This window comes from Heterocephalus glaber, unplaced genomic scaffold (genome assembly GCF_053883595.1).
Source record: "Heterocephalus glaber isolate CG9 unplaced genomic scaffold, H.glaber_assembly_v1.0 deba00001465, whole genome shotgun sequence".
In the NCBI taxonomy this organism is placed as follows: Eukaryota; Metazoa; Chordata; class Mammalia; order Rodentia; family Bathyergidae; genus Heterocephalus; species Heterocephalus glaber.
Genome location: NW_028258312.1, coordinates 39,778 through 589,687, shown reverse-complemented (window position 1 = coordinate 589,687; position 549,910 = coordinate 39,778). Strand labels below are relative to the sequence as shown.

At 41.5% G+C, this 549,910-nt stretch overlaps 21 protein-coding genes, 1 long non-coding RNA gene and 5 pseudogenes across 52 annotated transcripts; 14 read left to right on the top strand and 13 right to left on the bottom strand.

Annotated features, from left to right (window-relative positions):
* Positions 1 to 58,343: 58,343 nt before the first annotated feature.
* On the top strand, positions 58,344 to 106,407 carry Cystm1 (cysteine rich transmembrane module containing 1). Of its 2 annotated transcripts, XM_021255921.2 has the most exons (4): positions 58,344 to 60,559; positions 61,262 to 61,455; positions 94,411 to 94,475; positions 105,833 to 106,407. In XM_021255921.2, exons 1-4 carry the CDS (start codon positions 60,444 to 60,446, stop codon positions 105,842 to 105,844), a joined length of 387 nt encoding a protein of 128 aa, XP_021111580.1. In that variant the 5' UTR covers positions 58,344 to 60,443; the 3' UTR covers positions 105,845 to 106,407. The 2 variants fall into 2 exon arrangements, with proteins under 2 accessions (XP_021111580.1, XP_004842007.1); XM_004841950.3 differs by lacking the exon at positions 94,411 to 94,475 and having other exon boundaries at positions 60,429 to 60,559.
* Positions 106,408 to 107,861: 1,454 nt separating this feature from the next.
* On the bottom strand, positions 107,862 to 178,411 carry Pfdn1 (prefoldin subunit 1). Its single transcript, XM_004841859.4, has 4 exons — positions 178,235 to 178,411; positions 175,243 to 175,409; positions 144,551 to 144,635; positions 107,862 to 108,280 (listed from the first exon to the last, which is right to left on the bottom strand). The coding sequence occupies exons 1-4, from the start codon at positions 178,265 to 178,267 to the stop codon at positions 108,197 to 108,199; spliced, it is 369 nt and encodes a 122-aa protein (XP_004841916.1). The 5' UTR covers positions 178,268 to 178,411; the 3' UTR covers positions 107,862 to 108,196.
* Positions 108,287 to 128,909, bottom strand: LOC147826535 (large ribosomal subunit protein eL28 pseudogene; annotated as a pseudogene). Its single transcript, XR_015438918.1, has one exon. The product of XR_015438918.1 is annotated as a large ribosomal subunit protein eL28 pseudogene (transcript).
* LOC101698567 (small ribosomal subunit protein uS8 pseudogene) lies at positions 168,601 to 169,048 on the top strand (annotated as a pseudogene).
* A 29,253-nt stretch (positions 178,412 to 207,664) lies between the features above and the next one.
* On the bottom strand, positions 207,665 to 218,627 carry Hbegf (heparin binding EGF like growth factor). Of its 2 annotated transcripts, XM_004841860.3 has the most exons (6): positions 218,259 to 218,627; positions 217,877 to 218,068; positions 215,423 to 215,600; positions 209,921 to 210,076; positions 208,311 to 208,401; positions 207,665 to 207,978 (listed from the first exon to the last, which is right to left on the bottom strand). In XM_004841860.3, exons 1-5 carry the CDS (start codon positions 218,302 to 218,304, stop codon positions 208,329 to 208,331), a joined length of 645 nt encoding a protein of 214 aa, XP_004841917.1. In that variant the 5' UTR covers positions 218,305 to 218,627; the 3' UTR covers positions 207,665 to 207,978; positions 208,311 to 208,328. The 2 variants fall into 2 exon arrangements, with proteins under 2 accessions (XP_004841917.1, XP_087036913.1); XM_087180787.1 differs by lacking the exon at positions 208,311 to 208,401 and having other exon boundaries at positions 207,716 to 207,978; positions 218,259 to 218,532.
* A 13,421-nt stretch (positions 218,628 to 232,048) lies between these two features.
* Slc4a9 (solute carrier family 4 member 9) lies at positions 232,049 to 247,308 on the top strand. 9 transcript variants are annotated; one of them, XR_002393861.2, is made up of 22 exons: positions 232,049 to 232,324; positions 232,660 to 232,820; positions 233,105 to 233,218; positions 233,948 to 234,003; positions 234,114 to 234,265; positions 234,522 to 234,609; positions 235,053 to 235,207; positions 235,531 to 235,647; positions 235,855 to 236,029; positions 236,168 to 236,301; positions 236,451 to 236,713; positions 237,717 to 237,775; positions 238,017 to 238,205; positions 238,335 to 238,448; positions 240,555 to 240,716; positions 240,872 to 241,050; positions 241,910 to 241,982; positions 243,808 to 243,876; positions 244,105 to 244,225; positions 244,801 to 244,956; positions 245,578 to 245,678; positions 246,705 to 247,308. XR_002393861.2 is itself a non-coding variant. In XM_021255923.2 (22 exons), exons 1-21 carry the CDS (start codon positions 232,101 to 232,103, stop codon positions 245,629 to 245,631), a joined length of 2,868 nt encoding a protein of 955 aa, XP_021111582.2. In that variant the 5' UTR covers positions 232,050 to 232,100; the 3' UTR covers positions 245,632 to 245,678; positions 246,712 to 247,308. The 9 variants fall into 9 exon arrangements, 7 of the variants coding, with proteins under 7 accessions (XP_021111582.2, XP_021111581.2, XP_012926598.2 ...); XM_021255923.2 differs by having other exon boundaries at positions 232,050 to 232,324; positions 244,105 to 244,278; positions 246,712 to 247,308; XM_021255922.2 differs by having other exon boundaries at positions 232,050 to 232,324; positions 244,105 to 244,278.
* LOC106009163 (uncharacterized) lies at positions 246,725 to 262,078 on the top strand. Its single transcript, XM_087180785.1, has 4 exons — positions 246,725 to 246,863; positions 260,160 to 260,348; positions 261,003 to 261,093; positions 261,928 to 262,078. The coding sequence occupies exons 1-4, from the start codon at positions 246,850 to 246,852 to the stop codon at positions 261,937 to 261,939; spliced, it is 306 nt and encodes a 101-aa protein (XP_087036911.1). The 5' UTR covers positions 246,725 to 246,849; the 3' UTR covers positions 261,940 to 262,078.
* LOC110348532 (uncharacterized) lies at positions 260,123 to 265,268 on the bottom strand. The gene is made up of 3 exons (XR_002393865.2): positions 264,627 to 265,268; positions 263,728 to 264,354; positions 260,123 to 260,301 (listed from the first exon to the last, which is right to left on the bottom strand). It is a non-coding gene; the product is annotated as an uncharacterized LOC110348532 (long non-coding RNA).
* A 74-nt stretch (positions 265,269 to 265,342) lies between these two features.
* Positions 265,343 to 400,654, top strand: Ankhd1 (ankyrin repeat and KH domain containing 1). Of its 3 annotated transcripts, none has more exons than XM_004841880.4 (34): positions 265,343 to 265,792; positions 292,521 to 292,674; positions 299,752 to 299,908; positions 301,106 to 301,253; positions 302,267 to 302,414; positions 307,044 to 307,277; positions 309,459 to 309,553; positions 317,596 to 317,833; positions 319,402 to 319,593; positions 324,121 to 324,230; positions 349,755 to 349,842; positions 353,722 to 353,849; positions 354,017 to 354,157; positions 355,459 to 355,561; positions 364,354 to 365,109; positions 371,441 to 371,586; positions 371,914 to 372,025; positions 372,565 to 372,710; positions 373,441 to 373,583; positions 373,991 to 374,204; positions 379,442 to 379,617; positions 379,841 to 380,003; positions 382,527 to 382,622; positions 383,907 to 384,023; positions 386,808 to 386,982; positions 387,730 to 388,186; positions 388,954 to 389,100; positions 389,963 to 390,112; positions 390,259 to 391,868; positions 396,196 to 396,372; positions 397,769 to 397,972; positions 398,617 to 398,792; positions 399,721 to 399,885; positions 400,152 to 400,654. In XM_004841880.4, the coding sequence occupies exons 1-34, from the start codon at positions 265,478 to 265,480 to the stop codon at positions 400,209 to 400,211; spliced, it is 7,641 nt and encodes a 2,546-aa protein (XP_004841937.2). In that variant the 5' UTR covers positions 265,343 to 265,477; the 3' UTR covers positions 400,212 to 400,654. The 3 variants fall into 3 exon arrangements, with proteins under 3 accessions (XP_004841937.2, XP_087036907.1, XP_004841935.2); XM_087180781.1 differs by having other exon boundaries at positions 397,718 to 397,972; positions 398,620 to 398,792; XM_004841878.4 differs by having other exon boundaries at positions 397,718 to 397,972.
* On the bottom strand, positions 321,178 to 321,703 carry LOC110348530 (large ribosomal subunit protein uL15 pseudogene; annotated as a pseudogene).
* Positions 400,655 to 403,251: 2,597 nt separating the features above from the next.
* On the top strand, positions 403,252 to 408,199 carry Eif4ebp3 (eukaryotic translation initiation factor 4E binding protein 3). The gene is made up of 3 exons (XM_087180786.1): positions 403,252 to 406,503; positions 407,533 to 407,703; positions 407,858 to 408,199. The coding sequence occupies exons 1-3, from the start codon at positions 406,401 to 406,403 to the stop codon at positions 407,884 to 407,886; spliced, it is 303 nt and encodes a 100-aa protein (XP_087036912.1). The 5' UTR covers positions 403,252 to 406,400; the 3' UTR covers positions 407,887 to 408,199.
* A 978-nt stretch (positions 408,200 to 409,177) lies between these two features.
* On the bottom strand, positions 409,178 to 416,591 carry Sra1 (steroid receptor RNA activator 1). The gene is given in 6 exon segments (XM_013071153.3): positions 409,178 to 409,564; positions 409,566 to 409,744; positions 409,898 to 410,006; positions 410,790 to 410,992; positions 415,800 to 415,925; positions 416,034 to 416,591. Coding segments are annotated over 6 exon segments (732 nt in total). The 5' UTR covers positions 416,059 to 416,591; the 3' UTR covers positions 409,178 to 409,474.
* Positions 416,592 to 416,794: 203 nt separating this feature from the next.
* On the bottom strand, positions 416,795 to 422,862 carry Apbb3 (amyloid beta precursor protein binding family B member 3). 2 transcript variants are annotated; one of them, XM_087180782.1, is made up of 13 exons: positions 422,642 to 422,862; positions 422,199 to 422,362; positions 422,040 to 422,116; positions 421,260 to 421,320; positions 420,918 to 421,064; positions 420,662 to 420,789; positions 420,397 to 420,402; positions 420,038 to 420,173; positions 419,833 to 419,917; positions 419,501 to 419,584; positions 419,113 to 419,228; positions 418,788 to 418,979; positions 416,795 to 417,327 (listed from the first exon to the last, which is right to left on the bottom strand). In XM_087180782.1, exons 1-13 carry the CDS (start codon positions 422,688 to 422,690, stop codon positions 417,091 to 417,093), a joined length of 1,482 nt encoding a protein of 493 aa, XP_087036908.1. In that variant the 5' UTR covers positions 422,691 to 422,862; the 3' UTR covers positions 416,795 to 417,090. The 2 variants fall into 2 exon arrangements, with proteins under 2 accessions (XP_087036908.1, XP_004841946.1); XM_004841889.4 differs by lacking the exon at positions 420,397 to 420,402 and having other exon boundaries at positions 420,038 to 420,152.
* A 38-nt stretch (positions 422,863 to 422,900) lies between these two features.
* Positions 422,901 to 427,460, top strand: LOC110348531 (SLC35A4 upstream open reading frame protein). Its single transcript, XM_021255929.2, has 3 exons — positions 422,901 to 423,266; positions 424,213 to 424,311; positions 425,020 to 427,460. Exons 1-3 carry the CDS (start codon positions 423,252 to 423,254, stop codon positions 425,215 to 425,217), a joined length of 312 nt encoding a protein of 103 aa, XP_021111588.1. The 5' UTR covers positions 422,901 to 423,251; the 3' UTR covers positions 425,218 to 427,460.
* Positions 425,625 to 427,460, top strand: Slc35a4 (solute carrier family 35 member A4). Its single transcript, XM_004841890.4, has one exon. The coding sequence runs from the start codon at positions 425,625 to 425,627 to the stop codon at positions 426,597 to 426,599; it is 975 nt and encodes a 324-aa protein (XP_004841947.1). The 3' UTR covers positions 426,600 to 427,460.
* A 2,258-nt stretch (positions 427,461 to 429,718) lies between these two features.
* On the bottom strand, positions 429,719 to 435,139 carry LOC101715318 (uncharacterized). Of its 2 annotated transcripts, XM_087180784.1 has the most exons (5): positions 433,137 to 435,139; positions 431,716 to 431,924; positions 431,560 to 431,643; positions 430,947 to 431,031; positions 429,719 to 430,345 (listed from the first exon to the last, which is right to left on the bottom strand). In XM_087180784.1, the coding sequence occupies exons 1-4, from the start codon at positions 433,297 to 433,299 to the stop codon at positions 430,990 to 430,992; spliced, it is 498 nt and encodes a 165-aa protein (XP_087036910.1). In that variant the 5' UTR covers positions 433,300 to 435,139; the 3' UTR covers positions 429,719 to 430,345; positions 430,947 to 430,989. The 2 variants fall into 2 exon arrangements, with proteins under 2 accessions (XP_087036910.1, XP_087036909.1); XM_087180783.1 differs by having other exon boundaries at positions 430,319 to 431,031.
* A 5,542-nt stretch (positions 435,140 to 440,681) lies between these two features.
* LOC101708496 (protein tyrosine phosphatase type IVA 1 pseudogene) lies at positions 440,682 to 466,406 on the bottom strand (annotated as a pseudogene). Its single transcript, XR_015438917.1, has 4 exons — positions 461,941 to 466,406; positions 443,469 to 443,648; positions 441,549 to 441,745; positions 440,682 to 441,401 (listed from the first exon to the last, which is right to left on the bottom strand). The product of XR_015438917.1 is annotated as a protein tyrosine phosphatase type IVA 1 pseudogene (transcript).
* Positions 451,220 to 454,743, top strand: LOC101715663 (polycomb group RING finger protein 6 pseudogene; annotated as a pseudogene).
* A 195-nt stretch (positions 466,407 to 466,601) lies between the features above and the next one.
* Cd14 (CD14 molecule) lies at positions 466,602 to 468,204 on the bottom strand. Its single transcript, XM_004841891.4, has 2 exons — positions 467,963 to 468,204; positions 466,602 to 467,873 (listed from the first exon to the last, which is right to left on the bottom strand). Exons 1-2 carry the CDS (start codon positions 467,963 to 467,965, stop codon positions 466,725 to 466,727), a joined length of 1,152 nt encoding a protein of 383 aa, XP_004841948.1. The 5' UTR covers positions 467,966 to 468,204; the 3' UTR covers positions 466,602 to 466,724.
* A 9,099-nt stretch (positions 468,205 to 477,303) lies between these two features.
* Tmco6 (transmembrane and coiled-coil domains 6) lies at positions 477,304 to 487,069 on the top strand. Of its 5 annotated transcripts, none has more exons than XM_004841895.4 (12): positions 477,304 to 477,537; positions 477,666 to 477,775; positions 481,781 to 481,896; positions 482,002 to 482,185; positions 482,399 to 482,503; positions 482,670 to 482,755; positions 482,970 to 483,086; positions 483,289 to 483,400; positions 483,511 to 483,697; positions 485,001 to 485,095; positions 485,398 to 485,565; positions 486,801 to 487,069. In XM_004841895.4, the coding sequence occupies exons 1-12, from the start codon at positions 477,453 to 477,455 to the stop codon at positions 486,993 to 486,995; spliced, it is 1,560 nt and encodes a 519-aa protein (XP_004841952.2). In that variant the 5' UTR covers positions 477,304 to 477,452; the 3' UTR covers positions 486,996 to 487,069. The 5 variants fall into 5 exon arrangements, with proteins under 5 accessions (XP_004841952.2, XP_004841951.2, XP_004841954.1 ...); XM_004841894.4 differs by having other exon boundaries at positions 485,374 to 485,565; XM_004841897.3 differs by lacking the exon at positions 486,801 to 487,069 and adding an exon at positions 485,827 to 486,219.
* Ndufa2 (NADH:ubiquinone oxidoreductase subunit A2) lies at positions 486,290 to 488,611 on the bottom strand. Its single transcript, XM_004841893.3, has 3 exons — positions 488,403 to 488,611; positions 488,177 to 488,283; positions 486,290 to 486,484 (listed from the first exon to the last, which is right to left on the bottom strand). Exons 1-3 carry the CDS (start codon positions 488,507 to 488,509, stop codon positions 486,393 to 486,395), a joined length of 306 nt encoding a protein of 101 aa, XP_004841950.1. The 5' UTR covers positions 488,510 to 488,611; the 3' UTR covers positions 486,290 to 486,392.
* Positions 488,612 to 488,623: 12 nt separating this feature from the next.
* Ik (IK cytokine) lies at positions 488,624 to 502,259 on the top strand. 2 transcript variants are annotated; one of them, XM_004841899.3, is made up of 20 exons: positions 488,624 to 488,816; positions 489,577 to 489,643; positions 491,282 to 491,374; positions 491,860 to 491,919; positions 493,065 to 493,232; positions 493,403 to 493,517; positions 493,956 to 494,026; positions 494,280 to 494,326; positions 496,285 to 496,448; positions 497,644 to 497,752; positions 498,104 to 498,143; positions 498,295 to 498,514; positions 498,752 to 498,770; positions 499,198 to 499,276; positions 499,560 to 499,640; positions 499,864 to 499,921; positions 501,401 to 501,489; positions 501,676 to 501,784; positions 501,957 to 501,991; positions 502,077 to 502,259. In XM_004841899.3, exons 1-20 carry the CDS (start codon positions 488,801 to 488,803, stop codon positions 502,102 to 502,104), a joined length of 1,668 nt encoding a protein of 555 aa, XP_004841956.1. In that variant the 5' UTR covers positions 488,624 to 488,800; the 3' UTR covers positions 502,105 to 502,259. The 2 variants fall into 2 exon arrangements, with proteins under 2 accessions (XP_004841956.1, XP_012926610.1); XM_013071156.2 differs by having other exon boundaries at positions 501,935 to 501,991.
* Positions 502,260 to 504,480: 2,221 nt separating this feature from the next.
* Positions 504,481 to 511,188, top strand: Wdr55 (WD repeat domain 55). Its single transcript, XM_004841900.4, has 7 exons — positions 504,481 to 504,776; positions 508,342 to 508,442; positions 508,534 to 508,621; positions 508,729 to 508,908; positions 508,999 to 509,098; positions 509,189 to 509,358; positions 509,483 to 511,188. Exons 1-7 carry the CDS (start codon positions 504,586 to 504,588, stop codon positions 509,799 to 509,801), a joined length of 1,149 nt encoding a protein of 382 aa, XP_004841957.1. The 5' UTR covers positions 504,481 to 504,585; the 3' UTR covers positions 509,802 to 511,188.
* On the bottom strand, positions 510,072 to 512,799 carry Dnd1 (DND microRNA-mediated repression inhibitor 1). Of its 2 annotated transcripts, XM_004841902.3 has the most exons (4): positions 512,598 to 512,799; positions 512,354 to 512,471; positions 511,604 to 512,065; positions 510,072 to 510,993 (listed from the first exon to the last, which is right to left on the bottom strand). In XM_004841902.3, exons 1-4 carry the CDS (start codon positions 512,619 to 512,621, stop codon positions 510,536 to 510,538), a joined length of 1,062 nt encoding a protein of 353 aa, XP_004841959.1. In that variant the 5' UTR covers positions 512,622 to 512,799; the 3' UTR covers positions 510,072 to 510,535. The 2 variants fall into 2 exon arrangements, with proteins under 2 accessions (XP_004841959.1, XP_004841958.1); XM_004841901.3 differs by having other exon boundaries at positions 511,604 to 512,471.
* Positions 512,800 to 512,966: 167 nt separating this feature from the next.
* Hars1 (histidyl-tRNA synthetase 1) lies at positions 512,967 to 523,808 on the bottom strand. Of its 2 annotated transcripts, XM_004841903.2 has the most exons (13): positions 523,611 to 523,808; positions 523,241 to 523,330; positions 520,200 to 520,319; positions 518,603 to 518,698; positions 517,764 to 517,889; positions 517,003 to 517,110; positions 516,799 to 516,897; positions 516,019 to 516,112; positions 515,623 to 515,750; positions 515,287 to 515,529; positions 514,048 to 514,164; positions 513,716 to 513,862; positions 512,967 to 513,374 (listed from the first exon to the last, which is right to left on the bottom strand). In XM_004841903.2, the coding sequence occupies exons 1-13, from the start codon at positions 523,698 to 523,700 to the stop codon at positions 513,303 to 513,305; spliced, it is 1,530 nt and encodes a 509-aa protein (XP_004841960.1). In that variant the 5' UTR covers positions 523,701 to 523,808; the 3' UTR covers positions 512,967 to 513,302. The 2 variants fall into 2 exon arrangements, with proteins under 2 accessions (XP_004841960.1, XP_004841964.1); XM_004841907.2 differs by lacking the exons at positions 517,764 to 517,889; positions 518,603 to 518,698.
* Positions 523,809 to 523,835: 27 nt separating this feature from the next.
* On the top strand, positions 523,836 to 531,055 carry Hars2 (histidyl-tRNA synthetase 2, mitochondrial). 8 transcript variants are annotated; one of them, XM_004841908.3, is made up of 13 exons: positions 523,836 to 524,104; positions 525,566 to 525,637; positions 526,218 to 526,337; positions 526,458 to 526,553; positions 527,231 to 527,356; positions 527,447 to 527,554; positions 527,781 to 527,879; positions 528,175 to 528,268; positions 528,558 to 528,685; positions 528,781 to 529,023; positions 529,176 to 529,292; positions 529,609 to 529,755; positions 530,262 to 531,055. In XM_004841908.3, the coding sequence occupies exons 1-13, from the start codon at positions 524,000 to 524,002 to the stop codon at positions 530,319 to 530,321; spliced, it is 1,515 nt and encodes a 504-aa protein (XP_004841965.1). In that variant the 5' UTR covers positions 523,836 to 523,999; the 3' UTR covers positions 530,322 to 531,055. The 8 variants fall into 8 exon arrangements, with proteins under 8 accessions (XP_004841965.1, XP_004841966.1, XP_087036903.1 ...); XM_004841909.3 differs by lacking the exon at positions 525,566 to 525,637; XM_087180777.1 differs by lacking the exon at positions 526,458 to 526,553 and having other exon boundaries at positions 527,222 to 527,356.
* Positions 531,056 to 532,475: 1,420 nt separating this feature from the next.
* On the top strand, positions 532,476 to 539,492 carry Zmat2 (zinc finger matrin-type 2). The gene is made up of 6 exons (XM_004841913.4): positions 532,476 to 532,634; positions 532,990 to 533,083; positions 534,553 to 534,676; positions 536,404 to 536,477; positions 537,443 to 537,588; positions 538,450 to 539,492. The coding sequence occupies exons 1-6, from the start codon at positions 532,479 to 532,481 to the stop codon at positions 538,591 to 538,593; spliced, it is 738 nt and encodes a 245-aa protein (XP_004841970.1). The 5' UTR covers positions 532,476 to 532,478; the 3' UTR covers positions 538,594 to 539,492.
* Positions 539,493 to 549,910: the final 10,418 nt, after the last annotated feature.

Below are 549,910 nucleotides of genomic sequence, written 5' to 3'. Positions count from 1 at the left end.
TGTCCAGTGCTCTTCCTACTGTTCATCGTTGCCCAAATTATCTTGCTCATTTTTTTCTATTAATGGTCTAATTCTGTGGGTAGGATTCACTATGGTATCTCCAGTGCCCAGTCAAATCTAGGTATAGCAGACAATAAACATCTGATGACTAAATGACTGGACTGTAGTGAGTCTGGGCCACTTCTAAGAGTCAACTCTGCCTCTGGGGCTGACTTCCTCCTCCTCTTTGAATGAGGGCTCTGTTCTGTTTTATCTCACCTCTAGCCTAAAGGTGACATATAACAGAGACCCTGAATATGAGTCAATTTTCTGTGCCAACCTCTTTAACTTCTTACACCTTTTACCTCTGTATAGACCTCAACATCTTCTCGCTTGAGCTATTTCATCTCCTGATGAGGTTCTGAGGTAAGGACAAGTAGCCTTGGACTCAGAACATAGGTTAATATCCACCAAGCCTCCAGATGTCCCCCAAAGCACCATTTGTTGTAGTTCTAGCCATCTAGCATGTACTTGGGGACCCCTTGGTCACTGGGTACATGGTAGATAGCATTCTCCTAGGCCTTTCTTTTGGTGAGCTAGGTATTTATCTCCATGGAATGCAGTTGAGTAAAGGAAGGAGGCTAGCTATTTAAAGAGAAATATGCTCTATTCTCAAATGTTAAGGGTAGGAAATGCCAGGGGAAGCTTGGCCTCAACAGAGTACCAGCACCACTGGTGACACTACCAAATTCTAGCTCCTCTAATAGTCTCTATTCCTCATCCCCCTCCTCAAATCTTTAAAATGGGAATGATGACAACTAACTCCCCCAAACAACTTTTTAGGGATGAAGTAGAAAAGAGTCTTGCTCCTGATTCTCAACCTAAAGTAGAAATGAGGTTCCTTGGCTCAGTTGAGTTTAAGTAATTTTAGGCTCCTGAATAAAATTGGAGCTATGGAGTATAAACCCAAAAAGCAAAGTCATATAAGAGGTACAATGCAAAGATTCCCCAAAGTGAGTCTCTTTTAAGAACCAAGCTACTAGCCAGGCATGGTGGTGGCACACCTGTAATCCCAGCACTCAGGAGGCTGAGGTAGGAGGATTGCCATGAATTCAGTGCCAGCCTGGGCTTCATAGATCAAGGCCAGCCTGAACTACACAGTGAGACCCTGTCTCAAGAAACAAAAAAAAACAAACACAAACACAACTAAACAAAAAATAACCAGGCTACTCAGTGGGCAGGGCATGAGGAGGCAGAGACTTACTCTGGAGCATTTTCAAGAGCTTTGTTTAAGTCTTGGTGTTTGGGGAATAAGCAGTGAAAGTGGAGGTTAAAAGAATTAGGTCTGAGTAAGGCACAATGGTGCATGCCAATAATCTCAGCTGCTCAGGAGGCCTAGGCAGGAGGATCATAAGTTTAAGGCCAGCCTGGGAATATAGAAAGACCCTATAAAAAAATAAAAATATTAGTTTTGAAATCAGGCCTCATTGCAAATCCAGACTCTACCACTCACTAGCTTTATTTTTTTTTTATTTTTAATTCTTTTATTGGTACATTTTAGGTATACAATATGTTTACATTTATCATTGGGTACTTGTACCTGTACATGATGAATCTTGGTTCTTATTTTTTTCCCCATTACCTGTGCGCCCTTCACCCCCTCCACCTTTCCCTATTTACATAGATTTTGTTTCCATTTTTTTTTCTTTTCTCGTAATTTTTCCTTTCCCTTCTTCCCTTTCCCCTTCCCCTCCCACCACCCCTACACCTTTGGACCTTTTCCTATTTCAAATTATCAATTCATTTTAATCATTTTAATCCTTATTTACACTTTCAGTTTCTCACACTAGAGAAACTATTCGGTACTTACACATGTGTGTCCTATTTATTTCACTTAAGAGTATGGCCTCAATGTGCATCCATTTAGCTATAAATGTCTCTAGTTTCTCATTCTTTATGGTTGAGTAGTACTCCATTTTATTAAAAAACCACATCTTCTTTATTCAATTTCCAGTTGATGGGCACTTGGGCTGTTTCTAAGCTTTAGCTATTACAAACTATGCTGCTATAAACATAGGTGCACATATATCGCTGTGGTATGATTCTTTTAATTCTTTGGTTAAGATATGCAGCAGAGGAATAGCTGGGTCAAATGGGACCTCTAGTCTCTTGAGGTATCTCCATAAGGATTTCCATGGTGGTTGCACCAGTCTGCACTCCCACCAGCAATGGAGAAGGGTTCCTTTCTCTCCACACCCCCACCAGCATTTGTTATTGGTTGATTTCTTTTTTTTTTTTTTTTGGCACTGGAGATCAAACTCAGGACTTTGCGCCTATGAGGCAGGCAGCGGCACTACTGAGCTAAATCCCTGGCCCAGGTTGATTTCTTGATAGCAGCCATTCTTTCTGGGGTGAGGTGGAATCTCAGTGTTGTTTTCATCTGCATCTCTCGAATGACCAGTGTTGTTGAACATTTTTTCATATGTTTATTTGCTGCTTTTACTTCTTTGTCTGAGAAGTGTCTGTTCATTTCAGATGCCCATTTTTGAATTGGGTCTTTAAATTTGGGGGGTCTGATTTTCTTCAGTTCTTCATATATTCTAGATAGTAGTCCTTTGTCTGAGGTACAGTTGCTAAAAATTTTTTCCCACATTGTAGGTTGTCTCTTAGCTCTGTTGGTGGTTTCTCTTGCAGTGCAGAAGCTTTTTGATACAATGAGATCCCAGTTGTTGATTCTTTGTGCTAGCTCTCGTGCTACTGACGATTTGTTCATAAAGTCTTTTTCTGTGCCAGTGTCATCAAGAGTTCTAACTTATCTTCCAGCAAGTTTAGTGTTTCTGTCTTAATATTTCAATCTTTAATCCACTTCAATCTTAGTTTAGTGCATGGTGATAGGTATGAGTCTACTTTTAATCTTTGGCAGGTTGAAATCCAGTTTTTCCAACACCATTTATTAAATAGGCTATCTTTCCTCCAGTGAGGGTGTTTGGCTCCTTTGTCAAAGATAAGATACCTGAGTATGTCTGGAGTTGTTTCTGCATTTTCTAATCTATTCCACTGATCTTCAGGTCTTTTTCTTTGCCAGTACCATGCTGTTTTTATCACAGTAGCTTTGTAGTATAGTCAAGTTGGGGATTGTGATACCCCCAGCCATGTCTCTGTTGCCCAGAATTGCTTTTGCTATTCTAGGTTTCTTCTGCTTCCAAATGAATTTTTGGATTGTTTTCTCTAGTTCTATGAAGTATATTGTTGGAATTTCAATCAGCATTGCATTAAATCTATATAGTAGTTTTGGAAGTATGGCCATTTTCACTGTATTGGTTCTTCCTACCCAGGAACAAGGGATAGCTTTCCATTTTCTTATATCCTCCTCAATCTCCTTTTTCAGAGTGCTGTAGTTTTCAGTGTAGAAGTCTTTTGCTTCCTTTGATAGGTTGATTCCTAGATATTTCATTTTTTTAAATGCTATTGTAAAAGGAATTATTTCCCAAATTTCTCTCTCAATGATTCTGCTATTTGTGTATAAGAAGGCTATTGTTTTTTGAACCACTCACTAGCTTTGTGGTCTTAAACAACTCTACTTAACTTCTGGTCTCAATTTTTTGACCTGTAAACAGAATAACAGGAGTGCCTACCTCATTTGATTGTTGGGGAAATTAAGTGAAATAACATGTCTAGAGATTATAGCACAGTGCTTGGTTGGCACAAGATGTTGTTTAATAAATGCTGTTATCATCATTAGCCTCATGTTTTTATTGATTAAAAGGGAGACCTGGAAGCTGAGTAGTCAGTAAAGCCTTAGTCTCCAGCAGCTTTGGCATTCCAGGTAGAGGGACAATCCAAGAGAGCAACTGTTTCTCTAGAATGATTAGCTTGGCTTTATCTGAATCCTTCCGACTGCAGCCTTTGAACCTGTCCTCATGCTTTTCTCCTGCTAGCCCAAAGAAAACCTAGTGTAGTGGTGGTGAACCTGTGGACACATGCTGCAGTGGGCTCTTTGTATCATTGAAACCAATTAAAAGGTTGGCCATCACTGTTAAGACTCCATCTTCACTGATCTGGTTGTATACTGGGCCAGATTTACTTTTGGCTTGTCACTTTGTGTCTGTGTTCCAGACCTGGGATGTCTGAGGTTTTCTGATGGGGGTAGAGGAGAGTGTGACAAACAAAATGTGGTCTTGGTCTACAACAGTGAGGGCAAACCTTTTAGAGCCTTCAATTATATAAACAGCCCACTGTGGCACACATGCCATAGGCTCACCACCACTAGCCTAGGAGCCCTGCTTCTTTCTGGCTACAGGCAACATCTCTGCCATCTGCCAAGGTGTGGAATGACTAGAGGTCAATGCTGAATATTAATTCACCTGTTGGACATCTAAGCAATTAATCGGCCCCAGGAAACAGCTTTGAAGTAAGAAGAGTGATTTTCCATTGGCAGTAATGCTTAAGCTGGGACTTTCGGGAGTCTGTAAAACTCCTGAAATTTTATACAAAATCATATCTGCATATGCATTGTATGTTTTTTCTGAGAAGAGGACCCATAGTTTACATCAGAACTCTCAAGAGAAACCACAGTCCACATAAATGTTCAGAATCACTGGTCCTCATTTGAAAGTAGAGAGAACTCTCCTCCACAGTCTCTGTGAGGCTGGCTGATTGCCAGGACTATTAGTGAAACAGGCCTGGAAGCAGAGTTGCTTGGGCATCAAGGGAAGAACATTACTCTCCTATTTGGACCTGTATTATCCACTTGGAAAGTTGGAGGTTTTCAGATCACTATCCATCCCCTTTTCTCCTGAAATTTGGTGCCAATATTAGAAGGCACTCTAAACTGCCATATTCCATAACAAATGAGTGGGCTGTTCTGGTGTCATCTCAGAGGTGGGAGGTGGGTGACTTTGCTAGGTGTGTGTTGGTATAGTAATGGTGGTGAGCGCAGAGGTCTCTTCATATTGTCCTTACCTGAATGCTTGGTACATAGGTGGTACTCAGCCACTGTTTGGATATTGATGTAAAACAGTTAATGGCTTTCCTTCTGCAGATACTGAATCTAAGCTCCTCAGTCCATTTTTTGTCAAGTGCTTTTTTTTTTTCTTTTTTTTTTTTGGTACCGAGGATTGAACTCGGGACCTTGCACTTGTGAGACAGGCAGTGGAACCACTGAGCTAAATCCCTGGCCCCTCAGTCCATTTGTTAATTTCCTAGGGCTGGTGGTTTCTCCTTACCCCTGACCTCTGACCCCATGAGGGTCAGATGCCTTAGCCTTACGTCCAACTACTTACTCTTCACCCTTACTTTTCATCCCTGAGAGATTGTCTGATGCTTCTTGGAATATGATTACATCATTGAGGCTGTTCTCCAATTCTGTCCAGCCCTGGTACCCTCTCTGCCTTTCTTGGTACACTTCATTCTTTATCATATCCCCTTCTTCCTGTTAGAAAATAGCACCTACCTCCCTTGCTGAGAATTTTACCCTCCTCTCAAATTCTAGATCCACATGCTCAACCCAGTTCATCAATTGGTATCAAATACCACAAGATTTTCTAACACTTGAATGTAGCTGTCATCCTACCTGAATGAGGCAAACACCCTCTGAGCTAAGTCAGGTCACAAGTGGGAAGTGTGGGCTGAGAGTAGCTGAGCACAGTAGTTCCCAGGCTCCCTAGTTGCAGACCCTGATCCCCATAGAGTGAGGCTGATGATGCCTCCACATAACAAAACAAGTTTCTCTTTGCTTTGGGGGCCTCCTGTCAGAGTGTTCTTTAGACATGAAGCAGAGTAAAGTCTCCAAGGCATAGACTTCTTCCCCCTCCACCCTTTGTTTTGTTGTTTTGTTTTGTTTTTTGAGACAGGGTCTTGTTGTGTAGTTCAGGCTGTGCTTGAACTCACTAGCTTAGGCTTGCCTCAAACTCATGGTGATCCACCTGCCTCAGCCTCCCAAGTGCTGGAATTACAGGAATGAGCCACCACGCCTGGCTCCCCCTCCCTCTTACTATGTCTTTTCCTCTCCTGCACCCTGGTCCACTGAACCATGTATTTTGAACTGGCTTTTGATAACTATGACCTAAGTTAGATCTTCACTGTAGGACTCTGGGGCTGATGGACAATGGGGAATAGCTACCCTCTGGTAGTACTTGCCTCCTTCTGAACCCTAATTTCTGACAGGCCTCCAAATTGCATAGTTTGCTTCCTGGAAGGATGAGCCACCTCTCAATCTAGGTTGACTGGATTCTTTTCTAACCTTAAATAATGGTACCTTAGATTGTAGGAAGCTTTTATTTTGAGATCATCAAAATATATTCATTTTGTTTTATGTTTTATATTTTATGGTTTTTAAAAAAGACTTCCTTATCTACTACTAATAAACATATTCTCCTATATTTTCTTGTGCTCCCTTTATATTTCTATGTTAGTTCTTCAGTCCACCTGGAATTTTTCATAAATTATGTGAATTAGGAATCTACCTTTTTTTCCTCTTAGGATCACATGCTGCCCAGCATTGTTTATTCTATAAGTCATCTTCTTCCCCAGTATCTTCAAATACTACTCTTCTCTTATTCAAAACTCCCATAAATACCTGTGGGTGTTTTTTTTTTTTTTAATTTGCTTTTGCTGTGAACTTCTTTTTTTCCGGCTGTGAATTTTTTACATTCTTGTAGCCATATTACATCATTTAATGTAGCTTTTGTGTATGATTTGATAGTGTATTTTTGTCCTTTGCCCCCCAAATCATTTAGCTATTCTTACATATTTTTTATTCAGATGTACTTTCTAATCATCTTGTTTCTTTTCTTCCTCCTCCTCTCTCTCTTCCTCCCTCCTCCTCATCTTGCTCCTCCTCTTTTCTCTTCTTTTCCCTTTCCCCCTCCTTCTCTTTCTGATCCTTTTTTGAGACAGGGTCTCATTATCATGTAGCCCAGGCTGACTTTGAACTCATGATCCTCCTGCCTCAGCCTCCAGAGCACTGGGATTACAGATGTGTGCCATCGTGCCTAGCTCTTGAGTCTGTTTTAACAAGCCCTATTAGGATTCTTGTTGGGATTTTATTGATTAAGTTGGGGAGAAAGTTTATATCTTTACAATATTGAGACTTCTCATCCAGGAACAGAATATCTCAGTTGTGTTCCTTAAGGCCCCCAGGGGAGACATTCTCTTGTCACCTGACTCCTGGAGTCCCTCAGCTTTTTTGAGCTGGTGCCCTGAGCCCCACATCCTGGTATTGCTGGGTTCTGTGATCCCAGTTTACTCATTCCCTCATTCCACCCAGAGATGGATTAAACAGTTGAGCATTTGGTTTTTGCTCAGGAATTCTGAGCTTTGTGTTTTCAAGACCCCAAAGAACTCCTATGGGAGTGTCTCATCTCTTTTCTCCCCTGATTATATCTCATTCTCAGAATCTCCCTTCTTATCTTGTTCCTAAAGGAATTTCAGTATTTCTAATCTCGAGTATGTCAGCCTAGTGTTTACTTTAGTCTAGACTGAGAATCTGGTTGAGCTGAAATGCAACCCCTCATTCAGACCTTCTCTTTCTTCACATTGTTCCATGTCATTCCTGAGGTTTGTCCAAATGAGAAAGTATCTTGGAAGAAGAGAAAAGCTCACAAGGTACTGGGGAGAAAAGCAGTATTATTGGTGATCCTAGACCAACTGCCACTTTAAAAGCAAATGCTTATGATCCCATATTTGCCAACAGCACTATCCTATATCACTGCTCACCAGCCTGAACTCTGTAGAGTATCTAGGAATTCATAGAGGTTTTTTTTTTCCAGTGCTAGGGGCTCAAATCCAGGACCTCCTACATGTAAGGCAAGTGTTCTATCACTGAGCTACAACCCCAGCCGCACTTATGTATGTACATATGTCAGTATGTATGTATGTATGTTTCAGCAGTATTGAGGATTGAACCCAGGGCCTTCTCCCTGAGCTACCCCCAACCCTTTTTCTGTTTCTGAGACAGGGTCTCACTAAGTTGTTCAGGCTGGGCTTGAATTTAGGATCCTCATGCCTCAGCTTCCCAAAATGCTAGGATTACAGACGTGCACCACCACACCCAGCTTCAGCTCTTTTATTTTTTTATTTTGCAACAAGTTCTTGCTAAATTTCCAGGGCTGGCCTCAAACTTGTGATCTTCCTGCCTCAGCCTCATGAGTAGCTGGAATTATAGGAATGTATCACCATGTCTCTAGGCATTTTTGATCCCTGATTCTGCCGTGTGCATCAGCCTAAGAAGCAGACTGCTATGTCAGGCTGCCTGCCAAAGGCCCATGGATGAAGCAAGAAGCCTAGGCCATCTTATCAAATCCCTTTCAGGGACAGGGTATCCCTTGTTTAATTGCCAGTATGAAAGCTGAAAGAGCTAGAACTAAAGTTGGGCGGTTTCTCAGACCAGATGTGGCAGCCAAGTAGTGAGAAACAGGAGCCCAACACAGGGTCGGGGTTTTGCAGAAGAGCTAAATGTGCTTTAAGGCCAGGTACAGTAGCAATGCAAAGACATGGGGTGTTTACCCAAAGCAGTTTGTATGTATACCTCAGTACCTAGAAGAGCCATGGAGTCCAGACACCTAAACACCCTTTGCCCAGCTATATGCCACTTCCTTTTCTTCATTGACTTGGCTCTCCTTGCACCACCTCCTCCTACTCCCAGGCTCCTCTGGACCAGATCAGCACACATTACCAATAAAATACCCCCATCTGACCTTGATGAACTTCCATTGCTGCTCATCTAAGGGATAGGATTTCAAGGTAAGGACTGGAGTTTATGACAGTAATTGGAAAGTTACTTTAATGTAAAACTATTATAGACATTATTCCTAGACATTTGTGTTTCAAAGGACAGAATGAGCCACTCTCCCAAGAGTAAACTAATTTCAGAGACGGGAAATCTGACACAGTGGCTGAAAAGTTCTGCTAACAGGGCTACAGCATGATTCCTCAAGATCTCCCTTCAAAGGTCAGATGCTACAAAGATCTTTCCACAGTTGAGTCCCCCTGCCCCCCATGTCATTAGGACCCAGCCAGCCACCCAGTTTTCCATGTCTAAATCTGAAATCAAAGTCTTAGGCAGAGAGAGGGATTGTCACAAATAATTGCAACATCCCACAAGAATTTGGGAGTTAAAAGGAGCCAAACCTGGGCCTTATCCAAAGCTTGCAAGTCTGAGCTTTTTGAAAACCACATTTGATCCTTCCAGTGTGTTGAATGTAAATGTTTGTCTTGTGCCTATTTGGCAGCTCTAGGGGACTCTGCAGGGCTCCTACTGGCCCACTGTGGTGACAGGTGTATCTTTCCCCGGGAGAGGACAGAGTGGTAGACTGCCTGCCATGAGCCACTGACCCCAGAGTTGGCTTTACCCGGAGTCATGTTCTGAACACTGCCTAGGGGAAGAGAAGAGAAGGAGGCTGTCAGAGGGAACTGGTCCCTTATGGCTCTGAGAGGGATGTGGTTGGGAGGAGAAGGGGCACAGGCATCCTGCTTCACCCATATGTCCTTTCTCAGCAGTTCATGAACTCTGCCATTGCCTTCACCCTTAAGCTTAGCGCATTTTATTTTTACAAGTTGCTATCATAGACATTAAGATAATGTTTTGGGCCAGAGATTTAGCTCAGTGTTTCCCTGCCTGCCTCGAAGGCGCAAGGTCCCGAGTTCGATCCCCAGTACCAAAAAAAAAAAGGATTACAAGATGATGTTCTTCTGTTTTTACATACGGACAAAAGCCACCTTTTAAAAAAACAAGATAGCCCATAATTAGTGGGACTTGGTTGTTATTAGCTACATATCCTCCTCCTTCTCATCATCATCATTATCATCATCTAATAGCAGTCACTCTCTTTGTGCAAGGCAATGGGAAGCATTTTACATTCTTTGCGAATCCTCTCAGCTTCCTTGTGAGGCCAATATTGCTGTGTCCTTATCTCATAGAGAAGGGACCAGGCCTAGCAAAGTTAAGTGGCCTGCTCCATGTCTCCTAGTTGGTCAGATGGTCTGAGACATTGCTATGGCTCAGTTTCTTCCTGAAGGAGCAGAATGGAGGCAGAGCCCAACAAAGCACACACCAGCCCCAATAGTCCAAATTTGCCAGGCATGATCAGAAGGGATATTCACACCTATCTTTCCTGTGAGTCTCTGGCCTCCCCCACTGGACCCAGGACCACAGGGACATGATGCCTCAGGGATGGGAATGGAGTGGGAATGGGGTAGGGAAGGCCAGCAATTCTGTGTTGGTTCCTCAGAAAACCTCTCTGTGACCACAGGCATGCAGGATCCGAGGGGCATCTGAACCCTGCCTCCCTCCTCCAAGTTCTTCAGGGCTTTAGGAGTAAGGCTTTCTCTGAGAAGTGGGATTATTCCTCATTGACATCACTCTAGTCATAGCTTCAAAAGACTAAGAAAGAGCAGGCCAAAATAGACTTTTGTTTGGAGCCCAAAAGACTATCTGACAGCCTAATTTCAGCACAGCCTAGAGTCTGACCCCTCTGCTGATTTACATGGCAGGTTTAACTATCCAGAGGTGAGTCAAAGTGTAGCTTGTCCTCAGAGCCAATTAATATTTACTGGTCACCACATGGTGAGTGATGCCAAGGTTGATCTGTGTTCTCTGTATCAGCTTAGGGGACAGACTTCAACCCCTTGTGCCTGTCTGGGACGGAAACCCTGAGGTTTGGAGCTCCTTGCGCCCCCTGCTGGTCCCTCAGACAGACGCCTACTTTTTGGCTTCCTTCCCGAAAGGCTTCCTGATCTTTCCTTTTCCCTCCAAGTCAGCTTCACTCTTTTTAATCTTTTCACCGTTGGATCTAACCTGGAGCTGCTCCCTCTCCCCTACGGTGATTCAACTTCCTTCTTCCTGGCAAAAACCTGAGTCTTTCCCAACTTCTTTTGGGGGTTTGTTGTTGCTGTATGTTTTGGTTTGTTTTGAAGGTTTTTTGTTGTTTCTTTCTTTCCTCTTTTTTTTTTTTTTTTAATGATGCAAGGTCTCACAATGTAGTTCAGACTGGCCTTGAACTCACTGTCTAGCCCAGGCTGGCCTCGAACATGCAGCAGTCCTCCCACCTCAGTCTCCCTAGTGCTGGGATTACAAGAGTGCACCACCACACCCACCATTTCCCAACCTCTTGTTAGAGCTCAGGATCCCTGCTTCCCCACCCTGCTCAGGACTGTGCAAGTGGCAGCCTCCCTTCCTGGCACTCAGAGCTGCCTACGGCAGAGGCCTCCCCAGGGCTTCCAGCCTCCAGCTCTTCCTCTTCCTGCAGAAGCAAGTCTTTACAGGGCCCCTAGGGCTGGCTGCCTTGCTCTCCACACCACCCTCACTCCACTTCAGATGGGGCCAGGAACACTCTTGCCTTCTGTCCAAATGCTGACCACTCAGCAAGTTCTGAGTGCTCCAGTGTTCCCAGTCCAGCCCATCCCACCATGGCCTCCCCTGAGGCTCCTGGTGCCAGGTCACTTGCTGTGCCTGTTGTCAGCTAGAGTTCGTGAACCTCAGGGCAGTCCTTCAATTTGCCACTCTCTAACATATCTGAATATGTTATCCTATTTAAATACCACCCCCAAAAATGTGCTGCCCAGGGTGAACCCCACTACCACCAGCTACACCACTGTGTTGTCTTCTGAACCTGTTTGTCTTCTGAGATTGGAAGCATCCAGATGTCAACATCTTTTACCTCCTATAAGGCTGGGCACTCAAGGGACATTTTTGAATGCTGTTCTCCTCCTAATGAGACCTCCTCCCAGTGTCTCGAGCTCTCCCGGGTATGGTAGGCCCCGAGTGAGGCTGGGCAGGCCAAGGCTGCCACAGTCAGTCACTGTAGAAGGCGCCAGTGCCCAGAACGGGTGAGAAAGGTAGACAAATGTTTATTTCCAGGGAGATTGGGTGAGGGGAGGAGGGCCACTCAGGAGTGGACCTAGAGGATGTACATCCAGGGGAAACCCCACATCTTATAGTGCTTTGTTCCATCGTCTCCCCACCATTCCTCCCAAAGACCACCTTTCTCTCCTGTCCCTAGCCTCCAGCCTGATTGTTGCGTGACCTCGGGTGGTGCCCAGTGCTGCTATGGACAGCTGATTCCGCCCAGCTGGCGGCACCCGGAGTGTGCAGGCGCCGCCAGGGGGCGAATGGCGTGCCCGCCGCCTCAGACGCCGGGCATGGGCACTGCTCTCCGGAGGGGCCGGCAGGGAAGACGCTTCCCTACACCACGCAGCCCAGCCAGGCCGCGACTTCCAACCCCTCCCTCAGGCCGGCTCGGTGGCATGGTGCCCTCAGACCCGGGATGAGGATGCAGCCACCGCGTCCGGGCACAGGTGACCGGGCCCCAGCGAGCTCGGCTCAGCGCGCAGAGGCCACTTGCCCAGCGGACCCCGCCCTCCTTTCCCGCCGTGCTGTCCCTGCTCTGGTGGCCCTGCTCTGGTAGCCGCCCAACTTCAAGCTGGTGGTTGAGTAGGCCGAATCCAGGGCGCAGCGACCAGAGGACGCTGGAATTTAAGGAGGGCGGAGGGAAGACGCAGCTCTGTTCCCGCTCCTTCCACTCGCTCTGGGCTGCGCGCGCGTTCCCCACCTGTAAGAGCGGGTCTCTGCCTGCAGCAACCTGAGCCCGACCTCCCCGTTATAGCCCATTTGGAGGTTAGACCCCTTCTAAAGCAGCCACATCTGACATTAGGTTGGGGGGGGGGTTATACAGCAGTTGCTTGAGTGGGCTCCTTCCTGGGTGAGCTCATGGAAAGTACCGTTTCCCTAAATCTCACAGGCTGCTACCTAACACAGACCAGTGACCTGCTCCCAAGCCCTGACACCTCTGGGGATCATCCGACTCAGTAAGATGCTGTTTCCACAGAGAAATATTGTTCCTAGGATCCCAAAACAACTTTTATGAAAACTGTCAGGGTTGGTGATAAATTTATCTTTTTGTATTTTGAAGAAAAGGCCTCTCTGTGTCCACACACTAACTTGCATCCATTCTAGGTATTTCTGCCATTGAAGAAATACTTCCTTACCAAAAGAAAGTCAAGTTTATATTTCGTTTGAAAGGAAGTCCTTGAAACAGCAGCTTTCTGCTTACCTGCTAGTAGTGACTTACCCTCACTTTGGTTTGGTTTAGATTGGGGAAGTTTTGCAGCCCCCAGAGTTAAAGGTCAAATTAATTCTCAAGCTGCACGTGGCTATGGCTTCAAATCCTAAAACATTTAGCACAGGTTTGCAAGCCAGAAGTTCCAGGGCTGACCTCTGTGTCCATCCTTGTTCTGATTCACACCTGGTCAGATAGACACTCAAAACTCTAGGCCTCAAATATGTTTAGAACCTGGACCTGGACCCCAGGGCATCTCCTCTCCCATTTATCTACACCTAGCAATTGATCTCCTGGTCAGAGACGCCAGGGACACCACCCCTGAGTAGAGCCTCACCTCCCAGGTTACAGCTATGTGACTACCACAGTGCAGGGCATCTCTAAGCCCAGCCCAAGACTTTGCCCCTGCTCCTACTGTCCTCAGCTCCCTGATGTGTCTGAGACTTCCCAGCTGTCCAAAGACAAGGGAAACCTGAAGTTCAGAACCCATGTGACCTCAAGACCTCCCAGGTCCAAAGAGTGGTACTTGTAGGGATCCTGGCCCAGTCCCTGTGTTCAGGAGACTCTGGTGCTATGTGTGGATAACAGCCTATGTAACCATGGCCTCTGCCCCTGCTCTGGAGTCCTTCTCTGCTGCCATCCTCGGTCTTCCTCATTTTCTCTGACGTGAGTTCTCACTAGGTCTGGCTCCCCCAAAGCCCCCACATTCACCCCAACACAGCAGCCTGCCTGGACATGTCTGGAGCCAGTCCAGCAAGAGCTTCTTCTGGTCGGCCCTGCCTTCTGCCTTCTCAGTTCCCAGGAGAGCTAGAGGAGGCCAGGCCGTTTCCTCACTATCTCAAGGGCAAGAAGGGATAGACAGGTCTCAGTCACCATCTGCAGGGGCTTCTCTGGGCTCACCTTGAACCTCAGTCTTCTGTCCCACATAATTTAGTGGGTACCCACTTCATGCCAGGCACTGGGCCAGGTGTTAGGGATATAAAAGTAAACCAGAAGCAGTCTGTTGTTCCAGAGTGTCTGGTAAAGGAATTTATTCTTTAATTCACCTATTCATGAAACGTGTACTGAGAAGCTGCTGTGTGCCCAGCCCTGGGGCATGCCAACTGCTAGACAGACCAAGACAAAACAAGCATAGCCCCTGCCATCGTAATAGTACCACCCAGTAGACTCACTGTCCATAGGGGACACAGACATCAAGCAAAGCACCCAGCAAGTGGAGAATTACAAACTGTGATAGTCACAGGAGCTTTGAGCACATGTAAAGAGGGTGGGGAGGGGACAGTCCGGGTGGGAGGGGTGTTGGGAGCAGACAGGACCTGGACACATACCTGGAAGAACCTGGTTGGATGATTTTTTTTCCTCCTGAAACAGACCCTGTAGAAAGAAGGCTGCTGCCTGCACCTGCCCCTCACCCCCACACCCAGGAAACCTGCCAGCTCCTCCTCATGGGCCCCTCCTTCTCTGAGGATGCCAGGTGCCCTTCCTTGCCACCTGTTGATTGGTGGCAGGAGGTTGCAGTGCTTCTCATGGTCACTGACTGAAGTTTCTCGGCCAGCTAAGGGGTGGGATTTCAGGCTGTGGTGCCCCAGCCTTCTGTGCTTACTCCGTCAGCCATCAGAGGAGGAGCAGGGAATGAACACTTAATAAAAGAACTCCTAGGAGAGGAGTGATGGGGTCTGGCACATTGACATTTACACACTTCCCCCTCCCTCGGCCCCGTTTTCAAGGCCTGGCTAGGCTATGTCCCAACCCCCATTCCTCAGAAGAATGGCAGGGCCTGAGCAGCAGAGTTCCGGGTCTGGGACCCATCCAACAAAACAGCCATTCCAGATGCCTGGTCCTGCCTGGCTTTGGCGTCTCTTCTACTCCACAATCTGGTGGGGATCTGGGTGGGACAGGCTGCTCTGCATCCAGGTAAGAACATCACTGCCCAGCAGCCAGAGGCCCTCCTCAGGAAACACCAGTACCCGGGAAGAGGCAGCCTCTCCATGGCCCAGCCCTCCACAGACTGGCTCAGGGAAGGCTGAGGATCCCTCAGCAGGGCCAGCTCCTTACCAAGGTGTCAAAACCAGTATGGCTTGTGGCTATGAGAGAGGATGCTGTACCATGCTACAGCTTGATCCAGACCTCAGCTTTAAGGAGCAACAATGTGGCCACAGCCACCAGCTGGCCTAAGTTCTTGGGAATAGCTTCAGGGTGGCATGTTTGACCTGTCTGGGACTGCCAGGGTCCCTCAGCAGGCACACAAGCAGGTGTCATTAGTATCAGATAAGACTGGTATGAGGGGGCAGTTTAACCCTTGAGTTGTTCCATATGGTGAGGCATAGGACTTGGGGAAGTGCTTTCTAAACCTAATTTCCTCCTGTATCTAGGCCTGTAGGGATATGGGTCTCTCAGTCTCCCCCTCTCCCTTTACCAGCCACTCTATATTTAGCGTGGCTACAGAGCTGCATTTGGCTGCCCCTGAGACCCTGGCATAGAGGTAAGGACCCCTTCTACCACTGGTGTCCTTGCCCATGATTTGTCTCTATGGAGAGAAAAGTTTGAGAACTTTCTTTGGAAACCAGAGGATGGCACCAAGCAAAGATGGGATCCTTGTTGGCAGTTTTCTGTCCAGGCATCCATCTCACTTCCACTGTTTAGCCCCTTGGAGCATGCTGGCCAGCAGACTGTCCTTGAGTGGCAAGGCTTCCTATGTGCCCAAGTGTCCCACTCAGAAAAGAAGCAGCAAGATGTCTGCAAGCTATAGCCATGGGAGGAGTAAGGACAGTCCAAGGACTGCCCAGGAACATTGGGTGTTGCAGTAGGAGGAGAGATGCAGAGGGGGATGGCACCCCCTGCCTTGGAACCTGGGGGCTGCCTTTCTCCCCTCATCTGAGTACAGTGAGCTCCTCTTTGAGGCATTGTAAATGGGTTTTTTTGTTTTTGTTTTTGTTTTTTTGAGGCATTGTAAATGTTAAGCAGATTCACTCTGTTAGGCTGGACAGCATTCAAGTGTCCTGGGTAGATACTGGGAACACAAGCAAGGGATGGATAATAATAGTAATACAACCATTTGTTGTTCATTTAATATGTACACTCTGAGCAAAATGAATGAATTTTATTATTTAAATATTTTAAATTAATTACTTATTTAATCCCATTTAATCCTTATAACTCTCTAAGAGATATGTGCTGTTATCCCTATTTAATAGTTTAGGAAATAAGGCTGGGAGAAATGAAGTCACTTTCCCAAGGTCATGCACAGCTGGTCGGCTTCCAGGGTCCATACTTTCATCTCTCCTACATCCAACCCCCAGGCTCCTGAGCTTATCAAGGGAGGCACATTGGAGAAACAGGGTGCCATGCTGACCTCTGTCCTCCCCCATGTTCCTCCTGCCTCCACACAGATCATCTTCCTGGCCTTGGGTGAAGGGCAGCCTGAAAGTGTCCAGTGAGGCTTCCAGATGTCAAGGCAGGGAGGTGGCAGCTTACCTACTTTCAGATTCCATGTTTCTGGGGGCTGAACTCTCCAGCCCTCTAGGCTGTCTGCCTGTACTCCCCATGTTCGGTTTAGGTAGTGACCCCCACACACACCCTGGACAATCAGTATAGGACCAAGGGGGGGCCTCACAGAGACAGAGGTGCCCTCTGAGGCCAAGCTAAACACAACCACATGGGCAAAGAACCTGCCACGGAAGCCCCTCGTTTCTCCCAGGAGCTTCCCCTGCCTGCCATAGCCACATGTCCCAGAGCACCCCAGAGAGCCTAACGAGTACCCATAGGGAGGAAGTGGGAGGGAAAGAAGGGTACAGAACTGCCAAAAACAGCTCGCCAAGTCAGACCCCAGCACTGCCCCCCACCCTGGATCACAGCCCTGCAGGGTGGAGGTTGAATGGGCCTGTTTCCCATCATTCAGTGTGAACTGTATGGAGAAGGAGCTCCCTGTGGGGATGACTACTTTCAATCCTGATAGCCACACTAAGAAGGTGCTGTTATCAGTTTTACACAAAAGGAAACGGGTCAAAGTCCCTTGACAATGGCCCCATGATTAGTTCCTCTTCTGTACCATCTCCCAGCTTTTATCAACTTCAGACAAGGGGGATGGAGTTGAGGGTAGGGAAAGGAGGCCTAAAATCCAGGGTTTAGAGAGGAGGGACACCCTCAGGAAAGTGCTGTGGAAAGTGTTTCATTTTTTTGTTTGTTTTGTTTGAGACAGGATCTTACTATGTAGTCCAGGCTGGCCTTGAACTCACAGCAGTCCTCCTGCCTCAGCCGCCAGAATACTGGAATTACAGGTGTGCGCCATCATGCCCAGCTGTGCGCCACCATGCCCAGCTGTGAAAAGCATTTGAGGGCCGAAGTCTCCCCTGATCCCCTACCACCCACTGTGGACTCTTTTTTTTTTTTTTTTGAGACAGGGTCTAGATAATTCACTAAATTGTCCAGATCAGATTTGAATTTGTGATCCTCCTGCCTTAGCCTCCCAGAATTCTGGGATTATAGGCTGCAACACCACACCCAGCTAATTGTGGACTCTTAAAGTGGCCAGATGTGATCACTACTCATAAGTCTGTTCTGTATAGGCACCTACAGCAAACGTTCAGGTTCCTGGACCCAGAGATGACACTCGCTGTCCTCCAGCAGTTGCAGTGGTAAGGGACTGATTCTTTGCAAGGCAATTACTCTGGAGACAGCATAATGAATGCCACATGGAGAAAGCTCTGGGGACTGGAGAAGACAGGGGAGGGGCAGCTGGCCCAGTGGGTGTAAGGGAGCAAGGCTGTCTGGAGAGAGGCTTAGAAAAAGAGTAGAGATTAGCGAGACAAACAGGGCGCTGGTAAGGATAGCTTTCAGCAGAGAGGAACAGGTGAGCCTTGGTGGGTTGCTGAGAAATGGTGGATGAAACAGACAAGGGCAAGAGGAGAGGTCTGTCTGTGGGCAGGGCGGAATGACGGGGCCTCGAGGCAGGACCTGTGACTTTCTGGAACCTGGGACAACCGGACCTTCTCACCATCTCTCCTGATCTGGGAACCTACCCGCTGTAAACCAGACCGGGAACTTTCCAGCATAATTTCAGCTCAGATCTGTAGCTCGGAGGCTCAGGCGACCAGGCCTGCACATAGAGAGCTTGCTCAGGGCCTGGCCAGCCTGCTGGAGCGGGAGCTACAGGTCCTGGGATTCCCCAGACCCTCCAGAGGCTGGAGGCCAGGGCTTTTCCCTCTCCAGATTCTGAGCCAAGTGAGTAGGACTGGAGGGGATGGGGGATGGAGCGAGAGGCCCCACCTGTGGGAGGAACGAAAAGATCCTGTCTCAGGAACAGGACTTTGGAGTGTTCCTGATTCTCAAGGGTGGCGTACTCAGGCCACTATTTCTGGTAAGGGTTGAAGGGCAGGATTTCAGCTCCACTCAGACCCAAGCCTGCACAGCACCCTCTACCAGGAGGGGAGGACAAAGAACATAGATATGGATATGGGAGCAACAGCCCCCTAGCCCTGGAAGGAAGGGTCAGAAGGCCAAGCTGGATGGAGGACTCTGTTGTCCTTTAAAATGTTTAATTTATCTTTTAAAGCTTCCATTCTTTTATTATGCTCTTGAGGGTAGCTCTTTTCCTAAGGGGGTGGCAGGAGGTAGGGACAGATGCCTTAAATACAGTACCTAATGTCATTCATTTCCACCTGAGATGGAAAAGACAGAGAGGCTGACCCCTTTCCTCTCACTACATCCTCCCTCACCCTTTACCCTGTCCCGTCTCCCTCTCTCCCCTTGGCCCAGGGGAGCAGGTCTCTAGCGCCCGACAAAGATAAAAGTTAAAAGCATCCCAGCTGCTTGGTTGAGTTGTTTGAGACTAGCCAAGGCAATGTAGGGAGACTTGTTTTGTAATCCCAGCACTTGAGGCTGAGGCAGGAGGATTGCCACAAGTTCGAGGCCAGCTTAGGCTAGGTAGTGAGTTCAAGGCTAGCCTGAACTACATAGCAAGATCCTGTCTCAGAAAAGAAGTTAAAGGCAGAGAAGCAATGGGTGGAGTAGAGAAATAAAACTAGGGAGACAGTGCCTCTCCCTTCCAAGACCTCTGAGCTTCCTGTCTCAGGCCCAAGGACCTGGTATCGGCAGCAGGACTAGGCTGGGAGGAAAGTCCCCAGGTGACCTCCTGTCCTTTCCCTGGAGGCATCCTAGCCTGTCTCAGAGCCTCTTTAGCAACTGCAGCCCAAGCCCCAGCCACTGAGATCATTTACCTGTGCTGTCCAGTTTTTCATTCTTTTTGTTTTTTAGTACCAGAGATCGAACTCAGGACCTTGCACTTTCGAGGAGCTGGAACCACTGAACTAAATCCCTGGGCCCAGTTTTTCATTCTTAATCCCCACAAACCTCATGAGAGTTTAATCCCATTTAACAGATAGGATAACTGAGGCTTGGGGAAGTGAAGTGACTTCTCAAGGTCACACAGTTTAAAAGTGGCAGAGGCAGGAGTCTACCTTACTTAAGCCTGCTGAGGGTAGCAAAGCTTGGCCAACATCACTGCTTCCCGCACTGTGCCAGCTCATCCCAAGCTCAGAGTACCCAGTAGCATCTCCTGCACTCTTCAGTGCCTCTGACCAGCTCTTCCTGAGCAGCCCGTGTCTGCCAACCTCCTGCTGCCCTTCCACAGCTGCAGAGGGAGGAGGCTGGGCTCAGGAAGGTCCTGCAATCCGGTACCCTCACACCTCCCACACCCTAGGGCTGTTTGATTCTAGTACCTCTAAAATGAGGGCCACTTGGGTTTTTGTGGGGAAGTGCACAGGCAACAGGCCAGTGTGTCCTGGCACATGGGAAGAGACTGAGCTCAGCTTGGCACACTGACTGGGGGACAGCCTGGCCAACCTCAGCATCACACATCAGAGTAACCATGGTGGCTTTTGTTAGTTGGGATTACAACATTCAGGAGGGAGGAGGAGAGAAGGAGGGATCCTAGAGGAGGTGAGGAAGGGATGGGCACCACTGACTCCTAGGGGTTCGGATGGAGATTTGTAGCTCAGGCTTCCAGAGAAGGCATGCCAGGTCTCTGTGGGTGAACTCAGCTGCAGGCCCCTGGGACTGAGTGCTCACCTGCCCCAGTGGGAGTCTTTCTCTTCCCCACTCCTGCTGGCTCTGACCGAATCATGCCTGGAGCACCTGGGAGCAGCAGGAGACCCACCTGACTCCTGCATTTTGGAAAAAGGACATGCACTCCACCCTTACCCAGAAAGACCTACACCCATCTGTTGAATACATGAAAACATGGTTTAACAGGCAGCCACTGATCTGTTCCCTCCCTCCCTTCCAGAAGCACAGGTTTAGAGCCAAAGAAACTTGGGTTTGAATCCCATTTCCTCTACTTTTAACTGCGAGTGGGACCCTAGGCAAGTTACTCAGTCTTTCTGGGTCTCAAGTTCCTCATTTGCAAAGTCGAAGAGTGTTGTGATACAGGACCTAATGAAAGAATATATAATAGCAACAGTAATGCTTATCAAGTGCCCACTGTTTTCCAGGGTGATTTGTGTATGACCTTATTAAATCCTCAAAACTACTCAAAGATTGGTGCTACTATATTGCTCCCATTGTATAGGCAAGAAAATTGAAGCTCAGGTAAGTAAGTTGCCAAAGCTGGCAAACTGCAGAGCTGGGCTCCTTCCCTCAACAGTCTGACTCCCTTTCCACCATGCTCTCAGATACCCCCATGCTCTGGGGGCAGGTGGGGATGGGCACCCACAACCACAGGCTGCCTCCCTACCCCATTTTGCAATAGCACCCAGAAACACTACCCTCAGGGCTGGCTCACTGCCCAGGCCCCAAGACCTTCTTGGTCCTGTGGCCGACTTCTGATCACCTCCCAGGGTTAGGGCTGGGTCGGACATCATATGGGTGTGTGCAGGTGACACAAATGAGGGTAGCAGATTCCAGGAGGAGGCTGTGTCCTCTGGGTTCATTTGCTTTCAATCTCCCATCTGACCACTTTTCCAGCATAGGAAGAACCTGCATTCCACTGAGTCATCGAAACATTCCCCAGGAGTGGGTGCTTTAAGGGGAAGGTTTACTGAGTTAGGTCTTCCTCATCCTCCAACTCCCAGCCCACAAGTGACTTCCTCCAGTAATATCCTCCACCAGGCCTTATCTCTTGTCCCAGTTAAAATGAATGCACTTCTTTTTTTTTTTGTTGCTGTGATTGTCACCCCCCGACACACACACAAACTGTTTGCTGCTTGCCAGCAGATTTGAGGTGGCACTGCTCACCACTGTCCCCAGGGCCTGACACAGCACCTGACACTTGCATATTCAATGAGTGGATGAACTGGGGGATTTGTCAGGGTCCCATGTCCCAGGGAGGCCAAAAGGCAGCAGTGACTGCAACAGAAATGGATGGTCATGACCTCTAACCAGGGGGTAAGGTCTGCCGCCCAGAGAGAGGAACTGGCTCCACCAGCCTCAGCTTCCTGGACCAGTTCACAGAAGAAACTGGACCAGGAGGACTACCAATAGCCGAATGGTCCCTCAGCCCCAGCCATGTCACCTCAGTTGACACCTTCCTTGAACACTTAGGTGTTGGAGACAGATGGCAGTTTTATTTCCATTTTACAGATGACACTAGAGCTCAGGAAGGTACGTGTGTGCAAAGTGGCCCAGCATGTGATGAGTGGAGGTAAAACTTTGAAGCCAGATGGTCAGAGCCCAGACCAGATGTCTTAATCCCAGAGCTTTCTTCCTCCTGGACATGCCTCTGTAATCAGATGGTGGGCCCAGCCTCCTAAATGTGCCCCTACCCTTGCTGTGTTCACACATGCTGAATACCTCCACTCCCATCATGCAAAGGGCATCATTGACTATTACCGTGACATATACTTACTGAACACACACTGCCTTGTACTAGGCACATTAGTGAACTGAAAAAGACCGGAGCTTGCTTTCACCGAGTGTCTGTTCTAGTGGGAGATAACCAAATTGATACGTCCAATTAAGAACTGTGATACGTGTGAAGACAACCATCTCTGAGGGAGTACAAGTGATAAGACATACTATAGACCGAGGGGTCCGAGATGATAGTTACACACACACAAGCCACCATTCTTCCACTGGCTTAGTCCTCACCAGAGAGACAGTCAGGGCTCCTGCCTGCTGGGACTTGGGGGATAAAGGGGTTTCTCAATTTGCTCACCACCAAGGAAAGGTGCTGCTGTCCACGGCCATTTTGCTGTATACAGAAGCAAAAGGTTCTGAAATTCCAGATTCCTGTGACCTCACAGTTAAAAGGGAAAGGAAGGCAAATTTGACTTTGTGTTTTGTCGCTCTGGGGTAAAACAGGAAGGATAGGGTCCCCTGAGCCAGGATCGGTGACAGCTGCGGATCTTGCCTCTCTCCGCGCTCAGAAATGCAGTGCTCTGTCGCCACCTGGTGGGAGGAGCAGATAATACGAGGGGTGGCCCCTTCGGGTAGGCTCCGGAATGCGGCTGCCTTCGGGCGGAGGCTCCCAAGGAGGCCGGCTTGGGTGACTTCCCGGCAGGGGGCGGGGTGAGGAGTAGGAGCGAGGGTGGAAAGGGAACTGCTGCTTGAAAGTCAACTGACTGGAGACCGACAAAGGCCCCATTGTGTCCAGGGCCTTGACCTTGATTTCTTGCCACTCTCATCCCCAGAGTGGCATCACCCGGGTCTGATTGGGCGGGAGTCCGCTCGGCGACAGTGGGCAGGCCGCGGGGCTGGCCTCCCGAAGGCCGAGACGCTGGGCTGGCCCGGTCCCCGCTCCTGCCACCCTCGGAAACGCAGGAGTGGGTATGGAAAGGGACCGACCCTATCATTTCCTCGCTGCTGTCCGCCAGCAGGAGGCAGGCATTGCGGCTCCCCCAAGGGCTGCGCAGCCTGCCGCTGAAGACCTGGGAACCACAGGCTATGAGATCCGCCTCCGAATTAATTCTGGGGTCCTTAGACACAGGCTTTAGCACCACCCATGTTTACACATTCCCTTGTAAAAAGTATTATGCAAGACAGTAAAGCTAAAGCTTTATCACAGTCAAACCTCCTGGGACAACTATTGTTCAGTTTATGTGTGTCCTTCCGGACCTCATTCAATCTCTCATAGGCCAATTGGTACATATGAGAATGCAGGGTTTGGTGTTCTTGCTCTCTGGGCCTCAGTTTCCTAATTTGAAGATGGGGATGATAATAATAGGAAATTGCAGAGTTACCAAGGTTATCTGAGGTAATTCATGTGGAAAGCTTAACACAGTACCTGACAGTGTAGATTATTCTTGTTGTCATTATTGCAGCCTTTATTGTCATTGTCATTGGGATCCAGACCCAGTTCTGAGATCTCTATTGGTTGCCCTTTCCTCCCTCCACAGCCTGTTCTTCCCTTCTTGCTTCCCCCTCCTAATGAAACAGGCTGTGATAAAAATCTGTGTTCTGTAATGCCTGTGTTCTGTTTTGTTTTGGGGTTTTTTAGGCTAGAAAGAGCATCTGGAGTTTTCTGCATCTTCTCCCCTTCCCTCCCCTCTCTCCCATATTTGACCTAGATGCGACCACTCGCCCTACCACAGAGAGAATGTTCCCATTCCAACCCAGAGGAAGAGGCATCAATGGCCTGCATGGTGTTGTGGAACCCACAGTGACTCTCCATACAGACTGTCCCTGAGGTACAGAAGGATGAGGGCCCTGGGAGAGGCCACAGAGGGGGACAGGTAACTTTGGGGTCTGCTGTCAGAGCACTGGGAAAGTTTGCAAACAGATGCAGAGAAAGGCAAGTTGCATCACCTCTGAGTCTTGGCCTCTACCTGTACAGTGAGGTATGACAGTAGCTACCACGTACAAGTGTTGTGTGGATAACCTGGTCCCTGCAGAAGGACCTGGGCTGAGAAAGCCCCTAATATCTAGTAGTTCTTATTATGTTGTAAACAACATGTCCTATTTATTTAGCATTTCAAGTTTCAAAGGAAATTAACGTCTTTCTTCTCTTTAAAACAAGCTAGTCTTGGCTGTATGAAAGAAGTTTGATTTTGATTTATAAGTCTCTGGAGAAAGGTAATTGACTTTACCTGTTTCTGTTGAAGCATCTGAACGTCACCTCCTGGAACTGTTGTTGGTCCCCTAAGACCGCCCTCAAAGCTCCCTCCACCCAGAGACTACTAGGATATCAAAGAACTTCTCTGTTCCAAAAGATCCCACCAAAAGGAGAGAGACAGAACCAAATCACCTATTCAGCAAGCATCCACTAGATGCCTGCCCTGGGCTGAGCCTGCACCCCACAGTGCTTCACAGCCAGAGGGTCCCTGGAACGCCACAATTTTATTTCAGAAAAACACTCATTGCAAATACTGGCTAATATTTTCTCAGTGCTTATTAGGTATCAACTGGGTTTTTTTGTTTGTTTGTTTTTTGTACCGGGGATTGAACTTGGGACCTTGCACTTTCGAGGCAGGCAGCAGAACCACTGAGCTAAATCCCTGGCCCAGGTACCAACTGTTTTATAAGACATCAAACAAGTCTAAGATAGGCAAGAGTCTTGCTCTTAAGTAATTTATTCTCTTTTTTTTTCCCATTAAGTTTATTGGTACATTTTAGGTATAAAATATAGTTTCATTCATCATTGGGATCTTGTACCATTACATGAGTATCTTGATTCTTATTTTTTTCCCCTTCCCCTGCCCTCCCTTCAACCCCTCCACCCTTCCCTATTTGCAGAGATTTTGTTTCCATTTTTTTCCTTATCTCATATTTTTTCTTTTCCATTCTTCCCTTTCCCTTACCCCTCCCACTTCCCCTGCTCCTTTAGACCTTTTCTTCCTATTATACAATAACAATTATACATTTTTAAAATTACAATAGGAGACATTAGCACAGATTTTACAGAATTTAAAAGGATATAGAAAGCATATTACAAAAATCTTTTTTGAAATAAATTTGATAACTTCTAAGAAGTACCTTGGAACACAAATTAATGAAACTGACTCTAGAAAAAATATAAAATTTGAATAGCACCTATTAAAGAAAGTATATTCCTAGCTTGAAAACCTACCGATATGACAACAACAGGCTCATATACATTTTCACTGATGAATTATATCAAACATTTAAAGCAGAAAAAAGAAGGAACACTTCTCCCCCCATTTTAGGAAATCAACATTGTGTTAATACTAAAACTGGATAAAGATAATAGAAGAAAAAAGTATGAACATAGATAGAAATTTGTTTAACCAAACAAGCTATTAGAAGTCAGATCTGGCAGTATGTAGAAAGTGGTTTTATTATAGGGTTGGCAGTGTTGGTTCAGCATTGGAAGATCCACCCCCAAAAGTCATCATTTTAACAGAGGAAAGGAAAAAGCCATATAATCCTGTCAGTAGTTGGAGAAAAAGTATTGGACTAAATTCTACAGCTGTTCATGGTAAAAGCTATCAGGAGACTAGAAGTAGAACAGAACCTTCTCAACAGATCAAAGACATGTACTCCATACTTCCAGCAAAAATGCCTTATATGAATGCAGAAGATACGATGCTTTCTCCCTAAGGTGGGGAACAAGGGCAGATATACCTACTCTTCATCTGTCCATTAAACTTTGAAACATAGGCCCAAACCAAAATAGTCTGGCAATAAAATGACACAATTAGGATAGGATTGGCAAGGTAGAAATAAAATCTTTATATGTAGATGAAATGATCATCTACAGAGAAAATACTAAGAAATCTTCAGGAGCCCCTAGAACTTGTATTTGAATTTAGCAGGGTTAGAAAACTCAAGGTATGTATAAAAATTCAGGTCTAGGTATACTTGCTATAAATGAAGAATTGGATATTGAAATTTAAAAGTTATGTAGGAGTACAAAGGACCTAGAAAAGTAAAAAGAAAAAGAAAAAAACAAACAGTATTGGAAGATATTTAGTACCTAATTTTAAGACTTCCTCTAAAGCTACAGTAATCAAGGCAGTGTTGGTGTAAGGAAAGACATATAGATCATTGGAATAAGACAGAGAATCTAGAAATAGAACCACACGTATATGGTCCACTGAGTTTTGAAAGATTATTTAACATTAATATTTTATAGAACATAAGCTCAATTCAAGAGCAGAGGAAAAGATTGTGTTTTCAGCAAATGGCACTAGAACACCTGGTATCCGTATGTAAAAAATTAACCTCAACCCTTTATTTCCATACATAAAAATAACTTGAAAGGATCTATGAACCTAAATATCAAAGACTAAAACTATAAAACTTTAAGAAGAAATTATAAGGAAAAATGTTTATGAATTTAGAGTAGGCAAGAATTTCCTAGGATATAAAAAGCATGATGTATAAAAGAAAAAAATTGATAAATGAGATTCCATCAAAATTTAGAACTTTAAATGACCTTGTTAAAATGAAAAGTAGTCCTTAAACAGGCCATATTTATAATACATATAACCTATGACCAAAATATATAAAAAAACTCTTACAGCTCATTAATAGACAACCCAATTAAAAAATAGACACAAGAAGATGATAAATAGCCAGTACAGCACAAGGAAAGATGTGCAACACTAAAATCAGAAAAATACTAATCAGTACAATAACAAGGTTGAATTATACACTCATTAGGGAGATGAAGTTAAAAGTTTTAAAAGAACAGATGTCAGCTTAGATGTGAACCAGTTAGAACTTTCTAATACTGCTAATGTGAATGTAAAATGATAAAACCATTTTAGAAAACAATATGGAAATTTCTTGTATTACTGTTAAGAACCAACAGTCCTGTTCTTAAGTTTTTACTTGAGAGGAATGAAAACACATGTTCACAATAGATTTGTACATACAAGTTGAGTATCCCTTATCTGAAATTCTTGGGACCAGAGTGTTTCAGATTTTCTTTTGAAATCCACTTGATGTGCAAAGAGGATAGCTACTCTTGCTTTTTTTTTTTTTTTCGGGTTCCTGTCATATGGAGTATTGTTTTCCACTCTAACTTTCAGACTATGAGTTTCTTTTTGAATTAAATGTGTTTCTTCTATGCAGCATATTGTTGGATCTTGCTTCTTTTTTTTTTTTTTTGTGCCGGGGATCGAACTTGGGACCTTGCGCTTGCGAGGCAGGCGCAGGAACCACTGAGCTAAATCCCTGGGCCTGGATCTTGCTTCTTGACCCATTCTGCCAGTCTATTTCTTTTGATTGGTGAATTGAGACCATTAACCTTGATGGTTATAACTCAGACATATTGACTTATCATTGTCAAGACGTTTTCTGTTTGTTGGATTCTCCCCTTTTGCATTTAATTTCTTTTCATACCTGACAGATTCATTCTGATGGGCTTCCTGGGGTTGTGATCCTCATTGTGTTTTCCTAGGATATTGTCTAAAAGTTTTTGGAGTGCTGGTTTGGTATTCATGAAGTTTCATGCTTTTTGTCATGAAAGTATCTTTTTTGTTGTTTTTTTGTTTTTTGTTTTTTGGTACCAGGGATCGCGAACTCGGGTCCTTGCAGACAGAGAAACCACTGAGCTAAATCCCCAGCCCTTGAAAGTATCTTGTTTGTCCATCAGTTTTGAAAGATAATTTTGCAGGGTACATCAATCTGGGTTGGAGGCTGTTTTCCTTTAGGGCTTGAAATACATCACTCCAAGCTCTTCTTGCTTTGAGGGTTTGCATTGAGAAGTCTGCTGTGATTCTGATGGGCTTTCCTTTGTATGTGATTGGTTTCTTTTCTCTAACTGCTTGTAGAACTTTGTTCTTCTGTTGGGTTTCTGTAATCTTACCTATTATATGCCTATGTGTAGATTATTTTTTATCAAGGCTAGTTGGAGTCCTATATGCCTCACTTATCTGTATGTCAAGTTCTTTACCCCTGTTTGGGAAGTTTTCTGCCATCACTTCTGTGAAGTTTTTTTTTTATGTCATCTGCACTCTCTCCTGTTTCTTCACTGACTCCAATCAGTCTTACGTTATTCTTATTTCCATTGTCTGGCAGCTGCTAGATTGATTTCTCATGGTCCCTTACAATTTTAAATAAATTTTTCTTTTCCTGGTCACTAATTGCAATCTTATCTTCTATATCTGAACTTCTGTCCTCACATATGGCTCATTCTGCTGCGTAGACTTTCAGTGGAGTTCTTCATCTCCTGGAAATCTGTTTACATCTGTATAATGGATTCCATTTGTTTCCTATGTTGGGATTCCATCATGTTCCTGAGCTCCTCTCTAGATTTATTAATCATGTCTTGCACTATGAGCACAATCTCTGCTGTTATCTGAGAAATTATTTCTGATTTCATTTTTTCCAGATCCACTTTTGTTGTCAGCTCGGGGAGTCCAGGTGGTTGAGTATCAGAGTGTTCCATCTTGTTTCCCTTTGGGGTTGCTGTAGGTGATCTGGAAGTCTGGTTTTGAGACTTGCTTACATGTCTTCTCATTTCAATGGCGGGGGGGGGGGTAGTTTTTGCTGCTGGCGCCCAGGCAACTCACCTCCTCTGTGCTGGCAGGGGTGTTACAATGGCCTGGAAACCTCCTCTTGTGCACTGGGAGTGGCTCACCTCCTCTGTGCTGGCAGGGGTGGTATGGCAGCCCGGAAGCCTCCTCTTGTGCCAAGTAATTTATTTTCTAATGGTTTTTTTGCACATGGTACTTTCTCTGGTTTTTTAAAGTATAGTTTATACACATTAAAATTCACTTTTCTTAGTATCCAGTTCTATGAATTTTACCTGCCTTCATTTGTATGTAGGTGTGTGTATAGTTCTACGTACTGTGTGTGTGTGTGTGTGTGTGTGTGTGTGTGTGTGTATGTGTGATACTTGGCAGCTGAATCCAGCATTGGTTTACTACTGAGTTATATTCCTGGCCCTTTTAAATTTTATTTTAATTTTTTTTTGGTACCAGGGATTAAACTCAGGACCTTGGGCTTTCCAGGCAGGTGGGGCACCACTGAGCTACATTCCTGGCCCCTTTTTTATTTTATTTTGAGACAGAGTCTTGATAAGTTGCCCAGGCTGGCCTTAAACTTGTGACCCTCTTTCCTCAGCCTCCCAAGTAACTAGGATATCAAGTGTGCACCACCACACCTGAGGAGTTCTATGCACTTTTATTCCACATACAGATTTGTATAATCCCATCAGGATAGATAGCTACAATATCACAGAAGAACTCTTTAGTGCTACCACTTTGCATTCACATCTACACCCATTTCATGCTTCCTGGTCTACCCCATCATCCCCACCCCTACCCCTACCCCTACCCCCACTCACACCCCACCCCCACAACTACTCACTCATCTGTTCCTCATCTCTCCTCCACTCCTCACTTCTCTCCAGCCACAATGGCTTCCTTTCTTCTTTTTCCTTTTTGGGTACCAGGGATCAAACTCGGGTCCTTGTCCTTGCGAAGCAGGTGGCAAAACCACTGAGCTAAATCCCCGGCCTGACTTCCTTTCTTGTTTCTCTCACTTGCTAAGCTTTTCCTCCCTCAAGGCTTTTCACTCCTAATTTCCTCCACCTGGAATGTTCTTGCCTGGTACACCCATAGCTCATGAGGTTCCTCCCCTTGTTTGATCTCCACCTATTGTCAGCTCCTTGGAGGTCTTCCATGGAGCCAGATGGAGCCCCCAAACCTGCTCTCACCCTCACAGCTCCCTATTAATCTTGGTCCTTTGTGTGTGTGTGTGTGTGTGTGTGTGTGTGTGTGTGTGTGTGTGTGGTACCAGGGATCAAACTGAGGACCTTGAGCTTTTGAGGCCCTGGCCCTAATCTTGGCCCTATTTAATCTTGGTAGCTCTTATCTCTGCTTGCAATGATACTGCAGCAATAGTTGACTGCTTCCTGTCTTTCGCCCCTAAGGGGACGGCTTGGTGTTTTGATGACCATCTCCAATGCTTCCTACAGTAGATGGCACACGCCAAGCACCAAGAAGTAGTTTTGGAATGAATGTGTCTGGGAAACCTCCTTGTGACCCTCCTTATCCTTTTGTCCTCCTTTTACCCAGCTGTTATTGTGCCAGTCAGGGTAGAGCAAGAGGAAGCTCCTTGGCTCATCTGCTCCCCCAACTCTTACCTCTTTCTGGGGGCTTCCCTCTGGTCTCCAGTACTGCAGCCTGAAAGTGTGAGTAAGTCAACCTCCAAGGCAACTTCCGACCACAGCAGCTAGAGCTGTTGCAGACACGCTCCTTTCTGACCCTTGGTGGACAATTCTGAGGGCCACTCCACACAGTTCCTCAGCATGTCCCAGCTGGACCCAGCCCTAGTGGTCCCACAGTGGTGACCAGTTCCACAAACACTGTTGTACTGGCTTTCCTGGCTCCTGCTCCTGGGATAATGTCTTGAATTAACTTACAAGTAAGCCCTTTCTTTACTTTTTCTCTACCTGCAGGTAAGTGGCAGGGATGGAGAAGATTAAACTAGAACAAATACATGGAACTTACAGATTAAGGGAAAGACCAATAATAATTAAGGAAAAATAAAATTTAAATAACTACAGTACAAGTAGAGGCATAGAGTTGTAACCAATGGAGTTGACATAATTGAATATCTGTATAGAAAACAGTGCAGCTCATGGTGGGGATTTAGCTCAGTGGTTCTGCTGCCTGCCTCAGAAGCACAAGGTCCCAAGATCGATCCCCAGTACCAAAAAAAAGAAAAAAAAAGAAAAAGAAAAAGAAAACAGTGCGCCTCAATCCTAACTCCATGCCATGTTCAAAATGGATCAAAGAACTAAATTATTTTTTAAAATTGTAAACTAGAAACTGTCCAGAGGAAAGAATGAGAGAAAACTTTATGGCCTTGGAGTAGGCAGCAATTACAAAAACAACTAATCATAAAAAGAAAAAAAAAGACAGTATTAAAAAAATGAAAAGGTAAGTTACACACTAGAAGTTTTGCAATCCATATTTTGTTGTTGTTTTTTGTTTTTTGAGACAGTGTCTCACTGTGTAGTTCAGGCTGGCCTTGAACTCACTGTATAGCACAGGCTGGCCTAGAACTCATGTGGATCCTCCTGCCTCAGCCTCCTGAGTGCTAGAATTACAGGTGTGCACCACTATGCCCAGCTCTACAATTCATATATTTGACAAAGGACTTGTAGGTAGAACATATTGAGAAATCTCATAACTCAATAATAAGACAAACAACCAAATTAAAATATAGACAAAAGATTCTAACAAATACCTCAAGAGAATATGCAAATATCCAATAAGCACATGAAACATTTCTCAGCATCACTGGCCATTAGGGAAATGTACATTAAAACCACAATGAGGGGCAGGGGAATTTAGCTCAGTGGTTCCGCTGCCTGCTGCGCAAGCACAAGGACCAGAGTTCAATCCCTGGTACCAAAAAAAACACAAACAAAAAATTAAAACCACAATGACAAAACATCACACACCCACTAGAATGGGTTAACTCACTAGAATGGTTAAAACTGATAATAACAAGTGTTGGTGAAGGTAGGCAACAATCAGAACTATAGCACGTTGCTGGCAAAGATGTGAACCAGACACTGTGGGAAAAAGTTTAGTGGTTCTTGTAAAGTTAAGCACATATGTACCATATGTCCAGCAATCTTCATTATAGGTATGACAATGAAATGAAATGAAGATATATGTCCACACAAAGATTTTTATGTGAGTTGCCAGAGCAGCTTTGATCCTAATAGTCCAGGCCTTTCTCTGTAGCCCAAGTGTCCACATATAGCTGAATAGATCAACTGTATATTCCTACAATGGCTTATCTTATGGCTTATACCTAAATGTTTCCCCAAAGCTGCATGCATCCATAGGTGGGGTTTTGGGTGAGGTGACTGAATTATGGGTGTGCAATGCTGATGGATTTATAGCTGGGTGTGATGCTGAGGGGTGAAGCCTGGTGGGAGGAGGTGGGTCGCTGTGGGTGTGGCCTGGATAGATATATATGTCCCTCCTGACTTGTGTGTCATGAACTATTTCTCCTTGTGATGCCCCTATGCCAGGCCACCTTGCCAGCCAACTGGAGTGAAACGTCTACAAACTGTGAGCTAAAATAAACCTCTACTCCTTTAACTTGTGGGTGTCAAGTATTTTGTCCCAGTATTATAGACAGCTAAGTTAGGTAGAAATATTATAGGCAGTCAGACAGGGTTAGGCCCTCAAGAGAATCAATGCAAAAGATGAGAACACATTACAACTGTGACTGGAGGTACATCTGTTGGAGGCCAGGCCTCAAGATACAGATGAAATGACCAAGCCTACATACTTCACAAAAGGATAAGATAAATGGTAACACCTGGCCCAATAAAATCTAGATAGACATTACCATAAATGGTAACATCTGGTGTGTGACCAAGACCTCCGAACCCATCCCCTCTTAAAAAAGTTCTTTGTTCTTTTCCATTTACACTTACTACATGACTTGCTTTCCCACTGGATCAATATTACCTAAGTGGCTATACTTGTAATCTTACTGGTTGATAATTTTGTCCCATATTATCCCCACCTTGTGATTTTGCTCTGTAAAACTTCCCCTGCGAAGTGGGGTCCAAGGCAATCCACTCGGGCCCAATCCTGCCTCTCAGGAGCTAAAATCTCTTCTTCTCAATAAATATTTCCTACTCTTAACCTCTGTTGTTCCTTACAATTCACTCTTTGATTTTGGGAAACACAAACTCAGTGTATCTGATATCTAGCAGGATGGTAGTTATATTATTTCCCCTATGTCATTTGGAGGTCTTATATCACCAGCAACAAGAAAGTAACTGAAACAGATGTTGATACTGGGAGTAGGGCCATGGCTGTGACACTACCTCACTGTGTGGGTCTGGAGCCTTTGGAAGTGGCTTATGGAAAGCTTAGAAAGGTTTGGAGATGCCAGCTGAAGAAGCAGCCCTGGAGTACTGTAAGCTGAGCTTGATGGAAGATTCTGGTCAGAGCTCAGAAGACCAGAATGCTGATAGAAATGCTGCTGGTAAAGACCAGGTTCAAGAGGTTTCAGTTGGGAACAAGGACTGTATTGGCACTTGTACTGCAGGCCATATATGTTATGCTCTGGTAGAAAACTTGTGGGCATTTTGCCTGTGTCCAGAGACATTACAGGAGACTCAAATTAAGGCCAGTGGACTATTAATCTGGCAGAAGAAATTTCAAGGCAGTCTAATGCCAAGGCAGTGGCATGGGTACTATAGTGAACATTTTGCCAGCTCTACTGTTATTGGGTAGCCTGCTCCTGAAAGTGGCTTGCCAACTAAACATTACCAGGTTCTGGGTTGCTCAACTCTCCCTCTGGAGTTAGATTCCAGGTTCTTCTCATCTTGAACAAAGAACTGGACAAAATGAACAAAAAACAGTGACAAAGTTTATTCAAGAAAGTAAAAGTGAAGAGTATGGGAGAAACCGACTCTGCAGAGTGAGCTTGGACCCAGTAAAGAGAAAAAGAGGGCTGGGGATTTAGATCAGTGGTACCGTGCCTGCCTCACAAGCACAAGGTCCTGAGTTTGATCCCTGGTACCGCAAAAAAAAAAAAGAGAAAAAATAAAATAAAAGTACACGCTGCATCTGGAAAATGCAGCATGGGCTATTGTTGCAACAGCAAGCTTTTCATGGCTGCCTTTCCTTTTATGCTATCAAAATCTCAAGGAAACCCTCGAGAACTTCTATATGTGGGTCCTGAGAGGTGGTACTGGGATCTCATGTCTCAGGCTGACATCAGGTCTAGGCTATGCTCTTGAAAACCTGCTCAGGTTCTCAAAAGAAGTCCACATGCATGGGCCAGGTGTGGTGGTACACTCAGCACTTGGGAGGCTCAGGCAGGAAGATCACCAGGAGTTTAAGGCCAGCCTAGACTACATAGTGAGTTCAAGGCCAGCTTGAACTACATAATGAGACCCTGTCTCAAAACAACAACAACAACTACAACAACCAAGTCCTCATTCAGGGCTTTGGGCCCTGTTCTGTCAAGGATCTTGTAATTAACAGGTCTTGCCTACTACCCTAGCCAGCTTTGCCCAACCCTAATTTCCTATCTCACTATTTTAAGAATCAAGAGCAAACAGCCCAGCAGAATCATTTAAAAAGTTTTGAGTTTGGCCAGAAAGGAAGCTCTGGTAAAGTTGCAGACTACAAAGATAGAGCGGAGAACTTGCTGAAAAAATTAACACTAAAAAGCCAAATACTTTGGAACAAGACAATAGAAAAGATGACCTGAGGGCATCACAAGAACCAGCAGGACTCCACCCTTTCCAGCCTCAAAATTGCAAAAGTGAAAGACTTTGCTTTGAGAAGACAGCCCCAGTGCACCATGTTCCAGAATGGCAGTGGCCAAGGGAATTAGTTCCTTGGGATCGGCCTCAGCCATCCAAGAACTTGGCCCCTGTGGCCAAGAGAGAAGGAAGCCTAGCTACTGCTCCAATTGGCAGCAGATCTTGGCATCACTCACGTAGTGCTGGTTTGATTGTAGACACCTAAGCTAGTTAGAAAATATTGTAAGGCAGTTAGGCAAGGCAGGGCCTTCAGCACAAAAGACAATTGTAGCCTGAAGCTCATTTGCTTAAGGCCAGGCTTCAAGAAAAAGAAGAACTACACCCACAAAAGTTCCCTAAGGATGTACAGCAGTGATTGATATTCTAAATAGGTATCAATCACCATGAGTGGCGACCAAAACCTTCCTAGCCTATTACTTTCAGGAAATCCTTGTTCCATCTTTGTTCCATCCCTGTATGCTTGCTGCATGACTAGCTTCCCCATTTGATCCCCATTTAATCAATATTACCTAAGTGACTATACTTGTAATCTTATTGGCTGACCAGAGTTTTGTCCCATCCCGTGATTTCCCATTGAATCAATATTACCTAAGCAATGATACTTGTAATCTTATTAGTTGACTGTAGTTTTGTCCCACCATGAACCCCCCTCACCTCATGGAAACCTTTGAGAAATGGAGTGGGTGGGCAACACACTTTTGGTCCCCCCTTCTGTCTCTCTTGGACAGAAGCTATCTTTCAATAAATTCTTCCTACTCTTAACCTTTGTTGTTCCTAGACTTCATTCTTCGATTTTAGAGAACACAAACTTGGTGATTCAGATATCTAGCAGGTTGGGAGTTATAAAATTCTCCTTACATTATTTGGATTATTTGGAGATGCTATATCATATGCCTTATATCAGTTTTAGGCACATACACAATGCAAGAGTTGTGGTATCAGAAAGGCTTCCACCCAGATTTCAGAAGAAGGCCTGGGAGACAAGGCAGTGTCCCACCAAGGGGGCAGTGTGTGAAGCTGAGTGTGATGCCAAAGGTGCACTGGAGACCCCAGAATGTTGGAGAAGCCAGGTACATGGATCATCATGAGGAGAGCTACAAGGAGAGAGCAAAGCCACCCCAAGAGAGAAGCCATGGGAGCTACAACCACTGGCAGTGCCATAGGGGTGGGGCCACATAAACCCTTTGGAGTTCACATATTGCCACAGATTGCTCCAGACGCTGGACATGAACTATAGGATTTAATGTTTTCCCTGCTGGATTTTAGCCTTGCTTTGGTCCCATTCACCCCACCCCATTCCTTTTTATCCCCCTATTTCTACCTTTTAGAATGGGTGAAGGAATCCGACCACTGTCATGCTGGTCTGAGCAGAGAACACTTTAAATCCCTTCCCCCTGCTATGCTTTCATAACCCTACAGATGTATCCTCATTGGTTAGTTAGGCCCAGTAAGCACAGGTGCACCCTGTAATTCCCAATCATTGTTCAGGCCTGCTCTTGACAAACACAAAAATCCTTGTACATTCTCAAGACCTGTCCTGGATGGATAGTCACAACTCCTTTGTACTGAACTCTCTGCCTCAAAAGTCCCATTGTGACTCTTTCCTTCCGCGGCCTCCCCTTTTTATGCTCATGACCCTATAAAAGGCCTTACAGCCTGTCTGAGAGTCAGCCGGTCTGGTCTCTAATGCCAGAGCAGTTCCTCTCAGGTTTGTTCTGAAATAAACCTGTCCTGTTGAGCTCTTACCTCTGTTTCTTTTCCTTTTTTCCTAATAATAGGAATGTTTATCTTGTACCATTATATGTTGGAAGTGTTGAGCTTTCTTTCATTTTTACAGGGGTTCGCAGCTACGAGTGTGGCTTAAATCTCAGAGGAGAATTTGGTCTTGGACTTTTCAGCAATGCTAAAACTGTTAGGACTTTGGCAACTCATAGGGATAGACTAAACACATTTTGCATAAAGGAATGTACAAGAGTCTTTTGGGGGATGGGTTGGAATGTTATGGCTTATATCTAGATATCCCCCCAAAACCACATGCGCTCATAAGTGGGGCTTTGGGGAGGTGACTGTATCATGTGACTGTATCATTGACTGGATTAGTCAATGGATGGGTTTATAGCTGGGTATGATGCTGGGAGGAGAAGCCTGCTGGGAGGTGGTGGGTCACTGTCGGTGTGACCTGGACATACAGAGTCCACCAAAAAATATATACACACATCAGCACTTTGCTGTGCTAATAAATGTCTGGAAGCTATTGGCCACCATTTTGATCAACTCTTATAATTGTAGAGGCCAAAGGTAACTTGTATTAATCTCATGATGTCTCAATAAACTTAGCATTAAAATATTTATACCAATTTTCCTTTTCCTGATGTATACATTTTGCTTCCTGCATGCCATGCCACGAACTGTTTCTCCTCTGTGATGCTCTTCTGCTGTACCACCCTGCCTTGGAACCAGCCAACTAAGTATTGAAACCTCAACAAACTGTGAGCTAAATAAACCTTTCCTCCTTTAACTTGTGGGTGTCAGGCATTTTGTCCCAGCAACAAGAAAGTAACTAAGACAACTTACTACTCAGTAATAAAAAGGAACAAAATACTAATAAAGGGTACAACATGAATGAACCTCAAAAACATTATGCTGACTAAAGGAAGCCAGACAGAAGGGTAGATGGTGTATGATTACATTTAAATCAAGTTCTTGAACAAGCAAAACTAAGCTGAGGTGGGGGAGAGAAAACAGAGAAGTAACTGATGAGGCTGACCTGTGCAGGCAGGGACCACCCCAGGCCCTGGGGTGAGGTAATGGGGAAGGCCTGAACCAGGGCAGGGGCAAGGCAGGGAGAAGCACCTGGATCTGCCAATAGGTGATTGGGCTGCCCCAGTCTCGGAAAAGATCTGAAGAGTTTGAGGTACCAAGGACCATAAATATAATTTTCATGTGCGTCTGCTCCCTGGGAGGGCTTGATACATCTGAAGATCCACAGGCCTCGGTCCCTGGGATTGAGAAGCAGAGGATGGAGGATGGAGGCCAGTAATCTGCATGCATAGAAATATGCCACTGCCTACTCTGACACAGAAAGACTCCATACTTTGCAGGCTGCCACTTCAGCCTCTCTAAGGGGTTGGAATAGGGGACAGAATGGGCATACTTTCATCTGAATTATGACTGAAGCAGCCAAGAGATCCACATGAAGATGGCATCTAATATAAGGCTCTGGATGTGATGGCAGCTTTCATGTCCACTGCTGCAGCTGAAGAACTGCAATAGAGTGGCACTGGCCATCCTTTGTCACAATGACTCCTGATCATCTTTTCAAGGAGCACATAAGTAGTGGGAACACAGATCTGCCTTTTCCCTTTTAGGTTGTGGATAGAGATGGCCAGGGGGTAACTAGAGACAGTGAACTGGTGATGCAGTGAACTGGAGAACTAATTCTGTGCAACAGCAGCAGCTCAACTCTCGCAACTGCTCTCTATGGCTGGTCCTATTGCTATTCGCATTTTGTAGATGAGAAAATTGAGTGTTAAAAGGGTTCAGTAAATTGTGCCAGGTCCCAAGGTGAGAACATAGGAGAACCAGGGCTAGAACAGGTCTGCGTGCTGATAACCATAACATTGTCCTACCTCTCCCTGAGTGGGAGAAGTTACTGCATAATCCTAAATGATCTTCTAAATAAGAGAAGGGGTGGGTACAAACTTTCTTTACCTCATCCCTTCCAAAAGGCATCTACAAGTCTTTCTTATGTGTCTTCTACAGAGGAGATTCCCAGGACCCAGAGGAGCTAGAAATTAGAGCCTCATAGTGTAAGTTGACTTGCAGGGACATAGCCAGCAGTACTTGCCTGGATCTTCTAAGAATCTCACAACAGTGCCACATCCCTCGACTTTATCCAAGCAACAGAAGGTGGTGGTGGAGGCGGCGGTGGTAGCAGCAGCAACAGCAAATCTGTCCCTGCTGCACTAGAGTGCTGTTTTGCTCTAATGAAACACACATGGCATATGGTTGCAAAGTTACTATCTTGAGAGCAGATAGAAATGGGATTTTTTCCTGTGCCAGATTTCACTTCCTTTTCTGAAACAATTCTTGTAGTAAACAGAGGTTTTCTGATCTTGTTAAGATCCGAGGATGGGAATTCCTTTACACTTTTTAAGTAAGAATATTGTCTTGGAGAGTTTCAGTCTGTTGATGATGCAAATGTTTTTTAAATATGGAAGCCATTCTGTGCTCTTTCCCTCTCCCTCCAAAGGCCAGGACAGGAAGAGGAGCTGCCACTGCCTGGTCACCAACTCCATTCCAGTTATAGACCACCCTGGTGATGAGACCTCCATATGTGGTCCTGTGGCTGCCATCCCTTGGCAAACCGGTTGGGGAAAAGGAAAGTTTTTTTGAGTGTGGGAGGCCACTGGGTGGAGGCAGTGAGGAAGGACCAGGAAGCGAGTAGAACGTGACTTTCAGGAGGAGAATTATTTTGAACCAAGTCTTGTGTACTGACAGCATAATGATCATTATTAGGGCCTTGGGTATAACATGAAGCCCACCCTGAAGTTAAATTTTCCCTTTCAGATAGGCGTGGCCTGTCAGCCCAGTGTAAGATGGTTCTGTGCCAGCTTCCTTCACAATGGGGAGCTGCAATGCTCCAGCTGCTCCCTCCCTGGTACCTTTCATTAAGGCCTTAGATTTTTTTAGTAAATAAGGGCCCTATTTTTCTACTTCAGTCTTTTAAAATCAACCTGAGAAACACTTTGTATAAGAAGTACAGATGTGTTTGTAGCTCTCTACCCACATTTAGTTTCAGGGTTGTGGTCTGGAATCCTACCTCCCCAGGGACCTTCCTGGGGACAGTGAGACCCATAACAGAGGGAGATATCTGTGTGCCCTGAATTATGCCCAGGCAGATTTGTTTAGCGTTCATGGTGTTTTGTGAATTGGTTTTCATATCAAAATCCCATTTTCTGGCTTCTCTTCACTTGCTCTTAGCCAAAAGGCCAAGAAGCAATTCTCTGGCTTCTCAAAAACCAAAACAAAACAGAAAACCTGGCCACACTGAGCTGTGCATGTTCCTTAAGACAAGTGCTTGGTGCTGAGTAATAGCTGCTGTCTTTGCAACTATTTTCTGGTTAATTACAGTTCCTACCATTCCCCATGATTTCCCATATACACACTAAATAAATTAAAAGGCAGATATGGGTTTAGGGGTTCCAGCCTTGGCCCACCACTTACTTCCTGTGGCCCCATGAACATGTGTTCGCCTCTTTCTGAGGTCTGTTTTTAATGCTTAGAAAAATGTAACGAGATGATATGTGTGGAGACCTGGCAGAGCCCAGCATAGAAGAAGCACTTGCTAAGGATTTGCCACATATGCCTATTATGCTTCTTGCCAATACACAGAGGAGATTTGAAGATAGTATACAAATGGACTTATGTACTAGAATCTAGACTTTATATAAACACAACTTTAAATATTTTACTTATTCCTACATCCCTGGACCTTAGTACAGTCCTTGGCACATGGTACTCAGCAAATATTTGAATGACTATATATGGATTTAATGTTCCTCTGACTTTTTCTTATGTCATATGCCAAATTATTATTGGCCCATTCTATAAATATAAATCCAAATGGACTTACAAGCTTATAATTCTAATTTATTTCTTTTATTATTTCTAATTTATATGTGCTGATTGTCTTTCTGATTTTTCAGAACTTTAAAAAGCAGGGAGATGCTTCAGAGTTGATGAAAATTTCATTGCTATAACCTGGGAGAAAATGTCTTTTCCTCTAGGGCTGGCTTTCTCAGAACACTATCAGGACACCAGGCCACTTCAGGAATCAGTGCTTCAAAAAGTCACAATTAGGATCGCATCCATTTGTGTGGTACCTCTTGAGCCCTCCGGGTGCTGTACAAACACATTTGGAGCACTAAGTGCTCCTTGAAGCATCTTTCTCCGAAGTGATACTGTCCAAGGAGAGTGCACTTAGGTAAAACATACGGCAGGTCCTACTCCATCTCTCCATGGGCTCACCCTCTGTGTGCCAGAGTCTGCTCCCATTTGGACTCTCCTTTCTTGAAAAAAACAAGAGATGGTAAGTTGGATCCCAAGAGAATTTGAGCACATTGGAATACTATATTGAGCCTGCAGGAACTTTCACTGGGCTTGTGATTTCAGTACTGGCTCCCTGCAGGAGTCAACTGAGTTTCTTGTTTGCTCAGCATCCATTTCTCCTTCTTCTGGGAACTAAACTTCAACCTTTCCCCACTTTTATCTGTGAGAGTTTGAGGATACTGAGTTCACTTCTGGCTCCAGGGAAGAATATGAAATCAGCTGAAGTGTCACACCCCCTGGCCACAGCCACAGGTTCAGAGGAAAGCAAGTCCCCCAAGCCAATCCAAACACTGAAACTCCATTCTGGAGCTTTTCTGAATACTTTCGTAGGAAAGAGAAAGCCTTTGTCTGGTGAAACATTTTACTGTGAGGATGAAATTCTGGCATTCTCTGAGGGACTACCTGAGAATGATGTCATGTAGCAAACAGCACCAGACAGAGATTCCTATTAATGGTATTTGATTGTCTGGATCCTGCTATTCTTATTCTTGAAGCTCAGATTCACTCCTTGATTGGATTTTTGGTTTCCTGAACCAATATACTATCTCTCCCTCTTAAACTTGTTTGAATAGTACTTCAGCACTTACAATGAAGATATTCCTGACTAGCATGTTGGAATTTTAAAAATGTAGATTGGGCTGGATGTGGTAGTACATCCCTATAATCCTGGCACTTGGGAAGCTGAGGCAGGAGAATCACTGCAAGTTTGAGGGCACCCTTGGCTACATAGTGAGTTCAAGACCAGCCTAAACTACATAGTGAGACCCTGTCTCACAAAAACCATTAAATGAATGAATGAATGAATAAATAAATAAATAAGAAAAGGTATAAAACTGTGAGACCCATTGCTCAGCTGAAAACCAAAATCTTGGACAATGGCCAGAACCAAACTGATGATGATGATGAGGTTTCTCTCCACATGTGCCTCAAATTTCATTACAACAATAGACTAGAAAGCAGTAGGGAAATATAATTCTTTTTCTCATTTTCTTAATACTTCTGCAGGAAAGAAGGTATCCATTCTTCCCCCTCTTTGTGCACGTGTGCTGGCCACATTCACTGTCTTTCTTTTCAGATCTGCTCTTTTGTCTGCTTCCCCTGGGGTATGGAGAGACATTGAAAGAAGCCAGAGGCCAGATCTTGGCAAACTTCCCCAATGCTTTAAAACTCTCTGTACTTGACTGAGAGGAATTCTGGTAGTGTTTGGTATTGAGGCTGCGAGCACCAAAAAGATGCTCAATTTGTGTAGCATCTTGAGACCTTCATTTAATAGGATTACTGATCATATCTGCATTCAGGCTACAACTCACACACATGGACAGGATTTCTCTTTCTCAGGCAGGGTGACTTCTAATCCTTGATCAACCCTTCTTCACCCTTTAGTGCTGCACTTTGCTGTGGTTCTACTTTCCCTCATGACCAAGCCTGAATACTGCTGCCAAATGATTCTTTACCAAGCACCTCATGCCATTCCCATTTCTCTTTTGAGGGACTTTAGTGGTTCCCTATAGTTTTTATATGGAATCTGTCTTCTTCTGCTCAGCCCTTGATGAAACTAATACTACGAATAAAAGCTAGTATTTTGCAGCACTTATTATGTGTCAGGACTTGTAGGTTTCTCACTTGATCCTGAAAATGACACTATGATACAGATAGTAATAACACAGAGAGAGGTTAAGTAACTTGTACTAGGTCATGTGGCTGGTAAATGATAGAATCTGAATGCAACTCTGTTATGGCTTGTGTCTGGATGTCCCCCAAAAGCCTCATGATCATAGGTGGGGCTTTTCAGAGGTGGCTGGATCTAGGCTATATAATGCTGGATCAAGGATGTGATGGTGGGATTGATTCACTGGTGCTAGGATTAAGGGTGTGAGTACTACCCACAATAAGGGGGGATGCCCTGGATAATATATAAGGGACAGAAAGAGCTGCTGTGTTGTCCCTTGTTGCTTGTTGCTTATTGCTGCTGCTGCTGCTTGTCTTCTGCTCTGCCATGCCACCCTGGCTTGGAGCCAGCCGATTATGGACTGAAACCTCTACAAACTGTGAGCTAAAATAAACTTTTCTTCTTTTAACTTTGGGAGTCGGGTATTTTGTCTCAGCAAGAAGAAAAGTTACTAAGACAAATGATCATTCGAGCTCGAGATTCCAGACTCTCACTGTAATCTGCTGTCTCTAAGCTCCTCCACAATCTGCTCTGTCTCTTTTATTCCTCTCCACTGAGTTCCACTTCAGTTGGTCTTGTGGCTATGCCCAGCATTCTATATTTGTTGTTTTGGCTTATTTGTTCAGTCATTTAATCATTCATTCATTCAACAAAATATCCATCAGGCTGATCTTATGCCCAAGTAATATCGTGGTTATCTTTCATTCATTCATTTATCCATCCAACAAATATTTACCAAGACCCAGCTGAAGAAGCTCAGGTTGTCCCTCTGACCTGCAATGCTCTCTTTCCCCACCAAATCCTGACTATCTTTCAAGACTGTGCTTCAAGCCCTTCCTTTCATATATCCTACCTTGGCCAATCAGCTGGCACAGCCCCCCTTCCATGAATGCTGAAGGCACAGAAGGGCATGACATAGTTTAGCATTCAATTTCACTGCATCCTGGCAAGGTCATATTCTGTCTCATCTTCCCATCAGGAGTCAGATGTCTGGATGACTGAGCCAGGGTGCACATTCCTTTCCTATCCACCACAGTGTTGAGTGCACAAGGCATCCAAGAAATACTACTTCACTTTTTGGGGGGGCTATCAAACCCCTGAACTATACCTCTAGCCTACCAAGAAATACTTCTGTCAGTTTAGTGAGCAAATAGGATGCAATAAAAATATAATGGCTTTTAAAATAGCCTTTAAAAAGATGTTACTAGGGCACTGGGATTGTAGTTCAATGGGGGAGCACTTGCCTAACATGCTCAGGGCCCTGGATTTAATTCCCAGGACTGAAAAAAATTATGAGCCTAGCTTCTCTCTTTGCCCAGAAATTTACTTAAAGTTTATGATAGTCTTATAAAATAGGTATTATTATCCCCATTTTACAGATAAGACTGAGACTTGCCCATGTTCATAAATGGATAAACCTCAGCATTGACTCCCAACCCCCGCACCACACCGCCTCCACAATCCTTGGATGGTTCTCCTGAGTGAGCACATGTTGAAAAGCCTTGGCAACGTCTGTGGCTACATAGACTTTCACATAAAATATGCTTTTTCTGTTCCCAGACATCTGTCATATTTCCAGCATGGAAACCCACTGCTGTTGCGAAGAAACCTGATGAAACTCCCACAACTTGCCCTGGCCTACTGCTTAGTCCTGGGCAAAATCTTAGAAGAAAGCCATGTGAGATGCACTCCTTGGATGTTGCCAGTGACATTCCTGAGTCTTCAACCACCCACATGAAGTGATGGAAGTGGGGGTGGCGGCTGGGAATGTTGTTTTTCCTTTGATGGTTACACCCTCACCCCACCAACTCGGGAAAAGGGGAGTGGCTAGAGACCATACTGAAAATGTGCTGAGCATCTTTTCTCCCTCAGCATGGCTCCCATATGTCCCAGCTTCATATCCAGCTGCCATGAGCCATTTCCTCAACTCCAAGGCAATTACCCGTCCTTTACACTCCATCTCCACCTTGCTCAACCCAGATTAGAGGCATGGAAGTATGTACCCTGGGCCTGGAAACCTCTCCAGCCACAAAGCCTCGCTGTAGTAATGCATATTGCCAGTGTAATTATCATTGTGCCCGCTTATGCTTTTCCCACTGCGTTTGACAAACGTGGCTCTTACCCTACCCTGATTTTGGGGTGCACAGGGATACCGTTTATTCCTCACAGGCAAATAAGATGATGTTGCTCTTCTCTGGCAGCCTACTTCCTGGTCCTACAGGCTGCCAGCTGCCTCAGGATTTCCCCACCTGCTGCTGCTTCCTTTCTTTCAGTCCTCATGTCTGCAGCCTCTCAGCCTCCCTCCCCTTAATGCTGTCAGCCCTCCTCCGTATGTCTCTCTTTACTTTGCCCTCCCTTTCCAAACCACTGCCTGCTTCTTCTCTGAAATCCCTTCTCCGTTTCCCTAGAGGATCCCTCAAACCTCATTCTAGCTCAACTTCTTGGCCTCCCCACCCCGCCCCAGTTCTCCTCAGATCTGCTAGATACCCGAGACCTCTGGCTCTGTCAGGTTCCCAACATCTTGTGGCCCACTCTTCTCGGCTCCTTAGGACCCAGACTCATACTTTTAATCTCTTCTCTCCTTTTAAATTCTTTCTGTCTGGAGCCATGATTCTTCCCCCCACACACACACACACAACTGTCTTTTTTCACATTTATATTCTATTTTATTTTTTTGTTTTTTTGAGACAGGGTCTTGCTATGTAGTTCAGGCTCACCTTGAACTCACTATGTAGCCCACATTGGCCTTGAACTCGTAGTGATCCTCCTGCCTCAGCCTCCCAAGTGCTGCAATTACAGGTGAGCACTACCACATCCTTCACATACATTTATTTATTTATTTATCTTTTTTTGGTACCGGGGATCGAACTCGGGACCTTGGGCTTTTGAGGCAGGCACCGGAACCACTGAGCTAAATCCTTGGCCCTATACATTTATTTTAAAAAGAAATTAGAGCCAGGTGTGGTGGTACACACCTGTAATCTCAGCACTGTGGAGGCTGAGGCAGGAGGCTCACCATGAGTTCAAGGCCAGCCTGGACTACATAGTAAGTTCAAGAGCAGCCCGAACTGCATAGCAAGACCCTGTCTCAAAAATAAATAAATGTATAAAAATAAAAAGGTGCCACTAAAATAAAGCAAGTAGATAATACATAGTACAAGCCATACCTGGATATGAGAAACAACCAGTATAGGTTGAGGTAAGCAGTGGCCCTCAAACTGAGCCCTCCATGGGATGTTTCATTTTCATTTCATTTGTTTATATTTTTATGGTCTATTTAGGGAGACAGGAGAGTCACAAAGGTGAAGCATACTATTATAGCAAAAAAGAGAGGGAATTTGGACTGAAAAGAACCCCCACCCTGTACTTCGGATGGAACTCGTTCACTCCATCTCAGAGGACCATGTCTCAATCAGCCTGACATCATAGGTGCTTAGAAGTTAATTGTAAAATAAATAACTTCTTGGTCTAAGATACCATATTCTGAGAGAAAAGGACAACATATATGAAACATAGCTGTGCAGATAGTAGAATAAAATTGAAAGTCAGCAAAAGTGAAAGGATGAAATAAGTAGTGGGTCTCAAACTGAGACCTCCACGGGGTATTTCATCTTCATCTGTAGAGATTTTTTTTTTTTTTCTAAGTACCGGGGATCCAACTCGGGACCTTGAGCTTTCGAGGCAGGCGGCAGCACCACTGAGCTAAATCCCCGGGCTCATCTTCATTTGATTTGTTTACATTTTCACAGTCTATTGGGGGACTATTGGAGAGTCACAAAAATACAGGCGTATTATAGCAAGAAAGAAGAGGAGTTTGGGCAGAAAATCTATTTCTTTTTTTTTCTTGTTATTTGCAGTGCTGAGAATCAGAACCAGGACTTCACACTTGCCAAGGTAGTGATCTACCACTGAAATACAGCCCAGTCCAGAAAATCAATTTCTAAAATGAAAAATTTAAAAAACATCACAAGTAGGACTTGCAAGCTTGCCTAGGCTTTGATCCAGGAGCTTTTCAGTGATTTCCTTTCCTGTGAGACTAGGAGACATTCAGGACCGGCAGCCCTGGCCCGGACACCAGCCCTTCTTCCCCTCCGGCCGCGAATGAAGTCTTAATTACATCCTCCTGCACTGGCCACACTACTGCAGCGAGGTTTATGAAGAAAGTTGCTCCAGAGCAATGCAGTTATCAGCCTCAGTCCCAGTCCTCTGCGGTGCTGGAGGTTAAACCCTGAGTCCAGCTGGATCGACACAGAGACGACGCGAGGAGGCAGCAGCCCACACCAACCGGACCCTGGCTCTACTCCCAAGCGCCTGCACTTGTGGCGAGGGATATCGGGCTGGAGTCCCGAAGAAGCGATCCAACCCGAGGGGGGCGCCAGCCAGAGGCTCGGGTGTCAGTCACAGCGCCGCGGGTGCAGGGATCCAGAGGCCAGCTAGCGGCTGAGCGGCGCCGACGGCCCTTGAGACACTTGGTAGGTGCCTGGGAGGCAGCGACCGGCCGCAGTTAGCTCTGCGGCTCCGCGCACAGCCCGCCCCGCCCCTCGCGTTGCCAGGGAAATCAGGTGACCCGCGGCTCTAGGGGCTCTGGGACCTGTGACGTAAGGAGCGCGGCGGCTCTTCACTAACTCGCGGCAGGTGCTGTGCTTTCAGTGCTAGCTCGTCCAGTTTCCATCGGTCCCGACCCGACCAGTACCCAGCCGGTTCGTGGAGAGGGGCGGAGAGGTGAGGCGAGGCAGAGCCGGGCTGGACCCAGCGGAGACCCGGGAGGGGCGAGGCCCCCGTCCCTACGCTCCTCTGAGGTGCCAGCGAAGCCCGGGAGCCGGGGGCGCTCCGGAAGCGGCTGCCGCCAGACCCTTGCCCACCGAATGCCCGCGGCTGCCCTGCGGTTCTCCCGCCTGCCCAGCTTCCGGGCGGTGGACTGAGGGGCTCCTTATTTCTGCGGTCGCGCGCCTCCGAGTCTCGGGCTGGGAGCGGGGCTTGCCCCACCCCATCTCGGGGGACGTCTGCCTCTGGCTGCGAGGTTTGAGGCGCTGCTGTATGTACTCAGAGCCGAGCCGCGGGCCGCGGGAGGCCCCGGCGGGTGGGACCCGAGGCGGGGTGGACAACAAGGAAGGGACGCCGAGCTGGGCGTTCAGAGACGCTGTTGCGGATCGGGGGACCTGACCGCTCCTGGGTGCACAGACTTGGGATCTGAGAAAACCTGTTGGAGACCTGAGGTCTGACGGTTGGAAGTGTAGGTGGAGGGAAAGAGGGACCTTCGGAGATGGAGACCTTGAGCCTTGCTCTGGAAATAGAAGAAACACAATTTGGTGATTGGACTGCGTGCTGGGTGTATTTGGGGAAAATAAGAGTTTGGAGAATTCTGTTAGAGTGGATTAGAAACTTGGAGTGCCCAGATGAGCCCTGAGGTTTTATTGTGCTGTGGAGAGCCTTTGATTTCTCCACCACCAGCCCCATACTAGGCATTGAGCCCAGGACCTCCTACAATACTAGGCAGATACTACACTGAGCCACATCCCCAGTCAGCCCTTTTAAATTTTATTTTGATAATAGGATATCCCTCCCTCAATTCCTCAGGCTGGCTTCGAATTTGAGATTCTCCTGCTCTGGCCTCCAGAGTAGTTGGAATTACAGGCATGTGCCATCACATCCAGTCTGAACCATTGAAATATTGGCTGGATTGGGGTGGGGGAACATTATGATGCCAAGTCACTGAGATTGGTGTGACAGTCCAGAAAAGAAGTGACAACACCCAAACTCTTGTCTGGTGGGATTCCTGGAACCCTGCTTGTGAAGTATTTACTCCAGACACGCGGTGGGGTGCGGGCAGCCAGGTGCCCCCTAACATCCCAGCCATTGTCAGCAGATATTTTAAAAAATTCTTAAGTGAGAGAGAACACACCTGGCAGCTCATTTTTCTTGTATCTCATTGACTAGATTAAATAACTGGCTGACAGCTGTGCTCGCTTCTATATGCATGGAGATTGTAATGTCCATAGCACTTTCCCCTTCAGAGGTTTCAGTGTTTGACATCCCTAGGGTGAAATCCAAACATCAAGTGAGTGGTAGGAGATGTAATGGTGAAGTTATTAAATGAGAATCAGAGGGCTGGGGAAGTAGATCATTGGGGCGGGGAGATGAAATAGAAACACCCAAAATAAGAATGTGGGACATTTGGTAAACTAATTGCAAAACAAAAATTTCTAGCTCAGTCATTTCCTATCAGGTTCTCTTAGTTTTTGGTCTTCTCTGTAAGTTGCTTAAATGTTTCTTGTGTTTTTCTTTTGGTTTTGGTTTTTTGAGACAGGGTCTTGCAATGTACTAGTTCAGGTTGGCCTTGAACTCCCTGTATAGCCCAGGCTGGCCCTGAATTTGCAGCCATCTTTCCTCCTCAACCACCTGAGTCCTGGGATTACAGGGACAGGCCTCCATGTCTGGCAAGATTGCTTAAATTTCCTGAGAAACAGGAAAAGACGTTTTTTGTTACGTAAGAAGGAATGATTTGGTGATTTATAGTTGTTCCTGGCCCTGAAATATATTGCTGCTGTGACCAAAGATGTACCCAGCTATCCATTTTATATTCATGCCTTAAAAGTTTTGTTTTCTGGGAGAAAGTGAAATGGCCGAACCTTGCACCAATTTATACTGTATTTTTTGACTCTAGAAAACAGATTTGGGACTCCAGGGATCCAGCACAGTAAAAGGCAGTTTAGGGAATTGCTAAGAACTTAGGAGGGTGGCCACAGCTGGTTTGTGCATAAATGTAGAAACCAGTACAGCACTCCAGGGAGAGCAAGTCCAGAATGGAGAGTCCTGGGGAAAGGGAACTTCTAGTCACTTCAATGAAGTCATTCTCTATACAAAAAGCCCCAAGATAGGTGATTTTAAAAAGTTCCAAAGTGTGTAAAGGGCCACAGTGGCTTATAAGGGGCGTTGCAGGAGCTTCCTAAGATTCCCTGGAAATTAAATGTCTTGGCCCCATATAAAAAAAAATTGTTTGTAGTCCCAGTTACTTAGGAAGCTGAGGTGAGAGGATCACTTAAGCGCACTAGTTTGAAAATAGGATGGGCCACATAGAAAGGCCCTATCTTAAAAAGAAAATACCTAATTAACTACAAAAAAACCCCTGTAAAATAATTTTTGTTAACCATTTTCTAAATCTCTTTGATCATGTTTGAATTGGACAACTAATTATACTTCTTTGGAAACATTCCACCCTTTCCTCCCCCAGACACAGTAACTATGTGCTGTCGGGGCAGTTAAGTAGGCCAAGAGTTTTCGGAAATTTTCCGCTTTCATTCACCCCCACAAGTTTTCTCACTGGTACAGAAGTTAAGGCTTCATTGTCAGAAAAAAAAAAATGTTAGCGTGTTTCCCTAAACACAAACTATACTAAACAACAGGGCTGGCCTGCAAGGAAATGGTCTCCCTTGGGTGGAATTGAAACCGAGTGAGAGGCAGGGGTGGCTGTGGGCTGGAACATTTAGAGCCTTCACCTTTGTCACTCAAGTCCCTGGGCAGGGCACACTTTTCTTGGCACAGAAACATACCTTGATCTTGAACCACATAATGATCAGAAATCTTCATGGAGGTAATAAGGAGAATTAATGAGAGACTATGAAGTTTGAGCTCCTCCAAAGCAGACCTTCGACCTTTTTCTTTTCTTTTTTTTTTTTTAAATTCTTTTATTGGTACATTTTAGGTATACAATATGTTTACATTTATCATTGGGTGCTTGTACCTGTACATGATGAATCTTAGTTCTTACTTTTTTTTCTTGGTTTTTTTGAGACAGGGTCTCACCAGTGTAGTCCAGACTGGCCTCAAACTCACAGTGATCCTCCTGCCTCAGCCTCCTAAGTGCTGAGATTACAGGCATGCACCACCACACCTGGCCTTAGACCATTTTGATTTCTGGGTGAATGGTATATGTTGAGGTAGAAGTTATAAACTATTATAAAAAGTCTCATTCAAATTCTAAGTCCTTTTTGCATTCCCCCCCCCCCATAGAGTTAACCTATAATCAAGATCCAGAGGCCTGAGGTTAAGTGAATGTTTGTATTTCATGTGTAAATAAGCTCAGATTTTTTTTTTTTTGTTATGGGATCCAACTCGGGACCTTGAGCTTTTGAGGCAGGCGGCAGAACCACTGAGCTAAATCCCCAGCCCCTTCACTACCTTTTTTAGTCTAACTCAGGTCTTGGCTTGCCTACAGGGAACTAGTGACACCATAGGCTGTGAGGTTGGCAGCTTTCCATCCAGCATCCTTTCAGCAATAATGTTATCAGAAATTGTCTCAGCCCTGAAAAGTGTTAGTCATTAAGTTTGTCAGAGACAAAAGTAGATAATAATGTTCACTAAATTGGGTGAAGAAATAGCCACCAGTCCTGCTACAAAGTTTAGTAGAGTCTCAAGTGTTTGTTGAGTACCTAGGGACTCTATGGAGCTTTGACATCCAGCTCTTAGACTTCTGACATTTGCTGGCCAGGTGTAGCACTCTCACCTGAAAAAAATTCAGGTGAAGAAATTTGCTGCTTTCCTCAAGCTGAGCTGAGTACTGTATTCCAGGCCTCCAAGCTCCCCACACTTGAGCAAGGCTACTAATTGGCTTGGCTATAAAATAGGAGTCAGCAATTAAAAGTAGTAGTATAGAAGCAAGGGAATTGATGTGAGTTGACCCTCCAGTCTCACAACCAGAAAGGTTGACACCACTTTGAGCACTATATACAAAGGCCTCTTCAAAAGGAAGCGAGCTTGGATTGATATCTTTGTAGTTTTTCGGAGACATTTGTGGACTGTTAATACAGGTCATCTCTGATTTACTATGGTTTGACTTAGGATTTTTCTACTTTATGATGATGCAAAGTGTACTCATATAATCATTCTGGTTTTTACTTACAGTATTTAAGAAATTGTAAGAAATAAGATATTTAACAATTTATTATAAAATAGGCTTTCAGTTAGATAAATGTTCTGAGGACATTTAAGGTAAGTGAGGCTAAGCTATGGGGTTCAGTTGTTTAGGTTAACTACATTTTTTATTACAATATTTCCAAGTTGTGATGGGTTTATCAGGATGTAAGTCAAAGAACCTCTGTTATTGATTCAGGCCTCAAAGCCAGATATAGGAAGCTGGATGGGTCCTCACATCAAGAGAGAGAGAGGGAGAAGAGAGAGAATAAAGCAAGGGAGACAAATGGCATATGGTGTGAATCCAGTCTCTATGGGCAGCAAGCCCATGGTATGACTTTGCCACAAACAAGGACTGATGTATATTTTCTTGCACTCTCATTAGCAGGTTTAGGGAGTGTTGGTAATCATCGTTTGAGGCTGGTTACTCTATCTGAATTTACTTATTAGGGAGTGATGCCTTACTCAGAGGTGCCTATCAATAGTTCCCTGATGATTTATGCTAAAGAATTGTTAGTCCCAAGAGCATTCCAGAAAAAATACGGTCATAACTGAAAACTATCTAGATGCACTTGGTATTCAAGGAAAGGCAAGGGGATTGGTTGAACAGCAAAGGTATTTGGGGAAAGGAAGACCTGGAAAATGTGCTTGACTTCTGCCATATTTAATTCTTTCTAATTCTTGAGCATGGTACTTTATCAGTCAGTTTTCAGTATCAGGGCCTTAGGGGGATCAGTTGGGGAGATTATGTGTGAAGAGGGCAACATCTGTAGGAGCATACTTATCTCTTGAGTCCTTGTCATTAAGCCTAGTGCATGATGCTTTCTTGCTGCCACTAGCCTCCTGAACACTCCAGACTCTGCCCCCCCACCCCCTCTGTCTTTCCTCCCCAACACTGTCCTCTAAGGGTGATCTAACCTTCCATCACAATTTCTTCATCTTTTGGCCCTGCTAACTTTGTGGGGGGGTTTGTTTGTTTTTAGTTTTGTTGTGGAGTGGGGGGGCTGTACTAGGATTGAACCAAGGGGCTTCACACTGAGCTACATTCCCAGCCATTTTTTATTTTTGATTTTGAGACAATCTTGCTAACTCACTCATTTATCTAGGCTGGGCTTGAATTTGCATTCCTCCTGCCTCAACTTCTCAGAGTGCTGGGGTTACAAGACTGCACTGCCAGGCCCAGCTCTGGCTCTGCTAACTTTGTTGAACTATTCTTGGTGATCTTTAATATTTGGTGGTGGCTATATGAGAAACTCCAGTGAGAAGTAGTTGTGTTTAAGGTAAAGAAGAATTCTAAATGTCTCTCACGCTTCATTTATATTCCACTTACATGATTTTTGTCTTATCTTTATACCATTTTTACTACTATTAAAGTAATACTCTCCCTTAAATTGAACCATTTTTTAAAAATTCTAAACTTTATTTAAAAAGGAAACTGCATCCTTGTCTTAAATTGAAAATTATTATATCACCTGTCACAAATAGAAGGTAAATATAAACAGTTAAAATGAAATTGTTTGTTTGTTCATGCTTCCCAAATCATGCCACATATCCCACCTATGGAAATACTGCCTTTGCCCACAGGTATGACTCACTAATATTGAGCAGGCAGCAGTACATAGGTGGTAGGGATGATTAGGGTAGGGAGGCCTTTGGATGGGACCCCTTGAATCCTGTCCTAGAACTCATGTGGCTAATACTAGGAAGGCCAAAGAATCTAGGAGCTAAAAAGTAATGAATGAGATGCAAAATCACTAGTACTGTATTTTGATACAAAGTTTGCCCAAAGGAGGCCTAAGTGATGGTGAGGCTGTAGTGTATACTACATTAAAGTCAGGGGCCTGGCTTCATTGATGCTGTAATACATTGTTCTTTCTTTGCAGATGTGCTCTTGGAAAACTTTTTTTTTTTTTTTTTTGGAGGCTGGTGGGTTGCCATTTTTAAAAAACTAATCAGTTCCCCCAACTACTTTGAGCCCTTTGTCTTTCACATATAGAGGACTGTCTTTGTGGATGTTATTAATGACAGGAATCTGAAATTGTCTCTAGCATTTCTTTTTTTCCAGCTATTGTTGTCTGTAAAGCCTATGCCTTTAAAAATCCTATGAAAATAGAAGAAAAAGGGAGGGAGAGCTGCCTGAGGGTTGTACGATCTCTTAGGGTGCCGCCCTGAGTAAGCAGGAGTGGTACTTGCTGCTACTGTTGTCCATTATAAGTTGCCTGCAGTGTTAACTGGGCTGTGGCTCCCAGCAAGGGTCAGGAGAGTGCTTTCATGGTGGAGCAAGGCTTGGTAATCATGGGGAACCAGGAGTGCTTAGTTAAATTGCTCGTACATTAAGTCATAGGGGCCTTTTTCTAAGCCAACAAGATTTTAACTTTCCCACAAAGCCTAATCTAATGCTCTGGGAGGAGGCAGGCAGAACCTGCCTTTCTGGGGCTGTGCTGGTGGGGGACTGGGCCTGGGAAGTGGCCTAGTTGGGCTTGTTGGGAGGGATGGCCTGTCCCTTTCTAGTGTGTCCTCTCAACTTGGCAGGGGGCAGAGTTCTTCCCTTCTCTCTCGTGGCCCTGACCTTTCCTTTTATTTCCCCAACTCACTTTCTGTGTTAACAACCTTCTTCCCTTTTCCATTCCCTTCTGTTCACTGCTGCCCTCTCTTTTGATCTTTTCTCTTGCTGAGCCTCATTTTCTCTCCATTCTCACTTTGAGGGTGGACTGTTTGAAGTTCCAGACTTACAGTGCTGTCATGTATGTCCCAGTGACTAGATGTAATTCAGAGGCCCCAGCCTGTTTTCTGAGGAGGAACCAACCTTTGCTTCTCCACTGACTTTTAGGTAGCACCATTGGTGGGGTGCTGACCAGAGCCCCAGAGTAGGTGGGTAAGGCTAGGCATGCCCCTCCCCGGGGGCCCAGCAGCATGCGTTTGGATTTACTGCTAGGAGCTGTCAGACAAGGGCCTACATGCAGTCTACCCTTGGAGACTCCTTCCTGAAGCTGAAGGCGGAAGAGGGTCTGCATTCAGGCTGTCCTCTGGGTTTTGGAGAAGACCTCAGTTTCAGTAACATTATATAACTCCTTGCACCCTCTAGACCCATAAAGTGAGTTTTGTCTAGTCTTCAAAGCCAAACTACCCTACACATACCTGTGAAATCTGAGGAACTTCCAGCTTTTTCTGATGCATAACAGATTAATGAGAAATATTTTTGTTTGTTTTTTGGTACCGGGGATCGAACTCGAGACCTTGCACTTGACCACTGAGCTAAATCCCCGGCCCAGTGAGAAATATTTTTATTTTCCATAAAGCCTTATCTAATGTTAAAGTCCTTTTTTTTTTTGTACCAGGGATCGAACTCAGGTCCTTGTGCTTGTGAAGCAGGCCGCAAAACCACTGAGCTAAATCCCTGGCCCGAAAATACAGTATGTTGAGTTTTGTTTTGTTTTTGGTACCGGGGATCAAACTCGGGTCCTTGCACTTGCAGGACAGGCGGCAGAACCACTGAGCTAAATCTTGGGTCTTAAAGTTCATTCTTAACATGTAGGGGTTTTTTTTTTTTTTTTGGTCTGGGGATCGAACTTGGGTCCTTGAGCTTGTGCAGTAGGTGGCGAAACCACTGAGCTAAATTCCCGGCCCAACCTGTAGTTATTTCAAAAATATTGTTGAATGAATGGTTGCTTACCACTGTTATCTGACATATATATAAATATGTCCTTTCAAAAGAAGTAATAAGTGTAGAAAAGAAAGGAGCAATGATCCTGAAAATCCACTCTTAGCAGGCTGTGCTGTCTTCACCCTCATCCATGCCATACTATTCCATTCTTCAAATGCTCTGCACTTTTGCACATTGCTGCCTGTGACAGAAGCATGAAGATTGAAGTAATCTGAATTTTAACATAGCTCTTATCATTTTCTCCTGGAAGCTGCCTCTACCTTCTCTAAGTCAGTTGTTTACTTTTTGAGCTCACAGTACTGTGCTTCTGTCTCAGCTTGGTTTTGTGATTGCTGATGTTATTGTCTCTCAATAATCTGAAGAGGAACTATCTCTTGCTAACCCTTGACTTAGTAGTGCCTGGAACCACTAATGCTGACTTATAGTTGTTATTCCTGGAAATTTCATGAAATGAGTACATGACTGTGTGAATGGCATAAATTAATATGTCAACGCTAAAATTTAAAGAAAACTATAAACAAGAGATGGATGTTATGGTTACACAAAGCCAGTAATTCAAAAGTGCTTTTTTAACCTAAAAACCACATTGAAAATTGTAAGTCTGAGATTCAAGAAAAATTGAGGGGCCTGGAATATATAAAACAATCTATTTATAAAGGTTCTATTTAAAGGCCAGTGAAAAGAGGCCATTTTAGGTCTCTGGGTTTTTAACACATTCATCACAGGGCCATAATTCCTATGTCTCGCTGCCAGGAGGCTTGAACCTCTAATTTTATTAGTAAACAGACCAATAAACATGATTAGATCCATTTGTATTACCAGTGGTACAAGCCACCCAGTGAGACAGTCATGCATGAACTACCAGTGGTTCAGACCAGCTGGAATGTGTTAAAATTTAAAAAAAAAATTTTTATTAGTTCATGTTTGCAGTACATGTGTAGATAACATATTTTAACTCTTTACTTTCCCTTCTGCTCTCCTCTCCTCATCTTTTGGTCCCCTTCCCATTTGCAAAAGATAGCCTACAGTGGTCCCATAAGACTACATCATCTAGTGACTTGGTACCATCTTAGTTTGTGTAAATATATTCTGTAATGTTTGTACACAGTGAAATCCTCTAATGATACATTTCTCAGAACATATCCCTGTAATTAAGTGAGGAATGACTGTATACCTAAAAGTAGAGTTCCTGGGTCATAAGGTAAATCCAACCAAAGTCATGAATATATGACATGCATTTTTTTAAAAGCTTGATTGTTTTAGCTTTTAATTATAGTCTGTGATACATTGTGAATTATTTTTTGTGTATAAGGGTACGGATCAAGGCTAAACCCTCTCCACAAGGATATCCAGTTAATCCAGACATTTTTTTTCTTGGTACCAGGAATTGAACTCAGGGCCTCGAGTTTGCAGGGCCTTACGCTTGCAAGGCTTGCAAGGCCCTTGTAGGGAAACTGAGCTACATCCCTGGCCCTCCAGACTATTTTTTTTTTTAAACACTACCTTTTATTTTCTGAACTGCAGTTGTGCCTTTATGTTAAATTAGGTGATTGTACTGTGTGGGTTTGCTTTTGGACTCGTCTTTCTGTACATTAATCTATTTATCAGTGTTTGTTTTAAAGAACATTGGGATCAGGCTAACTATATAGCTATAAAAGTTGTTTTGTGATACCAAGGATTAAACCTTGGGCCTCATCCTGAGCTATATCCCTAGCCCTTTTTATTTGTTATGATTTTTGTTTTGTTTTGTTTTGAGATAGGGTCTTGCTAAATTGCTCAGGCTGGCCTTAAATTTGCAGTCCTCCTGCCTCGCCTCCCTAGTAGTTGGAATTACTAGTGTGTGGTGCTGAACCTGGCTGCTTTAAAAGTTTTCTTACATAATATTACATTGTACTTAAAAGCATGCATATATATATATATATATATATATTTTTTTTTTTTTTTGGTTCTGGGGATTGAACTCAGGACTTTGCACTTGTGAGGCAGGCATGGTGCCACTGAGCTAAACCCCTGGCCCCTCAAAGCATAAATTTAAAACAAAGGCTGGGGTAAAGCTTAGTGGTAGAGCACTTGCTTATCTACAGGCGTTGAGGTCTTGGGTTTTATCCCTAGCAACACACACACATATACACACACATGAGTGCAAAGAAAACAATATAATTATTACACCATAATTTAACTTTAAAAATTTTTTTTGACATGCAAGGTCCTAAGTTCGATCCTCAGTACCAAAAAAGATTGTTTTTCGGACATGTAGGGTTTTTTTTTCCTGTTTTATTTATTTATTTTTTTTGTTAGAGGCTTCCCTCCAGTGTCTGATCTTTATTCATTCATTTATGTATGAAGCAATAAAAAGTCAATTGGAAACTCTGCACACATGGGCTTTACTTTGAATGATTGGATGAGTCATTCTTTGGTAGCTTCCCAAGTATTAATATATGTAATTTTCTTCCTTGAAACTGTGTAGTTTTTCCACAGGAAAATTCTCCACTTTACTGCCATCAGAATCAATGCCAGTCTGTCTATCAGGTAGATTGTAATTTAACACTATTTTTTTTTTAAATTTCTTGGATCTCTGCTTCGATGAGGTCTTTTATAGTATCTTATCTCCATGAACCACTTTCACAAAGAATAGATTCTACAGGCCTGGGGATTTAGCTCAGTGGTTCCACCGCCTGCCTCACAAGCACAAGGACCCGAGTTCAATCCCTGGTACAAAACAAAAAAGATTCTGCTTCTCATTGTATGGTTGAATGACTGCTAATCCTGTGACTTTGAGCATGTCTTGAATGGGATCGTGGGATAGCGGTGTTCAATAGTCTATTAATGGCTCTTGGCTGCTGTGCTATTTGAGCTGTCCCTTTCAAACCTCTGACTTGTCTTTAATGCTACATTTTTCACTATTCACATTTGATCCACTGTAGGATTTGGTTTTTACTTGACCTAATTTATAAGCTAGAATGCTCATGTTACAAAGTTCAGTATCATACCTTAAATTTAAAACTCATTTGTATTTTTGTTTTGTTATGTAGTTTGCACTAGACCACATCAGTGTTAAGTAATCTTTTTAAATTTGGTTTGCCTCTTTACCAGCTTGAGAATAATTGATTCACACTGGGTGAAGTCTTGCTTTTCAAATACCAGCCCTAAGATCTTTGATCCAGCTCAGATGCTCTTTCTGTGACTTGCTGTTCTTTTACTGGGACGTTTTCCTGCTTAGAAGAAACTGAAAATAGAAACAGGTCTTCATTTGTCTAAGATGACAGTCTTGGGAATTCAGGGAAGGAGTATATGTGAGAGGGGGTCATGGTGGTTGGAGCACCTTTGGGGTTTATGCTTTTATTAGTGCTGCTGTGAACAGTGGATGAGATCTTTCCCCTAGATGTTACTCAATTCCTCAGACAGGAAGAAAAGCACCTATTAAACATAAGAGGGATGGTCTGGGTATTTAGCTCAGTGGTTCCGCCACCACCTGCCTCTCAAGTGCAAGGTCCCAAGTTCGATCCCTGGTACCAAAAATAAGAGGGAGGCATGATTGAAGGAAAGGACGTGTACCCTTGAAAGAGAGTTTCGAGGGCCCTAAGAAGAGAACTGCATATAATAATGAGGAATAGATACAAACATGTGGATCAAGAAAAGTCAGGAAGCTCGGTGTGTGACACATACCTGTAATCCAAGCAATCAGGAAGATGAGGCAGGAAGATCAGGAGTTCAAGCCCAGGCTGGGCTACATAGTGAGTCCCCATCTCAAGACAAGAAAAAAGAAAATGTTTGAAAGATGGAGGCCTGAAGTCCTAGTTTTAAACCCTTCATTCTTTTCTGTACTCACAGCTTGCTGTTCTTAGCACATTGTCTTTAGAGAAATGTAGGTCCAGATTTGTGCAGAATGAGACTGATCATTACTACAAACTCGTTAGACTGAACAGGTTAAGCTACATTTTTAATGAAATTAGGTCATATACATGATTTCCAGGGCAGAGTTCTACTTCTGTGATTTAAAAGTAAATAATGGAATGGTTGTATGGGGGGTTAATGAGACTGACTGATACTGTGTTAATCAGGGCTCACTAGAAGAAATAAAATGCGAATGCAGATATGGCCAGCATTTGCCTGTGTCCAGATTCAGGTGAGGGTGGTAGTTTTAATCACCATGAACCTTTTTTTTTTGGTACCGGGGATCGAACTCAGTTCCTTGTGCTTGTGCAGCAGGCGGTGAAACCACTGAGCTACATCCCCAGCCCATCACCATGAACCTTTGATTAGGGCAAGGGGAAAGGCTTCCTTGAACAGGGTGTGGTGCCATGTTGGCATAGACTAGAGATGAGAGAAGGAAAAGGACTCTAGTTCTTTTTTTAGTCCCTGTTTTGTTTTGTTTTAATTTTCCATTAAGCTTATTGGTACATTTTAGGTATTTAGTCCCTGTTAATGATAAGAGGCTCTAAAATGGGGGCCAGAATGCATCTGTGGCGAAAATAGAGACTCTCAAACTATCCTAATTCCATAATATAAACTTTCAATTTTTAATCTCTTCCTTCAAGCGATTCTCTCTACCCCCACTGCCTCCTGCTGGATTGAAGCCCCTATCCCAGCAATCTGTTTCACCTTTTCTAAAAATCATTGTCCCTTTGTATATCTTCTCAACCACTTGCCCAAGGGAAGGATTTGAGCCATATAGATACCTATTCCCTACTATTTAGCCCAGTGTCAGGGCACTAAGTCAGTACTGCATAAGTGCATGTTTGCTTAAATGTTACTCATAAGGGTTCATTAGCTTACTTTGTCATTGGTTCCCAGAACTGAAAACTGTAGAAGTAGTTTGGGTTAGGCTGGACTTCAGTCTTTGATTTATGAGCAGTTAAAAAACGATCTGGAATCCCATTTCTTTCCTTCTTTCTGCTGTGCCTTTGTGAAGTACCCATTTGTTGTTTTGGGGGTTTTTTGTACCGGGGCTCGAACTCAGGACCTTGTGCTTACAAGGCAGGCGCTGGAACTACTGAGCTAAATCCCTGGCCCCCCATTTCATTTTAAGGTGACAGAGTTGTAGATTGGTTGTCAGGAATTCTGTGGGCCACGTCTTTTCTGGACTTTGTGTGCACCTCTTTTAAGAGGAAAGAAAGATGGGTGGGAGTGTTAGGAGAGCTTTTTACTGATTGAACCATTTCAGAACCAATCCTAGTCGTCAGAGGATGCCACTTGTGATTGGCTTAGTCCTGGATTCCTTGAATTAATCATAATGAAAAAGGAGAGGTAGTGATCTAGATTGGTTTATACAGACAGGGCTCGCCCTGGAGCTGGGGTGTAATGAGCTACAGGAAGAATAAATGCATACCTAACTGGAAATGTGACTACTGTTAGGAAGGGAAAATATGGATGTTTTGTGGGCAACCAACAAATTCCACCATTAATTTTCATGTCGATTTTCTAGAGAACCTTATGACTATTCTTTCATATAAAGTCACTTAGGAATTTTTTGATTGTATACTATGAAAAAGAAGAGTGAAATTATGTGAGTGTAAGACTTTTACTATGTAGTTGAGGATAGAAGACACTAAAATAGGTAAAAAGTTAAATATCAATGGAGGAGATAGGCAGCAGTATGACAAACATCATGTTGAGTGAGTCATATGTAGAGAGTATACTTTGTATTCCCCAGGAATGATTTATTTGCTTTTAATTTGGAAATCACTGTGCTGGGCACTGTGGGGATGAGAAGTGGTGGAAATAAGATGTTGGCCCTCAAAGCTTCGAGTCTAGTCTAGAGAATCGTTAACAGGCTTGGGCACTGGGAAGCATAGCCTTCCTCATGGAAGCAAACTGCTGAGGACTGGACCCTATAAATATAAGTGAAGGTTTCTACTGAGCTCTGCAGAGTCCTAGAAGCCTGGATGGTTGGAGGAGATGCTCAGCATTCTCCAGTGGCAGGTCTGCCCAGCTACTCAGAGAAATGGGTCCAGGGAGAGCAACCAGATCACCCTGGTTCCCAAAGCAGTGCTTACAGACTGGATTGGTCACAGGTATGTGTCTTTGAATATGTAGGTGTGCATGTGTGTAGTCCCATGTCACGGCTAGCAATGCTCCTGGTCAGAAGTCCCTACTGTGACCCATCCCAGTATATTGGAAGGTTTCTAGTGCTGGATCAATTTTGACCAATTGGATTCATAGTACTATTAGACTGTCATCTTAAAACTCTCTGGTCACATTTATGGAATATCAGGGAACTTAAAAAAAACAAAATATCTTGTTATTCATTCAACATATCTATTAGGGGCCTGCCTTGTGCAGGCACAATGCAAGGCCCTAGGGACATAGAAGTGATCAAAACTGTCTAATAGAGGAGACAAGCAATAGGCAAATAAGCAGATACATGAGATAATTGCCAATTGTGGCAATGATGAGAAAAAAAACCAAAATGGGCAGATCTAGAGATTACAGGAGTCCTAAGACACATTTAAGGCATTTTGTAAATGAACTCGTGAATTGGAAATTTTTGCCCTGATGATTTCAATAAGTTAACACGTTCCCACCAGCTTGAACTACTGGTGATACGTGTGTGACTGTTCCATCAGGTGCTATGGGACAGTCCCATCAGGTGGTACAGGCCTTCCAGTGGGACAGTCATGCATGTATGGCCCCATCATGAATGAGTTAAATGCAAATAATTTTCTTTTTTGCAAATAATTTTCATTCTTTTTATCTCTTATGTGTGCCCTTCGCAGGTCCATGATGAATCCACAGAACCCTCCACCATATCCGGGCCCAGGCCCAGGCCCAACAGCCCCATACCCACCTTATCCACAACCAGCAAGTGGGCCAATGGGGGGCCCCTACCCACCTCCTCAGGGGTACCCCTACCAAGGATACCCACAGTACGGCTGGCAAGGTGGACCTCAGGAGCCTCCTAAGACCACAGGTGGGTGTCTGTGAATGTGTAGATGAGTGTGTGCGTGGAGTTCCACGTCACCAGAGAAAATGTTTGCATGGTTTCTTTGGCAGAGAAGAACTGTTTAGCTTGTGGTTAATATTACTCGTGATGGCTGAGAGTGGCTTCCCACTCAAGAGACCCAAGTCAGTTCTCCAACTTCTTTCATCCTATCCCCTCTGGGACTGATGACTTCCTGGTTGACAGGTTCTCAGAGGGCCACCCCCTACAGCATTGGGCAGGGGTGGGAATACTAATTATGTTCCTTAGTTGGCAGCCAATTTTGCATTTCAGGTTTCACCTGTTGGGGTTATTTTATCTGTCAACTTGTTGACCCTCAAGTCATCCTTTTGGCCTGTTATGGGGAGTGGTTTTCTTTACTAAATATTTTCATAATTTAACCTGCTAATTGAGTTTTTGGTCATCTTCTGAGTCTTTCTTATGTGCTAGAACAGTGCTACTCAGAGTTCAGTCTTGAGAAAAATACCAGTCCACGAACAGTGCAGGGTTACTGGATGATGAAAAGTATAGAAAGTGAAAGTGAACATTTAGAAACTTTGAGCAGTTTGAAATTCCTCTGACATTCAACCAAGTAATCTTGCCTTTTACAAAAGGTGAAAGATTAAAAATAAAATATCTTGAGAAGCACTGTGCTAGATGTCTTTGTGACTATTTTATAACCCTTAGGTTTGTATAATAACTGCTCTCTTACAGTTCTTTCAGCTTTTTTTTTTTGGTACCAGTGATTGAACTTGGGACCTTGCACTTGCAAGGCAGGCAGTGGAACCACTGATCTAAATCCCCCACCCGCTCTTTCAGCTTTTTAAAACAGCTAATTCTGGTCTGGGGATTTAGCTCAGTGGTTCCAGCGCCTGCCTCCCAAGCGAAAGGTTTTGAGTTCAATCCCAGGTACCAAAAAAAAAAAAAACAACAAACAAAAAACACAGCTAATTCTTATCGAGTGCCTATTATTTGCTAATGCTCTCCTAAGAACCTTATGTACATATACATTTAATCCTTGTAACAATCCTATGAGCTTATTCCCATTTGAGGAAGAGGCTAAGAAAAAGATATAGTATTCAGTCGCTGAAACTCACTAAATTTGGTACTTGATGCATTTTGATAATGAAAATTTGTCCTGTTATTCCTTATTTATTTGGTACCTGATGCACAAGCTAGAACTTGTCAGTGTCAAGAGCCTGTGACTTGCTACCTTTTCCACCCAGAACAGTTTGCTTGGTACTCATTGCTGTCGATACTCATCATACCTCCCAAAATCAATTAATGAGGCATCACTATAGGCACCAAGGCATCACTGTACCTTAGGGCACATTCCCATAACCCATTTCCTTCAAACAGGCACCACCTCTTAATAGCCCAATCAACTATGCTCATCCATGGGTTAATCCGTTGCTAAGCTTAGTACTCTCATACTCCAGTCATTCCCCCAAAGCATATGAGTAACCAGACCTTCAACAAAATGATTGATTTCACAAAGGCAGTTGAAAGCTGTTCAACATTCTTTCCTACAGATAGACCTAGGAATTTCTCTCTCATTAGTTTGTGAGTTATAACTGCTTTATCCCATTCTGCACTTAAACATAGCAATTTCAGATGGTCAAATTTTCCTCTCATCTGGAGTCCAGGTTTTGTGAATGGGTCCTTTGCAGGGTGAAGCTCACTAAGAAATGACCCTTTTGGGTGAACCATTTTCTTTCTTGCTCTTGGGATTATTTGGGGATCTCCTATCAGAATCATGTATTCTCCTGCAGTGTATTTGAGCTCTGTTTGGAAATTTAAGTTTTTTGGGGTGTTTTTTTTTCTCCCAGTGCCAGGGATCGAACTCAGGACCTTGTGCTTGCCAGGCAGGCACAGCACCACTGAGCTATATCACCAACCCAGAAATTTAAATTTTTTCTCTTCAGGTGCTTCAGGTTCTTTAAGTTCTTTAGGTTCATCAGGTTCATCTACTGTTGCAGATTCTCCCTGCTAAAGTTCAAATTTGCAGTTGTTGCTGTTAATGGCTACACAGGTGAAAATGATTTATTTTTAAAAGAAGGGAGGATCTCTTTCAGCCTTTTAAAATGATGTCTGATAATTAGTAAGGGCTTAACAAACTGCATCAGTGGGTAGGTAGAGAAGATGGCTAATCTAAGGAGAACCTTCTTTAGTCATCTTTTTATTTTTTTATTTTTTTTATTTTTTTTATTTTTTGGTGCCGGGGATCCAACTCGGGTCCTTGCGCTTGCGCAGCAGGCAGCGAAATGACAGAGCTAAATCCCTGGCCCCCTAGTCATCTTTTTATGATGCAGAGTTCATTTTTCAGATATTGTAGCCACAAAAACAAAACAGAACCTTCCAATGGTCTTGGGTAACCATGTGATTGGAAGCAACAGATGCTCATGAGAGTAAGGCTTCCCAGAGGGCACACCTGTAGGTTATGTCAAGGATATCCTGGACAGTTTTTTTTGGTACCGGTGCTCAAACTCAGGACCTTGTACTTGCAAGGCAGGCTTCGGAACCACTGAGCTAAATCCCCAGTGAAACAATTTTGGATACATAGGTTTATAGCTCTCTAATTTTTTTTTTTTTTTTTGGTACCGGGGATTGAACTCGAGTACTTGCGCTTGCGCAGCAGGCAGCGAAACCACTGAGCTAAATCCCCGGCCCTCCTGGACAGTTTTTAATACTAATCACTATAACAACTAGTGTTCTGGACAATGTTTGGAATTAGCTTTATGCAATCCTCATAATAGCCCCATGATACAGAGTTAGAAGCTGGGGCCGGGGATTTAGCTGAGTGGTTCTGGCGCCTGCCTTGCAAGCGCAAGGTCCTGAGTTTGATCCCCGTACCAAAAAAACAAAAAACAGAGTTAGAAGCTAAGGGCTCAGCAAGATTGTGTTTCAGTTATCTTTTATATAACATATAACTCCAAAACTCAGGGGCTTAAAACAACAATGATTTATTTCTCATGATTCTCTGAGTTAGCAGGGAGGTTCTTCTGCTTCGCGTGATCTCTCCTGGGGCCAGTTGGGTGCCACGTTCAGCCCTTAATATTACAGCTCTGAGCTTTGAGTGCCTGTACCTCTTCAGCTCTTTGTTACAGCTCCTGGTGGCTCCCAGACACCCTTATCAGCTCCTCCAAACTCTGGGCTTGTGGTCCCTTTGGTAGCTTACTGGAGCTCCAGCAGCTTCCAGTGCCTCTCTGAGGCTCTCTGTACGTCACTTCAAGTCTCTACATATCACTACTGGTCTCCACCAGTCTGCACTGCACTTAGCTATTTCCTGTTCCACCACTCTCTGGAGCTCTTCAGGGATAATAGCCTTTAATGTTACAGCTCTTTCTTAGAGCAACCCACTTAGCTTGCTATAGTAGGCAGTAGAACCACTGGAATGAGGCTTTTACTGGGGCCTGTGTCCCACAGTGGGGAAGTGCATAGGAGGGAGCCCTCTTAGGCTTATCCCAGGACTATGTGGGAATCCTGCATATGAGAGAAGAGTGGACTATGCCTGTGCAGCTCCTTGTATTTTCCAGACCTATTTGGGGACTTGAAGTAATAGCTGAAGGGGCTGGGGTCATTTGAAGATACTGCCTGGCAGTCATCCAGAGTTGTTGCAGGGCAGAGTCATCTAGGGTAGGTCCATGTTTCAGGCTTGCTGTGGCCAAGGCACGTATCTCCCAGAGCATGGGGTATCCTGGACAGCCTCAGTTGTGATGGTAACAGCTTTGTCAAACTGTGGGAGAAGCAGTGGCTCTACTGAGTTTCTGTGAAAATGACAGGAGCTGAAATTGCATCTTCTGCTGCTTTTGAGGAGTCTCCAGGAGGGGTTGGAGTGTTGATCATAGGTCACTAGGATTTGAGGCCCCCAGTCCCTCACTGATCTTTGCCTTGTCAAGTGCAGTTCTCCACATCTCAGAGAGACGGCAGCAGTGGCCTAGAGGTGGGGGGAGGCAGGTTGTGTGTCAAAGTTGTCAGCCACGCTGGAGCTCCTGTCAGGGCTTCAGAAGCAACCTTGGAGGCAACCGCCCCAGGCCACCCTGGGGAGTTGAGGGGAAGGGACGCCATGGCTGTCAGTCAGATGATGCTCCCTCTGGCTATCAGAGGGAAAAAGGAAGAATTGAGCTTCATTTTTTATCTTGCTCTCAACAATTCACATCCCTCCCATGTGCAAAATATGCCCACTCCCAAGACTATCAGATATATCACCCAACTACATTGGCTTAAAATCCATCATTTAAGTCGTTTATCTGTAGATCAGATCTCTGACCTGCCATGCAGGTCTGTGCACCCTACCTTTGCTCTTCTCCTCCTTCACTCCCCACCCGTCATCCCCACTCTGGGTCACACATTTCTGGAGGTCAGAATAAAATAGCGTCTCCATGAAGCTTGTCCTTACCTGTGGCATACTCTTTTAGAATTTGCCCCTCCCATGTCCCTCACCTGTACCCAACACAGACTTCTTTCAAGGCACCACTTCTCTCTCCAGGTTCAGTTAGTTTCCATTTTATATTTGGTGTAGCTTCTTAATGTCTGTATTCAATCAGTCTTGTTCCTACTGTTGTGGTTTAGGCTTTCACCATTTTAAGGCTACAAGTGACAGAACCTCAGCCTTAAATATTTATTTTTATCTGAAAAAGCTTTATTCCTACTGTTGCTTAATATTGTACCTTTAAAAATATTAGGGCCAGGGATTTAGCTCAGTGGCACAGCGCCTGCCTGGGAAGTGCAAGGTCCTGAGTTCGATCCCTGGTACCAAAAAATATATATAAAATATATATATATAAAATATATATATTATATGATCTCTTAAGATTTGATACATGCATATAACATAGTTGTATCTGGCCTCTTTATTGCCCTCCTTTACATCCTTGTTCACTTCCTCTTGCCTAATAGTATCCCTTCTACTTTCCTATTATCTTTCTTATTTTTTTAGATTCCACATATTAGGTGAAACGTGGTACTTGCCTTTCTAAATCTTGCTTAATATGATGTCCTCCAGTTCAATCCATTTCCCTGCAAATATCAGAATTTTATTCTTTTTTATGGTTAATAGTCCATTGTATATTTTACTTTTAATTTTTAAAAACTTAGTACATACTTGTCATACATAATGATCACATTCGTCGTAGGGAATTTGTACCTGTACATAATATATCTTAATCCTTTTTTTCCCATTCCCCACCCCTTCCCTCAGCCCTTTTTCCCCTTCCTCCCCTTCCTCCACCCCCTCCTTTGTTCCTTTTCCCATTTGAACATGTTCTTCCCCATATCTATCCTGGAGCCTGGGATTTAGCTCAGTGGCACTGCACCTGCCTCGCAAGCGCAAGGTCCTGAGTTCAGTCCCCATACCAAAAAAAAAAAAAGGTATTGAGGATCCCAATATCTATCCTCCATTATGCTCCTTATTACTCTTTGGGGTTTTTTTGTTGTTGTTGTTATTTGGTGCCAGGGACCAAACTCAGGACCTTGTACTTTTGAGGCAGGCGGTGGCAACACTGAGCTAAATCCCTGGCACCCTTTGGGTTCCTTATACCAGAGAAACAATACTATATTTAAACTTGTGTGTCTTATTTATTTCACTTACGATTATGGTCTCATGGTGCATCCATTTACCTAAAAACAACTCAAGTTTATCCTTTATGGCAGAGCAGTACTCCATTGTATATAAATACCACATTTTCTTTATCCATCTATTGATGAGCACATGGACTATTTCTAAGATTTAGCTATTACAATTGTGTTGCTATAAACATGGGTCTACATGTATCATTGTGGTATGATGCTTTTAACTCTTTTGAGAATATACCTAGAAAGCAAACAGCTGAGTCAAATGGAACCTCTACTTTTTATTTTTTGAGGAATCTCCATATTGCTTTCTATAATGGTTGTACCAATTTACTTTCCCACCTGCAATGGAGCAGTGTTCCTTTTTCCCCACAGCCTCGCCAGCGTTTGTTATTGGTTGATTTCTTGATGATAACCATTCTTTCTGGAGATGGAATCTCAGTGTTGTTTTCATTTGCATTTCTCAAATGGCCAGCAATGTTGAGTGTTTTTCATATATGTATTTGCTATTTGTACTTCTTCATCCTCAGCCTTAGAAAGCCTCTAAGATGAAAGATCGTGGTTCAAACAGATTAAGGGAACTCTCAAGACCCATTTGGTACCCAGATCTCACCAAACCAGAATTTTAAGACTTTTTGCCACTAGTGGAAGTTTTGATGTATGTTTTGGTTGGTACGTCACAAACCACCCCAGATCTTAGAGATTGGAAGTTCTGTACTTGGGATAGGGCTTGGCAGGAAAGACTGATAAATCTCTTCTCCTTGTGACATCTACTGGGGCCGGGACATAGATGATACCAACCAGTGTACTAGCTTCAGTATGTGCCTTTTCTACCCTGCAGTAAGAGTCATAAACTTTCCTGCTGGCTTATATCACATCCAAAGGGCTGCTGTTGGGTTGACTTATACCTGCAGTGCAGAGAGAAAAGCCATTTGGGTTGGCAGCCTCTTCAGAAGGGAGAGGGATTGGGAACCTGAGGGCAGGCTGCCTGCTGGGAGCCCTCGATGATACCTTGCCGAACTGCGGTTATTCCAATGTGTGTTCCTACCAGGCTTGGGCTTCTCCACTCCTGATGGCTTCGTTTGACCTTCTTACTCCTCATGAAAGTTTGGTTCAATTCAACCATATTCTGTCAGCTCTTTCCATTTCAGTGGAATCTTATATGTCTGATTCATTTTAACAAGAAATTATCTCAACTCCATAAAAAAAAAAAATCTAGTCTCTTAACATCTCAACTAAGATGGGTGTACCCGGTGGCTGGATGTCTTCTCCTTGTGCCTCTCTTTACCCCTCTACCTTCCTGCCACCATGGGACCATTCAGTGCATTTCTGTGGGGCATCCTCAGGATAACTGGGCCCCTTTTGTGTTAAAGTACAGAGTGGAAGGGGCCACACCTTCCTTTAAAAATAAAAAATGATTTAACTTTTACTGTTGAGACAATTTCAGACTTACTAAAACATTACCAAAATAGTGCAAATGACTCTGTATACTCTTTACCCAGATCTCCCCAACCCTTACCATAATCCAATGACTTGTTAGGCTTTTTTTTTTACCCCATAGGGTCAGAAGTCTCAGAATGTCACTTCTACTCCACTCTTTTGGTCAAAGCAGCCACAACTTTATCTAGACCAGGTTCTAGGGGAGGGGAAATCAGCTTCACCTCTGGATGGGGGTTTGTTGAGGTAAAATGGCACTTGTAATGGGAGATCTTTGGAAACAGTACTTCAAGTCCAAGAGGTGACACAGGTGATGTTCTGTTCAGTGAGCAATCTAAGTAACAGCTATTTCTAGATTCTTATGAATATGCCATATTAACAGACCTGGTAAAAGTCAAAGATTAAACACAATCTCAAGTCTTATCTCAGAATATAGTCTATCTGTCCTTAAGGAACATTCTGTGAATTGGTTAAAGGTTCATAAAAGAAGGAAGGTTGTAATTCTATCACCAAATTAAAGTGACTTCCACTTAGATACCTTAATTGTTAGAAATGAAGTTCTCTTCAGGTGACCAGCAGGTTAGTCACCCTTTGAACTTCATAGCAGACATCACTAGTCAATGTCTGTTTTTGTGCTGAGCATGAATGTGACTTCAGAACCCTCCTTATCCAAGCATTCTAGGCAGCCACTGTGAATAGGTTTGAATTGTTAGAGAAGATAAACCCACATGAAGGGTAAGATTCCTTACTAAGCTAGCCTAGAGACTTTTAGTGACTTGGTTAATGAGTTTTGACTAGGATAGAAGGATCCTGATCCCAAGCTAAGTGTGACTCCAAAATTCTGCAGAAATTCTCAAATACCGCCAGGGATTTAGCTCAGTGGTGCTACACCTGCCTCACAAGTGCAAGGTCCTGCCAGGGATTTAGCTCAGTGGTGCTGCTGCCTGCCTCGCAAGCACGAGGTCCTGAGTTCAATCGCTGGTACTAAAAAAAAAAAATCCTGTCCTCTGAACAAGTGCAAGGTCCTGAGTTCAATCTCCAGGAAGTCGGGGGAGGGAGGGAGAAAGAAATTCTCAAATACCCATCAAAGGAAAATAGCCTTTTTGTTTGTTTTTGTATCTGGAACTCTTCCCCATACACAAAACTAAGCTACCTAGTAGTTACAGCAGGACTGTTTTGAGGAAGACAGAAGTAGAGTATGATAAAGCTAGATTCAAATCCCTTTATTCACACTAGGACCTGGAAAAGTTGCTTCTCCTCCTGGGTCTTTGAGTGTTCCCTGCCTCCCTTTGAAAGTCTCATAAAAGCAGGACTTCCTCTGTTCTTCATGTCTCTTTCCATAGCTCCTGGAACAGTGCTGAACACATGGTATATAGTATATGCTCAATAAATGTGTGTTAGATGAATGGAAATATTACCATTTCAGAGCGTGGTTGTGAGTTCACATTAAGCATCTGGTTCCCTTACCACTATCCCTTTGAGATCTTTCCCTTGCTGTGTAACTCTTATGAGTCAGAGATTGGGGTTTTATACATGTCTTTCTGGATCAGGACTGTCTGGCAGTAATATATTGACTTAAAATAAAGTTAGTTGTGCTAAAGCTCAGTTAGCCTTTGAACCAGGTTTTTAAGTTGGAAACTACCCAGAGATCCTGCACAGCTCTTTGTAATTGGAAAAAATGGAAAGAGAGTGCATATTCAGGGGGTCCTTTCTGGGCCATCAGGTCCTCAGCCAATGAGCAAGATGTTGAGAGAAGCCTCTTTTATCCCACAAATCAGAGATTATGGGGAGGTGATAGAATACTTTATTTCTCCTACATGCTGTTCTTGGTGTCTCATGCTGCTTTCATTAATCTTCGTGAGGATGGATGGGAAGGAAATGTAATGAATGGTTTGGCATCTCTTTCTAATTGGCCTGAGGTATAGAATTACAGCCTGGCTCCTTTGAAGCTTTTATGCCTTCTTTCATCAGAAACTCTCGATTAGGCATTTACATTGCCCTGGGAAGCCTTTCCAGCATTTGACAAGTCCACTGCCTCCTTTCTTTGCCAGGTGTCAGGTGACAGAATGCCCCAGCAAGGACACTGCATCAAGGCACCAAAAGCCACATTAGCTTGGGAATCTAGGTAGACTTTCTTCAGTTCTCTGGAATTTTGCTTCATTTTCTGTAAAATTGGAATTACAGGATCATAGTAAAGAATAAATAAAGGAATATACCTTATATAACTATGACACCTCAATAGACAATGAGGAAAAGTTAGTGCTCTCACAGATTGCCACATTTTTGCTGTGAGGATGGGTGCAGGTGGGGAATAATAGGAAGCCCCCAGGAAAGAGGGGAGGCCAGTTGCTGACGGTCACTCTGATCTACCCTGAGAGTCCCTACTAGCCTGAGGAAAAGGGGCAGCTCCAAAGTCATCTCTCACCAGTAATCATATCCGTGTACCTGGAATCCCTCATTCTCGTTATGTCCCCTGCTGTGTATTGTCTACCTAGGTCCCACAGTAGTCCCTCATCTCACTTCAGTAAAAGCTTGAGTCTTTGCAGTGACCAGCAAAGCCCTGTGTGAGCAGGCTACTGCTGCCTTTCTCACTACTTCCACAGGGCCACTTGCTCACTCTGCTGCACCTTTTCAGACTGTCTGGTGCACTCACTGGGAACACTCCAGGCCCTCTGGAGTGGACTTCTGCCTCACTGCTGTTTGCTCAGGTAACGTCTGTGAATCTTTTGCATCTCACTTATGTGCCCCTTTGGTGACACGTGTGGTGCTCCCCACCTCCCATTCTGGTCAGGTCTCTATCCTTCATGGTGCTATCTTGATTTATAACTTCATAGTATTGATTCTCATTGTAGAATTTAATGTTTCCTGCCAACTGAAAGATCCACCATAGGAGACCTTGGTCTCATTTGACTGACCATTGCATCCCCCATTGGCTTTCTGGTGATTTGAGATGAAGAACACTTTAGAGATGTGCAGAAGACAGGACAGAGTGAGAGTGAAATAAACTTTTTCTAGTTGTTAAACCCTGGGCTTTGTAGAAAACACTGCACTATTTTCCCTCCCTCGCCTTACTTTTATTGTTCTGAGACTGGAACAGTGTTCATTGTGTAACATGGGGCTGGAGTATGTCACAGTACTGGGTGTCATAGACATCTGAGTAATCAGAACTGAGTAGTGTAATTTGGGGCCATTCTTGCCTCCACTGAATTCTAACCCTCTTTCTCTGGTCCATAAACATAGTAATAACATTCAAAGAATTTTTAAAAATTCCACTCAAAATCCAGGTACCCCATCATCTGAAATCGTGTAATTTCCTAGTCATTTCTTTCTGACATGGACATGTCATGGTATGTGGCACACTGTTGTGTAGATACCATTGTATATTCTGTTGTGTCATCCCCACACACCTGCACACATATACTTTATTATAAGCAACTTTCCTGTAGGGCAGGGTTTCATAGTCTCAGCACAGCTGACCCCTGGGCCAGAATTTTTTTTGTTGTGGGAGTTTGTCCTGTGTATTGTAGGATGTTTAGCAGGATCCCCAGCCTCTAGCCACTAAATTCTCGTGCTGTTTCCACAGTTTTGACAACCAAAAATGTCTCCAGGCATTACTAAATGTCCCATAAGGGCAGATATCACCCTGTTTTGAGAACAACTGCCATAGAGTGTCAATAATTAAAAGTTTAAGTAGATCATTGCTTTTGAGCCTTGTGAAGGAAAAGACAGAGGCCTTCCTAATCAGCTTAATCAGCAACTGAAAAAACTATGGCTTTCTTTGGTGTCCTGCTGAGGGAAATTCAAGAATTTAGAACTATAAAGAACTCCTTCCTTTGTTTCTGGGTTTGTTTGGGTTTTTTTGGTACCAGGGATCGAACTCCGAACTCCGGTCCTTGCGTTTACGCAGCAGGCGGCGAAACCACTGAGCTAAATCCCTGGCTCCCCTTCCTTTGTTTCTGAGTCTCTCTGCAGTCTGAGACTAGAGTCTGGCTGTTTGCTACCAATTCCTATATAAAACCATCAGAACATAAAACATGTGATGCTCGTGGTTCAAGTCTTTTAATATTAAATATTAGATAATTATTTTATTAAATAATAAATACTATCTAAATAATAGCTAATATTTGCATAGTTGATATTGTATGTTGGGCATGTTTATATATTAACTCATTTAGTCCTCAGAACAACCCTCTGAGGTAGGTCTTGCTATCTGTGTTATATGGGTAAAGAAAGGAAGCATAGAAAGGCTGCCTTGTTCATGAACACATAGCCAGGGATTGGTAGAGCTGAGATTCAGAGTCAGCAGCCTGACTTCAGAGCCTGTGCTGTCAGCAGTGACCCTTTACTGGGCACCTACTGTGGTCCCTATTACTGGGCTGATGACTTTGTAGCTTCCAAATTTTATAATAGTCCTTCAGGGTAAGTGATATTATCCCAGATTTTACAGATGTGGAACCAGTTTAGAGAAGCTATAGTGTCTTGCCTGTGGTCCCCCATCTCTGTGGCCCAGAGCCTCATATACTTCTATGTCTCATGTGGTCTCCTATGTGTGAGTACACATTTTTTATAACCTTGTCTTCATTTTTCCCTTGGAACCACCACTCACTCATTCAACAGATACCAGTTAAATGCCTTCTGTAATTTAGTGCCAATCACTAAACAAATGTTACCATTTCTAAACAGACCTTATTCCGGTGCTTTGAATACAGTATCTTATTTAATCCAGTCAGGAGCCTGGTGGTATCTCATTTTAGAGATTCAGAGACTGAGATTCAGAGATGAGATAACTTCTCTAAGGTCTATTGAAGTAGTAATTAGCTGAGCCTTGACTTGAACCCAGGTCTAGTTCCAAATTGTATTCTTAACTATTACGCTCTTTTGCATTCTATGAGGGAATTTTTTAAAGTACTTCAAAATTAGCAGTAGCATTGTTAGCAGTGGTAGAGAAGGAGGACTCCGGATAAGATGTGTTCTCACTAGTGGCTTTCAGTTGCAACTCTCTTCACAAAAGCCAGTGTACTTTAGCGAGTATACTGGAGACTTAGTGCCAACTTTGGCAGTCTTTTCAGTTCAGGAGAAAGTGGGACTTCAGGCCTTAACTTGCATGCTTTACTCAGTACTCTGATGATGGGCTTCCTGATGACTACACTAAGTCTTATGGACCTGTGAGTCACTTGAAGACAGTCTGGTCATGAGGATACTAGGGGACTATAGACTCCTAAAGATTGCCTCAGCAACTTGCATCTTCTTGAGAATAGAGATAAAAATCTGCTTTGGCCAAATACTTTATTCCAGTCATGGTGAACCTTTTAGAGCTTTCAATGATAACAAACAGCCCACTGTGGCATGCATGCCATAAGCTCACATCACTGCTTTATATAGAACATTCTGTCTTGCCTTTTCAAACACCTTGGCTTGGCTAGCACTCAGGGGTACTGGAGTATGAAGAGACTGCTGCTCTTTGCAGATCCTGTTTCCTTAGCTGGCTGTTGGGTGCCCAGTGCCTGCTGGCTGGAGCAGCCTAGGTTTGCCGGACCTTGCTGGCCTGGGGAGATAGAAGGTGTTTTTGAAATCTTGTGCTGCTTCCAGACCAGTTTGCTCATGGTTCTTTTTTTAAATTCCCCTTCTTTATGCTCTAATTCTACTTTTCCCAGTCTTGAAAACATGGCACAACCATTCCCTTCCCCTCTTGCATAGTTTTCTTTAGTTAGGCTGATATAAACAGTGAGGGCATAAATTTGGTGGGCAAGAAAAAAAAAGACTGCTTTGGGTAAAAGGCAGCTAAAGGAATTGGAAAGTACAGGTGGGATAGAGTAGGTCAGGGTCAAATAGACATGGCTGGAACCTCACTGGGCCAGCTCTGCTCTGCAGAGCAACCCAGTGCTACAGGGTTTTGGTGTTGGGGACACACAGGGAGGCGAGGATATGGCCCTGTGAATAGTAGGGCAGCATTAGCTGTACCCAAGAGGCCCAGGTCCAGGGCTTGTGCACAGGGTGACATGGCTGTCACCACCCCAGCTGCCTGTGTGCCACAGTGCCCACAGGTACCTCGGGCCATCCTCCCAGTGGTCATTGTGGTTAGCCACATGGGAAACCTGAGAGGAACCTCTTGACAACTGACAGCCTTTTCATTTTCAGAAGTCTCCCTTGGGTTTTCATGGTAGTCACTCTCAGGAGAACTGGCTACACTGGTACAAGTTGGTACCTTTTTAAAATAGTCTTCATTCTACTTATATCATGGCTCCCCAGAGTTGAGATGCTCTAAAAATTAGGATATGACATAGGATGATTATAATTAGACTGTTGACAAGACAGTAAGGCTTGGTGTTTGTACTGCTGGATAAGGACAACAGACAATGACAGTGTGAGAATCAAGTCCAGAATGATCCATGAGCAGAATTACTGGTTTCTTCTCAACCCCTGCTTAGTTCAGCTCTGCTAGCACACAAGAACTTCTGCTCCCCGCTACACTCAGGTTCCCACTCAGAGAAATCTGGCCACTTCCTAAAAATTACTTTATGTGGTACTGGGGATCAGACCCAGGGCCTTGTACATGCTAGGCAAATGCACTTCCACTGAGCCATATCCTTAACCCTTTAAAATATTTTTTTACTTTGAGACAAGGTCTCCCTAAATTGAGCAGGCTAGTCTTGAACTTCCAATCTTCCTGCCTCAGCCTCCCAAGTTGCTAGAATTATAGAGTGAGGCATTGTGCCTCACTAAAAATGACTTTTTAAATTACAGAAATGTATCTTCCTATAGGAAGACTGGGTGTAGCTCAGTGGTAGAGCATTTGCCTAGCAAGTACAAGGCCTTAGGTTGATCTCTATCTACCACCACAGAAAGAAAGAAAGATAGGCAGGGGAGAGAAAGAAAGACACACAAAGAAAAGATTTCTTCCTTCTAAAAAGTAAGTAATACCCATAAGTTTACCCAGAGATAGCAGTATTTTGGCATATATATTTTATGATGCAATCCTTTTTGAAATTCATCTAGTGCATTAGTCTTTGTCTGGGGAATGTATTCACAGCGAGTATACTGATACATAAAAGTATTGTTGGGTGTTGTGTTTTTGTTTTTATTTTAAATTTGTTTGGTCTGTCCTCTGCTGCATCTTGGCCCCCTGAGAATAGGAGTCTTCCAAGTGAATATCAGTTTTCACTGAGGCCTCCATTTCAGATGTCAGTCTCACACTGCTAACTTCATGCTGTTTTTAACCCCCAGTCTTTTATTTTTTTTAATTTCAGTGCAGTGTAAAGCTCTACAATATAGATAGCTTTTCTTTTAGACCTTTATTAATTTAGTTTATAGAATAATAGCAATAGTAGCCACAGTTTATTGTCTATTTCTGTGCCAGGCACTGTGCTAACTGCTTTTGAGGAGTAGCTCTTACTATCTTTATAATAATCCTGAGAGCTTGGTGCTTTTGTCTCCTTTTTTCAGCTGAGAGAACTGAGTCACACAGAAGTTGAGACTTGAGTTTTACTTAAATGGACTATGCCAGGTAAATTAAGGAAAACCTCTGAACCTAGTGAGCCTGCATCTGTAAGAGCTGGACCTTAGGGATACAAGAATGAAGAGGACCCAGCTCCAACCTAGTGAGCTAAGTGAGGCTGTCCCACTGGCAGGAGCCAGGGTTCCATGGAGACAGATCCAGGCAGTATTTGAGTTGCTTACCTGGTCTTCTGCTGTTGCAATCCTGCCTTGGCTCCTTGGGCAGGTGGGTCTCTTTTCCAGAATATATTTACTTTCTTACCAACCCTTCTGGAAAGTCTTATCAACTTTCACTAGCAAGCTTGCTCCTGTGTGCTGTCAGGACTGCAGCCCTTTGTTTTTAAGAAACCAGTACTGCTCTCCTCCTTTTCCTTTCCTGCTGTGTTCAGTAGACTTTTCCTCATTTGATCAAAGTGATATGCGTATTCAGGCTGGGATACTGATTGGAAAAGGCAGCATATTCCTACAGTTGTCCTGACCCTTTGTCTACCTTGGGCTATAGAGGTTTCTTAATGCCAGAGCCCTTTCCCACCACACACACACACACACACACACACACACACACACACACACACTCTCATTCTTGTTCTGGGGATTATATCTGAGCTTTCTCATGGGGTTCTAGGCACCAGACCTTTTTCCAGGGCACACTGCTTAAAGGTCTTGGGGATAGCCTAAAAAGATTTTTATGTCTTTCAGTTGCACTTTCCTTAGGGGCTAAAAATCTCCTTTAGGGTTCTGGTTTTTCTGAACTGTAGGAATCAATCCTGGGGCCTTTTGCATTTTAAGCAATCACTCTACAATTGAACTGCACCTCCAGATCACAAACACTTGCCTAGCTTGGAGGATTTTAGACAGATAGTATAAAAAATATTGTGAATTGTCTTCAGTGAGTTTAGTAATGAAATTTTGCTTGTAACAATATATGTATCAGGGATCATTTATGAACAATTAGTGTTCCTCTTTCTCCTGAGCCTCCAAAAAAACCAGGGATAACCATGAGCTGGCCAGGGACATGGGAAGAATGTCCTGGGATGCAATCTGAAGGAAGCATTCCAAAGAAGCTCCTGTGGGAAGGCATATTCTGTGGCCACAGTGCCCACTCTCCCTGCCCTACTAGGTTCAGGACTCTGAGCTCCCTTTGCTTGCTTGAACCCTCTCCCAGTATGATCTCCTAGGCAGATTATTCCCCAATGGTATAATGATGACCTTGATGCCAAGAACTGCACTAAGCACCTTTCTGGAAAGTTCAGGGTATCCCAGTCTCATTTGAAGGGTTTGAACTGACAGAAGCAGAGTGACTCCCTGTCTTAAGAACTTGAGGCTGATGCTTTCTCTTATAATGGTTTGCAGTTGTTTCTGAAAGTAGCCATCTAAGCCCATATCTGCAGGTTCCTTACAAGACAGGCTCTCAAATTACCTTTTCCAAGAGAGGAGGTAATGCATGCAAAGCAAATCGTTCATTTGTTTCTTAGTTTGGTTTCTCCTTTGTGCCAGGCCAACTAAATATCCTGTGCTAAGCAGTGGATATAGAGTAGTAAATAGTATTGGAGCCCTTTGCATTTTTATCCAGCTAGAATTAGGAGCTAAGAGTTACTAAGGTTCTTCTTGCAGGTCAAAAGGCATTTCTGAATAAGACCTCTCCCCTCTTGAGGCATGGGAGAGTGGTGAGAGTGGGGGTTGGTAGAAGGGTTCTTGATAACCGCCAGCCTCAGCCTTCTCATGTGATGGGCATAAGTCAGAAGGATGGCCATGTGGTTGTGAATATCACTGGGAGGCAGCACTCCTGGCCTTTCTGGGTTGTCACCCACAGCCTGGCATCCCTGAGGAGTTGAAGCTAAGCAATATCTTAAGGAAGTAAATACCTCTTATTTCCTTTGTTCCTAAAACTTATCTCAGGTCATTATGTAAAATAGAATTATTAACAAGATGGTCCAGCTATGTGTAATGGTCATTCATTATGTAAAGTGGAATTGTTTATAGGATCTACCAGCGATGTGTGATCCTCATGCTGCTTCCAGGTGTCCTAGCCATTGGGAACCGTTGCCTTCCGTCCTTCAGGTTTCTGCTTTAGAAGTAATAAAAACAGCTAACTTATACTGAATATTTGCTGTATTTTAGACAGTGGCCTGTGTAGATTAACTCAGTCTTTGAAGAATAAAGTGAGGGAATAGGTACATTTTACCAGAGAGGAAACTAAAGGTGGAAGAGATGGTCACAACCTCAAGGTGTCATTAAGCTTGGGTCTTTTGGTGCTCAACTCTAGTGCTGCTTCTCCTATTTCTGCACTGTATTCCTTGGTGGGCTGCCTAGTCAAGAGATTAGGTCTGCTTGTACTGTGATCTGGACAGATAATGACAGCAGCATTGCAGACAGACTGCCCGAGAGTGCACCCTAATTTGAATGTGTGGTATACTGGACTTTCAGAGTTTGCTGAGAGTGCTTCTGCTCTGTCTCTGGTTTCTCTAAACTAAACTGGTAGTACTATAAATAAACCCACTACTTTGGGCAGCTGAGCTCTGCTAAATGGATGGAGAGAAATCAAATGCCTTCTAACCTTCCTGGCATTTTGGAGGCTCCCTACAAATCTGCTCCATCTATGGGGTCAGGCCCACTTAGTTCTCCACCTTCAGGTTTTTAAGACAAGTATTGGCTTGTTTGGGTGGATTGGCTTGTTTGGGTGGAAAGATGGTCATGATATTGGAGACTTTTTTGCGGTACTGGGGATCAAACTCAGGACCTTGTGCATATTGGAGACTTTTTTTGAAGTGCCTTCAGTGACAAGCTGGTGAGAACTGAAAGAGCTGACCATGGAAGGAAGTTGTTTCCCTAAATTCTGGCGTCATCTCCCAAGCTAGCAGAATTCTAATCAAGCCAGGCACCCCTTTTCTCTCTCTTCTCCACTGAGGAGGTCTCTGACCTCACGTTTTGGCAAGAAAAATATATCTCAGGGGTACAGTGGTGGTTTCCAAGACCCTTTGCAATTGATTTTTGGTGGATGTTGGCTTGTAGCAGTGTTGCAAAACAGCAGCAGTTGGCATGAATGATTTGGCAGAACCCAGGCACCCCACACAGTCTTTGCAGTCTACATGAATAGCTTTTCTTTCTCTGAGATGGTGAGCATATGCTCAGGAAGAGGAGGGGAAGCGTGGGGGACAGTCCTTACAATGAAGTCTGCCTTGGACAACCTTCTCATCAAGTTCATAGGGAATGTCATCCTGTCCCATTCCTGGCCTCAGAGCTCACTGTGTACTGGGCTCTAAACTACATTGCATTCAGGAGAAAACACAGCTATTTTTGCTGCCATAAAATTAAGCCTGATGGTAGAGGGAGAAAACAGCCTACAGTGTTTTACATAAATATATCTGCTGAAGCTGTTAATCAGTAACAAAGGAATCTGGTACGGGTAGAAGCCAGTTGTGGTCTGTATACCTAAGATAAAACACGCCTTGTGCTCAGTAAGAATGATAGGGCAGTATTTGCCTTCTTAGAAAATGCAGTAAGTACTATTTGAATGAGACTCCTGGGGCCTGCACTCAATATGAGTCAGGCTGACATTGCCGATAACAGAGCAGCCTGTGCCCTTCTGTGCCTGGATACTAATTGGAAAAACCCGGCAGCTTCCTCCTTGGTGATCTCTGCTCAACTGGGCAAGTTCCAAAGGGCTAGCTCCCCTTAAAGTAACCATTCTGGTTTTTTCCCTTGTAACCCAGTGCTTGATAACCAAGAAAATAATAATTTTCCTGATTTCTAGTCAGCCTTCTGAAGTCAGAGCAGTACTTGTCTTATATTCAGGGCCATTGACATTTGGATTTGTGGTCTCTGGGTCACTTTCTATTTGTGTCCCATTCTTCTTTTCTTTCCTTGTTTTGTTTCCATGATTCCCTGGTTCCAAGCATCTTCCCCGCTCCTAGACAGGGTATAATAACAAGTCGTGCATTAACCACCCTTACTACCCTTACTACTGTTCCATTTCTGGGGGAAAGGGGCCATCAGGCCATGATGGCTCTCTTGGTCAGAAGAAGCCAGGTTTTAAGGGCTGGCTGTGGCAGCCAGGGACAGTCTAAGGAAATACATATTTCTTGGTGAGCCCCTCATTAGCCATTATTTACTAAATTTTGTTGTAGTTGCATAGGGGAAGAAAAAGGAGGATGGAGCAGTGGTAAGACTGACACTCCTCCCACCCTAACTCATTGAAAAGATCTGTCCCGATCCTGAATTCCTTTTGTGTTTATTGGTCCTGCTAAATTTGATGTGCCTGTGCACTTCCTTAGATAGATCTTTGCCTCTTCTTTCTGAGCAGTCTAAGCTCTTGAGTCAGGGACAATGTCTTTTATCTCTGGACTCCCCTGCAGGATTGGTTGCATCAGGAAACAAGAAGAGGAGTCTGAGGTGGGAGGGAGAGTGAGCCAAATGTCCACAGCTGCAGCTTCTTTCTCCAGCAGGAATGCTGAATGGGAGAGATCATTGGCGCAGCCTGGAAGTCAGCAAGCAGGCAGAGTAGACTTCATTTTTTGGTGACCATGACGTGTACCTGGTTGCCTGGAGTCCAAGCTAGCAGGATTGATCCGTGCTACCAAACTGAAGAGAACTGAGGCCGTGGCTGGAACAGAATGTCCCTGAGTAACCAGTGGGATTTTGCCTGCTGGGAAGCTCAGCTCTGGTGTCTTTCCTCCCCAGGGTGTTGAGGTTCCCTGGAATCCTCGTGACTAAGCAGAAGATTAAAGAATATGTTTTTTGTTTTTGTGTTGAGGATTGAACCCAGGGCCTTTGCACTGAGCTATATCCCCAGACCTTTTTTATTTTGAGGCAAGATCTTGCTAAGTTGCCCATGCTGGGCTTGAACTTGTGATCCTCCTGCCTCAACCTCCCAGACTCTTGGGTTTACAGGTGTGTGGCACCATGCCAACTATGAATGTAGCTTTTTATGTGTATAGTAAAATATTTATAACATAAAATTTGATATTTTAATCATTTTTAAGTGTATGGTTCTTTGGCATTAAGTACATTTACATTGTTGTTCAACCATCACCACCGTTGATTCCCAAACTTTTTTTTTGTCTTCCAAACTGAAATTCTGTACTAATTAAACAACAGCTCCCCATGCTCGCCTCCCTCCAGTCCCTGGCCATCACCATTCTACTTTCTGTCTCTATAATTTGACTCTTTTAGGTACTTCATATAAGTGGAACCATATAGTATGTGCCCTTCTCTGACTGGTAGATAATGGCTTTAAGAGTCATCCATGCTGTAGAACATCAGGATTTTCTTTTTTAAGGCTGGATAGTGTTCCATTGTATGTATACCACATTTCATTTACCTAATCACCTCTTGATGGATAAGTGGGTTCTTTTGCCTTTTGGCTGTTGTATATAATGTTGTAGTGACATGGATGCACAAACATCTGTTCAAGTCCCAGCTTTCAGTTTTTTGTAGGTAAGGGTCTCAAAGCATAATGAGCAAGTTGTTTTGTTTTGCTGGTGGTACTTGGGTTGGAAGAACTCAGGAGCACTCTACCACTGAGCTACATGCCCATCCCTTTTTATTTTTTAATTTTGGGACAGGGTCTCTCTGAGTTGCCCAGGCTGGCCTTGAACTTGTAATCCTCCTGTCTCTCGAGTAGCTGGAATTACAGGTGTGTATCACTGCACCTGGGTGCAAGATAAGAGATTAGTTGCTGATGATTCACTTTCTTTGCTGAGGGCTAGACTTTCTGACCAAAAGCAAGCTTTACTCACCTTCTAATTTTAGACTCCAGCATAACCACACTGGTCACTCACATCACACTGCATTTGGATATTTGATAGGCTTTCGCAACATGTTATGCTTTCAGTTTTATATATCATCTTTCATTGCTTCAGTTGGCCCCTTCCTTACCATTGTGAAAGCACCCTTATTGGGCTAGGCAGGGCCCTGTTGGCCTTGACCTTCTTTTTTCCTGACCTGAGTAGGACTGGTCTTTTGACCTTGGCTCCCTTTTGGGACCTGAAGCTGAAGCTGCTGAAGACCAAGGCCACTTGTCTTCCACTCACAAACTGCTTCATGCAGACATAGTAGTATTCTCCCCTGTTTGGTGGCTCTGATAATCTGCTTTTGTTTCATCCAGTTCTTGCACAATGTATGGAGTTATTGGAATTATGTGTAAAGTTTTTCCTGGGGAAATTATTTCTTTTCTTTCTTTTTTTTTTTTCTGGTACCCAGGATTGAAGTCAGGACTTTGTACTTGCAAGGCAGGCATGGTACCACTGAGCTACATCCCCGGCCCATTAAACTTAATTTCTGAAATACCTTGGCATTTGGAATAGTTACTGGACTGGTTTGTCCTGCAACAGCTAAGGGCACACCTGGGAGAGAATAGGCTCTTGATGGCTGGGTCTCTACCTCTAGGTGAGGCTTCCTTAAGTCAGTGTCCCTCTGTATTTGATGGACAATAAGGAAATGGAGAGGGCTGGTTATGAAACTCTTGGCTGAATGGGCATGTGGTTATTTGCTGTGTTAATTTCTTAGAAATTCCTTAGACCTGCAAATGGACCTATTCGAACTTCTGCATAGCTATGGACACTAAGAACAGTCATAGTATCCTGGTAGACTTGACCCATGAAATAGTGAGGACCTAGACTGTGGGCCATGCTGCCTGTGTGTGTGGTGTAGGGGCCCTCCATCATCCACCGTAGCTGCCTATTTTTGGCTAGAAGGCTTTGGCACTGTTTTTGTAGAATCACACTGTGCCTGCTCACAGTTCCCATCCATCCCATGGTGCCTTTTCTTTGACTTAAGCACTATGGGAGCAGCACTGGAGAAAGTTTGCAGCCTACACTAGAGGGGCTTAGAGTCTAATAGTGGGTAGAGAGACATTTCTGAGAAAGTCCTGTTTGCTTTGTTATACTCTGATAACAAGAGTGAAAAGGAAAACATTACTGATATTTGAAGTGAGACTATTTCTTAACCCTATCTCTGTTCTTCTGGATGCTGTACAGCATGGACTGGCCACTAATCTTCCTTTTTCCTCTAGATCAATGATGCCAAACCTTTTAGAATTTTCAATGCTACAGATAGCCCACTGTGTCTCTAGATACTTACTTGGGCCCCTCTCTGCCTCAGTGCTTCTGTTTATACGACTTACATTTGAATGATTGCAATCAGAATGTGCAGGCAAGAATGATGAGTCAGAAAGAGCACTGGCGGGCTGGGCAAGGTCAGAAGACCCCTTGGAAGAGGTACCTGGAGCCCCAGGCAGTGGGCAGGATCCAACAAGGTGAAGCAAAGGAGGAAGGAGGAAAAAGAATCTCTCCTGCTAATTCTGTGTTCTGGTCTCTAAGGGCTGCTACTTGTTGACTTTCCCAGCTATTCTGGCAGAGTAACAAGGGGGAAGGATCAGGTGATATTTTGTTACCAATACATTTTCAGCCTCAGGCCCTCATTACAGGCACCACTATCAATCCCACTTTTTACAGGCGAAGACACAGATTTTGAGAGGTGACAAGGATGGACCACATCAGGACAGAGCTGAACTAGAGCTGAACAAGGAGTGTCAGGCAGGTCTGAGTTGGATGAGCCGAGAAAAGGACCAGTATAGTACCTGCTTATATAACAGCCACTTGTTATTCCCTGATGACTGCTTTACTTGTTTGTTCTGGATGTGGGAGGATAGAGGGAGAGGCCTGCTGTCAGAGGACCAGGAAATGGGGAGTAGAGGAGCCTTTCCCAAGGTAACCCAGCTTGGAGCTGGCCTCAATCAGGTAGCTGTTTTGGAGCTGACATGGAAGAGAGAGGGGTGTTTTTCTGCCCTGGGGCAGATAAGCCATTCCTCTGGCACAGAAAGAAGAGTGGAGAGTTGCTGAAAGGGTATACAGCCAGACCAGTTTCTAGAGGTGGGCTGGCATCTCTGCTCACAAAATGTCACTTCCCATTCAAGATCATGGAAGATTGCCAGGAGGTCTAGAAGGGGCAGTGAAACCCACGATGGGGTTTCCTGCTGGGGTATCCACAGTTCCAGGGGTGTCCAGGCCTTCAGTGGGTGGGACGGGTTCTGACCAGCATGGATCAGGATATGGATGTGTCTTTGGCCCCTTAGCTGCAGCCCCTAGCTGCCCTCCTGATTGTGCCCATGTTGCAGCCTCAGTATAGGAGCTCCCTGTCCCCTGACCTTGGAAATCTGCTCTGCCCTGGGCCCTGAGCTTCCCAGAGTCGTATTTTCCAAAGATAAATGACCTGGCTTCTGATGTCATGTGGTTGGTTGAGGCCAAAGCAAAAGTGGTTTGCCTCTCAACCTCTTTGTTTCTTTTTCTTTCTTTTTTTTTGGTACTGGGGTTTGAACTCGGGTCCTTGCCACTTGCGCAGCAGGTGGCGAAACCGCTGAGCTAAATCCCCGGCCCTCAACCTCTTTGTTTCTGAAGCTTCTCCCCAGAGTCCAGGTGAGCCTCCTTCCTTCTCTCTGTTCAGATCTGTCTATAAGAGGCCTGCTCTTCACTGGGTCAGGGGAGGGGCCTGCCTGAAAGATCATAGTCACGTGAATAATAGTAATAACATCAGTGAACATTTTTTTTTGATACCGGAGATCGAACTCGGGACCTTGTGCTTTCGAGGCAGGTGGCAGAACCACTGAGCTAAATCCCCAGCCCCAGTGAACATTTATTAAATGTTTTGCAGTGTTCTAAGCACTGTGCCAGGCATTTTATATTCATAATCTCTTAATAGCAAATAGAGGTTATCACCTGGCCAAGATTACATGGCCAGTAAGTAGATGATCCTATATTTAAATCTCATTTGACATATCTTTTTAAAATCCTTATTTTGAAATTGTGCTTCCCACTAAATTGGGACAAGATGTCTTTGGAAATTGTGACCTGTACTGGGGACATCCACTGTGTCAGGGGAAAAACAAATTGCCTTCTTTTCTTCTGCTACCTCACCACAATCAACTCAAAAGAGTTCTGTAATTTCAAAAGCTGTGGGAATTTCTTCCCACCAGTGAGCAAGCAATCAGTTGTGCAGCAGCAGACTCCAACCTGGGAGTCCTCTAATCCAATTCAGTTATGACACTGTCTGCATGCCACAGGGTCCCCAAGTCTGCCCTCTTTTAGCTGCCAATCTCAAGCCCCCAGTTGTTTTATGTGTACAGTACTTCTGACTGCCCCACTGTTAATCAGTTTCCACAACCCCTTCCATGCATTCAGTTAATTTGCAAGTGGCTTGCAGAACTCAGGCAAACACTTCTGTTTACCAGTTTATTATAAAGGATATAGATAAAGAGATCATAGCAGGAGGTATGGAGATAAGATTGTGCCTCCTTCCATTTCTTCTCCAAGCATACCACCTTGTGAGAACCCACATGCTTGGCTACCTGGAAGCTCTCCAAACCCTATCCTTTCGGGTTTTATGAAGACTTTATGTCATAAGTATAACTGACACATAAACAACTGAGTAGAAATATGATTGGAAAAGAGGGTCTGATCTGGTGCTAACAGGCAGAGTGGAGAACCCCAGGGCAGCCTGTCTCTGCAGCATTCCCCCAGGTTATGGGGCAGGACCACTGGAATGAGGAGAGGCTTATGACTATTGTTGGTCAAGATAAGTCAAAGAGTTTCTTTATGGCCAGTTGCAAAACAGGCAGGGGAAGATTAGAGTTTCTATGATCTGCTTTGAGGAAGAGAAATTCTAGTTTCTATGGCCTGCCTTGAGGAGGGAGAAATTAGGAACCAGAAACCATGGTTAAAACCCAAAATACATGCTGCCTGCCTTGCAAGCACAAGGTCCTGAGTTCAGTCCCCAGTACCAAAAAAAATACAAGGCCAGTGTGCAGCTCACACCTGTAATCCCAGCACTCATAAGGCTGAGGCAGGAGGATCACCATGAGTTTGAGGCAAGCCTGGGCTACATAGTGAGTTCAAGGCCAGCCTGAAGTACATAGCAAGGCTCTGTCTCAAAAAACCAAAACAAACAAAAAATCCAAAATATGTAGTGTCACATCCTCCTGCCTACACACAGTACCAAGGAAGGAGAGTTCCTTCCCTGTTTTTTTTTTTTTTTTTCTGAACTTATCACCAGAACTACATGAGAACCTCTTGCCTCTTCCACCCACATTCCATCCACTGCTTCCTGCTGAGCCTCAAGTTCCTAGGAGGACATTCTCAAACATATCTGTAGTGAGAAGGACTGGGGAAATAGCAGAGGTTGTCTAAGAACAGAGCATGGTTGTCTTTTTGTGGGTTGCAGGGTGGGATAGAGGGTTAGATTGTCTCAGACAACCTTGATCTCCCACATGCATGGAGCTGGTCTCTGCTAGAAGTCTGTGCCCACTGGAGGGAGGTGCTGGTGCATACTGTTACCACCGCAACTGTAAGCAGTGTAGGATGGTCAGGGCAGCTCTGCCTCTGCTCTCTGAGTCCAGCTCCACGTGAGCTCCTGCCTCCTCGAGGCAAAGTTGCCCTCACCCAGCTCTCACAGACACCAGAATTCTGGAGCCACCAAGACCCACTTTGGCACTTGAAGGAGAAAGCAATTTTATCACATAGAATTAATACTTCTGTTTGGATTATTAGCCAAGCACTTGCCTTCACACTGAGCCTGTGCCTAGAATTGGGTTCCCTGATTCATGAAGAAGACACTGCCCCTGTCTTCCACAGACCCCCAGGTCTCCTAAAGGAACTGTTCTCTGAGCCCAGCCACATTAGGTCTGTGCTGTGCTGAGGAACTTGCCTTGCGGGGCAGGTAGGCCTAATCCATGTCTTATATATGCAAGTTATCTGAGTTATCTGAGGCCTTGGTAGGCTGCATATGAGGTTGTTGAATATGGCTAGAGAGACACCCATGGCCTCTGTGGAATGTGACTTTGAAATCTAGGTAGTCGAGGAGAAAGTACTGTAGGAAGAGCCTGGGTGTTTTTGAGCAAAGGAGTGTGGAACAGTGGGTGTGTGCTGTGGCGGAGCCAGGAGACTGATGTATGAATGCTCCCTTTTAGGTGATTTTGGACAGACCGTGTCACCCTTTCTGAAGCAGTTTCCCCTTCCTTAAAATGGGACCATAGTGTATTTTCTGCCTGTACGTGTGGAGGGCTCTACAGATGTCAGTCCGATAGTGACAAAGGGAAAAATGACGAAGGATGAGTCTGGGAGCAGCAGGCAGCTGCTGTGGCTGGGAACATTAGTCCTTTATACTAGGATTCTAGGTGGTACTGGAGGGCTCCAGGGGAACAGGCAGAGGAGACATCTGCAGAGAATAAGCCCATTTGGGTTGCCAGTGTGGTGCAGCACATCTTTCGGCGGGGGGGGGGGGGGGGGGGGCGGCAGCGCAGATGAATACACCGAGGACCTTGATGAGGGATAGGTACTGCTGAGGCAGTGAATGGGCCTGTGAGGTGGAGAGCACCAGTATGGAGAGTCAAGGGATTCTGCTAAGGACCCAAGGAAGGAAAGAACATAGGGGTCACGCTTATTGGGGTGGCAGAGAGGGTGAGGGAGCCAAGGACCTAGAATTGGGCCCTGGAGAATCTTGAAATCCTGGTTGCGTGGGCTCCTGACTCCCTGGCCAAACCAAAGAGGCTGGGCGGGTTTGGTTCTGAAGTGCTGCGGGCTAATGCTGGAGAGGAGGCAAGTGCAGAAGGAATTTTGGGAAGGAGCTGTTTGGGACATGGCATAGGTGGAGGGGTTCCTCATAAGGACTCAGCCTTAGGAATGGCACCAGTGTCGGAGTGCTCTCTGGATCACTTGCAGGAAGTAGTGATTTGATAGGATCTGCCTGTTGGGTTTGCCCAACAGGAATCCCAGGTGGGGGGGGGGGGGGCAACACAGGCAGCAAGACCCGAGGGCAGTTAAAACTGGATTTAAGGCATATCTGCAGGGTGCAGTAAGTTGGGTAGAGTGGGGCCTAGTGGGGTGTCTGGGTAACAGTGACTTGGGAGGCAGTCCAGGATGGCCATGGTCAATTGGGGCCAGGAGCTCCAAGTCCCACTGAGTTAGTGCCAGCTGCCCCCATAAGCCCTGGAGCCAGCGCTTACCAGAGGCCAGAAGAGGCCAAAGCATGCTAAAACTGGCCAGCAGGACCCAGCAGGTACTGCAGAGAGCAACTCTGAGTGTGGTTTCAAAATCAGACAAGTCAGGATCTGAGACAAATGAAAAATACTAAGTGAAAACTTCCACCACCTCTCCTACACTCTGACCTTTATGTTTCTTGTATTCTTTCAGAAACATGTATGTGTATGTAACCTTTTTATACAAATAAAATAGAAGCACTTCTTTATTCCTTGCTCCCATACATGCTTGAATTATGGTCCCCTACAAGACCTACCTAGACCTTTCTAATAGCTGTTTGGTATTCTGTTGAACCAGTGGTGGTGAACCTATTGTATGTGTGCTGCAGTGGGCTGTATCATTGAAAGCTCTAAAAGGTTTGCCATCACTGTGCCTGCCTTAATTTGGCTAATTGGACTCTAGTTGATAGATACTGGGGTTGTTGCTAGTTTGGGATTATTTTGATGTAGCACCAATCATACTATAGATATCTGAACACTGGGACAATAATTTCTGTAGGATCAATTCTAAATTCAGATTTTCCTTCCCCCTAAATTCTCTTTCAAAGAGTACTGCAGTTTCCATTCCTAACGGCATGTGGGACTTACACTGTGCTAATAGTGATACAGAGCTGTTGTGAGGATTAAAGGAACACATACAAAAATTCCTTCCACACCCAGCTGCTGGGGTGGGGCTTAGGATAAGGGTTGCTTTGCAAATTGGATCACTCTGGTCAGCATCAAGGAGGTTGCTGGGTTGGATTTCATAGCTTGAGGAAGGAGAGGTGGCAGGAAACAGTGGTCTGACAACTAGAGTACCTGCTTTGTGCCCTACACTGAAGCAGAGATAGGCCAGGGACGTGGACTTGCCTTGCCATTGTGGGGCTAATAGTCTCGAGTGAACAGTCTCCACACAGCATGTTAAGTGCTGCCAGAACACTGCCACTCCAAGTCCCTTCTGACTGGGTCTCTCTCTCTGCCCTGTCTGGCTCTCCCTGTCCCCCAGCGTACATAGTGGAACGGGAAAGGAAGACGGAGCAGGACAGCGGGTGTCAGGCAGTCCTGGCTGCGTGCTGGGCCTTGCTGTGCTGCTGTCTCCTGGACAGCCTGGACTGAGCAGCCAAGACCCAGGTGTTCCCTGCAGCACTGCTGCCTCCGGTTACTGCAATAAACCACTAGAGTGGCACAAGTTCAGTTTTTGTTCTTTCTTTGAAAAATAATCTGGAGACTAAAATCTTAGCAACTTATGATGAATGTAAAATATCTCAATTTTAATTTGCCTTTCTGTATCACTAGTGACCTTGAATATAAGTATATAAATTTTGGAGTACTCAAGAAGCTGAGGCAAGAGGATCATGAGTTCAAGGCCAGCCTGGGTGACATAGAGAGTTTGAAGCTAATCTGAGCTACATACCAAGGGACCTATCTTTCATTCATTCAGAAATAAATTTGTACCTATATTGTGAATTGTTTGTACATATTCTCTGCTCATTTATTGGTTTTTCTTTTGGTATATAAGGAATCATATATTCTGTACACTAATATTTGTCATTTTATAGATTTGTAGGTATCTTATCAGACTCAACTTTTTTCATTGTTTTTTAAATTAATTTAATGGTACATTTTAGGTACACAATATAGTGACATTAAATTTCTTTCTCTCTTTTATTTATGTATTCCTTTTTTTCTTTGGTGGAACTGGGAATCAAACTCAGCACCTTGCACTTGCCAGGCAGGCACTGGCGCCACTGAGCTAAACCTCCAGCCCTTTTTTCATTTTTTTTTTTTTGGTACCAGGAATCGAACTCAGGTCCTTGCATTTGCGCAGCAGGGGGTGAAACCACTGAGCTAAATTCCCGGCCCGCCCTTCTTTTTAATATGTTGTGTCATTTGGGGTTTTATGTGGTGCTAAGGAACAGCCTGTAGTCTTTACCACTGAGTTATGTCTGCAGTCTCTCCTATGAAAAATTTTAAATGTCATGTTTATCAGTCTTTCCCTAATGCTTTGTGTGTTTTAGTCTTTGAAAAATAATTATCTAAGATGATAAAAATAAGTCTGTATTTTCTTCTAAAAATGTTTCACATAAATCTTTAGTCTGCCTGAATTTATTTTAGATCATGGTATAGGATAGGGTTCTTGCTTTCCTTTATCATTTTTAATAGTTCCAGCCACTTATTGATTAAATCACTGAGTAGAAAAAACAGACTCCAATTCAGTTTCTCCTACTACTGTCGTTGGTTTCTCTTGAGGGAAACCGGAGACCCCGGAAAGCACCGACTTTTAAAGAAAGAAAAAGAGACAGCCTGGGGGACGAACAGCAGTTTAATTCCTCTGGCACTATTCGACAATCACAAAGGGAAGAAGCAAGGCTTTTATACATGTAGGAAAGCAGCTTAGTTATTCTGGCTATTGTCTTTCTGATTTTCACCTCTGATGATAACCAGTGACTTTAAGTGACTCACAAAAGCTACAGGAGAATTCACAAGTCCCCTGTTTCCATTCACCAATCCCGTACATCAAAGAGCACACCGAAGCCCTCTTCTTATCAGATAGTATCAAGACAGCAGGATGACTTTAGCCAAAAATCAAGCCCACCGGCCCACCATAAACATCACAGATATGCATAGTGAGTCGTATCTCTCTTACCACCCGTAGAGTCATTGGGTCGTGGTCCTCTGATCCCAGAAAATGGTAAACAAGAAAACTAGGAAAACCTGTTTTTCTCCTGTGAGACTTTTACAAGGTCTCAAAGTTTTCTGGCATTCTTTTAACAAACAGACTTGTGGAATTTCCCAGAAATGACTTAATTCTCTTAGTTAACAAACTTCTTGTGAACTAGATAGCTGAATTCTACCATTTCCCACACTACTACAATGTCACAATGCAGATCACTTCTGACACCAGGTATGTAGAGGTTTGCTGTGTGCTCCAAGCAAGCAGTCAGCTCTGCAGCAGTGCAGACACTGGCCCGACAGCATCTAGTTCAGTTCAGTTCTGATGCTGCCTACTGGGAGATGGCATCAAATCCTGCAGGTTGGGAGCTCAGTGCCACAAATGATAGGCACAAACCTTACATTGTTTTACTTGTGCTTCTGACCCACTGGCAGTAAATTGGGATTCCATACACCCTCCTTGGGTTCCACTAATTGTCTTGAGTGGCTCACAGTACTAAAAGAAACATGTTTACTGGTTTATTTTAAAGGATATTACAAAGGATACAGATGAAGAGAGGCAGAAAGTGACATATAGGGGAAGGAGTGCAGAGCTTGTGTGTCCTATCTGGGCATTGACCTGGAAGCTCTCCAAACGCTATCCTTTCGATGTTTTATGGAGATATATACGCATAACTGAAGCATGGGCAACTGTGTAGAAATGTAACTGAACAAAAAGGATGTGATCTAACGCTAATAGACCGAGTGAGGAAAGCTAGCAAGCCCTGTCCAGCATTCTTCATGGTCTCACTGTGCAGCATTCCTTTCTTTCTTAAGATCTATCACACAAAGTAGATGAGAGAATTTCTTTATAGCCAGCTCTAAGACAGAAAGGCAGGGAATTTTACTTTGTGGCGCACCTTGGGGAGGAGAAATTCTAGTTTCTGTGGGCTGCTTTGGGATGTCAGCTGTCCTTTCCCTATTAATTTGAAATGAGGCTTGTCACTCACCCACTTCCATAAGATGAGTAGCCTAGAATCATGAATCTGGTGTGGTAAGTACCTCCCTACCTCCATCACACATATAAACACATACCCTTTATTCTTCATAATTGTTTTCCACAATTCTTTGCCATTTGCTCTGGATTTTAGAATGTGTGTTAGCTTCTACAGAAAACTATGTCTGACCTTGATTGGAATAACTTGTATTTACAGAGTAACTGGGAGAAGAGTTGACATATTTACAATACTGTCTTCCTATCACAAACAAGTTGTCTCCTATTTTATTTTTATATCTTTAAATTTAGTCTTATAATTTCTTCATATATCTATCCTTGTTATTTTTAGAATTAGATTTCTCCCGGGCATTGTGACACACACCTGTAATCCCAGCACTCCAGAGGCTAAGGCAGGAGGATTGCTTCGAGTTCAAGGCCAGCCTGGGCTACATAGTGAGTTCAAGGCTGGCTTGAGCTACATAGCAAGACTCTGTCTAAAAAAAAAAAAAAAAAAGATTTCTTCCTGGGTACATTATAATTTTAATGTTATTGTGAACTGAATCCCTTTTTTAACTTAAAATTTATTATACATTGCCATTAAGCCCCCTCAAACTCCTTGCTTCAGACACACTTATTTCGTTGTTCTTGCCACTTTTTTTTTTGGTACCGGGGATCGAACTCGGGACCTTGAGTTTGCGAGGCAGGTGCTGGAACCACTGAGCTAAATCCCCAGCCCCAATATGCATGTAGTTATTTTTGTTTCGTTTTTTGTTTTTTTTGGTACTGGGGATTGAACTCGGGACCTTATGCTTGTGGAAGCAGGTGGTGGAAGCACTGAGCTAAATCCCCAGCCATGTTCTTTTTTTTTTTTTTTGCACTGGGGATTGAACTCGGGTCCTTGCGCTTGTGCAGCAGGCGGCAAAACCACTGAGCTAAATCCCCGGCCATGTTCTTGCCACTTTCTGCAACAGTTCTGCAAGTCTTTTTTTTGGTACTGGGAATTGAAATTGGCCTTGCACTTGCCAGGCAGGCATTGTACCGCTGAGCTACATCCCCAGGCCTGGAAGTCTTCTTTTGTATCTTTAGTTGCATTGTTGTGGTTGCCTTGATGTCCTCAATCAGTTCTAAATGTTTACCTTGCATGGTGGTTTTGATTCCTTTTTTTTGAAGCAAAATATTTATTGGTACATTTTAGATATACATAATGATAACATTCACCATAGGGAATTTGTACCTGTACATGATATATCTTGCTGCTTCTTTGATTCCCTTTAAAAACACTACCTTTTGAGCCAGGGATTTAGCTCAGTGGCACAGCACCTGCCTCACAAGCACAAGGTCCTAAATTCGATCCCTGGTACCGCCAAAAAAACCAAACCAAACCAAAACAAAACAAAAACACACTACCTTTTTTACTTGGTGGAAATAACTGCCTTCTTCTCTGAGGTAATAGATGAGGAAATTTAAGCCCCATCTTTTATCACAGCAGTGTTTTGGAGCACATAGCTATGGAGCAGCAATTCTTCAAGCCACCTGAACATGCTACAGGGAAGCCACCATGGACACTGAATAGCTCCAGTGTGTTAGATGACAGACCACACAGAACAGACTGCCATTCTTGCCCTCTTGGGCCTTACAGTCTAGGAAGGGAACCAGACGTTGATTAATCCTATGGGTGATGACCAACATTGTATGGGTCCAACTGGAAATGACTATAGCTATATTGATCATAACTGCTATTTCTACCCACCAGGTGACTTGGCAGAGTTAAGATAGCCTAGCATTTTGTACCAGCCACTGACACCTGGGCTATTTCTTAACCAACAGTTGTCATACTTTTCGGTAGTTGTTTTTGTATAGTATTTTTTGTTTTTGAGAAAGCCAGATATACTCCAGTTGACTGCAGGCCACCCTTGTCTAGCTGAATACATAAACTCCTTCTTTAGGGAGTGGGGATCCTCTTGTTTTGCTGCCACCCAAAACAAACTTCCCTCCAAAAGTCCCTACCAAATTATACTTTGTGCAGTCCTGGATTTGTTCCCCTTTCTTCAGTCTCTCAGCACCTTCTGCCTTTGTGGCTGGTTCTCACACACCAGCTTTTTCCATAAGAGACACTTTCCTGTGAAGAGACATAATGCCATTGAGAACACGTATAGTGGGGGACAATCTGGCACAGTCTGGGATGGCTTCCCAATGGAGCTGCATGTATGAGCTAAGACCTGAAAAATGAATGGGCGTAATAAGCAAAAAGGTTGTAGGAGCATTGGGTGCAAAGGCTGGATAGCAGGAGAGAACATGACTCATTTGAGAAACTAGAGGTGGAAATTGCTGTGGCAGAGAGCAATACTGTGTTGGGAACAGATGAGAAACAGTACTTATAAGCAAAGTTTTAGGGGTTTTGGTCTTTATGCTATGAGCAATAGGACGCTATTGACAGATTTTAGGCAAATAGATTATATTAAACTACAGTTTAAAAAAGATCCCTTTGGCTTCTGTATGGAAAATGGTTTGGAGGTGGGTACAGGTACACCTGATGACAAGAAATGGAATAATCTGATGTATTTAGAAGGAAAATCAACAGGACCAGGTGATGGATTGAGGAAGGAAGTCTGGAATTACTCTGGGCTTGAACTAAATGCCTGGTAGTGCTGTTTATAGAGGCTGGGAATATGGGGAAAGTTGGTTGGAAGGAAAGAAATCATGTTGGGCTCTGAACATGCTGGGTTAAGATGTAGAGGTGTCTATTAAGTCATGTGAACAAAGATTTAGATGTTGTGTATACTTGCAGCATGGAAGAGAAGTTGGCTGAAGATAGAAATATGGAAAGACAGCATGGTGGTGGTAACTGAAACTGTGAGTGAATAATCATATCAGGTTGGATAGAAACAAGGATGGGAAAGGAAAAATAGTGGCATGGATCTGTATAGCAAGCAAAAGAGTCAGTGGTGGAAAGGCAGGACAGTGAGGTTCCAGAAAGCTGAGGAAGATGTACTGAGAGGAGAAATCAGTAGCATCAGATGTTGCTGAGAGGTTAGGTAAGGTGAGCACTCAAATGTTCATTGGCTGGGAGTGCTAGCACACACCTGTAATCCCAGCACTCACTCTTGGAGGCTGGGGCAGGAGGATGGTAAATTCAAACCCTGCCTGGGCAACTTAGGGAGACTGTCTCAAAAAATAATAGGGTTAGAGATATAGTACAGTGGGAAGGCCCTGCTGGGTCTAATCCCCAACACACATGCACGCACGCACACAGAGTATATTGGCATTAGCCACACTCATTTAGAGTGGACTTCTCTCAGTGAAGGACCCAACAGAGGGAAAGACTGCTGAGACTAGAAGACCAGGCCCCTAGACATTTATATAGGCAAAAACACTGAGCTCAGGGGCATGAATGCCAGATTTTTTGGAAGAATGTGTACCATAAAACACTGAGTTCCAGAAAGGTCAGACCAAGCATGGGAGTCAGGCCAATGTCACTAAGCTGAGCTTGGAGAAACTGTTCAAGCAGATTATGTCCTTTAGGGTAACTGCTAGAGGATAACCATCCATGGGGGCGGGGGGGGGGGAGCTTCTGAAGAGCAGTGTCCTTCATGAACACCATTGTAGATTTTTATAAGTTTTTTCAAAAGAAACTTTACATACATCTTCAGTCTAAAGATATGGGATTGCTGTGTTTGAGGGAAGAGACTACCTTCCACATTTTATGGAAGCCCTGGGAATTGAAGAATATATATGAAAGCCTTTGGTCTCTTGGAATTTTCCACTACAGGTGGCCAAGGGAGATTTGGGGTGAAGAGTTTTCAGCCTGGAATGTCATTCTGGGATCCTCCCTTGCAAGCAAAGCCAACAGTGTGTAACTGCTGATGTGTTCGGTGAGGATCATAGGTGCTTTATTGCTGGGCAGTATTCCATCGTACAGAAGTCCGCAGTTTATTCATTCATCTGTTGTAGGACCATTTGGATTGTTTCCACCTTTTGGTGATTATGAATATAGCTGCTATAAACATTTATATGTAAGTTTTCATTCTCTAAGGTGAATACCTAGGAGTGGAGTTTCTGGATCATATATGTTTAAGAAACTGCTAGTTTTTCAGAGTGGCTATAGGTAGCATCTTGCATTCTAGTCAGCAATGAGTAAGAGCTCCAGTTGCTCTGAGACCTTGCCAGTACTTGAAGTTATCAGTATTTTTTTATTTTAGCTATTCTGATGGACATGTAGTGGTATTCATGGTGACTCATTTTTCTTAATTACTAATGATGATGTCATGTGCTCATTTTCTGTCATGTCCTTTTTAGTGGCATGTCTCAAGTCTTTAGGCTTTTTTTTTTTTTTTTTTTGATGGTGCTTCTGGGGATTGAACCCAAGGCCTTGGCATTGAGCTGTCTTCCCAGACCTTCACCTCCTTTTCTGAGACAGGCCCTTGCTAAATTGGCCAGGCTGGGCTTGAACTTCTCAAATTTTTTTTTTTTTTTTGGTACCAGGAATCCAACTGAGGTCCTTACGCTTGCGCAACCGGCAGCAAAATCACTGAGCTAAATCCCCAGCCCTGGGCTTGAACTTCTAATCCCCCTGCCTCAGCTTCCTATAGTGCTGAGGTTACAGGCATATACCATGATGCCCGACTTGCTCAGGCACCCACTTTTCAATTATTTACTGTGGAGCTTTGAACCCCTTCATATGTTCTAATACAAATGTGATTTGCAATATTTACTCCCAGTTTATAGCCTATCTTTTTCATCCCCTTAACTGTATCTCTCACACAGCAAAAGTTTTTAATTCTTATTAAGTCCAGTTTGTCTTTTGACAGTACTGGGGCTTGAACCCAGGGCCTCACACATGCTAGGCGTGTGCTTTACCACCGAGGTACATCCCCAGCCCTTTTAAACTTTGAGTCTTGCTACATTGCTCAGGGTGGTCTTAAACTTGTGACCCTCCTGCCTCAGCCTCCTGAGTAGCTAGGATTATAAGCATGCACCGCCACTCCTAGCTCAATTTTTTTTTTTTATGGATCATATTAAATTAACCCCTGGTCCTGAAGAGTCTTGTTTTCTTCTGAAACATTTACCATTTTATGTGTTACATTTAGAACTATGGTTTTGGGTTTTTGTATAAAAATATAAGATGTTAAATGGTTTTTTTGGTTTTTTGCATATGTACTTTTTGCATAGACTATTCTCCATGAATAGCTTTTAAGTATTTGTCAAACCAGTTATCTGTGTTTGTGTGGGCCTACTGCAGTCTTCTCTATTCAGTTCCTTTGATATATATGTTGCTAATACCATTAACTCTCTTGACTACTATACTTGATATTAAATTTTGTTTTAGTTGCTTTAGTTCTTTTGCCTTTCCATGAATTTCATCTCTGTCTATAAAAAATTTCTGTCGAGATTTTAATTGCAGTTGCATTAATTGTGTAGACCATCATGGGGTCTGATGGGCATTTAAGTGGAGTTCCATGCTCACTAGGCACTGTGCTTCTTCATTTGCTGTGTTGTAATTATTCCACAGTTAAAGCCCCCAGGAAATGATCACATTGATCTTTTGAAACTTGGCAGTAAATGAGGCCTAGTCTTCATCAAATTGAGTAGGAACAGCCCATATATGATGGTCAGGGTGTTGGGAGCTTGTGAACTAGATTATACTCCGGGTCAGTCAGCCTGCACCACTCACAGCCTTGTCTCCTGTGTCTCTCTCCTGAGCTGGTTGTGAGCAAGATCAGGCACTGTTTACCAACCCCTGGAGAATTCTCTCTGCCTCAGGGTCTTTATCCCCTTGTCACAAGGTCACAGAATTGTGTACTAGACACAAGTTTTTTCTCTGTATTTTCCTTGATTTTTTTCTGCCTAGACTAACAGCTCTATTTATCATTTTTCCAAAAGCTGCATTACAGATATATTTATAATAAATTGCTTCCCTACCTTCTGCTATAGTAATGTTACTCATGACATTGGGTCTTCTATACCAGAAAAACATTATCCATTTCCCAAGTGCATTTGGGGGCATCTCATACTTGTCGACCCCCTTTCTGTCATTACATCTTTACAGTGACATCTTCCTCAGCTCACACCTCTGGTCTGTTTATCTGAGGCATTGGTGCAAAAGGACTTCTAGTGGAGTAGTGGGGTGCACTGTTCCGTGTTCTTTCCCATTATTGCCCTTCATTCTTCTACTAAGTCTCCTGGCTGATAAAAGGAAGTGCTTTCTGCTCCAAAGTAAATATGAAGTTTAGTTTCTAAGGTGTCTCTTACCCTTGGGGCATAGCAAATCGCTAAGGTTTTGTGCAGGGGGAATGGACTGTCAGCCTGGTGAATTGTTTGAGGTTCCATTTGTAGACTTATTTCCTTCCTTTGCTAAGAAATCCTTAAGTTACTGACTCAGATTTACAAAAGTAAAATGAATTGTCTTAAATAAAAGTACATGCACATCTTTCATCTTATGAATTCATCTGGACAGAGTCCCCACTCCACATCCAGCTGCTGAGGTGCTTGTGTGGAAGTGCCTGTCCCCGCACTCTGGTGGGTGCCCGCTGTGGCAGGTCTGGAAAGAACAAGTGAACAGGATGTGCGTGCTGCACTAGAACAGGCCTCTCGGGTTCTCCAGTGATGGTGTCAACACCAACAGTGGGATAGCTATGAAATTATGAAGGACAATTTGTTAAGTATATTATGTTATCTTACTATTTAAGAAAGCCAATGATGAACTTTCCTGTTTGTAAACTGAGAACTTGCATTTTTGACCTGTCTTAATGATACTACCCTTTGTTATCCCAAGCAGCAGCTTCTACAACTCTGTCCTCTCAACCTATAGTGGAGGAAGCAGAGGCTTTTCAAAAAGGACACCCAGCTTACCTGGGGCATTCAGATATGGAAGAGCAGGGCTGGGATGCCAGCCCAGGTCTGCCCAGCTCCCTTTGGTATCAGGGACACAGGGAACGTGGACCCTATTATTACTCATGGTTTAAAAAAAAAAAAAAGCTCTTATTTTCTTTGAGAGGAAATGATACCTGCTTATCAAATAGCATGGTCTTTACTAGAAAATACCAAGCACTTCTGAAGCCCCCAGCCACTTGTAGCACTATGGTTTGGGTCCATGTGAGAACTGGCAGGCACTCCTGTGCTCTCATACCTGCCCTGCTCGGGTTCCTAGCAGCCCCATCTGGGAGGTGGGGATTGCCAGGCTTGACTTTAGCATTCTGGACTATGGACAGAAAATGCTGTCAGCACCCTCATCACATTTCTGCCATTTCCCTTACTGGAAAAACAGACTGTTGGCAGCCACCTCTAAAGGTGTTCATTCATCCCCAGAGAATTCCGTCACTTTTCTGAGATTCAGTAAACAGAGCCACAAGTCTTGACAGAATTTTTGATATTCAGTTATGTGCTAATCACATTTGGCTTTTTGTTTTGGTCTAAGGAGCAAATATTTTCTCTTTATAGTCTTTTAAATGTCTTCTTACCACTGTCAACTTACCATCCTGTGATTTCATATTATGATCCTCTATGGACTTTGGTGACTGTTGTCTTAATGTTAGTGGCAGAGTCATCACAGCTGGGAAAAGGTTTGCAAGTGTATGAGGTTCTCCTTTCTGCCTTTACTAAAGCTAAGGAGACAGATGTGCATAAATATTTCACCTTCTCAGGCTCTGAAGGGTGCTAAACAGCTAAAGCTATGAGTAACCCACACACACAGGTCACCTGTTGCCACCTCAGGGGCCATGCTTTTCCTTTTCCTTCTCTGGAACCAGCAGTGCCTCCATTTCTTCCACCTTTATCATCTTGTTATGATTCAGAGCCTCATATCCAAATACTAGTCTATGGATTGGCTGGAGGAGCCCCTCCCCTCATACAGGCCCAGAATAAGAGAACCTAGACTTTTCATGATTTCTTCTGTAGGGTGACCACATTGGTAGCTCATATTCAGGCCTCCTTTCATCCTTATCAGGTGTTGCCAAGCACTTTATCTTCTCAGGTTTTTGTCACAACAGCCCTCTTGAGTATTACACTTTCCCCCATTTTGCAGGTGAGCAGAATGGAGTACAAGGAAGTTGTGACTTACTCCGCATCACACGGCCTGCCAGTAGCAGAGTCAGGATTGGAACTTATCTCCACGTACAGCTATTGTCCTTAGGGCACCACACAACCCAAACCCAAAGGGTGGGGTGGGCAATAAAGGTCTGAAGTAGATCTTGAGAGCCCAACCCCCATCCCACCCCCAATCACCCGGTGCCTTATTCTGGGCCTGTGCACCCACTTGCCAGGCACTTGGGTCTTTGAAATCCACTCCATCTCCCAGATGACTGCTGGACCCAGTCATTCTCAGCTGATGGGTTCTGACTCTTCAAGACATGCTCTGGTATAGGGAGAGGTCTATCCTTGACTTCACACACATACCTTGGCTTTAGAGGGAGTATTAACAGAGGCACGAAATGACAGGGGCCTTGCACCCCTCACATACAATCCCATCTCAGGTCCCATGCAGCCATGCTGCTGTCTGGTCAAAGTGAGCCATCTCAATGGGCACAGCCCTGGGCCAGGAGGCAGGAGGGTGGAGTGACATGTCAGGACTTGCCTTTAATTCACTCTGTGACCTTCTCTGAGCCCAGTATTCTCTTCTTCCCAAAATAAGACTGGCCAGTATGACCCCCAAGGCAGATTCTTCTGCAGCTCTGGTTCTGAGTTGTTCTCGGTTGTCCCAGTATCTACAACCAACACTCTCCTAGTGGCCCCCAAAGCTCCAGTCAGAGGATAAGGACTTGGCCAGAGGGTGGTGGCCATATAGTCTACTTGTTAGGCTGGCACAGTTTGTATAGGTGTAGTAAAGTTTTGTTGTTTATCCAAAAATGATGCCATCAAGTCTCTGTTCATAGGACTGTAGGTAAACATGGCTCAAATTACCTTGTGATTGAGCTGGGGCAGAGGTGGGTAGACCTGGGGGTCATCTAGATGCCCGTTCCCTTGGGGTTCCCTAGGCTTTATCAGCCTGTCAGACTTGGTCTAGGTCCTGGAATAGCTGCTTTCCTCATAGGATGGTGGCACCTGTACTTCTGGAGCCTAGGAACAGGGACCCACGCACAAGTCAGCAGGTTGTCACACGTGCCAGACATGGTAAACACTGGTACTCACCATGTAGAGAGTTACGGGCTGCACGATCAATGAAGTGGGCAGCAGCCAGCACAGTTTAGTCTGCCTTGGAGTGGTTATCTTGGGACACTGAAGCAGGGAAGACGGGGACCTCGGAGACCTGGTCTTCTGACTCAGCCCAGAAAAGAGTGAGGCCAGAGCTGAAGACTGCAGAAGGTGGTTTGAGTAGGGCAGGCAGAGGCTCTCAAGGCTGGGGGCAGGCAAAAGCAGGTAGGTGTAGGGGAGGAGCAAAGTGAAGGCCCCTAACCTCTTCTGCCCTTAACCCTCCAAGTCCAGGTTCAAACTACGGAACCCTACTCTCCCCAGATAACCCTGGGAGGATGGAAGTTGGACTCAGTGCCCCTGATGTTCCTGGCCATCACCACACACTCGAAAAATACCTACCTGGTGGTGCTCACCAGACTTGAGCAGGTGCCTTTAGGATGTTTTCAGCAGTGCAGCCCCTTTGTGCTTGATGGTAAACAATCCCACTGCACCAACCATCCAAGGAGAGGTGAACTGAAGCCTTCACAGGTTGTTTGTCCTTTCTGCTTCTGCATAAGGGACAGAGTGCCCTTGGGTCGTCTTAAGGTTTTATTCTGAAAATGCTTAAAGATTTCCCCCTCCCTTCCCTCCTCTTGGTTTGCGCAGTAGGACTATTCTGGCCTCTGAAACCTACCAGGAGGCTGGCTGGCCAGCCTTCCTCTACTGGTGTAGATGCCCCGCATGGGGCAAGGCCAGTTGAGATGATAGGTTTTCCTCCTCCTGCAAAAGCTGTTGTCTCCACAGGTGGCACTTCTCCGGAGGTGCTGAATGGTCTTAAAGTTGAGGGCCAGCCCTGGGTGCCATGTCTGGGCCATGATGGACAGGGTGTTGCCTCTTTGCTCTTTGTTGAAGCTCCTTGCTGCTGCTTGTTGAAAGCCCCAGGCACCAGAATCCTCTTGGGGGCCCCCACTTTCTGAGTGTTTGCTTCTCCTCCTCAGCTCTCTTGGGTCAGGACTGTACAGATGCACTCACAAGTGTGCACAAATAAGGAGGACCTAATGAGGCTCTATTACCACATCAGAGCATTTGATTAATTATTTTAAAAGTCCAAGCTAAGCAAGTGAAGGTTTTAGATGCCAGACTGATAGAAAACTGGAGCATTCACCCGAGAAGGCCTCTGCTCATATTTCCTGCAGGTCATCCCTGCACTGGTCCACCCACTTGCTCACTGCCTGCCCAGAACCAGGTTTCTGAGAACCCCACATGAATAGGATTGAAAACCTCTGGGATTGAAAAGAATGGCCCTGGGAATAAGGGGCTACTGTTTGATGTGTCTGGTGGCTGAAATTGAGTGGGCACTGGTGGACCTGGAGATCACTTCCAGAAAAAAAGGCAAGAAGGGGTGACTGCCACTACCAGAAATGGCTCAGCTCCTCCCAAAACTGCTCTGCATCTGGGCCTTTGTGGCCTAGTCTGGGCCTCCAGGTTACCTTGCTCACTTTGCCATCCCAGTCCCCTACTTCAGCTCTTGCATCTTTGTGACAAAGCTCTGGATACCTGCCCCTCTGCAGACTCCACACTGGGCTGGGCTAATACTAAGGGTTGTTTTAAGTGAGTGTCTGCAGCACTGAAGGGACCCCTGGACCTGACCCTCACTCTTAACTGTAGTCCCTTCCTGCATGGGGTCAGGGCACAGACAGGCCCCTAGCACTGGCTGAATAGGGTAGTCTGAGACAGTAGGTAGTGATGAGGTTAGCCTTTGGCCACATGGTAGCCAATCTTGGGCCCTGCATCTTTTGTCCCCAGGCTGGCCACAGGGGGGCACTTGATCTCCAAGAAGGAGCCAGAGCTCAACAAGCACTACAGGTACCAGAGCCTCTTCACTGACCAAGAACTGACTGACTGCTGGCTGTAGATTTAGCTCAGTGGTTCTGCCACAGCCTGCCTCGTGTCACAAGCACAAGGTCCCGAGTTTGATTCCCGGTACCAAAAGAAAGAAAAAAAGAACAGATTACTGATTTTGCCCAGAAGGGCACTGCCTGCTTCACCCCTATCTATTGCTCTTCTGACCTTCTGACCAATCCCTTTTTTTCCTTAAAAAAAAAAAAAAGGAAGGGGTGGTGGTGCACACCTGTAATCCCAGCACTCAGAGGCTGAGCCAGGAAGATTGCCATGAGTTCAAGGCCAGCCTGAACTACATAGCAAGACCCTGTCTCAAAAACAAAAAAATCCTGTATTTAAAAATACTATTTGACTTACAAAGATAGTACAGTTTGTATATACAGTTTAAGATCTTTTAAAAGCCATGGCTCTGTTCCCCTTTTAATGCTCAGCTTGGCAGTAGAGGAGGCAGCTGCCAGGACAGCCCATCTGGCTTGGGTGTGGATCCCCCTGGTCAGAGCCATCTCTGACCCTACTCCTGTCATGTGACTACAGATGCCAGCTGAGTTTCTGCACACTGAGTACTCTGGCTTCATGTACCCAGGGTGTCAGGGCCCAAGACCCAGACAGCATGAAGTACATACTGGCTGGCCAATCAGGGCAGTATAGAGTTTTCCGATTCTCCCACTATGTAGTGACAGGGACAGTGGCAGAACAGAAGGCAAGGAGCAGTGAAGGTCCGTGGGTGGATCAGGATCCTGGGGTGGAATAAGGCCTTGTAGCTAAGTGAGCAGGCACCCTCTGGAGGAAGACACAGCACCTCACTCCCAGTGGTAGGTTGGGCACCTAAAAGATGCTGCCAAGATCTGCCATTTCTGGGCCCCACAGCCTGAGATAGCCTGAAGACCTTGGCCAGTTACCCTCTGCTTTGGGTGACTTGAAAAGCAAGGCAAACACAGGCCACTTCCCAACAGCTGGGAGGGTCTGAAGGGGGAAATCAGAGTGCTCCCAGGAGCAAGTGTGGGTTTCAGAGGGGCATTGGGCACTCGCCTGTGTCACAGGTGACACAGCCCTCCAGTCTGATGTTATTTCTACCCTCTGTCAGCATCGTTTGGAAGCAATGAAATCAAAGTCCCTAGTTCTCTAGGTTTCTGAGACTATGATGTGAAATGAGTACCCGCATCACGACTTTGGCTGAGCTGGAGGAGATAGGAAGTGGGGAAGACCGCAATGGAACAGTTTGTAGTTTTGTTTCCCCAGGTCAGCTATTCAGTTTAATATTCTGGCAGAGGAGAGGGCATGACTGCTGCCTCAGCCCTGTCCCTGAGAGACAGTGGGGAGATGGGTGTCCAGTGCGTCACACAAGGCCATTGGAAGGACTGCATGGCACCACGTGGAACCCTGGGTTGCTCCTCATACTGGAGAGCACTTCTGTAAACAGTAGCAGGAGAACACAGGACCTGTCACAGCAACACAGCCCAGGGAAGGCCTATGTGTAAATCAAGGTGACAATTTCCAGAGTGGCAGGGAGAATGTAAGGATGGGGTTAAGGAGTTCTCCAGTCCACTGTGTTCTTTCCCTTTCCAGAGCAGCCTATGCAGGACCCAAGAAGCCTGGGACATGGAGAGGTCATCTGGGCAGATGCCTCTGCCTGGGCCTTCCTACTTCAGTGCCCCAAGAGTGGGGTGTGGTTTGGCATGAGAGAGGACTTCTTCCTGGTCCATTTTCTACCCCAATTGGCCTTGAGCAGGCTTGGCTTGCCAGAGGTGTTAGGGTCTTGAAGGCCTGGGTTCTAATCCTGACCTGCCTCTGCCTGGTCATGTGCTGGATCAAGAGATAACTTGGTTATCTCTTAGGTTCCCTACCAACCCTATTGCAGGGCTCAGGGTGAGGGTGTAATTGTAAACATACCTTATTAATGCCTCAGAATAAATAGGTCAGCCTCCTCTCTGACCAAGCTTCCATGGTGTGGGTCATCTCTAAGACCCAGATGCATTTGCCTGGGTTGCTGAGTGGGGCCAAATAAAGTGAGCTGGGATTAAGCCTTTGCCCCAGACTGGGTATAGTAGCACATACCTGTAAATGCAGCTACTTTGGAGGCCAAGGCAGGAGGATCAGAAGTTTAAGGCCAGCACCGGGAACTTGGCAAGACCCTGTCTCAAAAAAACAAAACCTGTACCCCAAGAGAAGGAAAAGGAAGATCTCTGTAGAGTGAGGGCCACTGACATAAGGGGTGGAGTTGGGAAAGACCCATACTAAGCCAGTGCATTCTAGCTACACCAGCAGCTCCAGAAAGCAGTTGCCAAGAGAGGAGGTATAGAAATAGATAGAAAATGCAAAAAATAGAACTGAAAGAGAACTGCCAAAGCATTGGTCTAATTCGTAAGGTTCATGCATTTATGAGCTTTGCTCATAAATAAAAGTTGGAAATCCTTACTGCTTATGAGTTTGATGATGCTGTTGTTTTGAGGTTTTAAAAAACTGACTACAGGCTGACCACCAGCCATTGAGCACAGGTACTTTTGAGAAGAGAAGCTAAAACCTTCATGTGTCAGTTCACAACTAAAGGGCTTGGGGGCCTATCTTCACCTGTGGATCTGTTTAGCATTCAAGATTTCCATCTCCATTCTGAGGAAAAGCAGAGTACCAGGCCCAGGAGATAACACACAGCTCTAGCCATCCAGCCCCCTTGACCAGGCCATCCTCCCTACCTGCTTTAATGCTTTATGTCACAGTATAGCGTTTGGGGCAGATTCTGCAATTATGTGTTGCTCAGGTATGAGAAAAACAGGGTTCCTAGTTACTCCTTTAGGGCTTCAAGCCCCTCTTTAGATGTTAGTGCCTCTTCCTTTTACTCTTGGGTGGTGGGTTAGCTGTATCTAAAGAGATCCCCCACCCTCAGAGAATGTAATGCTCCCTGCTTTAGTGATCAGCTAGGGTTCATCAGCTCTCCCTTAACACTGGCCATTCTGTACTTTCCCTAGTACCCATTCCTATGAGGATGTGAATGTCCAGTCTGGAGTGGTGGGAAGAGGAAGGAAAGCAGTGGATGAGCTAAGCCATCCTTCCTCTACTGATCATCAGCAGCAAGAGCAGAGAGGCTGCACTTGGGCTGCTTAATGGCTTTTGCTTACACTAGCCCTCCTTTCCCCACAGGGAGGCTAACTATGTAAAGCCAAGGTTTGCACCAGCTCATTCTCACCCCCTGCCCTTTTCTTCCCCAGTGTATGTGGTAGAAGACCAAAGAAGAGACGACCTGGGCCCATCTACCTGCCTCACGGCCTGCTGGACTGCACTCTGTTGCTGCTGCCTTTGGGACATGCTCACCTGATCAGTCTAGTCCTCCTGCCCTGCCAACTCTGCCACCACCTCCTGTAGGTGTCCTGCCCATCTCTTCTGATTGCTGTAATAAATGACTAGCTTCAACACCGGGTTTCTAGATTAGCAGTGGTTGCTGCTGTTTAATTCAGTGACTTGATCTTTTTAATGTTCAAAATCCCTTTCTTATTGATCTGTAACAAATGTGCTAAATGACTTTCCTTTTATTTTTTTGGCCAAAGGCTTAGTTATAAAATATATATTTATAATTTTAAAAAGATACGAAGTGGGGCCGGGGATTTCGCTCAGTGGTTCCGCCGCCTGCCTTGCAGGTGCAAGGTCCTGAGTTCAACCCCCAGTACCAAAAAAAAAATATATATATATACACACACACACACAAAGTAGTGGCAAGATGTAAGACACCACTGAATGATTTCTCTGCTCACACCCTGTATGTTTTAATAAATTTGTCCAAAATAAATCTGTCTAAATTCTTGGGGATAATCTAAACATCTTGGGTCTGTGCTTCTTGCCTCCTGAACTCTTACCATTTCTACTCATCTGCTTGCTAAGGCCTATAAAATGTAGGTATCTCAGCTCACAGCCATTGTTCAGTGCATGAGGAGGCGCCTCTTTATCTTTTCATCCTAGCTTCTTCAACAGTGTGGCTACCATGAGGAAGGCAGGCTCTGAAGCTAAGTGTCCTTAAACTCCCTAGTCCCCCTCAGAGATGGGCACCAGCAAAAGCATTCATCAGCATAACTCAGACTTGCTTCTACCCAGGGCCCTGGAAAGGGGCCTCTTGGTGAATGAGGGGTACCCCAAGAGCGTAGAGTCATGAAGACAGACCCCAGTCGTCCCTGATCTACTGTCCCCATCCTCCCTTTGCCCCACCCTAACAGCCATGCCACTCATTGGCCATGGGGTGGCGTTGAGCTGCCATAGCACAAGTTAGACTTGCTCCTTCAACAGGCCTGCCCAGCAGGCCAGAGGCTGCAGCTGGCAGCTTCCGGCTGACCTCTGCCTGCCACCCTCCAAAGCAGTGCTGTGCATCACCTTTTAGTTACTATCTTCACTCTTAAAAGCCATGACTTGGTAGCACAGCATCTCCTATGTCTGTGGGGTAAGTTCCCTACGTGACATGACACAGAAGCACACTATGAAATGTTCCCACCACCCAGGCACAGTGACTTAATTCTAACCTTAGGAGCGCACACAGTGGCCACATATAGAAAAATAACTAGGAAGGGATAAATTTCTAAGTTTACATACTTCAGGATTTTTGTTTGTTTTTATGGTATTGGGGATTGAACCTAGCGCCTTGTGCATGCTACATAATTTAGGGATTTTTTTCCATACCAGGGATTGAACTCGAGACTTTGCACTTACAAGGCAGGTGTGGCACCACTGAGCTAAATCCCCAGCTATGGCTTTTTTTTTTTTTTTTGTAATTTAGTTTTTAACAATGGCTGTGTTCAACAAGTGCCTTGCAACAAAATTCCTGACAACCAAATAATCATCTCTCCTGAGTGGGATAAGCCAGCTCCAGCACACCATTGCCCCTAAGCCTCCAAGAGGCCTCAGGATGGTAGTATCCATCTTGTGACATTGGCCAAAGGAGATAGCCTTGGAGGTGCTGCTGGCTAATGACCTGTGGGCATGCCTGGGAGGAAGCAAGAAAAAAATCTGGAGGCTGACTGCCACAGCAGACCTGGCTGTACACTTCAGCTGCGAACTTAAGTCTCCTTTCTTCCTCCTCTGTACTACTGGGAGGCCCAGAAGTCAGGGGGGGTCAGTCAGATCAGAAAGGGGCAAGATCCCACTCCCCAAGGAGAAAAAGGCTCCAGCGCAAGGGAGCAGGAGCCAAGGATAATCCCACTGCTGATCATGTCCTCTCTTTCTCAAGAAAAACAGACTTAGCAGAGTGGGACAGAATAAAAGGACAGACCTTTTATTGGCCTGAGTAGCTTACCTAGTGGCAGGCTCGGGCAGAACACACCCATCTGCCCTGCCTCCCATCTTCCCTCTCCTGGGAGTTCATGGATCACCTCAGGAGAGAAGAGTATCCAGGTAAGGGGTGGCAGGCAAAGCTGGGGGGAATATACAGAGTGGAACCTGAAAGTGGCTCAGGGCAATACAGAAAATATGGGGTTGGTTGCTGGGCCAACCAGATAAAATGTCCATCTGAGTAGAGGGAGGCTGCCACCCCGCGAAGGTCTTTCTGTCCTTGCCAAGATGAGAGGGGTCTAAAAGGAGTGTCCTCTAGCGGCTCACTGAGCCCTTCGAGCCATCAGCATCTCCCGAATGTTGTCCTCAGCTTCCTTAACACTTCGCTCCAGGTAGGACTTTTTCTGCTGCAATATGAGAAAGAAGGGTTAGAACAGGTTAGGTTGGCAGATGCAGCTTTTCTGTGCAAAGGGTATGGCATCTCTGTGATCAGTGACTTCTAGGGACATAGTGTCAACTGGAAGCCAGGTACATAAACCTGCCACCCCTGGGCTAATGTTCAAAGGGAGGAGGTGGCCTGATGCAGAACGCAGAAGTGCTCTGTGGAAGGCAGGCTGGAGCACTCTTCCCCCAGCAGGAAGTGGCCTTTAAAAACAGGCATCTCAGTACATGAAGTTACACCAGACACAAAAGCCAGGAAATTCCCGGACAAAGGTCCTGCCCCATAACAGACTGTCTCTTAACGTTTTCCATGGCCTAACCCAATACTGCAGAGCGGACAGTATACACTGGTCTGTCCAGCAAGCCGTAGGCTGCCGTGAGTGTTGTGAGTTGGATCACACGTCTCACTGAGGCAGATGAGTCAGAGTGGAATCTGCTTTTCTAATGAAACTGGTGCTGCCAGGACAGTGACACACTGAATAAAGCAGACCTTTTAGAAGTTTACCTCCTGCTCCATCTGGGTCCTAAATTAAAAATCTCAACCTAGTTAAATATAACTACTTTCAGAAGCCACATGGGAACCAGGATTACAGAAAATTAGTCAAAGGAAATGATGTGTGTACATAATTTGTCCTATGCTCACCCTAGAAGTATGGTGGCTTTACCACTGGTCCCTGCCCTGAGGACATAGTTGTGGTTGTATTCCCACCAAGCAGACATAAAATGAAGGCTCACTTTTAGAGGAATACTATCCATGTCCTGAGGAATACTGAAAAGTATCCTCTTCTGTGGTGCACGTGACAGACTGAACCACACTGGAGCAGTAATGTACAGCCTGATCCAGGAAGCCCAGGTGCCACCGCTGCCCTTCTCTCAGCCCTCCCCACTTCCTCCAAGTGAAATATGACCCAGGAAATGAGGGAAAGGGGCCACACGAACATCACTGTGCTTCAAGTGACACCACAGCCAGACAACTATTGCCAGCACTAAGACAGGAAAATTGAAATGACCTACTCCTCATGGCCTTCACCATCAAATCTCTCTGGTGCCTGCCTCCATGTCCCTGCCTTTAACTTCTCCCATTCTCTGTCCACACATTTATTAAATGATACATTTTCAGGCTTTTCCACACAGGAGCCAAATGTCACAGACAATAAATCTCTACAGTTCTCATGTAAACCTCTGACTCCTCTGTCCTTCCTAACTTCAAATTTCCTTAGAGCTAGAAAGAACCCCATCTTTTTACTCATCTCCCATCTGCCAATGTGCACACACTTCCTTACAACACAGCAGGAACTACATAAAACTCATGGTGACCGTGGTAACACAATTCAGTGGCCACAAGTATATACTGTTGCTAAGAAATTTTAATTACATTGGTAAACCTGATATAATCCTATCATTGTGATAGCAGAGGGGGAACTTGAACTTCCTTTGATAAACAACCCTTAGACTTTACTTGTGAGTAAAAAAAGAGGCACATTCTGACACATCACTGAAGAATGTACATGAACTGGGTGTTGCACAGGAGGGGGCAACAGCCAGATAGTCCCACACACCACCTGGGCACCTTTGGGCCCAGCCCCATGGGAAGGTAAGGGCTGGGCTGGTGGAGGAAGCAGGTTCTTCTCTGCCATAGCCAGTGCTCAGAGACAGAGCTCTCCTGCATTCTATCTCTGCCAACTCACTGGCAAGACCATAAACTTGGAACATAAGCACCAAGTGCCTCTCCGCTCTAATACTTAGGCCTCTGGCCAAATTCAGGTTGTCACTTTCATCTTTAAAAATTCTTTATCCAATAAAATCTCTTCCTTCTACTTTCAATAATCTTACCACTTGCATTTTTTTTTTTTTTTGAGACAGGGTCTCACTATATAGTTCAGACTGGCCTTGAACTTACTATGTAGCTCAGGCTGACCTCAAACTTGCAGCAATCCTACCTCAGCCTCCCAAGTGCTGGGATTACAGGTGTGCGCCACCATGCCCAGCTTCAACTTTTAAAATACAATGAAAATAATCTATTTTTAAGTCTTTAATTAGTTTAAATGTAATGGATAATTCTTTTTTAAAAGTTTCCACAGATGAGGCATCCACAGCATAGTGGGATCTATTTTCCAATAATTTTAATAGCTCCTGCCTCATTTCCAAGCACATGTAAGCCCAGAAGACCCCCAGAGTCAAACTGAGGCCATGTACCTGTTACTGGCTGAGCTGTTCTTCACAAAAAGATATGATAAAGTTCTTATCTCTGGTACCTATAAACATTACCTTAGTTGTATATGTAACCAAGTTAAACTGAGGTCATACTCGATAGGTAGACCCAAATCCAATGTTTAATATCCTTCACAGAAGGCCATGTGAAGACAGGAACACACACACAGAGGAAAAACACTGTAAGTTGACAGAGGCAGAGACGTGTGCTTTATCTATAAGAAAGCTAGAAGAGGGCCAGGGATTTAGCTCAGTGGTTTCAGTGCCTGCCTCACAAGTGCAAGGTCCCGAGTTCGATCCCCAGTACCAAAAAAAAAAAAAGCAAGTTAGAAGAGAACCGAGGATGTAGCTCAGCAGCACTGCACCTGCCTCACAAGCTCAAGGTCCTGAGTTCAATCCCTGATACCAAAAAAAAAAAAAAAAAAAAAAAGCAGCAGTAGCAGCAAGGAAAACTTCTTCCCAAGACGCTTCAGAGGGAGCATGGCCCTGTAACAACTTAATTTCGGACTCCTCGCTTCCAGAACTGTAAGAGAAGAAATTTGTTGTTTTAAGCCACTGGTTTGGATAACCTGTTATGCAGTTAGGAAACCAACACAGCACCTGAAATGAGGAGTAGCCCTAGTTACAGAATCTATCCCAAGGCTCTTCTGGACAGAAACAACCCTATCCTTTGCTGACCACGAAGAACTACAGAAGCCTAGGTAAGTATCCCTGAAGTTTATATGCTAGGATCATATTGATCAAGTAACTGTGGTAGTACCGACCCAAATACAAATGAGGCCGTAGCATGAAGGAAATTAAGGAATCAATGATTAAGTTAACCGTCTTCTTCATTGAATCTCCATAGCTTATTCCTACAATTATTAGTCAAGTCAGAAATTCTGTGGACCCCAATTTTCCCCATCTCTGTAAATGACAGCTCCATTAAATTCTCTAGACAAAAATCTTTTTTCACATTCAACATACAAGCAAGCAAAAAAACCTACTGGCCCTGTCTCAAAATATACCTAGAATCTGACCTTAATGAATAGCCTCTTAGAAAGTCTCTTATGCTTTTGACCCTTCAATTCCTTCTCCACACAGTGGCCAGAGGCATCTTTGTAACACCTTAAGCCCTCCAATGGCTTCCTATCTCAGATTAAAAAGCAAACCTGTTTTGTCTTGGGGCTGCTAAAACAAAATACCATAGACTAGGTGGCTTATAAACAACAGAAATTTATTACTCATAGTTCTGGAGGCTGCCAAGCCCAAGACAAGACACATTTAGAGTCTGGTGAGCGTGTGCTTTTTTGTCCCAAGGTGGCACCTTCTCACCATGTCCTCACATGGTACAAGGGCAAATGAGCTCCCTTGGCCTCCTATACAAGGGCACTGATGGCATTCAAAGGGCTCCACTCTTATGACCTAATCGTCTTCTCAAAGGCCCCATCTCCTAATACCCTCACCTTAGAAATTAGGGTTTCAGTCTCAATTTGGGGAGACACAAACACTCAGACCATAGTGCTTTTCTGTGTGTGTGTGTGTGTAAGACGCGGCCCAGAGCCATGGGAAAGCAGGGCTCTTTATTGCTCGGGGGCGGCTCAGGCACTCTTGGTGGGGCGGGTCCGCTTCCGCTTCACCATCACAGGCTTCTGGCTGCGCAGTAGGGCACTGGCTCTTAGGATGGAGGCCATGTGCAGGTCCAGGTGGTACTTGTTCTTGCGGATCATGTGGCGGATGCTGCTGAGGGTGGCGCATGCATTCTCGTTGATGGTGGTGCGCACGATGGAGGTGGCTGGCTTCCGCTGCCCTGATCTCCGCTTCATGACCACCACGATCCCCTTGCCATTGGCCGCGGGCTCCACGCCCACCGTCTTGCTGTGAATCAGCCCGTTGTAGCAAAAGGAGTTGCGGGACTTCAGGTTATTGGGCTCCGTGCTGTACGTCTGCTTATTCCTCTTGATCAGGAAGCTGGAGCAGTTCCACACCACCATCCACTGCAGATGCCCAGACATGGCGGCGGCTCCTCTCGCTGCGGTGGCCGGAGACGGAAAGACCCACAGTGCTTTTCAAGTGTCAGAAAGCCAAGCATGGTCATGGTCTCAGCTAAGTCTCTGATTCACCTCTGAAAACTCCCTCTTTCCCTCTCAGCTCCAGCCCACCAGGAACATTTGTGCCTTTATTGTTCCCTCTTTATAGAAACCTAATCTGGTGAACACCCATCTTAACTTGCTCCCTCATTCCTTTAGGCCTTTCTCAAGTGTCACCTTATCTGAAAGGCCTTCTTGATGATATGCCACCCCACATTCCCTATTCTCTTTACCAGGTTTCTCACCCCAGCACTTAGCACTACCCAAAACAGTAATTGTCTGGCTGGCTTCCCTTATGAGAAGGGAAGGTCCAAAAGGGCAAGACTTTGCTCTGTTCCAAGATACAGTCTAGTATCTAGAAGAATGGCTGGGACAAAACAGGAACCTGGCACTTGTTGAATACAGTGCATTTATTATGGAAAGCACACTTGCGACTGCCTTATGTATTTGCTTGTACAGACAGTGCTCCTTCTTAGTTTTTCCTCCTAAACTAAATGAATGAGGAACATATACCAGAGAAAGTAAGGTGAGGAACTGACCATGCTCCTGAATAAACATAGATTTAAAACTCAAACTGCACTGATCCTGATGGGGACATCAAAGCCTTGCTCTAACAGAACAGACCCTAAGGGTGAGACCTTTAGGCTCAGCAAATTATTTCTTAAGACTACAAAACAATCCATCTCAATTTTCCATATACCTGCCTCTGAAATCCTTAAGAAACTGCCCTATTGGGCCGGGGATTTAGCTCAGTGGTTTCGCTGCCTGCTGCGCAAACGCAATGACACGAGTTCGATCCCCGGTAGCAAAAAAACAAAACAAAACAAGAAACTGGCCCATCTCAGGTTAGCCCCAGGGCTGCTGTGAGCTGTGCAGGACAATGACCATCTTATAAACCCCATGGGCACGTAGAACCCAAACCTCTACATGCAGTCCCCCAGAAGGCATATGCTGCTCTCACTGCAGCCTCTGTCTTGCTGAGCAATTTGCCTCAGAACTCTTTCACCATTTCCCTAGGAAATTCTCTAGTGGCATCAAACCACAGGGCTCTAAGTGCAGTAACATTCTTGTGGGGCCTTGTCCTGATGAGAAATCCTGAGATTTTCTGTGAGGTTCAGCATGGCCAGAAGTGACACTGCTGGAGTCATTGCTCATCAGCCCAACATTCTTTTTCTGGGAGACAGACAGAGAGGCTGGCATTTCATTTTCATCTCCTCACAAAGGGAAGAGGCTCAAGTCCCTAGAACTTCCCCGACATGACACAATCTCTCAAATAGACTCCTGAGGTAATTTATTTTATGATGCTACCTCTACAAGTTTTTTCCCTCTCCTTACGAATTTCATCTCCACTCTTCTCTAAATTAGTACTTATTTTCCTGTTTGTTATGTCTTGGGATATAGAAAAGATTTTTTTCCTGCCTGACCCTCTACTTTTCCATTTTAAAATGAGGATTTAGACAATACCAGTGTGTTCTGCCTCACTGCACTCCCCTATTTTTATTTAGCCATAGAACCCTTTCTTTTTTTGTACTGGAGATTGAACTTGGGAACTTGCGCTTGCCAGGCAGGCAGTGGAACCACTGAGCTAAATCCCTGCCCAAAACCTTTCTTCAAATGATCTCTCATATTAGACACTAAACAAATTTAAAACAGGTTAACTGAAGCTTAGGGGTGGCATGGAGGATCAAAGCACCCTTTCTGGCTGATCCCTGATCTCCAATCCAGGTGGCAGGGGCAACAGACAAAGCAGTCATAGGTTCTCTCCTGTTCCCTTATGTTCTGTGATATCTGTGTTCTCAGAGACCCTCTGTTCTGAGTGTGACCTACCCTGGCCACATCCTGCTCCCTTGTGAGGAAACCAGGCTCAACTTCTGCAGACCCCTACCAACTTCAGGCTCTACTATGGATCAGAAAATTCAAGACAAAAGCTACCTTTCTCAGTGTCTCCCCTACAACAGCTAAATTAAAAGCCCAACAGCCCCACTGATTCTTATCTTCCCTCAGCTGCAAACCGAAGAGTACCAGCTGCCCACTATGGGGAAGTTTAGCAAGAGGCCAATAATTTGCTGGCAGTCAGGAAGCAAAATATGAAAGGTAGGGAAACAAAAAGAAGAGAAAAAAGGCAACATGAAAGCACAAGCAGAAGGGAGAAGGGACAGAGAAGAGACTCAACTGGTAGGAGCAGGGCAGAGCTGAGAGCAAGTGATCCTATGACTTGGACAGTGAGGCACACTCAGCAGAGGCAAGAAAGGGAGATGAAGCCTGACCAGAGATCTGAAGCTGAAGACAGGGTGCAGGCGATCCAAGGGCATGACCACTTGTGAACTCACCTAGGTACATCTACTTCACCACTGAACACGTGAGGACACACTAGGCCAGTGATGGCGAACCTATGGTATGCGTGCCACAGTGTGGTGTTTGTATCACTGAAAGCTCTAAAAGGTTTGCCATCACTGCACTAGACACTGCACTACACTAACTGCTGAACTATACTACAGGCAAGCTCAAAGAGAAAGCAACCTTAGACATGGAGCAGGAGGCTAGAGAGAAATCTCAGAAGCATTCCTGCCTCTCATCTTCTAGAAATTATTTTAAGAAATAGCCTGCAGAGGTGTCTGCTGAAGGACAAGGACAAATGACTTGGTTTAGCTAAGCTCAGGTCTCATTTCACCCCCAGGAGTGGTTTACCTGCTGAGAATGACACAGCTACTGTATAGGGTCAGACTTCCAGCCTCTCCTGTGATCACATACTGGCTACCACCCCCAACTCAACTGGCCATGACAAACCTACAGTTCTCAAACACCCTTACAGCAGAGGACACTGTGGGAAAATCTACCTCCAAACCATGGTGGTTAGTACCTCAGGTCCCCTGAGGTTTAGGTGACCTCTACCTACTGCTACCCTCCCCTAACACATCATCTCTACTTAGATGCCAGAGAAAGCCCAGGCTACCAGACAACTCGGGGAAGACATAAAGCAGAAAGAAAGCTCATAGCTAAGTGCAGAGCCAGGAGATGAAACTGTTCCAACCATATGGCACTGACCAGTCTTCAACCACAGAATCATTACTATTTTGGGTGACCAGGCTTGAAAGCTATGACAAGCCAGTAAATCACACCATGTGATAGGCACTGAAGAGGACACTTGGTTTAGCAAAGATTATGGGGACAGGAAACCTGATCACCACCTTAATGTGTTCCCATTGGCTTAAACTATCAGTGGTACATGCATGTCTGTCCCATCAGGCAGCTTGAAGCACTGGTGGTTAGCTATTTAATAACAGATGATGGAATTCAAACCAGAGGCACCCAGCAACAAGACATACAAATTACGGCCCCCATCATGAGTGTATTAATCCTTTTATGCCTAGTGTTCCATTTCTGTAACACCTATAACAACAGAACATAATAAAATTTTTTCTCTTCAAATTCTTGTTCCTTGAATTTTCCCAGGTAACATATATGAATTTCATGCAAAAATTCCAAAAATGCCAATCTTCAGCATAAATGAGTTAAATTTCTAAAGCAATAGCTCTTAAAGTGTGGTTCCTATTCCAGAAACACCAGTTATCACCAGAGAACTTTGGGCCCCAATCCAGACCTGCTGAGTTAGAAAATCTGAGGTACAGTCCAACAATCTGTATTTTTACAGTCCCTGGGGTGATTCTGCGGCACACTAAAGTGTGAGTGAGAAGCACTGCTCTAAATCAGGGGTCAGCAAACTTTGTATAAATGGCCAGATAATAAATATTTTAGGTCTTGTGGGACTGTTAGTTTTCTGCCACTGAGGCTAAAAAGCAGTCACAGACAAGGTGCAAACCAATGGGTGTGGTATAAATAATGAGTATGATTACTCAAAACAAAAAACGGGTAGCAGGCTAGATCTGGCTAGCAGCCTGCCATCTGCCAATCTCTCTTCTTTAAAAGATGGAGTGTTAGCCAAGTGAGGTGGCACATGCCTACAGTCCCAGCTATTTGGGAGGCTGAGGAGGGAGGATGGCTTAAATCCAGGAGTTTGAGACCAGCCTGGGCAACAAAGCAAGACCCTGCCTCAATTTTTTTTAAGGAGCTTTAAAGGGCAGAAATGAGTACAGGAGGCAGAGATTTCTGAGATTTTTAACATTCAATGAAAGCTGTCTAATAAAAGCATAAATTTCCATCCATCCATCTTTCCATTCATTCATTTAGCTCACTGCCAAACCATTTCTCCTTTTCTCTCAACAACACTGGTTCTTGAAATTCACAGCATCACGCTTTTCCAGGTGATTCTTTCTCACTAGCCAGAGTACTTGCCCTTATTCATCAATGATTTTTCTGTCTTCTGCTCTACCACTGCTGTATCAAATGAAGATGACTTCAAACAGAATGCAAATGATCCATCTAATACCATGACCTCTTCTCCCCTCACAATATTTAGTTTACCCTACTTTAGCCACCCAGCCAGTCATACTCTACATCTTGTCAACACTAGTAACTGCATCACCTCTAAACTTTTAGCTCCACTACCACTACACCTTATATTCTTTCAGGTCACTTCTATCTGATATTTTCCTCTCAGCATTTCTTCAATCTCTTTGCTCAAGTTTTTCATTATCCATTATGGTTCCATGGCCTTTCTCCCTCCTACCCAACTTAGCTTCCCCAGTCCATAATTTATTTTTAGTCCCTTTTTATTCACCCTTTCTGTGTGCTTACCTGGCAAATGCCATCCCAGGTTAAACAACATCACCTACCTATTCATGCCTATACCTAATTGCTGAATGTCACTGGAAGAAAACATCTAACTGTGCTGAATGGTCTTACTTAAAATTTGGGGCCATAAATCTCAAATGGCCACTCCACATTGCCTGGAAATTCTATTAAACTTCTAATATGTTCACTTGTCTGCTCTCCAGAACAACTATTTCACACTTTGTCTTGTCTTTTCAAATCACCTATTCCTCCTTCCCCTTAGCTCATAGAGAAAGCCATCTGATAACCACTCTTTTTCCCATTACCCAATCTACTAACTGACCTACACTTGTATACACTTGTATAGTCTCTTTTCCTTATTTCTGACAGGGATAGTATATTTATAGGAATCAAAACACAACTTCCACTTAGCCAGGAATTCCATCCCTATGTGCTTTCTCCCACCATTATTCTCTTTCTTCTTAATCTTCTATTTCTTTCTCTGCAAGATCTTTTTTGGTGCGGCAAATCATAAAAAAAAAAAAAAAACCCACCTTTCTTGACCTCACTGCTCCCTACAGGTACTGCTCCCTTTTCTCCTCTCCTCTGCAAAATTTCTTTAACCAAACACTTTCAGTGGCTGTGCCAGGAGGGGCAACTGTTCTAATACATACAGCACTGACCAGTCTTCACCCACACAATCATTACTACCTGTGGTCATTAGGCTTAAAAGCTCCTCAGCCCTCTCCAATCACATGTCCATCTGCTCTGCTGAACTGACTCTAGTCCAGGCCCAGTGATGTCTATACACTTGCCAAAAACAATGGTTACTGGGCTGGGGATTTAGCTCAGGGGCCAGGGATTTAGCTCAGTGGTTCCGGTGCCTGCCTAGAGTTCGATCCCTGGTACCGAAAAAAAAAACAATGGTTACTTTTCTGTTATCTTCTAACTCAATCTCTCAACAACATTCAACACATTCAACACAATTCTTGAAATAGTTCTCTCTTTTCCTCTACATCACTAGCTGCTACTCTAAGTACCCCCACACTGATGGCCTTCTTCTGCTCAGCTTTCAATGCTTGCAGTTTCTAGAAAGCTGCCTTGGAACTGCTCCCCATCAGCACCACTTCTTAGGCACTCTTGGCTGCCTTCTACCTTTAATTATTATGACTTCCAAATTTGTATCTCCACCCTTTATCTCCCTTTGATGCCAGAATTATACATCCAGTTCTTTACAAACCACATCCTCTTGTTTCTTGTTAAATTCAGTTAGCCAGGCATAGTGGCATACACCTGTAATCCCAGCACATGGGAGGCTGAGGCAGGAGGATCTCCATGAGTTCAAGGCCAGCCTAGACTACATATCGTTTAAGGTCAACCTGAACTACATAGGGATTTCACAGTTTACACGTTTAAAACAAACATAATTGCTTTAGTCACCCCACTCCTCTCCCAGTCTTCCACTTTTCAGCAAATGGTACTATTCAATTATTCAATTTTAAAAATACAAAAGCAAAAAAAATACAGGAGCTCTCCCTGATTCTGTTCTTTTCCTCTAACCCAATCTCCTCCATCAGCAAATATTATTAACTTACTTCCAACATTCATCAACTTACTTCCAAATATATTCCCAAACTACACCCTTCCTGTGTAGCTCTACTACTACAATCCTAGCCCAAGCCTCCATCACCTGTTGGATACCTTAACATGTAAATCAGGTTACTCTCTGCTCAAAACCCTCTGCAGGCCTCCTATCACGCTAGAATAAAATCCAACTTTCTTAATCTGGACACTAAGGCCCTACATGATCTGGCTCCAGCTATCTTCATTACCACTCTGTATCCTCCTTACTTGTTTAAACAACTCCACCAAACTTATTCCTATCTTATTTTGTTATGTATGTCTTGCATATGTAATGTTCTTCCTCTAGACACTTTTAAGAGGCTGATCACCCTTTTTATTTAGATCTTGGCTGAAATTTCTACATTACAGAGAGGCCTTCCTTGAGAACTCAGTACTCTGGCAGTACCCAATAACTCTAAATGATCACTTTAGCTGGATGTGGTGCTGCGTGCCTATAATCTTAGCACTTAGGAGGCTGAGGCAGTAGGATCACCACAAGTTTGAGGCCATTCTGGGCTACATAGTGAGCTCAAGACCAGCCTGAACTATAAAGCAAGACCCTGTCTCAAAAAAAAAAAAATAGAAATAAAAAATAGGGCCAGGGATTTAGCTCAGTGGTTTCACCACCTGCTGTGCAAGTGCAAGGACCCGAGTTCGATCGCTGGTACCAAAAAACAGAACAAAACAAAAATACATAAATAAATAAATAAATAAACCATCACCTTTACTACAAGATAGTTGCTTATTTATTGTCTCCAACTCAGTGTTATCTCCATTAGAGTAGGGATCTTGTCTGATTTGGTTGATGTTTTACCTTGTGCACCAAAAACTGACACACAATTCATTGAATCAAGGTTTATTACACACCCAGTAGATTTCAGGCCTCCAAAGCACTAGGATCAGAGCAGTAAACAAGCCACACACTCAGTCACTTTCATAGGGCACACAGACATTGAATTACCACTGTATTTAGGACTGAGGTTTAAAAAGCACAGTCTAGTAGAGGATATATTCAAGGAAATCACAAAGACACTTTTGAATTTTAGGCCTGAAGGATGAGCAAGAATTAACTAAGTGGAGAGGATCGATGGAGGGAAGACCAATTCCAGATGAAACAGCAACATTTGCAAAGGTCAAACAGATCATGGGGAATTTGAATAACAGTAAAACTGAAGCACAAAGAGAGGGAGGAGAATGCAAATAGAGATGCGGCTAGTAAAAGTCAGTCAAATCATGCAGGGTTTTAAGTCATATTAAAGATTTAGTATTTATTCTACAGGTAATGGAAAGTCACTAGGTTTTAAGGAAGAGTGACTCCCCCCTAAAAAAATCAAATCTCCATTAAAAACAATCTCACACTAGCTGAAGCACAGAGAATGAATTAGAACACAGCTTCCCACAGAATATCCTATGAGTCATGAAGAGATAACAGATGTTTCAACATATTGATCCCTGAGGCCCCTGGAGTGGCTAGGTAGTCTAAGGCAGCCAAAGCTCCCTCAACAGCTGTCTCTGACCCACCAGTTAACCCAGTGAATCATGTAAATACAATTTTTTGGGTGCTGTAATATAATAAAGTTTGAGAAGTACTGGATTAGAGAATACAAGTGTGCATATTGGAAACCTACTGGGAAGTCACTGTGATAGTCTCAGAAAGATATGATAACATCTTAGTGTGATAGGCCCAGGGATTTAGCTCAATGGCAATGCGCACAAGTGCAAGGTCCTGAGTTCGATCCCTGATACAAAAAAAAAAAATTTATTTATTTATATGTGTGCATGTGTGTGTGTGTGTGTGAGAGACAGAGAGAGAGAGAGATAATGGAGCAAAGCAGAAAGATTTAAGAAATACTAAAGAGGGAAATCAGCAACATGACTTCATCAAACCCTTCATCAGTAATCTTCTTAGGTACCAGAAGTCGGGAAGGAACAATGTTAAGAACAACCTCCCAATATGCCTAGCTTGGGCTTACACACTGCCTGGATGGCTGTTGCCTCTCACTGAGGTAAGAAATCCAAGATAAGAACAGATTTGGAAGGGAAGATTGTGAATTTGGTTTGGACATACTAAGTTTAAGGCAGCTGTGAGACATTCAAGTGAGGTATAAAAAGAAACCTAGATTGGGTCTGAAGTTTGTGGAACCAATCTGGGCTACAGATACCATTTTGCATATGGGTGGGACCTCAAGTTATGAGAATGGATGAAATTCCTAAAAAGAACACAAAATAAAAGGACTTAATCTTAAAGAAATTCAGTATTTTAAGATCAGAAAGAAGGGCCGGGGATTTAGCTCAGTGGTTTCGCCGCTTGCTACGCAAGAGCAAGGACCTGAGCTCGATCCCAGGTACCGGGGGAAAAAAAAAAAAAAAGATCAGAAAGAAGATGAGGAACCAACAAAGCTTTTAAAAAGGAGGGAAACTGTGTTCTAGAAACCAAGAAAAGAGTCACTCAGGGAAAAGGATGAAATCACCAGAAATTACTAGATATATTCAAATAGGAACAGTAACAACATGTCAGAAATGGCTGGTGGCTAGAAAGGGAAGTGCTACATTAAGTGGCCTCTAGGATATCTTCCAACTTGAGACCTGACCCTAAAATTCCATTAAGGAAAATCAGCTGATACTTTGTCATAGGTGAGCCTTAAGAGACACAAAGATGTAATGCATTATTAGGACAAATAACTTTACCTCCTAGCTTCAATAAGACACTGGGACTTGTATAGCCCCAACCTGAGGGTTGTAGAAGCATCAGTATAACTACACCCAAGGAAATGCCAAGACAGGCTGAAATACTATGTTCAGGAAATGAAGGAGCCAAAAGAATGTCCCTCCGAAACCACACAATACCACAGCTGAGAATTCTGTGAGCACAATGCACTATACTAACAGTCCACTAAACATAACACATATTTGTTCCAGGCACTCAGCAAAAAGATCAGAAAAGGAAGCACAGAGAGCACTACCAATATCACCATCCAGAAACCCAACTCTGAGACCTCTGGTTCCTTTCTCAATTTAACTACACATCACAGCCTATATAGAATAGGTTTCTAAGTCTCATCTTGTGAGAATAATAAATGTACTCAGAACACAGTAAAGAAACATGAAAACAAGTTTTACAAATTCAAGAAGTTTCACGATATACATTACAATATTTGTCTTTTGTTTTTCCAGAAACAAAAAGTCACGTATTTATCAATAAGGAGTAGCAGGGATATTAAAAACTGTATCAAATGGACAAACAATAATAACACAAAGCCCCACTATTTTTTTGTTTGTTGAGACAGGGTCTTGTTATGTAGTCCAGGCTGGCCTTGAACTCACTATGTAGCCAAGAGTGGCCTGGTGGCGATCCTCTTGCCTCAGCCTCCCAAGTGCTGTGATTATAGGTGTGCACCATCATGCCCAGCTTGCCCCACTATTTCAGCTTGTCTTTAGTCTGTCCCATTCTTGGAGGAAGGGCAAGAGGATGAAATGAACAATGCTTGAAGTGGAGTTTGGCCTGCAGACATGGTAAAGGGGTAGGCGAGTTAGGGTGTGCCTCCTGCTTGAGAGGAAGTGGGGGCAACACCTCACCTTACAAAGTAGTACAGGTGAAGTGACTCAACCCGAGGGAGGCTGAACTAACATGAAGTGTATGTGGCAAAAACTGGAATCAGTATGACTCTTCTCTCTGCTCCAAGCAAATCCAGAATTTGTTTTCTTACAAATCAACAACAAAAAGACAACCCAATGAAAAGGTAAGAGCTTGAATAGACATTTCACCGAAGAAGATTTATTAATGGGCAATAAGCACGTGAAACAATGTTCAACACCATTAATCATTAGAGAAGTAAAAATCACAATGAGATACTACTTCCTTATACTCACTAGGATGGCTATAATAAAAAACAGGAAATAACAAGTACTGGCAAAAATGGGAGAAAATGGAACCCTCATACTGCTGGTGGGAATGTAAAATGGTGTGGCTGGCTGTGGGAAATAGTTGGGCAGATATTCAAAAAGTTAAAATATAAAATTACCATATGAACCAGCAATTCTACTCTGCGGTATATAACCAAAAGCAATGAAAAACACATGTTCAATCAAAGTCAAAAAGTGAAAACAAAGCAGATGTCTATCAACTAATGAACAGATAAAGAAAATGTGGTATATCCATACAATGGAATATTATTCAAACAAAAGAAGGAATAAAGTAGTGATTCATGCTACAACATGGATAAAATAAGTGAAAGAAGCTACAGAGACAGAAAACAGATTATTAAAAGTCATGTGTTGCGGAGAAAGTGGAATGGGCAGTAACTGCCAAGTGGGTAAGGAGTTTCTTTTTGCAGTGATAAAAATACAGACTCAAACACTGGTAACAGTTATGCAACACTGAGATTTAAGTGAATTTTACCTCGATTTTTTTTAAAAAGAGGACCTTTCTCAAAATGCTATACAACATTCTGGGTAAAAATAGGATGTTAAAGCTCTATATCTGAAAACAGCCATGGCAAAGCAATTTCCAAATGAATTAGTCTACTCCACCCAAACACTTAAAGCAATACATACACAAACTTGCCAGGGTAAAATATACTGGCATATTAATTCCCAGAAATTAACTTAAATGTTGCAAGCAGAAGCACTAAACCGATCAGTGAGTTAAGGTAACCTGGGAGAGCCAATGGACAAACAAAGGCAAGGAAGCTTCTATGTGATCACATTACCACTCTTCAATCAAGCAACATATTTATACAACTAAAATAATAAAGATATGGCAACCGGAAACCCATAAAAGAACATGGAGACAGTGAAAACAAGCAAGAGCTCAAAGCCCCAGCAAGCACAGATGCATGACTCATAGGCACCGCCTGGGCTGATTTGTAGGGGTCAGCAGAGGGCATAATTGGAGAACAACAAATACGCTCTTATCAAGGGGCTACTTATAAAGCTTTCCCAAAACCTTGGCTTTCTCTTCACTAAGAAACAGAAAAAGGAAACTCATAGTTCTACCTATCAATATCACCCAAGAAACACTGTTCTCTGTAAGTTAAACTCCTGGCTGGGAATTTAGCTCAGTGGTTTCACAACCTGCTGCGCAAGCGCAAGGACCTGAGTTCAATTCCCGGTACCAAAAACAAAAAAAACTTCTACAAGTTAAACTCCTAGATCAGACAAGCAAGCTATGATCTTTGTTCATAGCTCTGAATGTTCTGAGGGGTACTGAGAGGTCAGGTCCACATCACCCACTTCTTTATCCAGGGTGATGCAGGGCTCAGACCATGATGAAATCACTCTACAGACCAAACGTCACAGTTGTCACTTGTCCCCGACCCCACCAAGTTACTATGCAACTGATGTAAACAGAATGGTGTTTAATATGCTATTAGCTCTGATCTAAGTGGCTGACATAATACCAATTAAATGGATAATGACACTGGGGTAATAAAGAGCCCTTGGCACAATTCTATTTGCAAACATGATTCAAGGGGTGGTTTTCATTTTACTCTTTCTTCAATTGCCAGATGCCAAGATACTTAGAAACTACTCATAATCAGGACTAGAGGTCCCATTTGACCCAGCTATTCCCCTGCTGGAGATCTTCCCAAAAGAATTAAAAGAATCATACCACAGTGATATATGTGCACCCATGTTCATAGCAGCACAGTTTGTAATAGCTAAAGCTTGGAAGCAGCCCAAGTGCCCATCAACTGGAGACTGGATAAAGAAAATGTGGTTTTTTATAAAATGGAGTACTACTCAGCCATAAAGAATGAAAAACTAAAGTCATTTATAGCTAAATGGACGCATATCGAGGCCATACTCTTAAGTGAAATAAATAGGACACACGTGTAAATACCAAATAGTTTCTCTAGTATGAGAAACTGGTAGTGTAAACAAGGGTTAAAATGATTAAAATGAATAATTCATAATTTGAAATAGGAAAAAAGGTCCAAAGACGAAGGAGTGAAGGGAGGGGAAGGGGAAAGGAAAAGAGGGAAAGGAAAAACTATGAGAAAAGAAAAAAAAAAAAGGAAATGAAATCTATGTAAATAGGGAAGGGTGGAGGGGGTGAAGGGTGCACAGGTAATGGGGAAAAAAATAAGAACGAAGATATATCATGTACAGGTACAAACACCCAATGATAAATGTAAACGAATTGTATACCTAAAATGTACCAATAAAAGAACTAAAAAAAAACGAAACTACTCATAATCTCTTTACCTAGAGTTGGTATTTAGGGGATTTATCATTTTATTAGAAAAGACCCAACTATGCAGAGCACTTAACGATTGCATGAGAATCCCCATTTCTTTCAGAGTCAAAGTAAATAACACGGGGTTAAATAACTCTGATTTCCCTTTCTCTGATTCTGACTCTGGCTATGCAAAGGACATGTGATCTCCATTTCCAAACATGGGCAGAGGCCACCAAGTTCATGAAATGTCTCACCATAAAATCCATGGCTATTAGGAAATGAGAAAAGCAAATTATCACTGACCAGCGGGCACTTACATCTTCAAGCCCATCAACCAGCCTTACCAGTGACTGTATTTATGCTTCAGAGAAGTCATCAGGCCCTCTGACCAAACTTAACATGATGTATAATTGAAGCTATCAATAGTGGATCCTTCCACCACCTGCCTCGAAAGCGCAAGGACCCGAGTTCAATCCCTGGTACCAAAAAAAAAATTAGGATCCTTCAAATGATATATAGAAAGTTTTACGTTCTTGTGGAATATCCAGCAGTTAAAAATGAATGAACTAGGGCCGAGGATTTAGCTCAGTGTTTCTGTCGCCTGCCTCGCAGGTGCAAGGTCCCAAGTTCGATCCCTGGTATCAAAAAAAAACAAAAACTAATGAACTAGATAGATTTATTATTATGGACAGAGCTCAAAAACTTATTATTCAATGAAAAAAGCAAGTTGCTGAAATAAATGAACAATATATCACTACTGAATGTAAGATACATATGTAACATGGAATGGGAAGATATAGTCCAATCTCTTGAGAGTAGCTGCTTCTGGTCAGTGGCAGTAAGACTGGCATGAGGGTAGGAAGGATATTACAAAGACTTCAATTTCATCAGTATTATTTTATTTTTGTTTTTTAAAATGTACAAAGTGGGGCCAGGGATTTAGCTCAGTGGTTCTGGCACCTGCCTTGCAAGCACAAGGTCCCGAGTTCGATTCCCAGTACCAAAAATAAATAAGTAAAAATGACCAAAGTTGGGCTTTATGCTATGCATATCAAAGAAAGAAATTACCTATTGCTTGCTAAGTATCTTCAAATGAACTCAAAAATCATTATAAAGGCTAAAGATTTTCTTCATACTTGGAGCTCAAAAAGGGTAGAAAATAACATGGCCCAAACTAAACTTTGGATGGATGGGAGGGCCAGAGCCTTTGCACTAAGCTACACTCCGAGTCCTTTTTTATTTGGAGACAGGGTGTCATTAAGTCACACAGGCTGGGCTTAAACTTGGAATCCTCCTGCCTCAGCCTCCCAATTGCTGGGATTACAAGCATGCACCACCACACCTGGCCTTAAATTTAGTTTTGGAACACGACTAGAAAACACTGATTTATGAATCAGGAATAGCACATCTGTTCTTACACACACATGGAATGTCTGCAGCAGGGTAATATCTGTGGAGCCCCCTACACAGGGAATGCTGTGTGTAAACCAATAAATGAATCACATTGGCACTGGGAATAGCTACTTGCCCAGAATAAGTAATAGTTAAACAAAGTGAGTAGAAGCAATGCTGGTTTCATTCATTTTAGCTTCAACTCCTTTTTTCACTTAGACTTTTCCTATCTCCTTTCCCATTCTAACATTCTAGTCCAACCACCGTTCCACTTCTTGAAATCCCTCCCCTCTCTGCCTCAGGTCATCTAGCAAAATTCCAACTGATCTTCAAAGCCCAAGGGAATCCCCCCCTCCTCATGAACCCATCCCATACCTCTCCAAGACTATAAATGTTATATGCAAGAGGAAGAGAGTCCTTAATCACAGGTCCTAAACTTGAGTCTTTTTTGACTCCTATCTTCAACCCCTACACCAGCATCTTATCTCTCTCTACCTTAAACATCTATCCAGAGTGTGACCACTTCCACCTTCCCTAACACTATCCTGGTCCAAGCCACCAATATCAATCATCTGGACAATACAATAGCTTTTCCTCAAATGAAGACATGAGGCAAGCTGATGACAGGAAATGTCTAAAAGCAAGCATTCCCAAGCCAAAAGGATCAAATCCCAAAGCTTCAGATGAACAGCAAGATCTAGATCAATGTAGGTTTTCCCAAGGTATTTCCATATCCTCCCTCCCAAAAATCTCTAACAAAAACAATTCATTTTGTCTATGACATTAAAGTGCTCAAGTTCAGACATCTTTACCCTCCAAAAGAACTGCATTTTTAAAGAAAAAGATTTTGATTTTGTTTTGGATACAGGGGATTGAGCCCAGGGCCTTCACAATGAGCTACATGCCCAGCTATTTTATTTGTTTTTTATTTTGAGACAGGGTCTTGCTAGGTCATTAAGTTGCCTTGGCTCACAGTTCTCCTGCCTCAACCTCCCAGAGTGCTGGAATTACAAGTGGGTACCACTGAACTCAGCTAGGAAAGGATTTTGGATGAGACTTCAGTATATGAAAATTGGTAAATAACTTCACAATATGAAAATCAGTAAGCCCTCAAGTGAGTCAACAAGGAATACAGAACATCAAAAATAAAACTGAAAATCTGATCCTGGTTTTCACATACTCACTCCACCACTGCTAAATACATAGTAAGCTAAGAAAGGTATTTATGCCATTCTTTCAAGGATCTTCAACAGCTTTACACAGAAGAACTAGTAGAGATTGCCATCTCTACCTTAGAGCATTATTTCTATTATTAGGAAGAAGTCAAGCCACAAACAGTTCAAAGTAGAGCTTTTATGCTGACAGTGTGAGCTAAAATTAAATGCACATATATTGGAGTACATTTGTGGTTAATTCTGTCAAAAACTGACTCTAAACACTGAGTTACAAGAGAATATAGAAAGGGTTTTTTTTAATTCACATATTAACTCCATTTCTACCCAGGGCCCTCCATCTCACTCTCTACAGGCTAACTACATGTTTCCATTGTGGAAAGCCACATTAAAAGACAAGCAACAGACCACAATTGCCTAGTTAATCTTTAGCACAACCACTGAATCAGAGCATGCTCTCTTGAGCCCCCAAGTTCTGGCCCCACACTGTAACTGTATGTGGGTACAAGAGACCTAAGGGGTTTGGAAAAAGGGAGAGCTCAAACAATGTTCTTGTCAGCAATTTAAACAAAAAATCCATTGAATGAGAATGGTACTATGTTCTTTTTGCCCTTTCTCCCTAGGAACTAAATTAAACAGATTACAGACAGTGGCAAGATCTGGCCTTACAATAGCCTCCCCCCTTATTTGTTATTTTTAGCAATTTAGTCTGACAACGCCTGACAACTAAACATGCCTAGAATAGCTAAAGGGAAAGGGAATTATCAGATACTACCAGTAAAAAAAAACACTAGTCATCACTTCCTCCAATCCTAAGAAAGAATCATTTTCCACATCTTTACAGCATCACAGCATGAGCCTTTAAAGTCACATATGAAAACAAAGTATGTATAAAATATCAGTGGAAACTGAGAACGGTTTTTGACCTGGAGTATTATCCTACCCTCTCTACATGTGTTTTCTTAAAAACAAAGGCAGCAGCAAATGAACTAAACTGTTTTACACAAAAGTTAGGAATACAATGCATTTGTGTCCATTCTGGAAAAATTTCCTTACAAGATGATTACACACCCAAAAGAATGGCTTCATGAAGAGTCATGGAATGCAAGTACTTTCATTATGCTGGCGGCAGGTGAGAGATTTGTTTCAAAGCAAGGCAAAGTGACTGGACAGATTCTTCCAATTAATCAAAATTAGGAATCCCTAGACATTCTATTTATAAATTAAATAGTATAGCAAAAGTTCTTTCAAAAATGAAAAAGTCAGGTATGGTGGTACACACCTGTAATCCCAAATACTCAGGAGGCTGAGGCAGGAGGAATGCTGTGAGTTCAAGGCCAGCCTGAACACTTAGTGAAACCCTGTCTCAAAAAAAAACATAACAATTTGGTAATGTTCTTAAGAAAGTATTGTAACTGTAACATTAAAAATCATAAAACTTTTTATAGTTTTATAAAAATTAATAGCGTAGCTGGGGCTTTAGCTCAGTGGTTTCGCCACCTGCTGCGCAAGCACAAGTACCTGAGTTCGATCTCTGGAACCAAAAAAAAAAATTAATAGCATAACTTATAAAATGCCCATGTACACACAAGGAATAAATCATTTATCAACATTTCCTGAACACTGGGCCATGCATGCCAATGTTCTAAGTATGTATCTTATGAGACAGTATAGGATAAAAACACTACAGATGAATAAAATTTGAGTATGTTAATTACGGTACTGGGGATTGAACTCGAGTCCTTGCACTTGCGAGGCAGGCAACGGAACCCCTGAGCTAAATTCCCAGCCTCGAGTATGTTAATTTACGTATGTGGAGCTCTGTCCAAAAGTCTGTATCTTTAAACAGGTGATGCCTAATATAAACTACATTTAAACCACTGCAAGCATGTTTCTATGCTTTAAGTGACTACTACAAAGACATCAAGAGATGCCATCATGTTCTATTACTTTTTGGATGTGAAAGCTGTACGCAGAACACTACTTTTATTATATGTAGCTTCAAAAACAGGGTTCCAATTAACTTTTTTTGTTTTTGGTACTGGGGATCAAACTCAGGACCTTGCGGTTGCGAGGCAGGCGGCAAAACCACTGACCTAAATCCCCGGCCTTCTAATTAACTTTTTAAAGTAAGGTAATGGTCAGGTGTGGTGATGTACATTTGTAATCCCAGCACCCTAGGAGGATGAGGCAGAAAGTTTACAATTTCAAGTCCAGCTTGGGCAACTTAGTGACTTAGGGAGACCCTGTCCCAAAATAAAAATAAAAGGGGATGGGGATATAGTTCAGTGCAAAGGCCCTGGGTTCAATCCCCAAAACTGCAAAGTAATAATAATAATGATGATGTAAGATAATGAACTGAACATGGAAGGAAACCATTTTGTTTTGCTCTTCTTACCATCTTTTCATTTTAAGGAGGCATTTTTGCTAATTTGGCAATTTAGAAAAAGATCAAGGTTATAATAATAAACTTAATAGAAGTGATTAGAATGATCCTAGAGATCTTCTGATTCAAACCTCTTCTAGAGACAAAAACTAAAAGCTTATGGTACAGCATGGGCTAGAATCAAGAACTCCTAAATCTACATAAGGTTTTTAAATTAGGAATTTAGGGTAAGGAATGTTCTGCTGTAAATCTAGTGGACTTGGAGATCTCTGGCTCAAATGTCAGCCCTTTGGATTTTGTTCTTTTGAGCTAATGTGTTACTATGCGCGTTTTACAGGTGTGACCTTCCTCACATGAGCACTGAACAAGGCTGCTTTTCCTGGCCAGTATCTATTACTTCCGGTTGGAGGAGACCCATGATATGAGAAGAAAAACTGACAGATCAGAGTTAAGCATCAAAGGTAAAGAAAATACACTGATTAATTTCTCCTTTACATATAGTCACAAAAGCAGGGATATACAAAAAAGAAAATTCCAAGTCTTAACTCATAAAAAGAAATCATTCTCTAAGTAGCCTAAAAATGACTTGAGTAACTCTCAGGCATGGGAAGGAGGAAGCTGAGGACACATTCATGGTCAAAGACAAAAGTACATACCATGTAAGCATCTAACACTGGAGTTTGAGGTCAATAACTCAGAAGCATTCAAGGGGATAATGTGGTGTGCACTCAGGTACGTAATCCAAGGAGATAAGGAAGACACCTGGAGCCAGGGATTTAGCTCAGTGGTTCCAATGCCTGCCTTGAAAGCGCAAGGTCCTGAATTCGATCCCCGGTACCAAAAAAAAAAAAAAAGAAGACACCTGGAGAATGTATACAAGAAGAAAAGAATAACTGCCTCAAGATGCAAAAAGGTGAACTCTGGGAAAATGGGAATGCAAATCCAACTACCTCCAATCTTTTACCTTAGTCATAAGAACAAGATGCACCATCAGAGAATAGATCAAGTCTGAGGGGTATGTATGGCTATATAAAAATGTCTGAGATATACAGCTTACAAATAAGAAAGGCTATTCTGTGAAAAGGAGCAGTCTATTTGAACTGTTTACATTTAAGCTCTCAGACCAAAAATATTTCAACAGAAGAAATGAAACATACCACAGATGGGGGCCAGGGATTTAGCTCAGTGGTTTCGCCACCTGGTGCGCAAGCGCAAGGACCCGAGTTCAATCCCCAGTACCGAAAAGAAAAATAAAGAACATACCACAGATGGTTTACATTTGGTCAAATTTTAGCCCTTAGATCACAACACATATACACAGACCAAGACACTGACAATAAGGAATGCTCAACCAGAAAAAAGAACATACATGGGCTTTGGGGTACCTATGACTACTTTTCTCTGGAAGCCACAAAGGAGGATTCTGCAGCTACATAAAGCTCCAAGACAACAGGACAGGGAGATTATATACAGTTCACTATAAATTCTGGGGTTTCCAACCACTAGACTCTTGTAGACTTGTCTTAAATAACTGAAAATCATTTTAAAACAAACATCCATTTTTATAAATGTTGAGAATGCAAACGAACTCTATAAAGAGATAAGCATTCATTTCTGAAATCCCAATGTATATGTATATATGAGAGATCACTTGACCCAAGATTCTCCATGTCAAAACAACACAGAAAACAGATTGGTTGGTAATTTTTACATTTACTTCAAAAAACAAAACAAAAAAAATGACATCCATAAGCACCTAGTTATCTAGCTACTACTGAAGGTAGGTAATCACCAAGCTAATTTTTAGAGTAGAGACATTTTGTACTTCTTTCCAAGACTTGAACTCTCCTGGGGTTAAGGGTGGTGGTGGTCTCTGAAAATAACTCCCCCAAAAAAGAAATAGAGGTAGAAGTAAAGATAAGAACATACTGATTTTTTTAAAGAATAAAAATGGACTGTCTGCCTGGTACTTCTATATAATGGCATATCAGATAGCAGTGAAAATGAACAAATCATAGTGTCAAGTAACAACATGCACTTCACAAATATGTGCTGAGCAAAAGTAGAAAGACCAAAAAAGAATATACAGTGATTTTGTTTACAAAGTCCACATAGGCAAAACTAAATTATAGTTTAAGGTTACATTTACAGATAATAAAACTATATTTTTTGAAAAGAAAATAATTATCACAAAAGTTCAGGCAGTAATTAGTGCAGCAAGGGGGCTGGCAGGGATGGCAGTATGATCAAAGAGAAAAATTACAGGATAAGGCAGCTCTGGTGTCTGGCCAATGAATCCTCAGCCTAGTGGTATTTTTAAAAAAAGCATATATATGTATATATATGTACACATATAGATAATATACACACACATATATACACACACATAAAACTTTGCATACATTTCTATAAATGTTATATTTCACTATGAAATAAATGACTAATATTTTAATGATTCTAATCTTTGAGTTATGCAAGCAGTTGAAACATTAGATATTTTTAAAACATTCTATCAGGAAGGAAGGGATAAGAAAAAAAGTGAAAATAGAAGGAAAAAATGGAAACAAAGCTTTTGTACATAGGGAGGGAAGGGGAACTGAGGGGGCAAATGGAATAAAATAAAATTTATTTTTATAAATAAATAAATAAATAATAAAACATTCTATCACTGGCTCTGTTCTCATTTGCCCTCTTCACTGAAAACAGAGAAAAGAATCAGTACATATATATATACATAGCAGAGTCCATCTCACACTACCTCCAACACACCAGTATACCCAGCTCAAAAATGAAGAACCTAGGACAAGACTGGACATCCATCCAAGTGCAACCCATGCTATGGAAGAAAAAAGAAATAACCCTCAACAGGCAGAGTAAAATTTCCTCAATCATGGGAATTCCTCCAAAACATGTTCTCACCATAGTATCAGAACTTAGCCAACTGCAGAATGTCACAGGCACCTCCAATCCAGTTCTCTCATCATGTTCCTTCCTACTTATTTCAAGAACCACTGTCTGACCAAAATTGTCATTTTTGGGGGAGAGTCAGGTCATTGAGGTTTAGGACTTTACATGATTTTTTAGATTTCACTGACAGCCTGGGGCAGAGAGCTATTTCAACAACCCAGGGATTGCAACACTCTGCATCAGCAGTGGCACTAACCCAGGATCCAGAAGGCCCTGGGTTTCTTTATTATTCTGTCATTGCTGTGTTAATAACCAGGGTGGCAAAAAAGGGTGGGAACCCTGCTGGAGATAAAGGAGAAGGAAGATGGTTAACCAGTATATGTCTGTGCCTAAAATATGATTAGCAACTTCAGGTTCAAGACAGATGGCCTGATGCAGTAACTGTTTGGCCCTCAACTGAAACAAAAGAAAACATAAGGGAATAATGGTCACAATATGTTCAAACAACTGGGGATTTAGCTCAGTGGTGCCGCTGCATGCCTCACAAGCGCAAGGTCCCGAGTTCAATCCCCAGTAACTGACCCCCCAAATATATATATATTCAAACATATCACTGCAAGTTTATAGCTACCTTCAGGATTCTCAAAAGTTAAATTTGTAAGGTCTTCTGAATGGGGAACCTAAGTTTTTGCAACTATGAAAGAGGCTAATACTTGATAATTTCTTCCCTCTGGCTGAAAAAGATGAGGAAAACTATAAGGCCAGCCCAGACTACATAGCAAGACCCTATCTCAAAACACTAAAGACTGATGAGATTCATACAAGTCATGATTCATGTTATTTTTTAAATTTTTGCTTCTGCAAGCTGGGCATGGTGGTGCACACTGGTAATCCCAGCACTTGGGAGACTAAGGCAGGACTGCCTCAAATTCAAGGCCAGCCTGGACTATATAGCAAGTTCAAGGCCAGTGAACTCTCACATAGGGAGACTCTGATTCAAAAAAAAAAACAAAAAAATTTTGCTTCTGCATCCTGGCATGGTGAAGCACCTGGGACACTGAGGCAGAAGGATCAGGAGTCTGAGGTCAACCTAGCTACAAAGCAAGACCCTATCTCAACAAAAATTCTTTTTTGTTCTTGCACTTTTCTAAAAACAAGGTATATTATGTATGTATCTTCTTTAAAAGGTTACTGTCAATATTTTTAATACAGAATTTCTTCAAGTAATGACATAAATAATATGGTTACTCTATCTCCCAAAGCCAATGTTCTGTATTTTCTCATGAACAGACCCAGCATCTTTGATCTATCATTTGCATAAAATGGTGGTGGTCCTCCCCAGAATTTGACCTACCATCTTTATGAAGGAAAGATAAAAATTTGTAAGACACTATCGTATTTATTGTCAGCCTATTATGAAAGTGCTTCCCAATTAGTTCCATTAAAATGATTACAGTCTGAAAAATAACACAACATAGGGGTATTTCAATGTAAATATCAAGTTTTAGGAAGAAAAAGACAGTAAGAAGACTAAACTCTCATGCTGAGATCATGCTTGTCTTCACCCGTCTAGTAAAGAATATCACTCCCTATCAAGAGCATCTCCACATCTAACCTGCAAGAGAAAGAGGCCAGTAGCAGAGGCCACTAGGTGGACTGACAATGTAAACCCAGCATGACTGGGTTTACTATAAAAAGTTAAATTCTAAGTAAGCTTTATACTCATAAATAAAGACTGGAGGCGAGAGAGTGATCAGGAGAGGACAAACAAAGAAACAAGAAGAGCCAGGGGTGGTGGCACACGCCTGTAATCCCAGCACTTCAGAAGGCTGAGGCAGGAAGATCGCCATGAGTTCGAGTCTACATAGTGAGTTCAGAGCCAGCCTGAACTACAAAGCAAAACTCTGTCTCCAAAAAAAAAAACAGAAAAAACAAGAACAGAGCTAAGTAAATGAGAGTCTAAGAAATATCATGAACACAAACTCTTAGGTCAAAGAACTTGAGCCAGAACAATACCTGTGTCACAGAAAAGGTTTGTCCACAGTGGTGCCCATACAGTTTGGTAGGGGGTGAGGAGGGATACACAAATTAAACTAGTAAAACAAGAACTTCAACACATGCCCGCCAGCTTGAACCACATGCATGACTGTCCCACCAGGCAGCTTAAACAACCAATATATCACTGTTCCATTGGGCAGCTTCTAGTGTTTCTCAGGGGATCTTCAATTATAATAATGCAAAAAAAGGCGCTGATTTAGCAGACTAGATGTTAAGATTTTTCAGCTTCTTAAGGAAAACATTAAAATGATAAAAAAAAATTATAATGCAGCTAATTTGTGGTATAGCAATTGTAAATGCATACTATGTATACCAACAGTGGGGTGTTTGTAAGGTTTCCATGTTAAAATTTAGAGAACTAGTTACTGATAAACTATTAACCTATGAAGAAATGCCACACGTACAAATTAGTCAAAACAACATTCACTTTATAAAAGCTTTTTTAGGACTGGCAAAAAATGCACACAAGTGATGTCAAGTATGTTACTGAAAATTATCTAAAAAACAGTTACTGGGCCGGGGATTTAGCTCAGTGGTTTCGTGGCCTGCCCGGCAAGCACAAGGACCTGAGTTCGATCCCCAGTTCCAAATAAAAAACCCAAACAAACCAGTTCCTACTATAGCCACAAAAAAAAAAAGCCAAGCACATTATGACATTTTGCACATTCTGCACAAATCAGTCACTTTAATGTATAAAATGTTCTAAAGAAATTCACGAATATAAATAAATTTATTTTAATGAAATAAATGTGTTGGTTACTATAATAATTTTTAATTGGTACGAATAGTATTAACATTTATATTTGGGTAGCAATTATTCAAAGTTAAGCAAGTAACTAGATTCAGTCCATTTATAGACTTTTCATTAATTTTATTAGTAAAAATATTGATAAAAGTGATTAGATCCATTTGTACCATCGCCAATGGGATAGTCATACATGCACCACTGGTGGTTCAAATCGTCGAAAACACATTAATCAAAAACTGGACCAGGCCCGGGGATTTAGCTCAGTGGTTCCGCCGCCTGCCTCGCAAGCGCAAGGTCCTGAGTCTGATCCCTGGTGCCAAAAAAAAAAAAAAAAAAAACTGGACCAATGGGTCGGGGATTTAGCTCAGTGGTTCCACCAGCTGCCTTGCAATCATGAGGTTCCAAATTCAATCCCCAGTACCAAAAAAAACAAAAAACAAAAAACTGGACCCATGATGCAAACCAAAAGAAATTTATTCTTCAGAGATGAAAACATGCAAAAAGGAAATAACCTGTCCTTTTCCTGTAGGGTTTTGCATAAATTGTGCCTTTCCCATTTCCTTGCATAGCATAAGGACAGAAATTGATGATAGTGATGACAGTGATGATGATGGTGGTGAGGGTGAGGGTGATGATAATGATCATAAGGGGGACTGGGGATTTAGCTCAGTGGTTCTGCTGCCTGCCTCACAAGCGCAAGGTCCCAAGTTCGATCCCCAATACCAAAAAAAAAAAAAAAAAAAAAGATAATGATCATAAGGATGATGACTGAAGATTAAAACAAAATGGGTTGGACTGGCAAGAAATACAAGGGTCCAGAAGAAGAGACTGGTTTTGAAAAGAGAAACAACAACTAGAAGGCCTTGGGAAGATGCATTTAGAAGTCTGAATCTGTATCAAGCTTTCCAAATAATAGGAAACCATATTTGTGATTTACTTCAATTGGTGATAGTTTATTCCAAAGTTCCCACATTGTGCTAAGAAGCTAACAGAGTAATCTGTAAGCACAAGGAAACAGCACCTAATTTAAGACTGAAAATGAAAAAAGGCTTCTTAGGAGAAGCAGCCCTATACTAAGACCTGAAGGATTAGTAGATAAAGCAAGAGGACACAGGTAAAAACAGGAGGAAGTACTCAGGTGGTGGGGACTTCTTTTCAAAGATCTAGTTAAAAACAAGTTCTAAAAACAGAATATTTCTGCAGAGCTGGAACATACACTATTAAGTGAAGGCAGAGGAAATAAGGGAGATAAGAGAAATAAACCGGCATAGTGTTTCATAAACAGCCTTAAAGGTACGTTAAAAAGTTTGAACTTTACCCTAAGAAAAGTGATGGTTTTATACAGAGTAACATAACTAGATTTAGTATTTTAGAAAGCTCATTTTAACTTAAATATGTATAAAGGGTAGAAGAGAGAAGACTAGAAATAAGAAAACCATTTAAAATGCTACTGCAGATAGTGGTCATAGCCAGTTTAAAGGTGTGAGTAAATTCCAGAAGGAAATATTATTATTAAACAAAATAAGAAGCTGGACATGGTGATGGCTGCTGTAAGTCAGCACTTGAGAGGCTGAGGTAGGAGGATCACCATGAGTTGAGGCCAACCTGGGCTACATAATGAGTTCAAAATCAGCCTGAACTGCATAGGGAGACCCTCAAAAAAAGAAAAAAAGGTAGTAGTAGTAGAATTTTCCAGAACTAATGAAATATACTATTCTTAGATTCAGGAAACCCAACAAATTCCAAGTAGGGTTAAGAAAAAAGTTAAAATCACACCAAAGCACATTCCAGAGAAACTGTAAAGACAAGAAAATATTAAAAGCAGTCAAGAGCCGGAGATTTAGCTCAGTGGTTTCACTGCCTGCTGCACAAGCACAAGGACCTGAGTTCGGTCCCTGGTACCAAAAAAAAAAAAAAAAAAAAAAGCAGTCAAAAGGAAAAAACAAATGAACAATTCAACTGACATATGACTTCTCACAGCAACAATGAAAGCCAGAAGTCAACAGAATGCTATCTTTAAAAGAGGTGAGAAACTCCTAAAACTATAAAACAAAATCAAATATAAGCTCTGAGCTGTGTACACAAACAATGAGCACTTGCACATCAGACAGTAGTCTCTGAGTTCCACTATCCATGAAACTGACAGACTGAAAAGAAATTTATAAATACCATCATAGAGGGAGACCTCACATCTTTCTCATCAACAAACTGGATAAGTAGAAGAAAAATCAGAAATAGAAAATATGAACACTGTAATTAATGTATATGTCAACATGAGCACACAGTGTGTGCACATGCATAGATTTTAGCTGAAGTAACAAAACTACAAAGGTGTAGCAGCACAAAACTAAAAGACTGCTAGCCAGATATAGTGGTGCATACCCATAGTGTGGGAAGCTGAGGCAAGGAAGATCACAAATTCAAGCCCGGCGTAGGAGACTTAGTGAGATCCTGTCTCAAAATAAAAAATGTTAAAAAGGGCTGGGGAAGTAGATCAATGTGAAAGTCCTGGGCTCAATCCCCAGTACAGTATTGGAAAGAAAAAGTAAAAGACTGCTTCAAGGAAGAGAAGAGAGGACATAGTGGCTGATACTGTTAAAAGTACAGGTTAGGGGCTGAGGATTTAGCTCAGTGGTTCTGGCGCCTGTGCCTCGCAAGCTCAAGGTCCTGAGTTCTATCCCCAGTACCCAAAAAAAAAAGTACAGGTGGGCCAGGGATTTAGCTCAGTGGTTTTGCCGCCTGCTGCGCAAACGCAAGGACCCGAGTTCGATCTCCGGTACCAAAAAAAAAAAAAGTACACATTAGGGCTGGGGACTTAGCTCGTGGCACCGCTGCCTGCCTTGCAAGTGCAAGGTCCCAAGTTCGATCCCCCCGTAGCAAAAAAAAAAAAAGCCTGGATGGCTGGGAAAAGTTTTTTTGGGTTTGTTTTTTTTTTTGGTACCAGGGATCAAAATTGGGACCTTGCACTTGCGAGGCAGGCGCCGGAACCACTGAGCTAAATCCCCAGCCCTGGGAAAAGTTTTAAAAATAAAATTTTTTTTAAAAAAAATTAGACATACTTCACTTCATTGTGCTTTGCAGACATTTCTTTTCTTTTTTTTTTTTTTTTGGTACCAGGGATCGAACTCGGGTCCTTGCACTTGCACAGCAGGTGGCGAAACCACTGAGCTAAATCCCTGGCCCACAGACATTTCATTTTTTATAAATTTAAGGCCTGTGGGAATCCTGCGTTGCCAAAGTCTTGGCACCATTTTCTCAACAGAATATGCTCATTTTATGTCTCTGTCTCACATTTTGGTTATTATCACAATCTTTCAAACGTTTTCATTATTATTATATTTGTTAAGGTGATGTGTAATCAGTTATCTTTGATGTCACTATTTTAACTGTTATGCAGCGCCACAAACAACATCCACAGAAGATGGCAAATTTAACTGTTATGTGTATATTCCACCAAACATTTATTCTCCAGCTCTCTCCCTCTCTTCAGGCATCCTTATTCCCTGAAAACCAATACTGTAATTAGGGCAAAGAATGACCCTACAGTGTTAAGTAAAAGGACAAGTCCAACGTCTCTCACTTTAAATCAAACATTAGCCATGATTAAGCTTAGTGAGAAAGGCACAGTAAAAACCAAAAGCTTTCAGTGATAGGCTGGAAGTTAGATGTCTTGTTTACCTTAGCCAAGCTGTGAATGCAAAGGAAAAGTTCTTTGTTATAGTTTGGGTCTGGATGTTCCCCCAAAGCCTCATTCGGTCAGAGGTAGCTGAATCTGCAATGTGTAATGCTGGGATTAAGGGTGCGTGATTACTAAACCTCTACACTAAGTAACTGGTTTAGCACTGCCATAATCCTGGTAGCCTGGATGGGATAAAAGAGGCAGAAAGACTCGGTGAAGGCCTCTTGTTACTTTTGCTGCCTTGTGCACACCATGTTCTTCTCTGTGATGCCTGTTTGCCATCCCTGCCTTGGAGCCAGCAGATTATGGACTGAAACTTCTACAAACTGTGAGCTAGATAAACCCTTTCCCTTTTAACTTTTAGTGCTGGGTATTTTGACTCAGCAACAAGAGAAAAGTAACATTCTTGAAGAAACTGAAAAGTGCTACTCTTGTGAACAGATGAATAAGAAAACAAAACAGCCTAACTGTTTAGTCCTCTGCATAGAAGATCAAACCTACCACAAATTAACCCCAGCTAAAGCCTAAAACAGAACAAGCTTCTAACTGCTCCTTTTAATTTTTTTGTTTTGTTTTGTTACCAGGGATCGAACTTGGGTCCTTCCGCTTGTGCAGCAGGCGGCGAAACCACTGAGCTAAATCCCAGGCTGCTCCCTTTAATTTTGTGAAAGATGAAAGAGACAAACAAATTACACAAGAAAAGTTTGAAATTAGCTGAGGCTGATTCATGAAGTTTAAGGAAATAAATAATCTCCATAACACAAAGTGCAATGTGAAGCAGCCAAGTGCTGATACAGAAGCTACACCAAGTTGTCCAGCAAATCTGGCTAAGTGATAAAAGTAGCTAAACCAAACAACAGATTTTTCAATGCAGACAAAATAGCTTTCCATCAGAAGAAGATGCCATCTAGGACTTTCACAGATAAGTCATTGCCTGACTTCAAAGCTTCAAAGGACAGGCTCTTTAAGGGGCTGGTGAATGGAAGATGAAGTCAATGCTCATTCCAACATTCTAAAAATCCCAGGGCTCTTGTAAAATATACTCTATCTCCTCACCTGTGCTCTATGGAACAACAAACCCTGTGTGACAGCAACCTGCTTAAGAGATTACTAGGGCTGGAGATGTAGCTCAGTGGTAGTGCACTTGCCTAGCATCCACAAAGCCCTGGGTTCAATCTCCAGCACCGCAAAAAAAAGTGAGAGATTACTGAAGATTTTAAGCCTACTGTTGAGATCAACTGCTCCCTCAGAAAAAAAAAATCTATTTCAAATGATTACTGCTCAATGATAACGCACCTGGTTATCCAAGAGCTCAACAAGATGTACAAGGTTAATTCTGTTCTCACACTTGGTAACAGTATCTAGTCTGTAGTACATCATTCAAGGAGTAACTTCAATTTTTCAAATTTTACTTAAGAAATACATTTCAGGGGCCCGGGATTTAGCTCAGTGGTTTCACCGCCTGCTGTGCAAGTGTAAGGACCCAAGTTTGATCCCCGGTACCAAAAAAAAAAAAAAAAAAAAAGAAATACATTTCAGAAGGCTATGGCTGCCATAGATAGTGAATCTTCTAATGGATCTTGGCAAAGTAAATTGAAAACCTGAAAAGAATTTAGTATTCTATATGCCATTAAGGACATTTGTTGACTCATAGGAGAAGGTCAAAATAGCAGCATTATCAGAATTTTGGAAGAAGCTGATTACAACCCTCATGAATGGTTTTGAGTAGTTCAAGATTTTACTGGAGGAAATAACTATAGATGTGGAGGAAGAGCAAGAGAACAAGAATTTGAAGTGGAGTCTAATGGTGTGACTAACTTGCTGCCATCTCCAGATATAATTTTAACAGATAAGGAGCTGCTTCTTATGGATGAGCAAAGAAAATAACTTCTTAAAATGGAATCTACTGTTGGTGAAGATCCTGTGAAAACTGTTGAAAAGACAACAAAGGACTTAAGAGTATTACATAAATTTAGTTGATAAAGCAGCAGCAGGGTTTGAGAGGACTGACTCCAATTCTGAAGAATTCTGAAAGAAGTTCTATTATGCATGCTAGAGAGAAATCTTTCATGAAAAAAGGGACAACTGATGCAAAAACTTCACTGTCTTAAAAAATAGCCACATCGGGCTGGGGATTTAGCTCAGTGGTTCTGCTGCCTGCTTTGCAACCACAAGGTCCCAAGTTCGATTCCTGGTACCAAAAAAACCAAAAACCAAAAACCAAAAACCAAAATAGCCACATCGGGCCAGGGATTTAGCTCAGTAGTTTCATGCCCACTGCGCAAGCGCAAGGACCGGAGTTTAATCCCCGGTACCAAAAAAAATACCAAATAGCCACATGGTGGTACATACCTGTAATTCCGGCACTCTGGGAGGCTGAGACAAAGGATCACAAATTCAAGTCCAGCCTGGGGAACTTAGTGCCTTAAGCAAGACCCTGTCTCAAATTAAAAAATTTTAAAGGGCTCGGAATGTACTTCAGTGTGAAGGCCCTGGGTTCATTTCCTAGTACAGGCCCTCAAAAAAGCCAAAGTGACCCCAACCTTCAGCAACCACCATTCTGATCAAACAGTACCCATCAAGACAAGACTCCCTACCAGCAAAAAGATTTGAAGGTTCAGATGATCATTAGAACGTTTTAGCAATAAAGCATTTTTAAATTAAGGGATGTATCTTTCTTTAGGCATAATGCTAGTATAATGGAAATATAACTTTTATATGCACTGGGAATCCAAAAAACTTGTGTGATTTGTTTGACATTCACTTTATTATAATGGTCTGATAAGTGAATCTGCATTATTTCCAAGCAATGCCTGTACGCTAAATTCAGATACAGAGTTTATGCAATAACAGAATGTCTAGGTAACAGGAGCCTATAGTGGTGGAGAAAATGGAAAATTTAAAAATCAAATATAAAGTACATATTAATAAAATGTAAAGATAAATTGTCAAATGATAAAAAACAGTATATAGCATAATTCCTCTTTATTAAAAAAAAATTTTTTTTTAAATATTGGCTGGGCATGGAGGCCCAAGCCTGTAATCCCAGCACTCGAAAGACTGTGGCAAGAGGACTGTCATGAGTTTAAGGCCAGCTGGGGCTACATACTGAATTTAAGATCAGCCTGAACCGCTTGGTGAGGCCCTGTCTCAAATAACAGCAACAACAACAACAACAAGTAAATAAATGCATGCATGGATGTGCTTATATAAATATGAGAAAGTTTGGAATGATATAAATATAAAAGAAAGTTTGAAATGATATGCACCAAACTAGAGATAACATCTGGAACTATTTGGGGAAAAGAAAGTCACATTTTCATTGTTTAATAATTTATAATTTGTCTGATTTTCTTTTTTGTTTTTATCTGTTTATTGGTTTCAGGCTGGCCTCAAACTCAAAGCAACCCTTCCACTTCTGCTTCAGCTTCCTGTGGGGATTACAGGCATGTGCCACCATGTCCAGGTTGACTTTTTTTTTTTGGTACTGGGGATTGAACTCGGGACCTTGTGCTTGTGAAGCAGGCAGACGAACCACTGAGCTAAATCCCTGGCCCTCCAGCTTGACTTTCTTTTTTATAGTGTACTATACTGTACTTGTACTGCTAAAATACAAATAACATATAATATAAAGATTTTTTAAAAATTCCTATGGTAGAGTTTATCCCTGTTATATTTTATAGTTGTAATTACCATTTCAAACAGGTACCACCTAACCCAATTCTATTGTATGAAAACCGATTCTATTGTATGAAAATTGTCAAAATACTCTACCAGTATTTGAGAAACTTCATGAACAGCAATTTTTAGAAAATAAATGTTCTAATACCACAAGAATATGCTAAAATCATCTGCAACAATTTTACCTTGAAAATATTTTAATAAAAGTTAATACAGTTGTTACCATTTACTCAATGCAGAGATTATAAGAAAAAAATCACTTTACCTCCATGCCCATTTTTTTTCGGTACCGGGGATCAAACTCGGGTCCTTGCGCTTGCAAGGCAGGTGGCGAAACCACTGAGCTAAATCCCCGGCCCTCCATGCCCATTTTATTAGCTTACAGCAAACAGTGTTAACAACATGCACCTTTACATGTAATTTTCAATATTCACAGATCTTGACTTTGGTGTTTGCTTTCATAAAAAGAGAACTATATAAGATTACTTTGCATCTTACTACATCCGGACAAATTTTAGAAATATTTACCTAGTAGCAAAAACATTTTTTGTTTTACTTAGATGAAATAATATGTTTGGAATTTTTTCCAGATTTTTGCCTCTTGTGAGAGTGACAACACAAGCAGACATAGAACTCACCCTACACCAGTTGGGCTGATAAAAATGATACAATAGGATACAACAACAACCTGGTTACCACAAGCTATTGGTTTTTTTCTTACTAAGTTTGCCTGCTTTGGCCCTTTCATCAAAGCCTAAAAAGAATGTATCGTCAAAAGTCTTAATTGTACAAGGAAACTATAATAATAAAATTCAATTTCTCAAAGATTTACTAACTTACTCTTATGTATCATCTTTTTCCCTAGCTTAAAAAAAAAGTCTTGGGCCAGGGATTTAGCTCAGCGGCGCTGCGCCTACGTCACAAGCGCAAAGTCCTGAGTTGGATCCCCAGTACCAAGAAAAAAAAAATTTTTTTTTAAAGTCTTTCCTCACAAGAATACTATCCTTCAGTTAGTTAATTAGTTACAGCTCACAACTTAATCCTCGTCTAGAACCTAATCTAGGTTAAAGGATTTACAACATGTAAAAGAAACACCAAGATCCTTTAACAACTATTACTAAACCACCTGCCCATCTACCACATTCTAGTATACCTATGTAGTATACTGGTCTTTTGTTTATGGTTTTTAAAAATACATATGTCCATTCAAAAGCAAAAGAGAAAATATATTCAGATTACTGGCATTGCATCTTTAAAAATGCCCACAGTTCCACGGACTGTTTTTTGTTTTGCCTTATATACACTGCCACAAGTACCACTGCTTCCTAACTCTAACACAATTAAACACACACACACACACACACACACACACACACAAGAACCTTGGCTCATTTAATGACTTGAGATTTGCCTTTTTTAAAAACTGACTGCTATTATTAATACTCACTGAAAGCTTACCTCTAGTTCTTTAATTTTTTCTTCTGCTATTTTCTGTTTTTCCAACAGCTGATTATGAATTACCTCTTTGGATTGAAGAATAAACCTACAAAATACAAAAAAGTTGAAAGTTAATAAGCCATATAACCAGTATGTTCATCAAAACCAATAGCTATAGACCACAAATGCTAAACTAAGAAAATTAGAAGGATGATTTCTAAATTTAGAACAAGTAAAAATGTCATGTTAATGTGATAAAGTGAGGAAATCACTACAGGTTTAAGTCTTGTTGGCTGAGAAGGAATAAAGGCCGAAAAGTATATTCTGCTTTTTATTTAAAGACAGAAATCCAGCTTCAGGGGCCGGGGATTTAGCTCAGTGGTTCCAGCACCTGCCCTGCAAGCACAAGGTCCCGAGTTCAATATCTGGTGCCAAAAAAAAAAAAAGAAATCCAGCTTCAAGTAGATTCATATATAGAAAACAAATATATAAAGAGGATAAATATCACAGATTAACAGAAAAAGTCAACAAAACCCTCCTATAACTTTTATTTTTAGTTATATAATTTTTATCCAGCTATTTTATTTTTATTTTTAGGTACCGGGGATTGAACTTGGGACCTTGCGCTTGCAAGGCAGGCGCTGGAACCACTGAGCTAAATCCCCGGCCCCTATCCAGCTATTTTAAAACAATATTTGTAAACTAGACCTTCCCTCCATTTTTTTTTTTTAACCGCAGTAACTCATGACCTTTTACAGTCACAATCAAGTACTGTGTTAAGATCAGTGGATTAGTGTTTACATGAGCTCCTCACACAAAAAGCCCTGTCTGTATAAGCTCCAATATCTTTTATTATTATTTCCAGAGCATATAATACCTCTGAAAAGCTCAAATGCACAAGTGGAAAATTTCAACTTTTTCCATTTTACAGTCAGGCACATTTTTTACTACTGATGAGGGTGGAAATATTGGGAAGTTAAAAATTAACACTGAAATCTGTTTTGTGGCTTTATGTTCATAATTCTTGCTGCAGGGAAAGGAAGAACAAACTGTTTTACTGCCTTGAGTAAGTAAACTACAGTATTTCCCTTCTACTGAAACCAAAAGAAAACCTAAATTATTCAAACCTCATTCAGGATTGTCTAAGCTGAATAGATTTCAATTAAAGATTATAATAAAATTAAGTAGACTATTTCTTCTCCTTGTACTTAGAATTCAGCAACAAAGAACTAAACATCACCTCTAAACAAAAAAGCCAAACAGGAAAACACATGAAGGTAGCAATATACAACAATTTCCTCTGCTGACCGCACCAAATCAATACTGCACACAGATGGGCTCTCACCAAAAGGGTCTGTTATAACTATAAGACCCATAAAAAGGACAACTAAGTACAACTGACAACTAAGAGAAAACTTTTTTCCTTGTCTTCATGAATACAGTTTGTCACACATTAATACAAAATGATGAATTTCTCTTTTTCACTCCATTAATTGCCCCGCTTCTAATGTGACAAGTCCAACATGATTTAACTAATGATCTTATTAGTCTTTTTATGGGGGTGGGGGGACGGACAGCAAGTGTCACTATTGTAGCTCAGGCTGGCCTTGAATTCATTATGTAGCCCACGGTGGCTTCGAACACAAAGCAATCCTCCTGCCTCAACTTCTGAATTGCTGGGATTACAGGCACATGCCACCACAGCCGGCAGTCTAAGTCTTCAGTAACTTGATTCTCTGTAAAAAGTTACTCCTCTATGTGCTAGAAATACTGTCCACATTCATGCGAAATAATTATTAATACTGATCCTTTTCCTATAGAATCTTTCATATCTAAAACATTCTTATTTACTAGATTCAAGAGACAGGTACTATGGTACTATCTCACATAAGATTACAGTGCACAGAATATTTTTCTCAGAATTAAGTCATGCTAGTATTTGAGAAGAGTGGTTTGGAATTGCATTGTCTCAGTGACACAATGCAAAAAGCATTACACAACAAGGTCCAAGAGTCACCAAATTATGTCATCACATGCACAATTTTAAAATCTTTCAGCCATGAAAATAATTTTCAAAGTAAAATATACATTTTTAACAGCAATGATTGCCAGCCAATAAGTACTATTCTCAAATAACAGGTCCTCAGACATCATGTGTATTAGAGTATGGAAAAATTTCAAGGCTTAGAGGTCAAGTCAATACTTACGCGGCCTTTAAAAAAAAGTATCTGACCAGATACTAAATCCCTTGAGCAGAAAATAAAATTACTAGAAATCAAGAACACTCAACAAAAAAAACATGGTTTGGGCCGGGGATTTAGCCCAATGGTTCCGTCGCCTGCCTCGCAAGCGCAAGGACCCGAGTTCGATCCCTGGTACCAAAAAAAAAAAAAAACAACAACAACATGGTTTTCCATAGCCACACGTCCCTAAGGTAGCAATACTGGACTATGCCAACTTCAAAGGCCAGAGGCTGGCCAATGTACTACAATAAGCCCAAGACATCTCAAACATAAAAGTTTTAAACAAGGATGAGTATTGTGTAAACCCAAATGTTTACCTCAAGAAGTAAGTGGTATACTGTCAAAATTCATCTGGTTTAGTCCTCAATTCAAAGAATGGCATATGTACAAACAGTGGAAATGGCTCCAAGAAATACCTAGATTTCTGAAAAAAATCTTTGGCAAACATTTCACTTCTGCTGTTTTTTTAAAAGGCAGTGAATTATCAGATTCTATTTGGAGAAAATATATCATGATAATGAGTCTTGTCATCACAAACAAATATCAATAGTTTCTTCCCAAAGATCCTCACAGAGATCCTGCCTGTTTATGGAAAGCCAAATATAACATAAAGGATTCTGGAATTCAAAAGGTGATACAAAAAAAAAAAAAACAACTATGAAGAAGCAAAGTATTCTCATGTGATATGCACATTATGTGCTTATAATGCACATAATTTACCCAGGATTATATAACCTGGGTAAATTACTGCTTTGTAAAAACCCTCTATTTTCACCTGGAAATCAAAGCCATGGGTCTCTGTACTGTTAATTGTTTTACTTCCCTAATTATCTGTAATTATGCCACCTGGAAAATATACTTTTCTGATGACTTTTAGTTTTGATTACATGAGGAACCAGAGGGTGTGTTCTGAATCATATAGCTTCTACTTTTTTATAATTCAGCATGTTGTTTATCTGCACAAAAACACAATCCAGGACCAGTGGCAATGCTGTCTTTTGTGTGCACTTCCAAAGTGTGGTAACCTGGATATATGCTATTTAGAAACAAAACGTTGAGACTTCCAGGAAGATGGCAGAATGGTGAGCAGCAAAGAAACAGCCTCTTCCATAATTTGAAGTCCAGATACTGGAACAACAACCTGAGGAAGAGAAGGAGGGAAGTGAGATCCCAGGACCGAGCAAGGATCTGAAGTGAGAATCAGAGCTCAAAGGAAACAAAGAGAGGGACCACAATGCAGAGGAGAGAGGGGTCGAGTGGCACTTTCTCCCTGAGCAGTTCAAACCTACAGAGGCACGGTAACTACTGGCAACCTCACAGGCCTCCATGGAGAAACACACCCCAGGCACATGCATCCACAATGGAAGGACCAGTGGATCCTGTGGATCCTGTGGATCCTGTGGATAGCAGTGACTGATGAGTTATTTTTATGAATTCTGTTTTTGTTTTGTTTGGTACTGGGGATCAAATTCAGGACCTCGTACTTGCCAGGCAGGCGCTGTGCTGCCCAGCTAAATCTTGGGCCCTGGTTGATGAGTTATTCAGGTTTAGATGCCCCCCTGGAGAGAACAACTGGCTGGTAACCATTTTGGAAATGAGCCAATGGAAGTCAGAACTCAGAGCATCGGCAGGTTGACTTCACCTAGCAGCTCCAAATGTTAGGGTGAGATGTAATAGAGTTCAAGCTGGCAGGAGGTCAGGGAGCTGAGTTCAAGCCAGTAGAAGTCACTCAGTGTTGCAGGCTGAAAAACTCAAGTCCCAACCTCACAGCCAGAAACCAGAAGCCGACTAAACTTCAGTGGAACTAAAGGCCCAGGTTTGCTGGAATTATCCACCACTGCCATGATTCTACTACTAGTTGCTAGGATTAATCAACACAGATCTGGGCTCTGTCTGCCCTCTCTGTCAACCAGCAACAGCAGAGACATGCCCTGAAATACACTTTTTTCCCCTAGTTTTCTTCATTTCTTTGCTTTTTATTTTTTTCTATTTTTTTCTTTTTCTTGATTGTTCCTGTTTTCATACAAGTGAGAACATTCTTTCTAGAGTATTTTTGTTTGTCTTGTTCTATTCTTAATAGTTTCAGTTTCTTCCTTTCTTTTCCTCCTGTCTTCTTCACCAGCTCCCAAACCTTACATAATCTTCCTTTGTCTTCCAGCCTTCTTTCTAATCCCTTTCTCTTCTTCTATTTTTTTCTATTTTTTTCCCCAACTTCTTTTAAATTTTCTCCCTGAGGGTAAAAATTATCATACTGCAGGGATATTTACTTCACACAATTTTCTGGTTTGTTTTAGATCAGGTTATATAACTATAAATCCTGTTTGTACGATTAAAGATGTGTGTGCTGCTACTGTTATTGCTGATTGTACTATGTTAGCCAAGGTGACATAACCATTCTAATCAATTGTTCTTCCAGCTATGTCAAGACTGAGATTGCCAAAAAAAAAAAAAAAAACTGAGATTGCCTAAAGGTCATAAATAAACAATACTTTTTTTTTTTTAAATAAATAAACAATACTATAGGCCAGTGCCAAAGAATCAACAGCTGGGCCAAATAGGTAGCAATTTCTCGTCCTGAATAAATTGAAGACAAGATCTTGCAATAGACTCAAAATCCAAAGCCAGCTATACCTGGAACACATCTCTGAGAAGTGCTCATTTCCTAAGGGTTTTGATAAAAGCAATAAAGACACCTACCATAAACAATTTACAAGCATCAACACAGGAATTAAACTAAAAAAAAAACACAACGAGAAGACACAACAGTCAGATGCAATCCCAGACTTCCAGCTCACCAAGGGCAAACTCAGGGGGCAATGTGGTAGAACAATTCAAAAGCCACCCACCACCTGGACTCTCTGAAGTGGTAACAACAGAAGTAACAAAGCAAATGAATGAGGCTCTAGAAAAAATCAAATCAGAAATAATTTCTCAGATAACTCCAGACATGATGACCATAATGAAAGGCATGATTAGTGAATTTAGAGCAGGTACAGACAAAAAAAAAAAAAAAAGAAGAAGAGGTTAGGAAAATGATGGAAACTATGAATGCCCATCACAGGAAAGAAACGGAATCCATGAAACAGATTCAAACAGATATCCAGGAGATTAAGATTAAAAATTCCATTGAAAGTATACGCAGCAGAATGAGCAATGTGAGGACAGAATATCAAGAGGATACAGAAGACAGGATTGTGGTTAGCAATCATGAAAAGAAAGATTTCTGGGGCCGGGGATTTAGCTCAATGGTTCTGGCGCCTGCCTCAAAAGCGCAAGGTCCCAAGCTCAATCCCTGGTACAAAAAAAAAAAAAAGAAAAGAAAAGAAAGATTTCTTAAAAATAGCAAGTGACCATGAAAAATCAATCCAACAACTGCTATATGATTCAAAGTAGAATAACATAAGATCAATGGGAGTCAATGAAAAAGCAGGATAGCACAAATGACACAAAAAAACCTATTCACAGAAGTAATAGCATAAAACTTCCCAAATAGGGAAAAACAATTTGACATATAGATAAGTGAGGCATATAGAACTCCAATTAGCAATGATTAAAAAAAAATCTACCCCAAGGCATATAATAATAGTCAGGATTCCAGAAATTCAACACAAGAACAGAATACTAAAAGCTGTTAGGGAAAACAAACAAATCACTTATAAAGGAAAGCCCACCAGATTTACAGCAGACTTCTCAATACAAAACCTTAAGTCAAGGACAGCTTGGAGTGAAGTATTTTAAACCATAAAAGAAAACCTCCCACCCAGATTGATATACCCCATAAATCTTTCAAAATTGATGGAGAAATGATCTATATGTCTTTCCTTATACCAACACTGCCCTGATTACTGTAGCTTTAGAGGAAGTCTTAAAATTAGGTAATAAATGTCTTCCAACACTGTTTGTTTTTTCTTTTTACTTTTCTAGGTCCTTTGTACTCCTACATAACTTTTAAATTTCAATATCCAATTCTTCATTTACAGCAAGTATGCACAGACCTGAATTTTTATATATACCTTGTGTTTTCTAATCCTGCTAAATTCAAATACAAGTTCTAGGGGCTCCTTGAGATTTATCAGTATTTTCTCTGTAGATGATAATTTCATCTACATATAAAGATTTTACTTCTGCCGGGGATTTAGCTCAGTGGTTTCACCTCCTGCTGCGCAAGCACAAAGACCCAAGTTCAATCCCTGGTACCAAAATGAATAAATAAATAAATAAATAAAGATTTTACTTCTACCTTGCCAATCCTATCCTAATTGTGTCATTTTATTGCCAGATTATTTTGGTTTGGGCCTATGTTTCAAAGTTTAATGGACAGATAAAGAATAAGCATGTCTGCCCTTGTCCCCCACCTTAGGGAGAAAGCATCGTATCTTCTCCATTCATATAAGGCATTTTTGCTGGAAGTATGGAGTACATGTCTTTTATCTGTTGAGAAGGTTCTGTTCTACTTCTAGTCTCCTGATAGCTTTTACCATGAACAGCTGTAAAATTTAGTCCAATACTTTTTCTCCAACTACTGACAGGATCATATGGCTTTTTCTTTCTGCTTTAAATGTTTGATATAATTTATCAGTTAAAATGTATATTAGCCTGTTGTTGTCATATAGGTAGGTTTTCAAGCAAGGAATATACTTTAATAGCTGCTATTCAAATTTTATATTTCCTCCAGACTCAGTTTCATTAATTTGTCTTCCAAGATACTTCTTAGAAGTTATCCAATTTATTTCAAAAAATTCTGTAAAACCTGTGGTAATGTCTTCTAGATCTTGATATTGTAATTTTAAAAATGTATAATTGATGTTGTGTAATAGGAAGAAAAGGTCTAAAGGAGTAGGGGAAGCAGGAGGGGTAGGGGAAGGAAAGAAGGGAAAAGAAAAAAGGAGAAAAGGAAAAAAAAGGAAACAAAGTCTTTGCAAACAGGGAAGGATGGAGGGGGTGAAGAGAGGGCGGGGAAGGGGAAAAAAATAAGAACCAAGATACTCATGTAATGGTACAAGATCCCAATGATGAATGTAACTGTATTTTATACCTAAAATGTAACAATAAACTTAAGGGGAAAAAAAAATTGATGGAGAAATTAGATACTTCCAAGACAAAGAACACCTGCAGAAACTCATGACCACCAAACGAGCACTCCAAAATTTTCTGAAGGACATTTTAAAAGAGATAACGAAGGGCCGAGGATTTAGCTCAGTGGTTCTGCCGCCTGCCTGGAAAGCGCAAGGACCCGAGTTCAATCCTGGTACCAAAAACAAAAAACAAAAAAAAAGAGAAAGAGATAATGAAGACAACAACTCCACTAATCCCAACAGAATGTACCCACTAGGCAAGGCAAGTAATTAGAGGGGAAAGAAAGGGAATCAACAATAGGAAAATAACATGACAAGGGTAAGTCAACACCTATCAGTTATAACCACAAATGTAAATGGTCTCAATTCACCAATCAAAAGAAACAGGCCTGCAGAAACAAACAACAAGAAATAAGATCCAGGGCCAGGGATTTAGCTCAGTGGTGCAGTGCCTGCCTTGCAAGCACAAGGTCCTGAAGTCATGAGTTTGATCCCCAGTACAGCCAAAAAGAAAAAAAAGGAAGTAAGATTCAACAATATGCTGCATACAAGAAACACATTTAACTCAAAGAGAAATTCACAAACTAGAAGTCAAAGGATGGAAAACAATACTCATGTGACAGGAACCCAGAAAAAAGCAGGGACAGCTACTCTATAAGCAGACAAAGTAGATTTAAAGCCCAGAGGGCCAGGGATTGAGCTCAGTGGTTCTGCCACCTGGCTCGCAAACGCAAGGCCCCGAGTTCAATCCCTGGTACCAAAAAAAAAATTTCTTGGGCTGGGGATTTAGTTCAGTGGTTCCACCACCTGCCTCACAGGCTCAAGGTCCTGAGTTCGATCCCCAGTATCAAAAAAGTAAATAAAGGGATTTAGTTCAGTGGTTCCGCCACCTGCCTCACAAGCGGAAGGACCCAAGTTCGATCCCTGGTGCCAATAAATAAATAAATAAATAAAGCCAAGACTGATCAAGAGAGACAAAGGTCATATATCCTTATTAAAGGAACAATCCAAGAGGAAGAGATAATAATCATAAATATATATGCATTACATACCAGTTGCTCCAATTATATAAAACAAATATTAACAGACATGAAAAATCAAATAAGCACTAATACAATTTTACTAGAGGACCTCAATACCCCACTGCCACAAGTAGATCAGCTAGACAAAAATCTCAAAAAAGAAATATCTGAACTGAACCAAATTTTTGAACAAATGAACTTATTAGATGTCTAGTGTTTCACCCCACAACATCAGAATACACATTCTTCTCAGCTGCACAGAGGACATTCTCCAATACAGACCACATACTAGCTCATAGAACATGCTTAAGTAAATGCAAAGGAACTGAAAGTATCCCATGCATATTAAGAGATGATAGTGCAATGAAATTGGAAATCAATGACAAAAGAAACCACAAAAAACACATAAACACATTGAAATTAAAAAACACCCTCCTGAACAACCAATGGGTCACAGATAAAGAAATCAGACAGTTTGAACAATTAAATGATAATGCCAATACAACATACCAGAACATAGGGGATGTACTAAAAGTAGTCCTACAAGGGAAATTTATAGCGGTAAATTCCCTAATTGAGAACGAGCTCAATTAAACAACCTAATGTTGAACCTCAAGCTTTTAGAAAAAGAGCCCAAAGCTCATACAACAGAGGAAATTATAAAGATTAGAGCATGAAGGCCGGGGATTTAGCTCAGTGGTTCTGCCACCTGCCTCACAAGCACAAAGTCCTGAGTTTGATTTCTGGTACGAAAAAAAAAAAGATCAGAGCAGAAATTAATGCAAAGGAGACTGAGAAAATACAAAGAATCAATGATTCAAAGAGTTAGTTCTTTGAATGATTAAATAAAATTGATAAACCCTTAGCCAACCTTATCCAAAAAAGAAAAGACTCAAATCCATACAACTTGGAATGAAAAGGGTGAAATTGCAATAGATCCTGCAGAAATCTAGATCATCAATATCTACCTTGAGAATCTGTATTTTTTGGGGGGGTACTGGAGATCGAACTCAGGACCTTGCGCTTGCAAAGGCAAGTGTGGCGCCACTGAGCTAAATCCCTGGTCTGAGAACCTGTATTCTAATAAGATGGAAAACACAGAAGAAATGGACAGACTCTTAGATACATATAAATTACCAAAGCTGAATCAAGAAGATATAAAGATTCTAAATAACTCAGTATCAGTCAATGAAATTGAAGATGGGGGCTGGGGATTTAGCTCAGTGGTGTCGCTGCCTGCCTCGCAAGCACAAGGTCCAGAGTTCAATCCCCAGTATAAAAAAAAAAAGAAATTGAAGATGTAATTAAAAACCTACCAATAAAGAAAAGCCTAGGCCCTGACAGATTCAATGCTGAATTCTACAAGAAATTTAGAAAAGACCTAATGCCACAACTTCTGAAACTCATTAATGAAACTGAAAGGGACACAATACTCCTAAATTCATTCCTGGAAGCAACCATTACCCTGATACCAAAACTAGAGAAGGCTCCAACCAAAAAAAGAGAACTACAGGCCAATCTCCCTAATGAACATGGACACAAAAATCCTCAATAAGATACTGGCAAACAGAGTGCAGCAAATCACCAAGAAGATTATACACCATGACCAAATAGGATTCTTCCTAGGGACACAAGGATGGTTCAACATACAAATCAATAAATGTAACACAGGGCCAGGGATTTAGCTCAGTGGTTTCGCCGCCTGCTGAGCAAGCGCCAGGACCCGAGTTCGATCCTCGGCACCAAAAATAAAAAAATAAAAATAAAAAATAAATGTAATACACCATATTAACAGAGCCAAAGACAAAAACCACATGATCATCTCAACAGATGCAGAAAAGGGCCGGGGATTTAGTTCAGTGGCACCGAACCTGCCTTGCAAGCACAAGGTCATGAATTCAATCCCCAGTACCAGAAAAAAAAAAAAAAATGCAGAAAAAGCATCTGACAAAGTCCAACACCCATTCATGATAAAAACCCTACAGAAAATTGGAATAAATGGTCTTATCTCAATCTAATTAAAGCCATCTATGAGAAACCAACAGCCAATATCATACTAAATGGACAAAGACTGAAAGTTTTCTCTCTAAAATCAGGAACAAGAGAGGTCGGGGATTTAGCCCAGTGGTTCCGCCGCCTGTCTTGCAAGCTCAAGGTTCTGAGTTCGATCCCTGATATAAAAAAAATCAGGAACAAGACAAGGATGTCCACAACTCTTGTTCAATATAGTTCTGGAAACATCAGCCAGAGCAATTGTCTGAAGAGAAAGAAATAAAAGGAATAAGGACAGGAAAGAAAGAAGTTAAATTATCATTATTTCCAGATGATATGATACTCTACATAGAAGACCCCAAAACAACACCAAAAGACATCTAGATTTAATAACCTTCTTGTACATGAATAACAAGGAGAGAAATTAGGGAAACAACACCTTTCACAAGAGCATCCAAAAAAATGAAATACCTAGGAATCAATCTAATGAAGGAAATAAAAGACCCCTACATTGAAAACTACTGTACTCTAAAAAAGGAGATCAAAGAGGATATCAGCAAATGGAAAGATATCTCTTGTTCTTGGGTAAGAACCACCAATATAGCAAAAGTGGCCATACTTCCAAAAATTTTATACAGATTTAAGATAATTCCAATCAAAATACCAATAGCATATCTCACAGAATTAGAGAAAATAATCCTAAAATTAATTTGGAACCAGAAGAGACCTAGAACAGCAAAGGTAATTCTGTGTAACAAAGGCAAGCCAGGGCCAGGGATTTAGCTCAGTGGTTCTGCCGCTTGCCTCACATGCACAAAGTTCCTGAGTTTGATCCCCGGTAACAAAAAAAAAAAACCAAGGGAAAAAAAAGGCAAGCCAGAGAGGGCAACACGATCCCACTCTTGAAATTATACTACAAAGCTACTGTGATAAAGAGAGCATGGTACTGTCCAAACCAGACCCAGGGATCAATGGACAGATTAGAAGATGCAGAGACAACTCCAAATATACTCAGCCACCTTATCTTTGACAAAGCAGCCAAATACCTTCACTGGAACAAAGACAGCCTCTTTAACAAATAGTGCTGAAAAAAAATAAATAAATGGGCCGGGGATTTAGCTCAGTGGTTCCACCACCTGCCCCGCAAGTGGAAGGACCCAAGTTTGATCCCCGGTACCAAAAAATAATAACAAATAAATAAATAAATAAATAGTGTTGGAAAAACTGTCTTTCCACATGCTGAAGATTGAAACTAGACCCATATCTTTCACCATGCACTAAACTAAAATCCATTTCAACATTTCTTCATGAAATGCCCTGAACAAATTAGGTATAAAAAGGTCGTTAATAAAGGCTACATATGAAAAACTCATAGCCAACATCACACTGAATGGAGAAACACTGAAAGCATTTCCTCTAAGATGAAGAACTTGATAAGAGTATCCATACTCACCATTCTTATACTATATAATAATGGAAGTTTTGGCAAAGTAGGCAAGAGAAGGTATACAAATAGGTAAGAACTCACATTCTTGTTTACAGATGATAAATTTCTATAGAAAAATCTAAAAGGCTCCACCAAGACTATTAGAACTGATAAATTTAGTTGAGTAACAGGACACAAAATCAACATACAGAAAGCAATAGCCATAACAATTCTGGTAAAGAAATCTGAGGGCTGGAGATTTAGCTCAGCGGTTTCGCCGCCTGCTGCAAAAGCGCAAGGACCTGAGTTCGATCCCTGGTACCAAAAAAAAAAAAGAAAGAAATCTGAAAGCAATCCTATTCACAAAAGCTACAAAAAATAAAACATCTAGGAATAAACAAACGCAGTGAAAGATCTCCACAATAAAATTACAAAGCACTGAGGGCCAGAGATTTAGCTCAGTGGTTCCACTGCCTATCTCTCAAGCTCCAGGTCCCAAGTTAGATCCCCAGTACCAAAAAAAAAATGAGAAAAATTACAAAATGCTAAGAAAAGACACTGAAGAAAACACACACACAAAAATGGAAAGACCTTTTTATGTTCATGGATTGGAGGAATTAATGTTAAAACATCCAAAGTAAGCTGGGCATGGTGGCGCATACCTGTAATCCCTGAGGGAGGAGACTTGCCACAAGTTTGAGGCCAGCCTGGGCTACATAGTGGGCACAAGGCCAGACTGAACTGCATAACAAGACCCTGTCTCAAAAAAAAAAAAAATCCATACTACTCAAAAGTGATCTACAAATTCAATGCAATCCCCATCAAAACACCAATTACATTCTTCATAAAACTAGAAAAAAATCCTAAAATTCATATTGAAGTACTAAAGACTCTTAAATAGCCAAAAGAATTCTCAACAAAAAGAACAAAGGTGGAAGTATCACAATTTCTGATTTCAAGACATACCAGAGAGCCATAATAACCAAAAAATATGGTATTGACATTAAAAAAAGATAGACTAGGGGCTGGGAATTTAGCTCAGTGGTTCTGCCACCTGACTCACAAGCACAAGGTCCCGAGTTCGATCCCCAGTACCAAAAAAAAAAAAAAAAAAAAAGAGACTAACAACGGAGACCCCAGAAATAAATCCACACATCTACAGCCAACTGATTCTCAACAAAGGTGCCAAAACCATGGAGAAAAAAATAGTCTCTTCAACAAATGGTGCTAGGAAAATTGAATATCCACATGCAGAAGATTGAAACTTGACCCATCTCTTACCCTTTACAAAAATCAACTCAAAATGGATCAAAGACCATAAAGACTTAAAATCATGAAACTTACTAAAATACAACATAAAAAAAATTTTTTTAATTAAAAAAAATAAAATACAACATAAGGGAAACACTGGAAGGTACTGGTGCAGGAAATAATTTTCTGGAAAGGACCCAAAAGCAGAGAAAACAAATGCAGCAGACAAATGGAATAATACCAAACTAAAAAACAAAGGAAAGGACCGGGGATTTAGCTCAGTGGTTCCAGCCCCTGACTCGAAAGCGCAAGGTCCTGAGTTCGATCCCCGGTACCAAAAAAAAAAAAAAAAAAAGGAAAAAACACAGTAAAGAGACAACAGAATGGGAGAAAACATGTGCCAACTATTCATCTGACAGAGGGTTAATATCCAGAATACATAAGGAACTCAAAAAACAATAAAAACAAGTAAACCAATGAAAAAAAAAAGGGCAAAATGACCTGAATACTGTAGGTACAGCTCAAAAGTATTAATGGCCAACAAAGACAAAATGCTCAATATCATTAACCATCAGGGAAATGCAAATCAAAACCACAATGAAATATCATCTCACCCCAGTTAGAATAGCTATTAATCAAAACACAAACTAAACAAAAAAGCCCGGCATGGTGGTGCATCCTATAATCCCAACATTTGGAAGGCTGAGGCAGGAGGATCACCATGAGGCCAACTTGGGTTACATCGTGGGTTCAAGGCCAGCCTGAACTACCTGACTACCCTGTCTCAAAAATAAATAAATAAGAATTAGAAAGAGTGTGGAGAAAAAAACTCTTACATTGTCGGTAGGTAAATGAGTGCAACCATTAAGACAAACAGTGTGGAGGTTCTTCAAAAAATTAAAAATACAGGGCCAGTAGGACCAGGGATTTAGCTTAGTGGTGCCGCCACCTGCCTCACAAGCACAAGGTCCCGAATTCAATCCCTGGTACCAAAAAAGAAAATTAAAAATACATCCACCATATGATCCAGGTATCTGACTTTTGGGTATAATCCAAAAAGAAATATTATCAGCATATTCATGTTATTGCAATACTACTCATAATGACCAGATGCACTGATAAAGAAAATATGATATACAATGGAATATTATTCAGCAATAAAGAATGAAAATCTTGGGCCAGGGATTTGGCTCAGTGGTTTCGCCTGCTGCACAAGTGCAAGGACCCGAGTTCAATCCCCGGTACCAAAAAAAAAAAAAAAAGAATGAAAATCTTGTCATCTGCAGAAAATGGATGAAACTGGAGGTCAGTGAAATAGGCCAGTCAGAGAAAGACAAGTACTGCAATGTTCTCTCTCATTATGTGAAAGCTAAAGAATAGCTGACCTGAAAGTAGAATAGTGATTACTAGAGAATGGGAAAGGGGGTAATGGAAAAAGTGACTGGATTTGATCAGTGCATGCTGTATACATGGAAATATCACATTGAACCATTAGTATGTATTTAATATGTGTTAATGCAAAAACTTTAAGCCAGGAATGGCGACACATTTCTGTAATTAAGCCATGTGTGGTGGCAATGTCTATAATCCCACCACTCTGGGGAGCTCAGCCAGGAAGATCACAAGTTGGGAGTCCAGCCTGGCAATTTAATGACTCAGTGAGAAATTGTCTCAAAAATCTTCAAAAACACAAGAGCACATGGGGATGTAGCTCAGTGTACAGACCCTGGGATTAATCCCCAGTACTGAAAAAATATATATATTAAAATTTTTTTTAATTTGTAAAGTGTAATACATAGCAACTTATAAATAAATGAAAAGCTCTGGAAATGGCACAAATTAAGATGAATATGATAAATACATTCATCCTACAATGACAATAAAAAATAACATTTTAAAAAATAGTTGGATGGCAAACTGGTTTGCAGGCCAATCCAGTCACACTCATTCATTCACAGAATGCCAATGGTGGCTTTCTCATTACAATGGCAACATTGAGAGTTGTGACACAGTTCATATGGCCAGCAAAACCAAAAGTATGTTATTATCTGGCCAATTCCCCATCTAATGGAAAAACAAGAGTAAAGGTCAAAACATACATAAAATGTGTAATGATAAAAAAAATAGAATTTGACATGTAAGATGAAGTGATATAATGTCTGAAGGTAGATTATGATCAATTAAAATGGTATTATTAAACATAGCCACTAAATTTTTTTTTAATTTTATTATTATTTTTTGTTTTGGTACTGGGGATCGAACTCAGATCCTTGCACTTATGAGGCAGGCGGCGGCGGCACCACTGAGCTAAATCCCCGACCCAATTTTTTTAAAATTTTAAGAAGCTTCCTAATCAAAAATGAATATAAAACAAGATCATAAAAATAATCCAAAAGAAGTCAGAAAGAGAAAGAAAAAATAAAAATGAGAAATACAAAAAAAAATACTGTAAAACATTTACTAGAAATGTAAATGATATAAATACCTCAATTAAAAGACAAAGACTGTCAGAGTAGATTAAAATGCATGATTCACCATGGTGGTACACACCTGTAAGCCCAGCACTCTGAAAGCATCTTAAGTTCAAACAGAGCCTGAGAAACTTAGCAAGATATTGTCAAAAAAAAATTTTTAAAGGTTGTAGTTCAGTGTAAAGGCACTGGGTTCAATCCCCAATACTGGAACAAAACAAAACAAAACACACATAACGGGGCCGGGGATTTAGCTCAGTGGTTCCGGCGCCTACCTTGCAAGTGCAAGGTCCCGAGTTCGATCCCTGGTACCAAAACAAAACAAAACACACATAACTACATGCAGCCTACAAGAAACCTATTTTAAATTAAAAAACAAATAATTTAAAAGTAAAAGGATGGGCTGGGGATTTAGCTCAGTGGTTTCGCTGGCGGCTGCGCAAGCGCAAGGACCCGAGTTCAATCCCCGGTACCAATAAATAAATAAATAAATAAATAAATAAAATAAAAGTAAAAGGATGATCAAACCCACCAGGACAGCAATAATCAACAAGAAAGATAATAACAAGTATTGGAAACAAACTAGAACCCTCATATACCACTTCAGGAACATAAAACAGGGAAGCTGCTATGGAAAAATTGTCAGTTACTCAAGAAGTTAAAATATAAAAATTACCATATGACCCAGCAATTTATCTCCAAAAAATATAGCCAACTGAAATGAAAACATACAACCATAGAAAAAAATTGTAAACAGATGTTCATAAACAATATATATATATTTTTTGATACAGGGTCTCGCTATGTAGCCCAGAATGGCCTCAAACTCACCATGATCCTCCTGCCTCCCAAATGCTGGGAATACAGGCGTGTACCTGGCAACAATATTATTCGTGTTTTTTTTGGTACTGGGGATCGAACTCGGGTCTTTGCACTTGCGCAGCAGGCAGCAAAACCACTGAGCTAAATCCCCGGCCCTAACAATATTATTCTTAATAGCCAAAAGTGGAAATAATTCAAGGGTCCATCAACAGATGAATGGATAAATTAAAAAGTTTACTTTTATGCAGAAACTAAAAGGTTGATCTCACAGAAGTACAGAAAAATGGTTTCCAGAGCCTGGGAAGGGCATAGGGTGAGGAGGGTAGATAAATTGTTAATGAGCACAACAGTGTTATCTGGATAAAAGGAATAATTTACAATGTTCTGTTGCATGGTAGGTAACTATGGTTACCAACAATCAACTGACTATGTATTTCAAAATAGCTACTAAAGAGGATTTTGAATGTTCCCAAAACAAAGAAAAAATAAGGAAGATGATAGATATGCCAAATACTCTGATTTGACTCTTACACATTACACACATGTATTGAAATATCACATTGTACTCCATAAGTATGTACTCACAAAAGTACATGCTGAAAAATAAAATTTTTAAAAGAAAATTAAATGTGATATAGTCATACAATGAAATATTATTCAACAATAAAAAGAGGTATGGGGATATAGTTCAGTGGTAGAGCACTTTTCTAGCATATGCAAGGCCCACAGTTCAAAAAGTTGTAGCTGGGCATGGTGATGCAAACCTATAATCCCAACATTTGGGAGGCCAAGGCAGGAAAATTGTGGTGAGTTTAAGGTCAGCCTGACCTACACAGTGAAACCCTGTCCCTCAACAAAAAACAATTAAAAAATGAAGAACTGATAAATACAGCATAAACTTTTAAAATATAACACTAAAAATATAAGATACATTACACATGACTGCATGATTCCATTTACACGAAATGTAACAATAGGCAAATCTATAGAGAAAAGGCTATGTGGTTGCATAGGATGGGAGTGAGGAACATGGAATAACAGTTATGGCCACATTGGAGGATCTGATGGTTCCTTTGAGAGTGACAAACATGTTCTGGAATTAGAGTGGTAAGGTGGCACATGCCTGTAATCCTAGCTACTCAGGAGCATTTCAAGTACAAAATCAGCCCCAGCAACTTAGTAAGACCCTGTCTCAAAAAATAAGTAGGCCTGAGTATTTTAGAGGTGGAGTATTTAGCATGCTCAAGGTCCTGAACTTAATCCCCAGCATCATGAGAAAAAATTTTTTTAACTCAGTATAGTGAATTTTGTTATATAAATTTTATCTGTAAAAATGATCAAAATATTTAAAAAGATACTTCACCGAAGAAGAGAAAAGGATGACAAACAACTAGTGGTCAACATTACTAGCTATTAAATGCAAATTAAAACCATAAGATACCACTTGATACCTATTAGAATGGCTAGAAGGGAGGGAGGAAGAAAAGAAGGAAGGGAGGGAGAGAGGAAGAAAGGGAGGGAGGGGGAGAGAGAAGAAAAGGAAGAGGAGGAAAGGAAAGGGAAGGGAAGGGGAGAGACGATACGGGGTATGGTGGTGCAGGTATGTGATCCCAGCACTGGGGAGGTTGAGGCAAGGTCAGCCTGCACTATGCATTACATAGGGAGACCCTTTCTCAAAAACAAACCAGGACCCTTTTTATCAAGATGGCCCTCCCAAAGCTGAAGCCAAAACAAAAGCTTTGAAGCCAAGAAGGCAGTGGTGAAAGGCGTCCACAGCCACAAAAAGAAGATCCAGGGCCAGGGATTTAGCTCAGTGGTTCTGCCACCTGCTGTGCAAGCACAAGGACCCGAGTTCGATCCCTGGCACAAAAAAAAAAAAAAAAAAAGAAGATCCACACATCACCCACTTTATACCCTCCCAAGACACTACAGCTCCAAAGGTAGCCCAAATACCCATGGAAGAGCACCTGCCAGGAGAAATAAGCTTGACTTCTATGCCATCAAGCTCCCCCTGACCATGGAGTCAGCCATGAAGAAGACAGAGAACAACACACTTGTGTTCAATGTGGATGTCAAAGCCAATAAGCACCAGATCAAACAAGCTGTGAAGAAGCTCTATGATATTAACATGGCCAAAGTCAATACTCTGATCAGGCCTTATGGAGAGAAGAAGGCATATGTTCCACTGGCTTTGGATATTGCCAACAAAACTGAGATCCTCTAAACTGAGTCCAGCTGGCTAATTCTAAATACATTTTCTCCCCATTCAAAAAAAATACCAAGTGTTTATGAGGATACAAGTCAACCAGAATTTTCACACACTGCTGGTTGGTTGGCATGCAAAGTAGTGTAGCCATTTGGAAAAGAGTTTGCTGGTTTCTTATAAACAAACTTGCATTCAACCTGGCAATTCCACTCAGAGGTAACTGTGGCACACCTACACAGTAGAATGTTATTCAGCAATAAAAGGGAATAAACTAATGTTACATGCAGCAATACGGAAAAAATTTCAAAAGTGTTATGCTAAGGCAAAGATGACCAGACACAACCTGAGCATGGCGTCACACACCTGTAATCCCAGCACTTGGGAAGGTTAGGCAGGAGGATCACAGGCTCAAAGCCAGCCTGGGCTACATAAGTGAAAAGTCAGCCTGAAGTACTTGGGAAAGTCTGAGGAGGCGGAGAAGAGGGTTGGAGAGAGAAGGGAGAGAAGAGAAGAAAAAAAAAGGAACAGGGAAAGGGTATGAGAGAGAGTGAGGAAAAGAGGAAGAGAGAGGAGGAGGAGGAGAAGAGAAAAAGGAGGAAGAAGAGAAGGAGGACAACAACAACTGTGGCCACAAAAAGGCTACATATGGCATGATTCTATTTACAACCCACTCTAAAAAGGGCAAAACTACAAGGACAGAAAATAAATTAATGGTTGCCAGGGGATGGGGGTAAAGGGCAAAGACTAACCACAAATGGGCACCACTGAATGCTCTGAGGTAATGTGAATATTTCATAACTTCATACTAAACAATTACATAAGAGTATGTATTTGTAAAAGCTTATAAAACTTAAAAGGATAAATTTATTGTGTATATATACCATACCTTAAAAAACAAAAAGCCAAAAGTCAGGCATGGTAGTATATATCCAGTATCAACAACTCAGGAGGCTGAGGCAGGAAGATCAGTTAAGCCTAGGAGTTCAGGGGCAGTCTGGGGAACATAATGAGATTCTGTCTCTTTAAAATAAGAAAAAACATTTTTTTTAATTTAAAAGAAATTTAGGGCCAGGGATTTACCTCAGTGGTTCAACTGCCTGCCTCACGAGCACAAGGTCCCTAGTTTAATTCCCGGTACCAAAAAATAAATACATAAAAAATTTAAAAGGCCAACAAGCCATACAGGGAACGAATTCATTTTCAACAAATAGAAACAGATTAATCATAAAATGATTTCAACATAAATACATTTAAGACTCTCAATATGACTAAGAAAAGTGTACTTTTTTAAAATTATGAAATAAAACTGGCCAGATGTGGTGGCCCACGCCCATAGTCCCAGCACTTGGGAAGCTGAGGCAGGAGGACTGCTATGAGTTCAAGGTCAGAATGGGATACATAGTGAGTTCAAGGCCAGCCTGAACTACACAGCAAGACCCTGTCTCAAAAAAAAAAAAAAAAGAAAAAGAAAACGGAGTTGATATGACTGGTAACAAAAAGAATCAAATTCTGAAAAAAAAGGGGGGGGGGCGGTACCAGGGATCAAACTCGGGTCCTTGCACTTTTGTAGCAGGCAGCAAAACCACTGAGCTAAATTCCTGTCCCCTGAAAAAAATTTTAAATGAGAGTATTTTTATTGACATGTAAGGATATCAATATATTAAATAAAAACTCAAGTTTAAAAAATCAGCAGGTCCTATTCCATTTTCAACATAAAAATTAAGTAAAATACAAAAGGATTTTAAAAAGGATGTTATCACAGTTAACTTTGGGTTAACTGGTTAAATCTGTTTCCCACAGGAGGTACAGGAAAACAATTCTAAACTGCTTCACATATATACTGAGATAAGTAAGTAAATAAATAAGTGAGGAGATGATAGGAGACAGATACCTCACCGTCAAAGAGCAAAAAGTTAGATCAGAAAAAAAAGACTAGAATGAACTCTATGATACTAAACAAGAGTTGGAGATGTTAGTCTGGGGATGTAGCTTAGAGTGGAGTGCTTGTCTAGAATGCACAAAGCCCTGGGTTCAATTACTTGCACAGCCAGTAAAAGAAGAGTTGGAAATTTCAATATGAACTCATAGCTTAATATATCTCTATTAAGCTCTCTTCTTAGAGAAATGACTGATTCTAGGGCTCAGGCAGGGAAAATACAAGATGAACCTGGAACATCTTGCAGTATTGGAAAATAAGAAGTACTCTAAAAACAAAAGGGTAAAAATAGTCAAAAATTTTAGATGGGAGCCATAGATGGGAGAAAATATTTGCTCTCTCTCTCTATCCCCCCCTTACCCTCCTTCTTCTCTCTCTTTTTCCCTAGTACTGGAGAGTGAACACAGGGCTTTTGCACTGAGCTACATCCCTAGCCCTTTTTTATTTTTCACACTGAGACAGAGTCTCAGTCACTAAGTTGCTCAGTCTGGGCTCAAACTTGTGATCCTCTTCCCTCAATCCCCCACTCCCACTCCCAGAGTGCCCCAAAGAACTCATTTAAAAAGTCAACAAAATGGGCCGGGGATTTAGCTCAGTGGTTTCACCACCTGCTGCACAAGCACAAGGACCCGAGTTCAATCGCCAGTACCAAAAAAAAAAAAAAAAACAACAAGACCTGGCAAGCACAAGGTCCCGAGTTCAATCTCTGGTACCAAAAAAGAAAAAGAAAACAAGAGAAAAAAATAATCCAAGGGCTAAACCCAAGGTCAGTCTAATATTTAGAAATATTAAAGAAAAGGAGACAGAAATGGCTAGTGAGACAGAAAGAAAACCAAGAAGTTGTATCATGAAGCCAAGAAAGTACTTTAGAAAGGAAGATCAACTCAACTAAAAGCTACCTATTTGTCAAGATGAAGACTGAGAATTCCCGGAAAGTATTAGAGTCATGGTCTCTTCAGGAACTTAATCCCATATAAAAACATTCCTTGTTCTTGGCGAGAGGGTTTTTTTTCTTTTTCTTTTTTGGTACCAGGGATCAAACTCAGGACCTTGTGCTTGCAAGGCAGGTGGCGGCACCACTGGGCTAAATCCCTGCCCCTAACATTCCTTGTTCTTGATAAGTAACACACACTGCTAGGTTCAATTTGTATTAATTAAAAAATCATTGTCTATTTTATTTTTTTCATATTTGTATTACTTCTTTTAATCACTGTCTATTTTAAAATCAAAACTCCTCCTGAAATGGAAGCAGTAGTATGTTAATCTATTTTAAACATGGGTGTTTATTTTGGGGTACTATTTGGCATCCTAAGTATTCTGGTAAATAATCACCTCTTATGTTTACCACTTTTACTTTGGCCTCATCAAACCCCAAACATTTCCACATATAATCACTGAGCTATTTTACAACTTTGTTTGAAGATCTAATCTTTTAACAGTGGATAAAATATAACCACTGGACAGTAAAAAAATCACTGCCCCAGGAGTACTGAAGGACACATACAGGACAGAAAACAGGTACAAAAGCAGGAAAATTTTAGAGAAATATAAATATGCTTTGGCACAAGTACAAAAGTCTCAGACACCCACACATGCAGGACACATATTGTGGTTCAATTTTTTGGGGGGCGGGGGTACCAGGGATCAAACTCCAGTCCTTCTGTTTCCAAGGCAGGTGGTGGAAACACTGAGGTAAATCCCTGGCCCTATATGGTTCAAATCTTTTTACTCTGACCTAATATAAAAGGTTGGGCTTAGGGCAGTCATGTTCTTGTTTAAAGATACATTTTAATCTCCTATTGCTGTACAAATTTTGATAGCAGAACATCTCAAGTCTCTTCAAAGCCAAAAGGATAGTGTCTTCCAAGAAATCTGGTCCATTTCAAGGTAACAGATCTTCCTCAAAACAAGAATTGGTGGGCCAGGGATTTAGCTCAGTGGTTCCACCGCCTGCCTCACAAGCGCAAGGTCCCGAGTTCGATCCCCCGTACCAAAAAAAATAAGACTTGGTTAAGAGTTCCTGACCACAACAATGAAGTATTCTCCCAGATATGTCCATTCAAACTTAAATTCTAAAAATAAAATGAGCATACATTCTTCACAAATTCATAGATATGAATGATGCATCAATATACAATCCTAATTATTTTCTCAGGCTAAAGGTTATTTGTAGTTTCCAGCAATTCTTGATGCAGAATAATAAGAAAAAATACTAACAACTCATTACCAAATATGTTTCATATATATGGACTAACTCTTATCTTCTAGGTCAACATTTTTCTGAGTTCCTTTTTGGATATCTGATTAAGTAGATTATATTCCTTAACATGAACATTTCAATCATCTCAAACAGATTGATGGCAAGTTGTTCCTAAATTTGTCACCATGAGATAAGTGGCAACTAAAATCGGAACATTCTTGGTAAAGCTTAAAATTGACTGTTTTGTTTACAGAGAAATTCAGCTAGAGTTAAGTCAGTTACAGCACACAATTCTTCAGTGACAAAGACTGCTGCTACTTTTACTATTTTACTTAGGAACATCAAGTAAATGGTACTTTTCATCCTTCCCTAAATTAACTATATTGATTCCTACTTATCACCAATTGGGACAAATGTAAGTATCCTGTCATGTTGTTAAATAAACATTCTTTCAAACAACAAAAGGCAGATTTTGTTTAATCCTTTGTGTTAAAAAAAAGCCAAGTCTTTTGATGTCAGGATATGCAGAATCAAAGTCTTCCAAGTAAGTGAATGAATGGCTTACATTTCTTTTCTAACAAGTTCAAAGCCTAAAATAAGTAACCTATAACAAGGACACATTAAATAAAATTTAATTTTAGCATGCTCGTACTCTCCAAGATAAGACTTCTTTTTCCTTTTTTAACAATAGACTTCTAATTAGCACAACATTGGCAAAATTACTTTCCTGTTTCAGTGAGAATGTTTAGATTTTAGGGAGCATGGGAGGGGAAGATGGGAAAGAATTACTAAAAGTACTCTGGTGCAGAAGAAACATGACTATGTAACTCTTACACAAATGTTTGCTAACCTCCCCAGCATAAAAACAGTGATGTCATTCTAAACAGCAGAGCAGAGTTATAATGAAAAAAAGTTTTTAAATCACTGACAACTTAAGGATATTAAGAATATTACTCAAAATCTCCTCTCCTCAGAGCACTACATCTGTGGATGAGCAGAGTACACCCATCTGGAGTTATATACATATTCGACATCAATGTTTTTCCCGGCACAACAGGAAAAGTTGTTTTTTCCCTTAGAACTCTGAGCAATGAAAGTCATGACTTTAAATGGTTCTGTATAAAAACATAAGAAGGGTGGGTCATATTCTATTAATGAAAGCAGCTGAACACCAGAACTCCTCGTCTTTTACAACAAAATTCAAAACATAAAAAATTAAAACACCTCTTATCCTTAAAATTATTTATTTTTATTTTCTCTACTCTAAAATAGATTAACACTTTACTCATTATGTAGCCCAGGCTGGCTTCAAACTCACAAGGATCCTCATTCCTCAACCTCCTGAGTGCTGGGATTACAGGCATGCGCCACCACACCCAGCAGATTAATACATTTAAAGAGAGCATAAAAGGTCCTCTTTCCGCCATCTTTCCGTGCCGCCATAATGGTGCTCATGAACGTCCTGCCTGATGCTCTCAAGAGTATTAACAATGCCGAAAAGAGAGGCAAAGGCCAGGTCCTTATTAGGCCGTGCTCCAAACTCATCGTCCGGTTTCTAACTGTGATGATGAAGCATGGTTACACTGGTGAATTTGAAATCATTGATCACAGGGCTGGAAAAATTGTTGTGAACCTCATAGGCAGGTTAAACAAGTGTGGAGTGATCAGCCCCAGGTTTGATGTGCAACTGAAAGACCTGGAAAAATGGCAGAATAATCTGCTTCCATCCCATCAGTTTGGTTTCATTGTATTGACAACCTCGGCTGGCATCATGGATCACGAAGAAGCAAGACAAAAACACACAGGAGGGAAAATCCTGGGATTCTTTTTCTAGGGATGTAATCTATACAAATAAAATGCCTCAATGGAATAAATAAATAAATAAAGAGTGCATAAAAGAACTTATAAATTTCTACTTGCAATGTGGGTCTCATAACAAAAACAATCTATACATTTTTCTCCTTCCACAATAAGCACCAAATAAAATACAGGAACTTCATTCTGATGAGGGCAATAATATAACTATTTACTACACTATCAACAACACTCAATAATATTTACTACATCAAGACTTTTAAATCTTATTTCCTAATTTCTTAGGGATAAAGTATACTATGACTATATCTTCAGCTTTAAAATTACCTTAAATTGATGGAAGACCAACTCTACAGTACATGAAATTATAAAAGGGCAGCATGGCCATATCTCTATTATTACTTAACATAACTTAGAAAAACTGCAAATTTCAAAAAAAACCCTGCAAATGTCACAATTCAAATAATAGGTTAACATACACACAAACAAATAAGATCACCACAAAATAAGATAAGATTTTAAACAAAGGGCAATTCAACTGACCTGCCACAGAGTTTGGACCTCTATGTCCTAATTAGTCAAAAAATTGCTTAACTACCTAAGATTTTTTTTTTTTAATGTATTACTTATCAGGAACACACCTAATGTTTCACTTTCTACCTGTGTTGACATTTATCTTAAGTTTATACTTCTAGCTCTTTCAACCATCAGAGATCAACCATTAAATTACTTCAACAAGCAGAAATAGCAACAGTGCTTCCAAACAGCAATTTCTGCATTGCTAGACACTTATCTAGTTGGTAGATTTATACCATTGTTCATTCTTAGTTCCTTAAATGTAAAAAATACCCACAGAATGGTAGCATACTTCTAATTAGTTTAAATACGGTACAAAGTTATTTTTAGTAAGTTCAAGTTTTTCTTAAAGGCTAATCTATTTAAATTCCACCTATATTAAAATATAAAAGGCTAATTTGTTTCTTTTGGAAAATAGAAATGTTATTTATGTAATGTTCAAGGGAAAGGGTATTAGAATAATAAACAGTCTCACATCAAATCAGGGTCAGGATCATACCTTGTCAATAATAAAAATAAATTTGACATTTATTCTAATGATGGTGCTTTGAAACACAGGACTAAAAGTCATTTATGTGCACTTGCAAATATAATTTACAAAAAATTAAAATAATTTAAAAATTTACCCTCTACTATGCAAAGTAAAAAGAAAACCTCCACAAGCAATTGTAAATTGGTTCTTACTCATAAAAAGACATAAGAAATATTCACATCACATTTATATGAGATTTGTATTCCCTCTTTGCATGTTAGAAAGATGCAAAGACAAACACTTCCAACTATTCAGACAGATCATCTCACAGTTGTAACTTTCATCACAGTTCTCAAAGCAGTATGGTGAGGTCACCTCACAAACAGCTTAAGTAGCAAAACTAGAAATTGGTGGTAGTAGTATCAGGCTACATAACAGTCTCTCCAAAGAATATGAAGTAAGAGAACTAAAATGTGCTGGCAATATGCCAAAAAACTGGATAGACTATAGCTTTCAGCAATGAATACTCAGAGCTTACAGTATAAAGCAATTCATCTTCTCTGACCCTGTAGCTTGGCTTTCCTTGTTTTAAACCAAGAATAACAACATATAAGAGGTATTTAACACTGTCATATTTCTCCTACTTATGAGTTGAAGGACATGTAGGCCTGCAATGATTTGTTAAACTAAACACATACCCTAGGAAAAAAACGTGACTTCCATTCTGTGTAAAGCTGAGGAAAGTAAAACAGATACAATTACTATACACTGAAATTATTCTGCATAGGTTAGTTAGCCTTTATTTTTCAAACATTATACTATCTTCAGCATAAAAGTTTGGGTTTTCTATGTTGTCAGTTCTGATTATCTCTGTAACTGGCTGGCATTTAGAATTAGTTAGCCTTCTCAACAGATTCAATAAAGAATTAATCCTGTCAGATCGAAGGACAATTTTGGTCAGAAACAATTCCTTTGTCCTTAGTCAAAATATGCAACTTTTATAGTTTCATCTTAAGGGCCGGGGATTTAGCTCAGTGGTTCCATTGCCTACCTCACAAGCGCAAGGTCCTGAGTTCAGTCCCCGGTATCAAAATAATAATAATAATAATAATAATAATGATAATAATTTCACCTTAAACCATATATTAACAGAATAGTAAACTCTAATTCTTACGTCTCTAACACTTTCTAAACATAACTTTTTCTGAAGAACAGCAAGAAAAATACAGATATTTATTTTTGGCAAGAAAAGGAATCAGATTCAATTCAAATCAACACACACTTATTGAACATGTATTTTGTGTCTGACATTATACCAAGAAATGAGGAAACAATGATAATATGTATATTATCAGAGGTGATGATCTGGTTCAGGAGATCAGTGAATGGGCTCCATTAGCTGTAGGAAAAAAAGCCCTGCCATCACCAAAGAAAGAGAATAAGTCTGCCTAGAGCAGTAGTGGCGTACACGTCCAACAGCAGACTTTGTATCACTGAAAGCCCTAAAAGGGTCACCATCACTGGCTGAGAGGCTGGGCAAATCTTCAGAGCAAATATAAGCTTTGAGCAACATTTTAAGGATGAGAATTTCACAAGGGAAAGTGGGACAGAATGAGCAAAAGCAAAAAAAAAAAAAAAAAAAAAGTAAAAACATGGCAGGTATAAGAAAACACATGTGGCAAGGTTGGAATAATAATTTATGGCAAATGTGAAAGTATTTTTCTACCCTCATCCCATAACACACATCACTAATCAAATTAGAGCATCTTTAAAGCTCACATAAAACCTCAAAATCCTTCTCAACAGATAACATACAATCCGTAGAAGGAAATAGGTCCATAAGATGAAATGCATGCATGATCCTGAGCCTGGGAACAGAAAGTGGTAGGATATGAGGTTGGGTAGGTAAATTAAGAGCCAATTATAAATCCCCATGAATGCTAGGCTAACAAATTTAGATTTTATTCTGTGTACAATAGAAAATGGACAAAGGATTTTATAAAAATATTGATATGATCAATTATGTATGAAAAATTTGTGTGGACAGAATGAATGCAGGATGCAAAAACTGCAGGTAGGCAAAAAATAATGGACCTGGAAAAATCTACTGTGGGTTCTAAAATAAAAACAGTTTTGGATTTTATAATCTGTAGTTTCAAAACACTAATTTGGGAAAAATTAATAGTGTAATCAGAATTCTCAAATGGTACTTGAAAAGAAAAAAAATTTTAAGGTAAAGACTAGAATTAAAGAAGTGAATCACAATGATACCCAAGATTACTCAAGACCATAAATTCAGAAATAGATATTTCAGGTTTAGCATCAAGAAAGAGAACATCCTCATGACCAGACTAATACTCAGCAAGTCTTTTCTTCCTCCCAGGGCATTAATACTCTTAGCCAAACAACAAACCCTATTCACCTTACATGCCCCTAGGATGCAGGATAAAACTCATACTTTCAGTGAAATACAGAAAGCACAAAAGTCAAATTTGAAACCAAAATGTACTCATTTAAAACTACACATTTCTTTTAAGAAACATAATTTATATGAAATAAATTTTCTAGAAGATAATACCATTCTACCATTAACTAATTCATAGAAAAATCTTTAAACTCTAAAAGTCTGCATAGAATACAATCTATCTGTAGTACTTTGGACAATATGGAAAAAAAAAGTGACTCTCCCATCCTTTCTGCAGAATGTTTAATAAATGAAATTATTCTAATTAAAAATAGAAACTTCATCGTAGCTTCAAAAGGCCATAGATAGTGAAAGGTCTTTCTATTTTGAAAAAAGGATTCTTTATCTATTAGAAACAAAGACTAGTGTAATGATGTTAAATCCAAGTACATGTTCAGAGGCATGCTGAAAAAGCTAGCATTACTGTTTTAAAACTTAAGAATAATCATATTAAGAAAAATAGGGCTGAGAATTTAGCTCAGTGGTTTCGCCGCCTGCTGCACAAGTGCAAGGACCGGAGTTCGATCCCCGGTACCAAAAACAAACAAACAAACAAACAAAATAATTCCGGGGTTGAGGATTTAGCTCAGTGACACCGCACCAGCCTGGCAAGGGCAAGGTCCTGAGTTCGATCCCCAGTTCCAAAAAAAAAGAAAAATATTACCCCCTAGTGGATGCCAACGATGCACTTCATACTACATAGACACATAATCAAAAGTTCTAGGGCCAGGGATTTAGCTCAGTGGTTTCACTGCCTGCTGCGCAAGCGCAAGGACCCGAGTTCGATCCCTGGTACCAAAAAACAAACAAACAAACAAACAAACAAAAGCTCTACTTTGTTCTCATCCCATTATCCCATTAACAAACTCTCAAATTGTAATTCTCATTCTCTTAAGCCAAAATGAAAAATATCAACTCAGATATAATTTATATATGGTATATTGTTCATTCTGAGAAAGCAAATTAGATAAAAGTTTTTACTATAATCTATCTTTTATCCAGAAAGACAATGATTAGTAATAAGCAGGGGCTACTTCTCATGATGTCATTACTAAATTTTACACATGTTATGCTTTCTTCAAATCAATCACAAAAGTCATCCCAAGAGTGAGGTCAAATTCCATTCTATGGGACCGGGGATTTAGCTCAGTGGCACCATGCCTGCCTCGAAAACGAAAGGTCCTGATTCAATCCAGGGTACCAAAAAAAATTCCATTCTAACAAAAAAGTACTCCAAACTTTAAGATTCACTTACTAAATAATATTCAAAAACCAAATTCCAGAAAAAGCCTCCTTCCCTATCTCCCACAATATAAATAAATAAAATCAGTCTTCTCCTTTTAGCTCATTGTAATGGAATGTGACCCATATTTAAGGGCTTTTCCATTTCTCATTTTCTGCTTAGACAATATGACGCAGACCTAGTCTCTCTCACAAGGATATGTTTTTTTAAGAAAAAAGGAGTGAAAAACAAAAGAAAAAAGGAGTGAAATGTAGGTGGTTAACTGTATAATAACTGGAATAAATAAAAGGTAAATGGTTTTACTAGATTTCTTCATGTGCATTTTCCTATTAGAGCAATGCATGGCACTTAGGATGAGTCTATTTATTTTGTTTGGCTTTTTGAGACAGGGTCTCGAGGTCCAGGCTGGCCTTGTGCTCAGGCAATCCTCCTGCCTCAGCCTCCCAAGTGCTGGGATTACAGGCATGTGCCACAACATCCAGCTGAAGAGTATATTCAAACAGTGTGAATATTTTCTTTTACAACTCTGGTCAGATATCTAAAAGATTTTTTCCTTTTTTCTTTTTTTTTTTTGGTGTGTGCATATGGTGGGTTTTTTGGGTTTTTTTGGTACCGGGGATCAAATTCGGGACCTTTCGCTTGCTTGCAGGGCAGGCGGTGGAACTACAGAGCTAAATCCCCAGCCATATGGTGTTGAATACTGATGCCAGAGCACTTCATGCATGCTAGGCAAACATCTTTTTTTTTTTTTTTTTTTTTGAGATAAAGTTTCAAGTTTTCCAAGTGAAAACTGCCCTGAATCTTATGATCTCCTGCTCCATTCTCCCAAGTAGCTAGGATTGTAGGCCTGTACCACCATAGCAGTCTCTAATACAAGATTTATGATTTGTATGACTCCTACTAAATTAGGTAGGAAAGATTTAAATTATTGCCCACAAATCGTTTTTTTTTTTTTGGTACCAGTGATTGAACTCAGGTCCTTGAGCTTGCAAGGCAGGCGCCGGAAGCACTGAGCTAAATCCCTGGCCCCACAAATCATATTCTTATCACTGAAGTTATTCACTTAAGTACCTAATCATAGAGAACAAGGGATTAAGAAATGTATTTCAAAGGATAAATTTAAGCACTTAACACCTATCTAGGGTTTAGTTCCTCTTTTTTTTTTAATGGTACTGAGAATTGAACCTAGGGCCTCTGCATGGAACTATATCCCTAGTCTTTTTTTTTTTTTTATTTTGAGAAAAGGTCTCATTAAGTTAATGTCCGGTTGGGCTTAAATTTGCAACTCTTCTGCCTCAATCTCCCAGAGTGCTGGGATTACAGGCCTGCATCACAAGGCCAAGTTCTTCATTTTTTTAAAAAAGTAGGTATCTGACTACGGGAGCTTGAAAGTTATTTCTATGACACCTGAAACCAAATTTTAAAATGAATAAATTCTATGACTTAATGCAGACAAAAGCACTCCCAAGACAATACTATTAAGGATATATTTTACTTACATTCTTCCGACACCTTCATACATGTTAGTCTCATCTACCAAAGTCATAATCTCTGTATCTGTAAGATGTGCATGCTTTTTTGTTCTGTTCAGCTGTTCAATTTGAATATCTGCAAGCTTCACCTTTTGTTGAGTGTCAATAACTTTCGCTTGAAGCTCTGTGAAGGCCTGATAAAAACAAATCCTTGATTTAACAGACAAAACATTTCACAGAAAACATTTAGGTCAAACTGAAATTTATTAAAGCAGAAAATGCTAGGGCTGGGGATTTAGCTCAGTAGCACCGTACCTGCCTCGAAAGGGCAAAGTCCTGAGTTCCAATCCCCGGTACCAAAAAAAAAAAAGAAACTGCTAACCAGAGACAAAGCTGTGAGATTCACCGGAGAAAACATAAATGAGTCAATACAATTAGCAATACTAAACACTGAATTTATCCTCAGAAGATGCAATCAATTTGAAGAAGCAAAATAAATGCACATTGGGCCGGGGATTTAGCTCAGTGGTTTCGCCGCCTGGTGCACAAGCACCAGGACCCGAGTTCAATCTCTGGGACCAAAAAAATAAATACATAAATAAATAAATGCACATTAAATAACCAGTATCAAGTAACCAGAATAATAAAATCAATAAATGCAAACAGATGATGAAACTCAAGAGATTCCAAATAAGAACCATAAAAATAACAACTCAGGGCCAGGGATTCAGCTCAGTGGCACCGCACCTGCCTCAAAAGCACAAGGTCCTGAGTTTGATCCCTGGTACCAAAAAAAAAAACTCACTATATCTATATTACACAACTTCCATATTACACAGCTAGATTTCAAAGCACTTTCTCACATTATTTCAAAATAATCACATAGGAAAATTAATGAGAATATTAAAGATAGATATAATAACATCTCATTTTCTCCTGTTGATAATGAGAGATGGCAGTTTCATCATCCTCAAGTTACAAATCAAGTAACTGAGTTGAGATAAAAGTGGCTTGCACAGGTTTGACTACTAGGTAGAAAGGCAGGTACAGTGAGTGGACCCTTGACTTACCAACTTAACTTGATCAGTTTGGTTGGTTGTAAGTAAATACAGCTGAGATCTGGATGTTTACCTGGGTAACCACTATAGATAACAAGAGCCAAGTGAATCTGCCATTAACCTAATTAACCCAAGTTGTTCGTATGTCAGGCCAGTCGTAATTTGAGGGTCCACTATACTTAAAAGCATTTCTTCTGACTCCCCTTAGTTCAAGAATCTTTTCATTCTACTATCTATAGTAATATTCAGAATACAAATATATTTAAGAGAAAGTCTAAAACAAGAGAAAATTCTAAGCAGTGACAGAATTGTATCATGATCTTCATCTGCACATATCAGGCCAAATTTGACCCCCGTCCACTTACTTAACTCGAAGATAAATACAGTTCTTGGATACTCTTGAAGTGTCTACAATGACTTTCATGTGTTGTCAAATTTATGCCTTACTAACATGTGGTGATTGAAATGCATAGCAATGGCTATTACTTAACTTTTATTCTGACTTTGTTGTGTCACCTACGAGTAAGATTTCAAGAGATTTACTTTGCAGGAGAAGGGGACCCTGAAATTTTCTATTAGTCTTCACCCAAAAAAAGCCCTTATAAAAATATTAGGAGATAAAAACTTAATACAAGTTTCTTTTTCATTCAACTGGTTGTGAAAACTGTTCAATTTAAGTCTGTCATCATTTTCTGTTTGAATTCATTGTCACATTTCTTAGCAACAAATTCCACTAATAGGTAAGGACATTCACAGTTGTACTCCTGTTAGCTCTTTTACTAAACTATGACTTAAATTTGAACTTTCAACAGTAAAAAGGGTACATTTTCAGAATACACAATTTTGTTTTGAAATGTAGAATACCAGGTATTATCTAATTGCTCTGTATGCAGCTAAATAAGCACATGCTGAGATGTTACAGGACAATAAAACAACATGTAAAAGCTAAATTTACAAGTTTCAAGACAAGAACCGCAAAAAAACATGACTCAAATACCTAATATCCTCAGAGCAGTAACAGGTTCATTCATTAGGAGCAACAGCTATTTCAGCTGTCCTATTTCTTATGCAAAGGTTAACCAGAGGCAGTCACTTAAAAAGTTGCTCACCTAAAGAACCTAAAGTAATGATCAAAATACTGGATTCTAGTCCCAACCTTTATGACTTTTTTAAAACTGTTTGCTTTTCTAGAAAAGTAGATTGAAGCTGGATGAATTCTAAGGTTCTTTCCTAACCCTCTCCCTTTCTTACAAAGCACATGGTTTGGGGTCGGTAGTGGGGTTAGCACCCTAATCACTCACAAGTGACAAAAATGTTTGAGTAACAATCCATTTACAAGCAATTGTTTGAACAAAGAGAGAAATATAATTCCTTCTAATACCAATCCTTACAGGAATTTTTCTTTTTTTTGACAAGTCCTTCAAAAAAGGAACGGGGAGGGGGGCTTAAGTCCTGAAATAAACATTGCTATGACAATGTATGAATGACTTTCTAAGATGCCAATACTGAGACCTTTCAGGTTGCGTTATGGAATATAAATGGCCTAAAAACAAAGACGGAACTTACATTATTTTAAAGCAAAGAAAGCCGAATTACAGATGCCTCCGCCCCAAGCGGCCCAAAGGGGTTTCAATTTGAAACGCTCTCTTCAGTTCTTACTAAACGCTCCCTGAAAGCTTCAAATGCAACGAAATGGCTCTGGAATTCAAAACATGGGGATAGGCCGGAGATGGAGCTGCAACCAGCCCTCAGTTCTAGCTAACCAGCTCCTACCTAACAAGAGCCGCTCGCCTCCCACCACAGCTTAAGGAGACCCGATCCCGCTTTTGGACTCTGGGAAATCATGCCTTACTCCCCTGTAGCCTCTTTCCTCGTGCGAGCCGCGAGCTTCCCTCAATAATCTTGTCCAAGGTCCTCATCCTCCAAAGAGATGGCTATGCTTGGTCAAGACCCCCTTTTACCTTCTTCAACTCCAGATCCACGGGGGCCGCCATGTTGGTGCACTCTATGCGCCTGCGCGTTGGAAGAAGGCCGGAAGGGGGGGGGAGGGGGAACGGCTTGAGAAGTGACTGCCTTCCTTCTGCACCTGGGCATGAACTGGGCTAACCAGGATATTTTCCTCATCTGGATGGGTTACCCTTGAAATATTCGGGCTTCCTTTTCAATATGCCTTGCTCCTGTAACCCATCAGGTCTAGCCTGCACCTACATGTCTTCCAGTCACAGCCCAAAGAGTAAATTTGATGTGTAGCTTTACGCAGTTGGACAAATAACTTGGTTTGAACTGCTAAATTGAAATATATCTAGTTCAGCTTACCCCCCCATTAGTAGTTCAGCCCTTCAACTAGTCCCTGTGCTGTTAGAAATGCGTAAAGCCCCTAACTACAGACATGGCAGTAAGAAGACCATTCTTAGAAGGTTTGGTTGGCATGTTCTTCCAAAGAACTTAATTTCTACTGAAGTACTGAAGACTCCATGAAGACCTTATAGAGACAGTGATTCTCAAGAGAGGCCAAATAAGTTTGTTTAATAATAATAATAATACAGATTCCAGGCTGGGAATGCAGCTGAGTTAGGAAAGACATGTTTAGTATATGTGAGGCCCTGAGTTCAATACCCAGCACCATAAATGAGCACAGTCTTTGGGGTTTCATCCAAACTTAATTAGAATCTTTGAAAGTGGATCCTGGAAATTTGTGCTTTTGTCAACTCCCCCATCAACTGATAATGCAAATTGTTTCCAGACCACATTTTGAGAATCTCTGATGTAAAAAGAGCTGTCATTTGAACTAGAAGAATGGAAAATAATTGTCTTTTGGAAATGGAAAAAATATATATCCATTATAAAAACTGGAAGGTGAAAGGACAGCAAATTTGGAACCAGCAGATCTGGATTCTAGGCTTGGTCTACCTTAAACCTAGCCGTGGTTCCATTTACTAGCTGTGTGACTTTAAGCAATTCACTTACCCTTGACAAGCTTTAATCTCCTCATATTTAATTTGAGAATAACAATATACCTAATAGGATTATTGTGAGAAGTAAATAAGATCAGAGTGAAATGCTCTGACCACAGTACTGTGCACACAGTATGTACTCAATAAATAGTTGATGTATTTAATGTTGTCTTGTTTCAAAGTCCAACAAATTGCTATCATATTTACCATCACACAGACCAAAAATAATCTCTCCTCTGAATTCTCCTCAAAACGTCTGTTTGTTGGGCCGGGGATTTAGCTCAGTGGTTCCACTGCCTGCTTTGCAAGCACAAGGACTCGAGTTCAATCCCCGGTACCAAAAAAAAAAAAAAAAGTCTATTTATTTATCAAGACATAATACTTCAGGGTTAGGGCTGTAGCTCGGTGTTAGAGCATTTGCCTAGCACACACGAGGCCCTGGGTTCCATACCTAGCACTATATGCACATGTGCACACACACATACACACACACCACTTTCTAGCTTTGTTAAAAACTTTCTTCTGTCAGGCACAATAGCACACATCTATAATCCCAGCTATGTGGGAGGCTGAGGCAAGAAGATGGCAAATTCAAGCCTGGGCAACTTAGCAACTTAGTGAGACCTGGTATTTAGAAGGGGGGGGGTGGGCAGGTGGGGATTTAGCTCAGTGGTTCTGCCTCCGGTCTCACAAGCGCAAGGTCCCGAATTCAATCCCCAGTACCAAAAAAAAAAGGACAAGGGTTGTAGTTCTGTGGTAGGGCACCCCAGGGTTCAATTCCCCAGTACCAAAGGAAAAAAAGAAAAATCCTTTGTCATGCTGTTTTTCATAACTTTGTTGGAAATCTGTCTTCTCTCTGCTGTCCCTTATAATATTCACTTTGGCTTTGGGTTCTGCCATCCTGCTCTGATGTGTGTCTACTTTTCCTGCTTGGTACACAGTGTCCTTGTCTAATCTGAGAATTTATGGCAATTCTGGAAAATATTCAGTCAGCATCTCATGGAGTGTTGGCTCTCATCTCTCTTGCAGAGCTACCATTAGAAGTATATTGAAACTGGGCACAGAGGCGCATGCCTATAATTCTAGGTACTTGGGAACCTGAGTCAGGAGGATTGCAAGTTTGAGGCCAGCCTGGGGAACTTAACAAAACTTTGTCTCAAAATAAATAATAAAAGGGAGCCAAGTGTGATGGCGTATGCCTGTCATTCCAGCACTTGGGAGGTTGAGGCAGAAGGATTGCTCCTAGCTCAAGGCCAGCCTGGGCTACACAGTGAGTTCAAGGCCAGCCTGAAGTACATAGCAAGACTCTGTCTCAAAAACAAAACAAACATGGGCAGGGGATTTAGCTCAGTGGTTCCGGCACAAGCACAAGGTCCAGGGTTCGATCCCTGATACCAAAAAAGCAAACAAACAAACAAAAACAAAACAAACAAACAAAGGGGCTGGGGACATAGTTCAGTGGTAGAGCACTTACCTAGCATGTACAAGGCTCTAAGTTCAATCCTCTAACACACACACACACACAGATGTTGAAGCATCCACATCTCTCAACCTTTATACTTACTATTTCCTTTTTTCAAACCCTAGATATCTACAACTTCACCAATATAATAATGGTTTCTTCGACTATTTCTAGTTTGTTGTCTATATGATCCTTTGAGTTTTGTAACAGTTGAGCTCTGAAATGTTCCCCAAAAGTCTCATTATGTTCAGAGGTAGGGCTTTCAGAAGCTGTATCGTTGGCCTTGCTTGTAATCTCAGCACTTGGGAGGCTCAGGCAGGAGGAGTGCTATGAATTCAAGGCCAGCATGGGGTACACGGTGAGTTCAAAGACAATCTGAACTAAATAATGAGACTCTTTGTCTCAAAAAACCAAAATAATAATAATAATATCAGATACTAAAATAAGTACTAGTGAGGAGGAAAACAGCAACGTGCTTAAGAGATTGACTGGGTGGAGGCCACTCATGTGTGAGAAATTTTCAGGAGGACATAGCATATGAGATGAGAACTGGAAAATGAAAATAGCTGGCTAAGAACCTGGAAAAGACCATTCCAGATAGAGGAAATCTCAAGAGCAAAGAGTTTAAAATGAACAGGCTTGGCATATTTGAAGACTAAAAAATAAGAAGCCAGTGTGGTTGGACTAGGAAAATAGTAGAAGATGACATCAGAGAGGTGCTTAGGGGGCCAGATCATGAAAGGATTTTTAAGCTACAGTCAGGGGTTAGAAAGTCATCTGAGTGTGATAGGAAATCACTGAATGATTTCAAGCAGGAGATTGATTTGATCCTATTTTCAAGGGAACGTTGTAGGTTCTAAATGGGAAAGGGATTGGAGGGAGCAAGAGTGGAATCTGGGAGGACTGTTTAGGAGACTATTGTGATAATCCAAAAGAGAGATGATGGTGGTCCAGAGGAGATCATGGCAGTGGAGGTGGAAGTAGATGGATCCAAGTAGTGGTTACTGAACTTGATGAAGGAATGGGTATGTGTTGGGGAGGAAGAAACAAAAAAGAAAGGAATTAAAGCTGATCCCTCCAGGATGAATGTAATCATTATATCCCACAAACATGTACTAATAAAAAAAGTTTTTTAAAGATAGTCCCTAGGGGTCCGGGGATTTAGCCCAGTGGTTCCATCGCCTGCCTCGAAAGCGCAAGGACCCAAGTTCCATCCCCGGTACCAAAAAATAAAAAATAAAAAAATAATAACAGCCGGGCATGGTGGTGCACCCCTGTAAGTCCAGCACTCAGGAGGCTGAGGCAGGAGGATTGCCATGAGTTTGAGGCCAGCCTCAAACTACACAGTGAGTTCAAGGCCAGCCAAAAAAAAAAGGGAAATAAAGAAGGATAAGTTTGAGACATTTCTAGCAAAATGGACACACTTTGAAACCACACTCTCAAGTGAAATAAGTTGGACACACATGTTTAAATACCACATTGTTTCTCTGGTGTGAGAAACCAAAAGTGGGAATAAGGACTGAAATGTATAATAGATATTAGGAAATGGGAAGAAAATGTTCAAATGAGAAGGGGAAGGGCCAGGCATTTAGCTCAGTGGTTCCACCGCCTGCCTCGTAAGTGCAGGGTCCCGAGTTCAATCCCTGGTACCAAAAAAAAAAAAAAAAGAAGAATTAGAAGGGAAACAAGGGAGGTGGGAGGGGGAAAAGAAAGAATGGACAAGAAAAAAAAAGAATAGAAGGAAAAAAATGGAAACAAAGCTTTTGTAAATGAGGAGAAGGGTCAGAGGGGGAGGGGAATGGGAAAAAAAGAAGCAAGATATATCATGTACAGGTACAAATTCCCTATGATGAATGTGATCGCTATGTATATCTAAAATGTACCAATAAAGGTTATGCTTCCATAACAACAACAACAAAACTTTGTTTCTCTCCACTGCAATCATCTAGGCATTAAAAAAAATGAAGGCAATAAATGCGTCCCACAGTGCCAGTGTTCCCAGGCTCCTTCTCTATTTCTTTCTTTCTTTCTCTTTTTTTTTTTTTTTTTGTACCAGGATTCAACCTCAGGATCTCGAGCTTGCCAGGCAGGTGCTGTGCTGCTGAGCTACACCCCTGGCCCCTTCTCTCTTATCCATATGATCCAAGGCCACTTGTCACTATCATGTCCATAGTCTATCTTAAAGAAAGAGGAAAAGAAGGGAGAGGCTTACCTCTTCACTTTAAAGGCCTGTCCCAGAAGCTGTAAGCATGGCTCTATTCCTATCACAATGGCCATAATGCCATTCCTGGCTGAAAGAAAGGCAGGGATACTTAGTTATTATTGTATACAACTATGCATTTAGTTAAACACTATGCATTCTGTTATTGTAAAAGAGAAATAGAATACAGATATTTAGAGGAAATGAGCAGCTTTTGACCTAAGTTTTCTGTTGATAAAGCCATTTCCATTTATGTCATTTGATTTTTATACTTTGCGAGCTAGATAGACCCTAAAAGATTCATTCAATTTGAGAGGAAGTTTAGCAGAGTGGTTAAGAGTATGAGCTTTGGGCTTGAGAGGGGAATGGGATAAAATAAAATAAAATTTGCTTTAAAAAAGAAAAAGTATGAGCTTTGGAATCTGATGTCCTCGGTTCACATCTTTTACTATTTACTAGCTGAGAGATCCAAGGAAAATTGTTTAACTTCTCAGAGCTTCAGTCTCTTCTACTGTAAAATGGGGATAATGCCAATATTCATCTCATAGTTTTTATGAGGATTGAGATAACATGCAAATTTACTGGCATACAGTTGCATTACTCAACATTAGCTTTTGTTATGTATTAAGTATTACAAACCTACAGATCAATAAAAGATCAATTCACAGTAAAATGAGGAAAACTCTGCTGTAAAAGAAGTAGATTCCAGGAACTGAAACAACATGGAGGAAAGGGGCTCCTAATACAGGAGTCTTCCTTCCTTCCTCCCTTCCTTCCTTCTTTACTTTTTTTCTTTTCTTTCTTTTTCATTTTTCGTGCTGGGGATCAAACTCACAGCCTGGCTCATCCCTAAACGGACCCAGAAATCTTATAAATATAAAGCATATGTGGCAGGAAAAGGAGAGAGGATATTCCTAGAAAAGACACCAAAGCAAGGCAAGAGAAAGATGGGTTCCTTCAGAGAAATGCAAGTTATGCAGTATGGCCAGAGCAAAAGGAGCACGTCATTGAGAGCAATGGAGGGGGCTGTAAGTAGAGGAATGAATGATCATATTTAAACTCTAGAACATTACCATACCTAATTTACGTAGCATGATTCCCAGAAGGCAGATGAGAAACAAGGTCAGAGACTGGAACAGCCATCCAGACACCAAGGAGCCAGGACTAGGGTAGTTGAAGAAGAAAAGAGCTCCGGAGTTCACCAAAATTTCTTTAAAAATTCTTTCCTGTATTAAGATGATTCACTCTTAACTCTGACTTATCTCAACTACTTTTACATCATTTAAATTAATAGAGAAACATCTTCTTTGCATATTTTTTCCATTAATGGTGATTGAATCCAAGGCCTTGAAAATGAGCTACATCCTCATCCTTTTGTTATTTTGAGACAGGGTCTCACTAAGTTGCCCAGCTTGGACTTGTACTTGTGATCCTCATTCTTCAGCCTCCCAGAGTATTGAGATTACAGGCATACACCATCATGGCTGGCTCTTCTTTGCTAATATTTCCATCTAAAAGTGACCAATCATCAGTTTGTCCAAGTCTGTTTCCATGGAAGGTATGCCTCTCTGGGAAAGCCTTCAGTCTTGGGCAGAACAGAATGACTGATCTCCCTAGATCCTTGGAGAGAGGCACAGTGAGATGGTACTTAAAAGAAGTTTTGGAATCAGATTGCCTTTATTCAAATCCTAGCCTTGACAGAAGTAGGAAATAGGACCTTGAACAAGTTACCTCTCTGTACCTCAATTTCCCCACATTAAAAATGAGGATGAGGCAGTGTAGTAACTACCTTTCAGGGTAATTGTGAGGATTAAAAAATTGACGTATGCTGAGTATTTAGAATGGTACCAGGAATAGTAGTTTTACTATGAGATTTTTAAGATAATAGCCATTATGAACATTTGCCTAACTTCTGTCCCACACATCCCCTGGCTTTGTCCTTCTATTTCAAATGTCTCCAGGTTTTTAATTCCAAGCTGTCTGTCACCCCACCCAAGGATAGTAAGAAAAAGTGGTTCTATGGCACTGTAGACTGTCCAAATTGTGGGAAGCCTCTGAGAGTAATGAATGAATTAAACAGAATTGAGGCTTTTAGAACTCTCTCACAAACAGGCCACCTTGTGATATTCTCAAAAATGGGACAAGGAGCTAAGGGTATAGGTCAGTGGTCGAGCACATGGTTAGCATGCACAAAGCCCTGGGTTGGATACCTGGAGCATCACCCCCCAAAAAAAGAAACCAGAAAAAAATGGAGAAATCTGCACATATTTTTTATAAAAGTAAATCTGTATGACAATCTGCTTGTGAGTAGGAAGGTGTAGGGTGGAAGCATTTGTAAATTTGCATGGTAGCTATGTGGAGGCCTAAGGAATGGTGATGAGGGGAAACATTCCCATGTGACACATTTGCCGAGAAATTCGGAGCAGCCCTTCCAGCTGACAAAGTATGTTTGGGCCTGGGACCTGCCCAGGCAGGAAAGGTGCTTTCACTGTGCCTACTAAATGAAACAGTCATAGGAAACTCTGCAAGGAGAGGAAGTGAATCGTCATTAGCAGGAACTGATTGTGGCTTTCTCACGCATCTGGCCACATCTGATTCAATCTATTTATAAAAGTTATTATTTTCAATCAGTCTTGATTATTTAAACCTGCATAAGAGACGAAGCTTGAAAACAGAGGATAATAAAGCCTGGATTATTTATCCCATTGCTTACAGGGAAAATAAAAGTGTAAGGCCTGCTAGAGGTGACAGCCAAGAACCAAGATATTACCAACAACAGGAAAGGAATAAAAGCAAGGAAACCAAAAGACTAAGAGGGAATCCATGCCTCTATCACCACACCTCACCAAGCAGAAAAATTCATTTTCCTTTAGAACAGGAAGAAGAGTACAATGGGGTTGGGTTGAGATCTGGACAAAACTCTACACACACTTTATAAATAGCCACCAAAAAATATAGCACAAGGGAATGTTTTTCCACCCTTGGAAGCACACCAAGGACAAATGATTAAGGCTTTCCCCCAGAATACCCACTTTAGCACTCTAAAAGTTTTTAAATAAAAAAATTTTTTAATTACAAGAAGCTTAAAAATTAATATTATTCTTTTTGTTTTGTTTTGTTTTGTTTTTGTTTTTGGTTCCGCGGATCGAACTTGGGTCCTTGTGCTTGCGAGGCAGGCAGAATATTATTCTTTTTGCAAACTGGAACATAAATTGTAGGGAACAGGGAAAGAGAACGTTACCAGAACTTCTACAGTCAGTCCTAGTCTTCTGCGAGCCACGACAGCACAAGGCAAATTAACTTATTAGACAGAAAAAATAGAAAAAAATGAGACTTAGAGGAGAAGCTGAGCTTTGGTCCTGACCAGTGCTGCTCTGGGCAGCAGAGGACAGACCCCGAGTTTGCCACACCTTTATTCAGTACATCAGGAGAAACAAATGTAACAGATCACTCAGGGCAGAGAGTTCGGTACATGGGAGAGTAACAAATGTAAAAGGTCACTCAGAGGACAGTGGCGGCAGCGGCAGTGGCTAAAATCCTAGAATAATGAGGAACTAGACAGATGAAGATTTTGTTCCTCCCAGGATGTCTTCAGTTGATGTAATCTTGTCCTGGAGCATTATAGCATCACCAGGCCATTGAGGTTTTAGCTGTGACCACAGGCCGAAATGGAGTTATGTCTTGTCCATACCTGGCCTGTGGGCAGGAGAACTAGGCCTAATCAAATGATTTTTTCTCCAAAATTATGTAGGATTGTTCTCAACAATAAGTGACTATAACACCTAGTAAATAAAATAGATGTTACTTAAAATGAGAAGCTTCACTTCTATCCATTAGAAAGAGTTCCAGAGGGCCAGGGATTTAACTCAGTGGTTCCTCTACCTGTCTTGCAAGCGCAAGGTCCTGAGTTTGATCCCTAGTACCAAAAAAAAAAAGAGAGTCACAGGATTGGATCTCTTTGGCCTGGCTTGGGTCACATGCTTGCCTATGAACCAAGCACAAAGGTCAGAGACATGGAATTCTCTGACTGGCCAGCTGCAGGACACACAGCCGTTCCTGGAAGGATAGGGGTATCATTCCCCACCCAGAAAGTACATAGACTAAGAGTGAAAGAGAGGTGGCTTCTTTCCCAAAGAGTGACATACGCCTACAAGGATTAAAAATAGACATCCACTGCAGCAAAGGAGAAAAAATAGATATCTACTGCAGCTTAGCTGCCAAAATTTCAACTTTTTCAATCTCTTCTAATGAATAAGTCAATTCCATTTTAGTAGTACATATGCTTCATGATGTTGGCCCTTATTCTCCCTCAGATAGCAATGGTCAGTGACCTCAAGGAAATAGCCTTACTTTGCGATGGAGTCCTTGGATCATTGGACCCCGCGGACGGGTCCATTCAAAGTTGTTAAACCCTTGACAAAATACTCTCTTTGTTTCACTAAAGACAAATTGTAGCAGCCACTGTCCAGGGGAGGCAGAAGTTTCTACTTCCTTTTGTCCCCTCAGCTAAGGTCAAACACCTCTTCGTGGCTTTGAAAGGTGAATTTGTCTAGCTGTGGAAGAGTACCCTCAATGGCCTTATAAATCCTTGTCTTTCTAACCGCAGTGATTAGTAAAGAATACAAGAAGTCACTAGCAGGACTATCTATGCTGGAACATCAGAATCTGAGGGCAGAAGGCCATGTAGAACAAGGGGTAAATTCTCGAAGGGACCCTGTTAATTGATACATTTACATATATCTCCATTGTGTTCTGCTGTCTTAAGTATAGGCTCTTGTATAAAATTTCCAGAAAAGAATCCTAGGGCCCGGGATTTAGCTCAGTAGTTTCACTGCCTGCTGCGCAAGGCCAAGGACCAGAGTTCAATCCCCAGTACAAAAAAAAAAAAAAGAAAAAAAAAATCCTAGATTCAAAGAACTGAAAGAGACCTTTGGATTCCAGCCTACTCAATCCCGTTGAGGAAAATGAGTTTTACAGAGCAAAAGTGGTTTGCCACAGTCACAGTAAATTGGTGTCCAAGGTGCTATTAGAACCCAAAAGATAAATTCACTTCCAGAATTTCTTCTTTCTATAATCTCTTTTTTCAATTTTTATTTTTATTAGTACATGTTTACAATACACAAATGATTGGATTCAATGTGGGGAGTTGGTACATGTAAATAACATATCTAAATATTTTTCATGCCCTTCCTTTCCCCCACCCCATCTTGGTCCTCTTCCCATTTGATCTGTCTCCTTCCCAAAGATCTATTTCCTTTTTTCTTATTATTTGTCTTTTATTTTGCTCTTTAATTCATTTATACTTTGGGTTTCTCATGTAAGAGAAACCATGCCATATTTAAGCTTGTATGTCTGATTTATTTTCCTTAACATTATGGTCTCAAGTTGCATCCATTTTCCTTGAAATGATTCACATTCATCCTTCTTTATGCCAGAATAGTACTCTATTGTATCTAAATACATATTTTCTTTATCAATTTATCTTTTTTTTTTTTGGTACCAGGGATCGAACTCAGGCCTTTGCGCTTGCGCAGCAGGCGGAGAAACCATTGAGCTAAATCCCTGCCCCCTCAATTTATCTTTTGATGGACGTATAGGCTGCTTCCATGATTCAACTATTATGAATTGTCCTGCTATAAACATGGGAGTGGATGTATCACTGTAATATGATGTCTTTAACGCTTCTGGGAAGATACCTAGAAAGGAAGTAGCTGGATCAAATGGAATTTCTAGTTTTAGTTTTTTGAGGAATCTCCGTACTGATTCCCATAGTGGTTGTACTAGTTTACATTCCTACCAACAATACACTGTACAAGGGTTTCTTTTTTCCCACATCCTCACCAGAATTTGTTATAATTTAATTTCTTTGTTTTTATCTTTGGGTTTTTTTGGTACTGGGGATCGAACTCAGGTCCTTACGCTTGCGCAGTAGGTGGCGAAACCACTGAGCTAAATCCCTGACCCTATAATTTTAATTTCTTGATGATACCTATTCTTCCTGGAGTCAGATGGAATCTCAGTGTTGTTTTAATTTGTATCTGTCTAATAGCTACAGATATTGAACATGTTTTCATGTGTGTTTTTTGGAGGGGGTACCGGGGCTCGAACTTGGGTCCTTGCACTTGCACAGCAGGTAATGAAACCACTGAGCTAAATCCCCGGCCCTCGTTTTCATGTTTTTATTGGCCATTTGTACTTCTTCAAAGAAGTATCTATTCATTTCAGTTGCCCTTTTTTTACTGTCTTTTTTTTTTTTTTTGGTTTTTTGAGATAGGGTCTTGTATGCAGTTCAGGCTGGCCTTGAACACACTATGTAGCACAGACTGGCCTCAAACTTGCAGGGATCCTCCTGCCTCAGCCTCCCAAGCGCTGGAATTACAGGTGTACACCACCACACATGGCTTGATTGAGTCTTTTATTTTGGGAGGGGGAGTCTAATGTTTTTGAGTTCTTCATATATTCTAGCTATTAGTACTCTGTCGGAAGAACAGCTGGCAAAATTTTTCCCCATCCTGTAGGTTACCTGTTCACTCTGTTACTTTGCTGTGCCAAAGCATTTTAATTTGCTATAATCCCATTTGTTAATTCTTGATGTTATTTCTTGTGAAATTGAGGTTCTCTTCAGAAAGTCCTTACTTATCCCTATGTCTTCAAGAGTTTTCCTATTTTGTTTCCCAGAAGGTTAAGTGTTTCTGTTCAGGCCTTTGATCCACTTTGATTTTAGTTTAGTATATGGTGAGAGATATGGGAATAGATTCAATCTTCTTCATGTGCATAGCCAGTTTTCCCAGCACCATTTGCTAAAGAGACTTATCTTTCATCCAGTGTATGCTTTTACCCCCTTTGTCAAAAATCAGATGGCTGAATGTGCCTGGGAGTGTTTCTGCAGCCTCTATTCTGTTCCATTGAGCCATATGTCTGGTTTTGTGCCAGTACCTTCTTTCTACACTCTCTTGGGTGAATTCTGGCAAGGTTACTAAGTCTCAAACAGGAGAAAAGTTTAGAGTCACAAATCTCCATTTATCTACTCCTTTTTGTAGTTTTTCATCCCTAATTGCATTTAAACATGTAGGTTTTGAAAAGAGCCTCAGTTCCAGAGCACCAGAAGAGAAAAAGGTGAAAAAGCTCCTAGGCTTAGCTCCATAGCAGAAAACAAACTTGATGTTCCTTTGGACTGAATCTATCTGCAGAAATTCTGGTTTTCTGTAGAATTTGAAAAAAATACCAGGATGTCTAGGATATCCTTGTCAATGTATGTTAAATGTTATAAATGGCCTGTGTGAGGCCACTCACTAGGAGACGGGCTTTGTGAGGAAAAAGGTTTATTCCAGTGAACAGACACTAAAATTGGGAATAGATTTAAGCAGCTAGCTGGGAAAGAAAACTACACTTATATAGTTTTTTTGTACCGGGGATCGAACTCAGGTCCTTGAGCTTGCAAGGCAAGCAACAGAACCACTGAGCTAAATCCCCGGCCTCTTATGTAGATTTTTGGAAAGGGGCTGTTTATGACTGAGAGTCTAAGGACAGTCTGGGCAGGTGTGTAGACAATCACTGGACTTCTTGGCCTTGGGGAAATTGTATATTCTGTCATAAATTTTTTTTATGGTCATGTGCCTTGTTTACTGAGAATAGCCTGTTGTTTGCTGAGAATGGCCTGTTTGCTTTGTGAAAGTCTCATTCAGGCCAGGCATGACATTAAATAATTAAATATATACCTGCAACTGTTTTTTGGATCTGGGTGAGCATAGTTTCCTCAGCATCTCAAAGAGGCCCATAACCCTCAAAAGGGTAAGAACTGCTACTGTTCAACAATGTTCCCAAGAATGGCTTATCATCAAAATTTCCAGAGGAGCTTTAAAAGTTCTGAGATTTGGTCCCTTCTCCTAGTTCTGGTCCCTTTGAGATCCAGTAAAGTCAGTAGCTCTTTGTGCTGGGGCTCAGAGAAGGTATACTTTTTTACAGACTCACCAGGCTTAGAAGCTATAGCTCTAGAAGAAAATATGAATAGAAGTACTTTTCTGCAAAGGAGAAGGAACAGCTACCTCAGGGGTTGGGACTTGACAGTTTTTCTGATGTAAACATTTTAGATATTTATGACAGAGAAAATTAGAATTTCTGGAAAGGAGAAGGAAGAGGAAATCCAACAAACTACAGAAAAAACAGTAGCGCTGGGTATGGTAGTGCATGACTGTAATCCCAGCACTCGGGAGGCTGAGGAAGGAGGATTACTGGGAATTCGAGGCTAGCCTGGGCTACATAGTGAGTTCAAAACCAGCCTGAACTACCTAGTGATACCCTGTTTCAAAAACAAAAAAGAAAAGAGTAAAATTCAGAAGGCAGCCATAGTTTTGTTACATTGCATTGTGATGACAGCTTCTACCCAGGCAAGTCAGCTCTTTTACCAACTTGCTTAGCTCAAACTCAATTTCCCTGGCTTTACCCTCCAGCCACTGTCAGATTCTGTAAATCCACAACTCTTAGGGCAGTAGAGAATTAGTACAAATCCATCACTTCTTGCATTTTTAGTTTTTAACAAAAAACTATTCATGCATTGAATTTGTTCATCTATGTATACAACAAGAATTTGTGTTTATAGGATGCCAAGTATTGCTCTGGCAGTAAACAAAATACTCTACTATCACCCTAGCAGGATAGCGCAGGTGCTGGATTCATTCACAGATTGAGCAATGGGATTACAGAGATCTTTGCCTTTACCTTAGTAGTTTCACCACATGGTTTCCCTTGTATTTCTAGAACACCAAGAATATTTTTGCTTTGCTTTTTGTGTGTGTGTGTGTGTGTGTGTGTGTGTGTGTGTGTTTGTTTGGGGTTTGGAGTTTTTTTGTTTTGATTTGTTTTATCTTGTTTTTTGAGACAGAGTCTTGCTATGTAGTTCAGGTTGGCTTTGAACTCAATATGTAGCCCAGGCTGACCTCAAAAGTGAGCCTCTATCGGGCTGGGGATTTAGCTCAGTGGTTCTGGCACCTGCCTCACAAGCATAAGGTCCCAAGTTCAATCCCCAGTACCAAAAAAAGAAAAAGAAAAAAAAAAAAAAAGTGAGCCTCCTGCCTCAGCTTCCTGAGCACTGTAATACATCAAGAATATTCTTGCTTTAAAAAACAAAACAAAACTAAGTATAGCCAGGCATGAAGGATCACCACAAGTTCAAGGCCAGCCTGGGCTGCGTAGTAAGTTCAAGGATAGCCAGCACCACAAAGTGAGACCCTATCTCAAAAAAACAAAAAACAAACAAAACAAAGAAGAATATTCTTGGTTGTAGGCTTTCTGTGTGCTAGGTCCTCCTCTAAAACATTGTTCCCTGCTCTCTCCCTGGTCACTTACAATTTAAACCTTTGGGCATCCACTTCAGTGACCTTTTAGTGAAGAGACTTTTAACTGACTCCCAGTTCCTCCTCTTAGCCCCTCTCAAAGCACCTTACACTTTTTCTTAATGACATTTATCACAGGTTTTTTTTTGGTACTGAGGATTGAACTCAGGTCCTTGCACTTGCGCAGCAGGCGACAAAACCACTGAGCTAAATCCCTGGCCCCTATCACAGGTTTTTAGCAGTATATTTGTATGGTTTTTAAAAAATAATTACTACAATATCCACGTATAAAATGTGAACAGTAAACCTGCTATCTTAGTTACTTTTCTTGTTGCTGAGAGAAAACATCCGACCTCAAAAGTTAAAGGAGGGGGCCAGGGATTCAGCTCGGTGGTTCTGCCACCTGCCTACAAAGCACAAGGTCCAGAGTTCAATTCCAGGTACAAAAAAAAAAAAAGGTAAAGGAGGAAAGGTTTATTTTGGCTCACAGTTTGTAGAAGTTTCAGTCCATAGTCAGCTGGTTCCAAGGTACAGGCAGAGGGGCATCAAAGAGGAGAAACAATGCATGGCATGGCAGACAGAAGGCAGCAATACAGCAAAGTGGCAAAGCAGCAGCAATAGTAGCAGAACAGCAGCAGCACCAGCAGCTTCTTTCTGTCCCTTTATATTCTATCCAGGCTGTAAGCCTATTGATTAGTGCCACTTACACCCAGGGTGTGGTATCCTTTAACCCAACATCACACCCATAATCCCAGCCACCTCCAAAAAATTCCACCTATGACCAGATGAGGATTGAGGGGACATCTAAACACAAGCCATAACACTGGTATGCTAGGAAAATTAACTCCTTGCCCTTGGTCCTCTGATTTTCAGTTTGTGTTTTCAGAAACACTCATGGGGCCTTCACACCGAGCTACATCCCTAGTCTACTAAAAAAATGTGGTTTTTTGTTTGGTTTTTTTTTTGGTACTTGGGATCAAACTCAGGACCTTTTGCTTTGAGGCAGGTGCTGGAACCACTGAGCTAAATCCCTGGCCCTAAAAAAAAATGCTTTTGAGGGCTGGAGATTTAGCTCAGTGGTTCTGCCGCCTGCCTCACAAGCACAAGGTCCCAAGTTCGATCCCCGATACCAAAAAAAAAAATGCTTTTGACACAAGATCTCCCTAAATTGCCCAAGTGCAACTTGAACTTGAGATTCTCCTGCTTCAGCCTCTCTCGGCACTGGGATTAGTGTGTGCCACCCCACCTGGTGTATTATTCATTTGTATCCTTCCAGAGATGTTCTATTTATCTTTGTAGGTCTCTGCAGTTAATTTTTTTTTCTTTGGTACCAGGGATCGAACTCAGGACCTTGCGCTTTCGAGGCAGGCAGCAAAACCACTGAGCTACATCCCCGGCCCTCTGCAGTTAATTATTAAGTGGCTATCTCCTCTAAAGACTGAGGGAGAATACTGTCTATTTTTTTTATTGCTTTTTCTCTAGTGCTTGGTACACGAATAGCAATTTATAACTGTTGGTGAAATGATTGCAAGGGTGTTAAGAGAACAGAGATTTGGTTTCACTGCCTGCTGCACAACTGCAAGGACCTGAGTTCGATCCCCATACCAAAAAAAAGAGAGAGAACAGAGATTGAGTCAATCTCTAGTTTGCCAGTTTGTGTGCATCCTCCATACTTCCACTCAGTGTGGGCCACACACTAAGCTTCACTAATATGCCTACACTCCCCTAACTCTCGGTCCATGCGTTGTGAGACAGCTTCTCACTCTACGATAAAACTGTTGGTCTCTCATCTGTGTGCCTCCCCCTCTCCATAGACTGTGAGCCCCTTGAAGGCAAGGACCATGCTTTCACTCCTCTGGAATACTGCCAGCACACCAGAAGTCCCTAATGAACACTTTCTAACTGCTTTTCATCTCACCTGGCAAAGGTGACAGTTGGCACTTTTACAATTCTAGTCTCGTGCTCTGCTGACTTGTACCCTGGCAGAGCAGTTCCAAGTTGTTATTTTTCCATAAAGAGAGCACTGACCTCCAAACTTTTAGTGTACAGAGGTGCACTTGACTTGAATCTTACTGCAGATTCTCATTTCTTTCAACACTCAGTTTCCTCATTTTACACAATGGGGATAATAATGCCAACCTCCCAGGTCTGTTGTGATAATTAAATGAGGTTATTTAAATTGAGTCAGTGATTCATTTCCCCATTCACTTCAGTAAGAAAGAGGGTCTCTGTGTTTTGCTAAAAGGAAAACAGCTTGTTGCCTAAGTACAGTCAGGCAGACAAGACCCCTTTCATTTTGAGTCCCTGGGTCCTGTTCATGGCACTTTAAACATTTTAGGCATGAGAAGAGAATCACTAATAAAAATTTTTTTTAAATCCTCTTCGAACAATAACGTGAAATATAATGGCTGCAGGTCAAAGAAGCTACTGAACAATGCATCCTTGGGACAATCTATAGAAGTTTACAAGGTCCTACTGGCTGGGCCATATGCTGTCTGGGGCCTGCCTGCCCTTTCTGTCTCCTCTTGCATTACCCCTGCTAGCCCCTCCAAGCTCTAGCCACAATGAACAACCTTTGTTCCCCCATTCATTCTTTTTTTCTTTTCTTTTCTTTTTTTTTGAGGCAGGGTCTCCCTTTGTAGTTCAGGCTGGACCTGAACTCACTATGTAGGCCAGGCTGGCCTCAAACTCACGGTGATCCTCCTGCCTCAGCCTTCTGAGTGCTGGGATCACAGGTGTACGCCACTACACCTGGCTCCCCACTTATTCTTTTATACCTGGCCTTTGTGTATACTCTTCCATCTGCCTTATTCTGTAACTCTAAGAGTAGACAATTTCTTCCCACTCAGTGGTGGTGGCACACATTTGTAATCCTAGCACTCCAGGAGGTTGAAGCAGGAGGATCACAAGTTTGAGCCCAGCATAGGCATTTTAGAGACTTGGTAGAACCCTCAAAATAAAGAAGGGCCAGGGATGTTCAGTCCAAAGGTACTGGGTTCAATCCCCAGTGCTGCAAAAACACAATTTTTAAAATAAAAATTAAGAAAGGGCTGGGATATAGGTCAATTCGAAGACCCTGGGTTCAGCTCCCAGTAACACAGACACACACACACACACACACACACACACACACACACCCAAAAATGAAAACAAAGCTCTTCCCTTGGAAGACCTTCCTGACCTCCAGAGCTAGAGGAGTTCACTATGCCTTAGGCTATTCTTCTACCACTGTATTCTTTCCCTTTCCTAGCACTCATTACAGATGCACAATCCCCTGAGGGCCTTCACTCAACTATTCATTTATCTGACAATTCTTTCCAGAGGTCTTTCTTTTTTTTTTTTGGTACCTTGGATCGAACTCGGGTCCTTGCGCTTGCGCAGCAGGCGGCGAAACCACTGAGCTAAATCCCCAGCCTTCCAGAGGTCTTTCTTTGTTCTAGTTGTTCTGGGGGTTAGGGATACAGTGGTAGGCAAGATAAGAGATAGATTCTATTTTTGAAACTTATATCCTACTGAGTTAATCAATAAATAATATAGGGACCACTGTCTTATTCTTTGTTGCATTTACAGAACTAGACATTGTACCCAACGCATGGCAGATACACAGTTAGAAAAGGAAAAGTGAAGAGAGGATGAATGGCAGCCGGTCTCAGGGAAGAGCAGAAGTGACTAGTGTCACAGTGAACATGATTACTTTTGAATCATCTCTTGAGGATCTGTTCAATTTACGGAAGGCACTGAAATGGCTCGAGGCCCTTTCCTGATGGTCTCCAAGAAAGGAGGAGAAAGAAGGGGAAAATGTGGCTTATCTTCATTTCTTTTTGCCTTGTGTGTAGACACCTAAAAATGGGGATAAATGGATCTTCTCCACTCCTGTGCCTTCTTGTGCCAGAAGCTGGCTAGCTTGGTGCCAACCTCATTTCCTCTTCCTCGTGGGCACCCAGATAAACTGCATTTTTCTGCTTCTCTTGTAGTTAGGTATGACTACATGATGAGATTTTCAGTGAATTGGGGATGGAAGTGACAGAATCTCCTATATGGGTGATCCATCCTCTTTTCCCATCACAGTGACCTTGAAAGCTTTATATTAAAGATGGCAAGGGCTGGGGATTTAGCTCAGTGGTTCCCCTGCCTGACTCACAAGTACAAGGTCCCAAGTTCGATCCCTGGTACAAAAAAAAAACCTGGGGGACGGGCTGAGGATTTAGCTCAGTGGTCCTGCTGCAGTTGGAAGGACCTGAGTTCAATCCCCCCCGGTACCAAAAAAAAAAAAAAAAAAAAGATGGCAGAGACACAGGTGGAAAGACTTGAGTCCCTGAGTTACTATTTGAAGGGTTTTTTTTTTTTTAGAGCAGCCAACATTGTAACTATTTTCTTTCTTTTTTTCTTTTTTGGTACCAGGAATCGAACTTGGGTCCTTGCGCGCTTGCACAGCAGGCAGTGAAACCTCTGAGCTAAATCCCCAGCAACTATTTCCTTTCTTATGCTCTGCAAGCCAAAGACATCTCTCCAGCCCAGAGCCAGACGCAGCTCTTACCATGGTGCACCAATATCCCCACTGACATGGTGGTCATCCTGCAGACCAAAACCAGCCTACTATTTTCAGTCTCTCACAGCTTCTCCTCCTCCCATGTGGCCATCTCTGTGGATGGCAACACTTTCCACCCAGGTAGACAATCCTAAAACTCAGAGTCATTCTTGACTCACTCTCCTTTCTCTCGTCTTCCACATTAGCTCTTGAATTCTTGTGCTTCTTTTCTCCACTGCTGCAGCTACTCCTCCAGTCCATTCTCCAGTCTGAGTCACCTACCCAAAAGTAGATCTGCTCATGCCACCCCCACCCCATGCTCACTCTGGTAACACTCTGGGCTGGCTGCCCATTGCTCTGACAGTCCATCCAAACTCCTTGGTACAACTATGAGGGCCTTTCGGGATCCGGCCCAGCCTCCTTTTGCACCCTCTTTCACTGATTCCTGCCCAGCTGTCTACATCCAGTCACATCAGTCAAATCAAGCCCATTTCAGTTCCTCATTCACATCATCCTCTCTCTGACGCTGGCAGTCCCTCAGTGTAGACTACTCTCAACCTCTTCACTTGGGCCACAGCTGATTGTCAAGTCTCAGATTGAATTTCTTTTTTTTTTTTTTTGGTACCTAGGATCAAACTCATGTCCTTGCGCTTATAAGGACAGCGGAACCACTGAGCTAAATCCTCGGCCCTCAGATTGAATTTCACTTCCTGAGAAAAGTCACCTCTCTGACCTCTGGATCTGAAACCTACTGCCCATCACAACTCCTTGACACTTGATTGCTGTGACTTTTTGTCTGTCTTTCCTAGTAGAGTGCAGAGCCTGTGTCCTGTTCAACCTAGATTCTAGAACAGGCAGGAATCAGTGGCTGCTTGTTAAATGACTCCATGTGAACAGTGAACTAGTTCAATAATTACCAATTTATAGGTGTGATGTGAACTGGGTGTGGTGGCCTATGCCAGTAATACCAGCCCTCTGGGAGGCTGATGCAGGAAGATTACAAGTTTGAGCCCAGTTTGGATGATTCATGGCTTAACAAGACCCTGTTTCAAATTAAAAAAAAAAAAAGTATAAAGGGCTGGGGACATAGTTCAGTGTGAAGATCCTGGATTCAATCCCTAGTGCCTCATAAATAAACAAATAAATGAATGAGTGAGCAATGTAGCTCCCCTTAGCACTTCTAAAAATATCAGTGCTCTCAATGCCACGGGTTAATTCTCAGTTTCTCTGCAATCTGAGTCAGGACAATTCACCCCCATTTATTAATGAGGAAACATAATCCCAAGGAAGCAGGTGATTTGCCCCAGGGAGGCATCGAGGCAATACTCAACAGTGCTCTGGCTATGACCACACTACCTCTGCCTCCCCCATTGCCTCCCGTGCCCCCCGCTGTGCCACTTTTCTTGTTTCTGAGCACTAGGCGGAAATGTAATATCATGACACATTGGGGGATTTCTTTCTTCCCCTGCATTTTTCTGATGTGACTCCAGCTTGGGGGTTGGGGGAGTACAGGCCCTGGGAGGAAGAAGGAGGGTAGTTGCCACATTCCTCAGCAGCCTCCGTTTGCATAGCTCAAAGAAAGAAGAAAGAAGTTAGCGAGTTTTGGCAGACGCACTGGGCATTCAGCTCCTGTTCTGGCAGCTGCAGAGGTTGGGCTGAATAAATGCTCTGCCAAGGTCCAGGAGGCAAGCACTCTGTCCCAGCCCAGGCTGCCAAGATGAGGTAGAGGGGGTCAGGGCCTCTGCCTAAGATGAGGGTGCACAGAAAGAGGTCCCTTCTTTCTACTCAGACTGGCAGCTAGTTGGCTATGAGCCATTAAATGTTTGTGTGTGTATGAGATGGGGGTGAAGGGGATAGTGTCAGGGCCTTCATGCAAATCCTTCCCAGTTGGAAGGCAGTGCAGGCATCAGACAGCCTAAGGGGCTATCTCAGCCCCTCCTCCATCCTGGAGATCTTAGAGGGGCAGCCCATGGGCAGATGTCCCCACCCAGCTGCTGGGGCCACTGCCATCACATTCCAGGGCAGGCTGAGAGTCACAGAGCATGGCTTGACAAAGAGTGTGAGGCCTTGCTCACCATGGAAACCAGGCTTCCTAGGAAAAGGTCACATATTTGATGGGGCTGTCATCTGGGTACCTTAAATGCAGCACTGTTCCTGTTTTCCTGAAGACACTGCCCCCAGAGAAGGCCTGAGACAATGAGGGTGGCAGTTGACCTGTTTAGGCAGGGCCCTGCCACAATTTCCCCTATAGAAAAGCTCACATTATACTCACTTATATATGCTGACTCCTGCTTATACCCACTGGGGCAGGCTTGCAGGCCAAGCCTTAAGTCTACAAAGGACTCAGCTGAGCAATGAATCTAGAAACAAAGGTATGAACAAGACCCATGAGGGTAAAAATCAGCACAGGATTAGATAGCAGAGCTTGTAAACAATAGCTATAGTTATTATGTGTTCAGTACTTACTTCATCAGGCTCTATGATACTTTATATACACTAATCCCCCACAAAAACTCTACAAGAAAACTGAGGCTTGGAGAGGTTAAATAATTTGTCCAAGATTATTATACAACTAGCAAATGGCATGGTTAAGATTTGAACACAGGCCTGTCTCATCAAGAAACTGAATTCTTAACCTCTCATTTCACTCATTCATTTATTCATGCATTTGTTCAGTTATTTACTCAATTGTCTGTTCACACATGTGACAAACATTTAGTGAGAGCCTATGATGTGTTACAGACTGGACTGGATGTAGGAATGCAGAGCAGCAAAAAGATGTGCTCCATGACCTCCAAGAATGCATGGCAGGAGAAATGGATGAGCAGACAGACAATGACAGTGCACAGTAGGATCAAAGTGATGGGAGAGGAATACCAAAGCTTCTGTGGAAACAGCACCAATTTTCCTTGCACTATCCAAGAATTGATGATGTGAGAGTAAGAGCAAGAGTGACCACGAGCTGGGGATTTAGCTCAGTGGTTTTGCCACCTGCTGCGCAAGTGCAAGGACCTGAATTCGATCCCCGGTACCAAAAAAAAAAAAAAAAGAGCGACCAATCCAGCCAGGTGGTAGACTTTCTCTAGAAGGTGTCTAAGGACGTACCTGGAGAATGAGGCCTACCTCTGCAGGGTTGAGCTGAGGTCAGATTTCTCAGGCCAGCATTTGCTTCTAAATGGACCTGATCTGGCCCCCCTTACCAACCACAGTGTTCTCACAGCCCCCCAATCCATTGAGGAGCACAGGGAAAATAGAAGCCAGGCCTTCCTAGAAACCCTTGGATGTGTTCATGGTTTACATAGTTATCCTTGGCTCACTCACTAGTGGCATGAAGGAAGAGCCAGCTGGTAGCTTCTTCCTTCTGTTGTGCTCCCATTGAAGTCGATTGATCCACTGTCAAAAATGGGGAGATGGCAAATGAAACTAGTTTCTCATTATAAGGAAACCAACCCAGTGACTCCTAGGTTGGGCAAGGAAATAAGGTGGGGGAGGACGCTGAGGGAAAGGGTGACTTAATTCCTCCCATCTTTCTGGTTCCTACTCCCACATCATATGTCTTTGCAAAGCCTCCCACACAAACTCTGATCCACTAACTGCAGCCTGAAAGGAGCCCTTTTCCTGAGATGCCCTGCTGGTTAGTAATCGCCAAGATGATGGAGCAGGATGGGGGGGGGGGGATGTTCTCTGAAGAGCAAGAGGGCAGCTGGCTTCCTTCACAGCTGTGTGGGTGGCAGTGAGCTAAGAGTTCCCTGTTCTCCATCAATCAAAGGGACAATCATGAAAAAATGTGCAATGTTAAAAGTTCAAAAACAAAAACCAAACCACAACAACCTCCAAATTATATTAATTTGGTAGTGGCTGAATACTCTGGAAACCAATCATGGGAAGGGGCATTTCTAACTTCCTCTTCTGCTCTTGGATGAGGTTAGCCTGTTCCCTGGAGACCTGGCCTGAGCACCTTACCACAGCAAGGAAGAAATCACAGGGCTTTGTCCTCTCCGCTGCAGCCGGGATAGGAGTATGGTGCTTGAAGAGCCTAAGCAAGATCAGCAGTAAGAAAAACTGCATTAGCTAATAATAGCCTGGTTAGTGCAAGTTACTGCCCTGCTCTGAGCCTCAGGGGCCTTGGTTGTTCATTAATCTGGGGCCAATAATACTACCACCTCCCTTGGGCATACAAAGATTAAATATGATCCTATAAGAGAAATATACTTAGAGGTATGAAACTCCAAAGACCAAAAATAAGTGTCTTTTTTTTCCTCTGTTTTTTTTGGGGGGGGGGAGTGCCTCTTTTGGCTTCTTTATCTCTTACCTGCATCGCCCTCCCACTCATTGTCCTCTTTGTAGTGCCCTCCTTCACCCCACGTGGACTTAGCATGTCCACAAAAGAATCCTTTAATTTCTTGGCCCCCTGAATTCATTTCTCCCCCCACCATTCCTTCCTATATCGATTAAAAGAATCATTGTTTGAACAGTTGTTCAAGCTATCACCAAAGAAGTCATCTTTATTTGTCTCTTTCCCACACGCCCACATTCAATCCATCAGCATGTCTAAGAGCTGATTCCTCCAAAACAAGTCCTGAATCTGAACATTTCTCAGTGGCTCCTCTGTTACTACCCTAATTCTAGCCACCATCACCTCTTGCCTCGATGAGTACCCGTACTCTACCACTGAAACCCCTACTCTGCATCCTGTAGTCATATTTCTGAAACACAAATCAAATCATATCACTCCCCTGCTGAAAATACTCCATTGGCTTCCCAATTGTTTCTCATGGTCTATGAGACTCCATATGATCTTCCCTTCACCTCCCTCTCAAACTCCAATGACCACACTGCAGCTGCAGAGGCCACTTGCTGCCCCATACATACTAAATTTATTTTTGTCTCAGGGCCTCCACATGCCTGATCCCTGCCTATCTCAGGTCAGATGCTACCTCCTCAGAGAGACTTTTCTGGAACGGCCTATGTTCTATCCCCACTAACAGCATACACTGAGGTATGTGTGAGTGTTACTAATTTCTAAAATTACCCTATTTCTTCATTTACTAATGTAGTGTAGTTCATAGACAAGTGACTTGTTCTCCAGTGAGAAGAATAATATCTGACACATTTTAAGTGCCTACTCAACTTTTATGAATGAATAAATGAATGTCCTTTCTCCAAAATGACTTCTTTCTTCCCCCCATCCTCCCCACATCCTCACTGCATGAAAATGCTCTCTCCTTCAGAGCTGGATCTCATTTGGAAGGTGATAAGGAGGCCTCCACAAATGTTTGCTGAGTGAATGAAGTGAAAATGAATTACACCAGCAAAGAATGTCAGTCTTTTAACTCATAGCTATTCCCAGGAGTATTAGCATTCTCAAACAGGAAGCTTGAATTTCAGGCATTGTTGACAAAGGGAAGAATTTCAGTCCAGCCATTTGAAGTGATATATTTGGACAGAGTTGCTGTTCCATGGCTGCTTAAATCCACAAATACTTATTAAGACCCATTAGAGCTTCTTTTAAACTAAAGTTGACAATAAAATGGGAAAAAGTGATTGAAAAGCATTGGGTGCTTCTAAGGAAGAATTGTGAACTGGCAATCAGAGGCCTGGGTTTCAACTCTAACTGTGCACTAATTAGCTCCTTTTTTTTTTTTTTCCTGAGACAGGGTCTTGTACTTCAGGCTGGCCTCAAACTCGTAATGATTCTTCTGCCTCAGCCTTTCCTTGTGCTGGGATTACAGGTGTGCCCCACCACACACACACACACACACACACACACACACACGTGGCTACTAATTAGCTCTTTGGACAGGACACTTAAGGTAACCAACATTTACTGACTATGTAGCATATGCCTGAACCAGGAACTTTACTCACATGCAAAGTTTTTGCAGCTCTTTGAGGAAGATGTTTTTATTTTTCTTAATTAAAAAAAAATTTTTTGCAATGCCAGGGCTGGAGGGGTCTTGTACATAGTAGGCAAGTGCTCTATCACTGAGCCACATCCCTAGCCCCGAAGTAGATATTTTTATTATGTCTGTTGTATAGACAGGGAGACAAGATCTAAGAGGCTAGGTATCATGCATGAAGGTGTTTCCCAAATAAACAGTGGAGCCTAGACTTAGACCCAGGTTTGGTTCAGCATGCATTGCCTGTTCCTTGTGTTGTCCCCTTATAAGGCACTTTGGGGCACTTTTCATGAATTTGTAAACTAGGGAAAGGAGAAGAAACTCTTGAGCTGTAGGGAATTGCACTCTAAATTTTTTATCATATGATTTTTTTCACTGTTTTATTTTTGGATACGGGAAAAAGAGAAAACCAGTGTGGCCCAGAAAACTCATTTGAGTGTGTGCTTAGTGGTTAGAGAACAGGCTTGGGAGATAGGTTTTGCAGTTCACACCCTGCTGTTCACCTCCTTCTGCATAAGCATATCACCTAACATTTCTCAGCCTCAATTTTCTTACCTATTAACACAGTTATAGATACAGAAAGAGCACTTACTTCCCAGGTTGTGGTGAGCTGTAAATGAAATAGTGGCTGTAAAGTGTGCGGTCTAGAACTTATATGTATGATCACTTCGTGAATATTAAATATTTATTACTCTCAGTTGGGGATATAGCTCAGAGGTAGATTGATTGCCTTGCATGTTCAAGGCCCTGGCTTCCATCTTTAGCACTGCAAGCAAAAAAAAAAAAAAATTTATTAACCTAATCATGATTATTATGACCATTATGAAAGAAAGTATCTCAATGGAGACTGAGGCCGGGGATTTAGCTCAGTGGTTCCGGCGCCTGCCTCACAAGTGCAAGGTCCCAAGTTCGATCCCCAGTACCAAAAAAAAAAAAAAAAAAGAATTTATTTTAGGGCTGGGGATTTAGCTCAGTGGTTCTGGCGCCTGCCCCACAAATGCAAGGTCCCAAGTTCGATTCCCAGTACCAAAAAAAAAAAAAAAAATCAATGGAGACTGAAAGGAGCACCCATAGAGAAAAGATAGATGTTTTTCAGGGCATAGGGGGACACATTCTTCAACAGCCAATCTTGGGAAATGCCTATAGATTCAGAGGCTCCAAGAGCCACTATAACAACTAGGAAGAGACCCAAAGGACCTCTAAGGGGAACTCTCATCAGCAACAGGACCAGTAGGAGAGAGCAGCTGAAAGATAGGAAGCCTTAGTCTACAGGAAACAAAGCATAACCAGAAAAGCCCAGCCAAGTGTAAGGACTTGAGATGGAAGCTTGCAACAGCAAAGGGAACTCCACAGAGAGTTCAAAGAAACTCACTACTCCACAGTTATTTCTGACATCCTTACTTTCTGATTACTAAAATCAGATATTGATCCTTTATAGAATCATTTAAAATGCAATAGCAGAGTCTCTGTCCAAGTTTTTCAAAATCTTGGATAATACAGAAAAATGAACAAATCATACCTGGTGAATTTTCTCACAGTGAATACTTCTGTGTAACCAGCAGCCAGAGCATGGCAAAATTATCAGTATTCCAGAAGTCCTGGCTCTGCCTGCTTTCAGTCATCACCAATCCCAACAGGAATCCCCTTGCTGATTTCTTTCACCACAGATTAATTTTGCCTGCCTTTAAATTTGGTGGGAGGTAACCAGGGATCAAACTCAGGACCTTGCACTTGTGAGGCAGGCAAGGCACCACTGATCTAAATCCCCAGCATGCCTTTATATTTTATATAAATGGACTCACACAGGAGGGACTTCTTTTTGTCTGGCTTCTTTCGCTCAGCAATGTTTTGAGATTCATCCCTATTGGTATTTAGTACTTCATTGTCTTGATACACCTAAGTTTATTCCTTTCCTAATCAAGTACTGGGGGGCTGGGGATTTAGCTCAGTGGTTTTGCTGCCTGCTGCGCAAGCACAAGGACCCGAGTTAGATCCCCGGTACCAAAAAAAACAACAACAGCAAAAAACACATAATCAAGTACTGGGGGTACTTGGATAGTTTCCAGTTTTGAGTTATTGCAACCAATACCAAGGTCACTTCTACACATGTCTTTTGGTAACAAAGGTATTTCTCTTGTGTGTATGGCTAGGAGTAGAATTGCTGGGTTATAGGGTATTCATATGCTCAGTTTGGGTAGTTACTGACACCCAAAGTTCTAAGAGGATATTTAAAAGACACACAAAATGTCTATGTGGACCCCTGGAGAAACTTCAGAATGTTATACGTCTCTAAGAGAAGAGGATAAGGATGAGGAAGGGGAAGTCTAGAGGCACTTGTCCAATGGCCTGCCAATGGCTTTACTTCCAGTATACCCAGGACACCCAGGCCATACAATAAGCCCCAATTTCCACTTTCATCCTGTTATCTAGTCCACTCTCCCCAACAAAAGCCCCTCTATAATCCCAACAAATTGCATTTGCCTACTTGCCTACCTGGACAGGATTTTAATTGTTTTTTAAATTTTGTTTTTTGAGATAGGATCTTGAGTTCAGACTGCCCTTGAACTCACTATGTAGCTCAGGCTGGCCTCAAACTCTCAGCAATCCTCCTGCATCAACCTCCCAAGTGCAGGGATTATAGGTGTGCACCACCACACCTGGGCTGGATTTTAATTGTTTCTTATATTCATTTGACAAATGTTGAATGCCCAACTCAATTATATCATTTAAGAATCTGGGATTGTAGCTGGGTGTGGTGGCACTTGCATGTAATCTCAGCATTTGGGAGACTAAGGCAGGATTGCCATGAATCTGAGGCCAGTCTGGGATACATGGTTCAAAGGCAATCTGCAATATGAGCTATATTGCAAAACCCTGTCTCTAAAAGCCGCCCCCCCAAAAAAATTCTGGTAATAGAGTAATGAACACACCCTATCCTCATGTAGCTAACATTCTAGCAGGAACAGATGGACAAAAAATAAATAGGGATATGTTACTGATGATCAGAGCTATGGGGAAATATAATGCACTGTAAGCACTGTAAAGAGAGTAAGAATGGGGTGAGGGAGGACTGTGCTTTTGTATAATAGTGTGGTGAGGAAGGCCTGTTACGCAGGTAAGACCTGAATTATATTTTTGTGTGTGTGATGCTAGAGATCAAACCCAGGACCTCTTGTACACCAACTATGTAAGTCTATCACTGAGGTATTCATAATATGAATTATGTTTTAGATGGTCACTGGCTATTGTGTTGAAAAAAGGCTATAAGGAAGCAAGGTGCAACTAGGAAGACAGGAGGCCATCATAGGAGTCCAGGTGTGAGAGATGTTGTACTGGACTAGGTGATAGTAGTAGCAGGGAAAAGAAGTGTATTGCATGTGTTCTAAAGGTAAAACTGACAAGATTTCCTGATGTACTGACTAAAGGAGCATGAGAGAGGAACAATGCCTGTTCATATGTACACAGCATAGGACTAGATCCTGAGTCCAGGGCCTGTCCAATGAATGAGTGCATGTCTTTGCTGGTTACAGCCAGCTAAACTTCCTATGTTAAAGGTCTATTCTTTCTTTCTTTCTTTTTTTTGGTACCAAGGATTGAACTCGGGTCCTTGCGCTTGCACAGCAGGCAGGGAAACCACTGAGCTAAATCCCCAGCCCTTATTCTTTCTTATCTTAGAGATAGTATGGTGTTAAGTATTAAGACAAAATTACTGGAGTTACTGTGTATCCTCAGACACCTTATATAATCTATTTGAAACTCGGTTTTCTCTTCTGGAAAAATATAGTACCTTCACCACAAAGTTATTTCGAAAACTGAGATAGTATATGTAAACATACCTGATAACAGAGCCTAACACCAAGACAGGGCTTAGGAAAGACCCATATTAAACCAGCTCCCAGTTAAAACAAGCAGACTATGGAGAAAGGGTTATCTTTATTTGTATTGCAAAGTATAAATATGAACCAGGTTTGGAAATACAGGTTGTAACAGTTCAGAAATGGCACCAAAAACTTCCAGAAGGGACCATGACAGCATTCCTTTGTAGTTTTGGTGATGGGGTAGGGTTGCTCACAAGCTTTCCCCACCTCTAACAGTCTCTGTAGCAATTGGCAGGTAATCAATTATCAAGAATAGTTAATTACAATTTTCCCTGTTCTTCCTCAGCAGTTTTCTTTGCTAACACCTTCTCCAGACTGTCCTCTGCTGCACTGACCCCTCATGGAGTAGCACCAGAAGAATGGCAAGAGTGAGAGAAATGTCTTGACACAAGGGAGACTGGGTTCCCACTCTGTGGGTGGGGAGGGGAGGGGAGTTGTCAGAAAAGCGGCAGGCATGGATGCCCAACTTCTGAGATTTGGCAGGGAGAAGACACAGGGAAACACTGACATCTGTTACACTGTGACATCAGCACCTTTGGCTTTCAAAACACAAATAGTAGACAAAATTGCCTAGGCAAAACTGCAGTCCAACTCACAGAGTGGCTCTGACCAAGTTAAATCCTACATCCCAACCATCAGAACTCCCCCTGGGGCACTCTGATCCTGGGAGATCTTCAGAAATGTGAACAGACAATAAATTACTACAGATGGGTCACAGAGTCATCTCAGATTTGCCACAGGGGAGTGCGGCATTGAGCCAGATGGTGGGGATGTGAGGAGGGCCAGGATATTGTCAAAGTAACAGTCTAGGCACTTGAAATATTATTGTTAGATTGTTAAAAACTAAATAAATTAACATACATAGAATAAAATAAATATATAATTTAAGAGGCATTTTACAAACAAACAAACAACAACAAAAAATAGTTGTTATTTTTTCATCTGGGTATAAGTCCCAAAATTCAGAGTTCTTAGGCTTGCGGTATTTCACAGTTAGCTCATCAAAGCCAGCTCTGGAGGGTCCAAGCAACAGATCCCTTGGCGGCTACTTGAGTACATGGCCTGTCTCTCAATCTTTGTTGCTTCCTTCCAGTCCACAAATCTTTCCATCTTCTTTTTTGTCTTTCTTTTGTATTTATAGTCAAAGATCCAGGAGCATGTGTAATTTAAATGATATTTTAATCCAGAAGATAAGTGTTTAAATTTTTTTAAACAGATGGAGGAGTAGGTCCTAAAGATCCCCAACTTTCACTTTCTTCTGATCCAGATCCCATTGGACATATTCTGTTTGGCACTTGAAGGTTCTGGTATTTTGGCAAAGCAATTATGGGAGGCCCAAACAAGACAACAACTGGAGGTGAAGTCTTCGCGGCTAGTTGTGAAGTCCTTTCCTTCTGCAGAGTTGGCAAGCAACTTGTGCCTTCTCAGAGGTAGCCATCCCCTGCTGATTCCTAAAGCATGAGAAAAGCATTTAAAGCTAGGTCTAGTCTAAAGAGGTCTTAGGTGCCTCTGAGTCCAATCTTAAGAAGTGGAAAAGATCATCTAGGAAAAGAAGGGAGAACAAAGGGCTAACAATAGAAGAAGCTGTCCTCGAAGGAACTCTCTAACAACTTTCACCCTAACTGGACATGATTCTCCAGCAGGCTTTAAAAATAATTCTGCAATTGGATGCTGACTCTCAGCCCAGAAGTAAGAGCAGAATCCAGCATTCATTGAAAGAGACACAAGATCCACCCATGCCTTGCCCCTTGGTGTAGCAAGGGGTCAAAGGATGAACCATTACCTTGAGCAAAGGTCTTTCTCAGTGGGAATTAGTCATGCCCAACTTCACTTTCTCTTCATTTTCCACATCATAACCTCCTCTCCTATGGTACCTGAGGAAGAGAAGTTTTAAAGTACAGGTCCCACCACCTGCCTTGAAAGTGCAAGGTCCTGAGTTTGATCCCCGGTACCAAAACAAAAAAGTACAGGTCCCACAGCAGGTCACTCCAAAGAACTCTGCCATGGTGGCTCCTTCCATTACATGGAAAAGTCCAGAGGGAATGACAGCCAGACAGACCTCTCTGATCAAAGTCCAGCTGCCCCAAGAGATGCCTATCTCTAACTGCAGGCCACATTTGTTTGTTTCTTTTTGTTTTGGTACCAGGGATCAAACTTGGGACCTTGCATTTGCGCTTTCAAGGCAGGTGCCGGAACCACTGAGCTAAATCCCCAGCCCTTGTTTTGTTCTTTTGAGAAAAGGTCTTGATATGTAGTCCAGGCTGGCCTTGAACTCTTAATGATCCTCCTTTTTTTTGGTACCAGGGATTGAACTCGGGTCCCTTCGCTTGCAAGGCAGGTGGCAGAACCACTGAGCTAAATCCCCGGCCCCTCTTAGTGATCCTCCCGCCTCAGCCTCCCAAATGCTAGAATTACAGGTGTGTGCCTCCATACCCAGCACCATGCTACATTTTACAGAGAGCTTTCACATCATGATTTTGGTTGTCACAACATCCTTTTGAGGTAGGGGGACAGAGTGTACAATCACTGACAGATTACAATTCTTAGAAAGACAGGCAATTTGTTCCAGGTTTCACAATGGATTGAGTAGCACTGCTTAAAAACAGACATGAAGTGCTTAATAGTTCTTCCCAACCCAGAACATATCTGAATTGGAGGTCTAGCCTGAGGTCCAGATGCTTCAGAATTAAAATGATATACCAATAGCACTATCATGCCTTCATTGCCAAACCATACACTAATGCCATCAAAGAACAGAGCCAGGAGAGAGAAATGTATGAAGAGGTGGCTCCACAGAAGTGAGGGGCAGAATCTGCTAAGGCAGTGGTAGTGTGTTATTTGTTTTTCTTTTAAAACAAAAGATGTTGGAGCTGGGATTTAGCTCAGTGGTTCCGCCACCTGCCTCAAAAGCCCAATGACCTGAGTTCGATTCCCAGTACCAAAAAAAAAAAATTAAAAAGGTATTAACGTATGAGTTATTTTTTCTAAACTAAAACCTCAGTATTCAGGTTTGATTGCAACGTCAGCACTTGGGTTTTGGGTTGCAGTTTGGGCACTCATCTCTGAAAGGTTCACCATCACTGTGTTAGGGCCTGGCAAGTGTCACCCTGGGCTCTAGATATTGGGCTTATATCATGCCAGAGAAACTAAGTTTGTGGAGAAGCTCCAGATGTGGGGCCATAAGAATGGGGTTCATGGGCTAGGGATTTAGCTCAGTGGTTCTGCCGCCTGTCTCGCAAGTGGAAGGTCCTGAGTTCAATCCCCGGTACAAAAAAAAAAGAATGTGGTTTATGTGATCTCTTTGGAACTCAATTTCCAAGAGTTAGGAAGACCCAGGAAAAGAGGAAGGGGAGTGATTTGCAGAAACAGCCAGCAGAGGCCCCCAACACTCACCTAAACATAAGAAGTCCCACAGTGACGAGCAGACAGACAGACGACAGCACCACAGCCACTACAGCCAGGATAGTAGTGTGGTCATATGTATATAAGCGATTCTCTACTGGAAGGCTCAGCCCATGGCATCTCTCTCCATGGTAACCTGGGTGGCAGCTAGTTCAAGACAGAATAAAGAAACAGGGTTAGTCCTTTTCTCTTTCTCCCTCCCACCTACCCTGCAATGGCCCACCTACACAAACCAAACCCTATTTATCACCTCCTTTGAATGCTCCATACCTTCTTTCTTCACTCAGCACCCTCCCTTTCACCATTCCTTCTAGCTCTCTGGCCCCTGTTCCAGGCAGGGGGAAAAAGCAAAGGAAGACTCAAAGGTCTCAGTATGGACACAGACCATGTGTGGCTGATTTATTACAGGTGTATTAAAGCTTTCTGTTTGACCCACTTAAGAGGACTTGGCCACAAGGGCTGGTGGATTGAGTTGAGGGGATTTGGTACCACTCCCTCTAGTGAGGCCCCTAAACATTCTGACCCAGAAATAAACCCAGCCTTGCCCATCAATTCCTCCAGCGTCCAGTCCCTCCCTAACACTGCCCAGCCTATTAATAGGCCCTGTTCCTTTGCCAGGAGTCCTTTTTCTCAAATTTCTTTCACTTAACTCTCAGCTCCCCCTTGATGCAAGGCCCAAACTGGTAGCTTAAGTATATAGCCTCTGGCCTCTGGAAGCTGGGCTATCAGGCCTCCTTTATCATAGGACAAAGCAAACAAATCAACATAATATCTTTCTGCCCAGCTGCCTTGCCAGAGCATAAAAGAATGTCAGAAACAATCTCTTGGCTCTTGTCACTCAAGAAACAAAGCATGTGGCAACTGCCTGTTCTAACGCAAAGCATTTCCTCGAAGCTCTTAGACTCCAAGCATGGCTGAAGGAGCATATTCATATCCCTTCCTTTTTCTGAACATCCCAGAGATCCTTTGATGTAGGTGGGAGCCCCACTCTATAGAAAGGTTCAGTGGCCTCCCAAGGTCACAAAACAGGATAGAAGCATGGACATGGATTGTCTGATCCTGAGCTCAGCGTGCTGCCACTTATATCCACACTGCCAGCCTCAGTGGGTGGACACCATCAGCCTGGGGATATAGGCCACTAGCTGCTCGAGGAAGAAGTACTGAGAATCTGGTGGCCTCTTTTCTGGGAAAGAAGTTTTACGCCTGCTGCCTCAAAGCAAGGAATTCCTTCTTCCTGCTGGTAGGGCACCAGGGATGCTACAAGGAGTAGACCTGTCCACATCTGGCAGTGGCAGAGGGGTCTCTGCCTCCTTGCTCCTGCATTTTTGCCCTTATCTCTCCCTGCCCCAACTCCTCCTGGGTGCTCTAAGGGATTGGTTCACTGCAGAATAAATGTAGGTCAGGCCCACTGTCACATGGGATAGTATACAGTTCCTTGTGCAGCCTCTCCATGCATCTGTCCCATCAGTATAGGTGGTAAAAAGACGACCCTCAAACTGCTAAGACATGGATGAAGCGCCTAGGAGTGTCCCTGGGAAATCACTTGTGTGCAGGGATTAGGGGTCAGAGAAGTTAAGTGATTTGCCAAGCTTCACAACTAAGAAGTAGCAGGGGAAAGATCAGAAATAACCTAGCAAATTCCAAATTCATGGCTCTTTCTGTTCTGAACAGTGCAGGTAACACAAAGGAAACACATAACATCTGATAGGTTCCTGAAGCTATCTGATCTTGCTCTCTGACTGTCTTATTGTTTTATTATTATTATACATTCTTAGCTTTAATAATAAATAGCAAACATTAAAGGCTTATTATAAGTCAAGTACTCCGAGCTAACTGCTTTATAAGAACTACTTTATTTAATCTTATTTATTTATTTATTTTGGTACTGGAGATTGAACTCAGGACCTTGTGCTTGTGAGGTGGGCAACGGCACCACTGAGCTAACTAAATCCCCAGCCCTGATCTCATTTATTTTTTGTTTTGGAGCTGGTGTTGAACACAGGGGCTCATGATTTCATAAATCTGAAAACCATCTCTCTGAAGCAGAAGTTACTATCCTCATTTTATTTTATTTACTTTTTGCTTTTTGAGACAAGGTCTTACTATGTAGCCTTAGGCTGGCCTCAAACTCACAATGATCCTCTTGCCTCGGCCTCCCAAATGCTGGGATTACAGGCATGCGGCACCACGCCCAGCCAGCTATCCCCAATTTAAAGATGAAGTAGCTGAGGTTTAACTTCTGTTAAATAACTTGCCCAAAGTTGTAAAACTAGTGAGTGCTAGAGGCTGGGATTCAACCCAGCAGTCTAGATGATTTCAGAGACTATACTCTTCCAGGAGAGAGGAGCTAAAGTTGAGTCTATTATGCATTTTGAGCCCATCATTCAAACCTCACAGGTAGTTACTCAGATGATAGAAATAAAGCTTGGCCTCAGAGTCCTGAAATTCAGTTACATAATCCCTCCACCTCCACCCTGAGTCAAAAGGATAATAATGTAAACATCCTAATATTACCTACCTCCCCCTCCCTTTGCAGCTAACTCCTGGCTTCTCCAGGGAAGGAGGGGTTGGGTACATTCCAAGCATCCCAGGGTGGGGATAAGATCGTGTGTCTTGCCCAGAGCCAGCACCCATCAACCTAGGACATGCTCCTCCTCTCTATGTCTGTGACCCATTTCAGAATTTGTATTACAACAGAAGCAAGAATGCTCTAGGGCCCAGAAACGTCTTCCACTCAAGATTTCTCTATCTCTACTGAGGAGGTGGAGGGGGTACCATGTGATGGATGAGACTTAGAATATATGACTTCCAGATTGGTTCTGCTACTATTTCTAGCCAGGTGATTTTTGGGCAAGTCACATCACCTTTCTATGCTTTGGTTTCCTTTCGTAAAACACAGAAATAATAAATGCCCAACTCACAAAAATATCATGAAAGGATCAAAGAAGCTATTCATGGATGAAAGCATCTTGTATAGGCCAGGTTCCACATATGTATAGATTATTATACAATCTGACTGCAGAGGGTACTGCTCAAATCCCAAAGAATGAGTTATCCAAGTCAGGTGGAGCCAAAATATGGGGCCTTACTACTCCTTCTTGGCATCTGGGCAGTGTGGCCAAATGGAACCCCAAGCCTGTCTCTCTCCCAGCACTGAGTTCTCCCCAGTCCAATGGCCCTCAGATTTCCTCCAGCCACAGGAAACTTTGCAGTCAACTACGAGGTCAGCAGCCAGTTAGGAGCCCCAGGAAACTACTCTTTGTGGGGAACTTTTGGCTGGTGACACAGAAGGGTTTTCCTGTTCATGGTGGCTGCAGAGAGCTGGTTTAGGAAGCTGACTAGTAGCCGCAAGCTCACCACGATAGCCTGGACACACCCTGCTTGGGGGTTCCTGAGTCTGGAGCAAGAAGGAGCCACAAAGTGTCCCAGATGTAGGTATACAAATCTCACATTGCCCTAAACCAGGAGCTCTGTGTCTTCTTGCTGCTTTCTGCCCTAGGGCTGGAGATAGGAGGCAGTTGGATCAAAGAATCCTGGTCGAGCCCATGAAAATCTGCCCAGGAAGCTGACATAAAGTCTTCGAGTCACATTGGTATGCTCTTAGGCTAGTAAAACTCTACACGTCCTCTAGGACAACAGCTGCCCTCTATAAAATCCTGCTGGAACTCTATAAGTAAACATTGAAGCTCTGGGATAAAGGAGAGATGGCATCTTTATGATCACTATCACTATCCCTAGGACCACTGGAAAGGTGGCCCTGGGAACACTTATCAGGTTCTCTGAGCTTCGGTGGTCAGCTGAGCCCCCCTCATCAGGAAAGCAGCCTTACGAGGCTCCTCAGCCAAGAAGCAGGAGCCCCACATCCAATCTGGCCCAGACAGGTTCCTGGCCTCAGTCTATCTTGACTACCCTCAGAGTCGCTCTCTCCACCCTGTGCTAGTGATGCCATTTTACAAATTTAAGACAAACATTTCCTGCCCTGTCCCAAGACATTAGGAGGGATGATATGGGGAATTTCTATGCCTTTTTTTGTTTGTTTTTGAGACAGAGTCTCATTATGTTGCCCAAACTAGTCTCAAACTCTCAGGATCAAGTGACCCTCCAACCTAGGCCTGATCTGATGGGTGCTGGCTCTGGGCAAGACACATGATCTCATCCCCACCCTCGGATGTCTGCAATGTACCTAACCTCCTCCTTCCCTGGGGAAGCCAGGAGCACATGCCACCACCCATAGCTTCAATGCCACTCTTAAATAACTTCCAATACCAAGCTCCTGACAAAGATGTTATCAGAAAAGACAGATTGACTATGGATATGGTAGGCAAATGGGGCTGTCTATCAACTGCCAAATACGAGGTAACTCTGCTATGTGTGATCAGACAGGGCAAGAAAGCTTTTAAAAGCCATATGAAGCCAGGTATGGTCGAACACACTTGTAATCTCAACTTCTCAGGAGGCTGAGGCCGGAGAACCAAAAGTTCAAAAATCACAACTTGGTGGGACCCTGTCTTAAAATAAAATATTGAGAAGAGATGCTAGGCAGTCAGCCCTCTGGACAGGAGAGTAAGTAGTTTGCACATGGCAGTGTCCTAGACTTTCCAGAGTCTTCAGGTCACAAGGTCTTCAGACCCTGCCTGTCCAGAGAAGAGTGGATGTTTGCAGCCTGATGTGGGATGTTGGCCTCAGGCACAGTGGTGACATTATGCCTGCCAGACAGCATGGCAGTGCTGTCATCCCTGAGGGATTGCCAAGGCAGCCACTTTCTGGGTTTGGCCTAGGAGAGGCTAAGGAACTCATAGCCCCTCCACCCATACCTCCACCCAGGGAAGGAGTGATGCTGCCTGAGTAGGGGTGATGCCTGTTTTGGTTTAGCCCATGAAAATCTGCCTAGGAAGCTGACATAAAGTCTTCCATTTCCTCCTAATCCTGCACAAAGGACGGGTTCTCCCACTTGCATGGCCAAAGGCCAATACCCTCCATGTCCCCTACTTCTTGGTCCTTATCAGGTGAGACAGAAGGGAGGAAGGCTTTCATTTTGCCCCACGATGATTCCTCTCTATACAGTCCTGGCCTGCCTTAAAATCAACCCACATCTGCTCATTCCTGTGGCACCTAAGAATATACATAGCTGTACAACATGCGATCAAATGCACCTTACATCTTTCTGCAGGAGCTCCACTCCACCCAGGAACCTGCTCTGCTGTTTCCTATCAGCTTTTCCCATCCACAGTAGGACATGAGGCAGGAATGAAGAGCCTACTTCGAGGAGTCAGCTCTCCCAGCCACATTTCTGGGTAAGCAGGAAATGTCCCCAAGGATTAAAGAGCGTCACAAACCCACACCACAGGAAATTGCATCCTCTTTGGTGGTGGTGGGGCCTTCCGTTGACTAAAAATACTTCCCTTCCTCCCAACTTCCACCCAGAGGTTGAAGAACAGTCATATGGCTGACAGATCGTACTGATGAGATTCCACCCTGTGAAGGGGCACTTACTTGCACGATGGAGTCCGGAGCTCCTTCAGATATTTGCATTCTCCATGAATGCAGAAGTCCTTGTATTTCCGAAGACATGGGTCTCTCTTCTTCCCTAACCCCTTGCCTTTCTTCTTTCTTTTCCCATGTTCCTCTTTGCTTGGTGTGGCCAGAGCTTGTGGCTTAGAAGAGAAATCAACTGCAAGAGAAAGACACCCTGTTAAACTTTTGACCCCTTGGGGGAAGATCAATCTAGCATGGTATTTGGGAGTACTATGGACCCTTGGACTCTACTTGAATTAGGTCAGAATCCTGGGAAGGCACCTTGGCTCAGTGCCTCCAAGGGCTAAAGGAAAACTGGGCAGAACTGTCAGAGGGAACTTTGAAGCTAAGGTCGGCCTCATTCCAAAGAATGCTACTTCCTCCAGTAATTGGAACTTGTCAGGTAAGGCTACCAACCTCACCTTTGCCCCACCTCCCACTCCCACCTCTGATTCTCCACACCTACTTCATTCTATTTTGGCCTTCAATCAGCCTCATTTCCCAATGCTGCACCAGTGACCCACTTGCAGAAAGAGAGTATCACAGATAAAAATTAGTTTGTAGAAGGCACTTGGTTGTTTTAGGGGTGGGAGGCTCCTAAAATAAGAGTGTCTATGTCTTCAGGTGTTCTCCTCTGGGGTTCCCATTTGTATCAGGGAACCACAAGTTCAACTCTAAAATAGGAAGCTGGCTATCCCCGATAAAGGGCTTTGCTTTTTCAACTTCAAGCAAAATATTCACCTTGCTTTATGCACTTCACAGTTTACCCATTTTCTCAAAGACTCATTTACATTTATTCCCAAATGTACTGGCTATAGCTCTCTGGGATGAAGAGTACAATGTATACAAGGGATAGAGAGGAAAAGGAATTATCCAGAAGGAACTGGACTTATGATGACTCTCTTCTTCTTTCCAAGCTTTAGAGGCTCAGGAAAAACCACCTTATCCAGACATGCAGCTGGGACTGATGATAGACTATGCCCTTTAGTCCTGGAATCTGATGCCAGCCTCTTTCCCACTCCAGCCCAGTAAGGTGCCCACTGTCCATAGTTACAGCCTGTGTCTGACAGAGGCTGAACATAATACATTAGACTGGAAACCTAGAACCATGAAGCTGGAAGTGACTTCAACAAATATCACGGCCTTACATTTTCAAAATGAAAACCTTGAGATCTGAAAAGCCAGTGACTTGCCCAAGATCATGTAGGACTGAAATTAGAACTGTGGTCCTTTGTCCAGTCCCAGTCCCTTTCAGAGCTCAGAAGCTGAGGCAGGTGGTCAGAGGAACCCAGTGAACAGGGCTGCGGGCAAAACAAGGCAGGAGGGCCAAGCCAATCAGAAAGGGGAGGGAGAAATTGGCAGGGTGACAGCCAGGTTCCTTTGAGAGGGAGCAGTGAGTCAGGTCTGCAGAGGTATGAGGAGCAGCCATGTGGGTGGGGAATGAGTCACAGCCCAGCCCAGCCCTGGCTAGGAAAATCTAGGCTCTTCAGGCCATTGGTGACCCCAAAGACCACTGTGAGAAGATGAAGTATGAGAGCTCAGGCTCAGCTTTGGAACAGACTCAATCTATACAAAGCTGAGAAGGCATCCTAAGGAAGCTCCCTATTAGGAGGGAAAAGGGAAGCAGAGCAGGAGGCGGGGCTAGAACAGGTGGGTATCTTTCCAACCAAATATAGTCATTCCGGGGCCACAGGGCTTAGTCCCTGCTCCACCCATGAGAATCACTGCAGGTGGCCAGGGGCAGGGACTTCAGCAGGCCCTGGGAGACTGCCCTATGCCTCTGCTTAGCCACAGGGACGGACATGGCCCTTCCCCCTTGAGTCTGGAGGAACGGATATGGCCTTTCCCCCTTGAGTCTTCTCAGGGATTCAAGAAAGTCTCCAGGCTTTGAGTAGCACTCATAGATATTTCAATAGAGCCCTCTAGGGTCCCAGGGCTCACCATTCATAGGCTCCTCCAGAGGTGCTGGTCTCCAGTAGGGAGTAAGACTTCCTCATTCTGTTTCTCCAACTTGGAGACAGGTGGATGGAGGACACTAACACTGCACACATGCTTTGTCTGGGCATCTCCACATCTGTTATCTATATTTTTACTTAATAGTCATTGGATATGAGAAGTAGGAATTTTCACATAGGAATTCTAGGGAAAGCATCTCAACCATGCCTTACTGCACTACCCAGCTTACCTCAGAGGACAATCTCCCTGTTTCAGTCTGTTCTGAAGTATCCACAAGGATAAGAACCAGGCAGGTGAGTCCCAAGAACATGTAAGATAGCAAGACCTATATTCCAAGATCTCCTGGCCCCCTATCAGCCCATCAGCTTTTCATGAATATCCCCCAGCCCACAGCGGGGCCCAAGAGCATGAATCTCAGATCTGCTTATTCTTCAATTGCCTATCCTGGGGTACGTTTGGGGATATCCTCACACTCACCTTTGTAAAGGTCCAGATCAGACCGTTCCAGGTCCAGGACTTCCCGGGCACGGGCACGGGCACGGGCACGGTCACCTCCCGTGGGTAGCAACTGCTCCGTAGATCCAGTGGGAGGGTCGGGGTTGCTGGTTGCAGCCGCCAGCCCTCTCCGAAACCTCTCCAGGCTCTCGCCAGTCACCAACGCCGAGAGCACTGTGTGCAAGGTGACAGGCCACATCAGACCCCCAGCCACTATGCATTGATGTTGACGCCCGCCCGCCAGGAAGCAAGGGCCCCACCAAGTGGCCCGCGCCGAGGGCGCTGCAGCGACCTTCCCCGTGCCCCCCGCGCAGCGACCCCATCCCCCGCCCTCGACCACCGAGGGCGTCGGCAGTCTTCTTACCTGCAGCCAGAAAGAGCTTCAGCAGCACCGACAGCAGCAGCTTCATGGTCCTGGACCCGCAGGAGACGGCGAGGCAGCGATCACTTTGGAGGCGGTGGCCACTGGGCGCGGGTACGGGAGCCAGGCGGCGGAGCGCACAGGAGATTCTGCCGGGCACCGTCTGCTGCCTGCTTCTGGATGCAAGCCTGGCTGGGACCTGCTTGTAGCTTGCGGCTGCCGGGCGTCTGTCTGCTCGCTGTAGGTTCGCGCGTCCGCCCAAGCCCCTGCACCTCGGTCAGGCCAACCAGCTGCTTGAGGCGCGCGGCTCCGGGATCGACGACTGAGCGCTCGCTGCGCGAGCCCTGGAATAAGGCTCAGGCAGGCGCCGGAGCTCCGCCCCGCCCCACGCCGCCCCTCCCTCCTCCCCCTCCCTCCTCCCCCTCCCTCGCCAGGAAGCTCGCCCGGCTCGCGGCGCCGGCCTCGTAGCCCTCGACCTGGCGGGCGGGCGGCGAAGGGGGCGGGAGTACCCGGCGCTCACATTTTTTGGGACCAGGCCAGGGCGGCTGCGTTCTGACTGTGGGTAGGGCTGCTGACCGGCAGGTGGCTGGGGCCAGTTCCTACCTTTCCTCAAGCGTCTGACGCCTTGTGACTGCTGAGCTGAGCGCTCTGTTCCGGGCCTGTTTCTTCGGGCCGTATCTGCTCCTTACCAGGGCTCTCTATTCATATCACCTGAATTTGATAAGCCCATGTTTTTGCCTATCAACACAGTAAATAGTAAATAATTCGTTGATCTTTTAAAAATTATGCACAGGAGTGCCAGCAGGTCTGCTATCCTATAACTAGAGATGACCACAGAGTTGAAGCTGCAGGCACTTGGTGTCAGTCCAGCAAAAGCAAAGGAAGTCAGTATTCTCTCAGACGCTAGAGTGGCTTCCCTCCGTAGCATTTTTGAACTACAGATTATAATTCTCAGGCTTGTGGGATGGGAGACAGATTACAAATAAACCTCATACTTTTTCTGCCCTCTCCCATGGGACCCAGCTGGTCAATCCAGACTGTTCAACAGGTTGATGAATTTTTCTTCCAAGCTGTGTTTTTTTTTGGGGGGGGGGTACTAGGAATCAAACTCAGGACCTTGAGGTTGCCAGACAGGTGCAGCACCACTGAGCTACATTCCCGGCCCCCAACCTATGTGTTTTTACAGGGGGCTTCTGGAGTCAATGTCCTGACCCACAGAAATGACTTTCAGGCATGTCAGCTCCCAGGGACGGGCTGGAGAGGGAGTAGTTTGACACAGGGCTGGGTTGGCATTCAGAGCCCTCTATTTGTGCCAGCTAGAGTACTTGCCTGATTCAGCCCTGAATAGGGATAAAAACGGGCCTGCTATTTATATACATTCTATCCCACTCTCTCTCCTCTTTTCTGGGGTCAGTCTAGCTCTGCCCTCTTAACATGCCCCAGAAACCCTTCTTGGGCTCAGACGTCCATATTGCACCAGAATCACCACAAACTTGGGTTTAAATCTTGCCGTTGGTACTTACTGTCTGACCCTGGGATGGGATACTCAATCTTACTGAACCTCAGTTCCCATGTTTCTCAAATGGGAATAACAGCGATGATAATGCCTCCATTGTAGAGAGCTTTTTGAGGACTGAATGAGAGAGCACAAATAAGCCAGTTAGTATAGTGCTGGATATATTATAAAGTCTCAATAAATGTGATCTATCATTGTTTTTTATTGTTATCACTAAGCATTCAGCTTTGACCACTGTGTTTCGTTAGAGGTCACTGTCTTTCCCTTCCTCAGCCTTCTGGGCCATGCCTCTGAAACTCTGTAGTGCACCAGAGTTGGGCTGGTTTCAGATGGAAGCTCACCTGTTACCTATTTGGCCATTAGCCACCATGGGATTCCTTTGGGTAATCAGTATCGGGCCTAGAACCTCAGCGGATGGTCACCGCCCAGTCCACACCTTCATCTGCTCTCAGCAGCTGCCTGACCACCTACTTCCCAAACGCAAAGCCACCTAGGGGTCAGGATTCTCCCTAGGGGAGGATGGAGGGAGACACCTCCTGACACATGGCCAAATCACCCCCCCCACCCCCGCCCCATGTTCACACCCTGTTCTCCTGTCCTAGCCTGCCTCTCTCTTCCCATGCTTCTGCCTCTTCACCTCCACATCAGCCCCAGCCCCACTTATGGGGCAACTCCAAGCTGTCATCACACCTGGGAGCCTCACCCCAGCCAGGTTCGTGTGTCAGCCAGGTTTTACAGGAAGGGCCTGGAAAAAAAAAAGATGAAAAGCTTGAATTATATTTGAGATAGTCACTTCTCTTCTCTGACCTTAGCTAGATAAATCACTACTCATCTGGGGCAACCTCACTATAGCTCATTTATTCTAGGATCCCTGAGCACTTTTTAGGCAATGGAGACATAACAATATACAAAACAGGTGGAGCCAAGTGTAGTAGCACATGCCTGAAATCCCAGCACTTGGGAGGCTGAGGCAGGAGGATCACTGCAAATTCAAGGCTAGGCTGGACTATATAGTGAGTTCAAGCCCAGCCTGAACTACAGAGCAAGACTGTTTCAAAACAAACAAAAACAATAGCAAAAACAAAACAAACAGCCAGTGTTGTGCTTTCTCTGAGTTAATATTCTATAGTAGGGTAACAGGCAACACATCAGATAAACAAACAAGGAAAATATATCCTATAGTGGTAAGGGCTAAGATGAAAATTAAAATGATGTGCTATAGGATGATGCATCTCAGTGCCCCAAATGACACTTAGATTTGATGATGGACCAGGTGACATATAAACCGAGGCCTAAATGAGAAGATAACACACTTGTGATCATTTGTGGCAAAAGCATTGCAAGTCATACAAGGGGTGCAAAGACTGAGGCAGAAACAAATTTGGAGCATTCAAGGAATAGCAAGAAAGCCAGAAAAGGAAGGATGTGAAATGTTACTGGAATGAAGGCTAGGGCACAGAATAGAGGATGTTATATGCCAAGGGAGACCTGGATTTTGTTCTCTATCATTGCTAGAAATGACGTATCAGTAGGAAAGCACAATTATCAAGATTCTTCCATATCCTCTTCTCCTGTTGCCTCCCTACCACCAGCTCTGGCTGTCAAGTGCCAGGGACACAATCCTAAGGAAGCAGAGTTCAAGTCAGCAACTCTGCTTTCCTTGTCTGTCTGTTAACCATGAGGCTTGGACACTGACTGGCTGCTAGCCACCAGTGAACCAAAAGAGGGCAACTCTAGAGTAGAACCCTGGCACCCTGTTTTTCAGCCCATGTTGGGCTCCCAGGCCTGTGCAGAGGTAGGCCCCATGGGACTCTGAGTGCTGCTGACTCTCTACTAGGCCACAAAGTCCTGAACTTAAGGAGAGCACTTGCAAGCCAGTGCATAGGACCTATAAGATAAGGGTGCAGGTGACAATAAGAAAGAAGAAGGCTTGGAGAGAAACCATCCAGGATCCTTCTCTGTTGTGGCTGAGATGTCTACACTAGTAAATTGGTTCCCCTAACCTGGTAGTGCATTAAAATTATCTGGGAATGTGGTAAAGATGCAACAGAAGCCAGTTGTGGTGCACGCCTGTAATCCCAGCACTTCTGAGAGACTGAGGCAGGAGGATCACGAGTTCAAGCCCAGTCTGGGCAATTTAGTGAATTAGTGAGACCCTGTCTCAAAATAAAAAGAAAATAAAAATTTTTTAAAGGGCTGAGGATATAGCTCAGTGTGAAGTCCATGGGTTTAATCCCTAGTACAAGAAAGAGAGAGAGAGAGAGAGAGAGAGAGAGAGAGAGAGAGAGAGAAAGAGAAGAAAAGGAAGAAAGAAGGGAGCCCCAGGCTCTACCTTAGTAAATAAAATAAAAATCTTAGGGTGGGATGTTTGTATTTGTATGTTAGAGAGGTAATTCTGATACCAGCCCGGTTCAGAAGCACTGGTCTACATAATTCATCAAGATAACATGTCAAACATTTGGATGAAATTTGAACCTCTGAGAAACAGAAGCTCTGAGGACTGACAACTCCCACATACTCAGCACTTCAGTGATTACCTGCTTGATCTTCACAAAAGCCTAAGACTGGACACTGTGTTGATCACCATTTTAAAGGACTGAAATTAAGTGATAAGTCATAGAACGGAGTCACCCAGCTAGTGATATCTCAGCTCAGTTTGCATCTCTCTTTCACCTGGGCTTTTGCTATTCAGCTCAACACTATCTGAGCAAATGGATGAGAAGGTGGCAAACTCCTTTCTGTTGCAGGCAGTGGCATCATCAGCTTTGGTGAAGTTCTGCCCTTCATCTGTCCTGAGGCAAGATAATGAGAATCTCTGACTCACTAGGAAGCAGCCTGGAAGCAGGATTAGGCAAAGAGAGTAGGACAGCAAGTGAAATGGGTACTCTTTTATTTATTTATTTATTTATTTATTTATTTATTTATTTATTGACATGGGTACTCTTGAGAATCAGGCAGTTGTAGGGTCAAGTTTTGGTTCTGCTGGGATTTTTTTTAAAGATTTATTAACTTTGAATATGTTACTCAATTTCTTTTTATCTATAATTTGCTCACATGAAAAATGAGGATAATGCTAGTAATTATTAGCATAGGGCTCTTGTGATAATTACATCAGATCAGGTACATAAAGTATAATATGATATCTGATATATTGTAGATACTTAATGACAGCTGTTTTATGGACAAATTCATTTCTGTCTCTCGTCTCTGCTTTCCTTTTCAAGTGGGAACTTGAATAAAATGATACAATCAGGGGCAGAGAGCAGACAGTCTGGTCTCTGAGATGGCCACACTTATCAAAGATATGATGGATCTACAAGGCCACCCAGAGTTTTAGAAATTTTATCCTAAGGCTGTAATCTTGGTTTAAAGCTCAGAGAAAAGTATGTGCCCTGAGGGGAAGGGATTCAGTGGCCTTTTCCTTCACTCTGACCAGGAGAAGTGAATCCACAGCTCTGCTGAGTTGGAGAGGAGGGTAAAGGGGGAGACTCCATTGGGGGTCCTTATACCATTGGGTGCCTATGAATCCAGAGTTACCCAAATGTAGGTCAGGCGGGGGGGGTGGTGTCATTATTCCTCGACCTCTCACTCTATCTGAGCCAATGGATCATGCAGTTTTGGCTGTGTCTGGTTTAGAATTCAGATTTGCCCTTTAGAGACCCCTTGCAACTTCTTATGCTGACCGGGGGGCGTCTGGAGGAATGTGCTCGGTGCACACCAGGAGATGGACAGGCTCTGATGTCTGATTTGGGCGAGAGTCCATTTGAATGAAGTAAAGAATGAGGTAGAAAGAGGCTGGTTTTTTTTTTTATGGGGGATGGGGGGTTTCCAAGAATCCTGTTATCCCTAGAAGATGTCAAGGAAGAGACATTTAAAATGTGCTGAATTGCCTGCCATTGAATGATAAACATCTGTAGACACAGATATTTGCCTTTGACCATCCCTTAACAGAGATGGCTCATTCCCAGGAGGGAGGGGACAAATGATTCCTCCCTCCTCCCACAGCTCATCCCTCTCTCTTCAAGCCTAAGATTCGTCACTAAAAGAATGAGAGGTTGAAACAATGGTGCTATATTTAGGCATGGCCAGTGATGTCCATCATGAATTGTTTTCTGTCGTGCTGCTGTCCAAAGGTTTGTTGAGACAGTTCTGTGACAATCTGCAGTGCCTGATCCACAAGGCAAGATAATCTTTCTCTCTGTGAGTCAGCTTCTCAGCCTACAAGTGGGAAGAATAACAACCTATGGGGGTGGGGTGACAGACAACTGAAGGAAATAGCATCTTTGAAGCCCTTAGCAAAATGCAAGGTTCTGTATAAATAGGTTGATACCAATACCCTTCTCTTGCTGTTGTTGTTGTTTTTGTTGTTGTGTTGTTGTTGTTGTTTTGAGGCAGGGTCTGTCTATGTAGCTTGGACTGGTCTTAAACTCACTAGGGAGTCCAGACTGGTCTCGAACTCACGGTATTCCTCTTGCTGCAATCTCCCAGAGTGCTGGGGTTATAGGCATTTGCCACCATGCCTGGCCGCCTCTGTTAATTTTTCCACTGCTTAACTTTGGAATGCAGTAACATCATACTATGTACCAGGAATGTGTAAATTCAGTTCTCTTACAAATGCAGTCATGGAGCTGCAATTTAACAACCATTTACATACTGTTTTATAATTTAGGGTTTGGTTTGTCTGCAAAGAGATACTGCCCCCTGGGGGGTATTCTGGAAACTGTCGGGAAGAGTTTTTAGTCGTCACTGGGGAATTCTCAGATGTTTGGGAGAAAGGGGGTCAGGCTAACACAAGAATTGCCACACATTCCATAATTTTTTTTCCTATACTTTTTTTCTTTTGGTACCAGAGATTGAACTCGGGACCTTGCACTTTCGAGACAGGCGCTGGAACCACTGAGCTAAATCCCCGACACTCCTATACTTTTTTTTTTTTTTGGTACTGGGGATCAAACTCGGGACCTTGAGCTTTCGAGGCAGCCAGCAGAACTACTGAGCTAAATCCCTGGCCTGCCTCCTATACTTTTAAAAAGTGTCCTCCTGGACACATAAACTGGTGAAAAGCTTGATTATAATTCCTTGAGCCTGGAACTATCTCTAATTTGCACAAACATACAAGAAAAAATTTTGTGTTGACTTTTTCAGGAAGGAAATTAGTGTGAATTGCTTATTTGGGTGACATCTAGAGTTGCCAATACAATACGTCTGTATCAGTCTTTATTGTTGCCTTTTCTTTTCTTTTGGTACCCGGGATTGTATCAGTGTTTTGTTTTGTTTTGTTTTGTACCAGGGATCGAACTCGGGTCCTTGAGCTTTCGAGGCAGGCGGCAGAACCACTGAGCTAAATCCCCGGCCCTATATCAGTCTTTATTTAGAGCTGCCACACTCTAGATAAGACTTTGTAGATGTCAAGAATGGGCTGTTTCAGTGAGATTTCTAAAGTAGATGTGACCAAGAACTCACACATTGAAAAAATATTATTTTAAAAATTATTTTTGTTTTTATATCAATTAGGATTTTTAAAAACAGATGGAGTCTGGGTATGTTGCCCAAGCTGGTTTCAAACTCCTGGACTCAAATGATCCTCCTACCTCAGCATCCTGAGAAGCTGGGACTACAGGCACACCTCTGCACCTGGCTCCAGGGTATTTTTTTTCACAGTACTGGGGTTCAGACCCAGGACTTTGTGTATAGCAAGTTTCAACCACTAAGCTACATCCCCAGCCCTAGAGTATTGATTTTTTTTTTTTTTTGGTACTGGGGATCGAACTCGGGAACTTGTGCTTGTGAGGCAGGCATAGAGTATTGATTTTTAAAAGAGAAGATGTGTAGATAGGGTATTATCTTTGAACTTCATTTCAGGATAGTAAAGGAATATTAACATAATTTGTTATAAAAAGGAAATATTGACTTTGAAAATGTTGAGAAGCACTGACACAGGACACACTCATATGCAAATCCCTTCTGTATCCTTTGTTGTTGTTGTTGTTGTTGTTTTTTAGTACCAGGGATTGAACTCAGAACCTTGTGCTTTTGAGGCAGGCAGCAGTACCACTGAGCTAAATCCCCAGCCCCCTTCTGAATCCTTTGTAAAAGTGCAGTTCTGGATATTAGTGCATATGATGTCCTATGTATAAATTGTTCTTGTGGTGTGATTTTGCTGTCATGGCTATCTGAGTTAGGTAATTCCTTCATTAGATAATGACAAATGTGGAACTCATATGTTGCCTTTTTGTTTCCACTGTTAGGAAGCTCATAGTTAAGTTTTAGTATTCAGTTGCCAGTTGCAGTTATCCCCAGCTTAGCATTGGGTTATTTATTTATTTACTTTAGAGAACGTTTCATTATGTAGTCTAGGTATAACTAGCACTGAAAAATAGAACTTTAAAAGTTAGGGTTTATTTCTTTTACAGATAAGCAACTTCTCCAAACTTCCTCCTGCTGAGCACATGAGCCAAGCCCTTCTTCTCTCCTCAACTCAAAAGAAGGGACAGAAAATGAAGATGGCAGCTCCAGGAGGCCAGGAGTCTGGTTTCTTTTCCACAAGAAGGAGGATGAGCTGAATGTAGGTGGAAGTGATAAAGCAAGTGTGAAGATCTGCACTCTCTCTCTGTGCTCCCCTCCCCTCTGTTCTTTACTGCAAGAGACCCTTGCCCACCTGTACACAGTGAGATGGTGATTTGAGACAAATAGGATCCTCCATCTCCTCAGAGGTAGCTTTGAACAAATCCTCTTTCCTTTTGTTTTTTGTTTTTTATTTTGGTACCGGGGATCGAACTCAGGTCCTTGTGCTTGAGCAGCAGGCGGTGAAACCACTGAGCTGAATCCCCAGCCCCTTTCCTTTTAATCCAAATATAAAGCCTTCTTTGATTTGGTCAGTAGCAAGCACACAAATCTGAATATATGAGCCTAATGGCTGGTAATATAGGCTGCCTTGAACTTCATTAGTCCAAGCTGACCTTAAACTCCTGATTCTCCTGCCCCAATCTCCTGAGTAGTGGGATTCCAGATGTGCGCCACTACACCCTGCCCTAGCCCAACACTTTGGGACAATTTCTTTTTTCTCCAATTTGATTTCATTATGGAGCACTTTCATCATTCTTTAAAAAAACTTTTTTTGAGACAGGGTTTCGCTGTGTAGCTCAGGCTGGGCTTGACCTCATTATGAAGCCCATGCTGGCCTTGAACTCATGGCTATTCTTTTGCTTCAGCCTCCTGAGTGCAGAGAATACAGGCTTGTGGCACCATGACCAGCAATTCTTTAAATATTTTCTTGTGCCTATGTTTTTTGTTATAAATTACTTTTCAATCTTTTCTGGAAGTAGGGGGAGCATAAATAATAAACGTAAAACTGAAATATCATGTACCCACAGTTTCTTTCCCAAGACTTTGTGGGTGCACACATGCATGTGCATGTGTATGTGTGTGTGAGAGAGAGATGGGCTCTCACTATGTAGTCCAGGCTGGCCTCAAATTCACAATCCTCCTGCCTCAGCCTACTGAGTGCTGGGATTCCAGGCTTGTACCACCACACCTTTCACCCTAGGCCTGGAAGTCTAGGTCAGAAGGGCCTGGAAAGCCTGAGTCAGAGCAGTTTATGGCAGGCTTAGATGGTTTCCTTCTGCACACCCAATTTTTTTTGATACCTCATCCTCATTCTCTTCAAAGGTCTTCACCTTTGTGAAGGGCTGTGGGCACTGGAAGGCATAGAAGCAGGTTCTGGCTGTCAGAGCCCTCTCTCAGTCTTGGCTGGCTCTTGGTGGTCTGGGGTTAAGACGGGATTAAGGACAAGCACACCAGCTCCAAGGTTTGACAGGTCCAGAGCTCCAGTGCACAGAATCTCCCTCCATACACTACCCTCCCATGTTGTCTCTATCTTTCAGAGAAAAGGCTTTGCAGCTCAGTCTAAGGCATCAGACTGACCCTTTATTGAGCCCAGTATATGAGACCCCCGCTCTGTTTTGGACAAAATATTTCCCCAGGCTCAGTTTTCTCATTCAGAAGTGGGAATGATACCTAACTCAAAGAGATGATTGTGAAGAGCAGGGTGTGGTGGCACACGCTTATCTTCCCAGGGAGGCTGAGGCAAGAGCATCACCATGAGTTCGATGCTAGTCTTGGCTACAGAGTGAGTTCAAGGCCAGCCTGAATTACAGAGGGAGACCTTGTCTCAAATGGGTATTTTTTGCTTTTTTTCTGTAACAAATATAATTTATTTATGCACTTTCAGTCACTTCTCAAAACATGCTTTTTACTTAAAAACAGTTTAAAATTTATTGAATGCTTACTACATTTTAGGCATTGTTCTGAATATATATATATGGAAAGTGCTGTAATCCCAGCACTCAGGAGGCTGAGGCAGGAGTATTCCCATTAGTTCGAGGCCAGCCTGGGCTACATAGTGAGTTCAAGGCCAGCCTGAACTACACATCGAGACCTTGTCTCAAAAACAAAACAAAACAAAAAAATCAATACAATCTACAAAGTGGGGAGTTTATTATTATTTTTAAAATTTTTTGAGTGATGGGGATCAAACCTAGGCTTTCCATATGATACTTCAACTCATGGGTCCTTTTATTTTATTTTTTTGTTGTTGTTAAATTCTTTTATTGTTACATTTTAGGAGGTCCTTTTATTTTTTTATTTTTTTCATACTGGGGACCAAACTCGGGTCCTTGCGCCTGTGAGGCAGGCAGTGGCACCACTGAGCTAAATCCCTGGCCTATGGGTCCTTTTATTATTCACTTCCCTTTTGCTCATTAGAAAATTCGAGCTGGGCGTGGTGATGCATGCCTTTAATCCTCACAACAATCCTCTGTGAACTGTAGAATTACCATCCTCCCCCAGTATAGATGAGAAAACTAAGGCTTCAGAAGATTGAACAATCTAATTCATTGTAAATGAATCTATACACGTGATAAAATTTTATATAACTACACACATGGGCTGGGGGTGTAACTCCGTGTGCTTGAGCACTTGCCTAGCATGTACAAGGCCACAAGTTTCAGCCTCAGTGCCACTAAAAAGTAAATAAAACCATACACACACACACACACACACACACACACACACACACACAGAACTCAGGAGGGTGAAGCAGGCTGGCTGGAAAATTTAAGGCTAGCCTGGGCTACATAGCAAGACCTTGTGTCTAAATAAATACAAAGAGGGCTGGGGATTTAGCTCAGTGGTTCTGCTGTCTGCCTCACAAGCGTAAGGTCCTGAGTTCCATCCCCGGTACCAAAAAAACCCCAAAAAACCAAAAAAAACCCCAAAGAAACAAACAAAAAAAGGTAAATAAATACAAAGAAACAAAGAACAAAACTCAAATTGAGCAAAGACAAATCTCTGCTTCCTAGGAAGTGACCACACCGGCAGCCACACCCACCTGTCCTGTTGGTAAGGCCACTCCCTCCTAGCTCTGTGCCCTGCATGAAGGTAGGCTTTGAACCCTGGAAATCATCTACTTGGCTGCCTCTGTGTATGTGTAGGAAAACTGAAGCTCAGAGAAAAGGCCTTTGCTCAAGGACACTCATCAACAAGTCTGTGACTGAGCCAGGATGGAGACCAGGTCTTTGAATTCCAGTGCCCATACCCAGGCCTCTCACCCACTCAGCAGGCCCTATCTGGGAGATCACTGGTGCCCATAGGCAGACCTGGGTTCCAATTCACATCCCTCATCAGCCTGCCCAGCTCAAAGTACCCAGGCCCATAGGTGGAAGCAAGGCCTGGAGAGAGTGGTGGAGAGAGAGTGGAGCCACCATAGTCTTGCTACAGTTACCTTAAGAACCAGAGTAGTTGGGGCCACTGAGATGGCAAGGAAAGACCCTCTGAACTTTGGCAAGGAAGGCCGTGTGTGTGTATTCATGTCAAGTCCTTGTTTCCATCGCTCTTGAGTCACATGCTCCAAAGGTTGGGACACATTATTGAAGGGAATGGTCACAAGAGTTCCCTGGCCTTTTCAGGCCCTAGGCTAGTTTCTGTTCCTCCTGGGACTGAAACTAACTCCCTCCTCACAGCCAGTACCCCTCCCTAGTTGATAATACAGCCACTTTCTCCTCTAAGTCTCAGTTGCCTGAGACTTGCTTGGACCAGGCCAGAGGTTAGAGGAGAGGACCACTTGAGACTCATTTTCTCAGGGTACAGGTCCCTGGTATCTAATGGGGGACTTGACTGACGTTCAAATGAACCGATTGTCCCTCCCTTCCTCATCCCGTTAAGTCCGCCTCCTCCACCCCTCAAGCCTATCCTCGATGGGCCAGGCAAGGCGAAAGATCAAAGACCCCTCCCTGTCCTCTCCCCCTCTCAGTCGAGGAACTAACACTATCAATTGGCCTGAGGGAGCGGCTCTAGTAATCCGGGCGGTGGGGAGCAGCGCCCTCGTGTGGCCCTCAAGAGAAGCGGCTCCTTGCTCAACCCCTTCCTTTCTATGCGTTCATTGAACAAGCATTTATTGAGAGCCAGTAGCTGGTATGTGCCAGGCTGCTCTAGGAGCAGCGGCCGCAACAGATAAGCTACTTGCTCTGTGGACTGTGTATCTCAGTTGTGTGTATGTGGAGAGGCAGGCAATAAATGATACACAAATAAATAAGTCAGTTACTTGTAATGATAACTACTAGGAAGAAAATACAGTAAGACAAATGTGATAGTGAGTGAGCCTGGAGTGAAACTGAGGACAGGATGGAAAAGAAAGGATTCTTTTTTTTTTTTTTTTGGTACCGGGGATCAAACTCAGGACTTTGCACTTGCTAGGCAGGCAGTGGCACCACTGAGCTAAATCCCGGCCCTAACGAAGGATTCTTTTGAGGGTCAGATCTGAAATAAGACCTAGGTGATAAGGATCTAGGATGTGTGGGGAAACCTTTTCTTGTTAGAAAACATTCTGTACAGCCCTCTCAGGCAGGAGCAGGCTTTGGATAACAGACAGGAGGCTGGTGTGGCTAGAAAAGGATACGGGGTCAGCAAGGTGAGCTGAAGTCGGATCATAGATCTAGTAAGCCATGAAAATGAGTTTGATTATTATTTTGGGAGTAGAGGGCATGCATTTGGTGGGTTGTTTTTGTTGTTTTTGAGACAGGGTCTTGCTATTATGTAGTTCAGGCTGGAGTGAACTCAATCTGTAGTCAAGGCTGGCCTTGAACTCACAGCTATCCTCCTGCCTCAGCCTCTGCGAGTATTGGGATTACAAAGTGCAACACCACCCCAGCCACTGGGTGAGTTTTGAGCAGCAGAGTAATACAATTTGATTATCTTTTAAAATTCCTTCAGCTGCTGTGTGGACTTTTAGCAACAGACAAAAAACAGAAGCAGAGAGATTATTGCAAGAGGCTAGAAAGCTATTGAAATAATTCAGATGACAAATAATGGTAGCTAGGATCAGAGTAGTAGTGTTGGAGGTGGGGAGATGTGTTGGTTCTGAAAGAGTCAAGAGGACTTGACAAGGGGTCATATTCTTTTGTTCATTTTGGCTCCAGGAACTCCTTCACATGCAGAACCTAATTGTCTTCATCCTTAGTTGAGGGCTGAATTAAAGGGGAAGCTCCAAGGGGCCCAACTAAATTGAGGGGTTTCCAGATGTTACTGGACAAAAAAAAAATTAAGACATGGGCCTTGTGGCCAAGTGTGATGGCACATGCCTATAATTCCAGTACTTGGGAAGCTGAGGCAGGAGGATTGCTTGAGGCCAGCTTGGGCTACATAGTGAGTTCAAGCCCAGCCTGAACTACATAGTGAGATCTAGTAAAAAAAAAAAAAAGACATAGGTGTTATATTCTTCATGTCCTGCCTCTACTTTCCATCATTAGCCCATTTACTGAGCAGGGTCTCTATCTGCTGTCTCCCTTATCCTGCCTGGTTTCCATAGGCCTCATTATTTAGGTCTCTGTTTGTCCAAATGTGTATGTCTGTGGCCCCCAGGGTATGTTGTTGACACCTAAAACAGTTCTGGATATTTAGTGTTTGTATGTGACACAGGCTAGGGGACAGCATAATCTGGGGGTGTCAGTACTCAAACTAGGCTGACCATCTACTCCTGTTTACACAAAACACAATGATTCAGACCTGATCCTACAGGAAATGCACATACATACTTTGACCCCGTGTTAGGCATTTCTGGAAAGCCTGAGAAATGCCTAGCTACCCTGACAAGCACTCCTAGGCCAACTGGGGGTGGGAAAGCAAGTAGGGGAGGAGGTGAGCCAGTATGCTCTGGAGCCAACAAGCCTGGCTCTGTTTGTGTTGTGCTGGGCTGGGGGTGCATTATAAATGAAGCCAGCCGGAGGGCCCCAGATAGTGCACTGCTCCTGAGATTCTTTGAGAGCCTCACCAAGATGAAGCTGCCAGGCCACGAGGAGTATGAGACCTCCAGTGCTCATGAAAATGTTTCTGTTTCTGCAGGGGAGCCAGACAGTGACCATGGCTCAGGTCACAGCCCTAGTGGCTCCTCAGAAACAGACAGCAGAGAACTGGGGATATCCAAGGACCCTCTGCTCTTCATTCAGCTGAATGAGCTGCTGGGCTGGCCCCAGGCACTGGAGTGGAGAGAGACAGGCAGGTGAGTGGGTCCCAGGATAGTTCTATGGGATTCTTGCCCTCCCCTAACTGGGACCGCCTCCATGATCCCCAGCACCTTTTTGGGGCTCCTTCCCACTCCAAATCAGGATTTTTTCCTCTCTGTCTTCTACATTCTATGATACTCCATCTCTTCTATGGTCTAGTTTTGAGATTCCCAAGACCCAAAATGAGGGGTGACTGGCCAGGAAAGGCCATACTCTGTACCACTGGGCCCAGGACTCCCCCATTGCCCTACTTTCCTTGGCTCTCATTTACTTGCTCCTGGAATGTGGAAGAGATTTCCCTAATTACACTGTCTACCTCTCTCTACCACAGGTGGGTGCTGTTTGAGGAGAAGCTGGAGGTGAGTGCAGGCCGGTGGAGTGCCCCCCATGTGCCCACTCTGGCACTGCCCAGCCTCCAGAAGCTCCGCAGCCTGCTGGCCAAGGGCCTCGTACTGCTGGACTGTCCAGCTCAGAACCTTCTGGAGCTTGTGGGTAGGATGGGAGTCTTTGCAGGGGGACCTGGATAGAGATGTCATTTCCCTGATTTCCCCCAAAGTCTTGGAATCTTCCAGAGCTTATCCCATGCTACCCCACCCTAGGGACTGCCCATCTTTGTAACGGGGTGGAAGTGGAAAAGCAGAGTAGAGAGGAATTTTCAGTCCTTGCATTCCTTGAGATTCCTAGAAGGGAAAGGGGCCTGGCCAAGGGGGTAGGAGATAAGTACTAGGGTCAGATAACTTTCAAGGAAGAGTTTCAGCCCCACATCTGTTCTCCAGAGCAGGTGATCAGGGTGGAGTCGCTGAGCCCAGAGCTGAGAGGGCAGCTGCAGGCTTTGCTGCTGCAGAGACCCCAGCATTTCATCCAGACCACAGACACCTGGCCCTGCTGCGGTGAGAGGCCCCTCCTTTGGCCCAGCATCAGTGCCCCTGGGTGGGAGGATCTCACCTGTACCTTCTTGAGCCAAGAGTGGCCTAGGGTTGTCTTAGACTTCAACCTAGGACTTGGGGGCAAGAGAAATCTTGTGGTAATGGTGGTGGGGAAGGAATGGAAGGAGGATCAATTTTATATTTAAAAAAAAAGTCTTATACTTTTTAGCTGGCCGTGGTAGCACATATCTGTAATCCCAGTGCTTGGGAGGCTGAGTCAGGATGATTACTGCGAATTAGAGACCAGCCTGGGCTACATAGTGAGCTCAAGGCCAGCCTGAGAGACCCTGTCTCAAAAAAACCCAGATAGGACAGGGGATTTAGCTCAGTGGTGCTGCTGCCTGCATCGAAATCACAAAGTCCTGAGTTTGATACCCGGTATAAAAAAACTCCCTAAAACAAAAAACAACCCCCGCAGATAAATAGATAGATAAAATAAATTTTTTTAAATTATCCTGTGAAGGAGTGTACTTGGTAGGCACTGTGCCAGGAGCTTTATACACAGTATCTCATTTAATTTTCACAATCATCTTGTAAGGTAGTACTACAATTCTCCTGATGTTAGTGATGAAAAACAGGCTCAGGGTGTGCTCCTCTTCTCACAGCTTGTCAGTGGAAAAGCTGGCTGGGGAGCCCTGGTGGACCTACCCCCAAAGCCTGTGCTCTTAACCACCACATAACCCTGTTTTGTAGGATCTATCCCTCCAAGAAAGGCGTTTTACAATGAAGGGGCCCCTCTTAGAGAACAGGTTTGTGGCCTTTCCTTGGGCGGGATTGGGAGAGGGGTTATCATCATTGGAGGTCCTGCCAACAGCCCCCTCCCTAAATAGCCTCTTCTATTCTGTGCCACTCTCATCAGAACCCTCTGAGACAGAAGCTACCTCCAGGGGCTGAGGCAGCAGCTGTGCTGACAGGAGAGCTAGGCTTTCTGGCACAGCCACTGGGAGCCTTTGTTCGACTGCGGGATCCAGTGGTGTTGGGGACACTTACTGAGGTGGCCCTCCCCAGCAGGTGAGGCCACTGTGTCCGAGTGAGCGGTCAGTCTTACAGTCCAGAAGAAAGGCCTTTATTGGGGAGGAGTTTGGTGGTGCCTTCTCCGGATACAGTTCTCTGTGCATGTGTGTGGAGTAATGCACAGGGTCAGGGACTGAAGAGCAGGTGTGCACAGGAGTGTTGTGCAGGACTTACGGGGAGGTCAGAGCTGAGCGCCAGTAGGCAGGACTGCCTTTGAGAAAGCAGCCTCTCTGAGGCCCAGTTCCTTCTTCAGGTTTTTCTGCCTGCTCCTGGGCCCTGCCATGCCGGGAAGGGGCTATCATGAGATGGGTCGGGCAGCAGCTGTCCTCCTCAGTGACCCGGTGAGCTGGGCAAATGTGTGGGTGTGTGCAGTAGGTTCATGTGACTGAGCAGGTATATAAACTCTGCCTTTGTGACTAAGTACAATGAGGCAGAGTGTGGCTTTGTGTCTGTACCATGGGGACTAAAGTTTCCATGGCTACCACTGTAGCCCCATTACTGGCCTAGTGCCGGCACACAGTGGGCATGCAGTAGTCGCTGAATGGTAGAATACATGCATAGATAAATGCACGAGTGGCCTGTCTATCTATGTAATGTGTGTCTACTTTTGGGGGGGGGCGGTATGGGGGATCGAACTTGTGACCTTGCGCTTGTGAGGCAGGTGGCAGAACCACTGAGCTAAATCCCGGGCCCAATATGTGCCTACTTTTGAGAAATACAGAAGTGAATATGCATGTAAGATTCAAATCTGCATTTACTGCTCATTTTGTGCTCTTAACCATAGCAATTCCAGTGGTCAGTTCGTCGGGCCAGCAACCTTCATGACCTCCTGGCAGCCCTGGATGCCTTCCTAGAGGAGGTGACAGTGCTCCCCCCAGGTCGGTGGGACCCAACAGCCCGGATTCTCCCGCCCAAATGCCTGCCCTCTCAGCACAAAAGGTACCTGGAGGCTCTCATTCCCTATAGATCCTTCCCCACAGGTGGCGAATCTAGAGCTACTATCGCGGAAGGTTGAGTTCTATGTTTGGATTTGGAGTCAGGCAGGCTTAATCAGTTCTGCTCTACCGCTCTCTCGCGTAGAGGCCTGAATAACCTTCCCAGGCCCAGACTGGCTTTCCTACGGTGCAACACGACCTGCACTTTTTTTGCTCCTTCTCAGTGGAGAGAACTCTCCCACCCCAGTCGGCACGGACGCAACTGCCGCCAGGGGGCAGGGCGCCACCAGCTCTGGGCCAAGTGACTGGTGTTCCCTTTCTCCTCAGGTCACCCTGGCAAAAGCAGGAGGTCAAGGGCCTCTCTGGCCCGTGCACGGCCCGGGCAGAGGACAGACATGGCAGAGGGCTGCATTTACCCAGTCCGGAATTGCAGCGGACCGGTCGGTGAGGAGAGCTGTGCGTGAGCAAGGGTTGGGGGACCTGCTGCGGTGGCGTGTGTGTGTGTGTGTGTGTGTGTGTGTGTGTGTGTGTGTTTTGGGGCCCGAAGTGTGTGGTCACTGTGGTGGAGGCTTAGCCGGCCACAGGAAAGTAGTGGGGCGGCGCAGGTACGGAGTGTGGGAACCTGGATTACTGACGACCCATGGGCGGGAGGCTGTTCGGGGGTCTTGTCCAGGACGTGAGCCGGAAAGCTTCCTGGTACAGCAGCGATTTCTTGGACGCCCTGCACCCCCAGTGTTTCTCAGCTGTGCTCTACATTTACCTGGCTACCGTCACTAACGCCATTACTTTCGGGGGTCTGCTGGGAGATGCCACTGATGGTGCCCAGGTGGGTGGGGTTGTGTGAGGGAGGCTGGCACAAGCTTTGGTGTCATATCTGCAGAGCTAGGACTGTAGGTGGGCTGAGGAGGATCCCGGGAAGCTTGGGCTCCTGAGCTGAGGATGCCAAGGCTCCGTTGGTTTCTAGGGAGTGCTAGAAAGTTTCCTGGGAACTTCGGTGGCTGGAGCTGCCTTCTGCCTGCTGGCAGGCCAGCCCCTCACCATCCTCAGCAGCACTGGGCCAGTGCTGGTCTTTGAGCGGCTGCTTTTCTCTTTCAGCAGGTAGGAAACCTCCCCCACCTCATGAGGCCCTCCCTAGTCACACTTCACCCTGGTCCTGGCTGGGTCAATAGGAGAGGGTGGGAACTGTCTTGGCCTTGGGGGTACCTAGGTGAGGAGAAGACAGCCCTGCCTGGCTCTCACCCTTACAGAGATCACAGCCTGGACTACCTGCCCTTCCGCCTGTGGGTGGGCATCTGGGTGGCCACCTTCTGCCTGGTGCTGGTGGCCACAGAGGCCAGTGTGCTGGTGCGCTACTTCACCCGATTCACGGAGGAAGGTTTCTGTGCCCTCATCAGCCTCATCTTCATCTATGATGCCCTGGGCAAAATGATGAGTTTGACCCATGCATATCCCATCCAAAGGCCTGGATCTCCTGCCTATGGCTGCCTCTGTCAATACCCAGGCCCAGAAGGTGGGTGAGGGAAACAGGGACCTTGACTAGGTGAGGAGGGACATAGGAGGGGTTTCCCCTTGGTCATGTTTAGTAAAGTGCTGGATATTTATCCAATAGCATACTTCCCTACTCTGTTTTTGAACCAACTGAAAAACAAGACAACAGAAAACTCAATATTGTCTTTATTTCTGACAACACTAATTGAAGAACATAGATTATATATATAGGTGAATAGGTTTCCTAACAATGAAGCCAAAATTAGACTCACTTACTCAGTCATGGCAGCATTGGACAGGGACTGTTTTGCCCTAGAGGAGCAGAGATAACCACATGTACCAAACAGGCAGCTTACTCCTGAAAGGGGAGAGAGGAAGGAGCAGGGCCAGACATGCCTGGTTTCATCTCCTAAACTTACCAATCAAATAAATCATGGGTCTTTCTGTGGATGGGAGTGGCTGACCAGGTAAAGAAAGGCTTGGAGTGTTACACTTGGCATCTATCCCTCCATGTAAAAGGCATTGCAACTGGGAAAGAATTGTTCTCTCTAACATGTGCCAGACTCTGCTAAGCATGAACAAGACCAGTTTTTGCCCTGGGAGAAACACAGATCAGGCATCCAGCCAACATTTGCTGAGCAACTGCTGTATCCTGTGCTCACTGGGGATACAGATATGTAGGGAATTTGAGGGGTTGAGTGTGCAAGGCAGTGTCCTGAGGAGTACACAGATGGTTCCAGTGGAATTAGTAAATGGAGTCAGAACTACAAACTCTGGTTCAGCCATATTGATCAGAGTAGAATCCTGTGAGAGCCGGGAATGGTGGAACATGTCTGTAATCCCAGCACTTGGTGGTAGTGGTGGGGGGGCACTGAGACAGGAGGATTGCTGTTAGTTCAAGGGCAGCCTGAACTATATAATGAGACCCTGTCTCAAAACAAAAAAAAAAAGTTATAGAATCCTGTGAGGCTAAAGAACATTTTTAGGGGAGGGGGAATATTCTTGAATTATTCTTTGTTTCTCAGGAAACGAGTCTCAGTGGGCAACAACAAAGCCAAAGTACAGAGATGACATCTTAAGCATGGTGAGGACTTGCTCCTAAGAGGGCCTGGAAAAGAAAGAGTGACAACCAAACCAATTAGTTGTTCCCATTTCTTCCCACCCCATTGGCTAGGAAAATACTCATAAGGTCATTGAGGTTCAGCCATTTCCTGTGGTCAAAGAGCCTGGGTCCTTGATATTTCTGTGGGTCCCTCTTCCCTTGCTTACTCTCCTGGACCTACTCATGCTGCCATAATCCCATCCCTGACCATCCCTTTACACAGGATCTAGGCCTGGTCAACGCATCTTTGCTGTCTCCATTTGAGTGCATCCAACAGGGAGGCCAACCTCGTGGCCCTGGCTGTCACACAGTTCCAGACATTGCTTTATTCTCCCTTCTCCTCTTCCTTACCTCCTTTCTCTTTGCTACGGCCTTCAAGCATGTAAAGACAAGTCGCATCTTCCCCTCCATGGTGAGTATCACCTTTCCTTTTGTGGGAGAGGCCTATTCTTGGCCTTGAGTTCAGTGTGGAGATGAGAAAGGGTAGGGAAGGAAGGGGATGGCAGCTCCAAACCTGACTGAGTGTCCGCTATGTGGCCAGGTGCGCAAGGTGCTCAGCGACTTCTCCTCAGTCCTGGCCATTCTCCTGGGCTGCGGCCTTGATGCATTCCTGGGCCTAGCCACACCGAAGCTCATGGTGCCTACAGAGTTCAAGGTGAAAGCTGGTGGGATGGGGAGGGCAAGGCCAACCGACTCTGGTTGAGGAAGATGCATAAATCCTACACCTCCCTTCCTCTGAGCTTCTTTTCTCACTCTTAAAGTGACAATAGTAGTAATAATGGCCTCACAGAGTTGTCCAGAGGATTACATGAGGTACTGCAGCAGAGACATATGAAGATGGGACCAAAATACCTGGTGAATGTTTAAATTTTAAAAAATTTATTACAGTGAAAAAACATATTTTGATCAACCCCCCTCAAAATACTCCCCCTTACCTGAACAAACTTATCCCATCGTTCTTGCCACTTTCTGAAGCAATTCTGGAAGTTCTCTTTTCTAAGTGTCTTTATGAGGTGTGATCTAAAATATGACAAATTCTGCTGCCAAATGCCATCCAATAGAAAGGCAGGCTCACAAAAACATTACCATGTGTCCTCATCTATCTTATTCCTTGGACCTGACACTGTGCAACTTCTGGCTCTTCCCCAAATTCAAAATGACTATGAAAGGTGAACATTTTGAATCGATTCAGGACATCAAGGCAGCCATGACCCTGCAATTATGTAAAGTCTCTCATGAAAGAGGACTTCTAAAATTGCTTCAGAAAGTGATAAGAATAGCCGCTGGGCTGGTGTGGTAGTGCAGGCCTATAATCCCTGCACTCTGGGAGGCTGAGGGAGGAGAATTGCAAGTTCAACCCAGCCTGAGCAATTTAGCAATTTAGTGAGACCCTGTCTCAAAATTGGAAAAGGTGTGTGTGTGGGGGGGGTGCTGGGGATGTAGCTCAGTGTAATGCAAAGTCCTTGGTTTCAATCCCCAGTACCAGGGTAAAAAAAGGAAAGAAAGAAGGTAAAAAGAAAGTAGAAAGAATGATGGAATGAATATTTGATTCAAGGGGGAGTATTCTGAGTGAGATTAATGGCAATATGTCTTTTACTGTAATCAATTTTAAACAAGGATTAAACATTCACCGTATTTTTTTATCACACATTTTTCGATAAGTGGAAGAATACTATACCCAGTAGCTATTATTATAGGGTAGGGGTTAGGAGGATGGGTTTTGGTCTGCCAGCCTTGGGCTTGAGCTCCAGTTCTGCTACTTCCTAGCTGTGTATTAGGTGAGTTACTGCACATTTCTGAGCCTCAGTATCTTTTTTTTTTTTTTGGTACCGGGAACTGAACTTGGGACCTTGCGCTTGCAAGGCAGGTGACAGAACCACTGAGCTAAATCCCCGGCCCCTCGATATCTTGATCTATAAAATGGAAATAATAAATAACAATATTTCCTACCTCATAGGTTGTTTTGAGGTTTACAGAAGATTGTAGTATAAAGCACTTATCACTGTACCTGGCACAAACCAAGTCCTCAGTAAATGTTGGTCATTGTAATGGGGTCTCCCCACTCTTAGCATGGCCCTATCCACTCCACTCCCCCTACTCTCTACTTTGTACCCCTCATTGCCTGCTCTCATCTAGTAAAACTGGAGATCCCTCTCCGGAGAATTATAGTGAGGAGGACAGGCTTTGTACCAATTTCTGGACTTTGCCTGAATAATTTGGAGATCTTCCCCGAGCTTCTCCCAAGACAGAAGAGCACAGGAACTCCATTTGGGGCACCCTCAGGAACCAGAATCCCCTCCCACACAGGGACGCTTGTAATCACAACAGACGCAGACACACCCAGTCCTGCCCCTCCCCTGCCCCAGATCAAGGCAGGTCTAAACCTGAGTTGCCCCACCCTGGGTGGGGGGTGATGCCTAGGGAGGAAAGCTCTCTATATATACTGTACCAAGAAGTGTGAGCAAGCTCACCCATCAATTCCTCCAAGGAGGGAGGGACCCTGGGACCCAAAGTCTTACAGCCTTTGTATGGAGTAAGAGCCAGGCTATTCCCCCTCCCTCTGCCCTCTTAAGGTGCTCAGATGCTCTGAACCAGCTGTGCATGTGTGCACACACACACACACACACAGCTCCCACCTAGCATCTTAGCATCCTGTGTCTTAGGAGGGAGTCAGGTGAGGAAGAATCCCGAGGCAGGGGTAGGCAGGTGAGATGCTCTTAGGAGACCCTCTCCAATCTGTCCATGGCATGACCTCCCCCAGCCCACACTCTCTGGGCGTGGCTGGCTGGTATCACCTTTTGGAGCCAACCCCTGGTGGCTGAGTGTGGCAGCCGCCCTGCCTGCCCTGCTGCTGTCTATCCTCATCTTCATGGACCAGCAGATCACAGCAGTCATCCTCAACCGTGCAGAATATAAGCTGCAGGTAAGATCTTCTGGGTAAGGCCGGCCTAGTCTAAGAGACAGAAGCTCCGGTTGGTGTCCAGGCCTCCCTGCTCTCCCCCAGGAGGATGGAGAGCTGAGGCGGGGCCAGCTTCATTCTTGTCCACTACCCCCTTCCCTGTGCTCCTGTCCCTGTAGAAGGGAGCTGGCTTCCATTTGGACCTCTTCTGTGTGGCTGTGCTGATTCTGCTCACATCAACACTTGGGCTGCCCTGGTGTGTCTCAGCCACTGTCATCTCCCTGGCCCACATGGACAGTCTTCGGAGAGAGAGCAGCGCCTGTGCCCCTGGGGAGCCCCCTAGCTTCCTGGGCATCAGGTGAGGACATTATTTAGGAGGCTAGAGTGAGGGATGGGCAAGGAGGAGGAGTACAGGGTACATGGTAGAGTTACTTGAGCAGCTTACACTCTAACTTTGTGCACCATGAGCACTGCAGGAGGGTAAGTGGGTGGATCCTAGGCTCTGAGATGGGTGAATTAGATCTCTCCTCTTTAAGCCATGGGAACTAGGAGTGGCCTCAAGAGAAGCATCATCTATGCAAGGAAGGAAACAGCCAGGCAGAAGAAGAGGCTGAGGTGCCAGCAATCCCCACTCAATGCAGACACACATGGTTGATGTTACAAAGGAATTCAGGGCCAAGGATTTAGCTCAGTGGTTCCACAGCCTGCCTTGCAATCGCAAGGACCTGAGTTCAATCCCCGGTACCAAAACAAAAACAAAAACAAAGGAATCCAATTCTGGAACTGTTGGAAGACAATTCCACTATCTAAAGCATATGAAATAAATTTTGTAGATTGTAAAATACAAACTTTACAATAGTATAAAGTTATAGGGCTGAGGATTTAGCTCAGTGATGCCACACCTCCCTCGCAAGCACAAGGTCCTGAGTTTGATCCCCAGTACCAGGAAAGAAAAAAGTTATGAGTTTTCCATCAAAACAAAAACAAAGAGCGACTATGCAAATGAATTGATGGAAAGGCTTGGGATCCTCATGTTGAAGTGCTCTGCCCTTTGCTGTCCACTATTTTTTTTAATAAGAAGCTAAGGCCTTTTTCTTACCAGGTAACCTATTGGGGATCCCTTTACTTTCTTTTGGCTGCCAAGGTCTGCACTGAAGTCTGATCAGGGTCTCCATCCTGAGTGCCAGACTCTACCTCATTCCTCCTTCTCTTCACAGGGAACAGAGGCTGACAGGCCTGGTGGTGTTCATTCTTACAGGCATCTCCATCTTCCTGGCACCTGTACTCAAGGTACTTTTGTTAGACCAGGATCGGGGTCAGTACAATAATAATAACTATAGCAAGAGCAAGCACTGGTTGAACACTTACAGTGTGACAGGCACTGTGTTTTCTCCACTATGTGGTCTCATTTAACCCTTACTTTATCCCTGAGAGGCAGCCTGTACTTTACAAATGGGAAATGGGAAATGTATAAAGTAACTGGCAAGAACCCACCGAGAAGCTGGGCATGGTGGTGTGCACCTGTAATCCCAGAATTTAAGAGGCTGAGGCAGAAGGATTGCAGCAAGTTTGAGGCCAGCCTGGGCTTCATGGTGAATTCAAGGCCAGCTTGAACTACATAGTGAGTCCCTGTACCAAAAAGTGAAAAGAAAAAAAAAAAAAGCTGAGCATGGTGGCATATGCCTATAATCCCAGCACTGGGGAGGCTGAGGCAGGAGAATCTCTGTGAGTTCAAGGCCAACCTGGGCTACATATCAAGATCTTGTCTCAAAAAAAAAAAAGTTCATGAAGTAAGTCAGTTTCTAAGATCTATATGAGAATCCAAACTCTTATCCAGTAGGTTTCTGGCCAGTGGAGCAAGCTGTGAGCATGCCACCATCCCTAGGTTTCAAGTGCTACCCATACTGAGACTAAGTATAATTATCGTAGCCTAGAAAATCTTTGAGGCAAAAACCCTTTCTTCTCTCTCATTCGAGGTCTAGAGAAATGTGCTGTGTGCTGCACTGTGCTCGGCACCTGGCAGAAGTGAGCGCAGGTGGTTTTGAAAAGCATTATGAAATCAATCCCTTACCAACAACACACACACAGGAACAAAAACTAAGTAACAAGGAATAGCACAAAGGTCCTACAAGCCAAGACAGTAGAGCACTCAAGGAAGATGTGGAGACTGTCAGACAAGAGTCACTGGTGGGGCGACAAGGACAAGAGGTTAGAGGAGGGAAAGGTCATACAGGCTGTGTGAGAGTGGTGCAGTAGAAAGAGCCAGATGGACCGGATCAGCCACTTACTAATTAGGTGACTCTCATAAACCTTATGCCCAGCACCATTCCAGGCACTGGGGATATAGTGATGATCAAAAGAGGACATGTCTCCATCCTTGCAGTCTGGTGAAAGGAGACAGATTTTTAAAAATTAAAACAAGAAAACAGGATAACTTCGGGTAGTGATAATATCTTTCAAAAATAAGAGGATAAGGTGATTGAGAGTGCCAGAGGCTACTTCAGATTGGTCAATGAAGGCCTTTCTGGGGTGTCATGAAAAGAGGCATGAAGTCTGGAAGAAGAACATTTTGGTGGAAGGAACAGTTAAGCAAGAGTCTGCAAGGTGCTAGGCACAGTGGTGCATGCCTACAATCCTAGCACTAGGGAGGTTGAGACAGTAGTGTTACAAGTGAGTCACTTGCTAAGGCAACTTAGCAAGACCTTGTCTCAAAAAACAAAAAACAAAAACAGAAAAAGGCTAAGTATAGTGGCCCACGCCTATAATCCCTGCACTCAGGAGGCTGTGGTAGGATTGCCATGAGTTCGAAGCCAGCCTGAGCTACATAGTGAGACCTTGTTTTTAAAAAAAAAAAAAAAGGAAAAAAATAGAAAGAAAATAAAAAGGAGTAGGAGATATAGCTCAATGGTAGCTCACCTTTGAGTTGGATCCTTAGTACTGCAAAAAGTCCACATCTGATGGATGTGAAGATTCAGTGAGATTAGGCATACAGAATGTGAAAGGAAAGGCCTGGGCTGGCTCAGATGCTAGAGGCTGGGGTTGGAGCCTGAGGTGGGGCATGTGGGTGGCTGGAGGAGGTAAACTCCTTTGCCAGCTCTCTACTTCCTTCTACCAGTTCATCCCAATGCCAGTGCTCTATGGCATCTTCCTGTACATGGGGGTTGCAGCGCTTAGCAGCATCCAGGTGAGCCCATTAAAATCACCTAACAACCTCATTTCTCCTGCCTACACTTGCCAATCCCCCTCCTATTGCATCTTCCTGCCTCTCCTGGGCACAGAGACTGCTGCCATGCTCTGGATGGGGAGAAGACCAAGGGAAACTTCTAGCTCTTCTGCTCTGCTGGGCTGGGATAGCTAACAGTGACATCCCCTGGATGAGTACCCTGGTTTCCTTTTCCTCTCACTTCTACAGTTCGTGAAGAGAGTGCAGCTATTGCTGATGCCAGCTAAACACCAGCCAGACCTACTGCTCTTGCGGCATGTGCCTCTGAACAGAGTACACCTCTTCACTGCCATCCAGCTTGCCTGCCTAGGTCTGCTTTGGATAATCAAGTCTACCCCTGCAGCCATCATCTTCCCCCTTATGGTGACTTGGGGCAGGGCTGGGCAGTACTAGGGGGTTCTGGGAAACTCTGAGCTTGGGAAGGTGGCTGAGACCTCCACAAGAAGAAGCCTCACCCCTGTCTCAATTTCCCTGGCTCTTCCTGGTTGGTAAAATTAAGAAAAAAAAGATGGGGTATACCTGCAGATGGACTAGTCCTGGCAGACTCGATTCTCTTTTCCAACTTCTTTGGGCCAATGTATGAACAGAGGAGAAAACTGGGAGATCCTGCGAAAGGGGAGCTGATATTTTTGTTAGTCAGTGAGGGGTTACACAGAGGAGGGCAATGCAGTTGTGTAACCTCTGGGCTGTTACTTATCTCTTAGGGCCTCAACTTCTGTCCCTGTGTGATGGAAATATTTATTGTGTCTACCTTACAAGAATATGTTAGCCTTCTGTGAAATGATATGCAATGCTTAGCCCATAGGAAGTGCTCAATAAAGGTTAGAATTGTTCATGTTCTTGCTGTCGTTGCTGACAGCCTTGGGCTTGTTTCTATTCCTGCAGTTGCTGGGCCTGGCAGGTGTCCGAAAGGCACTAGAGTGGGTCTTCTCACCGCAGGAACTCCTCTGGCTGGATGAGCTCATGCCAGAGGAGGAAAGGAGTATTCCTGAGAAGGGACTGCGGCCAGAACACACATTTGGTGGAGATGAAAGCCAAGAAGTGAGTTCCAGGCTGGCTCCTCCCAGGGGTAGAGGCAGGGGCTGCGGGAGCTCTTTTGACCAGAAGCTGTCTGTAAAGTTTAATATAGCCACTGAACCTGAAGATCTGATGAACCCAATCATTCCCCTTAGCTCTGTGTGACACAGGCAGAATGAAGGGGTGAGGGAAATTGTTCTTCATAGGCCAGAGGCTCTAGTTTATGATCCTGTGAGAGTGGACAGTACTGGGACACAGCTCTATGGGCTCTCTTTCTCAACTCTGATCTTTGTTTTGTATTGCGGTGGATTTCCATCATGCCTTTTTTTTTTTTTTTTTTTTTTTTTTTTTTTGGTACCGGGGATCGAACTCGGGTCCTTCTGCTTGTGAGGCAGGCAGTGGAACCACTGAACTAAATCCCTGGGCCAAATTCAGAGATTCAAGATTGTTTGGATCTTTTTTTTTTTTTTTTTTTGGTACTGGGGATCGAACTCAGGTCCTTGTGCTTGAGCAGCAGGTGGCGAAACCACTGAGCTAAATCCCCGGCCTCCATCATGCCTTTGTGTCTCAACCTTATCCTCTTGTCTCTCTGTCTCTGTCTCTCCCTCTCTCTCTACCCTACCCACTTGGGGATCTCTCTTTCAGTCAGAGCTGATGTATCAGCCAAAAGTTCCGGAAATCAACATCTCTGTGAATTAGTTGGAGCAAGAGTCTGGCAGTGGAGACCTTATGAAACAGACCATGAGGTGAGGGCAGGAGGCAAGTGGTTGCTTCTGGTGTTGAGGATTGGGGGGGTGCAGGCTCAGATCCTGGAAAACTCCTGCATACTGACCAGCTGTTTCCTTTTCATACTCCAGTTCCTCGTGAATCCTAGAGCTGGGGAGGAAGCAGAAAGGTCTACCCAGAGACGAATGAAAACAGGCTGGGTACCTGGGCTTGACGCCCTGCCGTTTTGAGGTCTTGCCAGTAGAGGGAGCGCCAGCTCATACCAAATAGGATGCTGAGACTGAGGGGATAGACAAGGATGGGAAAGAAAAGCAATGACAAAGGAATGGGAAGAAGAGGGAGGGGATAAAGCTCTGCTCTTTTTCCCTACCCAGGAGGTTCTTCTTTTAGGTTGCTGTGAACCCCACTATAGACAAATGGAGGGATTCTTTATCCCTTGCCCTCTCTGCCTTTCATTTTATTCATCCATATATCATTTTTCTGAGGTATATCAAAATACCTGTAAGTAGAGTTTTTAAGTACTATAGATTCAGTAGTGAGTAGAGCAACCATAGTCTCTGACCTTGGGAAGTTTAAATCCCAGTGGGAGAGTCAGGCAGACAAATAGGCAACTCTTAGTAGGATAATGCTGGATAAGGGAAGCACAGTGGGGAGCAGAGAAATCTCTAACCCCTCTCAGAGGATAGTAAAGATGGGATGGTGTGAGTTAAGTAAAGTGTAACAGGAAATGGCCCACAATTTGAACAAGGAATAGCAGCCACCAAAACAAGATGGGGGAAATATGTTCTATGCAGAAACTACAGCATGTCCAAGAGCCTAGAATTTTTTGCTCTTGATAAGCTGAACTCTCTCTTTTGGCCCCAGAACGCTCTCCTCTCCATGCCTCTACAAGTTCAAGAATATGAGTCTCCACTGCTTGCAATGGAAAGTTGGGGGGACTAGAGAGAGAAAGAGTAATTCCTTACCACCCAGTACTCCCTTTGCTCTGTTCTTTGCTTTATTTTGTCCCTGAGCACTTGCTCTGGCCTCATGGTGTCTTTTCTCAGTTCACAGGTGTTTACTCAGAAAGTCAGGACATTGTTGGCCTTTGACTTAGTTACCAGATGCTGTCAGCTGGGGACCTGGAACAATGGGGCAGGACTGAAGGGCAGCTGGCAAAGACCCCAGTTACTGCCTGAGCTGAGCGTGGAAATGGCAAGGAGCAAGTAGGTTTGCTGGTGTTTAGGAAAGGCTTGTGAGCCAGAGGGATTGACCAGTCCTCATTCACTCACTGTCTGCCCATTAAAGGGACTGTTATGGCTTATGTCTAGATGTCCTCCCAAAGCCTCATGCAGTCTTTGTGGGGGTTTTTCAGAGGTGGCTGAATCTAGAGTGTGTGATTGATTCATGGTGCAATGCTAGGATTAAGGGTGGGTGATTACTAAATCAGTCTACTGATTAGGCATGGCCCTAATCCCAGTAGCCTAGATAGAGTATAAAAGGGACAGAAAAAAGCTGCTAAGGTCTCTTGCTTGCTTTGCTACCTTCTGCCTTCCATGAATTGTTTCTCCTCTGTGATGCCCCGCTGCCATGCCACCCTGCCTTGGAGCCAGCTGATTATGGACTGAAACCTCTGCAAGCTGTGAGCTAAATAAACCTTTTCTCCTTTAACTTTGGGTGTCAGGTATTCTTGTCTCAGCAACAAGAAAAGTAACTAAAACAGGGACCTGAGCCCAGAAGTCCTTCCCATTTTGAACTTTCTACCCCACAGATTCCATTTTATAGGATCTTGGGAGCAGATCGTCTTTTCTATTTGCAAAAGGAAGAAAAAAGATCTTCTTTCCATAATAAATACTCTTCTATTTGGAACAGGTTTTTACACACATGAAAATAATTTTTATTATTGCTTTGTTGGTGACAAAGATAAATGAGGCTACTGGAAAATATTGAAATGTTACAGAAATATACATGTATATGTATTTTTTTTATGGTACTGGGGACTGAACCCAGGGGTGATCTACCACTGAGCTATATCCCAGCCCTTTTATTTTATTTTTGTGGTACTCAAGGGTTAAACCCAGAGCCTTCATGCACAGTTATATCCCCAGCCCATATATTTGTTTATTATTTTATTTATTTGTTTTAGTTAATTAATTAATTATTTTTTCAGTACTAGGGATTGAACTTAGGGCCTTGCACTTGTGAGGCAGGCGTGGTGCCACTGAGCTAAATCCCCAGCCCTACACATTTATTTTTTTTTATTTTGAGACAGGGTCTCCCTAAGTTGCCCAGGTTGGGCCTGAATTTGTAATCTTCCTGTTTAAGTGTCCCAAATAGCTGGGATCTCAGGAATGTACCATTATGCCCGGCTCAGAAATGTAAATGTATAATTTTGAAATGGAAATCATCCTAGAAATAACCATTGTCCACATTTTAGTGTATGTTGTTCAGATATCTTTCAATGGTCACATTAATATTTTAATAAAATGGAATTATAGAGTTCTGCAACGTTTTTCACTTAATAAACATTGAACGTTTTCTCCATGTCAGCACATATATATCCACCTCATTGGTCTTTTAAATTAAAAAAAATTATATATACAAAAGAGCATATAAAATGTCTTCTGTAAGTACAAGAATTTCTCCAGAATATATACCTAGGAGTGAGAGACAAGAAAAACAATGAAAAGAAAACCTGTATATCCAACACTTCAGTTAATAAACAAAATATGTCTAGTACCTGTATGTCCTTCCCATATTGCATCCCCCTTCTAGATAAACATTATCCTAAATTTTATGGTAATTATTTAAAAATACTTTTAACTCCTCTAGATGTATCCTTATATTTTAAAATTCATTATTATTATGATATTATTATTATTTTGGCACTGGGGATTGTACCCAGGGCCTTCACACTGAGCTACAACCCCAAGCCCATTTATTTATTCATTCATTCATTCATTCATTTATTTATGTATTTAGAGACAGGGTCTTGCTGTGTAGTTCAGGCTGGCCTTGAACTCACTATGCGGCTCAGGCTGGCCTCAAGCTCAGGGCCAAGTTCTGGGATTACAGGCATGTACTACCATGCCAGGCAACTCCAGCCCTTTAAGAAAAGAAATTGTTTTTAAAATTTTGAGACAGAGTCTTTGCCAAGTCTCCAAGATGTCCAGGTTGGACTCAAACTTGGAATGGTGAGGTTACCTCACCATTCCAGAGTGCTGAAATTACAGGCATGCAATGCCATGTCCAGCTATTTTACATATTTTTGAATGTTATATAAATAGAATCATGGTGTAGCGATTCCTCTGTTTTTTTCACTAAACATTGATTCAAGAATCAATCATGTTGATGCATATAGTTGTAATTTGTTCAATTTCATTGCTTTTTAGCACTCCACTATATGATTCTACCATAATTCAATTATCCAATTTTTTTTTTTTTTTTTGCTACCAGGGATTGAACTCAGGCCCTTGCGCTTGCGAGGCAGGCAGCGGAACCACTGAGCTAAATTCCCAGCCCCTATCCAATTTCTGTTGACTCAAAGAATGCACTGGTGAAATCACTGGGACTGAGTATTTGCTCTGTGGAAGGTTTAAACCCATTCAAATTGTGCTTGCTGCTCGCTTTGGCAGCACATATACTAAATCCATTCAAATTATTTAATTTTCAGGCTTTTTATATTTTTCTTCAGGCAGTTCTGGCAAAATATATTTCTCTAGGAATCTATTTTTTTCTCTCTTTTTTTTTTTTCTTTGTGTGGAACAGGGGATAGAACCCAGGGCTTTGTGGTTCCTGGGCTCTACAACTGAGCTGTATCTTCAGCTCTGCAATCTATTAATTTTCTATAAGTTCTCATATCTACTGACAGTTAGTGTAATAACTCTTATCTATTTATTCTCTAGCATATTGGGCACAATGTGTTTTTTGTATCTCTTCTAATATTATTTATGCATTCTGTGTTTTGGGGTTTTTTTTGGTACCAGGGATCAAACTTGGGACCTTGTGCTTGCAAGGCAGGCAGCAGAACCACTGAGCTAAATCCCAGGCCCTCCTTCCTTCTATTTCCCTTAGGTTTATTCTTTTGAGTTTCTAACTTCTAAGTTCCTTATTTTGAGACTTTTTTAATGGTTTTTTTGAGATAGGGTCTCAGCATGTAGTTCAGGCTGGCCTTGAACTCACTATGTAGCTCAGGCTGGCCTTGAACTTGTGCAGATCCTCCTGTCAAGTGCTGGCATTACTAGCATATTTTGAGTCTTAGTTATTTCTTAATGTAAACACTACTCTTATAAATTTCCTCCTAAGTACTACTTTAGTTGTATCTCATAGGTTTTTTGTTTTGTTTTGGTACTGGGGATCGAACTCAGGTCCTTGCACTTGCAAAGCAGGCAGCGGAACCACTGAGCTAAATCCCTGGCCCCTCATAGGTTATGATATACATTATTCTCATCATTTATTTTTAAGAATTTTCTAATTTCTATTATGATTTCTTCTTTGACCCACGTTATTGAACGTGCATTTAAAAATTTTCCAAACATACATTTTCTCCCCTGTAATTATCCTTTTTTGTAACTGGTTTCTAATTTAATTGCATTTAGATATTTGTGAGGCTAACTTTATAGTTGGGCACGTGATCAATTTTTTGGAAATGTTCCATGTGTACTTGAAAAGACAGTTTATTCTCTAATTGTTAGAAATAATGTTATTTCTATTAAGCCAGATTATTAATTGTGGTATTCAAAATATTTTATATGGGGGTATAGCTCAGGGGCAGAGCATTTGACTGCAAAATATTTTACATAGTTCATGACTTTGGTGGTCTATTTGAACTGTCAAATACTGGAGGAGTTTGTTAATATACCCCCTATGATAATGGATTAATCAATTTTTGCTTTTATGTATTTTATAAAAGGCTTTAAATTTTTAAATTTTATGTACAAAAATCTAGTATGGTCTTTTCCTTTGGGTGGATGTCTAGGATGATCCACTGGAGGAAGATAACTTAATACAACTTCCTTATATCCTTCAAGTACTGATGGAAAACTCCTGGTCATATTTCTAAATCAGACAGATAGATTTGAGCAAATGCAGCAAGAGCATGAACCCTGGTGAAATTTTTCAACACATAATGCTGGGAGAACTGAGTATCAACATGCAGAGAATGAAGTTGAACCCTTACTTCACACTATGTGCAAAAAGTAACTCATGTAGATCAGTGACATAAAGGTAAGAAATAGAACACCATTTGTTAGAAGAAAACATTGATGTAAATCTTTATGACCTTGGATTTGGCAGTGGTTTCTTAGATATGGTAAGAAAAGCACAAACAACAAGATAAAATTAGTTGGACACCATCAAAATTAAAATTTTCTGTACTCCAATGATGTTATTGAGAACATGAAAAGACGACCCACAGAATGGGAGAAAATATTTGCAAACACATGTTTGATAAGGCACTTGTACCTAAAATATATAAAGAGCACTTACAACTGAATAATAAAAGGACAACCAAAATTTAAAAAAACAGGCAAGAGCTGGGTGTGGTGGTGTGGTGTATTCTTGTAATCTCAGTTACTTGGGAGGCTGAGGCAGGAGGATTGCCAACCTTGTCAATTTAATTAGACTGTATTTCAAAATAAAATATTAAAATGCTGGGGATGTAACTCAGTGGTGGAGCAGCCCTGGGTTTAATCCCTAGTACTAAAAATACCAAAAAAAGGTAAGGAATCCAAGGGGTTCAAATAAGTATTTATTCAAAGAAGATATATAAATGGCTAACCACATTAAAAGATTCTCACCATCATTAAGCATCAGGGAAATGAAAATGAAAACCACAATGAAATACCACTCAAACCCACTAGAATGATTACAATAAAAGACAGATCAACAGATAATAGGAAACAGGGAGATAGATTTTTTTGCAAAAGGGAAGGTGACCCATGAGATGGAGGGAGCTGGGCATGATGGCACATGAGAGGCTGAGGCAGGAGGATCACTATGAGTTTGAAGCCAGCCTGGGCTACATAGTGAGTTCAATACCAGCCTGAATTACAGAGTGAGCTCTTGTCTCAAAATACAAAAACAAAATCAAAACAAAGCAAAAACAGATGGAGGGAGAAGGGAGGGAAGAAAGGGGAAGGCAATGAAAAAAGAATGGATATGTGTAATACGCATGTACAACTCCCCATGGTGAACATAATCATGTACTGGAAACATGTACCAATAAAAAGAAAAAAAAAAAGGCAAGACCATGTCCTTCTGCCACAGATTTTGAAGTTCCAAAGTCTAATAAAAGTTTGGAATTTTATACTCTAAGCACTTTCCTGATGAGAAAATCACTAGGCAATTCTAACAGCAAGAATCAGCTTAACTTATGGGTTATGGTGGCTTTGTATTTAATGAATCAGCACTATGAATCAGTAGGATCCTTGGGAAATTCTCTGGTTTATATCCTTGCCAATATTTGATGTTATTTTGTGTGTGTGTGTGTGTGTGTGTGTGTGTGTGTGTGTGTGTGTTTGGGGAGGTACTGAGAATTTAACTCGGGGCCTTTGCACTGAGCTACATTCCCAGACATTTTTGTTTATTTTTATTTTGAGACAGGGTCTTGCTAAGTCACTAAGTTGCCCAGGCTGACCTCAAACTCACAGCAATCCTCCTGCCTCAGCCGCTTAAATGCTGGGATCCTAGGCTGTGCTACCGTGCCTGGCTCTCCTGAGGGTTTCTGGTTAACAAAGCAAGTATTGTTTTACATAGGCTAAGGTCTTCTAAACATAGCGTAAACCCATTCTCATCCTCATCTGAAAAAGAGGTGTTCCTTCTTAATTTTCCTAACACTGCCAATAAATATTCTATATGATCAACCCCCAATTTTATATGGATAGTGATTTTTTCTTACCTCCTTTATTGAACTTGCTTTCTAATGACCAGAATAATACATTCCTTATACAAGTGAAAGTTTAAATACATAAAAGTTATTCTCATCCTACCATCCATAGATAATCTATCTCTCTCTGGTATATGTAATTTTGCATATGGAAATATTCAAATTATTTTAATATGCCAGAAATATTATATACTTTTTGTTTTATAATAGATCTTTAAATTTAAAATAATGTGAATTTCATTTTTAATGACTTTGTAGAATCAAACTGTATAGCATAATGGAGTCAACCATTTTATTAGATCTTTTTCTCTATATGTTATAGATGCTTGTAGATTTTTTTTAATTTTTATTTTTCTTTGGTACTGGGGATCGAACTCAGGTCTTTGTACTTGAGCAGCAGGCAGCAAAACCACTGAGCTAAATCCCAGGCCCTCTTGTAGATATTTTTGTGTTGATGTCTCATTACTTTTATTTTTTTTTGAGACGGAGTCCTGCTTTGTAGTTCACACTGGACTTGAACTCACTATGTAGCTCACACTGGCCTCAAATTCATGGCAATCTTCCTGCCTCAGCCTCCCAAGTGCTGGGATCATAGGTGTGGGCCATCAAATCTGGCTAATTTTTAATTAATTAATTAATTATTTTGAGATAGGGTCTCACTATGTAGCCCAGGCTGGCCTTGAACTCTTGTGATCCTCCTGCCTCAGCCTCCTGAGTGCTGGGATTACAGGCAAGTGCCACCATGCCTGGCTTACTTTGGTTTTTTTTTTTTTTGGTACTGGGAATCGAACTAAGGTCTTTCCGCTTTTGAGGCAGGCAGCGAAACCACTGAGCTAAATCCCCAGCCCTTACTTTGGTTTTTTACCTCATGTCGTTTTTCTATTCCAGGATACCACATTGCATTTAATCCTCATGTCTTAGACTCCTCTTGGCTATGACAGCTTCTTAGACTTCTTTCATTTTTGATAACCTTTACAATTTTGAGAAGTATTGGTCAGGTATTCATTGTAGTATATTCATTAGGATTTTTCTGATTTTCTTCATGACTAGGCTGGGGTTATAGATTTTGGGGAAGAAGACCAGAGAGATAAAGTGCTATTGTCACTATACAACACCAAGAATGCATGCTATCAACATGACATCACTTGCTGAGATAATGTTTGTCATTTTATTCATTATAAAATTGCTCTCTTCCCTTGCCCCCTTTCCATGTGTACTCCTTGGAAGGGTGTCACTGTGCACAGCTTACCCTTAAGGAGAGAGAAGTCAATGATCTCTTAAGGACAAAGTATTTGGAATTCTTTTGTATGGGAAACTTTATCTATTCTCCTTTCCTTATTTATTAAATAATGTCTATCCATATGGACTCATGGTTATTTATTTTATGCTTTAGATTATAATTTAATACTATTGACTTATTTGCTCAAATTGTTCCAGCTTTTGCCTGTTTTTTCCTTCTCTTTACCGGGTATTGAACTCAACCTTTGCATTGACCTACATCCTTAGCCCTTTTTATTTTTAGAAAGAGTCTTACTAAATTGCCCAGGTGTAAATCATACTTGAGATCCTCCTGCTTCAGCCTCCCATGTGGTGCGATTACAGGCGTGTGCCACTGTGTCCAGCTCCATTCGTAGCTCTTTCAATTAGCTCTTGTTTTTTTATATACGCTCATTAGCGTGTGTGCATGTGCATCTATGTTTAATAATTTCTTACTTTCTTGAGCGGGGTGTGGTGCATGCCTATAATCCCAGCACTGGGGAGGCTGAGGCAGGAGTATCACTGTGAGTTTGAGGCCAGCCTGGGCTACATGGCAAGATCCTGTCTCCAAAAAACAAACAAAAAAATTCTTACTTCCTGGCACTGCAAGATGCTCCAGGCTTGTTTATTTTCTGCTCCCATTACTTCTCGGCCTTTTGGCTAAGATCAAGTATATTTTCTGTCCCACCCCTAGATCAGCCATTTCTCCAAGGATTCCTAGATCCTTCTCCTGGAGAATGCTACTCAAAACCAAGATCTGAGTGCTTGGTGTGTGTGTTGCTTACAGAAGTGCTACTGTTTTTAGGTACTCTCAGTTCACAGAACAAGGAAATGTATGTGTGCATACTAACTTATGTATATACACACATATTTCTACATATATCCAGTTGTATTAAGCTACATGTGAGTTCATATTCATGTCTCCAACTCTAACCCAGTACTACTTGATCCTTGTTAGTCCATCTGACTCTGCCAGTCCAAGTGGCAGATATGGCCTCTAGCATTTCCAGCTTAGTGATTTTATTTTTATTTGATTGATTGATTGATTGGTTTTTTGAGACAAGTTCTTACTATGTAGATCTGGCTGGCCTTGAACTCACTATGTAGGTTAGGCTAGCCTCAAATTCACGTCAATCCTCCTGCCTGAGTCTTCTGAGTGCTGGGACTACAGGTGTGCATCACCATGCATAGTGACCTTCTCATGTTACTTATCTGTGAGCTCAGCTCCAACAATGAGAAGTGGGCTCCTACCATCTGCCATCATTTACATAACTGATTCCAGTCCACATATATAGTGGTTTCAGAAGTAATCCACATCCTTAAGGGAAACAACTTTATCAACTACAGTACAGATAGAATGCTTATATACAGTACTGTTACAACCACTACTCATTTCCAAAATTATGTAGTACAATGCCATTTTCCCTACCCCCTTCAATGAGGTTGCTTTATGTCTTTGTAAAACAATTAGATTCTTTTATCATAGTCTGCATTCCATTCTGGGATTCCTAGACCTAAATGATTGAAAAATTTTTTAACACATGAAGGTTCATTCTTTGTATTGTAAAGTCCTACGGTGTTTGATAAGTGTATAGTGTATCCACCATTACAGGGTCATATGGAGTAGTTTTACCAAACCTTCACCTACCCCTAACCCCAGCAATCATGGACCCGTTTACTATCTCTATAGTTTTGCCTTTTTCAGAATGTTATATAAATAGAATCCTGTAGTACATAGAATTCTATTTTCAGACTCGTTTCTTTCACTTAGCAATATACATTTAAGACTGATCTATGTCTCTGCATGGTTTGATATGTCATCACTTTTTTTGCTGAATAGTATTCCATTGTATGGCTATAATGAAGCATATTGATCCATTAATCTATTAAAGTACATCTTGGTTGCACACAGGTTTTGGTGATTGGAAATAAAGCTGCTTATGCCAGGCGTAGTAGTGCAGGCCTGTAACTCCAGCACTCAGGGGGCTCAGGCAGGAGGATTGTCACGAGTTCGAGGCCAGCCTGGGCTATATAGTGAGTTCAAGGCCAGCTGCTTATAAAGGTTCACATGTAGGATTTTCTTTTTTTTGGTACCGGGGATCGAACTTGGGTCCTTGCGCTTGCACAGAAGGCAGCGAAACCACTGAGCTAAATCCCCAGCCCCACATGTAGGATTTTCTGCATTCATAAGTTTTTGAATCAGTGGCCAAGTATCTAGGAGTCCAGTTGCTGGATTTTATGGTAAGACTTTGTTTAGCTTTGTAAGAAACTTCCAAACTCTCTTCCAAAGTGGCTGTGCCATTTCACACTATCACCAGCAGTAAGTGTCCTTGTTGCTTTACATCCTTTCTAGCAATTGGTAATGTCAGCTACCTGGATTTTAGCCATTGTTATAGTTGAAAATATAATTTTGCTTTCTTTTGTTTTTGGAGACAGGGTTTCATTATGTGGCCCAGGCTGGTCTTGAACTCACAATCCTGCCACAGCTTCCTGAATCCTAGGATTTCCATGACCAGCCTGGAAATACAATTTAAAAAAAAGGATCTTGACACATACACAATGCCATATTTCTCTATAGAAAGTATGTACTGAGTAACTTTTTGCTGTTGTTTGAGATGTGTTCTTGCTGTGTCACCCAGGTTGAATTAGAACTTAAAGACTTCCTTCCTCAGCCTCCTGAATAGCTGGGACTATAGGTATGAGACACCATGCCCAGTTGTTGTGTTTTTTTGAGACAGGGTCTCACTCTGTAGTTCAGGCTGGCCTTGAACTCACTGTGTAGCCCAGTCTGGCCTTGAACTCGCAGGAAGTCTCCTGCCTCAGCCTCCCGAGTGCTGGGTTACAGGCATGCACCACCACACGTGGTCTGGAAGAAATTTAAAGCTGTTATTTTAGTATTTGATATTCTGAATACTGTATTTCAGTATTTTAATTCTAGTATTTCTTTTATGAAATTTCTCTCTAATCTCCTTTGTAATTTCTCTATATTGAACAAGTCAGTCTTTTTACCCATCCTTACAATAAATTGAAGACTTTTAATTCTTTGTCATTTTTTCTATTATTCCATTTGGAATGCTTCACACATCTTTGTTTTCCTCAGTCAGTGCTCTAGTTCAAAATGTTTATAATCCCAAGTTCTTCCTAAAAAACTCACTCCATTTTGATTATCATTTAATCTTTTCAATACTTCTGTGAACGATTTTATTACCGTGCCTTGAATTTGTCTTTCAGTTGTTTCAGACTCGTACATTCCCTTCCTGCCTCTCCTTTCTTCTTTCCCCCTTCCTCCCTCCCTCCTTCCTTTTCTCTATCTCTTCTTTCCTTCTAGTTTTTCTTTCTGCTAGGGATGGAACTCAGAGCTTCACACATACTCAGCAAGTGCTCTACCACTGAGCCACATCACCAAGCTCCTGTTTTCTATTATTGCACATGCATTTTTGTTTTGTTTTGTTTTGTTTTTTGGAGACAGAGTCTGGCTATGTAATCCAGGCTGGCCTCAAACTCTTGTGATTCTCCTGCCTCAGCCTAAGTGCTGGGATTATAGGTGTGTGCCACCATGCCCAGCCTCCACATGCATTTTGTGTATGTAAATAAATATCAGTAAATAAATATATGCATCAGGATAAGTGGAAGGAAGTATATTCAGGGTTGTTTTTTTTTTGCTATTTTTATGTTTTCTCTAAAGAACTTAACACAAGAACCATGCATACTGCAAGAATTGAATAAAAATTGATTGAACAAATGAAAAATTTGCAAGTTATTTGAAATGATTTTAATATTTTTATGATACAAAAATGTTACTTTCATTGTAGAAACAAAAAAAGCTCAGAAAATATGCATATTCAAAAAGAAAAGGAATTTTAAAAAAGCTATGTGTAAGTCTACTACCCAAAGCTAATTACTATTAATATCATGGTTTTATGGCCTGGTGTGATAATGCACACTTGTAATCTCAGCACTTGGGAGGCTGATCCAGGAGGATCACTGTGAGTCTGAGGCCAGCCTGGGCGAGAGAGAGAGAGAGAGAGAGAGAGAGAGAGAGAGAGAGACAGAGACAGAGATAGAGAGAGAGACAGAGAGAGAAAGGGAGAGAGAGACAGAGAGAGAGAGAGAGGGAGTGAAAGAGGGAGAGAGATTTGTTTTGGGGCATGTATAATACTTGATTAAAAGTAATGACTATGTTCTGTGATGTGAAATGCCCCTGAGGTTATATATCTTTAAAAGTTATCTCTTTTCTTTTTGTTTTTAGGGATTGAACCCAATATCTTCACAATGAGCTACATTTCCAGCCTTCTAAATTACTTTAAAAAATTTTGACACAAGGTCTTGCTACATTGCTAAATTGCCCAGGCTAAGGGCCAGGGATTTAGCTCAGTGGTTCTGCCACCTGCCTCGCAAGCACAAGGTCCTGAGTTCGATCCCTGGGACCAAAAAAAAAAAGAAAAATTTCCCAGGCTAGATTTGAACTTGTGATCCTCTTGCTTCAGCCTCCTAGGGCACTGGGATTCCAGGTGTGTGTAAGTGTGACTGGTTTTTAAAATGTATCTCTGGTCAATTTAGTGACTTAGAGAGATCCTGTTTCAAAAATTTAAAAAATTATAAATATACAGGTCAGATGGATACACAAGCTTCTATAGAAACAACAGTCACCTGAAATAGAGATAGCATTTTCTTCTTCTTTTTTTTTGTACTGGGGATCGAACTCAGGACCTTGCCCTTGCGAGGCAGGCGGCCGCACCACTAAGCTAAATCCCTGGCCCTCTTTTCTTTTTTTGAGACAAGGTCTCACTATGTATTCCAGGCTGGCTTTGACATATTATGTAGCCCAGATTGGCCTTGAACTCACAGGAATTCTCCTGCCTCAGCCTCCCCAGTGCTGGGATTATAGGCATATGCCACCATGCCCAGGTTTTTTTTTTTCTTTTCACTTTTTGATACAGGGACTCACTATGTAGTTCAGGCTGGCCTTGAATTCACCATGAAGTCCAGGCTGGCCTCAAACTAGCAGTGATCCTCCTGCCTCAGCCTCCTGAGTTCTGGGATTATAGGCCTGCACCACCAAGGTTGGCCTCCAGAAAGATATTTAAAAGCCTTATTAATGATTTGCTTTGAGATGGGATCTGGGTAATTTATGGGGAACATAAAACAACTTCATTGTATGTTTTTCTATTCTATTTGGAATCTGAACCCTGTGACTGTATTATTATTTTGTTTTTTTTGAGACAGGGTCTTGCTATATAGTTTAGGCTGGACTTTATCTTGTGGGGATCCTCCTGCCTCAGTCACCCAAGTGCTGGAATTACAGGCATGAACCACCATGCCTGGTTGAACTTTGTGAATGTATTAACTATTACTTTCTTTCTTTCTTTCTTTTTTTTTTTTTTGGTCCTGGGGATCAAACTTGGGACCTTGTGCTTGCAAGGCAGGCAGTGGAATCACTGAGCTAAATCCCCGGCCCACTATTACTTTCTTTAGTCTGAAATTACATGGTCTAATAAAAAGTAATATGGTTGTAGAAATCAGGAGACAAGCTTTAAATTAAATGTTTCCAATTGTTATAAATAGAGGAGGATAAAGGATCACAAATTTGAGCCTGGCCTGGGCAACTTAGTGACTTATGAGAGTTAGTCTCAAAAAAAAAAAAAAAAGAGAGAGAGAAAAGAAGATATATTTGGTGGTAGCTAGGAATAATGTCACCTGGAAAGGTAATTAATATATTTATAAAGGGCTGGGATTTAGCTTAGTGCTTCCGCCGCCTGCCTTGAAAGCACAAGGTCCCGAGTTCAATCCCTGGTACCAAAAAAAAAAAAAAAAAAAGAAAGAAAAAAAAATATATATGAGGATATACTGGGTGGAGTATGATTACTTGATTTATTTATTTTATTGGTACATTTTAGGTATACAATATAATGACATTCATCAGTGCAAATTGCACCTTTACATAAGATTACTTGATTTATTAAGTTTCTTCACTTTTGAAGATACCATGGAATCAGTGCAATATAGTGGGAAGAGCATGGGCTTTGGGATCAGGCAGAATTAAATTCAAATCCCAGCCTTTCCATATGCTGGCCTTTTTTTTTTTTTGGTACCGAGGATCGAACTCTGGTCCTTGTACTTGCACAGCAGGAGGCGAAACCACTGAGCTAAATCCCCGGCCCATCCATGTACTGGCCTTACAATCTTTGGCAAGTTACTTAATCTTTTTGAAGTTTCATCTTCCTCATTTCTAAGATGGTTGAAATATGAATAGGATTATTATAAAGGTTTAATCATATAACATCCAGTATAACAAATTTTTATTTATTTTAATTTAATTTAAAATTTTTTGTTTTTTGGTACTGGGGATTGAACTCCGGTCCTTATGCTTGCACAGCAGGCGGCGAATGCTTCTGTTTTTTGGAGGAGCTCCAGTTTTCACTTTCACCTTTGACATCATCTCCTGGCTTCCAGCACAGACTCTTCAGTTTCTGGCTTCTGGTGTAAACTCTTCAGCCTTCCATTGCAGACACATCAGCCTCCTGATATGGACTCGAAAGGGACATTGCAGTGAGCTCCAGACCTTCGAGTAAGTCAATCTTGTAAATTCTTATATATTTGTATATCTTGTGTTATATCTGTTTCTCGAAGGGTGCAAATTTTTTTTTTTTTGGGTACCGGGGATCGAACTTGTGTCCTTGCGCTTGCACAGCAGGCAATGAAACCACTGAGCTAAATCCCCGGCCCTATATCTGTTTCTCTAGTAAACACTGACTGATACAGATTTTGGTACCAGGAGTGGCTCTAGAGAAACAGAATTGTAAAGATGAAATTCTTTAATACCTTTAGGGGTTCCTGCAGTCAGGGGTTCCTGCGCTCTAATTTGATGAGACCTAAAGACACCATGGTTTTTCCTAATTTTGTGAGGAATACTGATAGTCTGTGGTATGAACCATTTAAAGTAATATGCAATATAAATCCATTTGCTTATCCTAACTCACCACTTGTGAGATATAAGAAATTTAGTGACTCCATACATGAAAATTTTGAATATTTTTGGCAGAGTAGGAAATATAATGATGCTAGCTGGTTGGTCTTAGCATCTCTGGACAAACTAAGCTCAAAACATCCGTTGGAAATATAAAGTCTTCTGAATGTGACAAATTAAAGGAAAATAAGGAGCTCAAAGATTCAAATTCCCAGCTCCAGAGTGTGTCCTGAAAGAAAATCTCCTCTCTTTTAGCTACAGAGCCAAGACTGCAGAAACACAAACACAGGCCTTCATAATTCTATTGGCTGAACTACAACATAAGCTTAACGCTCAGGCTCCAAAGGTATGAAGCCCCAGGCTGTAGCTCAGTGGCATTTCACCTGCCTGGCCAGCCCAAGGTCCTGAGTTTGATTCCAGGTACCAGAAAACAAATAAACCTGGGCGTGGTGGTTGCATGTCTGTAATCCTAGCACTTGGGAGCTCAGGTAGGAGGATTGCCTTGAGTTCAAGGCCAGCCTGAAGAAAAGGTGAGACCATTGATCGGAAAGAATAGCATCCCATAAACTGGGATGGAAATGTTTGGGAGGATCCTGATGAAGCTGTTCTGTTTCTCTAGTAAACACTGACTGATACAACCAGGCTGGGCTTGAACTTCTTGCCATCTTCCTGCCTCAACCTCCCAGAGTACTAGGATTATAGATGTGTGCCACTGTACCCAGCTTCTAACAAATATATATATATTTTTATTTTATATTTTTTATAATATGAAAAGTATATATATATATATATATATTTGTATTTGGTACTGGGGATCAAACTCGGGTCCTTGTGCTTGTGCAGCAGGCGGCAAAACCACTGAGCTAAATCCCTGGCCCTAACAAATATATATATATATATATATATAAATTTTTTCTTTGGTACCGGGGATCAAACTCGGGACCTTGCGCTTGCGAGGCAGGTGCCGGAACCACTGAGCTAAATCCCCAGCCCCGACAAATATATTTTTAAGGAAGATTTTGTAGAGCTGGTGGAAAAAAGAAATCAGCGCATTACTTTTAGTAGTTAATACCATCGTAAGACATATCAAAACCAAGGTTATCTAAAATATCGCATTAATAATTACTGTACTAATATTTTATATTGAATACATCATGATTTCTTTTCTTTCTCTTTGCAGTACCAGGGATAGAACTGAGGACCTTGTGCTTTCGAGGCAGGTGGCGGTACCACTGAGCTAAATCACTGGCCATTTTTTTTTTTCCATTGTTTATTGGTACATTTTAGGTATAAAATACAGTTACATTCATCATTGGGATCTTGTAACTTTACATGGTGTTCGTTGATTCTTATTTTTTTCTCCATTCCCCTGCCCTCCCTTCACCCCCTCCACCCTTCCCTATTTGCAAAGACTTTGTTTCCATTTTTTTTTCTTTTCTCCTATTTTTTCTTTTCCCTTCTTTCCTTTCTTTTTTTGGAGACAAGGTTTCACCAGGTAGTCCAGGCTGGCCTTGTGCATCCCAGGCTGGACTTGTACTTACACTCTTCCTGCCTCAGCCTCTTGAGTGCTGGGATTACAGTTGTGTGCCATTCTGCTGAGCTCTACATTGTGATTTAATACACTCATGAAATATACTATTTGATATGGTGATGATTTCTCAATTAGTTTCATATTTGTAAAGCCATAGGAATGTAGTACGTATTTAATATGAAGTTACACTTAATATAGACACCATATCATAGTTACAAAATCTAGGAGACTGAAAATTCCTAACTTCCATATTGACAAATTACCGACAAATGTTTCAGACAAATGGCCAAGTGAAATAAAGATTATTACTCAATCATATTTCTCTGAATATTCAGGGTTGGTTGCTAGAGACTGAGTAGACAGTGTATTTTCTTTTTCAAATACACTGGGAAAAACATATATACCCAGATTCCCTTTCCTTCTGTCTTTGAAATTCATTACATCTTTAAAGAGCTTAGTGAGTTTGCTCAGGGAGTTGCATGAGAAATTATTTTTGTATTAGTGGTAGGAATGGAAAGTAGTTCCTTTGTAATGGTGCACCAGTCAATACCTGTTTTTGCCTAAGGATGTATCCAACCAATTCTGGATAATCCAGCTTTGAAGTGGGTTGGGCAGTGGTAGGTTTCTTTTTCATTGCTTAGTTTGGGTTGTGATCTAGTCATACGTACCTTGAAAACTTATATAGCACTGAGGATATAGGCTAATTAGGTTCCACAAATGCTAACGTGTACATGGCGTTTAACTCAAAATGATTATGTTTTTACAACAGATTTATTATCTAGAAAGAACACTTATTTAATGTATTCTGTTTATAAAAAACTACTATCCTTCTTTCACATGAAATGTAAAAATGAGTAATTACCAAGTCAAAGAAATGTTAACTATCTTCAAAAATAATTGTTTGGCAAAATCAACTTTGAAGGTAATTAGAAAAATTATATATTTTTTAAAAAAATTCTTTTATTGGTACATTTTAGGTATACAACACATTTACATTTCTCATTGGGAACTTGTACCTTTACATGATGCATCTTGGTTCTTATTTTTTCCCCATTCCTAGCCCTCCCTTCACCCCCTCCACCCTTCCCTATTTACAAAGACTTTGTTTCCATTTTTTCCATTTCTCATAATTAGAAAAATTATATTCTTTATAGAAGTTTCAGATACCAGTTTAAAGGAGTAAAGTATTATATATTTACTTTATATATTATATATAATATAATACATAAATATATTTTGTGCAGTATATATACTGCACAATTAAAATAAACAAAACAGTTTGTAAGAGAGGAGAAAAATGACATCTTTTGCTTTTAGTTAACCTGTTATAGAGACATTCTCTGGATCAAAGAACATTTGCATTCATTTGCCAAATTCTTTTCTTGTGATCTCTGATCATGAGATTAGTTGCAAGGGGAACACTTTCAAACCTTCTCTGTATTTACTTACTTTTTTGTATTTTATTTTGTTTTTTTGAGACAGGCTCTCGCTATGTAGTTCAGGCTGGTCTTGAACTCGTGGCAATCCTCCTGCCTCAGGCACTCCAGTGCTGGGATTACAGGTCTACGCCACCAAGCCCGGCTAAACTTCTCTTTATTGACAAAAGAGATAGAGGAGGAAGCACAGACATGTACAGATGGGGAGAGATCCTTAGAAGGGAAGACCTCCTTTGGTTAGCTTTGCGATCTGGCTAGAATTGGTTTGGCTGGCAGAACCTACACCGGGCGAAGGACGCATGAAATCCGAAGAGGAGGCAGTAGCTAACAAAAATGAGTCTTTCCTATAACTTTGGCACTTTTCTTGCTGCTGTGTTATCACATGATTTATTCATACCCACCCAATAAAAGGAAGATGCCAATATCACTCCCATTTTACAAGGAATAACATCAATCGCGCCGAGGTCACCCAGCACAAAAGTGGCAGTGTTAGAACTCAAAATTGCTTCACAGCACGCAGCGTTCAGTCAGGCGGTCGGATTCTGTGCGCTGGTCGTCACCCGCCTTGCCACCTCCTTCGTGGGACAGTTCCCGGTACTGAGGGATGGCGCTGTCCAGCCCGCGGACCCGCCGTCTGCCCCTGGCAAGAGAACGCGGCCCCGCGGGGCGATCGCGCCCAATGCTGGAGAACCGCCGCGCCCCGCCACGTCCTGGCACGAGGGCGGGTGGAGTCGCCTCAGGGTGGCCATCCCAAGCTGTTCCCCTGGGTCCCTCAGCTACGCGCGCAAGGCTCCCCTTGGAAAGGCGGGAGCACCAAGCAAGACGCGCTGTGCCCCTCTTCCGTCCCCTCGCCGCTCCCTGCCTCCTCCTTTCACCCAGAGACCCGCAGGCAAACGGGTTACGCAGCCTCACCTGTCTCAGAGGTGGCGACAGACCCAGTGACTGACGCCTTGGTCCTCCAACCAGGCAATGGCAGGAAGGTGGGGCTTCGCTGAGACTGATGGCTTCTTTCCTCCAATCCCGGTGCAGCGATTTTCCAGCCGTAGTCTCGGCTCTCGACGGAGAGCGACAGGTGTTAACTGCGTTACCTCGGCGTCTCTTGCATCCTTGAGGTGCAAGCCTCTGCAAGCGCAAGGTTAGGTCTACTACAGTTTTTATTAATTTTTGCGGTCGTCAATTCAGCCCTCATTTTAATCCGAAGTGGAAATTTCCCAGCCCTTTCCCGTCACCTCAGATTGGGGCGGGATGAATAGAACCTTCACTGGCCTATTGTACCACGCGACGTTCTGTGACTAAGTGACCGACACTGTATGGCGCCAATGGAACGTCCCATTGTTAGGGGTCACTGTGACTGACCACAAGGCCAACTAATCCACTTTAAGGTCGTGACGCAATAGTCAGAGAAGCTGGCCAATAGACGTAGAAAAAGACCGGAAGTCTGTTTGTGGGGACTGGGAGGCGGGTGTTCGCAACCGCCTAGGCCTGCGCGAGTCAACGCAGCTTGGGGGCTGCGAGCCAGCAAGCGGCGCGTGACGGAGAGCCTGAGTGATAGGTGATCTTGACCAATGATCTGTAGCTGCTGGAGAGCTGCAGCCAGTGGCGAGTCGAGGGGGCGGGAAACAGCAGGTTAGGCAGTGAGAAGTTAGTGGCGCTGCTGGGACGGGGGGAAGGAGACGCTTCTTCCTCCTGCTGCTCCTCTTTCTCGGGATCGGCGGCGGCGGCGACGGCCGCGAGTGACTAGTCAGCGGCTCTGTGTGTGAACCATGCTGACCGACGGCGGGGGCGGTGGCACCTCTTTTGAGGAGGACCTGGACTCTGTGACTCCGCGATCCGCCCCAGCCGGGGCCTCGGAGCCGCCTCCGCCGGGAGGGGTCGGGCTGGGGATCCGCACCGTGAGGCTCTTTGGAGAGGCCGGACCCGCGCAGGGAGTCGGCGGCGGCGGCGGCGGCGGCGGCAGCGGCGGCGGCAGCGGTGCAGCCGGAGGGGATGCGGCGCTAGATTTCAAGTTGGCGGCTGCCGTGTTAAGGACTGGTGGTGGAGGTGGTGCCTCTGGCAGCGACGAGGACGAGGTGTCCGAGGTACGGCTCCTGCACAGCGTGTGAGGCGTGAATTGTCTTTGAGCCAGCACGGGACTGGGGCCACGCTCCCGCTTCCCGGGGGGTCGTTCTTTGACAGCCGTCAGCTCTTTGGCGGTGGTGGCAGCCGTGCAGGCCTAGTGAGGGCTCGGCTCCCTTTTCAGCCCGCGGCTGGAGTGTGACGGGCTCCCGTCACCGTCCGTAGACCCACAATAGGGAGTCCTTTGGTTTCTTAGCTTCGCGCGGGAACAAGGACTCGCCAGGCTACCTCCCGCCCACCCCGCTTTGGGGATGGGGGAGGGCGGGGTCTTGCCCAATGTCCCTGCCCTTGGTACTGAGGGAGATAGACACAGAGGGTAGCTAAGTAAGCTCAAAGAGCATTTCTCCTCTGTGCCTTTTCTCAAAGATGAAGGGTGCATTTATTTGCTTTTTCTTTTAGTATTCCTTACCTGTGTATTTTAGTAGCGCTCTTATTTTCCCTTTTTAGTTTGAGACAGGTGAGTATTAAGGACCTTTCAGCTTTTACCCAGGAAAATCACGTGACATTTGACTCCTGGGACGTTTTGTGAAGTTAGACAGGAAAAGGAAGTTCCAATGTATCTCTCAGCTTCTGAATAGCTTGGATGGCTGAACTCAAGAGGTTTTTAGGCTGGGAGAAGGTGAGGCAACCTACGGACACCTTTCTTTTGTAGTGAGGAAAATGAGTTATCAGTTCCTTCATTTCTTTTAACTCTTATGTATATACTCTTCTGTGCACACATTTTTAGGCCTGATCAATCTACGATGGTAGGCCTCATCCTCTTTTTGGCTCTGGGGAAAAAAGGATATATATATATACATATATATATGTAAGGAAAGGGGGGAGCTTCACCTACCCCACTGTTTTCTTTTGACAGTGGCTTGTCCTTTGATGACTATTTTGTGCTGAGAATATTCTGTTTGGTTTTAGGTTCCTTGTGACCAATTATTTTACTCTCTTGTCTTGGTGTTAAAGTACAGGAATTTCTCTGTGTATATACCAACAATCCTGGTTCCTTCTTTTGAGATTAATAAAAGCCGGGTGTGGTGGTGCATGCCTGTAATCCCATCATTCAGGAGGGTGAGGCAAGAGGATGGCCACGAGGCCAACCTGGGCTACATAGTAGGTTGCAGGCCAGCATGAGCTACGTAGTGAGACCCTATCTCAAAAAACAAACAAAATACCAAAAATAAAAACAAAAAAAAAACCCAGATGAAGAAAGAGAGTTTATTTTTGGATTGCAGAATACAATTAATATTTATTCTAGATCTGAACAGGTTTTTCTCTAAATTTAAAACCTTAGTACATTCTGTCCCCAACATTTTCTGTTGGAAAAACCAGTGTTAGATTTTAAGGTGGATAGTCCCTTGAATGTCTATGTCTTCAAATTTCACTATAAGGGAAATAACTAAGAAGGCAAGGTGAGACAAGGAATTTGAGTAGTCAGTTATGGGACGAATCTCTGGAGCACCCTCACACTTGGGCTGTTATCTCTTTAGTGAAATTTGATGAGAGATGAACCTAGAACACATAGACTTTTAACTAGAAAATGAAGTGGAAAGCTTTTTCTTTTTTTGAGACAGGTTCTCCCTATGTAGTTTGGGCTGGTCCTGAACTCACTACATAGCCCAGGGTGGCCTCAAATTCATGGTGATTCTCCTGCTTCAGCCTCCTGAGTGCTGTGATTACTGGTGTGGGCTAGCATACCCTGCCCAAAGGCTGTCTTTAAACTCTTTAAGAACTATACTGTAGTTTATTTTTCCTTGAAACTTGTAAGGGAGAATCTGAAAAGGTTTGTTTTGGTCTAAAAATAATAGTCTCTTTGATTTTTCTGGGCCATTTTTACATAATTGTTATGAGTGAGATGAGAGATCACTCATTTGCTTTCGTGCAAGCAGAACTTAAATTTCTTTCTTTCTTTTTTTTTAGAACTTAAATTTCTTTTTTCTTTTTCAGTACCAGGGATCAAACTTGGAACCTTGTGCTTGCAAAGCAGGCGCCGGAACCACTGAGCTAAATGCCCGGCCCAGAGCTTAAATTTCTTTAGAGTTAGAGTGCTGGTGAGCCTCCAGTCATAAATACCATACCCCCCCATTTCATTTGGTTTCACCATACCATGAGATTAAAGTATGGGCACAATCCACACCTTTTGTGTTTTTTTGATGTTTACTATAGAAGTCATGATTTCAGGGTTTCCATACTCAGCAATGGTTAATGTAGGAGAACCCCTTATTCTCCTATTTACTTATATTTTCTGGGACATAAAAGGCTTTAGGAATAAATGCATATGCAGATCTCATTTTTGTAATGAAGGATAGTAGTGTAACTGTAGACTTTAGTGTAAGTTAAGGTGATGTTTGAAGAGAAAATTTTTTGTGTCCCATTATTCCTATGTCACCTAAAAAATTCTTGTTATAGGGCCAGGGATTTAGCTCAGTGGTTCTGTTGCATGCCTCGCAAGCGCAAGGACCAGAGTTCGATCCCCAGTACCAAAAAAGAAAAAAAAAATTTAAAAATTCTCGGTATATCTAGTCTCTGCTTCATAGTGTGTTTGGTAGGGTGTAGAATGAAATAACCTATTGGGTCTAGAGAATTCCTATCTTTTTCTGTTTTCTAAGATGAGCTGCCTTCTCCATGAATGATGATGTGAAAAGATCATAAATAATGTTCAAAAATACCTAACTGGAATTTGATGAATAATATTAAAATCCTTATTTTCATCTTAATTAATTGTTCTATATATTTTGTGTACAGAGGAGCAGATACTCTAGAATTTCTTTTCTATTTAGCATTCAGAGCGAAGAGTTGAGAAAAAACACGCTGCCTTCCTGTGCTGATAAAGTCAAGACTTTCTAGTTTGATGAAGGGATTTAGGTCTATCAGTAAATTTTTTTTTTAATGTTGGAATTGTGCTATCTCAGAGAATGCCATCAATTTAGTAAATATCTGTTTTGTATTTCTTCAGGCATATTGAGCATGTTCCTTATTTGTCTGAGGCCTTGAATAGAAGAGTCAGAACTTGAACTGGATCTTACTGGCATGTACCCATTACTCAGAATAGAGGTCAGCTTAAAAATTTTTTAAAAACTGGTTTTTAAATATTAATTTTAGAGTTGTAGTCTTTTTTTTTTTTTTTTTTTTTTTTTCTTAGTACCAGGGATGAACCCAGGATCTTGTGCTTGCCAGGCAGGCAAGGCACCACTGAGCTATATCCCCGGCCCTATAGAGTTGTAATCATTTTTAAAAGAAGCTTAAAGAAAAATAAAATTTCTAAAGAAAGGCCTTTGTGAAATTTATGATTTTTAATTTTTCTTTCATAAGAATATATGCATTATTATGCATATATATATATATATATACTGTTTATGGGAAATCTTGAAATTATTATAAAAGTAAATTAGTCTCATGGTAAAAAATTCAACATAGATAGTAGCTATAAGGTGAAAAGTAAAAGTCCTCCTTACTCCCACCTCCTTCAGCTCTCACTCTTCAAGGTAACCATTGTTGAAATTTTTGTTTTAAGCTGGGTCTGGTGGCAGGCCTGTAATCCCAGCACTCTTGGGAAGTTGAGGCAGAAAGACTGCAAGTTCCAGCCCAATCTGGGCAATTTAGGAAGATCATGTCTTTAAAACAAAATGGATGGAGATGCAGTTTAGTGCAAAGGCCCTGAGTACAAGCCCTAGTACTGAAAAATAAGCTAGCAAATTTTCTAGGCCTATAGGTCTGTGTACATTGTTTACATGTTCACATTCATTTTAGACAGGTATTAAATTAGAAAGTATAGCTTTATATCATATTGAGTTTTTTTTTCCTTGAGACATGTGCTTTATTTGTAGTTATATAAAAGCTTACAGACATTGAACGTAACCCTGAAATTATAGCACAAGCTCTTTAGGAAAGACCTAGTACATTTTTCCTGAAAATTGTTTTTTATTAGTCCAAAGGCATATAGAAGTCCTATTCTGTTTTTTCTCCAGTACCAAAGGAATTGGTTTATTTTCTTTAGTATTACTTATGATCTGTCATGTAGAGCAGGATTCTCAACAGCAACATATTGACATTTTGGGCCAGATAATTCTTTTTGTGAGGGATTCTTCTGTCCATTAAAAGCATCCCTGATTTCTATCTAGTAGATGCCAGTAGCCAAAAATTGTTCAGACATTGCCATATATCTTCTGGAAACAAAATCACCCTTAAGTAACAACTGCTGGTCTAGAGGCCACTCTTGTCAGAAATGGCAATTTTGTCATGAATATTCTGTATTCAAACTTCAGGTAAACAAGGTGAGTCACTGCTTTTAATAGCATTTCAGGGTTATATTCATAACCTGAACAAGGGAGAAATAGAAAGAAGGTACTGAAAGATTTAATGTAAAACAACCATGTACTACTATACATTTTCTATGGTAAATTTATCATTTTGGGGAACTTTCATTTAAAATATATATTTTCAAAAAGTGTCCTTTTTAATAGAAATGAATTTTTAAAACTTACAGGTACTTTAAATTTATCAAAGGTAAAAAGAGCTTTATGCCATTGTTATCATCAGTAATGATAAAATAGGAAATAAAACTTTGTATTCTATTTGGCAAATTTTAGAGACATTGGAAATGTTTGTGGAAGAAAAAATTACATGTTATTACTGTAACCATTTGTTATATACTGCATAAATATCAACTTTGTATAAGCTTCATTCTGTAAAGCCTTAAAACTAGATATAAACCAGGGGCCTGGGATATAGCTCAGAGGTCCTGAGTTCAATTCCTGATACTAAAAAAAAAACAAGAACAAAAAACAAACTAGATATAAACTGATACATAATGATTATGGTTATATGAATTATGAATGGCAGGTTAATACAGTTGATTAGTTTGGGTAGAGGAAAACTTTATTGTGGAACATAAAGTATGAGGATTTTTTGGGGGGGGCAGGGTTATTATTATACATTTTCAACAGTTGATTACATTCGTATAGCTTATAAATCAAAATAATGTAAGGGTAGATAATGAAGTCTTGTTTCCACTCTTGCTCCCACATATCTTGTCCTCTGTACTTTTAATATCTTCTATATTCTTTCAAATTCTTTTTTTTTGCCGTGCTGGGGATTAAATTTAGGGCCTCAAATATGCTAGGCAAGGTCTCTACTATTTTTTTTTGTTTGTTTGTTTTGTTTTTTCCAGTATCTGGGATCAAACTCAGGTCCTTGGGCTTGCGCAGCAGGCTGCGCAGGCGGCAAAACCACTGAGCTAAATCCCCGGCCCAAGGTCTCTACTATTGAGCTGAACAAATATGTATTTATGTTTTCCTTATCACACAAAAGGTAACATACTCCTCATGTCAAATTTTTATTTTATTTTTTATTTTTTTGGTACCAGGGATTGAACTCGGGACTTTGCGCTTGCGAGGCAGGCACCAGAACCACTGAGCTAAATCCCTGGCCCCATGTCGGGTTTTTTTTTGTGTCAGTTTTTTTTTTTTTTGGTACCAGGGATCGAACTCAGGTCCTTGTGCTTGTGCAGAAGGCGGCGAAACCACTGAGCTAAATCCCCGGCCCAAGATTTTTTTTTTTAATAATAAATTTTGGCCAATGGATCTCCTTTATTTATTTATTTATTTATTTTTTTGGTACCGGGGATCGAACTCGGGACCTTGTGCTTGTGAGGCCGGCGCTGGAACCATTGAGCTAACTCCCCGGCCCCCATGTCAGATTTTTAAATGGCAAATTTTAGAGCAATTAAAAATTTTTATTAAAATGGGATGTGGCTCAATGGTGTAGATCATTTGCTTAGCATGCACAGACGTGCTAGGTTCATCATTCAGCCCTCAAAAAGAAAAAAAAAGAAAAAAGAAAAAAATTAAAAGTGATAACTCATTAACCATGAAGGATGGAGATGAGTTGAAGCACATTCATTTTGAGCCTAACTGGGTAGAGTGATGATGGACTAGATGACCTCTGAAAATCAACTTTTCTGATTCAATGATAGATAAGATAAAAAGTAAGTTGCTTTAAAGAAAAGCAAAGTAGGGCCGGGGATTTAGCTCAGTGGTTTCGCCGCCTGCTGCGCAAGCGCAAGGACCTGAGTTCGATCCCCGGTACCAAAAAAAAAAAAGAAAAGCAAAGTAGTTTTCAAGAGTATTTACATGGAGTTGGCAAATGAGAAGAAATATCTACCTTTTTTCTTTTTTGCTGTACTTCTCAGAGCTAAAGTTATAAAAAATAAAATCAGTTCTTTTTTTTTTAACCACTGTAAATGAACTGATTCAGTATAGCTTTTTTCTCAGACCTTGTTGATCCCATTTCCCTGTCTTGTTGCTTGTCATGGAATCTTGATGATAATCCTGTCTCATCTCCTTTTAGGTAACTGCTACCATTTATTGAATGCTTACTATATGCCAGTATCATACTAGATACTTTCGTTATTTTATTTAGTCGTTTCAACACTCCTTTGAGGTAGGTATTATCTACGTTTTTACAGATGAATAAATATAGATTCAGAGAAATGAAGTAATGAATCAAAAACAAAACAATAACAACAGAATGGTTAAAATATTAACATGCTAGTGAGTGGTAAATCTAGGATTCGAACCCAGTACCGAATCCAGAGCCCATGCTACTATTTTGCTTCTTCAGATTAAGAAGTAATCAGTGTTTCTGGTTACCAGATGCTATTTTCCAATAAATTATTGCATAGTCTCTCTTGAAATTTTCAATGAGGAAAATACAATGCAGTGAGTTTCTTAAAGCATTTTTTTCTACTTTTTAAATTCTGAAATAATGCCCTTTTACAAAATGAATTGTAAAATTTTTACAAAATTTTACAAAATGAATTTTAAAAAATATTTGTACTTGACAAGATATCAGGTTAGAAACTTTACACTAGGATCTCGAGTAAAGCCTCAGTAGTGTAGGAACCGTTGAACTGAATGACTCTCCCAGGATCATTACACAGCTTAGTATGTAGCAGTCAAAACTAGAAAAGAGCTCATCTGACTCCTATTCTAGTTATCTTACTTGCTAGATTGTCCTGCTCTCTGTCTTCTGATGCAATGTACTAATTAACTAGTTGCATAAGAAATGCCTATCTCAAACTAGCATGTAATCGTAGTTGGTCCTTTTGGAAAAGTTTTGTATTATTTAATGAAATTGGTGACAGGAGTATAGATCAGCATATTAAGAAGGTGTGCCTTTGGATACCATTGAGAATAATAAGAGCAGTATTCTAAGGTAACTGCAATGAATTTACTTGAAATATTCATTTTTAAAGTATTAAGGAATAAATAATAATTAAAATCACTGGTATATGCCCACTTTTGAACCTTAGCCAATATAGGAAACATTGGCTTTGCAATATTGCTCTATTCTAATTATTTTGTAAAAATTCAAATCTGTGTGCTATTCTGGTTCCTATGAATGAAGATAAATTACCTTATGATAACTGACTGGTTTGTTTTTCTTCCTGCCAAGTTTATTTAACTCATAAAGAAAATAAATTTGTGTATAAAACTTTTTATTTGCTGAACTGAAATTTGGCAACTATTTGTCAAAGAGTGCATTTGGCCCTTACCCCTAGTACACACCCTTCTGTTCTTTTTTTTCTCCTTAACTGAATAGATTCTGTTTTCGATAAGTAGAAAAGGTTTTTTTTTCTTCTTTTTTAAATGTAGATATCACACTGTATCCTAGTGGTCTGATTCACTTGTATTAGTATGCACTTTTGAAAAGAGAAAGGCAAGGATATCACTAGGAACAAGCCCTAAGAACCAAAGAATTGAACAATGGTTTAAACTGTCAAGGTAAGTTTAATATGTTTAGTAGTTTGTAATGAGTACCCTAGACTGAGAATAAATTTTTATTTGTAAAATAATCATAGTATAAAACCATTTTAGGGCTGGGGATTTAGCTCAGTGGTTTCATCACCTGCTGCACAAGCGCAAGGACCTGAGTTCGATCCCCAGTACTAAAAAAAACCAAACAAACATTTTAACCAATTTTTGGTTTTGTTTTTAAATTATAGACTATATGTTACAAAATTTACCATTTCTGGGAGGCTGAATCTGGAGGATTGCAAGTTTGAGTGCAACCTGGGCAACTTAGTCACTTAGCAAGACCTTGTCCCCAAATAAAAAGTGGGCTTGGGTTATAGCTCCATGAAAGGGCTCTGGGCTCAATCCCCAGTACCACAAAAAACAATAAACTCCAGGGCTGGGGATTTACCTCATTGGTTCTGCCTCCTGCCTCACAAGCGCAAGGACCTGAGTTTGATCCCCAGTACCAAAAAAACCCCCAAAAAACCCCAATAACAAGAACAAAAAACATTTTAATCATTCCTAAATGTACAGTTCAGTGGCATTGAATACATTTACATTGTTGTGCAGCCATCACTAACAGCCATCTCCTGAATCTCTTTTTGCTTTTTTGTTTAAGACGGAGTTTCACTATGTATTTCAGGCTGGCCTTAACTCACTATGTAGCCCAGGTTGGCCTCAAACTCCCAGTGATCTTCTTGCCTCAGCTTCTCAAGTTCAGGGATTATAAGTGTGTTCCACCACTCCTGGCCCATCCTGAACTCTTTCATCTCAAACTAAAACTCCATATAATAATTCCCCATTTTCTCTGCCCTCAGCTCGTTGAAACCACCGTTCTACTTTTTGTCTCTATGAATTTGCCAATCCTACTTTCTCATATAATTGGAATCATGAGTGTTTGTCCTTCTATGACTGGCTTTATTTACTTAACACAGTGTCTTTAAGATTCATCCAGTTGTAACGTGTCAGAATTTTATTCTTTTTTGTTTTTGAGAATTTTATTTTTTTGATTTATTATTACTATTATTATTATATAATCAGTTTATTTGGGTTTTTTTTTTGAGACAGGGTCTCTCTATGTAGTCCATGCTGTCCTTGAACGAATTCACTATGTAGTCCAGGCTAGCCTTGAACTCATGGGGATCCTCCTGCCTCAGCCTTCCAAGTGTTGGGATTACAGGTGTGCACCACCACATGCAGCTTGTTTTGAGTTAATTTCTATATATCCAATTGTTTCAGCACCACTTGTTTGAAAAACTGTATTTCTTTTCCTGTTAAATTATGTTGGCACCCTTGTCAAAAATCACTTGACTGTAAGAAAATGTAAGGGTTAGTTTTTGTTTCTATTCCATTGGTCTATACATATTTCTATTCCATTCTTCTATACATCTCTTTTTGCCAGTTTCATACTGTAGACTTTTGTATAAGTTTTGAAATTGGCAAATATAATTACTCTGACTTTGTATTTCAAAATTATGTTGGCTATTCTGGATTATTTAGCCAAGTTCATGTTCTCTTGATCTAGTCTTCAAGAGAGGTGTAGTGGGGAGTTTTTAATGTGCTGCAGAATTTGTGGTGACACAAAAAATCTCCCTTGTCCTCCACCGTAATATTGTAGCTCTTAAACTTTCTGTTTCTCTGTGTATGCCAAAGGTGAATGGGAGAAATTCATGTGATTTAAACCTGTGGTTTGCCAGGCTGCCAGAAGAGCAAGTTGCCATAGTAATATCTTTTTTTTAATCTTTGTGGAGCCTCTCTCCGGCAAAGTGTGGCTATATGTTTGAGAGAAGATAAAGCCAAAGAGGAGTTAGTTGTAGTTTGAGTGCATCTAGTGTACAATATAATCTCCAAGAGGAATATGGACAAAATTTCTTTTTCCAGGATAATAAAGGGATAAATGGAACAAAATATAAAAGATTATAATTAGAGTTTTTATATCTGGTGTTTTCTACCAACTGCTGACAAAGTATAAATTCAGTATTTAAGTAATAAAATTTGCTTGACACCTAAGTCAATGTAACTACTTTTGTGATTAAAGTCCACAACGAATTTTGGCTGTCACTGCTCATATTGTTCTAATTAGGGCTGGGGATTTAGCTCAGTGGTTCTGCTGCCTGCCTCACAAGTGCAAGGACCCGAGTTCAATCCCCGGTACCAGAAAAAAAAATTATTCTATTTATGTTAGGTTACTAGTTTTTCTAAACAGTGAAAGTCTGTATTATATTTTAGTACTTGTTTCACTTGGGACTTAACTAACAGTTTAACAAAGAAGTGTTTTGTTTGTTTTTAATATGAAGAGATCAATTATTTAACTAATTCAGCTGATGGATTTGACCTATTTTTACTGTTCCACCCCAAAAGAATTTAGAATAGTATGATAATAGTTATCATAGGTATTTAGTATTATATATATCTCTTTGTTACTGATCTGTTGAAATTAATCATTCTCTGCAAAAGAAAATCAGATTAGTTTTAGGTAGGACATCTTCATGAATTATCTTGCATAGTATAGTGTCTTTTTTTTTTTTTTTTTTTGTACTGGGGATCAAACTCAGGACCTTGCACTTGCGAGGCAGGCAGCAGCACCACTGAGCAAAATCCCTGGCCCTCTTGCATAGTATAGAATTATGGCTTTCAGAAAAAAAAAAAGGAATTATGGCTTTCAGAAGTTATAGTGGTGTTTAAGAAATCTTTTTTTTGGAGACAGGGTCTCACTATGTAGTTCAGGCTGGCCTTGAACTTGGGACTGTCATCCTGCCTCAGCCTCTTGAGTGCTTATATTACAGGTGTGCACTTGCGCTTTTGAGGCAGGTGGTGGAACCACTGAGCTAAATCCCTGGCCCTCTGATTGGTATTTTAAAGTAGATTTATTTATTTAGAGCCTGTCATTTGTTAAACTTTACATCAAGTTTTAGAATTACAAAGAAGAAAAAATGTGTTTACTGCTTTTCTAGACATCTGACTTTTCAGGAATATGAACATTTCAGAGAATGAGAAAACATGGTAAATTATTCAAATTATATTTGGACAGAGGGCAGTGAGGATAAGGCTGGAAAGCTACATAAAAGCCAAATAAATCAGGGCTGGGGATTTAGCTCAGTGATTCTGCGGCCTGCCTTGCAAGTGCAAGGTCCCGAGTTCGATCCCCAGTACCAAAATAAAAAAGGCAGATAAATCCTAAATAGTCTTGTATACCATATCAAGGACTTTGGATCCTTCAACAAAGGAATGGGAAAGATTTAGAATTCTTCCAGATTCCTTTCAGTTATTAAATTATATTTGGCTGGGCCAGTCACTGTATACTTTTCCCTTTTTTTTGGTACTGAGGATCGAACTCGGGTCCTTGCTCTTGCGCAGCAGGCAGCGAAACCACTGAGCTGAATCCCCGGCCCTACTTTTCTCTTTCTTTAGTTTTTTATACAAGGTCTCACTGTGTAGTTCAGGCTGGCCTCGAACTCACAGTGATCCTCTTGCCTCAGCCTCCCAAGTGCTAGGATTACAGGCGTGCGCCACCACGCCTGACCTGTATACTTGAATTGAATAACCTCATTTAATTTTTTCATGGTTTTGTGACAGTCCAAGGTTGAAATTTAATTTATGAATCATTGCCCCGTGTTAGTCGGATGATTTTTATAAAGGTTGTCTTTACTTCAGGCAATGAATGGGCTTTAAGTGTCAGGCTTAAAGGGGCAGTGATTTAAAATAAAAGCATACATAGTCCATCAGCAAAATATTGTCTTTTTTTTTTGAGCAGAACTATAAGTGCTCTTTATTGTTTTCCAAGAATTTCTCCAAGTATGTCCTGCTGCAGGGCTTTGACATTTGCAGTTCCCTCTGTCGGAAGCATTCTCTTCTTAGATATCCAGGTGGGTCCCCCCTCATTCTTTTATCTGCCTTTTAAGAAGCCTTCCAACTACTTTTTTTTTTGGTACTGGGGATCGAACTGGGGACCTTGAGCTTGCGAGGCAGGCGACGGAACTGCTGAGCTAAATCCCCAGCCCCCAGCTACTTTTTAGTTGGAAATAGTTTTTGCAACTATTTTCTTTTCTTTTTTTTTTTCCAGTATTGAGACTCAAACTCAGGACTTTAGGCTTGCCAGGCGGGCGCTGCACCACTGAGCAAAATCCCCAGCCCTCCAACCGTTTTCTATTATATGTTTTTTCCATAAATATCTCAGGCTTACCTCATTCCTCCCTCCACCCTTATCCTTTTTTCCACCACCTTTGGTGTTGCCTATAGCTGGTAGTCACTTTAGTCAGACTTCGGAGCTCACATACGCTGCTGTTTCCCACCATATACATCTTAAGTGGTCCCTTTCTCTGTATCTCTACTGCTTCTGCTGTAAATCAAACATCATCTTTCACCTGCGCTATTGCAGTAACCCTTGGTTGTTACCTCCAAGCTTATTCTTCAGTTCTTTCTCTTCCCTACTATGAAGAGTAAATTCTTTAATGCCAGATCAATCTTGTCACTTCTTTGGCTCCTTCCTATTCCTTTGTTAAAGGATCCAGATTCCTTGGTATGGAATACAAAATTATTTAGGATTTGGCTTTTATGGAGATTTCTTTTTTGTTTTTTGTTTTTTGTTTTTTGTTTTTTGGTACTGGGGATCGAACTCTGGTCCTTGCGCTTGCAAGGCAGGTGGCGGAACCACTGAGTTAAATCCCCGGCCCTATTGTGGAGATTTCTAACCTTATCTTCACTGTCCTCTGTTTACTTTTTCTACTTCTTTCTTTGCTTTTTTTTTTTTTTGCAACAGGGTCTTGCTATGTATTCGAGGCTGACTTTGAATTCACTATGTAGCCTAGGGTGGCCTCCAACTCATGGCGATCTTCCAGGGTGCTGGTATTACAGGCATGCAGCACCATGTCTGGCCATACTAAATTGCTATAGTTCTCTGAGCATATCAAGCTATTATATGCCTTGGTATGTATGGTGTGGTTTTACTACTTTGATTTCTAGAAATATGGTAATAGCTATATATGTTGAGTGTTTATTGACAGCTGAGCTAAATGTATACCTATGTATTCTAAAATGAACTTTACACGTGCCATATGAGGAAAATAATGTTATTCTCATTTTATAGATTAGAGAACTGAAGTTTAGAGACACCGTGTAACAAACAGTATATACATTTAGTAATGATGAACCTAGGATTTGAATCCAGGTCTCTTGGACTCTAAAGGTGTTTGTAACTAACTTACAAATTAACTTCTTTCTTTCTCCCTCCCTTCTTATTTTTGAGTAGGGTATCATTATGTTGCCTGGGTTGATATTGAATTGATAGGCTCAAGCAGTTCTCCTACTTCAGTCTCCCAAGTAGCTGGGACTATAGGTGGTGCCTCTATTCCTGGCCATAACCACTATTCTAATACTGCTGCTATCTACTGTCCCACTTCCCCTTCCTAATGGATACCTTCTTGTTCTGAGTTTTCATCTCTGAATTCCTTGATTATTGCCCAATTTGAGTTAAACATCCCCTCCTCTGTTTTCCCCTGCTTTCTGTATATACCATAACTATCTTTTGTAGCATTTTAAGTACTTTGTTGCATTTATTTGATTGTAGATCTTCTCTTAATGAGCAAGAAGCAGCCGTTACTTATTTTTGTTTTCCCAGGTTAGAGTATCTGGTGCATAGTCTGGTTTAATAAGTATTGAATGAATGTATGTACAGTGCTTAACATGCCCGAGTTACCTGTATAGTGGATTCTACAGTATTTTTATGGAGTGTAGAGTAGGAAATATGGTCCTTAGGCAAACTGACCTTAATAGCAGTAGTGGTAATATTAGTGGTAATAATGGCTAATATTTATTAAACAATTACCATGTGTTAAACACTGTTGTGCAGTTTTAGGTGTATTATATTGTTTAATCATCAATAACCCTGTGTTGTAGTTACTGCTGTCATTGTTCAGTAAGGAAAATGAGGCTAAAAGAAGTGAGACAATTCAGCTAAGATCACTGAGTAGTGGACTCATATAAAAATATTTGTTGCTCTTAGTTCTTGTACTGTCTTCACCATATTTGTATTAACTGAAGGCTTGTGAGTGTCTGAGACTCTTTTTGACGTAAATAAAATTGTTTCTTTGGTCTATTTAAATAATGTTCATTTTAAAATTTAAGATAATAAGCAGAAGTCAGCACTTTTTTCTTTTTCCTTGTTTTTTTTTTTTGAGATGGGATCTCACTGTGTGGTCCAGGCTGGCCTTGAACTCACTATGTACTCACTGTGGCCTGGAACTTGCAGTGATCCTCCTGCCCCAGCCTCCTCTGAGTGTTGGGATCACAAGCATGCACCACAATGGCTGGCCAGTACTTCTTTCTAACCTCAGCTTTACTCATTTATTACTATAGGGAAAATGTAGACTAATGTTTCTTCTTTCAACTTAAGATTTCCCTAACCTTGATTGCCAGGTGCTTCATTCCTTATAACTTTCTGATAAGTATTTGAGCAGCTTTTTAAAACCTTTTTTATTATTTTTTATTAATGGTAGTCTATTATTTTAAGAAGACATGGCTGGGGATTTAGCTTAGTGGCACTGCACCTGCCTCACAAGCGCAAGGTCCTGAGTTTGATCCCTGGTACCAAAAAATAAAAAAATAAAAAATAAAGAAGACATGATAGTTTTTTTTTAAAAGCCTTTCTGTTTTTGTAGAGATTTAAAAAGATAATAGATTCTGTATTAAAACTATATTTGAGAAATGAAATGTTTGACCAGGTGTGGTGGTGCATGCCTGTAATTCTAGCACTTGGGAGGCTGAGGCAGGAGGATTACTGCAAGTTTGAGGCCAGCCTGGGCTACATAGTGCGTTCGGGGCCATCCTGAACTACAAAGCAAGACCCTGTCTCAAAAAATAAATAAATTTTTTTAAAAAAATGAAATTTTAGAGGTTGAGCAAAGTGCAATTTTTTCAGCTTTAATTTATGATTAGGAGGGCCAGGGATGTAGCTCAGTGGCAAAGTGCTGGCCTGGCAAATGCAAGGTCCTGAGTTTGATTCTGGGTAACATTAAAAAAAAATTTATAGGACTGGGGATTTAGCTCAGTGGTGCCGCTGCCTGCCTTGAAAGCGCAAGGTTCCAAGTTCTATCCCCAGTACCAAAAAACCCCCCAAAACAACAAAATTTATGATTAGGAAAAACATGTGAAGCTAAACAATTTCATAAATCTGAAGATACCTTTATTTATTTATTTATTTATTTATTTATTTATTTATAATTCAGATTGACTTTATTCAGAAGATAAGACTAAGACACAAGGCTAGGGGTACCTAATGGGTCAGTTCTTACAGACTGTGGATAACTCCTAGATGAGAGGAGACCCAGTGGCTGCAAGGCCCCAATCTTGAAGTCTCATTGTGACTTCCCTGTGAAGGTGCAAACTTGAAGGTCATCTGCTGAGTCTTGCAGTCCCCATCACTGCTGTGAGCTGTCTTTACTTTCTTTAACTCCTTCTGTATCTCTGACTGGGGCACTACAACCTCCTTGACGTCTGGTAAAAGGTTGTTGTGGTGTAGTTGGCATAAGTAAAGCTCAGTGATGAATCATCCAAAGGTATGTGGTTACCTGTGTAGGTCAGGAATAGAAAATTTTTTAGTACTTTTTTTTTTTTTTAAATAAGATCTCACTATGTAGTTCAGGCTGAACTTGAACTCACTATATGTAGCCCAAGCTGACTTCAAACTCCTGTTGATCCTCCTGCCTCAGCCTTTCAAGTCCTGAGAGTGTAGGCATACACCACCACACCCAGTTATCTTTTAATACTTTTTACTGGTTATTCTGTCAGTGATGCAGCACTTTTTCAGGTTCTCACAGACACTACAGACAATTCTTAGGTTACGGGTTGTTTAAAATCTACCACTAGAAACTTACTGTGCACGAAGATAGGATTGGGATTACTTTCATTGCTGAATTCCAGGCTTCTGCTCCTCAGGCTACACCACTGGCCCAAGACTCCCAAGACATTTTTCACATGCCACTTTCTCAAAGTAGTTTGTCTTCTTGAAATTCTTCTGCCATTTCCTTCCTTTTGGGGAATAAGTAGTTCACTTTACTTCTTCTGTTCTGCCTCAGCACTATTTCTTTGGCTGCCCCTGGACTCTCCAGTCAGCTAATCTCTGCCATCTCCCCTTCACTAGCAATGCACCAGGCCCAATGCTTTTTGAGAATAGGAGATTGTGGGCTTGAAATTGAGAACATAATTTTCCTTCTAGAAGGAAGCTTAAAAAGCTTTTATGTTAATGTACACAGCCTTTTCAACCCAGGTGTTTTGGCAGTATTGGGGATTGAGCCTACAACCTTTTCAATGAACTATATCCCCAGCTCATTTTTAAATTTTGAGACAGCGTCTCACTAAGTTGCCCATGTTGGGCTTGAATTTTAGACCCTTTTACCTCAGCCTCCTAGAGAGCAAGGATTAAAGGTGCCCCCATGCCCCTCTTCATCTCAGTATTTCATGGTGTTGTTACTGATGACTTTTTTGTATCAGCCAAACTCATTCCTCATTCATTATTTGGTGTTCTAAATTACAACTATATTACTTTTGACAGAAAAAAGTTGGGGGGGGGCATTACTTTGGAGCACTGTGTTTTTTGTAAAAAGGAATTGCTATATCCTCCAGTAATTTCCCTTGGAACATGGGTCTATGCTTTTTGCTGTTCTGAGTTGAAATAGTAAGTCACCAGTATTCTAAAATGGTGGAAGTACTGCTTCTGACTTAATAGAAGGCTCACTGGGGTGGGCAAAGATAAGACAGGTTAACTATCCAAATCTAAACTAAATAAAAAAAAATTAAGTACATTTCAAACATTTTTAGATTTTAAACTATTTTATTTACATCCCCATTTTAAATAATCTGAGTTCAATTTCTTAAGGGAACTTCTTTTTAAAGGAGAGGTAGTGTGAAATAAAGATTTAGCCTTTCCTTGAACTTTCTCATAGCTCCAACTGTAATTTGTGGGACTGGTGTGTGTGTGTGTGTGTGTGTGTGTGTGTGTGTGCGCGCGTGCGTGCGCGCGCGTGCACTTGTGTGTGTTTGTGTATGGTGCTGGGAGTTGCACCCAAGGTCTCACACATTAGGCAAGTGCTCTACCATTGAGCTATATCCTCAGCCCATTGTAATGTTATACTTAAAGCCTATCAGAATGGAAACACATTAAAAATTTCATAATCCATTTGTCTATTAGAAGTAGCTTTATGGGCCGGAGATTTAGCTCAGTGGTTCTGTCATCTGCCTTGCAAGTGCAAGGACCTGAGTTTGATCCCTGGTACCAAAAAAAAAAAAAAAAGAAGTAGCTTTATGAAAAATAAAGTCCAAAGGCTCCTAGGGCACTTTTTAAAAAATTAGGATATATTTGCAGTCCAAAATGGTTACATTCCTTGTGGGGAGCTTGTATATATAATACATCTTAATTCTTTTTTCATCCCCCTTTCCTTCCCTCCCTTGTCCTTCTCCTTCATCTCTTGTTCTCTTCCCTTTTGCAAAAAATTTATCTCCCTATTTCCTGTTTTTTATTTTGCTCTTTATTTATATTTTGGGTTTTTCATATAAGAGAAAAAATGGAATATTTAAACTTGTGTGTCTCATTTATTTCACTTCATATTATAGTTTCAAGGTGCATCCATTTTTCTGTAAATGACTCAAAATTTTTCCTTTCTGGCAGAGTAGTACTTCAATTGTGTATAAATAACACACTTTATCCATTCATCTGTTAATGGACATATAGGCTGCTTTCAAGATTAAGCTATTGTGAATTGTGTGGCTATAAACATGGGTATGCATGTGTCACTGTCATATGTCTTTAACTCTTTCAGGAAGATACTTAGGAGACAAGCTGGGTCAAATGGAATTTCTTTTCAGTTTTTTGAGAAATCTCCATACTGATTTAGTGGTTGTACTAGTTTACAATTCCACCAACTAGTTTACAATTCCATCAACAATGTAGAAGGGTTTCATTTTTCCCCAAAGCTTTGCCAGCATTTGTTATTACTTGATTTTCGGATGATAGCCATTCTTTCTGGAGTCAAATGAAATCTCAGTATTGCTTTAATTTACATTTCTTGAATGGCCAGAGATGTTGAACATTTTTTTATGTGTTTATTGGCCATTTGTACTACTTTTGAGAAGTGTCTATTCATTTCATTTGCCTAATTTTTGATTAGGTCTTTTATTTTGGGAGAGGGTCTAATTTTTTTGAGTTCTTTATATATTCTAGCTATTGGTCCTTTATTTGAGGAATAGCTGGGAAAAATTTTTTCCCACTTTGTAGGTTGTCTCTTCGCTCTGTTGTTTCCTTTCCTCTGCAGAAACCTTTTAATTTGGTATAGTTCCATTTGTTGATTCTTGGTGTTAATTCTTGGGCATTGGGGTTCTGTTCAGAATGCCCTTGTCTACACCTGTGTCTTCCAGCAGATTATTTGTTTTTTTGGTACCGGGGATCGAACTCGGGTCCTTGTGCTTGCGCAGCAGGTGGCGAAACCACTGAGCTAAATCCCTGGCCCCAGCTTATTTCTTTTTAACATTTACATCTTTGAGTCATTTTTTTGGGGGGGGGTTACCGGGGATCGAACTTGGGTCCTTGTGCTTGTGAGGCAGGCGGCGGAACCATTGAGCTAAATCTCCAGCCTCTCTTTGAGTCATTTTGATTTTATGGTTAGAGATACGGTAAGATATGAGACTAGACTCACTCTTCTGCATGTGGATAGCCAGTTTTCCCAGCACCATTTTTAAAGGGCTTGTCTTTCCTTCAGTGTATGTTTTTGGGTTCTTCATCAAAGATCAGATAGCTGAATGTGCCTGGGGTTGTTTCTGCATCCTTTGTTCTGTTCCACTGATGCACATGTCTCTTTTTGTGCCAGTCCCATGCTATTTTTATCACAGTAGCTTTGTAATATAACTTGAAGTCCAGGACTGTGAGGCTTTCTGCCCAGGATTGGTTTTGCTCTACTGGATCTCTTCTGGTTCTGTATGCATTTTAGGATTGTTTTCTTTAGTTTTGTGAGGATTATTTCTTTAATTCTGATAAATCTGTATATCAGTTTTTTCTTTCCTTTTTTTTCTGGGTACCAAGGATCGAACTCAGGACCTTGCCCTTGCCAGGCAGGTGCAGCACCACTGAGCTATATCCCCAACCCTATATACCAGTTTTGGAAGTATGACCATTTTGACATTATTGGTTCTACCTATCCAGAAACAGGGAATATCTTTCTGTTTTCTAACGTTCAGTCTTTCTCCCTCTCTCTTCTCTCTCTCTCTCTCTCCAGGGTCTTGCTGTGTAGTCTACGGTGGCCTTGAACTCACTATGTAACCTAGCAAGGCCTTGAACTCATGGCAATCTTCTTGCCTGAGCTTCCCAGGAGCTGGGATTATAGGGATGCATCACACACCCAGCTGATCTCCTTTTTCTTGGTACCAGGGATCGAACTCAGTACCTTGTGCTTGTGAGGCAGGTGGTGATCTCCTTTTTGAGAGTAATGTACTTTTCTTTGTAGAGGTCTTTCATTTTTGTTAGGTTAATTCCTAAGTATTTAAATTTTTTTCTTTTCTTTTTTTGATACAGAGTCTCATATGTAGCCTAGGCTGGCCTTGTACTCACTGTGTAGCCTAGGCTAGCCTCAAACTTGCAAGGATCCTCCTGCCTTAGCCTCCCAAGTGCTGGGATTATAGGTGTGTGCCACCACACCTGTCCTGGTATTTAATTTTTTTTTGATGCTGTTGCGAATGGTGTTGTTTTCCTAACTTCTTTTTTTGCTGAGTTCATTATTTGTTTTTTAGTAACACTGTTTTTTTGTGTGTTGAGTTTATATCCTGCTATACTAAATTTGATTATTTTAGGAGTCTTTTGGTGGAATTTTGGGGTCTTCTATTTTTAGGATCACATCATCTGCAAATAATAATTATTTGACTTTTTCCTTTCCTGTTCATATCTCTCTCTTTTTTTTTTTTTGGTACCGGGATCAAACTCAGGACCTTGCGCTTTCGAGGCAGGCGCTGGAACCACTGAGCTAAATCCCCGGCCCCCCTTTTATTTCTTTATTTGGGGGGGGTACTGGGGATCAAACTCGGGTCCCTGTGCTTGCAAGGCAAGCAGCGGAACCACTGAGCTAAATCCCCGGCCCTCCTTTTATTTCTTTTCTTGGCTAATCTGGCTAGTGTTTTGAGTTACTGAGTTTTGAGTTACTGAGCAGGAGTGGTGATAGTGGACATCCTCGTCTTGTTCCTGATTTTAGAAGGAAAACTTTCAGTTTTCCTCCATTTAATATGATGTTGGCAGTAGGTTTGTCATAAATGGCTTTTATCAGATTGAGATGAGGTCCTTTCATACCTATTTTCTGTAGGGATTTATCATGAATGGATACTGGGCTTTGTCAGGTGTTTTTTTTTTCCACAGATAGTGGGATGATCAGTGTGGTTTTTGTCTGTTTATGTATTCATGAAGTTCCTAAGGTGCTCTTTGTCATGAAAGTATCTTATTTCTCCATCAATTTTCTTTTTTTTTTTTGGTACTGGGGATCAAACTTGAGTCTTTGCGCTTGTGTAGCAGGCGGCGAAACCACTGAGCTAAATCCCTGGCCCTATTTCTCCATCAATTTTGAAAGATAGTTTTGCAGGGTACATCAATCTGGGTTGGAGGCTGTCTTCTTTTAGGGCTTGGAATATGTCACTCCAAGCTCTTCTTGCCTTGATGGTTTGTATTGAGAAGTCTGCTGTGATTCTAATGGGCTTTCCTTTGTATGTGATTTGTTTCTTTTCTCTAACTGCTTGTACAACTTTGTTCTTCTGTTGAGTTTCTGGAATCTTAACAATTATATGCCTATGTGTAGATTTTTTTGATCAAGGCTAGTTGGAGTCCTATATGCCTCACTTATCTGTATGTCAAGCTCTTTTCTCCTGCTTGGGAAGTTTTCTGCCATTATTTCTGTGAAGAGATTTTTTATGTCATCTGCACTCTCTCCTGTTTCTGCATTGACTCCAATCAGTCTTATGTTATTCTTCTTTGCATCATCTAGCAGCTGCTGGATTGATTTCTCATGTTCCCTTATAATTTTGAAGCAATTGTTCTTTTCCTGGTCACTAATTGGAATCTTATCTTCTATATCTGAAATTCTGTCCTCACATTGGCTCATTCTGCTGTGTAGACTTTCAATGGAATTTTTCATGTCCTGGAAATCTCTTTGCATCTGTTTTATGGATTCCATTTGTTTCCTATGTTGGGATTCCGTCATGTTCCTGAGCTCCTCTCTAGATTTATTAATCATGTCTTGCACTAGGGGCACAATTTCTCCTGTTATCTGGGAAATTATTTCTGATTTCATTTTTTCCAGATCCCCTTTTGTTGCCAGTTCAGTGGGTCCAGGTGGTTGAGCATCAGAGTGTTCCATCTCATTTCCCCTTGGGGTTGCCGTAGGTGATCTGGAAGTCTGGTTTTGAGACTTATTTACATGTTTTCTCATTTTGACTGGGGGGAGGGCTGTTGGCACCTGCATGGATTACCTCCTCTGATCTGGGAGAGGTGGGACAGGGGCCGGGAGCAGCGGGAGGGATGGTGGCCGGGAAGCCCCTTCCTCTGGTCCAGGAGCAGTGGGATGGCAGCTCAGAAGCCCCTACCTCTGGGCCAGGAGCGGTGGGAGGGATGGTGGCCCGGAAGCCCTTTCCTCTGGGCTGGGAGCAGCGGGAGGGATGTTGGCCAGGAAGCCCCTTCCTCTGGACGAGGAGCAGTGGGACGGCAGCTCAGAAGCCCCTACCTCTGGGCCGGGAACGGCAGGACTCAGTACCATGGTCTGGTGGTCCAGATGACACCCATAACTTAAAGGAGAGGTTTGATTTGGCTCATAGTTTCAAGGCACTGAGTCTGTGGTTGGCTTGCTCCTCTAGGACAGGAACATCACGGCAGAAGGGCATGGTGGAGCAAAGTGGCTCACTTCTTTGGGGCTGAGAAACAAAGCAGGGAAACTTTTCTGCGAGCTGGGAAGCCACATCGCTTTGCGCTTTGTCTGTTTATGTAATGTAATAGATATATTTATTGATCTGCATGTGTCAAACCATCCTTGCATTGCTTGGATGAAACCTACTTGGTCATGATGTATGACTTTTTTGATGATTTGTTGCATTCTGTTTGCCAGTATCTTGTTGAGGATTTTTGTGTCACTGTTCATTAAAGAGATTGGTCTGTAGTTCTCTTTTTTGGTCGGGTCTTCATCTGATATTGGAATCAGGGTAATAATGCTAGCTTCTAGTAAATTTTTTTTTTTTTTTTACTTACATTTGAGAGCTAAAGTGATGTTCTTTATTTGCTCCCTGCATAGTAAAACCAAATGACTAGAAAATATATAAACAAAAATGTATAATGTCTATGTTTTAAAATAGAATATTTTTTCTTACTAACTTAATTTCTATTGGCTGCAACTGTTGTTTCTAGAAGCACAGCCTGAAAATAACAATTGGCTGTTGATGAATGGAATGTGAGATTTCATTATTTTACTATTGTAAGACTTAAACTATATTAGTATAGTTAAAGATTTAATTATGACACTATTACTTAATAGAAATTGTTTTCAGATGGAAGTGAGTTTTGGTCAAATCATAGCTAGATTAGTTTTTTTTTTTTTGTACTTGGGATTGACCAGAGCCTTCTCACTGACAACATCCTTAGCCTATTTTTTATTTTTAAGACAGAATCTTGCTGAGTCACTAAGTTGCTTAGGCTGGGCTTGAATTTGAGAGCCTACTGCTTCAGCCTCAAAGAATGCTTAGATTACAGGCCTGCACCACCAGGCCAGGCTAATAAATGATTATTTAAACTACGTTAAAAAAAACAAACTAGGTTTTGGCCAGAGTGACTAACTAATCTAGGTTTTTTTAAGTCAAGGGTCCACAGCCTGGGTGTGGCCTGTTAGGAACCAGGCTGCATAGTAGGATAGTGATAGGCAAGCAAAGCTTCATCTGTATATGCAGCTGCTCCCCATTGCTCAAATTACCACCTGAGTTCTACCTTAAATTGTCATAGGAGCATGATGCTTACGGTGAACTCTGCAAAGGAGGGAAGGATCTAGGTTGCATGAACCTTTGAGTTACTCTGAAACTTGTCCAGGGAAAAATTGTCTTTCATAAAACCTGCACTTGGTGCCAAAAAGGTTGAGGACTGCTGTTTTAGTTGATAATACCTGAGTTTAGTTAATCTTTGGTGATTGTTGCCAGCCAGTGGTTCATTTTTTTTTGTTGTTTTTTTGTTTGTTTTTTGGTTTTTTTGCAGTACCACGGATTGAACTTAGGACCTTGCACATGCAAGGCAGGCAACAGCACCACTGAACTAAATCCTCGGCCCGTGAGCTAAATCCCTGGCCCCAGTGGTTCATTTCTGAAATGTCAAAATGGGATACAAATAGGGCAAAATGCTTGTCCCTTTACTGTATTTATTTTAGTTGAAGCAAGAAACTACACTTCCTTTGAAAAAGAGAGAGAGGGCCAGGGATTTAGCTCAGTGGTTCCGCCGCCTGCCCTGCAAGTGCAAGGACCAGAGTTCGATCCCTGGTACCAAAAAAAAAAAAAAAAAAGAAAAGGAGAGAGAGGGAAAAGGACTTAGGAAAATAAAAATTTTTAGCCTTTAGCATTTCAGGAGACTCCTTACAAGGGAAGAACAGGTAGTTTAGTGGAGGCATATTCCTGCCCACTCTTTTCCCTTCCTCATTTGTTCTTGTACCTAATTAGAGATAAAAAAAAAAGATTTCAACAGTGTTTAGAACTTGAGATAAACCTCACCACTGGCAAAAGCAGTATTGTTACAGGTGGTTATGTTTATTTGATGTTGAATGAAGCTGCTGGATGGAGAGGAACTACGTATTGTTATCATTAGGCAATAAGGAAATGCTGTGATTCTTTAGATATACATAAGAACCTATGAGGCTTTTATTATTATTTATTTTATTTATTTATTTTTTTGAGACAGGGTCTTGCTTTGTAGTCAGGCTGTCCTTGAGCTCAGTACGTAGCCCAGGGTGGCATTCAACTTGCAGCAATTCTCCTGCCTCAGCTTCCTGAGAGCTGGGATTACAGATGTGCGCCACCACGCCTGGCTCCTATGAGGCTTTTATATTCGTTTCCAAGATAAAGACTAATTTAGTTAGCTATACCATTATTTTTGGCTTACCTATAATATACTGAGATATAGTACATCACCAAGTTTTTTATTTTAAATAATGCAAAGTTGGTCATACTTAATATTTCTATATAGCTACAAATTATTTTCATCTTGGTTGGCCAGACATATGTTGAGATAATTCTCTTGCAATCTGAATTACAGGAGTATATCTTGCAGAAAGTGGTGGTACACACCTGTAATGCTAGCACTCTAGAAGGCTGAGGCAAGAGGATTACCAAGTTCAAGCCCAGCCTGGGCAACTTTTCAAGACCCTGTCTTAAACAAAGAAAGGTTGGGATGTAGTGCAGAGTTGAAGGCCTTGGGTTCAATCCAAGTACTGAAAAAAAGTATTTCTCAGTAAGTTTATCAGGTAAGATACTTAGCCACTACCAGCTACAATCCACCAAATATTTACAAAGTATTAGTTATAACTGGGTACTTTATCCTTTTATTGATTTCACATTGACTCAGGCTTACTTTTTTTTTTTTCGTTAGTTTTTTTTTTTTTTTTTTTTTGGTACCAGGGATGGAACTCAGGACCTTGTGCTTGCGAGGCAGGCAGCGGCACCATTGAGCTAAATCCCTGGCCCCTAGTCAGGCTTACTTTTAAAATCCTAGAGAGGGTAGGAAAAGTAAATAGTAGAACTTGATGCTTTTTGGGATATCTAATTGCCACAAATGTATTCAAACCGAGCACTTAGGAATATGATATATTATAAATGTGTATACTAACATTATTGACATCCAGGAGGTATTGCTGTTGATTCTTTCTCCTTCTAGCAGTCATCAGGTGGGCAATGAATAGTCTGAACTTTTAACATAGTCTTACTCAAATCTGTTCCCATTTGTTCTTTCTAGCCATTATAATGCCACAGTTATATCCTAAGTCTTATGTTTTTTTAAATTGCAATATAATTTATGTACCATATTTAGCAATTTGAAGTTGCATTTTACTGGTCTTTAACAGACTGATAAAGTCATCCAGAAGTCACCATTATATGATTCTAGAACATTTTCATCAGTCCAGAAAGAACTTTCAGGCACATTAGCAATCACTCCCATTTTTCCTTCCCTCTCTCCTCAGGACCCACTAAACTACTTTCTGCCTCAATGGATTTGCCTGGGCTAGACATCTTTATTTGATGTCCATTAAAATAGTTGATTACTGTCAGGTGTGGTGGTACACCCCTGTCATCCAGCACTTGGGAGGAAGGCTGAAGCAGGAGGATTACCACAAGTTCAAGGCCTGCCTGGGCTACATAATGAGTTCAAGGCCAGCCTGAACTACATAGTTGAGACCTCGTCTCAAACAAAAGAACAAAACAAAACAAAAAATCCAACAAAAGTTGATTACCAACTAGCCAAATATACCAAATAATGTAGCCCAGAGAGTGTGGTCCTGTGTTTATAAAGTCTGGTTAAGTGCACGGACTCTGTAGCCCTGTGGTCTGGGTTAGAAACCTGATTTTGCCACCTATTAGCTGTGTGCTCTTGGAGAAATACTTTATCTTGTGTGCCTTTTTTTTTTATATCTTTCTACAAGTATCTTAACTTTCCTGACTATACATATTTATACATTATGGGCATATATAGATATATAAATATGTACTCATAAGTTCATATTTTTATATTTATATAACATACTGTTAGAAAAATAAGGGTCATACTATTTTGTGGTTTAATACTTTCTCATTATATTATGCTTCAAAAATAATGACTACATAGTCATCCACCATGTGAATATACAAAATGTGCTCACTAAACTATTAGTTATTTCTCTAATTTTTATAGTTTTAATTAATGTTAAAATGAACATCCTTGCTCATTGTTTTTTGTCTGGGTTTCAAGTAAGTTTTTAAAGGATACATTCCTTAAAATGGAATTAGTGGGTAAAAAAGCAGGAGCTTTTAAAAATATTTTGATAAGACATTACCATATTGCTTTCCAGGAAGGTTATACACATTTTAATGTAAGAAAATTCACTTAGGATTGGGGGCGCGGTTTACACATTTATTTTTGTAAGTTTGTTTTTAATTATACCATTCATTCATTTTAGCAAGCATGCATTGAATGCCTACTGTGTACCAGGTATTTTTTAGGCCCAGAGGATAGAACAGTGCACAAATAGGTACGGTTTCTAACTTCATAAAGTTTTCCTGTTTATGATAATCCAGATATTTGGCAGTGGCTTAAATCTTATTTTATGTCAGAGTTAGAATTGAATAAATTATTTAGAAGAGAGGAAAAATGTGCCATAATCATCTATCTTTGTTATTAGGTTTTTTTTTATACATCTTCTCAGAGATTGTTCTTGTGCATTTCATTTTCAAAATTAACTTTACTTCTCTTTCTCCCTCCCTCCCTCCCTCCCTCCCTCTCTCTCTTTCTGTCTTTCTTTCTTTCTTTCTTTTCTTTCTTTCCATGCTCTGAACTAGCCATTGAATATTTACTGCTTTCCAGGAAACTTTACTGTGTCTGGGTTATATCTCAAGTCATGTCTGAAGATGAGCAGTTAAAAGGTTCTTCAGAGTCCCTTCTATTTTTATTTATTTATTTATTTAGTGCCAGGGATCGAACTCAGGTCCTTGGGCTTGTGAGGCAGGCGGCGGAACCACTGAGCTAAATCCCCCAGAGTCCCTTCTTATGACCTTGTGTTTCTATAATAATTTATTCGGTTCTGTTTAAATACCAAATAAGAAGTGATGTTACTTTAAACTGTAATTATTCTAATCATATTATTTCATGGATATTGCATCTTTAATTCATAAACAGGTTGAATCATTTATTTTGGACCAAGAAGATCTGGATAACCCGGTGCTTAAAACAACATCAGAGATATTCTTATCAAGTACTGCAGAAGGAGCAGACTTACGCACTGTGGATCCAGAGACACAGGCACGACTAGAAGCATTGCTGGAAGCAGCAGGTACTTTCTTTTCATCTCTTTATAAAGTATAAATCTCTTTACAAAGTTACACAAGTTTATCCCCAAATTGCATAACATAAAATTGGCAATCTGTATAAAATTATTTTTATTTCTTAATGAAAATGTTCACATTTTATACTTTAAAAATTCTTGGTTGAAGCTAGATGTGGTGGAGTAGACTTATAATCCCAGCTACTTGGGGACTGAGACAGGAGGATCATGAATTCAAGGCCAGTCTGGTTAATTTTTTTATTTTTATTTTTTGGTACCAGTGATTGAACTCGAGACCTTGTGCTTTTGAGGTGGGAGGTGGCACCACTGAGCTAAATCCCCGGCCCCAGTCTGGTTTATATATCAAGACCTCTGTTTAAAACAAAACAAAAGCCCCCCAAAACTTGATTGAAAGCAACAAATGATTTCTAGGCTCAATTCTAATATTTTTAAGGTAGTAAAGATAAAGTAGCATTAATTATTAAGGAAAACGTATCCACTATTGATATCAGTTACATTATGGAGTAAAAATGTAGGTGATATATTTAGATTGTCAAATTATGACCTCTTTATCTTAACTGACTAGGGAACTCTGCATGTTGATCTATGATAAGTTAATTATAAATAGCTCTTTTTTACTTAATAAACGTTTAAAAATTGAATGAAAATTTGTATTGAAATATACCCAGCTATGTCACTTACTTGTTCTAAGGTATTAGAAAAGAAAAATCTGTGATAAGTATCTTTTTTTCCTTTTTTGGTACTGGGGATTGAACTTGGGACCTTGCGCTTGCGAGGTAGGCAGTGGAACCACTGAGCTAAATCCCTGGCCCCTTGTGATAAGTGTCTATTTCAATCACCTTTTTGTGGTTGGGACAAAATGCCTGACATAATATAATAGGTTAAAGAAAGAAGGATTTATTTCACAGTTCAGAGATTTCAGTCCATGGTATGTTGGCTCCAAGGCAGAAACATCATGGTTGAGGAAAGTGGCAGAGGAAAGCTGTTTACCCTATGGTGGCCAGAAGCAAAGAGAGCAAGAATAGCTAGAGAAAAGATATACTCTTCAAAGGCATGCCCCCAGTGACCTACATCCTTCAACTAGGCCCACTTCCTAATAGCCCATTCAGGTGCAAACCCAATGGTCTTAATTCATTGATGAGGTTAACACTTAACCTCAATACTTGAGTCTTTGGGGGACATTTCATATTTAAACCACGGCAGTGTGCTTTCATAATATATACTTATTATTTTATATTGTACAGTGTTCATTGTTTATAAAGTTTCTTTCACACTGTAATGAAAGCCTTTTATCTCTTAAAATTGTTTAAGAAGGAATTTAATTTTTCTAATCTCTGTATGTGGCCTTTCCAGTATGTTCACTTTATATAGCACTCCCTTTAATTAATATATTTATATATATTTAAAATAGCCAGGCATGGTGGTGTATGCCTGTGATCCCAGCACTTGGTAGGCTGAGGCAGGAGGATCATCATGAGTATATAATGAGGTATATAATGAGTTCACAGCCAGCCTGAACTACATAGTGAGACCTTGATCTCCCCCCTAAAGTTTAAAAATGTATAGAAAATTTCATCTGTGTGTTTTAATAAGCATAATATTAAAAAGAGTCATTCAGAAACACAACAGCCTTTAACATATTTGATATTGAAGGAAGAAAAACTATTGCATTTCACCAGTTAATAAGGGAAAAGTAAGTTATAAAGGAAATTGAGCATTTTAATATTTTTTCTTAGAAAGACATAGATACTATGTTAGGAATGTGTTTACTTGCTATCATTTTGTAATTCCCTAACTTTATCCTGTTATGGAAAAGCATAGGTATAATTTGCAGCAGATTGGCTTTTAGTCATCTGTTTTTGGAACTGATAGAAATTTAAAATTAGACAACAAAATATTTGAGTGTCCAGCAGAAGTTTGTGGTGTGGGGGATTGATCACGCAAGGCAATTGTGCTACTGTGGAGCCACATCCTTAGCCCTAAAGACTCTGATTTAGGGCAGCATTAGTTAAAAACAAAACCCCAAAGTGTAAAGATGAAAACCATTGGATGTTCCTGCTTCTAGTCTAGATTTCTTAATCTCCTACTAGTGATCATATATATATATATATATATATATATATATATATATATATATATATATGATAGAAGATCTGCAATAGCAGTGCCATGCCATCGTTTGTTTATTTATTTATTTATTTATTTATTCTGTGCTTTAGAACCTTACACATGTTTTGCTTAAAGAAAAGAAATGTGAGCCAGGTGTGGTGCACTTGTATAATCCCAGCACTGAGGGAGGCTGAGGCAGGATCCCAAGTTTTAGCTCTATCTGGCCAAGACTGTGTCTCAAAATAAAAAGGGCTGAGGATGTAACTCAGTGGTAGAGTGTACTGGGTTCAGTTCTCAGTTCTGAGAAGAGAGGAGAGAGAGACAAATACACAGACACACAGATACACACACACACAGAAAGAGAAACAGAGAAAGAGAGAGAAATGTGGAGAAATGTGTTTCTTTTCTCCAAGTCTTCTACAACTAATTTCTGTTTGTTTCCAAGGCCAAGTTTGTTTACTGCTAGTAGTATATCTTCAGTGTGATTTATATGAACACTACACCATGACTACCAATTAATGATTTTATATTCATACCTCTGTTTTGGTTCATCGTGATTCTCATTCAGGATTTGCTCTTTTTCTTGTGGCTTAAATATTCTTCCTTTTCCTTTGGTTCATAGTCATGGTATAAATAACAAGGTATCTTAGAATGGCTTGGTTTTTTTGGGGTACCGGGGATCGAACTTGGGTCCTTGTGCTTGCGCAGCAGGCGATGAAACCACTGAGCTAAATCCCTGGCCCTAGAATGGCTTGTTTTTATAACTGAATTGTTAGAGAAAATAAGCCTTGAAGATAATGACTTTCTGTCTTCCAAAAGATCTCAGAACCTATTAAATTTTGGTTTTTTTGTGTATGTTGACAATTCAAACTCTAGACATTGTTGGATATGACATTGTATTTAAAGAAATTTTCAGATGCATTTTAAAATAATGTGTCCCTTTCTAAGACATGTGCAAGACAGTTGTTTGAATTTTATTTCTTTTTTGTTTGTGGTGCTGGGGATTGAAGCCATGGCCTCACAGTTGCTAGACAAGTGCTCGACCATTGAACTACATCCCAGTCCACGAAGTTATATTTTCATAATTTAAAAAGTTATTGTTAATGGGGCACAGTGGCATATGCATATGCCTACTTGGGAGGCAGAGGCAAGAGGACTACAAGTTAGAGACTAGCCCTAGTTCTTAAGGCACTTGTTTAATGCTTTTTTTGGTATGCTTCAATTTTTTAATCTGCCTTTTGGATATTATGTTGAGTCTATAATTTTTTTTTTTTTTTTCTGGTACCAGAGATCGAACTCTGGTCCTTGCGCTTGCGCAGCAGGTGACGAAACCACTGAGCTAAATCCCCGGCTAGTCTATAATATTTTAGAGAAGGTTTTTGGACTTATGTATGTGTTTTAGTTATAAGATTGTGCTAGACACTACTAGCCTTTTTAATATAGTGTTGTTGTTGGTTTTTTTTTTGGTACTGGTAATTGAACCTGTGGGTGTTCTTACCATTGAGGTTTACCTAGTCCCTTTTTAAATTTATTTGAGGAAGTGTCTTGCTGAGATGCCTACGTGGAATTTTGCTTCAACCTCCTTAAATCTTGGGGTTATAGATGTGTGCCACTGTATCCAGTTTTCCTCTCCTTTCCTTTTCTTTTTTCTTTTCTGCAGTGCTGGGAAATCAAACCCAGATCCTTGCATATGCTAGGCAAGCACTGTCACTGAGCTACATTCCTAGCCCTTGATAGAATTCTTGACACTACTTCAGCTTAAAATGAAGTTCATTTTTTTAAAGATTCTTTGAGGTAATTAAGAAGTAAGGCCATATCAAAAACTTTAAAAGCTTGACCTGGGCCAGAGATTTAGCTCAGTGGTTTCACCACCTGCTGCATAAGCTCAAGGACTCGAGTTCGATCCCCGGTACCAAAAAAAAAAAAGTCTGTATTTTAGGGCTGGGGATTTAGCTCAGTGGTTTCGCTGCCTGCTGCACAAGCACAAGGACCCAAGTTCAATCCCCAGTACCAAAAAAAAAAGAAAAAAAAAATCTTGACCTTCTGCTTAGCTCGGGTGTCCTGAGTGTGCCAGGTGTCCCTGCAGCAGCCTTTGTCACGCTGTTACTTGCAGAGGTGAGAGAGCCACAAGGAGAATGCCGGCAACCCCAGAAATGGAACTGTTGGCATTCAGAGATGTGGCCATTGATTTCTCTCCAGAGGAATGGGAATGCCTAGACCCTGCTCAGTGGAATTTATACAGGGACGTGAGAGAACTATGGAAACCTGGTCTCCCTGGGTCTTGCTGTATCTAAACTATATCTGGTCACCTTTCTGGAGCAAAGGAAGGAGCTTTGGAATGTGGAGAGAGAAGAGATAGTAGCCATTTACCTAGCTGTATCTGCTCATTATACCCAAGACTTTTCAGGAGACCAGTGCATAAAACATTTGTTCCAGAATATGATAAAGAGATGAAATGGAAATTGTGGCCTTGACAATTTATACTTAAGGAAAGAATGGGAAAGTATTGAGATGAAGAACATACATCATTTCAGAAAATATCTCAGTTTATGCCAATTACCTCTATAGAACCAAGTGTTTGTATAGCTTTGACTTCTCAGTACACCAAAGGCATTTCACCAGAGAAAGACACAGAAGATCTATTTCAAAAAGTGATACTGGGAAAATATAACCTTTTAATACTTGGATGAAGGTGAAGGTGAGATAGGGTGCGATATTGTACATAATCAAGCCAGGCATGGTGGTGCACACCTGTAATCCCACCACTGGGAAGGCTGAGGCAGGACAATCATCGTGAGTTAGAGCCCAGTCTGAACTACATAGCGAGATCCTATCTCAAACAAACAAGCAAACAAAAAAACACCAGTACATAATCATTATAAATGTAACAGATGTGTACAAAATCATAAATGTACCAGTGATCTAATTGTGTTCAACATTAAAGCATTAGTATCAAAGAGAAACTCTATGAATTTAGTAAATGTAGAAAGACCTTTGTGCAAAATTTACACCTTAGAAAACACCAGATAGTTCATGCTGAAGGGAAATTTACAGATGCAATAAATATGGAAAAGCGTTAATAAATTAAACAGGATTCACATGAGGAAAAAAACTTTAAAAACTTCTAAATTGTAAATATAACATATATTATAAACTAGCTAAAGCAGTATAAAATATATAGCTCAGTGGTTCTGCCGCCTGCCTTGCAAGCGCAAGGACCTGTGTTCAGTCGCCGGTACCAAAAAAAAAAAGGCAGTATGAAATATAGTAAGTAGATAATAAATGCTTTCATCGTTTGTCATTGTTTACATATACTTCCAGACTTTTTCTTTGTGGTAATATAACAACATATGTGTTAGAACATACATACTTTTTTTAAAAAAATGAAATAAGATTTAACTAAATAAAACTTTTTTCCCCATCACTTTGTTGTAGGTATTGTTCCCTGACAGTTTGTGTTAATCTTTCTCCTTTTCAGAAGTTGTGATAATATTCAGTTGCTTGGATGTACCACAATTCATTTTACCAATTTCTTACTGAAAGATAAATAGCTTATATTGAATTTTTCAGTATCATAAATAATGCTGTAGTTTATATCCTTGTATAGCTGTAACTTACTTGTGTAAGTATCTATAGGAAAGATTTCTAGAAAGTAGCATCACTGAATCAAGGAATATTTGCATTTAAAATTTTGATAGTGTCAAATCAGTTCCCTAATTTTTTTTTTTTTTTTTTTTGGTTGGTACTGGGGATCAAACTCTGGACCTTGTGCTTGTGAGGCAGGTGGCTGCACCACTGAGCTACATCTCCGGCCCCAACTTTGGTTCCCCAAATTTTTTACCAGTATACATTCCTATCGACAGTTTTTTGGACCCGGGGATGTAGCTCAGTGGTGCCATGACTGTCTGCCAAGCACAAGGTCCCGAGTTCAATCCTCAGTACAGGTGTGGAGGTCCTTACATCTCACAAAATTTTTCTTTTGGTCAATTTCATAGCTAAAAAATAATAATTTTCTAACCATTTTACTGTGAATTCCTTTTGTATTGTTAGTAAATTGTATGTTAGTGTTTTTGTTTTTTTTTGAGACAGGATCTTGCTATGTAGTTCAGGCTGGCCTTGAACTCACTTTGTAGCCCAGGTGGGCCTTGCAGCAGTCCTCCTGCCTCAGCCCCCAAGTGCTAAGATTACAGAAATGTACCACCAAGCCCAGGTCTGTGGTAGCTCTTTGTAAATTACGAGATAAATTCATTGGATACATGATTTCTAATTTTTATTTTTTCTGTTTAATTATGGTATCTATAAGAGTGAATTTAATTTAAAACATTGCCCCAGAAGATGATTCTATGTGAATATTTGACCTAAGGAAGAAGATGGATTGTTGTAATAAATTACCAAATATCTCCTTCATTACTACTGAAAATAGTGCAAATATCCTCTGCTAGAGATCTTATGGTATGACTGTGTACTTTGAATGAATATGATACTTGGAAGTATCATATTAAATTACATTGGTCCCAATGATAAATGTAAACGTATTGTATACCTAAAATGTACCAATAAATATATGAATAAAAATAAATAAATAAATAAATAAATAAATAAATTACATTGGAATTAGGGTAAAGACAAATTAGTGTATGTATTTTTTTGTTTTTTTGTTTTTTGGTACTGGGATTTGAACTCAGGACCTTGCACTTGGGAGGCAGGTGGTGGCACCACTGAGCTAAATCCCCGGCCTTAGTGTATGTATTTTGAAAATGGAAACATTAAAACATGAGTGGTTATGCTACGGTCTTGACATTAGTGGCAGAATTGAAATTATCAATCTTATCTTCAGCCTTATCTGTGGGGACTATGTTATTTCTTTTCCCTAGATAATAGTATTTACAAATATAGTTACAATTTGCACCTTATGCTTTTTCTTTCCTTGCATTACCTGATTGACGCATACTGAAGGAATCGGCAAATTGTCAACCCCTGATGGTAAAGCTTTTGCAGATCCTGAGGTCCTCCGGAGACTGACCTCCTCAGTTAGTTGTGCACTGGATGAAGCTGCTGCTGCACTGACACGGATGAGAGCAGAAAACAGCCACAATGCAGGACAAGTGGACACGTATGTGTTTAATAATTTCTGCTGGTTATTAGACATTTTCTTGAATGGCTTTAGAGGAAGTAGCCAGTTTTGGTTTAATCTTTTAGAAAAACATAAACATTAAAAGAAAAACATCAACATTAGTCAAATAGATACTAGAATGGATATTAAATTTTTAAGTGGCTATGTAAATACATGTATGTTACTTAGATACAAAAGTTGATATTTTATTCTTACATTCAGCTCTTATTCCTTGAGCATTCTTGTGGAATGTTGTATACTAAGAGTATATGAGAAATCCAAACTGAGGGAGACCTATCTAGTTTGTTTTTGTTTTTTTTGTTTTTTTGTTTTGTTTTTAGAGACAGGGTTTCCCTATGTAGTTCAGACTGGCCTTGAACTCACTATGTAGCCCAAGCTGGTCTTGAACTCACAGTAGTCCTCCTGTCTCAGCCTCCTGAGTGCTGGGATTACAGGCATGCACACCATTCCCAGCAAGACCTAGTTTCTACTTCTAAAGAAGTTACTTATTCTGAAAGTCATATTAGTAAACTCTAAACTGACAAAATAGTAATAAATGAAATGGATTCCTAATGCAATAGTCTGGCTGTTTGCTATTCATATATGGTCCTTGGAACTAGCACTATCCAGCATCACATCAGAGTTTGTTAGAAAAGCAGAATCTTGGGTCCTGCCCAAGATGTACTGAATTAGAATCTACATTTTAGCAAGAAATGTGAGAAATTGGTATGCACATTAAATTTCAAGATTCAGTGATCTACTCAGCCATTTTTCAGCAAAATTCATTTCTTAGATTTTCACCTTTCGTGTTACCAAATAAGATTTTCAGCCTAGTATCATATACCAAAAGGATCGTATACTCAATGTCTTTGAGTATTATTACATTAGTAGAATTTAAAAACTGGCATCTAATACTTCAAGAGAATTTATTTAAAATGTGTTATAATACAATTAGATTTTGAAAGCTAAAAATGACAGCTATTAAAAAAAAATGACAGCTATTTTCAGGTTCACTTTTTGTCGTGATTGTCATATATGAATATTTAAAAAATGCAGAAAGGATGCTCAGCAAATAAGGTGTACAAAAAGTTTTTTTTCTCACTATATCAACATTTTTCTACAAATCACTTTATATTTAATGTAATTTAACAGGAGCCTCTTTTGTGTCAGTTAATTGTTGAATGATTTTGTTTTTAGTCGCAGTCTAGCAGAAGCTTGTTCAGATGGAGATGTGAATGCTGTTCGTAAATTGCTAGATGAAGGCAGAAGTGTAAATGAACATACAGAAGAAGGAGAAAGCCTTCTGTGCTTGGCTTGTTCAGCAGGGTATTATGAATTAGCACAAGTAAGCAAAACATTTTTAGTGATTAAAATTGTGGAAAAGTTTTTGTTTTACTTTTATTATTTATAAAATAGAATGGCTTGGGATTTAGCTCAGTGGCACTGCGTCTGCCTTGCAAGCGCAAGGTCCTGAGTTCGATCTCTAGTACTAAAAAAAAAAAGTAACTTTTATTATTTATAAAATAGAAAAAGATACAGTTTATTTTGTTGCCTGTAATGCAGCTGGACATGGTTCATTGTTCTATCACTCAAAACTAATCCTGATGAATAAGAAATAGAAATAATAATCATTTTAAACTTGTCTTTAGAAATAGTACATAAATGTAATGGAAAGTAGTAGTTTATTTCCATTGCATTCAGATTCCCCCAGTTCTTTTAGTTTAGTTTTTTTTTTTTTTTCACTTTTTAGACTAATATTGGGAAATAGCTTTTTTTTGGTATTGGGAATTGTTGCACCCTGGGCCTTCACACTGAGCTACATGCCCAGCGCTTTTTATGGTTTATTTTGAGACAAGGCTTGACCTTGTGATTCTGCTGTAGTCTTCCAGCTGCTCAGTGAATGTGTCACCATACCCAGCAGGAAATAACCATATTTTTGTATAGTTTTTCTACTCTCTTGCTAGATAATGTCAAGCATAACACATTTTTTTTGACAAGAATAGTCAGACTTTATAATAGGATGACTAATGATCTTACTTTACTTAAAGATGAATGATGGGTGGGCTGGGGATTTAGCTCAGTGGTTCCAGCACCTGCCTGGCAAGCACAAGGTCCAAGTTCAATCCCAGGTACCAAAAAAAAAAAAAGAAAAAAGAAAAAAGAATGATGGATATTCTCAAATGTATCATGTGACCTAGTGTAATGAGCATTGAAAATTGGCATATTTTCTTTAAGTTGATTATTTTTGATTTTTCCTTAGTCCTACTTTAAAAGAATATCTTCTTAGGTTCAGTATATTTTCTAGAAATACTGTAATGGTAATAAATGACAACTTTTGTGTGTGTATGTGTTTTAAAGGTGTTGCTTGCTATGCATGCTAATGTTGAAGATCGAGGGAATAAAGGAGATATAACTCCCCTGATGGCAGCTTCCAGTGGAGGTTATTTAGATATTGTGAAATTATTACTTCTTCATGATGCCGATGTCAACTCCCAGTCTGCAACAGGTATGTAGAGAATAGTATATGTAGGGAAAAATAAATTGGCATAATTAACTAACCATGAGAAATAAATATTTGATTCCTGGGGAAAACCAATATAAACCTACAAAAAAAAAAATCTAGGTTTGTGTGGAATCTCTTAGTTAATTTGGTATCTTTATTCATTTATTTGGTTTTTTTTGAGACAGGTTCTCGCTATGTAGTTCAGGCCAGCCTTGAACTCATTATGTAGCCTAGGCTAGCCTGAACTTGTGGTGATCCTCCTGCCTCAGTCTCTCAAGTGCTGAGATTACAGGCTTGCGCCACCAGGCCCAGCAAATTTGGTATCTTAGTAGTCTTTTAGGTTCTATTTGGCTGATATTAACAGTTTTTCTGCTACAGTTTCTTTGTTTTTGTTTTTTTTGTCAATAGTATGTAATGTATAAAAAGATGAAATTAGAAACTCTGTTTCCTATAATTCTTTGTCTCATGTAAATATAAACTTCCTTGATTTTATTTTTTTCAGTAATGGGAACTGAACCCAGTGCCTTGGGCATGCTAGGTACTCTACAGTTGTGGTACATTCCCAGCCCTAACTTCAGTTAGAAGATAGATTAACCGGGCAGAGGATTTAGCTCAGTAGTGCCACTGCCTGCCTTGTAAGAGCAAGGTCCTGAGTTGGATCCTAGGTACCAAAAAAAAAAAAAAAGAAGATAGATTAACCTAAGAATGTTTACTTCTATAGGGTTTTTCATATGAGTGTGCTTAATACATTTATTAATAAGATTTCTTGTGTAGTATAAGGGTCACCCTAGTAAGGACTACTACTTTATTTATGCATCACAGACTCATAGATAGGAGCAACTGCTGGGGATTTAGCTTAGTGGTTCCAGTGCCTGCCTCGCAAGCACAAGGTCCTGAGTTCGATCCCCGGTACAAAAAAAAAAAAGGAGCAACTTTGGTTGTGTGTCTTGAGTTACTCATTTGGTGATTAGTTTCCTTGGATTTAATTCATCTGCTATGAGGTAACTTCATGATTTTTAAAATTTATGTAATGAAAGCATATCAGTTTTCCATGCTATTAAAATAAATGTTAAATGTAGCTTAGTTTATTTTTAAAATGAATAAGACTCCCAAGAAGGGGCTGTATGCCATTTTGCTGACCATTTTGTCTTTATTATAGTAATATTAACTTGTATAATATCTGAGAGGGCTGAACAATGAATTCTGAACAGGTTGAATTCTGAAATAATAGTTTTCTTTTTTTTCTTTCTCCACCCCCTCTTTAATAAATAAAAACCTATAAAACAACATCAGTTAAGAAATAAAGTGTCAGATCAAAAGATAATGATTTTTTAAAGAAATACTTCTTTTGAATGAGTTGTGCTAAAGGGGATATATACTTGTCTTGCTGGGTTGGGTTTAAATATAGTTTAAAGATGCTTCAGGAGGAAAACCAATGAATGACCTTATGAATAAATTTGTAAAGATAAAAGAGAGGCTAAAGAACATTAAGAGATGAATGTGCATACAAAAAAGTGTTGAATGTTTCTAAAGTGACCCTGGGTTCTATCCTGGGGCAAAAAAAAGAAAAATACTGAAAGTGAGTTTTTAAAAAATAACATTTAAAATATTTGATAAGCTGAAGAAATATTTGAAAATAAGTAAAATATCCTGTTTATAATAAATTCTTTCCAGAATATATTTTTGTTCTTCAACAAATATTTAACACATTAAGGAAATTATAAAAGTTCATAGTATTAGAGGGTATATATTTGATATTGAAGAATCATACAGACTCATTAAGAACTTAATATTTTCAAAGTATATTTGTTGTCCATTTTTATTTGTCACTCTGGGTTTGGCCAATTGGAGATACATGAAGATAATCTCTTATTTTAAGTAGGTTACCAACTGGTCAGAGATAATACCGAGTAATATACATAGAACAATGCAATTGATCAACAAAATATTTAGCACTTCAATGCTGTGAAAATAGGGCACATGGCTAAAAAGCTGTTACTGCTATTGCTGCTACCACTGTGCCAAGCTACTGAGCATTCTTTTGCTCAATTCAGATAGAAACTGCAAATTGGCAAAGTGCAGCTTCCTTGATCCTAGTGGATCCAGCCTTTAAGTGACAATGGCTCTCAGTCCTTAAGGTTACAGTTCTAAAGTTTGAGTGCCAGCACCTCTTAGCTCATAGTGTATAGCTCTTGGTGGCTCTCAGCCACACCATCAACTTCTCAGCAGCTGAGACTCATCACTTCCTTGGCATCTACTGGAGCTCTTCCAGAAGCTCCCACTGGCTTTCTGGGAATGTCCACAGGTCACTGCCCCTGGTGTTACCAGACTTTTTTAGTTCAACCCACTCAGTCCATACTACCTGAGATAAGACTTATCAATAGACAGTAGGACCACTGGAGCAAGGCTTTATGGAACATGAGTGGCAGTGCGGGGGTGGGGGGTGCACTAAAGGAACCCCTACTGGACTGATCCCATGTATGGAAGAACTGCTTACACAGAGGAAGAATGGGCTCCCATATGCATAATTTCTGCTTTTCAGTCGTCTATTTAGGGACTTTTGGAGTAGAAACAGGAAGAGAGCAGGGTCATCTGGAGGTTGCAGGGCAGGCAGATGTCTTCCAGAGTGGCAATAGGACATGTAGGATAGCTCTAGCTGTCATAGCAACAGCTCAGCTTTGTTTGACAAGTCCCACATTCCCTTTAAAATGGCAGGGGTTGAAATTGTGACTGCCACTGTTTCTTCATTTTGATCATGGCCTGTTGGATTTTGGGTTTTTGGAGATTGCAGCATTGGGTCCATGGGTCTTGATTCTATTGCATTGCTATAACACTATGTTGAGGGACATTCATTGATGCTGAACCGCAACAAAAATTTAAAATGTAAGTGTTAAATAGCTTCATTCTGGTTTGCAGCATCATGTTATGTGCATACTCCTTTGAGAAGGACTGGGATTTAGCTCAGAGAAGTATTCAAAAGATGTTGGTGCCGTCAAGGAAATTTTATTTTTTCCTTGAGGGTTCTTGGAGATCATCAAATTCATTGGGTTTTAATGTTTTCAGCTTAAGAATCCTAACTTTAAACAAAATAGTATAGTGGCACATTAGTATAATACTTTTAGATCAAAGGGAAGTTGATCTAAAGTATAGTTAAATGGGAAGTTAGATTCCTTGTCCCTAGACCTTATCTCCTATCATCTCTGAGGTACCTTTGGTGGGTGAAAGAGGAATTCTGAAATTATTTGGAATAGTTCCAAAACTACCAGGTTGTTCTGCACTTTTATTTTTTAAAAGGAGGTGAGATATTTTAAGTAAGGAAAAGGCTTGCCTGGGGTCAAGTTCATTTAAAAAAAATTTTTTTAAGCTGAAGGGGGTATACTGTGTAGAATGAAGTATGGTTATGTATCAGACAGTAAGAATTATGAGCTCCTTATTACACATGAGTTGGCCAGTGCAAATACTCTCTCCTCCAAAACAGCTACCCTACCAGGTGTGGTGGCGCATGCCTGTAATCCTAGCACTTGGGAGGCTGAGGCAGGAGGGTCGCTGTGAGTACAAGGCCAGCCTCAACTACGTGATAAGACCCTGTCTCAAAAAGAACCCAAAAAACAAAACACCTACCCCTCTTCACTTCCACTCATGACCTTAATTCATATTTCATTGGAAAAATAGAAAATTTTGTAAGGACATTTCTTCATCTTCCCACTAGTAAATTCCTAATCAAGTTTGTTTTAAAGTTAATTAGTTCATTTGGTTCAACAAATTGTATCTATTGCTCACATGTCTGAATCACTTAGGGAGATTGTTAAAAGTTTAGGTTTCTGGGCGTGGTGGCACACACCTACAGTACCAGAACTTGGGAGGCTGAGACGGGAGGATTTCTGGCAATTCGAGACTACCCTGGACTACATAGTTCATGGTAAACATGGAGTGTGTAGCAAGGCCCTGTCTAAAAGAACAAATAAAAATATAGGTTTCCTGGAGTAGTCTTCTATACTCTAAAGCAGGCAATCTACAGAGACACCTGGGCTGAAAACCGTAATTCTTCACTTCACCTCTGTACAGGGATGTGCTTATCATTCTAGTTATCTGCTTTTACTTAATGTTTTTTGTTTGATGTCAAACATCCTTCCTCTTGTATAGGAATCCTACTGACCTTTTTCAGGCCCAGTCCAAATTGTTGTTGTTGTTGTTTTGTTTTTGTACCAGGGATTGAACTCAGGACCTTGTGCTTGCAAGGCAAGCACAGTGCCACTGAGCTAAATCTCTGGGCCTTCTGTTTTGTTTTTTTGAGAGAGCCTTGCTGTGTAGTTCAGGCTGGCCTTGAACTCACTGTAGCCCAAGCTGGCCTTGAACTTGAGGCAATCCTCCTGCCTTAACCTCCAAAGTGCCGTGATTATAAGCGCGCATTACCCTTCCCAGCAGTATATGGTCTTTTACATTGGGCTTTTTAGATAAATCTTTTTAACTAGTGAGAATGTTAACATAATGTTTCTAACCAATGACAACAACAACAAAATTTGAAATGGTAATTGTAGTTGTTGTTATAGAAGAATTGAAGAGTTATAACTACAGCAGTAGCATTATCATAACTATTGTGTCCTAATTTTGTATTTCTTTGTTCTGTGTTAGGAAACACTGCACTAACTTATGCTTGTGCTGGAGGATTTGTTGACATTGTGAAAGTACTGCTTAATGAAGGTGCAAATATAGAAGATCATAATGAAAATGGGCATACCCCCTTAATGGAAGCAGCCAGTGCAGGTCATGTGGAAGTTGCAAGAATTCTTCTAGATCATGGTGCAGGCATCAATACTCATTCTAACGAATTCAAAGAAAGTGCTCTTACACTTGCATGCTATAAAGGTACTCTATACTTATGAATATTTACACTTCTTTTCATAATAACTTTGAATATTATTTGAATTAATTTTATATTGTTTTCCTTGTGCTATAAAATTATCTAGTTTAATTATATAGAAAGCCCATTTTATCCTATATTTCTTATTGTATAGTTTCCCAATGTATGTTTCTTTATTATATCAATTCAAATTTATGCAGTTAATTATGAAGTCAACTAAACTACCTAGTATAGGTTTAGAGAGTTTTCCATTATTTAATAACTTTTGTTTTATATGGTTTTTCTTTATTTAAAAAATACACAAAAATACTAATACACACTTGATACAGAAAACCTGAAAAATATGGAATATTTCAAAGAAATTTTAAAAAGACATGTAATGCCATCATCTAAAAGTAAAGAAAAAAATCCTTCTAAATAACATTATAATGTGCATATATTTCCAGTGTTTTTAAGTCTGTTTGTAAACAAATACACATATTAAATAAAACAGTCATACTCTTAACATTGTTTTATAGTTGGGTTATTTTATTTAGCAGTATATCATGAACACTTTCCCATTTAGTAAATGTTTAGCAACACAACTTTTGATATCACATATGCAGTGTGATCAAAATATATGGTGAATGGTTAAATTTTAAAAATTTATTACAGTAAAAGACATGTTGGCATTAATCCACCTGAAAATACTCCCTCTTTTTCGGAACACACTTATCCCATCATTCTTGCTACTTTCTAAAGTAGTTGTGGAAGTCCTCTTGTAAGTGTCTTTATGAGGTATAACCCAAAATATGGTAAATGCTGCTGACAATTGCCATCCAATGAAAGTGTGGGCTTGTAAAAACTTGGTGTATTTCTGTCCACCTTATTCACTGGATCTTACATGGTGTACTTCTCTTCCCAAAGTCAAAATGACCATGAAAAGTAAAAGTTTTGAATCGATTGAGGACACTGAGGCAGCCATGACAGTGTAACTACATTCACTGTTGAAAGAAAACTTCCAGAACTGCTTCAGAAAGTAGCTAGAACAATGCGATAAGTGTGTTCTAAGTGAGGGAAGTATTTTGAGGGGAAGAATGGCAATCTCTTTTACTGTGATAAATGTTTTTAAAATGTAAGCATTTGCCATATTTTTTTATTATACTGTGTATAACTTATTGGCTACACATTGCTACAAGGTTTTTTTATTAAGCATGTCGCCACCAAGATAAACAAGGAGTTCTATTATCAAAGAAGAATAAGAGAATGGATATTGGGTAGGAACTATCAGTCTCTGCCAAATACACCATAATTGACTATTGTTGGACACTTGCATTGTTCCCATTTTTTCACTTTTATTAAAAACACTGTGATTACATCCTTGTGCAGACATTTTTGCCTAATCTCTGATTATTTCCTTAGGATAAATTCCTGGAAGTGGAATTGCTGGGTCAAAGGGTATGGACATTTTTAAGGCTTTTGATACATATTGCCAAATTGCCTTCTAGAAAGGTTGAACCAATTTACACTCCCACCAGCAGTGTTTGAGAGTGCCCTTTATCCCACCTTACACCCTCACCAACACTGGGTATTATCATTCTTTTTAATATTTGCCATTTTGATAGTTTAAAAATGGTGTCTCTTTTAATTTGTATTTCTTTTAATAGGAAGGTTTAATATATTTTCCATCAGTTTAATATTCATTTATTTCTTTTTTGAATTACCATTTCATATCCTTCACCCATTTTTCTAGTGAAGTGTTTGTCTTTTTCTTATTGACTATTAAGGCTTTTATATAATAAATGTATGAAGAGGATTGGAATTATTTTAAATGGGGTTTTCTGTGCCTACTTACTGACACAGTGAGTTTATGGTTCTTTAAAAGGTGTTTTTCTAGAAAATATGATCCAAAGATACTTTACCTGGCTTTTTAAATTTCAGTGTTATTTGATTGTTTATATAGATTAAATCAAAGAGTAAGCATTACTGCTTTTACCTAACTAAAATTCAGTCTTTTATACTTAGATAATAAAACCTTGATGAGAGCCTGCTTATTGTTTTGGATTGGCTTTGTAGAGCTGTCACTGACATTTATTGAATTCAAAATAAGTTCTCAGAAGTTGTGTGTAGACATCTGAAAGAAAAACATTCTCCATTTCAATACTTACCTACTAAATTGATAGTCAATTCTTTAATTTTTTTTAAAGGCCATTTGGATATGGTTCGGTTTCTCCTTGAAGCTGGTGCAGATCAAGAGCACAAAACAGATGAGATGCACACTGCCTTAATGGAGGCTTGCATGGTAATTTTAATTGTGCTCACTTGAAATTTTATGGGAAGAAAAACTCATGTGTGTTGAAGCCTTTGAAAATCGGTGTTTGGTTTGTATAATTTTTTAACCCATTTCTAAATTAAACACAGGTAATGCTTGAATATCTGTGCTTGTGAAAGAGAATAGTACTGTGTAACTATAGTATATTTGGTTTTAGAGATATTGATAAATCTAGTTCTGGAGATAGTAGGACATCTTTCCAGTGTTTTTATAGCTTTATATTAAAATTTTATAAGGCAAATTGCTGTGAAAATATGCTTTGGATATTAAGAGTACATATTTTGGATTCTCTGGATATCCTGTAAAGTATTTAATTGTTTCTTAGGATAAAGATCTAGAATTTTAATTCAAACATTTTCTGTCAAAGAGAATAATCAGCTTTAATGTTGTCAATACAGAAACCATTTTTTTCCATTAGCACATTGTTATCACACATATATTATTGTATCCATAAAGAGTACATCAAATACAAAGAGATTCAAAGTGTTCTGAGCTTTTATGATACCTTTAATGTTTAGAAAATTACCCAGAAAAGTACAAATGTTTTTAAGATGTGGTTAAATAAGCTCATCATTATCTATGGTTTGTTTGGTTTTTTTGGTACTGGGGATCAAACTCGGGACCCTGTGTATGCGAGGCAGGCAGCGGAACCACTGAGCTAAATCCCCAGCCCATCATTATCTATGTTAATTCTTTTTTTTTTTTTTTTTTTAAGAAAAGTTCTCACTGAGTTTCCCCAGCTGAGCTTAAACTTGGTTTCTACCTGCCTCTATTTCTCAGAGTGTTGGGAATAAATGTTGGGTTGATCACCCACCCGACTAGTTGTCCGGTTGGTAGCCTGACCAGTCACTGGGAGATGCCCAGTTGCCTGATGAGGGGACAACAGGAGGTGAAAGAATAATATACCAAGAACAAGAAATAAAGAATAAAGAATGAATGATAGTTAATTACTTGGAAGGCCAAGAGTTGATCTTTAGCTGTCTCCTGGCTAAAGACCACCTCATCTTAGCTCTGTCCTGGCTAAGACCATGAGCACTGGATTAGTCAGTATTTATGATTATGCAACATAGCAAGTGGATGTGAAGGCAGATAGATATAGGGAATAGAACTAATGCATTTAATGAGCCAGGTTTGGGAGAAGGGAGTAACATTGTATACTTGTAAAGGCCAGGTCACAGTTAACAAGCCACCTATGCTATCTTGCAGGTCATAGCTAATAAACCACCTGCGTTGTGTAGCTAACATTTGATCTTAGAGAATAGTTATACAGAGTCATAATTCCTCAGCTACAGTGTTTCCTTGCTATAGAGATGTCACAACCTCATCCATCATTGAGACCTCAGTTGTGACTGATGGCATAGGGAAGTCTATCTTCAAATCCCAGATGAAAGATCAACTGGCAGTTCACACTTAGGCCTTGGAGTAACTCATAATCTTAATAGCTGAATTCATAAGCCAGATCAATAATATCTAAAGCTCAGTGTGGTTTCAAGTGGTATGCAAATATAGGCATGTGCTACCATACCTAGCTTAATTTCTATTTGTGTGTGTGTGTGTGTGTGTGTGTGTGTGTGACTACTTCTGTGTGACAAATGACAGCCTACAGGCTTAATACAACAGCCACTTACTAATTTATGTTTCTGTGGGACAATCGGGAGATTTTTCTATTTGCATCTCTCAGTGGGGGCGAGTTTCTCATGTAGCTACCATCAGATAGTTGCTGGCTGGCATCTCTAAAATGTTTAACTTCAATGTCTGGAACCTTGATCAGGATAGCTGAATGGCAAAGACCTCTCTCTTTTCATGAATAGTCTTTCTATGTGGCTTTCTTAGACTTCTCTGAAGAGAGCTGATCCCAAGGTTAGCATTCCAAGAGAGAGGCAGAGAACTGGCACAGCAACATTTCTACCAAATGTAGTCATGGGCAGTCCAGATTTAAGAGATGGAGCTGGGAATAAAGTTCATCTCCTGATGAGGTGATATGCAAAGAATGGCAGACATCTTTCACATCTAAGAAATTTTGTTATTTAAAAAAAAATACTCCCAAGCCTCATCTGTATTGTTATATTTCTGAACATAGCTCTTTTATCCTTGCCCTCTCAAAGACCTAATGATATTTTAAGGTAATCAGTATAGTACATTATAGGAAAAAAATCTGAGCCAACAGTTCATACAAACACATTAGCAGTTGGAAGATTTAATATTTGCTTTAATGGTTCTTCTCAATAACTGATTACAAAATAAATCAGAATTAACTATTTATTTATTTATTTATTTTGAGGCAGGGTCTCACTATGTAGTTCAGGCTGGCCTTGAACTTGCAGCAGTCCTCCTGCCTCAGCCTTCTGAGTGCTGGGATTACAAGTGTGTACTACCATGTCTGGCCTAGAAATGTGTTTTTTAAAATTACTTTCTCAGAATCCTAGAAATGATTGGTAAAAATATAATGTGTTTTTTAAATGATAGCGAAGTTTTATAACAGATAGGAAAAGAAACAGGCACTACAGAGTGGGTTTGGGCCAAGGAGAAAAAAGTATACCCTACGTTGTGAGGGTGGGCTATCCTGAAGAGGCATGACAGTAACCCCTTAATGGCCACTGTCTCTTTTTGTATCACCCACTTCTCTGGTTGACATCAGGTTTAGGCTATCCTATTGAAAACATGCTCCATTTCTTGCCGGAAGTCCACATGCAGGGCTCTGGGAACTGTGCTGTGCATGTACTTTTTTTTTTTTTTTTTTGAAGACAGGGTCTTACTATGTAGTCCAGGTTAGCCTTGAACTCTTGAACTCATTATGTAGTACAGGCTGACCTCAGACTGATCTTCGCTCAGCCTCCTGATTCATGGTTTTACAAGCATGTGCCACTGTGCCCAGCTAGAAAGTACTGTATAATACTTTTCAGATTGGTATAATTTGCATATAATAAGATGCCAAATTTTAAGTATACTTATGTTTGAAATTTTATATATAAATATACCCATGTCATAATCAGATCAAGATATTTAGCAGTCTGGGAGGCCCACTTGTGCTTCTCCCGAAATTAACCACAATTCTACCTTTTGTCATCATGAATTAGTTTTCCTGATTTTGAACTTAATATAAATAGGATAATACAGTATTCTTTTGTGTCTCACTTCTTTCACTCAACAGTATGCATTTGTTTTGTTTTGTTTTGTTTTTATTTTTTTTTTGGTACTGGGGATCGAACTCGGGTCCTTGTGCTTGTGCAGCAGGTGGCGAAACCACTGAGCTAAATCCCCGGCCCAGCAGTATGCATTTGTGATTACTCATTTTGTTCTCTTATAGTAATTTGCTTTTCATTTTTGTATAGTATTTCATTGCATAAATATGCCTCTTTTTAATTCAATCTATCATGATGGACATTTGTATTTTTAGGTTTTGACTATTTAGAATAAAGCTGGCATGAATATTCTTGTGTCTTTTGATTCACATAAATGATCATTGCATTTGGTTATATAATTAAGAGTAAAATTTCTAGATGGGAAGATTTTGATTACTAATTCTCTCTCTTTTTTGGGTGGGTATTAATGGGGATGAGCCCAGGGCCTTCACATTTTCAACCCTTTCAATGAAACAGGGTCTCACTAAGTGTGTAAGTTGCCGAGGTTGGGCCCCAGCCTCCTTCAGCCTGGGATTACAGGTATATGGCACATGCCCAGCTCTAATCCATTTTAAAAGTCTATTCAGATTTTCTTTTTGTTAGTTTTAATAGTTTATGTCTTTCTAGAAATTTATCCATTTTATCTAGCTTCTTTGATTTGTTGGCGTACAGTTGTTCATAGTATTCTCTTACAATCCATATTACTTCTGTAATAATGTCCTGTCTTTCATTCCTGTTGTTAGTAATTTGAGGGGTTTGTTTTTTTGGTGGGGGGAGTCAATCTAAAATTTTGTCAACATTTGATATTTACAAAGGATTAATTTTTAGTTTTAAAATTTTTCCATACTCTAGTTTATTTCCACTATATTTTTATTTCTTCCTCTTCTAGCTCTTGAGATGGAATCTTAGATCATTAGTTTGTGATGTTTCCTCTTCTCACTTTATGCATTTAGTGCTGTAAATTTCCTTCCTGGAGTGCTTTAGTTGTATCCTACAAATTTCAATATGTTGTACTTTTATTTTCATTCTGTTTAATTGTTGATTTCAAAAAATTTTTTCTTGAAATTTTGACTCATGGTTATTTGCTTATTTCTACTTTTTAAATCTTTGGAGATTTTCCTGTTTGATTCCATTGTTAACAGAGAACATACTTTGTGTGATATTAGTTCTTTTAGATTTTTAAGGGTTACTTTATGGCCTGTTGGTGGTTATATATACTGTTGATAATTGAAAAGTATATGTATTCTGCTGTTGTCGAGTACAGTGTTCTTTTACTGTCAATTTGATCCTGTTAATTGGTGGTGTAATACTTCTGTATTCTTTCTGATTTTTTGTCTGGTTGTTGCAGGTAATTGTTGGGAGAGCTTTGAAATCTCCAAGTATAATTGTGGATTTGTCTGTTTCTTCATTGATTTCACTTTTTTTCATATTTTGGAGCTGTGTTATTTGGTTCATACATTTTTAGAAATGCTGTGTTTTGAGGGAATTGACCTTTTCATTATTATACTGTATAATCTGTCTCTGGTAATTTGCTTTGCTTTGAGGTCTCCTGTATTTCATATTACTGGAATTATTCTTGCTTTCCTTTGATTAATGTTGCCTGATACATGTTTTATTCATTTATTTTAATCTACCTATTTCATTATATTGAATTGTGAGTTTTATATAGCATATATATAGATCACATTTTGTAACCCACTCTGTTAATCTGTTTTTTAATTGGTTGATGTATTTAACCCACTTACATTTAATGTAATTATTGATGTGGTGTCTTACATTCTGATTTTTTTCATTTCTTCCATTTTTTTCTCCTTTATTTAACGTATCATTAATAGTGGTCTTAGGGCTTTTTCTGCTAACTCTTATATTTGATTCATTCCTAGGATTGCTTTTTGTGTGTGCATGTGGTAGGAATTGAAACTGGGCCTTCATACATCCCCAGTTCGTTTGTTCTTTCTTTCTTTCTTTCTTTCTTTCTTTCTTTCTTTCTTTCTTTCTTTCTTTCTTTCTTTCTTTCTATTTATTGAGACAGTGTCTCTTACTAAAACTTCTAAATTGCTGAGGCTGGGCTCAAATTTGTAGTTCTCCTGCCTCAGCATCCCAGAGTGTCGGGATTACAAGGTATGCACCACCATGCCCAATTTGAGATTTTTTTGTTTTGTTTTGTGTGTATATATGTATGTGCATTTGTATGAGTGTGTGTATGTGTGTCTTGATTACATAACACTTTTTTCCTGCTTCTTAATTTGTCTAGTAATCTTAAAAATTGTAAACCATACATTGTGACTGATTGTGACCTTTTAGAGGCTCTATATTATGTTATCTTCCTTTTAAGATTGATATCTGGGCTCAATGGTGTGCACTTTTACTTTCAGCTACTTGTAAGGCTGAGATATGAAAATCAGAGATTGAGATTAGCCTGGGCAATATAGTGAGACTCTGTCGGGGCAGGGCAGGGAGAGGAGACTAATAAGCAGTTGAATTATCAGTGGATCACTTTGGTCTTGTTGAAGCTTGATTTTACCTTATTCCCACAGTGTAGTGCTTAGTTTTTGAGGATAACCTGCCAACTCAACTTAAAAATCTGGGTTATTCACCATGCTTTGTTCTTTTTGGTTGAGCCTGAACTCCCAGTGTCTCCAGCCTTTCAGTAATTATTCTCTACTAGGCACTCTGGAGTCTCATCCTTACTATGCTCAATTCAGGAGTTGCCAAAGTAAAGAGAATTTTGTGTAGAATTTTGGGACTCTTTTATCTGTTTTGTTTTTTTTTTTGGTACTGGGGATCAAACTTGGGTCCTTGAACTTGGAAGGCAGACAGCAGAACCACTGAACTAAATCCCCGGCCCTTTACTTTGTTTTCTTTTTCTGCGAGTTCTAAGTACCTTGGATGCTTCATATTTATTTGTTCTTTTTTTTTTTTTTCCCCTTGTTTCCTACAAAATGTTTGTATTCCCTCTAGGTTTTATTTCCCTTGGCCAGTTTGGAAAATACACAGGGAGAAAGCTGGAGTGAATGCAGGGTTTATCTCATGTGCTCCTTTCTTTTACTGATCAGCCCTAGCTTGATTGTTGTCCAGTTTCTCTAAATGCATATTACACCCATACTCTTTTTTCTAGCTTTTTTTTTTTTTAATTTTTATTCCTTTTTTGGTACCGGAGATTGGCGGCGAAACCACTGAGCTAAATCCCCAGCCCCTTTTATAGTTTTTTATGATTGATTAATTCTAATTCTAGCTACTTCTCCATGACTAAGACCAAAGTATTAGAATTTTAAAAAAGAAAAATTCTAATGCTGATATTAGACCTGTAAGATTGAGTTATTTTTTATTATATGAACTTGACATGTTAGCAGAATCTGTAATTTTGAAAATTTCAAGTAAACTCAAGTATCTGTAGACAATAAATCTTTTCTTTTCAGTTGAAAATGTATTTCAAATACCAGATATCTCAATATACCAAATAACTTAGTAACTTGATGAAATGTATTTCATTTTATATATTATTTGAAGAATTAGTACAACTAAAATTTTCGTGTAATTTTACCTGTTTTTGGCATTGTGTCAAAAGTGATTAAAGCTGGGCTAGTTGTTTAGTTAAATATAATGAAACTGTAGATACTGTACTGAAATATAACATTTAATTAAGCTTTCTTTATTTCTTTAATAAAAGAATGCCTAATCTTATAAAACATTATTTTTTGTATTCAGCATTTACAAGTAATTTATTAATATTTCAATTTTTTTTTTTTTTGGTACTGGGGATTGAACCCAGGACTTTGCACTTGCAAGGCAGGCGCGGTGCCGCTAAGCTAAATCCCCGACCCCTGATCTTTTTTTTTTTGGTACCAGGGATCGAACTCAGGATCTTGCCCTTGTGAGGCAGGCGGTGGAACCACTGAGCTAAATCCCTGGCCCTCCCTGATCATTTTTGATATATTAACATCTGATTTTGTATGCCCACAACAAGCATTAAGACCTATGTAAGTTTTTTTTTTTTTTGTACCGGGGATCAAACTCGGGACCTTGTGCATGCAAGGCAGGCAGCGGAACCACTGAGCTAAATTCCTGGCCCATGGCCTATGTAAACTTTAAAGTCAAGAATTTAAAACTCAAGGATAGGATGTAGCTTACAGGTAGAGTGTGGGCTCAACATGCACAGTGCCCTAAGTTCATTCTTCAGCACTAGAAGAAAGAAAGAAAGAATTTGAAATTTGTTGAAGAAGGATATTTGTGGTTATAGTGGATGACAATGGATAACCCTCTATTGGAGTATCATACTGTTAATTTCTTTAATATCTGTGCAGACAGATCCATGGTAAAATTATTTACAAATAAGACCTTTGTGTATCTTTGTAAAATTATTTGCCTTATTTGCAGCATTCTGCTGTGATGAGGAAAACAGGGTAGATAAACCCAGTTTATCTTAGTGACATAATCCCAAGTGGCAATTACTTCACATTTGTTGTGTGAGTCTTTTTTTGCTAAGCTTTGGTTTCTAAAATGGATCTAATATAATTTCTACACTTGAACCCGACACCCTCTGATGTTGAGGGTGGGGCTATATTTGACCTGGCATTTGTGTAAACTATTTTGAAATAGTATTGACTATGGATTTAAGAGTTTTTTTGAACTTTAAAGTATGTGGAAAAATCAGAATTATTTAAAATTGTGACTGTATGTCACCAAATCTGATTTTTTGAGAAAATTGTGGATTTGTCCAAAATTAAGATAAAGTAATTTAAACCTTATTTTAAATATATTAAGGGACTTTTGATAAGGGTCAGATGGGTATGGTAGTGTATATGCTACCTAAGCTAAGTCTCCTGATCTTCCTGTTTTCAATCTCTTGCTACAAAAATTTTCTCATGCTTTACCTCTGAAAATCTGCAGGATGGACATGTAGAGGTGGCACGTTTGCTTTTGGATAGTGGTGCTCAAGTGAACATGCCTGCAGATTCATTCGAGTCTCCATTGACACTAGCTGCTTGTGGAGGACATGTTGAATTAGCAGCTCTACTTATTGAAAGGGGAGCAAATCTTGAAGAAGTTAATGATGAAGGATATACTCCCTTGATGGAAGCTGCTCGGGAAGGACATGAAGAGATGGTAGCACTACTCTTAGCACAAGGTAAAACTTTATATTTCTTTTAAAGTAAAAAGCAAACTATAAAAAACAAACTTTAGGGCCGGGGATTTAGCTCAGCAGTGCTGCACCTGCTTGGAAATCTCAAGTTCCTGGCTTCGATTCCTGTTATGAGGTGGGGGGGGGACCGCAAAAGCCAAAACCAAACAAACTTTATTTCTCCATTGGTGTCATTATATTTTAAAACATTTCCCTTCAAATTATAAAACGCAGGAGGGAAGATAGCAGGAAGAGTAAAAATGATCAAGATGCTGTTTGTGCATACATCAATCCCCAAAGCTGAATTTATTCACTATGTATCCTAAATATGTACTAATAAATTTATTTTAATTTTAATTTTTATTACATTTTGTTTGCAGTACAAATCATGATCATATTCATTTTCTTTTTTCCCCCTATTTTTATTAGTACATGTTTGCAGTACATAATGGTTACATTCCTTATAAGGAGTTGTGTATGTATATAACGTCTCAATTCTTTTTTCATTCCCTTACTCTCCCTGCCCCCTGCCCCCCGCCCATTTCTTGGTCCCTTTCTCCTTTGAAAAAGATCTACCTTCCTATTGTCTATCTTTTATTTAGGTCTTTGTTTATATTTTGGGTTTCTCATATAAGAGAAATCATGGGATACTTAAACTTATGTGTCTGATTTTATTTCACTTAACATTATGGTCTCAAGATGTATTCATTTTTCTACAGATGACTCAATTTTTTTTTTTTTTTTTGGTACCTGGGATCAAACTTGGGACCTTGCGCTTGCAAGGCAGGTGGCAGAACTGCTGAGCTAAATCCCTGGCCCAAGTTTATTCTTCTTTATGGCAGAGTAGTATTCCATTGTGTATAAACCCACATTTTCTATATCCGTTCATCTGTTGATGGACATATAGGCTGCTTCCACGATTTAGCTATTATGAATCATTTTGCTATAAATATAGGTATGCATGTATCACTGTAATATAATGTCTTTAGGGCCGGGGATTTAGCTCAGTGGTTTTGCTGCCTGTTGTGCAAGTTCAAGGACCCAAGTTCGATCCCCGGTACCAAAAAAAAAAAAAAAGACAATATGATGTCTTTAACTTTTGCAGGAAGATACTTAGGGACTAGCTGGGGCAAATGGAATATCTGTTTTTAGTTTTTTGAGGACTCTTCATACTTATTTTCATAGCGGTTATACTAGTTTACATTCCCTCAAAATGCAGAAGGATTCTTTTTCCCCCCAGCCTCAGCAGCATTTGTTATTATTTGATTTCTTGATGATAGCCATTCTTTCTGGAGAAGATGGAATTTTAGTATTTTACTTTGCATCGTTCTAATTGCCAGAGGCAGTTTATTTCTTAAAAAGAAAAACACAATAAAAAACTAGTTTTCTTTGGGTGTTTTGTGTCTGTATTAGTGAAGTTTTACTACACATAAAATGTTAATTATAAAGTTGATTCTCAACACCATGGAAGTAACCACAGACACAGTGAAGATAGAAATGATTATGACAGCTTAGAATAATATCTTTACTATAATTTTCTTACAACTATTTTTTCTATTTTTATGCTTTTCCAGGAGCAAATATAAATGCCCAGACAGAAGAAACTCAAGAAACTGCTCTTACCTTGGCTTGCTGTGGAGGATTTTCTGAAGTTGCAGATTTCTTGATTAAGGCAGGAGCTGATATAGAACTTGGCTGCTCCACACCTCTGATGGAGGCTTCTCAGGAGGGACACCTGGAGTTGGTTAAATATTTGCTGGCTGCTGGTATGTGTCTTTAAAAGTGTTGTATAGCACAGAAGGAGAAGCACAAGTAAGACTTCACTTATATGTGGAATCTAGAAAACTTGAAACTCGTAAGAATAGATCAGCAGTTACCAGAGTCTCTGGGTGGGATGGGGTTGGGGTGTGGACAAATAAAGGGAAGATATTGATCAAAGGATGCAAAGTTCCAGTTAAACAGAAGGAATAAGTTTTAATGATTTATTGCCTGGTATGGTAATGCAGTGCACATTTCATAATTACTAAGAGTCAAATTTAAGACTTTTTTTTGGTGCTAGGGACAAAACCCTATCCCTAGCAAGACTTTGTGCATGTTAGGCATGCGTTCTACCACTGAACTACACTTCAGCTCAAGAGTAGACTTTAAATGTTCTTACCACAAAAAAATGGTAATTATGTGAAGTGGTTAAACCTTGATTTAATCATTCTACACTGTGTGTATGTATGTATATAGAAAGACAAGTACAAGTAAGACTTCAGTTATATCTGGAATCATTTGTATTTGAAATATATATATTTCAGAGCATATTGGGCCAGGGTATTAGCTCAGTGGTTCCACCACCTGCCTCACAAGCGCAAGGTCCCAAGTTTGGTCCCCAGTACCAAAACAAAACAAAACAAAGCATATTAAAACAGTTCCTTTTGTTTTATTTTTAGTTTTGTTTTTGTTAACCTCTTGAAAAATACCTTTAAGAAAATAACATTTGTTTAGTTATTTAGTGCTACCAGGGATTGAACCCAGGGCACAGAGCATGCTAGGCAAGCATTCTTTCACTCAGCTACATCCCTAGCCCTTTTTATATTGCCTTTTAACTTTAGCAGTTAACCTTAACTTTTTTACTTATACAAAAGTTCAAAGACAGCTCCACAGTCTTAACTGCTTTTTTAAGCTAGCCTCTTAAGTCTCTAAAAGTGTCATTTTAAAAAAGATTTTTTATTAATGTTTGCTTAATTACCATAAGGGTTTCCATTCATCTTTCTCCATTGATGGTTTGTGGCCTGTGGGAGAAGTAAATTCCTCCTGCTTAGTCTTATGAATAATAGGGGGTGTGGATGACATGGTTCTTTTAAGCTTATTTCTTGACATTTCAAACTTGTCTCTCAAAATAAGAAGGAATTAATTTTTTAGCAGAGTGATTAGTTTTAAAATAGGTTTTATTCCTTATTAAACAATAGTAACCAATAATTCCTATTATGTAGAATACTTATTATTTTATAGGATATGCCAGAGAAAAATTGAGTCAGATAGATATAAGCCTTTTATATGTCTTTTGGAAATAATGTAGAATTTTTCATTTGATCTGGATCTGATATATTTTTAAATTTTGTTTTTGTTTTTTTGGTACTGGGGATTGAACTCGGGACTTGCGCTTGTGAGGCAGGTGGCAGAACCACTGAGCTAAATCCCCGGCCCTGGTATATTGTTAAATTTTGATATATAAAGAAATGAATATAAAAAGGAAAGTAAAATATTTACCAAAACTTTGTTCATGTTTTAGCACTTTTATTATTAGCCTTAAATAGGGCTTGGCCTCAATTTTTTTTGAATTATTCATTTCTTTCTCTCTCTTTTTTTTTTTTTTTTAGAAAACCATCTGTTAGCATTTAATGAGCCCCCTGACCTGTGGCTTCAAGCCACCAGGACACAGACCCCCCCCCCCCCCCCAACACCCTCAATCTTCTCCTCAACTCTTCTGCTGAAGAATTTGGCCTTCATGATGACAGGGTGCTTTGGGAGCTTTCCTTTCTCAAGAACTTTGTAATAGCCCAATCGCACTACATCAATGATTGGAGCTACTCCAGTCTTGTTTTTGGCAGCATTTACTTGTGTCTGCTCACTGACTAATGTCCACAATTTATCAACATTGACAGTTGGGCAGAAGCTCTGGTTTCTCTTTAAGTGGTAATGCCTCATACTGACTTTCCCAAAGTAACTTGGGTGATATTTGTTGAAGTTGATCCTGTGGTGATGCATGCCACCAGCATTACCCGGGCCTCCTGGGTGCTTCTGGTACCTGCCGATATGGCCGTGGCTCATGTGGTCCCAAAGTTTCCGGGACTTCTTCAGTCTGGATGGCATGTTGGCAGCTGAGACAGAAAATGAATTATTCATTTCTTAACCTAGATTGTTAATAGTTTGGATGATTTATGGTTTAGATAAAACTACCCATAAAAACTGACCTCTTTCCCGACTCAATTACTTGTTCTATTAATCTCTCTAGTTAGTACATGTACTATTTAATCATTATTTCCCTAGGATATTCTGTAACTCCCATTCAAGAGTCTTTTCTAGTGGTTACCTTTCTACATTCTTCCCACATTCCTCTCTGAAGCTAGTATCCTACATTGTAAGATTTTTAAAAAGAAGAGTGAATGTTTATTAAGAAATTATTGAGCTTGGAGCTGTAATCCTGGCTACTTGGGAGACTGAGGTAGGGGTATTGAAGTTTGAGGCCAACTCCAACAACTTAAGGAAAACCTGTGTCAAAATAAAAAGGCCTGGGAATGTAGCGCAGTAATAGAACATTCTTGTGTTCTATCCCCAGTACTGAAAAAAACAAAACAAAACACCAGACACTATACTCAGCTCTTGTGTTATCTCCACTAATTGCCACTAGTGTCTGTGTATTAAGAATTATTTAAAACATTCTTGTAAATCTGGAACTGATGCAGTTATGTTACATAATTTCTCTAAAGTAACCAAACTGTTAGTGCCGGAGCTAACATTCAAACTTAGAACTCCTGATACTTTTTCTATTGCCATTACCATTGATTCAACATTGGTTGCATATTTAGCTTCTTTTACTGATTTGAAGTATGTAGTTCCCAGTACTATCTCAGGCATTAGGATCACTTTTTTATATGATTACTATCTAAAATTTTTTCGCCCAGATTTGTGTGTGATTTATTTATATAAAGTTCTTATAGTAGATTACTAAAAAAATAGCTGCCTATACAATTAAGAAAAACTTTTAAATGTTTTTGTTATAGTATCTCTCAAACATATAGAGAATATAGTATAATAACCCCTAAGAACCCATCACCAAGTTTTAACTAGGTGAATGTTTATTCATGGCTACTTTTATTTTATCTATATACCTTCCTCACCCCCAATTTACTATTTTTTGGGGGGATACTGGGGATCGAACTCAGGTCCTTGCACTTGCGCAGCAGGCGGCGAAACCACTAAGCTAAATCCCCGGCCCCACCCTCAATTTATTTTAAAAATGTATTTCCTAAGTCTCTTAATCTGTGGGCTCCCTTTTTCTTTATAACTTTTTGGTTTGAAGAAATGGGATGCTCATGGTTTAGGCTTCACAGAGTATGGATTTCCCTGATTGCTATTATTTCATTTAACTGGAATTTTCATGAATTGGCTGTTATATCTAGAGACTTGGTTGTGTACAGGTTTGATTTTCTTTTTTTTTCTTTTTTTGGTACTGGGGATTGAACTCGGGACCTTCTGCTTGTGAGGCAGGCAGCAGCACCACTGAGCTAAATCCCCAGCCCTAATTTTCTTTTTAATGGAAAGACTTCATAGGTGGTATTTGTAACTTTCTTGAGGAGGTAATAAACATCTGATTTTCTTTTTATGATATGATTAGCCATTGATGATTGTTGCTTAGGTTCCTTAATTCTTCTGGGGTTGAAAAGTGGTGATATTTTAAATTTTGTTATTGCTTCCTTGTTTTTTTAGCTGGAACATGTGTTTAAAGAGAAGTATCCCCTTATCAGCTATTTGGTTACTCTTGAGTACAGATCATAAAGGGATGACAGGATAAATGATTGATTTTTTTTTTTCCCTTTTATTACCAATTTCCAACATGCTGAGGTAGTCCTCTAGAATCCTTCAAAGGTAACAAATGAACTGTTTCATTTTGTTTTGCTTTTTATTTGAACATCATTTTGAACTTCTGGATTTAAACATACATGTTAACTTTGACTTCATTACACTCATTCTTTCTGATGCAAAAATTATAAATAATGGGACAATTTGAATATCTTTCATTAATATAGTTAGTCTAATCCTTTACTATGACCTTGTTTTAGTCTTTTACAGTTTCCTTGCCTTCGGATATGGTAATGTGTTCCAGGCTCATCTTATCCAGTTCTCCTGCTCTAATCTTAGAATCAATCTTTTTCCTAAGCTCCCAGTTCTACTTAGTAGGAGGTGGTACTTAAGACACTACAATCTATGTTAGAAATGATATTTCTACTTGACCTGTCCTTTCTCTGGGGCCTTTTCAGGTGGTCAGGGTTAGGATATATGAGTTATTCTTGTAGATTAAAAAATTATATCAAATTCATGTCAGTATTTCCAGGTCAAAACCACAGGGTTTTTATTCCAAGAGAACCATCTTAAATCTGTGTTTTCTCTTAACCACGTCCAAAATTTCATTTCTCACCAAATAATTATTTATAACACAATATCTGGAGAACTGTCTGAAAAGTTTTTCAGCTTTTATTCTTGAAGGTAGTAAATATGTTTTTTTTGTTGGTGTTGTTTGCTAGGTGCTAATGTTCATGCTACAACAGCAACAGGAGATACAGCTCTAACCTATGCTTGTGAAAATGGACATACAGACGTTGCAGATGTTTTACTTCAAGCAGGAGCTGATTTAGTAAGATATTTTAAATTTCAAATATTTTTGCATGAACTTTAATGCTTATTCATTCATATATAACAGTTAGGAAGCATGAGTAAGGGTCAATAGTTTGCAAACTTTATGTAAGATGACTTTTAAAAACTTGGCTACTTAGACTTGTTGAATGTACTAGAAAATACTTAGTGTCTAATAGGGCATATGTTTTCCTGGGTAAAACTGTTTCTTATTTCATCCCCATTTGATTTTCCTGTAATTTTTTAGATTTTGTTAGACATAAATTCAATGATTTGTTCACACAGTAACGTGTCAAATCACTTTGAATGATTTCTTTTGTTTCTCTGATTCAACATTTAAAAACAAAGCTACTGTTAATTATCCTAACAACATTATTAAAACATTCTGCTCTTTGTTCTTTTGGCATTTTGTTTATATGTCAGGTTCATATGTATAATAATATTTACAAGTATAAGAAATTATAGGTTGGGGATTTAGCTCAGTGGTTCCGTTGCCTGCCTCGCAAGTGCAAGGTCCCGAGTTCGATCTCTGGTACCAAAAAAAAAATTATAAACAATTGCAATACTTAGAAGTTTGATGCTTCTTGCTAATATGTGTGCTTTGACTTTTATTTTATAAAGGTGCTTTAAACTGCTTTCAAAAGTTTCTCTAGAATTCTTACATATTTCTTAAAAATATGTGTAAGACAGACAAAGCTATAAATGTAGTGAATTGACTTTATTATAATTATTTTTTAAACTGTGAGTATTGTCTTTTAAATCATTTCTAATAGTAGACATTTCTGATATAGATACCTGACAACATTGTAGGAAAATAATTATCTGAAATAAAGTATAATCATTTATACTAATACTGAATATTATAATAATGATAATATTCTTTATTTTTTGAGCTAAATCCCCGGCCCAATATTCTTTATTCTTAATCAGGGTTTGCTGTATCAAAGTTTTTAAGAAGTGTACTTTTTTTGTCTGAGAATTATAACAGAGATAAGTAGATCTTAATATTTTGCTTTCTTTCAGTGTCTTTTTACCTTGTATTTAAACCCTTCTTAGAGTTACCTTGGGTTATTTATAAAAATTAGGAATTGAAGTATTTCATCACTTGAAATAAAAAAATTGGATAGCGCATAAAAGCTCAGATAATATAGCCAAAGTTTAATGCTCTTATCATCTGAATTATCTAGATTCTCTCTTCTTCAATTTTTTTTTTTTTTAAAAGAGGAAAGGTTTATTTCAGCTCACAGATCATAGAGGTTTCAGTACATAGTCTTCTGGCTCCAAGCCAGGGTGACAAGGCAGAGGGAATCACAGAGGAGAAACAGTTCACGGCAAAGAAGGGCAGGCAGAAGGCAGCCAGCAGCAAGCGTGTAACAAGCAACAAAGCCTCTTCTTCAATTTTTCTATAACAAAATCACTCTTTCAACCTGTTTTTTGAGAGTTCTTATGAAAATATTAAATAGGTGAAGAAACTGTTAAATGTGTTCTAATATATAGCAAAACTTTAGTGATTTTTGACTGAATTAAAAAATTTGCTATAAAACATTTTTAAACGTTAATAAAATAACATTTATAGTGAAATAGTTTATAGCCTTTTAGTCCTTAGGAATTAGAGTTTATGATTTGGTTTCTTAGAAAATTGCATTGAATAAGCAAGTATTTGAATTTATCATATCTATTTAAATTTAAAATATAAGATTACAAAAGGGCTCTGTTAAATAATTAAGTACAAAGGTAACATTATTCTAATATGCTTATTTTGCAATCTATTTTCACATTCATTTACATGTAATTTTATTTTATTTATTGTTTTACATGTAATTTTAATCATAGTGTAATGTACTTGTTTTCTCTTTTGTCCACTGTGTTCTATCACAGTCATTTCCATATTGATATATGGTCTTTGTATTTATGACTTGCATAATCCATCAAGTTGATGAACCATAATCATTCATTTAATTATTGAACTTGCTTTTCTTTTTTCACTATTGTATTATTTGATTTTTTTTTTTTTTTTTTTGGTACCGGGGATCGAACTCCAGACCTTGCGCTTGTGAGGCAGGCGGTGGCACCACTGAGCTAAATCCCCGGCCCTTTTGTCACTATTGTAAATATTGTTAGACTTAATAATTTCATATGTATGACTTTTTGCTTTTTCTTTTGAATTATTTTATAATTGATTTTAGTAACTTTTAACAATATTTTAACAATATAGTGCCTATTCTATACTTTAGCCATCTGTGCAGATATATCTCAATTTTAACATTTAATTCTTCTGGGTAATAAAAAGTAGTAATTGTTTTTCAATATGGGAAAGTATAATTTTGATATTTAAAACTTATAAATAAACTATAACTTCAAGCTCAGCTATAGGCCGGAAGAAAAAACTTCTAGTTAAAAATGGTAAGTATTTTGGGTTAAGGTGCAATTTAGTAGTAGAATATATTTATTTCCTGGGATGAAACGAAGCTTTTAGATTTACATTGTAAATGTGTAGTAAGCATAATTTAGAACTTAGTTTTAAAAGAAATCTTGAAATTCTTATTTTAAAAAACTCATAGGTAGAATTGACATATTTAAGCATTTTCAGAATATGTGCATTTATTTCAAAATATGTGCATGTTAGTTTGCATTTTTAGAGTTATTTGAAACTTCATTTTCTCTAGTTCTAAAAATATTTTAAATTAAAAATATTTATATATATTTTTAATGGGAAACACATTGAATATCCATTTGTAGAGAATATGGATTGTATTTTGGCTTTTTGATATATGGCTTGTGTGTTATTAACGATTGAAGAAATTTGAATAATCCATTATTTAAAACTTTTAAACAGTTTAATATTCTTGAATAGGCCAACACTTGGAATGTTCTTTTTGAAAATGAAAATATTAAAGGAAGTAAAAAGTTGTCTGTAAGCTGAGTTTTAATGAATAAGCAGATCACTTTGAATAAGTGACCAAATTCATACCTTGAACAAGTGACCAAATTCATACCTTTCTGCTGTATGCATCTCTTGTTACTACTCTAGTGAGATTCATGTACATTGAAATAAAGATTATTTCTGTGTTCTTTCTCTGCATAGCATTTTTGTTTATTGGGCTCAGATTTATTTTTAGCGTCTGTTGTAGGTGCACGTGTAAAGTCATCATAAGAGGTTTTTTAAAATTAGCATTTTTTAATGAATAGATTGTTTAAAAATTTTTTAAGCCTTTGGAAATCACTTAATCTTGTTTTTTCTGTCAGTGTTCTTAAAAATGTAACTGAACTACCTAACCAGAAATAACCAATAAACACCCTTTAAAAACTTTAAAAAGTTGATTAACTCCAGTAGTCTTGGAGCTACTCCTGTGGTGTCATTTCTCTATGCTGTTTTTTTTTTTCCTCCAAATACTTATCTTTTATTTTTTGGTACTGGGGATCGAACTGGGGTCCTTGTGCTTGTGAGGCAGGCAACAGAATCACTGAGCTAAATCCCCGGCCCTCCAAATACTTATCTTTAGAACAGAAAACAAAATTTTAGTATTTCATATTATTCTCATCTTTATAACTTTAGCCAAAACTGTATAGTTACCATATCCCTCCAGCTCTCCCTCACTATTAATTATCAAGTTCAAAATAGAGAACATTCATAATCAACTGTTTAACAGTGTAATCTGTGTTATAAAGCACTACCCTGTAGCTTTCTTTATTTCCTACTTTGATATCAGTGTTTTCCAGGCTTCCATGTTCACCCATTTTATTGTAATAGACATTCTTGTTCTTGAGAGGGGATTTCATCAAGTCATTAGTGGATAGTGATTAATGTGTAGGTGGCAGAAGTATGTTGGCTAACATGTTAGGAGTGTTTTTGGTGAGTTTTTGTGTTTTCCAAACTGTTTCTGAGGATAGTAGGGTCTCTCTCTTCATCATAAAATGTTAATTTCAGCATTGATACTTTTATGTACTTATTAAGATGAAAGAAATATTTGTCACCTGTACAATTACTTTCATCTGAATTTGGCAACAAAGATAAGGTGGAATGGGAGAAAGAGCAATGTATAAATTGGATAAATAAGCATTCCTTTCTCTTCCCTAGTTCCTCAGTGTTTTATTTCTAGATGAAGTGTACCATGGTAAAATTTTTAAGTATGTTCTAAACTCAAGGAGTATTTACCCTAATAAACATCTAAATTAGGAGAGAAGATAAATAAATACATTCTAGCTATTTTCATGTAAATAGATTTTGTAATCACATTTAGCATTTTATAGGCCTGTATTTCTATTTAAAAGTAGATTTAATAATGAATAACACCCATGGAAGACATTCTATAAACCTACAGCTGAATGCAGGTCTTATAAGTGACAAAGGCTGCATTTGGTTGTGTAGAAAGCACTAATGCCACTGAACATTAGAAAAAGCACCTCAATTTTCATCATTGCTTTCAAATCACTAATTTATAAGCATACACTTGCCTCACTATTGTCATCTATAATATGAAATGTAATACTATCTTCTGGACGTTATATACCAAGGTCACATAAATATTTGTAATTTAGGATTTAGAAGGGAGACATTACAATGTGGTAAAAACTGACTTTTTCTATTTGGGAGTTATAAACCTTGGATTTTTATTTTGACTTTTCTGGGTGTTCTGAAGCAAATCACTTAAATTTTTTAGGGATCTTTTATTCTTCATCATCCTCTTCCTCTTGTCTGTGTTTTATGAAGGGTTTAGACCAGATGATCTTCAGTGACCTGGCTGAAAAAATCTAATTATATGACTTCAAAAGAATATATTAACCCAGCTACCTGTTTGGATGTATTAGATGATCTTGAGTACTTTCTTAGTCTAAGGAGACATAAATTGCTATTGAGATCCTTGAAGAAAATGAATTTTTAAGGTATAAATCATTACTAATGGTTGTGTTACATAAACTGTTATCTTAAAATCTTTGTATATGTTGGCTGAGTGTGGTGGTGCATGCCTGCAATCCCAGCACTTGGGAGGCTGAGGCAGGAGGATCCCCACAGGTTCAAAGCCAGCCTAGGCTACATAGTGAGTTCAAAGATAGCTTGAACTAAATAGTGAGGCCCTGTATGAAAAAAAAAAAACTTTGTGTATATTAGATGTATCATAAATTACTGCAAATACATTATTTTTGGGAGTTATTTACAATGAATGGTTAGCAGATTTAGTTTAATCCAAAATGCTTTATAGGTTATCTTAATAAAATGTGTTAATCTTGAGTCTGCTCCAATAAAGAATAATGTGGTATTATAATTTTTTCCATCAAAAGTCTTTTTTTCACTCAGTGTTTTACACTGCGTGCATGTTGTCAAGAAAGTAGGAAGGTTTTCTTTGACATTGATTTTTTTTTTTTTTTGGTACCAGGGATTGAACTCAGGACCTTGTGCTTGCAAGGCAGGTGGCAGAACCACTGAGTTAGATCCCCGGCCCAACATTGATTTTTAATTAGTTGTGAACATATGGGCTCTAATTAATCATCATTATTCAATCAAAATTTCTTTTTTGTTCTTCCACCTTACAAGTCTGTTTAGGTCATATCACTTTGTTTAGCTATTTAGAGATTTCATGTTCTCTTTAACTTAATTTGGAAGTATAGAGGAATATTTAGCTAAAATTTTATTCTATTTCTGTTTTTGTAGGGTCTTCTTGATAGGTTCCATGTTGGATAATTTGTGCTTATTATTTATTTTTGAATGGAGTTTGCTATTAGCTAAAAATAACATGGGAAGGGAGCAGGGAAAGGAAGTAAATTTTAGTAGTGCTGCGGATTGTACCCAGTTCCTTTGTACTGAGCTATATCATCAGTCCCTTTTAAAATTTTTTAAGATAGGGTCTTGCCCATGCTGGGCTTGCACTTGCAATATTGTACAACTGCCCAGTGCTGGGATTACAGGTGTGTGCCACCACTCCCAGAGAGAAGTGACTCTTGACAGTTAGCTTCTTTAAATCATACCATTGTTTCTTAATAAATGTTTACCATAAAAGATCCATCCTTTTAGGATAAGCACATTACTCATGAAGGAGATTGTACTCATTTAGATGTACTCACTTAGAGTACATTTCTAAGCCACATTGCTTTTATTCAGCACCTTCTTTGACTCTGGTCAGTGATTGAAAAGCTTCTTACTCTTTCCTGAACTGTATCCCTGTCATATCTTTCTCCATTATGAGTCAAGAAGTAGAGAAAATAGATACTCTGTCTCTCATTCTTTTAAGGTTCTTGTTTTTTGATAAATGTGAGTACTAAGTATATATATTTTTTATTAATTATACTGGTACATTTAAGGTATACAATATAATGACATTCATCATTGGAATTTTAATTTTTTTTTCTGGTACCGGGGATCGAACTCTGGACCTTGCACTTGTGAGGCAGGCGGTGGAACCACTGAGCTAAATCCCCGGCCCTGGAAATTTGCACCTTTACATAATCCATCTTGGTTCTTTTTTTTTTCCCATTCCTCTTCCCTCCCTTCAACCCCTCCACTCCTCCCTATCTATAAAGACTTTGTTTCCATTTTTTCTTTTTCTCATATTAATTCCATTCCCTTCTTTCTTTTCTCCTACCCCTCCCGAAGGTATATTTATAATGGGAGGAAGCTCTGTAACTAATGATCTTACCAATATTTTCCTTACTGTTTTCTCTCAATTTTTCTCATTTCCAAATCTTGATTATTTTCTAAATGTTTCTCTTGTTTTTGTGGCTTTACTTGCATTTTGAGACAAAGGCATTAGTGCAAATAATTGAGCAAAGTTACTTTTTCATAGAAGGAGTTTATATTGACATTTTCTTGAAAGAAAAACCACATTGGTACACACTTAATAATATCATAGCTCATGAGATTATAGTCTGTATAGTCTGAGGATCTTTTTAGTTGAAGATGCTGAGTTAACAAAGCTCAGCACCTGAAGTACCAGTCACAAGTTCTTCAAGGCCAAATGTGATTTCTGTTTTGGAATAAGATCCGTGAGTTCTTTTTCCTTTCACAGGATAAACAGGAGGACATGAAGACTGTTTTGGAGGGCACAGATCAGTGGTGGTGAATCTATGGCATGCCATATGTTCAACACCACTGCTCTAAATGGTTCACCATCACTGGTGTAGATCCAGCCAAGCATCATGTGAGGGTGAGCTTTGATTTTCTAAGCTACTGCATAGAGTATATGTTATAAGTCACCAGAACTTTGGGTATCTAAATTCTCGCCAAAATGTTCTAGGACCCTGCTTGGTGACAAAGGAAATCCTCTTCAAATAAAAAGGATTGCGAAGTCCCAATAAAAAGATATGCACTACCAGCAGTTTGTTTCCTTAATATTCTTTTCTAAGTAGTAGTCCTTAAAAAAATTATTAGATAAAAAATAGATAGTTCATTTACATTCTTCTATATTGGGAGAGTTAGGATATCCCAGAGAGTCTCAGTTCTGAAGTCCTGTTCATTGTACTTCAATCATCAAAGTTCGTTAAAAATCTGAGAATTAAGCTTGGTGGTGTGGCACGTGCCTGTAATCCTAGAATTTAGAAGGCTGAGGCAACAGGATCACCATGAGTTGAAGGCCAGCCAGGGCTACATAGTAAGTTTAAGGCCAACCTTGGACCACATAGTGAGACCTTGTCTCAAAATCAAAACGAAACCAATCTGAAACTTAGCTGGATGTGACTTGTGCCAGTAATCCCAGCACCCTGGGAGGCTGGAGGCAACTTAGTGATTTAGGGAGACTGTCTCAAAATTTAAAACAAAACTCTAAGAGGCTAGAGGTATTGCGCAGTGCAAGGGCATTTCAAGCCCCAGGATGGCAAAATCAGTCAACCAGAAACTCAGATTGAAGCTTATAGATATTGGATTGCTTAAATCCTCAGATAAACAAAAAAACCTAACTTAGCTTAATGAAACATTTACTATGTTGTCCACTCAATCATATCTATAAATTAAAAGTTAGTTTTTTCTTACAATTGTCTCATATTATCTCATTCTTTTTTTTTTTTTTGTATCAGGGATCAAACTTGGGACCTTGCGCTTGCAAGGCAGCCGGTGGAACCACTGAACTAAATCCCAGACCCCTATCTCATTATTAAATAGATTTTTAACAAGATAAATACTTTGTTCATAAGAAACATTTCTTTTCCTTTGAAAAAATGTGTAAAATTTGTGCTAATGGTTTTAAAAGTAAAAAAAAAAAATTATATCCATTTTAATCCAGAGAGATTTGCTTAAACTCAGGACACTTCTTAATTTTTTTTTTTTTGGTACCGGGGATCAAACTCAGGTCCTTGCACTTGTGCAGCAGGCAGCGAAACCACTGAGCTAAATCCCCAGCCCAGTTCTTAATTTTTTTAATTAGGGAAAGCTTGTGTTTGGATTGCAAGTAACTTAGGCCAAACTAAAATAAATTTCTTAGTGCCAAACCCACCTTAACCATAATATATGTTAAGTATCTTCATTATTGGCTTGTTGAATGAGAAGGCATTATATTTATTCTATTTTGAAGTAAGATAAATTTATTTTAAAAACTTTTTGAAAGTGTGAAGTTTTACTCAGTTTGCCCAATATTGTGAGTTTTATCAAGAATGTACACTTGAATGTTAATTCAGATGAATTACTTCTTCCTGAGAAGGAAATATGATTCTAAATCTCTCTCTAGCTGCAAGTCTCAAAACTTAATGTTATTTTATTTATTTGTTTGTTTGTTTATTTATTTATTTATTTTGCAGTACCGGGGGTTGAACTCAGGACCTTGCGCTTGTGAGGCAGGCGCGGCACCACTGAGCTAAGTCCCTGACCCACTTGATGTTATTTTAAAATGATGTTTGTGGCCCCACTTTTAGAAGTTCATGTTTAAAAGATCTAAAAAGGGCAATCTGCATTTTAAGTGGTATCTCAGAAGATTCTAATGACATTCTCTATAGCTTCTACTGAGACATTGGTATAGTTCAGCATTATTCTTTGGTTCTGTCCTTTTTGTCTTTGCCTTGTCATCATTCTCCTTTCATCAAAAGCAGAATAAACTTTTTTCTCCCTCTCTGTTGCTTGTGAGCTTTAGAAATTGCTATGTCCAGCTCCCAGATCAGTGCCTCCAAATATTTTTGCTATCTCAGTTCTTCCAGGGATATGAATCTGATCAGTAAGAGTAGATTACAAAGGTAGTGATTAATGTAAGAGGTGGGCTGAAAGAACATACTCTCCATGAGAAAGTATCAAAAAGTACATACATAGCATAAGACAGCTCTCCCTTTCCCATGATTCTTGTTGTTCTCCTTACAGAATGTCCTCCCTCTAACTCCAAAGGACGGTGCCTATAAGATATAGTGACAGTCCTTAAATATATATCATAGGTTCTCTCTGACTGTAATTTTAATTGTTTTAAAGAAAATAATTTAAAATTTAATTTGATTACCTAATGCCAAGTAGGAAAAATCCCACCTTTTTTTTTCTCATGGTGCTTATTCATCAGAAGCAGAACTTGACAGTGTGTTTTTCATGAATAAACTTGTAGGAGGCTCATAAACTCTGTTTTTTTGTTTTGTTTTGTTTTGTTTTGTTTTGGTACCAGAAATGAACTCAGGACCTTGCGCTTTCTGACAGGTTGCGGCGCCACTGAGCTAAAATCCCCATTCTATGAACTCTTGATTATCCACTTATCAGTATGCGTCAACCGTTAGTGGCTAGCTTGTGCTAGTAAGCTTTAAATATTACTTCTCAATTTTGAAAGATAGTTTTGCAGGGTACATCAATCTGGGTTGGAGGCTGTTTTGCTTTAGGGCTTGAAATACATCACTCCAAGCTCTTCTTGCCTTGAGGATTTGCATTGAGAAGTCTGCTGTGATTCTGATGGGCTTTCCTTTGTATGTGATTTGTTTCTTTTCTCTCACTGCTTGTAGAATTTTGTTCTTCTGTTGGATTTCTGGAATCCTAACTATTATATGCCTATGTGTAGATTATTTTTGATCAAGGCTAGTTGGAGTCCTATATGCCTCACTTATCTGTATGTCAAGTTCTTTTCCTCTCCTTGGGAAGTTTTCTGCCATCACTTCTGTGAACAGTTGTATGTCATCTGCACTCTCTCCTGTTTCTTCATTGACTCCAATCAGTCTTATGTTATTCTTCTTTGCATCGTCTAGCAGCTGCTGGATTGATTTATCGTGTTCCTTAACAATTTTAAAGCAATTTTTCTTTTCCTGGTCACTAAGTGCAATCTTTTCTTCTATATCTGAAATTCTATCCTCACATTGGTTCATTCTGCTGTGCAGACTTTCAATGGAGTTTTTAATCTCCTGGAAATCTGTTTGCATCTGTTTTATACATTCCATTTGTTTCCTACGTTGGGATTCCATCATGTTCCTCAGATCCTCTATTTTTTTATCTGTGTCCTCTCTACATACTGCCAGATCTGACTTCTAATAGTTTGTTTTGTTAAACAAATTTCTATCTATGTTTATACTTTTTTCTTCTGTTATCTTTATCCAGTTTTAGTAATCGATTAGCACAATGTTGAGTTCCTAAAATGAGGGGAGAAGTGTTCCTTCTTTTTTCTGCTTTAATTGTTTGATATAATTTATCAGTTAAAATGTTTATGAGCCTGCTGTTGTCATATAGGTAGGTTTTCAAGGTAGGAATATACTTTGTTTAATAGGTGCTATTCAAATTTTATATTTCCTCCAGAGTTAGTTTCATTAATTTGTCTTCCAAGGTACTTCTTAGAAGTTGTCCAATTTATTTCAAAACAGATTTTTGAAATATGCTTTCTATATCCTTTTAAATTCTGTAAAATCTGTATTAATGTCTCCTAGATCTTGATATTGTAATTTTTAAAAATGTATAATTGATATTTTTGTAACAGGAAGAAAAGGGCTAAAGGTGCAGGGGAAGTGGGAGGGGTAGGAGAAAGGAAAAAAGGGAAAAGAAAAAATATGAGAAAAGGCAAAAAATGGAAACAAAGTCTTTGCAAATAGGGAAGGGTGGAGGGGGTGAAGGGAGGGCAAGGGAAGGGGGAAAAAAAAAAGAACCAAGATGCGTCATTTAAAGGTACAAGATCCCAATGATGAATATAACTATTTTATACCAAAAATGTACCAATAAATTTAATAGGGAAAAATAAATAAATAAATATTACTTCTCACTTTTTGAATGTTAACTTTTGGGTTGGGGATTTAGCTCAGTGGTTCCACCGCCTGCCTCGTAAAGTGCAAGGTTCTGAGTTCAATCCCCGGTACCCACCCCCCAAAAAATGTTAATTTTTTTTTTTTTTTTAAATAAGGTCTCGCTTTGTGTTCAGGCTGACCCTGAATTCACTTTGTAGCCCAGGCTGGCCTTGAACTCATGGTGATCATCCTGCTTCTGCCTCCCAAGTGCTGGGATTACAGGCATACGCCACCACTCCTGGCTTGTTAACTTTTTATTGAGGAATAACATCTAGTTATTTTTATATTTTACTACTCAAAGCTGGAAAGTTGCTAGTTTTTCTTGATCTATTCTCAAGTATCTGTGAAATATATAAAACTCCTAATGTATTTTATTGTTTGTTTGTTTGTTTTTTTGGTACCGGGGATCGAACTCAGGTCCTTGTGCTTGCGCAGCAGGCAGCGAAACCACTGAGCTAAATCCCCGGTTCCTAATGTATTTTAAAAAGCCAAGTTCTCTCTTTCTAGGTTATTGTGTATTGAATGAATCTTTTCCAGCTATCCTAAGTTTCTTTAAATATAAGTACAAATGACTTCCAGTCAAGAAGATAAAGTCAGTGTTCGTATATTTGGAAACCTTTCTACTTTCTGTACATAGGAATAAAGATATCCACATACTAGAAACAGGTTCAGAGCTAAATCTAACATCCTAAGGAGAATTAAGGCATAAAAATGGGCTTTGTGGGCAGGAGCCTGAATGCATTCCCATGTAACAGGCCTATAGATCTAGTCTACTTGAATGAAGGAACTGGGATCTTATTGCCCTACCTGTAAGTTAAGATGAAGTAAAGCTCTAAACAACTGTCTGTGGTTGCAATTAGATGTGAGCTAATTATTGGTAATAGAAGAAGCAAAGAAAATAGTGGAACTAAAAACTTGGAGGACACCATTCTTTGATTTAGAGAACAGAACTGAAATAGCCTTATGGAAGGAACACCTTAAGATGCCAAGGTAAAGTCTATTTCTGAAACAAACCCCGAGAGTCAGACTAAGGCAACTTCTAAGCCATTTGATGAGAATGAATATTTGTGAATGAAAAAAGAAAAATAACCCTCCCATGCAAAATGAGCTTCCTGAAAAAAGGATAATACTTAAGAGTAAATCTGTGTTAAAAGAAACAGTCCAAATACAGGAAAACAAAAGCAGTGCAACAAGAGAATGCACACCTGAGGAAATTGTAATAAAATACTTTCATCTTAAAAATGTATTTATGTTTTGAGCTGGTCTCTCTAAATTGCCCATGCTGGGCTTGAATTTATAATCCTCTTGCCTCAGCCACCTAGAGTGCTGAGATTATAGGCATGCACCACAATCTTGAAAATTTTAACATGCTATTTTAGGTAGGTTTGGTAGTATACACCTATAATTTCAGTACTGTGTAAGGCTCAGGCAAGAAGATCACAAATTTGAGCCCCCTTGGAGAACTTAGCGAGACACTGTCTCAATCAAAAAAGTAAAATAAAATAGTACTGGGGGTATACCTGTGTGAAGGCCCTAGATTCAATCCCCAGAATTGGGGGGGAAATGCTTTTTTTGTTTTCAGAGACAAAAGATAGTTTAGTATCCACAGCAATGGAATATCATCATTTTTCTTGAATATCATCATTTTTCTTGAGCCAGTTCGCTGAAATCCAATTTCTAATGTGACACAAAGGTCAGGGGGCTCTGTCACAGGAGAGAAACCCTGAATTTAAGGAACACAATCTTTTTAAGTGGCTAATAAGCCCGCCTGATCTTTGCCCTAATGGTAGACATTAATTTTTTTAAAATTTCTTGGTCATTTCTTTTATTATGCATTTTTGAGTTGTTTTCCTAGTGGTTGCCATAGAGATTACCATTAACCTCTTAATTTATAACAATCTAGTTTAACTCCTCCTGCTTTAAACTGTTATCACAATCACATCTTTATACATTTTTGGCAATTTACATAGGCATATTTTTATAATTATTGCTTTATGAATTTTCTTTTAAATTAAATAGAAAAAAACACTTATGATACATTACCCTTGGTAAGTTTATGTTTTCACATAGATTCAAATTACTGTCTAGTGTATTTTCACCTTGGTATGTTTTGTAGGTCAGATTGGCTTAGTAACAAACTCTGTTTTTGTTCATCTAGGAGTATTTTAATTCCTCGTTTGTTTCTGAAGGCTAGTTTTCTGGTTATAGAATTCTTGGTTGACCACTTTTTTCCCTTTTTAGCACTTTGAATATGCTACATCCCTGTCTTCTACCTTCTCTGGTTTCTTATGGAAAATTAACTCTTAATCTCATTAAAGATTTCTTGTATTAGATGAATCACTTTTAGTTTGCTGTTTTTAAGATTCTACTGTTTGTCTTTTAAAAGTTTGATTATGATATTTCTAGGTTGGATCTCTTTATCCTATTGATGTATGTTGAGCTTCTTGAATGTGTAAAGTTTTCAAACATTATTTCTTCAAATATTTGTGTGTGTGTGTGTGTGTGTGTGTGAGAGAGAGAGAGAGAGAGAGATAGGATTGAATCCAAGGTCTCAAGCATGCTAGGCAAGTGTTCTGTTGCTGAGCTACATCCCCAGCCCTTTTTATACCTTAATTTTGAGAGAGGGTCTTGCTAAATTGTCCAGGCTGGCTTTGAACTTGGAATCCTTCTGCCTCAGCCTTCTGAATAGCTGGGATTAGAGACATATGCCCCCATGCCTGGATTCAAACATTCTTTACTCCTTTCTTCTCCTTTTACTTCCATTGTGCATATATGAATAGGCTTGATGATGTACCATAGGTCTCTGAAGCTCTGTTAATTTTTCTTCATTGTTCTTCATTATTTATGTTCCTTACTGGCCAGTCTCACTGGGCTTACCTTCAAGTTCACTGTCTTTCTTTTGGCTGTTCATCTGATGTTGAGCTCTAGTGAATTCTCATTTCACTTATTGCTCTTTTCAATTCCATACTTTCTATGTGTTTCTTTTAAAAGTACTTCCTCATCCTTATTCATATTCTCTATTTGGTGACATATGTTAATAGTTTCCTTTAGTTCTTTAGACATGTTTTCCTTTAGTCTTTGAACACATTTAAAATACCTGATTTAAAGTCTCATTAAGTCCAACGTCTAGGCTTCTTCAAGAACAGTGATTGCTTTTGTTCCTATCTATAGGGCATAAGTTCTTAAACCTTTATATGCTTTGCAACTTTTTGCTGTTGAAAACCAGACATTTAAATAATATAATGTTGCAACTCTGGAAATCAGGTTTCTAAACCATGTACTTGTTACTGATGTTGCTATATAAAAATACTCAGAGCAGGACTTCCAGGAAGATGGTGGAGTGGTAAGGAATAACAAATCAATCTCTCCAAGATTTGGAATCCAGACACTGGAAAATAACAACCTTCATTGTTCCCAGGGTTTGAGTAGGATCCTTCTGTTCTTCTACTTCTGTATGCTGTTTCTTTTGCTGACTAGCTATTCTGCTTTTCCTTTCATCAACAAGGTGAGAAGAGGGAGAGGGTTCCTGGGGTCATGGTTGAAAAGGAAGGCAAAATGTATGCTCCAGAGTTGAGGAGCTGAGGCCCACCTCAGGCAGGGAGAGTTTACCACCCTAGGGCACAGTGAGGAGGGACAGTCTTTCCCACACAGTCCGCTCTCGCCCCGAAGGGGAGGCCAGAAAATGCTCTTTTAAACTGTGACAGATGGGCACAAAATAGTGTGAGGAAGCAAAAGCTGGTAATGAATTAACAGATAGATTGTATATGCAATAAAACAAAAGTTTAGGGAAACTTGGGGTTGGGAATCACAGTGACCTAAATCAGTAAATGAATTAGTATATCAGATAATAAACATGAAATGATACAATATAGCATAGAGGCAGAAAGTATGAAAAAATAAGAAATATGTAAAAGAGCAAGGGAGAAAGAAGATAGATTGAAAAGCTCCACTACACATCTATTAAGAGTTCCCAAAAGACGTGATAGAAATGGAGGAAGTAGGCAGTATTTAAAGAGGTAATGATGGAGAATTTTCTGGAGTGGAAGCTAGACAAGAATCCTTGACTGAAAAATCCTGTCATTTGCAAAACCGAACAAATCACCCTGTAGAATTTTAAGGTTAAAGAAAAATACTGTCTTAAAAGCTTTTAAGAGGGGAGATGAAATGTGTTATCTGCAGAGGAACAACCATCAAAGTATTGAGATTCTCATCAACAATAATCACAGGAGAAAATGGAAAGTAGTAATATCCTCAAGACATTAAGAGAAAATGACACAATGTAGAATTCTATATTCAATTACTATTCCATAGAAGGATGAATATTTTCAGATCTGCAAAGAATACAATAGCTTACATTGTCACAGACCCTTGCCAAAGAACTACTAAAGAATATGTACACTGGTAAGCAAACTGAATCCCGCAGGAAGGTGTGGGATGCAAAAAACTACGGCAAGCAAAGAAACTGGTTTTGAAACACTATAAATTTTTGAACATTGAAAATTTTTAAACATTTAAAAAATGTTTACTGTAGAAAACAAGGTTTTTAGGAGAAACAAAATATATCTTTTTATACAATATGTGTTAGCAGCAAGCTACTTCTGAGATTTTCTTTTATGTTCTTTTAGTTATTTATTTTAAAGCATAAATATTGTATATTAGTTTGGAATGTCAACAATTCTTTTGTTTATCTTTTATTCTGTAACTTGGCCCTTCTACAAAATACTTGAGGATTCCCATTATCAAATATTAAGAACAAAGGTTATTTTGACTAAAAAGTAGTGAAAAAAAAAAGTGGTAAAAAAAATCTATCAGCTGTATATTGCTTTTGAGAATAATAAATGAACACCATATACAGGTAACTATAAACTCAATTTTTAAGGTAAAACAGAAGCAAACTATTCCATGTAACATTTGATACATTTAAAAAATTCAGTGAAATATAAAATTTTAATCAAGTGATAAACACTTCCATCCTATAGTTTCCTTTTTAAAATCCATAATAGAAATTCTGTATATAACCTGACAAACTTCATATAAAGATGTATATGTAAAGTATATATGTATACATCCAAACATGTATGCATACATATCATTAGCTTTGAATACATTTCTTTAAACTTACTTAAATGCATCTGTAGAACATACTACCAACTGAAAGTTTCTAGTAAAAGTTTCATCTCAGCTATTGAGAAAGATTGGCTATTGAAAATTCTGAGGCCAAGGAACTGTTATACAGCTTGGTATATGTCAAATTAGTCAAATAAAATTGAAATGACCTAATACATTTTTCCCTTGATGTTTCCTTCTAATAGCAAAAAGAAAGTATCTTTAAAATGAGCTTTCAGTTTTTAAAGTTTAATTACTGAGGAAAAATCTCACTCGTTTTCAAAAATATTAAATAGTATATAAATACAATTATCTTATGGTTGCATTTTTCAGCTAGACTGTGTTTGTGAAATCTTCCTTTGGGTTATTCCATTTAGCACTTCAAGTTTCCATTCTGCAACTTTGACAATTGGCTCAGATTTGTTAGGTTTACATCAATCACATCTTCCAGAATTGTTCCAGTGTGTCTGTACAATACTGTAAATAGGAAGAACTGCTTCAGATTTTGAAAGTAACCTAATAAAAAATCCAATAATATAAAAAAGATAAAGTACAGCCACTACATTAGTTTTTACAAAGTAATATTGTAATTTTCATTTTTAAACGTCAAGAGGCCTGAGCAAAATATTTTAGGTGGCTCACCATTATTTTTAAATTTAAAAACAGACCAAATTACTTTATTAATACACATATCGGGCTGGGGATTTAGCTCAGTGGTTCTGCCGCCTGCCTCACAAGTGCAAGGTCCTGAGTTCAATCCCCGGTACCAAAAAAAAAAAAGCAGGAATACACATATCGAGTTATTGAAATGATGACTTCATATAGTTTTCCCTTTAAAGATGGCAGCTGCAGGTACAATGATGCTGAGATGTCTACAGACTATAGATGTTTATTTGAAAAGATTCTTCAACATCAGTTTGATACAGGGTTTCCTAATCTAGCTGGAGATTCACAAATTCTCCATAATTAAACATATCATAATTAAACTAATGAGATTTCTAGTAAGCTAGCCAGGATCTCTCCAAAGAAGAGACACACAGGAACTATCTGAAATAGGTGATTACTGTATTAGTGATCCAGTAAGTGCGGAATGGTAAAATTGGACTGTTGACACAAGGGACACTTAAAGGTGGGATGCCCAGAAGAAGTTGTATTCTATAGGTAAGGGTCTGTGTTATCTGATGTGGGTGTTTCACTCCTATTACTGTGACCTATGGAACCTTGAGAAATCTGAAAGTTTGGAATGGTAGAAGAAACACCATATTTAGCCTGATCCCCCCCCCCCCACCCCGTCTCTCTCTCTCTCTACCGGGGATCGAACTCAGGACCTTGTGGTTGAGAGGTAGGCGGCAGAACCACTGAACAAAATCCCCGGCCCGTAGCCTGATGCTTCTTACAAGATTTGTAATAATGTCTCATTTGATAAAACGCAATCTGTTTTGCACAGTATCCACAGCTACTAGAAAACTTCATGATATTCTCAAGATCTAAGGCCCGTTCCAGATGTGCTCTTTCACTTCTAGTCACATGTCCACAACACGGGGACAATTATTCCATTTTCTCTCATTGTAGTCAGGAAATGCTGACAGGCCTGCACGGGCATTTTGAGCACCTCCTGACTGGCGGGACAGTAGAAATCATCCTAGGCGTAGGACTTGGCGGTGAGGGTCTTCAGCCATGGCAGGGGGCGGGGGGCGCCAAGGTGATGGCGGCGGCCAAGATGGTGGTGGCAGTGCCTGTTCCTTTGGCGCTGTGGGTCCACCTGCTCTCCATCGTGGGTTGGTAGAGAGGTGGTGCCTTTCTAGGACTTGTAGTCTGGCTTTTTTGCCCTCGCAGTCAAGATCCTGGGGAAATGGAGGGTGTTGTGTGCAGTGCTTGTTGCCCCAAAATGGGGTCACACCAAGGCTCATAGGGCACTGGAATCTCAACAGGCCTGCTGGTAGCGCTCCAGTGGCATCACGGGTGGTTACCGAAGACATAAGGGCCGCTGGCACTGGGTTGCATGCCAGGACAGGTAGGGGCGTAGCAGTTGGGTAACCTCCATGGCAACTCGTGTGGCTAAAAATCTATTTTATAAAAATGTTTTAAACCAAAAAGTAGTGATAAAATTCTGTAAAACAGAAGAGTGTGTTAAAGGTTAAAAAGCTAGTTTGGGGTCAGGGATTTAGCTCAGTGGTTCCTGTGCCTGCTTCAAAAGCGCAAGGTCCCGAGTTAGATCCCCAGTACCAAAAAAAAATTAAATGAAAAATAAAAAGTAGCTAGATCTGGGTGTGGTGGTACACGCCTGTTATCCCACCACTGGGGCTGGGGCATGAGAATCACTGTGAGTTTGAGGCCAGTCTTCACTACAAAGTGAGAACTTATCTCAAAAACAAATAAGCTAGAAGTCTTTTGTTGTTCAGAAGGGTAAAGTCTATGTAACTTACAGGAGTTTTAAAAATATGTCAGTAATCTGAATAAATAGAAGCTATTGAGCTCCACTGTTAAATGGCAGAGACTTTTGAATTGCACTAGATTTTGAAATAAAAATCTAGCAAATGCTTTTTGCAAGAGACAAACCTAAAGCAAAAGGGTACGGAAAGATTGACAAAGTGATGGGAAAGTTATATAAAGCAATATTAATATCAGACAAAATGTAATTTTAAGCCAAAAGCATTTTTAAAGATAAATAATCCAACTTATAGAAGTTACTAATCAGCAGCAATCTATCCTCCAAGTAAAATAGACAACTTTAGGGCTGGGGTTTAGCTCAGTGGTTCCACCACCTGCTTCGCAAGCGCAAGGACCTGAGTTCGATCCCCTGTACCAAAAAACAAAACAAAAAAACCATATAGTACTGAAAAAACAAATGTGCTTGGCAAGTCTATAAACTTTCTCCCTCACTTTAAAACATGTTTTGAAAAGCAGTAAACAGGGCCAGGGATTTAGCTCAGTGGTTTTGTCACCTGCTGCGTAAGCGCAAGGACCCGAGTTTGATCCCTGGTACCAAAAAAAAAAGCAGTAAACAGTCCCTTCTTTAAAACCTATCACACCCATCACAATTACTACATACTGTCATTGCTGTGCTATAAAAATAATTGTAAATCAATGTTAATTTAGGTAAAAGTAAAATAATGTTAATTCTAGCATAAGAAAAGTGGATTAATTTTTCTAAAATGCAAATAAAGCCAATTTGAACTCTAATACTTAAAACTGAATATTTACTTTAATTACTACTTTCAATTAGTTTAATAGAATTGTGTTTGTTTTTATAACTAAATTATCCATTTAGGACCACCATAATGATTAAACAAAACTCCTAAACTATATTAGATTACATGCTTCTAGTTTCCCACATTTCTGAAAATATTTTAAGTATAGTTATCTTTTGGCTTAATTTCCTCTAAAATTATCAAAGACAGCAAGCTATTTGAATCAGTATACAAGTTACTTAAAGTACATGGCTTACATTCCATTTATGTAAATACCTTCACATGCAGGCATGCTATTTTCTTTGTACAAAGTCTTAAATTCAAAATAAAAGGGCCAAAAAAGCTGAAATACTCTTTTAATCACTGAGGGACATACAAGATGTTTTTCAGAATCTAACTAATTTTTTATACTGAGAACAATTTTTATTGTGACCATATAGAAATTGATAACATCAGTGCTCGCTTCGGCAGCACATACACTAAAATTAGAAATTGATAACACCATTTCAGACATACACGTAAACTCATAGGAATTAGAGTGAAGCCCGAAGAGCAACGTCCAAATGGAAGCTGATTTAATCCAACAGTCACTAAAACAAGGGTGAGGGGAGAGAATGCGAGATTCCAAAACCCATGTACCAATTCTCCCTACAACTCGATGCTTTGAACTAATTCTGCTCTGTAGAAGACACCAAAATAAAAAATAAAGGACCTTAAGTCACTTTATCCACTTTGTTTTTTTTTTTTTGGTACTGGGGATCGAACTGGGGTCCTTGAGCTTGCGCAGCAGGCGGCGAAACCACTGAGCTAAATCCCGGCCCCTCCACTTTGTTTTTTGAGACAGGGTCTTGCTGTGCAGTTCAAACTGGCCTTGAATTTATTGTGCTTACTGTGTAGCCTAGGCTGGCCTTGAACTCGAAGTGATCCTCCTGCTTTAGCCTCTCGAGTGCTGGGATTGCAGGCATGCCCCACCATGCCCAGCACTTCATCCATTTTCAAATCCGGATTGTATAACAGCAGGTGCGCACTGAAACGTCTCTCCTGAGAGCACGGGAGGGATAGTAGCGGACTCTAGCTATCCATGGCGCTCCCAGGCCTTCCGCATCCGGTGCTCCATAGGAAGATGTTGAGATTCATCATAGCTTTCCTTCCTTCTCAATCTCAAATGAAAATCAACTCTTCCCTTGATCAACTTGATTAAGTAGATACAAAACAGGAATAATAAACAGTAAAGTATTAGGACGATCCATTGTATTTGAGAATAAATTTTATGACAGCACTGTTATACTGAAGTTTTCTTTAGTCAGAATAATAAGGACTCATTTAGCACCAGGTTATCATTGCACACTTTGCTTCAAGTTTCAGGGCGATTCCCTTATCAAGGAGTTGACTAAGCATTAATGGTTTGTGACTATTAACTCTTAGAGGCATGGTCATTACCATTGAGATTTTTAGCAGAGGTCTCAAAAGCATACTGTAGGGCCGGGGAATTTAGCTCAGTGGTTTCGCCGCCTGCTGCTCAAGTGCAGGGACCAGAGTTCGATCCTTGTTTACCCCCCCCCCCCAAAGCGTACTGTTTCAGCAGTTTTTTGGTGTTTTGTGTTTTTTTGCCAAGTCTGTGGGCATCTGAATGACACTTCTCAAGTTTCGTTTATTTCCAACGAGAAGCCGTGGTGTGTCACTAGCTGGCCAATGTTGCTTGCATTCCTCTATCCAAGATGGCAGCTTTGAATACTGGCCATGTTGGTCATGTCATACACGAAGACTACGCGTACACACTGTGGTAATAGTGTCGTTCAGTGGTCTTTCGTTTGGAACCGCTCATGTCCTGCTGTATCTCATAATTGGATCTTAACGCTCTTCCCATCAATCACCGCTCATTCTCGGAAATCCACCCGAATGGTGGCCTCCTTGTGGTCGGAAGTGGCCGGCCGGACCAGCACAGAAGCGGTAGGTCCAGCTCCTCTTACCCACGTTGGAGTCACCGATTCTGATGATCTTGAAGGTGTGGGAGCGGGAGGCAGACACCCAAAGCCCTTCACACGCAGCTAGCCTCAGGAGATGACTCCCTCTTTAAAGCCATTCTCCCACGCACCCCAAACTGGGACTGGGGAAAGACGAGGGGAGGCTGGGCGATTACGCCACCGTGTGAGTGACCCTGGAACACGGGCTCTACTTAAGTTTGTTGTCTTGGAAAATGTGTTTATGAAGGAAAAATTTAGAAATAATTTATATCTGAAAATTAGTGCTCAACAAATATGCGTACAGATAAAGCTAACATTCGGAAGTAGTATATACAAATTCCTTTTTTTTTTTTTTTCTTCTTCGTACGGGAGATCCAGCTCAAGACCTTGCGCTTGCCAGGCAGGCGCGGTGCTGCTGAACTGCATCCCTAGTTTGATATTCCTACGTTAGAAGAAGGATTTAATGATCAGATATTTTGAAGCAAGTGTTTTATGTTGCGGGATATATGTTATTTAATTTAATTTTGGTGGTGAAAATCGAACCCAAGCTTCATACACACGAAGCACAAGCTGTACCATTCATCCACATTTCTAGCCCTGTTTCTAATTCAGAACATAAATGCATTATGGAGCTGGCTGTAGTGATGCATGCCTTTAATCATAGTACTTTGGGAGGCTGAGACAGGAGGAACACAAGTTCAAGACTAGCTGGGGCAATTTAGTGAGTTAGTGACACCTGTCTCAAAAGATTAAAAAAGGGCTTGGGGCTATTGTGGCTTTCTTCACCGTAGCCCACCCTGCGTCCTCCAGGGTGTACTTTGATCTTGCTTTTTCCTCTTTTACCCCCTTCTCAAAGCCAGTTTCTCCCTCATTCTTCACTTTTACTTTAAAACAAAAAACAAAACAAAACAAAAAAACTTTGCCACAGCTAAAAATAACAAAAGTGGAGGATGGGCATGTAACTCAGTGAGAAGACCCTCTTTCAGTTCCAAGTACTATTAAGGGGGGGGGGAAATATATATATGTACATACATACAGGTGTATATATACACATGTATATGTGTGTACATGTGTATATACATGTGCAATTATATGGTATATATGTGTGTATGATATTCAAAACAATGAATGAATTTATACTCATGGGAAATAGGTAGCTTTTTTGTGTGTGTGACAGGGTCTCACTATGTAGTTCAGGCTGGCCTTGAACTCACATGTAGCTCAGGCTGGCCCTGAACGTGCAGCAATCCTGCCTCAGCTTCCCAAGTGCTGGGACTACCATGCCCAGTGCTTTTCATATCTTTTATTTCAGTAATTTTATTAATATGTTCAATCTTTGAAAGACGCATGGTGAGGATTTTAGGAATGTACTTTCTGATTTTCTAACATCTGTGGTAATATTTTAAATAGAATTAGTGCTGTTTTTAATTTTTTTTTTCTTTTTTTGAGTCAGGGTCTCCCTTTGTAGTTCAGGCTGGCCTTGAAATCACTATGTACCCAAGGTTGGTCTTGAACTTGCAGCAATCCTCCTGCCTCAGCCTCCCAAATGCTGGGATCACAGGTGTGCGCCACCAGTCCCAGAACAGAATAAACTTTTAAAAACAAATGCTGAGCCAGGTGTGGTGGTGCATCCCAGCACTTAGAGGCTGAGGCAGGAGGATTGCTGTGTTTGAGGCCAGTGTGGGCTACATAGTGAATTCAAGGCCAGCTTGCACTAAGACCCTGTCTCCAAAACAAAATAAAAAATTTATTCTAAAGCAGAGGCTTCAGAATCTTTAGTCTTTGCCTTTACTTGTAGAACCTAGTTAATACTGCCAAGTTTGGGAGATAAGGACAAAAATGGGAAGAAAGGAAAAGTAATATTAATATTGCTTGTCCATGTTCTAGTAATAATGTATTATCAGCTGCAGATCATCAGTGTTTAGCTGCTAGTAATTTTTGTTTTAACTTTTCTTTCTCTTTCTTTTTTTGTTTTTTTTGAGACAGGATGTCCCTATGTAGTTCAGGCTGGCCTTGAACTCACAGTGATCCTCCTGACTCAGCCTCCCAAGTGCTGGGATTATAGGTGTGCACCACCATGCCTGGCTAACTTTTCTTCCTCTTACATAGCTAATAGATAATAAAAAAGCCCAACCTCTGTTCTAAGAGAGGAAAGATTTGAAAGGTCAAGTATGCTTAGATTCATGCCTAGTAAACAACATTCAGTCACTTCATTTTTTTAGGTATTAGATTTACAATAGTGAAAAAAAGTGGACATGCTTTCATAGAGTTTATAGTTTAGTAGAGGAGACATTACCTAAATATTTGCAGAAGGTGGTATACAATTGCAATTTATGGGGAAGGGATTTGTGGAGTTGCAAGTCAATACTGGGAAGAGTGATTTAGTTTGAAAGATCAAGGGGTCCTTCCTTGAAGAAATAACACTTGATTTGAGATATATGGGATGAAAAGGAGTTAGGGGAGAAGTGTTACAGAAAACAGAGACCAGCATGTGCATATAAGCCCTGAGACAGGAGGGGAAATAAGTTGCTAATGGCGTTTCCCACGGTGAGGTTGATTGTAATGGTAATAAGCTGAATGGAAAAATTGGACAAACAGCTTTCTTGGTCTTTGTACATGAGGTCTTCATGATGTATGCTGTCTCTTTTTTTAATATATCAGTTGCCAGGATGCTAGATTTACCTGCATTTGAATGTAAGTTCAAAATCCATTCTGAAGTATTTTGGCATTATCTCTAGTTAGTCATTGTCTAATCAACACATATAACAAAAAGTTAAAGCATAAACTAGTTTTTAAAGGCAGTTGAGTGTTACTACTCTATCATGATTTTATTTTATTTTACTCTATAAGGATTTAAAAAAAATCTCTTAGTATGGAAAGCTCGTCACTGCAGTCCTGTTTAAAGTTTCTACTGGTTTGACAATCTACTCTTATTGTTATTTTGTATAGATCTGATATAGTTTTTTTTTTTAAATCTGATAATAGTTTTGTAAACACACTAAATTTTACTCAGTTGGCAGAGCACATGTTTTTAAGTTGACTCAGTGGTAGCTAAAGGATTTTCTGAGATAATTTAGAATAGAGCTGAACTAAAGCCTCATATAATCAAGTTTTTCTTAGTAATAAAACAGAACCAGAACAACAAAAATTCATGTTTACATACATAATTAAAGATAGATAAGAGAACTTGTCATAGAAGTGTCACCTGCATTTCACTACTTAGGAGTACGTAATGAGAGCTTGCAGTTCTCCCTCCAAATAGTACTACTCACCATACAAATATGCTTCTTTTAGTGCCATTTGCTGAGGCCTTGTTAGAAGCTATTTTATTATTCCTTCATTCATTCATTTATTTTTCTCCTTATACCGAGGATTGAACACACTAACCATTAAGCTATATCCTCAGCCATTTTTTAAAAAAATTTGAGACAGGGTCTCACTTGATTGCCCAGGCTGGCCTTGAACTTGTGATCTTCCTGCTTTAGTATCTATCCCAAGTGTGCTAACATGCCCAGCTCATTCAGTTTTGCTGGCAAACTTCCTACTAAGAATAATGATCTTTTTACTATGATAAGACTATTATAAGGGTACATATTTTGCTTTTGACTAATCAATATCTACTCTTTTTTTTAAAAAAATCTCCCATTAGTGTATTCTTTTTTTGTTTCTTTACTCCTAAAATACCCTAGTGTTTCACTTTAAGGATTTATTCCCATCCTTTGATAGAGATCTTAGTGGCTTCTGATAAAAGATCAAGATCCTAATCACTTTATAGTTCTTAGGTTCCTTTTTCACAGTTCAGATGAATAGGGGGGAAATATCTTCTTAACCTTAGCATTAGAAAAATAAAGTTACTTCTTGAGGTTTACATTAAACATTAGTATTACCTTTAATAACCATTGCTTGGTATGCAAAACTGAACTTCCCTTAGAAAGTTACACCACCTAGTGTGGACTCAAATTAATCCTATTGGGTATATTGGAAGAACTGAGGTAGGTAATATAAGTGACTACATCAAGTATGTATTAAATCATCATTGTTTTTCATAACAGTATGAAACTTAATAAATGTTTAATCAGTTGGGACTAGTGGATTATTTTTTCGTTTCTTTAACAGGAGCATGAATCTGAAGGTGGAAGAACACCTTTGATGAAAGCTGCAAGAGCTGGTCATTTGTGCACTGTGCAGTTTCTTATCAGCAAAGGTAAACAAAATACAAATGATCATTTACAAGAGGCCATACTGTAATTTCGGAAGAAAAAAAGAACCCTAAGTGTTGGAATTTATGTTAAGGTTACTGTACTTATAGTATGAGTATTGTATTCTAATCTTTTAAAAAGGTATTATATATTATTTTTCAAAGTACCATAAACTTGGTGGCTAAACCAATAGAAATTTATTGCTTCATTCTTCTGAAGGCTAGAGGTCCAAAATCAAGGTATTGGCAGGGTGAATTTCAGCTGAGGCCTGTGAGAATACATCCCAGGCCTTTCTTGTTTTTCGGTATTTCCCTCAAAATGTTTGGCATTCCTTGATAGTGGCAGTATACCAGTCTTCCTATGGAGTTCTCCCTCTGGATTCTATTCTTTTGTTGGTGTATTTTATTTAATAAGCATAGTGTTTTTCTTGTGCTTACTGGGGATTTTCTATATTAGTTTTAATTTTTTATCAACAAAACAGGATATGATTGCTTCTTAAAACTGGAAAAGCCAAATGTTAATGTCCAGCTATGCTAAACAGATGTTTAACACTTCATGATAAGACAGTTCTGCTGGTGATAGGAATGGGATGATAGAAAGTCTGCTGTGGTGACTGTTTTTTTTTTGGTACCTGGGATTGAACCCGGCCCTAATGGTGGTGATTGGTTTTTTTGGTACAGTTGAATTAACAATGTGTAATGGTCTTGTTTATTATTTTTGCCATGAGATCTTGTTGTCTAGGCTAGATTTGAACTCATGGGTGCAAACTATCCTTTTGGCTCAGCCTCCCAAGTAGCTGGAATAATAGGCACAGCCACTATACCAGTTTATTTTTTTTTAATATTCCTCTAGAAAGTCTGTTATTAGAAGGATGTATTTTAAAAAACAATATACAGAGTCCACCAAAAGGAAAAGAAAAATTTTTATAAATATTTTAATACTAAATTAATTGAGATATCATGAGACTAATACAAGTTATCTTTGACCTCTGTAATAATAAGAGGTGCTCAAAGTAATGACCATTAGCTTCCAGACATTTATTAGTATGGCACACTGCTGCTTGGGTAAGCTTGGTTAATAAGATTGCTGCATGTGTATTTTCAATTTCTTCTCTAAGAGCTGGCAGTGTAGTAGATTTTCTACAATATACAATATCCTCTAGGGTCCCCCATATAAGGGTAACACCATCTGTTGAAAAAAACATCATACTCAGGCCAAGGATTTAGCTCAGTGGTTTCGCCCCCTGCTGCACAAGCGCAAGGACCCAAGTTCGATCCCCGGTGCCAAAAAAAAAAAAGAAAAAACATCATACTATGGGGCTGGGGATTTGGTTCAGTGATCCCACCACCTACCTCGCAAGTGCAAGGTCCCGAGTTCAATCCCCAGTATCAAAACAAAACCAAACCATTATATATGTAGTTCAGGCTGTCCTTAAACTCACTACGTCACCCAGGCTGGCCTCAAACTTGCATCGATCCTCCTGCCTCAGATCCTGCTGCCTCAGCCTCCCAAGTGCTGGGATTACAGGCATGCACCACCACACCCAGCTATTTTTTTTCCCCTGAGTGTGTATACATTTTTTTGGTGGACTCTATTTCGGCAAAGAAGTTCAACCGATGGGTGAAGAACTAATTCAACACAGTTTGCTAGAGAAAACTAAAATGTTGCTGAACCCATTTTGGTTGCATTATACTACACTGTCATTCTGCAAATCAAAATGTTAATATTATTAATGTCATTTGGTTCAGCCTCTTTGTATACTATCAGAGGTACTCAGATATCTGATGAAAGATCTTACGATAGAATGTTGAAATGCAAGGATGACCCACTTAGAGGATGTCATATTATTAAAATAAAAATGTTGTTATTGCGCCAGGAATTTAGCTCAGTGGCATAGTGCCAGCCTAGCAAGCACGAGGTCTTGAGTTTGATCCCCGGTACCAAAAAAAAAAAAAAAAAAAAAAAGTTGTATCTATGTTCAATAGAATTCTAGTATTTTGTGACTAAAAAATGTAGTGTAAGATTTTCTCATTTTAAATGTATGTTAATTGGATAAAACTAGGTTTATTTTCATATCACATTTTTGCCGGTTTTCTCATTTTAAAATTTATTTTCACTCTTTAATTGGATCAAACTAGATTTATTTTCTTTGTATTGCATTTTTGCTGCCAAATAAGGCATAACTTTACATAATGTTCTAAACCATAGTCTGTGAAAACCATTTACCTCAACCACACAGAAATAATGTATAGATGAGTAACTTTTGGAATTCTCATATGCTTCTTTACTAAAGAGAACACCTAGTCATACCAAGTAACAACCCCGATAAAAAAATGATCAGGCTTGTCAGGAATAGGACCACACTGATTGTTGATGTAGTTTTTCTAGGCTGTGGAAACTGCTAAACAGTCCCACAATCTTAAGTTTATTGTTAACAAGTTTAAAAGTAATCTCATGTTGCTAATGTAATGCTATCTGTTGCTGTGTTTTATCTTTCCCAAAAGATACTTTCATGCAATTTGGGATTACAGTGAGTTAAATGTAGTTCCTGAAAAATTAAATGAATTCATAATTTTACATACTGCCCTATTTTTTCTCTTACATAAAATAAGCCTGGAATTGAATAAAAAAGAATGAATATTTGGATAGTGTTAGTATTCTAGCCGAGACCTTTTGGGACTATGTATGATAGCTGAACTAGGATCAGTTTCTTTTTTCGGGAATCAAAAATAATTTATCAAAAAAGAGGCTAACACCTATACCTACCTGTAATCCCAGTACTCTGGGAAGATGAGACAGAAGGATCACAATTTAGTGAGACCCTGTCTCAAAATAAAAAGTATGTAGTGCATTGTGAAGGCCCCAGTACCACCAAAAAAAAAAAAAAAAAAGGCTAAGAAAAGATTTTGCAGTTAAACTTCAGGTCATATTGTACAAAACTATGGTAAACTTATTTAATAGTCTTTGAAGTAATATACTTAGATAATCTTATTTTCTCTCCATATCTAGATCTCCCTGATTTTTTTTTTTTTTGGTACCGGGGATCGAACTCAGGTCCTTGTGCTTGTGCAGCAGGTGGCAAAACCACTGAGCTAAATCCCCAGCTCCTCCCTGATTTTTTAATTACACAATATGAAGAATTATATTTCTCTTTTAGGGGGCAGGATGGTGAGACAGGGTCTTGCTGTGAGTTCAGGCTGGCCTTGAACTCACTATGTAGCCCAAGGTGACCGCAAACTCATAGTGATCCTCTTGAGTGCTAGGATTATAGGTGTGCACCACCAAGCACAGGTTCTGTATTTCTCTTAAATATTGGTTTAAAAAATTCTTATTTTTCTCTACTTTGAAACCTGGTTATATTGCCACTTTCTAGAAGTATATCAAAACTGTCCATGAAACATTCTGAGAGTTACATAAAATGGTATTTTTTGATGCTTACCTTAACTTGTATATATTTATTAATCTTAGTCTTCTAGATTTTCCACTTAAAAAGTGACATTGAATGAACAAACTACAACTATGCGCAGCAATGTGGATGAATCTTACAAATATAATGTTGAGTGAAAGAAGCCAGACACAAAAGAGTACATTGTATGATTCCATTCATATAAAATTCAAAAACTAAAACCAATTTGGAAGTCAGAGTAGTAGTTACCATTGGTGGGGGTTGGTAGTGACCAAAAGGGGACACAAGGTGGGCTTCTGGTATGTGGATAATGTTCTGTTTCTTGATCTGGGTGCTGGTTACACAGGTGTGTTCACTTTGTGAAAATTTTCATTTGTATACTTTTTTGTGTCTGTTATACTTCAAAAAAAAGCTTTAAATATTGTCTGTGAACTAGATGGATTTCAACCTTTGCTAAGATTACTGTTTTTCTTTAAAGGTGCCAATGTGAACAGGGCTACAGCTAATAATGATCATACAGTAGTGTCGCTGGCCTGTGCAGGAGGCCACCTGGCAGTTGTTGAACTACTCTTGGCTCATGGGGCTGACCCTACTCATCGACTTAAGGTAATCCACTTAAAAATAAGTAAACAAATAATATATATTATTTTTAAAATGTTTGATCTCTTAGTGTTTAATATTCTTTACATGATATTTGACTTATATGAAATGTACATATCAATCAGGTTATCAAAAGAGATTTCCAAAGAATTAATTATGGTATTCTTTCTCAGGATGGTTCAACAATGCTTATTGAAGCTGCAAAGGGTGGCCATACTAATGTTGTTTCTTATCTGTTGGATTATCCAAATAATGTTCTGTCAGTTCCTACCACAGATATATCTCAACTTACCCCACCTCACGATCAATCTCAGGTAAAGTAAAATGGAGTTTGTTAATAAATATATTTTTCAAAGTGATTGAAAATTTTTGTTGAAAATTAGTTTTAAGCAAAATTGGATTGTTTCTCCTTTCTATTATGTATTGAGATAATCATTATTCTAAATTCTTCAAAACTTATTTTCTGGGCCGGGGATTCAGCTCAGTGGTTTTGCTGCCTGCTGCGCAAGCACAAGGACCTGAGTTTGATCCCCGGTACCAAAAAAAAAAGTAAAATTTATTTTCTTCAGAGGCACATAGAAATTTTTTATTGTCCTTTTTTTACTGAAAACAGTAGTTTTTTAAAAAACTATCAAAAAAACACTATCGAACACAAGTATTCCAAGTTATTATTTTAACCATAACTAGGTTTCTAGTTTTCTGTTTTTTATTTTTATTTTGTTGTTGTTTTGGTACAGGGGATCAAACTTGGGTCCTTGCGCTTGCGAGGCAGGCGGTGGAACCACTGAGCTAAATCTCTGGCCCCAGTTTTCTGTTTTTTAATGAATACATTGAGCATAATCTTGAAAAAGCTTTTCCTTAATATCTCTCAAAGCAGTATTATCCTAGAGTTAGCAATTTTTAACAACTAGGAAAGTAGAGTTAACTAGGATGTATGTACCAAAAATTCATTAAATTAACTTCTAAAGCTCCTGAAAATTATAGAGAAAATAGAATATACTGAGCATAGTAAGTTTAGTGAATCTTGAATTCTTTTTTACTGTTATCCTGAAAATTGCTAAAATATCCCAATTTAGTAATATATTGGATTTTATTTTCTCTTTTTGACTTGTATAAAACTGGAACAAGTGTAAATTGATCAACGAAGAATATGAAAATTATGTTCTTTTATATAATTGGGATGAGCAAGACTTTTCAGTAAGAGTAATATGAATTTTAATTGGCTTAAATCATTTACTATTTGTAGACTGTTTCAGTCACTCAATATTCTCAGAAATTGTTCCTTGGTGAAGCCTTTTTTATTTTTCAAGCTTTAGGAAATAAAGTGAATTTGGTGGTACATTAAGAAAATCTAAGCTAGTATTTCTGTGGGGTTTTTTAAGCAAAACATTTATTGGTACATTTAAAAAAAAATTTTTTTTTGGTACCGGGGATCAAACTCAGGACCTTGCGCTTTTGAGGCAGGTGGCGGAACCACTGAGCTAAATCCCCCGGCCCGGCACATTTTTATATATATATATATAAAATGATAACACTCATCATTGACCTCTGTTTTATTAATGGACTTTGTGTTAGTCTTTGATCTGAGATGATTTTTTCTGAGTTGACTTTTTAGGTTCCACGTGTACCAATGCATACACTTGCCATGGTTGTACCTCCCCAGGAACCTGACAGAACTTCACAGGAGTACTCACCTGCCCTTATAGGAGTACAAAAAGGTTAGTTGTTGAATTATTTGCCTTAAAATTGGTATTTTTTTCACCTAATTAAAAAAATCTAAAACTGCAGTTTAAATTTAATAATTCATAGTTACTATGTAGCTATAGTTGAGGTAGATAATTCTGACAAATGCAAATATTCTTACAGACTAAAGACATAAATGCTAGAAAAAAATAGCAGTTTTTTTGTTAATATACTGTTAGATGTAGTTTTCAATTGGCACAGATGAAAATACTTAAGCAAACCAAGTTTTTTATTATATTAAAGTAGAAAATTTTATCAGGCAATGATTTTCCACTTCAGCTAAACAATAGCATAATAAGAATGAAATATATGTTTGCTGTATAATTAAATCTTTATAGGATCAATTAATGAGTGAGAAGTTTCAGAATTATATTCAGTTTCACTTATGCAATACTGGAATATAGTGAATTAACATCTGTCTGACAAAAAACTGTCAAAATGTATACAAATAAGACCCAAATGACTATTAAATGTATGAACTATATAAAGGGCTAAAATTTATGAGCTGTGATATTTTTCTGCTGTCTTTTCATTTGTAGATACAAAGTACCTTTAACATAATCATGCATTTTTATAATATCTGAGTTATCTGAAATTTAAAAAGTAGGTAATTTGTAGGATTTTTTTAAAACTACATAAGGATTATGGGTATAATTCAGTGGTATAGCATTTGCCTAAATGCACAAAGCTCTGGTTCCATTCCTTAGCATCCTCCCTCAAAAAAAGGCTAACCTCCAAAAAAAAAAGAGGCTAACCTAAAATATTTATGATCATACAAAAAATTTATGAATTTGTATGATAATTAAATTCTAGATTATTAAAATCACAATGAGATGTGTAAGTGTATATGAATATCTAATACTGTGATTTAAGAGAAATTGATTAGGAACATACAGAAGCCTTTTTAAAATTATGCCAGTTTAAAGTATTGAGGGCCTTCACCAAGAATTACTTAATTTCGAAACTGTTAATTTCAGAGACAAAGTATCTATAGTCTCTTATTTATTTATTTATTTATTTATTTATTTATTTATTTATTTATTTATTTATTTTGAGACAGGGTCTTGCTATGTAGTTCAGGCTAATCTGAAACTCACTATGTAGCCCAGGCTGGCCTTGAACTCTGGGATTCTCTTGCCTCAGTCTCCAGAGTACTGGGATTACAGGCACCACACACCCAGTTTATAGTCAGTCTCTTTGATTTAAACTAATTCTACCAGTTTTCCCTGTTAACCCCTATTCAAACTTTTCCTGCCCCACCCTTTTGAAAAGATAGGGTCTTTCTATGTGGTCTAGGCTGGCCTAGAAGTTCTGGGTTCAAGCAGTCTTCCTGCATCAGCCTCCCAAGTGCTAGAACCATAGGGACATGCCACCATGCCCAGCTTTTTTTTTGCTATTTTTAATCTTAATAATTAAAAAGCAAGTTAACTAATCTAAGCATGATAATCAGCTAACAGCCATTAGTAAAATTTTAAAACTAAATGCTCCTGGGGTTTTTTGTTTTGTTTCGTTTTTTTGTCTTTTGTTTGGTTAAACCCTATAGAGGACTATAGTAACTTTGGTTTGAAAAATTCAGTACTAAATAAGAAATCACTTAAAAAAAAATTAATACAAGCTGGGCATGGTGGCACGTGCCTGTAATCTCAGCACTCTGGGAGGCTGAGGTGGAAGGATCATGAGTTCAAGCCCAACCTGAACAATTTAGCAAGATCCTATCTCAAAAGATTTAAAAAAAGGGCAGAAGATTTAGCTCAGTGTGAAGCTGAGTTCAGTTCCCAGTACAGTATTGCCAAAAAGGTTTTTCTAATTAATTGATTAACACAGGGCCACAAAATAAAAAACAAGCTAGAGAGAATATGTGCAGAGAAGAAAGAGAACATTTTAAACTTAGATTTAATATGCAACTAAACTGAAATGTTAGTGATTTTTAAATTGATACTCAAGTGAGTAATCATGTTTTTGCTTACTGAATGAACTGTCTTATATATAGTACTTATTTCTTTGCTTTGATGTTTTATTATTTACTGAATAGTATAAAAATGAACTAACCTTCTAAGGAAGCTGTCATTTTATTAAATTCTTAGGGAAGGAAAAAAATTAATATTTATATCTGTGGACTTCCTGCTGTTAGCTTCCTACCAGTTAGTCATACAGGATTAAAATGTGTTAATGCATTGTGTTAAGATGCACAGGATAGAATGTATGTTACTGTGAATTAGGAAAAAAATCAGTTGATGATATAAAAGTACTTACAGGGACCCGGGATTTAGCTCTGTGGTGCCCTGCCTGCCTTGCAAGTGCAAGGTCCTGAGTTCGATTCCCAGTACCAAAAAAATAAAAACTAAAAATAAATAAAAATAAAAGTACTTACAGGATTATCAGGATAGTCAGAAAAGCTATGTTAAAGATACAGTACTATTTTTTCTCCTTAGAGCTGCTTTTTTCCCTTAAAGTTTCTCTTTTATGTCTCTAGAAAAGTTGTTTTGAGTGTGAAATTGATCTTTGACCTTTTTGTTTTTCTTCTAAATCTGTATATTCTGTGTACAGTGAGTGATGAGAGATGAAGTACTGTATTCTTACTCTTTTTCTAACAATCATCTTTTAAAATTATTATATTTTACTCCTGTCTGTTTTTAATAAATTGTTTTATTTATATTCCCATCCTTTTGAAATGTATTTATGTCCTTAAATCTTACCCAGGTGTTTGATATATATTCTACTCAGACATTCTTTTTTTTTCCTTTTGAGATGGGATTTCACTAAGTTGTCCACACTGGACTCAAACTTGTGGTCTTCCTGCCTTAGTCTCCCAAATAATTGGGATTATAGACATGCAGCACCATGCCTGGCTTCAGATATTCTTTCATGGCCCCTATGTACCATTTGTCTAGGCTCTGTTTGCATTTATATACTCCTCATTTAGGCAACTAATCGCATTGGTTTGATACTGGTTTTCAAGGATTCAAGCTTCTAGGTGTCATCTAACAGATGCCTCAGTATCATCTCTATAAATAAAATATGAAATTGAGAATGATGTACACAGTTTTTTAGCATTATTTAACTTTACTAACTATAGTTATAGATAACCAGATGGGAAAGGATATGAAAATAATGAAAACCTTTTGCCTTTCAAAAATTAATCTTACAAATACACTTGTTGATTACAGATACTTTTTGTATCTAACTTATTTGCTATACATAATTGGTTCTAAAGAAGATTCATGTAGATCTTCTGCAGATTGGATAACACAGAATTAATATGCTCAAAACATTTAAAATGATGTTGGGGAGTGGGAATACAGCTCAGAGGTAGAACATTTGCCTTCCATGCATGAGGCCTCAGGTTTAATCCCCAGTATCACAAAACCAAAAATAACTCTGGATAAAACATATCTTTTGTGTGAACTTCAAGCACTCTTGAGAAGTAATTTCTTTTCTCTGAACTTTTAGAATACAGTACTTTATTGGAGCTTCCTCTGGCTCTTGTCACTTGTGCTCATTTTCCTCCTTTTGGGGTCTCAGGTGTACAGGACTGAGTTAATCATACTTAATTCCTGATGCTTTGTCATCATCCCTTCTCTCTTGTTTTACAGTATTTATTCTTTCTTATTTCTTTTCCCATTTTCCTACTCCCCGCATGGGCAATCATTCTAATGTGTTTGATGTACAAATTCTTTGTTCTTATAAGTTCTTAGAAAATGTTTATTATTTGATGTGTGTTTTTAATATAAACCATGTTGTGCTGTAGATCCCATTTTATTTTTTACTTTTTTTCACTGAACACTTTTTAAGTTCTATCCATGTGTTGTCCTCTAGATTGTTTATTCCTGCAGTGTTGTGCTTTACCCTATACTAAATATCCCCCTTTTTCACCTGTTCTTTTTCCCAGTGATGGTACCAGATTGCCATTAATTTCTTGCCACATGGACAATACTGTGATAAATCCTTGTACTGTACTTTTATAAATCCGTGTGAGAAGCTGGACATGGTCCCACATTACAGAATCCTAGCACTGTGGGAGGCTAAGGGAGGAGGATTGCAAATTGGAGACCAGACTGGGTGACTTCGTGAAACCCTGTCTCAAAATAAAAAAATTTTAAAAGGCTGGGAATGTAGCTCAGTGCAGAAGCCCTGGGTTCAATCCCCAGTACCACTCCCCCACACAAATCTGTGTGAGAACTTTGTTGGGATATTATCTATTATCTCCCTTCTTAGACTGTAAGCTCCTCAAGGGCAGGGTTTATGTTGCTCATCTCTGTATGGTCCACAATGCCTTGTTTAAACTAGAAGTTGATGTGTTTGTTGAATAAATTCATGAATGTTGGACTAAGATCATAGATTATTCTGAGAAGAATAGTTTTTAGACTATTCTAAAGAATAGCAGAAGAAAAGTTCTTAGAATTGTTAAGAAGAGACACATTGTAATTAAAGAGGATGTTTAAAAAAAACCAAAGTATTACAGAATACTGAGAAACATTGAAAGCAGAAGTATAAGTGTAAAGTAAAAATTAAATTAATATACTGCTCTGTATTCCAGAGTTGTTTACTAGAGTAGGTAACTTGATGTTCTTGTTTTTATATCAAATCATTAGAATTATATAGAAAAATTGTAATATACTGAAATTGAATGTTCCTCTGTAAATTTTTCTAGTTTTTAGTTTAGTCAGTTTTTTAATGTAACCATGCTTATATGAATTTAACATATGCCCAAATTTAATAATATCTTTTTACATTTAACTGCTCTTAGTAATAGGAGAAGGGTTGAGTGACTCTATTAGCATGTGTAACACAAATGATCTATCTTTGGACACTCTTGGTTAAAATGTTAAAAATGTATAACATACCCAATTTGGGGATTTTTGAGTCAAGTATTTAGACATAAAGGTAAAGTTAGTCACTTCTAGGTCAGTAGCTTTAATTTTTGAATTTGACCAAAATAAGAAATATATATTGAAACCCAGGACACAACATATATCAACTTATCAAAAGACTAATTCCATTATATAATATATTATACTGTACTACACTTACTGCATTTGTGTTATTTTCAATTCTACTTGATCAACTATTTAATATGTAAGACCCATTTGGGAATGCTGCTCAAAAATACAGAATGCTGGGCTGGGGATTTAGCTCAGTGGTTCCGCTGCCTGCCTGGCAAGTGCAAGGTCCTGAGTTCGATCCCTGGTACCAAAAAGAAAAAATACAGAATGTTGTGTGATGATATAATAAAGCAAAGCAATTGGAAAATAAGGTTTAATATTGATGAGACAAAACCACTTAAGAGAATATGAAACCAAGTCTACATTCATCTGTAGATAATGTAGTATTTCCTATTTTTCTGTTGCACTGTATACCAATTATTTTAGACTAAAAATGATAGGACTAAGCTCGCTTCAGTAATAAATAAAATAGTAAATACATGTTCACTGTATTCCCTCACGACCCATAAAAAAATATAGCCAAGCCCCGGGATTTAGCTCAGTGGCACTGCACCTGCCTTACAAGTGCAAGGTCCTGAATTCAATCCCCAGTACCAAAAAAAAATATATATATATATATATATATATGCCATATTTAAGCTGTCTCTATATCATGCTTTCTACTGAAAACTTTTTCTGATTTTTTTTAATTGGACAAAAAATATGAGGCTAAACAGCAACAAAAAAAGGTAATATAGAAACCAAATTTAAAAAGATGAAATGATGACTTTATCTGTAGTTTAAAATTGTACTTTATGGTGTTGGGGTATGGCTTAGTGGTAGAATGCCTGCCTAACATACCCAAAGCTGTGTGGATGCAGTCCCCAGCAGCCCCTACCAAAGGCATAGCTAAAGTGTACCTTAAGGTGTCGTCATTGAATAGATTTATGTATTTATATCTGACAGGAGGTGGAGCTCTTATTTTCTGGTATCCAGTAATAGTGCCTATTGAAATTTTTTGTTGTTAAACCCTTGTCACATCCTCTGCTGTACTCAATAATTAGTGTTGCTACAGCTTCCAGAATTAATCACATGACATTATCTGATTTTTACCAACCTGATATATTTTTTATGTTATTCCTTCTGTTAGTGCTTTGATGTGTATCTAGGCAATTCTGCTAACTCCCTTGTTACACACACTCAACCACTGACTATTTGAGGAAGAACTGCTTTTTGTGCATTACTTTCACTCTTATATATTCTATCTGTGTTCTGGGTTTGTAGTCTTTATATTCAGTTAAATAAATTATTCTTATGCTCTAAGCTTCTGGGATAGTGTTTGTTAATAATAGACAGTACCATTTCTATTTATTAATGTCCTCAAAATTCTAGTTTTATTTTGGATCATCTTACCATTTGTAAGGATTTTATATCTGTGAATGTCCAATGTGGTCATAATACAATTACTAGTCTGGTTAATATTAATTGTAATTATAATTACATAGCAGCTATACAAGGGTACTTTGAAATTAAAGAATATGTAAAAGAGAATCCAGTCTCGCAGAACTTCTGAATTCTGCTAACATCATTGCATTTATTATCAGACATGTCCTTGCTGTGCTAATGGATTTATACATTGTTATTTGTTACATTTTTACCTGTTGATTATTAAGAACTTTAATAAATCAAAATATGGGTTCCTATAAGGTTTATAGAAGTAGTAAGAAATCTTTCTCACAAATCTAATGGCCTTTGCTCTGAAAAAAAGTAAAGTCTTTCCCTACCACTTTGCTTGGGTAGAAATATAAAATTGAATATAAACAATACACTTTGCTGAAGTTTACTCTTTAGGAAAAAGTAAGTCTCTGAAAGTAACTGCAGTCCTATTGGAATTGTGGTTTTTCTTGTTACAGAGCACTCTAGGGGGAAAACTTAGTTTCTTTTAGTCAATAATAAAATATTGTGCATATAAGAACTACCTACACTGTTGAGATCTCCAATTCTAGCAAATAGATGAATTTCTGATTTTTTGTTTTGTTTTATTCTTTTGTCACTCTCTTTAGAGCAGTTTAACATCTAAAGGATAACTTTTTTCCTTGAACTTGAAAATCATTTTTAATATATTAGATGATTTTATTTTAAAAATTCTTAAATTATCCATGGTATTCATGTTAACTGCAATCCAAAAGAACAGACAACTATTGTTTTACCCAGTTCTTTTTAAAAACAGCTTTACCGGGGCTGGGGATTTAGCTCAGTGGTTCTGCCACCTGCCTCAAAAGCACAAGAACCCAAGTTCGATCCCCGGTACCAAAAAAAAAATAAAAATAAAAAAATAAAAACAGCTTTACCTGGGCCGGGGATTTAGTTCAGTGGTGTTGCCGCCTGCCTCACAAGCACAAGGTCCTGAGTTCAATCCCCGGGACCAAAAAACAAATTAAATATTAAAAATAAAAACAGCTTTATTGTTGTTTAATTTACATATCATAGTATTAACTCATTTTAAATATACAATGTAAATGAGTTAGTAAATTTACTCAGTTGTAAGACCATCACCACCATCTAGATTTAGAATAATTCCATCACCTCAGAAAGATCTTTTTTTTTTTTTGGTACCAGAGATTGAACTCAGGACCTTGTGCTTGCAAGTCAGGCACAGTGCCAGTGAGCTAAATCCCTGGCCCCATGATCTCTTGTGCCTATTTGCAACGGAGCTTCATTCTCTTTGCTTATAACCCAAAGCAGTTACTCTTCTTTCTGTTTCCATAGATTTACCTTTTCTCTATAGAGATGTAAATAGAATTAGAATGTTTGGAACCGTTTGTGCTTGGCTTCTTTCACTTCATTTGAGGTTGATCTGTGTTGTAGCATGTGTCAGTAATTTGTCCTTTTTGTTGCTGGATTGCCCTGGTTTCTCCTAAGCATGATTAATCCCTGAATTTGCTTCAGAGTTGTGTTATCAAAAAAAGTGTATTTCTTCCATTTCATGTCCACATTATAGGACAATGAATATTGCTAACAGTTTTCCAGCTGACTTGATATGAGGGAATAACAAGTATAACTAACCTTAAAATGATATATATTTCCTTTGTATTTAATATACATTGTCATTTTGAATAATCCTATGTGGGAATTCTGATTCTCTCCTAATAACATTAATTGTTTCTCTCACTGAACTTTTATTATCCTTGAGATACAAATTTAATATAGTGTTCAGGTATACAAGTGATAGAGACTTATTTAATGGAGAATTTTTAGAAAGATAATATCTTGAGAAGACTAATTTCACATTATATTTAAATACCAGAGAAATATTTCGACAATTTAAAAACTTCTTTTCCCTACTTTGATCCTTAAGTTTGGTTCCTTTAGTTTTACAGTTAATGCTAAAAGAACAGTTGTTCTAAATGGGCCATGAAGGTAGCATTAACATTTAATGTTATCCTCAACTATATTTTGATTTTGCATTAGATTTGATGTTTTTTAAAAAGTCCAGTCTAATCAGCAAAAAATTTGAGATTCTTTTCTGTTTTTCTTTTCTCCTTACCCTTGTCTTTTTTTTTTTTCCCCCAGCGCCGGGAAACCCCTGTCTTAATTTCCAAAATCCTTCTGTCCGAAAAAGTAGTTATTTGAAAAATTCACATTTTTTTTTATTGGCAACATCACAGTTATGCTGTGTGAAATAAATGAAATAGTAGAGGCTTTAGTCTACCTAACACTGGTGTGACTCTGAAAATTCATTCTATGACAGTTATAATGGTTTGGGGAGGGAGGTCCATGTGTGTGGGAGGGATGATTTTTTTTTCATAGCATGGCACTTTTTCAAACATTTTTCATGTGCTTAGGTACATCCAAGCAGAAGTCCAGTTCCCTGCAGGTAGCAGATCAGGACCAACTGCCACCTTTTCACCCATACCAGCCTTTGGAGTGCATAGTAGAGGAGACTGAAGGCAAGCTGAATGAACTGGGACAAAGAATTAGTGCTATTGAAAAGGCACAGCTTAAGTCTTTGGAGTTAATTCAAGGTGAACCTCTGAACAAAGATAAGATAGAAGAACTTAAAAAGAACAGAGAAGAGCAAGTCCAGAAGAAGAAGAAAATACTGAAAGAACTGCAGAAAGTGGAAAGGCAGTTGCAGATGAAAACACAACAGCAATTTACCAAAGAATATTTGGAAACCAAAGGTCAGAAAGACACAGTGTCTCTACACCAGCAGTGCTCTCATAGAGGAGTCTTCCCAGAAGGGGAAGGAGATGGTAGTCTTCCAGAGGATCACTTTTCAGAATTACCTCAGGTTGACACAATCTTATTTAAAGATAATGATGTTGATGAGCAACAGTCTTCACCATCGGCAGAGCAAATTGATTTTGTCCCAGTCCAGCCTTTATCACCTGCACAGTGTAACTTTTCCAGTGACTTAGGTTCTAATGGGACAAATTCTCTTGAACTGCAGAAAGTATCAGGTAATCAGCAAATTTTAGGACAGCCTCACATTGCTATTACTGGACATGATCAGGGGCTTTTAGTTCAAGAACCAGATGGATTAATGGTTGCAACTCCAGCCCAGACGCTTACCGACACTCTTGATGACCTGATAGCAGGTGGGTTAAGAAATATATCTGTAATAATTTCTCTTTAATCTGTGTGATCAACTTCTTTACACACCCCTCAAAAAACACAGACTTTGTACTTTTCCACTTTAGAGCTATTTTTGTAAACGTACTCCTTTCTTGAGCTATTTTGGAAGTGAATTCAACTGAGCTCAACAGCACTAACCTATAAAAATGTTTCTACCTCTTTTTTTGGTCACATTTTGAAGGCAAAGAAATAAAGTTGCCATAATCTTTCATTTTAGACCTTTAGTATAAAAAGCCACCTTATATTGTGTCTTAGGTAGGAACTCTCAAAATACAATTTCTTTATAAATTTTAGAGATATCCATGTATGACTACAAATAAAATGTTCCTGCTGGTGATTTTCATGTTTGGAAATCACAGTTTTATATCACATTGCTTTTTATTTATAATTTTACCAGACAAATTTAATTATTTTTAACTAAATGAAATGTTCAGAGAAAACTAAGCATTCTATTATATTTGTGGTTAGAAGATTAAAGTAAATTTAAATTATCATCACTTGGAGATTGGAAGTTTTACATTAAACCTTGATGAAAACATATAGACACACCAAACATAGATAACTCTGAACACACAAACACACACACATACACACACAGTAAGAGAGAGAGAAAAAAGCCCTGATAAAGTATATGTTTCTGTTTATTGTTGTGTGGAAAATTACAACTAGATATGAAATGAGGTGCACAAGTTTACTTTCCCTTTCATTGTCCTTGCAGCAGTGAGAAAACAGTGCAATTAATCATTTACCTTCCTAAAGATGGCTGGTGAATGTATCACCTCCATGAGAGCCCAGTTCAGAAATGCAGCCAGAATGGCTGTTGACAGTGGATGAAGACCAAGAACTAAGATGTAGCTGGAGTGATATTCAAAGGCAGGCCAGTCCTCTGTCTCTTGATTGCAACATTTTTTTCCTTACTGTTGTCTGTTTCATGTCATATTCTCCTCCCTCCTTCCTGATTATGCTATCCCAGTTCCCCTTTTCTTTTGTGAGCCTTTAGTCTTCCTAATCATTACTGAATCTTTTAAATGTGGAATAAGATTACTTAAATCAGGAATTTTATTGGGTATGTGTATAACTTCCATTGGTTATAGAATTGTGATACTGCCTTTGAGGCTCCTCTGATATGTAATATGTATAACTGTGCAGAGGAATGTTTTGGTTGTCTTAAAGAAAATTAAAATGTTGGGGAATGTTTTAAGGAATTAGGCTCTTTATTGTTTAGTTTGGATTTTTGTATTTTTCAGCATGCAGCCACTTAACTCAAACTTTGTACCATTAGCATTGAAAGCTATTAAACATTGTGGATAAACTCTTGTAGTTCATTTATAGTTCTAATTTATAATCTGGGTAAAAAAATTATTGGAATATGAAGTATGATTATGAATAATAATGACCAAACTAGTGACCTGGGATAACATTTTTGACTTATGGTTCTGTAACTAGTGTTCCCAATTAATTACTCAGTTTGTAGCTATGAAAGCTATATTACTGATCAAGTCAGAACCTTTTTTAAAAAATAAAAAATGTAGAGGCAGGGCACGATGACACGTTTTCCTAGCTACTCAGAAGTCTGAAGTAAGAGGATCAAAAGTTAGGTAAGGGGCCGGGGATTTAGCTCAGTGGTTTTGCTGCCTGCTGTGCAAGCGCATGGACCTGAGTTCAATCCCCAGTATCAAAAAAAAAAAAAAACTAGGTAAGTTAGCAAGACTCTGTCTCAAAATAAAAAATTTTAAAAGGCAGAGGGATGTAGCTAAGTGGTAGCACACTTGCCTAGCATGTGCTTGACCCTAGGTTCACTCCTTAGTACCACAAGACTGTAGAACAGGTCAAAAGGGAACTTACAGGTGTTAAACTTGATGGTAATATTTACAGATGACTCTTATAGGAAAAGTGTTTATTTTATTGATGTATTTGTTAAATGGAAATGGTCTTTTACAAAGTTCTCATGAAACTTTAAACAATGAGCTTAAGAAAGTTTTGAAATTATATACAATGTTAATATAAACTAAGAAAATTTATGTTAAACATTAATACCTACCATATTTTACAGTATTCTCTCATTGATGAGTTTTAATGTTTAAATGAGCCAAATAAGTTAAAAAATTAATTTCATATAAAAATTTCAATCTTTATGAAGGTTATCTGTTTGAAATACATGGCAGTAATTGTATTTGTTCAAGGTAATCTATCTCACTTAAAATTTAAAATAATTTTTTCCAAATCTAAGTTTATCTTAATTTTCTCATTTGAAGATAGAAATTAGAAAAGGTTAAGACCCAATTCAGCAATTGTAAAATACATTAATATATTGATAGAATAAAGCAGGCCACAGATAACATTAATTTTACCTAAATTAAATTTAATTCTCATCCTTCACATTTCATAAAGGAGAGAATAATCTATATATTAAAGTTTTACTTTAAAGAATATATATAATAGCAATAAATTTCATTCTATAAAGGAATTTTTTTCCTTATTGTTGTTCTGCCTTTGAAATATTTGTCATGATAATGAGTTGGTTATATACATAATTCATGTCATGTCTTGATTAGCTGACTAACTTAGCCTTTTAGTATGTAGTCATATAGAGGTCATGCTTGATGTAGCCCTAGATAGAATATATATATTTTCTCTTGATTAGGAACATGGTTTCTCAAGTTGTTTTCTTTTGAAATTGAGTGTTCATTGGACTTTACTAATTACCATAGTAGTGAGTAATCTTGCAAAAGTTCATATATGGGGCTGGGAATTTAGCTCAGTGGTTTCGCCACCTGCCTCGCAAGCGCAAAGACCTGAGTTCAATCCCCGGTACCAAAAAAAAAAAAAGTTCATATATGTAGAACTTTAAAGTCATTTAAAGAAACTGAAAATAGTTTTCACCATTGAGCAGTTCTATAAAAATGTCATTCCTAATATATAAAGATTATATAAAATGTTAAAAATCAACTAATATCGAAATTTTTTACATTTATTGAGCATCTATGGACCAAGCTCTGTTCTAAATGCTTTATGTTACATTATCTCATGGGCTATTTGTAATTATTCTAAAAAATAGGTCCTTTTTCCATCGGTTTTCCTATTAAAAAAAGAAGCTTAGGAAAATTAAGTTGCTAGTAAGTGCCAAGATTCAAAATCAGTTCAGCCACATTTAAGAATCTTAGATCTAGCCAGGTATGGTAGCATATGCCTATAATCCCAGCTATTTGGGAGACTGAGGCAGGAGGAAGGATCTAAATTCAATCTTAGGCTGGGGAATTTAGTGAGACCTTGTCTCAAAAAATAAAAGGGGCTGGGGATGTAGTTCAGTGTGAAGGCTGAAATATTAAATTAATATTAAATATTAATATTAAATAAATATTTAAAAATAATATGGCTGTAGCTCAGTGGTAGAGCACTTGCCTAGTAAGTTTTATGACTTTTTTTTGGTACCAGGGATCGAACTCAGGTCCTTGTGCTTGTGAGGCAGGCGGTGGCATCACTGAGCTAAATCCCTGGCCCAGTTTTATGACTTTTTAGTCCCTTGCTACTGTTGACAACCTAATATGCTCTCTTAAAACAAAATTTCAGTTTTAACAAATGTTGTTTTAAGTAACCCTGCAGTTGTCAATGTAGGTGTAAGAATAAAAAATCAATTATAAAATTCTGCTATTTTGAGAACATTTGCATTAAAATGTCTTTAAATAGCAGGGCATAGTGATGCATGCCTTAATCCCAGCACTCAGGAGGCTGAGGCAGGAGGATTGCCCTGAGTTCAAGGCCATCCTGAAACACATACCAAGCTTCTCTCATAAAAATAAATCCTCTAATTAATGCTAGTATTTTATTTTTAGCTTATTTAAATAGTACTATTTAATAAAGTTATTATTATATAGAACAGATTATAGCAATTAAATTTCTTTTAAAAACCATACAACATATTTTGTTTATCCCTGGTAATAAGAATTTTTAAAAATAAGATTATCTTCCATACCACCTATAAAACTTTCTTCAGTTTCGTAGGCTAAATTAAGCTGGGTGGTACATACCTGTAATCCCAGCTACTGTAGGGACTTGCAGCAGGTCTGTCACAGGTTTGAGGCCAGCCTGTGAAAACTTAGGTCCTGTGTCAAAATAAAAAATAAAATAAGGACTGAGGATGTAGATTAGTGGCATAACACCTCTGGATTTGATCCCCAGTACCATTAAAACAAAATAAATAAAGTAAGAATAATATTTCTAGTTCTTCTATACCTTATTTTAGAATACTGTGTAAATTTAATTTGAATTATATATCAATCTTTGTGGTCTTAGTCATTTTCAGAGATATTTCATTCTAGGTAGTATACATTTTAGGATTTATAAAAATGTCAGAGTTCTGCTATAATGTCCTCAGATTATAACCTTTATTCCACATGTACCTTTTCAATCTCTTGCTACTTTCTAATGTTATTTTTATAACTTTTCATCTGTAATTAATTCTATTAAAGTCACTTTCTATGGAATGTTTCTGACTGTCATTATTACAAGGAGAAAAATGCTTCTAGGATAATGTAGTACAAAAATGTACAATAACTGATGTAACAATATATTTTTGGTAAAAGATGTTAATACACAAAAGTATATTTAAAAATGAACTCTGTAAAGAAGTCTTTCATTGCATCATATTCCAGCATAGCATGTCAATCAACTATTTAAAAAGTTTTAAATATCTGCTTTTTATAATAAAAAAGATAACATCAATAAACAAAATGATGACAGAAAAGTAATTCTTTGCTGAGGTATACTGTAACAGTTATCAGACCATCCACTGTTAATAAAGTGCTATACATTGCTAGTGGCTGTTTTTGTTTTGGGGGGGGCGGTTTAGCTATTTTCCAAACATAGCAGCTCTTTTAAGGAGGCATAGCAGAATAGTATCTGCTTATTGTGTAACAAAAAATTTTAAGGCTTTGTTTCCATTATCCATGTTCTTATAGATGAAACAAACATATATAATAATCATTCCTCTTTGTAACTGGATAGTTGAATTAAGTTAATTATATGGTGACTGAAATTACCAAAGTTTGTATTGCCACGATGGTTTTATATATTGGTGGGGAGTGGGGAAGATAGTTTATGTAGAAACATATCCAGGCATCTTAAACTTTGCTAAGTTATTTAAACTAGTATCTTATCATTTTCCAACACTTGAAGTGCTTATATTTTCCTTTAAGTCTTGTGTGTTTCTTGAGGCAAATATAAGGTTACTGCCATCACTGAAGCTTCATTTTTTTCTATATATTTTTACTTTTATTTTATTTTTTTATTTTTATTTTTTATTTTTGGTACTGGGGATTGAACTCGGGATCTTGTGCTTGCGAGGCAGGCTGTGGCACCACTGAGCTAAATCCCCGGCACTTCTATATTATTAATGATTATGTTTTTTCTTATTTTTTTCTTGAGCGAATAGTAATGTTTTCATTTTTCAATACAGTGAATAATAGTACTGTAAGTCTTGTAAAATATCTGATAATTACATTTATTGAACACTCACCATGTGCCAAACACTGTGTTAAATGCTTTAAATAACATGATCTCATGGACTGTCACAGCATCTGAGATAGGTCCTGTTCCTCTTTCTGTGGGTCAGGTTCCATCCTCTGTGAAATTTAAGAAATATTCACAGATGTAAAAGATATAACTTTCAATCAACTTTTTAAGCAGCAGATTTTTAAGTTCATAAAGTTCCAATGTTTATTTTTTAAAAGTTTCTCCCTAACGTTGATTTCTTTTAACAAATTTTCAAGTAAATACTGAATATTAAAAACATACATTACCTATTATGTAAGAAATATTCTAACTTCTTCCCTTCCTCCTCTTTTTTCATTTTGCATTGTCCATAGGATGTTTTTATCTTACTAAACTAAAATGTATAACTCTTTTTTAAAAAAAACTTGGAAACTATATTATCCCTGTTGACAATGTAAAAAGCTATTTTTTATTGTATGTGCACTGTATATCAGGCACTGTATTAGGTATTTTATGTGCATCATCTGAAGTGATCTTTCCAACAGCTTTCTAAGACAGGTACTATTGTTTTCCTCATTCTGCATATAAGGAAAATTGAGGCTCAGACAAGTTTGATTACTTATTCAAGTTTAGAAAGTCAGTAGTAGAACTGGGATCCAACTGTAGGTTTTCCTGATTCCAAGGCTTGTGATTTAACCATTACAGTATATTACTACTATGAAAATTTCGGTATTTGGTGCTTTTCTATGTACACATAACCTTATTTATAAAATGAAATTTAGCAATATGAATATTGTTTTTCAGCTGTGAGTAACAGAGTGCCCACTGGTTCAAATAGTTCCTCTCAGACCACAGAATGTCTTACACCTGAATCCTGTTCACAAACTACAAGCAATATGGTTTCCCAATCTATGCCCCTGGTGTATCCTTCAGTTGACATTGATGCTCATGTGAGTAGATTGCTTTAAACTTATTTTGCATATTTTAATTTGGTTTGGAAAAGAAAATTATCACTGTACATTCATGATGAAACAAAATATTTTCTCTTCAATTGAAAACTTTTGTTAACAAAAAAGTAACATTTTTTTGGCCATGTTTGGTGGTACACACTAGTGATCCTAGCACTTAGGAGGCTGAGGCAGAAAGATCACCCACCAGTTTGAGGCCAACCTGGGCTACATAGTGAGTTCAGGGCCAGCCTGAACTATATTACGAGACCTTGGCTCAAAAAAACAAAAAAAGCCCCCAAAAGTAACATTTTTTTTTTCTTTTCCTAGACCGAGAGCAATCATGACACAGCATTGACACTAGCTTGTGCTGGTGGTCATGAAGAACTTGTATCAGTACTTATTGCACGGGATGCTAAAATTGAGCACAGAGACAAAAAAGGTAAGATGAGTCAGTCACAAATAAAATCTGAATATAGTTACATCAGAAAATAGTTGTAACTTTTTTATTATCAGTAATTTTTACCCTGTCTCAGTGATAAGATGAAGCAATATCCAGATTTATTAATCTACAGAGCCAAATAATTCTCCAAAAATTTACTATAGATATGAGTCATAAGTGAAGGTCACAGAGTTGAGGATGTTGCTCAAGTCTTCCTTAGCATGTTTAAGGACCTGGGTTAGCAACACACCAAAAATATGCCTGCCTTTCTCCTTAATCCTGAGGTAGTTCGTACAAAAGCGTCAAAGTTCATTGTGATTATACATTTTAATAGTTTTTAATTGACTTAGTCTTTCCACTTTGTCAGATATTTATAGCTTTTTGTTATTAATAAATTAGGTTTTAGAACAGTTTTATGCTAAAGAGTTATCAGTACCTGCCCTGAAGGTTTTTTTTAATAAAATAACAAAATTGAAAACAGTGGCTTTAAAATAAATAAAACCCACACATTTGTTAGAGATTTTTATTTTCTGATTTAGGTTTTACACCACTGATTCTGGCAGCAACAGCAGGGCATGTTGGAGTTGTTGAGATTCTTTTGGACAAAGGTGGAGATATAGAAGCACAATCTGAACGAACTAAGGATACTCCACTTTCACTGGCATGTTCTGGTGGACGTCAAGAGGTGTGTTAATTTTCATTTTGTAAATGTTTAGCTTATTTTTAAATATGCATTTGGTTAGTATTTTAGTAACATGTATAGAATGTGCATGTGTTTTGAATGTTCCACATGCTTTCTGAGGAGCGAGATACTTTGGTTAAGTTTAATGGGCATAGTAAATGTACTTTTTTTTTTTTGGTACCGGGGATTGAACTCAGGACCTTGCGCTTGCAAGGCAGGTGCTGGAACCACTGAGCTAAATCCCTGGCCCAAGTAAATGTACTTTTAAGAAATCTACTTTTTGCCCTTAAGGCTAAGTAAAAATTCTTTTTTTTTTTGGTACCGGGGATTGAACTCGGGTCCTTGCGCTTGCGCAGCAGGCAGCGAAACCACTGAGCCAAATCCCTGGCCCTAAAAATTCTTACTTTTACACTTACTGAGGCTGAATGAACTATAATTCTAACACATATGAAATTTAAACTGATTCTTCAACAGTCTAAAATATATTGAGCTGGGTGTGGTAGCACATGCCTGTAATCCCAGCACTTTGGAGGCTGAGGCAGGTGGATTGCTATGTCTTCAAGGCCAGCCTGGGCAACATAGTTCAAGGACATCCTGAATTACATGTGAGACCCTGTCTCAAAAACAAAACTATCATATTTGGACAAAGATTGTAGGTCTTATATCTTTGTGCTTCCTTCACTGTAAGTTGAGCCTTTGCTGTGAACTGGGTTTCTGTGTTTATACTTCGCAGGTGGTAGACTTGCTGCTGGCTCGAGGTGCGAATAAAGAGCACAGGAATGTGTCTGATTATACACCCTTGAGTCTAGCTGCGTCTGGAGGATATGTCAATATCATTAAGATTCTGCTTAATGCTGGGGCAGAAATCAATTCAAGGTACCACCTGTTCATTTTATTACTCATAAATACTAAGTTATTACTTTGGAGTTAAGTGTCTTTCCCTAAATGTTTGGATAGATACCATTTTAAATTAAGATATTACTAAAGTTGCAAAGCCAAAAACTTATTCCTGTAGTCCCAGTTTATTTCAGGGATGTGGCTTCTTTTAAAGAGGTCTCATTTCAAAAAGTACTTCATCATATATAGTTGAAAACTTATAGCCCCTAAGTAGAAATTATGTTTTAAATTATGAGATTTTTCCATTCCTATTAGTCTAAACAAATAAAATCTATTCATCAGTCTTAAAGACCTTTAATTTTACTGAAACATTTTCATCTTTAATGCTTTGTTAAAACATAAGCAACATATTATTTTAATTCTTCTGAGTATCTTTCCCCCTTTAGGACTGGGAGTAAACTAGGTATTTCTCCCCTGATGTTGGCTGCAATGAATGGACACGTTCCTGCAGTGAAACTGCTGCTTGACATGGGTTCAGACATTAATGCTCAGATAGAGACCAATCGGAACACAGCTCTCACCTTGGCCTGTTTCCAGGGCCGAGCAGAGGTGGTGAGTTTGCTTCTGGACCGCAAAGCCAATGTTGAACACAGAGCAAAGGTAAGCATTTTATAATTTATCAGCTATTTCAGAAACACTTCTCGTAAAAAGAACATGACATTTCAACTCAAATTGAGCATGGTATTTTAAATTGTTGTAAATTAAAACTGATGACTCAATGCAGGTTTGGAGAATTATTTTATACAATAGTCATTTACACTTTGACCATGTATGACTTTTATTTAGGACAGTGAAGAACATAGAATCAGTACTTTCCCCACGTCAGCTCTGAATGTCTTTTTTATTGATTTTGCAGCTTGCAATTTTTTTTTTTTTTTTAATTTTCTGGTTCCTGGAATTGAACTCAGGACCTTGCACTTGCCAGACAGATGCAATGGTTTGTTTCATTTTCAGACTGGGTCTTGTTAGCTAGTTCAGGCTGGGCCTGAATTCACTATGTAGCCCAGGTTGGCTTCAAACTTGTGGCTATCCTCCTGCCTCCACTACCCAAGTGCAGGTATGATAGGTGTGCACCACCATGTGTGGCTCCGCAAATTTTGAATCTAATATTATTTTGTATTGTTTTTTAATGCAGATTTTAAAAGAACTTCTTTTAAGCAGGCATGTGCACAATGTCATTGGTGTAAAAAGCTCAAGCAAAATATAAGTTCATGGATTATAAAATTAAGATAGCTAAGGGCTGGGGATGTAGCTCAGTGGTGCAGCGCCTGCCTGGCAAGCGTGAGGCCCTGAGTTCAATTCAAAAGAAGAAAAAAAAAAGACCAGAAAATTAAGACAGCTAAAGTCTAGTTTTGGTGTTTGTTTGTTATTTTCAGACAGGGTCTTGTTGTAATTCAGGCTGGTCTTCAACTTACTATGTAGCCCAGGCTGGACTTCAACTCATGGCAATCTTCCTGCGTTGAGCCTCCCAAGTGCTGAGATTACAGGCATGCACCACCACGCCCAGTTTAAAATCTAGTTTCATCATAACAGATTCTGACAGTTTCTTTACTGTTTATTATTTAGAAAATATGAGTCAGTGTATAAGTGATATGAATTCAGTTCTTCAAACTGATAGGCTCTTAGCATCCTAGAAAAATGCAGCTTGTATGGTACTCTTTATAATTAACAACAACCATTTCAAATTGTAAAGGTTTGAATAAAAATTTGATATTTTCTTTTTTTTTAAATTAAATTCTTTTATTGGTACATTGTAGGTATGCAACACAATTACATTTCTCATTGGGAATTGTACCTTTACATAATGCATCTTGGTTCTTATTTTTTCCCCATTCCTAGCCCTCCCTTCACCCCCTCCACCCTTCCCTATTTACAAAGACTTTATTTCCATTTTTTCCATTTCTCATCATTTTTCCTTTCCCTTCTTTCCTTTCCCCTGCCCCTCCCACTACCCCTACCCCTTTGGACCTTTTCTTCCTATTTTGCATTATCGATTATTCATTCTAATCATTGGTACATTTTAGGTATACAATATAATGACATTCATCATTGGAAATTTGCACCTTTGCATAGTCTCTCTTGGTTTTTATTTTTCATCCTTGCCCAGCCCTCCCTTCAACCCCTCCAGTCCTCCCTATTTACAAAGATTTTGTTCCTATCTTTCCATGTTCTCATATTAATCCCATTCCCTTCTATCCTTTCCCCTAGCCCTCCCACTTCCCCTTTGCCCCTTTTCTTCCTATTTCACATGACCTATTATACATTTTAGTCCTTATTTACACTTTCAGTTTCTCACACCAGAGAAACTATTCAGTATTTATACAGGTGTCCTATTTATTTCACTTAAGAGTATCGCCTCAATGTGCATCCACTTAGCTATAAATGTCTCTAATTTCTCATTTTTTATGGCTGAGTAGTACTCCATTTTATTAAAAAACCACATTTTCTTTATTCAGTCTCCAGTTGATGGGCATTTGGGCTGTTTCCAAGTTTTAGCTATCACAAACTGTGCTGCTATGAACATGGGTGCACATATATCACTGTGGTATGATTCTTTTAATTCTTTGGGAAAGATCCCCAGCAGTGGAATAGCGGGGTCAAATGGGACTTCCAGTCCTAGTTCTTTGAGGTATCTCCACACTGATTTCCACAGTGCTTGCACAAGTCTACACTCCCACCAGCAGTGGAGCAGGGTTCCTCTTTCCCCACAGCCCCGCCAGGATTTGTTATTGGTTGATTTCATGATAGCAGCCATTCTTTCTGGAGTGAAGTGGAATCTCAGTGTTGTTTTCATTTGCATCTCTCGAATGACCAGTGATGTTGAACATTTGTTCATGTATTTATTTGCTATTTCTACTTCTTTGTCTGAGAAATGTCTGTTCATTTCAGATGCCCATTTTCGGACTGGGTCTTTAAATTTGGGAGGTCTGATCTTTCTAAGTTCTTTATAGATTCTAGATAGTAGACTTTTGTCTGAGGAAGAGCAGGTGAAGATTTTTTCGCACATTGTGGGTTGTCTCTTCACACTGCTGGTGGTTTCTCTTACTGTGCAGAAGCCTTTTAATAAGAAGAGATCCCACTTGTTGATTGTGCTAGTTCATGGGCAACTGAGGTTTTGTTCATAAAATCTTTTCCTACACCAATGTCTTCAAGGGTTCTACCTACCCTCTGTTCCAACTGGCTCAGTGTTTCTATTTTAATATTTAGATCTTTAATCCATTTTGATTTTAGTTTAGTGCATGGTGAGAGATATAGGTCTAGTTTTAATCTTTGGCAAGTTGAAGCCCAATTTTTCCAGCACCATTTATTAAAGAGGCTATCTTTCCTCCAGTGAGGGTGTTTGGCTCCTTTATCAAAGATGAGATGGCTGAGTGTGTCTGGCGTTGTTTCTGCATCTTCTAATCTGGTCCACTGGTCCTCAGGTCTCTTTGCCAGTACGTGCTATTTTTATCACAGTAGTTTTGTAGTATAGTTGCAGGTTGGGGATTGTGATACCCCCTGCCATGTCTCTGTTACCTAGAATTGCTTTTGCTATTCTGGGTCTCTTGTTGTTCCAAATGAATTTTTGGATTGTTTTCTCAAGGTCCATGAAGTATGCTGCTGGGATCTCAATTGGAATTGCATTAAATCTATATAGCAGTTTTGGAAGTATGGCCATTTTCACTATATTAATCCTTCCTACCCAGGAGCAGGGGATGTCTGTCCATTTTCTGATATCATCTTCAATCTCTCTTTTCAGAGTGCCATAGTTTTCAGAGAAGAGGTCTTTGATTTCTTTCGTTAGGTTGATTCCTAGATATTTCAGTTTTTTGGATGCTATGGTGAAAGGAATTATTTGCCCTATTTCTCTCTCAGTGAGTCTGTCATTGGTGTAGAGGAAAGCTATTGATTTTTGTGTGTTGACCTTGTAACCAGCTACTTGACTGAATTTGGTTATTAAGTCTAGAAGACTTTTGGTGGAGTTCTTGGGGTCTTCTATATAGAGTATCATGTCATCTGCAAATAATGACAATTTGACTTCTTCATTACCTATCTTTATTCCTTTTATTTCTTTCTCTTGTCTAATTGCCATGGCTAATGTTTCCAGAACTCTATTGAATAAGAGTGGTGATAGTGGACATCCTTGTCTTGTTCCTGATTTGAGTGTGAAGGATTTCAGTTTTTGACCATTTAGTATGATATTGGCTGTTGGTTTTTCATAGATGGCTTTTATCAGGTTGAGGTAGAGACCATCTATTCCAATTTTTTGTAGGGTTTTTATCATAAATGCTTGTTGGATTTTGTCAAATGCTTTTTCTGTGTCTATGGAGATAATCATATGGTTTTTGTCCTTGGCTTTATTGATATAGTGTATTACATTGATTTGCATATATTGAACCATCCCTGCACCCCTGGGATGAATCCCACTTGATCAGGGTGTATGATCTTCTTGATGATCTTCTGCATTCTGTTTGCCATTATCTTGTTAAGGATTTTTGCATCTATGTTCATTAGTGAGATTGGCCTATTGTTCTCCTTTTCGGTTGGGTCTTTCTCTGCTTTGGGGATCAAGGTGATGCTTGCTTCCAGGAATGAATTTGGGAGTATTGCTTCCCTTTCAATTTCATTGAAGAGTTTAAACAGTAGTGGCAGCAGTTCCTCTCTAAATGTCTTGTAGAATTCAGCAGTGAAGCCATCAGGGCCCAGGCTTTTCTTAGTTGATAAGTTTTTAATTACCTTTTCAATTTCATTGGTTGATATTGGGTTGTTCAGAATTTTTAGGTCTTCTTCGTTCAACTTTGGTAATTCATATGTATCTAGGAATCTGTCCATTTCTTCTGTGTTGTCCATCTTATTGGCATATAGGTTCTGGAAGTAGGTATTGATGATCCTCTGGATTTCTGCTGGGTCTGTTGTAATTTCACCCTTTTCATTTGTAATTGTTTGAATTTGGGCCTTTTCTTTCCTTTTTCTGAAAAAGTTGGCTAAGGGTTTGTCAATTTTGTTGATTCTTTCGAAGAACCAACTCTTGGTTTCATTGATTTTTTTGTATCATTCTCTTAGTCTCCATTGCATTGATTTCTCCTCTGATCTTTATAATTTCCTCCCTTGTATGAGCTCTAGGGTTGTCCTGTTCTTCTTTTTCTAGAAGCTTGAGGTTCAGCATCAGGTTGTTTATTTGGGCCCTTTCTGTTTTCCTAATACGTGTATTCACTGCTATGAATTTCCCTCGTAAGACTGCTTTCATTGTGTCCCATAGATTCCGATATGTTGTATTATCATTGTCATTTAATTGAAGGAACTGTCTGATTAAAAATTTGATATTTTCTCACTGAACTCTATTAAGTTTGTTTTTTTTTTTTTCGGTACCAAGGATTGAACTCAGGACCTTGCACTTGCGAGGCAGGTGCAGCGCCACTGAACTAAATCCCCAGCTTGAGCTCTGTTAGTTATATTTCTTAAAATTTAATGCAAAATTTATATCCTTTTAATCTAAGAAATGAGAAGGTTTAGTTTTCCTTCAGATTTTTGGATCACACAAAGAGAAAAGAGTCTTTCCTGTCACCTACTTTGTTTTTTCTGTTACAATTATTAATTGTGGCCCACTTACCTATTGAAAGTCCTAGAGAAATCCATATTGCTTTGGGAATGGTATCAGTAGGAAATGTCTTTGGACAAAAAATGTTCGAGACTAATGTACAAAAGTCGATTCCTGAGATTACAGGCATGCACCACCATGCCTGGCTTGTTTACCTCTTTTGAAAGGAAACAGAATCCTCGTAAAAGTCAGTAGCTTTACTCTTCTCAAGAAATTGTATAATTTAATTGCATAATTTATTATTGATTGGCTTAAACAGACTGGTCTTACCCCCTTGATGGAAGCTGCTTCTGGAGGATATGCAGAGGTTGGAAGAGTTCTCCTTGATAAAGGAGCAGATGTCAATGCTCCTCCTGTGCCTTCCTCCAGAGATACTGCTTTGACAATAGCAGCAGACAAAGGTCATTACAAATTTTGTGAGCTCCTGATTAATAGGTAAGCTATTTTCACATATATACATATAAATATACATAGAGAAATTCTTGTGGTCCCTTTCATATTTCAGAGTCTTCAAAGTAAATTGTTCCAGATTTTTGAAATTTTAAAGTATAGATTATTTGCATTATTTTTTTAACAAGATAACAAGATGATAAAGAAAACAAGAGAATGTCAGCCTTTTCTTATAGGAAACAAACTATTTAACATTCTCTGTTTATAGGGGAGCCCATATTGATGTTCGCAACAAGAAAGGAAATACACCACTTTGGCTGGCATCCAATGGCGGTCATTTTGATGTAGTACAATTGCTTGTGCAAGCAGGTGCTGATGTGGATGCAGCAGATAACCGGAAAATCACACCCCTTATGTCAGCATTTCGCAAGGTAATTTGATATGGGAGGGGGCGTTAGTACTTTTAAAATAATTCTAAGTTGAAACCATGTGAAAAAGATAAGTTGATCTTGGAAAATTGGGAACATTTCTATACAACACTCACTGCTATCATTTCATTGTTTGTGGCAAAACCCAAGAGCTATGTGGTAGTTTGCTATAGACAACTTTGTTGTTGAATCACTTGGTGTCTTGACTATTCTTATATTTTTGTACATAAAACGAGATTTAAGAAAAGCTAGTATATGTGGATGGTTATTTTCTCTACCAGAGGAGGGGAAAAAAGTTAACTTTCATAAAAACATATACTTTCTATTAATGCTCATTTGTCTGCTATATTTTAAAAAGCAAAAGCCTTCCCTGGCCTATCAGTCTCATTTAATTTGTATATATGATAACTAACTTTATAAGGGCTTTAAGATAAATAAATGAATCTGATGCTGGCAAAAGGGGCGTTGGAGGGAAGGAGAAAAATAAAAAGAATTGAGATACGTGATGTACCTGTACCATAATATAATCATTATGTACTGCAAATATGTACTAATGTTAAAAATTAAATTAAAATTAAAATTTTAAAAGCCTTCCCATAGCAATTAATGATAAGTTGTGAACTCTTTAACATGCCCTACAAAGCCCTGCACATTTGGTTCATGTTAACCTCCCCAGACTAATCATTCATTTTACCATGCCCCTTGCTCACTACATTGGATAGTCACTGGAATGGACTAAATTTTTAACTGCCTCAAGGGATTTTTACACAGGGATTCTTTTTCCCTAGGCTGTTTTCTCTTGTTCTTTACCTGTTTCATCTCTACTCATCTTTAGCTCCCATTTTAAGTGTTATTTTTCAGACTGTTTCTCAATACTCAACTCGAGAGAGGGTCTCTTTTGTAGTTGAGTTTTTATTTTCCTTGTCCCAATATGTAATTATTATTGAAACATTTATTTATCCCTATTTTGCAAATAGGAAGTTCATGAGGACCAAGTTGAGACTCTTTCACCACTGTTTCTACTGAGTTGTTTGACACAATGCCTGACAAACTAGGTAGTACCAAACAGCTATTGAAGGATAGCACAGCAATGATAGATAGATGACAGATGATAAATGATAGATAGATAGATAGATATTTTTTTTTTTTCAGTGCGGGGTTTTACCCAGGGCCTCGTGTATGCTAGACAAATAGTTTAGCACTGAGCTATACTCCTATCCTCTATTTATATGTTGCTTTTGTTTTTGTTTTGCTTTTGTTTGCATTACTGGGGATTGAATTCAGAGTTTCCATGCTAAAGCTACATCTCCAGTCCTTTCTTTACTTTTTATTTTCAGACAAAATCTCACCAAGTCACTAAGTTGTCCAAGCTGGGCTCAAACTTATGATCCTCTTGCCTCAGCCTCACAGGATTATAGGTGTGCACCACCACACATGGCTGCAAGTTACATGTTTTCGAAAAAAATCTTAAAATATTGTCGAGCTGTGTGTGGTGGTATATGCCTGTAATCCCAGCACTCAGGAGGCTGAGGCAGGGGGATTACCCGTGAGTTCAAGGCCATCCTGGGCTACATAGTGAGTTCAAGGCCAGCCTGAACTGCATAGTGAGACCCTGTCTCAGAAAACCAAAAAAAAAAATAATTTTTTTTTAAAGAGTTAGATTTAATTCTTTATAAAAACTTTTGTCTTTTAATTGAAGTATAATTTACATATAGTGAAATGTATGAATCTTAAGTACATGGTTTAGTGAACTTTAATAATAAAACAAAATTTCATAACAGAATAATAAGAGAATAACAGTAGTTAATGCACCATATATCATTATCTTCAAATATTTTGAGGATGTTTTAGAATCTCAATAGGAAGGGAAACTATGCAAGCTTGGCTATATTAAAATAGATGTGCTAAAATATAAATAAAATAAAACAGATGTGCTTAGAATTTAATACAAATCATTTAGTCCCTAATAATGGCATTTGGATAGTGTGGATCTTGAATTAAGTCATAGGTCTCAGAAAAATATGATGGTCTATCTTGTTTATTTAGTAAGGTGGAGCTAAAATCTCTGAAATCTAAAAAATACTTTTTGTTATACTGACACTTATTTCATGTTCCTGGGTTATATTTTACTTATTTAGACAAGTAAAGGGGATCAAACCCAAGATCCTTGCATTGAGCTACAGCCTCAGTTCTTTTTATTTTTATTGTTTTAAATTTTGAGACAAGGTCATGCTAAGTTGCTCCAGTTTTTATTTTATTGGCAGATTTATTCTAGGAGATACTGTTTTCAATGAAAGTTTTTCTACTTTCTATAGAAAGTGAGTATGTTAAATTCAAGAGAAATGTTTTTTGGTCTACCATATATTCTGAGCATGTTTATCTTTTTCTGTTTATAAACTGAACACTGTTCTTATTTCAGTAATTTTGATATTAAATCTAATAAACTGTCTTAGAATTTTTTGTCATAAGTTATTAAGAATATGGACAAAATTTAAAGGATTTTGTTTTTTGTTGTGCTTCTTACAGGGTCATGTAAAGGTTGTTCAGTATTTGGTGAAGGAAGTCAATCAGTTTCCTTCTGATATAGAATGTATGAGATATATAGCAACAATTACAGATAAGGTAAGTTTATTATGCTGTTAAAGCACATTTTTGCTATTTGTAGAATGATGGGAAGTGATCATATTTTGAATATAGTGAATGTTTACATTTTATTACACTAAAAGACATTGCCATTAATCACCCTCAAACCTCCTTATTTTGAACAAACTTATCCCATCCTTTTTTTTTTTGGATCAGGAATCGAACTCAGGACCTTGCACTTGCCAGGCAGGCGCAGCCCTGCTGAGCTAAATCCCTGGCCCTATCCCATCCTTCTTACCACTTACTGAAACAGTTCTGGAAGTCTTTCTCAAGTGGCTTTACAAAGTGTAATAAAAAATAAAAGACGAATGCTGCTGCCAAGTGCCATCCAATGGAAAGGCAGACTCATCAAAACATTACAATAGGTCTTCTTCCACTTTATTCACTGGCTTCAACAACTGTGTGACTTCTGTCTCTTCCCCAAATTGGCCTGGAAGATAAATGTTTTGAATCAGTTCAGGACATTGAGACAACTACCACAGCTCAACAAAAGACACTCATGAAAGAGGACTCCTAAACTGCTTCAGAAAGGGGCAAGAATGATGAGTGTTTGAAGTGAGGGAGAATATTGAGAGAGATTAATGGCAATGTTTTGGTTTTTTTTTGGTACCAGGGATCGAACTCGGGTCCTTGTGCTTGCGCAGCAGGTGGCAAAACCACTGAGCTAAATCCCCCACCCTGGCAATGTATTTTTTACTGTAATAAATCTTTACAATTTTGACATTCACCATAATTTTCAATTAGACTTCATATGCCAGAGGTTCAATTAAGAACTTGTTCTTTTTGTCCTCGAATAAGTCAAAGGCATACATCTATGCTTTAGTTTTTCCATTTGCAAAGTAGGTTGATATATACTTTTTTTTTTGGTGCTGGGGATCGAACTCAGGACCTTGCGCTTGCGAGGCAGGCAATGGAACCACTGAGCTAAATCCCCGGCCCTTGATATCTACTTTTGATAGAGTATGTTGATATTTCTTTCCTTTTGTGGACCATATGGTAGAGACTAAGGATGAGTTGATTACTAAACCACCAACCTGATCAGAATGTTTTCTAAAAACACATAAATTTCTTAGGAAAAGTGCCTATTTTGATGAAAGATTGATACAGGACTAGACTCAGAGGACAGGTTAATTTGGCTTAGTGAATTTTCAGTTGTTGGAGCTTGTACCTCTTGGACTTGTGATCTGCTCATTAGCTCCACTTTTACTTGGCCTTAATATGTTACATGTTGCTATATTTATGTAATTCCATTTCCTACTGTAGGAGTTATTGAAAAAGTGTCACCAATGTGTTGAGACAATTGTGAAGGCTAAAGACCAACAGGCTGCAGAAGCAAATAAGAATGCAAGTATTCTTTTAAAGGAACTTGATTTGGAAAAGGTGAGTGGGAAAAATAGTTTTCCTTATTATAAATTGTTGAAAATCAGCCAGAATAAATTTGTCTGTCTGACCAAATCTTAAAATATAATTCAAAGGAAATGGTTGTCTGAACTACCATCTATTAGAAAATATTTTGAGATTATATAAATGAGGGACTAGATTTTGAGCAAGATCCCAATTACCAAATGACATTACTGCCTAGGTGATTTTATTATTAGTCTGAAAAGAAATTAGTAAAGCACTGGAAATCTTCCTTCCTTCCTTCCTTCCTTTCTTTCTTTCCTTCCTTTTCTTTCCTTTCTTTCTTTCTTTTCTTTCTTTCTTTTTCTTTCTTTCCTTTCTTTCTGTAAAATGTAGGCCAGTGATGGTGAACCTTTTAGAGCTTTCAATATAACCAGCCCACTGTAGCACATGTTCTATAGGTCCACCACACTGATCTACGATATAAGCTGTTTATTAGGTTCCCTATTAAAAAGCAAGTGACTAGTATCCTAGGATTTATGGCATAATGGAAAAAGTTTTTAAAAGATTCCCTTTCTGAAACTCAGTCTACTTACCTGGAAAGTGATGACATTGATATTTAACCTAGAAATTATATTAAAAGAAAAAAACACCCGGATTATATTTTGTGTAGAGTTATTCTAAAACTGCAAGGGATATCTTTTTTTTTTTTTTTTTTTTGGTACCGGGGATCGAACTCAGGACCTTGCGCTTTCGAGGCAGGCGCTGGAACCACTGAGCTAAATCCCTGGCCCTGCAAGGGATATCTTAACATGGAGGGGTTTTGATGATTAAAAGAAAAACACAGGGGCCGGGGATTTAGCTCAGTGGTTTTGCCGCCTGCGATGCAAGCACAAAGACATGAGTTCGATCCCCGGTACCAAAAAAAAAAAAAGAAGAAAAGAAAAACACAGTCATTTTAAAAGGGACTAAAATTTTCTTACCAGTTCTTTAAAAACAACGTAGTAAAATAAAGACAGAAGAAAATTGATTCTAAGTCAGTGAGATTTTAAAAGAAAAATATAACTCAGAATAAGAAATGGTCATATTATCCCAGTGCTTGGAAAAATGGGGTGGGAGAATTGCTTGAGCCCAATCTGGGCAACATAGCAAGACCCTGTCGCATAAAAGCAAACAAAAGAAACGAATGAAAAAATACTATTAAGGCCGGGGATTTAGCTCAGTGGTTCCACTACCTGCCTCGCAGGTGCAAGGTCCCAAGTTCTATCCCTGGTACCAAAAAAGAAAAAATACTATCATATAAATGGACAATTCCCAGAAAATGAAATAAAAATATCCAATAAAGAGTGCTCAACTTCATTAATTAAAGAACTGTACAACAAAACAATGGCTTAGATTTTCGTATGAACATATTTTCATTTCTCTTGGTTATATACCTGGGAAGGAATTGCTGTGTCATATGTGATTAACCACTTGAGGGACTGCCAGATTGTTTTCTAAAGTGGCTGTGCACCATTTTATAGTCCTATCCATGGGTATAAAGAGGTTCCAGTTTCTCCACAGCTTCACCATACTTTGGAGGAGGGAGGCTGAGAATTAACTATATCCCCATCCCTTTTTTAAATTTTAAGACATGGTCTTGCTAATTTACCCAAGTGCGACTTGAACTTGGCAATCCTCCTGTACCAGCCTTTCAAGTCCTGGGATTTCAATTGTGCACCATCACACCCAGCTTATTACCTTTTTCTTTTTCTTTTTTGGAGACAGGGTTTTACTATGTAGTTCAGGCTGGCCTTGAACTCTCAGCAATCCTCCTGCCTCCCACCTCCTGAGTGCTGGAGTTATAGGGTTGTACCCACCACGCCCAGCTCTGTTACTAGCTTTTTTGTTACAGCCATCCTAATGGGTATGAATGGTTATCTAATTGTAATTTTGATTTTCCTTACCCTGATAGCTAATTATATTCAATATCTTTTTTATTAGTACATGTTTACACTACATAATATTTACACTCCATAATATATGGATTTGGTACATGTACATAACACATCTTAATTCCTTTGCTCATTCCCTTTCCCTTCAGTCCCTCCATTTCATTTTTTTTTTTTTTTTGGTACTGGGGATTGAACTCTGGTCCTTGTGCTTGTGCAGCAGGCGGCGAAACCACTGAGTTAAATCCCCAGCCCTCCCTCCATTTCTTGATACCCTACCCAATTGAGAAAGATCTGTCTTCCTGTTTCCTATTATCTATCTTTTATTTTACATATGTTTATTGGCCATTTGTATATTTTCTTTGGAGAAATGTCTATTCAGATATTTTTCTTTAAAAACTTTTATTAAAGAATAACTGAAAAATAAAAATTATATATTTATGACTTGATACTTTAATTGTCTAATTTTTAGTTAGGCAGTCTTTTCATTATTGAGATGTATGTTATCTTCATAGATTCTAGATACATGTGTCTTACCAGATGTCTGATTTACAAACTTTTTTCCCATTTTATGAGTTTTACTTTCTTGATGGTTCCTTTGAGGTATAATAGTGGTTGTTTTTTTGTTTTGTTTTGTTTTGTTTGGTACCGGGGATCGAACTTGGATCCTTGTGCTTGTGCAACAGGCGGTGAAAACACTGAGCTAAATCCCTGACCCAATAGTTTTTATTTTTGATGATGTCCAGTTTAATTGGGTTTTATTGTTGTTGCTTTGTGTTTTGAAACTGATTTCTATAGGAAGCCCTGTGTATGATGAACAAAAGTGTCATTTCATTCCTCATTGTAGAATACTGCATTGTTGATAACATGATATACTTTATTTTATCTGCAGTCAAGAGAAGAAAGCAGAAAGCAGGCTCTTGCAGCTAAAAGAGAGAAAAGAAAAGAAAAGAGGAAAAAGAAAAAAGAGGAGCAAAAAAGGAAACAAGAAGAAGATGAGGAAAACAAACCCAAGGAGAATTCAGAACTACCAGAGGATGAAGATGAAGAAGAGAATGATGAAGATGGTAAAAAATGACTCATCTGAATTAGTGATAAAATTTTTTTCATTACCCTCATAATGAGTGCTTTTTGCTCTAGTTAACTCTAGTTAAGTATAGGATTATTTTAATCTTAAGTCACTTTATGAAATTGATAACTTAAGTCACTTTATGAAAAAAGTGACTTAAGTCACTTTATGAAACATCATGTATATATTAAAAACAATACAATATAGGGGTTTGCCAGCCTTTCTTCTCTACCTCTACCTCTGCTTAGAAAGTAGGAAAAGGTAGAGTTCCTCAATACACTCATAAGTTCAGGCTATGAGTATAAACTCGTGTAGTTCAAGGTTCAGGCTTGAACTATAGAGGGTAGACAGGAGATACAGGGTTCATTACTCTCAGAGTTGTTTATGGTGCCATCTGCCAGTGCTTGTAGTAAGCACTTTCCTTGCTTTCCTTGAATTCCAGTTCTGAAATACTATTTGAAAATTTTCCTAAATTTAGACTAAATTGTGGTTTTTCTTAGTTCCATAAGACTAGCATTTTAGAGCTTAACAATATTAATGGAATATAGATGGTATACCAACTTAAATATTAGATTATAATAGCATATATTAGTTCTAGTAATAGTCAAGATTATTTATTAGTGAACACTGGTAAAGGGAAACTATGACCTAAAGGACTGAATTATTATAAATTATTAATTTTATCACAATTTATTTTAAGATCTATTTCTCTAAATGTGACTTTTATCTATTTTTATAATTCCAGTGGAGCAAGAAATTCCTATAGAACCTCCTAGTGCAACTACCACCACCACAATTGGAATCTCTGCAACATCTGCAACATTCACAAATGTGTTTGGGAAAAAAAGGGCCAATGTAGTGACAACACCCAGCACCAATCGAAAAAATAAGAAAAATAAAACAAAAGAAACCCCTCCTACAGCTCATTTAATTTTACCAGAACAACATATATCTTTAGCACAACAAAAAGCAGATAAAAATAAAATAAATGGAGAACCTAGAGGTGGTGGTGCAGGTGGCAATAGTGATTCAGATAATTTGGACAGCACAGACTGCAACAGTGAGAGCAGTAGTGGTGGTAAAAGCCAAGAATTAAATTTTACTATGGATGTGAATTCTACTGGTGATAGGAGGTACCCTTCACTACTCCTCAGTTCCCAAGAAGAGAAGACAATTGCCGCCACTCCCAAAACTCAAACACGGTAAATTTTTCTGATTTGTTTTCTCCACGTTCACGTCTTCCTTTTCATTGTTGGCACACAAATTTGAAGTACAAAACTCCCCACAATGAGAGCTGAGTGTGGTGGTGCACCCATGTAATCCAGCACTCAGGAGACTGAGGCAGGAGGATTGCAGTGAGTTCAAGGCCAGCCTGAATTACATATTGAAAACTTGCCTCAAAAATGCAAAACAAACAAAGAAAAAGAATTTAAGTCTACTATGTTACCTCGTCTTCAGTATGCAAAGTAAAATTCATCCATGTTCTCTCTTTTTTTTTTTTTGGTTCTGGGGATCGAACTCGGGTCCTTGCGCAGCAGGCGGCAGAACCATTGAGCTAAATCCCTGGCCCCCATGTTCTCTTAATCACGTGCTAGTTGAGAAGTAAGATCATGGGGCCGGGGATTTAGCTCAGTGGTTCTGCCACCTGCCTTGCAAGCACAAGGTCCTGAGTTCGATCCCCCGTACCAAAAAAAAAAAAAAAAAAGAAGTAAGATTATTATTAGAAAATTTTATAAGATTTGTAGTCTAATGTTGAAATTATTAGTATGCCTTAATTTTATTTAACTGTCATTTTTATTATGATCTAACTTTTGGCTTCTGAATCCATTTTAATACTAAAATGGATGATGGGCTCTTTGCCCTATTTCTATTTTTCTGACTTATTTGATGTGCCAATTTTAGTTCAAATATTTTATCATAATTTTATCTATCATAAAGTTTGTTAGACTTAATATTTCTCTCTTCTCAGACTTGATGCTGAAGCAAATCCAAATGCCTTGTCAACAAGCTACAAGCCAGTGTCACTGCCATTAAGCTCTCCAAACATAAAGCTCAATCTTACTAGTCCTAAAAGAGGTCAAAAAAGAGAAGAAGGATGGAAAGAAGTTGTACGAAGGCAAGTAGATAGAGGCCTGTCTTTTTACTCTAATAAATTACAAAAGTTCCCTTTCTCTTGCAAGATGGTTACCGCGTAATTTGAATGTGGTCATTATTGTAAACTACAGCTCTAGAAACTATATATTAATCTAGAATTTGCTAAAGCAAAATTAGAAGAAATATATAGATTTTTGTGTTTTCTTTATTTGACATAACAAGTGTTGGGTCTTTTGGATAACCTATGAACTTTTTATGGTGATCAAATATAGAACTATTTTTTATTGCTATGTATGAGCTGTTGATAGTTTAAAATGAATAAGGTAGCTTATATTATTCATTAGGATTGTGGTATGCATTATTTTAACTTAGAATTGGCAAATATTACAGTTTAGTTGACTTGTGATATTTTGAGCAGATTGAATGCTTAAATTATGAGTAAGTTTAATATTTTTTATAAATAGCAATGAAATTTTCAACTTTCCTAAATTAAATTCAATATGAGAAACCAATTTCTGAAGCAAAAAGTTTTAAAACTTTCCTCTTTAAAGTTTGAGAAATATTGTTCTGTAAATGTCCATCAACCTCTACCTACTGAGACATCTTCTTTAACGAAGACGTTTGCTACTCAAAGATACTTGATTTCAAGGCTGGTGTGGTGGTGCACACCTGTAGTCCCTGCGCTGTGGGGAAGCTGAGGCAGGAAGATTGCAATTTTGAACCCAGTTTGGTCAGTTTAGCAACTTAGTGAGACTTCGTCTCAAAATGAAAAATAAAAAGGGATGGGAAGTAGCTCAGTGCCAACATCCTGAGTTCAATCTCCAGTATTTAAAAAAAAAAAAAGATTTTATTTCATAAGCTCATATGTAGTATTCATTTTATAGGTCAAAGAAATTGTCTGTTCCAGCCTCAGTGGTATCTAGAATAATGGGAAGAGGAGGATGCAATATCACTGCAATACAAGATGTTACTGGTGCCCACATCGATGTGGATAAACAAAAAGATAAGAACGGCGAGAGAATGATCACAATAAGGTAACTGTGAAAAAACTTAGTTGGAAATTTATTATAAGTATACTTTTTTTTTTTTGGTTATAAGTGTAGTTTTGTTAGGTATAGTATAAGGATTTTATTGGATTGGTAAGATTATCTGTTTATGTTTTCGGTCTTATTTTCCCCAGGGGTGGTACAGAATCAACAAGATATGCAGTTCAACTTATCAATGCACTTATTCAAGATCCTGCTAAGGAACTAGAAGACTTGATTCCCAAAAATCATATCAGAACACCTGCCAGCACCAAACCCATTCATGCAAACTTCTCCTCTGGAGTAGGTACCACAGCAGCTTCCAGCAAAAATGCATTTCCCTTGGGTGCTCCAACTCTTGTAACCTCACAGGCCACAACATTATCTACGTTCCAGCCTGCTAATAAACTTAATAAGAACGTACCAACAAATGTACGTTCTTCTTTCCCAGTTTCTCTTCCCTTAGCTTATCCCCACCCTCATTTTGCCCTGCTGGCTGCTCAAACTATGCAACAGATTCGGCATCCTCGCTTACCTATGGCCCAGTTTGGAGGAACCTTCTCACCTTCTCCTAACACTTGGGGACCATTTCCAGTGAGACCTGTGAATCCTGGCAATACAAATAGCTCTCCAAAGCATAATAATACAACCCGTCTACCTAACCAGAATGGGACTGTCTTACCCTCAGAATCTCCTGGATTAGCTACTGCCAGTTGTCCTATCACTGTCTCTTCTGTAGTTGCTGCCAGTCAGCAACTGTGTGTGACTAACACCCGGACTCCTTCATCAGTCAGAAAGCAGTTGTTTGCCTGTGTGCCTAAGACGAGCCCTCCAGCAACAGTGATTTCTTCTGTGACAAGCACTTGTAGTCCCCTGCCTTCTGTCTCCTCTGCACCTATTACTAGTGGGCAAGTTCCCACCACATTTCTACCCGTAACTGCTCCTCAAGCACAGCTTTCTTCACAAAAGATGGAGTCTTTCTCTGCCATGCCACCTCCCAAAGAGAAAGTACCTACACAGGACCAACCTATAACAAACCTATGTACCCCATCTCCAACTGCAAATGGTTGCAGTATCTCTGCCAGCAACACTCCAGGAGCACCAGAAACTCACCCATCCAGTAGTTCGACTCCTCCTTCTAGTAATACACAGGAGGAGGCACAGCCATCCAGTGTATCTGATTTAAGTCCTATGTCAATGCCTTTTGCCTCTAACTCAGAACCTGTTCCATTGACTTTGGCATCACCCAGATTTGTCGCTGCTGATAATCAGGACACCAGTAATTTACCTCAGTTAGCTGTACCAGCACCTCGAGTTTCTCATCGAATGCAGCCCAGAGGTTCTTTTTACTCAGTGGTACCAAATGCAGCTATACACCAGGATCCCCAGTCTATTTTTGTTACAAATCCAGTTCCTCTAACAACACCTCAAGGCCCACCAGCTGCAGTGCAGCTTTCTTCAGCCATGAACATTATGAATGGTTCTCAGATGCACATAAACCCAGCAAATAAATCTTTGCAGCCTTTTGGCCCTGCCACACTTTTCAATCACTTCAGTAGCCTTTTTGATAGCAGTCAAGTGCCACCTAACCAAGGGTGGGGAGATGGTCCACTGTCCTCACGAGTTGCTGCAGATGCCTCTTTCACAGTTCAGTCAGCATTCCTGGGTAACTCTGTACTTGGACACTTGGAAAATGTGCACCCTGACAGCTCCAAGGCACCTGGCTTCAGACCACCTTCCCAGCGAGTTTCTACTAGTCCAGTTGGTAAGTTTTCATTATTACTGTGGCTCAATTTGGAGGTCTCACACCCTAACCTTATCATCCTATATAATAAAGCATTTATTTTGTACCTAATATTGGCTGACCTTCAAGAAATTAGTGTCATAAATAGTAAGGACCCTTTAATCAGTGCTGATTAAATGGGCAAAAAAGTAACGTTAGGTAATCATTCACAAACAATAAGCTGCTTTATATTCTATGATTTCTCTCCCTCATAGTAAGGAGGTAATACCTTGTATCCATCGATTTTCTTGGAATTGGTGTCAGATTATATTAATATAAAGGACTCATGATATTTAAAGGATTCCAGATTTATGAACTTTTAAAAAATTACACTGATTGGATTTCTCAGGTTTAAAAAATTGGAATCACAAAGTATTTAGGCATCAGTACATAATTTATATTACTTAATGGTACTCTATATTGTTGGTATTAGATGCAGCTATTTGAAGAGCTCCAGTCATTTATGGCCTCTTATTTAGAAAGAACAACTTAGATTCAGCTATTGATTTCTTGAAATAAGAAATTAGCTGCTGAGGCAATATAAGAAAGATACAGATGGATTTGAAGCCATTATTGGCTTGGAGATATTTGGAAAACCAAAACCTATCTTCCATATTTGAGCCAAATTTTAGTCCAACGTGCACTGTTCTGAAAAAAATTAGAAAGGTAGCTAACTCAGAGTATGGCTAAAAGTGGGAGTAAGAAGCACTATTGCCTCTTAGCATTTCTCTTAGAGTCAGAAAACTGCCCCATAGCCCTTGCTACCTTTGTGCTAGTTATGAACTGATCTATATTGTTTAAAACTGTTTGCAAGTTATGGATATTAGATGCCCTTAACTTTCATTTTAAATGTTTCCATTTACTTATTTTTTCAGGAAAACAATAGCTGTCATATCATCTTTCAAATAGAAATATAAGCCTGCTCAAGACCATCTATGACCCAAAATACTAAAATTTTTTCTTCTTTTCTACAAATAGGCATCTATTGTAGTTATACATTTTGGGAAAGTAGTAGAGATTTTCAGAAGCTCCAGGGTGAAAGAAGAGTTCATTGTCAGTGCTCAGGCTGTGATAGAAAGTATTCATCTTTGACCTTCCTTCAAGGTCCAGGATTAATAAGCTTGGCCTCATATCTTAACTGCTTGTATGGTTTCTTTTGTATACAGTCTCTTTCATGGATATAGTTTACTCTCCTAGTTTTCAGGTAAGAAGTAGTAATACTTAAGAAGATGGAGATAGATGTGGAGAAATTAAAATCATATGGCTGCCGGGAGGAATGCAATATGGTACGGCTGCTTTGGAAAAAGACTTTCACAGTTCCTCAAAAAGTTAAATACTAGGAATAGAATTACTGGATCATAATGAAACATATGGCCCAAAAATTCCATTCTTAAGTGCACTCTAAGAAAGACATATCAGGGATGATCAAAATATATGATGTGTTTAAATAAAAAATTTTTATTATAGTAAAAGACACATTGCCATTAATCTCCCTCACTTTTGAACACATTTATTCCCATCATTCCTGCCACTTTCTGAAGCAATGCTGGAAGTCCTCTTTTGTGAGTCTCTTTATGAGGTGTGATTCAAAAAATGGTGAATGCTGCTGCCAAATGCCATAGAATAGAAAGGCAGGCTTACCGGACCGGGGATTTAGCTCAGTGGTTCTGGCGTAAGGTTCTGAGTTTGAGCCCCAGTACCAAAAAAATAAAAGAAAGGCAGGCTTGTAAAAACATTATAGTATGTCACTATCCACTTTATTCACCAGATCGAGTACCTTGTAACTTCTAGCTCTTCCCCCAAATCAAGATAATCATGAATGAAAAAAATTCTGAAATCAATTCAGTACATTGAGGCAGCCACAACAGCACAACTAAGCCACTCATGAAAAAGAACTTCCAGAACTGCTTCAGAAAGTGGCAGGAACGATGGGATAAAGTGTTCGAAGCCAGGAAAGTATCTTGAGGGAGATTAATGGTAATGTCTTTTTTACTGTAATTTTATTTTATTTTATTTTTTTGGTACTGGGGATCGAACTTGGGTTGTTGCACTTGCAAGGCAGGCGGCAGAACCACTGAGCTAAACTCCTGGCCCTCTACTGTAATTTAAAAAAAATTAGTTAAACATTCAGTGTGTTTTCCCATCTCACCCAGTATATCTACACCAAAACTGATACACAGTTTGGGTGCAGTAGCATGCAGCTGTAGTCTCAGCTACTTGGGTGGCTGAGGCAGGAAGATCATTTGATATGAGTTTCAGAGTAGCCTGAGCAACAGAGTAACTGCATCTCAAAAACAACAATACATGCTGGAGGCTGAGGCAAGAGGATTTCTGAGAGTTTGAGGCCAGCCTAGGCTACATAGTGAGTTCAGGCCAGCCTGAGCTACATAGTGACCCTGTTTCAGAAAAAAATAAATAAAAGTGGCAAACAAATGGTTATAGCAGCATTATTCATAATAGCCAAGAAGCAGAAACCCAATGTCCATCAACTGATAAAATGGGATGAATCTGGCCAGGCATGGTTCTGCATGCTAATTCTAGCTACTGAGGAAGAAGGGAGCTGTAGGTTCCAGGCTAGCCTGGACAACTTTGTGAGACCCTGTCTCAAAATAAAAAGTAAAAAGAACTGAGGTTGTAGCTTGTGGTAAAATGCCCCTGGGTTCTGTCTTCGGTACCATAAAACAAGTGATAGATCTATATCTTTCTGTTTTTGTATTTTTTTTTTAACTTTTTAATCTTGTGACAAGGTCTCCTTGATTGCCCAGGCTTAGCCTAAACTTGCAGTCTGCCAGTCTCCACCTCCCAGAGTGCCAAGATTACAGGCAGAACATTTCCTTAATTTAGCAATTAAAAGAACTAAAGTACTGACTCATGATGTACTCTGGAGGAACTTTGAAGACATTTTACTAAGGGGAAGAAGCCAGTCACAAAACACCAAGTATTGTATTCCTCCATTTACGCATTTCCAGAATAAGCAAATCTAGACACACAGAAAGTAGATTGCTGGTTGCTTATAAGTGGGGATATGGGATGTGAGGCATTAGTGAGTATTAGGTAGTAGGTATGGAGTTTGTTTTAGAGAAAACAGAAATGTCCTAAAATTGACTGTGGTGATGATTATACGAATCTGTGAAATAAAGTACTAAAATCCATTGAATTTTAACTTTGAATGGGTAAATTATATGATATGTGAATTATATCTCGAAGCTATTGATTGTTTAGTTGGTTGGTTGATTGAGACAGGGTATATCAGTAAGTAGTCCAGGCTGTCCTTGCCCTCACTATGTAGCCCAGGTTAGACTTCGAACTCATGATAATCCTCCTGCTTCAGCCTCCCAAGTGCTGTATAGGTATGTACTACCATACTTTGCTCAAAGCTATTTTTTTTTTCAAAGCTATTTTTAAATGATGGAGAAATCAAGTTTTTCAAGCTTGAGAGAAATTTGACAAATTTTTATGTTGTTAATAACTACTTTTTTCTGAAGTGGGCACTTATAATCCTTTTCCAGACCTTTGTCCCCTTTCCCCAATACATTCTCCAGAAAAAGCAATGGAATTTGAGAAGATTGCTAAGTTCTGATTTATATAAACTAGCCAAGAACTTTTTTTCTTTCTTTCTTTTTTCTTTTGAAATGGTCTCTCTATGCAGTTCAGACTGGCCTTGAACTCAATATGTAGCACAGGGTGGCCTTGAACTCACTATGTAGCCCACACTGGCCTCGAACTCTTGGTGATCCTGCTGCCTCAGCCTCCTGAGTGTTGGGATTATAGACATGTGCCACCACGCCCAGCTCCCATAAACTTTGATATGGTTTGCAATTGTTGGTTTTTCTTTACCAGAATACTTTAAATTACCTTTAGTTCATAGTATGCTTTTCCTTCTTGTTAGGAAGGAAACATTGGTAGATTTTTTTTATTAACTCAACTTCTGTAGGAAATAGCTATAATTATGAAGCTAAAAGTATACTTTGAGATTTTCTACAAGACAGAATACATATTTTTTATGGGGAACATTTACCACAATATGCTCTCATTCATGTCTACGTCAGTTAAAAGCTTTGAGATTTATTGAAAAAATTACCTCAGATGACTTCAGTTCTGAAACATTGGTCTCACTTTCTTATATTTAGACCTGTGAGGTGAAATTCTTCTGATTGTAAGAAGGTATTGGGTTCGGCCATATAGTATCACATAAATGTTTTTTTTGCTGTGATCTACAAAAATAAACTATGTCTTTTAAATAAAAAGTCTTGGACTTTTCATTTTAAAGCTTTGGCTAATTGGATGTCTTGAATCTGTTTTATTTCAGGGTTACCATCTATTGACCCATCAGGCAGCTCCCCATCTTCCTCTTCTGCTCCTCTGTCAAGTTTTTCCGGCATACCAGGGACAAGGGTTTTCCTGCAAGGGCCAGCTTCTGTTGGGACCCCTAGTTTCAACAGACAACATTTTTCTCCCCATCCTTGGACAAGCACTTCAAACTCATGTAGGAATTCTAGAGGAACTCTTCCCAAAAAGTCTTACTGAATAAGTTAAGCCATTTGTTTTAGGGAGAGCAAGTTGTTTTAGGGAATAGTATGTTTTAATTTTAGTAAAATATATAGTATGCAGTTACTCAAGGTTTGTAGTGTAGTCATCTCAAAAAATTGTCAGGCAGGGCCAGGGATTTAGCTCAGTGGTTTTGCCGCCTGCTGCGCAAGCGCAAGGACCTGAGTTCGATCCCTGGTACCAAAAAAAAAAAAATTGTCAGGCATTTGTACAATAGAAAACTTGAGAAGTGTCGAGCTGTTCTTCCAAACCAGAAATGTTTACATTAAGACTTGGACCATGGGCCTGGGATTTAGCTGAGTGGCACCACGCCTTTGCAAATGCAAGGTCCTGAGTTTGATCCCTGGTACTGCAAAAAAAAATTTAAAAAAAGAAAGAAAGAAAGAAAGAAAAGACTTGGACCATGAAGGGGTAATATAAGTGGTTTTACAAAAGAACCCTTTGGGGACAGTATTTGTGAAATAATTTCTCAAATCTAAAAAAAGGCTGATTCATAAATATGGTCAGTTTGATATGATTTCTCATTTATTTGTATATTTATCAATGTATTATTGCCCCTTATAAGTAAGTATTTCTTCTAACTTGCATTTCAATAGAACAGATGAAGTATTTGATTCTTTTGTTCTTTTTTTTTTTTGGTACCGGGGATCGAACTCAGGTCCTTGCGCTGCGAGGCAGGCGCCGGAACCACTGAGCTAAATCCCCAGCCCCGATTCTTTTGTTCTTTAATGGGCATCATGAGGTAATCATTTTTTACCTTTTTGACAAGGAAAAAATTACTCAAATCACCTGAGTCCAATTAAGAAACAGTGCTGTCAACTGAATTCTACAGCACTGTGCTATAACATTTAACCTTTTTTTTCCTTATGGAGAAAAAGGGCTGTAGAAAAGGGATAAAAAAGGAAAGAACTAACAAGTATAAAAGTTTTCTAAACAATAAGCTAGATATTGTACAAACAGTGCCATATTTTAATTAATTTAAAATGTTAAGTATGTTTTTGAGAAGATTATTTAGAATTAGAGTAGGTGAATGTGGTCTTTTTCCTTTCTAGCCTTGTTTAATTCAACTGGGAAAAAATTTTTAGACTATTTGCTTATACTTATTATAGGCAGAACTAGTCTAGAATGTCTATAGAAATCTTATAGTTTTATTTGAATGACCTTATAAAAAGAAATTTTTTTTACACAAGCTATGTTGTAGAGTAGATCTTTCCAACAAGGTTTCTCATAGTCCTATAGTTTTTTATATGTAATAAAACAATAGAGAAATATTTTGCCACCAGGTGACTCTCCTATTCCATCTGTTTCTTCGGGATCATCTTCACCTCTTTCAGCCACTTCTGCCCCACCAACATTGGGCCAACCAAAAGGAGGAGGCAGTGCCAGTCAGGATCGAAAGATACCTCCCCCCATTGGAACAGAGAGACTGGCCCGGATTCGGCAAGGAGGGTCTGTTGCACAAGCTCCTGTGGGTACCAGTTTCGTTGCTCCTGTTGGACACAGTGGAATCTGGTCATTTGGTGTCAATGCTGTGTCAGGTATAGTTACCTTACCCTCTCTGCAGGGATATCTCAAGTAAGTTGTGGGAGTTTGCCATCGAAACTTGGTTCTTCAGAAAAATAAAACAAAGAACTTAGTTCTTATGCTTAACACCCAATCAGGGAAGGGTGTTTATACTTTTGAGGAATTCAGTCCAGCCTCAGAATCTGGAATGTTAGTTCAGGTGATGTATAGAATTGATCTGAAATAAAAGGTTCAAATATGCTTCCTTTCCCTCTGAAGTTTTCCAGTGTAGAATGGAATAATCATTTTAGCTCTTTCAGAGAGATAAGATGTTTGGGTTTTCAGAGGACTTCATCTAATTTTCTAGGAATGTTTTTTGGCTTGTAAGACTGTGATGAGCTGGGTGTGGTGGTGTACAACAGTAAACCCAGCACTCAAGAGGCTGAGACAGGAGGATCACCTCGAATTCGAGGCCAGCCTGGGCTACATAGTGAGTTCAGGGCCAGCCTGAACTACAAAGGGAGACTCTGTCTCACAAAACAAAACAAAAAAGACTGTGATGAATATTCCTTGAAGAATCATTTTGATAAAATTTGGTATAAAGAAAGAATAAAGTGGTACTGTTTTATTGTTTTATCTAAATAAATATAAAAATCTTATTCTCAATTCTTCTTTCCAGAAGGCTTATCAGGTTGGTCACAGTCAGTGATAGGGAATCATCCAATGCATCAACAGTTATCAGACCCAAGCACATTCTCCCAACATCAGCCAATGGAGAGAGATGATTCTGGAATGGTAGCCCCCTCTAACATCTTTCACCAGCCTATCGCAAGTGGTTTTGTGGATTTTTCTAAAGTGAGTTGAAAAACATCTTTGGAACTTGTTTGACATTTTGTAGTCACATATTAAGAAGTAGTTGGTACTGAACCAGTTCTCCTTTTTGTTTCCATGACTGCCCGATCTTTTATTCAATTTCTTGGGTAGGTAATGTTGTCTTATAGTAATTTGTCCTCAAACTATCCTGAAGCTGTCCCTATCCCAGTAAAGCACCTGAGGGATTGTTGAGTTTTTTTGCTTTGTGCTCTGCTGCCATATCTTTGAGGGAGACCTCCACCGCTGTAAAAAGCTAGCTGTGACCTCTTCAGTGCCTTCTTGGCTGCCATAATGGCAGATTATGGCTGTAAGCATTTATATAGATTATTTTTTTTCTTTTCTTTTTTGGGGAGTGGAGGGTGGGGATGGGAATAGGGTTTTGCTATGTAGCCAGGCCTGGCTTCAAACTTGTGATCCTGCTGCTTCAGTCACCCAGTACTGTACTGGGATTCTAGACATGTGCCTGGCTAGATTTACCCTTTTCTTGCTATAAACTAATATTAGTGGAACTAAAATATGAGAAAGTTGAGGGTATTATATTTTCATCAAATATGGGACTTTTCCTGATGGTATCATCTTGGACTTAGTGTTTGTTTGTTTGTTTTTCTCTGTGTCTTGAAAAATGTTGCAGATGCAGAAAAACACATTTGGTCTCTCAGTACTGTACCACACTGTACTTATAGGCTCCTTGGAGTTCTTTGTTTACTTGAGTTTTTTTGCTTGTTTGTTTGGTATGGTGATCGAACTCGGACCTTGCACTTGTGAGGAAGGCAGTGGAACCACTGAGCTAAATCCCTGGCTCCCTGGAGTTCTTTGAATGAAAGGAAATTAGAGCAGTCTAAGCTGGTATTATGGACTGACTTGTTGTGTATAATCAGTTCACAATTAAATCTTTTTTCTTCTCTTTTAGGGCCTGCCAATTTCCATGTATGGAGGCACCATCATACCATCTCATCCTCAGCTTGCTGATGTTCCAGCAGGCCCACTGTTTAACGGACTTCAAGGTGCAGATCCTGCTTGGAACCCTATGATAAAAGTTATCCAAAATTCAGCTGAATGCACTGATGCCCAGCAGGTAAAATGGGCTAATACTCTTTCACTTTTCAGATTTGTTATGTTACTCTTTTAATCCTGTGGGTAGCGCAAATTCTGAGTATCAAAAGCCATGACTGACCACCTTGATCTGAATTAATATCAAGATGATGCTACTAAACATTTTATTTCATGTATGTGTATTCCTCCTAGGCAAAAACAGTGAATTGCCATTGCATTTATATATTCATTTTGTAAATGTCGAAAGATTCCTAATTAGAAATTCCAATTTTTCCTCCCCCTTTTCAGATTTGGCCTGGCACGTGGGCACCTCATATTGGAAACATGCATCTCAAATATGTCAACTAAACAGTTAGACGGTTTTACTTTTAGCCTTGTTTGAGAAACCTATGTATGACCTTGGAAGAACCCTGGGGATTTTTTTTTTTAAATGTGCCTAATTAAGAAATTTTCACTGAGGCTTAAGCAATGGAAATTTGATTGCCCATTGTATAAGAACAAATTGATTTCCTGTCCACCTGATTATGTTCTCTGGTTAGTTTAGCCATTTTTCAATTAAGATCAGATGAACTTAGTGCTTTTGGCTAAACATACCAAATGCTACTTGTATGCAGAAGAGAATTAGATGATTACATGTTTCAGCCTTTTAGGGTGGTAAATACATGTATAATTGTTTACATACTTAAAAGGAAAAAGTTGAGTAAATTTCTTGTCATATAGTGGCTCTACTTAATGTAGCCTGTATTAATGTGAAATATTTACCAGAATATTCAATAAAAAGATGAACAGTATTTAGAAGTGGGGTGTGATCCTTTCAGTGGTCATGCAGGTACTACCCAATCCACAATCATATTGAACCAGACTATTAATGCTGTATTTGTAACAAGCTTCTCACATTTTACACTTTAGAGCTCATTCTTAGACTGCCTTGAGACAGTACTTCTGTAACATGTTACCTATTTATTCTGTGTTAATATTGTTTTCTTGTTGTCTTCTCATTTTACACGTGAGAAACTTTAAGCCTTGGCAATTATCTTATCTGCCTTTAGCAGATATGCTACTGTTAGGTTTCACTCCTATGGGTCATGAGTATGTTGATAAGAACTTTTGGGTTGGGGATACAGTTCAGTGATAGAGCACTTGCCTAATATGTTTAAGGCCTGGTTCAATCCCAAGCTCTGCAAATGGAAAAAAAGAAAAAAAAGATAAAAGAAAAAAATCTTTTGTATTTAAATCAGTTAATTCTGAACAAATTTAAGGACACTAAAATCATAGCTTCAGGTTCTTTTTGTGATTCCTGACTTTTTTTTTAATATCTAAAAGATGTATTTGGTTAAAGGCATTTTAAGTTTTGAATTGGGACATAAGGGCATGACTCCTGTTATTCTGTTGTATTGTTGAATCTTCTTAGTAATGTTTATAAATATGTGACTAATTCTGGGCTTAGTTCCATGGCCCCAAGTATGAAAAGCCCATATGTTTAACAGCTAACCACAGGAACACTGGAATGGGTTGGCCAAACAAAGGGTATGCCAAGAAGCTGATGCAATAGAGAAGGAAAAACTATCTCACTGAAAGTATAGTCATCAACCTCTTTGTATTTTAATATAGTTGAATTTCATGGTCTTATGTACAGACGATATTAAAGTAGAAAATAAGAGGCCCGGGGATTTAGCTCAGTGGTTCCACCGCCTGCCTCGCAAGCTAAGGACCCGAGTTCAATCCCCAGTACAAAAGAAAAGAAAAGAAGAAAAGGTTTGAGGCCAAAAGAAGGCAAAGAAGGATGTAAAAAACAAAAGAGTAGCTAGGGACAGAACTGTACAAGCAGCACTTTTCTACTCTCATACCGACAAGAATTCTTAACTTTCTCTGTCCAGCACCAGATCAGACATACTATGTTTGTTCTCTGTTAGACAAAGATTCCTTAAACTTTTGGGGGGGGGGGGGGGGTACTGGGGATCGAACTTAGGACCTTCTGCTTTTGAGGCAGGTGTGGTGCCACTGAGCTAAATCCCTGGCCCATTAAACTGATTTCTTGTTTTCTATTTTTAATGGAAAGTATCACTGGTGTTGAATTTGTAGTGGTTAATAACCACATTAAATATTCTCAAGAGGCTCCCTGACCCCTGAGGGGAATAAAGACACTTTGGATCACACCTACATGTCTATATTTCCACTTACAAGTCACAGAAATAATCACTTAAAATTAGTGAAATGAATGAAACTATCCTTGAAATATATGGTGGTGAGTGGTAATATTAGGTAAATATCTCAGAGGGACAAAAGGGTAAGTATAATTCTGTCATAAATATAATATGTTTGAATTGTCTGAATGAACCCTTAAATCTATATTCTGTGCTCAGAGGGCAACAGAACAAGAAACTTTACCTCACATCGGGAATTAGAATCCATAAAAAAAAAGGAGGGAGAAACCCCTAGGAGAATTAGACAGAAAGAAGAGTTGTACAGTGGAAGCAGGTCTTTAGGGTACCCTCCTCCTTTCCCTCTTACGAGTACTACCTTCCTTTCTTTCCATTTGGATTCTGTTAGCCTACTCCCAATCCCATTTCGCCTGCTATAATCTCTTCTTCCTCTCCCTGCCTCTTCCTGGCATTACTTTACTGCTATTTTACCAACCTGAATTCAATTGGATAAAACCTAGCTCAGGTAAGAACTTAATTACTTTCAAAATATACAGGGGTTACAGGGGTGGGGGAGGCAAAATGGGTGGAACAAGAGTCAGAAGCCTAAATTTTATTTTCATTTCTTCCACTTGAAGCTATGTGATTTTAGGCAATTCATTTTACCCTTCTGGGCTTCACTTAAAAGAATCTTCTAGTTCTAACAAATTTTCTTCTTTTTTCTTATGAATGAGGATTTAAGGTATGGTACTAGAAACCATTAGATTGTTTACAGTGCTATGGTTTGATTCTGATATGGAATCAAAAGCCTGCTATTTTGGGAACCAGAATTGATTTTGAGATTTTAGTGGAGGCAGAAGAAAACCATGTACGTCTTTAGTGAGTCCTCGAGTCATTAAGAAACAGCCTGCCAAGGCACAGGTCAGACTCCCTGAGAGTAAGAATCCTTTCAAGGAATAAAACTATCATCAAGTTTTCTGGATCCGCTGTTTAAGGTAGTCCTCTATGTAATAAAATTCCACCACCAATAAAATTACTGATGTTTTAAGATCCTTTAAACCTGTTGTGGCTACAGTGTGCTGACTTGCCCTTTTATAGGCCAGTCTGCTTTCTTCAGTCCCTGCTCTCAAAGGGGAAATCCCATCACCTCAGCTAACCAGACCGAAGAAGAAAGTTGGACAACCAATGGTGACGTCTCCTAACCAGAGGTAAGAAATCACAGGACTTGGAACTACAGTTTCAATCTGTTTGTGTAGATTCTGGCCAAATCCTCCTCCTGATCCCCAGACTAGTGTACAAGGGGACCATCCTTAATTTGATTTATCTTGTATAAGGGGAAAATCAGGTCATATGATAGTTTCAAGTCAAGTAGAGAATGGCTCTGTCCCACTGTTGAAGACCTTTGGACCACAATGTCAACCCAGGAAGAGGCAAACAAGAGGAAAACAGCTTCTGAACATCTCGTTCCCTGTCTAGTGAGAAGCTCTTCTACTAAGAAGTACAGTTGGTCTGACGTCTTCCCAGTGAACCCTGTCCTAGAGTGAGGGACTCTGATAGCACTACTACATTTTTTATTCACCCTCAATGATTTGTCATTTGCCAAGAGGCAGGTATCTTTACCTCCACTCCTGTAGGAAATGAATGAGAAAAAAGGTCGTGTTAAGTGTCAAAATCTTCAGTGTGCTAAGAGTACCTTCAACAGAGGACATAAGCCTGGACTTTGTGGCCTATTTTGGAAAAGAAGAGAGTGAATCAGATGATCTGACTCCTAAACTATTTTGTGACTCCTTTTCACTTGTTTTATCTTGATGGTTTGTGAGTCCAAAGCAATTTGCCTGGTGATAGAGATGAAGCAAGGCTAGGCATAGATACTATTTTTAAGCTTCCTTATATAATGAGTATTTAATGTAAACTCTGATCTAAACTCATTCTTTTCATCCACGTTGCATGGAAGATGAGTCTGGCTTTCTCTCTAAAGTAAACTACCTATTTTCTAGTTCCTTGGCTCTTATACACTATACTTCCAGAAAAGTTGGCTGCAAGCAGTATTCATTATAGTAGTAACAATAGTAATTGCTACTGTTGTTTTGTAATAGAGACTCTTAGAAGAAGGCCTTACTCCCACATAGATCCTTCTTAAAAACCACCTACATGTATTTCTTACTGCTCTTTCTGGGTCTATTTTAGTGAATCCTTTTCCTTCAGTAAATGTGGATGTGCTCAGGCCTCTTCTTACACTGTACCTTCTCCCCAGGTGATCTCATCCCATACTCTTGGATTTTATTCCATTCAAATCTGAAGCACTAGCCTAGAGTTCTCCCCCTGAACTTCAGCCCAGTATATCTAGCTCTTTACTGTACTCATCTGGACATTCCACACCCATTATTCAGTCCCCAGTATGATATGCCCTTCTTCTTGTCTTCCCTATTAGTTTTCTAAACAAATTTTGGCAGTACTGTGAACCGAGGGCCTTGAGCATGCTAAACAAGCCACTAAGCGTGGCATAGGTTTAAAATGCCACCACTGTTCTAGTATATCTCCATTTCCCTCACCCCACTCTTAATAAATCACTTTGTCATTCTCCTCTGTACCTGACTCATCCACTTACCTCTCTCCCTGTAGCCACTGTGCTTTTCCCATATCCCCCACTCCCTATCTCATCAGACTACTTCCTCACCTTGCTTAAAAGCTGAGTTATCAGAGGACTCTCCATCTGGTCCCAGTCCTTACCCTCCAGCATTGTTAATACACTTTATTTAGGCACACACCATTTTGTAAGAGGCTTAAATATCTTTTTTTGGAACAATAAGATATACATACCCTTGCTACCCGAAATGTGATTCTGAGGATGACCTGCATTACCAGGGATTATATTTAAAAATCCTGCATCTCCCCAGACCCGCTGCATCAGAATTATCATTTTAACAAGATCTCAAAGAAATTCACACGCACATTAAAGTTTGAGAAGCACTGATTCATAAAATATTCTATTTTTGTTTAAATGATCAAGAAAATCAGAGCAAAGGGAAAAATCTGATAAAGCCAGACCTGAGGCTATATTGATAAATACATGCATGCGGGCAGGTGGTCTATATTTAATTTGGATGGGGGGGGGCTGCTGATTTTGAGGAAGCCACAGAGGACAACTAGATGAAATCAAGATTTTCAGTGTCTTATAGATACTAGATTTAGTAGTTAATTCTCCCACTCTCCCTTGCCTGTCATACCATTGAGCCCACATTAAAAAAAAAAAGGTGATACTTTCTGACCTTCCTTTCTACAAAGGACCAACTCTCCTTAACAAACCTGCCCTTCCTTAGTTAGCTATGGCAGAGCAAAGGGCAAACCTGTAGCCAGGCATGGGGTGGCGCACACCTGCAATCCCAGCACTCAGGAGACTGAAGCAAGATCGCTGTGAGTTCAAGGCCAGCCTGAACTACATAAACAACAACAACAACAAAAACCAACCAAACAAAAAAACTGGACAGACCTCCACCCGCTACACTCTTATGTCTCAGCTGCAGCCTCTTCTGTCCCTCAGCTTTTAATCATCCTTTAATTAGTCCAAGTATCTCTTCTTCAGAAGTCTCCACTCTGTGACCTTCTGGGTGTGCTCAAGGTCATCAAAGTACTTTTCATCCTGTATTGGAACTGTGTATTTATTACGATGCTAGAGAGTGATGGGGATCGAGCACAGGGTCTCGGACATGCTAAGCAAGCGCTCTACTGCTGAGCTACATTCCCAGACCCAGTTGTTGTTATAGGAGGCAGTATACGCTGACCTCAAGGGTTCAGGCTCTCCAGATAACGCTGAATCCCAGCTTCTCCCGCTCCTACAAGACGTGGGACTTGGAGGCAGGGGATTTAGCTCAGTGGTTCCGTTGCCTGCCTCACAAGCGCAAGGACCGGAGTTCGATCCCCGGTACCAAAAAAAAAACAAAAGATACAGGACTTGGAAGCAGAGACTTACCTCTAGGCTTATTTGCTTCGTTGTTGAGTGACTTTTATAGTGCTTAAGTGTACCGAACTGTTGAAGGAATGGGTGAATTAATACAGCGCAGCAAGGTCGGATGTCCCAGCACCAAGGTGTAAACAGTAACCAGCCGAGCTGCTGCAGCAGCCAGAGGCAGATTATCAAGTGTTGGCCCAGGAAGATCTGAAATACGAAGGCAGGTTCACAGCTTGGGACCTTTTCCCTGCTTTTCCGCGGACCAGGGGCTGGCTTGGTAGCGAGTAGGCGGGAACCTCGTATTGAGTGACAGCGGTTGACCCGCCCCGGGCGTGACGTCGTCCTAGTGTTGCCTGCAGCTGCACGTGGTCGACTGGGTCCGCCTGAGACTCGGAGCAGCGTCCGGTCTACAGCACCAGCTGGTTGCTTTCCTGCTGCTGTCTCGCAATGTCCACGTCCACGAGCTGCCCTATTCCCGGGGGCCGGGACCGGCTGCCTGACTGCTACAGCACCACGCCAGGGGGCACGCTATACGCCACAACCCCCGGAGGTCAGCGTGCTGGGGCCGGGTCGGGGTCTGCAAAGTGCAGGCAAAGGAACGCGCACGTGTGCTTGGTGTTGCTGGGTGGGGGTGGAGAGGTGTGAGCCTTGGACTAGTCTTCAGGCCCCTCTGCAGGTTGTGGCTTTGGAGAGAGTATCCGAAGCCTAAATTAAGTTCCCCAAAACCTGAAAGTGATGCAACAGCGCCTTGAGCCTACCTTCCGGGTGACTCTAGCCTTTAATTCCTTACAGTGGCCTGGGCTCAGAACGCCTTGCATATGCTTGTTCTCCCTACTCTATTGTTTTGGGAGTAGGAGCCAAGGCCCCAACGGAACAGTCAGTGCCCTCTGGAAGTCCAAGTCTCGTGAAGCAGTTTGAACAGCTGGGGGAAGGGGGCTTTGGGTGTGTGTGGCCGCCTGGTGGCTGTTTGGTTGAGCCAGCAGCCTAGGATCTGGGGGTGCTGGGCTCCTGACCCAGGTTCCTGCCACGTGGGCAGAGGGAGGGGCCCTTTGAGGACACTATGCTGGCCAAGTTTCTCTTAGGCTAGGCTGAGTGAGGTTTATAGGACTTGGGAGGGGTCAGAATAAGAACTGTGTGTCCCAGCGTTTCCCCGATGAACGGGCACAGCCCCCCCCCCCCAAGAGATAAGAGCTTAGGAGGCAGCACTGCATAAAAGGCTTCACAACTATTTGGCTTTCTGATCTGAGGGTGGACAGCAAGGCCTCACCTTGTGACCCAAAGCAAGGAAACTCTAGAACATTAGAGGAGTTTAGTGCTCCTCTAAGAAACAAGACCTGAAACTGCTGCTGCCTGGACTAGCTGCAGTGCCCCACCTGCTTTATGGTGCTTAGACACCTTGGTTAGGCCTGGAATTCTGTCAGATCCTTGTTAAGGTCCTGGCTGGGCTGCAGAGCAAATGTCCTTTGAAACACAGGCAGATGTGACACGCGACCTAACTGCCAGCCCCCAAAAGGCTGTCTGGGACCCTAGTCACCTGTGTATCATATTGACTCTTACATCAGCCCCTACCACTCAACAGGCACCAGGATCATCTACGACAGAAAGTTCCTGCTGGAGTGCAAGAACTCACCCATTGCCCGGACACCCCCCTGCTGCCTCCCTCAGATTCCCGGGGTCACAACTCCAACTGCCCCACCCTCCAAGCTGGAGTTGCTGAAGGAGCAGAAGGAGACAGAGGAAGAGATACCCGGTAAGGAAGGCAAGAACTAAAATTAAGAAATGCCCGGCCCTTGAGTTTAAATGCCCTTGTAGAGTGGGAGCTCAGTTCTAGGAGGGGTTTCTGCCCAGATGCTGGGCCTGCAGACCCTCAGTCCAGCGACTAGTCTTGCCTTTTCTCTCTCCAGATGATGCACAATTTGAAATGGACATCTAACCCAGTACAGATGACCCCGTGTGGAGTTATAGAGGGATCCCTCATGCCGCTGCTGCCACCACCTCACTTCTTCCTGGGGTATTCAAAAGCCAGCTGGCCTCATCTAATCTGGAAAGGGGTGACTTGTTGATTCTGGGCCTCCTTTAGTTCTGAGGCAGCTAGACCAGGTATGGCAGCAGGCAACTTGCCAGGCCCTCAGCTCTTTCTCTTTGGTCTGTGAGTACTCATCCCAACCCCCAGCCCTCTATGCTCAGGGCTGGGACTGGGGGATAGTGTTGTCACTTTTGGGCTGCTTAGTAAACATTCAAAGAAATGTCTTGGCTCCACTGTTCTCCATGTTGATTTTACCTCAGCGACAAAGTTGAGGGCCCCAGCAGGCCTAGTTAAGAGGCCCCAGATCTGTTCCCAGTTCCCACTGGGCCCACTTCCAGCAGCAATTACGGCCTGAGGCAGGATATAGGAGTTGCCAGCCCATAAACAGCAGTAGCCTGCCCTTCCAGCTGCTGTTCCTGTCTTTAGAGGAAGAAACCTTCCCAGAACTAGGTCTCCCCAGCTAGGCCTCCCTTGTGTCCCCTCTTCTATTCTTTTTTTTTTTTGGTACCGGGGACCGAACTCAGGTCCTTGCGTTTGCAAGGCAGGCAACAGAACCACTGAGCTAAATCCCCGGCCCCTCTTCTATCCTTAAGCCAGACTCCTAGAAGAGAGGTTTTGTCCTAGCCTATAGCCATCCTGTCTCTCCCTTTGGCTTTTCGGCCTCTTTCCTGTAGGTACCAATTCCCATTCCAACACTGAAAAGCTTATAGCTTTCCTTCACACAGCATATCTACCATGACCACCCCGTGCCAGGCTGTGTTCACAGAGGGTTGAGACATTAGGGCCCACACTGACACTCAAAATTAGCAGCTTGCTTGGTGAGTCAGATAAATCATGATTCCAAATCGCAGTAATGTAGTATTTTTTCTCCTTCAATTTATACAGCAGACATCCCACTCTTAAGTTTAATCTCTAGCATCTAAATACCTCAAAGATGATACAGTGCAAAAAAGTCTTGGCTGGATGTGCTGGCACATGCCTGTAATCCCAGTACTCAGGAGGCTGAGGCAGGAAGATCACTTGAGTTTGAGGCCAGCTTGGGGTACATAGTGAATTCAAGGCCAGCCTGAATTACATAGTGAGACCCTGTCTCAAAAGACAAAACAAAAATCAAAAGGAGTCTACTTTTCTTGAGGGAAGTCTCCCTGTGCTATTTGAATCTATTCTCATGCTAAGAAATCATCCAAAAAGATGGGTGTTCCACATAGCAACAAATGTGCTCTTCAGTTTTAATTCTGGGAAAAGTTGCAGGCAGCAATCTGGCCAAGCCCAGCAAAGCTTCACAATGAATGGAGAAGGAAGAATAGAAATTCATAGGGTATGGGACAGTTAATATCAGAAGGAACCAGTTTGGCATAGGAAAGGCTCTTATTTCCTCCCCAGTGTCTACCATTGAGATGCTTTTTATTGAAATGCATATGTTATAGGTAACAAGTGACCTCCTTGTAGTCGATGCCCAATGGGACAGTCTCTCTGGTGGTAAAAGGGAGCCAAGTCAGAGAAGACCTCCCACACCAAGGCCTGGCAGATGGTGTGAGTCTGGGGAACCTCCAGGATTATAGAGCCTCTTGAAAGCTTGGTATGGTCCGGTTCTCAACTGCCGCTTCAGATTTCTCTTCATTGGTTTCTTTCTTGGAAGACATACTCCTTTTTTCTGCAATTAATCTTTTAACTCCCACCATCCACTGACTGACCTCAGTCACGTGGTCAACCATGAGCGAGCGGTGGATGTCATCTGCTGCATCCCACTGATGGCTTGAAAGCTCTGAGGAGAAAGAACTTGAGCAAGCAGACTGGGATAAGAAGTAGTAGCTTCCATGCTTCTCCTCCCCAAAAAGTCAGAGTTGCAGAGCTTGTTCAGCTCAGCCAACTATGGCAGTACAAGGGACTTCTAACATATTAAGAAACCCACTCATACCTTGCACCAGTAGTGCCATCCTCTTCTTTACAGGAGTTGACAACTTTCCTCCTGTCCACTGTTCCTGAAGCAGTGCCAGGCGTCGGCCGATGTCATCACATACCTGTTTCTGAGAGACAAGCCCCCTTCACTCAAGTGCTGCCAGCCCAGCAGGGAGATGGGAAGTCAGCACCTCTCAGGAAGCACCTACTTTCTCTGGCCTGGATCTCTATGCAGCTCTGATTCTTTTTTTTTTTTTGTACTGGAGATCAAACTCTGGTCCTTGCGCTTGCGCAGCAGGCAGCAGAACCACTGAGCTAAATCCCCGGCCCAGAGCTCTGATTCTTTACACAAAGGTTAGAGGCCCCCACTGAGAATATGGATCTCCCCCCAAGAAAAAGTACAGATATGGCTAGAATTTTTAAATCTCAGAGACTTCTTAGAAGCTCATAGTGGTACTTTGCAAACAAAGAAACTTAAGAATCAATCAAAAAGGTAAAATTACCATGCTATTTCCCCTTTCCTTTATTCCTTGCCTGCAAAGAACTTAGAAAAACACTAGGTAGAAGATTGCTCCCTCCCTCACTGAGCACAATATAAATTCTCTGAGCACAAAATTAGCAATGTGTGCTCTGAATGACCTGGAAGGAACAGAAAATCAAGCTGCTATTTTTACTAATGGGTGTTAAGTTCAACTCTTAATCCCATAAGCCTCTATGACTGACTGACAAGTTTTGTGAACCCTCTTGAAATTCTGCGTTCACTTTCTTGGGAAAGCCTTAGCAGATTCTGAAGGGGCCCATAACTAAAAGAATTAAGAGCCATTGCCCAAAGGGTCTCCCTTTGGGAGCCATAGCTGCATTTGGCTGTGAATAGGAGGATTCCTTTCCACCCCTGGAGTGCCAGGGCTTACCCTTGTATGACCACGGCAATCCTCCAATGCTTGCTCCAAAGGTCTCAGCACATCCTCTATTAAAGCCTCAGACTCAAAGGCTGGAAAACCCATGGGTTCCACACTGTGGGCAGGAGAGCTCCCCACAGGTAGGAGTCTGGGAGCATTACTTGAAGGGGGTGGAGGCCCCATTGGAGGAGGCCCAGAAGTCTCTGAGGCAGCAACTGAAAAGGTAAAGCAGAATCAAGCAATATGGCTTAAATAGATAAATAATTCTAAACTCACCTCTTCTAAGCAAGACTACTCTACGGGACAACTCATTTCATTCAAAAATGTGTATAAAAGCTGTGTATGGTGATGCAGACCTATAATTCCAACTATTTAGAAGGCTAAGGGAGGGTGATCACTAGTTCAAGGAGAGCCTGGGCAACTTAGCAAGGTCCCCCACCCCTCACCCAAAAAAAACCTGGGTATGTAGCTAAGGGGTAGAGTGCTTGTCTGGCATACCAGAGGTCCTGGGTTCAACCCCTAGTATGGCGGTGGGGGTGGGCGGCAGGTATGGCACCACATGCTTATAGTCCCAGTATTTTAGGAGACTGTGGAGAAGGATCACAAATTTAAGCCCAGCCTGGGCAACTCAGTGATTAGCAAGATCCAGTCACAAACTAAAAAATAAAAGGGGCTGGGATATTGCTCAGTGTGAAAACCTTGGGTTCAATCCCAAGTTCTGCAAAAGAAAAAAAATAATGTATAGTATATAGTCCCTATTATACACAATTTTCCAGGTACCAAAAATAAAAAATAAACCAAACAGACTTGGTTCCTGACCACAAGAACTTAAAATTGTAGAGGGAAAGGAGAAAAACACAAGAAAATTACCAAATTGGGCCGAGGATTTAGCTCAGTGGTTTCACTGCCTGCTGCGCAAGCCCAAAGACCTGAGTTCGATCCCCAGTACCAAAAAAAAAGAACAAAGAAAATTACCAAATTATGTGCTACAAAGAGATTATGTGATAAAGAGGAATAGGGGGACCTACCTAAACTGTTCAAGGAAAGCCTTCTAAGCTTATCTCAGCTCAAGTGATCTGTGATCTCCAACAAGTTACTTACAACCTCTAAACTTGGGTTCCTCTAAAATGGGGGTATTATATGTAGTTATGACACTTTGCAGGATTAAGATAACATAAATATAGGTAGGTACAGCTACTAGATTAGTGTGTAGGAAAAAGTACTCAAAAGTTAGCAGTTTTTATTAAGTTGAGAATTAAGGGATACAATAAATGCAGCTATGAAGAGTTGAAAGTACTGTGTAGAGGTAAGAGCAATGCTCAAAAGACAGGAACAATCTTGTTCAAGGGAAGAAACAAGGCTGCTGGGGCTGGAAATTATTAGCACTGAAGAAAGTAATATGAGCTGTTAAAGGAGAGATTAAGCACAGGGTCCAGATCCTGAGTTGTTTGGTCCTGAGCCACACAGTCCTGAGAAGCTTACCACAGGTTTACAGAAGCAAGGAGTAATATGACCAGACTTTTTCAGATGGATGCTCTATGAAAAACTAGTGAAAACAGATAAAGAATGGAGGCAGGCACAGCAGTTGGTTAATGGAGTACTCCAGGAAAGAATGCTGGCATGGACTAAGGTGAAGAAGGAGGGGAAATGGAGTTGTCTGAGATTTTATGTAAGAGGAGGTGCCAACAGGACATGGTGGTTGGGGTGAGGGAGAGAAGTCGAGATGATTTGGTTTCTGATTTCACTGACTGCGAAAGACTGGAGGAGGAAAGCCCAAAACTTACTTTTAGGCATCATCATCCACAAGGATAATTAATGCATCTAATAATTTGGCCTCTGGGTTACCTGACTACTGTATTTTTCTATGATCACTCTGCCCCACCTTTTTATTCACCTTTGTTTTGCTCACAGTACTGTACTGACCTCTAAAATTGAATCACCCCTTCCTTCCACCCTTCCAGCTCAATTGTTCAAATTTTGTGGGGAATTAAAAATCACTCCCTTATACTTTCTCTTTTTGAGACAGGGTCTTGCTGTGTAGTTCAGGCTGGCCTGGAACTGTGTAACACAGTCTGGCCTCAGACTTGCTGTGATTGTCCTGCCGCAACCTCTTGAGTGCTGGGATTACAGGCATGCATCACCACAACAGCTCCCTTATAAACACTCTTTTCTCTCCCTCTCTCCTCTTATTAAGCCATTCTACTAGTTAAACCAGGTGCTTGAGGTGCCCAACACTGCCTCATTTTCCCATCTCAACTATTTTTTCATCTTTTCTTTTCTCTACTGTCTTTCCACATATGACACTGCCTCATGTTTCATTGAGAAAATGTAGGTCCTCAAACAGGAACTCTCTCATCTTGCCACACTGATTCTACTAACCTACCTACATCTGTGGCCTGTTATAGATGAAAAGTTCCTGCTCTTATCAAAAGCTATCTCACCAGCTGTAGTCTATAACCCAGCTTCTCAAGTCTTCTTTAGGCTCCCTCCTGCAATTATTCCTTTTCTCTTGCAACATCAGTTCTAGTTCTCTACTGAATTATTCAGCATATAAACATGCTGTAGTATATAAAGTACTGCCCTCCCTTATTTCACCAACCCTCCCTTATTCCACATTATTCCAGTCAGATACTCAAGAGAATTTCTTGAATAAATTGTCTATAATTACTCTATATTTTTCATATTCTCTTTAGCCCATTCCAGCTGTTTGTTTTAACCAAATCCAGAGACTGCTATTGTTAAGGTAACCTGTGATTGCAATGTTTGCCAAATTTAATGATCCCTTAATCTTGCTTGACCTCCCTGCAATATTCTTCACTCTTGACTAATTTTTACTCTCTCATATTCTTCTTTGGCTATTTCTCAGTATTCTTTGCTGATTCCTTCTCTACACAACCTTGAAATGCTGGAAAGCCCTATTTTTCATCTTTCCTTCCTTTTGGTACTCTTTTTACATCTGACACTGTTTCACGTTTCACTGAGAAAATATAGGTCATCAAAAAGGAACTCTCATCTTCCCACCACCAGTTCTACTAACTGACGGAGATCTGTGGCTACCTTGTCTTGGCTTCTCTAGGCCTCTATCCACACTTTTATATAACCTTATTCAAGCCTGTGACACCAAATATCCATATGAGTACAACTATTTCTCTAACTCTAGCCTAGACTTCTGCCAAAAATAGCAGCCCAAACTAAACATGATCCAAACCAAAAGCCTGTTTCCCCCCGCTAGAAAAATCCTTTGTCCCCCAATCTTCTCGTATCAGAAAAAAAATGATTCGTCCTCTATCATTCCTTTCTCCATAACATCCATCATCCCATTCCTACCACCCTTATTACTACTATCCTTGTCAATCATTAAATCTTGCCTGTAATATCGTAATTTCTAGATTTATCTTTCCATTTCTTCTCAAAAATCTTGTTTTCTGCACAGTACAGTGATGTTTTTTCCAGTGCTAGAAATCAAACATGGCCTCACACATACTAAGCAAGGATCTTACTACTGAGTTACAACCTACCCCCCACAGTGATTCTTCAAAGATGTAAATCAGTCAGTGGTTCTTAAAGTGGGGAGGTTTTGCCCCTGGGACTGTCTGGCCACAACTGGGTGGGTGCTACTGCCATCTACTAAGTAGAGATAGGGTTTCTGCCAAAGAACCTACAGTGCAAAAACAGTCCCCCAAACGAACAATCTAGACCTATATAACAGTGCTGAGGTTAAAAACTGCCCTATATCAGTCATGACTAACCTTTTAGAGCTTTCAGTGATACAAAAAGCCCACTGCAGCACAACAGGCCATAGGTTTCCCACCACTACCCTATATCATTCCTCTGTAGTGGAAAAGGATGCAGGCATGCTGAAAAGAATGAAACCTGAGCCCCTCTGGGAGGACCACAGCTCACTTACTGGTCGCCTTACTTTAACTTTTCAGTGCCTTCCAGCTTTAAATAAATTAAAGTACAAACTTTGTATCCTGGGAGATCCTCAGCCCTTTTGTTTTTTGAGACAGGGTCTTGCTATTAATTCAAGCTGTCCTTGAACTCACCATGTAGCCCAGGATGGCCTCAAACTCACAATGATCCTCCTGCCTCAGCCTCCCCTAGTGCCAGGGTTACAGATGTGTGCCACCACGGCTGGCCATCCCCAGCCCTTTAAAAATTTTTATTGTGAGACAGGGTTTCAGAGTCATCCAGTTACCCAGGCCAGGTTCAAACTTGCGATCATCCTACCTCAGCCTTCTCAGAGTGCTGGGATTTTTTTTTTGTTTTTTTTCGTACTGGGGATCAAACTCAAGACCTTGCGCTGTGAGGCAGGCGCCGGAACCACTGAGCTAAATCCCCCGCCCAAAGTGCTGAGATTTTTGTATGACTAATCTCAAATGTCAGCCCCTCAGCTAACTTAGTTACCTAGTAACATCACCCTGTTTTATTTTTTTACAAGGCCTTACCACCAACTCATCCATCTTCAACACTACAGAATACACCGTGAAAACAGAGACCATTTGTCTTTCTCACTGTTGTTTAGTTTGCCCTCCTAGTAAGTGCTTAGTAAAAAATACTGACTGAATGACACGTTAAGTATGAGGTGCATATTATATACCCAAGTGAAGACAAAGTAGATACAGTATGCCACTATGGGGTTCTGGAAAGAGGTCTAGGTTGGAAAAAAAATTTCAAAGTAACGAAAATAATTTGAGAATAGTCTCACTATCACCTAGGATGAAAACATGGGTTGGGGGGGGGGTTGTGGTTTTTTTTTGGTACCGGGGATCGAACTCGGGACTTTGCGCTCGCAAAGCAGGCGGCAGAACCGCTGAGCTAAACCCCCTGCCAACATGGGCTATTTTTTAAAATCAAAATTCGTAGCAGAAGGAAAACTCGGAAAAGCGCCTGCCCAACCCCCTTCCTGGGGTCCCAAACTCTCCTTATGGAATCCTGGAAGGTGGAAAACAGACCCAGGGACAGGTTGACTCTGGAACCGCCCATTCTCTGCGGCTCTCTGCGCGCAGGGACCCCACGCACCTCTAGGGGATCCATCCTGCGGGGCGGCGACCCTCTTAGTGAGCGGCGTGCGCTTGGGTCCGCCAGTCTGGGTCTGCAGCCCGTAAGAGAACTGCGGCGGGTCGTTCCAGCCGCGCTCCTTGTTGCCTGCGGAGACGAGGGGAAATGTGAAGCGAGACTGGGAATCAGCCAAAGGTTGTACTGGGTTTCGGGGAGACAAACGGTGCGCCCCAACCCCGCTGGCCGCGCTCTCACCTGGCTTCACGTACAGCTCCGCCATCTCCACTTCCGCACCGCCAGCGGAGCAGCACGTCACTTCCGGGGCGGCCGCTCTGCGCTCCAGTCTGGGTCGGCGGCTCGGGGCCCCTGAGGTGGAGCAGTGCTTCGCAGCCGCCGCCTTAAAAACTCGGCACCACCTCCCTATGGGACTAGATAACTTCTTCAGCTAAAGATCCACGGGGTCCTGATCACAAGGCACCATGTATGTTTTTCCAAGGGGCCGGCGCTGCCAGAGTCCTAGTCTTCTCTGAGTCCAATCTCTCCCACTTGTCCTAAGGTGCAAGTTAAAGCCAAAAAGCTCCTACCCCATGTGTGCTCCTCTGTGATCTAGCGAACCCCGACTTCTAGAGCCACACTTCTGTCCACTGCTCTGTAGGCTCACTAACTAGCTCATCTTCCTTCAATAGATGTCAGCTCTTCAAGTCTTCTGTAATGCCTTAGGCCACGTTTAAGGGTCACCCAAGCTCCCACCACCTTTTGAGACTATTTGTCCTACATATCTTCTATCTTGTTTGACTCTTGTGCATCTTCTCTCAAATAGTCTCAAGGTGGGACCCTGACCCCAATACCTAGTTTAATGCCTCACACAGAGACCTCAGAAATTTTGAAGGAATGAGGTCAGACTCTCACATCCACGCCCTCATGTGACTACAGGCAGCCACCAAAACCAAACACACACACTTCACACAGGTTGTTGGCCCCCAACGCGGTCCCAGGTCCAATATACTCACACCTAGTGAGGTCACTGAGGGATTTTTATTTGCACTGATTTTGCTATAAAGTGTTGCTGAGGTAGAGCCAACTGCCCAGGGCTGGACAGGGACAAGGACCCAAGGAAAGGAAAGGGGAGCCAGGGGCCTAAGTTGTAGGGCAGGTCCTCTCAGTCACCAATATAAATAATAAATTGGGAAATAGAGGGTAAATGAGGATGGGGGCAAGAACATAGGTGAGAGGCTGCAGGCCCCTGGGGAATGGAAGGGTACAGAATTGGGCATGGATCCAGAGCCTCCTTCCCCAGCCCTCTAATATCAATTTAGGGCATATGGAGGAGAGAGGGTTTCAGCCGAAAGGCATCAAGAAAAGAGAAGACACCCCGCTTTCGAGGGGCTGCCCCTGCACCCCCAACCCCTCCTTTGAGTAGAGGGAGAGGCAGGGGACCTCCTGAGGAATCCATGGAGCTGGTCCGCTTGAGCCGCAGGCGGGCACGGGCCTGGGCACCCCAGGCCTTGCCTCGAGCTGCAGAGGCCACAAGACACTTCTGGTACTGAACCTAGGGAGAAGGGGAATGTGAAGATCCAGCTACACTCTGCCCGTGGATTCTCCAAAAGCTTCTGCAGGGCTGAAAGCTTGCTAAGGCTTCTGTGTGATATAAGGCTGATAGCTGGTACCCATAGCATTCCCAGACCCCTCAACACAAAACACAGAACTTCGAATTTACTGAGCATTTAAGGAGGGCTAGACATCCTAAGTCCTTTGTACAATAATCTAACTTACTCTATCTAGTTGTTCATGTGGTGTTATCACCCTCAGTTTGCAAGTGAGGATATTGAGATTCAGAGAGAATAAATGACTTGCCCAAGGTCACACCCAGAAAAGTGTACTTGCCATTCAAACCTAGTTTTGTCTGACTGCAAAGCTTGTACTCTTAACCTCACTCACCGCTATGCTGCCTCTGCTCCATCACTCACTGGGGCGGGTGGACTAGTTTCCTGGCAGAACAGATTCACTAGGCAATACAACTGCCTCAATCCTATCTCGTTTGAACTACTCAGAGAGGGTCCTAAATCACTTTCCTGCCTCCTCACTTGTGTCCCTGAAATCTTTCACCCATGTTATAGCATAAGTGGTGGTCCTAACTTCACTGTCCTGCTCAAAACCCTTCAATGGTTCCTAGTGTCTCAGGGCAAAATAAACTTGTCACTCTGATCTATAAGGTTCTCCATGACCAGGTTTCTGCCATTCTTTCTTCCCTCTTCTCTCATTACATCTTCCCTGCACACCACATACGCTAGATTCTTTCAGATACTCTAATCCACTAACATCTCTCTCACCCTCACAACTGTGCTTGGCATACCTACCCTACTCCCTTTCACCTGGCAAACTTCCTCTTGGAGCCTCTCAGTTTTCTATCACCTCTTACAGGTAGCCTTCCTGACACCTGAAGGGCCATCTCCTCGGTCATCCTGTGGTGTACAACTTTCTGGTGTGTTTCTGTTCTATTCTAAGTGCTCTGTAAAGGAAAAGGCTGTGCCTTCTATACTCCTGGATTCCCAGGGGCAAGTATGGTCCCAGTAGTATGCACTCACATTTGTTGACTGAGTAAGTGAACTGAACTAATGGAGCTTAAGCATCGCACATTTGAATGACCACAGATGCCAAGAAAACCTAATGAAGAGAATCAGGAAAGACAATGCCAATCCTACAGAGCACAGCCCCTACACAACTCTACATGCATGAAATGTATGTGGAAACCCTGTCAGGGATCCTCATGCTCTAAGAAACGCAGGCATAGCAATTACTGTATAAAATGTCCTGGCCTTTAAATATTGGCATATAACCAAAACTGACTAAAACCAGAATGAGGCCCAAAGTACTTGTGAACCAATAAGCTCTGGGATCACTGGTCTGTGAACTGTGGAAAAGCTGCGATCTTGAGCTCAGTCCCCAGGACAGAGCAGCAGCAAAGCAATACCACCCCTCCCACCCACCTTTTCCCCACCCCGAACTCACCATACAGGCAGCCTGCACAGCTTCAGAGAGTCCTCCAGCATGGGGCTGGCACCAGAAAGCTGCACACTGGAAGCTCTGATGGCCAAGGTCAGCAATGAGGCCAAAGGTGTGTGGGTCACGGCCAATGCCAATAAAGGTCACAAGGCGGACTGGGCACTGCCACAGTGGCTCCTCTTCTGTACTGGCTTCTGCCTGCCCACACCACACCTAGTCACTAGAGGGCCAAGCACTGGCTGGACCCACTCTTCCAGCAGCAGGCAATGGCTCCCTCAGCATCCCTGCTCACCCTCCACAGTCCCCAACTTCATTCATCCTTTTCTGGTACCTGAATGGGATGTGCAGTCATGACAGAGTCAGATACACTGAGCATGGCAGGGACCCAGGTGTTCTGGTCCCCCCGGGCGGTGAGGGTACCAATGGCCTCATTCAGCACATCCATGCCTGGAGGGACATCCCACTGTTGTACCTCCCAGTGTTTTTTTTTAAGGGATCTGCAAAGAATATCTAGGTCCCATCTCACTTACTTGGGATTCAGTAAGATGGGAAGAGGATAGCAGGGACTGGCTTAGAATTCTAAGTTGGGAAAGCCAATACATCCAAAGCTATGTAAGGGCATGGGAGGACTCAGAGAAAAGGTGATAAGACTCCCACCTCACCCACCTTCCCCGATTTATGTAGCTCAGCCCATCCAGCTGCCCCCACCCCATCCTCACCCATGGCTTTGGTGACTGGCAGGATCCCCATGTACAATGCCTCATACTTCTGAGCAGCCTGGCTCACTGCATCCAGCAGCTCCACTGAAATATACACACCAAGTTGCCAGGAGAACTCGCTCAGTTACCCCTTTCCCCACCTTTCTGAATGGCCCAAGACCCAGGCTAGAGCTGTTGCTAGTAGAAGAAAGACCATGGATGCTCCTCCAATTCAGGGCTTGGGATCCCTTGGATCGATCTCTGGGATCAGACATATCTCAAGAGAAGTGTTAAAATAACCAGGAAACACACCCCTGCCACCACTCCCATCTTTCACCAAAGCAGCCTGATACCTTGTCGAGGCAGGTCTTCAGGGGAGATGGGGTCTGGGGAGCAGCAAGCAGCATCGCCACTGATCCTAACTCGTTCTGATAAGATCTAAAATACAGTGTAGTCAGCATAAGGCCCAGGGTGGGGGGAGGGAGCTAACTACCCTGGAAGTTTCAGCCCCAGATCCACATCCACATCCCCTCCTCCACCCCCCATCCCAGCCCTTACCTGGGCACAGAGACCATGTAGAGCACTTGCAATAGCCTTGGCAGGAACATTACAATGAAACACATGACACTTGAGCATACAGCTGTCTTTGTCACCCGCCACAAAAGCGAAGTCCCTGGCAGAGGTAGAAATGGGGCTGGGATAGAGCTGGTTAGTGGCAGGGACCTATAATGCCCTCAAGGGACTTTTTTTTTTTGTACCGGGGATCGAACTCAGGTCCTTGTGCTTTCGAGGCAAGCGGCGGAACCAATGAGCTAAATCCCCGGCCCTCAAGGGACTTTTAATGTCAACATAAGGATAAAGCAACACTAGGGTAGAGATGTCAGAGCTGGGGTTCAAGGTACATGGTTGTCACATACCTGTCACTGTTCCAGAAGCATGTGGGAGCACAGGAGAGAATCAGCCCAGCCTCTCAGGCTCTCACCTATCTGTCCCTGCTGAGCTGGGGGCTGAGCTGGGCCCACCCTCCCCCACCAGGGCTGGACCAGGCAGGAGAGGCAGTGCTGGGTTCATATCAGGATCTGTGTCCAGGGGTTCAGGTACCAGGGATCAGCATCAGTGGGTAGCACAGCCTGCAGGGGGAGGGAGAAGCAGCTCTCGCTTGGGGGATGCAGAAGTCCTCACCGGCCCTTGGAGCTGCCCACGCCCCATACACGGATGTGCACCAGAGGCTGGCAGTGGATCAGACTGTGGTCCAGAGGATTCACCAGACTCATGGCATCTTTCTTCAGGATCATCAGCATGTTCTGGCCCTGCCAAGGACAGAGATCAACTCAGAGATCAGATAAAGGTGACTGACTGTCATGAAGAACAGGCAATTTGGGGATAACTATCTCTGTTGGGGCATAGACTGCACCCTCTGTCGGGCAAGACAACTCACCTCACCCCAAGCACCATCTGGGGGCTGGCTCCGGTTGCGTGTCTGGGCCAGCTGCTGGATACAGTTATTGACTGCAATACTGCTCTTCCCTGGTGCCAGATCCTCTTCCGGTACCTCCACCCAACCCAGAGAGCGGACTGCAAAGCACTGACAAGTTGGAGGAAGGGACAGGAATGAGTACAGAGGGAATAGGTTGTCAAGTGCCCCAGGCTCCACCCATACAAACAGTAGTCTCTGCTTTCACCCTTGATCATCTCTTCTCAGTGCACTTGTACCCCTGGTCTTTCCATTGGGATCTTGCAATGTTCTAGGCCCCCAATCCCCTGAGCTCCAAATCACTACCTTAGCCCCTGGTTCCAGGCTCTGGATATAGGATTCTTCACCATACCAGGTCAGAGAGTTACTAGAACAGAGAGCAGAGCTTGTGAGAACTATACTTCCTACAGTAAGGACAATGGTGAGGCCCAGGCTACTTAATCAGCACAGGGTTTGGGAGGGCACCCAGACTATAACACCACAAATATAAAATCCGAGCGGGGTAGATCAGAGGACATATTAAATTATGTAAATATATGGCTTGACATTTGAGGGAAAATTCAGGAAACAGGACCCAGACACAGGGCATAAAAGCTACAAACGTGTAGCAGCATCCAAAATGTGGATAAGACCCCCAAACTGGGATGAGACCCAAGAACACAGGATAGGATCCTTCACAGAGCCTAAGACAATAACCAAGGTCTAGAACACGATAGATCATGACCTAGAATATGAAAAAGAACATGTAGCTAATGACAAGAACTTAGAACAAGGGCCAAAACTTAGAATCAAGGACATAGGATGAAGCCAAAGGCACAGAATAGGGCTCAAAAAGGCACAGAGTCTAGAACCCGAGCTGAAAGACTGAAGGTCCAGCAGCGTTTTTAGACAAGGTCTCGCTACACAGTTCAGGCTGCCCTTGAACTCACTACATAACTCAGGCTGGCCTCAAACTTGTAGTGATCTGGCCTCTGCCTCTCAAATATTGGGATCACAGGTGCGAACCACCACGCCCAGCTCCCAGGTGCATATTTGAGTGTTATGGAACCCTAAGCCTTTTATTTTCACCTGGGGAATCCCTGTTACCTCCGGTGCAGCGAGCTCTCTAAACTGGAGAAAGATCTTCCTTTGGGAGACTGCAGTCCCCAAATCCTCTCCGTGCCCTGTAGGGTATGGGTTAGTCAGTGTAGCAGCAGGCCTAGGTCCACACTTGTGCTCAGGTCCCCCTCTTTACATTTCACCTACCGTGCTTGGGTTCTCTTCATCTCCTAGTTCCCAGGCTGGGCGCTGCCACTGGGTGCTACCGCTGGGTACATGCCAATAGTAAGTACCTGCAGCATCACGGATCTTCCTCCAGCCAGGGGGCAGGCCTGGCTCCCCCTCCAGACTCTGGTCCCCCCATAAGTCATCTATAGGAACAAGACATTGCAGAGGAGGGACATATTCGTGAGTTCAGAATAACACCTCATCATTACCCTCCCACCATTCCACAGGGGCAGCCTTTAGGCTAGAACTCCAGGCTCTCCAATATTAAAAGACACTGCAAGAAAAGATTAGGGTTTATTTGTCCCCTTGTCCTCCGATCAAGACGAACCCCCTACCCTGTCTTTGAGTCGGGAGCAGTGCCTTTCTCACTCCCTTATCTCCCCTCAGTTTCTAGTCCTCCCATCCAGGCCTTCAGTGCACACCGTCGCAGTTGACCAGAATGATAGCCAGCATGTAATCCTTGCCCAGCATAGCCCCGCCGCGTCCCCGCTGGCCCGCACTCTCAGCCCAGCGCGACCTCCGGAGCTGCTGCACCTACAAGCCCAGCCTCTGCGCCGGAGACAGCCAAGCCCACCGGCGCCGCACAAACACTGAGTAGGACAGGGCCTGGATCAGGGGCGGGAAGGGGTGGGAAGGGGCGGGCCTGAGCAGCACCGCCCGCCTTGGTGGGGAGGGTTAGAGTCTCACGTGGGTGCGTGTTTCCGTTCGTGGGGCTAAGGGAGGAGCACAGGCGACAGCCAACTCGCTGATACCAGCGCGCAGGCTATGAAGAACTGGAGGACGAAAATGCACCACACGCACTCGCGCACGAGATCATCCCGGGGTCATATGCGCGCGCACAAGCAGCCTGGCACGCTACGGGAAGGGTCACGTGATAATATCTGAGCGCAGACCTCTGCACGCGAAGGTTAGGAAAATGCCCCACCCTTTGCAGAAATGCCCCGGAAGTGCCTTCGCCCTTAGTAAAGATGGCTGCGGCACTTGGCCGGCGGGAGGCGGGTCTGCGCCTGCGCATCAAGTTCGGCGGGGAAGATGGCGGATGACAAGGTGAGAGAGTGTGTAGTGTACTTCTGCCGGGGTTGGTCTTTACACTTCACGGCCTTTTTAGTTTCAGGGAGGACTTTTTAGTTGGGGATATGGCTCAGCGGTAGGGATACCCCTTCTTTTTGGGGGGCTCTTTTGACCACCTCAACAGTGAAGGGTGGCGTTGGGGCAGTTTTAGGCGAGGCAGGAAGTGCCCAGCGTTGCTTCCCAGGTGTCCCCTCCTGGCAAACATCACGATGCCCAGTTACTAGTGCACACGCAAACATTCACCCTTACCACCCAGAGATAGCATTTCTAGTCTACAGAGGCACACTCATACCACCTTCATTCAAACACTCTCTTACTCTTAAATTCATACTTATTTGCGATCAGAATCACTCATTCACACTTCTGCCGGCTGTCATTCCTTGTTACTTCTAGTTGCTCTCATTCAGTTTGGGATGGCCTTGGGAATAAAGGAAGAAAGCCCCAGCAGAAATAAAGTTTACCCTCTAATTGTTTAGGAAACTGCTTTAATCCATTATTCACTGTTGATCTAGAAGCCCGGCATCACCTGCATATTTACTAAGTTCTTCCAGTCCCAGTGTCAGTCACTGGGACACAGCAGGCAGGACAGTGATGGCCGTTTGCAGAGAGCTCATAGTTCCTCAGTGGTCCTTTCCTCATAGAAATGTTTGAAGGTTCCTACTGCCTTTCCTACATACTACTTGCTATATGAGATTCCTGTAAAGGTTGTTACAGGTTACTGAGGAAAATTCCATTTGTTATCCTCTCCCAGACCCCTATGTGAATTCCGTGCTTTTCAGTGCTTTTCTTCTTTTACTATTGCCATCTCAAGAAGGTTTTATATAAAGATATTTCTCAGACCCACCCTCTTCCTAACTCCCAGCGTCATGGAAATGAGCAGGGGCCAGCTCAGTACACTGACTCAGCCTCTCCCTTGTCCTAGGATTCTCTGCCCAAGATTAAGGACCTGGCATTTCTCAAGAACCAGTTGGAGCGCCTGCAGCAACGAGTGGAAAATGAAGTCAACAGTGGTGTAGGCCAGGTAGGGGCTGTCCTACCCCTTGCCTTAAGTTTCATTGCCCAGCTTGCTTTGAGAATGCTGAATGGGTGGTAGCAGTTTATTCACCAAATGGTTATTGAGGGCTTGTTCTCAGTCACCCGAAGGAAAATTTCCCTAAGAACATAACACTTGAACTAAAAGCTTAAGTAGGAGGTAACTAGAATAGGGTTTAGTCTGTATACCACCATAAGAAGATTAACTTTCCAAACAGATGGAACAGCATTTGCACAGGAAGCAGCATTATAAGCATGACGAGGATGCAGCAGTAGAGGAACATTAGGAAATGAGGCTAGAGAAACACAGAGTTCAGATTTCCTAGGAGAATCTCTGGCCTTCTCACAGTAGGATGATGAGGTTGGAGACTTCTGATCCCAGGGTTTTTTTTTTTTTTTTTTTGAATTTGCTATGTAATGCAGACTGGCCTTGAACTCAGGGCAATTCTCCTGCCTCATCACCTGAGTGTTGGGATTACAGATGTGTGACCCCAGGATTCTGAGATTGTATTATCAGGACTTCTCTGAGTTCTTTTTCTAGCTCCAGACCCTTGAGAAAATCTTTGGTGAAAATACCACAGCTGTCCAGATTGAGGAGGAGCAAATTTTATTAAATTTACTGAGCCCACCTTGAGTAGTTCCAGGCTAGAGAAGGGAGACAGCCTGCCTGAGTTTCTTTCTGCATCTTTGTCTGCAGGATGGCTCGCTCTTGTCATCCCCATTCCTCAAGGGATTCCTGGCCGGCTATGTGGTGGCCAAACTGAGGGCATCAGCAGTTTTGGGATTTGCCGTGGGCACCTGCACTGGCATCTACGCAGCTCAGGCATATGCTTTGCCCAACGTGGAGAAAACATTGAGGGACTACTTCCAATCACTTCGAAAGGGGCCTGACTAGCTCCAGATCCCATGGGAGAGGAAGGATGAGCAACTGGGCCTGTAGGTGGAGCCCTTTTGACCACAGACATCTATCTGGCTTCCCCGGCTGTCATCCATCTGTCCTGCCACCTTCATCTTTGCTTTTTTTCCTGCAGAGGCTGTACAGTGGCTTGTCAGCCCACACCCTGGATTCCTTCCCTTCCTGCCTCCATGGGACTGGCCCCAAGACTATGATTCACCCACCCCTTCCCCTTCTAGCCCTAACTTTGGAATGTGCAGCTGACTCTGATCTTCAGTGTTCTCTCTCACAATGTACCCCACCTTCTCCTTCCTGGAAGCTGGCTCTATAACTTGATTTCTCTCAAATGTATCCCAATCTCTTTGCCCCTTGCTAGCTACACAGGCTGCCCAGGGTCTGACTGGGGCATGAGTGCAGAGGAGGGGGGTATACCTGGCCTGGGCCATCACAGGCAGGCCCGTTGGACCCTGATGCTCCTCCTGTCTACTGCCATGTATGGTGCACATGCCCCATTGCTGGCACTGTGCCATGTGGATGGCCAAGTACCCTTCCGACCCTCCTCAGCTGTGCTGCTCACTGAGCTGACCAAGCTACTGTTGTGCGCCTTCTCCCTCCTGGTAGGATGGCAAGCGTGGCCCATGGGAGGCCCACCCTGGCGCCAAGCTGCTCCTTTTGCACTATCAGCCCTGCTCTATGGTGCCAACAACAACCTGGTGATCTATCTACAACGTTACATGGACCCCAGCACCTACCAGGTACTGAGCAATCTCAAGATTGGAAGCACAGCCCTGTTGTACTGCCTCTGCCTCCAGCGCCGCCTCTCTGCACGCCAGGGGTTGGCACTGCTGCTGCTGATGATTGCAGGGGGCTTTTATGCAGCAGGTGGCCTGCAGGACTCTTGGAACACTGTTCCAGGGCCCCCACCAGGAGCTGCTGCCAGCACCATGCCCCTGCATATCACTCCACTGGGATTGCTGCTCCTCATCCTGTACTGCTTCATCTCAGGCTTGTCCTCTGTGTACACAGAGCTCCTGATGAAGAGACAGCAACTGCCCCTGGCACTACAGAACCTCTTCCTCTACACTTTCGGTGTGCTGCTGAACCTTGGTCTGCATGCAGGCAGTGGTCCTGGCCCAGGCCTCCTGGAAGGTTTCTCAGGATGGGCAGCACTTGTTGTGCTGAGCCAGGCACTCAATGGCCTGCTCATGTCAGCTGTCATGAAGCATGGCAGCAGCATCACACGCCTCTTTGTTGTGTCCTGTTCTTTGGTGGTCAATGCTGTGCTCTCAGCAGCCCTGTTGGGACTGCAGCTCACAGCCACCTTCTTCCTGGCCACATTGCTCATCGGGCTGGCTATGCGCCTGTACTATAGCAGCCACTAGATCCTGACCATCTCCAGTCACTTTCTTACCCTATGGATTGGGTGCCACTACTTAAAGCCACCTCCCAGGCCTTCCCTAACCTCTCTTCAGCAGCCCTGTAACAAGTGCCTTGTGAGAAAAGCTGAGGAAGTGAGAGGAGCCACATTAGTCTCTGGAGGTGCTAGATAAAGGAGTACCCCTAGGAGACATGAAGAGTGGGTTTGCTTAAGAAGACTTTTAGTTTTCCACCACACCCCCAAGTTCTTCCAGACTAAAAAGTTGGGAGTATCAATACATAGTCCTAAGAAATAACCCCATCTCTGATGTGGGAGGCCTCCTGTCTCATCCTGCGTGAACACAGTTTCTCAGAGTAATAAGTGTGTGGCCAGCAGATGACTTTCCTTGCCTGGCAGACCCACTGCCCCCAGGCATGATACTGGCTGCTTCAGCCCAGTCTTGGTGCATGACTTCCCCCAAGAAATACTCCCCACTCTCATGCAGGAAAGCCCAGTTGCCAACAAATTATACACTCATCACCCAGGCCACTCTACCAAGCTTCCCCATCTAGCAGTGCCTGGAGACATCTGCCCCTCTCCACAGTGCTGCTTCCCACACCTACCCAGCCTTTGGTCTGGAGACCCTAGAGGGGGCTGGGGCTTGTCTCAGGAAATGTTGCCCCTGGGCCCTCTTGAAGTCCTGTACCACCTCCAAGGTTCTTGGGAGGTACCATCTCCCCACTGTGGAGCCTGCCCTTTCCTAGTAGTGTCCCAGGTCCCAGCAGTCTGGAGAAGCTCTGGACAGAGACCTGGGACCAGGTACAGGAAACCTGTATAGCTCAATCAGTGTCTCTAACTGCATAAGCAATAAAGTCTTAAAAGTGTTCTAGGGTGTAAGTGCTTCCTATAACCAGTCACTATTGTCCTGTGTCTTTTGTGTTATACATGTCTCCTGAAACATAATTTTTTTTTTGGTACCAGGGATCGAACTCTGGTCCTTGTGTTTACACGACAGGCAGTGAAACCACTAAGCTAAATCCCCGGCCCCTGAAACATAATTTTATCCCCTGGTCTCCTGAGTATCTTAAAATTTTGTAAGTAACATTAGAAGGAAATGTTTTCTTTCAGCTGTTGCCAGTGGCATTTTCCTTTGGGAACTCCATGGAGCTGAGACTATTCCCTGTCACAGAGCTTTTGAAACCCCTGAAGCACAAAACTTGTGCCACAGGGAATATGGAGTCTTGAAAATAGAAGTTACTTGGCCCAGCAGAACTAGACTAAGGTAGAAAACTTAAGACTATGAATGTGGTTTTGATTCTCATTTCCTCTGGTTCCCTCACAGATAATTCTTGTGGTCATCTGTCCTTCGCAATCATGGCCAGAGGAATGCCAGGCCCACTTCCATAGTAGAGTACCTGGTGTGCTTGTCAAAGAGTTCCAGGGTAGGTGTAGTTTGGTGGTAGAACAAATGCTTACCCATGCAAAGGCCCTACCTTGTTCCAATTTCAGTGCCAAAAAAGTGCTAGACCTATCTCAGACCCATTGCAGAATCTTAGGGAATGGGGTTTAGTTTTTTTTTGTTTTTCTTAAGCTCCATAGGTAATTCTGATGCAAAGTGAAGCTTATAAACCACTACTATTTACGATGTACCACAATAGCCAACTTGATTTTAAAATTCTGACTTAGTTGACCATCCTTCCATTTAACCTCCTAGCTTCAATTACCTTATCTCTGAAATAAAGATCAAATGGTACCTATGTATGTTGACTATATTTTTTGACAAAATAGCTGAAAAGGCAAAGTGAAGTAATACATGTTAGGCACTTAGCAGGAACCAGCACAATGAGATGTGTTTATTAGTGGAATTTATTACTTTTAATGAGGTTCTACTTCATTGTCATGTCCCACCCTCCAACCTTCTAGGACTCCCAAGAATGATGAAGGAAACTGCCTTTGAAGGGTTCCTGATCACCAGGTTTCTGTCCAGAGCAGGGATCCAGTGTGACTGTCCCAGGCTGGCTTGCACACTGCTGACGCTGAAGCTGCTGGTTCTGGGCTTGGAGCTCCTGATTCTTCGAGGCCAGATCAATGGTGTCTTGCAGGATACCAGCCAGGAGGCTGCGAAGATGGTGCTCTCTGGTTGTGGCTTCCTCCTCCCACAGCCCCTGCCAGGCTTGGAATACCTGTGCCCCGATTCACAGATGCCTGTCAGCCCACCAACCTTGACACCAGCTCAGGACCTGCCATCTGTCCCCCCTGACCTGCAGCATGTGGCACGTCTGAGCGAAGGTGGCCTGCACATGCAGGTCATAGAGGGCTGCCAGGTCCTGCTCTGCAGTGTCCTGCTCTGCGTGCAGGGCCTCCACCTGGAGCCTCAGCACTCTCTGCTCTCAGAGCCATCTCTGTCTCTCTTCACAAAACTTCAGAGATAATTCATAGTCATTTTTGAGTGCCAGCTGTGTGCCACACTCTGCTAAACACTTCATGTGTTTTATTTTTATCCAGTAACAACCTTATGGAGGCAGTTGCCATTTTATAAATTTGGAACCTGGATCAGGGAGATGACTTAATTTGCCCAGATTCCCATGGCTAGAGATGGCACATACCTTTCAACAGTTCCCCAGCATCCTTGGAGTGAAATCCAAACCCACAGACATGGCACACTCTCTTCAGCATTACCTCTGACTATACACTTGCCATGCTCTAGCCTGCAGGACAGTATGTAGTTCCCAGAGCTTATTTTGCCATTGCTTCCACACAGTTTTATCCTCACTGGGAACATGTCCCCCACTCCATGCACCCCCCACCACTTAAGTTTTGTTTCTTAATTTGATCAAACAAGTTGTATTTACTGAATCTCTCTGTGGTGAACAATGACTGCCCTTGTGGGGCTAAATCTAGTGAATTTCCTTGGCTCATTTCTGTTTGTCCTCAAAGTCTTAGCTTAATGCCATCTCTGATCCATTCCAGCCTGGATGATGTATTCTTTGTTCCCACCCACCCCTAACTCTTCTGCCACAGTGTGCAGCACTGAGAATTGCTCCTTTATCCCCTACAAGGCTACAAGGGCCATGACATGTTATGGACCAGTCAGTTGTGATTGGTAATAGGTCCTAGCCCCATACTTACTCTTCTCACCTCCTCCTCAGCCACCAGGCCTTTGACCTGTTCACCTGCCACCTCCTCCTGTCCCAAATGCTTCAGCTCCTCTTGGATCCAAATTTGGTGCTTCTCTTGCAGCCTTTGCCTCTGGGCCTGGGCCAGGAGGAACTGCAGGGGCACATCTGGGGCCTGGCAGGCCTAGATAGTCTCAGTCTAGGTTCAGCCACACTCATGTACATACCTTTGGGACACAGGGCCCAACTTTTCCAACAGAACCTCATTTCCAGGGATGCTACCAGAAGTACATCCAGGACCTGACTTCTCTGAAGATCCTGTAGCCTGGGCACAGACTCAGCAGGCCATGGGTGGAGAGAGAACCCACTGGCTCTACCCATAGTACAATAAAGGCCCACAACCCCAATCCAACCCAGAAAGAAAACAGCCTTTCCCAGAGCTTTCTCTCATAGGGATTTGCCAGAAGCTCCATTTCCTCCCCCAAAGTCAGAGTAGGGTAAGCAGGAAGCAGGTTAGCTGGTCTCTGAGACTCCTCACTCCCCACAAGAATTTCCAGTTATTCCTGGGGTACATGAGGTATTACCTGTTCCTCAGAGTTCCTGTGAAAATGCTTTTGGTGGACCCCAGGCCCTAGAGATGGTCTTCTTCCTGCCACTTGAGGAAAATAATCACACCAAAGGTGGAAGGAAGCCACACATACACAGCTAGCCTCCACGTCCCAGATCCACTTTGGTGTTCCCCCTTCATACCTATGCTGTGGTTTGCTGCTGAATCTGTCAGCTGCTAAGACTATGTTAGGAGTGACAACTCCACATCCTTCCTCCTAGAACACCTTATGTTAAGCTCAGGGATTTGAAATGGGACCAGGCACCCAGCCCATTTTGGGTGTATAACTTCAAGCAGTTAACTAGCCTTTTGAGTCTCCATGTTCTTCATAAAACAGAGATGATAAAAGTTGTGGAGAGCGTGAAATGAGATAATGGCCTAAAGTACTTCCTCAATAACTGAGAGTAGTGCCTAATTCTCCAACTCCAGGGCTGTAAACACAGTTTATAAATTATAAAAAGGAAAGAGAAGGACCAAGAGAGAGGCAGGGTTTTATCTACCCTACAGAAAATCAATGGGACAGGATCTCCTCTGCTCTAGAAAGGTCATGCCTAAGAGGATAAAAGAATACCAGATTAGGAGTCTAAGGGTTTGAGTGTGATTGTACCTCTGCTGCCTCTGATGATGTTGGTGTCTCTGGGGTACTCACATCTCTGAGCCTCAGTTTTCTCTCCTGACAAGTGGAACCAATGTCATCTCCCTTGCTTATAGTACTTCAATGGCTCCCCTTGGACCTTGAAAACAGAGTCTAAACAACTCAATAGATTTATAGACCCCTGTGTGATCTGGCCCTGCTTCCCTTTCCAGTCCTCTCCTGATTATCTCCTTCAAACTCTAATCTCCAGTAAATTGAGCTGCTTTCAGTTTCCCAGAGATATCAAGTACTCATTCACCTCTGACTGTGTTACTCTTTCTTCCTGGAACGTTCTTTACTCTTTTTGCTAACCCATAAGGAGTCACTTCCTCCATGAAGTCTTCCTTATTCTCCTGCCAAGGCTAATTTAGATTCCCGATAGAAGCAGGTGTTTATAAGCCTTTCAGAGCACCGATCATAGTGTTGTAATTGTTTCTTCCCAGAAGGTTATAAATGCTACAAGAACAGGAAATTATCATAGCTGACATGGCACTATGCCCAGCACATAATAGATGGTCAGTAAATGTTGTGGAATCAATAAATCAGTGAACAAATGGAATGCTCCATAAACAGAGGGGAGGAAGGCAGACATAAATGGAGCTCCTAAGAGGTTGGATGAAAGACATACCTGTGGCTCTGGAAGCTTCTCCACCTCAGCTCTGGCCCCTTTGGGTACTGGGTTTCTTGGGCATTGGCTCCAGGCTTTTACCACCTACAGAAAAAAAGTTCAGAGTGGGCCCTGGTCATTGATGGTCTAGGAGCCCCCAGGCCTCATCTTGCTCACCTGTAGCTCCCAGAGTGCCCTGCCCAGCTGGCTAAGCCCACCATCTGTCAAGGTGTTCCCAAGGAGACCTAAACGCAGGGTCTTCAGGGCAGCTCGGCGGGCCTGGGCCTCATCTACTGCATTCCACAGGATGGGCCTCACCTGTTTCACTTGTAGCCTTCTTTGTGAGGCCCCCAGCAGAGCAGCCCGAAGCAAACTCAGGGAGCTACCTGTAAGGGGAGATTCACAGTGAATTTCTTCTTCCTGTGAACTCCAGGGCACACTGCCTGTAATATTTTTAAATTCTATTAACACCTATGCATCAAAATAACTCCTATTAGACTTTCACATGTGCTTGATGGCTAAGGGTGTTCATGGATTACTTCTTTTTATTCACAGCAACTTTGATCGATCCTGCCTCCCTCATGTTTTCCAGATGAGACAATCGAAGTGTGGAGAGGTCAAGCAACTTCTTGGTGAGTGGCAGAGTTGACCCTCAAGTCTAGTTCTGACATTAAAGCCTGTGCCCTTAATTATGATCTCAAACTGTCTGCCCCTCACTGCTTTATCCTGGAGAGTGTGAACTGCCCCAACTTATCGTCTCATTCATTCCATGCGGCTTGCCATAGGGTGAGGTCTGGGAACCTACTGGCCAAATGAAGGTGTGTTTGTTGATTTTGGAGTCAGTCGGTTAGAGGCCAGATTTTTTTTTAAACTCTTATTATGGCAAAATTAAAAGACATTCGAAGTATAGGAAATGCATCTATCTGTACAGTATCACTCAGCTTCAACTATTATCAACTCATGGCCATTCTTATTTAATCTATAACTCCCACTTTGACCTCCCCTCCAAAACCCTGATATAATATTGTTTCAGAGGAAAGAATTTTTTTTTTTTTTTTGGTACCAGGGATTGAACTCAGGACCTTGTGCTTTCGAGGCAGGCACCCGAACCACTGAGCTAAATCCCCAGCCCTCAGAGGAAATAATTTTAATGGATGTAAAAATAGGTATGTTAGTCTTTCTTTATTTATTTATATTGTTTTGTTTTGTTTTGTTTCGTTGAGACAAGGTCTTGCTATGTAGTTCAGGCTGGCTTTGAACTCACTATGTAAACCAAGCTGGCCTTGAACTCTTCCTGGTCCTTCTGCCTCAGCTTCCTGAGTACTGGGTTTACAAGTGTGCGCCACCACACTTAGCAAAAGGGACCTTTCTGAATGCTGGCTTTCCCAGGAGATCAGGCGCTCTCTCTCTCTCTCTCTGGGCTGGGATTGGGCAGGGGCTGGTTGGGTGATAGGATGAGGCAGTCTTAAGGCCTCCTCCTAGAGCAATGATGCCAAACCTTTCAACAATACAAACAGCTCACTGCGGCACATGTACCAGAGGTTCACCACCACTATCCTAGAGCTTCCCAAAGAACTCCACAACCTTCCCTCAGCCACCTTGGGGGTCCAGGTGAAGGAGTAGGCCACCATAGTTGTTTCCTTCTAGAAGCTGTGAGATTATCCAAAGCAGAGAGCCCTCCATCTCCTCACCAACAACCTCACCAGCCAATACCTGCAGCAGGGGGCAGTCTCTGCCAAAGGAAGAGAAAAAGAAAGACATCCACTGGTGGATGAGGAAAGAAACCGGGCAGAATCCCACTCTGATGGGAAGATTGACTATTTCCAACAACTTCTGTGTACCACCAGACAGATTTACAACCTTGCATAGATCTTTATTTCTATTTCGCTATTTTTACTTAAAATTTAAAGAGGTAATAATTATTGTGGTACAAAATTATATATCTGAAAGGGCCTTGTATCCAGAATACATAAACAGCTAGTTCTTACAACTCATTAACAAAAAGACAAATAATCCAATGTCAAGATGGGTAAAGCTAATAAAAAAAAAAATAGGTAAAGGAAGGTGGTATTGGTGAAAATGGTGCAGTAGGGAATGCTAGGGGTCCATCCATCCCCAGAAACACGTGGAAAAAGTGATCAGAATCAACATGGCTAAACTCGGGAAGAGTCAGATGTCTAGGGCATGCAAGCAAATGCTCCACCAGGAGACAAGCAGTTTAAACACATTAAGAGTTCTTTGTGGCTGGGGATTTAGCTCAGTGGTTCTGCCGCCTGCCTTGTAAGTGAAAGGACCCAAGTTCAATCCCCAGTACCAAAAAAATAAAAACAAAAACAAAAAAAGGTAAAGAGTTCTTTGTGGCTTTTAAAACTCACTCTAGGGCCTGGGGATTTAGCTCAGTGATTTCGCTGCCTGCTGCGCAAGCGCAAGGACCCGAGTTTGATCCCCGGTACCAAAAAAACAAACCAAAAAACAAAACTCACTTTAGCTCCGTATCTGTCCAAGAAAAGAGCAAGTTTTTGTTTTTTTGTTTATTTGGTTTTGGTACTAGGAATTGAATCCAGGGCCTTCACACTAAGCTATATCTTCAGCCCTTTTTAATTTAATTTTTTAAATTTTGAAACAGGATCTTACTAAATACCTTAGGCTGGGCTCAAACTCACAGTCCTGACGCAGCCTCTTAGAGTGCTGGGATTGCAAGTATGCACCACCACATCCAGCTTGAAAGGCACTTCCTTTTGTTTCATATATCTCCAAACTCTCTGAGCAGAGTGACTACACATAGTATGTTCTCTGAAAATACTGAAAGAAAAGCCACAACTGCTTGGAACAAAAATAACAATTGAGGCAAATGATAGACCCACAGAAAAACTAGGAGGAAAAATTAGAGAATGAGATTTTTGGGTTTGAAAAGTTCCTATGTATACTGGGGAACCTAGAAAACACACAGCAGGACTCCTGCACAGAAAAGACCCAAGAAGACTAAGGTTTCACATCTGACTGAGCCTTAGGCTAAGCACAAGCAGGCAGTGTAAGATAAGGCAGAGCTGTAAATGGCCTAAGCATAGCAGGAGGGACCCAACACACAAGGCTGATTTGCAGAAAAGACCCAGATAATTTTTATTTTAACTTTTATTCACAAGGTCCTGAGTTCAATCCCCAGTACCAAAAAAAAAAATTAATTTTTATTCTTGTTCTTCCTTCAGTCATTTTTACTTCTCTTTTCTTTTCTTCTTACCTCTTATTTTTTCCTTTTCTTTAGTTTTGTTCTTTTTGAAAACTTTTACAATTTTGGCCCCATGCATTTAAAGACTTCCATGTTGAGTCATCGGCTAGCCAATGAGATAAGAGAATGAAGGTTTCAGTGGCCATATAGAATGCAATTTTTCAAAAGTTGTTTGGCAAAATGACTAAGCAAAAAGATGGCCATAGCCCACAACAAGCAATAACAAGTCCTAGAGAGTAGAAAGATTTCTACAGTTACCACATTATAATATCCAAAATGTCAGAGAACTAAACTAAAGGAACAAAGACTTAAGAGATCAATATGACAAATACAATCCTTACAAAAAAATATGAAAAAATAGTCTTCTATCTATGAAAAATTAAGATGCATGCCAAAGAACAAGAAAGTATGGCTCATAAGAATTAAAGGAATTAACATAAACTGCCCCTGAAGATGCACAAATATTGAAAACTGAATTAACTACATAAAGACTTTAATTCAGCTATCTCAGACAACAGAAATAAATCAAGTAATGATGTCTTAGGGAATAGAGAATGTCAATAGAGAGATTATAAAAAAAGAATGGTACAAAGCCAGGCATGGTGATCCTGTGATCACTTGTGATCCCACCACTCAGGAAACTGAAACAGAAGGATCCCCATGAGTTCCAGGCCAGACTGCACTACAGAGTTCAAGGCCAGCCTGAACTACGCGGTGAGAACCAGTCGAGAGAGAGAGAGAGAGAGAGAGAGAGAGAGAGAGAGAGAGAGAGAGAGAAAGAAAGAAGGAAAGAGAGAAAGGAAGGAAGGAAGGAAGAAAGAAAAGAGAAAGAAAGAAAGAAAGAAAGAAAGAAAGAAAGAAAGAAAGAAAGAAAGAAAGAAAGAAAGAAAGAAAGAAAGGGAGAAAGAAAAGGGCCAGGGATTTAGCTCAGTGGTTCCAGTGCCTGCCTCACAGGCACAAGGTCCTGAGTTTGATCCCTGGTACCAAAAAAAAAGAAAGAAAGAAAGAACCATACATGTCCCAGTTCCCCACAAGAAATGTAAACAGTATGAACTACAAACATGTACTAATAAAAAAAAAAAAAGAAAGAACCAGACAGGCATACAGTTGGCACATGCCTGTAATACTAGCACTAGGGAGGCTGAAGCGGGAGGATTGCTGTGAGTTGAGGCCAGACTGGGCTACATAGTGAGTTCAAGCCCAGCCTGCACTACATAGTGAAACCCTATCTCAAAAACCAAATCAAAACAAAACATAAGTAAATATAAAGAAAGAAAGAACCAGGCCGTGGATTTAGCTCAGTGGTTTCGCTGCCTGCTGCGTAAGCGCAAGGACTCGAGTTCGATCCCTGGTAACAAAAAAAAAAAAAAAGAAGAAAGAAAAGAACCAAGAAGGAATAAGAATTCTGGAGCAGAAATTCACTACAGGTATGAAAAAGCAGATTTGAGCAGGTGCAAGAAATAATCTCAGTTGAACTGTAGTTAGGTCAAGGGAAATCATCCAGTCTGGAGAACAGAAAGAAGTATGAGCAAATCCCAAGAGGCCTGTGGGACAACATCACGTGTGGTAAAATATGTAAACTGCAGATACCAGAGGGAAACAAGACAAAGGGACAGAAAGAATATTTGAAGAAATAATGGCCAAAAATATCTTCCCAATTTTGTTCTTTCTTGAACACTTGTCCCTTTCACCTACATGTGCTTCCCCTTCCACTACTTCACAAATTGAGTATCATGAGGCCCTCACCAGAAGCTAGCAGATATTGCTGTCATATTCCTGAGCTTCCCTGCCCCAAACCAAGAACCAAAGGCAACTCCTATTCTTTACAAAGTAAAACCCTTAAATTTTTAAAAATTAAAAATCTTCACATTCTAGACACCAATTAACTTTTAAGTAGATAAATTCAAAGTGACCCCCACTAAGACACATTGTAATCACACTGCCAAAAGACAAAAAATCTTGAGAACAGTAAAAAAGAAGCAACTTTTTACGTGCAAAAGGTCTTTAATAAGTTTAAAAATGGATTTATCACCAGAAACTATGGAGGCCAGATGGCAGTGAGATGACAAATTTAAAGTGTTGCAGGGGGAAAAAAACTATTACTTGAGAATTCAGAGATTTCTCAAAAACTAAAACTAGAAGGCTGAGGCAAGAGGATCATCATGATCTTGAGCCCGGCCTGGGCTACAAAGTGAGTTCAAGACCAGCCTGGACTACATAGTGAGACTCTGTCTCAAAAAACCAAAAACTAGGGCTGGGGATTTAACTCAGTGGTTCTGCCGCCTGCCTCGAAAGCATAAGGTCCCAAGTTCAATCCTCAGTACCAAAAAACAAAAGCAAAAAAACCCAAAAACTAAATAAAATCGAGTTACCTTATGACCTAGCAATATCACTTCTTAGTATGTATCTAGGATGATTGAAAACATATGTCCAAACAAAAACAAAACTTGTACATGAATGTTCGCTGCAGCATTGTTTATAATAACTAAATGTGCGGGCCGGGGATTTAGCTCAGTGGTTCCAGTGCCTGCCTCAAAGGCATGAGGTCCCGAGTTCAATCCCCGGTACCAAAAAAAAAAAAGAAATAACTAAATGTGGAAACAACTCAAATGCCTATCAGTGGGGAAACAGATATACAAAATATAGTATCTTATACAATGGAATATTGCAATATTTGGCAATAAAAATAAAATGCTGATGCTACAACTTGACTGAACCTTAAAAATATTATGTTAAATGAAAAATTCAGACACGAAAGATCACATATTGTGTGATTTCATTTACTGTATATAAAAATGCTCAAAACAGACATATTTTTAGTTTTTTTGAGACAGGCTCTCACTATGTAGTTTTGGCTAGTCCTGAACTCACTATGTAGCCTAGGATGGCCTTGAAATCAGTGATCCTCCTGCTTTAGCCTCCCGAGCCTTGGGATTATAGGCGTGGGCCACCATGACCTGGCTGGGCATATCTTTAGAAACAGAAAGATCAGTGATTGTTTTGGGCTGAGGGGAGGTAGGATGGGGAATGCCTGCAAATAGAAACATGTTTCCTTTTTGGAGTGAGGAAAATGTTCTGAAACTAGTAATAAAATAATTCTGAGATGTTCTAAATTTAGTTACTGGACAGAGAATGGAAGAGAGGAAAAGATAAGAGTTTATTTTAATAGATGGCTTTGTGATAAATCAACAAAGAGGAAAAAACAAAGCCACTCCACATTTCTTCCCTACGTGGTGAGGATTAGCCAACAAGGCTCTGTGACATTCAGTTTGCAAAACCAACCAAGCAAAAAGCAAGCAACAAGCACCTCCCATATAGACTGGCCTTCTGTCCAGACTGGGGTTTAGCATTCTCCCACCCTCTTACCTATAGTGTAAGCAGTTTATCCTTTCTTCTCCCTAGAGTTTCATTTAAAATACCATAGCTTCTTAGTTCTGGTGAACATTTTCCAACTACTATCTTCCTGTGCTGTTGGTGGCTTAGAAAAAATTTCTTCTAGAATTGGACCTTTTATTTTTTAGCTAGCATCTATAACAGTTCAATGACCCCTTTTATTTTGGATATCTCTTAATTTTGATTTAACATTAGTGCTGAGCAATACACAATTTGTGAATATACTAAAAACCACTGAGTTTATTCAAGAGAGTGAACTTTATAATATATACATTATATTTCAACATAGCTAGCTATTTTTTTAAAAAAAGAATCTTATACAATAAAAAAGAGAAATGAAAGAAAACACTGGAATAGTCTGGAATTTAGGGTATTCCCCTCTCCTTTTTTATTTGTCATTCTCTATTTTGTTTTTAGGCACTTCTGAATTTGGCAATGTTTCAATGATATTACAAATTTTGCAAATTAATTTGAAATGATTGTTTTCTGTTGTCACATGATGGAGAAGGGTTGTACTAGGGATTGAACTCAGAGCCTTCACATTGTGCTACATCTCCAGAGCTTTTTTATTCTTTATTTTGAGATAAGGGTCTCACTAAGTTGGTAAATCACCAAGGGTGGGCTCTATTGTGAACTTCCTGCCTCAGCCCCCAGAGTGCAGGATACAGACCTGTGCTGTCACACTTGACTTGTATTCATTATTTCTGACCACTGAGGAAAAGGTATAGTGTGGGGTATGACAGTACAGTTACTTGGGAAATTTCCAATCTTACTTTTGGACATTTAGGTTCTTTCTGAGTTTACAGTTTGATATAGTACAAGGAATGTTAGTGGCTGGAAATGAATTAGAAATGTAAAAATTAAAAAGTAGAAAAACAAAAATCTGGAAAAAATTAGATAAAAATTCTTGACGACTATTTGCAAAACTGCCTCTAGTGCATTTATCAACACCTGGAAAAACAGTGGCTGCAAAGTGTACATATGGAAAGTGGCTAGCAATTCCATAAAATCTCTCTCCTGTTGCCTTTGACCATATCATTTGCCAACAAAGGGTATTAGCCTGGCCTCCAGGGTACATTATCGTCAGTGCTGAGAAGAGGAAGCAAGACTTCAATGTTGCCCTAGGCTAGTGATGGCAAACCTTTTAGAGCTTTCAATGAAACAAACAGCCAGCTGCAGCATGTGTGCCATAGGTTCACCACTTCACAACTATGTTTGCTACCCCCTCTCCTCCCAGTAGAATTAGAAAACCTCTCAAACTTACAGGGCTCCTAGGAGCTGCAAGATCCGCAATGCACCTTGCCACATGCCCTGGGTCCCAGGCCCCTCAGGAAGAGCAGGCCCAGGACAGGATATGGTGAGCGTGAGCAGATAGCAAGTCCTGTGGAGGACAAGGTAGGCTCAGGCCAAATGCCTGTGGGTGAGCGGTGCCAGGTGCCCTCCTGTGCTTACCTGCCTTCACCTCCTGTAGCCTGCAAGTACAGCTCTGAGGCAGCTCTTGAGTCAGATACCTCCACTTCACTGGCACCTTCCACCACCCTGAAGGAAGGGGATGATAAGCTCAGCTGCTAGACACCAGGGTTCTGTCCTGACCCCTAGACTCTCCCATGAAAGTGTCCATAGCTTGTAAGAATCATCCCGAAGGCTCCAGGCTTAGAATACCTCCCTCAATACCTCTCATCTTGATGATCTTGTTTTCCCTTGTGTGGTATGCCAGGGGTGGGACAGGGTACTTGGCATTGCCCCCTTTTCATAGATGGAGAGACTAAAGTCCTGCTTAGTGAGGTACTCAAAAGTACCCAATGTGAGGAATGGACTGAGTCAGGACATGGAGGCTGGGGATGGAGTTGAAGAGGTCTAACTGGTGGGAGAGGAGTAAGAGGGAATACAGGATGAAGGGAAGAGTGTGGGAAGGGGTCTTGGGGACAGACTCGGGCCCTGTCAGTATGACTCCAAGCTCAGAGCTTCCTTCAGCTAGGTGGCAGTGGGTAGAAACCTCCAAGGGTTTGGCTTGGGGGTGTCAGCCCTGCCTTAAGATAGCACCTTCAGGGCTGGGGATTTAGCTCAGTGGTTCCGCCTCCTGCCTTGCAAGTGCAAGGTCCTGAGTTCAATCCCCGGTACCAAAAAAAAAAAAAAGATAGCACCTTCAGACCCCATTGGACCCTGACAACTCACAAGCCCAAAGGGGCCACCTCCAGCACTGACAGGTCCTCCAGCCCTGGAGAGAGCAGGTCCCGGGTCCTCCCGCTGGGGCTGATCTGGAATCACACAAACACACTTGTTTCACACTGAGCCTTTCCCTTCCTGTGGGGATCTTTCTCACTAAACAGGGTGCAAGAATTTAGCCATTTCTCACGCGGGGCAACAGTGAGCCCAGAGAGGCAAAGCACACAGAGGGGCTGAACCCAAGCTCTTCCAGCCCCCAGTAGGCCTCAGGCTCTTTCTGCAGTGTCACATGGCCTTGCCTCCCATCACACTCTCTCTCCTCCCCCAAGAGTCTCACCTGCACCAGGCTAAGGGTAGTAAGTGTGCAGTCAGAGCAACAAAGCAGAGCTTCCTCAAACAGCACCTGCAGCAGCTAAAGTGAAGAAAGCTGTTCTGGTAACTGGGAAAGCATCAATCTGGTCCAGCATATCCTGAGGATAAAGTCCATTCCAGGCCTTGGGAACATGGTGTCCAGAACAGATTCAGTACTAGCTCTCACATTCACAATGATCCAGACAAATGGGCAAGCATTTTCAGTGGGACCTAGTATTTGCAGAGCAGGGGACATGACAAGATTCTGCAGCTATTTTGATTTGGGGATATTTTTATAAAGCTCCACAACAAAACCTTCAAGTTTAGCATATTATTAGTATTACCAAGAACTGTGAAAATTAGATTTGCTCTTTGCACAGCACCCGTCCCTGACTCTCACTCACCATCTCCAGCTTCTCCCCTCTCCTGACCTCCTGATAGCTGTATGAAATGACACTGGCAAAATGTCCTTATGGCTCACAGGATGCTACAAGAGCTCCAAGAAAGGACACCTCATCTGGTTTGGGTGGGCAGGCAGATTCTCCAATGTCTTCTGGAGGAGGTGACACCTGAGCTTCAAGAGACATGTGACCTGGTGGCTCCTCACCTGGGGCACAAGTCGGGGTGCCTCTGTCTCCCGGCCCCGGAGAATCAGGGCCACACTGTACCCTCTGCCCACTGAAGCCAGTGTGGACTGGATTCCTTCCAGCAGTTCCTGCTCAGCCTTCTGCAGGGATACACAGGCATACTCTGCCATCTCAAATGTCCTGTCCAAGCCTGCCTTGAGCCCAGGGGCTGGAGATCAGACAGCATCCTGGTATTCAAGGATCTGAGGACTCCATCTTCCTCCCACTGCCCTCTCAGACCACCCTACCTGAGCACCATCAGGGCTGAGGACTCTGTCAAAGGTGAAGCATTGTTCCTGTGGACAGGGCTGGGGTCAGCAGTGTCTTCCCCTGCCCCACCTCCACCCTGTCCCATTTACCTGACTCTCCAGAGTCCTCAGAGGAAGCAGATGAAGGCTCTTGGGCTCCTCCAGAAGAAGTAAAGGACTCTGGATCGCCTCAGGGCCTGAGAAAGGTGGGAGAATATCAACTCTCATGAGGGATACTGAGCTCCAAGATTCCCACATCCTGCCTTCAACATGTACCTTGGTTCCCGACCTGCATTGGTCTGGGCCTGCCTATCCCAAAACACTCTCCTGACTGTACTCTCTTTCAGTGTGAGTGTCAAGGCTTCTTACCTGATCCCCTCCTGAACTCCACTTCTACCACCACCATCAGCGTGGTGAGTAGGCTAGGAGAGACAGTGTAGGCCTCTGCAGGAGGCAGAGCTGCCGGGCCCACACCAGTCCCTGTGCTTAGTGCCTCTCCAGACTCCATGGCTTCTCAGCCTCTCAGATTCCTCTTAATAATTCATGTCCCTCATCTGAGGGGCTGGATGTGAGGTCAGGTGACTCTGGACAGTTAAACTATCAAAAGAAGTGACATTCTTCTCTCTACTGAGAAAACATTTGCTGGGGTTCTTTATTTTTTTATGAAAACTTCCTTTTCTAATTTTTCGCTTTTTGAGACAGAGTCTTGCTGTGTATTTCGGGAGGGCTTTGAACTATGTAAGCGGGGCTGTCCTTAACTCGTGATAATCCTCTTGCCTCGGCCTTCCAACTGCTGGGATTGCAGGTGTGTGCCACCATGTCCAGCTCTTTTATGAAAACTTTCAAACATATGTAATAGTGGAAAGAATAGTATAATGAACTGCCAGGTGCTCAGCTTCAGCAATTACTAACTTCTGGCCAGTAGTATTTCTTCTGTTCCACTTTCTTTCTTTCTTTTTTTTTGGTACTGGGGATTGAATTCAGGTCCTTGCACTCTTGAGGCAGGCAGTGGCACCACTGAACTAAATGCCTGGCCCTCTTCTGTTCCACTTTCAATCCTTAGTGGATTATTTTAAAGCAATTTCCAAATATTCTATTTTATCACTATTATTTCAGTATATATATTTCTAAAAGGTATCATATTTATTTAATTTTTTTGAGATTAAGTCATATTCCATAAAAATTTTACCTATATGAAGTATGATTCAGCTAGGCATGGTGGCATACACCTATAATCCCAGCACTCAGAGGCTGGGGCAGAAGAATTACCATTTCAAGGCCAGCCTGGACTACATAGTGAGACCCTCCCCATAAAAAATTGAAGTCTGGTTCAGTGGTTTTTTTAATATATCCATAGATATGTGCACCACTGTTAATTTTATTACATTTCTATATATTATAAAGAAATTTGAAGCCAGACATAGTGGTGTATACCTGCTAATCCCAGTACTTGCCAGGCTGAGGCAGGATAGCAAGTTTGAGTCCCACTTGGGGAACTTAGTGAGACTGTATCTCAAAAATTAAAAAGGATTATAGCTCAGGGCTAGGGCCCTGGGTTTGGTCCCCAGTACTGAAATAAATTTTAGAAAGAAAAAAGAGGGCCAGGGATTTAGCTCAGTGGTTCTGGTGCCTGCCTCGAAAGCACAAGGGCCCAAGTTTGATCCCTGGTACCAAAAAAAGAGAAAGAAAAAAGAACTTGAAGGCTGAGGATGTACAAGTGGTACATTGTAGATCAATGGTAGAGCACCTGCCTAGCAGGTGCAAGGCCCTGGGTTCAATCATCATCACTATCAGAAAAGAAAAAAAGAAAGAGGAAGCAGAAGGAGGAGGAAGAGGAGAAATTTGACTCTTTTTAGCTTTCAATTCCCTAACCCAGCCCTACCCACCACAGCCCCCACACCTAAGCAACCACTTATCTACCTTTTGTGTCTGCAGATTTGCCTATGTTAGACATTTCTTATTAATGGAATCACATTCTGTTGAATCTTTTCTGTCAGACTTCTTTCACTTAGCATAATGTTTTCAGTGTTTATCCATGTTGTAACTTCTTTTCTTCCTGTGGCTGGTTAATATTCCATGTAGGCTTCTATCATCAACTACCTGGAATTGGGTCAAATGTCACAGTAAAAGGTGTGGTCTTCCACCAGCCTGCCCTCACTGCATAGAGATCCATAGGACTTCTTCACTCTATGCAGCTGCCTGCACCTTTTGGGTGTTCCCATTACTCCCTCAAGTTTGATAATTCACTAGAACAACACTCAGAACACAGGAAACCACCATGATTACTGAGCCTGACAGCAATTTTCTAACAGCAACTGGGTGGGTATTCTAGTATTCTGTTTAATTTGGTGAGAGCTGGATTTGAGACAGAGAATTGCTATGTAGCCCAGGCTGGCCTTGAACTCACAGCAATCCTCTTACATCAGCCTCCCTAGTGCTGGGATTAATGGTGTTTGCCACCATGCCCAGTTCTTCAATTTAATTCTGACACTAAATACCTGAGTCTCATTGTCCAGAGTCTTTACTGAGATTTCATTATGTAGGCATAATCATTTAAATCATTGGTGGTCACTTATCTGAACTCAGCTCTCCAAAGTTTTGAGACGAAGGACTGACGATTACAGCCCCTAGTAACATGGTTGGATTTCTGATATTTATCCTTCATTCTGTAGCCTGGAATCACTATGCAGGACAGCAAGGTGGCCTTGGACTGACTCAGTTTTCCCCTCCTTCTTGTTTATAGTTCTCAAAAAATAATTAGAATGGGGCCAGGGATTTAGCTCAGTGGTTCTGTGGCCTGCCTCGAAAGCTCAAGGTCCTGAGTCTGATCCCTGGTACCAAAAAAAACCCCAATTATACCCAAACTTTTATACTTTTAGAAAAGATGTTATCTTTGGCCACTGTACTGGTCCAGATTACCAGCAATAATAGTGTTCTAACAAGTGTCTCCTCTCAGTATATTCTTACTCACATAGGGTAGGGTTACATACATGCAGAATTGGTGGGCAGTCTTAACTGCTAGGTAGCACAGCAACATTCCCTGTCATGTCACATTTTTCCAGATGGGTTCAAAATGCAAAGTACCCTATTAGGGCCTTAGAAGTTCTGATATAAAGATAAAAGATGTAGATACAGTTTCCTGTTTCGGAATCACCCACATTCCTGGCCCCTACAGATTCATCTCTGGTCCTTGCACCTCTGCTTCAGGTCGTCAAAAAAGTTGAAGTGATAGCACATGGCTGCCTTCTTGCTGAGTGCCTCTAGAAAGCTCTCTCTCTCTCTGGATCACCTAGTGCATGCTCCACACTTGTTGGGTTACACAAGAATTTCCCATGCCGGACTAAGTGATTCTGAAATTCAGATGGCCAAATTTAGGATCCCCGGTGACCCCATTAATTACAGAGACAATCAGAAAGTGGTCATAGACCACAGAGAGGTTCCCAGGAAAACTCATTTCAATCCCAGTGCTGGGATTTGTTTTATTTACTACATGGAAACCTGTCTCATTTTTCACTAAATGGCAAAAGCACTGAAGAATACCTTGGAAATCTACATCATATGTGAGCCGGTGGAAAAAATGCCCTCCCATGTGCTTCTGATTGTGAAGCTGAATGGCACATCACTTACACAGAGCCAGGACTTCAAAGTTACAACAAAATTAAAGTTCAATCAAAGCATAAAAAAATAAATAAATAAAGGGCCGGGGATTTAGCTCAGTGCTTTTGCCGCCTGCTGCGCAAGTGAAAGGACCTGAGTTTGATCCCTGGTACCAAAGAAAAAAAAAAGAGTTGAAGTGATATAGGGAAGACTCACATAATTATAACAGCATCCTCCCTCATCCTATCTTCCCCAGGTCCCCTATAAAAGTGGAAGAATCTCCAGTGAGGACTCTCCCTTGGCTCCTTCTTACATTGAGGATGAGCATATCCTCATGAAAGCATGTAAGCAAATGCTTCATGACTATCTTCCTCCTTTAATTAATTAATTAATTGATTTTTCTGGTATTGAACTCAGGACCTTGTGCTTGCTAGGCAGGTGTGGAGCCACTGAACTATATCCCTCCTTTAATTTTATTGGTACCGGAGATCAAACTGAGGATCCTGCACTTATGAGGCAGGTGGCAGAACCACTCCTTTAATTTTGGACAACAAAATTTTCAATTGTTTGCTCCAATTCTCTATTACTTTGAGGATAATACGTAACATGATATGTCCATTTGATACATTATTTCTTTGCCCACTGTTGGACACTATATACTGTAAAGTTTGAGTGTGAAACAAATCTAACGTGGTGGCTCAAAATAACACAGTATGTTTTATTTCAAATATTTAATAGTGTGTTTTGCATTTTCAACTACCATTAAGTATGTAAAGCCTAGCCAGAATAAGTGTCTATTCCTGACAGGACCTGTTTGTATCTCCCTAGAGCACTGCCATTAGTTCAATATAATCTACTAAACTTGGGCATGCCTCAAGCAAGAAGACTGAGAGTTTGAGCCCATCCTGAAAAACTTAGTGACTTAAAAAGACCCTGCCTTAAAATTAACAAAAAATTGAAAAGAGGCTTTGGATGTATTTTAGTACAAAGGCCCTGAGTTCAATCCCCAGTATACACACACACACAGACACACACACACACACACACACACACACACACACAAAAGGAGTAATCTGTTATGCAGCTATTCAGTGGTGGCTTCTCTCTGGGGACTCTGCCCCACAGCCATACAGACATATATTTACTCTCTGTCTCTCTGCTGTATTCTACACTCACTCCTTTCATGGATCCAAGTGGCCACCTCAAGTCAACATCCTGGAAAATTCACTTCCAATTCTGGAATGTTGTTCTTCCATTGAACTTCAATATATTCTACTTTAATGCATCTCTCAAATTCCCATGGTGATTTTTAAAGATGCATCAAGCTAATAGACTAGTTTTCCACTGCCCTCCTGCCTGACAATATGATCAGACCATTGTCCTTCACCCACAAGTAGATAAAAACTGAAATGCAGGAGAAAACAGCAAGTAATTCAACTCATTAAGGTGATTGATTTTTTTTTTTTTTGGTACTGGAGATCGAACTCGGGACCTTGTGCTTTCGAGGCAGGCATCGGAAAAGCTGATTGATTTTTACCTTCTTGCATCAGAATGGTGAAACTAAAATACCATTATAAACCAAGTAGCTCTTATCGAGGAGTGGTGACACACACCTATTATCCCAGCACTTGGGAGGCTGAAGCAGAAGGATCGCCACAAGTCTGAGGCCAGCCTGGGCTACATAATGAATAGGTCAGTTTGAATACATAGTGAGACCCTGTCTCAAAAAAACAAAAGAAAAAATTTTAAAATAGCTGTTCATAGGACACTGTCTAAGTGGTGATAGACTTCAGCAGCTTCTCAAGTGGTTTCAAAGTCAGTTTTAGAGAAAAAGTCTATCTTTTGGGAATATGATGGGCAGAGTTTTTCCTTGCATTCCCTCAGTAACATGCTCCTACACAAACCATTTCCATCTTATTATGGAACTCTTCTGGTTACTTCACTCCCCATTAGTGAGTTTTTCCCCACATCTCTCAAAATGTTATGTATCTTTCATGTTTAAGATTATTTTATATCTTTCAGCAACAGGGGCAATTTCATTTAATGTCTGATAACAAGCTAGTAATTTCCTCTCAAATGGAAAGTCCATGTGCAAAGTCCCAGCAGGTTTCACAGGGTGGCACTCATAGGCTCTTGGGATAGGCCCAGCTTGTACTTCACAAGGGGCTTTTATACATAGAATTTGTCTCTACTGTCACTTCAGCTCCGACTTTACACTGGTTTAAATTAATGACCTGTGTGGATTTAGGCAGTCTTATTGGTTCCCATCTATCATATCCAATTAATCTTGCCTAAAGGGTGGATTCACATCCCTTCTGTTTTACAATAGTAGGAAGAATATTCCCCAATTGGATAAAACGTCCTCTTATATATTGAATAATACAATATCCCCCTAATACATTTAGCTAAAAGAGATGGTGTTCATACATAAAGTCTGCTCTAAGATACCATTTCTAATCCAAACTTTGACCTTGCATCTCTAACTACAGTCTCTACAGGGACCTCACTGACATATTTCAGTTTGGTTTGTTTGTTGCTTTGTTTTGTTTTGTTTTATTGTTGTCATACTGAGGATTGAACCCAGAGCTTTTGAACTAAGTCACATCCCCAGCCTTTGTTTTTTGTTTTTGAGACAGGGACTCCCTAAGTCACTAAGTTGCCCAGGCTGGGCTTGAACTTGTGGTATTCCTGCCTCAGCTTCCCAAAGTTCTGGGATTATAGGCATAATAGTAGGTATGGGACGTGTTCCTCATTTTGACATAATATTCATTTCCTTAAACCATCCAGGGAAAAGAGATAGAATCACTCCGGTCAAATATTCCATTTTCATCTTTTAGTCCCATCAACCATTGCATTTCCATCTTCAAGTAAGTCCCCGACTTAGGAACACTGGAGTTTCGAACATAGATAAAACTGGACCTTGCATTAGGAATCTTCCTAGATGCAAACAAATCGTGGAAGTAGCTCACGTGTCTGCTGGATATTGTCACAGTTGTGCTGCTGTGTGCTTACTGTACAGTGCATGTGTTTAGTTTTTTACATTGTATATTTGTGTCAAAGGTGCATTAAGGCTCACTTTGTAGGACTTACGAATGAATCCAACTTATGAATGTTTGCCTGGAACAGACTAAGTGGGGGACTTACTTAGTCTTGATATAGTTATGGTCCCAATTAGGGCATCATTAAGGGGGCACGATAATGCATGTGGCTCCTATGTCTGAGTCCCAGCAATGTCTCCTCTCCACTCTGACAGTTGCACTCACTTGTGTGTCTAAGGCCATGGGTCTACAATGGGGGTCAAGGGGGAGGTTTGAACCAAGGGCTGTAACCCTTTTGTCACCAATTCTTATAATTATTTGGTTGTGGCACTATTACTCCAGGTAACCCAAAGTTAGGTTTCTTGATTCCTCCAAACAAGAGTGAGTAAGTCATATTCGTTTAGCATCCTTCATTGGTGAGGGGGCAGCAGAGCCTCCGTGATCCACCTAACCTCTCAGAATACTACACCATGTTGGGTCAGTTTTATTCATCCCATTTTCTTAAAAACTGCTCAAAGATTTCCAACTTGCTGAGACAAATCCCTCTTTTCTTTCTATCCTCAATCTTTTAAGAGTCGGTCTATCATCCTTTGTCTGTTGTTTCAGCATATTTACTTTTGAAAATGGCTCTGCAGCTAGTGGCTATACCTCTAGCCAGCCAGACATCCCAACATCAGAATCTTTCCCAACTTATTCCTTCAGTAGAACCATGGGACTAGAGGCTGTAGCTCAAACTGGCCAGAATATCAGCTTGACTTTTTTTGGTTTTTTTGAGACAGGGTCTCAGTATGTATTTCAGGTGGCCTTGAACTCACTGTGTACCCCAGGCTGACCTGAGACGTTCAGGGATCCTCCTGCCTCAGCCCCCTGAGAGCTGGGATCATAGGTGTATGCCACCCTACCCATCTCCAGCTTGACTCACCTTTACTGTCATTTTAGTTATTACAAATATTTATTTAGCTTTTATCTTGTTAGTTTACATTTTCTTATGGATCCAGTAACCCAACTTCCCACATTGGGTTCAGTCATTTCTAAATTCTACTGGTAACTTTTATTGCTGGTTACTAATCACAGCACAGCTGCTGTTTCATACTGTGGGTAACCCTGTGGCAACCCACTCAGGAATCAAGTTCCTCATTCTTCTTCCTTTCTTTCTCTTCACAAACCACCTACATTAATTACTCTTATTCACAGTTTCACTACCCACTGTTTTATTTACCTGGGTCAACTGTGGTCAGAAAACAGTAAATGGACAATTCTAGAAATAAATAATTCGTAAGTTTCAAGTTATACATTGGCTTGGGTAGCATTATGAAATTTCATGCAATCTTGTCCTGTTCTGTACAGGATGTGAATCACTCCTTTGCTCAGCATATCCACACAGTAAATACTACTGTCTGTTAGTCACTTAGCAACCATCTTGTTTACCAAGTCCATTGTCTTGGTATTTTGATAGTTGTGTTTATGTACTGTATATTGTTATTATTGTTCTATTTCATCATTAATTATATTGGTAACCTTTTTTTTTTTTTTTGGTACCAGGGATCGAACTCGGGAACTTGCACTTTCGAGGCAGGTGGCGGAACCACTGAGCTAAATCCCCAGCCCTGTTACTAACCTTTTACTGTGCCTCTTTTTTTTTTTTCCTGTTTTTTTTGAGACAGGGTCTCACTATGTAGCCCAGGTGGGCCTCAAACTCATCATAATCCTCCTGCCTCAGACTCCCAAGTGCTGGGATTACAGGATTATGCGCCACCACACCTGGCTGTGCCTCTTTTATAAGCTAAACTTTCTCATAGATATGTATGGGGGAAAAAACCTAACAGTATAAATAAGGTTCAGTAATATTTGTTGTTTCAGGCACTCACTGAAAGTCTTAGAACATATACCCTGAAGATAAAGGAGGGCTATTGTAGTTCAATGAATCAGAGTTGTTTTAGCAAATTCCACTTCTCCTGACACCAATTCCAATGACTTCTTACACCAAAGTTCACAAGATAAGTGCACAGCCTGCACAAGACTGCCCTTATTTTAGACACAAGCCACAAGCTTGGGGGCTCCCAGGACACCCTTACTTCTGACCAGAAGGTACAAATTTGGAAGTTTTGACTACCTTCTCAAGTCAATGATTTATTAGAACAATTCACAGAACTCAGGAATGTGCTGTATTTAGTTACAGTTTTGTTGTAATACATTCTTTGTTACGCACAAATGGATATACATTTTGTTTATCTATTCTTCACTTGATGGACATTTGGGTCGACTGTACCATTTGGCTGGACTCTACCATTTGGCTATTATGAATAATGCTGCTATAAGCTTTGTATACAAGTTTTTGTGTGGACATATGTTTTCATTTTTCTTAGACTTAGGAGTGGAATTTCTGGGTCATATGGTAATTCTGTGTTCAACTTTTACTTTTTTTAAAGGAAGACTTTTATTCTTGTGCTACTGGGCATTGAATCCAGAGCCTTCATACTGAGTTACATCTCCAGCCCTTTTTTACATTTTTTTATTTTAAGACAGCGTCTCACTACGATTCCTGGGTGGGCCTCAAACTTGCAATCAAGCGTCCTGTCTCAGCCCCCAAGAGTGCTGAGATTATAGCCATGCATCACCATGCCTGGCATAAAAGAAGACATTGTTTATTGGAAAGAAAGCAGGAAAATGCTATCAATTAGAGCAAGATGTGAACAGTGAGTAGAAGGATGAAAGAAATGCTTTTCATCTTTGGACATCTGTAAAACTGCACATATAACGAAGTGGTCTTATTTAGATATCATTAATTTTCATTGTTTATAAAATTGTAAATAAATTTATGTTTAAGAATAAATGTAAATGTGCTTTTAAGTTTAATTTTGTTATAACAAATAAAGACTATTTTTTATCTTTGGAAAAGTCAGTTTTTGAAGTACTATCAAAACTTGATTAACTGGAGTACTTAAAAATAGCTAACAAATGAATTTCATTCAGCAAGGGCAAAGCAACACATTTTAAAAATTCTTTTGTTTTGTGGTTATAGAATATGAATACGGAATGGCGGTGACGGGGCTGGCGGAACTCCCACGCTCTCCAGTCGCCCGGCCGGCCGTAGCCAGTGTCGTCCCGCCCGCCGGCCTCCCCTCCTGCCCTCGTCCGGGCGCCCGCCGCGGGAGAGGACGGCCCGGCCCCTCAGCCTGAGGCGGGAGCACCCGGCTGGGCTGATCCGGCGCCCAGCCCCCGGAACTGCAGCCCGAGCTCAACCTGGGCAACTTGAAAGGTCGCTTAGAGGAGGACAACGAGGAGCTGGAAGAGGATGAGGAGCTCGAGGAAGAGGAGGAAGAGGAGGAGGAAGAAATGAGCCATTTCTCTCTGAGGCTGGAGGGGGGCGGGCCGTACTCGGAGGACGCGGAGGAGCGCCTGATTAATCTCACCGAGCTGACCTCATACATCCTGTGTTCTATTTGCAAAGGTTACCTAACAGATACAAGTACCATTACAGAATGCCTTCATACCTTTTGTAGAAGCTGCATTGTAAGAAATTTTTACTATAGCAACAGATGTCCAAAATACAACATAGTAGTACATCAAGCACAACCTCTTTATAACATAAGGTTGGACCGACAGTTGCAAGACAGTGTACAAATTAGTGATCAATCTAGCGGAAAGAGAAAAAAAAGCAAATGCATGATTTCTATAAAGAAAGAGGTCTAGAAGTACTTAAACCTGCTGTGCCCCAGACAGCCCCTTCAAGCAAAGGAAGAACTAAGAAAGTCCTAGAATCAGTGTTTCATATTCCACCTGAACTAGATATGTCTTTATTACTGGAATTCATCGATGCACAGAACATTTTAAGCCATTAGAAAAGAAGTTTGTCCGAGTTTCAGGAGAAGCAACTATTGGGCATGTAGAAAAATTCCTCAGAGGAAAAATGAGTCATGATCCAGCTTGTCAGGTGTATATCATCTGTAGCGACCACTTGCTGGAGCAGTGCCAGACTCTGAGGGAGATCCGGCAGGCAGCAGGGGATTCCGCGATGCAGGGCCAGGGATATAGCTCAGTATCACTGCACCTGCCTGGCAAGTACAAAGTCCTGAGTTTGATCCCCAGTACCAAAAGAGAAGGAGGGAGAGAGAGAGAGAGAGAGAGAGAGAGGCAGGGAAGGGGTCAAATCCATGCAGTTAGGAATGAAAAGGGTGAAATCACATGAAACCCTGCAGAAATCCAGATCATCATTACCTACTTTGAGAACCTGTATTCTAATAAGACGGAGAATACAGAAGAAATGGACAGATTCCCAGATATATATGAATTACCAAATCTGAATCAAGAAGACAAAGAAATTCTAAATAAACCAGTATCAGCTAATGAAATTGAATATGTAGTAAGAAACCTACCAACCCTGATGGATTCACTGCCGAATTTAGAGAAGACCTAGTGCTGCTGCTCCTCAATCTCTTTAATGAAATTGAAAGGGAAGCAATACTCCTAAATTCATTCCTGGAACCAAGCATTACCCTAATTCCAAAACCAGAGAAGAATCCAAACAGAAAAGAGAATTACAAGCCAATCTCCCTGATGAACATAGATGGAAAAATCAACTTGACAGCCAAGCACAGTGGCACATACCTGCAATCTTAGCTACCTGGGAGGCTGAAGCAGGAGGGTCACAAGTCTAAGGCCAGCCTGGGCAGCTTAGCAAGATCCTGTCTCAAAATAAAAAATGAAAAGGGCTGGGGGATGTAGCTCCATGGTAGAGTGCCCTTGGGTTCAATTCACAATACCACAAAATATGTGTGTGTGTGTGTGTGTGTGTGTTTCAGCTGTCCACTAAATTTGACATTTGTGTTGTTTTATTTACTTTGAGATGGGCTCTTACTATGTTGCCATTTCAGCCTCCTGACTGCTAGCACTACAAGGGTATGCCACTTTCTTCTTTTCTTTTCCCACCTTTTTCTTTTTCTTTTAGCTTTTTAAGACAGAAAAGTTATAAAACTAGCACTGAAAGGTCCTCTATAGATATCATTCATTATTCTTTAATATTAATATCTTAGATAACCATAGTAGTTACAGTATTAAAACTATGAAATTAACATTAATACCTTTAGCTAAACTACAGACATTCAGATTTTGCCACTTTTCCCGTTATTATTTGTTTTCCCTCCCAGGATCCAAATCTAGAATTCTACATTGCCCTTTGATATCATGTCTTTTGTCTTCTAGGTACCCCTGTCCTCCCTGGTCTTTCATGACTATGTAGCACAGGCTGGCTTCAAACTCATGTCAATTCTCCTGCCTCAGCCTCCCAAGTGCTGGCATTGCAGGCGTGCACCACCATGCCCAGGAACTCAGCCTTTTATCTGCTGAGCACTGATCTGGACCTTCCACTCCTATGACTTTGATACTTTTATTTAACGTCTTTTTTTTTTTTTTTTTTTGGAGACAGGGACTCGCTGTAGTCCAGATAGGGTTCAATATAGCAATCCTCCAGTCTCAGCCTCCTTAGTGCTGGGATTACAGGCACATGCCATGAGGCCCAGCTTAAAGTACGGTTTCTTTTTGTGGTATGAAAGGTCAAACCAAGGGCCTACTAGGCAAAAGCTGTACTGTAGAGCCACGATTCTTTGTTTTCTAACACTGGGAATTAAACTAGGGCCTTAGACTTGCTAGCAACTACTCTACCGTTGAGCTATATCCTCTGTCCCAAGCGTTAGTATGTTAAAGAGAACTGGTCAGAGCTGCTCATGCTCGCACATGCTTGTGGTTCCAGCACTCTGAGAGACTGACACAGGGGGATCACAAGTTCAAACCCAGCCTGGGCAACTTAATGAGACTCTGTCTCAAAACAAAAAATAAAAATTGGTGGGGATGTAGCTCAGTGGTAGAGCATTGCTGAGTTTGCTCTCCAGTACTGCAAAGAGAAGGGGTGGGGGGCCTGAAGGTATAGCTCAGTGTGAAGGCCCCGGGTTCAATCCTGGCACTGCATAAAGAAAAAGCAAAGACTACTACTGGTCACTTATCATACAGACAATCCTTCAGTTTGGATTTGTCATATATTTTCTCATCACTAGGTTGAGGTTATACATTTTTTACAAGAATGCCATAGAAATTAATACCCTTTTCTCAGTATATCATATCAAGAAATATAGCATATGTCTTGGGACAGGAAGATTTTTTTCCTGTAATTAATAAATATTTGGGGTGGAATACTTTAAAACTATATAAATGTCCCTTTTCTCCTCGGCTTTACTCTCTAATTCTCACACTGTTGTGCAACCATCACTTCTCTCTAGTTCCCAAACTTTTTCATCATCTCAAATCACACACTGTATCCATTAAGAAATTGTTTCCTACTTTTCCCCTCCCTTCCCGGGGTAACCACTAATCAAATTTCTGTTTCTGTGGATTTGGCTTTCTGGACGTATTACACGAAATAAATCAAACAATATTGTGATTCTCCTGCCTCAACCTCCCAAAGCGCTGGGATTACAGTTGAAATTTTTGTTTGCTTTTTTTTTTTTGCTCTGTAATTCAGGCTGGCCTTGAACTCACTTTGTAGGCCAGGCTGGACTCAAACTTGTGGCGATCCTTCTGCCTCAGCCTCCTGAGTGCTGGGATTACAGGCGTTCACCACCTTGCCAAAATACAGTTAAAATGTTAGAATTGTTGGCTGGGGATTTAGCTCAGTGGTTCCGCTGCCTGCCTTGCAAGCACAAGGACCTGAGTTCAATCCCCAGTACCAAAAAAAAAAAAAATAAATTAGAATTGTATTGAATTTATAGATTGCTTTGAGTAAATACTGTCATCTTAAGGATATTGAGTCTTTCAAGATATGAACATGGGCTGTCTTTTCCATTTATTTAGTTTTTCTTTAATTTCTTTCCACAATATTTTCTAGCTTTCATTGTACAAATATTTTACCTCTTTGGTAATTTTATTCTTTTGGATAGCATTGTAAGTAGAATTAAATTTTTTTTCTTTCTGGATTTTTCATTGCTAATGAGAAAAACACTGATTTTTTTTTTTTTTTTTGCCAGTACTGAGATTGAACCCAGGACCTTCACACTGAGCTATATCCTCTGCCCCTTTTAATTTTTTTAACATTTTAAATTTCATTTATTTATATTGTGGTAGTGGAGAATGAACTTAGGGTTTTTATCCCTGAGCTACATCTCCAGCCTTTTTTTTTTTAATTTTTATTTTTTGGTACTGGGGATCGAACTCGGGTCCTTGGGCTTGCAGGGCAGGTGGCGGAACCACTGAGCTAAATCCCTGGCCCAGCCTTTTTTTATTTTGAGACAGAGATTTGCTAAGTTGCCTAGGCTGGGCTCTAACTTGAAATCCTCCTGCCTCCCAGAATGGTGGGATTACAAGCATGTTCCACTAGGCCTAGCTCAACACAACTAATTTTTATCATGTACCCTGTATTTATCGTATACTCTGAAACTGCTGTTTATTTATTATTTCTATAATTATTTTTTACTTTTGTGGATTTTATGAGATTTTCTATATACTGTATAAGATCTGTCTTTCTATATACTGTATAAGAAAGTAAATATAGTTTTACTTTTTCCTTTCTGATTTGGATGATTTTTTCTTTCTTTTCACTGCCTAACTGCTAAGATTTCTAGTATAATAGTAAATAGCAGTATAAACATGGCATTCTTGATTTCTTCCTGATGTTAGGGGAAATGCTTTCAGTCTTTTACCATTGAATGTGATAGTAGATATGTGGTTTTTTGGGTTTTTTTTGTACCGGGGATTGAACTCAGGATCTTATGCTTGCGAGGCAGGCAGCAGAATCACTGAGCTAAATCCCTGGCCCAGATATGTGTTTTTCATAAATGCCTTTTGTTGTGGTCAGGAAGCTCCCCTCTATTCCAATTTTACTGAGTGTTTTTGCTCCATTTATTCTGTTGATAAGATATATTGCATTGGTTGATTGTCTTATTTTGAACCACACTTGCGTCTCTGGGATAAATCTAACATGGTTGTGGTGTGTGATTCTTTATTAAATTCTTTTATTGGTACATTGTAGGTATACAACACAATTACATTTCTCATTGGGAATTGTACCTTTACATAATGCATCTTGGTTCTTATTTTTTCCCCATTCCTAGCCCTCCCTTCACCCCCCTCCACCCTTCCCTATTTACAAAGACTTTATTTCCATTTTTTCCATTTCTCATCATTTTTCCTTTCCCCTGCCCCTCCCACTACCTCTACCCCTTTGGACCTTTTCTTCCTATTTTGCATTATCGATTATTCATTCTAATCATTGGTACATTTTAGGTATACAATATAATGACATTCATCATTGGAAATTTGCACCTTTACATAGTCTCTCTTGGTTCTTATTTTTCACTCTTGCCCAGCCCTCCCTTCAACCCCTCCATCCCTCCCTATTTACAAAGATTTTGTTCCTATTTTTCCATTTTCTCATATTAATCCCATTCCCTTCTATCCTTTCCCCTAGCCCTCCCACTTCCTTCCCCTTTGCCCCTTTTCTTTCTATTTCACATTACCTATTATACATTTTAGTCCTTATTTACACTTTCAGTTTCTCACACCAGAGAAACTATTCGGTATTTATACATATGTGTCCTATTTATTTCACTTAAGAGTATCGCCTCAATGTGCATCCACTTAGCTATAAATGTCTCTAATTTCTCATTTTTTATGGCTGAGTAGTACTCCATTTTATTAAAAAACCACATTTTCTTTATTCAGTCTCCAATTGATGGGCATTTGGGCTGTTTCCAAGTTTTAGCTATCACAAACTGTGCTGCTATGAACATGGGTGCACATATATCACTGTGGTATGATTCTTTTAATTCTTTGGGGAAGATCCCCAGCAGTGGAATAGCGGGGTCAAATGGGACTTCCAGTCCTAGTTCTTTGAGGTATCTCCATACTGATTTCCACAGTGGTTGCATGTGGTGTGTGATTCTTTAAATGTGCTCACAGATTCAGTTTACTAGTATTTGCCAAGAATTGTTACATTTATAACAGGTATTGTTCTGTAGGTTTCTTTTCTTTGTTTCTTTTGTTTTTGTTTTCTTGAGGCAAGATCTCACTTTGAAGTGCAGGCTGGCCTTGAACTCACTATGTAGTCTAGGCAGGACTCAAACTCATGGCAATCCTCTTGCCTCAGCCTCCCGAGTGTTGAGATTACAGGAGTGTGCCACCACGTCCAGTTGAATATCCCTTTTCAATTCTTTTAGATATATAAAAAAGAGTAGTGTTGGATAACATGATGATAATTATGTTAGCTTTTTGATGAACCACTATGTAGACTAATTCCTATGTTTTCTTCTAACAATTTTCTAGCTTGGGCACTTATATTTAGGTCATCTATTTTGAGTCAATTTTTGTATATGGTCTGAGATAGGACCCAAATTCATGAGTCTGCATATGAATATTCAGGTGTCCCTGTGCCATTAGTTGATTTTTTTTTTTCTTTTGGTACCGAGGATCGAACTCTGGACCTTGTGCTTGCGAGACAGACAACGTGGAACCACTGAGCTAAATCCCCGGCCAAAGACTGATGATTGAAGCTTTCTTTCTTTCTTTTTTTTTTTTTTTTTGGTACCGGGGATCGAACTCGGTTCCTTGAACTTGCGCCGCAGGCGGCGAAACCACTGAGTTAAATCCCCGGCCCTTGTGTCCCATTAGTTGAAAAGACAAGTGTTTCCTTATTTCATGTTCTTGGCATCCCTGCCAGAATCAGTTGTGCATAGACACATTGGTTTATTTCTAAACTCTGACTTCTATTACATTGATTTCAATATTTGTCCTTATGGTAATACCACATTCTTTTGACTACTCTTACATTACGATATGTTTCAGTTTAGTTTTGTTTTTTTTTTTGTTACCGGGGATCGAGCTTGAGTCCTTGCGCTTGCGCAGCAGACAGCGAAACCACTGAGCTAAATCCCCGGCCCCCTCACGATATATTTTAAAATCAAGAAGTATGAGTCCTTCAACTTTGTTCTTTTACAGGATTATTTTGTCTATTCTGTGTCTGTTGAAATCCTATAAACTTTAAAATCAGCTTGTCATTCTATACAAAGAAGCCAGTTGCTCAAATCCTCATAAGGATTTCACTGAATCTGTAGAAGAATTAGGGCAGAGTTGTCTTCATAATAATATTAAAATTGGGCTGGGGGTTTAGCTCAGTGGTGCCACCGCCTGCCTTTCAAGTGCAAGGTCCCGAGTTTGATTCCCGATACAAAAAAATAAATTAAAATCTATGAGCACAGGATATTACTTCATTTACTTAGATCTTCTTTAACTCCTTTCAACAGTATTTTGTAGCTCTGGGACTTTAAGTTTTGCTCTTCTTTTGTTATATCTATTCCTAAGTATTTTATTCTTTATGCTGCAATTGTAAATGAAATTTTCTGTCTTTCTTTCTTTCTTTCTTTCTTCCTTCTTTCCTTCCTTCCTTCCCTCCCTCCTCCCTCCCTCCCTCCCTCTGTTCCTTCCTTCCTTTCTTTTTTTTAAGTATATGTACTGGGAATTGAACCCATAGCCTTTACCCCGAGCTACTTTTTCCTCAGCTATTTTTTTATTTTTTATTTTGAGATAGGGACTCACTAAATAGCTAAATTGTCCAGGCTGGGGGTCAAACTTTCAATTCTCCTGCCTCAGATTCCTAGAGGGCTAGGATAACAGGGATGTGCCACCATGCCCAGGTTGGAATTGTTTTCTTAATTTAATTTTCAGAATGTTCTCATAATATACAATAGACTTTGGCTTATTTAACTTGTATCTTGTGACCTTGCTGAACTTGTTAATACTAATGTATTTTAGTGATTTGGTAGGATTTTTTGTGGTGGTGGTGGTGGTGGTCCTGAGGATTAAACCTAGCCCTTATACATGCTAAGCATGTGCTCTACCCGAGCTACATACCCAGCCCCTTTTTATCTCTTTTACTTTGAGGCAGGTTCTCACTAAGTTGCCCAGGCTGGTGGCCAATTCAAAATCACAGTACTCCTGTTGCAACCTCTTAAGTGGCTAGGATTACAGCCATGTACCACCATGCCTGGCTCTGTAAGATTTTTTTATACCCATGACTGTATCATCTGTGAATTGAGATAGTAATTACTTCTATTTTTATAATCGACATGTCCTTTATTTCTTTTTCATAATTGTCATGGCCAGAACTTCTAGTAAAAAGTTGAATAGAGGTGGTGAAAACACACATCTTTGTCTTGTTGCTGACATAAGGCAACACTAAGTATGACCTCAACTAGTGTTTTTTTGTAGTTGTCCTTCATCATACAAGAGAGTTCCCTGTTTTCCTTCTGTTGAGTGCTTTTTATGAAAGGCCTTGGATTTTGTTAAATGCTTCTGCTACACCCAGTTAGATAATCATGGAGTTTTTGTTTTTTTATTCTACTTATGTGGTGTATTGCAGTGATTTGTAGACATTAAGCCAATTTTTTACTCCTGGGATAAATTCCAATTGCTCGTGATGTGTAATTCTTTGTATATGCTGCTGAATTTGGTTTACTTGTATTTGTTGAAGATTCTTATGTTCATATTCATAAGGGCAATTCCTCTGTAATTTTATTTTCTTATGATGTATTTGTTAAGCACTCTTTCTGAAACACAGCCACAGTACCATATTTATTACACATAATATCATTCCTTTAAAAACTAGACATTTGGGGGCTGGGGATTTAGCTCAGTGGTTTTGCCGCCTGCTGCACAAGCGCAAAGACCAGAATTCGATCCCTGGTACCCCCCCCCAAAAAAAACCCCCCCAAAACAACAAAAAAAACCCTAGATATTTGCCGGGCATGGTGGTGCACACCTGTTATCCCAGCCCTTGGGAGGCTGAGGCAGGAGGATGGCTGTAAGTTGGAGGGCAGCCTGGGTTACATAGGGAGTTTAAGGCCAGCCTGAACTACATAGTGAGACCCTGTCTCCAAAAAACACCCCCAAACAAAAAACTAGATATTTTTAAAATATGCACAAAGATTCAAGTAAATGTTTCAGTGTTCTTCCCTGCATATGATTTTAAGAGGTTCATAAAGTTGGAAAGAGTAAGGGAACTTTGAGCATTAGAAAAAAATGGCTGAAGGATTTATGTTGGAAAAGAGAAGACCCAGAGAGAGGGAGGGAGAGAGAGAATTTTTTTAAAGGAGCAAACCTTGGCCAGGGATTTAGCTCAGTGGCACTGTGTCTGCTTCGCAAGCACAAGGTTCTGAGTTTGATCCCCAGTACCAAAAAGTAAACCTCTTTCCTCAGTAGCCAAGGAAAAGAGCTAGTATATGCTCAGTTCCAAGAAAAAAGAGGAAGCTGCAAGAGACAGGATGGGTTAAAAAAGGAAGTCCTAAGACTACATCTCACCCTTTCAGCATAAAATCCATCACAACACACCAGATAACTGACCACAAAGTGCCATGTGGAAGTGCAGACCTTGCGTCTGTTGTAGTCGTATTTCCCTCCTTGCTTCACTTCCTCCTCTAGAATATGTTGTTCAGCCTTGCTCTATCAATTCAAACTTCTCAATCTTTGGGCTTCACTGGGGGTGTCCTAAATTTCTACTCAGACCTTGGATGAACAAATCTTGTCTGTAGGCAGCTGGGTATTGTAAAAAAAAAAAAAAAAACCACACACACACGTATAATGCCTAGAGACATAGTTTCCAATTTCCAAACTCCTCAGTTGGGAAAAATCTTTTTGTTGGACAGATACCTAGTTAGCATAGCAAACTACACTCTCAATTTCCTGGGCTCAATCTCTCCTTTTAGCCTCATTGTAATTTTGTTTTGTTATTTCATTATTTATTTAGATGTTTAAGCTCTTGCATTAAGTTTTTACAAGCTAGTAAATACTGCCAAGTTATTCCTCCCATAGAATTATAACCACATATTCCCAGACAGTATAAATATATGACTGAACTAAACTTAATACACATTACCATTTTATCAATTATATGATAAAAGAAATTATCAAGTATCCAAATATTGTTATACAGCTCAAAATGCACATAAAATATTAGATGTCTGCTCAATTCATTAGCAGAAACCCACTTCTGTTTTTTGTAAGGGGTTGGGAAGAGAAGGGAAAAAATCACACTTCAAAAAAAAATAAGTTGGAAACAACTTCTGATAAGCATGGGGAAAAATTAAAAGAATTCAGAAATTTTATGATTAACAATTGTTATAGCTACAATAAAGCATCTATACCTTTTAAAAAAGTATTTACTAAATTAAAGAGCATATTCTACATGTTCTGCACAAGACAAACACAACATTTTACTAAAAATATTGAAGAGCCCCTTCCCAGTCTTTTTTCAGGCCCTTTCTGTTAAGTTGCACCTCAGAGTGAAAGCATTAAATTTACTGTAAGGCATTTTTGTCTGAGACATTAAAGACATATGCTTCTGTAACTGTAGATTTTTCAAAATGGAGGTTTCTCATAACAGCACAAAATTAAAAAAACTTGTAGAAAGGCATTAAATAATCACCATAAGACTTTGTAATAATCAAAAAGAACAATCAAGGGCCAGGGATTTAGCTCAGTGGTTCCGTGGCCTGCCTCGAAAGCAGAAGGACTCGAGTTCAACCCCTGGTACCAAAAAAGAAAAAAAAAGATTCTGGCATGGGAATAGCCTTAAAGACATAACTCAATATTGTATGATTTCAGGGAAGTCAATTGGTACAAATGATAAGCACATTTTAAATGCTGAACAGTAAGAATCTTGTGGTAATTGTCCAAATACGTTGATCATAACCCATACACAGAAATTGCAATTCTGTTACCTTTGTATGTAGCCTGTATAACTGCTCTTCAATGCTCCTGTGGAAGCTTCATTAGACTTAGTCACCGAGACAACACATGAGCTAATCTGTATGACAATCAGGTCCCTCCTCAAGCTCCAAGTCCAAGCCGGTTGGATCAGGCACCCCAGTATTATTGCATGCAACCGTTGTTCCTGTGATCGTTGCAGTCTTTGAAGAACAGCTGCATTTTAGGACAATATTTCTCCAGATAAAAAAGTTGCTTGCTGTTCAAATCCCTGCGGCTCTTTTGTCTTATGAATTAATTGTACTGCACCTTCCTATTTCATTCCACCTTCAATTAATGCTAAGGCAACAAGCACTGGAGCTCTCCCAAGGCCTGCAACACAATGGACAGCAATACAACAACCAGGTTCTTCATGAAATTAAATTTTTATAAGATTTAACCAGTTGGGCCAGGGATGTAGCTCAGTGGCACTGTGCCTGGCTGGCACAAGGTCCTGAGTTCCTGAGTTTGATCCCTGGTACCACAAAAAAAAAAAGAAAAAATTTAACCAGTCATCAACAATCTGGTTGGACAGTGGTGCACCATCATCAAAAGGCCAGTCAAAAACATGGATGTCTTCCTTCTCCACAAGAGTAGTGTCGTATATTGCTTCACATACTCTATTGTGGTAACTCCATACTTCTTAAGTTCATCTATAAACTTGTTTAAGGTTGCATTGGTTGGATTATATGTAATGAGGAATCTCATGCTCTTGTATATGACTTCCACAGGAGCTGGGCAGTTCATTTGAGCCATGTTAATTTAGTTTAAAAAAAAACACTCAAGAAGATTATGAAAGAATTTTATTTATTTTTTATTTTTATTTTTTTTTTGCAGGAGAAAGAGTTTATTTGGCTTACAGTTTGTAGAGGTTTCAGTTCATAGTTGGCTGGCTCCAAGACAGGGATGGCAAACAGGCATTGCAAAGGAGAAACAACATGGCATGTGCAAGGTAGTAAAGGCAACAAGAGTCTTGAAAGAATTTTAAAACTTGAATAGAAATTATGCAAGAAATTGAAATCTCCTTCAATATACTCCACTTGAACTTCTCGGTGCTTTGAGTATGGTGTTGTGAGTACTGGGAAATGAACTGAACTTCCTAAAAAGAAGCAGCAATTCTTCGATGCAGTAATACTGAGGCAAGAGAAAGGAAGTGCGCTAAGGTTTACCCTATCCAGGTCAGAACTCGTGTAAAATGCTCTATGATTTCTGTTCACCACTTCTGTGTCCAGGTGAGCTTCTCTTACGGGGGTTTCTTGGTGGAGTAGTAATGTATCTCTACAGTTCACTTGTCTGCATAGAGGTCGTGCTGTGCCCGGTAGTAATCTCCATTGCCCTTCAGAAACTCCCTGAACATGTGACCAAGAACACCACAGAACTGTCTTCTTGCCAAGGTCTTTGCTCAGTGGAGGTTGAGGTCTCAGAAGACAGTCCACCCTGCAGAAGCTTCACCCTCAGTCTGCACTGCTCCTCATTGTCATTTTGATATGCATTAACTTAGTAATTAGTGATACTGAGCATCTTTTTATGTGTATATATATATATTTTAGGGAAATGTCTAATCAAGTCCTTTGCCCGTTATTTTCCCTTTGCCCACTTTTGAATTGGATTATTTTTCTGTTGTCACATTTTATTTTATTTTTATTTTTATTTTTTTGGTACCAGGGATCGAACTCGGGTCCTTGGGCTTGCGCAGCAGGCGGCAAAACCACTGATCTAAATCCCCAGCCCTGTTGTCACATTTTAGGAGTTCTTCACGTATTTTGGATATTAACTCATCAGATATATAATTCATAAATATTTCTTCTCAATTCTTTTTACTCTATTGACAGTGCCTTTTGATATACAAATTTAAAATTTTTTCATGAAGTCTAGTTAACCTTTTTTTTTTCTTTTGTTATCTGTGCCTTTGGTGTCATATCCAAATCTAATGTTGTGACGTTTTACCCTATATTTTCTTTGAAGAGTTTATTGCTTTAGATCTAATATTTAATCATTTGATCCATTTTGAGTTAGTTTTTCAATATGGTGTTAGATAAGGATCCACTCCATCCTTTTGGATGGGGATATCCAGTTTCCTCAGCACCATTTGTCAATAAGACTATCTTTTCTCCACTGAATAGTCTTGGCACCCTTCTCAAAAATCATTTTATTGTATATGCAAAGGTTTATTTTCAGACTCTCTAATCTATTCCATTGATCTATATGTCTGCCTTTATAATAGTATCACACTATTTTGATAACTGTAGTTTTGTAGTAAATTTTGAAACCTGGAAAGGTGAGTCTTCCAACTTTGTTCTTTTCTCAATATTGTCTTGTGTAAGACCTTAGGAAAAAAAAGGGGGGTGCGTATTTCAGTGGTGCTTACCTAGAGTGGGCAAGGGCCTGGGTTCAATCCTCAGTACCACACACACACACAGAGGATTTGTTTAAGCACTTCTTCTTGACTTTTGGACTTCTCTCCTCATAGCACAGTAATAATAATTTGCAGACCAACACTTTCCTTGACCATACTTTGAGAGCATTCTTTTACAAGGTCCTATGTGGTCTGTTTCCTGCCTCTGCTCTGACCTCATCTTTTACCTCTCCCCCACTTTGGTTTTTCTGTTGCAGCCACACTGGCCTCCTTACTGTTTCCTTTAACATCCTGAAGACCTGAAGATCTTTGTATTTGCTGATCTTTCTGCCTGAAATGATATTCTTCCCTATATCCTCAAGCTCCAAATCACCCAGTACTCTATTCAAATTTTTCTTATCAGAGAGACATTCCCTGACAATCTTGTATGACATGCCAATCCTTAACACTAACTGCCTCTTTTCTTTGCTTCATTTGTCTTCACAGGACTTACCACAATCAGATATACCATAATATCATCACTGTCTTAGACAGTTGTTATAACAAAATGCCACATACTGAGTAGTTTTGTTTTGTTTTTTTGGTGCCGGGGATGGAACTCGGCTCCTTGCGCTTGCGCAGCAGGCAGCAAAACCACTGAGCTAAATCCCCGGTCCACATACTGAGTAGTTTAAACAACAGAAATTTATTTTCTCAATGTTCTGAAGATCAAGGGCCAGCATGCTTGCTGTTTGGTGATGGATTGATTACTGGCTTGCAGATGGCAACATCCTCACTGTCCTCACATAGTTTCTCCTTGGTACATGTATAGAGGAAGATCATGTGTGGACTCTCTGTATCTCTTCTTTTTTTGGTACAGGGAATCAAACACAGGGCCTTGTGCTTGCCAGGCAGGCACTGTGCTGCTGAGCTACATCCCTGGCCTTGTATCTCTTCTTGCAAGGACATTAATTCTATTGGGTCAGGGTCCCCCACTATGGCTAACATAATTCCAGAGAGGCATCATCTCCAAATACTGCAACTGTAAGGGTTAGGGCTTCAACATATGAATTATGAAGGGACATAAACATAAATTCAACCCATGACATCCATCATGCATCATCTGACCTCCATATGAGAAGAAATTTCTGCTTTATCCCTAGAATTTGGTATAGTTTTAACAGTAATGGACACTTGAATGAATATCTAGGGCTTCTACCACAACAATCCCCAGCATTACCTAACCAGGTACAATTCCTAGTTCTGGTCATCTACTTTCAAAATTCGGAGCTTTTGAATATGCTGCCCATTTTTGCCTGAAATGTCCTTCTTGAGGATGTGACACCCATGTTACAAGACTCCAGTAAGTGTTTCATCTGCAGATTCTTCCTAGAGCTTCTTCCCCTTTTAGAGTTGATTCTTCCTTCTCTGCTTCCCAGATTGGACTGAGAATTTCCTGAGGATAGTTATGTTTTTGGTTCATCTTTGTATACTAGGCTTTAGCACTGGGCTTGAGGTGGAACTGGGGCTCTGTAACTGTTTAAACTGTAATCAGAGCTATTCAAATATAAAAACTGCCTTGAACTGGCTATGGTGGCACACACCTGTAATCTCTGCCCTTGGGAGGCTGAGACAGAAGGATCACTGAAAGTTCAAGGCCAGCCCGAGCTACATAGTGAGTTCAAGACCAGCCTCAACTACACAGTGAAACCCTGTCTCAAAAAAAAAAAAAAAAAAGTCAGCCTGAAAGGATTAACCACATACGTATTAGCACAACAGAAGATCTCTAGTTCAGTAACAGATTGTCTCTCACATGTTTCCCAATTGGGGTATCCCAATTTCCCATGGACAGGGTGTGAACACAGGGAAAGCCACTATACCTGAAGGGGCAGAGGAGTTTTACATTATGGGAGAGGATCCTTGAAACTGCAACTTTGAATTTCTTCCTCTCTGGGGGTAGGGTGGAGAAGAAAGAGAAAGCATATAAACAAATGGCTCTGGGGCTTATTACCTTTGGCTCTTGGAAAATGAGCCAAAGAGAAAACATTCTGTATTCTCCAAGGTTTGTTTACCATTCCGTATCCTTTAACCCAAGTGCCAGTAACCTGCTCAGAAAGCCGTGGATACACATTATTTCTCCCATGCAGTATTAACCAGGTAACATTTCTTTGTCCCTTCTGCCCCTGCAGTTCTTTTCTTGGGCAAACAGGGTTTCTAGGGATTCAGGGTGAAGAAAGGTTAAGTAAGATGGTTTCCTTCTCCAGCCCTGAGCCCAGAACACAGCAAACACCCACTCAAAGGTTGAGTGAATGACATGACCCATGGTTTAAGATTTTAATAAAGGTGAGGCAGAGGGTTGGTCGATCAAGTCCTGATCACAGTGATGGTGCTCCCGAACCAGGACATTCATTCTTCTCCCTTGGGTTAGGCAAAGCCCCGGACCCCTTGGAGCACAGCCAGTGTTCCTGACATCCCCACTGCCAGATGTGAACGTGCACAAGCCGGAGCCACACCAGATTCAGAGTTCATAGTGTTCTCTTGGGGGAAGGAGGCTCCAGTGAGGAGGAAAGGATTTCCTTCCAGTGACAGGTTACCCACCTTGGGCAGCTCATCCAGCCGTGGGGCCCTATTCAGCCTGTTGCAGCTGAGATTCAGCACGTTGAGCTTGGCAGGTAGTCCTTTGGGCACCTGCTCCAGCCCAGCAAATGACAGATCGAGGGAGTTTAGCGAGCTGGGCCAGACGCACTCTGGGTCTCCAGCGTTTGACGTAGCACGCAGAGAATTGTGGCTGAGGTCCAAGCGGTGGGGCTGCACCCCAGCCGCCGCCAGTCCAGCGCACACGCCATTGAGAGTCTCCATCCCATCGTTGCGTAGCGCTAGATCCTGGAGGGCCGGGAACTTGTGGGGACAAAGAGCCCCGACCAGTCCGCGCTCACTCAGCCCGGGATTGTCAGACAGGTCTAGGGTGGTGAGGGCTGGGAAGCTGCGGACCCCTTCGCAGGGAAAGGCAAGCGAATGTGCTTGGGCAATGTTCAGTACCTGCAGGAGGCCGGGCTTGAGCCACTGCTGCAGTTGGGGGAGCCAGGCACCGCCGACCGCCCAGGACACATTGCGGAGGCGCAAACTGGAGATCCCAAGCCCGGAGGGTCCCAGAGGCGTGGGCGGCGGCGAGCCGGTGACTTCTATGTCCTCGAGGGTCAGTTCCTTGAGGCGGGAATAGGCTAGCACCCGCAGCACGCCGAATAGGAGCGGAGCGGGGACCCGCGCAGCTCCCATCGTGAGCCGCCGCACGCGCAGAGCCTTGACCAGGTCCACGTACTGCCGCGGGTTGGCCTCGGGGTCGACGCGCTTCAGAAACGGCTCCAGGTTGCGGCCGCCGGCTCGGATCTCCACGTCGACGGCCACCGTACACTGGAGGGCGCTGGACCAGTCCGGCTGCGGATCCAAGAAGTTGCAGGAGCAGCGGATGTCCTCGTCGTCCAGCTCGCAGGGCTCGGGCGGCGGCGACGGCGAGGGGTCCGCCAAGACGCTCAGCAGGGGCAGCAGCAACAGCAACAAGCCGGGAGCGAGTTCCTGCGAGACAGCGGAGGTCAGGGCAAGCCCCAGCCTGCCCCTGGACCTCCTCGGACAGCCCTAGTTGGACCTAGAGACCGTATACTCACCATGGTCGAGGAGTTCCCGGAGTGGCTCTGGGAAAGGGTTGGCTTTTTTCCCCGTACTGCGGCGCCCTCCTCTTCCAGGCTCGCTGCGCTTTTCTCTTGGGCAGCCCCTAGGAGTTTATGTAACCCTAGATGTCACCACTTCCTCCTGTGAAGTCTGGTCACTTCTCCACCTCTCTTCCAACCACCTCCCTCGCTTCCCTTCTATGAAATGTTGCAATGAAGGTTGTTGTGGGGAGAGTGACCAAAGCAGGAAGGGTTTTTCAGGGTATTTAGGGCACTTGGTGGCACGCAGAGTCAGGATGACTCAAATGTCCCAGGCGCGACTGCTGAATCTGGGGAAACAAGGATCCCCAGTGCCTTAGCCCAGTACCCTGCTCCCCATACCTTACTATACCCCTTCGGCTCAGCCTGATTGGTTTCCTTCACTTTTTCCTAGTTTTGCTCACTATTACTCTCTTGCTCACCAAATCCAAACCCCAGATTTTCCTCAGGTATTTAACTGGATGTTTGGTGGGAGATATTATGAACTGGCCAGCTGTGTTTTTCCCTTCAGTCTTTTTTTTTTTTTTTTTTTTGAAAGGCATAAAAGGGCTTATTAGGCAGAATTAAAGAAGTACATTAGAAGAAAATGGAGTGTGGGCCTTCAAGAAGTGCATTAGGAGGGCCGGGGATTTAGCTCAGTGGTTTCACTGTCTGCTGTGCAAGTGCAAGGACCCGAGTTCGATCCCCAGTACCAAAAAAAAAAAAAAAAAAAAAAAAAAAGAAGTGCATTAGGATCTGTGGCTGGTTATAGTTATATAATTTGCAGGTGGAACTCTGTGGAATTTGTGAATTTATAGAAAGTAAGGTTCAATTTACAGGTGAAAAGCAATGGCCCATACACACATGAAAGGATCATTTTACAGGAGAAAGGCAAGGGCCCAATCTATTGTTTGTTTATTTATTTATTTTTTCGAGGGGGTACTGGGGATCGAACTCTGGACCTTGCACTTTTGAGACAGGCAGCGGAACCACTGAGCTAAATCCCTGGCCCCTTTCTTTCTTTCTCTCTCTCTTTCTTTCTCTCTCTCTCTCTTTCTCTCTGTCTTTCTTTCTTTCTTTCTTTCTTTCTTTCTTTCTTTCTTTCTTCTCTTTCTGTCTTTCTATCTTTTTTTGTTTTTTGTTTTTTGAGACAGAGTCTTGCTGTGTAGGCCAAGCTGGTCTAAGTAGTCCAGCCTGGCCTTGAGCTCATGGCAGTCCTCCTGCCTCAGCCTCCTGAGTGCTGGGATTACAGTTGTGTAACACCATGCCTGGTGCTATTCATTTCAATTTCCCATTTTTATTTTTTGGATTAGTCCAGGTTGGCTTTGAATTCACTATGTAGTCCAGGCTGGCCTCAAACTCGCAGCAATCCTACTGCTTTGGCCTCCTGAGAGCTGGGATTACAGGCATGTGCTACCATGCCTGGCTCCTCAATTCCCCATCTTTTGATTGTATCTTTTATTTTGGTGGGTTCTAATATTTTTGAGTTCTTTATATATTCTAGATATTAGTCTTCTGTCCGAAGAGTAGCTGGTTAATTTTTTTTCCCATTCTGTAGGTTGCCTCTTCACTTTGCTGTGCAGAAGTTTCATTTGATATAATCCCATTTGTTGATTCTTGATGTCATTTCTTGTGCAAATGGGGTTCTGTTTGTGAAATCCTTCCCTATACCTATGTCTTCAAGAGTTTTACCTACTTTATTTCCCATCAGATTCTGTGTTTCTGTTTTAGTATCTAGGTCTTTGAACCCTTTTGATTTTAGTTTAGTACATGGTGAGAGATATAGGTATAGCTTCAATCTTATGCATGTAGATAATCTGTTTTCCCAGCACCATTTAAGAGGTTATCTTTTCTCCAGCATGTTTTTGGCCTCTTTGTCAAAGATCAGATAGCTGAATAGCTGAATGTGCCTGGAGTTGTTTCTGCATTCTCTATTTTGTTCCTCTGATCCACATATCTGGGGTTTTTTTTTCACATATCTGGGGGTCTTTTGTTGGTTTTTTGGGGTTTTTTTGATACTGGGGGTTGAACTCAGGACCTTGGACTTGTGAGGCAGGAACAGTGAGCTGACCTACATCTCTGGCCCCACACATCTGTTTTTGTGCCAGTACTGTGGTGGTTTTTTTTTTCAACTTTTTTTTATTAGTACATGTTTGCAGTACATGCAGTTTACAATCACCTTGGGGAGTGGGTACATGTACATAATATAGCTTGTTTCTTTTTTTTTTTTAATCCCCTTTCTCTTGCCTCTCACCCCCCTCCTTCCTCCTCAAATTCCTCTATTCTAATTTTCATTCTTGTTGATATTATAAGGAGCCATTTTATCTTTTTTTTCCTTTGGTGGTTCTGGGGTTTGAACTCGGACTTCCTGTGTGCTAGGTAAGTGTTCCACCACCGAGCTACATCCCCAGGCCCTCTTGATTAATCTTAGCTCATAATATGACATATAATGTTTATATTCATTAAGGTTATTAGGTACATGGCGTATCTTTATTCTTCTTATTTGCCCTTCTCCTCATTCCTCTCCCTTGTTCCCTTGGACCATTTCTCTATTGGAAGAGATCCATCTGTTCGTTTCTATCCGTTCTTTATTTTTCTCTTTGTTTGTACTTTGCCTCACTTAAATGAGAGCTACCATATGCTATTTCAACTTGTCTGTCTTATTTATTTCACTCAACATTATATTTTCCAGGTGGGCCTATTTTCCTACAAATGTCTCAGATTTGTCATTCTTTATAGCCTATATATATTCCATTATATATAGATACCACATTTTCTTTATTCAATCATCCATTGATGGCCATACAGACTGCTTCTAGGATTTAGCTATGTATTATGATTTGTGCTGGAATGGATGTATTGCTGTAGTTTGATATTATTAGCTCTTTGGGGAAGATACCTAGAAGAGGAATATCTGGGTCATATGGAATTTCTTATTTTAGTTCTTTGAAAAATCTCCATACTGATTTCCATAATGGTTGTACTAGTTTACATTCCCACCAACAATGTAGGAGCGTTCCTTTTTTCACCACAGCCACACCAACATTTTGAACATTGAAATTTCTTCACACTCAGAGAATTCCACAGTTGATTCCCTTAAACGCTTGCAAATGAAGAAATTGGTGAGTACATCAGAGGTATAAGGTACATGACTCTGTGGATTATATGGGATATCCACCTAGGGTTGCCCAATAAAATAGATTGGGCAATATTTGGGACATAGTCATTGTTTATCTGAAATTCAAACATGCCAGGATATGCTGTAACCTCCCCCCAAAAAATCTGGCAACCCTGGATCCATTGGAAGAACTAAAAATCAAGAAGATTCAACAGGTTGCCTCTGAGCAAAGGTGTGTCAGATGTGTTCAGTATGTATGAAATCAACCTCTTATTTGAATAAGAGCTATATAATTTATTAATAAAAATCAACATGGCCGGGGATTTAGCTCAGTGGTTTTGCTGCCTGCTGGGCAAGCACAAGGACCCAAGTTCGATCCCCGGTACCAAAAAAAATAAAAAATAAAAAAAAATAAATCAACATGGCTCTGCCCCACTTAATATGTCTTACACAAGTATTTAAAGATTATTAGTTTGAGAGGATTCCATGTGGTAAGCTTCTCAGGCTCTTGTAAGTCTTGTGTACTTTGACCAAGTATGTTGCAGATGCTTTGAGGTCCTTCAGCCTAGCAACATGGAATTTGGATGAAGAGGAAATACACTTTGCATATAGAGCAGCTAATCCTCTCATGGAGGCTGGCTTCTGTTACTAGAAGCCAGGTGATTACAAAAAAAAATTGGTGGTGGGTGCTGAATGGTACAGAGGCTGAAAAACTAAAGGGAGAGGGGCTAAAGGCAGGACAGAGTTGGAAGAGGAATGGTATTTGGAGAAGGAAGAGGAAAGAATTTCAGTGCTTGCTTTTAAAGTAGGTGTTTTAAACTATACCTTAGGGCTAGAGGTGCGGCTCAGTGTTAGAGCACATGCATAGCATGCATAAGGCCCTGGGTTCAGTCCTCAACACCACAATTATTATTAATAAATAAAGAACTTATACTTCAGCAAAAAAGCAGCTGTCTACTCCACTCCATTCCTATGTGTACTTCAAGAAGCATCCTTTTTTGTGAGTCTCCAAATCTTGGATGTGCTACTTGACCAGTTGTTGAATGCCCAAGAAGCCTTTCCATGAGGTGAATCAGTGATAAGAGAATGATGAAGAACCGCTGCTCCAGTCGGGTACAGCAAACCTTGGCTTAGGTTCTCCGGGCCTTGGCAGCCTGGAGGTCAAGTTAGGCCCAAGGGAAAAGATCTTCACCTGAACCACAACTTGCTGTGGCATTATCCAGATGGCAAGATCTCCTCTCCTTTAACTCAGGACAGCCAGACTTTATCTAGAACGGAATCCCCTTCTCCATAGGACTGTGGGGATCTAAGGGCACTGCTCCCTATTGCGTTTCCAGCTGGGCCATCTACCTTTTTCACTGGCGGGGTCAGGCCCAGTGGAGCCTGATGAGGCTGCCACCGGCCCCGTGAGCGCTGCTACAGGCTCCTCTACACCTGTTTATCGCTTCATTTCCTTCCCCTCCTCCCTGCTTGAAAAGGAGCATTAATTAAACCCGTAAACAAGCCGGCTCCCATTCTAAATCAGAGTTGCAGGCAACGGAGAGATAACTTGCGCTCCGGAGAAGAGGGATTTTCAGTTAATTTATGGAATCTACCGTCATTCTCTCTCTCGGAGCAGCCACCTCCCAGCTTAACAGGGAAATTGAAGCAGACAGTCTGTCTAAACACTTCTTTTGCCTTGAATATCTTAATTTTTCTATTTGAATGTTTAATAAGGTTTGGGGTGCTGCTGCTTTTTAATTGAAATGGTGCAGGTGTTTGGGTGTTATCACTTGGCTGGTGGCTGCAGGGCGTCCGTCCTCCCCACCGTGGTGTTTTTATCACCGAAGCTTTGTAACATAACTTTATTTATTTATTTATTTATTTATTTATTTATTTGTATTGGGGATTGAACTCAGGGCCTCATGCTTGCCAGGCAGGCACTATACCACTGCACTACATCCTCGGCCCTGTAATGTAACTTTAAATCTAGTATTGCGAGGCCTTGCTTTTGTTGCCCAGGATAGCTTTTGCTCTTGCTCTCTTTGTCTCTTCTGGTTCCATGTGATTTTTAGGATTCTTTTCTTTTTTTTTTTTTTTTGGTACCGGGGATCGAATTTGGGACCTTGCGCTTGCGAGGCAGGTGCCGGAACCACTGAGCTAAATCCCCGGCCCTAGGATTATTTTCTTTAGTGAGGAATACTATTGGTATTTTGATTGGGACTGCATTAAATCTGTATATTAGTTTTGGTAATGTGGCCATTTTCTTTTTTGTACCGGGGATCAAACTCGGGTCCTAGCGCCTGCGCAGCAGGCGGCGAAACCACTGAGCTAAATCCCCGGCCCATAATGTGGTCATTTTTACAATATTGGTTCTACCCATACAGGAACAGGAGATATCTTTCCATGTTCTGATGTCCTCTTCAATCTCTTTTTCAGGATACTATAGTTTTCATTGTAGAGGTCTTTCATCTCCTTGGTTAGGTTAATTCCTAAGTATTTAATTTCTTTTGAAGCTATTGTGAGTGGGATTGTTTTCCTAATTTGTTTCTTGGTAGGTTTATTGTTGGTGTACAGGAATGTTATTATTTTGGGGTATTTATATTGTGTTCTGTTTCCCCTCGCAGTCTTGAACTAAAGCCATGGTGTTGAAAATTTCCAGGCACTGATAAAGTTATTTAGGTGGTTTCCCAAAACACTGAAAGAGACTAGCCCTGGCCCTAAGCCAAATTCCTTAACCTCATGTAAATTCTGTGTCCTGACTTCCTTGTTATGACATACCTAGGTAGAACATCTTTCTTTTGCTGTCCCTCATGAGGACACTGCACCTACTTTGTAGATAATAAATGCTTTAGACTGACCACCCTGGTATTCCTTTTTTTCTTTTAAAATTTATTGATTGATTTTTTGAGACAGGGTCTAGCTATGTAGCCCAGGCTGGCCTCAAATTCATGGCGATCCTGCCTCAGCCTCCAGAGTGCTGGGATTATAGGTGTGTGCCACCCCAACTACCCAATTTTTTCTTTTTTAGAATCTCAACTGGTCCTATCTCCAAACAGTTTTGGACATTCCCTTACCAGAATTTCCATGCTGGTACTTTGGGGACAACTCCAGCCTTCAGTTTAGCCAGGAAGAGTCATTTCCCATTTGCACCTTGCCCTCTCCTGCTCTGTCCCAAGTATGATTCCTGTGTCCTAGGAAGGAAGAGCCGTGCCTATCTTGAATAAAAATTAATTAGTGGGCAGGGGATTTGGCTTAGTGGTTCTGCTGCTTGCCTCACAAGTGCAAGGACCCAAGTTCTATCCCTGGTACTAAAAAAAAAAAAAAATTTAGGGGGCCAGGGATTTAGCTCAATGGTTCCGCCACCTGCCTTGCAAGTGCAAGGACCCAAGTTCGATCCCCGGTACCAAAAAAAAACAAACAAAACAAAACAAAAAAAAAATTAATTAGTAAATCACCTGTTTTGCCAAGAAAAAGAAGCAAGTGTTCCAAAAGGTGGGAGTAGGGCTATGCATTTATAATAGGTTCATACACTTAGACATCTGGGGAAAAGAGCTACTTGAAAATCTTTTCCTTTCTTTCTTTTTTTTCAAAATAAAAGAAGATAATTTATTTGAAGATGGGGAAGGAGCAAAAGAGAGATGACAAACAGCTACTCTGAATGAGTAGGGAGAAATCAAAAATTGCTTCTTGTTTTTGTTTTTGAAACATAGTCTTGCTATGTAGGTTAGGCTGGTCTTGAACTCACTAGGTAGACCAGGCTGACCTTGAATTTGTAGCAATCCTCCTGTCTCAGCATCCTGAGTGCTAGGATTAATTACAGGTGTGTGCCACCATGCACAGTTTGAAAATCTTTTAAATTCACACTTACTCTTTAACTGGGGAATTGCTGCACATCTGCCTCCAACCCAAAGAAGGAAGCATCATCCAAACTGCCTCTGTGGGTCCTGGTGGGTGTGCCCTAGTAGCCTAATCCATGCCTCAAGGCCAGGCCACTGTGACATCCCTGAGGATCAAGATGTGAGTATAGCCTGGGGTTAATACACTACCCTGAAGTTTACAGCCAGGGTTGGAATCCCAGCTCTGTCACTAAGGTTCTGAGAACTGGGCAAGTTTCTGGGCCTCACATTTCTAAGCTCCTGCTTTGTAAGATTGAGATAATAGTATACCTTTCTGTAAGTAAAGTCATCACCACACAGCCATATTATTGAAGATAGCTTTGCCGGGTGTGGTGGCGCACGCCTGTGATCCCAGCACTTGGGAAGCTGAGGCAGAAGGATCTCAAGAGTTGGAGGCCAGCCTGGTCTACCTAGTGAGTTCAGGGTCAGCCTGAACTACAAAGGAAGACCTTGCCTCAAAAAAAAGATAGTCTCGATTGTTATTCTTCTTCCTTAAAGCCTCTACATTTAGAGCACTTGAGCCACCAAAGTCTGGCTCCTCAGCAAAACCATTACCTTGGGGGAAGGATCCTGGGTGGGGAGGTCCAAGCCAAGGGCAATGATGGTTCTGCAAAGATCCCCAACTCACACAGTGATTTGAAAAACAGCTATCATTTGTCTGCCAAATTCCACATTTGGAGAGAAGCTCTGCGATGTAATCCTGATCAAGCCATAGTCCCCCAAGTGTTCCAGTAAGTGGGGAAAGCAAATATGAACCCAGAAATACAGCCCATAGTGAAGAGGCCTCTTACAGAGGTGGTTCTGCAAGGGCTCATAGAGGTTCCAGAGAAAGGAACAGCCAGCCCTATAGAAGACAAGACATGGGGTAGCTTCTTACAGGCTTAACAGTGTTGCCAGACAAGTAAGTAAAGAAAGGCAGTTTGGGCAGTTGTGACTGTCTGAGGAGACATAGGGAGAAGACACCTTTTGCCTGTGAATTTCTCATCTTCCCTTCCAAGGGTAAGATGTGGGTTTAAGAAGCCAGCCTGGGGCCAGGGATGTAGCTCAGTGGTTCCGGTGCCTGCCTTGCAAGCGGAAGGACCCGAGTTCGATCCCCAGTACCAAAAGCAAAACAAAACAGAAGGCAGCCTGATGCATGAGAAATCATGAACAGCCCTACGCCAGTCAGTCATTGCATGGTGCGTAACAGGTGCTCAATTAACGGCTGTCCAGTGGCTAAATGGATTTTGGGCCTGGAGAAATGTGTGGAGGATAAGATGATGGTCTGTGGCTATTTAGTGGAAGAGATTACAGAATTTATTGGTTGGCTTCAAGGAGTAGAATTCAATTCAAGGGAAGGAAGATGATTTGAGGAACAATTCTTTTTCCTTACTTGTACCTTTGTCTAAATAATAGTTTTGTAAAAATCAGAGGGCTCCAATAAAAATTCTTAAGGGCCTCCAGGACTCTGCCATCTTGGAGCTGGGAAGGGGTATGGGAGGAGACAACATCAAACAATTACACTGTAACTTGGTGGCAGCTGTGAAAAGGGTTGTGAGGAAGTAGATGGGGGGGGGGACGGGCATTGGTCAGGTGATTCTGTGGAGGTGACATCCGAGTTGAAATCTCCATGATGTTAAGGGAAGGTTGCTGGTAGAAGGCAGTAACAGGGCTCCAGGCAGAGTGAACAGCCTGTGAAAAAGGGGTGGAGTGAGTAGAAAACTAGTTTAAAGAACAAAGAGATTGTCAGGTGTGGTGGCACAGGCCTGTAATCCCAGCACTCAGGAGGCTGAGGCAGGAGGATTGCCATAATTTCGAGGTTAGCCTGGACTTACATAGTGAGCTCAAGGCTAGCTTGAACTACATAGCGAGACCCTGTCTCAAAACAAACAACCAAGGAAACAAACAAAAAACCCAAAGAGATCGTAAAAAATATGAGTGAGACGAGGCGCTCTTCCAGTTTAGACTGGAGAGGAAATCAAGAATGACATTAGTTTGCAACAGTTTGGGTTTTGTGGGCGAGGAGCACTTTTTTATTCTCCCTCTCCACTAGTGCTTCTCTGGTGCCCGGTAAAGTAGTGGTGTTCAGCATTTGGTGAAACACTTACTTTATCCCAAAAGTAATGGGAACTTCCTTTTGTGCATAACAGTAGAATAATGCTTTTCCTTTTTTTTTTGGTACCGGGAATCGAATTCGGGACCTTCAGCTTGCGAGGCAGGCGGCGGAACTCACCCGGAATAATACTTTTCTCACCAGTAAAATGGGTAGACTTTGGGACGCCCCGCCTCTCCCCGCCCCCGTCCTCCCCCTCCCCTCCCTGTCCTGCCCCGCCCCTCCCCTCGCCGTGCTGCGCTCCAACCACACTGCACGCCGCGCCCCGCCCCTCGGGCTGCGGCTGCGCTCTTCCTGCCGTTTTCTGCGTCCTGCGGTTTTCCGCGCGTTCGGGCGTCGTTTCGGCGCTAGAGTTCCCTACCAATTTTTTCCATCTTTACCATGTGGAGTCGGCGGCAAAGCCACCTCAGACGGGTGGCCTGCGGGGTGGAGGAGCTGCGGTGCCGCCGGCGGGAGCAGGAGGCCGGTACGGTCAGGGAGGGACCACCGGGAAATCGGGCGGTCGGAGGTGGGGAAAGGAGACGCCGAGCTCAAAGCTGTGAGTTCTGGGTCTTTGGCGCCTGCCCGACACCGATCGGGGTGCGCTGTCCACAGCACTGCGGAAGGCGCGGAGGGAGCAGCAACTGGTCAGCAAGAGGCTGCTGAGAGAATCTCCAGAGGAAGCCGCTGGGGAAGGTGCGGCCGCCGTTCTCGGGGAAGCCGAGGTGAGCGGACGGTTCCGGGAGGGGTGGGCACTGCAGTCCAAGTTCCCTGGCTCCAGACCTCCGAGGAAGCTCGGGGTCTGCCCCAGACCTGAACGCGAGGCGCTTAACACGTCCGTACGTCCCGTGGGCCAAGCTAGAAATGGGGAAATTATCGTGTGCAACTCTGTCCCTCATCCCCACATCAGTCCATCAAGTTGTAGCTTTTTTGCCTCTTAACGAATTCTTGGATTCTTTACACGACTCGCCAACGCAGCCGCAGCCATTATCTTTGGATACTACAGCAACCTCCTAAAAGGTTCTACACTTAAGGCTATACTTTCAGGGGTCATTTCTATAGTTGGTTACTAAAGTGTTCTACACTTGTTACCTTCAGTGTGTATTTTGAAAACAGAGACCAAAATCTTGTGACCTGCAAAGCCCTGGTTAACCTGTGTCTAATTCTAACCTTATCAACTGACTCATACCAGCCAGTCTCTGTTCATTACCTAGAACGACATTCTAACTCCCATTGCTTTCTCAAGGTCTTTGGATTTGCCTCATCCAAAGTGGATCCCTTTTGGTATTGTCTTGGCAGCCTGTTTCTTTTTCTTTTCTTTTTTTTTTTTTGGTACCAGGGATCGAACTCGGGTCCTTCCGCTTGCGAGGCAGGCGGTGGAACCACTGAGCTAAATCCCCAGCCCTAGATTTTTAATTCCATGATAACTGAGACCCTATTTTATAATAGATAGAATATTATTTATTGGATGAATACATAAAAAGGTTTATACGTCCAGCAGGCATTAGATATACCTTGTGTTTGTATTGCCTGTGCTTACATATTCATTTTACACAGCACTTATGCCTAGGCCATACTACTTATTGTGTGCTTACTTTATGCCAGGACATTATGCAGGGCATTAAGGTACAAAGAGATGAAAATATAGTTCTTTTCTTTGAAGTGCTCACAGACCAGTGAGGGAGACAGCTCTGCTACCACCTAACGTGATGGAAGGAAACATGAGGCACAAGAGAAAGTCCTCTAAGTCTGCCAAAGGAAGGCTAAAAGAGCTAACTTTTCTGAGGCAACAATGAGCAGATAGTTGAAGGGAGTGGGAATCTGGACAGGGTAAACCAGGCAGGGGACATAGATGTGCAAAAGCTTGGATGCGTTAAAATACAAGTCATATTATGCTGAGTGTTGCTGGGCTGTAGATTGTATGGGGGAAATGTCTAGAGCAGAGGTGATGAACCTATGGAACCTGTGTTAATTGTGTTTTTCTTTTTTTTTTTCAGGTGATTATATTTATTGGTACATTTTAGGTATACAATATAATGACATTCATCATTGGAAATTTGCACCTTTACATAATCTCTCTTGGTTCTTATTTCCCCCTTCCCCTGCCCTCCCTTCAACCCCTCCATCCCTCCCTATTTACAAAGACTTTGTTTCCATTTTTTCATTTTCTTATTAATTCCATCCCTTCTTTCCTTTCCCCTACCTCTCCCACTTCCCCTTCCCCTTTGCCCCCTTTCTTCTATTTCACATTATCTATTATACCTTTTAGTGCTTATTTACACTTTCAGTTTCTCACCCTAGAGAAACTATTCTGTATTTATACATGTGTGTCCTATTTATTTCCCTTAAGAGTATTGCCTAGGGCCGGGGATTTAGCTCAGTGGTGCCACCAGCTGCCTCGCAAGTGCAAGGTCCCAAGTTCGTTCCCTGGTACCAAAAAAAAAAAAAATATTGCTTCAATGTGCATCCATTTAGTTATAAATGTCTCTAATTTCTTATTTTTTATGGCTGAGTAGTACTCCATTTTATAAAAAAACCACATTTTCTTTATCCAGTCTCCAGTTGATGGGGATTTGGGCTGCTTCCAAGTTTTAGCTATTACAAACTGTGCTGCTATGAACATGGGTGCACATATATCACTGTGGTATGATTCTTTTAATTCTTTGGGGAAGATACCCAGCAGGGGAATAGCTGGGTCAAATGGGACTTCCAGTCCTAGTTCTTTGAGATATCTCCATACTGATTTCCACAGTGGTCGCACCAGTCTACACTCCTACCAGCAGTGGAGCAGTGTTCCTCTTTCCTCACAGCCCTGCCAGCATTTTTTATTGGTTGATTTCGTGATGGCAGCCATTCTTTCTGGAGTGAGGTGGAATCTCAGCGTTGTTTTCATTTGCATCTCTCGAATGACCAGTGATGTTGAACATTTTTTCAGTTGTTTATTTGCCATTTCTACTCCTTTGAGAAATGTCTGTTCATTTCAGATGCCCATTTTTGGACTGGGTCTTAAAATTTGGGAGGTCTGATTTTTTTAAGTTCTCTGTAGATTCTAGATAGTAGACCTTTGGCTGAGGAATAGCAAGTGAAAATTTTTTCCCACACTGTGGGTTGTCTCTTCACACTGCTGGTGGTTTCTCTTGCTGTGCAGAAGCTTTTTAATACGAAGAGATCCTGTGCTAGTTCACGAGCAACTGAGGTTTTGTTCATAAAATCTTTTCCTACACCGATGTCTTCAAGAGTTCTACCTAACCTTTCTTCCAGCTGGTTCAGGATTTCTATTTTAATATTTAGATCTTTAATCCATTTTGATTTTAGTTTAGTGCATGGTGAGAGATATAGGTCTAGTTTTAATCTCTGGCAAGTTGAAACCCAATTTCTGCAGCACCATTTATTAAAGAGGCTAACTTTCCTTCAGTGAGGGTGTTTGGCTCCTTTGTCGAAGATGAGGTGGCTGAGTATCTGGAGTTGTATCTGCATCTTCTAATCTATTCCATTGGTCCTCAGGACTGTTTCTTTGCCATTATCATGCTATTTTTATCACAGTAGCTTTGTAGTATAGTTTCAAGTTGGGGTTTGTGATACCCCCTGCCATGTCTATGTTGCCTAGAATTTTTTTGCTATTCTGGGTCTCTTCTTGTTCCAAATAAATTTTTGGATTGTTTTCCCAAGGTCCGTAAAGTATGCTGCTGGGATTTCAATTGGGATTCCATTGAATCTATAGAGCAGTTTTGGAAGTATGGCCATTTTCATTGTATTGATCCTTCCTACTCAGGAGCAGGGGTTGTCTTTCCATTTTCTGACATCATCTTCCATCTTTCTTTTCAGAGTGCTATAGTTTTCAGAGAAGAGGTCTTTGATTCCTTTTGTTAGGTTGATTCTTAGTTATTTCCGTTTTTTGGATGCTATTGTGAAAGGAATTGTTTGCCCTATTTCTGTCTCAGTGAGTCTGTTGTTCGTGTAGAGGAAAGCTATTGATTTTTGTGTGTTGACCTTGTATCCAGCTACTCTACTAAATTTGGTTATTAAATCTAGAAGACTTTTCGTGGCATTCTTGGGGTCTTCTAAATAGAGTATCATGTCATCTGCAAAAAATGACAATTTGATTTCTTCCTTTCCTATCTTTATTCCTTTTATGTCTTTCTCTAATTGTGTTTTTCTTTTAAGACAAAAGATGTTAAGGTAGAGTTGTTTTTTTCTAAACTAAAATCCCAGTATTTAGGTTTAATTTGCAGTGTTGCCACTTTGTGATAAATAAGTGGTTTTTTTGTTTTTTGGTTTTTTTTGGTACCTGGGATCAAACTCGGGACCTTTTGCTTGCGAGGAAGGTGGTGGCACCACTGAGCTAAATCCCTGGCCCAATAAGTGGGTTTTGAGTTGGAGTTTGGCACTCATTCTCTAAAAGGTTTGCCATCACTAGTCTAGAGAGTAGGGTTTGCCAGGCTGAGAAGTTTAAATGTTATCCTTGAAACACTCATATAAGAAGGTAGACACTATCATTCTCTTTCTTCAGGTGAGGAAACTTTGTAGAGTAAGGGACAGGGCTGGTGTTAGTCCTTAGCTCTGATTCCCTACCTGTGTGCTCCCCTGCAGGATTGGTGGTTATTAGCTGTATTAGGATTAATGGCAAGTTCTAGAGATGGTGTGATATTGGAGGTCCCACAGGTGAAGTGGGCAGAGGGACACAGAACTTACTTCCTGTTGAGCCTTTTCTCTTCTGTCCTGAGCTTTAGATCCAGCAGTTCCTCCGACTGGCCCAGCGGGGAACGGATGAAAAAGAGAGAGAGAAGGCTCTGGTCAGCCTTCGTCGAGGCTTGCAGCACCTTGAGACACAGCAAACCTTCATCTGGTCAGTGTGGGTGGTATAAGTGGTTGGCCAGCGCTCTGAGGGGACAGGAGAAGGTAAAGGGACTGGACCACAGGCTTATCAGGGCTCTGGTGTGTGATCATGTAGGATGGAGGGCAGTATGCGGATCCTGGTTGGGCTCCTGACCTGCAACCGGGCCCTGTTGCAGCTTGAGGCGGCTCGGTGTCTTCATGAACTCTCTCATTCTGAGCAGTCTGCGGTGGCTGAAGCCTGCCTGCCAGCTACTTCCTACCTCCTCATCTATCTCTCCGGTCACAGTTCAGACTTCATAGTAAGCCCTGTCCCTACTACTTTGTTTTGGGCTTAGATTTTAAAATAGTGCTTTTGAGTCTAGTTTGAGCTGGCAGCTAAGTGGAAGGAAAAAATAAAAAATAAAAAATAAAAAAGCATTTCCCTGATGCCCACAGCAGTGCATATATTCTTCATCACTCTCTTGTGAGCTTTAAGGTGAGCCCAGCCCAGTGCTATTGTTGCCTGCTCTTAGGAGCTGTGTCTCTATACACTGGGGAACTTGATTGTGGAGAGTGAGGCTGTGAGAAGGCACCTCCTGCCACAGGGCATTGTTCCAGCTTTGGCCTCCTGCATTCAGGTGAGTGCCTCCCTTCCCTGTCCCTGGGCAAGCCGTCCTTTGCTCCCCTTGCATGCCTCACTGGCTTTGAGTAGGTCGCTCCCACTTCCATGCCAGTTGGCTGAAAGTCTCAAGTGACCTTATGACCCAACTTCCAAAGTCAGATCACTACCCTGTCTACTTCTAGTCCCCCCATGTGGCTGTGCTGGAAGCTGTCGGATACACCTTGTCCCAGCTTCTGCAGGCTAAGGAAGCTCCAGAGAAGATCATTCCGTAAGTAAAATTATGTCTCTGGACATTCAGCCAGCGTTGAACCTCTTAATAGCATGGTGTGATAAGATCTGATTTTCAAAGCTATTGCACATTTTAACTCTGTATCTAGTTAGGAGGAGCTTTGGATTTGGACACTTTCTCCTTGGTATAAGGATCTGGGAAGAGCCACTGGCATCTTTGTGGTTCCTACTCACAGCTGTATTTCTGTTGACAGCCATATCCTGGATTCTACTCTGCTCCAGCACATGTTACAATTGATGCAACCAGGCCCAAAGCTGAACCCTGGGGTTGCTGTGGAGTTTGCATGGTCCCTTCACTATATCATCTGCAGGTAACACAGGCCACTTGAGAAAATGCTAGAGATCTTTGCCTTACATGTCACCTTAGGTCTCTGAATGCCAGTTTCTGGAATTGCTATAGTGTTTTTATTCCTCTGTGGTCCTCTTTTTCCCCAGGGAACCCACAGACTTAGGCAGTTTCCCAGCTTAAAGGGGGGATTGACTGCCATTGACTGTTTGCTTCCCGTTGCCCAGCCAGGTCAACAATGCCCTCCTTATCACTCATGGGGCTCTGTCTACTCTGGTGCTGCTGCTGTTGGACTTGGCTGAGGTGGTCCAGAGAACGGAGGATGTGGGACTGGAGCTGGTAGGTGAAAAGGACAGGTCAAAATCTGGGAGACGTTTCTTCAGACTCTGCTCTTCTGGTGTTCAGTAACCCTGTCTTATTTACACCTGATCCTCAATTTGTCTTTGCAGCTTGCATGCCCTGTGATTCGGTGTCTAAGCAACCTGCTAGCAGAGGTGGCCACAGAGGATGTGGGAGGGCAAATGGAGCTCAGAGATGAACGTATTGTGGCAGCCTTATTTATCCTACTTGAGTTCTTCCTTCAGAAACAGCCCAGCCTGCTTCCTGAGGGCCTCTGGCTCCTCAACAATCTCACTGGTATGTACAACCTGTCCAGACCTGGACCTTTATTGCAACATCATCAAAATATTAAAACCAAAGCAGGAGGGAATGAAGCTGTTAGGAGACTAAAATGCAGAAAGGTGGAGGGGCCCATGCAGTCTGGATTGAGGGAGGTCCTTCACCTACCTCTACTGAATCCTGTCATTAAAGGCCTTCCTACTTACATCTCCCACCTCACATCCATCTAGGGGGGCATCTGGAGCCCTGAAGTGACTCCCTGGAGAGGCACTTTCCCAGTAAGTAAATTCCTCAGACCTGAGCTCCTTCAGGGTAGAGCAAAAGAACAGCTCAGGGTATAGGGAGATACAGTATTAGCCCCACACCCTCCTACCCTTTGCTTATTCCCCAGCCTTGTCTAAGAAGCTTTATTCAATTACACTCCATTGAAGTGAAATATTTTAATGAATATTTTGATCAGAAAATCCTTTAAGGATGAAAATGCTCTTACTATTCTGCAAACCTAGCCTCCTTGCCTGACCTAGTCAATGTGCAGGATTTTGGGGTAAGATGGCCACCTCGAACTTCATGGGGGTCCCTGGAGGAAGGAGACTGAAAGTGCAGTTAGCAACACCCACACATAACGTGGATGCATGCATGTGTGACACACCAAGGAATGTTGGTAGAACACACACATTGTTCTGCTGAATTTACCAGTATGTGCACATGCATATGTTCACATAAACCAGTCACCTCAGGTACATGTGTATTTTGTTGAGTGAATGTACATACCTGCCACAAATACAAAATCTTTCCCTTTTTGGCTTGTTCAGTCTCCTGGTGGTAGCCGGATCCAAGAGCTAGAAGTTCTTGGAGACAGGAGTATAAATGAAACTTCTCCAATGGGGCTGGAGAATGGCCAGGGCAAGGGGCTCCAGGGCTGCTGACAGGGTAGGTATCTCAGGAGTCTTGTCCTCTCTAAACCCTGTCAGAAATCCAGGGAGGTCCAGTTCCAAGTCATAGTGAAAGAGGTCTCTGATACTCTTGTCTTCCTGGACACCAAATAGTATTTAAGGGCTTTATGATGAGGGTGGGGACTGAAGAACTCAAGAGACACATGCTGTAGGAGTGAGTTAGCATCAGCAGAGACAGGTATTCTTTGTTCATAGGGCCCTGTAGACCAACCATCTGGAGAACAGTGATTTCTTCTCTGGACTGACGAGGGTCTACACCTTTAGATACAAGAAATGCTTACTCATGGCCTAGGGCTTGGTGGGTAGCATTGAGGGGAACAGTTCAGGCCCTAGTATAAAGTACTCCATATTGACATTTTTCTTTCCAGCAAACAGTCCTACTTTGTGTACTTCTTTGCTCTCTCTGGACCTGATTGAACCCCTCTTACAGCTGTTGTCACTATCTAACGTGGTGACCGTACTGGTATGTATTGGAGTTGTGAGTCTAAGACCTGCTTGTTAAAAGAGTAAACAAGTCTTCAGTTCTCAGAAGTACTCTTTGTTGAGAGCTAGAACAGTCTAGGTGTCGTTTCCTAGATTACTATTTTCCTCATGCAAATCAACCAGCCAGCCTCTTCACATATAATTGGGGTAAAAGTACCTGAGTTAGTTGTGGGGATTAAAGAATGTGCTTACAAGAGTTTGGCATGGTGTGTGGGCCTGAACTGCATATCATCATCTTTTGTTTTTCCTCCTTTGGAGGATTGTATATATGTCTCTCTGCAGGTGCTCACAGTTCTGTGCAATGTTGCAGAGAAAGGTCCAGCTTACTGCCAGCAGCTGTGGCCAGGGCCCCTGCTTCCCTGCTTGCTAAACACAGTGGCCCTGTCAGATACTGATGTAGTAGGCCAGAGTTTGGAGCTGCTACAGCTGCTGTTCCTCTATCAGCCAGAGGTAGGTTTCTGGCCCTGGCCTCATCTCCCCTGCTCAGAAGTTCCTAAAGTCACTATGGCCTTCTGTTCCAGTCCCATCTATGGATATTTCTCCAGGCTGCGCTAGCCCATGTGGGTTGTATGTTGGAACTTGTATCATCTTGTTAGGAATGAACCCTCTTCCAGGAGTTCACCTAGAAGTTGGCTAATCCACGAGGCTAGGAGGAATGAGTCTTAGGGCACAGGGACCCAGGTGTTGAGTCTTTTTCTTTCCTGCCCCCAGGCTGCCCAGGCCTTCTTGCAGCTATCTGGGCTGCAGGCCTTGGAAAGGCATCAGGAGGAAGTCCAGCTTCAGGATCGAGTGCATGCTGTCCAGCAGACAGCTCTTCATTGCTGACTTGGCTTTTTAATGTCACACACTCTTAACATCTCACCAGCTTCTTGGCTCATTTTCTTTCAGGAAAATGAGGACCATTATGAGCTTACTTTCTGCTCTCATACGTTATTCAAAACCTTTGGATCCTAGCTCCTCCTCTTACCAGATTGTTCAAACAGGAGCAGAGGGGAAATGATACAGTGCATTTATTCTGGGGCCTTGGATTCTCCCACCACAACCCCATCCTGGTCAGCTGGTGGCTTTTGATGAAAAAGAATAAAGTTTTATTTTTATATTCAACTGCTTTGTCCTGTGGTTGTACAATAAAGAGTAGAGGGTAAAACAAGGAAAAGAACACCCTGAAACAGCATTTTACAGCACAAACTTTATAAGGAAGAGACACATTTTCTCACTGTACTATCTAGCAGAGCTCTGGCTTCTGGGGCTCTTGGTCATAATCCTCAGTGAAGGCTTCAAGCTTTGCCACTTAGTACATTTTCCAGGGCTCTGGTTACCTGATCAGCACTGAAGTTGTTCAAAGAGACATTCTTCTCTTGGCCAAATGCTGAGAAGAAAGATTACAAAATATGTACTCTGCACCATGGGATTACCAATTTTTTTTTTTTGAGACAGGGTCTCACTCTGTAGTTCAGGGTGGTCTTCAGTTCACTACATAGCCTAGGCTGGCCTCAAACTCAAACTCATTCCTCTCCAGCCTCCTGAATGCTGGGATTATAGGTAAGTATCACCATGCCCAGTTTGGGGCTACCAAATTATAATAAAAAGTCTTGTTAGAATGGGAAAGACAGTAAAGAGATTAAGATCGAGGTGAATTTGGTATGGCTAGAATTAATCTATTGCATTTCTTTTTTTGGTACCAGGGATTGAACTCAGGACCTTTCTCTTGCCAGGCAGGTGCAGCCTTTAATCCAGCAAGTTTCAAAATACACCAAGGAAGCCTAGGTCCAAGAAGAATTTGGAGAAGAAAGGTGTTTCAGGGAGGCTTTAATGGTCACTATAGACATTTTTTATTAACCATGGTAGGCGGTATATTACATAGGCCTACCCTTGGGTAGGTTCCCATTCTTTGGGCTCTCACAGGCCATCTGATGTAATATATGGCACAATAAAGTTACCTGTGTGTCTCCTCTTTTAGTCTCCTGGTTTTAAGGGACAGAACCTTTTCTCCAGTTATTAGTGTATCATGTATGTGTTGTGTATGACATACTGCAGATGTCCAATTACACCCAACTTGCCTTAGGTGTAACACTCTCCCATCCCCAGACATTCCAAGGGCACAGTGTAATGAAAAACAATAAAACCCTACTGCATGTAACTACATCTATTGCATACCTACTACATGTTAGGAAGCATAAGAAATGTTCAGATTGTGATAAATTGGAATATGATAAAGGAGCTGTGACAATATTACATTACTAGTCAGGGAATGCCTTTTTAAAGTGAGACATAGGCCAGGGATATAGTTCAGTGGCGCTGTGCCTGCCTGGTAAGCGTAAGGTCCTCAGTAAGATCCCTGGTACCACAAAAAAACCCCCAAAAAGCTGAAGTGAGATATAGTCAGATACGAATGACAATGAACAGTAATAAGGAGTCAGCTATGGAAGTCTGAGAGATGCTAAGAGGACAAATGTAAAGGCTCAGTCCTCTTTCACACTAGCTGTACAGTTTAAGTATGTTTCATAATGTTATGATTCAGTTTTCGAATCTCTAAAAGAAGAAAAAACAATCCACCCCTCATGATTAATCAAGATTAAATGAGATTTAGGCAGCAAATCGGCACAGGGCCTACCACTAAGTGCTCAATACAGACTCTCAGTACCTACATCTGCACTGGCCACAGGTGATTTGAAAGGACCTACACAGACGGAAACTGAATGGCATGTTTTTTTTCTTACCTGGAGTCTTTTTTTTTTTTTTTTTTTTGAGATGAATCTCGTTATGTAGCCCAGGCTGGCCTCAAACTATGGCAATCCTCCTGCCTCAGCCTCCCGAATGCGGGGATTACAGGCGTGCGCCACCACACCAGGCTCCTGAAGCCAATTCTGACCTACATAACTCCTGGATCCTACGCAAGTCCAGGCCAGAGCTTGTACAGATGCCACCCTGGATACAAAGCATCACGCCCGCGAATGTGAAGTTTTCATCGGAAACAGCATGGTTTAAATACGAATCAAGTCTCTCCACAGGTTTTTGTGTGGACAATTTTCTCACCAGAACCCGTGCGCACTGCACTCACCGTAGCGGGCCCAGAGTTTGGGCTGAACATCGGAACATTCGCGGATTAGAACGGGAAGGTCAGGGTTCGCCTTCTTCAGCTCCACATACCGTTTCTTGATGAAGTCCCTGCGGGGCCAGAGAGAGCGCTGCGCGTACAGTGGACGCGGGCTTCTCGAAACATCGGAAGGTCGAGGTCTTGACCTCGGCGTCCCGAAACCCTCCCGCCTCACCACGCCGCGCCTCACCTGACCCCCTGGCTGCTGGGCGAGCGCTGGCATAAGTGGATTCGAATCTCACGCAGGCCCAGCTTTGCCCCAACCGCTCTACCAGCCGCAGTCGCTGCCGCCGCCATCTCCACTAACTACTGAAATCCCAAACCCAGGCTTTCCGGCCAAGTTCTTCAGCAGGACCAATAGTGGATTGGATGACTTGAGGGGCGGGACAGAGCTTAGCCAATGACAGGAAAACATTGTAGGGCCGTAGTCAGGCTGTATTCCTCTGCGCGTGGGCTGGGACCAACGGTAGAGGGAGGAAGCGGAGTATAGGAGCGCAAAGCACTGTGGTTGATTTTCGAGGTGCATTGTGGGGAAAAAAGCCTCTCGGTCGTTTTGTTGTCAGAGGCGGGCGTTGAGACTCAGACGAAATGCCGGAGAGAGAAAGTAAGACTCGGCTCACTTGTTCTTTTCTTTTTTTCTCCACGGGAACTAGGGCGATTTGGGGCGTTATTTTGGCTACTGAACTTAACCGGTGTTGTGTAACGCTCACAGCCTGGCGAATCCTTCTGGCTGCGAGATGCCAGACAACTGTCGACTCCCCTTGCCTCGCCCGATTTACAGAACTACGGGCGTCTTTATCTCCACCCCCCGGCCTCTTCCTTACTTAACTAGTGTGTTGTTCTTGTTCATTTCTTACCTTTTGTTGTTGTTTTTGAGACGTGGGTCTTCCTATGTTTCCACCTGGCCTTAAACTCGCCATCCTCCCGTTTGCTCTCGAGTAGCTGAGATTACAGACATGTGCCACTTTCATATAGCATTTTAGATGTGATTTTCAGCAAAGCCTTTGCTAACTCTCCAGCTCAGTTTCAGAGCCCTTCTGTGCTGTCATAGCTCCTTGTATTTTCCCACTTTAGCATTTATTACATGGTATTTTTTGTTTTTTTGATACAAGGTCTCGCTGTGTAGTGCAGCCTGGTTTTGAATTCACCATGTAGCTCAGGCTGGCCTCAAACTCACAGGGATCCTTCTGCCCCAGCCTCCCGAGTGCTGGGATCACAGGCGTGCACCACCACATTACATTACATTGTATTGTCAATGGATCTCTTTTTGGCTTTCTTTTGTACTGTTCTCTGCTGTAATCCACAGTTTTTCCAAAGGACCAGACACAAAGACTGAACCTGAATGTTAATTTTGGTTTTTTTAGGCGAGCCGTTCTCCAATCCTTTGGCCCCAGATGGCCACGATGTGGATGATCCTCACTCCTTCCACCAGTGAGTATTTGTTTTAGGATTATGGAATTTAGATGGGCAATAAATAGGAGTGGTGGTGTTGCTGATGGTGAAAGAATTTTAAATATCTTGTTAATAAGGGTTGTCAAGAGATCATACCACTTAGCATAGGAATATCGGAGAAATTCTGACAAGGAAAGTGCTTGTTCTTTAACTGTGATAACAGTATTATATGAGAATTAATTTTCCCTGTACAAAATTAAAACATTGGAAAAAGGGTAAAATCTTTGATAACCTCCCCAATTCCAGTTCCTTTCTTAGAGGTATGCACAGTAACCTTTTTTAAAAATGTGTATCTTTTCCTCTTACTCCTTTTTTTTTTTTCGGTACTGGAGATCGAATTCAGGACCTTGCGCTTTCGGGGCCAGGCAGCAGAACCACTGAGCTAAATCCCCAGCTCCTCTTACTCTTTAACACATTTATATGCATACATACTTACCTGAGGAAAATATATCATTGTTTTACAAGTTAAAATATTTAAATGGTGTGATATAATATATATCATTTTGCAAATTTTTAAAACCCCATTCAGTGTCCTGGAAATTTTTTTCATGACAGTAACTCCCTTATTGACCAAATTTGTCAGGTGCCAAGGGGGGGAAATATATATATATTTTGGTACTGGGGATCGAACTCAGGACCTTGTGCTTTCAAGGCAGGCACAGTGCCATTGAGCTAAATCCCTGGCCCTCCCAAGAATATATTTTTGACTAGACTTTGTCCTTGGCCTGCTGAGCCCATCTATAGCATAGAGTTAAGAACCCTCTCCAATACTTAGCCAAGTTCCTCTTAGTAATTTTCTATAAATCATCCCTTGTTTCTGTTGTGTTCGAGTTAAGCTCAGTCTGTCTCTCTTATTGCAATAGTATTGATTCCTGTTCTAGTAATTTTCAATAAAGTCTTTCTTTGAGGGAGGAACTTGGTTAGATATCAAAGACGGGAAGGAGAGCTTGATTGGATATCAAAAATGGGGTAATTCTTAATAAATTAACAGAGCCCTAGTCAAGAGGCCTCAAAGGAGTCTGACTCTAGTTTATCAAGGAGTAAGTCCTTGGTGTACTAATTGAAATTTTACTTTTACCATCAGTGCTGTCTGTCCCACATTAGGGAAACACCATCACAGTTTGTTTAGTAAATCTCCAGTTAAGGGACATTTAGGTTCTTATTACCTTTTATTATTTTCAGGGCTACAATTGAATCTCTTTTACAGATCTTATGTACATGACAGTAATTGGCTGAGCTAAATTTAGATTAATGGAGTTGCTTATTCATATAATATATACACTTTTTTTTTGGTACCAGGGATTGAACTCAAGTCCTTGCGCTTGCGCAGCAGGTGGTGAAACCACTGAGCTAAATCCCCAGCCCTTAACTTTTAATAAATACTGCCAAATTGTCTTCCAAATGAGTTACACTGATTCACTTTACTTTGTATTTCTCTGGTTTCTTTTTTTGGTATCAGGGGTCGAACTCAGGACCTTGTGGTTGCGAGGCAGGCACGGCGCGACTGAGCTAAATCTTCCTGGCCCTATCTGGTCTCTAATTAACCATGTTTTTTACATGTTCCTGCTTCATTTCCTGTTGGGTACTAATTTTTAAAATCTTTGCCTTTTCTTCTAGATCTAAACTCACCAATGAAGACTTCAGGAAACTTCTCATGACCCCAAGGGCTGCACCTACTTCTGCACCACCTTCTAAGTCACGTCATCATGAGTAAGTCTTCAGGTGACCCAGTCTCTCTTCTATCTCCTTTGCTCCTGTCTATCCTTTTGTATTGAACCAGAATGTCTAAGGAGTTGAAAAGTCTAGTCCTTTTTTGAAGCCTGTGTTTTTTTTATTATCTCCCTATGAAGATTGAAGCTCCAGTGAGGACCGAGATGCCCTGGGTTCTCATTGTTTCTTAGGGTATATTCCACTTGTGCTAGAGTCGCTGATGGTGTGAATCAACATAGTTTTGGGTCTGTTCCAGCCCCACAGACTCAGACTTTCTGGGATGGATACTTGGGGCCATGTGATATTAATGCTTTTTAAAGTTTGAGAACTGATCATAAATATTGATGTTTATCTGTGTGATTGAAACTGTGGCTTTGGTCGGATTCTAGGCCTTTTTAAAAAAAAAAAAATCTTTATGGGCACTTCTTGGAGTTCTCCAGGTTGGGGCAATGTTTTACTGTCAGTGATTTTCTTGTCTCTTGTAGGATGCCAAGAGAGTACAATGAGGATGAAGACCCAGCTGCACGAAGGAGGAAGAAAAAAAGGTGGAGACAGGGTGAAAGGCTGTTGGGTTTTAAGACAGATGTGTTTAAGGAAAGGGAGTAGAGGCTGAGATTTTCATTTGTTGTCTTGAGGTTCTCTGCTTCCTTAATGAAGAGAGTGATACTTTTTTTTTTTGGTACCGGGGATCGAACTCAGGACCTTGTGCTTTGGAGGCAGGTGGCGGAACCACTGAGCTAAATCCCCGGCCCAAGAGAGTGATACTTAAGAGTGGCAGTGTATGGCTTTGGAATCAGCCTGAATGTATTTTAGTGTCATCTCCACCAGTTTTTAGCTGGATTACCTTGTGTATTTTGTTTAACCTCTCTAATCCATGGATAGAATGTAGATAACACACCTGTGGTCCCAGAACTCTCTGGGAGGCAAAAAAAAGAACTGGTGATGTAGCTAGTGTGTGTGAAGGCCTGGGGTTCAATCTCCAGTACCACTCAAAAAAAAAAGGAATATAGACAACAATAGGCTCTTGTGTGTGTGTGTATGCTTAGAACCAGTGCCTGGCATATAGTACCACCCGCTACATCCTGGCTGTTATCATCATCATTATTATCATTTTTATATAATATTAAACTTTCTGGAGTGGCTACTTTGATTTTCTTGTCTTCTGAGGGTTGAACAGCAGGGAATGAGTTATTTTTAATTGAAATTTCAGAGGTAATAAAAATTCAGAGACAATGAGTATACTGGTGTATGCCAGTAATCCCAGCACTTGGGAAACTAGCAAGATGAGCATGGGTTCCAGGCCATGCTAGGCTACATAGTGAGTTCACACCTGGCCTGGATGACATAGTGAGACCCTGTGTCCAAAAAAAATTTATATTGAGGATTTTTTTGATTGTGTGTGGAAAAGTCCCTCATAGCTTTAGAGAATCAGTAGAATTAGGTGGCATTAAAGAGTTCTCCAGTGACAGCTGGAGTGTCTCAAGGTGCCACTGGAACAGTATCTGTGAGATGGAAGAAATTGTAGTTTTGATATGAGGACTATCAAGAAGTAAACAGCAGTTCTATTAGGACATATATAGTTTTCACTGTAGAGAGATGGATAAAGATACAGAGAAACAGGCAGAAATAATTCTTTTGACCATTACATAGCAGCTGACGAGTCTTACATATTTGCTTTCTCTGGTCACAGTTATTATGCCAAACTACGCCAACAAGAAATTGAGAGAGAGAGAGAACTAGCAGAGAAGTACCGGGACCGTGCCAAGGAACGGAGAGATGGTGTGAACAAAGATTATGAAGAAACTGAACTTATTAGCACCACGGCTAACTACAGGGCTGTGGGCCCCACTGCTGAAGCGTGAGTACTGAGGAAGCCAGGGCATGGTTCCCTCAGCATCTTGGAATCGTACAATCACAGTATAAGCTCTTCCTCCTACATGTTCTGCTTTGGAATTCTCACTAAGGTATTTCAAGAGGCACTTGCTACTCACAAAGAATTGTTCTAGTATGACTTTTATCATTATACAGGGACAAATCAGCTGCAGAGAAGAGAAGACAGTTGATCCAAGAATCCAAATTCTTGGGTGGTGACATGGAACACACCCATTTGGTGAAAGGCTTGGATTTTGCTCTGCTTCAGAAGGTGAGGCGTGGTAAACAGGTGGGGAGTAATACTAGAGTGCTGAAAGCTCTTGTCTGGACCTTGGTAAAGTGAGGAGGGAGATGTCCCCTAGGACCATCTAGTCTGTAGGAAGGGCTAGATGTGGTCCTTCTGCAAGACTTTTTACTATTCCTTCTTCAGTATCAAATTTTATTTACTTGGGAAAGCCTTCCATGGGCATCCAGGGTTAAGTCCCTCACCCCTTACCTCTTTCCTATACCTTTGCATAGCCCCTTCTATTTCGTTTACAATAGTTATTACACTTTGTTGAAATTATCTGTCTCTCCTGCTGCAAACTGTTATAGTAAAAACAGTATGTCTCCGGTATTTTTTCCTGGCACAGTGATACAGTGGATGTCCAGTAAATAAAGTTTAGTGGATAAAGTGTGAATGTCTAAGCACTACTTATTTTCCTGTTAGGTCCGAGCTGAGATTGCCAGCAAAGAGAAGGAGGAAGAGGAACTGATGGAGAAGCCCCAGAAGGAAACCAAGTAAGTAAATACAGTAGTACCTCAGTTTATAAACACTTTTGTTTGCAAAGTCTGCATCAGGTGACAAATACAACTGCAGCCATCTTTCCCACACAAATACAAATGTGCCCATCTTTTCCAAAATTGTAAAACAAATTAAGTTCATGAACTGAGGTACCACTGTATCAGGGAATGTTTGAAAGTTTAGAAAGCTGGGGCCTAAAGTAGGAACAAAATTATTAAAAAATACTGATGATGGTGTTTGTCTTTTCAGAAAAGATGAGGATCCTGAAAACAAAATTGAATTTAAAACACGTCTGGGTGAGTAATTTCTACACTAGTAACTGCATTCTAGGTGAATTGTAGGGAATTTAATGCTGTCATCAGGATATGTTTCTTCTTTCTCTTGGCCTCTTTTCTTCTTTTTGTCCCCCAAACAAGCTAGTTCCCATAAGATGTAATAGCACCCAAACATAGGGGCTGTGGATGTAACTCAGTAGTGGAGGATTTGCCTAGCATGTGGAAAGCCATGGATTTGATCCCCAGTACTGTGGGGGAAAAACCCAACTTGGATTTAATTAGTTTGGAGCATATGCATTAAAGAAAGTAGCATCTTTAGTTAAAGCTCAGAATATAGAGTCAGAGAGACCTCGGTTTGAATCCTCACAGTGAAACCCTAGTAAGTAGGTGGATGATTTTAGCCAACTGACTTTGGTTTCTGTTTGTTCCTATATAAAAGTTGGTTTCATGTTAACTTCATGGGATTATTGTAGGGAAGAAAAGAAATGAAATATATAACATGCCTATAATATTGAGCATGTAGTATAGCTGTCTTTGTATTAGCATTAATAATATTTTAAACCCCACCCTTCATCCTCAGAGGGCATCATACAGTGCAGGCACAAAGAGTCCTTGAGAAGGCCTAGAAGAGTGGATGGGAGCCCAGGAATTTTTTTTTTTTAATAACAGCTTTATTGAACTGAAATTTGCATACTATACAATTTACAAAATTAAAGTGTATGATTTAGTGGATTTTAGCATGTTGACAATGTTGAACAACAGTGAGCACAATCAAGTTTAGATCATTTTTGTTATCGCTAAACAAAACACTTTACCCTGGGCTGGGGATTTAGCTCAGTGGTTCTAGCACCTGCCTTGCCAACTGCAAGGTCCCGAGTTCGATCCCCTGTACCAAAAACAAAACAAAACAAAACACTTTACCCACTTGGGTAGTGAAATGAAACACACTTGGTGAAAGGTTTGGATTTTGCTCTACTTTAGAAGGTGAGGCCTTCTAGCTATCATCTCTCAATCCATCTCTCCTAAATTTAGGCAACCACTGAGCCATTCTCTATCTTCATACATTTTCCTATTCTGGAAATTTATTTATTTTTATTCAAAATAGGTCATGCTTATAGCAACATTAAAGACTTTAACATATCCAAAGAAATAGAAATCCGGCAAAGTGAGCTCTCACACTGTGTTGGAAATAAGTCAGAAACCAAAAGCAGAAGCATACTTAGACTACAATAACTTTTTTGTGTGTTTTTTTCTTCTCTTATTTCTTATTATTTGTCTCTTATTTCATACTTTATATATTAAGTTTTTCATATAAGGGAGATCATGTGATGTCCAAGCTTGTGTGTTTGATTTATTTTAGCAAGCCCAGGCTTTGGATTGGACTGTGTGGGTCCCAGTTTTTGCTCTTGTTTTTTGTTTTTTTGTTTTTTTTGTGTTTTTTGGTACCAGGGATCGAACTTGGGTGCTTGCACTTGTGCAACAGGCTGCAAAACCACTGAGCTAAATCTCCAGCCCCCAGTTTTTGCTCTTATTTGGTAGCTGTGTGACTTTAGGTAAATCACTTCTCAGCTTAATATCTTAGTAGCAACATGGAGATAATAATGCCCTCTCACAGGGCTATTGTGAAGATTGAATGAAGCAAATCATGCATAGCATTTGGCATGGTGCCTGATGCAGAGTACACACCTAATAAATGACCACTGTTTTTTTGCCCCGTACCTGGGATCGAACTCAGGACCTTGCACTTTTGAGGCCGGTGCAGGACCACTGAGCTCGTTTTTTGGGGTTTTTTTGAGACAGGGTCTCACTATGTAGTTCAGACTGGCCTTGAACTCACTATGTATTCCAGGCTGACCTTAAATGCATGGTGATCCTGCCTCAGCCTCCCAAGTGCTGGGATGTGCCACTATGCCCGGCCTTGCCCACTATTATTATAGAAGGTTCTCATTGACTAATAACTACTCTTTCCCTTTGTGTAGGCCGCAATGTTTACCGTATGCTTTTTAAGAGCAAAGCATATGAGCGGAATGAGCTGTTCCTGCCAGGTCGCATGGCCTATGTGGTAGACCTGGATGATGAGTATGCGGACACAGACATCCCCACCACTCTTATCCGGAGCAAGGCTGATTGTCCCACCATGGAGGTGAATAACAGAGTTCTGAAAGCCTGTCACATAATCTTCAAACCTGGGAATCAGCGTTGCCTCATCCTTCATATCACCATGTCCTTTTCATTTTTTTACCACCTAAGTCTCAACTGAATCCATTCACTTTTCTTCATCTTCATCAATAACATTGCGGTCTAAATCACAGTCTCTTGCTGGAACTATTCAGAGGCCCCTAATTGTTTTTACTATTCCTGCTTCCACTCTGGTTTGTATTCATTGAATCTTTTTTTGTTTGTTTTGGTTTTTTTGGTACTAGGGACCGAACTCAGGACTTTGTGCTTGCGAGGCAGGTGGTGGAACCACTGAGCTAAATCCCCAGCCCTCATGGAATCCTTTTATTGAGATATAATTCACATGCTATATAATTCATTTTCTTAAAGTATACAGTTCAACAATTTTTAGTATATTCATGTGATTTTGGGGTCAAGTCAATCAACTTTAGAATTTTTCTTTATCCCCCAAAGAAGCCTTGTACTAAGCCAGGCATGGTGGCATATACCTTAGTCCTAGTACTCTGGGAGGCTTAGGAAGGAGGATTGTAAGTGACCTGTCTCAAAATAAATAAAAAAGAGGGTGTTCAGTGCAAAGGTTCTGAGTTCAGTTCTCATTCCTGCAAGGCTCTCTAGTCATCCATTGCCCCGTTTCTCCATTTCACCTCCCACTGTGGCCTTTTCTGTGTTCTTTTTTTCATTTTTATTTTACTTTGTTTTTCTTTTTAAGCTGGCCTTGAGGTCACGGTGATCCTCCTGCCTCAGCCTCCTAAGTGTGGCACCATGTCTGGCTACTTTTTATTTTTATAATGCAAAATTTTTGTGTTATCACAAAAAGTTTAGAAGCTTTCTGTGGTTTCCTATTCCTAGGATAAAGAGCACAATCTTCACCATGGGCCTATGAGTCCCTGCAACATTTGGCCTTTCTAGCCCCATTTCATCATGCTTCCCTGTTGTTTGTTCTCCAGTCATCCTGGCTTTCTTGAATGTTTGGAATTCACTTTGACCCAGGACCTTAATGCATGCTGTTTTCTCTGTCTGGAATGTCCTTCCATAAAACCTCCATTCGCTGCTTTCACCTGGTTAACTAACTCCTCCCTCAATTTGTTAAGTAAGTAAATGAGTAAAGGTAGACGTTCCTGTTCAGTGTGATAACATTCTTGTTTCTTGGGATTTTTCAGGCCCAGACTACACTGACCACAAATGACATTGTCATCAGCAAGCTCACTCAGATCCTTTCATACCTGAGGCAGGGGACCCGAAACAAGAAACTCAAAAAGAAGGATAAAGGTACCTTTAGACAAACTTACCCCCTAGGGGATGGCATCTGAAGACGGAACCAAGGTCTCCTGGAGCTTTCTGCCTCTGGTACATTGGGAGGCTAGCAGGGAGCAGAGAAAAATGGCAGCAATGGAGCACTGGCAAGATGAGTATATCCAGGTTCTGTCTGCTTGATCCACCCTGAAAACAGTAGTCAGGAAGAGGGAGAGAGAGTATTGTTCTACATTCCAACATTTTAAACAAAAGAGGTTAAAAAGGGCATTGAGAGTTCAAGTGGGTAGTGTAGCTGAATGGGAATTAACTTCAGAGTGTGTTCCTGACTTTTTTTCCTTTTACCTGAGTACTTTCTTTATATTGCAGGGAAGCTGGAAGAGAAGAAACCTCCTGAGGCTGACATGAAGTATGTGTCCCAGCCTCAGGCACCTGGTCTGAGGGAAGGGTTGTTTCTTGTTGGCTCCTTACAGAGGTGTTGGTATGAGAATCTGTAAAAGTGGCCAGGGTGAGTAGAAATGTATGTGACTTTGGCATCTACTGATCTCTTTTTTTCCCAGCATTTTTGAAGACATTGGGGATTATGTTCCCTCCACAACCAAGACACCTCGGGACAAGGAGCGGGAGAGATACCGGGAACGGGAGCGTGATCGGGAGAGAGACAGAGACCGGGACCGAGAGCGGGAACGAGAACGGGAGCGGGAGCGGGAGCAGGACCGAGAGAGAGAGGAGGAAAAGAAAAGGCACAGCTACTTTGAAAAGCCTAAAGTGGATGATGAGGTGAGATGTGGGCCCTTGGCACCAGGTAGTGGAGCTACCTCTCTTTGCCAGGCTGGGTCTGGGATCTTCCTGATATATAGTTGTCTTGTGGCTTCATAGTAGCAGCTGGGCCAACTAACTGAGGGTTGGAATCATCCTGGTCATGGGGAAGGTGGATGAGGAATTGATTCAGACTTGGGAGAGGGATGAGTGGGAATCTCATGGTGATACTTATCTCTGTTTTCGTTTGCTTTCCAGCCCATGGATGTTGACAAAGGTGGGTTGTATCCAAAGTAAACCTGGGCTGAGAGTCTGACTTAATACATAAAGCTGGCAAAGGTGGATTGGGGAACTCCTGAGTTTGGGCTCCATAATAAACATATTTTACTTTATGTAATAGGCAGAATGAATCTGGAGTTCCCCCACCTTGCTGGGCAGTGGTGGGTTATATGTGCTCTTAGATAATTTTTCAAGCACTGAGGTTTTGAGGGGGTGGCAGGTGTTGAATGTTAGTGTTCTGGTTACTCTGCTGCCCTCTTAATCAGGGTAACTCATTATTAATCTGGAATTTGGTTAAAATTTTATTAGATAAAAGGGGTTTATAAAGATAAAAAGGATTTAATGAAGCCACAAATTGAAATTTGTTGTGGGGAGGAGGTTCAGAATATTAGTTCAAACTTAACCAGACTTCTCTGTCTACTCAGGACCTGGATCTGCCAAGGAATTAATCAAGTCCATCAATGAAAAGTTTGCTGGGTCTGCTGGCTGGGAGGGCACTGAATCATATCCTTTATTTAAACATGCTCCTGAGTTATAGAGAGGTTTTCTCTTTTTATTCCAACTCTCCCTGTCTTCTAGCTTCCTCCTACCCCTACCTGCACCTTCCCTTTTGTGCTAGATTTTGAAAGGGATAAAACGATGCCTTGCCTCTTTCCCAGAGGATTCATTCAAGCTCACAGCTTGCTGTTGAAGTATTTCATGTTGAGGTCTCTACTCCTGGAATCTCTGCCTGAAGCTTTCCTGTAAGAGATGAAATTTTGTCTAATATTTTCTTTAACTAGCATATGCTGAAGAAGCCAGAAGACAAAAAGCAGCTGGGTGATTTCTTTGGCATGTCCAACAGTTATGCAGAGTGCTATCCAGCCACGTATGTAGGATCCTGTTAGGGAGGGTGGGATGACTGGGCAACATGTTGAGTGAGGTGGAAAATTGACCTGTGGGGACACATGGGTACTTCTTACTTGGATTAACTCTTCTGTTAGGTTCTGAATGGGAAGTCAAGAGGGGTGGTCATTCCTAATGTTTGGATTTCTGCATGCAGCCTAGTGATCTGGGTCTACAGTATCTTTTCAACTGCTCTTTTTCTTTAGGATGGATGACATGGCTGTGGATAGTGATGAGGAGGTGGATTATAGCAAAATGGACCAGGTATGGCATTAGGAGGATGCTTTGGATCTTTGGGCAGTTATTCTAGCATATCTCTTTCTCTGTTCCCCCCAAATCTGTCTCACTTCCTGATTCCTACTCCTGCTGTAGCAATAAAACTAGTAGCATTGTAGGTCATGTTTTAGAGTCTCTATACAAGATCAAGTAAGGTAGGGCCAAAATCTATATTCATTTCCTACAACAAAAATGAAGGGCCAGGGATTTAGCTCAGTGGTTCCTCCGCCTGCCTCGCAAGCACAAGGACCCGAGTTCGATCCCCGGTACCAAAAAAAAATGAGTATCAGGGTTTGATTCCCATCTTTGGCAGTAAGTAAGCATTAATACATAAGTGCAAAGGTTAGAAGGAATTGCAGTCTTTAGAAAATATCTAGATTTCTAAACATGATTCATGTTTTCCTCTGTCTTAAAATTCTTTTTTTTTTTCTTTTTTGGTACCGAGGATCGAACTCAGGACCTTGCGCTTACAAGGCAGGCCATGGAACCACTGAGCTAAATCCCTGTCGTAAACAAAATTATCAAATGTTAACTATTTTTGAAAATTTTGCTTAAGACAGAGGAAAGTGTCAATCTTGGCTAGAATAAGTTCCAGCTATTTTCTAAAGACTGCAATGCCTTCTATCCTTTCCACTAAGGAAATGGGAGGGAGGAATAGTAAAAAAAGGTTTATAAAAAGAGAGAATTGAAGAAAAAAATGGAAATAGAGCTTCTGTAAGTGGAAAGGGGAATAAGAGTTGGAGCAGAGATAGGAGAGGAAAGGAACAAAAAAAAAGAATGAAGATGTGTTATGTACATGTACAAACTCCCCACGATAAATGTAATCATGTATTACACAAACTAATACAAATAATAATGAAAACAAATCCACCATTAATTATGAAGAAATTTCATCTTTCCCTTGTTCTCAGTGTACTGCAATGTTGGGAGCATGGTTTAGGTTTGAGCCTTGTTTAATCCTTCTGCTATTAATTAGTTTGGTGACTCTTTTTTCACTCAGTATTGGGACTGAATGCAGGGCCTTGTGCATACTAGGCAAGCTCTCTTGACTTACCTCCCCAGCTCTTTTTTAAATTGTATTTTTTAACAGGCTCACAAATTTGGCCAGAGTGGCCTCAAACTAGGCAATCCTTTTTGCTATACCCTCCTGAGTAGTTTGGATTACAGGTGTGTGTCACCATGCTGGACTCCTTGCCATGTTCTTTTACTGTTTAAAACTGCCTTGGTTTTCTTCATCAGGAAAAGAAATATAATTTCCTCTTCACAGGTTTTTGTGAGAATTAATACGTTTTCAGTGTTCAGAATAATGTCTGGCACTTAGTAAATTTATAGGAAATATTATTTATTGGGTAGGATTTATTAATGGTTTAACTTGAGTTTGTGGAAGAATCTGGCTTTAATGAAGGTAAATTTCCTTTTCTACCAACATGTCTTCTTTTCCCATCCACTTATTCTGTCCTGCCACAGGGTAACAAGAAGGGCCCCTTAGGCCGGTGGGACTTTGATACCCAGGAGGAATACAGCGAGTATATGAACAACAAGGAGGCTTTGCCCAAGTGAGTTGGTACTAAATATGGGGGGGGGGGGGTTGCCGTGAATAAGAGTTTGGCAGTTGGTTAGATTAGCTCATACTGGTTAGACAACATAGTCCAGAACAGGTATGTTGCTTGGAGACCCCTCTGGGAAAACCTTGCTACTACTATGCAACTCCTGATACCTTCTTCACAAATGGCCCTTTTCAGGGCTGCATTCCAATATGGTATCAAGATGTCTGAAGGACGAAAAACCAGGCGCTTCAAGGAAACCAATGACAAGGCAGAACTTGATCGCCAGTGGAAGAAGATTAGTGCAGTAAGTGGGACACTGTCTCAGGTGGGAGGGTTTTACCTGGGAGGGGTCACTGACCCACAGATTCAGGAACATTCAGGGAGTTGGAGGGCCACGGAAGTGAGAGAGAAGCATTAGGACTCAGGTGAGCTTAGATTAGCAATATGACTGTAGACTATCACGGGTTATTTTGCAGATCATTGAGAAGAGAAAGAAGATGGAAGCTGATGGGTGAGCAGCATTATTCTTTTGTGGGACTCACTGGAATTGTTTAGTGCATTGATCTTATGCTGACTCATTTCTTCTTCCATTGCAGGGTTGAAGTGAAAAGACCGAAATACTAATCTCCAGTTCCTACTGGAGAATCTCCACATGGATGTTCTTTCTACTACTTTCTTCCTGCAATTCCTAGTAAGGTTGCAGTGTGGTTTTTTTTCCCTGAATGTATATAAAATTTTATTGTATAATCATTTGGTTCCATTAAAATTGATTAACCTGCTGTCTTCTCTGTGTTAAGCATACCCATCAAGGGTCCCTAGAGCACCAGGAGGCCAGTTCCACTGTTGTATGACCATTTCCCAACGGGCTATAATTTGTATGTCTCACTGCTGGGAGGCTCTGAACCACCAGTGGTACATGCATACCACTCACTGGTGGTACATATACAACTGTCCCATTGGGTTGGCCTGGAACAGTTCCATTGGGTGGTACAGGCCACCTGATGGGACAGTTTTGTATGTACCACCAGTATTTCAAATCAGCAGAAACACATTAAATCACATACAAAGTTGGGTGTGGTGGTGCACACCTATATTTAAAAAAATTTTGAGACAGTCTTGCTATGTAGTTCATGCTGGCCTTGAACTTGTGTGGATCCTCCTGTCGGTCTCCCAAGTGGTGGGATCACAGGCATGTACCACCATACCTTTTTTTCTTTCTTTTTTTTTTTTGGTGCTGGGGATTGAACTTGGGTCCTTCTGCTTGCGGGGCAGGTGGCAGAACCACTGAGCTAAAATCCCAGGCCCACACCATACCCTTTTTTTTTTTTTTGGTGCCAGGAATCAAACTTGGGTCCTTGCACTTGCACAGCAGACGGTGAAACCACTGAGCCAAATCCCCAGCCCACCATACCCTTTTTGGTGCACACATTTAACCCAGCAATCTGGGAGGCTGAGGCAGGAGGCTCAAAAGTTTGAGCTGAGGGCTGGGGATTTAGCTCAGTTGGCAGCACGCCTGCCTTGAAAGCACAGAGTCCTGTGATGATCCCCAGTGCCAAAAAAAAAATGTTTGAGCTGAGCCTGGGCAAGTTAGCAACTTAGCGAGACCCTGTCTCAAAAGAAAAAATGCTGGAGATGTAGCTCAGTGTGAAGGCCCTGGGGTCAGTTAAATCTGCAGTGTTGAAAAAAATCACATACAGAAACTCATACTAGTCTCCTGAACTGTGATTGTAAATTCATAGACAGGATGTTTACTAGCCAGTTCCAGTTAGGAAAAAGGTCACAGAGACATGGCTCATAAATACATGAAGTGTCAGTACAAACAAACCCAGAGCTTCCAGTTTAAAATTCAGTTTCTGCAAGTACCATCATGTCTCATAGAACTGATCAGAGTGCTTTGGTTGGCTACACGTTTGATGGGTGACAAGAATTCTCAGAACCACATACTCTAGTGACTTTGTTCCAGTCATTAGCAAATGGGACGGACATAATGCCTTTTCAAAGTCCCTAAGCCTCACTTGTTTCACCTCTCCAAAGTTGGGCATCAACATATAAAATGTCTTAGCCAGCATTCTGGCAAGCTGAGGTAGAAGGATTACAAGTTTGAGCCCAGCCTGGGCAATTTGGTGACTTGGTAAGAGCTTGTTTCAAAAAACCAAAACGGGCCGGGGATTTAGCTCAGTGGTTCTGCCGCCTGCCTCGAAAGCTCAAGGACCCGAGTTCAATCCCTGGTACCAAAAAAACAACAAAAAACCAAAACAAAGTACTCTCCAAAACAAAAAAGACTCAGAAGGCTTAGTACTACAGAGATATGAGCAGGTTCCTTTTGGCCACAAGGGAACCTGCCTCTGCAGCACCGTGCAGTGTTCCCACCATTGAGGCTTTTGACAGCAGGGATGTCCAGAACATCTGCTGCCATGCCCATTTTGCTTTTCAGCTTGGTAGCCTTGAGCACTGGCGGTCTGGCCACCGAGGGGCTGGAATCAAACTATAGGAAAATTGAGAGCATTCATTTGACCACGATAATGTTGGGCAATGACTACTTCAGTGTGTGTGCAGGATGCATTCTGTCCTTCTGTCCGTGGCCTCCATTGGTCATCTTTACATGACTTTTGCTTTGTGGGTTTTTTGTTCTTCAATTTTTTTCTCCCAGTACCGGCAATTGAATTCAGGACCTTGCGCTTGCCAGGCAGGCGACTGTGGCTTTTTTGCTGCTGCTGCTTGAGAGCCCTGGCCGCAAACCTTGCCATGGTTTGAATTTACCAAGCATCCCACTCTCCTATACTGATGGGGATAAGTCCTCCTGGTTGCTGAGGGAGAACTTCAGCTGTCAGGATACGCCAAGATGAAGGGAATAAAACTTAACGCAGTTGTCAACTTCGTGAAAGACTACTACTAGTCAACTGTGTGTTTAGGGAGGGAGGCCTCTCAGAACTCCGGCCGCTCCTCCCACAACCTGGACGACCACCCTCAGCCTCTGACGTACGTCTCTGACGCACTTCCGTCCCCGCCCACACACGGGAGCCGTGTCGTGGGCCTCAACCGCGGCCTTGTAGTTGGTTCTTGTGCTGGCGCGGGTTTGGCCCTCGGTTCGGAATCCTTCCGGACATGGATAGCACGTGTGAGGAGGGGCCAGCGAACGTTGGGAGCGACGAGGAGGACTCTGACTCCACTGAAGCCCCAGCCCGGATCCGGGACACACCGGAAGACATTGTGCTGGAAGCACCGGCCAGTGGGCTGGCGTTCCACCCAACCCGCGACCTGCTGGCGGCGGGGGACGTGGATGGGGATGTGTTCGTGTGAGTGAGGGCCATGTCGAGGGGCATATCGAGGGGCGTGGTAGAGGTGGGGAGCCTCTTTTGGAAGCTCCCCAGGGATGAAACTGGGACGAGGATGGAGTGAATGTTGCCAGGAGACAAATTTTTCTTTCTTTCTTTTCTTTCTTTCTTTTTTTTTTTTTTGGTACCGGGGATCGAACTCGGGACCTTGTGCTTTCGAGGCAGGCGGCGGAACCACTGAGCTAAATCCCTGGCCCCAGGAGACAAATTTTGCAGGACTCATCGGGTCTTATTCTTTAAATGTTCAACTTTGAACAAGTTATCCACAAAGCTGAATCCCAGCAGTTTGGAGGCAGGAGGACTGCCGCGATTTCGAGGCCAGCCTGAACTACATAGCGAGATTCTGTCTCCAACAAACAACCCAGAAATCAAACAACTGCATGATGGCCCAGAGACTGTATCGGGGAAAAAAGGCGCTGGAGGCCCAAAGTTCCCACTCATATTGAGCCTGAGACTGGCTCAACAGGCCCCTTGGTTTTGCCCTTTTAGTGGATCCTTTTAAAAAACACATGCCGGGCCGGGGATTTAGCTCAGTGGTTCCGCCGCCTGCCTCACAAGCAGAAGGACCCGAGTTCGATCCCCGGTACCAAAAAAAAAACAAACCCACGCACATGTCATCCCGTCACTCCCTTGGTTAAAACCGTTCAATGCTCTGGTTTTAGGATTTTAAACAAACTTCATTTGGTTTTCAAGGCCTTCTCCATCTAGCTCTTACCTGTTCTTCCTTTTTGCATTTTGTGCTCATTCGTATTTAATCATACATATATATTTGCCATTTAGCCTTATTTTGACTGACTATGAACAGGCTGCGTTTTGTTAGTTTTCTCTTTAGAACCCATGGCAGACTAGTAGAGCACTGGTCACCTGGTTTGGAGTGGTCTGGATGGAGTGGGGACCATCCCCACCTTACCTGAGCCTGAGGGCGCTCTGGTTTTGATGAACATAACTCGAGGTGGAAATTGGCCCCAGTGCCCCACCTAACACAGTGCCACCTGTGAAGCCCACGCTTTCTCCCCCGTATTGGTAGTGCTGGGGAGAGGCTCGTTGGGAATGTAAAGTGGTGACCTGTTTGAGGGCCTGGCCAGCGGGGAAGCCTGTGGGGCCCCAGACACACCCCACAAGGGACAGCCCCCGGGAGAGTCGGTGCCAGAGGCAGGCTCGGGTCTTGGTGTGTTGGGCAGAGCCGCCCTGAGCCCACTGATGCAACTGGGCAGAACCGAGCTGGTGCCGGCGCAGCGCTGCCTGTTGATTTGCTGCCTGTGTAGGAAGCTCCCCACCCTCTGCTGGACTCTTTCTCACCCCTCCTCCCCTTCCTCTATCCCACATATGCAATGACTTTAATTTTCACTTTTGTAGTCTAATTCTTTGTATTACAACATGAAATATAATTGCATATACGGACCAGACTTGTTTTACTCACAAATAAAATTTTAAGCAGTTAAAAAATACATACATTTTATATATATATATATATGAATTTTTTTTTTTTGGTACAGGGGATTGAACTTGGGTCCTTGCACTTGGAAGGCAGGCGGTGGAACGACTGAGCTAAATCCCCGGAGATATATATATATATATACATGTATATGTCTCCATATGTAGTTCAGGCTGGCCGTGAACTCACAGGGATCCTCCTGCCTCAGCAGTGTTGGGATTACAGATTTGCACCACTATGCTAGGATTTTTTCAAACTTTTTGGCCTTGCCCCACAATAAAAATAGCATTTTAATGCTATTTATACATAATAATGTACAATGATAATTTCTGGTTTACTCAGTTGTTATTGCAAGCACACAAAATGCTGATTGCAGCTTACTATGGATTATGATTGGAATTTGAAAAACACTGTCCTGGAGTGTAATCTGTAATGTTTTGTTCTCCATTTTACTTCCTGCTTCTAGTTCAGGGTAGGTGCTCAATGCAGGCTTAAACACAAAATATGGGGTGGAAGCATTGGAAAGCTACTGAGGGTTTATAACCAGGAGAGTTGTGCTGTGAAATTTACATAATTAATTAAAATGTCAACCCATTAGTGGTCATGGCTTTGGTAGGTTAACTTCTGTACTTTCATTTCTGAAAATGGGAATAACACCCACCTTGCAGAGAGAGCACTGTTAGTACAGCCCTTGAGCAGTTCAACACATGTAGGTTGTTTTTTTTACTATTCTACCCATATTTAGAGTGGCTGATTGTTGGGAGATTTGTGCCCTACATCTCCACTTTTCTTCCCACTCCCCAAAACTTCATTTACTCAGTTTATCATCAAATTCTGTCTCATAAATGGTTCAGGGAGAACAACCTTTGGCTCTCTCCCTCCCCATTCTTCACCCTCAGCTATGGCCTTCTGTTGGTACTGACTCTGCATGACTATTCTCAAGAGGTTCTATCTAAGATTAAAGCCAGACTTTTATTGTAGAAGGGACATTTATGTCTGCCTCCACCCTGCTCTGTTCTCTGCCAAATGAACTCACTTTTATGGCCCTGCTGACATGTTGTCACCTTAGTAGCTTTCCAGGGACCTCATTTTTGTTTTGGGGATCAACCCATGGCCTTACACATGCTTGACATATATTCCACCTCTGAGCTAGTCCCAATCCCCTGGGTCTCATCTCCCTTCTCAAATATTAATTGTTTGCGACTATTAAGCCATTTCTTCAGGCTAGACCCTGAGATACAGAAGACAATTAGCAGACCGTGTTCTTTCCACATGGAACTTAACTGGCAATTAAGTATGCATTTGGCCCAGTTAGAGAATCTGCTGTGGAATATTCCCTGGACAGGTGCTTGCTTCAAAGTTGAGTTTACAGCTGGTGCCTCTCTAGTCTACCTCCATTTTGGTCTTTTTTGTTTTTTTTTTGATACCAGGAATCCAACTCAGGGCCTCTTGCTTGCCAGACAGATGTGGCAACACTGAGCTACCTCCCCGGCTTTTTTTTTTTTGGTACCAGGGATCAAACTCCGCCCAGCTTTTTTTTTTTTTTAGATAGGGTCTCACTTTAGTGCAGCTGGCCTCAAACTCAGTGATCCTCCTGCCTCAGCCTCCCAAGTGCTGGGATTACAGGTGTGTACCACCATGCCTGGCATTTGTCAGTATTTTGATAATGGTCATAATGTGCTATAATTAATTGTGGCTTCTTCTAGCTCCTAGCGCTTGGAGCGCACAACTTAATTTACTTCCAGCTTCTGGGGCTGGTCTTCTGTTATTGGTTTAACAAGTATTTTTGGGCCTCCACAGTGGTTTGGACTTTTTCCCTAGGCTGGGGTTTTCAAGGATGGTGAAGGTAGGGGTAGGGTTCGGTCACAAAAGTCCTGTGTAAATGTACCTAGAATTAATATGCATTGAAACAAGACCTACCATTTGAAGCTTACTGAAAATTGGTAAAGAGGATGGTAAGCTCTTTGGACTTGAATGTGAATAAGCAGTAACTCCTAGGTAGGTGGGAAGATTGGTCTGCCTAGTTGGCCTCCACATGCCATGCATCCCAGGTATGGACTGGGATCATTACCCTTTCTTTTCTTCTCTCAGCTTTTCCTATTCTTGCAAAGAGGGAGAAACTAAGGAACTCTGGTCCTCAGGTCACCACCTCAAGGCTTGCCGAGCTGTGGTCTTTTCTGAAGATGGGCAGAGTGAGTAATGGGGAAAGCAGCCAGCAGTGTGATGGTGGGAGAGTGCAGCAAGCAAAGTAAGCAGTACTGACCTAGGCACCCTTTTCCACAGAACTTGTTACTGTTTCCAAGGATAAAGCCATCCATGTGCTAGATGTGGAGCAGGGCCGATTAGAAAGACGTATTTCCAAGGCTCATAGGTAAGGGCTGTCAATTTTGTATGTGTGTGGGAGAAGTAAGGATTAGGAAAGGAGGTCCCCACTAGGACAAAGATACTTAAAGAAGTTCTGCACATATGTCTCTCCAGTGCCCCCATCAATAGTCTGCTGCTGGTGGATGAGAATGTTCTGGCTACTGGGGATGACACAGGTGGTGTCCGGCTCTGGGACCAGCGGAAGGAGGGTCCCTTAATGGACATGCGGCAGCATGAGGAATACATAGCAGACATGGCTCTGGATCCAGCCAAGAAGCTGCTGCTGACAGCCAGGTACAACCTCAAAGCTGCCTCCCCATCTTTTCCCTCAGTAGTCTTTCTTCAAGCAACTTTCACCTAAGCCTGCTGCATTGTTCTCTACAGTGGTGATGGCTGCCTTGGTGTCTTCAACATCAAAAGACGCCGGTTTGAGCTACTCTCAGAGCCTCAGTCTGGGGACCTGACCTCTGTCACCCTCATGAAAGTATAGCTGGGTATGATGGGATGGGGTGCACATGCTAGGGGCTTGGTCTGAGGTGGCTGCACAGACATAATTTTCCCTTTTCCCCTGCAGTGTGGGAAAAAGGTGGCCTGTGGATCTAGTGAAGGTACCATCTACCTCTTTAACTGGAATGGTTTTGGGGCCACAAGTGACCGATTTGCCCTGAGAGCTGAGTCTATTGACTGCATGGTTCCAGTCACTGAGAGTCTGCTGTGCACTGGGTCCACCGATGGAATCATCAGGTAAAGGAAGCCACAATAGCTTCAGAGCCATTGAGCACTTGGGGGTGGAGGGTAGGAAAGCTTCTGAAGGAAGCTGGGCAACTCTGGCTAGCAAGTATCCTAACACTGTTCTTCCCCTGCCCAGGGCTGTGAATATCTTGCCGAACCGAGTAGTGGGCATTGTAGGCCAGCATCCTGCAGAGCCTGTGGAGGAGCTGGCTCTTTCCCACTGTGGCCTCTTCCTGGCCAGTAGTGGCCATGACCAGCACCTCAAGTTTTGGGACATGGCCCAGCTCCGAACTGTGGTGGTAGATGACTACCGTCGACGCAAGAAAAAAGGAGGGCCACTGCGTTCCCTGAGCAACAAGGCCTGGAGCACTGATGACTTCTTTGCAGGGCTGAGGGAAGGAGAGGATTCTAAGGCTACAGAAGAGGCGGAGGAGAGTGAGGATGACAGTGACTGAAGGGATGAGCAGGATCTGTTGGGTCAGAAATTCTCATTGAGCATGAGCCTTGCTTCCTAAAATGAATTCCTAAAGAGGATAGGAAATTTTTTAACATGCTCATGAGCTGTACTCGACCCCAAGATATGACTGTATAACAACACTTGTGTAAGAAGTTGCACAGAGGATCAGAACTCTAATGAAGAGGGGAAGAATGTGCCCTGGAGTAGCTGCTCAATCTGCCAGTGTAAGACAAACCCTGAGTGTGTGATAAGACAGCACAGACATGTGTATACTAACTAGGAGTTTAATATAAATACAACCAGCATAGAAAAACTCAAAACCATATATAAACCAAAATCAGAATGACAACTGGTGGGGTGGAAGGGCAAAATTTGACCCTTTGGCTCAGCTAGTCCCCTAAATAAAAACAGATTCATGCTAAGCTTGGGGATGAGGGAGAGGGGCGACATGTGTTACACGGTGAACAGCCAAGAAGAAACACAGGAGTCAGAGGTTAGAGCCTGGGTTCAGGAGGGTAGGGCAAGGTTCCTCACCAGAATTTAAGCCTAATCTGAGCAGCCCTCAGGTGTTACTTGGGCCCTGCCCCAGTAGTGGTTCTGTCTCAGACCTGGGGCAGGGCCTGTGCCCCTCTCCTCCTTTAGGAATCAGTTGGCTGCTGCCCAGGCCTGCTGGGCGGAGGGCTGACACAGGCCTTGCCTATGGTTCAGGCTGCCTGCAGAGAGAGGAAGGGGTCACTGCCTAATGGTAGTACCTGCCTCAGCCCCAGAGGACCACAAGATACTGGCTCCAGACTCACTTAGTACCTCCAGCAGCCGTACAGACACAGCATCCTTGGCCACCTCATGCCCATCCTGCCTATCTGTGGCCAGCATGACCCAGATAAGGCCGCTGAAAGGCACTGGATGCCCAGGGATCACTACCTGGTACCAGAAGTGGTGCCAGCCGGCAGGTCCTGTGCCCAGACACTTGGTGAGGAATACTGGGCTGCCCAGCTTCATTCGATGGCAGAGTAGCTGCAGGGCAGCCCGAGCCCCTTGGTACCCTAGTTTGTCCCTGGCCAGGACCAATTGGCTGCCACCTGGCTGAAGGCAACGAAGAGAGGGACCCATAAGCTGCTGGCGGAGCTGCTGCTTTAGGTCTGGCTTGAGCCACTCCACAGTCACCTGTTCTCCACAGAGGCGTGACTGACCTGCAGGAAAAAGGCAAGAGACAAGGGCACTTCTGAGCTCTGGGCATATGCCCCCAAACTGTGTGAGCCCTTGGGAGTAGACAGACTGTTTAAGGCCTAGCCTCCCCATTTCTGGGTAGTATCAGACCCAAGTTAATAGTCTTGTCCTTATCTGTAAGGGAGGTATAATAAAACTGGCTTTTATGTTTCCTTGAAGGAGTACTATTTGATGCAGGTTTTATCTACCTCATAACCATCACAATAGCCAACCTTTTTGGTCAGTACTAGCTAAGAATCAGGAAATGTGTTAAGTACCATATACCCATTGTTACTTAATTCTCACAACAGTCTGAAAAGGCAGGTTTCTAGACAAGGCTCAGTGGGACCCCCTCGGGCAAGTCAATTTTTCCACTGGAATGTTGAGGATGAAGTCTTGAGATAATGCCCTGGGAGTGCTGAGTTTAGGTAAGGGTTACCTGTAGCGTAACTGCCAAGTGGAAAAAAACCATGCTTGCTTGACCCTAAGATTGTAAGACTAACCACGCTGTGAGAGACGCTTAAGTGTTTGGCTGCAACCAGCCACCCCCACCCTCACCTCCACCCCCACCCCCATCCCCACCCCCACCTCTACCTTCTACAAGGGCCTTTTTGGCCATGGCGGCGGCGCGGTGCGAGCTGAACTTGAGCAGAGCTATCTGCGCGGGCGCCGGGCCCGGACTGGGCAGCAGCTGCGCCTCCTGCAGCCCCGGCCCCAGCGGCTGCAGCGCCAGCAGCAGTGTGTTGTGGTTCACACCCGGCGGCAGCCCGTCCACGCTCAGCTCGCACTTCTCAGTGCTGCGGCAGACGAGCAGCGGGCAGGACGGCCGCAGCGGGTGGTTGTGCAGCGTGGCGATAGCCGCCTGGGCTCCGCGCCTCGAGCTGTAGCGGGCGTAGGCGAAGCCGCGGTTCAGGCCGCTGAAGGTCATCATCAGGCGGAACTCGTAGAGGCGGCCCACGCGCTGGAAGAGTGGGATCAGCTGGTGCTCGTACACGTCCTGGGGCAGCCGTCCGATAAACACCTCGGAGCCGGCCGGCGGTGGACTGCCCACCCAGCCTGCAGAGGAGCGTGGGGAAGGCATTGTCATCCGCCGGACGCGGGTCTCACTTCCCAGCGGGGAAGGGGAGTGAGCGACCGTCCACCTAACGGGTACACCCGGGCCGCAGGGGAATGAGATGACCAAGCTAGCAACACGGCTGGCGCAAAGCAGGTGCACCTTGGGGCTGGCTTCCCCCTCCCGACCCCCGGGCAGAGTGTGGGGAACCCTAGCAAACTTCCCAATCTGCTGGGGTGTAAGTCCGGTCTGGCGCATCGGGTTGCACGCTGGGGCGGGGGCAGCCATACCTGGGGGTGGCCCGCCATACTTCCTCTGCCCGTTCACCTGCACCAGGCGGATGCCCGTCTCCCTGACCCACGCCTCCAGGGCCGCCTTGTTTTCTGGATTCACCCTCTCACACCATTGCTGAGGGAAAAGGCAAGTTGGAATTGCGCACTGCAGAGTCCCCAGCCCCGCGTAGCTTTAGAGTCCCTGTGGCAACCGCCTACGCAGGCCCAACGCCGAACTCCGAACTCCTCCGTCGTCACTTACCTCACATTCTCTTTTGGACTGCATGGCTGTGCCGCTGCCGCGCCGCCGGTAACCTCTTTATAAGTCGTCGCCCCCCACCCCCCACCAGCCTAGGCCTCTGGAAGCTTCTTTACCCTCTGCCCCCAAGTGCTCATTGGCTCTGAGCACGCTCCCGCCTGCCGGGGGTGGAGCTGCACGTGCGCCCCGCCCTTGGACCCTCAGGACAACCACCTCCTGAGGAGGGGCTCAAAAAGCGGAGGGTGGACGTTGGAGGCAGGAATCGGGGAGCCCTTCACCCTAGGGTGTCTTCCCTTTTCCACCCAAGAAGTGATCTGAATGGGTGGCTCAGGCTCTGGTGGGGAAGACTGAGCGAGGCATCAGAGACACATATTCCAATGGTTGAGGCATTTTATTGGACCTTTGGCGACAGGTGTGGTGGGAAGACACCTGCTCCAACTGGAAGGGGGCCCTGCTGATGAGGCCATGTCAGGCCTGTCCAAGTAGCTCAGGAGGTGGACTGGCCTAATTCCCCATAGCTTTCTTTAGAAAGTGGTACAGTACCCGGCCATCTTTGCCAGTGATTACCACAATCATAATAAAAGTAATTGTTCTGACCACTCCTCAGGTCTTCTTACTGGAACAAAAGTGTGCAAAACTGTTTAAGCACAAATGCAGTTTTAGCCTCAAATAGTGCCAGTCCCACCTTCCTCTGAGAGTTTACGTGGCTCAGGAGATACAGAGGGGCTGGCTTGTTCTTCTTCTGATTTCCTCCACAAGATCTTCTCTTCGGACATCCACCTGGCCAGGATGAGGGAAGAAAGTGGTATGAACATCTTCCACTTCAGTGCTTGCTAGGTGCCTACTTCTAGTCATCAGATTTGGCTCAGCTGGGATCAGGACCCAATCAGACACCCCAAGAGACAGTGCCCACTGGCACAGCCGGAAAGACAAGAGGTAATATATATGTGAGGATTGGAGATCTTATCCTATACCACAAGCACAATAATAGATTAAGGCCTTAGGTCCTTTACAAGTTAGTACTTTACAAGTTAGGCTTTTGCTCAGGTCTCATATGGGCAGGGGTGTACCAATATAGCATACATTCCTTGTCCCCTAGCCTTCCTGCCTTTCCCCCTTACCTCTTCCCTGGTGGCCACTGAACGAAGCTTGATGACCCTGTCCTTGAGCTCCTGCTCGCCAATTATAGCCACCAGTGGGATGCCTGCCTCCTCACAATACTGCAACTGGTTCAGTAACTTTGGGTTCTTTTTGTACAGCAGCTCAGCCTACAAGGAACCAAAATACATTAAAAACTGGCTTCTACTATCTTCAAGGACAGCCTGGTGGGGGTCTAAGCGGCACTTTGCTACTAGCTCCACCCCAAGAAGTAATTACAAAAGGCACTATGGATGAACTATCAGTTTGTACCTAAACTCAAGTCTCCTGCCACTTTGGGGCTTGCCTCCTGTACCTTTATACCAGCATTCCACAGCTCTGAGACAAGCTTCAGTCTTTCTTCCAGTAGCTTTTTCTGTGCAGATGCCACAAGCACCTGTGTCTCTGTAGTCCGAACTTTCTCCTCTGAAGCCTAGTAAAGGAGCAAATAGGGATCAGAGAGCTGGGCCAACAACATCAAAGAGCAAACAGGAAAGGCCCTGGTCAGGATTCTAAGAGTCTAGGCCCAACTCAGTGAGCCCCACTAGGAGAAGAGCCAGTCTTCTCACTTAGTGTAGGGCATAAGGTAGCTTTTAAAAGATTTAAGAAATCAATTGACTTGGACATGACTTAACAGAATTCTAGGGCAAAGGCAAGGGGAGGTTATTTACATTCACTTCAAGCTCATCTCCATCCAGCAGGTTATGGGTCCAGAATAACATTCATATGGAAGGACCACCATGAGCCCTGGAAATCAAATCACCCCTGGCATTCTAGTCCCCACTTACTATCTACTCACCATTCATGAGACCATGCCTCTCATGGGGCTGACCTCAAGGTTGTGTGGATGGGGAGTAAGGGAGAATGCTGATGGCGCCCCTTGACTTTTATGCAAAAACTATTTTTAAAGTTCTTACAACTTAAAATGCCTCCTGGAACAATGATGTCAACTGAGAAACTTAGGTGGTGTCCACTCTAGAGATAAGGGACAGGAATATTGGGAAGGATGCCAGAACAACCCATGAGGATGAAATTCAACCAGCCCTTTAAGTGCAGTAGCAACACAGGAGGGCTTGAGACCACGATGTGCTTCCTTAGTGTTTCTCTAGGTGTTAACAGTCAAGGCAGCCATGAGGGATCCCAGGGCCTGACATATGCTTCCAACTGAGAGGCAATATTACAGAGTGGTTAGGAGCCAGATACTGCAGTTTACTACCTAGATTCAAATTCTGACTCTGCCACTGACAAATTTCATGACCATGAGCAGTAAAATGTTAAGTATTCTGTCATGAGGAAAATCTGGGTTATGAGACACAGCAGCCTAGATTCATGACTGCCCCAGGGAAAGTAGGATCCAGAGCAGAAGATCTTGTGGGGAAACAAAGGTCAAAGATCCACAAAAGCAGCCTATAATGGGATGAGACTGTAAGGCCAGTGATCATCTCTTCTCCATTTCTCTGAGATGCTGCTTACCCAAAGCAGCATCACTTGCTCCCTTGGAGATCAGAGACAGTTGGGGGAGTCACCACTTGCCCAGACTGTCCTGAAGACCTACCTCCAGTCTCTGCTCCACAATGGAGAAGATTCGCTCCACTCCAATGCTGAGCCCCACGCATGGCACCTTGCGCCCCTTGGGGTCAAACATGCCCACTAGCCCATCATAGCGCCCTCCAGCAGCCACACTGCCCACACCCAGGGGCTCTTCCCCTGCTTGGGCTGGAGTCTGTAGCAGCACAGCTTCATAGATCACCCCAGTGTAGTAGTCCAGACCTCGAGCAAGGCTCAGATCGAAGGAGATCTGTGGAGACAAGGACATGATCGGTATCAGATTAACACCAGGGACCTGAAGGCACAGAGGTCACCTGGGACTCGCATCTACAACTTGACTCACCTTATCAGCAATGCCAAACAAGGTCAGATACTCAAATAGCAGCTTCACATCTAACAGACCTTCCATGGCCTGCTTGTTTTGGGACAGTTTAGGATCCTGGAGCAGCTGTTCCACCAGGGACACTCCACCTGGGAAGATAGATTTGTGAGGCAGACCAACAAGAAAAAGGCAGTGGGGATTTATACTGTCACCTGGACTGCAAGTACACATGCACATGAATACACAAACACACAGTTTTGTTTTGTTTTTTTGGTATTGGGGATCAAACTCAGGTCCTTGCGCTTGCGGGGCAGGCGGCAGAACCAATGAGCTAAATCCTCAGCCCACAGAGTTTTAACATTAGGTCTATGAATAGTGGGTCGGCTGCTGGGGAGGGAGCTGGGTTCTGTTCCTCACCATGTTGCTGGACATAGTCCCCAATGTGGTCGGCCACCTCAGGTGCAAGGCCCTTCTCTCCCACCATTTCATTCTTCACATCCTCCCAGGACACCTGGGCAGACATATGACAGTCAAGAATTCTGGAGCAGGGCCAGGGATTTAGCTCAGTGGTTCTTGCACCTGCCTCGCAGGGCAGAGTTCGATCCCCGGTACCAAAAAAAAAAAAAGAATTCTGGAGCAGTTTCCTTGCCACAGAGCAAGTGTGGCCCCTCCTTGGGGAGCAGTCAGAGCAGAAGCTGCCCTTTAACCTACATCCTGGGGCTAACCTCTTCAGGTGGGGATGGAGGCAGGTGTCTCTCTCTTAATCTTCTTTTCCTTTTTTTTGGTACTGATGATTGAACTGATGGCCTTTGCACTGAGCTAACATGCCCAGACCTTTTTAAATGTTTGGTTTTTTTTGTGTTTTTTTTTGAGAGAGAATCCTATTAAGTCAACAAGTTGCCCAAAAGAGTTGCAACCTTCCTGCCTCAGCCTCCTAGAGCACTAGGATTGCAGGCATGTACAACCACACCTTTTTTTTTTTTTTGAGATAAGGTGCTGCTATGTAGTTCAGACTGGCCTTGAACTCACTATGTAGCCCAGTCTGACCTCCAACTCGCCAATCCTCCTGCCTCAGCCTCCCAAGTGCTGGGATTATAGGCTTGTGCCACCATGCCCAGCTACCTACCTGTCTTGCTTTTTATTTCTCAAGGCAGGTTGGGATCTGGGAAAAGAAAAGTCAGGTATTTAGATAGTTACCTTGTCCAGCTTGTCCACTGAGGAACAGATGGTACGGAACTTGTTATCAGGAACACCACAGATGGCAAACATACCATCTAGGATGCGCCGGTCATTGACCTGTGAGGAGGACATGTCTTTTTTTTAATGTGACCCTCAATAGCCTTTGGTATCTGTCCCTCTGCCAGACCCAACTTTGCCCTCCCAGCCTTGTTCAGCTCTGACCTTGACCAGAAAGTCTCCTATCTGAAGTGAACTCAAGATCTCACACATGATCTTCAGGCACTCTGCATCTGGGATCATAGGGTCAAATTGCCCAGCAATGTCAAAATCCTGCAGGGAAAAGGGTAACCAGTTTTTTAGGGGTTCAGTGGCCTTAAGGGGGAACTTGAAAGCTCTGCTGTCTCTAAGAAGGCCTGTTTGCACACAAGCACAGACTTCCTCTTTCTTTTGCTGTCTGGCCATCAGCTGAAAGGAAAAGCCCAACATATTTGGGCCTCTCAACAAGTCCTGGTGTCTTTCTCTTCTACTGGGCTACTTTTCTCCATTATCTACTTCATCTTCTTCCCTGATTCCTCATACTGTGTAGGACAATTATCCACTGTTAATCCTTATTTTTTCTGTTCATCAGAAGTCCTCATTTCAGTCTTGATGAGTTGATATCTTAACACTAAATCTTCCTATCCTCTGCTATGATCCTATCACTAGTTTAATACAAAGAACAATGAACACAGATTGCCTGTCTTATCCCTATGATTCCATCATCTGTTGAATACTGAGTTACTTATATATAAAATGGAGAAAAATCCCTCTCTTCCCTACTCAACAATACCACTAATCTACATGAAAATACCACAGAAACCTGAAAGTATTTTCTGGAACATCCAGTTTGCTTAGAAAACCACAATACTCAATAGATTCCACTAGCTTGAGGCAGGGCTCAAGTTACCCATTCTCCTCCCCCGACCCCATTTTCCAAGACTCACACACTGGTAGAATTCCCGATAACGGCCGCGGGTCATGGCTGGGTTATCCCGTCGGTACACTTTTGCTATGTGGTACCGTTTAATGTTGGTCAGTTTATTCATTGCCAAATACCGAGCAAAAGGAACCTGATGACAGAGTTAAGGAGAAAGCCCCTCCTATTGCTGTTTTGAAGTTATCATCTCCCACAGATGCTGGAGTTTAACCTCTCCCCTTGTGGGTAAAACTACTACTGGTAAGATTAACAGCATTTCCTAGTATCAGAAAGAATCAACTGTGCTACTGTGCTACTACCACCAGGCAGCTGAAGTCTTAGACAGTGTCTCTCCCATGGACCATGTCAAGTATAGCAGGGGGTTGAGCAAACTGGACACAGCAGACAAAGGGCCTCAATGTGGGATAATTAAGCAGATGATTCTTTGTGTAGCTTGGAGATAAAGGGCAGGGCAGGGCAGGGAAGAAGTTTCCTATAACCAGGGAACTGCTGTACAGCTAGGAACTGGGCCCTGACATAAATTAAAGCTCAGGTCTCATTCAGGATTCACACTTCTAAGATATGGTTTGTTTAGCCAAGGTCCCCCGCTGGTGTAGAGATATAATTCCTCTAACTGTCAAAGGCTTTATATTTAGCTGATATATATATATATATTATATATATATATATATTTTTTGGTACCGGGGATCATACTCCAGACCTTCCGCGGAACCACTGAACTAAATCCCTGGCCCAAAGGCTTTATATTTAATCTTACCTATGTCTGCCTGTCACTAAATCTAAGGCTAGAAACAGCCCCAGGCCAATGAAGGCCAAAGTCTCAAGACCCCATGTTTAGAAAGATACAGTGAGGTCATAACGGAGGGACAGCAGCTCCCCACCCTGATCCTTCAGGTCATAAATAAGCTTAGAGTCTTCTCCATACTTTCCAGTTAGGGTTTCCTGGAGGAAAAAAAAAAATGTAGTCACAATCATCACTATATTTATTTAAAAAAAATTTTTTTTTTTGAGACAGGGTCTTGCTATGTAATTCAGGCTGGCCTTGAACTCGCAGCAAGCCTCCTGCCTCAGCCTCCCAAGTGCTGGGATTATAGGCGTGCACCACCATACTAGGTGAAAATAAAACAACTGTTTTTGTTTTTTTGGTACCGGGATCGGGGATCGAACTCAGGAGCTTGCACTTGCAAGGCAGGTGCTGGAACCACTGAGCTAAATCCCCAGTCCTTTTTTATAACTTTTTTGTTTGTCTGTTTGTTTTACAACCTAAAAGGTTTTGAAAACAAAAACCTACCACTGAAGCATGATTAATTTTGACTGTTCTATGTTTTTGCTGAGATTGGAAATTTAAATCTACAGTCTCTAATTTAATCTGAAGTAATACCATGGAAAGACTTGGGGAAAAGGGAATTTAGGAAAAGAGAAGAGCAAGAACCAAGAGCCTGCTGGGCATAGTAGTGCATGCCTGTAATCTCAGAACTTTGGGAAGCTAAGACAGGAGGATGGCAAATCTAAGGTCACCCTGGGAAACTTAGCAAGACACTGTCTCAAAACAGGCTGAGGCTATAGCTCAATGCAAAGGTCTGAGTTCAGTATGAGAGAGGTGGGGGGGGGGGAGAATTTACAGCCAGGTAAGGTAGCACACAGCTGTAATTTAGCATATGGGAGGCTGAAGGAAGAGGATCTCCATGAGTTTCTGGCCAGCCCGGGGCTACACAGTGTCCAAGGCCAGTCTGAACTACATAGCAAGACCCTGTCTCGCCAGGTGGGCATGGTGGCATATGCCCCAGCACTTGGGAGGCTGAGGCAGGAGGATTGCCATGAGTCTAAGGCCAGCCTGGACTATATAGTGAGTTCAAGGTCAGGCTAAACTACATAGCAAGACCTGGACTCAAAACAAAACAAAACAAAACAAAACACCCTGTCTCAAAAAAAGAAAAAAGAGAGAGGGCTGAGGATTTAGCTCAGTGGTGCCCGTGCCTGCCTTGAAAGCACAAGGTCCTAAGTTTGATCCCTTGTATCAAAAAAAAAAAAAAAAAGAAAGAAAATTTAAATTGTATTGTGTTTTATGGGTTTTAAACAAGGAGTGATGCAATCTGATTTCTAATGGCAAAGAACTAGAAACTATCTTTGGGTCCACCAATAAATATGGTTGCATATTTATACTTTACATACATATGGTTTGCATGTATGGAAAACATCCCAAGTACAGATGCTATGGAATTCAGTATAAACTGGAGTCTTTTGGAAGCTGCTGGCCACAACCAAAATAAATAAAAAGCAACGCCTCTTTCTTCAAGCCAGTCCTCTCCCACTTTTTACTGAAGAAAATAATGGTCTGTGTCCACAATAGGAGTAGAGCCTTTGGGCCCCCAGCCTCTTGTTATCCTCTGTTACTCAGAGACCCACTCTCGTACCATGTGGTTTCTCTTTACACATCTCTCACCTTTAGTTCAAACACAGGTGTATCAATCACTTCTGCACCATGGCGTTTGAAGCAGTGGATGATTGCATCAAAGACCTTCTCCCTAACTGCCATCTGCCGGGGACTGTAGTCTCTTGTGCCCTTGAAGTCAAAATCAGCCAAAGGACAAGGGATGAGATTTAAAAGAACAGTAAGTTCTGGAACTATAAAACGATGATCTCAATAATAAGGAAAGAAAATCCTGCCCCAAATTTAGATTTTTTTCCTACTGTAAAATGAGCACAAATAGTTCTTTATTACTTTGCTATCAGCCTTCTAAATCTCATTCCTCTGGATTGGAATAACCAATTCAAACTGGCTCAACAAGGTGAAGTGTAAATTTTACAAGAAGCTTTTTTTCCCCAACATCATTTTCTTTTAAATTCTAATTAATACTACTATTTGTTCTCTAATTTTTTTTTTTTTGTAGTACCAGAGATCAAACTCAGGACCTTGCACTTGTGAGGCAGGCGCCATGCCACTGAGCTAAATCCCTGGCCCCTCTAATTTATTTTAATTAATTAATTAATTAATTATTTATTTTAGTACTGGGACTCAGGTCCTTGTGCTTGTGAAGCAGGTGGCGGAACCACTGAGCTAAATCCCCGGCCTCCAATTTATTTTTAATAACAGCCCCAGGACAAGTTTATGCAGATACATTTTATACAAATTACAGGATGCTGAAGAGCCACTACTAAGGGCACTCAGCAAACTTGCAGCAGAACTCTGTTCTCCTTCCAGGTTGGTGCTTTTAGTCTGAACTTTTAGAATCTACTCCAAAGTCTTTGGCCTTAGGGCCTCTTTATAGTCTTATAATTAACTATCAATATATACAGTTAGAAATTAAAACCACAAAAGTGTTTGTATTAATGTATCAATTACATGTTGACACAAATAATGTCTTAAGAAAGTATATTTTCGGGCTGGGGATTTAGCTCAGTGGTTCTGCCGCCTGCCTTGTAGGCGCAAGGTCCTGAGTTCGATCCTCAGTACCCAAGAAAAGCAAAAGTATATTTTCTAAAACAAAAATATTTACTTAAAAGTGGCATTCATTACATCTTTACAAATCTTTAATGTCTGGCCTACTAAAAGACAGCTTGTTTGTTTTTTGTGGTACTGGGGATTGAATCCAGAGCCTGCCACTGAGTTACATCCTCAGCCCCATTACCCAGCTTCAGCAACCAGTAACATCTATTATTTCTATTTCATTCAAACCCTGACACTTTTTTCTAAAGTATTTTAACATAAATCTCAGTATCCTATCATTTTCATCCACAAATACTTCAGTATGATTTACTACTGCATAAGGACTTTAAGAAACCTAAAACACTACAATATCTTCATTATAACCATCAAAACTAATAGCAACCCTTAATATTATATCATACCAAGCCATGTTCAATTTTCCCTGACTGCCTCAATAACATCTTATGGTGGCTTATTAGATTCAGACACTAAACAAAATCTATGGATTGTATTTAATTGACATAGCTATTTAATCTACAACTGTTTCATTTCTTTCTTTTTCTTTTTTGTGGTGCTGGGAATCAAACCCAGGGCCACATAAATGCAATGCATGTGCTCTATACCACTGAGCTATACCCTTGGTGTTCCCTGTTTTTCTTTTCATGTCATTTATTTATTGAGGAAATTAGTCATTTGTCCTTTTTTTTCTTCATATTTTAGATCTGGTTAACAATATCCTTGATGTATCTTTTAGATTTGGTTAGAAATATCCTTGATGTGTCATTTAATGTAGTTCTCTGTCTCCAGTATTTCCTGTAAACAGTCTGAAGGCCTGATTAGATTCAAATTCAAATTCTCTTGGCAAGAATGCTTCATAAGTGGTGTTGTGTATTTTTTATTGCACATCAATAGGAATATAATTTCTAGTTGTCCTATTTTTAATGATGCTAAGAGTGATCACTGGGTTTAGGTGAGGATGGACTGATATATCATAAATTTCCTTTTAAGTTTCTACCTTATTCACTACTTTTAATACTGATCTCATCACTGCTTTGGGATTTTACACTGTCTCTCTTTAACCTCTGAAAAAGAGTTGTTTATAGAAAAGAACGGTTCAATGAATTTAAAGCCCAAAGAATTAACCTTCACACAAGGAAGAAGACCATATTCTCTCTGCTTTAGAATTCAATTTCAAATACATTCATCAAAAACCTATTTATTTAAAGGCACTTGGCTTCAGCCTCCCAGGTAAATAAACCACACAAATAACTATGAGAAGTCAGTGCAATAGAAGAGATATGTATGAAGTGTCAAGGGAACCTAGACAAAGAAGTAAATAGTTCTGTTTATAGAACTTACCAAAAGTGGCATTTGAAATGAAATTCTAAGGATGAGTTAAGAATTGCCAACTTCACTCCAGTCTACTCTCCCTCTCTATTTGGTTCTAGTTGTGTAGGTCTTCTTTTAGTTCCTGGAAACTACCAAATCTCTTCCCTGTTTCCAGGTTTCCAAACTACTGGACTAATCTTCCTTACACTCTTTCCTTAGCTATCTCCTACTGTTAGGTCCATTAATATGGGCCTCCCTCAGAAAGGCTTTTTCAGACTCTTTAGCTCTCCTTTATTTTTCTCAGAACACCCTTGTTAATTTCTTTCTAATCACAATTTGTAATTACATATCCATATGTCAGAGTCCTAAATCTGTCTTTTACAGTAGAATATATGCTTCACGAGGGCAGGCTATATTGTCCACCATGGTATATTCGGTGCTTTACACTATGTTAGGGACACAGTAAGCACTCAATGAATATTTACTGAACAAAGGAGTAGGCACCAGCAGGCCAACTCCCCTGAGTATCCAGCTGGCCTCATTTTTGTCATCACTTTGCCATCCCAGAATGACTCAGAGTTCAACCCACTCTAGCGCCCAGAACAGATATTGTTCCTCTGCAATATTTCAGACCCTCCTCAGTGACCTGATTCAGGGAAGCCAACATATGTGCCCTTGTTAATAAAATTAGAGCCTCTCTCTGAGGCCTCCTATAGGAATGGCATTACCTTGGGGGTTTTGAGCACAAATTTCTGTTTGCTTTCATCAGAGCCCAGCTGTGCTTTCAGTTTCAGGAGTTTTGCCACTTCCTCTTCGACCTGTAGAGGGAAAACAGCTGCTGGACTATCAATCCTTCACTCCCTTCCCTATCCTGGCCATTCATACTATATTCCTCCTTCATCAGAAACTGAGGCTGGTCTGTCTGCCTCGGCTTTGCCTTGCTTCTCTTGGGACCCACCGTAGTTATCTCATGACCCAGCCCATCCTTCTCCCCGCCAGCGCAATCCCTCCCTCCACATCCCTGCCCTCTGTATAGAGCACCTGGCTTACAGTCCCAGCCTGCTTTGCCAGGCACCTCCCCTACCGCCTGGATCGTACCTGCTCGGCGTTGGCCTTCTGCTGTTTGAGGCTCCGCACGCGCTCTCCCTGAAGTCGTACCAGCTCCTCTAGCGAAGCACGGTTTGCCATCCCGGCAGCCAAATGGAGCTGACTGCTGCCTGGACTGGCCTTGGTGGACTCAGTCCGGATGACTTCCGGTTATCCGGTTATCGAGTCGCGAGCCGCAGGCCTAGAGAGTCTCCGCCGAGTGCGCAAACCATTTCCGGGTCAGGGATCTTGGGGGAAAGGTAGAGTACAGTATGTGGGAATAGTTCAGTGTCCCTTAGTGCTTGGGCTCCGTGTCTCCAGCGCCATACGTTATTTCTGGGGATGATTCTGGCTCATCCCCAGGACTTGGGCTGCTGTCTCTGAAAGCTGTGTCCCGCAGCATGATGCCACAACTCGGACTCTTGCCCAGGAGGGCCTGCGCTGCGCTGCTCAGCCAGCTCCTGCGCCGCGCTGCGTGCAACCATGCTGTCGGTTACCATAGCCAGGTGAGCCAGACTGAGATAGCTCGGGTCTGTTGGGGAAGGACCGCTGGGTGTGAAGACATGGACAGTTATTACAGTTGGTTTTTTTTGAGCGCCCGCTGTACACTGGCACTGAACCAAACATTTTGGATGCTTTGTTATTTAATAATTAGAGCAATCTTAAGTTGGGATTTTCCATTTTACAGTTGAGAAAACGGAGGATGCAAGGTTAAATGACTTACCTGCACGTACGTAGCAAGCGAGTATTTTAATGTAGTTCCCCATTTCATTAACTCGAGTTCTTAGAGTCACCACTTTCATATTTGTTAAGCAGGGCCGGGGATTTAGCTCAGCGGTTCTGGCGCCTGTCTCGCAAGCGCAAGGTCCGGAGTTCGATCCCCCGTACCAAAAAAACCCCACAACAACCATATTTCTTAACCAAAATACATGGATATTCCACTGAATGAGATAGCTAAAGACAGTAAGTAGTTCGTATTACTTTAAAGTGAGTCTGAGAAAAACATTGTCAGTTTTCAGAGAAGTTTTGGTTTGAGAATTATAGGGGGTTGTGGACTTGAACAGGACTTCTCTTTGGGGAGAGAATCGCAGTAAGGAGCTAGCATATTCCCAACTGCTGTAAGGGCATACAGCCTGCCGGTAGTGTTTAAGTCAATGATTCTGTTTTGCCTTCAGAAAGTCCCAAATGACCTCTTAAGAGATTCTTTGTGCTGTCATGAACAATAGAGCTAAGATTTTTTGTTAATTTTCAGTCACAGCCAGGCATGGTGGAGGACGCCTGTGGTCTCAGCACTTAGGAGGCAGAGGCAGGAGGATTGCTGCAAATTCAAGGCCTGTGTGGGCTACATAGTGAGTTCAAGGCCAGCCTGAACTGCATAGAGAGACCCTGTCTCAAAAAGCCAAACCAAACCAAAACAAAAAAAATTCAGTCACAGAATCCTACAAGTTTTTGAGTTCGTTCAGGAATTGCATTCCTTTCATTCAACAGGCTTGTTCTGTGTTCTTGGGCTGGCCCTCTATTCAAATTACATTTACCTTATCTCTAAGCCTGATAAATAATGCTATCTTACTAAGAATTCTTATTTTTGCTGTTTGAGTAGGAACTGAGAACTGGAAGCATTCATACCTCTGCTCCTATACCAGGATTGGGGTAGTGGTGGTAGTAGTGGTATTTTGTTTTGTACCTTCATTGTTCTCATGTGCTTAAACTTTTGCAGACATTTAAAAACTTCAAATACAGTGAAGAGTGATAGCAACTTGACTTCATATATATTACACGTAAAATTTTAGATACAACATGGGTTCTTAAGGGAGGGGATCTGAGATCAGAATAAATAAAATGGGTGCTCTGGCTTCCTCTTGCTCAAGGTCAAAGATCCTTGCAGACAGGTGCTCCATAGGGTGAGAGATGTCATAGGTCTGGCTCGTGTCCAGAAAAGGTACATTTTATATTCTTTCTTCTGCCAGATTGTGGAGGCTGTGTTAACATCCCAACTGAAACCATATCAAAAGAAACCAAATTTTATCAAGATCCCAAAGGTAATGTCGTTTACCCATCTTACCCCATTAGAACACCATGGAGGACTGACCTCTGCTGGACTTATCTCTCTAACTTCTTGTAATATCTTTTTGAGCTAAGTTTCAAACAAAAGCAGAAACAAAGACCTTTTCTATTCTTGACATACTAGGTGAGGGTCAGAGTTATCTGAACTAAAAAAATTTCAGGCCAAGTGTGGTAGTGCACACCTGTAATCTGAGTTACTTGGGAAAATGAGGCAGGAAGACCACAAGTTCATGGCCAGTCTGGGGAATGTAGCAAGACTCTGTCTCAAAAATAAATAAAAAGGGGTAGGGATGTAGCTTAGTGGTAGAGTGCTTGCCTCGCATGTCCAAGTTCCTACACTCTACAAAAAAGGAAAAACAAAAACCACATTCAGTCCACACCTTACGTTATAATTTTTTTTTTTTTTTTTTTTTGGTACTGGGGATTGAACTCGGGTCCTTGTGCTTGTGAGGCAAGCGGTGGAACCACTGAGCTAAATCCCCGGCCCTATAATTTAACTCTTTGTCTTAAGTGGACTTGTTTTTTGTTTGTACTTTGACCACTTTCGGTTTCCAGGGCACCAGGGATCTTAGTCCCAAGCAGATGGTTGTGAGGGAGAAAATTCTTGATATGGTTATCAGTTGCTTTAAACGTCATGGAGGAAAGGGATTGGATACCCCAGCATTTGAACTAAAGGTAAGGGGAAAAGAGTCTGGAATCCCTTTTCTTCACTTGCCTTCAGTGTCCCAGAGGGCTTCTCATCTGTGTTCTTTAGTTATCATTTGAATTGCGGCTCTTTCTGTTTGATCCCTGCAGGAAATGCTCACTGAGAAGTATAATGAGCAGTCTGGGCTCATGTATGATCTGGAGGATCAAGGTGGAGAGCTGTTGTCCCTTCGTTATGACCTTACTGTATCTTTTGAGTTCTGGAGACTGACCTGTTTCTTTCCAAATCTAGAGGACTTTCTCTGACAAGGGAGGAGCGTGTCTGTGGGACTCTATGGCTCCATTGGCAGTAGCCTTTACTTCTAGTTTCTCCTAAAAGTCAATTCTGCCAGCAGAGCCTGGCCTGGAGACCTCAGGGAAGTTTACTGAAACATATTCCTAGCTCCAGGGATTCTTAATTTTATAATACGAGTAAGAGTCAAAAACTTGCATTTTTAAGTAGACATCCTGGGTAATTAAAATGCCTTGGTAATTAAAATGTCCTTGGCCTACACTTTCACAAACAAAGACTTGATATTGGAGGCAAGTCCAGGCTAGAAGCTTGACTACTATATTTAGAGATAGATGGGTATTAATCTGAATGGGAGGAAATGGACAAGACTTGAATTTTTTTGTAATTTCTATTTCTTCTCCTACTCTGCTCAACTTTCAGTGTTGCTAGGTGAGATTCCTTCATTTGACACTATTTAGTATGATTTGAATGCCAAGCACTGCCAAATCTTGGGGATAGTGGGAAACAAGGCAGAGAAGGTCCTTGTTCTCAATACATTAAATAAGATCAAATAGAGGTCCAGTCCCCTTTAATGTCTGTATACTGGACCTAAGCATTGACTGCAATATTTTCCTTAACCTAGTTATGTGAGGTCCCTTTTGCCCGTTATCTGGCCATGAATAAACTGAAGAAGATGAAACGCTACCAAGTTGGAAAGGTGTGGCGAAGGGAGAGTCCATCCATAGTCCAAGGCCGCTATCGGGAGTTCTACCAGTGTGTAAGTGACCTGATGGGGACAGCATAGTTTGATAGTTAACCTGGGAATTGGTTCATCAGTGGAGGTTCTTTCCTGTCTTCTTTGTTACAGGATTTTGATATTGCTGGTCAGTTTGACCCTATGATCCCTGATGCAGAATGTTTGAGGATCATATATGAAATACTAAGTGGGTTGCAGCTGGGAGATTTTCTCATTAAGGTAAGAGCAAGACTAAGTGAGAAGTCTGGATTTGGCCTGGTTGTGTGTGTGTGTGTGTGTGTGTGTGTGTGTATGTGTATGTATATATATATATATATATATATATATGAATGCTCCTCCTGTGAGAGTTCCTTTTTTCCCCTTTTACAAGTCAGAGAGTTAGGAACTGCCATTGTTTTTGGGGACAGGACCTTGACAGGACCCTTGGGTTACACTGAGTTTACAGGTCAATGATCGGCGAATTATAGATGGGATTTTTGCTGTCTGTGGTGTTCCTGAAAGCAAATTCCGTACAATCTGTGCCTCGATGGACAAACTAGACAAGGTAAAAAAGATCCTATATAATGGTTTCTATACTGCCCTGAAATCCATACCATTAGAGAAAAATAAAAGAGATAGTGACTGGAAGTGAGCTAAATATGGGAGGAATATAAGGAGACATTCTGAGGCAAGATCTGAGTTGTACAGTGGGGATTGTGACTGTATTTCTTAAGTTGGCTTTTGATTTTTCTGAGTATACTATTGGCTACTTATGATGGCCATACTAAATGAAACTGAAATGTCTTTTTCCAGCAAGACAAAGGACTTGAGACTGAGGTAATGTTCGTGTATTTATGCAGATATCTTGGAAAGATGTGAGACATGAAATGGTGGCAGAGAAAGGCCTGGCTCCTGAGGTGGCTGATCGAATTGGGGACTATGTCCAACATCATGGTAAGAACCAGGATTTTCAGACCTGTGACAGAATCAGGCTGAAGGTAACCAGTGTTCAACTTCCACCTCTGAATCAGCTCCCTTCTGTAGATGTGCTAAGCTCCAGAATCTTGCCTGAATTTAATTTCCCTTTTATTTTAACTACTTTGTGTCTCTAGATGGCAAAGGTAGAGGAGGAGAGTGTGGTCATCTTTTTAAAGGAAATGAGGACTAGATAGAGCACTTAAAGATAAATTTGGTAAAGCACATCTTTGGTAAAGGCCTTCTTCTCCCTCATTTTTCTCTCCAGGTGGTGTATCTCTGGTAGAGCACATGCTCCAGGATCCCAGACTATCCCAGAACAAGCAGGCCCTAGAGGGCTTAGGGTCCTTGAAGCTTCTTTCTGAATACTTGACTTTATTTGCAATCATGGAGAAGGTCAGCTGAGTTGGGGAGTAGACCTGGTGAACTTGAGAGCTGAGTCTAGGGCTGTCACAGTCTGGTCCGGGACTGATTATAATCTTGCTCCACAGATCTCCTTTGACCTGAGTCTTGTTCGGGGCCTGGACTACTATACAGGAGTGATCTATGAAGCTGTTTTGCTACAAACCCCAGCTCAGGCTGGAGAGGACCCCTTGAATGTGGGCAGTGTGGCTGCTGGTGGGCGCTATGATGAGCTGGTGGCCATTTTTGACCCTAATGGCCACAGAGTGCCATGTGTGGGGCTGAGCATTGGAATAGAGAGAATCTTCCATATTGTGGAACAGAGGATGAAGGTAGGTCTTAGGGGTGAGATAGTGCTGGAGGCCTAAAAACCCATTTTGGGAGGTGCAGCCAGACTGTTTTTCTGACAGTTCTTTTATCTTGTTTTTGGAATTTCTGATGGAGGGGAAGTTTTGATTAGTTTTACTTTCTTGTCTTTTATCAGACTTCTGGTAAGAAAGTTCGAACCACAGAGACTCAGGTGTTTGTGGCCACACCCCAGAGGAACTTTCTTCGAGAACGGTTAAAGCTAATTGCAGAGCTCTGGGATGCTGGGATCAAGGTATGGTGGAGCTAATTTCTGAGGCATCTAGGTACATATAGAATTTAGGAGCAGTAGTGGAACTCAAGGCCTTTTTATTTTATTATTATTATTATTATTATTATTATTATTTTTTTTTTTTGGTACCGAGGATCCCATTCAGGTCCTTGCGTTTGTGCAGCAGGTGGCGAAACCACTGAGCTAAATCCCCGGCCCAAGGCCTTTTTAGTTTACTATGAGAGAGCTAGCCACTTATTTCTGGCTTTTTAAAAAATACATGTTTGGGGGGTTTGTGTGCTATGGTCACTCTTAAGTCCCCTACTCTAACCCTTTTCAGGCAGAGATGCTATACAAGAATAACCCCAAACTATTACCCCAACTGCAGTACTGTGAGAAAAGAGGCATTCCCCTGGTGGTCATTATTGGTGAGGAGGAACAGAAGGAAGGGGTCATAAAGCTCCGTTCAGTGGCCACCAGAGAGGAGGTGAGTGAAGGCTGGCAGCAATAGAAGGGATCAAGTTTCTCCTTTTCTCAGATTTTTATTTATTTATTTATTTATTTTTGTACCAGGGATCGAACTTGGGTCCTTGCGCTTGTGCAGCAGGCGCCGAAACCACTGAGCTAAATCCCCGGTCTTTTCTCAGATTTTTAAAGAAATGTGTCTTTTGGCTGAGGAAGTATCTTCAGGGCTAATGGTGGTAGAGATGAATGAAGTCCCATCTCCAGCAACCATTACAGGCAGCAAGTATTGGCTAAGTGGACAGGAGGAGGACAGATGAAATCTGCATGGTTGTTTTGAGACTAGTCAATAACAAAGACATAATTAGGTGTTTGACTCCCCTTAGTCTTTAGGGTGTACATTCTCTCAGTCAATTTATTCCCTAATGGCTGTATAAACGGTAGGACAGATACAGAGTAAAATGCATCTGGAAAAAGTGGTTAAAGAACTAGTATCACTTTATTTGTTACCTGAGAGCTCTTATGTTTCAGGAGGCCATTAAACGGGAACATCTTGTGACTGAAATTCAGAAGCGACTGTCTCAGTCTTGAGGCTTGCGTGATTGCCATCTGGTGCTCTGTGTATAGAAGTTTTCATCTAGCATTGAGTTCCTGATGAACTTCATAACAGCTGGCCAGCATGGGTGACAAGTCCTTTCAGCCTCCTCTCTCCTTGAATACACAAGAATGGGGAGACTCCTGGACTAGTGTAAACAGGTACTCTCCATGGGGCCAGATGGCAATAATGTGAAAGAGACACGCTACAGCAGAAGAGGCAGATTTGAAGTGCCACTGAATGCCACCTAGAGGTGCTAAAGTTGCTGTGAGCAAGGCTCTGGAAAAGACCTCTCCAGGTTGAAGATACTGAACCACTGACATCAGAGACCAGATACTTAGCTTTCCACTTAGCTTTGGAACTAGATTCTGGGAAATTTGTCCACATCCAGCCTTTGGCTTGTCCATGAAGTTTTGGGAATACAGCTGAGATAGACAGTGACAACTTTCTGCTTTGAGGACACAAATATTGTATGATCCCAGGGGCTCGGCTGTGCCTATATCAATCTGGCATCTTTTTAGCCCAACCCCTGTTAACAGTAGCAGGATGGGGCTGGTATTTAACAATCTGGAATACTGAACTTAATGGATGATTTGGCAAGATGGAGATCTGATCTGAGATTTTGAAGACCATTTCCTGTTCTAGAATTGCTGTCCTGACTTTCTGTACCTTGCCATGAAGGCTGTTCTAGAAGTGGTTGAATAATATGTTAAATAAAATGTTAAGTATAGTTTTTTAGGTAATTTGTTATCAAGGGATTTGCATAGGCCATAGAAAATGCTTGAGTGCACACTGGAGAATTCGGTGAGCTAGGAGTAACCTCCCTGGGGTGATGTTTATGTATTCAGCAAGGGAGCGGCCACAGTTCCTCTCTCCTCCCCTCTGCGCAGCTTGGAGATACAGTCATTAAAAATAAAATTTCCGGGGATGTAGTTCAGTGGAACTACGCCTGCCTTGCAAGCACAAGGTCCTGAGTTCACTCCCTGGTACTGAAAAAAAAACAAAACCAAAAAAACCCAAAACAAAAATAAACATATAGTGAGCCATCTGCCAGAGTGCTTCACTCTGCTTTAGTGGTCCCTGGCCTGTGGGAACTGGGTTGCACAGCAGGAGGTGAGCAGGAGGTGAGCAGCGGGTGAGCAGCTGGTGAGCCAGTGGAGCTGCCCACCATTGCATGAATTATTGTCTGAGTTTTGCCTCCTGTCAGATTAGCAACAGCATTAGATTTTCACACCAGAATGGACTCTATTGTGAACTATGTATGTGAAAGACCTAGGTTGTGTGCTTCTAATGAGAATTGCATCTCCAAACCAATCCTCCCCCCAACCCCCTTCATGTGTCTGTGGAAAAACTGCCTTCTAAGAAACCATGTAACTGGTCCCTGGTACAAAAAAAGGTTGGGGAATGCTGCTCAAAGGTGTTGCTGATGACCTATCTTCCCAAGTCCAATCATGTTGATTAAATTGTGCGTTACAGACTGAATGACTGTAATGTTCTCCAGCTGAAGGAAAAATGAGTTAATCAAGGGTAGCATTGTCAAAAGAAAAACCCCAATGCGAAAAGCCCTTTTCTTCTGTGACTTGAGGAAGGTGCAGCAGTGTAGCTTTGGGCCACATCACTAGTGCATGCTGGTCAATGGGGCATCTAGAACCGCTAATAACACTAGAGCCTTTAAAAGATTTAGGGCTGGGGATTTAGCTTAGTGGTGCTGCCGCCTGCCTCGTAAGCACAAAGTCCGGGGTTCGATCCCCGGTACAAAAAAAAAAAAAAAAGATTTAGGAAAGAGGGTTACAAGTTCGCGGACAGCGTGGGTAATTTATCGAGACCGCGTCTCAAAAAGTGAAAGGCTGTGGTATATAGTAATAGCCCAAGTTCAATTTCCAGTACCCACGAACCGGGGGTGGGGGGAGGCTTAGAAATTCAACTCTTGGCAATGCACGCACAGTTGATTAGCTTACGTCTGAGAGCAGTGCTTCCGAATCTCGATTTTTCTCCTTCGTAAGATAGACAACTTGAACTAAACGCCTTCCATGCTTGTTTTGAAAGCCAGGGCCAAAACAAAACAAAACGCGTTAGCACGCGCCCTTACTTCCGCCTTGCTTCATACTCCCCTTGCGCCTGCGCTTTCTTCTTGGAGCGGAGGCGGGACCGACATGCCTGTTTCACAAACCCTCCAGTCCTTAGCTCCTTTAGAACAGGAGACTCTGAATTTATTGGAGGGCGATTTTGCCTTACGGCTCTTGTCTGCTTTTTACGACACTTTCCGGCTTCCCATTCACTTCGCTGTGAAGATGGCGTCGGGCAGCGGGGTAAGTGATGTGTGTGAGAGGAGGTATGCGGGGTGGGGGTGGGGACACGGGTGCCTTCTCAGCGCTGAATAGAGACACGCGCTGGCACTTGACTGGCTTCCCGACACCTCTTCGCGGTTCCACGGTTCGGGTCTGAGAATTCTTCCATAAGGCCCTGATGCAGGGACCGTGGAATCGCCGAGGTCTCTTGGGTTGGGTTCTTGAGTCGACCTCAGCTTCCTTTCTGTGAGGTCCAGAAAGGCTTCGTTTTCGAAAGCTCCTGGGGTCGTCTTGTTGGCAAGGACGCAGTTTCCTCGGTTTCTCTAGGGGTCTGGACAGGAGTAGTGACGGATCTTCAGCGCTTTTTTCCCTACAGGCAAAAAACTTGGACTTTCGCCGAAAGTGGGACAAAGATGAATACGAGAAGCTTGCTGAGAAGAGGCTCACAGAAGAGAGAGAAAAGAAGGATGGTGGGTGCCCGCTTCATCAAGGGCTAAGGGTATCATAGAAGTAATGAAGTGGTTGGAGAGCGGTTGGGGAGTTAAGATGAAACTCTTCCGCCCTGTGTCACTTTTGGCGGTGTTGCCTCCCAGGTCCTCGGTTTCCACATTCATAAAATGAGAGCGAGGAGGTGTACTGCAGTGGTTTTGCGGTGCTCTTCAGCCTTGGTATCCTCTGCTTTCTTGCTCTCTCTTTGCTTGATTCTTTTAGTGCTTTCCTGAAGTACAGAGGGCCCTGGAATTCTTAGTAGTGACAGAGAAGAAGTTAAGTGGAGTATTTTGCTGTTGAAGATTATTGCTATGGATGACACGCTCTATTCTTTGAAATTTTTTTAAGGAGTAGGAGGACATTCTTGAACCAATCAGGATGCTTCCTTATAGTCTGAGAAAAGCACTGGTACTCACCAGGAACAAATGATTGTTTCATTTAATGCTTAGTGGTACCATTTCTCTGTGCTTTGTAGTGTCAAGGAATTGTGTTCCTTTCCTAGATAGGTTACTTTTTACAAAAAGAAATGGTTTGTTTTTTTTTTTTTTTTGAGGCAGGGTCTCCCTTTGTAGTTCAGGCTGGCCCTGAATTCCCTTCGAACTCACAGCGATCCTCCTGCCTTAGCCTCTGGAGTGCTACCACGCAGGCTAGAAATGTCAATACTAGTTTTCAAACATTCTTCCACACCACTTGCACACACTCAGCTTTTTGTGTAAGATGTATAATAGAGTGCTTGGTATGCCTGTTATGTAAATAAGTATTTCCTAAATGTTGGCCCCTTTTTAAAATTTGACTCAGTCCCTTAAAAATCCCTTTTTGTATTATGCTTAGGGTCTCTGCCTAAAAGCATTACTGAGTATCCTTGCTCCTCTTTTTTTTTTTCCTTGCTCCTCTTTTGAAAAGGTTGCTTCAAGTGAAAATTTAGAACTTCACTCCCACCTCAGTCAGTGAATTAATGGGTAGAGAAAACATATTCCTTTTAGACTTGCTAGCTTTCTTCATTCATTTATTTTTTTGAGACAGAATCTCACCAAATTCCCTGAGTTGGCCTTGAACTTGTGATCCTGCCCCTGATAACAAGGGTTTGGGATTATAGGCCTGTACCACCATGCCTGGCTAGACTTGCTAGTTTTTGTTTTTTCCGGTACATGGGATTGAACTCAGGACCTTGTTCGAGCCAGGCAGGCATGGCTCCACTGAGCCACATCCCTGGCATACACTTGCTAGTTTTAAAGTGGAGAAAAGCTCAAGAAAGTTGGAGATTGTTTATCATTTTTTTCTGTACTCACATTCTTCCTGGCTGCTGCAAACTGGTACTTGAAGTGTTTGTTGTGCCCCGTCTTTCGGGAATCAAAGAAATGAGAATAGTCCTCTGAATTTTGAGTTTCATGTATTATTTGCTTTCTAATTGTGGAACTATAAAGGGACAGTCTTCCCAATCTTGTTTCAGGAAAACCAGTGCAACCAGTCAAGCGGGAGCTTCTGCGGCACAGGGACTACAAAGTGGACTTGGAATCCAAGCTTGGGAAAACAATTGTCATTACCAAGACCACCCCACAATCTGAGATGGGAGGGTGAGTGGCTTTTTGTTTTTCTCTAAAGCCCGGAATGGGTTTAGTAAACTACCTATGTTGGTTTTAGAAAGTGTCGAGGAGGGTCAGTAACGGCCTTGTTACGCGTAATTCCAGCCTTAGATTTTTTTTTTTTTTACACCCAAGGTCACATCACAGTAGTGTCTCCAAAAGGAGTTGTTTGGTGATCGTTTTCATATTGGAATTATAAATACTCCCTAATATCTTAATAGGGATTATTTGTTCTGTCAGAAGAAATGAAGGAACTCCTGAGGACTTTCCTAGGGGAAATATTAGAAGGAGTGGAAATGGGGTCAGGAAACTGTTAATGATGAAAAAAGGGGTGTTGAGCTTCTAGAATAGCTCTGAAGGCTGTAACTATTATGGAAGTTACCTGGTTGTGCACTTTTTTCCTAGACCAAGGCTGGAACCTTCAGGAAGAAGAGTTCTACAAAAATTTGCCACCCTTTTGCCCACCCCTCCTCCTCTATCCAGTTAGGATTTCTTGCAGGAGGACAACACGGATAGCAGTTACTTAACACTTTCTCTGAGCCGTTCATAAACCCATCATTGTCATTTTTCTCAGTGTCAGTTATCCTTTTTTTTTTTAGTTAGTTAGTTATCCTTTATTATATAAATTAACAAATGAACTCATTTTGGCAGCATAAAATAACAAATAGCTCGTAGTTTCTGTGGGCAGGAGATCTGAGAGAAGTTTACCAAGGTAGTTCTGGGTCATGTCTCATGAAGCTTTGTTGTTTTTTTTTTTTGTACTGGGGATCGAACTTGGGACCTTGTGCTTGTGAGGCAGGCAGCAGAACCACTGAGGTAAATCCCCAGCCCTTGTGAAACTTTGTTTAAGGAGTTGGCTGGGTCTGCATTTATCTAAGACTTAAATAAGGTTGGAAGATCTACTTTCAAGCTGCTACGTGTGTATGGTTTGGAGGCTAAAGTTCTGTACCCCGTGGGCCTCTTCATATGTTGTTCACAACAAATCAACTAGCTTCCTCAGAGCAAATAATCACACAATTGAGAACCACAGTTTTTTATAACCTAGTCTTGGAAGTGCTATGCTATCACTTTTAACATAACTTCCTGGTCTCACAGACCAACCCTGGTACAGATTGTAAAAAGCTTACAGGCTGGGCATTTAGCTCAGTGGTACCAAGCCTGCCTTGCAAGCACAAGGTCCTGAGTTCGATCCACAGTACCAAAAACAAAAACAAACACAAAAAAACCCTTTCTTTAGGGGGCCGGGGATTTAGCTTAGTGGTTTTGCCACCTGCTGCATAAGCTCAAGGACGCGAGTTCAATCCCCAGTACGAAAAAAAGAAGAAGAAATACTGGCCGGGGATTTAGCTCAGTGGTTCCAGCGCCTGCCTCTCAAGTACAAGGTCCTGAGTTCGATCCCTGGTACCAAAAAAAAGAAGAAATACTTTCTCAAAAAGCTTATGCAGGATGGAAATACCAGGAGAGCAGAGCTCATGGTGGGTCTGTCTTGGAGGATGGTTACTACCTTTTCCCAAGAATAAAGTCTGTGGAAATGAAACCTTTACCTAAAAATGTATTTCTTTTTTTTGGTACTGGGGATCGAACTCAGGACCTTGTGCTTTCAAGGCAGGTGGCAGTGGCACCACTGAGCCAAATCCCCGGCCCTAAAAACATATTTCTTGAAAACCGGATTCTTAAAACTGGATTTGACTTATCTGCTGTTTCTTATCATCTGTCAGATATTACTGCAATGTCTGTGACTGTGTGGTGAAGGACTCCATCAACTTCCTGGATCACATTAATGGAAAGAAACGTAAGGCTTAGAGGTAGTTTGTGACTGGGGCTGGGGTTGGGTTTTGGAAGTGATGTAGAGGGGAAAGATGGTTTCTCTTGGACTCTACTTATGCCTAGGAAATACTTCAGTTGTTTCACACAGGCCGTTTTTTTTTTTTTTGTATGGGGGATTGAACTCGGGACCTTGTGCTTGCGAAGCATGCGGCAGAACTACTGAGCTAAATCCCTGGCCTGGCCAGTCTTTACTTCATTAGATAATATTTCTGGAGGTCACCCAAAATGAGATACTGGTCTAGGGTTCCCTCTGTCTGCCCCCCCACACCCCTTTTGTGGTACCAGTGAATGTTGTTCTTGGTTCTCAACAGCTCAAACAACTGTGTGGTCTTTTTGGCCCTAGGTAGCCCCATTTGGTGTTCATCGGCCCAGTAAGGGCAATTGAAAGCCACCTATATCTTGTTGTCTGGGGGTGCTACCTCTGGGAACAGATAAAATCAAGAGTTTCTCTTAGTCATACTTACTTTTGATGGGTATTTTATTAAAAATTTGTTTGGCCAGGCATGATGGTGCACATTGTAATTCCAGCACTTGGGAGGCTGAGGCCTTGGGAGGTTGAGGCCAGCCTGAACTACATAGTGAGGCCCTTTCTAAAAAAAAAAATAAAAGAATTTGGTTTTTTTGTGGTGCTGGGGATGGAATCCAGGGTATCATGTATGCCAGGCAAGTGCTTTACCCCTAACCTTGAAATGATGTTTTTTTTTAAAAAAGCCAAGACTGTAGTTTTTGAGACAGTCTTGTTCTCTGGTTCATGCTGGCCTTGGACTCACTATGTAGCCCTGACTGTCCTTGAACTTGTGTGACCTACTGCCACAAGCCTCTTGAGTCTTGGAATTAGAGGTGTGCACCACCACACCTGGCCCAGGACAAGACTTGAGGGGATGATGATGTTGTAATGATGTTACCATCTTCACTGTTGACCCCACCCAGATCAACGAAACCTTGGCATGTCTATGCGAGTGGAACGTTCTACCCTAGATCAGGTGAAGAAACGTTTTGAGGTGAACAAGAAAAAGATGGAAGAGAAGCAGAAGGATTATGATTTTGAGGAAAGGATGAAGGAACTCAGAGAAGAGGTAAGGTCGTCCTAGCTCCACTTTTCTCAGCTTTGAATTGTAGCTTGTGAATCACAAGTGGCCCTCATCTTCATCCCACTGCACTGCCTCCCAGTTGTGTCCCTGAATTTCTGTATGCTAGGGGAAGCCTTTATTGCTCTTGTTTGAGTTGCTCATGAGCTAAAGGAAATGGCTACAAGCCTACCTTTCCTCCTGGACTCTTTGGGCTTTACCTGTTTTAGGTAATTATCCTTTCACTTAATTTTTGTTTTTAGTTTTTTTTTTTTTTGGTACCAGGGATTGAGTTTGGGACTTTCTGCTTTTGAGCCCGGTGATGGTACCTCTCAGCTAAATCCCTGGTTCTCTTAATTTTTGTTTTTAAAGACTTACATTTTTTAGAGCAGTTTTAGATTCACAGCAAAATTGAGAAGAAAGAACAGAGACTTCTGTTTACTCCTACTTCCCACACATATACACTTTCCCTCTTCTTCTTTTTTTTTTTTAACTATAGAAGGGAGTTAAGTCCCTAAGAGGCTGTCAGGGTCACTATTGACATAACCTCACTTTTTCATATTAGAGATCTTAGTATAATGTACATAAAGTACTCAACAGATCTTAGTATGTTGAATGCCCCAAAATGTTATGATTTTGCTCCCATAACCTAGTTAAGAATTAAGAGATGGACTGAGGGGTAGGATTGAGAACTCTACAGAGGCTAAAACTTCTTGTCCTGTAAAACCTTTACTGTGGCTTTTATTCTGCCCTTGAGATTGATTTTACCTTCTCCTAAAGATAAAAAGGAATGTTGAAGCTCACGTGTCTTGTTTGACAACGTTTGACTCAGCAGTTTGAACTGATTCTGAGTAATTTCCACCCCTGCAGGAGGAGAAAGCTAAAGCATACAAGAAAGAGAAACAGAAGGAAAAGAAAAGGAGGGCCGAGGAAGACTTGACATTTGAGGAGGATGATGAGATGGCAGCTGTGATGGGCTTCTCTGGCTTTGGTTCCACCAAAAAGAGTTATTGAGGCTTCTTGTATTTGGCCTAATTTTGGCCTATGCTGGACCTAACATTTTGTGTGCGTTGGGCAGGAGACATTCATTTCTAAGTACTTTGGAAAGACCTTAAGCGTGTCAGTGGGCAGGGAGGAGGGTGGGTGTTTTGGGTTTCCCTCTGTTTTGGGAGAGAGTACAGGATGCAGAGGTTATACTGTGGCATATTCACTCAGTCTCAGTATAGCACTGGAGTCACAAGACCTCTGCCTGAGTTCCCAATAAAGACAGACCTCCCTTTCTAAGGCTGCTTTCCCGAACTCCCCCTGCATCTTTCCCTCTTCATCTACCCAACCTCTTGTTTGAGCATCCTGTCTTTTATTCTGTGTTCTGTTTTAATTTTGACTTCTATTCAGCCTGCAACAGAAGGGTTATCTGGGTCCCCAGTTTGTAGTTGATGGCATATCTTTGATCAGTCCTTTTCCCATTACGCCTTATGAGTCTCTAGCCTCCTGTGCATGCATGTGTACTTCTGCCTGGATCAATGGTGTGTGTGGGTATGTATGTGTGCATGAATCTGTCACAAAGAGGACTGAGCTAGAATCTCAGAGCACGGCTGCCCTGGGCCCTGATGTTCTCGGTTTCCTCAGTGCATGTAACAGGAAATTAAATGGGATGAGTGTGGTGTGGTTTGTGTCTGGTGAGTTTTTTAACATTGTTCTTCAGATGTAGGCTGTTTCACCTCTTGTTTCATTATTGAGGATTTCTTTGTTTTTGTCTTCCTTGTGAGCAGGCTCTTGGAAGAACCTGTTTGCAGCAAAAAAAGAAAATGAAAAAACAAACACAAAACACATGCAAACAAACTATGGGAGCCCCCGGGTTTCTTAGGCTGTTCAACATGTATAATAAATGGCATTGACTGGCCTGTTTCACATTTGGTGGGAATCTTCCATATTCTTACTTGTGTGTGTTTTTGTCCCCACACTGAGGTTTACCATATAGAGCCTTTTCTTCTCTCCATTTGACCCTGGTCACTTTTTATTTTACGCTAGATTCTTTCAGCATGATTTACACAAAACTAGTCTTGCAATTGAACCTGATTTGAACTTGAACAGGAGGGCCCAGGGTTGACATTAGTCTTTTTCCTCTTATCTGTAATTGGGCTAGGCACCTGGTTACTCAATCTTTGCACTATTAATACCTTGGGCCAGATAAGTCTTTATTGAAGAGGCTGTTCTGTGCATTCATTGTAGGATGTTGAGCAGCATCCCTAGCCTGTAGCTACCAAATTCCCATAGCCCTGCCTCCATTTTGTAACGACTAAAAATATTCCTTGAGGGGGCAAATTCTCTCCTCAGCCTCCATTTAAACCAGTGAGAAGTTGCCTTGCCTACCGTGGATATGAGAATTATATGGCATAGACTGGTTAAAAACAAAACTTCCAAAACTTTGATAGCTCCTAGATCAGATACTGTACCAGGTCTAGTGACTGCAGAGGGGAAAAACAGTTATACACACAAAAAAAGAATAGTTGTAAACTTGAGACATCTGAAACTTATTTTGCTTGTTCTATACCTGGAAAAAGGAAACTATTTGGGTTAGCAAGCCTGCTATTATTCATCTTGTTTTTCTCTGTCCCATGTAGCTCTTCATATACCTTTCTGAAGCATCTAGAACCCTAGGATTTTACAAAGCACTGTTTTCTTTCCTTTGTAATTTGTATAAACTTTCCTTGCTGTTAGGTGTGCCTTTTGCGTAACCCAGTTTCTGAATCTAGCTGCTAGGTACACTGATTATGTCTGTCTAGTGTCTGTGAAGACCAGACTGAGATACAATGTGTGTTCATCAATTGCAGTTAGGTTAGTGGGTACTATCCTTGGTAGGATTGTGTGCACTCTAGGTCCTTGAGTGAATACTCTTATTGACTTTGTCATATGACATTTTTTGAGGCAGACAGGAGAAAGTTGCAATAAGGGGAGTTCCTTCTGTAGTTCAGTATTCCTTATTTAGGAAATCATCTTATTCAACTCCCTCTAGCACAGTGGATTTACCTCTGGTCATCTATACCCGCAATACAAAAAGCAGTTGTGACTTCAGGTATTCTAAACCTTGGGAGGGCAAATAATTTGAATCTGGAAGGAACCTGTCTAGGTCAGAGATATTTGAAGGGTCTTAAGAGTGTTGCTTTGAAAAAAGGGAAGGAAGGCAGAAGGTGGGATGGAAAATTCAGGAATCCAGAGCATTATTCAGAAGTCTTTGGAAAGGGAATATACTTGATGTTTGAGCTGTCTCTCAAATCCATGGAAATTTTGCATTCTAGTTGAGGAATGTATCTTTGATTAGTCTCCCAAGTGTTCAGTCATTCAGCAGCTGCTTAGGAGGGGAGCATGTTAGAGGCACTGGTAATATCTTCCTGGGCAAGGTGCCAAGGACCCAGAGGTCATGGAATTCATATTCTGCTGAAGTTGCTATTAAAAGTACAGTACTGAATATAGGTAAGCTATGTGACATGGAGCACACTTGTAATCCCAGCAGTACGGAGCCTGAGACAGGAGGATCACAAATTTCACACCAGCTGGGCTATGTAGGGAGTTTATGTCAGCCTGACCTACATAGCAAGGGCCTTTCTCAAAACAACAACAAAAAAGAAGAAAAAAGTCCTTTGGGAAGAAAAGATCTGGCTTTAGGTGAAACTGTGGCTTCAGGCACCTTTAGGGTTTCTAGAATTTCTCCTACTTAACCCCATTCCTCATTTAGATGTGCAGGTTCTTTCCATTCCTAAACCTCAATCTTAAAAACATACTTGGGGGCCAGGGATTTAGCTCACTGGTTCCACTGCCTGCCACTCAAGCACAAGGTCCTGGGTTCCATTCCTGGTACCAAAACAGACAAACATACAGGCGTGTGGAATGTATGTAAACCCCTGGTTTAATCCCCTGAACTAGAAAAGCACCTGTTCTCAACATACATGTAAAAGGAGGTTTACTGCAGCTGTACAATGGTGAAACATTCAAAACTAGTACATTTATATCAGAATCTGGGACAGCCATTACAGTGTACGTGAAGGAGGCATGTAGGTGCTGACAAGAAAGCTCTGTAAGGCATACTCCTTTTTTTTTGGTACCAGGGATCAAACTCCGGTCCCTGCGCTTGCGCAGCAGGCGAAGAAACCACTGAGCTAAATCCCTGGCCAAAGGCATACTCTTAACAAAATGAGGAGACCTGCAATCCTAGTGCTCTGGAATACTCAGGCAGGAGGATCAGAATTTTGACCTCCACCAGCGGGATGGAGATAGGCAGCCATGCAGGCATGCACATATGTTTGCAGGCATACAAGTATGTTTGCCTGCCCCTCATTCTGCATGCATGGCTACTAGCATGAATGTGTGTAAATTTGAAATTTGGAGACTGGGCATCCCTATGTTGCGCAAGCAGGTCTGGAACTCATTATGTCAGCCAAGTTGACCTGGACCTCGTGGCCATCAGGAGGTGTGGAAAGCCTCATGTCCAACCCAGTGAAAAGGACTGGGGATGGAGCCAGCTGCCCAGGCAGGCCTTGGGTCCCATCTGCAGTACCACGAAACCAAAGCACAGAAACCTGGAAGCAAAGCCCACCACAAACGGATGTTCAGGGAAAAGTCATATATCTCGAGTGTGTGCAGTCACACGCAGAGATAGAGGAAAAGGACCGGAAGGCCACGCGCACAAAATGTCCATAGTGGCCCACTGGAGACAAGCAGGAGTGTTGGGAAAGAGCTGTTCAGAGCGCACAGGACAGGCTAAGGTGTGAAGAGTCCAGCATCCTGCCACTGCCTTGCAATCCCGGCTACGTGGCAGGCTGAGGCCAGAGGACTGCCAGCTCCACACCCTGAGCAAGTGATCATGACTCCGTCTCAGAAAAACAAAACAAGACAAAAGAACAAACAAACCAAAAGTCAAAATAAAATTAAAAGAAACAAACAAAGAAACGAACAAATGAATGAAGGAAGGAATGAAGGGGACCTGGAGAAGGAGCACAGTGTTAGAGCGGCCCCGGATTCAATCCCCAGTACAGCCAGACAAAAGCAAACTGGCAATAAAGCTGGAAGTATGTAACCTCTGGGATCGGGGATATGGGGTTTATTTGTTTGGAGCAGCAAAGATCCAAGATAAGGCCTGAAGTAGTTTGCATGCTGTCAGTCAAACTTCCACTTGCGAGTGAATGGAATGAGGCGATTCCCACAGAGGGAGACCGTGCGGCGGTTGGGGGAGCTCAGAGGCTGCTGCGGTAGAGGTGTGCTTATTGGAGGTGGGAACCAAACATGCGCCCCCCCCCCCCCCCAGGGAGACCTCTGCTTGGAAGGAGAGCCCAGGATGAGCCAGCAGCTCCCTTGGAAAAGCTCACGGGGCGGGGCGGGGCGGGTAAGGGGGGCGCGAGTGAGTCCTGGCTGCTTTGCCCTGTCCGAGTGAGTTCTGGAGTGGAAGCGCATTGCACAGTCTGGAAGGCGGAGTCACTCTGGAAGGCGGAGTCACTCTGGAAACTTGGATTCGTTCTCTGTGACGCACGTTCTGCTCCTTAGTCAAGACAACACAATCAGACGCACGCTTCCGGGCTGGCTTCTAGCTCAGCGGTTCCTTCGACAGCTTATTGTTACCCAACTGACCTGGTGGCTTGCACCGGCCGGATGGATCGAGACCCGCGGGCGCTCTCCAGCCCTTTTGATGCCGCCGGCACGGCTACTTCTTTTCCCCAGGAATCATACTTGGAGGAGAGTTTTGAGAGCCCTCCTCTGCCCAGCGACACCTTGTCTCAAAAAACAAAAAACGATGTTTGGTTTCCTTGATTTTTGTTGCTTGAGGTCTAGAGAAGTTTGCTTTCAAATGGAATTTCTTTTTCTTTTTTTCTTTTCTTTTCTTTTTTGGGGACCGGGGATCAGACTCGGGTCCTCGCGCTTGCGAGGCCGGCGACGGAACCACTGAGCTAAATCCCTGGCCCTGGGATGTACTTTTCTAAGATACATTTCAAATGGTGATCATTCCACTTCAGTTTTCCTAGGTCAACAGGAGACTTTTCGATGTGTTGACTAGTTTTTTGTTTGTTTATTTTTGGAGACAGGGTCTCTCTTTCTCTCTCTCTCTCTAGTTCAGGCTGGGCTTGAACTCACTGAGTAGCCAGGCTGGCTTCGAACTCCTGGTGATCCTCCTGCCTCATCCTCCGGAATCCTGGGATTACAGGCATGTGCCAGCAGGCCAGGCTCAGATTCAAGTTTTGCTATCTTTGAATGTTACCTCTCTTTCATCATTTTCTTCTTCACAGACTGTAATACCTGTTGGATTTTCTTTGTGGTATATCTACCTCTTGATGACTGACCTTTCTTAGGTATTTAAATTTCAGAGCTATATATACATACACACACACACACACACACACATATATATATATATATATGTATGTGTATATATATATATATCTCTGTATGTATATATATGATTTTTTTAAAGGTGTGGTCTCACTGTATTTCCTAGGCTGGTCTCAAACTCATGACCCTCTTTCTGAATATCTGGGATCACAGGTATTGTGTGTGCCACCAGGTCTGGCTCCAGTCGTATTTTGCCTAAAATATTCCAGGGAAAGTAAAAAGAATGAAGGTGTTTTATGTACATGTAGCAACTCCCCATGGGAAATGCAATCATGATGTACTAATAAACATACCTAATTTTAGACATCCTATAAATTCAGCCTTCCACTTTTTTTGGTGATATGTCTTGTTGTTTTCTTCAGGATTTCCTGACTTTGGCCGATGGCTTTCTGATTCTTTTTTGTTCCTTGTCAACTTGTGAAGTTATTTTTTTTCTGATTCGTAGTATTTTGCATGTCATCGAGTGACTGCTGAAGGTCGTTTAATTTAGGTTGTGGTGTTACGTTTCAGGTTTCTGGTTTTGTGATTAGCTAAAAATATTGATTTCCATTAAAAAGTTTCTTTAGATCATTTAATGCCTGGCATTTTATGTACATTTTAGATTTCCCTTTTCAACTGTTGCCAGTGAGATAGTTTGTGTTTGCTGGGTTTCTTCGTTGGAGAGTGCCCTCTCGTGTTGACAGAACAGAACGCAGCCCCATAGAAGGCCTGTTTTGTGGGGTGGGTGAAAGAGTCCAGGTTGTCCTCTGATTTTTTGATTGTCTCTCATTTCTGTGGGACTCGTCATTGCCTCTGAGTTCGTCTTTCTTTCTCTTCACCATCAAGCCCTCAAGGTGTACCTCCCCTTCCCATCACCCCTTTTCCTATAGCAGTGATGCCTTCTCAGGATTTCCGTGGGTTGCCGCAAGCACTTACAAGCGCTTCTCTTAGATGGCTCAGTGTCTTCCACCTGCCAGGTTTCAGACCTCCTCTCATTATTTCTCCATCTCAGATAGGACTGGCTTTTTTGGTGATGGTTTTCGGGTCTTCCACCTCTGCTAGGCCCCTGCTGCTTTCCAGTCTTTTCTGTGTCATTCTGGTTTCTGTTCTATAGCGAGGCTATGTAACTCTATTGGCTGTTTGGGAGGTATACGGACCTGTGTGTATGTGTGTGTGTGTGTGTGTGTGTGTGTGTATATATATATATATATATATATATATATATATATATATATGCAAAATGAGGTCCATAACCTTCTCTGTCTCCAAGGTGTGCTGCAGACATAGATGGTTTTATTTACTTTTCTTACTTTTGTCTTTAGAATGTAGGAGACTCAAATTCCAGTTGGTGAAGATATTCTGTGGAAGTCCTGAGTCCAGCTCATCTGTTTTCATTTATAAAAAAATTTTGACAAAACCTTTCTTCATTATGACAAGATACGTCACATAAAATTTAACATCTTAAGCATTTTTAAGTGTTCCGTTCCATTTTTAAGTGGGAGGTTCTCATTGTTATGGAACCATCACCAGCATCCACTTGCAGAACTGTTTTCACGCAGTAAAACTCAAACTTCATACCCATGAAATAATCCCTTCCCCCCTCCCTCCTATCTGGCACCCCTAGAAACTACCATTACACTTTCTGTCCCTGTCACTCTGACTGCCCTCTGTATTTCACAGAAGTTGAGTCATAGGATGTCCATGTTTTAGTGACTGGCTTTTTTTTTGGTGACTGGATTATTTCCCTGAGCGTAATGTCCTCAGGGTTCACTCATGTTGTAGATATGTGAAAATCTCATGACTTTAAAAGAGTTAAAGAAGATCTCATTGCCTGTGGCGACTACATTTCGTGTAACCATTTATCTGTGAATGGACATTTGGGTTGTTTTCCTTGTGAATAATGCTGCTGTGAAGATGGATGTCCAGACGTTTGAGTTTGTGCTTTCAGTCATTTTGGGTCTGTGCCTAGAAGTGGAATTCCGGGGTGATATGGTAATTGTATTTTTAATTAAGGAATTGCCATATTGCTTCCCATCGTGGCTATATAATTTTATATTTCTCCAGTGCAGTGCAGAAGCGCCCCAATTTCTCCACACTGTGAACACTTGTTCTTTCCAATGTGCCTTTCGTTTTTGTTATTGTTTTGTTGTACTGAGGATTGGCTGTGAGGCCTTGGCCCTGAGCTATATCCCCAGCCCTTTAAAATTTTTTGGAGATGAGGATTCAGGCACTTCCCTTTGAAAACCTTCATGGCTGGTGTAAGGGATGTCTTTCCCTACCACTAACAGAATTACTGCTATTTATTGGCACAATGGAAACTTGTTCTTTCTTTGCAACTTTAAGAAGGAACCCACCAAATAACACTTGTTTTTGCCTCCTTTTGAAGATTTTGTGGACACGTGGCATTGCATTGCACGAAATTATTGTCAAACCGATTCATTGCTCCTAGTGCTACAGCCTATTGGAGGTAGTGCTTCTCTACAAGATTTTGCACACTTTCCCACATTTCACACATCTCCCTAATCTGCTTTGAAATGAGGGATTCCTGCACCTTTTTCTCTTCCTCCTCTGGAGACGAGATCTACCTTAAAACCTCTTCTTGTTAGGAGATGATTGCCCACAATCCTACCCAGAGGGAGAGAGGGAGAGAGGGAGAGAGGGAGAGAGGGAGAGAGAGAAGAGGAGAGGGAGGAGAGGGGAGAGAAAGGAGGAAGAGGAAGAGGAAGATAGAAGAGAAAGAGGACAAGAGGAGGGGAGGGAGAGAGAAAAGACCCATTGGCTTAGTTGTGATCATGTGATGTTCTGCATCACATATGACTCGTATTGCAAGAAAACGCTCAGTTACCCAAGAAATATTTATTAAAAATGTTTGCTTCTATTGGAGAACAAACAGAACAAGTTAGTTGCAATTCAAGGCTTTACTGTACTTGGAACAGTTTGGATACAATTGAAATCATTCCTTTCCTTTAAAAACTCGACTGAACTAATCATTTGGTTTTGAGTTTTCTTTATGGATGATATTTCATTACTGATTCAATTTCTCTTTCTTCAGGTTTTCTTTTTATGAGTCAATGTTTGCAGCACCCGATGATTACGTTCCTCATGAAAAGTTGGTGCACGTACATAACACATCTTAGCTCTGTTTTCATCCCCTTCCTAATCACTTTGGCCCTCCTTGCTTCATCTCTTGGTTCCTCTGAAGTTGGAAGTAGATTTCTCTTCCAGTTTGTTTATTTTCTTTTATTGTGTTCTTTATATTTTAGGCATCCCATATAAGAGAAACAATGTGATACTAAAGCTCGTGTGTCTGATTTATGCCACGTAATATTCCGGTTGCTTTTTCTTTTCTTTGCAACAAGGTCTTGCCAGGTAGATCAGTCCATCAGTGTGCACATCAGTGTGCAGCCCAGGCTGGCCTGGAACTCGTGGCGATGGTGGTGGTGCGGAAACCCTCATGTCCAACCCAGTGAAAAGGACTGGGGATGGAGCCAGCTGCCCAGGCAGGCCTTGGGTCCCATCTGCAGTACCACGAAACCAAAGCACAGAAACCCGGAAGCAAAGCCCACCACAAACGGATGTTCAGGGAAAAGTCATATATCTCGAGTGTGTGCAGCCACACGCAGAGATAGAGGAAAAGGACCGGAAGGCCACGCGCACAAAATGTCCATAGTGGCCCACTGGAGACAAGCAGGAGTGTTGGGAAAGAGCTGTTCAGAGCGCACAGGACAGGCTAAGGTGTGAAGAGTCCAGCATCCTGCCACTGCCTTGCAATCCCGGCTACGTGGCAGGCTGAGGCCAGAGGACTGCCAGCTCCACACCCTGAGCAAGTGATCATGACTCCGTCTCAGAAAAACAAAACAAGACAAAAGAACAAACAAACCAAAAGTCAAAATAAAATTAAAAGAAACAAACAAAGAAACGAACAAATGAATGAAGGAAGGAATGAAGGGGACCTGGAGAAGGAGCACAGTGTTAGAGCGGCCCCGGATTCAATCCCCAGTACAGCCAGACAAAAGCAAACTGGCAATAAAGCTGGAAGTATGTAACCTCTGGGATCGGGGATATGGGGTTTATTTGTTTGGAGCAGCAAAGATCCAAGACAAGGCCTGAAGTAGTTTGCATGCTGTCAGTCAAACTTCCACTTGCGAGTGAATGGAATGAGGCGATTCCCACAGAGGGAGACCGTGCGGCGGTTGGGGGAGCTCAGAGGCTGCTGCGGTAGAGGTGTGCTTATTGGAGGTGGGAACCAAACATGCGGCCCCCCCCCCCCCCCGAGGGAGACCTCTGCTTGGAAGGAGAGCCCAGGATGAGCCAGCAGCTCCCTTGGAAAAGCTCACGGGGCGGGGCGGGGCGGGTAAGGGGGGCGCGAGTGAGTCCTGGCTGCTTTGCCCTGTCCGAGTGAGTTCTGGAGTGGAAGCGCATTGCACAGTCTGGAAGGCGGAGTCACTCTGGAAGGCGGAGTCACTCTGGAAACTTGGATTCGTTCTCTGTGACGCACGTTCTGCTCCTTAGTCAAGACAACACAATCAGACGCACGCTTCCGGGCTGGCTTCTAGCTCAGCGGTTCCTTCGACAGCTTATTGTTACCCAACTGACCTGGTGGCTTGCACCGGCCGGATGGATCGAGACCCGCGGGCGCTCTCCAGCCCTTTTGATGCCGCCGGCACGGCTACTTCTTTTCCCCAGGAATCATACTTGGAGGAGAGTTTTGAGAGCCCTCCTCTGCCCAGCGACACCTTGTCTCAAAAAACAAAAAACGATGTTTGGTTTCCTTGATTTTTGTTGCTTGAGGTCTAGAGAAGTTTGCTTTCAAATGGAATTTCTTTTTCTTTTTTTCTTTTCTTTTCTTTTCTTTTCTTTTTTGGGGACCGGGGATCAGACTCGGGTCCTCGCGCTTGCGAGGCCGGCGACGGAACCACTGAGCTAAATCCCTGGCCCTGGGATGTACTTTTCTAAGATACATTTCAAATGGTGATCATTCCACTTCAGTTTTCCTAGGTCAACAGGAGACTTTTCGATGTGTTGACTAGTTTTTTGTTTGTTTATTTTTGGAGACAGGGTCTCTCTTTCTCTCTCTCTCTCTAGTTCAGGCTGGGCTTGAACTCACTGAGTAGCCAGGCTGGCTTCGAACTCCTGGTGATCCTCCTGCCTCATCCTCCGGAATCCTGGGATTACAGGCATGTGCCAGCAGGCCAGGCTCAGATTCAAGTTTTGCTATCTTTGAATGTTACCTCTCTTTCATCATTTTCTTCTTCACAGACTGTAATACCTGTTGGATTTTCTTTGTGGTATATCTACCTCTTGATGACTGACCTTTCTTAGGTATTTAAATTTCAGAGCTATATATACACACACACACACACACACACACACACATATATATATATATATGTATGTGTATATATATATATATCTCTGTATGTATATATATGATTTTTTTAAAGGTGTGGTCTCACTGTATTTCCTAGGCTGGTCTCAAACTCATGACCCTCTTTCTGAATATCTGGGATCACAGGTATTGTGTGTGCCACCAGGTCTGGCTCCAGTCGTATTTTGCCTAAAATATTCCAGGGAAAGTAAAAAGAATGAAGGTGTTTTATGTACATGTAGCAACTCCCCATGGGAAATGCAATCATGATGTACTAATAAACATACCTAATTTTAGACATCCTATAAATTCAGCCTTCCACTTTTTTGGTGATATGTCTTGTTGTTTTCTTCAGGATTTCCTGACTTTGGCCGATGGCTTTCTGATTCTTTTTTGTTCCTTGTCAACTTGTGAAGTTATTTTTTTTCTGATTCGTAGTATTTTGCATGTCATCGAGTGACTGCTGAAGGTCGTTTAATTTAGGTTGTGGTGTTACGTTTCAGGTTTCTGGTTTTGTGATTAGCTAAAAATATTGATTTCCATTAAAAAGTTTCTTTAGATCATTTAATGCCTGGCATTTTATGTACATTTTAGATTTCCCTTTTC

Coding starts and splice junctions, on each gene's coding strand:
- Hars1 (XM_004841903.2), bottom strand. CDS start 523,700: ATGGCAAACCGTGCTTCGCTAGAGGAGCTGGTACGACTTCAGGGAGAG. Junction 517,111..517,763: donor ATCGGGAATTCTACCAGTGT/GTGAGTCTTGGA, acceptor TTTTCCCTGCAG/GATTTTGACATTGCTGGGCA. Junction 514,165..515,286: donor TTGTGGAGCAGAGACTGGAG/GTAGGTCTTCAG, acceptor CTCCTTTACTAG/GCTTCAGAGGAGAAAGTTCG.
- LOC106009163 (XM_087180785.1), top strand. Junction 260,349..261,002: donor AGTGAGCTCCAGACCTTCGA/GTAAGTCAATCT, acceptor CCTCTCTTTTAG/CTACAGAGCCAAGACTGCAG.
- Tmco6 (XM_004841894.4), top strand. CDS start 477,453: ATGTGGAGTCGGCGGCAAAGCCACCTCAGACGGGTGGCCTGCGGGGTG. Junction 482,504..482,669: donor CTTTGGCCTCCTGCATTCAG/GTGAGTGCCTCC, acceptor GTCTACTTCTAG/TCCCCCCATGTGGCTGTGCT. Junction 485,096..485,373: donor CTAACGTGGTGACCGTACTG/GTATGTATTGGA, acceptor CCTCCTTTGGAG/GATTGTATATATGTCTCTCT.
- LOC110348531 (XM_021255929.2), top strand. Junction 424,312..425,019: donor TCAACAGTGGTGTAGGCCAG/GTAGGGGCTGTC, acceptor CTTTGTCTGCAG/GATGGCTCGCTCTTGTCATC.
- Pfdn1 (XM_004841859.4), bottom strand. CDS start 178,267: ATGGCGGCCCCCGTGGATCTGGAGTTGAAGAAG. Junction 175,410..178,234: donor TGGATCTGGAGTTGAAGAAG/GTAAAAGGGGGT, acceptor TGTTTTTATCAG/GCCTTCACAGAGCTTCAAGC. Junction 108,281..144,550: donor AAAAAATTAAAGAACTAGAG/GTAAGCTTTCAG, acceptor CTCATATTGCAG/CAGAAAAAGTCCTACCTGGA.
- Slc35a4 (XM_004841890.4), top strand. CDS start 425,625: ATGAGTGCAGAGGAGGGGGGTATACCTGGCCTGGGCCATCACAGGCAG.
- LOC101715318 (XM_087180784.1), bottom strand. CDS start 433,299: ATGTCTTTCTTTTTCTCTTCCTTTGGCAGAGACTGCCCCCTGCTGCAG. Junction 431,925..433,136: donor CCTTCACCTGGACCCCCAAG/GTGGCTGAGGGA, acceptor CTCCCCTTACAG/GTAGCTCCCTGAGTTTGCTT. Junction 431,644..431,715: donor GGGCACTCTGGGAGCTACAG/GTGAGCAAGATG, acceptor TTTTTTCTGTAG/GTGGTAAAAGCCTGGAGCCA.
- Cystm1 (XM_004841950.3), top strand. CDS start 60,444: ATGCTCAGCATTCTCCAGTGGCAGGTCTGCCCAGCTACTCAGAGAAAT. Junction 60,560..61,261: donor ACAGACTGGATTGGTCACAG/GTATGTGTCTTT, acceptor TGCCCTTCGCAG/GTCCATGATGAATCCACAGA. Junction 61,456..105,832: donor GGAGCCTCCTAAGACCACAG/GTGGGTGTCTGT, acceptor TTTCTTCCCCAG/TGTATGTGGTAGAAGACCAA.
- Wdr55 (XM_004841900.4), top strand. CDS start 504,586: ATGGATAGCACGTGTGAGGAGGGGCCAGCGAACGTTGGGAGCGACGAG. Junction 508,909..508,998: donor AAGCTGCTGCTGACAGCCAG/GTACAACCTCAA, acceptor TGTTCTCTACAG/TGGTGATGGCTGCCTTGGTG. Junction 509,359..509,482: donor TCCACCGATGGAATCATCAG/GTAAAGGAAGCC, acceptor TCCCCTGCCCAG/GGCTGTGAATATCTTGCCGA.
- Eif4ebp3 (XM_087180786.1), top strand. CDS start 406,401: ATGTCCACGTCCACGAGCTGCCCTATTCCCGGGGGCCGGGACCGGCTG. Junction 406,504..407,532: donor ATACGCCACAACCCCCGGAG/GTCAGCGTGCTG, acceptor ACCACTCAACAG/GCACCAGGATCATCTACGAC. Junction 407,704..407,857: donor GACAGAGGAAGAGATACCCG/GTAAGGAAGGCA, acceptor TTCTCTCTCCAG/ATGATGCACAATTTGAAATG.
- Slc4a9 (XM_021255923.2), top strand. CDS start 232,101: ATGAAGCTGCCAGGCCACGAGGAGTATGAGACCTCCAGTGCTCATGAA. Junction 234,004..234,113: donor GGGCCCCTCTTAGAGAACAG/GTTTGTGGCCTT, acceptor CACTCTCATCAG/AACCCTCTGAGACAGAAGCT. Junction 237,776..238,016: donor GAGATGACATCTTAAGCATG/GTGAGGACTTGC, acceptor CCCTTTACACAG/GATCTAGGCCTGGTCAACGC.
- Dnd1 (XM_004841901.3), bottom strand. CDS start 512,621: ATGCAGTCCAAAAGAGAATGTGAG. Junction 512,472..512,597: donor AGTCCAAAAGAGAATGTGAG/GTAAGTGACGAC, acceptor CTTTTCCCTCAG/CAATGGTGTGAGAGGGTGAA. Junction 510,994..511,603: donor CAAAAAGGCCCTTGTAGAAG/GTAGAGGTGGGG, acceptor TTTTTCCTGCAG/GTCAGTCACGCCTCTGTGGA.
- Hbegf (XM_087180787.1), bottom strand. CDS start 218,304: ATGAAGCTGCTGCTGTCGGTGCTGCTGAAGCTCTTTCTGGCTGCAG. Junction 218,069..218,258: donor GAAGCTCTTTCTGGCTGCAG/GTAAGAAGACTG, acceptor CCTTGCACACAG/TGCTCTCGGCGTTGGTGACT. Junction 210,077..215,422: donor CTCCGGACTCCATCGTGCAA/GTAAGTGCCCCT, acceptor GTCTTGAACTAG/CTGCCACCCAGGTTACCATG.
- Hars2 (XM_004841908.3), top strand. CDS start 524,000: ATGATGCCACAACTCGGACTCTTGCCCAGGAGGGCCTGCGCTGCGCTG. Junction 525,638..526,217: donor ATTTTATCAAGATCCCAAAG/GTAATGTCGTTT, acceptor TTCGGTTTCCAG/GGCACCAGGGATCTTAGTCC. Junction 529,024..529,175: donor TTGTGGAACAGAGGATGAAG/GTAGGTCTTAGG, acceptor GTCTTTTATCAG/ACTTCTGGTAAGAAAGTTCG.
- Ik (XM_004841899.3), top strand. Junction 494,027..494,279: donor AAGCCCCAGAAGGAAACCAA/GTAAGTAAATAC, acceptor TTGTCTTTTCAG/AAAAGATGAGGATCCTGAAA. Junction 498,144..498,294: donor CCTCCTGAGGCTGACATGAA/GTATGTGTCCCA, acceptor TTTTTTTCCCAG/CATTTTTGAAGACATTGGGG.
- Ndufa2 (XM_004841893.3), bottom strand. CDS start 488,509: ATGGCGGCGGCAGCGACTGCGGCTGGTAGAGCGGTTGGGGCAAAGCTG. Junction 488,284..488,402: donor CCCAGCAGCCAGGGGGTCAG/GTGAGGCGCGGC, acceptor CTGGCCCCGCAG/GGACTTCATCAAGAAACGGT. Junction 486,485..488,176: donor CAAACTCTGGGCCCGCTACG/GTGAGTGCAGTG, acceptor CTTTCTTCTCAG/CATTTGGCCAAGAGAAGAAT.
- Apbb3 (XM_087180782.1), bottom strand. CDS start 422,690: ATGCTGGGCAAGGATTACATGCTGGCTATCATTCTGGTCAACTGCGAC. Junction 421,321..422,039: donor GAGAGCTCGCTGCACCGGAG/GTAACAGGGATT, acceptor TCTCTGTTCTAG/TAACTCTCTGACCTGGTATG. Junction 421,065..421,259: donor GCCTGGAACCAGGGGCTAAG/GTAGTGATTTGG, acceptor CCAACTTGTCAG/TGCTTTGCAGTCCGCTCTCT.
- Zmat2 (XM_004841913.4), top strand. CDS start 532,479: ATGCCTGTTTCACAAACCCTCCAGTCCTTAGCTCCTTTAGAACAGGAG. Junction 533,084..534,552: donor AGAGAGAGAAAAGAAGGATG/GTGGGTGCCCGC, acceptor ATCTTGTTTCAG/GAAAACCAGTGCAACCAGTC. Junction 536,478..537,442: donor TCACATTAATGGAAAGAAAC/GTAAGGCTTAGA, acceptor GACCCCACCCAG/ATCAACGAAACCTTGGCATG.
- Ankhd1 (XM_004841878.4), top strand. CDS start 265,478: ATGCTGACCGACGGCGGGGGCGGTGGCACCTCTTTTGAGGAGGACCTG. Junction 324,231..349,754: donor TTCAAGCAGGAGCTGATTTA/GTAAGATATTTT, acceptor TTTCTTTAACAG/GAGCATGAATCTGAAGGTGG. Junction 396,373..397,717: donor GACAAGCACTTCAAACTCAT/GTAGGAATTCTA, acceptor TTTTGCCACCAG/GTGACTCTCCTATTCCATCT.